Here is a 576,716-nt window from a genome sequence, read left to right on the forward strand (position 1 = left end):
TTTTTTCCTTATATGGGTTTATTTGTTTATTTATCATTTATTTTTGTCATTCTCTTTTTTAAAAATTATGTATCCAAGACACAGAAAGGCTAAATAGCTTGCCTTCCCAAGATCACATAGTATTCAAACACATGATACTCTGACCCCATAGGGCATGATCTTTCAGCCACATGACCTCTCTTAGAAAGCCACATAGAACGTAAAAGAGACCCTTACTATCACCAAGTCCCTTACATGTGAGCCAATTCCTAGGACACCAGAAAGATTCAGTTGGAGTTTCCTGGACATTCCTCGATATTTCAGTTCTCATAATGAGTGGATTTCTCTCTCTCAGGCTTTCCTGTCTTTAGGTTCCTCCCTAGTGTCCTGACAGGAGTACATTATACTCAGGAGTGCCCAGCAAATTGCTAAAGCAGACTTGAGTCAATCATTTGTTCTTGAAGGTACGCTATTCACAACTTAATTTCTCTAACATGGGTTATAAATGAAAGAACTAAGCATAATGCTTAGTACCTAGGCCACAGCTTTATCTAGGGTCAAAGTTATAACTGTCTACCATCTTGGTCTAAGCAAAGATGTTCCCTTTAGTTCCAAACAGAGAACCCAGATTAAATTATCTCTCCTGTAAGGGTTCTTGATCCAAATACCCAGATAAGAGTCCCCTAGAAGCAAACACAAATGTTCCCTGCCCTTTCAGGCTCCCCAGAGGCAACAGGAAGGAGCACATAGGACCCTAGCTCAGCTGCTGATGGACAAAGACTCTTCTTTGGCCCAGAGAGGAGATGGTCACTGTCCCTGAGAAGTGTTGTTCTCTTCTCGAAGAGGTGACAATAGTGGCAATTCTACCATCATGTTCCCACAAGTGTAAGCACAATGGCATGAGACACGGGGAATATCCTGATATCTCAGGTGGCTCCAAAGAAAGACAGCGGGGCTAGTAGTTGCTTTCTCAATGGACGCCTACAGGAAGTATCATCCATTCCAATTCACATCACTGAAAAAAAACCAACCACACTCTTACATTTCAAACCCAGAACTTTCACTTAAAACAAAACTGCTGAAATATGACAAGTGTTGCATGAATCTAATTTTAATTTAAGACCTAAATTTTAAATAGTTTTGGAAATACTCCAGTGAACAGTGGTGAGAGTTTTGTCACCCAGTGACATTTGCTAGGAGGTCAAACTTCCCCAGAAAGGATTGGGACCAGGGACTCTTGCTAATATGTCATCAACAACACTGACTATTCCTCAGTCAGTCAGTTATTTTCCTCCTCTTTCAAATGGTTTCTTTTTTTTTTCCTTCCATTCAGTGGCATTCTTTGCTGTGGTTTCCAAGGGAAAGGAACCTGCCCCAGCAAGCCCTCTGCAGGCTTCACTTGGCATGGACAGGCCATGCAGTGTTTACTGCAACTTTAAGAAATTGTTTAATAGGAAAGGAATCTTCCTAAAAGCATTTTCTGATCATCGTTAAAGAATTCAATCCCCTCTTTTAGCTTAGAGAGAAATAAAGTCCTGATTACTAGAGCAAAGTACCTTGAGAATTTCACATTTATTCCCCCAATGACATAATCCTCATGCCAATGAATTGACCACGTGACGTGGACCATGCTCCTGTAATGCCACGTGTTAATGTCAGGGAGTAAAATCACAATCTGATTTGATTTTTTTTTTCAAGGAGGGGAGAACCCAAAACAACAGAATGCAGCCACATAATCATCAGACACAAAATAAGCTGTTTATCCGATTTCACATGCACTCACAATTGCATCTCACTTTTGAAATAAATATAATTACTTTCTAAAGTGATTCACTTTTTTCTGATTATTAAAGTCTCTGTGCCTATTGTGGAGAATACAGGAAATAAGAAAATAACAATCACTCATAAGTCTTTGATCCGTAAATAAGCCCTGTTAATATTTAATATATTGCATTTTGAGCTTCTTAATACATACATAATTTTACAACTCACTGTCATAGTGTAGGTACAATTTGTTGTACTGTTTTTTCCCACCTGGCTTTATTTGCCTGCCATTTTAACTATCATTAAAATATTTTAAAAATCTGGAAAGATATATGCTAAGGTATAAGTGGTAACTTCTGGGTAGTGGGAATGTTGTTATTTTCTTACTTTCTGGTTTTTAAATTATCTATGTTTTCTAGTTCTCCCCAGTGCACATTAAAAAAAACCAAAACATTTATTATTTTAAAAAGATTTTTTTAATTAAAAAGATTATTTTCCACAGCTGCATACTATTTCATTTTATGGATACAATCTGGTTTACTAAATCTTTACCAAAATGGTAGACATCTGTCCTTTCCAAGGTCTTGCAATGTGTTCACAGTCATGTTTTTGTGAAATATGCAACAGTTAAGTAACCACAGCCATTTGAGATCACTGCAACTGATGTTGAGTTGCACTGGGAGGGAGTTGAGTTGAGGATGAATACTTCTTGTGACTCACAATCTCTTCTTGTATCTGCAACCATTAGATCTTATTGTATCTGAAAGCATCCATATAGAAGATTTCAGGAATGTTCCTAATATCAGCAACTCAATAAGATTTACAGAAATTCAGAGAAGACATGGGTTTTGTTATACAAAAATAACATCACAAGTAGATAGAAAAACCAAAACACATGGACAAATTTCAACAAAACTAGATAATCAAGTTCCCTCCTGAGGCCATCAAACACAAGAAACTAGGGACAATCACCATGGCCAAACCCTGCATTGATTTCTATATCTCTTTGGAGTGAGAAGAGAAAAATCAAGGGAAATTGGAGAAAACCAGAAAAGAGTTGGCTCAGGAAAAAAATCATAATGAAAGAAACTCTGAGAAATGAAGGCTAAACTACAAGGAACATAAGAGCAAAAAAATACAACAGTTCATGCCTCAAGAGAAATAGGAGGAAATTTTTTTCAACCTCAGAACATTGTGTTAGCTATTCATCACTGTGACAAAATACCTTAGATAATCAACTTTAAACAAAAAAAGTTTATTGTGGCTCAAAATTTCATAAGTTTCATCAGTCCATGGTCATTTGACCCTTTTGGGCATGTGGAGAGGCAGCACATCATGGTGGAGAGTGCATGGTAGAACAAACCTGTTCACCTTAAGGTGGCCAGGAAGCAAGGAGAGACAGAAGATGGAAGGGTCATCAGTGTTCCCATCAGGAGCATGCCTCCAATGACCTAACTTCTCTCTGACTAGACCCCTAAAGGTACTACCACCTCCCAATAACACTAAGAGCGAGACCAATTGTCTAAAGGGCATTTGTGAGAACACTTTCTAAACCACAGCAGACAAAAAGGATTTTTTTTAAGCAAACAAAAGATTTAGCAGATGAATAATAAGAATACTTGAAGAAAGAAAACTGAAGAAACAAAATTGCCGAAAACCTCTCTGAAATATAGAAAGAAAAGATTTGAAACTACATATTGACAGAGCACAGTGTGTATCTAAGATTATCAACCCAGAATGACCAGTACTAAGATATATCCTAATAAAACTACCAAACTTTAAATCAAATAAATAATTCCTTTGGTCATCTTGGGAGAAAAGAATGTGAAAAGACACAAAATTAAAGGAACAAAAAAGTCTGATTAACACTAGTGTTAATTAACAAGGAAATTAAGTCATAATTTAAGTTGCAAGGAAAGAAAATGTGGATCAAAGACTTTTTCCCCCTATGGTACTGGGAATGGAACCTAGACCCTCACACACAGTAGGAAATGCTGAGTTACACTCACAACATGAGCCAAAGATTTCATATCCAGCAAAATAGCTTTTAAGTTAAAAAAAGAAAGGGACTGGGGTTGTGTAGCTCAGTGTTAGAGCACTTGCCTAGCATGTGTGAGGTTCTGGATTCAATTCTCAGCACCACATATTAATAAATAAAAAAATAAAGGTTTATGGACAACTAAAAAAAAATAATTTAAAAAAGAAAAGGTCCCAGACAAACTGCTATTAGTCTGCAAAATTTTGAGTATATTTTTCCATCTCTGCTAAAGAACCTGTCACAGAACAGCTGACCCATCAGGGCATGTGATTCTGGGGCAAAACATATGGCATCTTTCCTGAGATGTTCCTTGACATCAGGAAATGTCAGAGGGATGCAGTCTGGGGCTCATCCTATGAAATGTAGGGCCTAAGCTTTGTAACTGATTAGGTGGGACTGTGAAGCTCTGCTCTGAGACCAGAAGTCCACAGCACATAAAGGGCACATAGGACATAGGCTGCCAAACCATAGTAAAAATCACAGTGACAACACTGTATGCATGCCTGGAATTTTTGTGCACTGCCTCTCAAAAGTGTTATAAAGTAGTCTTGAATCTCCAGTTTACAAAGAAACTAAGGTTCCAACAAGTCTCTTTGAGCAGCTTGCTATCTAGCTTTATATATAGACAGCATCAAATCCAACATGGAGTGCAGCTGCACTAGCCTGGCTACTGGGATGCGATACACCTCCATTGCCCCTCACCCAGCCTCACCTGCCTCTCCACTGTACCAGGTGGGGCTGCTGTGGGACCAAATGGCTCAATCTCTGTATGAGAGGACAACTGCTACAATAACCATTAACCCCTTACATATAACTGATTTGTCACACTATAACTAATATCATATTGTTTTGGTCCACCCCTAAGAGGACAGCATTCCAATGCCCCCAAAGAGCCTGATTCTCTGCCCAAGGGTTTTCTAGTGCCCTGGGGGCATTCTCAACTTGGCCTAGGAAGACAGGAAGCTCCAGGGGCTCCTCACCAATGAAGGAAGGAAGCCCATGAAGAAGAAACCAGCTTCCCTGGCACCATTGGGACAGATCCTGAATTGCACTTCATGTGGCCTCAGAGTGCCCTTTGAATTATCTTTCCTCTTCACCCAGTCCCTCCCTTGTATGCCCTGGGCCATTTGGGAGGACAACACAAAGGCAGAGACAACCCCTGAGGAATTCAGTCTATAGCACCTAGTATGTGCTTTCCCAGACTAGCCTCGATGAGCACCACAGGGTGCATCTATGCAGGATGTATGAGTGGGCCTAGGCATCAGCCATGAGAAGGGGTGGAGGAGGCCACAAAGGAGTCTTTACACCCAACCCAAACTGGTGGGGAGCCTCCAGCCAGCAGAGTCTGACATCTGCTCAAGGAGATGAGCCAAGAGGGGATTGCCTGAGGAGGTGATGAGCCAAGCTGAACAGGTGCCAGGAGGAAAGAGCCACATCACACACTGGAGCAGACCTGTGGGCACTAAAATTCCCTTTCCACATAGGCACAAGCTTTAGAATAGTGATCTGTAAACACTGCTGAAATTGCAGTACCCTACTGCCGTCTGTATTCACAGGCGCTCCCTCCAACCGGAAGTGCATCGACCGTGTATGTACACAGGAATTCAATGACATTCATTTTGGTTTGATATTGAACATTTCACAACACCAAGAGAACTACAGCCATCCTTGGATGTCAAGTACCAGAATGACAAAACCATCACTATGTCTGCACAGTCACAGACACAAAACCACCAGTCTACCAGCTGTTCCCAGACAGCTTCAGAACTTTAAAAAATAAAAGTGATGTTATTTAGATCTTAAATGTCCCTGAAAAGGTCATATGTTGAGGACTTGGTCCCCATTAATAGTGCTGGGTAGCTTGGTATAGGAGTAGGGTCATTGAAGGGCTTTTTCTCACTTCCCAGCCACCACAAGGTAAGCAGCTTGGCTCCAGCACACACTCCCTGCCATAATGTTCTGCCTCTCCACAGACCCAAACAGCAAGGGGGCCAAGCAACTGTGGACTGAAACCTCTGAAACTGAGCCAAAATGAATCTGATCTTTTTAAGTTGATTATCCCTGATATTTTGTCACAGGGATGGAAAGCTGACTAATACTGTTATGGTCTGAATGTTCCTAAAAAGCTCATGTGTTTGGTAATGCAGGAATATTTGGAGGTAAATGATTGGATCATGAGAACTCAGACCTGATCAGTGGATTAATCCATTTGACGGATTAATAATTTGAATGGATTTACTGAGGTGGTGAAAACTACAGGCAGGTGGGCCACATCACATACTGGAACAGATCTGTGGGGCTCTTCTCTGCCCAGGGTCCGATCAACCCCATGTGAGTGCAGGCAGAAAGGCCAAAGGGTTAACATCTCAATCAACTATCATTAGTGACCAGGCACAGTGGTACACAGCTATAATCCCAGTGGCTTGGGAGGCTGAGGCAGGAGGATGGCAAGTTCAAAGCCAGCCTCAAGCAACTTAATGAGGCCCTAAGCAATTCAGTGAGACCCTGTCTCTAAATAAAATACAAAAAGGGGTTGGGCATGTTGCTCAGTGGTTAAATACCCTGGGTTCAATCCCTGATACCAAAAAAAAAAAAAGCAAAATATTGTTAGTAGGTAAAAACATCACCTTCCCTACCAGCAAGTTGAAATGATGCTGAGGCAGTCTGCCTACACTCCTGGAGGTCCCCAGCAGCCTTGAGACCCCACTGCCCACATGGTAACCTGGCCATAAACACACCATCTCAGCACTTTCTCCTCCCTGTCTCACTTCCCCTGCCTCTGCCGGTGCTTCCTGGGGTTATTTTTCAAAACCACCACAATTGTCCCTCTATATACACAAGAGGTTCGTTATAGAAACACCTGTGGATATCAAAACCCACAGACACTCAAGTCCCTTATATAACGTGGCATAATATTTGTGTATCATGTATAATGTATAAATATGTCCCATATATTTCAAGTCATCTTTGGATTACTTATAGTACCCAATACATGTAAATTCTATGTTTGCTTTCCATTACTGTAATAAATGCCGGAGATATGTCAACCTATATAGAGATAAGGTTTGTTTGGGCTCACAGTTTTGGAGATTGCAGTCCATGATCAGTCGGTTGGTCCTGCTGTGGCGAGACAGCACTTCTTATGGAAGCACATGGCAAAGCAAAACTATTCCCCTAATGGCTAGGAAGCAAACAAGAGCAAGAAACTGGAATCCTACCATCCCCTTTAAGGGATGGTAGGCCCTACTTCCTAAAAGTCCACCCACTTCTGATAGTGCCAATCTACTGTAGGGCCATGATCAGTGGACAGGGAGCTTAAGTATCATGTCCGGATTTGCCCTCACCTTTATCTAAGGGTGATAATATTTCTGGAACATCCTAGATAGCTGGCTCTGAGTTCCAGGGCAGGGTGTCCCTTCCTTACACACCACCTTGAGCACATCCCATTGGCTCTTCGCATCAGCCTAGCAGTTCCATCTACCCTGATAGAGCTGCCTTAGAACCTACCGTTAGGCCTCTCTTGCCACCTCTGCCTGTTGTCTTAACCTTGATCCTTATCGGTTCTTCCTAGCACTCTCCTATTCCATTTCACTAGTTTTGACAAGATACATCCAAGGCCAAATTTCACAGTGAAAGCCTCCTCCATCACCTGTTTGGCTCTCAAAATGATTCCAGGATATCTCATTCCCAACCATGCTCTGCTGGCTTTCTGAAGGACTCTTCCCAGCTCCCACTGGCTACTGGTTCATGGCACTCTGCTCATCAGACACCCAGGTGTGCCATTCCCATACCAGGTGCAGTAAATGTTGGTATACTAAAGCAAAGTCTGAAGTCAACAGCAACTCTGCCTAGCCCTCCCACAGTGTGGGTGCTGTCTCGCTATCTGCCAGAGGCCTGAGAGGAATGATTGGGACGTTAAGGATCAGAGGAGTGAAAAGCCAAAGCCTACAGAGAAAGAAAAAAAAAGGTAGCAGCTGAGGTTAGTTGTAAATGGGAGAGGAGGAGAGTATGCAGCATAAGTTTGGGGACAGGCTGAAAAACCAGCCTCTACCTCAGAGCAAAGCCTGTCCAAGGAAGGGACATCACTTTTGTCCTTGAAAAGACCCACAGAGCACTCCTAGGCACATTCCCACCCTGCTAAATTATTTATCTACAAATGAGATCTGCTGCGCCAGGTGTCCCTGACTCAGTCAGGCTAGGTGGAGATCCATAGCAACCCCCTAGCAGCCACCAATCAGCATGAGACAGGGAAATACCTGGGATGCCAGATGACCCTCCCAGTAGTTTATGGTGTTGGGAAACCACGTAGTTCAGCATGAACACCCCTCTAGGCTTAAACCAATCAGTTCAAATAAATCCCCCTCTTGTAGTAACCAATCACCCCTACCCAACTGGTTCCCGCCAGTGAATGTGCTAATCATTTTTTAGAGTTGTTATTTGATTTTCCTGCGGTGTGTGATGATTTGCTAAGAGATGCTATGATGTATGTGGGGGTCCCTGCCTTCTCCAAAGAATGTATAAAACTGCTGCAAACCCTGGGCTCGGGACCTCTTAGCGTCACCAGTTGCTGTGTGCGCACGGAGGACCGAGCTAGCTCGCAATAAACACCTCTTTGCTGCTTACATCGATCTTGGTCTCTGGTGGTCTTTTGGGGGTCCTGAATTCGAGCATAACAAGGCCACCCTGGACTTGAATCCCTCTATCCATGGGCTGGTTACTTAACCCTAAACTCAATTATCTCATCTCAAAAATATGAATGATATTATTACTGGCAGTTGTGAGAAGGATATAATGAGATGGAGCTAGGCAGACCGGACAAGGCCAGGCTATGATAAGTTTTCAGTAGTAGATGCTATTGTCATGGTCATCATTAGTAACCACTTTTCAAATCTCTGAAACCTCTTAGACCTCTTAGATGCAACACCAGCTGTTCTTGATGGCCACTTGAGAAAGGAGAAGCAGATTTTTTAATAAAAATGATTCAAAGAATTTTCTCCTAGCAACAGTTGTTAAATGCAGGAGGCCTTGGAATTTCTTTAAAAGAAAATTCCACACATCTTCAAGCTTGGGCAGTTCCTGAGAAAAGCCCTATATCATTCCTCAAGTTCCCCCCCTCCAATATTTTGATTTTATGGTTCCTCAAATCTCCCTAATTAAATTGTCTGGTTTAGTCCCTGCTCCCTCCCTCAGCTCCTGTCTTCCCCAGTATTGCATCCATTCTCTGCATGTGTCCCATGAAAGGGGCAACTTACAAATGGCCAGTCTGCAGATTCACTACCCCTCAACAATATGCTGCACAGACAGACAGCCCCACCCCATAGCCACCCCCCTTTGTGTGAAGGCCAACTGGTAATGGGCAGTTGCAATGTCTTCTATGCAGACAAAAGACCTGTTCAAGTGTGTTACTATTTGGAGGCAGCAGCCACTCCCTCCACGGGTGGTTAAAGCCTTTGCTCCCTAGAGCCAGATGCTAAGTCCTAGCAGAAGAATAGAGCAGGCATGTGGGCTTAACAAAGGTCGCCCCGCCCCAGGGCCCTGCACCAGCCTACAGCCTGCAGAGCATCTTCAGCATATGGGTCCCCAGGGGCTTCCCCTCAGTTAACAATCATGACTTTCTTCTTCAGGAGACAACAATATTGGGAGAACTTAAATGGGCCGTGTGACTAAATTAAACTCCCAAGGCAGCCAGAACCAAGATGCTAATTGGCTTGGCTCATGGTTCTTTCCCTCCAAGAGACAGATTGGCTCATTTTTCAAGCAACAAATTATTAATTTGAAACCATGAATAGAAAGAGATGGGAAGGACCTGTCACCTCCTGCTTAGTAAATGTTAAAGATTTGTTATTTGCAGGCACAGTAAAGACATGAATGGCCTTTGAGTGGGCAAAAAGGCCAGTGAGGGTCCCCATGTGTACAGACAGGGCTATGTTATTGCTTTTCCTCTGCAAAATGCGGTGGGGAGCCCATTTATAATGACTGTCACCATCAGAGTTTATGGGAGGACAAGTGTCATGTTATTTCGGGATTCAACAAATTCAGATGTTATGCTCGAATTCTGGGACCCCCAAAAGACCACCAGAGACCAAGATCGATGTAAGCAGCAAAGAGGTGTTTATTGCGAGCTAGCTCGGTCCTCCGTGCGCACACAGCAACTGGTGATGCTAAGAGGTCCCGAGCCCAGGGTTTGCAGCAGTTTTATACATTCTTTGGAGAAGGCAGGGACCCCCACATACATCATAGCATCTCTTAGCAAATCATCACACACCGCAGGAAAATCAAATAACAACTCTAAATTTAACATGATTAGCACATTCACTGGCGGGAACCAGTTGGGTAGGGGTGATTGGTTACTACAAAAGGGGGATTCATTTGAACTGATTGGTTTAAGCCAAGAGGGGTGTTCATGCTGAACTACATGGTTTCCCAACACGTCATCAACCACCATAAACTACTGGGAGGGTCATCTGGCATCCCAGGTATTTCCCTGTCTCATGCTGATTGGTGGCTACTAGGGGGTTGCTATGGATCCCCACCTAGCCTGACTGAGTCAGGGACACCTAGCACAGCATATCTCTCCTGTTATTTGTAGGGTGGGAATGTGCTAAACCACTTAGCAGGGTGGGAATGTGCCTAGGAGTGCTCTGTGGGTCTTTCCAAGGACAAAGGTGATGTCCCTTCCTTGGACAGGCTTTGCTCTGAGGTAGAGGCTGGTTTTTCACAGACTTTGGAGAGTTTGTATAAAAATCTCAGTTTGTACAAAATATAGTGTAACTCTGAGTTACACTGTCAGAATTTAAAAAATTAAAAAGTATTCCATACAATGTTAAATTTTTGTCCTACAAGTGGACCACCACACATTTGACACTATAATATTTTCAATAAACAGTCACCTTGTAGATGGCACAACTTCATTGCACTGTTTTGGCATATAAGAGGCAATTGTTAAAAACAAACTAAACTAAACTGTAATTTTTTGGTAACCTATTTTTCCCCAAAATTTTAACATTTAAGTCTTCAAATATATAGAAAAGTTGATTTACAGGGAATTCCCATGGAGCTACTGAAGCCAGATTTAAAACTAGGTAGTCAGTGTAGTTAGGTCTAATATCGAGTGAAATCTAAAATGGAGGCCATGTTGAGAATGAATTTCCGGAAAAGTTGAGCAACTCTTGGAATATTAATGAAGCCCAGGAAACAGCCCCCAACAGATTTGAGGACAGCCCATCCCAAAGAAATGTTAATGAACAGCAAACTTGACTAGGAAGTGCCCAGATTACTTCTTTGGCCCACCTGTGTCCCAACCCTTCCCACCTACATTCCATCACCAAAAACTATAAAAAGGGGAACACATTCGCCCTTCAACAGATTCCACCTCTTGGGTCCCCTTCTTCCTCAGGGAGAAGTCTTTTCTGCTGTCCTTTAATAAACTTCTAATTTTCCACTCTGAACTTGCCTCGTCATGCTTCTCTGGTGTTATTCTTCAACATTGGGGAAGCAAGGACTCGTCACCGGTCAACAGCAGTAACACTACCATGCACACTCTATAATTAAAATTTTGTGACACTTACCTTATCACAAGTCTATGCTGCTGCCCACCTATCAATTTATTGTGGTTTTGTTTTGTTTTGTTCTTACAGTACTGGGGATTCAACCCAGGACCTTGCACATTCTGGGCAAGTACTCTACTACTGAGCTACATCTGCAACCCTTGTGTTTGTGTGTGTGTGTGTGTGTGTATTTTTATTTGACGCATTTCAAACTAACTTGCCAATGTCATATTCTTAATCCCTAAACACTTCATCATGCACATCATTAGCCAAATGTGTTTATGGGGACTTGGGAGTAAAACACAGACACACACACACACGTCCATAAACACACATACAGGCATGCTTCACTCCCAAGCATACCCTTCTATGAGTGTGTGCACCTGTCAAGATATGTAATGCCTTATCACGTCAGGGAGCTCTTGGGACCCATCCCAATCAATTCCATCCCATCTTAACCCCTCTAGCCCCACAGACAACACTATTCCTTTTTTCACCATAATCATAGCCTATTTTGCTATAAGTATCTTAATATACCTGAAACCTCAAAAAAAAAAAAAAAAAAAGATCCAGGTCTCTGTCAACTTCTGTGAGATCCAGAGAAACACCTTAACATTCCTACTTTTTAAAAGTCACTGTTGCTAGGCACGGTGGCACATGCCTATAATCCCAGTGGCTCAGGAGGCTGAGACAGGAGGATTCAAAGCCAGACTCAGCAAAAGTGAAGCACTAAGCAACTCAGTGAGACCCTGTCTCTAAATAGACTACAAAATAGGGCTGGGGGTGTAGTTCAGTGGTCAAGTGCTCCTGAGTTCAATCCCTGGTACCCCCCCAAAAAAAGTTACTGTTATGGTTTCTATATTAGGTGTCCCACAAAAGCTCATATGTGAGACAATGCAAGAAAGTTTAGAGGTGGGTGGGGTTGTAGCTTAGTGGAAAAGCGCTTGCCTAGCATGTGTAAGGCACTGGGTTTGATTCTCAGCACCACTTATAAATAAATACAATAAATGTCCATCAGCAACTAAAAAATGTTTAAAAAAATAAAATAAAATTTTAAAAAAGCAAGGGTTACAAGAATCTTAACCTAATCAGTGCATTAATCCCCCAATAGGGATTAACTGGGTGGTAACTGAAGGCAAGATGTGGCTGGAGGAGGTGGGTCACTGGGGGCATGCCTTTGGGGTATATAATATATATTTTGTCCTTGTTGAGCAGAGCCCTCCCCCCTCCTTCCTGGTGCAATGCCCTAAGTTGCTTTCCTCTGCCACACTCTTCTGCCAAGATGTTCTGCCACATCTCGGGCACAGAAAAACAGAGTTGGCTGTCTGTGGACTGAGACCTGTGCAATTGTGAGCCCCTAAATAAACTTTTCCTCCTTCAAAATTGTTTTTGTCAAGTCTTTTAGTCACAACAGTGAAAATTTTTGACTAAGACGATCACCAAACCATCAAGATATGTAATGCCTTACCACGTCAGGGAGAACTCTAAGAAATAAATTGTGGTTCTTTATAAATTATCTCATCTCAGTATTTTATTATAGCAGCACAGACTAAGACACACATGTAAGTGAGATAATACAGTACTTGACTTTTTCTATCAGGTCTACTTAATATAATGCTATCCAGTATGTTTTTGCAAATGATAAGATGTCCTTCTTTGAAACCAAATAGTATTCCTCTTGTATATAGATACCACAATTTCCTTATCCATTCATCTGTTAATGCACCCTTAGACTGTTTCCATATATTGAGTTTTGTGATTAAAGTTGCAATGATCATGGAAATGCAAATACCTCTTCAAGGTCCTTCTTTAGCTAGGCCCACACACCTGTAATCATAGCAGCTCAGGAGGCTGAGTCAGTAAGAACACAAGTTCAAAGCCAGCCTCTGCAATTTAGTAAGGCCCTAAGCAATTTAGGGAGACCCTGTTTCAAAATTTTAAAAATTTAAAAATGAGTTGGGAATGTGGCTCTGTGGTTAAGCACCACTGAGTTCAATCCCTCACAAAGCAAAAAAAAAAAAAATCTTTCTTTTAATTCCTTTGAATATTTAACCAGGAGTGGGATTATTGGATCACACAGTAGTTCTATTTTTAATTTCTTGAAGCTTTGCACTACTTTCCATAAAAGCTGTACCAATATACATTCCCAGTGTACATGGGTTTCCTTTCTACACATCCAGTGCTTGTTCTCTTTCTCTCTCTTGTTTAAAAGTAGCAATCTCAACAAATGTGAGATAACCTCTTATTGTGGTTTTGACATGCATTGACATGTTTGGCACCTTTCTGTATATATGTTGGCCAGTCATGTGTTTTTTGAAGAAATGTCTATAAGTTCTTTTGCTCGCTCTCTCTCTCTCTCTCTCTCTCTCTCTCTCTCTATATATATATATATATATATATATATATATACATTCCAATTTGGCAATGACATTAATTCATTCAGTTCTCATGGCCTAATCACTTATAATTAGGCCCCACCTAAATATATATATATATATATATATATATATATATATATATTTAGTTAGTTAGTTATATATAAATTATATATCAGTTGAAGATGGACACAATACCTTTATTATTTATTTTTATGTGGTGCTTAGGATTGAACCCAGGGCCTCACACCTGCGAGGCAAGCACTCACTGAGCTACAGCCCCAGCCCCTTCTGCTCTTTTTTTAAAGATTTTTTTGCTTGCTTTTGGTTTTGCTATTCAGTTGAATGAGTTCTTTGTAAATTTGGGGTTTCTGTTTGTTTGTTTGTCTGTTTGTCTGTTTTGGTACTGGAGATTGAACCCAGAGGCAGGCACTTCACCACAGAGCTACATCCTCCCGGCCCCTCCCCCTGCCTTTTTTTTTTAATTTGGAGACAGGATCACCCTAATTGCTTAGGGCTTCAGTTGCTGAAGGTGGCTTTGAATTTGCAATTCTCCTGCCTCAGCCTCCCAAATCACTGGGATTACAGGTGTGGGACACAGGGCCCAGTTCTTTGTATACTTTGAACATTAACCCTTGCTATGGTGTGCATATGTCCCATAAAAGAGGTATGTTGGAAATTTCATCCCCAGGACAGCAGAGTTGGGAGGTGGGTCCTAATTATAAGTGATAAGGCCATGAGAACTGAATGAATTAATGTCATTGCCAAATTTGGAATGTGTGTGCACCTGTCAAGATGTATAATGCCCCACCACCTCAGGGAGCTCTTGGAACCTATCCCAATCAATTCCATCCCATCTTCAACTCCTCTAGCTCATTATCACTGGAATGTGTGGTGCACCACCCATGAAGCTACTTGAGTGGGCTTTCACTCGGTACTGAGCCTGGGGTACTTAGGTCTCCCCTTGGGAAAGATCCTGACATTCCTGTGTGTAGACTGTCCAAGGTGTGAGATCTCTGCCCTTGCTCTACCAATGTGTGACAGCTCTTGTAGCTCCAGAATTGGGCATAACCCATTGGGTTTGGACAGTCCACCTCCTCCTTTATTTGGGGAAGAACATTCTGTAGAAATCCTTTGAAGTTCCCTTGAATAAATAAATCAAATGTAGGCTCCCCATCTCTGTCTCTTTCCAGTGTGGAAGCTTGGCAGCTAAGGTTGTAGAGCTGTCCTGCACCTCGCTTTTCAAAATTTCTTCCGTATCATGTGGTTTCTTCGCAGCTTCTTTATCTTAGATGTGTTTCGCAGTCAGGTCACTCCATGCAGAGGAAGTCAGACTCAACCTCCCACGCTGGACTTGGGCAGGAGGAGTGGATTTCCTATAAAAGGATGAATTTGGCCCCCTTTTCCCTCTCCCTCACTCTCACCCTCTGTTGACCATTTTAATATCTTCCTTTGAGCAATGTCCATTTAGGCAATTTTAAAGTCAGTTTGGATTTTTTGCTGTTAAGTTGTTTGATTTCCTTGTGTATAATAAATATTAATTCAGAATAAGAATTGTAAGATATATTGCTTCTTGGCCTTTTGGCTAAGATCAAGTGTAGTATCTGTAATATCTGATATGTCCTCTATCGAAGGACAATATAGTAAATGGATTTTTGAAGCAGTGAAATGAAATAGGAACTGATTTAAGGATGCTGATCCATAATATGCTGCATGTGGGGGGAGGATTAAATGAACTCTAGATAGGGCAAAGGGGAAAAAGGGAGAGAGGCGAAGGGAGGGAGAATAAGGGTCGGAAAGACGGTGGAATGCAATGGTCATCATTACCCTAAGTACATGTATGAAGACACAAAGGATGTGACTCTACTTTGTGTACAACCAGAGATATGAAAAATTGTGCTCTATATGTGTAATATGAATTGTAATGCATTCTGTTGTCATATATAACAAATTTTTAAAAATTCCATCACTATGTACAATCATAACTCACCAATTAGATATGGAAAAATTTTTTTAAAAGAATTGTAAGATGTATAGTTTGTGAATACGTTTTCCTATTCTGTATGTTGTTTCTTCACTCTCATGAATGTTTCCTTGGCTGTGTAGAAGATCTTTAGTTTGATATAATCCCATTTGTTTATTTTTATTCTGTTTTCTGTGCTTTTGGGGTCTTATTTTTTAAAAAATTCTCATCCATTCAAGTGTTCTGAAGTGTTTTCCCTATGTTTTCTCCTAGTAGTTTCAGTTCTTACATTTAAGTCCGTAATTCATTTTGAGTTTATTTTTTTATATGATGAAAGATAGTCTTGTTCTAGTTTTTCTGGGTCTAGTGTTGTTCTTTTGCATGTGGATATCCAATTTTCCCAACATAATTTATTTGAAGAGAGTCCTTTTCCTCATGCACGTTGTTAACACCTGTATCAAACATCAGTTGGCTGTACGTGTGTGGGTTTACTTCTACACTTTATTGTGTTACATTTATATGTGTCTGTTTTTATGCCAATATTATGCTTGATCACTACTAGAGCTTTGTAGTATATTTTGAAGTCAGGTAGTGTAATGCCCATGCTACCTGCTTCTCTCTTTTTTTTTTTTTTTTGATTGGTCCATATGGATTCTTTAATTTTTTTTTCTGCCTGCTTCTTTTTGGCTGTTTGGTGTGGGGTTTTGTTTTATTTTGTTTTGTGTGGTTCCACACAAATTTTAGGATTGTTTATCTAATTCTATGAGGAATGTCATTTTTCCTTTGAGTCTTAGACACATTTTTCAGAGAACATATTTATATTTGAAATAAATCCAACATGTGAGCTTTCCACTGTTTTTCCCTGTGAATGAGTCATACTTTCCTGTTTCTTTGCATGTCTCATAATATTTTCTTCCATATTGGACATTTGAGGCAATAGCAACTCTGGACACATTACTCACTCACCCCTGCCTCAGGACTTGTTGTTACTTGTATATTTGTTTAGGGACTTGGCTAGACCACTTCATGGGCTTCTGTCACAAGGGGGCAAAATTGTGATGTATGCAGTCAAGGGGAGAAATAAAGAATGTCCACACACTTCTGCCCCTTTCAATGCTTTATTCACCCAAATTACTCAATACAGTTTCACTGTATAGGTTGTTAATCAAGAAAATGACAATTCTTAATGCTAGGTACTGTAGTGGACATAATCAATTCACAGCAAACAATTCTAGATTTATTCTAAGCACTGCAAACACACTTAATCATGACAGGCTAATAACAGACATTCCCTCTGCAGGCTAAGTTCAAAAGTCTTAAGCATTAGGCTTTTAAGTCCAGCAGATGCACACTCACTCAGACCGTGGTGACCAGGTCCAGAACCAAGGCAGGCTTTTCCCGGCACCGAATGGATGACTGGTTGAGAAGAGGATGGTAGGGAGAAGTTGCGGCTCTTATCAAGGTCCAGATGAGGTGGTAGAGTTTGAGAGCGGTGAGGATCATGCAGAGGATCAGGAAGTGATGGGACAAGTGATGGGATATCAGGTTTTCATTAGATTCTCCAGCTCAAGTGCATCCTTGTTTTGGCTGGCTGAATCCCTGTTCATTTGCTCTAATATTTATACTAAATTTGGGGGCTTTTGACCCCCTTTCAATCCTTATCAGCTACCACCAGATTTCTCAGTGACATCATTTACCCTGGAGTCAGAAACTTCTGGTCTGGAGGTCTCCACCCTGATCTTCTTGCTTTCCCTCTTATCTGGCAAGGACAGCCTGCCAGGGGCTTCACTCTATTTATCAGGGTGAGGGGAAGTAACATGTATGAGGCCATACTGGAGGGCTCTGTGGGTGTGCCTGGTGAGACTGCAGGTTTCAAACTGAAGTTTTTAAAATGGAGTTGCTTAGGCTCAGACCTGAAGCTATCCTCACAGCTTTCTATGCCACTTCTCCTTCTGTGGACTTCCTATGCCACTTCTCAGAAGTGGGCAGTGTTTAGCACTGGCACACTTATCCCAACTCTTTCTCTATCCAGAAGTGACAGTGGTCTTAGCTAGGCTATCTCTGACTACTTCTTTTCCTAATCCTCCTGTTCCATGTTCATAGCTCATCTATCTCTATTGGTATCATACCCAGATTAAACCTGCACTGATTGCTAGCTGAGGGTTCTACTGCTTTTTGAAAACACTGGGCATATGATGTCCCATGTTCTGATCCAATTAAATTTAGGGCCCCCTAAGGGACTGGCCTTTGAGATCAGCCTTTGAGACTTGTTCTACCATGATAGAACTCTCCTTACCTGCATCTTTCCCACATTTTGTTAAAAGTGTATGACCTATCATTTCTTTTTTATTTATTTTTTAAAAAATAAATGATAGCAGAATACATTACAAATCATATTACACATATGGAGCACAATTTTTCATACCTTTGGTTGTACATAAAGTATGTTCACACCAATTCATTTCTTCATACATGTACTTTGGATAATAATGTCCATCACATTCTACCATGATTGATAACATCCTTCCCCCTCCCTTTCCCTCCCACCCCTCTGCCCTATCTAGAGTTCCTCTATTCCTCCCATGCACACACTCCCTACTCCACTATGAGTCAGTCACCTTATATCAGAAAAAAACATTCAGCATTTGTTTTTTTGAAATTGGCTAACTTCACTTAGCATTATCTTCTCCAACTCCATCCATTTACCCGTAAATACCATGATTTTATTCTCTTTTATTGCTGAGTAATATTCCATTGTGTGTGTGTGTGTGTGTGTGTGTGTGTGTGTGTATATATATATATATATATATATATATATATATATATATATATGCCATTTTTTTTACCCATTCATCTACTGAAGGGCATCTAGGTTGGTGCTCCTATAAACATTGATGTGGATGTGTCCCTGTAATATGCTGTTTTTAACTCCTTTGAGTATAGACCAAGGAGAAGGATAGCTGGGTCAGATGGTGGTTCCATTCCCAGTTTTCCAAGGAATCTCCATACTGCTTTCCATACTGGCTGCACCAATTTGCAGTCCCACCAGCAATGTATGAGTGCACCTTTTCCCCCATATCTTCACCAAAACTTATTGTTGTTTGTCTTCATAATAGTTGCCATCCTGACAGGAGTGAGATGAAATCTTGGAGTAGTTTTGATTTGCATTTATCTAATTGCTAATGATGATGAACATTTTTTTCATATATTTGTTGATTGATTGTATATCCTCTTCTGAGAAGTGTCTGTTCAGGTCCTTGGCCCATTTGTTGATTGGGTTATTTGTTTTTTTGTTTGTTTGTTTGTTTTTTGGTGTTTAGCTTTCTGAATTCTTTATATACCCTAGAGATTAGTGCTCTATCTGATGTGTGAGGGGTAAAAATTTGCTCCCAAGATGTAGGCTCTCTATTCACCTCACTGATTGTTTCTTTTGCTAAGAAGAAACTTTTTAGTTTGAATCCATCCCATTTATTGTTTCTTGATTTTAATTCTTGTGCTATAGGAGTCTTATTAAAGAAGTTGGGGCCTAATCCCACATGCTAAAGATTAGGGCCTACTTTTTCTTCTATTAGACCCAGAATCTCTGGTTTAATTCCTAGGTCCTTGATCCACTTTGAGTTGAGTTTTGTGCATGGTGAGAGATAGGGGTTTAATTTCATTTTGTTGCATATGGATTTCCAGTTTTCCCAGCACCAATTGTTGAAGAGGCTATCTTTTCTCCAATGTATGTTTTTGGCACCTTCATCTAATATAAGATAATTGTAGTTTTGTAAGTTAGTCTCTATGTCCTCTATTCTGTACCATTGGTCTACCAGTCTGTTTGGTGCCAATAACATGCTGTTTTTCTTACTATTGCTCTGTAGTATAGTTTAAGATGATCTACCATTTCCTTCTATTAGCTGGTGACCATCAGGTTCAAACTCCTCCATGCTGTTTAACATAAAGTTGATCCTGTTTGGAAGAGCTACTGAAACCTTTATTCTTATGGCCTGCCTCCCGCCCCCCCACAGAACCTCAGCACCACTGCTGTGGTTCTAGGGGCAGCCATAGTGACCCCCTTCTCTCTTTGCTGCAAGGAACTGGCAGGATGTTGCCTCATCCAATGTGGAACTTCCATCCTATGAATGAGCTAGGGTGAGGTCAATTGGCGCCCAGGATTCTTGGACAGCCACACATAGAGTATAGCTTCTGCCTTATGAGTAGGTGTTCATAGGAGAAAGAAGAGCCCAGACCCTTTGTCCATACTTTATGAATAGAGTTCCTGCAACATGGAGTTGGAGAAAATGGGAGATGTCAGCAGTCTTCCCCTCCTGGGAGCTGAGTGGTGAGAAAGTCCATCTTCTTGACCATATTTACTCAGATTCAAGCTTCAGGAGGGAAGAGAACACAGATATGTTCAGTGCCATAGGATCCTACTGTTCTTATTAATATTTATTAAAATTTCTTGAATGAATGTTTCATTGGCTGTATACCCTGAAGAGAATTTCCAAATACTTTAAATGGCTCTATTAAAAAACATATACATAAAAACATAATAATTGCATGTAATAATGGTGTACCATATAATGTTTTGGTATAAGTATACATTATATAATTTGTAATAAGGTTACATAACTATCTCCTCAATCATATATCATGGTGAAACAATTTTTTCCATTTATGGTTGTTTTGCTTGGGAGAGGGTCTGGAGAGCCTTCACACCACCCTACAGCTGGAGATGGTTTGTCACAAAGGACTGTTGTTCTAATAGCTAACTAGTACACATAAGCCTCCTAAAATAACATCTAACATTTATTGCTTATTCTGTGCTACCTATAGGGTTAGATTTTGTTTTTGTTTTTGTTTTTTTATTTTTTTAGTTGTTGATATACCTTTATTTTATTTATTTATATGTGGTGCTGAGAATAGAACCCAGTACCTCACACATGGTAGCAAGTGCTCTACAACCCCAATCCTGGATATTTTTTTAATGCCATTTTTACACACTGATAAAGGTTAAACTTGAAGAAATTGACCTCCATATCACCATCACAGAGCTGGTAAAGTACAGCAATTTGATGGGAACCCCAAGCCCATTTGAATACACATCATCCTAAGAGGGCCACATTGTTCACATAATAAGTGAATATTTTGATATTCATTTTACTCCACGAGAGCCAGCTCTATAATTCACATGTACAGCAGTCCAGATATACAGGTGAATTAACATTGACCAATGACTGACAAAAGCTGGTGTATAACTACCCCAGCTCCCTCCTGCCTTAGGCTCTGCTTCTGGGGGAACCCAAAATAAGGCAGTAAAAATCTGAAGTACTGCTGTGAAACAGAGAAAACTTGACTGAGTAGACAGTTGGAGCTATGCCAGGCCAGGGGAAAAGTATGCCGTCAAAGGTATGCCTTGTCAGAAGCACTCTGTGAAGCCTGCAGAGTGGGGTGAGAGCAGATGACTAAGAGACTCAAGGGTTGGCAAGGGCTAGGGAAGCACAGGGGTCAAAAGAATCAGAGGGAAGAAGAAAGAAATCAGGATCAAGTCTGCTATGACCTACCACAGGGCCTGGGACCTGCCTCTGGTCCAAGAAAGCTTGAACCCAACTAATGGGACTTATTTGACTAACAATGGGACTTATTTGTGAAATAATCGATAACTTTTATTAACATAGCACATTAAATCACAGATAAAGACTCTTAACTCATAACCTAGTTACAGCAAATTCTGAAGCATGCTCCTACAGTGCAGGCAATGGACATATAGCTAGGAAGTTCAAATTTGATCTTTCAACAGTTACAAGGAACTTTCACTCAGAAAGGGGTCTCAGAGCAGAGGTAACCTTAAACTAACCAGGTCCTAGCATCCCAGAGTGTTACGCCCCTCCCCTGACTCAGGCAATGGCAAGGCCCTACTGAGGTGGATGGCGCAAGGCGTCCATCCTCTGGAGGAGCACAGTATGTTTCTGGGAATGGGCTGGTTTGTTTTTGTATTCCTTTAATAAGTATAGTTGCAACTTCTCATATGACCATTAAGTATGAAGGAAAAAACATGACTTTCCCAATTAACGCAACTACTTCTAAGAATAAATCTGTTTGCTCTAAATGCAATGATTCATCTGTAGAATGTAAATTGTTAATGTTTAATAAAAAAAAAAACCCTGTAGGAAAAACAGTCAAGGAAGTTTTTGAGAAATTAAATTAAAATCTAGAGAAGAAGAATTAATGTTAAGAAGACAGGTTAGTGCTTAGTACTGGGCAACTTGTTCTTGTTCCTGTGCACAATGGTTTGTGCTCTTACTCTTGTTTGATTAAAATTAGTAGCCTTGGGCTGGGGATGTGGCTCAAGCAGTAGCGCGCTCGCCTGGCATGTGTGCGGCCCAGGTTCGATCCTCAGCACTACATACCAACAAAGATGTTGTGTCCACCGAGAACTAAAAAAAAATATATTAAAAAAAATTCTCTCTCTCGCTCTCTCTCTCTCAAAAAATATTTTAAAAAAAAGAAAGTAAAATGCTTGCTTATGCATAAGCCAAGATACATTCTTCTTATCTAATTGTAGCTACGTAATATTTTGTTTCTTTGAATAATGATTCCTGTTTTGAACCACAAAATACTGTGAGCCTGCCAAAATGAAAAGTATATATGATGAACTTCACAAGTAAAGATTGGGATTCAGCACCTTCACTTTTGTGTCTCTGTTGTTTCTTCACCCTCCTCACCATCCATTCTCTCCTGAGACCCCCTGCCGGAGCTGGACTCCTCCAACACCAGAGAGAGAAGGCCAGATCAGCACCAGCCATGGCTTAAACCAATTCTCCACAAAAAGTACCCTTGGAGTAATGTCAGATGCCAGGGCATACAATGCCCCAGGCCAGACAAACTGATAGAGGGACTATGGGCTTGGCCCATTACCTTCTCTATTCTGCCAAACAGATATTACTCAACCTCTAAGGCTTCTCCATCAAGTCTTCCAGCCCGACAATCTCTCTCCTCTGTGTAGTGTAGAGTGCATTCCTGGAGCCAGACCAGCTGAGTCAGAATCCTGGCCTACGAGTATGACTTTGGGCAAGTTGTTTATGTCTTGTGCCTCAGTTTCCTCATCTGTAAAATGAAGATAATAATAATTGTCTCTGGAATTATTTAAAGAGTGCATTTATCAAGGTGAAGAAATATGGCAGATATCATCTCAACCAAGCAATCAAAGTTAACATCATCAAAATGAAATAAACCCCAACAGCACAATACTCCTGATATGATGTTAAGAATATAACATTTCTTCAGGGCTGGGGATGTGGCTCAAGCTTGCCTGGCATGCACGGGGCACTGGGTTCGATCCTCAGCACCACATAAAAATAAAATAAAATAAAGATGTTGTGCCCCCCGAAAAATAAAAAACTGTTAAAAAAAAAAGAATAGAACATTTCTTCAATGGCATTACTACCAAAAGCATATAATCTGAACTTAATTTTAAAGAAACATCAGACTAACCCAAAATGAGAGATGTTCCAGTACATTGCTATAACAGCACCTCAGCTTGGGTGATTTTTTAAAGTGAAGAGATTAATTTTGGCTCATAGTCCTGCAAGTCCAAGGCACTGGCATCTGCTTGGCCTTGATGAGGGCCTCATGCCATTTTCAACTCAGGACAGAAAGCAGAAGGGCTAGCAGCTTGTGCAGAAGAGATCACATGGTGAGAGAGGAAGCAAAAGAAAGCCAAGGTAGCTAAACTCATTTATGTAACAACCCACTCTCACAGTAATGAATCCAGTCCCACAAGAACAGGAACTCATTCCCCTAAGCAAGACATTTATCTCTCTTAACGACCAAATCACTTCCTAAAGGGTCCACCACCTCTCAATACTGTTACACTGGGGACCAAATTTCAACATGAGTTTTGACAGGGACAAATCACATCCAAACTACAGCATGAAAAATTCTACAAAGTAACTGGTTCTTACTCTTCAAAAATGGCAGGGTCATGAAATATAAAAAGATTGAGAACTGTTCTAGATTTTTTTTTCTTTTTACACAGACAGCTAAATGCAATATGTGGTTTAGGGTTGTCTCTTGGACCAGAAAGGAAAAAGAGTATAAAGGAAAGAATTTTCCATTATGTTTTGTTTCATTGTTTTTCTCCAAAAGACACTATTGGCACAGTTGGTAAAACATGAGCAATGTGGATTTGATAGTGTTTTCTGTATCAGTGTTAACATTCTGATCTTGATAAGTGTACTGTGGGTGTGCCGGATAGTATCTTAGGTGGAGCCTTGGTAAGTACACTAACTATAGGTATTAAACTCCTAAGCAATAAGAGTCTGCCCTATGCAGTCTTTTATTATATGTACTTTTTGTTGCTTAATTCTTTGGCAGACAATGCTTGATCCTTCAGGACATTCTGTATTTGTAACACTCATAAGCCTTAATACATTGATACACAAATTAGTTTTTGAACAGATATTGAAGTAGATCTGAAATTGCCAGTTATTGTGTCATATCAAAAAATGCAAAGAGATATGAGACCCAGGTCCAAGTCATTCTGGAATGTTCCATTCAGGTGGGAAAGGCTGAAAGATCCTTTACAGGTGAGATCAAGAAAAGGTGCTTTGTACTGACTGGTAAGATGGAAACATCAATAGGAATTCAAAGGAGAGAAAGGAATGTATACAGAAAAAATTAAAAAATGACAATAAAAAGTAGAACAAAAAGACCCTGTTTAAAATAAATTTTTGTGAGTTTTATGTGGGATGAATGTGGGTTTGCCACATTCATCCCACATAAAATTCAGGGTGACAAATCAAGAAGTAGAATATGCTTAAGGATAGTCACTATATTATCTCTGGTAACAGCAAAAGATTGAAATTAAATGGCTTTTATATCCATACAACAGAATACCATGCATCCATTAAAAAAGAACTGATCTCTCTGTAGTCACAACTATAGGTCACAATTGTGCCTACTTGGTAGGGGATGTTTTCAAGAGGGACAAATGGGGCCAATAGGAGCTGCATACACGCTGTGTTGTAAAGAGTTGGTATTGACAGATGTGAGATGTATGTAAAAAATTATTGAGTCGGGCTGGGGTTGTGGCTCAGCAGTAGAGCACTTGCCTAGCATGTGTGAGACCTGGGTTCGATCCTCATCACCACAAAAGAATAAATAAATAAAATAAAGGTATTAAAAAAATCTTAAGTCTCTTAAGATTTGAGTACTTAATACTTGTTCACTTTACATAAGTAAAGTCTGGTTGAATTTTAAAAGAACTGTTAAAACTTAATGTATGTATTGATAAGGAATTACCTCCAGAGTATATTGTTAAAATGAAAAAATGCATATAGAACAATATCTGTGGAATGCAATACTTAGGATGCTCAATAAAGTAAACAGATATATGCCAGTCCTTGCCTGTGTCTGAAACCTCATTAGAAGACAATAGGAGAAATGGATAAGGTGGGCTGGGGATATAGCTAGTTGGTAGAGTACTTGCCTCACATGTACAAGGCCATGGGTTCAATCCTCAGCACCAAAAAAAAAGGATAAGGTACTCCCTCTCCACAGGAGGCAAGAACTGAGTGACTGGGATACTAGGGCTGGGAACACACATAGACTAGGGGGAAATATAAACATGAAGAGAAAGTAAGAGTTGTTGGTTTTTTTTTTTTTTTTTTCCTGCAGATTGAATCCAGGGGTGATCTACCACTGAGTTACATCCCCAGTCCTTCTTATTTTTCATTTTGAGATGAGATCTTTCTAAGTTGCTGAGGCTGCCCTTGAACATGCAATCCTCCTGCCTCAGAATCCTTAGTTGCTGTAATTATAGGTGTGCACCATCAGGCCCACCTCCATTGGTACTTTAATACCACAGGCTACTTTTGTAGTTTGTGTTTAAATCAAGAAATGAGGCCTGTGTAAATGCAGGATCTAAGCATAACCAAGGCGTCTGGGTGGGGGAACTGATTTACAGTTGTGTTTTTCTCCATAAACTAACACATCTGGATCCCATGTCAAACTCCGTAAGTCAATTTTATGATAGATTTAAAACTCAGCCAGTTATCCATTAATTGATTAAAACTAGTACATCCAGACTGGGGATATAGCTCAGTTGGTAGAGTGCAGAGAAAAATCATGAGTATCAGTTCTGATGGCCCTTTCTTCCTTCTTATGGTAGTATACTTCCCCCTAGTGTCTAGATAACAAATGACACCAAAGACATTCTCAAGTACATTCAGAAATAAGGAAATAAATATGATTGAAGAGAAGCCTTTTCTTTTTCTTACCCAGTCTGGTGTGGAACTCCTGGGCTCAAGTGGCCCTCTTGCCTCAGCCTCCCAAGTGCTGGGACTGCCGACAAGCACCACCATGCTTGGCACAAAAAGCTCACTTTTTTTTTTTTTTTAAGAGAGAGAGAGAGAGAATTTTAATATTCATTTGTATGTGGTGCTGAGGATCGAACCCGGGCCGCACGCATGCCAGGGGAGCGGGCTACCGCTTGAGCCACATCCCCAGCCCTAGAAGCCATTTTACTGTGATTGAAAAATGTATTAGAAGTCAATTTTAGGGGGCTGGGGTTGTGGCTCAGCAGTAGAGCACTTGCCTAGCATGTGTGAGGCACTGGGTTTGATCCTCAGCACCACATAAAAACAAATAAATAAAAAAACATAGAGGTATGTCCATCTATAACTAAAAAAAAGAAAGAAAGAAAGGAAGGAAGGAAGGAAGGAAGGAAGGAAGGAAAGAAAGAAATCTTAGCCAGGTGTGGTGGTACACACCTGTAATTCCAGAGATTCGAGAGGCTGAGGCAGGAGGATCAAAAGTTCAAAGCTAGCCTCAGCAACTCAGTGAGGCCCTAAGCAACTTAGTGAGACCCTGTCTCAAATTTAAAATAATAATAGGTCTGGTGGTGTGGTTCAGTGGTTAAGCACCTCGATAACAAAAAAAGAAAGAACCATCTGTACACATGCAAATATGCTTGTATATGTCTCAAATACCTCTAAAGAATATAAATAAACTGTTAACAGTATTTGTCTCCAGAAAGGAGAACTGAGTGACTGGGAGAACTATCATGGTATATTATTGTGTATCATATCAAACTCGAGCCACGTAATATATTGCTATTTGGAAAAATAATTAAACTTTAAAAAGAAAAAATCTGACTATTAAATTCTACAAGTTGATTGACAAAGGGGTCTTTCACTCATTGATTCATGTATTTAACAAATATTTATTGGAATGCTTTCTATGTGCTGGGTACTGTCTGGAAAAGTAAAGGTGAAGAAAACTGACACATTTCTGCCCTCTTGGGGTTTACTATGCTTAGAGTGTGTCCTTGGATACTACATGTTGAAGGAAGCAGAGCCCATGATCACCACATAGGGCAGAGGCCCTGGGGCCCTGGGTCAGTGTGGTGGGGAACAATCTTTTCCTATTTGCTTCAGACCTATGTTGAGGTGTTTTTGTTTTAGCATTTTAGATTTTTCTTAATTTATGATACTTGACAAGTGTGATAAAACAAACATTTCACTTACCCAAAAGCTGAAGCTCATAAGTTCTTCCCAAGTATCATGGAAAACTTAAATAGCCACAAACATGGCTACAAAACTGTCTCAACAAGGGTATCATAGAAATTATATTGCCTGTCTATAATGCAACCAAGAAGAAATTCATCAATGAAAAAGTTAATTTCAAAATTAATCCCCAAAATGTAACACATTTGTAAATAACATGCATGAGAAAAACAGTATAATAATGGAATTTAGAAAATCCTTCCAACTGACCATACAAAAATACATTATTAGCAAAATTTGTGGGACAGAGTAAGCCTTAAATTCATTTATTAGAAAAATAGGCTGAAAATTAAGGAAATGTTTAGTTTAAATTAGAAAAACAAAAATACGCAAAGAAAGTACAAAGAAATAAATAGTAAAAATGAAAGAAATTTTAAAATATAAAAGAAAGATATGGAGAAGTTCAACAAAGCTAAAGTTTGGTTGTTGATAAGGTGAAAAGCAATAATATTTACAAATTTATGGAAGTGTTAAAAAATTTTTTAAAAGAGAGCACACAAGTAAATAATATGATGAATGAAATAGAGGCCAGAACTACAAATGCTAAGATACGAATAATGTTATGTTAATAGAGTTAAAAACTTAGGTAAAATGGGAAAATTCCTAGAAAGACAGCAAAATTGCCTGAAATAGAAAACTTGAATAATCAGAAACAGAATCAACAGTTTAAAATGTCTCACATAGAAAACATATATTCATTCCATAAATATTCAAGAAATAAAAGAGCCAAACCTTACACATTTAGAAACCTTAAAACCAGAAAATATCCAACTCATTTTTGTAAGGTTAATAAAATCTTGATAGAATATCCAAACAAGAGTAAGAAAGAAAATTAGAAGTCAATTTCTCATGAATACAGAAGCAAAGAGGCCAAACACAGTGCTAGCAAGTCAAATCCAGCAATGCATTTAAAAAAAAAATGCTTTGTTAAGGAAGTCAGATCCTAGGCCGATGTGGTGAAGATTTGGGCCTATTTTTTCTATTTGGTGCAGGGTCTCTGTTCTAGTGCCTAAGTCTTTGAACCACTTTGAGTTGATTTTTGTGCAGGGTGAGAGATAGAGGTTTAATTTCATTTGCTACATATGGATTTACAGTTTTGCCAGCACCATTTGTTGAATAGGCTTACTTTTCTCCAGTGAATGTTTTTGGCACCCTTGTCTAGTATGAGATAACCATATTTATGTGGGTTTGTCTCTGTGTCCTCTATTCTGTACCATTGGCCTACAAGTCTATTTTGGTGCCAATAACATGCTGTTTTTGTTACTGTAGCTCTATAGTATAGTTTAAGGTCTAGTATTGTGATGCCTCCTGCTTCACTTTTCTTGCTAAGGATTGCTTTAGCTATTCCAGGTCTCTTATTTTTCCAAATAAATTTCATGATTGCTTTTTCTATTTTTATGAAGAATGTCATTGGTATTTTAATAGGAATTGCATTAAACCTGTATCGAATCTATAAATGGGATGGATTCAAATTAAAAAGCTTCTTCTCAGCAAAGGAAACAATAATATGAGGAAAGAACCTACAGATTTGGATAATATCTTTACCACATGCACTGCCAATAAAGCATTAATCTCTAGGATATATAAAGAACTCAAAAACCTCAACACCAAGAAAACAAATAACCCAATCAATAAATGGGCTAAGGAACTGAACAGAAGCTTCACAGAAGAAGAAATACACTTGATCAACAAATATATGAAAAGGTGTTCAACGTCTCTAGCAATTAGAGCAATGCAAATCAAAACTACTCTAAGATTTCATCTCACCCCTGTCAGAATGGCAATCATCAAGAATACAGGCAACAATAAATGTTGGTGAAAAGGTACACTCATAAATTGTTGGTGGGACTGCAAATTAGTGCAACCACTATGAAAAGCAGTATGGAGATTCCTCAGAAAACTTGGAATAGAACCACCATTTGACCAAGCTATCCCACTCCTTGGTTTATACCCAAAGGACTTAAAAATCAGCATATTATAGTGACTCAGCTACATCAATGTTTATAGCAGCTCAATTTACAATAGCTAAACTATGGAACCAACCTAGGTGTCCCTCAATAGATAATGGATAAAGAAATTGTCATATATATATATATATATATATATATATATATATATATATATATATTTTTTCAATGGAATATTATTCAGCTTTAAAGAAGAGTGAAATTATGGTATTTGCCAGAAAATGGTTGGAGTTGGAGAACATCATGCTAAGCAAAATAAGCCAATCCTGCAAAACCAAAGGCCAAATGTTTTCTCTAATATGTAGATGCTAATTCACAATAAGATGGGGGGCACTAGGTAAAAATAGTGTTACCTTAGGTTAGATAGAGGAAAGTGATAGGAGGGAAGGGGAGGGAATGTGGGGAAAGAAAAGATAGTAGAATAAAACAGACATTATTACTGTATGTATATATGTGCCTACATGACCAATATGATTCTGCAACTTGTACACTCAGAAAAATAAAATTATATCCCATCTATGTATGATATATCAAAGTGCATAAATACATTCTACTGTCATGTATAACTAAAACAAACTTAAATTTTTTTTAAAAAATGCCTTGTATTAGGAATGCAGGAATGATTCAGCATTAGAATTTAATTTGCTCATATGAAAATTGGTAGATTTTCTTTGTTTTTCTCAAAAGACCAAACTCAGAACAAGTGCTGAAATTTATGAGAGGACAGTTGTGACTCAATAAAGAGAGAACTTGAAAAAAGATCAGTCTAAAAATAGAATACCTGGAAAGGAATTGATATTCTTATACCATGAATGCTTCCTGTTCAAACACTGAAATTTGACCCATGAGAATGCTATAAAAATGTTCTTGCATCAAATGTAAAATAGATTTTACCTGGAAGTTGATTTGCCCACTCAGTCATCATTCACTTGAAATTCAAGAAATGAAAACTGCTGTATTTACATCTCTCAACTCAATTGGTTTCAAAGGATATGTGAAACCCACTGCAGATTGGTGGCCTCTAGTGATGTTTGAAAAAGACTCTTTCCTCTTTGGTCCTGATTTCATCTGTGGTGAGAAGTCCTGCTTTCTTATGGTTCCTTCCTTCAATAGAAGAGATTGCTGAGACTCCCAATATAGGAGGTGGGAGCATCCTTCTCACTGAAACCCAGTTGATCACCCTAACCAACTGACACCGGGAAGGAGCTGGTGTAGTATTAAACTATCTCCTGGCCCTACAGCTAAGAACACAGTTCTTCCCTAGGGGCACTGCCAAAGACTCTTAAGAACAGCAGAGAGAGTGTTGCTCACCAGGTGTGTGGCCTTGGAAACCTCTGGGCCCCAATGTCATAATTATAACCAATTGACTGGCCCTCCAAGATCTACCTTGCAGTTCTCAGCTCTCACTATTCCTCATACTCTGCCTAAGACACTTCTCTGTGCCGTGTCTTCAGAATATATGTTCTCTCTTGACTCATGTATCTCTGCAGCCTGGGATTCCTCTCACTGCTCTTATTTTGACTTCCTGTTTCACTTGAAGCCACCATGTTTGCCATATCTCAAATCTTCCTTCCCTGGATTCCTCATATAATGCTTATATAAAGAGAGAATATGTGTATCACTGATGCAAGTAAATATTTTTTCTTTGATTTGAAAAAAAAAGAATTTAATTTGCTAAACCAGGTTTAATGACACATACCAGTAATGCCAGCTACTAGGGAGGCTAAGGCAGGAGCATCACAAGATCGAGGACAGCTTGGGCAAATCAGCAAGACCATCTCTCAAAATAAAAATAAAATTTAGGACTGGGAATGTAGCTCAGTATTTGAGTACCCCTGGGTTCAATCCTCAGTACATCATCATCATTATCATCAGAATAATAATAATATAATTCTACCACATTAACAAATTAATGGAAAAGTCTTGATTATCTCAACAGAGTAAATGCACAAAATAAAATTCAATATTCATTAATGATTTTTAAAGTCTTTAATTTTAAGCAAAGTTTTTATCTGATAAAGGGTAAAATCATACTTAATGATAAAATGCTAAAAGAGGGTAAAATCATACTTAATGATAAAATGCTAAAGGCCTATAGATAGGAGGAAAGTAAATCAATAGGACAATTCATATACATTAGTCTCTCCCTACTCAGATATTTAATGAATCACCTAGAACATTACTCATCTGTGATATACCTTCATTACCCTCTTGACCACAGATTGTTACTATAATGCAAGGTGATCCTGGTCAAATGATCCATCAGGAAGCCAAAAGAGACTACACAATGGCCAATGTGTCAGGTATGAATAATAAATACAAAGTTCCCGTGGGCAAAAGTGAGGTTTCACTCCCATTCTTTCATGTATGAACCAGATGTTGGAAAAATGAAAAACTATTCATGAGCAGAGAAGATCTGACTTTTCTGGGAGTTCAAAAGAACGCATTTGGCTAGAAAGGCAGTAATTTGTGCTTGTGGATTTCAGGGAATCAGAGAAAGAAATCAGAAAGGCAACTAAGATATTTTATCTGGTATTAGCAAAATGACCTATGAGCAATGGGTGTCTTGAGTCAAATTCCTCTCCAAACAAATTCTGAGAAAGGATGTAGATGCAATCAGTTTATTTGGGAGGTAACCCCAGGAAACACCAGTAGAGGAATAGAGAAGCAAGAAAGGAAAAGGAAGAAGTTCAATGTGGGCTACCAACTTGGCAACTGAAGCTCCATTCTACTATAGACATTCCAGAGAATTGCCCTGCTTGAGGACAGTCTGCCATACCACTCTCCTGCCATGATGTTCAGCCTTGCCTTAAGCCCGAGGAATGCAGCCAGTCAGTCTTTTGTATTAAGACCTCTGAAACCATGAGCTTTCAAATAAACTTTTCCTCCCCTCTACAATTGTTGTGGTTGGGTCGTTTTAGTCGCAACAGCAAGAAAGCTGATTAAAACACCATGTCAGCAAAATTGACAAAATCTAGAAGCTCTAAGAGTGAAATACAGTGAAAATGGAAGAAGTGATAAAAAAAAATATTATGAATGAGGCATACAGTAAAGGGGCAATCATAGTTTTATGAACAAGGATTTGAAAATGCTAGAAAAAGTATTAATTAAAATCATGAAATATTGTCTTGCACTCATTGGATTGGCAATGACACAAAGGCTTATAAGAATTCCATTGGTGAAGACGTGAGGAAACGCACCCTTTTTTATGAGTTCTTTTTAGTTATACATGACAGTATAATCCATTTTGATATAATTATACATGTATGGAATATATCTAATTCTAATTAGGACCCCATCTTGTGGCTGTACATATGGTGGGATTCATTATGGTGTACTCATATATGTACATAGAAAAATTATTTCAGATTCATTCCAACTGTCTTTCCTTTTCCTATCCTACCCTCACTTCCCTTCATTCCCCTTTGACTAATTTACTAAATTTCTATTCTTTCCCTCCCACTATGTGGATCAGCTTCTACCTCTCAGCAAAAACATTCAACCTTTGGCTTTTGGGAACTGGCTTATTTCACTTAGTATGATAGTCTCCAGTTTCATCCATTTACCAGCAGAAGTCATGAAGTAATTTTATGGCTGAGTAATATTCCATCATGTATATTTTCTTTATTGTACATTTTCTTTATCCATATGTATATTTTCTTTATTGATCTGCTGAAGGGCACCTCGCTTGGTTCCATAGCTTAGCTATTGTGAGTTGAGCTGCTATATACATTGATGAAGCTGCATCATTTAGTATGCTGATTTTAACACCGTTGGATATGTACCAAGGGAAATAACCCAAATAGAGGTTCCATTCTTAGTTTTTTGAGGAATCACCATATTGCTTTCCAGAGCAATTGCACTAATTTGCAGTTCCCACCAGCAATGTATGAGTTTACCTTTTCCCCACATCCTCTCCAACATCTATTATTGCCTGTATTCTTGATTGTTGCTATTTTGGCTGGAGTAAGATGAAATCTCAGTGTAGTTTTAATTTGCAGGGAAATTAACTCTTACACATTATTTGTAGGGGTGTAAATTAGTACAATTAACTGAAAGGGCAATTTAACCATACGTATCCAGTATTTATTTTAAAAAAGCACAACCTTTACCATAGTCAATTCATTTCTAAGAATTTTTCCCAAAGATATGTCCACAAGTGTGCTAAAAAAAAAAAAAAAATAGCCCTTGGCATCTTGTAGCATTGTTTATAATAGCAAACAACTGGGGAAAAAAACATTTAAGATACATCAGTAAGGATGGACCTTACTAACAGCTCTAGTAAGCTCAGTGGTCTGATCTGGGAAAAAGAGGGCAGGGTCCAATGAGGTGCTCATGGGTGGCCTTTAGCAGTGGTTGAACAGAACTACTACATGACTTGGCTGCCAGTACTGGTTTATGCTTGTTGCCCCTGCATCCCATACAGTTAGCACTCACTCCCTCTCAAAAGTGTCCTGTCTTGACTGTAAACTTGCGACCACTCCATATTGCAAAAATCGGTACTCCTTGGCTCTCCCAGGGCCCCCTGACAAGGAGAGGTCTTTTAGGGCTGGGCCTAGCACACCCACACCTCACTGGCCAGGCTCAGTCATGCGGGCAGCCCAACCGCAAAAGAATCTGGGAAAGAGTCCCTAGCTTAGTAGAAAGAGAAAGTGACCGAATTGGGGTACATCCCACCACAGGGCATGGCCCCTAAGTAAACTAAGGACCAGCATTCCTGGACCAACTGGAGTCTGGCAACCTTGGTGGCTTCTAGAAATATATCAGAAAGCCAGGCGTGGTGGCACACACCTGTAATCCCAACGCTCCAGAGGCTGAGGCAGAAAGATTGTAAATTCAAAGTCAGCCTCAGCAACTTAGCGAGGTCCCAAGCAACCCCGGGAGATCCTGCCTGTAAATAAAATATTTTTAAATGGTCTAGGGATATGGCTCAGTGGTTAAGTGACTCTGGATTCCATCTCTGGTACCAAAAACAAAATCAAAACAAAACGAAAGAAAGAAAAGAAAAACATCAGAAAATGGGAGACGATCACACTGCCTACTCAGTTGTGGATGCATTTTCTAGCATGTATTCCCTTTAAAAAGCAAATTTAAAGGTGGAGGGATTCAGGAGACATTCCACAAGCTGGTCAAGGTAATGAGGCTGCAGTTAACTACTCCACCAACAGGAAGAGGCAGGGAAAATTAAGTCTGGGAGCCGAAGTATCTCAATGGCTTCAGGAGCAGCACCAAGCCAATGCGGATGCGGACAGCAAAGGGAACGCATACCTTGACAGAACCTCGGCATCTCGGCAAAGAACGTAAGCCATGACGCCCCGCCCCACGCCACACCGCGCCTGCGCCTGCTCAGCTGCACCGCGACGCCCCGCCCAGCCGGTGACGTAGCGTGCACGTGGGCGGGGCCCAGGCTTGCAAGATCCAAAGGGTCGCACTCCGAGGTTAGAGGCCGGGGTGACGCTGGCTGGGGCCAGAGAGCTAGGAAGCACCCCGCGGACTGCCTGGGAAGGGCACCAGCCTCCGTGGTTGGAGTAGAGGGTGCCGTGCAGGGTAAGCTGCGGGCTTCGGGGGCTGCAGGTGGGCCTTCCCAAAGCGGTGGCACCTTGGAGGCGGGGGCCAGAGTGGAGGAGGGTCCTGGTTTCCCAGGGCACACGCACTTGGCAAACTCTTGGTTCAGAGCGACAGCGCCTGGAGGGCTGCCTGAGGGTCACTCGCAGCCCAGGCTCCTCTCTCTCTCCCTTTCTGTCCCGGTTCTATTTGTCCTCTCTGGACGTCTGGACTCCGCTGACCCGTGGGCCTTGTTCAGTGTTGTGGACAACAGGGTAGGTAATATAGCAGGGGTCTCTATCCCCAAGAGGCTATACATTCCTGCCTCATTCATTCATTTAGCCAGCAGTTAGTGACCCGCCACCAAGCTCAGCGCCAGGGATAGGACAAACAGGCCCTTCTCCTTCTGGATCTCATAGTCCATTTGGGACTATGAGATTCTGTCGTTTCATCAGTACTGAAGATAGGAGGACAATTAACTTTGATGGAATGGTGACCAGGAAGAGCTGGTAGGTGGTCAGGGTGGTTCAGGGTGATTCTGCCTGAGTTGACCTGTGGCCATGGGTGTTTCAGGTTGAGAGAGGGAATGATCCTGGGTTGGACAGAGCTGTATACCAGGATAGACTTATTCAGTGGAAGCATGAAACAGCCAGGAGAGAGTGAAAAGGGAAGGACAGATGAGAGGGAACAGAAAAAAGAGGGTGCTGATGGAAGCCATTGAATGGTTTTAAGAGATGGGAGAAAGCCTACATTGATGGGAAGGTCTTGGTAGGCACAACCCCTCACCCTGAATGTGCCTCCAAAGCAGTCAGTCACAGGGAAGTTCTTGGGCAGTTTTAGGAATCTTTACAGGTGCCTGTATTCTGAGATTATGTATACTGAGGCACACATCCTACAATCACACAGGATACAGAGGAAATCCCAAACCCTAGCCACCAGTGAGGGAATCTCAAACCTCTGGGAAGGAGTCTCCCTGGGGAGAAGTGGATGGTGAATTTTGATTACAAAGGAAAAAGGCTTTCCCTCAGACCAGTGTGCAGAGCCATGGGGGGGAAAGAAAGTGTTTTTCTGGAAGAGGTTTCCCTGTTGATGTTGCCATTGTATTAAAAATGTAACTATTCATGTGCTGGAGTAGAGTAGTAGAGTGCTTGCCGAGCATGTGCAAAGGACCTGGGTTCAATCCCCAGCACTGAAAGAAAAAAAAAATGGCAGTCACTTGCAAAATCTGACAAGCATAATGCAGCAAATCCAAAAACAGTTTTTTATTCCTCTAGTTCTACCCTGGAAAGCATCAATTGGCTAATATGGTGTGTGTGTATTTCTCCTTTCTAGAGCCTAATATTCAGAACCTGAGGCGGGCAGCTATTTGTGTAAGGAAGTCTGGAAGTACCTCCTCTCCCACTGTGTCCTGTGAAAAGGAAATAGCAGGTGATGTTGACAGAACTTATTCATGTATGGCTTGTTGCTAAGAAAAGATTTTTTATGACTACCAGGAGAATGAGTGCTTTGCTAGTGTGCTTTATTATGTCTCATTTTTAGCCTGTGCTTCAATCATTTTCAATTTTACCCTTTTCCAATACTTTAACAAAAACCTGACAAAAACTGGCCAACAGATTAGGCAACCCCCAATCCAATTATATGGAGCATGCATTTCCAGCTGACAACCTGCTATCCCCAGCTAGTCAGGTCAAGGTAGACTTCTGTCTGTAACACTTGTTATGGTTTAAATATGCGGTATCCCCCAAAAGCTCCTTGTTAATGCAGGAATGTTCAGAGATGATTGGATTGTGAGAGCTATAATTTAATCAGTCCATCCTTGTGTTAATAGGTGATAACTGTTGGCCTGTGGGGTATGGCTGGAGGAGGTGGGTCGCTGGGGGTATGCCCTAGATGGACTTATCTTCCCTGCAGCTTCTCCTTCTTCTTATGGACCCCTGAACACAGGAGATAGCAAATAAGGGATTTTTTTAAATGGGTAGATAATAGCCACCTTTGCCTCAAATTTGGTAGACCACCTATTAATCTGATAGTGTAGAACGTGGTTCTTAGACTGACTCAGGGCATGATAAAAACTTACTTCTATAGAGGCTGAGATAAAATGCTTTCATAGTTACAAGGTGTTAGTATTACTTTTGTATCCTCACTATTCATCTCTGGCAATTACTGACTGCTTCAGAACTTTGTCTGTAAATATTAAGTCAATATTTAATGGTTACATAGAAACCTGAAACTGGGTTACAATAATCTAACAAAGGCCTATGAGAGAAGCAGTAGTAGGGTAAGAGCTGGCTGCCTCAGCATGGGCATTCCCTATACCACATCTCTCTGACAATATCAGCTAACATCCCCTAATGCAGGTAATTCCCCAACCTACCATAGGGTCAGTCCCTTTTCTGACTGATGTCCTATCATGTCTAACTTGGTATGTAGGAAACCTGGCCACTACCTCCTCCTGCCACATGGACCCTCCCCAAAGATCTGTTCCTATCTGTGACCACACTCAGGTGCTAGGGCACTGTTAAAGCCTACATCTTTCTCTTACTGCCTCTTCTGTCTCTAAGCCATCACTCAAGCCTCCTTCAGCAGCAGTTGGCTGAGCAGCCACTGAACCCTAAGGAGAGAACTCAAGTGGCTAGCGCTGAGAGCAGCAGTAAATGTTGCAAGGGTGTGGAAAAAGAACCAAAGGAACAGGATGCTAATAAAATAAAATAAAATAAATAATAAAAAAGAAGAACATTTAAATTAGGATGAATCTCAGTAAGGCATGGCCTGTCGCCTTTGTTGAAAGTGGGAGGTAACTAAAACTGTAAAATGATGAATTTGATGGGCTGAGTTGTAGCTCAGTGGTAGAGCACTTACCTACACACATGAGGCACGGGGTTTGATCCTTAGCACCACCTAAAAAACTAAACAAATAAAATAAAGGTATTGTGTCCATCTACAGCTAATTTTTTTAATTTTTTAAAAAAATGATGAATTTGATGCAGTGCGGCAGTAGGCAGACCCCATCCTCTGCAGTCCCCCACCACCACTGCCTTTCCTCCTCCAACCTCAGATCTCATGTATGTTACCAGCCTGGGTTAAGCCATTGGAGGATTTTTTTTTTAATTGTAATAAAATTTACCATCTTAGCCATTTTTAAGTGTGGCTTGAAGTATATACACATTGTTGTGTAAACATCACCACATCTTTAAAACTTCTTCATCTGACCCAATGTATATGGTTGTACAAACAACCTTGCATCCTTGGGATGAACCCTACTTGATCGTGGTGCACTATCTTTTTAGTATGTTTTTGTATTTGATTTTCCAGAATTTTATAGAGAATTTTTGCATCCATATTCATTAGAGATATTGATCTGGAGTTTTCTTGCTTTGATGTATCTTTGCCTGGTTTTGGAATCAGGGTGACATTGGCCTTATAGAATGAGTTTGGAAGTGCTCCCTCTTTTTCTATTTCCTGAAATAAATTGAAAAGTATTGGTATTAGTTCTTCTTTAAAGGTCTTGTAGAACTCGGCTGTGTATCCATCTGTTCCTGGGCTTTTCTTGGTTGGTAAGCTTCTGATGGCATCTTCTATTTCATCACTTGAAACTGATCTGTTTAAGTTTTGTTTCATCCTGATTTAATTTGAGTAAATCAGATGACTCTAGAAATTTGTCAATGACTTTGATATTTTCTATTTTATTGGAGTATAAGTTTTCAAAATTATTTCTAATTATCTTCTGTATTTCTATAGTGTCTGTGGTGATATTTCATTTTTCATTACGTATGTTAGTAATATGAGTTTTTTCTCTGCTTAATTAGCATGGCTAAGGGTTTGTCAGTTTTATTTATTTTTTCAAAGAACCAACTTTTTGTTTTGTCAATTTTTTCAATTGTTTCTTTTGTTTCAGTTTCATTGATTTCAGCTCTGATTTTAATTATTTCCTATCTTATACTGCTTTTGGTATTGATTTGTTCTTCTTTTTCTAGGATTGTGAGATGTAATGTTAAGTCATTTATTTGTTGACTTTGTCTTCTTTTAAAGAATGAACTCCATGCAATGAACTTTCCTCTTAGTACTGCCTTCATAGTGTCCCAGAGATTTCAATACATTGTATCTGTGTTCTCATTCACCTCTCAGAATTTTTTAATCTCCTCCTTGATGTATTTTGCAACCCATTGTTCATTCAGTAGCATGTTACTTAGTCTCCAGGTGTTGGAGTGGCTTTTAGTTTTTATTTTATCATTGATTTCTAATTTCATTCTATTATGACCTGAAAGAATGCAGGATAGTATCTCTACTTTTTTATATTTGCTAAGAGTTGCTTTGTGGGGCTGAGGTTGTAGCTCAGTGGTAGAACTCTTGCCTCCCATGATGAGGCACTGGGTTCGATCCTCAGCACCACATAAAAATAAATAAATAAAACAAAGGTATTGGGTCAAACTAAATTAAATATATATATATATATATATATATATATATATATATATGTATATGAATGCAAAGAGTTGCTTTGTGGCATAATATATGGTCTGTCTTAGAGAAGGATCTATGCTGAGAAGAAAGTATACTCATTCATTGAATGATGAAATAGTCTATATATGTCAGTTAAGTCTAAGTTATTGATGTATTATTAAGTTCTATAGTTCCTTTGTTTAGCTTTTGTTTGGACAATCTATCTGGTGGTGAAAGAGTTGTGTTAAAGTCACCCAGAATTATAGTATTGTGGTCAGTTTGACTCTTGAACTTGAGAAGAGTTTGATGAACGTAGATGCTCCATTGTTTGGGGCATATACATTTATTATTGTTATGTCTTGTTAATGTATTCTTCTTTATCCCTTTTGATTAACTTTGACTTGAAGTCTACTTTATTTGATACAAAAATGGAAACCCCTGCTTGCTTCCACAATCCATGTGAGTGGTATGGTTTTTCCCAACCTTTCACCTTCAGTCTGTGGAGGTCTTTTCCTATGAAATGAATCTCTTGGAGGCAGCATATTGTTGGGTCTTTTTTTAAAAAATCCAATCTGCAAGGCTATGTTTTTTGATTGGTGAGTTTAGGTCATTAACATTTAGGGTTATTATTGAGACATGATTTGTATTCCCAGCCATTTTTGTTTATGTTTGGTGTTTAACTTGACTTGGTTTCTCCTTTGATTAGTTTTTCCTTTAGTGTATTACCTCCCTTTGCTGATTTTCATTATTGTTTTTCAATTCCTCTTCATGAAATATTTTGCCGAGGATGTTGTGTAGTGCAGGCTTTCAAGTTATGAATTCTTTTAACTTTTGTTTATCATGGAAGGTTTTTATTTCATCATCAAATCTAAAGCTTAGTTTTGCTGGATATAAGATTCTTGGTTAGCATCCATTTCTTTCAGAGCTTGATATATGTTGTTCCAGGATCTTCTAGCTTTCAGGGTCTGGGTTGAAAAATCTGCGCATATTCTAATTGGTTTTCCCCTATATGTAATCTGAATCCTTTCTCTCGTGGCTTTTAATATTCTCTCCTTATTCTGTATGTTAGGCATTTTCATTATAATGTGCCTTGGTGTGGATCTGTTGTAATTTTTTCATCTGACATCCTGTAAGCCTCTTGAATTTGTTTTTCCAATTCATTCTTCATGTTTGGAAAATGTTCTGATATTATTTCATTGAATAGATTGCTTATTCCTTTGGTTTAGAACTCTATGCCTTCCTCTATCCCATTAACTTAAATTTGGTCTTTTTATGCTGTCCCATATTTCTTGAATGTTCTGCTCATGCTTTCCTTACCATTTTCACTGTGTGGTCAATATTTTTTTAAAGATTATATATTTTGTCTTCATTGTCTGACTTCCTGTCTTCCAAGTGATCCTGTGGTGATGCTTTCAATTGAACTTTTAATTTGGCTTATTGTTTCTTTCATTTCAAGGATTTCTGTTTTGTTTTTTTTTTTTTTTATGAACCTCTATCTCCCTACTAAACTAATCTTTTGCTTCCTGTATTTGTTTATGTAGCTCTTTGTCCAAATGATCTTTTGCTGCCTGTATTTACTCTCTTATATTATCTTTTAATTCACAGAACATTTTAACTATGTACATCCTGAACTCCTTCTCTGTCATATCTTCTGCTGTGCTGGCCGTGGATTCTAATAATGTGGTACCTTGATCTGTTTGGGGCACTTTCTTCCCTTGTCTTTTCATATTGCTTGTGTGTCTTCTAGCACTGTGGATCCGAGGCATTACTGTTTTTACCCTATAGACTTATAGTGTCCCTGTAGGGTTCCAATACCTCTCCTTTGAGGAGAAGGACAATATTAACAGATCCCAGTATAAAGAATATACACCCTAAAAACAAATATTTGCTATTAAGACTTTTACAGTTTGGTCACAATGTACAGAAATGGTGAATTCAATTATTATCTATAATATACTCAGTAGGTTTATAAAAGGGTTTACAGTTTCTGATGGTGGACAAAGAACTGGGGGTGAGGAGTAGGATGATATGCTGAGGAGGAGGAAGGTGAGGATATAGAGTTATTATATCTTAGGAAATGTGAAAGCGAAATCTAAAGAGGAAGATTAGTAGCAGGAGAAGAGAGAGGAAGTAATTTTGGGTAGACAAGTAAATGGGAAGACAGTAGAGTACATAAAACAAACACACACACAAAATAAGAAAAATTTAAAAAAGGTTAAAATAGTAGAAATTGGTGGGGGAAAACAAGCAAACAAAATAGAATATACAACACAATGGTAATATACTATTCAGACATCCCAGTCCTCAAAATCCTAACACATGCAAAATACTTGGTTTCACACAGGTTGGGTATTTAACATGTGAGGGTAGGAGAATAGAGAGGGAGAAGGAAAACAAAATCTTGAAGGAAGAAACAGGGATTGTTTCGGATGGAGATCAATATCTTTCCTGCTTCCATTCTCATCCAATAGGTGGGGTCATCTGTTGTTAGTTGGTGTCTCTGCCCTCAGGATGGTGAAGGTAACCAGAGTGTCACTGTGCCAGGCTAGCAGCTGCTGAAGAGAGGGGAGAGTTAGAAACTGAGTAGCTGGCCAGCCAGAGTTCCAAAGTAGGAGTTGCCCCCATCGAAAATTGTGATGAATGTGACCCAACATGGAGGCACCGGCTTTCAATGGTGGGGTGTTGGGTCAGGTGGATGGAGCCAGGCGATGGTATTGGACTTTGATTTCAGAGATGATCTCTGTGGCTTGCAGTGTGTGGCTGCTGGCTGACTTCAGAGCCTGTGTGGAGTTCTCGGGTGCAGGCAGGCTACTGTGCTTAGGGGACTATCTCCACTGCTGGGGAAGTCCCAAGATGGCAGCGGCTGGGGGAGCCCCACAATGTTAGATGGGGGGTCCACACAGGAGTGGCAGCTGGAGTTCCTGCATGTGGGAAGCTGCCAGGTGTCCTGTGTGGGCATGGCATCCACGATTTCTGCTCATGTGGATGGCCAAATGTTTTGCACTGGTGATAATGCTATTGGTCCTGCTCCAGTACCTGGTAGTCCTGCATGGGTGAGTAGTTGGGAGACCTACTCTGACGCTGAAGCCTGGAGCCCTGGATGCACAGTGACCGTGATTCCTATGCAGGAGCAGGAATATCACTTGCAGAAAAGCAGTATTCTCACTACTTGAGTCCCAGGTCATGGAACAACACAGAATGCTGCCTGCCTCTGGCCAGCCTTATTGGATCCCACCTGTTGTTGTTGTTTTTTTTTTTTTTTTTTTCTAATAGATCTGGTTAGGACTTTCAAGACTATGTTCAATAGAAGTGGTAGAAGCAGGTATCCTTTCTTATTCCTGTTCTTACCATAAATGTCAAGTCTTTCACCATTGATCCTGTTGTGATTTTCTCATATATGACATTTATTATGCTGAGATAGTTTACTTCTAATATTTTGATTGTTTTTATTCTGAAAATGTGTTAGATTTTATTATGTGCTTTTTCTACATCAACAGAGACAATCTGTTGGTTTTTTCCTTCGTAGTGATTTTTTTTCCTCTTCCTTGTGTTAATGAAGCATGTATTACATTGATTGGTTTTCATATGTTACTTTCTAAGAATAAATCCCATTTGGTCATGGTGCATAAATCTTTTACTATGTTGTTGAGTAAAGTTTTCTAGCGTTTGTTAAGGATTTTTTCATCAATATACATAAGAGATATTGGTCTGTACCTGTAGTGTCTTTATCTGGCTTAAATATCAGTATAATACTGGCCTGATGGAACAAGTAAAGAGGTATTTTTTGGAGAAGAATTTATGTTAATTCTTTTTTAAATATTTAGTACATTCAGCAGTGAAGCTATCTAGTCCAATACTTTTCATTGTTGGGAGATTTTTGATTCAATGTCCTTACTGCTTCTAGGTCTGTTGAGATACTCTATGTCTTCATAATTCATCTTGGTGGGTTGTATGTTCCTAGGAATTTGTCCATTTCATCTAGATATCCAATTTGAGGACATATCATTGTTCATAATAATCTCTTATAATCATTTTTATTCTGTAAAATTAATAGTAATGTCCTCTTTTATTTCTGATTTTAGTCAGGTCTTCTGTCTGTGTTCCCTAGTCAATCTAGCTGGTAGGTTTGGGGAAGGAGGCTTGCTTCTCAGCACCTGCCTGGAGAGCCTTTCTGTAACCCAGAAGGGTGATTTGTCCTGCCTCCTGCCCCATTTTAGGCCTCTTCCCTCAGCCAGGGGCATAGAAGCAGTACTTGTCAGCCCTGAGCTCTAGGGTCCTGAGGGCATCTGGGTGTGACCACAAGTTGAAACCCTGGAAGGAGGGACCATGGAAGGCCTGCTACATGCTCTCTCCTTAAGAACCTTTTCATTCCATTTCTTCCCCACCTAGCAGCCTCAGGGTTGGCATGCAGCTCACATAGGACTGGCGCCTCTATAGTGTCTCCCTCCCCAGGCAATGTGGCCACACAGTCCTCACTGTTCCTAGTTCCCAGGGGATGTTTCCTTCTCTTGCCCCTCTGCAAATTCTGCATTCAGTAGCCTGTCCTGAGCACATTGAATCCCCAACGTCAAGATGCAGCTTTCCTGTGAGCAGCCAAACCTTACAGATGAGGAGACCAGCCCCTCTGGAGAGAACAGTTTGACGGTCACATGCTACTGCAGTTTAAGCCCAGACCAGGTCCTGCTCCAGCTCTCATTTCGCTACCCTCTGTTCCCCTAGTAGTGCCACTGCACTCCCCACAACAGACAAGAAAGTACAGGACTGACAGAGTGATGGATGTTCCCCAAGGACAGGGGAAGCCCTGAGAATCAGTTCCCTCACTTCTTATCCATGGAAGACTCGGGTTTCCACATACTGCCTTGCACCAGGAGCTGATAATAAAACATGAGCAAATGCTTTCATTTGGGGGTGTATTGAACCAAATATACAGTGACAAATTAATTTATTTTGCTCTCTGGGTAGAATTTTCATAGGCTTTGAAAGCATGCAAACATTACTTCCTCCTTGGCAGGAATGTACTATGCGAATGAAAGGAGGCCTCTGTTGTGAAACTTCCAGAAAAAATGAGTCACATTTTTCCCACTTGTTTTAGACTCTCTAGTTGCCTGAGGGACAGTTTTTTAAACCTTTGGAAGAGTAAATTGCTTTAGTGGAAGTATAAGTAATGATTCAAAGAATGAATGAGATACTCATTTCTCTTACTTGAATGACCTAGGGACATTGCTTACACATAGCTTTTTATTTTAAGTAGCAATATATCCCAGACACTTAGGCCACAGCTATGATCTGTGCCCACTTCAGCACCTACAAAGCATATAGCCGTGGACAGGTTACCCAGTGTTTATAGCCCTCAGTCCTGGACCACACCTTCCAGAACCATTTCAAGGATCAAATGAAGCTTCTGACTCCAGAGAGTAAATGCAGGCCAGTTTCTGGTTGTACATTTTGTCTCTGGACTGCGGGACTTCTGACACACATTGAAACCTTTAAATCTGACATAGTTTTTCTGCCTCTCCTCTTTTCCTACCAGCAGTTGCAAGCACAGTCCTTGGCAGACTAAGAAATGAGAAAAATACCAAATCATGGGACCCTGCGGATGACGAAGGTGGCATACCCCCTGGGACTGTGCTTGGGCCTATTCATCTACGTCGTCTACATCAAGTGGCACCGGGCCTCTGCCACCCAGGCCTTTTTCACTATCGCTGGGGCAGCCTCAGGGGCCCGGTGGGGACAGCAGGCCCGCAGCTCACTAGGATCAGCTATACGTGGTCATGAGGTCTTCTATGGGATCATGTTTGATGCCGGAAGCACTGGCACCCGCGTGCATGTCTTCCAATTTGCTCAGCCTCCTGGAGGTATCCCGGCCTGACTGTGAGCCTCTTTGTGCCCAGATGTGGGGTCTACCTTCTCCCCTATCATGGCAGGGCTCTTGGAATCTTCTCAACTAGAAGACAGTATAGGCTGGAGCCCTGCCTTGAACTCACCTGATAGCTTATCAAAATATAGATACTGAAAATGTAGCTCAGAGTAGATTACTTGCCTAGCATGTATGAGGTCCTGAGTCTGATCCTAGCAGCACTCACAAATAATGCAGTTATTAAGAGATGTTGACTCAGGATGTGGCATCTAAATTCCCCAGGATTCCCAAGTTATTGTAATAGTATCAAGTAATGATCACTGCTGTAGAACAGTTGAGACCCTAGATGGCATTTAATGGCCTGTCCCCTCCCATACAGACTGTTTGGGTGGCTATGACCATGACCTGGGCCAGAGGTCATATCACAAGAGTTCAAAGCAGGAAGTAACTCTATATTCAGGTTTATAAAAACCGGGAATACAGGCAAGTTAGATAAATAGCAAAAACCGGGAACCCAGGCTGCCAGAAGCTGCCACAGTACGCCCAGACAGCCAGGTGATGACAGATGGTATGGCCCTCAGCAGTGAGAAGGAACCTGGAATCTGAGCCCCTACCAGCTTTGCCTCCTAGGGTAGGGTTGGGGCTCTGTCTAGAGGGCAGGTGGTTTCTGTAGGGGGACCCTGGTTGCTGCCCAGTTCTTCACTGTTTATCTCCCATGCCTGTTACCCTAAGGTTTGCCCTCCTTGGTGCATTTCTGACCTAGAGTTAGTGAGCATGTCAAGCCTTTTGCCAGACAGGTGCCAGGTCACACATATGAGTGTCCCTCCTCTAGTCCACAAAAAAAGTGACTCTTCTGAGTAGATACTATTCTGGCATTTAACTGCTCTCTGTTGATACCAATAACCTCTCTCTCAAACTATTGTGGAATAGTTTATCTAATTTCATTATTATTTATTTTTATGTTTGGGCTAAAACTTTGCTTTTTTAAAAAAAATAAATAAATTACCTTTATTGAAGATAGTTTACATACAAAAATTCATATGTATTTAAAGTGTTAGTTTTAGTATGGTTAATTCTTGCTGATTCGACAGGGTAAATGATATTGCTTTATTTTGTCATTTATTCCTATAAATAAATATTTAGATACCATTCCTCCCTCCAGAAGTGATTTTGAAGCTAATTTAAAGGCTGGAGTGAGGCTCAGTAATAGAACATTTGACTAGCATGTGTGAGGCCTTGGGTTGAGGCCACAGGATGCATCTGAACACTTTCCTTCGAGTTCAGCCTCCTAATAAGGTAAAATACTCAATTTCTTTAACAGACTCCTAAATCTTTAGGACTGTGATACGTCCATTCCAGCATCAAGGAAGGGATTTTCATATTTATAGGTTGAAATCATTTGTTCGGTTGAATAAGCAAGAATAAACTGTTAAAATTCAACACTTTAAATAGATGTAGTGTTCTGTGAGTGTTTGTATACAATAAATATTGTTGGGTTTATTTGTTTTGGTTTTTTACAGTACTGGGGATCAAACCCAGGGCCTCATGCATGCAAGCAATAGTCCTCTGAGCTACATCCTCACCTCCCAAAGTTGAACAAAGTTCTGACCCAAATATTAGGTAGCATATTCATGTTCTTCTGAACTTAAGAGGCAAAATTTAGACAAAAAAAGGATAGGGTCTCTACTACTCTGGCATTGGTCTATGTGGTCAGACCAAAAGTTCAGCTAGTGACAGATATATATATATATATATATATATATATATATATATATATATATATATATTCATATGTCTGTGCTTGTACTCATTGTTGTGCCTTTTTAAAAACACTTTCCCCTTAGAAACCCCCACCTTGACCCATGAAACCTTCAAAGCACTGAAGCCCGGTCTTTCCGCTTATGCTGACGACGTTGAAAAGGTAATAATCCTCTTTTGTCTATTTGTTCATCAAGTGTCTTCTAATAGTTAAAGCCAACTCCTGGGCTGGGGATGTGGCTCAATCGGTAGCGCGCTTGCCTGGCATGAGTGCGGCCCGGGTTCGATTCTCAGCACCACATACAAAGATGTTGTGTTCACGGAAAACTAAAAAAAATAAATAAATATTTTTTAAAAAATTCAAAAAAATATATTTAAAAAAAGCCAACTCCTTTCCTTTGGATTAGGTAGACTATCTTCTTAGAGAAAGGCATCTTTGCTGGTGCTGGCAGGGGCTTTGGTGCCTTTGAGAATGGTCAGGTGGAGATAAGTGTGCAGTCTCTTATTTTTTCACACTGTCTTGTGAGTTTTACACATTTTTTTTCTTTTAATTTCTTTTAGTCAGTGTTTCCTACCTTCCATCAAAAAAACTACAACAAAAAAAATTAAAAATATATTACAAAGTATATATGTATTACAGGAACTGGGGGTATAGTTCAATGGTAGAGAATTTTGCCTAACATGAACAAGGCCCTATGTTCAATCCCCAGTGCCATACACACATACACAAAAAAGTCTGTTATGCAAAATCCAAAAACAAAGTAAATGTAAAAGAATAAATAAACAAAAGAAGTTTCATTAAACTGCTACATAATGATTTCTGTAAGTTTGTAGTGTTTATAATTCTAAAGCTCTTAACACAACTGCACTATTATAGGATGTCTGGTTTAAGGCACTTGCAAAACAGGGTGCTTGTAGAATTGTGGTTTCAGGTGTGTGTGTGTGTGTGTGTGTGTGTGCGTGCATGCATGCAAATGTGTGCATGTGTCTGTTTCTGGAAATGGAACCTGAGGCCTTGCACGTGCTAAATAAGTGACATGAGCTACGTGTCAACCTGGTTCCACCATTTTCCAAATCCTGTACTTGGATACAGATGTGTCATGTTGTCAGACATCATAACACAAGCCTTGCTTTCTTGTAGCTTGATTTAAAAACAAGTAGAAATTTGTATTTGAGAATAGAAATGAGGTTAAAACCTGATTAAATTATATATCTTAGAATAAACTCATAGGATTTTAAAATTTTTAACCTTCTGCGTAGGTAACACACATTCAATGAGACAAATTTCTAAGCTTGCTAGGGTATCAGCAAGTATCCCTCCATGCTGCCCCCAGAATCACACCCCTGCTGTCTCATGTAGCCTTAAAGAGCTGGTTTACATATACATGTGTTATTTTCTTTGTTTTTATTTTACATACACAATAGAGTAGTAAAGTCTGTCACCTGATATGTATTTCATAATCCCCACGTGAATTCTTAGATTGGAACTTCTGGGTAAAAGTGAGTTTCCCTCTTGGACAGACATTGTCAGTTGCTCTCTGTGGCAGTGTACCGTACCTTTGACATGCTCAGCTACACTTTGTCAAATTGCTCCCTACTCCACACCTCTTCTGACATAGGACCTCATGCAACCTTTGGGTCTTTTACACCTTTGTGTGACATAGTTCCTCAGAGTAGTTATTCATGGTACTTAGTTCTACAGTTTTGAAAATTAGAAAAAAATGTTTATATATTTTAAAAAGTGGGGAGATAGCACTGTATGTTGGGTATGACCGCCCCTGATTTGCTTTTACAATGTCCACAGAGTGCTCAGGGAATTCAGGAACTGCTGGATGTTGCTAAACAAGAGATTCCATTCGACTTCTGGAAGGTCACCCCTCTGGTCCTCAAGGCCACAGCTGGTTTGCGTCTGTTACCAGGAGAAAAGGCCCATAAGTTATTGCAAAAGGTGAGCTGAGCCATTTCCCTCTCTAGGGGGTGGCTAATGATAGCTAAAAACACTCTCCCTGTAGCCAGTGTTGAGCAGAAAGAATACATGGAAGTGTCCTGAGGGAACCTTCAGTGTTCACAGCCTCACCTTTAGGTGTCTTTTGAATGATATTTAAGGATATGTATGTTTTCTAGAGTGGATCTGTGTCTTGTAACAAGAAAAACAGCTTTATTTTAAAAGTACACTGCTTTTGAAGTCCATCCCCTACCCAGAGATTTGCTGTCAGTCAGAGGGCTATGGGAACTAAACTCTTTGACATCTCAGCCCAAACTTACTGTGCTCATTTTCTCTAGGGACAGAGTCGTGCTCTAGGTCTGATGCTGTGATATGACTGCTCAAGAGGCCCTTAGCCTCCTCTCCAGTCCCAGCACTCCTCAGGGCTCCCATGTCCCTAACTGCCTGGCACTCTGCTCTGGGCCTGGGAATGACTCTTCCTGTTGGCTGTATCAGGAAATGCTTTAGGCAAAATAATCCCCCTCAATCTCTACACTGTTCCTACACTATTTACCTGAGAGGTGATGACACAGTGTACATCAATCAGGGTTACACACAACGTGGAACTGTGGGACATCAGTGAGGTTGGGGTGTGCAGATGCATGTAAGTTTCTGTATACTAAGACATGCTAGAAAAGAGAGAAGGAAATACACCAAAATGCTCATGGCCTCTGCCTCCCTTCTGCTGGGCTGGCTCCCCGGGGCAGTGCCCACTAGACTATATAAGTGGTCCCCAGGTTTGAGCTCTGCCTTGTAGGGCTTCACACCCTTCATCTCACATCCCAAAGCTGGGCAGCATTTTGGGGCCCTGCAGTCGCACTGTACAACAGCTCACACCCACCCACCCCATCCATTCCCCCAGAGCTCTTCCAGTCCAAAGCGTCCTAAGACAAGGTCACAAGGGCAGCATATGCCTTAGCTAGCCTGGGAAGGAGATTAAGTGAAGAAACCCCTCACAGAGGATAGAATAAGCTTAAAGAGAAATGGAAGCTTTGCTGCTCTTCAGACCCCTCCATGTTTTGATTACTGCCTGCTGACTACATGCCACACCTGGAAACCACTGAATACATTCTAAATGATGAAGTAATGTCTCTCTTTACATTTAGGTGAAAGAGGTGTTTAAGGCATCACCTTTCCTGGTAGGGGATGACTGTGTTTCCATCATGAACGGAACGGACGAAGGTAAAGTATCCAAAAGTACCTCCAGACAGTAATGCTGTCACAACAAGAGGGCTCTATACTGCTACGGGGAATTCCACACATGGAAGCTGTCTCCTTGGTCAGATACAGAAATGAAAAATAATTGAGGTTAGGGTCCCACTCAAAATTTAAATATGCCAGGTGGTCTTTGGGGGTCCAGTGTGACAGATTCTCATCTTGACCAACTTCAGATTTAGCACAGATAAAGTTTCTGAAAACATCTTGTCTTCAGTGTTAAGGATGTTTGGAGAGAACCCAATTGCTTCCATGTTTAGAATATTGTGGTTACATTGCTAATTCTAAGACAGACATTTGAGGATCCTCACTGGCCCTGATTTTAATATGACCTTAAAAGTAAGTTTGTAGGGTTGCAGAAGTAGCGAGGGGTAGAACACTTGCCTAGCATGCATGAGGCTTTGAGTTCAATCCCTAGTACCACATAACACACACAAAAAGTGAGTTTATATGGGAGTGGAGGGGACATTGGGTTCTTTTTCAAGTGAGTTTATATGGGAGTAGAGGGGACATTCTTTTTCTGCCTCTTCCAAAAGAAGAAGCTGGTGATAAAGAATGGGAAGGAGGCATGGCTTTTGGTAAAGTGTTCTGGGTTTCAGTGTGGCATCTTCTAGAATAGCCTGCCAGAAGCTGCTGGATCTACTTATGAATGAATACCTCTCTGTGGATGGTCTGAAGACTGGGAGCATTCAGGCAGTGGGCAGTTGGTGCTCCTGCAATCTGGGTGTTATGTTAACAGCGTCTCAAGCAATTACAGTGCTGCTTCTGCCACTCTTTTGTAGGCGTATCAGCATGGATCACTGTCAACTTCCTAACAGGTGTGTGTTTACTTCAAAGGGAAAGGCTAACAGTTCACGTCATACGTAAAGGAGGGCTGATGGCCTTTCTGAAGAGCAGGGATCTTGTTTTATAACCCCTTGGATTTCACAGCATTGCTGGTCCTGAAGTAGGCTGTTGGGGTTTGCGGGGAGTGTGGGGGGGGGGTGCCTGGCCCTATGGACAGCTGTGCACTCACAGGGGTGCATGCTGGAAGAGCACCTCTCCTGAACTATTTCTCCCACCCACTGTTCCTGCCTATCTCCCGTCAAACCTCTACCAGGGGCCCTGTTCTCTCATTTCTGAGAGAAGTAGTGAGTAAAAACAGCCAAGTTTCTTAATAGTCAATGTGATGCAAATGCTAATCACCTTATAACAAAACATCTATTCTTGGGAACAGAGAGAAAGAAGTCATTTTACATAGATTACAAGTACAAGTCCCTGCAGTGGAATTGTGGAAAAGCCAGTGTGTCTGATACAGATATGAGAAAGAAAGAAGTTTCCTGGCAGGATTTGCTCCTTTTGGGGGTGTGGGGAGAAGATGCTAGAGGATAGATGAGGAATGTCCACCTCACGGGCTTTTGGGGAACAGAAATGAAGATGGGACCAATGGGTAAGGGAGAGGATTGGAATCCTTCCAGGGCCTGTGTCCCAGGTTCCAGCATTTCCCTGGGAGGTAAGGCAGCGGCCTGCGACCTGGTGAATGCAGCCAGTATACAGTCTCTCCAGACAGGCAGTGTCAGCCTGTCAAAGCCAAAGCTGGGGTTGGGCAAGGTGGTCCACCCCTATAATCCCAGCAACTTGGAAGGCGGAGGCAGGAGGATTTCAAGTTCAAAGTCAGCCTCATCAACTTAGTGAGGCCCTATGAAACTTAACAAGACACTGTCTCAAAATAGAAAGTAAAGGGGGCTGGGATGTGACCCCTAGGTTTAATCCCTGGTACCAAAAAAAATTAAAAATGCCAAAGCTGGTAGAGCCATTGATGTTGTCCTTTAAACATACAGTACTCCTTTCAATGGAGATTTTTAATTAGTTGCAGTTATTTTTCTGTCTTGTTTTCCTTTCTGCTAAAGGTCCAGCTATTAATCACTTTGATCTGTCTACTGTCATCATCTACTTACTAACATGACAGTGCTGTGTCTTCACCCGCTGTGCTGTAGGCAGTTTGAAAACCCCAGGAAGGAGCAGTGTGGGCATGCTGGATTTGGGCGGAGGATCCACTCAGATCACCTTCCTTCCACGGGTCGAGGTAACCAGCCCTGCCTGCCTCAGTGCCTTAGGGGAGGCAGGTCAGGGGCTGCCCAGGGAAGGCCCATTGGCTGGTAGAAGTCACTCCACACCTCCAAACCCTGGGCCAGCTCCCACACAGATAACACTTTTTATTTGAATCTTAACTCAGCTGAAAAACAAAACCAAAATAGAAATTCCATCTTCAGTGGGGTGATAAATTAGATCATAATCAGAAACCTTTGGGTCAGAAAAAATGAAACCAGTGGCTCCCATCCCTTGCAGGGTCCCAGAAAAGGAGCAAGAGCAGACAGCATATATTCTGACTCACAGGAGGGGAGAGAGCTCTACCCTTGTCAAGACAAATGTTCTTAAGGAGATAAAAATGCTTCCAGTTAATATTATCTGCTATTTAAAATAGCTCCCTCCTAACCATGCCTGTTTACAGCAACTCAGGAGGCTGAGGCAGGAGGATAGCAAGTTTGAGGTCAGCCTCAGCTTTTCATGAATTCCTGTCTCAAAATACAAAGGCCAAAGGTCTTCTATTTCTCAATTGTTTTAATTTAAATTGGTGCTTTATAGATATACATATAAGTGGAATTCATTGTAGTGTATTCATATGTGTACATAGCTTAATTCAGTCAATTTCATTCTGCAGTTCCTCCCTTTACACCGTCTTTCTCCCTCCTTACCTCTATCTCCCCTCTTAACTCCACTGATCTCCCCTCTGTTTTCATGGCAATCCTCCCAATTTTCCCCCTTATTTTGCTCTAGCTTCCACATGTGAGAGAAAACATTCAACCCTTGACTTTGTGTGTCTAGTTTATTTTACTTAGCATGATGTTCTCTAGCTTCAATGATCATGTCAAAATGAACCCCACAATTATGTATATCTATAATACACTAAAAAAAATTTTTTAAAGGGCTGGGGATGTAGCTCAATAGTAAAGTTACCTGGGTTCAATCCCTGTACTGCAAAAAAAAAAAAAACTCCCACCGATTTTTCTATTATTTTAGTTTCCAGTGGAACAGAGTAATGAAGTTTACTGATATCCTGATTCTTTTGGTTGGGCCATGTTTTTCAGAATGGGTAAAACACTACTTAAAAGGAAGAAACATTCTGGTTGCTTTATTTTTTGTTACTTGCTCCTTACTCTTTCACAGCGCAGGACTTAATGAAAATTTCATTTAACTGACTCCATCTGAATGTCCCTGTTCATCCAAATGAATTGAAGGAATGGGGACGGTGTTTTGGAAAGACAAGGGAAATATAGTCACCATTATGTTCCTCCCCAGGGCACTCTTCAGGCCTCTCCACCTGGCCATCTGACAGCACTGCAGATGTTTAACAGGACCTATAAGCTCTACTCCTACAGGTAAGTTTACTGGAGTTGGGGGAGGCTGATGGGACAGGCGGGCAGCTCTACTGGCATTGCACGTCCCCTGGTTGCCTCCAACTCCTGCCTCATGGAGTAGCTAGATACCAGCAGATATGCCAAATCCTAGAATCCCTCGTGCTGTATTCATCTGAATCCTCCTCATCCTGCCTGCTCTGCCCTACCCAGTTTCATCATTTTTAAATTTATTTGTAGTAAAATCACATTCTTCTATCAGGCTTATTCTGTCCTGCTTTGAAGAAGGCTTGCAAAAGACTGAGGCGAGTCCATGGACTGTGCAGGAATTTCCTAAGCCACCTATTTGCAATGTGGCATATTCATAGATTCTTGTGCTTTGTGAAAACTAGAGTGGAGTCTGTCTCATTCACTGCATTGTCCACATTGTAATAGGCCCTCGTTTGTTGAATTAATTAGCTGAATCATGCCCTAAACTCAGTAAGAGACTTCTAAAAGAAGCAGGAAAGCCCACTAAATGCTTTGTCACTGCACAAGGTCCCACCTTTCCCACTCATGTTGGGCCCCGACAGATGGATGTGTTTCTGGCCAGCCTTACCCAGGGCACTATTTCCACAGCTACCTGGGACTGGGATTGATGTCAGCACGACTGGCGATCTTAGGCGGTGTGGAGGGAAAACCTGGTAAGTGGAACATGTTGCTCAAGTCTCCTTCACTGCATGCTGGCCACCAGCCACCCAGCAAAGGTCTGGGGCTGTTGTAGGCCTAGGAAAGACAGGCCTCATATCTCGTCAGTGATGTCCTGACGGGGATGGAGGAGGACATGATTTACTGCACATTCTGTTGCTTTGTTCTTTGTTTTGTTTTTATCGTACTAGGGATCAACCCAAGGCACTGCACATGCTACACAAGCACCCTACCACTAAGCTACCTCCTAGCACCATTGTATTTTTATGAGGCACTAGTGAAATCATTTCTGAAACACAAATTCTAGGAACCCAAATAACTATACAGTCCTCACCTACATTTAGAGTCAACTTGTGTGTTACTAAGCTATCACTGTGACAAAATGCTTGAGATAAACAACTTATAAGGAGGAAGGATTTACTTTGGCTCATGGTTTCAGACATTTATGGAGAGTTAGCCCTGTTGCCTTTGGACCTGTGGTGAGGCAACAGTCAGGGTGGGAGTGCATGGCAGAGGTTACCTCATGGCAGCTGGCAGGCATAAAGAGAGATAGGAGGGGGTGGGGGCCTTTCAAGGGCTGTCTCCCAGTGACCTAACTTTATTCAAGTAGCCCCACCTCCTAAAGCTTCCACCACTTCTGAATAGTACCACATGCTGGGGAGCAAACTTTTAGCACTTGAGCCTTTGGAGGACACTTATCCAAACCATAGGAACTTGTTTTTAGGGATTTGAAGAGATGACCTGGTTTTTCAGACAGTTCAGGACAGACTATGAGAAGGGGATGCTGAAGCGGTTTCCATCAGGGGATGCTTTTCTCAGTCACAGCGATTCCCACTTGCAAGAACATCCCTCCCTCATCTCTGCTTTATGAAAGATCATTAAAAAAAAAAAAAAAAAAAACCTTGACTTCCAGGTGCGGTGGCACACACCTGTAATCCCAGCAACTCAAGAGGCTGAGACAGGAGGATCGCAAGTTCAAAGCCAGCCTCAGCAATGGGGAGGCGCTAAGCAACTCAGTGAGACCCTGTCTCTAAATAAAATACAAAATAGAGCTGGAGGATGTGGCTCAGGTACCAAAAAAAGAAGCAGCAGCTTGGCCCTTTCCTACAGTCATGTCTAAGAAGAAACCTGAGTCTTGCCAGGTCATTAGATGGAGCATCTCATTCCAGGTCTTCACTGCTCCTTCCAGTGGGCCTCAAGTCCATGCACAAATGCTCTTAGAATAATCTAGTTTTGGCTACCCTGAGGCTAGTATCAGCCTGGTTTTCCAGACAGCACTGACAGTGACCAGATGTGTATGGGTATGTGAGGCACTCTATCCAGAGTACAGAGTATGTTCCCCAGCCATGGGGCCACACTCTGCCCTCACCTGTCCAACACTTCTGCCACTTCTTCAAGGGCCTGGTGGTTCTGCCAGGGTAGGAATGTTCAACTAGAATTATCATTTTTCTATGTAACCCTATTCCAGGTTCACTCTTTCAAATCTTGGTATGTATTCTCAATAGTATCCCCCTTGTTGTAAACCAAAAATATGTCCATGTCTCAGAAACACTTGCACCCCTCACTTCAGGGCCGGAAACACCTGCTTTTTAGCTGACAAGGAGAATGCAGGCACTATTTGCCCCTTTGTGGTTAGCTATGGAGTATGGCCCAACTTCCATTCTCTTCCCACTCATCACAGCATTGGGAAGGTTTCACCATCTTTATTGCATAACAGATCACCCCAGACAGTGGTAAACAACAAACGGTGGGGCCGAGGATGCAGCTCTGGGATGGAGTGCTTGCCTAGCATGCCTAAAGCACTGGGTTTGATCTCATGTGCCTCAAGAAAGAAAAACAGCAAATAGTAGTTGTTTTATTGTTGTGTCTCATGATTCCACAGGGCTCAGTCAGGTGATGGCTTCACTAGAGTCCCAGAGTCTTGTGTGGCTGCAGTAGGGGAAGCTCAGGCTGGCATTCTGTGCCATGGCACTACTCTGTGTGGCTTTGCCCCCAGAAGGATAGACAAGGCTGCTTATGTGGCACCTCCAAAGAAGGAGGACCACCCTAAATTCACATACCATTACTTCCTACCCAGACCAGAATCCAGGAAGGGGACAAGACCCTCTCAGTGGAGAGCACCCTGCTGTCTGTGAGGGATGGCAGTGAGAGGGTAGTCTTGGACACCAGATACCAGCTTCTTTTGCTAGTTGTAGGCCCTGGATTTGTTCTACAGAGTAACCACCAATTAATTTATGGCATGGTGGCTTCAAGGTGGCTTCAGTTCCTGGTCTTGCCACCAACTTGCCAGTTACAACCTCATCATCTCTAAAATTGGGTAATGATGGCTCCCCTCCCAATAGGGTTGTATGACTGCTGACTGAACTGTACTTGGCCCAGTACCTAGAACCCTGAAGTCCCCAAGGAATGGCAAATAGTCATGTTTCCAGGGCAAATGAAGTTTGCTGCATCTTCTGTGATGGAGGAGGGTTTTCCTCTCCAGCTGACTTGGAATGTCCCCAGGAATCAGGTTTCCTCTAGCAGAAGGAAGCACTTCAGTACCTTGAATACCAGGCAACATCATTTTCTGGTTTGTTTGGATTGTTTTGTTTTGTTTTGTTTTGGGTACCAGGGATTGAACTTAGGAGTACTGCACCACTGAGCCACATCCCCAGCCCTATTTTGTATATTCTTTAGAAACAGGGTCTCACTGAGTTGCTTAGGGCCTCTTCATTGCTGAGGCTGGCTTTGAACTCATGATCCTCCTGTCTCAGCTTCGAGCTGCTGGGGATTATAGGCCTACACCACCATGCCCAGCTGCTTTCCCTGTCCTGTAAGGCCCTGGTCTGGTGGCACTATGCTTTTTTTCTTTCCTTTTTTTTTTTTCTTTCATTTTTATCTCTTTATTTCAGTTAAGGATGGAAAGGACTTGGTCAGCCCCTGTCTATCTCCAAGTTTCAAAGGAGAGTGGGAACATGCTGAAATAACATACAGGATTTCAGGACAGAAGGCAGGTATGGTATGTTGGTCATTTGTCAGTGGCTTATGAGGTCCACTTGGCAGCCTGCCCATCCCCTGTACCTTTTCCAAATACCTCTCAGAAGGAGACTGGCACAGACAAGCCCAAACTGGCCCTGGAAACACAGGCAGCTCTGGGAACCCTCACCAGGGCTCCAGAGGCCTTTGTCAGAGCTTGGGAACTGCTGCCTTGCCTCTCCTCTGTAGGGCCTGTGCACAAGGCTTCCTTGTCTGTCTCCAGTGCTTCTTTCCAAAGGGCCCAATTTCCTGTCAGGCCTCCAATGAGGAAGGACCTCAGGTTCCAAGACAAACGGCTTTATTGGGCTGCTGGCCCAGAAGTCCTGTGTTGGGCCAGTTTTGTACACAGAGAAATGGAGGCTTCTCTGGCAAAGGCTACTTCCCACTGCCTGCTCTGGATATGGAGATCCTGCTGTCCTGTGAGTAAGCCTCACAAGACTTGCCCTCTCAGCTTAATGATCTGTACTGCTGTATACCCTTGGAGTCTGTGAAAATATTAAACTGTTGTTCCAAGGCTGAACATATGGCATAAGCAAGGTCCATCTTTGGTGACCACACAGGTTTACTGACTCATTGGTCCACTGTGCATGTTCTGAGGATCAGGTCTCCCTGTAGGCACCCAGCATACAGCAGGACAGTGCAGCTGATGTCCCCTGAGGAGGAATCTGACAGTAAAACATGAAAAATCTCTTTGACGAAAAATAAAACAAGGAAATGGGGGTGCCAAGAGGTACATTGCAATGTTAACCAGGACAGACAAGGAAGGCCTGTGGGGTGATTTGAGCCAAAACATGAAGAAATGGGAATGAGATGCCCAGATCTAAAGCAGGGATTCTCCAGGCCAGGGGAAAGCAAGAGCAAAAGCCCTGAGATAAAATATTTTTTTTTAGTGAACAAGGAGGCAGTAGTATGACTATTCTGAGGAAAGACATTGGGAGGAAATGAGATCTGAAGGTCAAGAGCATGGCTCTGTGGCCTGTTGAGAACAATAGAAAAGAAAGGGAGACTGGTTTAAGGCAGATCAAAGTATGGGATATTGATGTGCCTAATGAGATGTCCAAGGCTGTCAGTATGACCTCCAGAGTCTGTTAATCTCTAGGGCCCCGTGTTGCCGTTCTTCTCCAGCCAGCTATGTGAACTTGACAAGTGGCCCACAGGGGCTCAGTGTCCCCCACCCTGTGATATAGAAAGGAAGCACTTCTGAGGCAGCTGCTGACATGTAGTTCAGTGCTGGCTGGCAGACAGTGAGTACAGAGTGACTGATACCCGCTGGCTGGTGAGGACAGCTACACAGGGCCCTTTACCTGGGGCCAGAGTTAGGGTACCCAGGCCACCTGCCTCAGAGCTGGGCTCCATTCTCTCCGGCCTCTCTGTACGTGGGGGCTTCCTTGCCTGCTGATCTGAACCAGCATGGTTGCTATTGCCATGTGCAGTAAGCAGCCCCTGACTCGGGATCAGCGGGGGCTTCTGGTACCACATGAAATCACTAAGAAAGGCCCCTAAAAGCCACATATGGCCTGAGTGCCCAGGGCTCTTCAACTGCTGGGTGTATGCTTTTCCTTTCCCTGCAGGGAGCCTCTATGAGCTGTGTGCCAGCCGAGTGTCAGAAGTACTTCGAAATAAAGTACACAGAACAGAAGAGGTGAAGCACGTGGACTTTTATGCTTTTTCCTACTATTATGACCTTGCAGCCAGTGTCGGTCTCATAGGTAAGGATAGGGGCTGGCTGGGCATCGTGGATTTCCTGGGCAGAGGGCCTGTGACAGGTGAATAATTGTATTGCCATGTTGGAAGTAGACTTAGGAGGGCAGAATTGTGAGGAGACATCTTGTCATCAGGATAGGAAATACTGAGCTCTGTTTTTATAGATAAATTAGTTCCTTAAGCTAGTTAGTTCATGCATAGACAGTTACATACTGTTGATTTAGATTCCTGCTGGAGGGCAGGTCTTGCCCTGAGCTGACTCACATTGTTTAACTGCCTCAGACTCTTGGTATCTTGCCTGGGCCCTGTGGCTCTCTCCCCACCACTGGAGGGATCAGCCTCATGATGTGGGTCTCCCTCTAGCTTGTCCTTCCTAATCCAGGGAACAAGGTCAGTGCAGAGCCAGGTGTTGGAGTTTGCTGGGGCTATCATTGGCCAGATTATGTAAACACTTGTGCGAAAGTTGTAAAGTCACTTTAGTGGTTGGAGACCAAAATTTTCTTAATGAAATAAACTGATAATATCAGCATGCATTGCCTGAGGTAAGAATAAGAACCCCAATTAATACTTTAAATAAAAAACTTCCCAGAAGAAACTAATGATGTCACTATTCCATTCCCTGGGACCTGGGGCTTCCCACAGCATCTATAATGGCTCTGCTGCCCCAAGACAGGACTGAGTGTGGAAAGTGCCAGCCAGGGTGAGTGGTCAAGGTGGCATGCAACCTCTTCCCAAGACTGATTGGCCTGCCAGGCCTGAGGAGCTAGAGTGGCACACTGTTCTGATTGCACCAGAGTTATGGACATTGTAAGCCAGAACCCACCCACCCGAGCTTGGTCTAGCAGCCCACTGGGGGTCCCACACCCTAGCCACAGGCTGTCCTTACCAGAAGGTACGCATCTTCCCTGGGGTGACCTTAGGAGGTATGGAGCTATTCAGTAACACAAATCCACCTGCCTGTTGTGGTCATGCTTGGCTCTGAAAGAGCAGTATGAGTTATATTTGGAATTCAGACTACCTTTTGCTGGGCACAGTGGTGCACAACTGTAATTCCAGCAACTCAGGTGGCTGAGACAGGAGGGTCACAAGTTCAAAGCCAACCTCGTTAGCACCTTAGCAAGGACCTAAGCAGCTTAGTAACACACTGTCTCAAAATAAAAAAATAAAAAGGGCTGAGGATGTAGTTTATTGTAAAGTATCATTCTAGTTGAATAAAAACAAAACAAAACACCTCAGACGACCCTTAATAGTGACATCTTAACAGTGATATTTACTGACTTAGAGAATACCCAGAGTCAGGGGCCACTCCCTCCATTACTTTTTTTTTTTATAGAACTCTTTTTTTAACCCACAGTTGGAAAATTGATATTAGAATACTGTTGCTGAATGAGTGCCATGGCTTCAAGCAGCATTTCCACCCCTATACTTTTACTTTTCCTAACCTACAAGTTTGTGCAGTCCATACAGTCCAGAGATCCTGATGAGGTTCCTTTGGGGGGAACATTGCAGGGTTTGGGGGGTGATGATCCTTGAAAGCTCCTCTATCTGTTTGATCCTGTGGGGAACAACTGTCCCAATTTGGTCTAGCTGTACCACCTTAGAGGCCACAAACTGGCTGGGGTGTAACTCTGGTGGAGCATTTGTGTAAAATATGCAAGGCCCTGAATTTCATCCCCAGCACTGCAGAAAAGAGAAATCATGACCCATGAGTGTAGATGGCTACATAGAACCAGGGGAGGCTAGTGTCTGCATCTCTGCACCTTGGAATTCCTGGGATGGGGTCCCTGGGCACCAGCCTCAAGCCTCAGCAGGATCATGAGCTTCTATGGTACTCCTGGAGACTGGGTGCCTATCTCATCCTACAGATGCGGAGAAGGGAGGCAGCCTTGTGGTCGGGGACTTTGAGATAGCAGCCAAGTATGGTGAGTGTCACGGTGCTTGCTGGGGTAAGAGAGGCTGAGGGGGTGGATGGACAGAAACTGAGGAAGTGGGGGACAGACACCCCACAGTGTTTATGTGGCCCCAGAATTCCTTGATTCTGGGTTGTACCAACCAAGTGAGTATTCAGAGGTATGCAAGTGCAGAGTTCAGAGTGCACTGAAAGAGCAGTATGGACCTATATTCCACATCTGCCTTTTTAATAGTGACCATGGTCAGAGGCCTATGTCCTGTCCTGGCTGCAAAAGGGCCACAGTCCACTGCCTCATCATCGGACTATAAGGAACAGATTCCCTCATTTCATTTTTTCTGACACCTTTTCATTGCTACCCGGGTGACCACAAGAGTGATTTCCCCTTAGATGTCCCAGCGAGTTCATGATTATCACATGACCCTGAAAAAGTCAGGTTTCCTGAACAGTCTGGGTTGTGGAGGTGAAGGATTGCACTCTTGTGTTCCCTTTCCCCTCTACCTGTTACCTCGTCTAAGGCCCACTCACCCCAACAGCCAGGGAATGTGTGTGAAGTGTTGGTGTTGGTATTCTGCTCTTTTGGTTGCTGCTCCCAATTTGCAGGTCAAGAGTTAACATTTTAAGCAGGGCATGGTGGCATATATCTGTAATCCCAGCAGCTCAGGAGGCTGAGGCAGGAGGATTGCAAGTTCAAAGCCAGCCTCAGCCACTTAGTGAGGCCCTAAGCAATTCAGTGAAACCCTGTCTCTAAATAAAACACAAAATAGGCCTAGGGATGTAGCTCAGTGGTTAAGTGTTCCTGAGTTCAATCCCTAGTGCCCCCCCCCAAAGAAGTTACATTTTAGTATTTTTCCATAAAAAGTTCTACCTTCTTCCCACCACTCAATGGCTTTTTTTAAGCTTTCATGTCACTTTTGGGTTTTGCCCCTCTTCCTCAGAACAAGAGTGGATTATTTTAAGCTAGTTATTCTGTCATTTTCATCCCCTGGAAAGCACAAGTTTTATGCAGGTGGATACCTGGGAGTGATGTCCAGGGTCACAGGTGCAAAGATATAGCCTGGAAATTGGTGACTTTCCACTGTGACCCCAAGACAAGTTGTGCAGATCTCTGTTGGTCCTAGAATGCAGGCTGGGGTAGGCTAGGACTGGCCACATGGCCATCCTTTGAGTTGCTCTGGTCATGGTCACCTTTCCATGCCAAGCTGCAGCCTTAACTCTGGGTACCCAGAGTGGGTGGAGTTGGGGTCCACACAGCACACTGTCCCCCAAGGAGGGGACTGTCTGAACCTAACTGGGAATTGGCCATCTCCTCTCAGTGTGTCGGACTCTGGAGACTCAGCCACACAGCAGCCCCTTCGTGTGCATGGATCTCACCTACATTACCTTGCTGCTCCAGGAGTTTGGCTTTCCCAGGAATAAAGTGCTGAAGGTAGGGACTCACCTCTTGGGCACCTCTGTCCCAATTATGTTGTGAGGTACTGGGAACTGCTGATCCCATTATTGAAATCTTGTCCCCCACCCAATCCTTGGCATGCAAGGAACAGCCCAGACTTCCAGCTACTGACTGGGCTGCCTTAGTCTACAGATCTGCTCAGCCTTTCCCATATGAAGGTATATGATCTCTGCCTCTCCCTTTGTCTTTTCAAGCTGACTCGGAAAATCGACAATGTGGAGACCAGCTGGGCTCTGGGGGCCATTTTTCACTACATTGACTCCCTGAACAGAGAGAAGAGTCCAGCCTTGTAGTAGCAGAACCCCAATCTCCACTCCAACCAGTATTCCTGGCTCCCATCTCCATGGACCCCTCCATCCTGGACATGATTTTATCCTTGAGGAGCCACCATACTGACTGAGACCCCTCCTCCTGCAGCCCTCAGAGCTACCTACCTGTGCATCAGCCTCTGCTGTGCTGTGGGTGACCTGAGAGTGGGAACCTGACCTAGAACAGAGCCTTGCCAATGCTTCCTTCCTGCCTGGGATCCAGGTGGGCTGTGAGCCAGACAGAGCTAAGGGCCATACTGAGATTGAGGCACACAAGACCCTGTGTCCTCCTCTCCATCTCTGTGGCTGTGGCTGCTGTTGTCTCCGTCCCTGTGACCTGAATCTTGCTCTGGCTCTCAGCCTCTGTTGTTTCCTCCCCAGGGACAGGCCTCCACCTGTACCGGAGAGTTTGGAGAGGTTACACAAGCTGTCCTGGCTACTCTGGGGGAGCCAAGAAAGAACCAGTGTGACCTCCAGGAGAGCAGGTCTCTTGTGTGTTGTTTCTCTCTTCCTTGGGGGTGAGCATATGATATCACCCAGTGGTCTGCTCCCTCAGATCTCAGATGATGTAAGGGTAACTGATGGGGGATGCTATGGGTAAGAAGAGGGGTGGGAGATCCCATGTGCCCAGGTCTGCTGAGCAAGTCTGCCACAGGCATAGCAGAGCTGAGTGTGAACTGCTATAAGAACATTCGTGGCCATGCTGCTGGAGCCCTCTTTGTCATGTGAGTGCTGAGTGCTTGTGTACAAACTATGTCTGAGCCGCTTTTTTTGAACACCAGCTCCGTGTTCCAGTGAATGTATTGCTGCTATGAGCCATTTGCAGACAAACAGGGAAGGGTAAGAAGACACAGTTCCAGAACCATCCTCTTGCAGCCCTTGTGCTGTCTTGGACTACAATCCATCTTCTGTGGTGAACCTGCCCTCCTCAATGGGCCTGGGTCATAGCTGACACTTGAGCATCGTTTGTGTCCCAGTGCCTGTGTCCACCAGGGTTTCTTCTATGAATGTGCAGTACATGGAATAAACTCAATCTGTGTTCCGCTCCAAATAAAAGGTTTACAAGGTTTTCTCCTGTGATTTCTGTTCGTTCACCCAGCAGCTGAGATTTCTGTTAACTAAAGTTAAAAAACCTGCCAAAGTGGAGTGACATAGGTAGTGTCTGTTACTCTCCACAACAGCAGATGGCCACCTGGAGACTGGGCTGATTCAGGTCTATCCACAGGGCTCTGTCCTTCCCAGCAGTTTTTTGAGAGCAAAGCTCCTCCTCCCACTTCTGGGGACAGTGACCCACAGCATGACCAGGTGTATTAGTCATGGTTCTTTAGAGGAACAGAATCAACAGGAAGTATAATTATAAAAAGGGACTTATCAGGTTGGCTTATACAGCCAGAAGATGGATAGTCAATAATGGCCGTCTGCAAGCCGGAGAGCTGAAAGAAACAGTAGCTGCACAGTCCAAGAGGCTAAAGCCCCAGAACGAGAAGGATCAATGGTGCTACCCTAGTCCAAGACCCAAAGGTTCTGGTCAAATTCCCAAGGGAATCACTGGCAGAGTCAGCTTTGAAAGAGTGAAGAAGCAAGAGTCAGATAATTTCAGATGATCATAGCAGCAATCAAGAACCCGTTCTAGAAGAAATTGAGCTTGCATCTGCTGCTGCTTGCTTGTTCTTCCAACTTTTTAAAAAATATTTTTTAAATTGCCAATGGAACTTTACTTTTATTTATTTATATGTGGTACTAGAATCGAACCCAGTGCCTCACACATGCTAGGCAAGTGCTCTACCACTGAGCCACAACCCCAGCCCCTTGTTCTTCCAACATTTATTCTACCCAAGCCATCATCCAGTGCTGTCCACGCTTAGGGAGGGCCTCCACTTCAGTTGGCTATCCCATATGCCAATCATTCCTTGACACACACAGAAGCCTCTTAATCATCATTAACTCTTAATCCAATCAAGTTGACAATTCAAATTAACCATTACACCAGAGAAAGTTCTGGAAACTTCAGTTCATCTGGCAAGTACTAGGACCCCATGTCACTCTGTGCTTAGCAAAGATCTGACTTGAGTCTGGTACAATCCCAAAGAAGTTGCATGCCAGGGAGAGAACTGCAGCCCACCCCACATCCGGAGTGCTCACAGCTCCCCAATCTGCCTTTGAGGGAATGACAGGTCTGACTCATTAGACCCCCCCCCACACACACACACAGGGCTGCAGATGCTGAACAAGCCATTTGGCAGAGCCCTGTGCAGAAAAGGAAAGGGCTCTGTAGACCACAAGGGAAATTTCACTCCTCAGCTCCCAGAGCCGGAACTTCAGTGGGCCAGAGCAGGAGAGGGAGCCAGTGAAAAACTTATCCAATGTTTGAACAGCCCTTCACTTGCAGGACACTTGGAAAAGGGTGGGAGCGAGCTCACCCAACAGAGTGTGATATGTGGGACTCCAACTCCAGAGGCAGAAGGGAGACCCTAGGACATGAACAAAACCAGAGCCAGCTGTCCTCTACCCCTAGGACTCTCCAAAATTATTCCTTAGGGAAGAGGTCTGGCCAATCGGTGATACAGGCCAGAAAAGAAAGTAAGAAAGATGCTCCCCCACACCGGGGCCAGCTCCAGTAAGCTTTCACTGAGGAGGGCATGAAAAAACCTGTCCTCTGCACAGCCCCCGCTTTGGCAGGGTTTCCACCAGTGCCTTTTCCTTCCATAATATCTAATGGTCTGAATATTTAAAGAACTCTGGAGGCAAAGCATCAAAGATGCATGAAGGTAAAGCAAAAATTGATTTGGTCCATTTAAAGAGGGTTAGTGACCTCACTCCTGAAAAAGGGTAAACAACTGGAAGTTTCCCAGAAGAGTAACAAATAAGTCATGGAATATTTTTGGGCTCAGCAAAATATGCAAGTCATTTCATCGAGTGTCTTTTGTGATAATAAAGGAGGCTCTTGATTTCTAAAAATAGTAATGTATGTGTCATGACACAAAACAACCAGGGATACAGTAAAAGTTGTGCCCTCCCAGAATACATGTGCACTGTATCTTAGGTCTGCCTGGTGCATCCCACACACCTGCTGCCTACATGCCCTTTTCTGCTCTGTTCCCACTTGAAATGGCAGCTCAGGCACATATGTCACATACTAAGTTGCCTTAGTCTTACAGTGGTTGGTGGCATTCCTGTGTATAAATAATAGGACCTCACAGCATCAAATTGTTTCTAGTCCCATGTCCATACACATGAGCCATTCTGACATTGCCAGATCCAAGGTCATGAGTATTTTCATTAGACATCAACATCCCATCCCATCTGCAAGAATTGGTGCTGGCTTCTGGGCACCCTCATGACAAAATGGTGACTGGTAGTTTTAATATGCATTGATCTAATTATTTATTTATTTATTTATTTATTTATTTAGCAATAGTGGAGATTGAAACCAGGAGTACTTTATCACTGACCTATATCTCCAGTCCTTTTTAGTTTTTGAGACAGGATCTCACTAAGTTGCAGAAGCTGACCTTCAACTTGCAAATCCTCCTGTCTCAGACACTGAGATAGTAGGCATGCAACACCACACCCAGACTAATTCAACTTGTTTGTCTAAGAGCCAGTTGATTCTCTTTTTTGAAGCATCTGTTTGTGTTCCTTCTCCATTTTTCTAAGATTGTGGCCATTTTCTTATTGACTTTAGATCTATATATATTTAAAGGAAATTAGCCCATTGAGATAGAATGCGGATGAATATGCATGAATATGTTTTTTTTTCTACTTCATTACTTTGTGGTATTTTTTCAGTGTGTAATATTACTATTTTTATTGAAGTTGATTTTATTCAAATTTTATTATAAATCAATTACAAATTTATTTAGTGATTTACTGGGTTTCTGTCATAAGTAGAAAAGCTTCCTTGCTAGTATAGTTTTAAAAGTTAACCAGAGCACATGCCTGTAATCACAACAACTCAGGAGACTGAGGCAGGAGAATTACAAGTTCAAGGTCAGCCTCAATAACTTATCAAGACTCTAAGCAACTTAGTAAGACCCTGTCTCAAAATTTTTAAAAGCGGGCACGGGCAGGGGGGTGGGGGGTGCGGCCTGGGAATGTGGCTGAATGGTAGTGTGCTCCTAGGTTCAATCCCCAGTACAAAATAACAACAAAAATTTGACCAGGGCCTGGGATATGGCTCTGGGTTAGAGCACTTGCCTCAGGATTCCACCCTCCGAATACCACAAAAGAAAAAAAAGTTAATCAAGTGGACTTACTATGGTTTTAGTTTTCACAATGCTTTAAGTGCTCTAAGCACTTGCTTAGAGCATACTCCAAGGTGCAATCATTTTTTTGGATGAATTTAATTTTCAGAACCATTTCAGAGTCATTGGAAGGCAAAGGTGATGTTTAAACTGGGCTAATACCATTTTGGGGTCAAATCTGGGCTGACTTTAATGAAGCAATCCAAAAAAGGAACTTTCAGAGGCATTCACAATTATAGCAGTGTCAGTCGTAGACTGAGGTTGGAACTTTGAGGATGAGCAGTTTCTGGCAGAGCTGTATTTATGAAACTTGTTTGGAGACCACAAGTCTGAGGAATATTTGAAGCAACTGGATCCACTTTGAAAACCAGGGGCATGTTGCTGTAACAATACCTGAGATTATCTGGATCAAGTTTCTGTAACTTTGCAAGTCCAAGAGTCTGGCACTGGTATCTGGTGAGGGTCTTTATGTCACATCATCTCATGGTAGAAAGAAGAAGGACAAGAAAATGTTATGAGAGGGCAAGAGGAGGCCAAATACTTTTAAAACAACTGCCTCAGGATAACTCACCCACTCCCATGATAATGACATTAATCCATTCATGAGGGGATCTAATCACCTCTTTTTTTTTTTTAATATTTATTTTTTAGTTATCGGCGGACACAACATCTTTGTTTGTATGTGGTGGTGAGGATCGAACCCGGGCCGCACACATGCCAGGCAAGCGTGCTACCGCTTGAGCCACATCCCCAGCCCTCTAATCACCTCTTATTAGGCCCCACCCCCCAAAGCTGTTGCATTGTGAATTAAGCTTCCAGTCCATGAACTTTGAGGTACACATTCAGACTACGGCAACAGGCAAACATACTTGCACATACCTTTTGGTTTAAGTTGAAATTACAGTGGCTTGTATTTATTACGTTTACTTGTATGCCAGGCATGCCTCTTATTTTAGTCAGTTTTTCATCTCTGTGACCAAATATCTAACAAGAACAACTTAAAGAAGGGAAAGTTTATTTTGGCTCATGGTTCAGAGCTTTTAGTCTGTGGTTAGTTAACTGAGTCCATTCTCTGGGCCCAAGGTGAGGCTGCACATTATGGCCAAAGGGTGTGGCAAAGGGAAGCTGCTCAGGACATAGCAGCCAGGAGGCAAAGAGACACAGGAGAAGGGGCCACAAAGAAGATGAACCCATCCAGAGCATGACCCCAATGACCTACCTCCTCCAGCCATACTCTACCTGCCCACAGTCACCATTCATCCCACTCTACCACTGAGCCACAACCCCAGCCCCCTTGAATTAAGTTCCACCCTCATGATCCAATTATTTCACCTCTGAGCTTTCCTGAACATTCCTGCTTTAACATAGGAGCTTTGGGGGGACACCTTATATCTCAGTCATGATAGCTCTGACTGTATTTTGTGTGGTCAATGATTTAGGCACCTCCATCAGACACAAATCAGATGCTGTTCATCCCTATCCTGCAGCCAAGAAGGTAGGCCTGAAGGAACTCAAGAGACTCCAGAGCTAGCAAGTGAGATGAGGGTCTGAAAGATTTCTAACCACAACCTAACATGCTGCCTCACCACCTAGGGGTGGAAGTGCCTCCAGAGGAATTTTCCTAATCATTTCAGGCCCTGTGCTCTCTTCTCATTATTCTGTGGAGAGCTTCTCAGGAGCTCTCCACAGAATAATCAATCATCACGATGATAATGTTTAAAAAAAAAATACTTAAACAGACAAGAGAAATAATAATCACCTCCAGGTCTAACTGCCTCTTTGTCATCTTGACAGCCTCTGATTCTTTTCCTGTGTTATTGATTGAGTGGATAAAGGTTTCCATTTAAGAGCTTAAGAACAGCTTTGTAAATCTTAGTGTCAGCTGCATGATTTACATAGTTGAGAAGCAGACATCTCCCTATAAGGACACTTGTCTCAGGAATCCTCTTTAAAGGTTAGAAGAGTGCCCAGCTGTTCTCAGGAAGCCTTTTCAAAGGTCAGAATAGTGCCCGGCTGTTTTCTTTTCTTTCCTGGTGCTGGTGATTGAACCCATCACTCTATCCCTGAGCTACATCCCCAGCCCTTTTTATTTTTTATTTTTGTTGTTGTTTTGAGACAGGGTTTCACCACGTTGTACAGGATGGCCTGGAACTTACTAACCTCCTGGCTCAGCCTCCGGAGTACCTGGGATTTACTGATGTGTGCCACGCCACCTGGCAGTGACTCTTTCACAGATACAAGCATGCATGTGTGTGTGTGGTGTGTGTGTGTGCGTGCATGCCAGTGCTAGGGATTGAATCCAGAGTTTTTTTGTTTGTTTAAATATTTATTCTTAAGTTTTAGGTGAACACAATATCTTTATTTTACATTTATGCAGTTCTGAGGATCGAACCCAGTGCCTCTTGCTTGTTCGGCGAGCACTCTACCACTAAGCCACCCCAGCCCCCCTGAATCCAGAGTTTTGATGCAGGCTATGCAAACACTACCAATGAGTTATTCTCCAGGCCTCCTCTTGCACTTTAGAAGGTTGTCTTCTGTTTTCTTCATGGGTACACCTAGCCAGAGCTCCACCCAAACTAAACAGCCAAGATTAAATTGTTAGGTAAAGTAAATAAGTTTTCAAAAAGAAATTTTCTCTTACTTCCTTCTTGGACAGATCTCCATGCTTGACTCAAAGCCTCAGCAGGCATTCCTCTGTCCAAAATGGATCTCAGAAGGAACTGGTGTTTCTTTTGAGGGGCCTCTAGTGGCCAAGGCAGCCTATTTAATAGACTTTTTTTTTTTTTTTGAGTGCCAGGAATTGAACTCAGGGCACTCAACCACTGAGCCACATCCCCAGCCCTATTTTGTATTTTATTTAGAGACAGGGTCTCACTGAGTTGCTTAGCACCTCACTTTTTGTAGAGTTGGGCTTTGAACCCGCAATCCTCCTGTCTTGGCCTCCCAAGCTGCTGGAATTATAGGCGTGCACCACTGCACCCATCTTGATAGACATTTGATGCCACTTCTGGACCTTCCTGACCAAATGAATATTTTTAAGAAATTTTTTGAGATATCATTTTCATCTAATAAAATACACATATCTTAGATGTTTAAATTATATTGGTAAATACATGCTCCTGTGTAATTTGTACCCCTATCAACATATCAACATTTCTAAACCCCAGAAAATTCCCAGAGAATCCCCTCACCCATGGGCCCGGGTCACCACTGTCTGATTTTCATTATGAAACTTTAATTAGTTAATTATTGATGCTGAGGAATGAACCCAGGACCTTGCACCTGCTGAGCTCATGTCCTACCACTGAATTACACACCGGCCCTTTATGTCACGTTTCTGTTGACAGTTCTGGAACATAATCTAAATGAAAACAGCATGTACTCTTTATTTCTGGCTTTCAGCTCAACTCAAAATTTGTAAGATTCAACTAGGCTGATACATGCAGTTTTTTTGTTTGTTTGATATTTAGTACTGGGGATTGAACCCAGGGGTGCTTAACCACTGAGCTACATTCCCAGCCCTTTTTATTTTGAGATATGATCTTGCTAAGTTACTGAGGCTGGCCTGGAATTTGTGATCCTTTTGCCTCAGCCTTCTGAGTCACTGGGATTATAAGTGTGCCCCACGACACCCAACTGATGAATGTAGTTCTTTCTTTTTATTGTTGAATACTAATTCATAGTTTCAATTTACTACACTTTGTTTCTTCATTGTCCTGTTGATAGTCACCTGGGGCTCTGTCCAGTTTGGGGCTTTAATGAATAAGGATTTGGGGATCATTCTTGTACAAGTTTTTCTGTGGACATGTTTTTATTACTTTTAGATAAGAATACCTAAAAAGTGAAATCATATGGTAGTGTATGTTTAACTTCAGAGGAACCCTCCAAACCAGATGGTGCATTACTTGTAATCACAAGTACTCAGGAGGCAGAGACAAGAGGATTACTGGAGCCCAGAAATTCAAGGTCAGCCTGGAAAACATAACTGAGACCCTGTCTCAAAAAATAAAAAAGAATCTGCCAAGCCCTTTTCCAAGATGGCTGTGACACTTTTACACTCCCATTAGCAGTATGTGGGGATTGTTTGTTCCACATCCTCACCAGCACAGGGTACTGCCGGTCATTTTAATGCTAACTATTCCACAGGGTGAATACTAGTATCCCATTGAGGTTAATGAAATGTGTGCTAGGGTGCACTAGTGAATTTTCAAAGAAGCTGCAAGAAACCTCCTGCACCAGTCATTCACATTTCCCTCCCTCAGTGCCACCTCTGCCTGGCATGTTGCATCAAGATCCATTGGGACCGGGGCTGGGGATGTGGCTCAAGCGGTAGCGCGCTCGCCTGGCATGCGTGCGGCCCGGGTTCGATCCTCAGCACCACGTACAAACAAAGATCCATTGGGACCAACTTTATTCAGAATTCATTTGTGACCTGGAAGTGCAAGACAAGCGCTGGCAACTCCAGCTCTTTCCTGAACAGCCCACACTCTATGGACCTGCAAACTCTTTCTGTGACAGGCAGAGTGCAGACCTCAGACTTTGCAAGCCACATGATCTTGGTCCCAACAGCTCACCTCTGCTACGGGTGTATAAAAGAGCCTTGGACAAAATGAGCAAGTGTAGCTGTGTCCCAAACCTTATTTACAAACACTTTAATTCAAATGTTAATGTCATGAATTATTCTGACATTCTGAATTATTTTGAGTTTTTCCAATCATTTAAAAATGTGAAAAACAAAGCTAGGCAGGCTGGCAGGAGGGACTTCAGAGAGGACCCCACCTAGCCTCAATGGGTGGGTCTGTAGCCTCCTAAAGCTCCAGGAAGGAGGTTGCCTGAGGATGAGGTGGAATAGATATGTTGCTTATCAAGGGGTTTAAAGACACTGAAAGGGGCAGAGGAGAGTGAGATTTAGTCTGGGAAGGTCTGTAAATGCCAGATTTTCACTCTGCACAGCCCCTCCCCACCCACAGACAACTCCTAAGCTCCATGATTATGGGACTTCTTATTTGTCCTCATTTCCAGCCCTCACTGACCTCTATTGCTGACTCTTCCCTGTCCTGCCTGGTCCTGTGGAGTCATCAGAACACCCATCAGCTTTGGTTCACCTTCACCTTGGCCACTTCCCCAACTTGTGCCAGTCCCACACCCAGCCCAAGGACCTGGGGTGGGGGCCTGACAGGAGTGGCCTCTTGATGGGAGGTAGTGGCTTGCAGAAAGAGTACTGCCTCAGAGCTCTTCGCTCAGGAAGTGTGGAATCTGCAGCCAGAGCAGGTTAGCTCTGAGGGGACAACTGGAGGCAGGGTAGCCAGTGAGAAATCTTGCAGGAACAACGGCTGAGGGTAGGAGGAACATACCAAATGTGGAACATCATTAATTGGAGGCCCTAGGCTTCCTCTTGGGAGGACTGGCAGCTGGTACAGGTTCTTTGGTAGTTTGCGGGGAGGTGAGCCCATGGGGCTGGATGTGGCTGACACCTGATTTGGGAGCAAATAGGAAACTTACTAGTTTCCTAAGAAAAGACCTGGAGCTCTTCTGGGTGTGGGGGGAGCTTGAGAGGACAATAGGATAAGGTGTGGAAGAAGACAGGGGGAGTGAGGCCTGCACCACATGCTTCCACCAGGGAGGTGACCATCAAGTGTACAGGGCATAACCTTTCACACTTGTTCCCATTTGATTGCCATAAAGAGCTTTTCTAACAAATAAAAAAAAAAGAGCTTTTTTCCAGGCCCTATGTGGTCTTGGAGCCCCCCAGTTGCACCCACCCTGAGGTTCAACCACTGTACTGACCTCTAAGAGCCTAGATATTTGCTTGGAATTTTATGCTTCAGAATCACACAGGAAGTACTCTTTCACACTGAGTCTGTCACCCAGAATTATTCATTGGTTCTTGGAGGTAGTTGTTGCTCTAGACAACTCCTCTCCCCTGGTCCTCTGCCTGGGCATGGAACTGGGGCAGAGAGACTTGGGAAAGTAGCCAGGGTGAAGATGGACACTGGACCAAAGCTGATGGGTATTCTGGTGTGTCAGACTCCACAGGACCAAGTAGGTCATGGAAAAGTCAGCAACAAAGTTCAGTTAGAGCAAGAAATGAGAAGTCCCTAATCAAGGAACTTGGGAGCTGCCTGTGGGCAGGGAAGGGCTGTTCAGAATAGATCATTCTCATGGCTCTATGAATACGCCACAATATATGCCACCCTTCAGTGGTGATGGACATTTGCATAATTTCTACTTTAGGGCAGTTCTGAATGGACCTGTCATGAGCATTTTTGTACATGCCTTTGTGTAGACCTAAGTATTCATTTCTGTCACAGGGAGCTATTTGTTTAGATGTAATGAATATTGCCTGTTTCTCAAGTGCTTATACCAACATATAAGGAGTTTTGTTGATGTAAAGACTAAAAAGGTTGAGATGCACAGTTAGTGGATCAGAATTGAAGACAGGAATGCCCCCAATGAACCTCAAGGGTTCACAGATATCCCAGAATTTCCAACTGACATCTGTACTGAATTCTGCAGCATTTGCTGTAGGATTTCGATATGATACATCATGATGGCAATAACAAGAAAATGTCAACTTTGTAAGTCTGGATAACAGAAGAGGGAGGTGCTCTTTAAAAATTTTTTTTCAATGCTGAGGATGGAATCCAGCCTCATGAATGCTAGAAGAATACTCTACCACTAAGCTGTACCCACAGCCCATTCATCTACCATGAACTATTGTAGATACAGACTGAGTAAGGACACCAAGGATAGAGGCATGAGAGCTGTTCAAGACTAAGACTAGGCAGGTGGTGCTGAAGCTAGAATCAGACAGGCAGTCAGTATAGATAGGTAAATCGAGTCAGGTCAGGTCAAGGAGGCCAATTTTGAGTGAGTCTGGGAAATTGGAGACTGTACCCTGAGGGATTGAAATGTTAATTCCTTCAGAACCTTTTCCCTACACTTATCAAGAACCTCCCCCTGCTCCAACCTGTTGCCAAGGTAACCTGTCCCAGGAATTGCCCCTCCCTACAGGGAGTTATAAAGTTGTTAATTAATATGTCCTTGGCAGCACCATCCTGCCCTTCCCCCTTCAGCCCCCCTGTTTCCCACCTTTTGGCCATCCCACCAAGCAGTCCTGGGTCTAGTCCTGGGCCTAGTCACATATGCAGGAGGGAGAAAGGGGAAGAAGGCAGGAGAACAAAGGAAGCCTAGGACATATAAAAATGGCAGAACACTTCACTTCTTGGGATACCAGGATACCAGCTGTGGACCCCCTCCCTCTCCCTCCCTGGAGAAGTCTATGTTACCCCTTTTTAAATAAACCCTGCTTCATATGCTTGCCTCAGTGTGCTTCTCTAATGTTCAAACTTCAGCATGCGGGCTGGGGATATAGCTCAGTTGGTAGAGTGCTTGCCTTGCATGCACAAGGCCCTGGGTTCAATCCGTAGCACCACACACACACACACATACACACACACACACACCAAAAAAAAAAAAAGAAAGAAAAGAAAAAACTTCAACATGTGAAGAAGTAGAACTTGTAACCAGTGGTATCAGTGCTATGGTTTGAATGTTCATCTTCTCCAAAACTCATGTTGAAACTTAATTGCTAAAATAATGGTATTGGGTGGTAGAATCTTCAAGAAGTGTTTAGGCCATGAAGGCTCCACCATTGTGTATAGGTTTAATGCCTTAATAAAATGGTTTTCCTGAATGGGCTTTTTCCAGTTGGTTCTTCTACCCTCTTCCATGTGAGGAAGCCTGTAAAGCGCCATTTTGAAAGAAAAGAATGGTCCCATCAGACATAGCCCTGGACCTTAGAATTTCCAGCTTCAAAAACTGTGAGCCAATAAATTTTTCTTTTAAATTAGTTTTCCTCAAGTATTCTGTTATATCAGTGTCAGGTGGATGAAGGTGACTTAGGAACAAAGAACCAAGTAGCCCAAATGTGTGCACAAAAGAAACACCAATCAGGCATCTACGGAACCGCCTGTCCATCAGCGGGGTCTCCTGGCCAATCCTGGATCTTAGCCAGCTACCTCCAACCAACCTCAGTAGACTCTAAAACCCCTTTTCCTGTCCCAAGCCCTCCCTTCCTGCCCAAGCGCAATAAAAATTCCAGTCCTATGGAGTTTTGTGTGCTTCTTCTCAAACCCTCTTCTTACTCTCCCTGTCTGAGAGTTCCATCCGGGAGTGAAATCTCAATAAAGCCTCCTTCAGTGGCCTTTTAAATCTTCCTCCTTTTGGTCACCGCTGCCTGACATTACAATTAGCACAACTGACAGAAGCAAGACCAAGCTGAATGGGTAGTAAGGACAACCCAGAGGAGGATGTAGAGGAGGCAGAGGTTTCTATTGATGTTGCATGAGGGTCATATATAGTTCCTAGATGATAGTGATTCAGGCTTTAAGAGTGTTGAATGTCAAGGAGCCCTGAGCGATAGCAGAAGGCTGCCAGCATGAATGTGTTCCCACATTGGGGAATACCAGGAAGTCTAGCTGAGCTCCAGGGCATCCTCTGAGAAACTGATGTAACTCCATTTTTGAGAAACCAGCTTCTACTTCAAGGCCTGTCCAGAGGGAGGAGGCCTGACCCTTGTCCTTGGAAAAACCCACAGAAGGCTCCTAGGCACATACTCACCCTGCTGAGTTGTTTAACAGGAGGGATCTGCAGCACCAGGTGTCCTTGACTCAGTTATGCTAGATGAAGACCCCTAGCAACCCCCTAGCAACCACCAATCAACATGAGACAGGGAAAATATCTGAAATGCCAAGTGGACCCTCCCAGTAGTTTTGGTGATTGATAACATGATTAGGCCACCCTGCAGTTTAGCATATAAGCTCTTGCAACCCCTCACGGCCTAAACCAATCAGTTCAAATGTATCCACCACTTGAACTAACCAATCACCCTTACCCAACTTGTTCCCACCAGTGAATGTGCTGCTAATCAATATTAAGAGTTGTTGTTTGATTTTCCTGCGGTATGAAATGATTTATTGTGTGATGTTGTGACGTATAGAGTATCCCAAAAAAACCTATAAATCCTTGCTGAACTAAGGGTCAGGACTCACTCCTCCAGACCACTGCCTCAGAAATAGTTGTGAGTCCAGGCTCGAGCTTGCAATAAAGACTCTTGTGTGATTGCATCGGATTCAGCTCCTAGAGGTCTACTGGGGTCCCACGAATCTGGCATTACACCTCCAGGGGCAGAAAGTCCCTGTCCTACTTAGGCAGAATTTTAGTTAGCAAGAGAGTTGTTGGTAGGAGTAAGCAAGGTGGAACCCCAATATCAGGACCTCTAGGCAAGAACCAGGTGACCACAATTTGGGGAAAAGGAGAAGGAAGGGATGCTGAGCCAAAATCAGGCCCAGCATGGGGGAAAGGGAAGATGGTGTCAGGAGGATGCTTTTGTGACCACGTACTCAAGATGCCTCAGTTTTGCACGTTGACAAACCCAACTTTATTTCTCCCCCAAAGGATGATCAAACGAGAGAACTTAAGTTCTGTAGCAAGTCTCAGGAGATACCAGTTTGTAAACACAAGACAAATATTCTTTTTATTTGTGGTGTGGCATACCCAATCTCCACAGAGGCATTGGTTGTTCCTAACAACCCCATGGATCGATTCACCCAGAGTCAACAGCAGTGTGGAAGACTTTTTGGAAACTCTGAGTCAGGAAGGAGTGTTGGATATATTGAAGAGACTTTCCATCCAGCCAGCGAGGAACAGCCTCTTACTCCCTGCTCAGGACTGTGCTTCAGGGAATGTGAAGAATTAGTCATTTTCCAAAACCCTTTTCCCAGGCTCTTCCTATTGCTAAAAAAACTTCTATCCAGCTATTGTGCCTTAGGGTTTTGCTCTTGAATGTGTAGGCCTAGGGCCCAGGGCCTGGTGGAAATGTAGAATCACCCCACTTTAGTGATACCAAATTGGAACTTTCTTTCAGAGGAGACCCCCCAGGTGGTTCTTGGCACCTTACAAGTTTAAGAATTGCCATTTGAGGCACTTTGTGGGACAGAATGGAGCTAGGTCTCCTGGAATCTTGTCCATTCCTCAAGAAGACTTGAGGAGTGTAGGTTTTTACCCTGGTGTTCTTATGGGGTTTTTATACAGCAAGCTTCCTAAAAGCCCTCTTGGAAATTTTCCCATCTCCTTCTAGTCTCTCTTTTCCCCAGTCCCCATCTGACTTTGTGTTTCCTGTGGAAGTAAACCTGGAGTTGGTGTAGGAGAGCAAGTGTCTGACACAAGATGACTATCACTGCTCACTTGATGGAAGCAGTGGCCTGGTGTCCCCTATTCCCTCTCCCTCTGCTGTGTTCAGTCTGGGCTCAGCCAAAGAGAGGTCCAGGGCCTCACTTGCTACTGTTTCTCCTTGGGGTAACATCTGGGAAGCAGCAGACTCAGGCAGGATGAATGTGTTTCCTTGCTTCCTTGGGAGGAGCCATGTGAGCATACTCACCACTCACACTCAGTGCAGTCAGTTCCTGGAGACAGTGTCTTCCAAGGGGACTTCCACAGGAGCATGGACACCCATTTTACCTTAATTCAAGCCATGTGGAGAGAGGGAGAGAGTCTCAGTGTGTACTTAAAATGTATCCTCTGGACAGATAATTTAACAGCCAGGTCTATCAGAGGACTAGAGACTTCCCCTCAATGCAGTCGCAGCAGGTTCAACACTGAAAGCCCTGATTGTCTAGATGACAATTTCATCCAAGCCCCATCTCACAAGAGCCAGAGTGGTGATGTGCAGAGGCACAATTTAGAAACTGATGTGACTCCATTTTTGAAAAACCAGCTTCTACCTCAGAGCAAAGCCTGTCCAAGGGGTGGGGGGGAGTGACCCTTGTCCTTGGAAAACCCACAGAGCTTTCCTAGGCAGGTAGCCACCCTGCTGAGTTTTTGTCTGTGAATAACGGGAGAGACCTGCAGCACCAGGTGTCCCTGACTCAGTTATGCTAGTTCCTGAAAAGATCAAAGAATGTTTGGGGCCTAATGCCTGACCATGAAGACCTATAGCAACCCCCTAGCAACCACCAATTGGCGTGAGACAAGGAAGATACCTGGAATGCCAAGTGACCCCCCACCAATAGTTTCGTAATTGATAACATGTTAAGAAACCATGCAGTTTAGCACGTACACCCCTCGTGGGTTAACCAATCAGTTCAAATGTATCCACCTCTTGAACTCACCCATCACCCTTACCCTACTTGTTCCCACCAGTGAATGTGCTAATCAATGTTAAGAATTGTTGTTTGATTTTCCCGAGGTATGAAATGATTTGTTGGGTGATGTTGTGACACATACAGTATCCCTCCAAAACCTCTAAAATCTCACTGAACAAAGGACTGGGACTCACTCCTCAGGACCGCTGCATGGGAAATGGTTGTGAGTCCAAGCTCAAGCTTGCAATAAAGACTCTTGTGTGATTGCATCGGATTCGGCTCCTGGAGGTCTATTGGGGTCCCATGAATCTGGTATAACACAATCATTTCAGAACTAGTGATCCTTAGGTCCATGTTACAAGTTTGGCCTTGAAGCCCAGCTGAACCTGAGAGGGTGTCCCACTCTTAACACCAAAAGCCCTAGTGTGAGAACTGTGAAAGTCCATAGAACATTTTTTTCTAAGTTGCTGAGACTGGCTTTCAACTCTAAATCTTCTCCAATTAGTTTTGATTACTGGCATGCACCACCATGCCTGCTTGGCTTTTCCATCATACATTTAATAACATTCCTACTAGAACTACTCTCACCCTTGGTTAGAAAAGCTTGTGGGTTGGGGAGGAGGGCAGAGATTCTCAAATTAGCACAGTAAAAAGAATCCCTTGGAGGTGCCCCTTAGGAGCTGCAATTTGGATTTAAGAGTTTGGGGAGGGCTGGGGATATAGCTCAGTTGGTAGTGTGCTTTCCTTGCATGCACAAGGCCTTGGGTTCAATTCCCAGCACCACAAAAATAAATAAATAAATAACCCCCAAAACTTTTGGGGAAAATAATTGTAACAAGCCTTATGATGGTGTGTGTGTGTGTGTGTGTGTGTGTGTTGCTAGGGACTGAACCCAGAGCCTGCCTTAGGCCAGATAGGTGCTCTATCACTAGACTACACTCCTAGCTCTTTTAAAATTTTATTTTGAGAATGGGGCTCATTAAATTGCCCAGGCTGTCATCAACCAGTAATCCCAAATAGTTGGGATTATAAGTGTGTGCACCACCACATCCAGCAGTCCCATGGGGAGTTCTTATCAGTTATTTGGAAAACTTGCTTACATAGTACCTGCTCTTTTGTATGCTGGGTCCTGGAAGGCTTACTACATTGCTATCCTATATTATATTACAATACTTAAATGACATTCTTTTTTCGTGGTGCACTGAGGTACACAGTTTAGGTTTATCCTGTGTTGGTGATGCTAGTTTGGATCACTTCATAAGGCTGGAGCCTGGCATATCTTTCCATTATTGTAAAGCACCTTTTCCTTTTATAGATAATAGTAATAGCGCCAGTTACCAGTGATGAGTCCTGCGTCCCCACATGTTGAAGTTTGAACATTAGAGAAGCATGCTGAGGCAAGCATATAAAGCAGGGTTTATTTAAAAGGGATAACATAGACTTCTCCCTCAAGGGAGAAGGGGGCCATAGCTGGTACCCTGGTATCCCAAAAGTGAGGTGTTCTGCCCTTTTTATATGTCCTAGGCTTCCTTCATTCTCCTGCCTTTTCCCCCCTTATCTTTCTCCTTTGTGCATATGTGAGTAAGCCCAGGACTAGGCCCAGGACTGTTTGGTGAGATGGCCAAAAGGTGGGAAACAGGTGGGCTGAAGGGGGAAAGGCAGGATAGAATATCCAAGGACACATTAACAACCTTATAGCTTTAGGGAGGGGTAATTCCTGGGACAGGTTACCTTGGCAACAGGTTGGAGCTGGAGGAGGGTTCTTGATAAGTGTAGGGGAAGGGTTCTAAAGAAATTAACATTTCAATCCCTCAGGGTACAGTTTCCAACTTCCCAGACTCACTCAAAATTGGCCTCCTTGACCTGACCTGACTCGATTTACCTATCTATACTGACTGCCTGTCTGATTCTGGATTCAGTAGGGTGTTCATTCAGGCAGTATACTAGATGGATATTCTACTACAGCCTTTGCTCAAAACTGCTAGCATCTACTTTGGCATTTATTTGGTGCTATAGAAAGGAGCTTCTTTCCTTCTTTCTCACTCCCATTTATCACTCTGGTCCCTCGAATTATTGTTTAACACAAATGTATTAAAATACATTAATGTCATTGTTTACGGACCCTAGTGGAGGAAGGGACCCAACTCTACCATGTCATTCCAGCTGGTGGTCTTTATTCTACCAAGCTTTATAATTACCAACTTCTCAGCTGGCTTGGTGGCACACACCTGTAATCCCAGTGGCTCAGGAGACTGAGACAGAAGGATCATGAGTTCAAAGCCAGCCTCAGCAATGGTGAGGCACTAAGCAACTCAGTGAGACCCTGTCTCTAAACAAAATATACAAAATATGACTGGGGATGTTGCTTAGTGGTTGAGTGGCCCTGAGTTCAATCCCCAGTAACTTCCCTCCCCCCAAAAATAATTACCAACCTCTCAAAAGATGATGCATTTGTTATTTTATTCCCATTTCCTGAAAGGCCTGGTCTGTGTTCATTTGCAAACACTTAATTGACTGGCACAGAGCAGCCAGCAATGTTGCCAGGATCCCAGAATCTTAGCCCTCTGCACCTGCCTTCTCACCTAGGACTGGTGATATCCCCAAGCCATTCATTCAACCTTTTTTTTTTTAAATATATTTTTAGCTGTTAATAGACATTTATTTTATTCATTTATTTTTAATGTGGTGCTGAGGATTGAACCCAGTGCCCCATACATGCTAGGCAAATGCTCCACCACTGAGCCCCAGCCCCAGCACCATCAACCTTTTATTTTGAAGACTGAATCCAGGGACACTTTACCACTGAGCTACATCCCCACCCCCTTTTTTTAAAAAAAAAAAATTTAGCTGCAGTTGGACACAATATCTTTATTTTATTTGTTTATTTTTATGTGGTGCTGAGGATGGAACCCAGGGTCTCATGCGTGCTGGGTGAGCACTCTACTGCTGAGCTACACCCCAACCCCAGCCCCACCCCTTTTTATGTTTTATTTTGACACAGGTTCTCACTAATATGCCGAGGCTGGCCTTAAACCTATGGTCCTACTGCCTCAGCCTCCAAGTCACTGGGATTATAGGCCTGCACCATCTCCTCCAGCTAGCCAGGATGTTTTTGAACCCCTGTAATGTAGGAGGAGGAGTAAAGGAGTTTGTGATGTTCTCTCCAGATGGAAACTTAACTTCAGAGGAGAGTCTCCCACAAACCCAACATATCCCTTTGTTATTTATTTTGTTGTTCTGGGGATGGAACCCTGGGCTTCCTGCATGCTAGGCAAGTGCTCTACCCACAGTTTGGCCTGTCATCCCCTCCCCCCCTTTTTTTAAGTAATTGACTTTTTAAAAAAAATATATTTATATTTATTTATTTATTTTAGGTGTAGATGGACACAACACAATGTCTTTATTTTTATGTGGTGCTGAGGATCGAACCCGGGTCCTGCCCATGCTAGGCAGGCACTCTACCGCTGAGCCACAATCCCAGCCCGACTTTTTTTTATACCTTTATTTTGTTTATTTATTTTTATGTAGTGCTGCGGATTGAACCCAAGGCCTCGAATGTGCTAGGTGAGCACTCTACCACTGAGCCACAACCCTAGCCCACATCATCCCTTTTTAATGAATGAATTTTTTAAAAAATAGGTCTTCCAGAAGAGCATGGAGGTAATACCTGTAATCCCAGTAAATTAGGGGAGAGAAAAGGGTGAGGCAGAAGGGTCACAAATTCAAGCCCAATCTGGGCAACATAGCTCACCTGCCTCAAAATAAAAAATAAAAAGAGCTGGGAATATAGCTCATGGATAAAACACCCCTGAGTTCTATCCCTGGTACTGCAACAACAACAACAAAAACAACAAAAATAAACAAAAGTCAAATGATCTTCCAAAAGGAGAAGAGATTATAAAGAGCCACTTTGTGATAGGGGACTCAAGTTGCCTCATGATCTTCTCTTAATTCCAAGATGAACAGGTACGCTGGCCTGGCCACAGCTCTGAGTCCAGGCTATCAAGAGAGTAGAGTATGTACTACTGGGTGGCACAAGATTCTGCCCCAGGAAAGAAGAGTTTAGGCCATGATTCTGGAGAGGTTCCAGAAAACTTGGAGTCAAATTGATAGGAACATGGGTTTTACTCAAAGCTTTTTGCTTGGAGGTGCAATTCTACTTTCCAGCTTTATATAAAATGAAAGCAGAGCCTGGTTTCTTTCCATCTGGTGTGTTCTGAAGTTCTATAATATTGTTAAAATGGAAGATGAGAGCCAGATTCCTCACCACATTTCTGCTCTCCATCTCTGATCTGAATCTGCCTGTAGGTTTTATCGGGGAGGCACAATCTTTTCCTTTTTCCATGTTGGTTTTCTAGGTAGACGTTCTGTGAATTAGATAAGCCAAAGTCAGATCCCCAAGACAAAAACAAATTTATTAGCATATGAATTGTACTTAAATGAGAGAGTACCCAGAGATTGTTGCCAAAAGCTTGGTTCTTGTCCCCAATGCCAATCCAATAAGGAGGACATGGTTTGGAGAAAAGGTAAACAAGGTTTATTGCTTTGCTAGCAAAGGAGAAAAACAGGGGATTCCTGTTCCAAAGGCTGTGATTCTCCCATCAGCAGGAACAGGGAGCTTTTATTAAAGAGGTGACCCAAAGGAACATCATCAGGAACAGGGGGTTTTTAAAGAGGTGATTCAGAGAAAATGAGATTAGGGGAAATACCAGGAAAAGTTACCAGGGAAAAGAAGATCAGAGAAGATCAGGGAAAATAGTAGGGGAAAAAAATCAGGGAGGAGAACAGGGAAAAGAAGGTTGGGAAAAAGAAAAGAAAAAAAAATGTAAGTTTCAAAGCCACGAGGGATATAGTCAAAGCATCATGTGAACCCCTGTTTTATTAATTTGGGAGATAGTCATTTCTGAGATCTTCTGGTACCATCCCCAAAGTCTGGGATTTCTTCCTTCCTATGGTGGGTATATACTTAGGGACAGATAACTCTGCCTAGGATGGGAAAGAAAGGTAATCCTCTTTCCCATAGAGATTAGGGAGGAAAAGGGAGAGAGGAAAAGAAAGAAACATGTGCATTTTAAAAATAAATTGCGGGCTGTGGTTGTGGCTCAGTGGTAGAGCACCTGCATCCCACATGTGAGGCAAGGGGTTCGATCCTCCACACTACATAAAAATAAATAAATAAAGGTATTGTGTCCATTTACAATTAAAAAATAAATAAAAATAAGTTGCTGTGGCGAGCAGCAAGAGTAGATTATGTAGATTACTCCTGTAACCTACCACCAGGAGTAGATTACAGGCATGCACTACCATGACCGGCCGGCCAGAAAATATCTTTGTAGTTTTTTTTTTTTTTTTTTTTTCTGTCTTTGAAGCTTCTCTGGCAATCTATTCTCCAGAGTGGTACAGTGGTCATGAGGCACAATCATTTTTATGACCTCTCCTGAGATGCCATGTTCCCTTTCAGAGAGATTATGTCAGCTCCCCAACTTCCACCCTTGTCTGGACCCCTGACAGTTCTCACATCAGTGACTAAAATTTGGTCTGTTGGCTTCAGAATCCCTAGGATATAGTGCATGAGTGAATTCAGAATAGGTACCGAAGACTTGTCCCTGGAGAAGACTTGAAGCTGGCAGTGGACTCAGGTAAGGTAATTTTGGAAGCATTACACCAAAAAATAAATAAATAAATAAATAAAAATAAATAAAATGTACCTGGGTAACAGTTGTTCACTTTATGCTTTAAATTAGACCTTGCTGCTCCTGCCACTGTAACTTATTCTTAAAATGGACATGTTTCATTCTTTTCCTCTCCCTAATAACAGGGAAATAGGATTACCTTTCTTCCCCATTCTAGGCAGAGTTATCTGTCCTTGAGCACACACCCAAGACAGGAAAAAAGTAACTCAGACTTTGGGAATGGCACCAGAATATCTCAGAAATGACTATCTCCCAAATTAATAAGCAAATTACAACTCTGGACAGAACATGTGGAATGTAGCCTTTGAATTGCCTCTCTAAAAGCCCCCTGTTCCCCTTGATAGGGAGAATCACAGCTTCTGGGACAGGGGTCCCTCGTGTTTCTTCTTTGTTAGCAAAGCAATAAAACTTTATTTCTCAAAAATGTGCCCTTGTTATTGGATTAACATCCGGGACAAGGACCAAGCTTTCAGTAACACCTGGACTTTCTTCTTTTTCACTGCTAGGATAGAACCTTGGATTGCCCACATTCTAGGCACATACTCCACCACTGATCCACATCCCCAGCCCTGCACCTGAATTTTTGTGACATCTCTTGTGGGCTATCTTTACCTTGGTGAAATTCAGGAAGCTTTACAATCTCTTCAGCCTCAGACCACCAGGAGTAAACTTTGTAACCCATTGCAGTGAGGGAGAACATCCCAAGAATAAAAGAAAAGGCAGAGGGGTTGTGGCTCAATGGTAGAGTGCTTGCCTAGCATGCATGAGGCACTGGATTCGATACTCAGCACCACATAAATGTAAAATAAAGATACTGTGTCTACCTAAAACTAAAAAACAAATATTAAAAAAAAAAAGACAGAGATCTAATGAGTTTTGGGAAGGGTGGAGTTCAGGTTTACACGAGATGAGCTATTTGTAAAGGGCCAGCAGGTCTGGTCTGCAAAGTGGACCCAGCTCTGATTCCTTGGAGACCACAGCAGTTGCCAGAAGCTGAAGCTTTATCCCAGGTTGAAATGGAAGAGACAGGCAGGGACGGAGCCCCTCTGTCCAGATGAAACAGAGAGCTAAATTTCTTCAAGCTGAGAATAGAAACTATTCCTTCTGCATGAGCATAGCCAGTTTAGCCAGCTAAAACTGACATGTTCTCTGGCAGTTAAATATACATGTGTATAACACTGACTTTTGTTTCTGTAAATTGTAACTGCTTCTGTGGAACTATCTTCTGTGGGATCTGTGGAGAAGCAATCTGGCTGCTTCTCTCCAGTTTGATCAAATTGCATAAAATTAATTTTTCCTTCTTCCATTGTTTGCCTATTTCTTATGTGAGTGGGTGAGCGAATTTTGCCAGGCAGGTTCCCTTGGTTTGGCTGCCTGTAATAATAGGGGGTGTTTCCTTTTTCCTGTTACAACGTCAGAGGGCAAAGTGCTGGTCTGTGGTTTGGGGAGCAGGTCTTCTCAGTGTGGATCCTGAGGTTGTGATGACACATGATGGTATCCCCAGTGTGCACTTAAGGGAAATAATGTCTCTCTTTCACTTGCAACTGGTTCTGTTTTTGTCAGCCAGGTCTGAATTGGCGGGAAGATTTACATTCTCAGTGTAGATTAATCTTCCTTCCTTCCTTTTTTCCTCCCTCTCCCCCTCCCTGTATGGCTATTGGGGATTGAACCCAAGGGTACTTTACCACTTATCTACACCCTAGTCCTTTTTATTTTTTATTTTTGAGACAGGCTCTGGCTAAATTGATCAGACTGGCCTGGAACTTGATATCCTCCTGCCCCAGCCTCCCAAGTAGTTGGGGATACAGGCGTGTGTGGCTTGTAAACCGATTTTTACTTTCTTAGATGGTATTTTTAGAGCCAATCCCTCTCCAACTCAAGAGATGGGGCCAACCAGGCTTTGAGAGCTGTCAAGCTAACACTGTTTCCCTTAACATTTGCCAGGCCTCAGCCACAACCCAGCACCCAGGTCACTCCCAGAGGAGGACAGCTGGTGACCTTGTGTAGAAATGGAGTTTCTGGGCCCCAGAAACTCCAATATGTCTGGGCACAGCAGGACCCCTCTCCTGGATTGATGAGCTAGCAGCAGTTCTTCAGCTCCCTCTAGTCGCCTCTCACTTTTGATCCATCGAGGCAAATCTCAGCTCTTGGGAGGTAGGTCGCCTCAGCTTCCAATACACCAGCTTTCTCATTTAGGAAACAGGATACCTTTTGCCCTTCTGAGTTAAAACCCCTCCTGGAGGCCCTTCTGAGTTAAAACCCCTCCGGGCCCTGCGAGGTCTCTTCCCGCAGCGCGGCCCCGCCCCCTAGGGCCCGCCCCTCCCCGTGTCCCGCCCCCGGCCAGGCTGGGCCTCTCTCGGCGGCGCGGTCCCGCCCCCACGCGGCGCGCAGGCGCGGCCCCTGTTAGCCAGCCAACGCCGCAGTCCTGGGCGCCAGAGCCGCTGCAGCATCTTTGGTGTCAGCTTCTCCTCTCTGGTCTTCTCTTCCACCTCCTCTTCGGCCGGCGCGATGGCGAAGCCACTGACCGACAGCGAGAGGCGGAAGCAGATCAGTGTGCGCGGCCTGGCGGGGTTGGGCGACGTGGCGGAGGTGCGGAAGAGCTTCAACCGGCATCTGCACTTCACTCTGGTCAAGGACCGCAACGTGGCCACGCCTCGCGACTACTTCTTCGCGCTAGCCCACACCGTGCGCGACCACCTGGTCGGCCGCTGGATCCGTACCCAGCAGCACTATTACGAGCGTGACCCCAAGGTGAGGCGGCTCGCCCTCTCGGCTCCGAGGCCGAGACCTCCTGCCCCGGTCGCGTAGGTGGGGCGGGGTCGCGACTGCCTGGCTGTGCTCCCTGCCGCGCTGCTGGCTCCCCCTCACCCCAAAGGGCATCCCGTTGCTGGCATCCTTCTCTGAAGACGCGTGTAGGCGTCGATATCGATATTGGTCTAGGGAGGGCGACCACTTCCCGGTTAACCCCAGCTCCGGTGCACCCATCTCCCGCAGCCCTTCGCTGATCCGCGCCCTCGCCTCCCACGGTGGATGGCTTTGGGCGGGGGTCAGCCTCCGGTGAACCGTTCCCCGCTCTCTGCACAGCTTGGGCTGAGCAGATTCCGGCTGTCGCCTGGAATCCTTGGACGTCGGGACACTGGAGGCCTGGGGCTTGTTAGCATTGGGCGGAGATCGTGAGACCTTTCCGCTAGGAGCCGGCGCCTTGCAGGGTTCCGATGTTCCCTGCAGAACCTGTGGCCGAGATCATGGTGGAATTTTCCGCCTGGGTTTTTAGCCGGGCTCTTCTTGAGTGATGGCTGCAGGGTCTGTGCTTTCTTTCTGGCCTCCTCCCCCACTCTCCACTCTTTTTGTTTTTCTGCAGCAATGAGTGGGAGAAAAGGGTACAGGAACCAGGCCTGGTAGTTTTATGGATTGGAAGGGGGTGAGGTCAGTAATCAGCAGGGAATTGTGGGGCTTTTCTTGGCAAGGGTGATTAGGAGAAAATCATTTTGTTTCCTGATTAAAGCAGGACTGGTCCCAAGCTCAGAGATGGATTCCTGGGAGAAGGCTCCGTCTTTGAAGTTCCCACAAAAAAATTGAAAAATTTTGCTTGGCGGGGGTGGGGGTGCTGGGGTTGTGGCTCAGTGGTAGAGCGCTCGCCTAGCACTTGTGAGGCCCTGGTTCAGTCCTCAGCACCCCATAAAAAATAAAATAAAGGTGTTGTACCCAGCTACAACTAAAAAATAATTTTTTAAAAATTTTTTTCTTGGATTCACATAGATTGTTTTAGTAATTGTTACTTTTTATATTTTGCAAAAATTAACTTGCAATTAGAAAAATACAAAATCGTTAAAGAAAGTTATTGATAGCCCTAATTCTTAACCATGTTAAATGTAGTTTTATGCTCTTCCAGATTTTGTCCTATCCCTAAGTATACATACACATTATTTTTAAAAGCACAATTTTGTGGCTTTTCTGTTTCATTCATAAACAATTGTAACTTTTTCATCGGAAACAGTTTTCCAAGTCAGTAAATGCTTACTTCCTGGTTTTCAGTGTCATGGGTGCATCATAATCTTGGACAGCCGTCCTCTGTTGCCAGTTTTTTTTTTTTTTTTTTTTTTTGTTGTTGTTTGTTTTTACCATGAAGAGTTTTGTCTTTCCTATACTAAGGTAGGGTGAAAATTGTTGAAAAAAAGACACTAGCAGGCTTGAGGCAAATTTGCAAAGATTTGATTTGCAGTAGACACCTGGAAACTGGACAGGTGCTTTGTTGATGGTATTGTAGGATATATTTGTAGGACATTAAGATATATTTAATAATTGTTAACAGTGAGATTGATTGGTTTTCAAAATTGATTTCTCTTATAAAATACAGATGGTAAAAAAGACAGATATGTTAGAAATCCATTTGAGCCTCTTCAGTATTTAGTGTGCAAGACAGCTTAGAAAGAAGTGGCACCAAATGACTAAAACAGGTTATTACAACAAGGGCTTGGGATGACTGCCAGGAAAGCTGGCCAAGAGGCAGTGGCTCCCCCAGAATTCTCTGCCAGTGGGAGAGCTGTGGTATGCAACATTTTTATTGTCCAAGCAGTGGATGACAAAGGTACAGTTTTGCTTGCACATTCAAGGGCATGTCCCAGGAACTGGATGACACCTTAGAGTTCCTGCTAGAGTTTTTGCATATAATTGTATCCTAGAGAGGCCAGTCAGTGATGGTCCCAGGGATTAAGGAAATGACCTTCATGAGTAAAATTAGTTTCTCCAACAACATATTGCCTGCTCCTTGGTGAGAGGTCTGTGGCTGTAGGTGGAAACCTTTTTTCTTTAAAGAAACCACACAGCCCGTAAACAGAAGTCTTTGCCTGTTCTGGATAGAAAGTCCATTTAAAAGTGGAAAGTTGAAGTTTAAGTGCTTCTCTGGCTAATTCATGATGAAAATAAGCTCATCATCTTTTTTCTCAGCCGGTAATGCCAGAAACAATAATCTGCCAGAGCCTTCGAGAGGAAATGGGCTTCCAATAAAAAAAACCTTAGAGCTATAACCCAAGCCCTAGAAATTGCCTCAGGGACTGGTACCAGCACATCCTAGACTGTGATATGACATTATGTTTAATAAAATATAATGCTTATATTTATTATTTTTGTCTTTGAAAATATGTTAAGTCCTTATGATTACTGGAGAAAAAAATTAGGAAACACAGATGAGCCAGTAGGAAAAAAATAATATTAATACCTAGTAGTAACATTGTAAGTGTTAAATATTTTGTATTCTCTATATTTTTTTTCTTTACTTATTTTTATTACATACAATAGTGTAGTATTGAATCTATTGTTTTGTGACTTTAGTGCTTCATTTTAAGTAATAGAAACTTGGAGTGCCCAGGGTGCTTAGTTATCATATCTGATAGGGAACAGCCATGAGCGATGGGAACATGAAGGTAAGGGGATAAATTCTATAACTATACCTACTATGCTGTCCTCCTCATGATTTATTTATTTTAAAGAATTTAAACTTTATTTTTCTTTCTTTTTTCCTTCCTTCCTTTCTGGGATTGAACCCGGGGCCTTGTGCATGCAAGGCAAGCACTTTACCAGCTGAGCTATATCCCCAGCCCAGGTAAATTATTTTAAAAAACAATTTACCTGCCTGGATTCAGTCAATAGGATATGCTACATGCCTCAGTAAACAACCTATTATTTACAGGAGAAGTGCTGGCCCAAAAGCTGATAAGAATGCAAGTTACCCTAAAGCAGGGGTGGCTTTTGTGATTTTTTTTTTAAACATATATTTTTAGTTGTAGATGGATATAATACCTTTATTTTGTTAATTTAGTTTTAAGTGGTGCTGGTGAGCAGTGCTTCACATTTGCAAGGTAAGTGGTCTACCCCTTAACTACAACCCCAGCTCTTTTTGTGATCTTTAGACTGACCAGATTACAGAACTGAGGAGAGAGAAAACAATTAGAAGCACCCCCTACCCAACCATAAAAAAGTTCCAATTAGAACTGCTCAGTGGGCCAAAGTGATCCGGAGTTGCCTTGGATATTTAGCATGTCATTATAATAGGAGATCATGCACAATGGAGACTTGGAAGTTTAACATAAACCTGTTGTGAGTCACAAGTCAAGAGGTGGACATGAGGTGGACTCTCGGGAAGATTCCCTGGAACCCCCTATTGGGTTCCAGGGAATCAAGAGAGCAGGAGGGGCATGCTGTCCCTCTCTTGTTTGAGAGTGTCTCCTTTTCCCCTTTTCCCCTCTCTCCTAATAAGCTTGCTACCTAAGTTGCAAGGTGTTTCTGAAATCTTTCCAGCATGATTGCAAGAATCCATGAGAGAGGACGTTCCTTGTCTGTCCCGTTCCCAGCGATTTAAACACTCAAGGGTTACTTTAGGGGAACTGGGCTGCGTGAAATAACTACACAAGAGACAGAAATACCTTTTTATTTGGGGGTGCTGTGACAGCTCCTCTGACCTTAAGGATCCACAGAAAGAGAGAGAGAGAGAGAGAGAGAGAGAGAGAGAGAGAGAGAGAGAGAGAGAGAGCTGACCCCTTTTATTGAGGAGAAGCCATTCAAATGAGGCAAGGGGTCAGGTTTCAGGGGGCTGAGTCTAGCTTCATGATATCTGCTGTCAGCAGGATGACTGACTTCTAGGTAGGCCACACCCAAGGGCACAGTAAGAGAAGGGGACATACAAAGGGCGTTTCCATGGAACATTCTATCCCAAACAGGGCAAGGGGAAATATCACAAAGGAACAGGTGAGAGTAGCTGGACCCATGGGGATGTAGGAAGGCACACCCATGCACGAAGACCATTTGCATTTTCTCAACCCTAAAAATTGGGGCTACTGTCTGTTTTACATAGGCAACCAGATCACAGGGTGACCGACAATGCCACACCAATCAGAAGGGGAGACAAACGCTGGTCATGTACTATGTCAGCCTCCCCACACCTGTCACTTTGGCTCCATGAATGGCCTCATTCTGCAACATAGTCATTTCATGGATTCTCTAAAATTGGCAAGGTCAAGAGTGAAGTCTGGACTCAAACTATAGTGCCTGGGACTCCACTCAACCCAGGGACTGGAAGAGTTGGGTGGTAAGGGAGGGTTGCACATGAATCTGTACTACTTATACAAAAAATTTTCCTTTTGTGGTGTTGAAGATTGAACTTAGGTCCTTGTATGTGTTAGGTAAACACCCAAGCACCAAGTTATACCCCAAGGCCCCAAACTCATTTCAGTCCTGGCTTTACCACTCAGTCTGTCACTGTGGGTATGGCCTCAGTTTTTTCTTCTTTAAATGAAGGGAGAATCTATTTCTGAGATTTCTTGCCATTCCAACATGTTAAAATTTGTTTTTTATAAGGTGTTTCGGGCTGGGGATGTGGCTCAAGTGGTAGGTAGCATGCTCGCCTAGCATGCGTGAGGCACTGGGTTCGATTCTCAGCACCACATAAAAATAAAATAAAGATATTGTGTCCACCTAAAAACAAAACAAAAACTAAAAAAAAAGTTTCAATTTTATTTAGATATTCTGTCTCCATGAAGAATTTGAGTATGTTTAAGCAAGGTGTCATGCAAAAAGTTCCAACTAATAAAAGGCTTCAGATAGAATGTTGGGGTGGGACAGTAGGGGATGGAGAATGGGCTAAATTCAGGTGCAAGGTTAGGACCCAAAATACAGATCCTAAGTTCTGGTCCCCAAAGAATGAAAGATCATTCCTAGTTTTGGGAGTCACAGATCTTTGTTGTCCAATCTGTGTGTGCTTTCCATGGGTTTACATAAAGCTGACCACATCAGTGTCAGGTTACTATGGCTTTTTTCTGTAAGCTTATGACCTGACTGCAATTAAGGAAAAGCAGTTCTATATGGGGCCCAAACTTTTGTCTTTTAAATATTTATTTTTTTTTTAAATTTTTAGTTATAGATGGGCACAATACTTTTATTAATTTTTATGTAGTGCTGAAGATCAAATCGGTGCTTCATACATGCTAGGCAAATGCTCTACCAACTGAACTACAACTCTGGCTCAAATATACATATATATATGTATATGTATATATACACACACACACATAATTTTTTTTTTTTTTGGTGCTGGGGATTATATCAGTGCGAAGCAAGCACTCTACTAACTGAGCTGTATCCCCAGTGCCTGCCCAAATATTCCTAATAAAAGAATCACAATGAATACAATTACTCTTTATGGTCTGGCTGTAACCAGATGCTTTAAAGGAGGATAATTCTGGGCAGTGTTTTGCAGCCTTGCCTGCTCTGATCCCCATTTCTGGGATTTTGTTTTAGCTAGCCAGTAGTGAGAACAGCTGCTGGAGTCTTTCTGACACTCCCAGTCATTCTGCTGTATTTCCACTTGGGTGTGTGTAGTTGACCTTGTATTCCATGGGCAGGCTTCCCGGGCAGCAGATAACTTAATTATTTTCTCTGGCCTGAAGCTGATGGTGGGCAGCTGTTCTGTGTTGCTGTTCACCCTGATAGCTGGCCAAGTGGAAGGGAGGGTTTGGCCATCATTTGTCTACCAATGTGTGTGTACCACAAATTTCTTAGAAGACAGTCTGTCCTCTGCTGTTACAAGCTATAATGGCTAGTTTTATGTGTCACCTTGGCTGGGACACAGTGCCCAAATATGAACATAATTACAAATATTTCTGTGAAGGGGGTTTTTGGATGACATTAACACTTTATATCAATGGACTTTTTTATTTAAAAAAGATTTTAACTTAATACATTAAAGTTGTACATATTTTTGGGAAACCATGTGATATTTCAGTTCATGTCTATATTGTGTGATGTTATATGATCGGGGTCAGCATATCTTGCCAAACTTCATTTCGTTGTAGTGAAAACATTCAAAATCTAGTTTTTTGGAAATATTCAGCGTATTGTCATTAGTTCCCTACTGTGCAATACAACACTAGAACTTAACTTTCCTAGCCATCTGAAACATACCGGGGTGGGGGTTTGGGGCTGGGGTTGTGGCTCAGTGGTAGAGTGCTTGCCTAGCAGGCCCTGGGTTCAATCCTCAGCACCACATAAAAATAAATAAGTAAAATAAAGGTATTATGTCCAACTACAACTAAAAAGTAATTTTTTAAAAAATACTACCTATTGACCGACCTTTCCCCATTTCTTCCTCCCTAGAATCTAATATTCTGTTTGCAACTTCTATGAGAAGTTTAGATTCCATATATGAGTGAGATTGTGTGGTGTTTGTCTCTTTGTGCCTGGCTTATTTCATTCAACAGAAGGTCCTTCAGTTCTGTTCAGATTGTTGGAGATAACAGGATTTTATTCTCTCTCTCTCTCTCTCTGTGTGTGTGTGTGTGTGTGTGTGTTTTCAGTACTGGAGATTGGGCCCAGGGCCTGCACACTAGGCAAATGTTCTACCACTGAGCTACATCTCTTACCCCACATTATCCCTTTTATGGCTGAATAATGTTCCATTGTGTATATACATCACATTTTCTCTATCTTGGCTACTGTGAATAGTACTTCAGTAAACATGGGAGGCAGATGTCTCTTTGAAATACTCTGTAAATCAGTGGGTTTTTTTTTTTTTTTTGGGAGGGGCAGGTAACTGGAGATTGAACTCAAGGGCACTCCACCACTGAGCTTATGTTTAAGTAACTCTTATTTTACCAAATAATGGCTTCAAAGCACAAGAACAGTGATCTTGGGGATTTGGATATGTGAAACAGAAGAAGTAAAGTTCTTCTCTTAAGTGAAAATTGTTGGTTTAGGAAAGAAAACATTATATGCTAAGGTTGCTAAAATCTACAGGACCATAAGATATCTTTGAGAGAGGACACTTTCACATAGCTTTCATTAAAATATATTTATTATTAAATAACAATATTATTTTTCTTTTGTTGATGTTCATCTCTTAGTATGCTTCATTTATAAATTAAATTTTATTATAGATTATACATTTATGAAAAAACATAGTAAATGTAGTTTTATATCCTTTATCTGAATGGCTTGGGACCAGAAGGGTTGCAGATTTCAGAATTTTTCAGATTTTGGAATATTTGTATAATTTGCCATTTGAGCATCTCTTATCCAAAAATTATCAGATGAGGGATGCTCAGCCTGTGAAATATTTGGTACTGTCCATAGTTTCAGGTTTCCACTGGAGTGTTTGAATGTATACCCCTCAGAAAAGTGGGGATACTGTACATAGGAAAAAGGAAATTATTGTGTATGAACCCTTAATTCAGTAGTTTCTCAGGCAGTTGAGTTCTAGCTGAGCCCAGTATGTTTTCACATTTGTTATAAATACCCACAGTCTTCTTTGTGGGTGGGAAGGTAGACTGCTATGGAAACCCCATAAAATAATAAGTTGGTTCAAGTGTAGTGTAAATAAAGTCCAAGGTGATGAAAAGTCAGCAAGAAGCAATGGACTATGAGTCATGGGAATGGGAGTTTTACCCACAGTAACTGTGAGGACTTGTTAATTACATTGCAATGTTTTTGTGATTTTAGGGATGCTGGAATTTGGATAGTAATTTAGAAGCCATATGTTCAAATGATTAAAAAAGTAAAAACAGGTTATCAACTGGGTGCAATAGCACATAATTCCAGCTATTTGGAAGGCTGAGGCAGAAGGATCAAAAGTTGGAGGCCAGGGCTGGGTTTGTAGCTCAGTAGTTGGGTACTTGCCTTGCATGTGGAAGGCACCACATAAAAATAAAATAAAGGTATTATGTCCATCTACAACTAAAAAAAAAAACCTATATATAAAAAGTTGGAGGCCAGCTTGGGCAATATAGTGAGACCCTGTCTCAAAAAAATTAAAAGGGCTGGGAATGTAGTTTAGTGATAGAGTACCACTGGGATCGATTCCCATGATACAAAAACAAAAGACCAAAAGGCCAAAAACAAAACAAAAAAAGGCCATCAAAGACTGAACTCTGTTTTTTTAAGCATGGAACCACATACCCAGTTCTTTTATTTATGTTTTTATTTCTTTTTTTTTTTTTTTTTTTTAGAGAGAGGAGAGGGGGAGAGAGAGAGAGAGGGAATTTATTTATTTATTTTTAGTTTTTCGGCGGACACAACATCTTTGTTTGTATGTGGTGCTGAGGATCGAACCCGGGCCGCACGCATGCCAGACGAGCGCGCTACCGCTTGAGCCACATCCCGAGCCCCTATGTTTTTATTTCAAAACAGGTCCTCACCAAGTTGCTGAGGTTGACTTTGAACTTGTGGTCCTCTTGCCTCAGCCTTCTGAACTTTTGGGAAGTGCCACTGTGCCCAGCTTGATGTTTTATTCACTTGCACACTCCCAGTCCAGTCCTTTTTTTTAAAAAAAAAAAAAAAAAAAAACAACTTTTTTTTTTAGCTCAAGTCACCCCCCTACACACACACACACACACACACACACGTGCTGGCCTCAAACTCATAGGCCACCATGCTGGCTCACTTTCTTTTTTCAGGAATACAAATTATGCCAAAGTTAGGTGTCTTTTGTCTTCCATGTTGATTGTCTTTTCTCTACCTTTTCCTTCAATTTTTCAGCCATGTTTTGTTTTGGCTTTGCCCTCATTCCGTGGTATCTTCCTTTAGTGGTGTTTTTTCTCCCTTTTTTTGTTTTGTTTTGTTTTGACTTTACCTTGTGATGCTTTGATGTATGAATACATGGTATCTGTCTCCTTCAACATTTATCAAGTCTTTATGACAAAATCATTCAAAATCCTTTCTAACTTTTTGCAATGTACATTCTGCTCCCTATCTTTTGGTTTTCAGTGGTTTTATTGACATATTTCTTTTATTTACATATTTCCTGTGACTGGTACATGATAGAGTGCATAGGTGTAGGGACAAACAAAAGGCTTCCCTTTGCCCTCTGAAGATTCACAGGGGTGAACTGACAATAGACAGATTATATGGGAGAATAAACAAATATATTAATGTGCTCAGGGGAAAAATTAGACGTATGCAAAGTGTATTTTTACAAAGTGTAGATTTTCCTTTCAGAGGAAAGGGCAGAAAATTGAAACTTAAATACCCTTTCATAGGGCATAGGGCGAAAAGTGGGGATATAGGCAATTTTTAGAGGAATAACAACTGATTTTTAAGGGGATTCAAAGGATAGCCCAGTTTTAAGGGGAATTCATTGGAGAACATACAGAAGCCTTGGATATAGCTGGTTTGGCTTGCAGAACAGACAGTGGTTTGTAAATGATGACCTTTGGAATCTGAAGTGACCAAGACAGAGGACATTGGTATGTGAAAAAAGTCTGTCCAGGTATATTGACAGACTGCAGTCCCCTGAGACTGTTTAGTGTTTTCTGGTTAACAAAATTTCAGAGGATGAAGATTGAAGATGACTCTATTTCTCCTTTGGAAGATCTGATCACATAATGCTGCTCCTTGGACTGGGATAGAGAGAAACAAGGGGAGGTGATGGGGACCTTGATTCTGAGATGGATTCTGAGGCTTCTCAGCATGTCCATAGAGTGTGTGTATGTGAAATATATATATGGGTTTGAACTCAGGAGCCCTTTACCAATGAGCTAAATCCCCAGTCCTTTGTATTAGACAGGGTCTTACTAAGTTGCTAAGGCTGTCCTTGAACTTGCAACCCTCCTGCCTCAGCCTACCAAGTTACTGAGACTATAGGTGGGTACCACTGTGCCTACATGGGATATCATTTTCTGAGCCCCAACATATGAGGTTTTGGAACCCTATTTGGGGTCCAGTAGCACTACATATGATAGTAGTCCTGGTTAAAGCACCTCATTTTTTTTTTTTTTTTTTTTTTTTTTTAGTAGAAATTGAACTCAAGGGTGTTCAACCACAGAAACACATTGCCAGCACTTTTAATTTGAGACAGGGTCTCACTAAGTTGCTTACAGCCTTACTAAGTTGCCAAGGCTCACTTTGAACCTCCCTGTGGTCCTCCTGTGCTGGGATTAAAGTTGTGAACCGCCAGGCCTGGCCTAAATCACCTCATTTAACGCAAGCTAGCATTTATGAGCCCCTAAACCAGCCACTAGGCAGCAGGCAGAAACCAGACTTCTGGGTTGTGGTATGACTTAGTTATAGAGCACTTGCCTAGCATGTGCAAGGCCCACAAGTTCCATACCCAGCAAAATTGACTTCTGCCTTATGGAAATGGATGCGTTCATTCAGACACCTAGCATCTATTGATTGTGCTGATGTTTATCAAGAACTGTATGTGTGTTTCAAAACCTGTGCTCAGGAATTCTCTCTTTTTTGGTGGGGGTGGGGGTGGGGTATTGTGGATTGAACTCAGGGCTATTGAACCACTGAGCCACATCCCCAGCTCTGTTTTTGTATTTTATTTAGAGACAGGGTTTCACTGAGTTGCTTAGGGCCTCACCATTGCTGAGGCTGGTTTGAACTCAGGACCCTCCTCCTTTGCCTCCCAAACTGGGATTACAGGTGTGTGCCACTGTGCTGGCTAGTAATTCTCTTTTGTTTATTGTTGATTTACATTTTGGATATGGGGGTCTTACTATGTCACCCAGATAGGCCTCAAACTCCTGGGCTCAAGTACCCCTCTTGCCTCAGCCTCCCGAGTAACTAGAACTACAGGTGCCAGCCACCATGTCCAGCTACATTTAATACTTGAAAATATTTTCCCTACTTTGTAGAGTTGTTTTATCCTATGTTAGAAAAGTGAAGACATAATTTTGCCCATGGGCACACAGCTGGTGAGAGGCCAACCTCTTCTCAGCCTGGATCTGCCCAGTTTTGGGGAGCCTTGTTCTCAAGTATAAGGCTTAACCCACACATCAGGAAAAGTCAGTTTATTTTCACTGGAAACTCAAGAGTGCAGGGAAAATATTCCTGTGCTCTGAGTGAGCTGTCCTTATATGTGTGGTGTCAGCATGGAATTAATGTAAGTGAAAGAACCAAGTGGATGCTTCATGAGCCTTTTCATAGCCTTTTCATAGCCCTTAACCTGCCTGTGTGTGGGGATGGAATGGTAAATCTAAGATTCTTTCCTTTGCTTCCTCAGCGCATTTATTATCTATCCCTGGAATTCTACATGGGCCGTACATTGCAGAACACGATGGTGAACCTGGGCCTTCAGAATGCGTGTGATGAAGCTATTTATCAGGTATGGGGCCCTTGTGTCTGGGCTTCTGGTTGGCCTCTATGGCCCTTGAAGTCCCAGAGGTGAGCACAGATATTATGATTGGCCACAATCTGGGAATGGGCAAATGTGTTCTACCCTACTGGAGGGATATGGGTTGGATATGGGTTCTCAAGAGGAGAAGGGGATGATAATACATGGAGTGCAAGGACTGGGTTGAATTGTGCAGTACTTCTCACTCTCATTCCAGGGGCATGTTTAGAACATGGGAAAAGTGATTGGTATTGCCCATTTCTTCTTGCTTTATTAACTTGGTAACCCAGATCTGATCCTCCACATATACCCCAAAGATAACCTCCTAGTTAAAAAGTTGGTCTTCTTGATGGAAGAAAGCCTGGAGTGGCTCACATTATTGAAATAGGGGGGAAAAAATAGGTGACAAAATATACTTACATAAGCTCTAAAATAAATTGAAAGTAATGTTTTAGAGTCATAACAAAAATAATGATAATTATAATAAAAACTACTTTCTACTTTAAAAAATTTTTAATCAGAATAAAAACTGTTTTTCCTTAATGGCACCTCATTAACATTGAGTCCCTCTGGGCTTAACCCTTTCACAGGTCATTTGTCGTCTTAGAGCAGAGCTATGATAGGTTTCAGCTCTGTCTTCCTAGTCTGTCTCCTTTTCCTGCCATCTCCTGGTACACAGGTCTCCAGTGGAGAAGTTCTAGGGTGTGACCCCATAGCTTCCTTTCCCTTGGCATGTATATGGGAAGGTTTTCAGTGAGGGGTCCTCCCTACCAGCCCCCTGCTCCTGCTTTTGCTCTTGTTGGGTTTGAGTGGAAGGAACTTGTGGAGCTTGTTTGGGGATATAAGTCCAACAAGGTTATAAGGTGATACCCTGCTGGGAACCCCTTCTTAGTGCCTGAGGTTATATAATATAGTGCTTAGTTGAGTTGACACATGGAGCAAAAATTTTATTTTCTGCCTGTAATCCCAGAGGCTTGGGAGGCTGAGTCAGGAGGATCATGAGTTTAAAGCCAGCCTCAGCAAAAGTGAGGCGCTAAGCAACTCAGTGAGACCCTGTCTTTAAATAAAATACAAAAAATCAGGCTGGGAATGTGGCTCAGTAGTTGTGTGCCCCTGAGTTCAATAACTGATACAAAAAAAAAAAAAAAAATTCCAGACTGGATATAGCCCAGTTGGTAGATTGTAGAGGGCTTGCCTTGAGTGCGCAAGGCCATGGGTTCAATCTCTAGCACCATGAAAAAAAAGAAAATTATTTCCAGGTCTCCAGTGGAGAAGTTCTAGGGTGTGACCCCACAGATTCCTTTCCCTTGGCATGTGTATGGGAAGGTTTTCAGGATAGAAGTTACCCTGGCAGATGACCTGACATTTAAGTTTACCGAATAGTCACTTTAGAATGTGTCTGTAAGGAGCATAGAACATAGTATCTTAGTCATACCTTCTGTGGATTTTACAGTTGTATGAAGTGTTTTAGTTTTTGAAACTTTTAAAAATACTTTTTAGATAAAGATTTTAGAAACTATGGCATAAATATGCAATAATCTTCTGTTGGAAAGGTTTTTGTGGTGACTAGACCTTCATGGCTCCCAGTCCACATTTGCTGAGTGCTTCAAGTTTTAATATGGGTGCCAGATGCTTTGAGTGGGAGGAAACAATGACACAGGGCTTTAACAGGCCTCTTCCCCAAGGGCCTCCCTATTTAGAGTGAAGTATTAGAAAAAAATGAACCAATGCATCATACAGGGCTGGAGAGTTTAGGGAGCAATTTACTCTCAAAACTAGTACTTCAAAAGAAGCAGCTCTCTCTTGATTAAGTTTATTAAAATTGTTTTAACTATAGGAAATTGTAAATATATATAAAAATTGAGTAACTGTTACAGTAAACTTTTCCACATACCTATTACATGGCTTCACCAGTCATCAGCTCCAGCTTATGGCCAGTCATGCTTTACTTATATCCTTGTACTCCCAGATAATTTAAACCAACATCAAAAAGCATCATATTTTAATAGGTATCTCTAAAAGATAGGGACTCTTAAAAACAGTTGTACCATTGTGATCCCTAAAATATTAATAATAATAATAACCCTTTAATATCATCAGTTTTTCAGGCAGTACATAAATTTCTTATAATAATTTAGATGCATTTGGCTTATATCTCTAAAACTTCTCAAAATTTATATGCATTTCCTTTTTTTTATTTTCTAAATTTTTTGCCTATTTATTTACAGATAAATCTGTAAGAACTAGGTTTATCTTACAGTTTCTACACTCTGCATTTGACTGATTGTTTCCTTATCTTGTGTGTGTGCTTTGTCCAAAGATGTCTGCTCTCACTGTTTCCTAACATTGTACTGGAAATTCTAGTGAGGGTATTTTTATAAGAAAATGAAACAAAGCATCCATCTTAAAAAGAAAGAAGCAGAAAATGAAACAAAGCATCCGTCTTAAAAAGAAAGAAGCAAAACCTCTGTTTGCAGATGACATGAAGTAGAAAATCCTAAGGAATCCATTAAACAAGCATTAGAATTAGTGAGTGAGATTAGCATAGTTGCAGGATATAGTATTTGTCTATAAAAATCAACAGTATTTTTATGCAGCAGCAATGAATAATGCAAAATGACACAATTCCAATTTAGCGTCAAAAAGAATAAAATACTTAGGTGTAAATTTAGCAAAAGCAAAAACAAAACATAACACCTGTATTCTGAGAACAAATAGAGTTAAAAGAAATTAAGGATGACTTAATGGGAAGACATCTCATGTTAACAGCTTGGAAGAATTAATATTGTCAAGATGGCAATACTCCCCAAATTCAGCACTATCTCTATTCCAACTCCAGTTGACTTCTGTGACTGAGAAGCTGATCCTAAAATCTAGATGGAATTGAAAGGGACCAGGAATAGTCAACACAATGTTGAAAAAGAAAAACAATTTTTTTTTCAACAATAATGTTGAAAAACAACAACTCACACTTCCCAATAAAGCAAAGGTCATTGAGATTGTATGGTATGGCAATCAGGTTAGACATACAGACCAACAGAATTGGTTGGAGAGTATAGAAATAAACCCCCACATTATGTTAAACTTTTTTTTCCCATTAAAAAAAAATTTGTGGTAAAATGAATATAACCTTAAATTCACCTTCTGAGCCATTTTTAAATGTGCAGTTGAGTGGCATTAAGCATATTCACATTGTTATACAACTATGACCAGGACCCATCTCCAGAACCTTTTCTTTTTCCTAAATTGAAACTCTGTTCCTATTAAAGAACTTTCTATTCCCATCTCCCTAGATCCTGGAAACTACCATTCTGCTTTCTGTTTCTGTGAATTTGACCTTTTGTGACTGGCTTATTCATTTAGCAAAATGTCCTGAAGGAACCAGGTGTGGTGGCACACAGCTCGAGGCAGGAGGATCCCAAGTTCAAAGCCAGCCTTAGCAACTCAGTGAGAACCTGTCTCTAAATAAAATACAAAATGGAGCTGGAGATGTGGCTCAGTGGTTGAGTGCCCCTGAGTTGAATCCCAATACTTAAAAACAAAAAATGTCCTGAAGGCTCATCCATGGAACCTTGATAATGTTATGCTAAATTGAAAGAAACCAGCCACAAAATGCCACATATTGGATGTTTGCTTTTAAATGTCCCCAGTAGGTAATTTCACAGAGACAGAAAGTAGATAAGCAAAGTTTCTTTGAATTCTTCTGCCTCAGCCTCTCAAATAGCTGGGATTGTGGACATGCTCCACTGTGCCCAGTTTGTTATTTTTTAATGAATTTGTGTATGTGTGTGTGTGTATGTATGTGTATATATAACATATATATACACACATGCTGTATATGTATATATACATATTCATATGTAACACTTTAACATTTTTCTTCATTTTAATTTTTAATTTGATAAATAATAAATAATTAATTTGATAGATATAATTCATATAAGCAAAAAACTTTTTGGATTCCCCCTAAGTCCAAAAAATTTCAAAATTATTGATCCAGATAATATTAATAATTTGTGAATTTTATACATAATAAAGCCACATTAATAGAATATTTATCATATATCATAATGCCATAATTGAGAGGCTTGAAATCTACATTTTGGAGTTTTTTTTTCAGTACTAAGGATTGAACCCTGTGATGCTATACTATTGAGTTACACATTGCCAGCCCTTTAAAAAAAAATTTTTTTTTTTTGTTGTAGATGGACACAATATCTTTATTTATTTATTTATTTTTTAATGTGGTGCTGAGGATTGAATCCCGTGCCTCATGCTTAGGAGGCAAGCACTGAACCATTGAGCTACAACCCCAGCCCCAGCCCTTTTTTTAATTTTTAATTTTGAGACAGACTTTATGTTGTGGAGGCTTGAACTCTACCTCTGAACCTATATCAATAGTTCTTTTGTTTTTTATTTTGAGATAGGGTCTCACTGTATTGCTGAGGCTGGTCTTGAATTTGCATCTTCCTTCCTTAGCCTCTGAAGTCACTGGGATTATTATAGGCGTGTGCCACAATGCCTGGTTTCTAGAATGGTTTTAAGACACTTTAAGTAGTTGGGACCCTGCTGTTTTTTCTCTGATTTTTAACATGCCATATCTTTTTCACTAGATTGTTTGAATATGAGGAAAGTACTTTTAGGTTTTGGCTTTAAGAAAAACAACATATAAATATTTGATCATGTTTGAAATTAGGGAATTGTTAAAATTGGTTTCAAGCCATATTCAGTGCCATGTGCCTATAATCCCAGTTATTTAAGAGGCTGAGGCAGGATTGCTTGAGTCTAGAGGTCAGCCTGGGTAACATGGCAAAATCCTGTCTCAAAACAAAACAACAGCAACAAAAATCCTGCCCACAGGGGCTCAGGTTGTAGCTCAGTGGCTGAGCACTCGCCTCACATGCGTGAGGCACTGGGTTCGATCCTCAGCACCACATACAAAAATAAATAAATAAAACAAAGATATTGTGTCCATCTACAACTAAAAAATAAAAATAAAAATAAAAAATAAAAATGAAAATTCTGCCCACAAATCATTCATTTCATATTTAGGCAGCATATAATCTGTTCACCATAAATAGGTTAACAATCTGGCAATAAATCTTTTGCTATTAAACCATGTCTAATTTTAACTTTTGTTAGCAGTTTTTGAAATACCTGAAGACTTTTCATTTCTCTGCATTGATTTAAAATTTAATTTTAATTTGTGATTTTTAAGTCTGAAAGAATGGGATAAACAGAGGATTTGAATATTTTTCAATCTTTGTTTGAGAGATAATATTAAATAGTATTAAAATGTTACCCCTGTTTTCATTTGCAGTTGGGGTTGGACTTGGAAGAACTAGAGGAAATAGAAGAGGATGCAGGCCTTGGGAACGGGGGCCTGGGGCGGCTGGCAGGTAACTGCTCTGTTTAGGAACAGGACTAGGGACAGTTGGAGGGCAACCTGTACTTGTTCCTAGTCCATTGGCCAAGATCAGAGTAGACCAGGTCAGATGTTCTCTTGACACTGATTTGTCAGGATATATCAGCCTCCCTCAGAGTGGATGGGTGATCTATTTTTCAGATTAAAATCTTTATCTTGGGCTGGGGATGTGGCTCAAGCGGTAGCGCGCCCATCTGGCGTGGCCCGGGTTCGATCCTCAGCACCACATACAAACAAAGATGTTGTGTCTGCTGAAAACTAAGAAATAAAATATTAAAAAAAACAAAAAAACAAAACAAAACAAAATTAAATAAAATCTTTATCTCTCAGTAAAAAAAAAAAAAGGAAAAAGTATATTTTCTGTCCCGCAGAGACACTTCACAATTATGAAGACTAAAGTAGCTAGCACTGGGTAAGCTGGTTCCCAGTACCAAAAGTACTTGGGAGCAGGACAGAGGGATGGAAATGTGGTATGCATGTCACTCCTCTTACACTGAGCAGCTGTAGCTTTAATACACAAAACAGATGGCCCTGACATCATAGAGATATGCCTTTGTGGCATATTGCTCCCTCTGGCTACTGTATTTGAGAATATATACAGTGTTGTTCTTTTCTGTTTTAATTCTTTTTGCTAGCCTTTCTGGACAGAGGGAGCTAGGTAAAGAACATGGAAGTAGGAATAGTGGTTTTTGTGGTAGTGTATGGATGGGAGTTGGAGGGTGGCCTGGCCTTGAGCCACTTCAGTCCCGCCTTGGGAACTTTTCATTTTGTAAACTAAGTGTGCACACTAAAATGTATCTGTGTGGGTGTGTTTGCATTTTAAATGTTAACTTAAATTTTTCAAAAATTCTAAATTAAACATGTTTTTCTCAAAAAAAAAAAAAATAGATGGATCTATATAAAGAAAAAATTTGCCTTCCTGTCCCCAACCTACATATGTGCCTTCTATACTCCTCTCAAATGCAGTGAGCTCAGGCCAAGCACATCTTGCTGTTGCTGACTTCACTCCCAGGAGACCATCCCCAGGCCAGGAGAGCAAGCCTCTTGGCACCCTGAATGTGAGGGTGTGTGCCTGGGCTTTTTCTGCCAGGGAGCTGAGCTGTAGGGTTTCAACCATTTAATTCCCATTAACCCCCGTGACATTTGATTGGTCATTGCTAGATTCCTACTTTTTCCTTCTTCAGATACTTTTCCTTGCCTCTTGCCCCTGTGTATTCTGGACCTGGGATGCCTCTACCTCTGGCCTGGTGTGAACAACCTGTTATCTGTACACGTCCTTCCCAGCAGGGCAGACTCAGGCAGTACCAAACTCCTTGTGGCTTGATCTGGTTTATTTCTGTCCTGTAAGAATGAGTCCCAGCACAAGAGTCCAGCTCATAGGTTTGTGGATATTATAGATCTGCCTCCCTAGCAGAGCATCTGACACTCTGACGTGTTTGATAAATTGGGCATTTATTTTGTTCGCCAGTGTTCTATGTGGGGGACCTCCCTCTCTCTGTGCCTTCCTTCCTTTTATTGCAGTGCTGGGAATTGAACCCAGGGCTATTGTGTGCACATGTGAGGTGAGTGCTGCTTTACCAATGAGCACACCCCCAGCCTTCTTAGTCCAGAAGTTTACTAGGCCTGCCTCCTGAATCTTTATTCAAACCATTGTTTTTGTTATGTTTATCTTTCAAGAAGTTTTGATTGGAACAAGAGCTCAGTTTGGTGACATGGCTGCTTCTTAGAAGGCAGCATCCCCCAGAAGGGTGCTCTGATGGCATGTTGGAGCTTGGATATTGAAGTGTTGTGGGCCATGAAATGTACATCACTGGACCCATTTCTGTGTTTACTTCACCAGCATGTAGGGAGAAGTTTGTGATTGTCCCTGCTATCAAAACTACATGGATTTAAAGTAGAATGTGCAGAAAGGTGGGGAGGCCTCATGAATAAGTGAAGATGTCTGAGAGAGAGAGTTGGTAGCAAGGGGACTTTGTGTTTAGAGAAGTATCAGGCTTCACCATGATCTCTGTGGGATTCTTTACTTTTCCCCCGCTCCCTTCTCCTACACCCACACATTGGTATTTCCTTGGTATGGCCCCAGGTTCCATGGAGGAGGGGAATTCTAGTATACCTGAATTTCATGAAACCTGAGCTGGCTTGATCACCCCCCACTCCTTATCTGACTATGGGCTAGCCACATCCTACTGGGCTTTGGTGCACAGCAGCTTCCATTTTGCAGATTGTCTGATCTGTAATTGGATTTTTCAGCCTGTTTCCTTGATTCAATGGCTACTCTGGGCCTGGCAGCATACGGCTATGGAATCCGCTATGAATTTGGGATTTTTAACCAGAAGATTGTCAATGGCTGGCAGGTAGGTGACATTGGTCTTTTCACTGGTTTCCAATTCTTGTTCATATGTGGAAGTAAGCGGGTACATTTTCAGTGTAAATTTTTTTTGGTCTTCGCTCCCTGGAGAGACTTCAGGTCAGGCCTCTGCAAAGTGCAGTGGGAAGATAGCCAGCTGCATAGTGTCATATGTTCTCTGGTACCTGGTGGCCCTGGCCAGGTTGGCCCCTTTGTGAGCCCTTGCAAATGGCTCCTATGTGGTGAAAGGGAAGTTATGTGGGGCAGGACACAGAATCCCACCTGGAACTTACAAGGAGATGCCAGACAGGGCCACCTGCAACTGGGGGTTAGGATGTCATAGGCTGCATGCTGTTTTCCCCAGCGCTGCCCAAACATGGGGCAGAAGGTAGTACTCTCAGAATTCATCCTGATAGGCATTCTCATGTGATTAGTGGAGATGTGTACTAATGTCTGTAACTTACCTTGGAGCACATCCAAAAATGTATGAATTAATGGATGAAGTTGCAATAAATCAGTTATAGCAGAATATTGAAAATTACAATGCTTAGATGGTAGGTGTGTAGGTATTCACCATTAAATCTTTTAACAGTTTGAGGGGCTAGAGGTATGGCTTAGTGGTAGAGTGTTTGCAAAGCCCTGGTGTCAATCCCTAGCACCAAAATGAAATTTTTTTTTAGTTACTTAATACTTCAGAATTCATTCACCTGGCCGGGCACAGTGGTGCATGCCTCTAATCCCAGAAACTTGGGAGGCCTAGGCAGGAGGATTGCAAGTTTGAGGCCAGCCTCATCAACTTGGTGAGGGCCTAAGCAACTTAGCTAGACCCCGTCTCAAAAAGGGTTGGAGATGTATGTAGCTCAGTGGTAAAGTGTCCCAGTACCAAAAAAAAAAAAAAAAAAAAAAAAAATTCACTGGTGTGCCAGATTAATTTATCCCATGACTTATAAGCAGAATACATTTCATAGAGTGGTAGGAAAAGCAACTCCTACCAAATTGAAGGGCCAAGTAGTGGGGCTACTTTTAATCTTATTGATGGGAATTTTCTTGCATAGTTGTACTGATCATGGTGCCATTGGGCGCAGTTTTTGGAAGATAAGCTGCTTTGAGGAAGGCCTAGTATAGAAGTGGATCTCAGGCCTTTCCACTACAAGCCTTTCAGGGTGACAGCTCAGCCCTTGGTACCTGTGGATTTGTGATATAATATACTTTCCTTTTTCATGGTTTAATTTTTAAAGCAGTAAATTTTGGGTGATTTCTTTTCTTCTTGTTTTTTTATAATAACAGCTTTTTGAGATATAAAATAGATTGTGTGTGAGTGTGTGTTACTGGGGATTGATTCCAGGACCTCATACATGCTAGACAAGTGCTATACCACTGAGCTACATTCCCATGTTTTTATTTTATTTTGAGGCAGGGTTTCACTTTGTTGCCCAGACTGGCCCTTTTGCCTCAGCCTACCTAGTAGTTGGCATTACAGCTGTGCCACCATGTCTTAGATACCGTAATGTGTGTTTGGGTTTTTTTGGGTTTTTTTTGGTGGTACTGGAGTTTTAACCCAGGGGGCTGTACCACGAGCTACATTCCCAGCCTATTTTATTTTTTATTTTAAGACAGGGTTTTGCTAAGTTGCAGAGGTTGGCCTTGAACTTGTGATCTTTGTGCTTCAGTCTCTCGAGCATCTGGGATTACAGGGATGAACCACTGCACCTGGCCATATGGTAGTTTTTAGTATATTCAGAGTTGGGTAACCAGCACCACTGTTCATCTCCAGAACATTTTCATCACCCCAAAATGAGATCCTGCACTTATTTATAGTCACACCCAGTACCTGACAACTACTAATCTACTTTCTGTCTTGATGGATTGCCTGTTCTGGACATTCTCTGTAAGTGGAGCCATACAATATGTGGTCTTTTGTGACTGATTTCTTCCATTTCTGTCATTATTTTCAAGGTTTGACCATATTGTAACGTGTCGATACTTCATTCAGGTTCTTAATGTCTTTTTTATCTGGATTTTTTTTTTTTCAGATTTTATATGAGTTTGTTACTTTAAGCAATGCAACATGTTTATTTTTAAGTGTGTGGGCTTGATAGGAATTAGATAATCTTTATTTATAAATTGGCCATGGTTGTGTTTCAGCGTTGGGTACTGTGAGATCTCAGCAATATAGTGTGCCCAGGCTGAGCACAGGGCTGCCTAGCAGTGGCCGGCTTGCCCACCTTTGAGAATGCCCCTCTCCATTGCTCCTCTAGGTTGAAGAGGCCGATGACTGGCTGCGCTACGGCAACCCCTGGGAGAAAGCCCGACCTGAGTATATGCTTCCAGTGCACTTCTATGGGAGAGTGGAGCACACCCCCGAGGGTGTGAAGTGGCTAGACACACAGGTATCAGGACCCAAAGCTCCCAAGGGAATGAGCTGCTGCTTAATGAAGGTGGCAACCCCACAGTTTGTTGTCGTTACCCTGATTTCATTTTAGGAGTGGAGGCTTGTGCTGGACTTATGGTAAAAGTTTGGGGAGGTTTTAGTTTCCTCATCTTTTTACACTTTGACAGAAACTTTCTGTAGGGTGGAAAATGCTGCATGCAGCAAAGAGAGCCACTCTTGTAGCTTAGCAAGAATGTGTTGGGGCTGAGGCCACCAGCCAGAGTGTTCTTTCCTCTCTGCCAGACAGCACTTCACTAACTCCTGTTGCTTAATGGCAATTAGAAACTTATCCTGATGGGGATTAGGGCATTGACCCCCTGGGCTGATGCGGATAGGTCCCTATCCACATTTTTGTGGAGCACTGGCTATCTGCCCCACCTGCTGGTACCACGTGTGGTCACAGTTCTCAGTGGTTTTGAAGCCATCATCTCTCTCTGTGTGTGGGAGATGTCCTTCCAGGAAAAGGGGAGGCCAAAGAAGGCGGGGCGGGGGGTCTCTTGCTGACTCAGCCCTGAGCATGTCTTCCGTGTGGTCAGGTGGTGCTCGCCATGCCCTACGACACCCCGGTGCCCGGCTACAAGAACAACACTGTCAACACCATGAGGCTCTGGTCTGCCAAGGCGCCCAATGACTTCAAGCTGCAAGATTGTATGTCCTGGCCAGTAGCCACCCTGATCTCTTGTCTCTATTTTGATGGATTGTCCCAAATGCTCATGCCTTTACCACTGCCATCCCTCTCTGCTGTGGAAGCTGCACAGCCCCTTCGGTCTCTGAAACATAACTGAGTGCACCTGAACCCCTTGCAGCTTCCTTGTGAGAATAGTGAAGGGTGGATTTCATACCAGGACCTAGTCAGCTGGGGTCATGGTCTTTCAGACTACATGTCCTTAGGAAAAGAGACATGTGCAGTGTTGATGTGCAGTGGGTATGGGGTGCTATGGGAGGAGGCTTTTCATTCTTTGGGGCAGGGGTGAGCATCTCTGGGGGCTTCCTGCTAAGGTCACACTTCCTCAACCTTCTCCAGTAAGCAGCTGAGCAACTACAGTGCTCGCACTTGACAAAACCCTGCCCTGCAGGGGACTGAGAGAGGCACACACTGATGGAGCTCTGTCTTTTTTTTAGTCAATGTGGGGGACTATGTGGAGGCTGTTTTGGACAGGAACTTGGCTGAGAACATCTCCAGGGTCCTGTATCCTAATGACAATGTGAGTATCCTAATGACTAATGTGTGTGACCTCTGTTGGATAGACTTCTTAAATGCAGATAAATGAGCTGAAGGCTGGACCCTCCAGCATATCCTGTTGCTAAACTTAGATAAGCTTGTGAGGTGAGGCTGTGTATGTGGCCATCAGTGTCCCACCTATCTCTGGTACGTGCCCAGATGAGTCATCTGAGGAAAGGGTGGGGTCAGGTGTCCTCTGTACAGTCCAATAAGTCCAGACAAGACCACTGCATTGTTCCTTTACCCTGATTCACTTAAAAGAAGCCTTCCAGAGGCTTTTCAACTCTCTCTTATCTATACTCCTATGAAACACACTTAATGAGGTCTGGGTGGACTCCTTGCGATACAGACACCAGGCCAGCTGGTGTCTACTCTTCTAGTGTGTGACGTAGCTCCCCAAGGGTTAGATGGTCCATATTTCCCCTGGGGACAGCAGCACCTATTTTGCAGAGGTACCTGACACTTGATAGGGTCTTAGCACATGCCCTTCATGTGTTAGATGGTGGTCACAACCAGATTCTTTGCTGCCACCTGAATGTAGCATAATGGCTTATTGTTGTCAATGTTGTCAGGCAAGAGTCCTTGAGGGGATGTAGCTCTGTGGTAGAACATGCGCTTAGCATATACAAGACCCAAGGTTGATTCCTCAGCATCAAAACAGTCAATGAAATTTACCTATCTTGGGGCTGGGGATGTGGCTCAAGTGGTAGCGTGCTGGCCTGGCATGCGTGAGGCACTGGGTTCAATCCTCAGCACCACATAAAAATAAATAAAGATATTATGTCCACCTAAAACAAAAAAAGAAATATTAAAAAAAAAAAGAAATTTGCCTATCTTAGTTGGTCATACATTTTCTTTCTTTTTTTCTTTTTCAGTACTAGGGGCTGAACTTAGGGCCACCCTCCCACTGAGCTACATCTCTAACCCTTTTGTTTTTTATTTTGAGACAGGGCCTTGCCAAGTTGTCAAGGCAGGCCTTAAACTTGCAATCCTCTTGCCTCAGCCTCCTGAGTTACTGGGATTATAGGCCTCTGCCCCTGTGCCTGGCTGGTCTTGCCTTTTTTTAAATGAATGTTTTATTTTATTAAAGCAATCTGTGTGCACAGTAGCAAAGGCATTGGTACAGAAAAGGCTTGTAATCCTGTTCAACCCGCCGACTTGGCCCCCATGAGACTTTAAGGACTTCTGAAATGTCAAGTGCAGAGTGTTTCTTAATGCATATATGTTGGAACTGTGGTTTCTGAAAGCTCTGGCATTCCTCACAAATTGGCCCTTTTGCTATTGATGGAATGGACATTTTGTGTCCTGGTATGTGTTGCATAGTTGTGTGACCCTATGCTGACTGCCCTTCAAGCCCTCCCTGTTTGAAGGTGAACATGTTGGCCTGGGTGTCAGGCAGGTAGGCTATTTGAGACATTTGCCTATGCCCTTGAGCTGGACCTTGTGGCCTGGGTTTCTGTGGGGATAAGTGTTGCCCCAGGATTTGGGGGCAAGTGGGATATGCAGGACACCTCCCAGCCTGGCACCCTCTAGCCTGTCCTGATCCCACTGGCTGTGGTTGGCCTCATGATGGTGAGTGGCAGATGCACAGCAGCCCTGTGTTGTTAGTTCTTTGAGGGGAAGGAGCTCCGCCTGAAGCAGGAGTACTTTGTGGTGGCTGCCACCCTGCAGGACATCATTCGCCGCTTTAAGTCATCCAAGTTTGGCTGCCGGGATCCAGTGAGAACCTCTTTTGAGACCTTCCCAGACAAGGTTTGTGATCTATGGGATGAGAGCTTAATGCCAGGACAGGAGGTTCTCAGGCTCTTGAAGTTTCTTCCTCTTGTCCTTGGAGGGGGCTGGAGCAGATTGGTAGTGTTAGGGTCTCATCATCCTCGATCAGGGCTGCACTGGGCATTGTTAGGAGTTGAAGAGGGAAGGACACCAAAAGGCTCCTATGGCAGGCCAAGGGCAGCTGTTTTAAACAGCAGTGTCATAGCCTAGTGAAGAGAAATTCCTTGTGGGAGGCAGGCCACAGGCCCTGCAGCTCCTTCCACACCTGCCCCAGTGTACAGCTGCCTGCAGGGCACTGCTGGCCTCAGAGCTTCAATGTCCCCTGGCTTTTTCTGAGGCCTCTTTGGGTTCAAACTCTAGGGGTGGGTTGCTGGGCGGGCACCTTCACTCCCTGGGCTGTACTTAACTGACCAGTGTAGGCACACTTACGTTACAAGGCACCCTAATGACACTCCTCATGGGAACTGCAGGTGGCCATCCAGCTGAATGACACCCACCCGGCCCTCTCCATTCCTGAACTCATGCGGATCCTGGTGGACGTGGAAAAGGTGGACTGGGACAAAGTGAGTGTCTCATGAGAAGAAGGGAAGATGGTGTCCTCCCCAGACCAGGGCTTGGGGTGATAGCAACCTGTAAAAACCGAATGTGGGATGACAGTGTCCTCCCCAGACCAGAACAGGAGTGAGTGTCCTCTGTAGAGCTCTAGACTGTGCCATCTATGGCATTAAACGGCTGAGCTAGTCCTGGGAAGTGGGGGCTCTCTTCTCAGCCTCAGGGGACTTTGGGACATCACCTGTGAGAACACCAGGGTTGTGGGAAAGGGTCTGGTTCCAGGATATGGATATTTTTTGGGGACGGGGACAGAACAAATGAGGACAGGATTCTAACACTTTTTAGGGCTTCTTATAGGAGTTTTCTCATCTTGAAGTTTGGCGAAAAAAAAAAAAAAACCAACCTAGAAGTTTTAAGTTTTCGTATTTATAGATTTATTCTCATGGCTCATTTTACTTTGATCATAGATTCTTTGGTGTAGCAGGATTTTCTTAATTGAGCTTTAACTAAATCAACATAGATGAAATCCTAAGGTAATTTCTTTTTTAAACTCTGTTTCTGGTCTTGGAGTATGTGAGGCTGCAGCCTCGTCAAAGGTCCCCTTCATTCCTGGCCAGTAGCAGGCAGAGCCACATGATAACCATTGTCCCACACTGTGGGTGTCAGATCAGTTTAGAGGAAATAAATGAAAAACTGTTTATCAGTCTGTTAGTTTGCCAATAAAAAAGGAAAATTAATAGTGAATTCCCCAGGAGCAGGGTCAGTGTTATTCATTTACAGGGGTGTCTGCACATGTTAGGCTGTAAAGCTTCAACAAAGTGAGGAGCCTGGGCTGAACTGCAGACTTGGAGAAGCTCCAGACCAGCCCTGTAAAGCAGACTATCACCTTGCCCACGAATCTGCTTCTAAATAAGATAAACACACCATTCTCAAATGGTCTAGGCCTGGGAAATCACCAAGAGGACCTGTGCCTACACCAACCACACTGTGCTGCCTGAGGCCTTGGAGCGCTGGCCTGTCTCCATGTTTGAGAAGCTGCTGCCGAGGCACCTAGATATCATTTATGCCATCAATCAACGGCACCTGGATGTGAGTATCAGTCCTTGCTGGGGCAGGACATGGGGTGGATTGCAGGGTGTGGGGGGCTTCACCTGGGCCAATGGGCCCATCTGGCTTAGAAGAGGTACTACACTCCTTGGGGACTGGAGACTGTCCCCTGGCAAAGCTGTTGGCTGACTCCACATAAATGACTCCTGCTGTGTATGTGGGAGTCACAGATTGGGGTCTTTTATTTTTATTTTTTGGCGCTAAGGATTTAACCCAAGGTTATTTTACCACTGAGCTAAACCCTAACCCTTTTTATTTTTATTTTGAGACAAGGTCTCACTAAGTTGTATAGGACCTCCCTAAGTTGCCGAGACTGACTATGAATTTGCCGCCTCAGCATCCCAAGTTGCTGGGATAAAAGGCCACCATACCCAGCATAGATCTGGATCTTTTTTTTTTTTTTAAATCTCCACTCCTAAGCAAGCTCTGTTCTCTTCCTGGATGTCCAGTGGCCATCCTGGCAGCCTTGGGGTGATTCAGAGCAGAGCACAGCCTGTCCTGCCCATGTGACCTGCAGAGAGCAGCTGTCCAGCTAATGATAATATAGATGAATGCTGCCTAGGTTAATAGGGTTAGTGTCTCAGCCTCCTTTTGATAAATTGAATGGCATTTCACCTGCTGGTGTCCTGTCCTCCTCAGACAGCATATCTCTGTGATCTCAGGCTGGGCCTTTCCTGCATGATTGTCTTCCTAGAGTTAGGGCCCTTGTGAGGTGCATCTGAGGCATGTTCTGGGGTGCCTTTAGGGTCTAGGTCTGGGCACAGCAGCCCCTGGATTTTTTAGAGGTGGTAGAAATTCTCACAGGCATGGTGGGCTGTTGCCTGGTCATTGGGGAGTTACTGGGTCACAGTGGGCTCTCTGTTTTTGGCCTTAGCATGTGGCTGCCCTGTTTCCTGGGGATGTGGACCGCCTGAGGAGGATGTCTGTGATCGAAGAAGGGGACTGCAAGCGAATTAACATGGCCCACCTGTGTGTGATTGGATCCCACGCTGTGAATGGTGTAGCGAGGATTCACTCAGAGATTGTGAAGCAGTCTGTGTGAGTAAACTCCCTCCCCAACCAAGGATGGTTCCTTTCCAGAACCCAGATCCTCCCTTAGAACTGGCTGCCATATATACCACAACCAAGTTGCATCACATATCCCATGCTATTGACTTGTGGGAATGACAGGGTCACTGAGAATCACCACCGCACCTCTCATCAGCAGGTTTGCGCTTGATTTGATGGGTAATGTCTGAAATGTGGCTTTTTATGGCACCATAAAAAGTCCCTCCTCCTATGCTTCCAGTCTTGGGCATTTCAGCTGGAGACTCAGAGCTTCTGGTCTTTCTGCTGTTGGCTGAGTGCCACTGATGCCCCCCCAGGGGCCAGATGTGCAGGTGGAAGTCAGGGGCCTAATAGGATCTAGGAATTCCTTTCTTCCATTCTGTCATGAGATGCTTGTTGAGTATCTACTGTGAGGGCTGGGTTGGTCATCCGCGGGTGGAAGGAGCCCTCAACCATGTCAGTCCAGGTGAAGGACCTTCTGTGTTTTGTCTGGCCCAGGGGCTTTTGCATATTAATCACCATGGCAAATTCTTTTTTGTTTTGTTTTTTGTTTTTCATACAGAGAATTGAACCTAGGGGTGCTTTGCCACCAAGCTATATTCCCAACCCTTTTTATTTCTAGATTTTTTTTTTTCCAGTACTGAGGATCAAACCCAGAATCTTGTGCCTGCTAGGCAAGTGCTCTACTATTGAGCCACATTCCCAGCCCTTTTTATTTAATTTTTTAAAATTTGAAATAGTGTCTTACTAAGTCGTTCACACTGGCCTCAAACTTGTGATCCTCCTGCTTCAGGCTTTTGAATTGTTGCGATTACAGATGTGTGTCTCTGTACCTGGCCCATAGCAAACTTCAGAGTTAGATATGTCTCTCAACTTACAAATGGGGAAATAGCCCAATTTCTGAAAGATAAAGTCTATTCAGTATCCACTGCTATGACCTAGACCCTGCTTCCCCATAGACCTCTCTGGAAAATGGCCAAGTTTTTTTTTTTTTTTTTGAGAAAAAGGAAAAAAGAAGATTTATTGCTTTGCTAGCAAAGAAGAAACACAGGGAACTGCTGTCCTAAAGGCTGTAATTCTGAAAATGGCCAAGTTCTAGTATGTGGGAGGCTGTAGCTAGCACTAGACCTCACAGCTACATATGGCAGATATACATTCCCTTCATGCTAGTCCCAAAATGCACAGGGATGCTAGTTGCTGTGTACATTTCAGGAAATAGTCAAATTGAGTTTCAGGATCTCCCCAAAGGGTTCTTACGTTCTTTTGCTCACCTAGTTCAAAACACAGCATTTTTGACAATTACTTATTTTCTATTTGCAGCTTTAAGGATTTTTATGAGCTGGAACCAGAGAAATTCCAGAATAAGACAAATGGCATTACACCCCGACGGTGGCTGTTGCTGTGCAACCCGGGTCTGGCAGACATCATTGTGGAGGTGAGCACCCAGTGTTGCCTTATCCTGTGGGGACACCAGGTCTGAGATCATGAAGAAGCCATGAGTTAGAAGCTGCAGTTGACACTGGGCAGGGTCATCAGGCGTGTTTGCTGAACCAGTGGGAATTTGTGTCCTTACATATTGAACAGCAGTGGCCCCTGGACATGAGCTGGCGAGTCCTGTGAACACAGGTGCACTGGTCCAGCTCTAGCCCTATGTGTGAGGTTGGAAGCCTATCTGGGAAGGCTGAGGAAAAGGAAAGGCCTCTTGATGAAGAGGGAGCTGACTGTGGTGGGCAAGGTTTTAAGCCAGAGACATGGCAGGTTATTTACTTATTCACGTGCTCTTAGATACCAGGCCCTGTGCCGTCTGTGCCCTTGCCTCCCTTGAAGAGCAGAGTATCCTAAGGCTGCCTTGGGGACACTGCATGCCGGGAGTGTTAGAGTCAAGAGGGACTTCCCTGAGATGTTGAGAGCTGGAAACAGTGCTGGCAAGACCAGAACAGAAGGCAGATCTGGTCTAGTATTAGGTCCCCTCAAGGGTCTGGAAGGCCAGTATGGCTTCCATACAGGATGAGGCTGGGAAGAGTGAGGAGAGGCTGGATAGATGGCTGGGCCAGCAATGGAAGGCGCGTACGTAAGAGGGTCCTCAATGAGATTGGTTTTGAAGTGACTGCCTGTCATAGTGAGAAAGAGGGAGACGGCACCCACTTTGTTCATGGTGATGGAGGAATGGGAGGAGGACCTAGTCTCACTAGCCCCAGATATCAGGCTGTAATAGGTTGTCCCAAGTATTGGGGACTGAAGGAAGTTCATGAGATTATTATGGATGACTGAGTTGATAGGACTTGGACATCCTGGTGGAGCCATTGAGGGGTGAGCTCAGGTCTGATTTAGGAGGCCAGGGCCCTGGTGGCCATGTGGACATAGGGTACAAGTTGCCCTGAGAAGGGGATGTTGTGAGGGTCCAGAGGGGCAGGAAAAACCAGGGAAAGCAGGCATGGGGTAATAGGCAGAGGGCAAGCTCATAGAGACTAAGGCTGCAGTGAACAGAAGCCATATGTCCATATGTTTTTCCAGAGAATTGGGGAAGGCTTTCTGACTGACTTGAGCCAACTGAAGAAGCTGCTGCCATTGGTCAGTGATGAGGTGTTCATCAGGGATGTGGCCAAGGTCAAGCAGGTAGGTTCATGTGGCCCTGCAGCCTACCTTCCTGAGGCGCAGCATGTTGAGTTTGTGTGGACCCATCCAGCACTTTGGAAAGGCACCCAACGGTCTGGGTCACACTCAGCCTTCCAGATGAGGGCTTGTTTAACCTCAGGTAATGCAATGGGTGGGAGTGTGCAGACCCCCATGACATCTCTGACTTCACCTTGCTCTGCCATTATAGTAGCAGGTATGTACAGAGACCTTGGAAGCTGATTGCAGTGTAATTCCATTTCTGAGCAGTGGTTGGAGCTTCCCAATCTTGGCAGGAGCTAAGAGTGTTCTCACAGCATGGTGCAGGGTCGGAATCATGGGTCTACATGTTTGTCCTGCTCATGACATTGTTTTATAAGCCCCAAACAATTCTCCACTTCCTATGAAACTTCATAGGAAGTTTCTCACTTCCTATGCCTTATCCCTTCATTTTCTTCCCCTGACTACAGATCACATTCTGAGTGTCCCTTACTCTGTTTTCTCTTTATGCTCAGCTCTAGGCTGCTGTTCAGTTTGGTTTTCATGTATTTCTTCCCCGCTTTATCCTGTATACCCATTTTCAGTGTCACCGTTGTTCACCTTTCTCCAGTGTCATCAGTACCTCCAGGTCTGGTCTCTGGACCTATCATCCCCTCTCTGACAATTTCTCTTTTTTTCAGTTGTAGTTGGACACAATACCTTTATTTATCTGTATGTGGTGCTGAGGATTGAGCCCACGGCCTCGCACGTGTTAGGCTAGCGCTCTACTGCTGAGCCACAACCCCAGCTCCTCTCTGACAATTTCTAACCTGTCCAAGACGTTCTCTGGGATTGGGTAGAAAGCTGGAATGTATGGGACCTTGGGAGCTCACAGGGCAGTTCCTGTGAACTGTCCACCCATCCTTCACTTTCCTTCTTTCCAGGAAAACAAACTGAAGTTCTCTGCCCTCCTAGAGAAGGAATACAAGGTTAAGATCAACCCGTCTTCCATGTTTGACGTGCATGTGAAGAGGATCCATGAGTACAAACGGCAGCTGCTTAACTGCCTGCACATCATCACACTGTACAACCGTGAGTGTGGGTCCCTGGGTGCCTCCTGGCTTCCCTTGTGTGGTTCTAGGTGGCATCCCTCCCTCAAGACCAAGGCTGGCTCAAGACTTGTCTTGCCTGCCAGCTTATCTTTGGACCCCTGGCCTTTCTCACACAGAATGTATGTGTGTGAGTGATGTGACACATTTATTTTGAGCAATGGCTGTATGCTTTACTGTGTGCTCAGTGCCAGAGTCTTAGGTAAATAAATGGGTAAGCATTTAAAGGCTCTGTGGGTTTTGAGACCTTGGTGGAGGCAAGGAATAGTCTGCACCAAGGCAAGGTTTGGGGTTCAGATTAGCTTTTAAGATATTATTTCTGTAAGATCTTGTTTGGAAATACTGTGCTCATCAGAGACATTTAATGTCTACTTATAAAAAAGAGTAATATAGGTTCATTTTATATATATACATAATACATATATGTGTGTGTGTGTATACACACACACACACACATGCACATATGCACATACCTTATATTGCTTTTGGATATTTTTTTATCTGCTTGCTTATTTATTTATTTACTTATGTTTTGTGGTATGGGGTTTGAACCCAGGGATGCTCTACTACCAAGCTATATCCCCATCCCTTTTTATTTCTTATTTTGAGTCTTGCTAAGTTGCTGAGGCAGGTCTTAAACTTACAATCCTCCTGCCTCAGGCTCCCAAGTTGCTGGGATTGTGTGTGTACCACTGTGCCCAGAATAACATGTTTTAAAAGTGTGTACTCCTCACATACAAGGGTCACTTACAGTGACCAGAGGCAAACAAGATCCTGGGTTGGGCTTTTCTGGAAGTGTAGGTGCAGCTTTTCTTCTGAGCCCTTAGGAAGAACATCTTTCCTTGGTATGCTACACGGTTAGTTGTCAGTGTTCTTGATGGCTCTCCTCACCAACTGGGAATGAAGTGCAGACATAGGGGTGGCCTTGTCCCCCTGTAAGTGGCAGGTTCCTAAGCAGGCAGGTGGTGGGGGGCCATGACCATTTGCCACTGCTACCTACCTGTGCCTCTTAGGCTAAAGTGGACATCTAGCCAAACCTGCCTGTCCAGCCTCTAGAGAGGTCTCTGAGGTTGCTAGGTCACTGTGGCTTGCTGGGAAGGGACTTTCTGGTTTAAAGTTGCCTCACTTGAATCTCATCTATTTGTTCTGCAGGAATAAAGAAAGACCCAGCCAAGTCCTTTGTGCCCAGGACTGTGATGATTGGGGGCAAGGTGATATGACTTTCTCTTCACTCCTTTTTTGATATTTTGGCCCAGGATGCACACACTCCCCCCTCTGGTTGATGGCAGCTTGCCTACTCCAAAGCCAGGTGCCTGCATTGCACACAGAGTGCCAGTGGGTTCCCAGTCCTGCAAGGGTGCTTATGAGAGCAAGGGGCCCATTTAGACTCAGTTGAATAAGAGGGAATTAGATGGGAACCTGACTGTTCAGATCCTTAGCCCCAAGGACCAATCTCAGTGGACCCCATCAGAAGGTGTGGTACCCTTTCTCTGTGTTCCCATAGGATCTCATGGCTACTTGTGGCCAAGGGAATATAAGGTAAGTGTAACTGCTACTTCTGTCACATGTAAGGCCATTCTGAGCTCAGCATGTGTTCATTTAATTCTCTTTACTATAACACATGCTTGAGTACTAGACACAGTGTCACCACAGCATCATACTTGGCCAGTATCCTGGTCTTCATCAGAAGATGTGGGCTGCGAGGTGCAGCTTCTTTGGGAGGTACTGCCCTGGGTCAGCCTTCCATGGTGCATCTGCAGGTTGCACTCTTGCTGACAGTATGGCTAGGGTGTGTGATGCCCATGCAGGTACCTGTCCTTGTTCTGCAAGCCTTTCCTTTAACTTCAGCATCTGCAGAGGTAACTGAAGGGGAGAGGGTACCTGCTCAGGCTCAGCAGTCGGTAACCTCACCTTGTTTGGTCTTTACCCTATCACCTGGTACTTTTGAATCAAATTATTTGGATATCATGTTGTTTTGTTATTATTTTAGTTTGTAAGGTCCATAATGACATGGACTTTAAAAAAAATTTTATCCTCTTGCCTCTGCCTCTTGAGTTGCTGGTAGTACATGTGCTACTCCCCTGGCTGAAGTTGTTATTATTAATAATATTATTACTTTTTGGTGGTCCTGGGGATCAAATCCAGGGCCTTGCTTGTACATGTTAGGCAAGGACTCTTCCATTGAGCCATACCCCAGCCTCAAAAATATTTTAACTGTTTGAATTAGACCCCAAGGGGGTCTAGTGTCCTCACATTGATTGATAAGTCTTTTAATTTTCCTTAATCAGTAGGCTTTCCTTCTATGTCTCCCGCCCCCTAAGATGTTTGTTATAGAAATTGGTTGTCTGTCATCCTAGGCTGGCTTTTTCTGAATGTATTCCCCTGTTTTGTTCCAGTATATTCTTTAATTTTCTCTCTTTTCTTTAAATTGATAGTTCTAGAAGTCTTTGTTTTTTTTATCTTGTAATTTCTGAAACACTGGGCTCAGATAGACTTGAGGCTGAAAGATTTCACAAGTGAAATCTGAGGACTCATGAGAAGTACTGGATAGAAGCTGAAACCTCTGCAGAGTCAGCCCTTTCCCTTTCCTTGACCCCAGTTGGGGTTATGCTTTAGGGTGTGACCTCTGTGTATCCACTGGCCAATCCAACACTGGCTTCTGAGGATCAGTGTTCACCCTCTTATAGACCCATATGCCCAGTAGTGTTGCCAGATGCTCCAAGGACCCTTCTTGGACCCAGAGCAAAGCTTAACCCTCCTTAACTTTCTCCCCAAACCCTTTTCCAGGCAGCTCCCGGGTACCACATGGCCAAGATGATCATCAAGTTGGTCACATCCATCGGTGATGTCATCAATCATGATCCAGTTGTGGGTGACAGGCTCAAAGTGATCTTCTTGGAGAATTACCGTGTTTCCTTAGCTGAGAAAGGTAACCCTGGATGCCTGAACTGGATGGAGACTTGTTCCTATCTGGGGCTGTTGGGGGACAGTGCTGGCCAGGGCCATTCCCAACGTCAGGCAGCCTCACTCTGTTCTGGAGACTCAGGTCCCACCTAGCCTGGGGAGGGCTGCAGACTAGCAGTGAAAGACTTCAGAGAAGGCCCTCTTATGTCATGAAGCATCTGAAGCATGCCTGAGAAGGCACCTTTGTATATCTTAGGTGGAATTACTCAGGCTCAGAGGAGGTCCAGAGAGCAAAGCTTTGAACATCCTTGCTCTCTGAACCTTATTGTCCTGTGTGGTCTCATTGTTCCCTACTTTCCTCTCTCCTGCCTCTCAGCCAGGCTTGCTGCTTCTATGCCATCCTGTTGGCAGCACACATATCTGGCCAGTGGCTTCTCTCTGCTCTCTTCCCCTCCCCTCCCTTCCCCTGTCTTGTTCACCACCACCTGCTTGGTTTCCAAGTGCACTGCTAATTTCTCATGTACCAGCACCTGCCTCTCATGTCCTGTCTGGGGGTAGCTTGGAACCTGACATTTAGTTTGGGTCTGCTCTATCTTGGCTGGTTCTGGGGAGAACCACCAGGATGTCAGCATGTCCATTTTGAGCTGGATGCCCCTTTCTTGGCAAGAAAGTGATTTGCATAACCAGAAAGAAGGTGGGGAATCTGAGCCTTGAATTCCCACACTCCCTTCCTGCCACTAAGGTTGTGGCAATAAAGACTGCAGGCTGATCTGCTCTACTTTTTTAAAACGTGAGCTCAGGCTGGTCCACCAGAGCTTGTCCGATGTCTGGCTGCTGCCTGGAATTGCTCCTACCTCATTTGGGTGTCACTTGGTGCTTGAGTGTCTTCCAGTCTTATTCAAGAGACTGGAAACTTTGGTGATGTTGGTTAGTCCTTCTTGGAACTTCTTTAAAAAAAGAAAAGTTGTGTGTGTGTGTGTGTGTGTGTGTGTAAGTAAGTTGTAGATGGACACAGTACTCTTATTTATTTTTATGTGGTGCCGAGGATTGAACCCGGTACCTCCATGTGCTAGGCAAGTGCTCTACCACTGAGCTCCAACGTCCTGGGACTTCTAACTAAAATGTCTTGCTGTCCTTCTTGCTCTCTGGAAGCCCCTCTTCACCTTTATTTTGAGACCAATTGACTACTGCTTATTTTTAGAACTGGCCATGGGGGCACCAGTCTGGGGCCTCAGTGCTGGGGTCTGGATTTCTCACGCTTTTTCCTGGTTCCTTGGATGTGCCACAGCAACACCTAGCTATTACAAGCTGTGCTGCTGTGCCACAGTGCTGGGGGCTGGGGATGCCTTTTCCTTTTTATCCTGACACCTTGGCTTGGCCTTCATCTCTTTAGAGCTCCTGCTGCCCTGCTACTCTATCCCCTTTCTTCCGTTCCTGAGGAGGGGCTGGGCTCTGGTGCTGGCTGAGTTGAATTGCTGCCTGCTGGGCTGAGGAAGCACTGGCAGCTGTGGCACCAACACTGAGATCAAGGTGTCCAGCCAGGGTATGTTCCTTGGCAGTGACCTGTGCTGTTTCTAGCCTGCCACATTATGAGCACAGGAAGCCTGAGTTTGGGAGAAACCATGAAACTGCAGCATCTGGCTGGGTGTTTGTGCCTACTCTGTGCATACTCAGTAATTCCCATGCACATGAACTTTAAGAATTGCTTTCAGCCTTTCCAGTCCTCTGGTTCTACAGGAGTCCAGGTTCCTCCTGAAATGATCCAGAGAGCCTTATGGGATGATTAAGATGTCAGTGTCATGGGAATGAAGGAAACATATTATCAGCAATTCAAGACTGGGCACCCACTTCACTTGTATTTACCTGGTCCCTGGAAAGTTCCCGAACAAGAATCCTATGCTACTTGTGGGACTTTTCAGGGGTTTTCATCTTGGGCCTCTGCCTTAGGCTCCTCCAGTCAAGAAGGGGAGCCCTGTGGAGGCCAGTGGCCACTTTGGTACTAGGTGGTTGATGGCTGCCTGGTCTCTGGGTCCCCCTGGTCCTAGAGTGACTGGGGCTGGTTGGTCCTGTGGCGAGCCCAGCAGCCTCAGGATGGAAGTTTCCTATCCTGGGATCTCCTGCTGATGGGGTTGGGAGGAGGGAGTGTGGTGTGAGAAATGAAACGAAAGGGCCTGGGGCTGACCTGCCTCCTGTTCCTTGCAGTGATTCCAGCTGCTGACCTGTCACAGCAGATCTCCACCGCGGGCACTGAGGCCTCAGGCACCGGCAACATGAAGTTCATGCTGAATGGGGCACTCACCATCGGCACCATGGATGGTGCCAATGTGGAAATGGCTGAGGAGGCTGGGATTGAGAACCTCTTCATCTTTGGCCTTCGGGTGGAGGATGTCGAGGCTCTGGACCAGAAAGGGTGCAAGTCCCTGCATGTGGAAGCTTTGGGGGAGGGAGGACATGGAAGGCAACTGGGTCTAGGGGTTAAGGCTGGGCAGGGGTTTGTTACCCCATGGCTGTGGGAAAACTGGAATCACCAGTCTCTTCATAAGCCCAAAGCATCTGGGTCCTAGCTAGGCCATCTCTGTGCTTGTCTCCATGGCAGAGTCTACGGAGTCCAGATCAAGGGCTCCTCTTCCAGCAAAGGTTTTTATAAGTCACTGTTAGGGCAGGGTCTCTTAGAGCGGCGCTCTTAGCCAGGATGCAAGTAGGACAGTGCCCAAAGACGTGGAAGCAAGGGGTAGGGTGGGCACCTCCATTGCTGAGAGCATTAGCCAATTGAGAGCACCTACCATTGAGGTTCCTGGTCTAATTTGTAAATTATCTTTTTATTTTGAAATAGTTTTGGGTTTTCAGAAAACTTGTAAACACAGTAGAGAGAGCTCCTGTCTACGTCACTCCTGGTTTCTCCTGTTGTTACATCTTACAAATCATGTGGTGCATTGTCAAAATTAATTAACCTATAGTGGCACATTGTAAATTCTTAGTTCATGCCACATTGTGATTCTGCCAGCTTTTTCATGAATGCCCTTTTCTGCCCAATGTGATTGGTCAGTTCTCCTCTAGTCTGTGACAAATTCTCAGTTTTCCTTTGTTTTTCATGATCTTGACATTCATGAGGACTAATTTAAAAGAAAAATTATTGTTTTCTAGTTGCCTTTTGTAGCTCTTGGGGAATCAGTGAAGCCTTTGACAGCGGTCAGATGAAACCCAAATGTCACCTTAAAACTCAGAACAGTGTCCTTGTCATCCAGAGAGCTCACATGCCCACATGGAGTTTTCACCTGTCCCTCCCTTAGGTCTTCTGCACTGTCCTGCATCCTGGGACCTGCATGTTTTCATGTCCCCTTTGCCTCCCCACCCCTTCCCCCAAATCACCTCCCAGCCCCGAGATGGGCAGGGCTGCTTCTGTCTCATCTTGTCTGGTTTTATTTCCTCATCCTGGGGGCCAGCCAAAGGTGATCTAACAGGGCAGCCAGTTTTTAAAAGCTCTGCCCAAGATTTCAGTGAGGCAAGTTTGTGAGCAACCTGGTGTGCTCTAGTAGAAATGATGTGAGCTGTGCATATAATTGTACATCTCCTGGGAGCTGTATTTCTTTGAATAATAGAGGGAGCAGATGGAATTGACTTTAGCCTTATAGGACATCCCTACTTGAACTAAATGCCTGGTAGCCGCAAGTGGTTAGTTGTTGATGCCCCGGACTTCCAGGGCCAACCTGGGACAGGAACTATACCAGGCACAACATGTCTCCACCACTTGTCCCCTAGAGGTTCCCATTTGGGGGACACTAGGCATTGATGTCCTCTTCTCCCTGCAGGTACAATGCCAGAGAGTACTATGAGCGCCTGCCGGAACTGAAGCAGGCCATGGACCAGATCAGCAGTGGCTTCTTTTCTCCTAAGGACCCACACTGCTTCAAAGATATGGTCAACATGCTAATGTACCATGACAGGTGGGACACACCCCTCTTGTCTGTTTTGGCTTCCCTAGTCAGCTGTCCATCAGTTCCCACTTTTGGGACAGTTGGAACCTCCTGGAGAATAGGGAAGTTCACATTTGTGACATGATACTCTCTCCCCCTCATCCCACAAGACCTTATGGCCAGCTGGGAGAATCACAGCTAAAAGTAAGGGTTGGAGGTTGTGGGAGCCTATGTCAATGCCTTGGGGGACCCCAGCAGTAGGAGACAGGCCAACAGCAAGAGCAAGAGGCTGGAGGAGGTGTCCCTGGGCTGACACTGTCCCTGGGCATTACATACAGTTGTGTTCTCAGGAGGCCAGTAGAGGGCAGTCGGGGAGCATAGGCAGGATGTCCCTGACCCAGCAGGGAGGTGATTGAGAGGGTGGTGGAACTGTGGCTCTCAGGACACACCATAGTTAAAATAGAACTTGCTTGTGACATCATAAAATTATAATGTGGCTGGCATTTTATCAAAGTGCAATTAACACATGGCTGTAAAAGATGTACAATCATATAACAGGTTAACTGATTGACACTATTTCTGTCTTATGGCAGTTTTTTGCTAGTGAAAGTTGAATCTGATGAATCCCTGGAATAAACCTCTCTTCTACTTTCACAAGTCTTTTACTTAGTTTTGGTTTTGCTCTTTGAGGACTGTGTTATCCACCAGCTTCAGGCAGACTAGATCATGAGCTGTTCACGTGTGGGTTGAAGCTAGACCCTGCTGAGATGTGAGGAAGGAAGGAGGGTCTTTTTTTTTTTTTTTTTTTGAGACAAAGTCTTGCTGAGTTGGCTGAGGCTGACCTCAAACTTGGTATTGTCCTGTCTCAGCCTCCTGAGTCACTGGTTTTACAGACATGTGTCACTGTACTAAGCAGGAAGGAATTTTAAAATTTGTGAATTGTGAATTTTATGAACTATGCTTTTATTCTCAACAGTGAACAAAAGTGCATATCTATATTCATATTTGCATTTTTGTCTAGAACACCAGGGACCACAAATAACCCTTTCCTCTGTCACCAATTCTCAGACTTGGAATAGATAGCTAAATGGCAGTGTTACTCATCAGGTGTGTCTTGGCCCTGGCAGTGAAATAGGCTGCTGCTTTGGGTCTGCACAGGATAATATGGGTGTGTGCAGCTCTAGTAGCCCTGTATGTGCTGGTAGTGCTGTAAACACCAGTTTCCTTAAAGGAATATTGGGTTGAAATAAGATTTTTTATCAAATAGCATCTCCTGGACATAAATGTTGCTCACAGGGAAGCCCTGTAGTCAGATGGATCTGGCACAGCCTAGCCCCACAAGTGGGGTGGCTTTTTCATTCCAGCCCCTAACAGAGCTGTAGGATGAGGGCTGGGCCAGGCAGGTGATTTCTGATCTCTGGCTGAGGGATTGTTCCCTAGGACCACATGGCAGGCTGCTCTGGGCAGGGCTTCTCACCCACTGCCATTTACCAGCCTGGCTCAGTGTCCTGCCCTAATTTCAGGTTCAAAGTGTTTGCAGACTATGAAGCCTACATGCAGTGCCAGGCCCAGGTGGACCAGTTGTACCGGGTAAGATTTGTGGGCTCCAGGGCCAGCTAAGTGGTCTGTTATAGACTTGCTGAGTCAGATTTTTCATTTCCCAAACTGTGGAAGCAGGTTTTTGGCCAAAGCTGGAGGGGATTGGGGCTGTGATTTGTCTCTCATGTGCTCTGTCAGTCTCTAGGGCAACCCTGTCACTTCCTCTCTTGGGGAATCAGCTTTCATAGCTGAGAGTAGGAACATGGGACTTGGAAACTGAGTTCCCTAGTGGGGCTCTTGGAGGAACCCTTTTCCCTCAATTTGGAATGGCTTGGAAGAGTCTGGCCTTTCTGCAGAGACCCCTACTGGTGCTGGGTATAATTTGGGGGCAGCTGTAAGGCTAAGATGGAAGATAGGAGATGGGTGAGGCCCAGGGCAGAAGACTGCTTGACCATCTCCCATGGACATTGGATCCACCTGTAGCAAGTGCTTACCCCTGCTGGTGTTTCTGTGCTATATATGTGTGTGACAGGGGATACCCTTTCTTAGCTTCTTGCCCCTTACATGTAGTCATTCGGTAGGATTTCCCCTATTCTCTGAGCACATGAGTATAATATCTTCTTCCCAGGCTCATCTAGAAACAGACCCGACATTCCAGAAGCTCAGGCTCTCTTGGGAGCTCTTGGCCCCAGCAAAGGTGCCAAAGATTAATCAGTCTTTCCCTCCCCCACAGAACCCCAAGGAGTGGACCAAGAAGGTCATCAGGAACATTGCCTGCTCTGGCAAGTTCTCCAGTGACCGGACTATTACTGAATACGCACGGGACATCTGGGGAGTGGAACCCTCCGACCTGCAGATCCCACCTCCCAATATCCCCAAGGACTAGGTTCCCTGTGAGCAGGACCAGCGGGCTTTTGTTTGGTTGATTTTGCACATCATGCCAGTTTTCAAGCACTTTGCCAGCAGCTAGTGGTTCCTGCTTTTCTCAGTGCTGGTTCTGGGAGGGGCTGTGGGGTCGAGAGGGTGGTTTTGAAGACGGGGGCAAGGAAGGAAGGTGCTAGGAGTGGGGGACATCTTCCTGCTTTCCTATAGAGGAAAGAATTCTCAGCACAGATGGGCAAAGCTGACTCCCATAGCTTCAGCCAACCATCCCCACAGAGGGTAGGTAGGAGATGGAGCCATCTCATGGGCTCCCTGAAAATTTGCACACATATTTAGTTTTGATCCTCTGGATTCTGGGGCTTGGGCAGGTGTCTGTGGTGAAGCTTGGGGAAATGTATTTCCATAGAACCTGGGCCACTAGCTGCCAGGCAGAGCTAAGCCCAGTGTGGTCTCCTTGGCCAACTGTTTTCCATCCCTGTTGGGGAGTCAAATCCTTCAGGCATCATCCTCATGGCTGCCTGTCTTCTGATCCCTGTCCATGGCTCTTCACCTGGTATATGGGCCCTACCTTTTGCAGTCATCTTGGGAGCCATGTGGGTGCCTTAGACTCAGGACAACTGGGAAGGAACATTGGGGAAGGACTTGTTTTGGTGTCTCAGAGGCATTGGTTAAGACAGGCTGGCTGAAGCAGGGTTAGCTTGGTTTTGCTTTTTCAAAAGAAAAATTACACAAGGAAATGAAACTAACCTCTTGTTTTAGCAACTAAAAATTGCACTCGGTCAATTTTGGGTCTGTAGGAGGCCATGCTAGGGCTGTTTTTGCCTGGCTGGAGGTAATAATCAGCCACTGTGCCCAGCAAGATTAGCTGCCTATCCTGTACTGGGGCCTGAGGCAGGGCTGCTGACTCTGCTGTGGATCTTTGCCCTCCTGACACCTCCCATCCATGTCCTGGGGTGCATTTTTCTGTTGTATATACAAAGACTATTCTTCCCCTTCCACCAGTGCAGCATCCTCGTCTGCAAAAAGGAGCAGTGGACCCAGAGGACCTGTTTCCATTGTACTCATACAGTAGGCCTGGGAGGGAATTGAGGGTGAGCCCTCTCAGCCAAACCCCTCCTCAGGCTGAGGCTATGGGGCAGAACCTAGCACTAGTCTAGTGCTGCCCATCACCAGTCAGTTGGTGGTTGGAGAAGTCAGATGGAAACACCCTTCCAAAGGCTTCCATACTTTGCATGCTGGACCTGAGGTGCCAGGAAAGGCTTTTCCCTCACCCCAGCTTTGCTGGGGAGGATTTGCTCACAGTGCACAGTTCCACCAGAACCACTGGGGTCTTTTTTTGGGTGATGGCAAACTCTGGGGCTATGGTCATCTGCTGTGAGGCCACATTCCCTGAAGCTGGCTGTGGGTGGCCACAACCCTACCACTTGCTGTTACTGCTTGGTATGAAAAACTGATTAAACCTTTTTGCCCATGGATAGTGGATGTTGTGTCTGTTTCACTCACTGCACACAACAATGTGAGGGTTCTATAGGAGGTGGGAGGGTGCAGGCCTGAGGCCAGGGTGATGACCTTGGCAGATGGGCTTCATTTCTTTGTAACCTGTGCCAGGGCTGAATTATGGCTCCATGTTCTGGTTTCAAAGACAAAGAGTTCTCATCCCCATCGTGTGGGACTTACCTGTTCTTTAAAAAGTCATCAAATCCAGCCATATGGAAACACTTTACTGGCAATAGAATGAAAGTATTTGCATTATTAGTGTGAAATGTATTGGTCCCTCTCTGCACTTACTGCCTCTGCCACCAGTTCCTGGGCCTGGAAACCAAATCATCTCCTGAATTGTATCTATAGCTGCAGAAAAAAATCAGGTACTGTGTGCAGTGGCACCTCCTGAATTCCAAGCAATTCAGGAGGCTCAAGCAGGAGCATTGCTAGACCAGCTTCAACAACTTAGTGAGACCCTATTTCAAAAATTTAAAAAGAGCTATCAGGTGTAAAGCACCCATGTTCAATACCCGATATTAAAAAAAAAAAAAAAAAAAAGAAAGGAAAAAACTATTGCAGGTTGATACAATGCCATGGACTTCCTTGTCTTGGCATCTGGCAAGTTCTCACAGTCTCACTTCTATCCCATGCTGTGGTCAGAGTACCAAAATGAGTCTACTACAATTCCCAGGTTTGGGAGGCTGTCCTGAGATTCCTGGGACACAAGTGCAGCTGCACAGTGCTTTACCCCCAACATGTCACATCTCTTAGCTTCCTTTTTTTTTCAAAGAAAGACTGGTCCTGATTGATCTTACATTAAATGGTCTGAAACCCACAATGTAAGCTCTGTTGCTGTTTGTGGAAATTTTCATTTAACTGATAGATAATAGCAAAGCAGCTGGCAGCTCAGGGCTCCCTTACATTGCTTCTTTAGTTTGCCTGTTACACACTTGTAAAAAAACCCGTTTGTATTTTAAATGTTTTTTCTACATCTTGTCTCATTTCCCCACCAATGAGTCTGAAGTAACTTGCAGAGACAGAAAAAAAGACTGGCCCAGGTAGAGGCACAGCAGTCACCTCTGCTGAGGTGTCAGGAACTTCAGTGTGAAGCAGAGTCCATGGCCTGGATTTGCACTTCAGACTACCATTGCCTTATACAAGGGCTGCCTTGGTCTTGTGTGCACAGCTGTATTACAGTGCCTTGAAGACCTCTGGCATACACCAGTTATGCAAAAAGGCTGTGAAAGGCAGGGCAAGTATCCCAGCTCTGAGGGCTGTGACTTGTAGTGGCAGTGCACTCAGATCCTGCTTTTGGCTGAGCTGTCCACAGGTGGCAGAAGACTGACCCTGGTTACATGCCAAGAGTCTTGTCAGGAAGAAGATACTTAAATGTTTTCACAAACTGACCTCATTCCAACCTTGGAATGGGAAAGGTATTTGTTTTCTACTTCTAGAATCACTGTAGGTCTAAGGTACCTCAGAATGGAGAGGATATATACTGTGCTGGGCTTAGCCCCCCTCCCCCACCAGTCCATAGGTGCTAATACTGGGCATACCGACAGCTGGAAAGTTCTATAGCCTGAGGACCTAGAGGAGGAAGGCTAGGCATCAGCAGAGGCTGAGTCCCCAGGAGACCTGCACTGTCCCATCTGTTAGATGCAGAAGGCAGGAAGACAAAACCAACAGGAGAGCCCCTTGGGCTCCAACACCTAATCTTACTTAAGCAATCCCCCTGCTGCCCCTTCTCAGAGGTTCCTTAGCCTGCCATGTGACTGGCAGATGTCTAGTGACCCTATTCCACCTTGCTGGGAGTCTGCACATGTGGGTGATATTATGGGTTCCAGTAGCTGCAGGAAGGGCTGGTTTGACCATAAGCCAAACAACATATCCATTAGTTCAAGAGACACTGGGAAGTGAGATGATGTTCAGTGCATGTGCTTTGCAGTGGAGGTCCTTTTGGGGACCTCAGGCTGTGTGTATGCTGGCTTGACACTGCAACAGGGACAGCATTGCCTGGCTAGGCTTCCATTTTAGGAAAAAGCTACCACGTTGGTAAAGGCTTTGCCCACTAAAGGAAACCCTGGTGTCTGGAAAGAGAGAACCTCCCTCATCCCATCCAAAAGCAGGGATCCAGAGCTGGGGCTGTGGGAGAACCTGGGAGGCAGGGAGGCACTGCTGATCCTTTTTGCTGTGCAGAATGAAGAACAAACAGACCACCACCACAATTTTATTCTTAAATAAATGCTCAGTCTACGGCCAGGTTAGGAGGACAGGTGGGTGGAATGAGAGAAGTGCAGATCCCGGGCACCCTTGCTGTGGGTGAGCGGACACCCAGGGGAGGCAGAGTTGGCCCAGAAAGGCAAGCAGTATGCACAGGGCCAGAGGAGATAATCCAACTGCTGGAGTCCATTCTGCCTGTGTCTGGAAGGGCAGAAATAAGCCATGTCTCCACACTCTTGGCAGGTGGTGTCAGAAAGCTCAGAGTGGTCCCGAGCCCCTGAGCCCCCTGCCCAGGCTCTCCATGCCCGGCTCAGAAAGTAGGGGATCAACCAAGTGGGGCCAAGTGCGCTGCTGCTGTAAGTGTTCCCAGCAAGAGCTCAGATAGAGTGGCAGGAGAGGGAGAGTGGTCCCATGCCTGCCACCAACACCGTCCACACAGATACATGTTCGGTCACCGGCAGGACCTCTTTGCCTTCCTGGCTGCATCTGAATCCTCTCTCCAGGTATGCACCAGGCTCTTGAGCACCGCAGGTGTGGCACTCCCCGGGTTCCAGGGGCCGGGGCTGCAGACCAGAGGAAAAGGGGAGGAGGGCAGGTCTTCATGCTCCCTTCCCAGGCCAGGTTCAGTGCTGGCGCTCAGCTTCTGACTTCCCTAGGAATTCCCTAGATCAAAAGAGGACAAACAGCCAAATTACTGAGCTCAGACCAAAGATTCCATCCCAGTGATCCTCAAGTAGCTGAGGAAGCAGAGGGCACACAGAGGAAGGGGCAAAGAATCTAAGGAGCACCGTGCTCCTGAATAGAAAAATACTGAGGTAAGCGGAGCACAAATGGCATCGTACTGTGTCAAATCCAGGCCAAGGCTTCCATTCCTTATTCTAAAATTTAGCTCTATACGCAGTCTAAATTCTCTGTAATATATTCCTGTTATGGTTTGGAGATGAGGTGTCCCCCAAACACTCCTGTGTTAATGAAGGAATGTTCAGAGGTGAAATGATTAGATAATGAGAACTGTCACCTAATCCATCCTAGTTTGAATGGACTAACTGGGTGGTAACTGTAGGCAGGTGGGCATAGCTGGAGGAAGTAGGTCACTGGGAGCATGGTTCATTTGTTATCTCTCTCTCTTCCCCACCTTCCCTACCACCATGAGCTAAGCTGTTTTCTTCCACCTCAATGTTCTCATAAAAGGTCCAGAGCAATGGAGTCTATGGGACTGTGGACTGAGACCACTAAAACTATGAGCCCCAAAGAAACTTTACCTCCTCTAAGTTGTTCTTGGTCACAGCAATGAAAAGCTGGCTAACGTAATTCCTTTTAAAATGGAAAAAAATTACAACCCTGAAGCAAATCTATACTTTCTTAGGTCTCATATCCCAGTGGCAAAGGATGATAATCCTCTAAAGAAATGCAACTTTGCCTCGGGAACTCTCAAAGGCAGCTAGAGAGGAGCTGAAGTTGGAAGTAGAATTACACATGAGTTATACCTCCCTAGAGTTGATTCAGGCAAGCAATTTTAGTCACTGCGGGAAGAAACTAGCACTGTGACCTACTTCTCAAAGCCTACTGGCACAAAACAGCAAAAATTACCCTATTATTAACAACGACAGCAGACTCTATGCAGCCCAATGATCCACTTAAGCACTACACATCCTCTGCCTGTCTCGTGCACAGAGAAATTTAGCATCTTGCTTGAAGTCACATGGCTGGTGTTGGGGCCTATTCTTTTTTTTTTAGTACTGGGGATTGAACCTAGGGGTACTTTATTACTGATCTACATCCCCAGACGTTTTTAAAATTTATTTTGAAGCAGGTTCTTGCTAAGTAGCTTAGGGCCTAAGAGGCTGAGGCTGGCCTTGAATCTGTGATCCTCCTGCCTCAGCCTCCCGAGTTGCTGGGATTATAGGCATGTATCATCATGCCCAGCAGCCTGTGTCCTTTGATAGGAAGGTGAGGCTGGGCAGCAATCTACACAGAAGCATAAGTGAAGGGATAGTTTGGTCCATTCCAAACTCTGCCCTTTGTCACCACTGCCAAGGCCTCACTCTCATATTTGGGCTCTGTTCTCTGAGGTACAGTCCCTGTTCTATCAAAGATTCTGGCCACTTTGAGGCATCCAGGAACATAGCGTCTCCTTGAACAGTAGCTGGGGTCAGGCTTTTGAAGAGCTTGAGGCAGTGGCAGATATGTATTTGAGTGTTCCTATATATGGGTGGGCAATTGTGAGCTGGGAACAGACTTGTGTGCTGCCCTGTGTATGTTCTCACGGTCCTGTATGACCTTTACAATGGGAAGATCACCCATTCCTCTGAGCATGGGTGCAGTCCAAGATGGAGAGAAGATAAACTTTCCAACCCTTCTGTGATGTTAATAGAAGGCTCTTGAGTTATTCTGGCTCTGGGCCCCATTGAGCCCCTCAAACAACTTCAGTGGTTGCCACAGGCTGCATGCCCAAGGCATGAGCCACTACTCTCCAGATGAGGTCCCTAGGTGAGAAGAGAAGGTCTTACCTCAGTATCCGTGGAAGCTCGGGGCTCTTATAGATGTATTTGTGCCTGTAGCCAAGGTCTGAATGAAAGGGAATAAACTGAACTTTGAAGTCTCGGAAGCTTCGAGATGGTGCAGCAATGTTATAGAGCTGGAGAGAGGGAGAGATGGTTCAGAGCCCAGAGATGGCACCTGGCATGGAGGCCCAGGACCTGAGGGAGACCTGCCTGCAGCCTCTCCTCCAAAAAAGACCAGTCTGGCTGCTTCCTCCAAAGAACATCCCAAGCTCTCATGTACACTTTTGCCGCTGCTGCTGGTCACAGCCATGGGTTGGGGCAGTGGACTTAGGGAACAGGGCTTGAGCTGAGAGGAGCCAGACCTTAGGCTTTGCTCCTCATCTTCAGCAAGCCTACTGTTCAAGACCTTTTCTCTGTTCTTGCTTCCCAGACTGCCCTCAGCTGGTCCTCAAGGGAGCAGCTAGCCGGACAATGGCAGGGATGATGCAATGGTAGCGGGTGAGGAGAACCCTGGGATGGAGAGTGTGTTTCTCAGGCTTAGCTGTGTGTTCCTGGGTCAAGGCCAATCGACAATCTGGCTCATAATCTGTCCCCTCTCAGCTCCCTCCCTCCTTTCCTGTAGATGGCTGGGGGTGCATGGGTCTGAGTGTACACTTCTGGGCAGCTTTGTGTCCTCCTGCATGGCTTCATTATCTGTGTACTTTATGGAGCTCATATGTGGGTAGAGGCTTTTCCAGGCAAAAAATGTTCTGAGCATGGGCTGAATCTGCCAGTGAAGCCCAGCACTCATCCCTCCAGATTCCCCTTTCCCCTTCCCATTGCTGTGCCTATGCAGTACTGTCTAGCCCACTCCTTCCCACAAGTCTAATCCTGCTTCCTGGCAGCAAAGTCAGCAAAAACCAATGCTGAGGCAACACATATAACACAGAATTCTTCTCATATCAGTCTCATCCCAAAGGCAAGAAAACAGACTAGAAGTTTCTGTATTAGTTCTACCAGCTAGGACCTCTGCTTTGAGGTTGGGGATCCTCATTATTCAGGGTCTTTCCCCGTCAGCTCATAACTGAGGAGTCCTCCTGACCAAGTCCCAAGTTGGCCTTGGCTCTTGAACATGGATAGCTCTCCACTTGAGAAGGATCCCAGTGTGGGGACTCAGAAGTTATTCATTTATTTTTCATAGTTCCTCATGTGGGAAGCATCAGTAGTCTGGCCCCAACCCATACTCTGCTACCAGACCTCTCATGCCCTTCTGAAAAGACATGGAGGGGATGCAGCAAGGACAAAGTGGTCTCTGAGGCTAACATGGCCTGAGCCCACTTCTTCCCTGTCTGCCCATGTCCAGTCCCACATGCTGGGGCACAAGCCCAGGACACCCACCTTTCTGCCAAGCTGGAAGGGCACGACGGGGTCATCTTCAGCATGCAGGATAAGCAGGGGACAGGAGATGTGCTTCACACTGTGGAGGGAGAGAAAGAGGACCAGTTATAGACCGGGGAGAGGGTGGCGTTGCCTGGACCCTCCACCAAGGCAGGGATCTGGGTTTAGGTTTTACTGTGGTTCTTAACAGGTATGTCTTTACTAGAAAATGAAAAGATAATTTATTAGTTTTTTTTTAAAATCAATATCTATTCCAGTTAGGGGATAAGTATCAATTAAATTTAGAGATCAATTCATTCCCCAAATTTTGCCCCTGAGTATTTTCTAAAAATTGAAAATGTTTATTTTGCCAGTTTGCATGTTCTTTAAAAGTTACAAAAAATACTTATGAACTGAATAATTTATGTGGGCCAAGAAGTTACTGCAAATGAGTGTTACTATGAATACATGTTGGTAGAAAAAGTCAATATCTTTTATCTTTGGTGTAAATGACATTTAAGGTCACTCCAGCTCTAAATGTTTATAAATTAAAATTTCAGAAGGTTCAATAGAGCCAGATTCCTTTAACAAACCATGTAACAAAAGGACAAACTCCCAGGATTGGACAGGGTCTGAACTCTCCTGTCAGTCCAACACTGAGGTGGCTGCTGACTACAGTCTCCATCTTTTTTTGTGTGTGTATGAGGTACTGGGGATTGAACACAAGACTTCTCTATCACTAAGTCAAACCCCCAAGCCCTTTTTGACAGGGTTTTGCTGAATTGCCTCGGCTAAACTTGAACTTGTTATTCTCTTGCCTCAGGTCCCGAGTAACTGAACTTACAGGCATGTGCCACGGTGCCTGGCTTGAGTCCCCAATAGGAACGTGTCCTCCACAAGGGCAATGCTGGTGCTGTCCTGGAACCTGCAGCAGCACCCAGACTGGGGAGAGACTGTCATCCACAGACATGCAGCCTCTTGCATAATCTATATCCTGTCAGGGGCACACCACATATTTCTGTTTCATGGTAGAGTGTTTCGAGTGTGTGAGTCCCTTCAACCTGAGGTTCCTAGAGAAAGCAGGAAGTACTTGGTATGGACCCTACTCAGAAAGCTTGACTGCACATGAGGTTGGGCCCCTGACTTCCAGTGATATGGGCTGGAGTCCCATGGGTCATGGTACCACAGAATCCACATGCTACACCACTGGGCTCAGTGTGAGGGTAAGGGCCAAAAGTAGCTTGCTGAGGCATAGTACTCACTTTTATATTTTAAGAAGGAATCCAGTTTATTCAGGTATATATTTTTTAAGTTCTAAAACAATACTTACAAACAAGCAGGATATTTTGCCTGTAATATTTGCTAAAATTTTATTTTGTTCTGAGACTCAAAATATATACTTGAGGGCTGGGGTTGTTGCTCAACGGTAGAATGCTTGCCTAGCACATTCGAGGCCCTGGGTTCGATCCTCAGAACCACATAAAAATAAACAAAACTATTGTGTCCAACTCAAAAATAAATTTTTTAAAAAGAATATATACTTGAAGAGAAAAAATGCTGTAATTTTACATATTCTGTTTCCAAATGTAGATTGTTGAATATTAACTGTATATTTAGATAAGGTTAAGATTTATTCTTTTCTCTTTTTTTAAGAAATTAAAATCCATGAAATAGAAAATTCTCAAAGACAATGTCAATAGAATCTGAAAGTGGTTTAATGAAACGCCTCAACAAGAATATTCAATTTTTGTTTTAAAGAAAGAGCCCTCAACTAGAAATACTTAATTGTGTTTTACTAATAGAAATATTTTTAATAGTTGGTCTTTAATCTCAGCTACCCAAGAGGCTTAGGCAGTAGGATTGCAAGTTTGAGACCAGCCTGAGCAATTTAGTGAGACCCCATCTCAAAATTTAAAAAACGCTGGGGATATAACTCAGTGGCAGAACATTTGCCTAGCATGCACAAGGCTCTGGGTTCATCTCCCCTCTCTCGCCCCCATACCATAAACACAAAAGAAATATTTTTAATAATAAACTTTATAATATCTTTTTATTATCAAACACATATCAAATTGCTGAGGCAGTCACTTAAATATATGCTATTTTAATTTTGCTTTAATTTTATAGTCTTTTTAAATTCCTATTTCTTTTTCTTGCAGTCTTTCCCTTTTTTAAATTTTTTTTTTAATATTTATTTTTTTTAGTTTTAGGTGGACACAATATCTTTATTTTTATTTTTACGTGGCGCTGAGAATCGAACCCAGTGCCTCACGCATGCTAGGCGAGCACGCTACTACTTGAGCCACATCCCCAGCCCAGGCTTTCCCTTTTTAAAGATCAGTTTTGTTAGAACAACACTAAATATCCTGAATTCCACTTTAGTTGGGTAATGTGACAAATGAGGCTTATGTAGCGGGTTCCTGGTGTTTTCCTAAATTAGTCAGTCAACCACAATACTTACTTTTCATCGTTTGCAAATTTAATTCCACTGCTTGTAATGGGATCCAGGAAGAACCAGTCAAACCCAGGAAAGTATCGATATATCTGAAGACAAGATGGAAACCATTTTCATAAGAACTTATTAAGATATTTATATGGAAGGCAAAGGTCAAGCATTCAGTTTTTAAGTTCAGGAATTTAAAATATAATACCCTTAAATACCTATCTCTGTAGCAGAGGGGACAACTCCTACCCCCTGCTTTGTGATTAGGGGCAGAAAACTAACCCACCAGGCCCATAAACAGGCTATAGCAGGAGCTGCCTGCAAATGGGGCTCCTGCACCTCAGAGCTGTCACCAAAATCCAGTTCAGAAGCCAGACTTCCCATAGACATGAGGGCTGCCACCTCCAAGAAAATGAAGGTCTGTGGCTGCTTTCCTCATGCAATTTCAGAGAAAATGCAACATCAGAAATTAAGACAAAATAAAAGGCTTCTGCAGCTGCTTGAGATCAAGGTGGTCCAAAACACAAGGGCTCAGAATGCACAGTAGGAAGGAGAGAATAAAGGATCAGAATTTATAAGAAGGGTCCAAGGCTTCAGTCACAGATAGTGAGAGACACAAGGGCTAATTCACCCTGGAATCTCCAGTGAAAGTTACATGGGTTTCACACAAAGACATTATGGGGAGGCCAGACTCCCCAATCCACCCAGCCTGGCTCCCAAGCAGAGAGTAGTGGATACCCACCAGCTCCATCCCTGGGGAGGCAGCCAGGACATCTGCCTCAGCCTGGGTTGAGCCCCACAGGCTTGCTTAATAGCAACATGGAGGACAGTGACAACACGTGGGCAACAGTACTACGCAAGTAATGAGACCACATGGGAAGGCCTCCTGGCGGCCAGCTGCCCTTCAACAATCCAACTCTGAGTCTTCCATCCTACTTGGCTGCAAAGTAATGAATTTTCTGGGAAGCTCTGCAGGTAGACCAGTGCCTAGAACTAGGATTCATTTTTTAATGAAATCTGTATTCATGAGAATATTTAAATTATATTTTTATAATTATTATTCTTATTTGTAATTATCCACTTAGCTACTTTTATGTTATAGTAATTATCTTAATAATGAAAAAAAATTAGTTTTTAATACAATCTGCACTTGCCACTGAAAATGGATGGCTCTTTGCTTCTTCTCGGATATTAGTGAATGGAGATTCCAATATAAGGGCATCTGGAGGTGTCTCTAGATAAACAAAATCACAAACAAAGGTCTGAGTGGCCCAGGTGAAGGCTCCATGTGAGAGTTCCCCTGATGGGACAGTGAGTCTAAGGGACATCTCTTCCATATGGGAATCCACCTCTGTCAGTCAGGTGTGGGGGGTACCCACGAGGGGGCCCCAGGTGGCTTCCAAGAATCCTATGGGAGGGCAGGCTTGGGTCAACCCAGAATCTCCACCCTTGATGCCCAGCTAGTGCCATCACTGTGCTGCTTGCTGGCCAGCCCTGGCTTGACAAGAACTTGCAGTAGGTGCTGGAATGCTAACTGTTAGGATGAGGGGCCCAGCTCAGGGCAGCAGAGGTCTGTACCTCGCTCACAGAGGCGCCGCACCAGATTTGTCGCCACCCTAGAAAGAAAGAAAAATACAGTTCAGTTGAATTATGACCAAAATTGTTTTGATGACATTGTCCTGATCCTGGAAAACATTCAGAGAAGCTCTGGGACCTGAGAAACTAATGATGGAGTTTCAAGGCAGAGTAGGGGTAATAAAATGCCTCCAAGGAGGAGGGCACAGGCCACCTGCTGGCCCCTCTGACAAGGTGCCTTTGACTTCCACCCTGTCAGTGGGGAGGAGATTGGGGTCTGCATGCACCCTTCCTGGAGATGGCAGCATTAATCACCAACAAGGACCAGGGGCCTATCACCATCCCAGGATCACACAGGGCAGGTCCACGTAGACAGTCACAGGAATAGTTGGTGTCCCTGCATTAGGGCCTCCCATGAGGCACACTAATCATTTTCCAAAAGGAATAGGGGCTCTGCACTAGATATTTCCAACCTACAGGATGTAGTCCAAGTGAGGAGCAAGAGCTGAGAAAAGGCCAAGTCACTGTCTCTGAAGGAAAAGGTGGAAGGAAGAGGGGCAGCTACAGAAGGCTCCTTTCAGAAATATCCTAGACCTTGCATCAGCAGAAGCAATTCAGGATGTACACAAATGGACTTAGGATGCTTCCTGTCTTGGCAGATTTAGGATGCAGACCACACATTGCTCCTCCCCTATACTTTTTGGTGTCTAAATGGCAAAGCTGCTTAATAACATTTCTAGTTTGCACACTTGGACTTGATGGCCTGCCCATGCTCTTCAAAGTCATACCTGACACAAAGCCCCAGTGCCCCCACAGCAGAAGCATTGTTCCATTTGCACTGGGTGAGGGCCCTCTGCAGAGATATTTGTCTCTGTTACAACTACCCCTGTTTGTCCTGAGGTACTTCCTGGGATACAGAGTTATAGCAGTTCAGTCCCTTTGAGGTACTTTGTGGTGCTTTACCCTCCACTACAGGTACCAGGAATCAGGATTGTTGAGACTGATGGTGTCTCAGGGTCAGAGGCATCCCCAAGGACAGGGGCTCTTTTCAGATCCCAGGCTGGAGTGTCACCTGGAAGTCCACTAAAGTTCACTCCTGCTGGAAGCTCTTACCCAGTGCCCAGGGAATGGCCCCAAATATACACAGGGTTGTCACCACTCCTTGCTTTGATCCAGTCAAAAACGTGGAGTGCATCATATGTCATGCCCCGCTCCGATGGTGTTCCTACTGAGTCACCCCAACCTGCAAGAGAGGAATAGCAGGTAGGAAAAGGAAGTCAAAGGCAGATCATGAAACTAGGAGAGCGACAGTAGAGAAGCTGTCTGGTGAATGCCTTTGGTCCCACCCACATTGCTGGCAGACTGGGTGTTAGGGGAGGGAGAGGCCCTCACTTACCCTCCAGCACTGGTGAGGGAAGATGGGAGGGCCTGGCAGTGATCTTTCCTGTCCCCTGATGACTGGACAAACCAGAGGTTCCCAGTCACTCTAAGTAGGTGGGCTGCATACTTGGTGACTAACAGAACAGAGTCAACAAAATACATCCCAGAACCTCAGACACATACCCTGACAGGGCTGCCTACAAGTATGGGCATCTCTGAGGCCAGGCCAGAGGCTCTCCTCCTTCCTTTCCTTGATGGGAGACTAACCTTCCAACACTTAAGCCCTGTGGTGGGGCTGGTTCAAGAAGGAATGCTGACAGACCCAGCCAGGAAGAGCCTATCCTGCCCAAGGTCTGAAGAAAAGCAGGGCTGGAATAGGAAGGAGGATTTCCAGGCTCAAGGCAACTCTGATCCTCCCCAACTGCTCCTCCTCCCATCTCCTGCAAAGGTTAAGTGCAATTGTCTTTCTAGCAGTTCAGCAGTGAGTCCTCATTAAATGAAATGAAAGCACTACCAGGTTCAGAAGAGCTGGTCCTGCTGCATAAGCAAACCCCAGTTAATGCAAAAGGACAGAAGGAAAAGGCTCCCTGACCTCAGAGGAGGGAGGGGTAAGGAAGGACAGGGTAAGGCTGAAGACTCAAGACACCCTGTGGGTGACAGGGACATAGGAATATGGAAGTAGAAGGAGAGATAGAGGAGTGACAGAAATATGGAGGTGGTCCATCAGAGACAGGAATAGAGACAGAGAAAAAAAGTCAAAGGTGGAACTAGGGGGTCACTCATACTACTCAGAAATGCAGAGATGCAGTAAGAACTGAAAAGAGAAGGTGTTGTGGGGTGCTTTTCATGACAGCCATACAGGGTGGTGAACAAAGAGGAAGTGGCCCCTTATTATTATCCTAAGATGTCCAGCATGTAACAGGAAGAGGAAAGGATGATAGAGTGAACTACTTTCCAAGCTCTTCCAAATATGGAAGAGTATTCTTTTAAATTGGTTGTTTACTGTTGATACAAAGCACTTCTACTGCTTGTTAAGGTAGAATATTTGTAGCGTACATCAAACTGTGGATTCTTGATTTGTCTACTAGCAAAACCTGATTCATTCAAAACAGAAAGAAGTGCTGAGGGTACAGAAGAATTGGTTTTCTTTCTTAATGATTTTATTTCCTATTTCTATTACTTCACAAGGCTGGCTCTGCTGCTGAGCATAAAATTTGCCTAATTTCCAGCTTGGGGAGAGTTTGAATCCAGTTAAGAAAAAGAAAAAAAAAAGGCAATATTTTTTTCATTTAAATGTTGCTGGGACACATGTTGGGGTTTCCAGGTGCCAGCACCTATCTTACCAGGTGTTCTCAGGTGTCTGTCAGGGGCTTTGCCAGAAAAGTCATTTCTCTGGACCCACATCAGAAAAGACCCAAAGCCTTCACCACCCTTGACATGGTTGCAACTGTCACAGGTCATAGACCAACAAAAGCAAGCTGCCAGACCTATAGGCTCTTAGAGCAAGCATGTCCATTAGATATGATTAGGAGAAGTGGGAATGTGCACAGATGCACTCTCAAATCTCACCTCTGTAGTCAAAGGTGACCACATGGTAACCGAGGGAACTCAGCACCTGAAATGTGAAAAATACACATCTTTGGCAACAAATCCAAGCATCTCTGATTGAGGACAACTTGTCTCTTCTAAGCCCATCCAGAGTTCTGTCTTTGTGCCTTGTACACAGTGGAGTCTTCATAACATGCAGACTGACTCCTGCTTGGATCTGCTAGTGCAGGATGTGCTGACTTCCTTTGCCTAAGGAACATGGAAAGGGCACGTCTTCTGCTGCTTAGATGGCTGAAGCACCCAGTACAGCACTCTGTTCATGCTGCAGGATAGCTCAGTGTCAGCCTCCTTGTGGGCAGACAGCTCTCAGGTGCTGCCAAAGAGCTTTAACAACCCAGCACAACAGCAGACACACAGAATTGAAATCCACAGCATGGAGACCCCATCTGAGGACACTTACTGCAACCCAGCATCACTCAAGATTCTGTGGTTTTGTTGAATTTTTTCTCATGACTACTTATTTAAAAATCCCTATAGACCAGCTGACTTTTTCTGTTGTGATTATAGGCATGGGCCGCTGTGCCTGACTGGGGAGCATTTTTAAATTATTGAATTATTTTAATTATTGTTAGGTACTTTTATTTTTAATAGGAAATGCATACCTACAGCTCCACATTCAAAAGACACAAAAGGAAACAGAGCAAGCCCACACTTGCTCCTACCCCTGCCATCTAGCCCCTCCCTAGCTTTCTAGCATCCACAGACTGTAGTATCCAGAGCTATGCCTCCAGGCATCATTCTGTGCCCTGGTTGGGGTGTGAACAGAGCAATGTGGAGGCTGTTATGCCACTACCATAACCCACAGCTACTTGCCACTTCCCTGTATTTGGGAAGATCTGGTGCCATTCTCCCAGGCAGCCTGGTGCTTCCTGCCCATTCCCAGCCCCCTGCAGAGCCAGCATCCAGAGCACAACACAGCATGCCTCCTGCACCTGGTCAGGGAGAGTTACTTCCATGATAGAAACCTCAAGTGCACCGGTAATTTCTCTGGCACTTGCCTTTCCTGACTTGGTCCACACCTCTGCGGATGTTCTTTTCTGCCCTGTTAGCAGATGAAAACACTCCCCTGAGAGAAGGCAAGGGATGGTCAATCCAGGGCACTCAAAAAATAAATAAGTAAACATTAAAAACCCCAAACAAGCCAGGCATGGTGGTTCACACCTGTAATTCCAGAGACTTGGGAAAAGGCTGAAGCAGGAAGATTGAAAATTCAAGGCTAGCCTCAGCAACTTAGTGAGACCTTACCTCAAAATAAAAAATAAAAGAACTGGGGATGCAGTTCAGTAGTAGAGAGTCCCTGGGTTCGATCCCTAGTACCAATAAAACAAAAAAATTAAATACCTTTCATACACTTTGCCAATAGTTAGGAGATGATTCACAAAGTGCATGGATTCTGATTTTAGAGGCCAGTTAGGGGCAGCATAATGGGAAAAACCCTGGTAAAATCAGCCAGGCACTGCCATACAGCACATCTACCGTTACAAGTTATTAATTCAAGTGATTCCCTCTGTTTCTGCCTCCTGGAATAAAACAGTACTGCTGGTTCTGGCCAGCGAGCTGTGGAAACTTACCTTATAGAGCTCCACCCGGTGGTCGCCTCCTCTGAAAGGAACAGGAAGTGGGTGTTAGTGCCCCACCTCAGAGAATGATGTCCAAGTCAATCCTGGAGGGTCTGGGATCCCAAACCCATTCCAAGGAGGGACCTATACTGGACAGATGGTCTCTTTCTTGGTTCTTTTAATCCTTCTCAGGTTTCCTAAGTGGCCTCAATCTTGCCTCTGGCAGTACTGACTTTTAAAAATTTTTTTGGTACTGGGGATTGAACTCAGAGGTGGTTAACCACTGAGCAATATCCTCAGCCCTTTTTATTTTTTATGCTGAGACAATGTCTTGCTAATTTGCTTTGGGCCTCATTAAGTTGCTGAAGCTGGCTTGGAACTTGTGATTCTCCCACTTACCGAGCTACTGTGATTACAGGCATGGGTCACTGTGCCTGGCCGAGGAGCATTTTTAAATTATTTAATTATTTTACTTATTGTTAGGTACTTTTATTTTTAATAGGAAATGCATACCTACAGCTCCACATTCAAAAGACACAAAAGGAAACAGAGCAAGCCCACACTTGCTCCAACCCCTGCCATCTAGCCCCTCCCTAGCTTTCTAGCATCCAAGGACTGTAGCATCCAGAGCTGTGCCCCCAACGAAACCTGGATGGGTACCTTTTTATCCTACTCCACATTTCCTTAGGACTCAGCAGATAGTCAGTGCTCTGCTTAGCAGAGGCTCCCTGTCCTCATCTCTTGGCTCCCCCTACCTTGTGCTAACAGCTTTACTGCTGTGGCCAGCCTGTATTGATGTCTCTTCACCCATGTTTGCCCCACCTGTAGACACAGAGGCATGTATCACTGTGACCTGGCAGTATTTCATCAGGAGAACCTTGCCTCTCACCATAGTATGTGGGGATGGCAGGCTTCCAGCCCCTCTCCAGCAGACCTCAGCTTTTGAAGCATCTCTCATTTCTAAGGCTCAGTGCACTAAATGTTTCACATATTTGTACTTCTCTGTATAATGACCATTTATCCCTCATTCCATTTTCTGTCCAGTTGTTCAGCTATTGCAGTGGATAGACCCCATAACAGGGATCAACAAGCATCAATGAGTCCATTTCTAGGATATGGCTGTGGTGGTGGCACAGTAATGTTGCAGTGAAACAATGATGAAATGGAGGAAAGCCAATATACAGCAGAAGCAAAAATAAAAAGGAATGGTTCCAAAATCAGGAATAAATACTATAAAATATTTTTAGTTAAATTTGGAAGAGTTCATGGTAGCTGTTTTCTCAATTCCTTCTATAAAGTTAAGAGGAAAAAGGGCTGCTAGGTGTGGTGGTGCATGCCTGGAATTCCAGCTACTTAGGAGGTTGATGCCATACGTTCAAGGCTAATTTCAGTAATATAGCAACATCATGTCTCAAAATAAAAAAAATAAAAGGGGCTGGGAATGTAGCTCAGTGGCAGAGGGCTTCCTAGCAGGCATGAGTCCCCCAGTACTGCATAAATAAACAAACAAACGAATGAATGAATGAATGAATGAATGAAAGAAATAGGGGCTGAGAGAATCTGGAAGTGATCTGGATCTGTGATCCTGCAAACTAATGGATCCCAAAACCCTCTAGGAGGTCTTCCCTGGGGGAATCTAGTTAAAGAAGGGGCTCTGAGGACAGGGGTGCAGACAGAACCAGGCAGAATACAGGTGGACCTGTAACACAGGTGTTCTTTGGAGGGTGACAAATTGAAAGTCACATTTCCTCTCAAACCTGAAGTTACAGACAGGCTTTGTCTGTTTTTTTTTTTTTTTTCCAAACCATGTGATTGGAACTGCAGAACTGTGCCTTATTCACTGCCGACTATAGTTTTCTTATTTATAGAAAGATGCTACAAGAGCTGTTTGTAGCCACTTGCTCTTTGGAAAGCAGAAGAGAAACCCTCTGTAGCTTGTCCCACACAAATAAGAGAACAAAATGCACTGGGCACACGTGACTCAGTAGCCAAGCACTCTGTTCTTGGCACAGAGACCATCCTGTGGGCTGTGCTTTTGGGCTTTCTGTAATACCCTCTGCACAGCTTTGCAGTACTGACATCCAGGCCTGCTTTCTCTCTAGAAAGGGCCCTTTATTGTTCTCTCTGATACTTTTGCCTATAAAATATCCTCCCCCTCAACCACCCCAACCCCAGCCCTGTGGGGGCACCCTGCCTCCCTGCTAGCTCCTTCTGGCTGTCAGAGGTGACCTAAGGAAGCAGCAGAAACAGTGACTTTAGGGTTCTCAAACAATACTTCACACAGAAAATGCATCTCCCTTCCTCCCCCATTGTGGGCACTTCACAGAGGCTCTTCTGAACAACATCATGTGGTGTGGAAGGGGCATCAGCTGTCTTTGGGTGGGGAAAGCAACTCCAGTTCAAAGGATGAGCTGTTAAACTCACTCATGAGAAGCATCTATGATAAAACCATATGGCCTTGTATTTCATCAAGTCTGTTAGGACATGCTGGCATTGCTGGTGTCAGAGCTGCCTCCAGAGAGCTGATCCCATGATGGGTAGCCCAAGAGGACTGGCATACCCACGTACATCAGCTGGGGTCTTTGCTGGCTGCCCTCTGCCTTCAGCCTTCTCTCCTGCCCCTGTCTGTACCCTGAAGCTATCTCACAGGTAGTACAGACCTGCCTGCCAATCTCAGATGGGGACAATAAACAGAGAAAAACAGTGGTAAGTGGACAGGAGACATTTCCCCCAAGATGCAATGTAGCCACTGTCAAGTGTCATCAGGACCCTTCCTCTGAGTGACTATCACATCCTCCTTCCTTCTGAGAAATTCTTTTCCCTAAATCACACAGGGACAGGATTTTGTCCTTTAATATTATAGCAGGAAATAGGAAACATCCCCCTCTGGGTGGCCTCCTCCTCCATCTCAACCCAGGGATGGGCTTCAGATAAGTTGACTGGGCACAGCTTCCCACAGTTGCTCAACACTGTGGTCTCCAAGGAAGCAGAGCCAGGTATGCTTTGCAAACCAGACCTGCTAGTCCTTTGCACATAGTTCTGCCAGAGCCTTTTGGAGAAGTTCTGCCTCATGTAAACTTCACTTAAACTCCAGCCTTCCCCCACCCCTAAGAACTCTGCCTTTTTCTTCATTCTTGGGACATTCTCACTCATTGCAATGTAAACTAAATCTGTAGGACTCTAGTTTTGCTCCTAGTGGCCTGGGGGCAGTACATTCTTACTCCAGAAAGGAAATGTGCTCTGCAGGGAGGATGCACTGTCTGTGTGGTTTCCTTTACCTCACCTGGTCCCTGCATTCCCATGCAGGTACAAAATGATGGGATGGTTGGAAGCCAAGGCATCCTCATACCACATCTGGTCCTTTCCTTGGGCATTCTTCCACCAGACGGCAGGGATGGTATGCCTAGAGACAGAAGCAGAGGGAGTGGCATGGATAGATACCTCTTCTGAACACAATAGTTAACTATAGGCAGGGTTACAGAGGTAGCTCCAGTCTCAGAAAGCAGAAAGTAGCTCATTACCTACATAAGGATGGAGTAGGGCAGCAGCATTTCCCATCAGTGGAATAAATAACTAGGATCTGCAAGCTGGAAGGCTTATGCTAACAGCTGCAGAAGACGTGTTTCCTGATTGGCCATGGGCCTCAAAAGCTTGTACTGGTAACAATTAACAAGGTAGGGGAGCCATTTCTGTAGGCAAGAGCTTGCCTGAATTCTGGAGCAGAGCTGGGACAACATGGGATGTAGAGACATGTTCACAATCAACTGGGCTCATTCCATGATCTCAATCAACTGAGATCATTAGTTTGTTTAGCAAATTCCTCTTTCAGAGAGATACTTTTTTTTTTTTTTTTTTGTACTGGGGGGTTGAACCCAGGGGCACTTTATCACTGAGCTAAATCCACAATCCTTCCCAAACTTTGGGCTCCTGATAGAGTTCTAGGAAGCTTCTAGGCAGCAGAAAAGGTCCTATTTCTGGGCCTCTCCTTCAACTTGTTGACATGGGCATTCTAAGCTGATGGCCAAGAATGGCTGTCAGGTGGCACTTGAGCCTTTCTTTCAGGATGCTGACTGATGAGATGATGGTGAGGGCAGTTGTCAATGGAGTCTGTTATATCCTGAGGCTCTGGTGTCATCATGAAAGCACAGGGCATGAATGGGGCAGAGACTGGCACCCAGAAATACACCGTATGACTGTTGCTACTTTGAGACTTGATATTAAAATTTTGGGGGGTAACTGATAATTTATGTAGGTGTTGTTGGTGTTTTAAACTTAAATACCACCACCATAAACACCTCTCCTGCAATATGACAGATCCATGTTCATCAGTGGAGTCCAAACCATTCCCATAAAATAGCTCTGAGTAAAATAGTTCAAGCTTCTGACATAAGAAAGTGAGGAGTCCCACAGGAACACGTGTCACTGACTGACAGATTAAATCAAATCAGAAACTGACAAAAGACTCTAATCCCACAACGAACTTCTAAGAACAAAAATCTCTCTTTTTCTTTAAAGTTCTTTACTAAGGACCATTATTAGAAGTGTCCCCTCGTGTACACTGGGAATCTATCTACTCAAGGCATTTCATTTACAAACTTCTCACATACACAGCAGTTTTCTGAGACAGTGGAAAGAGACTCTATGGCTACTGAAAACTAAACCCGGCTAGATAAAGAGGCAGTGATTCACAGCTGCTTCTGAGGGGGAAAAAAATGCCACAGTGAGACTGGTCAGCTTTGATTCAGTAACATGTGCTTATCTATCTATCTATCTATCTATAAAATAAACAAACAAACCAAAAAACTAACCAACGAACAAAAAACCAAAGCATTAAAGTGTATTCCAAGGAGACAAAGAGAAGTCACAGGGCATAAGTCCAGTTTAAATTTGTGGCAAATAAAGAAAATACTTAGAAGACAGCAAACACTACCATTGCCACTGCTGAGAAGTGCTACAGGTGGAAATGAATCAAATTGTTTTCAGTAGCTAGATGTAATTACTTCTCTGAAAAGGTACATTCAAACCTGTGCTTGCAATTATGTGCTTACATTCTCTTTATTTCTAGCTTATTTTTTGTTTACCTTGGAAATAAAGCTTTTTAAAAATAATCTAGTTTAAAAAGCCTTTGCTGTTTTTAAAACCTCAGGACAGAGTTTGATGCCACTTCATACTGCACCATCAGGATCAAATTTAGCTGGAATAGGAAAGGGTGAAGGTAAAAGTGAGCAAGCAACACTTTGGAGACTAATGTCAAGGACACTAGCAGAGCTAAGCAGCTCTCTCCTAGCCTCTTGGAGAGGCCCCCAAAGTTGGTGCCTCAGCCCTGCAGCTGCATTGCAGTCACTCACCAGACTCCAATAGTCACATCTTCTTCTGGCTGGAGGTAGTAATTGCATGTGTGATTCAAACCTTGATCCTGCGGTTTTTTCAAGTCAATGAAATAGGGAACCCTCACTGTGGGGGGACAAGGAGATAAAAATCACAGTTAGTGGGGGAGGAAGGACATGTACACACATGCACAAACACGTGCACACTCACACATAACCCACTCACAAGTGCATACATGCATGTACATGCACACCCACAAAAGCACACCTACTCATAAAATGCATGTCTGCACACATACGCCTGTGTCAACAAATACAACGCTTACAGCAGAGCTGAAGCTCTCAAAAAGTAAAAGTACTATTTCTTCAGGATCCCTACCATATGGGACCCCCTAGGCCCAGGCAGGGATGGGTCTGAGGGTTCTGGAGCACTAAGAGCTTCCTAGATACTGCAGTAAGGATGGGATCTGAGCAGATCCTGGAAACAGAGAGGTTGTTCAAGGTGTGAGGAGATGCAAGAGAATGAAGAAAATGTCCTCAACAGGCCTGAGGAGGCTGCATAAGAGCTCAGCTAAGCTATGCTTGGAGGTGTGGGCTGGCGTAGGTGGAAGGCTGATGGGAAAGGGGTGATGTATGAGATGTTCTGGGGCTGGATCCACAGGACCCAAGGATCCAATGAATGCAGGAGGTAAAAAGTTTCTAATACTGTCACTTAATGCAGGAAGAACAGCAAAAAAATGAGGTGTGGGGGCAGTGAAATAAATGAGTTCATGGAACCCTGTCCAGAGTAAGTAAAGTTGGGAATGCAATGAGGTAACAGGAGTCCTATAGTGAAGAGGTCACCTGACAGTAGAATGAGGACTGAATAAACTGTTGCCCCAAACTGGAAAATCATGGGGCCTTTAGATTGAGGATTATCCAGAACACAAAGGCAGATGAGAGGAGCAGGAAAGGAGCCATTGCACAAGGTACTATGCAACCCCACCCTGTTACTGCAGACACAATCAGAGTCAACATAAACAACCCATTTGTGTGTGGCTCAGGAAAATACAAAAAGATATATGCCGGGTGTGTGTCGGGGGGGATGCTTAATTTTTCCCTTATATGCCATGGTACTTTTATTACTTGTGGCAAACACAACCTTTGGAAGATAAATTTAATTGAAAATGAAAAACTCAAATAAAAACCCCACAAACCCTGAGAAGCAATTTATTCACTTAAAACAGCAGGCACAGCGACAAAGACTGATGTGTGGCATAACCTCGTCTTTAGGAGGAAGCCCTAGCTGCTGACTGCTTTCTTTGGTGAAGAGAGGGTTTCACTACTAACCTCATACATCATGTGGCACTGTGCATGTCTAGTTCTCACTTCCTCAAATGCCAAGACTTGAGGAACATTTGCTGAATAAATGAACCATCTGACTCACGAGGACATGGGAACATACATGCTCCTTTCCCAGAAACTCCCGAGTGTCTACCCCATACCATGCCAGGAGACAAATCTTCCACTGGACTGTTGTTTCTTCCACCAACTTCTTAATCCATCTCTTCAATAAGAAGCAGACTAAATTTTAAAAGCTTTCCTGAAGTGTCCTTGTTACAGGCTATCATGTCCCTCCAAAAGATATTTTAAAGTCCCACTGCCTTGTACCTAAGAATTTGACCTTACTCAGAAACAGGATCTTTATTGAGGTAATTAGGCTTAAATGAGGTCATTAGGTGTATGAGAAGATGGGGCAGAGACTGGACCAATGCATCTACAAGCCAAGGGATGTCAAGGGGTTCTGGCCATCACCAGATGATAGAAGAGGCAGCAACAACTCTACCCCAGAGTTCCAGATGAAGTGCAAGCCTGGCTGACATTTTACTGTCAGACTTCTGTCCTCCAGAATTGTGAGGGAGTAAATTTCTGTTTTAAGTTTCCCAGTCTGTGTATTTATTAGGGCACCCCAAGAAATGGACACAACCACAATAAAGGAGCTCAGATTTTATCCTGGCAGGAGGACCCAGTGAAGGCCTAGAAAGTGATTCCACTTCATGGCCCACTCCAATGTCTCTACTTTGTTGCTCTATTGCACGCTTTTGGAACCTGAAAGCTAAGGTTTGATGTGCAAGGTCACCATCTAACAACTGTGAGGTAAGATGACGCCCTTAATAAAACTAAGTATTCCAACCTGGTGCCCACTGTCAATCCCTACACCCAGACTCATTTAAGTAGGCCTGCCTCTGAAGCTGGAACTGACCTTCCCCACCCCCCAACTAAATGGAGGGTGGTGTCAATTAAGGGCTGATGCACTAGGCCTCTGCTAGCTTGGCTTCAGATCTTGCTCAGTTCTTGTCCAAAGAAGGAGGCCAGTACTAAAACACTGCCCTGGTATTCTAAGAGGATTCCCTGGCCACTGCCAAATGTTCTGAGGATTAGCGCTAATCCAGAAAGTTTCCAAGCCCAAGAAATTCAGGAACCAAGAGGCCCTATTTTATTCTAGATAGCCTCATTCTAGGAAGCTGGTCTCCAAATTTCCTTTTATTTAGATTTAGAGGAGGCACAATGAATGCTCTGCAGTTCAGTGGACACCACCCATTTTACTTAGCAGTCCTCTAATGTGAGGACTCTCTGACATGAGGCCTGGTCAGTTCCAGGATCAAACAGCTCCAGAGACTGGTGGCTGTAAAAATCACTTAGCCAGTGCTGGACTAAATAAGCAGAAATGTCACCAAGCAAGGGAAGGACAGGGTGTGTGTGAGGTGGAGCTGGCCTGAACAGTGCTGAGAGATATGCGTGGGCTAGAAGTGCCTCAGTCCTGCTGGCTCATACCAGGTGAACATAGGATCCTCTAACCTCCCAGATGATCACATCTCCCTTGGCAATCAGCTATTTGAGGCCCTAGTGACTAAATGCTGACTGGAGCCCAACCTCCTGCTTAATACAGACTGGAGCAGGGACAGATTGTATGGCCTATGGGCAGCACCACATGAGTGGGCCCCTGGGCAAGGGTACTCCTCTGTATGAATGTTTCTTATAGGCTCACCTCAAACAGGGCTGAGTGCACAGCCCAGGAAATCCACATGTAGGTCCCTGACACCCAGATAAGCAGGACTCACCTGTGGCTGCTGGGCCAGAGTCCTTAGGCTTCTTCCCCAGTTTTTCATTATCTACCTTTTGGCTATGCTGTTGCTATCAGCAACCACAGACATCAACATGCATGATTTAGAAAAGATCTTGCATATACAGGCACTTAGTAGAGTAAGTGAATAAACATGTGAAAGGAATAGAAAGCAACCTACTCTGTAATACTTTTTGTGTGTCTATGTGGTATTGGAAATTGAACCCAGTCCTTTCTGCATGTTACCTATGCAAGTCCTACAACTACATCCTCAGCCCTTTTTAATTTTATTTTGAGACATAGTCTCATGTGGTTGCTCAGGCTGGCCTTGCACTTGGGATCCTTCTCCTGCCTCACCCTCCCAAGTATTGGGGGTTATATGGGTGCACCATATTGCCCAACTTGTCATATTTTTTTGTAGTGAATCTGGAAAATATATTGGGTAAAAGGTGACACTGGTAACACCACTGAGTTGTGACAGGCATTTGTGATGGCCTGAGGGTCTTTAGTACGGGGCTTCATGTCATTTTGATCACTGTGAGTAACAGAGCAGACTTGGTACCAGGTGTGGTATCAACAAAGGAAAAGACTGAGCAGGTTATCGGAGTTTTATCAAATTCTAATTACTTGATGTGGGATACAGGGGCTTCCCCAGGAAGCAAACGGATAAAAAAAGACAACTATAGGGAGTTAACATGGACTGCTTTGCAAAGAAGAAAAGAAAGCTGGGGATAGGAATCTAACTTAGTTCCAAGAAAGGCCCAAGGCAATGTGCGCAGACTAGAGTTATTTTCCTGGCTTCTGAACTAACAGTCTGTTTTTACTTCTCATTCGGATATGCCATCCTGATCCCTGATTGGAGGGCAGAATGACAGCCAGGAACATATTCCAGATTCCCAAACCACAGATGACAGGTTTCACTTGGACATATTTTGGATGGAATCAGACTTGGAGTCCCAAGTATTGAAAAGCAGATAGATAGACAGACAGACAGACACACACACACACACACACACACACGAGAGAAACAAGATACTACAGTGTTAGCAAAGAGTTTCTCGGAGAGACTTTTATTGTTATTTAAGCTATTCAGAGTTTTTGACCAACTTATTTGTTTGTTTGTTTTAGAAGGATGATATATTTTACTGTTGCATGTTTGTAATCCCAGTTATTCAGGAGGTTGAGGCAGGAGGATCCCAAGTTCAAGTCCAAGGCTAGCCTGGACAACTTATTGAAACCTTGTCTCAAAATAGAATTTTAAAAGGGGTTGAGATGTAGCTCAGTGGTAGAACGCTTGCTTAGCAAGGGCGAGGGCCTGAGTTCAGTCCCTAGTACAGTAAAAACAAAAACAAAACACAAAACCACAAAAGACATTCTTTTTGCTGATGAAAATGTATTTAGAGTAGACTAATGCATTAAATCTCAGATACTGGCTTGGGTTGTGGCTCAGTGGTAGAGCGCTTGCCTAGCATGTGCGAGGCCCTGGGTTCGCCCCTCAGCACCACATAAAAATAAACAAGTAAAATAAAGGTATTGTGTCCAACTACATTTGAAAAATAAATATTAAAAAAAAAATCTCAGATGCTATGCTTCTAAAGTTTATTTATCCGATTCGTAAGTTTGGTTTCAGATTTGCTATGAACTTAAGACCATATTAACCATGTTCTGGGGCACAAAAGATTGTTATAGCTCCTTCAATGTCAAAATGGCCAGCCACCAGGTCATGATACCAATCTGGGGGAGATAAGAAGAGAGGTACCTCCTCCCTCCACACAGGCCTTCTCCTGGCTTAAGGCAAAATTTCAGGTCACCACCAGGGGGCGCCCAAACTACCATCTCCTCTACCTCTAAAGCAGGGAAGATGGGCAAGGACATTTAAACCTTGACACAGTAAGAACAGAAAAACTGACAAGCCAGGAGCCTCAAGCAGCTGTGCAGAGAATGTCCCTTTCTCCCAGCAAACAAAAGGCTATTCTTGATGAGGACCTCAAGGGCTGTCATGACCCATTCCAGCTGCCTGGGGAGGGTGGCAGGGCCTGGAGACCAGGGTTCCTCAGTTCTGAATGAGGGGACATCTGATGTGTTGTATAGAGACAGGCAGGTGCCCAGGTGGGTGAAGATGCAGGAAATGTCCAATTGCTGCTTCTAGTGCCAGATTTTTGAGTAACTTTTCAAAAGAGGCCCCAAACCAGTATTTATCTATTTGACAACTAAAAATCTCCCTTAAAAACAAAACACTGCCATAGGGCTGGGGGTGTAGGTCAGTGGCAGAGCACTTGCCTAGCAATGCACGAGGGCCTGGATTTGTTCCGTAGCAGAGCAAAAAATAATGAGATAAAAAGCAAACCAAAAAACCAAGAAAACCTTCCATAAGCTTCCTACTTCCATGTAACAGACATGTAAAGGAAAGTGTTAAGGACTGATATTTCCCTGGGGGCTTGTGATAGCCCCAATGCACATGCACAGCCCTCCCCTCTGTGCCAAAGAGGCTAATTCTACCCAGAGTTCTACTCTGGTGGAACAATCTGCCATCTTCTTAGGAAAGCAGCCCGGCAAAATTTGTGGACTATACCTAAAGTAACCCAATAAATAACCTAAAGAAAATTCAATTCATATCTTTGCTGAGGCCCCACAGTATGCCAGGCCCCAGGGGATAACATGCCTCACACATCCCTGTTGTCCCCAGGGGCCTGAGGCAAGAAAGGGCCAGCAAAGTTAAAATGACCATGCAGGATCCATTCAAGTTTGTCACTAGCAAATTTGCAGCCCTGTGCTTTTGTGTTTAAATGGAACCCCCAATTCTCTTCTTTTTATATTTAAGGGGCATTAATGTCAGAAAAATAAAGCTTTCTTGATTTTAGTATATCGTAGTTTCTTTTTAAGTTGTGCTTCTCACAGTGGTAAAACCTCTAGTAAGCATAAATTTCTAGAAGTTTGGCTAATTTTTCCATTAGAAAAATCAAATGTCACCAGGTATGGTGGTGTATTCCTGTAGTCCCAGCGACTCAGGAGGCCGAGACAGGAGGACTGTGAGTTCAAAGCCAGCCTCAGCAACTTAGCGAGACCCTAAGCAACTTAGTGAGGCCTTGTCTCAAAAAAAAAAAAAACTGGGATGTGGCTTTGTGGTTAAGAACACTGGGTTCAATCCCTGGTACCAAAAAGAAAAAAGAAAAACCAAATGTGTCTCTTAGTAGAAAGTATTTTACAGTTATTATAACATACCAAAATAAAAACCTTGATTTGGATTTACAAAGCATTAAATGTTGGCCTCACTGTTCTGTTCCTCTGTAGGAACAGAACAGTTTTGGGGGTTGGGAGCAGAAATTCCATGTTAGTCAGTCGTCTCCAAGTTTCTGTGATTTAAGTCTGTTATAGATTGACAGCCCAAATGTGCTGCACCACTAAAGAGGTGCCTGCCACCTTCCATCAATCCCTGGCTTTGCATCTCCTAAGCCACACATCTATCCACATCAACCAGCACCTCACAGCTCCTCCCATCTACCCTCTCCCTGCAATTCCCTCTAATCCTGACAGAGTCTCCTGCTGCTTCTACAGCATGAAGTCCAGCTTCCTGAGAATCAAGCTTCTATCCACACAAGGGCCAAAGTCACTCTTTTCAAACCAACCCTGCAAAAGAGCAGGCAAGCAGCCTGTGTAGAGCCCTCCTCATCCAATTCCAATGATGTCCACGTTCATTTTCAAGGACTTATTTCATGTAGTAAATGGGTTGAGTGTGAAATGATTCTCCCAAAGGGACTGTTCCCACATCTGGTTACCTTCTGCCTTTTGTCTCATAGGCTTGATACTTTCACACCATTTCTTCCAACTTCCCCCAAAACAACTTTGAAACACCGGGTCCAAGCTAACAAAGAGCCTATACCACTTATAAGGCCAGCATGAAATTCCACAAAAATCAAACCATGTCAGTTTTTTTTTTTTTTTTTGCTACTAGGGATGGAACCCAGGGCTTTATATAAACTAGGCAAGCACACTCTACCACTGAGCTACATCCCCAGCCTGTGTGTCAAGGTGTTGTTCAGGAGGAAAAAATAGACATTTTTTAAAAGAAAAAAAGAAAAGGCCTAATTAATATTATTACTATTTTTTTAAAGTTGCTAAATTTTTCATTGGTCTTTTTTTTCCAAGGACAGTTAACTTCCTATACTGTACAAGTGACAAATCATCTCCAACATGGCAGCTTCAGATGACTTTTTATATCGTCAACATTTTATTCACCACAGCTCAAGACAGGTTCCCAACACCCAACACAGTACAGTCATTGTGGGACACAATGCAGCACTGAAGGGCAAGCCATCATTACAAAATCATTACAACTGGGAAAGGCCATAGGGAATTTCCTGAGCAATGGAAATGTGTTATTTCTTAAACTGGGTGGTGGCTCTAACTATCTACCTAACTATGCACTGTACCTTTAAGATTTATAAATTTTACTAGGTACAACTTCAATCTCAACTAAAATAAAAAAAAAAAAAACACTAAAATCAGACATCACTATGGAAATAAATTCTAGAATTTATTAAAAATTTGACATACACCACTTACCAAAATTCAAGAATATCAATTTGGCCTGTATCCCAGGACATAGTTTGACCAGAAATGGAATGGCAATGTACAACCCCAAAACACAGAGAAGTATCTTCCTCAGTCGGAACCATAGGCCCTTTCGTCTGCAAAAGAGAAGTAATTAAAAGATTAAAAATCAGTAGGTCCAATTTTGTCACTGTTTATTAATAGCACTGGTAAAGTCATTAAATGAGGAGGATCACACACATCTTTTCCTCAGAATATTGCCAGTAATAATAGTAGCCTCCCATCTGCTTTTGTCAAAATAATTACTTCAGAGAGTCTTTTGAGTTTAGAATTATATTGAGTAGGAGGAGAGTTTTTGTCTTTATTTTTCCTGAAAGCCAAAGAAACAATCCTATTGATTTCTTATGATTGCTCTTGGGTAAGAATTCAGCAGACAGCCAGGAGCATAGAACACACCTGTAATCCCAGTGACTCAGGAGACTGAGGCAGGAGGATCACAAATTTGAGGCTAGCCTCAGCAATTTAATGAGATCCTGTCTCAAAATGAAAAATGGCTAGAAACGTAGGTCAGTGGTAAAATGCCCCTGGGTTTAATTCCCAGTACCAATAATAATAACAGTAGTATTAGTAACAATAATAATAATAACCATCATCATCATCATCATCATCATCATCATCCGGCACACAGCAGACTTAGAAAGCACCCCACCTGACATCATAGCCCAGTTGCCACTTCATCTCAGCAAACAGTAGCCTTCTCTGGGCCTTGCAGTCACCCTTCTGTGAACCAACTGCCCTTGTTAGTTACTCATTTGCTATTTGTAGGAAGCATGTACAATCAGGATATCAGAAGAACCTGTCCAACCAGGTCCAAGGAGATGATAGAGGGCTGAGAACAAGACTGTGACTGTCAAGCCCTGTCCTGGCATTTATGCCTACCCCTGGGCCCCATCCCTTCTCTAGGCCCTTCACACTCAGTAACCCCAGGGTTTTAAGATCCCCTTCTTATCCCTCCCCAGCATCAGAATCTCTCCTTTCTCTTCCTGAGGCCTTATCAAAAATGTCTCTAATCCAAAGATTCTTACACTGCTTGGTCTCAGCACCTCTCTACAGAAATGTCTGTTTATATAGCTTCTATGAATTATTATCCATCATATGAAAAGTTAAAATTAAGGTATTTTGTCTAGGGCTGGGCGTGCAGCTCAGTGGCAGACCACTTGCCTAGCATGCACGAGGCCCTGGGTTCCATCTTTAACACTGCAAAAAAAAAAAAAGTGTATCAATTTATCTATTAATAATAAACAGTTGGGCTGGGGATGTGACTCAAGTGGTAGCGTGCTCACCTAGCATGTGTGAGGCACTGGGTTAGATTCTTGGCACCACATGAAAACAAACAAAAAAAAAAACAAAAAAAAAAAATGAAGATATTGTGTCCACCTAAAAAAATATTTTAAAAATTTAAAAATAATAAACAGCCCATTACATGTTAATGATTAATATTTGTCATGAAAAATAGTTCTATTTTATTTTTAACACAAATAGTTTTAGTGAGAAGAGTGGCATTCACATTTTTATAAATTTCCTTAAGTCAGGCAGCTCAACAGAAGGTAGATGGATCCTATCTGCTTCTGCCTTCAATTTGTTGTAGTATCACATGATGCACAGTGTTTGAAAAACTCCTCTTATACTTGGATGAGTGGAAAGGGTAAATTACATCTCAATATTATGAAAATCACTGAACTTACAGAGGATCTTGGGGCCCACCCCCAAGTATGCAGAACAGACTTTGAGAATTGCTGCTTTCACCACACTAAACATTATTGGAATTGGTTTCTTATTTCTGGACTGATTAAAAAAATTAAGGTGGTTTTTAAAAATGGTTGACATATGCAACAACAGAGATGAACCTCAAAAGCAATATGCCAAGGTATACAACACATTCACAAAAAATTATGGACTCTATGATTTCATTTTTCTGAAATTCTAGAAAAGGCAAAACTACAGGGACAGAAAATATAAGAATGATGATTGCCAGGAGCTGGGATAGAGAAGGAAATCAAACGCAAGGCACATGAGGGAATCTGAAGTTATGGGAGTATTCTTTATCTTGATTGTGGCTATGACTACATGATTGTACACAGTTGTTAAGACTCATTAAATTGGGCTGGGATTGTGGCTCAGCGGTAGTACGCTCACCTAGCACTTGCGAGGAGCTGGGTTCGATCCTCAGCACCACATAAAAATAAACAAATAAAATAAAGGTTAAAAAAAAAAGGAGAGAAAGCATTATCTACCACACAAAAGACAGTTTAAAAAAAAAAGACTCATTAAAGTAAGGTGAATTGGTCAATTTTACTATAAATAAATAAATAATACCTAAATAAAACAAATGCAAACAATAAGTTAACAAGGCTTATACAAATACCTCAATAAAACTGATGACAAGTATTCATATCTGGTAATGCTATTAAGTTACTCTTACCCTAGGATCATTCGGCAGTCACTACTGAACATCTGGCATCTTGTAGGCATTAGACAATCAGGCAGCAAAGATCAGTATCCACACAGGCACTGTGCTCACAGCCCAGTAAGGCAGACTCAAGGCTGTGGCAGGCTTTGGGAGAGATACCTGGTGCCTCGAGACACCCCACAGTGTGATCTGACTAAGTCTGGGCAATCCAAAAGAAGCCACTGGGCTGACACACTAAGAAATATAGGAATTAATTAGATGTGGGAGAACAGTTTAAAATGGCATTTTAAATTCTATTCATAATCTACCCTTGCAGTGAGGAAAGGTATACAATATTGTGTTTGAAAGTGCCAGATCTTAAGTTTGGATTAACATCCAACCAGCCAACTGTCTAGTCATACAATTGTGGGCAGGTTCCTTAACTTGGTTGAGCCTTGCTTTTCCTCAAAGCACAGTGGGGATGCTAATGGTGTCTCAACTGGTATCTTAGCTAAGTTGTAGAAAGCTTGCCAAGCATGCAAGAGGCCCTGAGTTTGGTTTGATTTCCCAGCACTGGAGGGCAGAGGCGGGCAGGAAAGAGAATGAATAAATATGGAGGAAGGGGGAAAAAATAATGGCATCTCCTTTGCGGGGCTCCTAAAAGGCTTATACACAATAATGCATATGAAGCATGTGTATGAATCCTGGCACAAAATCAGCAACACACCTCAACTATTATAACCCTCTGTGCACAAATGCTCTGCAAGGGGGAATATAAATCTAATGTAAGTGGTCAAAAGAGGCTGGGGATTCAGGACTTGATTCCAAAAGAAATGGAGAGTTCATAAAAATAAAAAAAGAAAAAGAAAAGAAAAGAAATAGCTTGTAATCAAATGTGTTACCACCAAAGGCTCAACTTGTGCTTGAGTCCTCTGTTCTGGCCACCTGTGATCACTCCTGTGTCCTCCCACAATTTGCTCACTTATTCTTTGCTCTACTGTAATGTGTTCTGTTATTTTGAGATCTTATGCCTTGAGAGAAGGAAAAGCAAATACCCATACAAAGTCGTATTTCAAAATGTTCATGGAAGTTGAATTCACAATATCCCCAAACTGAAACCACCCCAACATCCAACAATGAATGAACAAACCAAAGGTTAAGTACATAGAATGGAATACCAAGAAAATGGAGAAAATTATTGCTACATGTAACCATGTAGATATTCTCAAAATAATTAAGCTTAATGAAAGACACCAAGTGAAAGATGTCTAGGACACTGGCAGTTTTTCCCTCCCGAGACATTTATTTTACCTAAAAAGTATCTCTATTCATTTGCAAAATTAATAGTTTCTTTCTTGAGCTGAATATTTCAGGGTGATGATTCCTCCATAGATGGAAATGAGCAGCATCTGTCTTCTTTTTTCCATACTGGGGATTGAACCCAGGAGCATTTTACCACTGAGTTATAGCTCCAGCTCTTCTTATTTTCATAAAAATTTGAGACAGGGTCTTACTAACTTGCTTTGGCTGGCCTTGACTTGAGATCTTTCTGCTTCAGTCTTCTGAGTTGCTGAGATTATAGGACTGCACCTCCACAGAAGATGACCTGGCAGTTATCTTTTCTAATTTTTTAAAATTATTTTTTTTTCTGTGGTACTGGAGATAGAACTCAGGGCTTCATGCATGTTAGGCAAGCATTCTATCATTGAGCTATATCCCTAGCCCTATCTTCTTCTTTTTTTTCCTTTTAAAATTTGTTTTACTTAGTTATACATGATAGCCCTATCTTCTTTATATTCTGAAATAATCTATAAAGGCAGGAATCATCTGTTCCCTAAAAAGTTAAAAAGAACTGACCAAGAAGAAAATTTTTTTAAAAAGATACAAGTTTTTTTTTTTTTTTTGGGTGTGTGTGGGGAATATCACTTTCTCCAATTTTTAAAAAGTTAATGCTACCTATTTATTGTGTCATTTTTGTGACTATTTGTGAGAAAACTTTCTTTATCACTGGTACTACTGCTTTTCTTGTAGTCCTTCTTCACTGGAAGCAGCTGCTGTTCTTGATTACTGGTAGGAATGAACACTGCCCACGTGGCTGAGGGAACACACTGCCAACTTTGCCTACGTGGGACCTGGTTTGATCAAAGAGATTCAAGGTCCTTCAGACTTCACATATCCAAGTGCAGGGTCAAAATTTTGGCCACAGCCTGTTCAGATGTTTTTCTTTTAAGATTACTTGTCTGATAAAGACCATGAACAAATAACTATCACTGGTATAGGGGGCAACACACAGCAACCCTTATTTGAACTGCTTGGTATGTGTGCAAAACAGAGGTTGAGGGAGATGCACTCTGCAGCCGAAAGGAATGGAGCAGGTGAAGAAGGGGCCTGGCAAGGTCAAGTTTCTGAGAAGGAAGTTGGCAGTCAGTAGAGGAGGTGGGGAGGATTTGGGCCAACATTAAGCAGTTCCTGCAGGTGACAAGATAATGAGCCATTTCTGAACCAGACCATAAGCCAGCCACTCTTCTGGGTCCTACATCCTTCAGGCCTTTTGCCTCTCTGGGATCCAACAACTCAAATACTGATACCTCACACCATGTGTGTGTGAGTGTGTCCTTCTCTGGAAGGCAGTGTTATTCTCACACCAATGACATAGATGTCTACAGATGTGGCAGAACCCACAGGGAACTCCGGGAAAAGGAAAGAGATTTATAAACATTTTATGAGGTTTTGCTATAAGGTATATGATGTCAACCCACTATCTTTCAAGTAGGGGCTGGACTACAAATCAATTTAAGGTGTTTCTTAGAATAAAGAGAATGTAAAATTAGGTCAGATACCTTAGTCTTTCCAAAGAGATCAAAAAACAGAGTAAGTTGAGGGAGAGGGATTTGGCTCAGTTGTTAACTATCCCTGAGTTCAATCCCTAGTACCAAATAAAAAACGAAACAAAAAACAAACAACAACAACTAACCCCTCAAAGCCAGAGTAAGTTCAGATCAGTTTAATTTGATTCAGTCATGCAGAGATTCAGAATGTTTCTCAGAGCATATCTGATTTCTGATCTGGCATATAAGGGAGCACAGATGTTATCACTCCATTTTAAAAGTAGAAAGCTGAACAAACTAAAAAAATCAACAATTCTTCTCAGATTTACCAAAGGAATGAGGTCAACACAGTCAAGGGGTTGGAATGGAGTGGGGAGCTTTTGTTAGTTTTCCCTCCAGGTCCTCCACCAGGTCAAAGTAGAAATCTCAAAAGAAACTTTAAAATATTTTTAATTAAATGGAAATGAAAAAACAACTTATTGAAATTTGTGGGATACAGTGAAAGCACTATTTACAAGGAAACTTATAACACTGAAAGCAATATTATAAGAGAATGGAGATCTAAAACCAAACCTGTAAGCTTTGAGCTTAGAAAACTAGACAAATTAAATACAACATAACCAGAAGAAGAGAACTAATAAAAATTAAGAGAAAAATAAGAAAAATCAAAAAGAGAAATTCAACAGAGAGTAGGAAAATATCAATGAAACTAAAAGCTGTTTCTCTGAAAAAGAAAAAGAAATCAATACAATTGATAAGCCCCTACACATACCAATTAAGAAAAAATGGGAGAACACAGATTACTAATATCAGAAATGAAGAGGAGACATCACTACAGATTCTATGGACATTAAAAGATTAAGAAATACTACAAACAACTCTGTCTACAAATGTGATAATACAGAAGAAATGGACCAATTCCTTGAAAGACACAACTTCTCAAAATACAAGCAGCAAACTATTTGAACAGGTTTATTCCTACTAAACAAACTGAGTCAATAATTAATGACCTTCCAAAACAGATAGTACTGGGTTCATTGTGAGTTCTACCAAATGTCTTAAGGAAGAGATCCCATTCTCTATAATCTCTTCCAGAAGATAGAAAAAAAGAGAACATTTCCATACTCATCAAATGAGAACAGCATTACCCTAATACCTAAATCAGACACAAAGACATTACAAGAAAACTACAGACCAATATCTCACATGAAGTTAGAGGTGAAAATCCTCTTTAAACTATAGTTAAGCATATTATATTAATGTAATCCTTCCCTTCAGCAGGCTAAAAAAGAAAAATCACATGGTCATAAAATATATGCATAAAAATCCATTTGACAAAATCCAATACCCACTTATGATAAAACCCTCAGTGCACCAGAACAGAGGACAACTACTGTGTGATTCCAACTATATGACATTCTGGAAAAAGCTAAATTATGGAGATAGTAAAAAGATGAGTGGTTGACAAAGGTTGGGGTATAGAAGGACTCTACAGGCAGAGCACAGAAGAATTTTAGGGCAGTAAAACTATTCTGTATACTACCACTATGGTTCAGGATGTTGATAATGGCCTCTGTACTTTTCATTCAATTATGCTGTAAACCTAAAATTGTTGAGAAAATAAAGTTTGATCAGTGCTTTGTCAGAAATAAATCTCTATAGCAAGTCTGAAAATCATTCACTTATTTATTTTTATTTATTTGTTTTTAAGATGGGAGTTTCACTGATCTGGAAATCCTAGGCTCAAGTGATCCTTCTGCCTCAGCCTCCTGAGTAAATGGGACTGCAGGCACAAGCCACCATGTCCATCTGATTGATGTGTGTGTGTGTGTGTGTGTGTGTGTGTGTCTGTTGCTGGGAATTAAACCCAAGGCCTTGAATATGCTAGTCACATATCCAGCTCCAATTGACAATATATACTTGTATATTAGAAAGATAGAAAAGATGATTATACAAAATTAGGGATCAGAAAGATCAGATAACCACAGTAAAGAAGATTTGAAAACAAAAAGGTACTGTGTTCTTTGCTAAGCTAATAAAATTTTGACTATACAAAAATAAAAACATTTTTATTAAAAACATAAATGGTGACATTCACTCAAACTGTGAGGAAAAAACAAACTAATAAAACCTAGCCTTAAAAAAGGTATTAGGAAATGCTTTCAAGAATTACATCCCTGTAGGCCACTAAACACCAACAAACTAAAAGGCATTTTACTCTGACTTTTAAGAAACAGATAATTATCATATTATACGATCTATGATAAAACAAGGAGCATAAGGTGAGACACCATTCAAAACCAAAGCTGGCTTTAGCATAATGGGAAAGAGAATGAAAAATTTCACGTATGAACAGAGAATTCATGAACACAAAATTCTTGCAGCTTAAAAGCAAACCAGGTCAGGTAAGGTGGTGCATGCCTGTAATCCCAGCAGCTTGGGAGGCTAAAGCAGGAGGATTCCAAGTTCACAGTTAATCTCAACAATTTAGCAAGGCCCTCAGCAACTTGGTGAGACTCTGTCTCAAAGCAAGCCAGGTAGAACTGTAAAATAATGCAGCTGCTATGAAAACCAGTTTGGCCATTCCTCAAAAAGTTTAACTTAGAATTACCATATGACCTAGTAATTCTATTTCGAGATATATCTCACACCAAAGAACTTAAACAGATATATGTTGACCAATGTTCATAGCAACATTATTTACAATAACTACAAAGTAAAAGCAAACTAAGTACCCGCCAATAGATGATCAGATCAGTTACATGTGTTATATACATAAAATAAATTATTCAGCCATGAAATGGAATGAAATTCTGATACATGTTTGTAACATGGAAGAACTTAAAAAAAACATTATGCTAAGTGAAATGAGCCAGATACAAAAATATAAATATTGTATGATTCCACTTATATGAGGTGCATAGAATAAGCAAACTCATAGAGACAAAAGTTTTTACTAGAGACTATGAGGAGGGAAGACAGGGGGTTATTGTTTTGAGGTTGTAGAGCTCCTATTTGGGATGATGAGAAAATTCTGGAAATGGATGGTAATGACTTTTGCACAACAATGAAAATGTATTTAAGACCAGTCCTTCATGTTTGGATTGTGTATATTAATATTATTAAGATTGGAAATATTAAATAAGTACTATTGATTTATATATATATAATTTTTTTTTTTTTTTTTACCTTCAGGGATTGAACTCAGGGGCACTTGACCACTGAGCCATATCCCCAGCACTATTTTGTAGTTTATTTAGAGACAGGGTCTCACTGAGTTGCTTAAAGTTGCTGAGGCTGGTTTTGAACTGGAAATTCTCCTGTCTCAGCCTCCCAAGCCTCTGGGATTACAGGTGTGAGTGTGCTTAGCTTGATTCTTATATATTGCTCATATCCTGCAACCTTACTGGCCTTGTAAAGTTTTTTACTAGATTCCTTAGGATTTTCTACACATAAGCTATGTCATATGCAAATAGAACTAGTTTTACTTCTTACTTTCCTACTTACATAACTTATTTTTTGCCTAATTGCCCTAGCAGAACCTTCAGTACAATGTTGACTAGGAGTGAACATAGTAGACATCCTTGCCTTTCAGTCTCTTACTATTTAAGTATGTGGGGTTTTTTGGATGCTTTCTATTAGGCTAAGATGGTTCCCTTCTATTTATAATTTGTTGATTTTTTTATCATGAAAAAGTGTTACATTATGTCAAATGCCTTTTCTGTATCTATTGAGATGATCATGTAATTCTTGTCCTTTATTCTACTGATATGTACATTTCTTTTTTTCCTTTTTTTAAAAATTTATTTATTTATTTTTGAGAGAGAGACAGAGAATTTTTATTTATTTATTTAGTTAGTTAGTTAGTTTTCAGCAGACACAACATCTTTGTTTGTATGTGGTGCTGAGGATCGAACCCGGGCCGCACGCATACCAGGCGAGCACGCATACCAGGCGAGCGCGCTACCGCTTGAGCCACATCCCCAGCCCTGATATGCACATTTCATTAATTGATTTTTTTGTAAGTTCAACTAACCTTGTACTTTTAGAATAAAGCTCACGTATTATGACGTATAATACTATAAACATCTTATATATATACACATATACATATATATGTGTGTATTTATATATATATATATATACATATAGAGAGAGAATGTATATATAAAAAATCTATATTTGGATTGCTAGTATTTTGTTGATGATTTTTTACTGATATTCATAAAATTTTCTGTGAGATCTCTGTCTGGGTTTGGGGTCAGGATAATACTGACTATACAATAAATTGAATTCTAGACAGGGCAGCGGGGTTGGGAGGGAAAGAGAGCGGGCAGGGGATTAGCAAGGATGGTGGAATGTGATAGACATAATTATCCAAAGTACACGTATGAAGACACGAATTGGTATCAACATACTTTATATATGAGCAGAGGAATGAAAAATTGTGCTGTATATGTGTAATAAGAATTGTAAAGCATTCTGCTGTCATTTATTTTTTTAAATAAAAAAGATAAACTTTATATTCAGATCCAATCAACTGCAGATTGAAAACATTAAAAAGAAAATTGTGTCTGTAAATGAAAATGTAGACTTTTTTTCTTGTCATTATTTTCTAGACTATACAGTAGTATAACAACTATTTTCATAGCATTTACACTGGAGTAAATATTATAAGTAATCTAAAGATGATTTAGTCTGTAATCCCAGCTACTTAAGAGGCTCAGGCTAGAAGACTGAGGTGAGACCCTGACTCAAAATAAAAGGACTGGATAGGTAGCTAAGTGGTAAAGTGCCTTTGGGTTCAATCCCTAGTACCTCAAAAAAAAAAAGTATACAAGTTTTATGCAAATACTAATTTTATATAAGGGACTTGAGCATCCACATATTTGGGTATCCACATGAGGTATGGTGGGGTGTAAAACCAATACCCCAAAGACACTGAAGGACAACTCTGTGTTGAAAGTCACTTGAGCTGACAATCACTTAGCTGTGTGTTAAAATTCTCTGAGAAGTTTATGAAATTCTAATGCTTGATCTCTGTCCCAGAGATTCTAGTTTCATTGGCTTTGAGTGTGATCTGATTATGACTATCATTTTAAAAAACAACTCACAGGGTATGGCCACATAGCTCAATGGTAGAGCATTTGTCTAGCATGCATGAGGCTATGGGTTCAATATCCAGTAGCATGTGTGTACACAGACACACAGTGTTAAAACAACAAAGCCCACAGTATCTAACACATTGCCAGACTCACATTCACAGCTATATTCATTTATTACATCAATCAACAACTAAATGAAGGGACCATTAATTAAGAGTCTCTGTGTCTTTGGATCAGGACATTTTCTCGAAAAGCGCATTTATTAATTGTACATATCTACAAAAAGGATTTCTTGCTGGGCACAGTAGCACAAGCCTTAATCCATACAACTTGGGGCTTTGAGGAAGAAAGATCACAAGTTCAAGGTCAGCCTGGGCATTTAGGGAGTTTTTTTGTTTTGTTTCAAAACAAAATAAAAAGGGCTGGCGGATTTCTCAAAACTAAAATTAATTTTGAAAATTTAAAATTAATTTCAAAACTGGTGATTTAGGCTGGGAATGGTAGGGCAAGCCTGCAATCCCAGTGGCTCAGGAGGCTAAGGCAGGAGGATCCCAAGTTCCAGAGCCACTCTCAGCAACTTAGTGAGGCCCTAAGCAACTTAGCAAGAACCAGTCTTAAAATAAAAAATAAAAAGGGCTAGTGATGTGGCTTATTGGTTAAACATCCTGGGGTTCAATCCCTAGTTTAAAAAAAAAAAGGAAGAAAACCCAAACTAGTGACTTATAATTAGCTGCTCTACCACCCTAGTTTTTTTTTGATATCTAGTTATAAAGGAACAAATATAAAGAATTTATAGATGAAAATGAGCTAGCTTGATGGGCTGGGGATGTGGCTCAAGTGGCAGCGCACTCTGGCATGCGTGGGGCCCGGGTTCGATCCTCAGCACCACATACAAATAAAGATGTTGTGTCTGCTGAAAACTAAAAAATAAATATTAAAGATTCTCATTCTCTCTCTCTCTTTAAAAAAAAAAAAGAAAAGAAAATGAGCTACCTTGAAATCTGACTCTATCATTAAGCAATACTGATAGGATATTTGTATTTTGGTTTTTTTCATTGTTCTTGGTTCATAACTCCAGTAGTCCTTGTTATTTCTTAAATACCTAGAACAATGTGTTTATCTTGTTAAAGTATTTGGCACTTGTTTTTGCTTCCGGAAGTGCTTTGGCAGAGCTTCAGAGCAATGAGGTGAAAGATTGTCTTCTGTTACAGTGTTGGGATGCTTTATGCCTCAGCAAGCAAAATTTCTCTCAGAACTTCTGCCCTTCTTTCAACTGCCCCTCTTTTCTCCCAAGGCAGACCATTGAAACTAGAATTTCTTTTCCTCAAGGCAGTCACAGAAACTATAATGTTCCCCACCTTTCATAAGACCCCCATTTCAGAGGGGTCCTGCTGCATGGCAAGGCCAAGAAAAATCTGAATAGATAGGCCTTGTGGGGATTCCTCACTCAGGTCTATTAGCACTAGACCACCTCCTTTTGGCTCAATCACATTTCTACATGACTATTTGTGCTTCAATCATGCTTACATGATGAAATCTTCATAAAACTCAAAAGGACATGGTTCAGAGATTTGTAGGAAGGTGAACAAGAGCTCATTCATGTGCTAGAAGGGTGGCACAACCCAACTCCATGGAGACACAAGGTCCTATACTCAGGACCTATCCAGATCTCTTCATCTGGCTGTTTGTGTCTTTTAAATATCCTTTGTAATATATTGGTAAATGTAAGTAAGTGGTTTCCTGAATTTTGTGAACTCCTATAGTAAATTAATGAAGCCTAAAAAAAAGGATCATGGTGATAGGGAACAGACAGATGTGAGTAATAGGAATGTGAGGCTGGGGAAATGGTTCTATAGACTGGGCACACTGTGCTCACTCCTACATAATTTCACTTTTGAGAAGCAATTTACCTGCAACCCTGCCTGGCTTACGTCCACAGGATATATTATATTCCTCAGCAAACTACCTGTTATCTGTAAAAGAAATGTAGGCCCTAAAATGCCGATAAGAAGAATACAAGTTACCCTGAAATAGGGGCTTCTATGACCCTTATACAGACTAGATCCAGAAACTCAGGGTAATAAGGCTGATTCCCCCTAACCATAAAATCTGTATGAAGGGGTTTCAACTAAAACTGGTTGGCATAGGTCAAAGTGACCTAGAGTCATAGCAATGGAGAGTTGAAAGTTTTCTATCATCCTGCTGTCAGTCAAATGTCAAAGAGGTGGACCTGTGCAGACTCTGGAAATTTCCCTGGATCCCCAATAAAACCAGAGAGCAGGAGATGCATGCTATCCCTCTGCTCTCGGAGGACCCACTCTCTTCCTTCAGTGTTACTGTTGTCGTCATCTTCTCCTCCTCTTCCTTTTTTTTTGGGGGGGGGGGGTACTGGGGATTGAACCAGGGGCATTTAACATTTTTATATTTTATTTAGAGACAGGGTCTCACTGAGTTGCTTAGGGCCCGCTAAATTGCTGAGGCTGGCCTTAAACTTGTGATCCTCCTGCCTCAGCCTTCCAAGCTACTGGTGTGCACCACCGTGCCAATCCCCTTTCTTTTAATAAACTCATGCCTGGCACACTGAGCAATATGTGTGAAATCTTTAGAATTAGGTTTAAAGGCGGGAGCCTTTGTACTGTACGCCTCAGTTTCCCAGGAGGCCCTAGCCCTGTAACAATGGGAATCTAATTTGTAGCCAGTTGGTCAGCAGTTCCAAAAGCCTAGACTTGTGATTGTGTCTGAAAGTAGGGGCCATTTTGTGTTACTGAGCCCTGCCTGAACCTGTGGACCTGATATACTCTGATGTAGTGTCAGAAATGAAATAAACTACAGGATGCCCAGCTGGTGTCCACTTCAGAACTGATAGCTTGCTTGTGGGTAGGAAGTCACCCTCATTTCAGAATCACAAAAGTTATCTGTATTGTGAGCACAGAACAGGAGAAACTAAGTTTGTTTTGTTTAATATTGTCAAAGATACAAAAACAATAACCAAAATAATTAAGGAATATAACACATTTTTATAATTTTAACTAAATTCTAGAGCCAAAGGTTAGCCTTGTTTTTTCCCGTGGTAGACTGATACCATGTTTAATGAACTTTTAAAGTTAACTCCTTAAGTATGAACAAGTTATGAAGATGACTGTAAAGATCAAGAGAGACTGGGTGTGGTGGCACATGCCTGTAATTCCAGTAACCCAGGAAGCTGAGGCAGGAGGATCACAAGTCCGAGGCTAGTTTCAGCAACTTAAGCTTTAAGCAAATTAGTGAAATCCTATCTCAAAATACAAAAAGGGCTGGGGATGTGACTCAGTGATAAGTGCCCCAGGTTTCAATTCCCTAGTATTAAAACAAACAAACAAAAATTCAAGGGAGAAATTTAAAGAATAAGTCTACAGACAGAATATGGAATATTATTCTCTACTTGTTCCAAAAGATAATCCTCTCAAAATGTGCTTAAGACTATGGTGACTCCTCCATTCCCCACCCAGAGGGCAAAATTAAAGGCTCCTGAGGGGGAAATACAGCTGGATCAAAGCCCATCTGTTTCATATTCATATAGGCTGGGCCACTGCTGGGTCCTCTTTAGAGCAGGACAGGGAATGTTAGTTTCTATCCCTGGAAAATTAGCTGAGAATACTGTGATCCTGCCAAGGTTGAGAAATAAGCAAATGCTTCAGGTGTAGAGAAATCAGATTTGGCCTGGAGAACTGGGCCAGTGGCTGGTTTAAGCTGTCAAGACTTTGTATTTGGACTAGGCTACAGGAAAAATAATGATACAATGCCCCCCAAAAGGCCCTTGCTCTCAAGTAAACCCTGGCACAGCCTCTGCTATACTAGCTGCTTTCCTGTGGAATTCACTGGTGCTATTGTTTGCACACCCTTCTGCATACTCATGACCTGCAGGCTGGATGACACTTAAAGCACCCTTCAAGAAAAGCAAAAGGGACATTTTTCATTTCCTGTTTTTCCCTGTCAAAACAAAACTCTCAAGGGCTGGGATGTAGCTCAGTGATAAAGCACTTGCCTAGTTAAGCAGAAGGCTCTGGGTTCTATCCCTATCACGGGGGTTGGGGGTTGGGAGGATTGTTCAGTGGTTCACTTAATGTTTTGAATATAGACCTTTGCTGTTCTAAAATGTACATAATTTTTCCTTCCCCCCTAACTTCCTTCCCCTATCCTTTTTCTTCCTGATTTTCTTCTCAGTTATCTTCCCTTCCCTGATCTCTCCTTCCTTATGTCTGGAAACAGGATTCCTTTGGATCATGTCTTTAAAAACTATCTGCTCCCCATCACAGATTCTGGAATTGGAGTCTCCAGTGTTTCTCCTTTGCTAGCAGAACAATTTAACAATGGTTCACTTTATGCTTTGCATAAAGCCCTTGCTTCTCTAAAACCAGCAAGTGTTTTTTTTTGTTGTTGTTGTTTGTTTGTTTTTTAACTTCTTGATCATCTCCTCCAGGATCTTCTACTTCTTAATTTTGGGAAACAGAGAACACATGGAATGTAGCCTTTGAATCACCTTTAAAAGCTCCCTATTTCCCTGATGGGCAGAATCATATCATTTGAGACAGCAGTCCCATGTGTTTGTCTTCTGCTAGCAAAGCAATAAAACTTCTTTTTCCTTTTATTCAAAACTGTGTCCTCATTATTGGACTGGTATTAAGGACAAGGACCAAGATTTTGGTATCAGCAATAAAACTTTTTTTCCTTTTTCTCAAAACCTCATCTTTGTTATTGGATTGGCAAAAGTAAGGGGGAAAAAAGCACATGGCTGAGATCATGCTTAAGGAAAAAATGCTATGTCTTCAACTCAGGTCAAGAAAGCTTCCAGTTGAATGGATTTGCTGTTTCTTCCTTTTTATTTTTACTATTTCCTGCTGCAGAATAAAATATTTCCTTTGAACACATTTTAAGGGCACATAATTTTTTTAAAAATAGTTCGTTGCATGCCACAGAAACTGAACATATTTTAAGGGCACTCATTTTTGAAAAAGTAGTTTGTTGCATGCCACTGATAGAAACTGTCATTTATATTCAGGAGGCTGGCTTCTCCTTCTCCACTTTGAGCTATGAAATTGGGCAATGATATGAAGCAGCAATGGGCACACACGGACTTTTCCTGAGAAAACAAGCCAGTCAAATAACCACAGGAGCCCACAAACTCTTTGCACTGAAAAAACCTTAAGTGAATGGGCTTGTTTCCAGAGAGGCAATTCCTGTGCTTGGAGCTGAAAAAAAATGTATGGCTTAAGGAGTGCTATGTGAAGCCCTCTGGTCAAACATCATCCGTGAAACTGAGGGGAAAAAGTCACCCCCAGGGTCTACATCTATGATCAGGCTTCCAACGTAACTCTTCTTGATCTTAGCTCTGGTACCTGAGAACAGGGGTTTCACTTCAGATTACGACTCCACCTCCACCTAAGCTACCATTATCACTCTGTGCTTGCAAAGATTCTCTATCAACTCAGCCAGATGAGAGGTCACTTTCTGTTCTGCTTCTGGAAGGCAACAGGCAACCTTCCCAGTGCCACTTTTATATTCCTGTTATTAGGTAGCTAGTCAGTTGTGAATGGGTGAGCAGGGAAAAGGACATGAAAGATGTATGGAAACTATAAAGAGACTTATCTGACAGGCAAGCACCTGGAAGAAGAGACCTGGGATGTTAAAACCTCCTCCAGCCATAATTACAATCCCTTAAAAAAAAAGTGTGGCGATAGCTTTTCTTTTTAATCCATTCATTCACTGAAGGACATCTAGGTTGGCTCTACAGTTTAGCTATTGTGAATTGTGCTGCTATAAACATTGATGTGGCTGTGTCCCTGTAGTATGCTGTTTTTAGGTCCTTTGGGTATAGTCTGAGAAGAGGAATAGCTGGGTCAGATGGTGGTTCCATTCCCAGCTTTCCAAGGAATCTCCATACTGCTTTCCAAATTGGCTAAACCAATTTGCAGTCCCACCAGCAATGTATGAGTGTACCTTTTTCTCCACATCCTCACCAGCACTGGTTATTGTTTGACTTCATAATGGCTGCCATTCTTACTGGAGTGAGAGGGTATCTTAGAGTAGTTTTGATTTGCATTTCTCTGATTGCTAGAAATGATGAGCATTTTTTTGTATATTTGTTGATTGATTGTATATCCTCTTCTGAGAATTTATACACAATGGAATATTACTCAGCACTAAAAAAGAATAAGATCTGGCATTTGCAGGGAAATGGATGGCATTAGAGAAGATTATGCTAAGTGAAATTAGCCAATCCCCAAAAAACAAATACCATATGTTTTCTCTGATATAAGGGGGATGACTTAATGTGGAGTAGGGAGGGAGAGCATGGGAGGAAGATTACCTCTAGACAGGGAATAGGGGTGGGAGGGAAAGGGAGAGAGAAGGGGAAAAGCAAGGATGGTGGTAGGAGACAGTCATCATTATACAAAATACATGTATGAAGATGTGAATTTGGTATCAACATATCTTATATAGAGAGATATGATAAATTGTGGTATAAAGGTGTATTAAGAATTGTAATGCAAAAAAAAGAGCTCATGTATAATGGCATAATTTGGCGTGAACATACATTATATACAAAGTTACGAAAAACTGTGTTGTGAATGGATAATTATGAATGCAATGCATTCCACTATTGTCATGTATGTAAGAAATAAATAAAAAAATAAAAAATAAAGAAAAGCTATTGTTTCAAGATCCTGTTACACTCTACGAAGTAGCCTGGACCCTCTCTGATCACCAAACTATCACAACCCCCATGACCCTGGCAACCAAAACATCAAGACTCTCACAAAGAAGACTTGCTGAGGGCTAGTCAAAGGGTCATGTATAACTAATTAGAACAAATTTTTTTAAAAAATATTTTTTTTTAGTTGTCAATGGATGTTTATTTTATTTATTGATATGTGGTGCTGAGAATCGAACCCAGTGCCTCATACACGCTAGGCAAGCACTCTGCCACTGAGCCACAACCCCAGCCCAAATTTAAAATTAAAAATTAAAAACTTATAAATTAAAACATTTTTTAAATTTAAAAAAATTTTTTAAAAAGCTGATCAAGGGGGTAGGAAATCAAGGCAAAAACAGAGGAACTCAATATCCTTAAAAACTCCTACTCTATAAGCACTACACCATACTTTCTTGGAGGTGGTCCAAGCAGCTTCTATGCTATCAGTCAAAAGTCAAGAGGTGGACTGGAGAGGGATGCTCTAGAAACTTCCCTAGGATCCCCAATAAAACCGGAGGGCAGGAAGGTCACATCATCCTTCTCCTCTCTAAGAAGATCCATTCTCCCTTGAGAGTGTCACTTTTCTCCTTTTCCTAACCCTTCTACTAAACTCATGACTGCAACTCTGAGGAACATGCCTGAAATGTTTCTGGTGTGTTGTGGCCCGTTGTGGCTGCCTCAGCTCGGCAGCATGGTTTGTGCCCCGAAACACCATCCTCATTTTTCAGGGGTGCATGATCTCAGCTGGTACACTCTCCCTCCCCTGCCTGCCTGCTGTGCTCACCTCCCCAGCATTGGGCCCAGAACCCTGCCTGGCCAATCTGTGGCCCAGTCTCTCCATGAGCATCCTTCAGATGAGCCACAGAGGAAAAACACATGCCCTTCACAGTCACCACAGAAGGGCACAGAAACAGGCCTGTGGGGACCTGGCTAACAGCAGCAGAGTAGGAAGTACGGCAGGGACCGCTTGTCTTCTGATGGCAACTTTGATAGTGATTTGTCTCTCTTCTACTGAATAAATATTGAAACTCAGATGCTAAGGCATAGGTGGAAGGAGCCCCACCCCCAAGAGAGGGTCTCCTGAGTCTCCACTTGGGATGGCAATGGAATCTGCCCTAAGGGACTTTTCTATATTTTTAAAGAAATTTTAAATTAAAGAAATTTAGCAGAAACCAGCAGCAGAGGCTAGGGAGAGGGAGATACACCCTGGCTTTGTTTAACCTCATTGCATAGGCCTCTTTCTTGACTAAAGCATCAAGTTAAGCTCTATTATTTTTTTCTCTGATATATCTCACTTGCTCTTTACCACATTTGTGTTTTAAAGCAGTGGCCTCCAGTAATGTGGTGAAGGGAGGCTAATTGGAAAGACAAATGGCAAGATGGCAACCTCTCCTGCAGAGACCTCTCTTTCCTAGGTCTGAGGACATTTGTACCAGTCTAGCCCCAGAGAAATTCTGCTGCAGCATGCATTCTGCCTGAGGTCCTCCAGGGCATTTCCTGAGACAAGTGGAAGAGGGCACAGTTCTGAGCAAACTCAAACCTGTATTTGTGAATAGCCGAGAACCAGCAGGAAGGTCTTGAAAACTGTGAGCCCAAGGCCAGAACTGCTCTGATTTTCTCTGGACTCCTTTAAGGTCAGGGGTTGCCAAGCAACTTGCTTTGGCTGGGGAAACATGAGCAGAAGAGCCTGTGTCCTAGAGATGGAGGAAGTGTGTGTGGGAGCCAGATCTGTTGGCCTGGACCCTGACTGACCAAAACAAGCAGAGCTAATGCACACAGTGGAAATGAGAGACACACACTTCAGTGGGTTGGATTCTTTGGAAGAACCGGATCTCTCAGACCAATACTCACCTCCTTATCTGCCATCTCCTTGGGTCTCCATTTAGAATCTCATGGGCAACTCAAAATTTACATGTTGAAAAATAAATTCTTGATCTTCTCCCATTTTCCCTCCCCAAAGTGCCACATGCCCACAAGCACGGTGGCAGGCTCCTGGGTATGTTGCTGACATTCTTCTTTCTTCCTCCCTCCCCTTAACAATCTGTACCAAGTCTCTGAAACCTGATTCAAACTCATATGCCTCTAGTCACCTTCTTGTCCAGACAAGCCTAGTTGTCCTAATTTTTTTTTGTGTGTGTGCGGTGCTGGGGATTGAACCACACACACTTCCTCCATCTCTCAGACAAACACTCTTCTGCTCATGTTTCCCTAGCCAAAGCAAATTGCTTGGACACCCCTGACCTTAGAGAGGGATATGGAGCCCTACCACGAGCCCACACAGTGAGGGAGATGTAGAAGGGCTTAGGCAGCCAGTACAAGATGGTGAATGAGGAAGTTGGGGAGAGGGCCAGAACAAGGGAGCAAAGAGACGGTGTTCTGATGAGGTCAACTTCCTGCTTGACAAAAATGGGGGCCCAATCAGACAATAGAAAAACAAAAACAGACATGTGGACAGAGGGGGCACCAATCAATAACTGTGAGGAGTGTGTGGACAGGGGAGGAGAAAAGGAAAGGAGGAAATTCCAGGGATAATAAGAAGAATAGGCCAAAACTCCCAAACAAACTTCCAGTTTTGGGGCCCCTTCTCTTTGGAGAATTCTATCTCTGTCTCTTTTGCAATAAACCTACTCTTGCTTGCAGTCTTTGTGTCCTGTTCTTCAATTCTTTGCTGAATGGAGACAATGAACCTAGCACTCCAAGATGGTAATAAGAGAACCAGAGCCACTCTGGCTACTGACTCACTGACTATAAACATGATCTGTATGTTTATATTGGTTAACTTCTAAATACAAATATAATTAGAAAGCTCAATATTTCCTTCCCAAACACTCCACTTCATAGAACAATGCCCTTGCTTCCTGAAAAGACCTCCTAAATGGAACTCTCAACCTTATACCTGCCTTCCACCACCAACATTCTTTACCATTCTGCCAGGGACCTTGTTAATGTGTGAATTTGATCATGCCAGTGCCCCCTTAACCATGGCAAAACATGGACTCAAGGCCCTCTGTGACCCATGCTGCTGCTCACTCCTCTGCATTCACTCACTGGGCCTGTGCCTACTGCTGCTTTCAGTTTCTTGCACAGGCCAAGTGTCCCCATGTGGAACACCAAGTGTGCTCCCTAACCCTGTCCTTCCTCCAGGTCTTGTCCCATTTTGCTGCAAGATCTGTTGGTCCTCTGATCTCTTTTAATCTTATTCCTTTTCCTTTCATGGTCTCCAAAAATACTCACCTATATAACCATTTATAAAGTATCTTCTACACAAGCATGTCAAATTGTTGATTTGCATGCTCAAGAAATACTGGTGGGATGAAATTAATAAACTAACAAAGGTGAATTGCTGCAATTCTATTATGAACTCCCTCACTAGATGGGAAAAGGAACTTGATAGGATAAGAAGTCAAACTTCTGGCCAGGCTCAAAGGCGTGCACCTGAAATCCCAGCAGCTTGGGAGGCAGAAGCAAGAGGATCCTGAGTTCAAAGCAAGGCTCAGCAACTTAGCCAGCTCTAAACAACTCAGTGAGACCCTGTCTCTAAATAAAACACAAAAAGGGACGCTGTGGATGTGGCTCAGCACTCAGTGGTTGAGTGCCCTGAGTTCAATCCCCAGAGAAGTCAAACTTTTTAAATACAACTTCGACTGGCAAAATATTTTCAAGGAATAGTAAGAATTTATAAAATTTTCCAAGATTCAAGTGAATAGCATGCAATGAATGCATAAAATGAAAACATCATATAAAATTTAATTTTCACCCATCATAAATTTAAATTTATATATTTGTTTGTTGTAGTACTGGGATTGAACCCAGGGGTGCTCAACCACTAAGCTATATCCTTAGTCCTCAATTTTTTATTTTAGGACAGTTTCTTACTATATTTGCTGCGGGTGTCCTGGAACTTGTGATCCTCCTGCCTCAGTCTCCAAGTTGCTGGGATTCCAGGCAAGTGCCATAATGGTTGCCTTCATCCACCAACTGACAGACATTCATGATAATAATCTCTAATGAAGGCAGGGGCTTGAGCAGCAGGCACTGAAATATTCTTGTTAGGAGGGTAAAACCTCATAAACCTGTTAGCAGCCATCTTGACAACAGGATGACTTTTAAATATTCATATTCTCTGACCCACTAAATGTCAAATTACTTTAAATAAATGGACACTTAGAAAAAAAGAAATAGATTAAATATTAGAAAATTGCTATTTATAGCAAAAAGCACTCAGAACAAACAGTTCATCAGTAGGATGTTGATTAAATAAATGATGAGTCCATTTAGCATTGTACAGAGTTCTTGACTGGCAAAATCAGTAATTATTTTTCTAACATTCCCCTGATGTCATAATATGCCATAGGCAGGAATTTCTTCCAATTACTGCCACACAACTGTTGATCTACACTTGCAGGCAACAGTGAGTTTGTGAAGGCCTTCCAAAGTTACTGTTTCCTTTCCAATCTGAATTTTAAACCACTTCCTTTGTGCATTTCTGGCACCAGGACCTGAACCTCCTTCTTAGTATGTGCCACAACACATGAGGATCAGGAAGAGGCCATACAGGAACAAACTCCATACACTGAAGGCGTGGTTCCTTGTCCATGTCATACCCCCTCCTCCCGCTTCAATGAATACCTTTCAGAGTCAGGCAGCACATGCCAACCCAGTGCTGAGGAAGGGTCATAAAACAGGGAAGACATGTGCTATATGACAATTAAATCCAATGCCATCTCTATGTGAACAGCTGAACAAAAATCCAGAATACAGTGATAAGTTACGGTTTATGTAGAAATGCAGTGTACCAATGTATGCACAGATTAAACTGTGAAAAGTTACAACTAAAATGTTAACAACTATTATCTGGTGATGGTAAAATTGTATCTGTATTCTCTACTTTGTGCCTTTCTGTATTGTCTGAAAGTTTATTTTTTACAACAAACGTGAGTTGCTTTCATAATCAGGAAAAAAAAAACCCTGAATTTTAGAATATTGATTTCCATATGCTATTGTTAAAAAGTAAATTAATTTTACACAAGAAATTTTTACTGCAAAAATATATTCTTGATGTATTGCTAAGTAAAAAATAGTACAAGATGGTACACTCAAAAGGATATTTTTCACAAACAAAACTAGACTGAATGGACTATTGGGAGGTGGTAGAAACTGTAGGAAGAGGGGTCAAGTTGGAAGAAGTAGGTCACTCGGGTGTGCCCTAGAAAAGTATATATTATCTCTGGCAGATCCTCTCTCCCCCCTTCCTGGCTGCATGAGGTGACAGCTTCCTCTGCTACATGTTCTTGCCACCCTTCCCTCCTGTACCTCAAAGGCCTTGTAACCAAGTATACATCCAAGCCCTAGGACTCTATCTTCCCAATCTCTGGGTCAAGGCCACACTGAGATTACACTGAAACAATTCTCGAAATTATTGTCTATTGTTACTTAAATAACATAAAAATTCACAACAGGTGGTATTCTGTGAATTTATCTTAAGATGACAAAGTTCTATTTTGTGACACTTTCTGTTACCAAAACATGAACTGATTTAAGAGATATGTGGAAATGCAATTTTTTCCACTACACTACTGGCAAATAAGAATATTGATAATACTGAGACAAGAATTTGGGGATACAGAAAAAGATAGATATACTGAATCTCAAAAGATAAGCACCCCTGAACAGCTGGAATGCAGGGAAGGTCCATGAACCTTAGAATTACAAAACAACTTTTGAGCAACCCAGCCCATATCCTTTGTCCTTATCTTTACAGCAAAAACCCCAACACAGTAGAAGTCAATACACAAGCCCAGGGAAAACTAGCATGAAATTATGTATAGACTTCCTGACTCCACCTCTAGTCCACTCCCTAGTTACTGCCCCTCCATAAATATTAATAGCCCAAACCAAGGGGTTGCTGTCTCTCCTTCTGGAGTTGGCCCACTTTCTCCCTTGAACATGTATTCCTTATTTTACACCAAAAGCTTCTCACTCTCAAGATGGACCTCATTCTCCCTTGAACGTATAACTGCTTTTCTAAGTAAATTTGACTGTGTTTCTAACTGGCATATGCTGAAATTCTTTTCTGTCAAATATGCCAAGGACCTCACATGTCCTGGGTCAAGGTCCCCCTCTCTGGGAACTCCTCCAGTGATCATACCAAAATGGTAAGTCTAGGTAAACACGATGGCTATGGGGAACAGCTCTTAGTTCTGGAAATTCCACTCTGAAGAATTGATCGTATGAACATACTCACTCCAGTGTGCCAGGGAGCCTCTGTGCCAACATAGTTTCTGTGACACAGATTATGAGAGGAAAATGGAACATATTTGGAATATTAAACAGGACAGTTTTTCTTAGTATTGACTTCCCTCAATAACATCAATGTAGAAAATTTGGAAATTGCAAAAAGGCATGAAATAGGCATGCCTCCATAAACATGATCCTAAACAATACCAGTATAGTAGTGGTAGTAGGCCCTTTAAAGCTCAATTCTGTATCTACTATATTTTGTGAATTTTAAGTTCTGTGGTAGAGATGGCTAGTAGATCACTCAGAATTGGAATTCTTCCCTGCTAATGCATAGCTGGTGACAGGAACAGGCTGGCCAGCTGAGGACATATCACAGTCCACCTGGGGAGCACAGAGGGCCCTGTGGGTGGTTCTACCAATTTGACATACAGTATTTAAAGCAGCTGGTTGTTGGTATTGGTTTGGTACAGCAGCTAGTGTTATCCCAAATGGAAATTGTTCTCCACATGCTCCATTTTTGTTTTTAACTTTCTGATAATTTTTAATGAGGTAATATATTTGTATAGGCCAACTTGTCTACCTGCTTCCTATCTCCTTCATGTTCACAGCTAACAATTTTTATTAACTACTGCTTTATTCTTTCAGATTTTCCTTATACAAAATGTTCTCATTCCTCTCTTTTTAAATACAAAACATACTACACATTGTAAAGTGTTTTATGCTTTATTTTTCATTCTACAACATGTATATCCAGGCAATTTTTCATATCAATTCATGGCTTTCTTGTACCCCACCTCCCAGTGTCTCACTGAAATGGGATAACATAAATTAGTCAATCATTCTCCCACTGCTGAGCAATCATGTTGTTTCCAACAATCCATGCCACTGTGGCTTATTTTGCACATATACAATTTCATTCATGCAGGTATAGGTAGGATAATCCTAGAATGGAAACTCTTAGATCAAAGTGTAAGTCCTCTTATAATTGTTCAGGAATTACTTTCCCAAATCCTTGCTTTTCTCAAAACCACACTGGGAAAGTGGTTGTCAAAGATGAAATTTTGGCTGGGTGCAGTGGTACATGCCTGTAATCCCAGTGACTGGGAGGCTGAGGCAGGAAGATTGCAAGTTTGAGGATAGTCTCTGCAACTTTGTAATTTGGCAAGATCCTATCTCAAAATAAAAAATAAATGAAAAAAAAGGGCTGAGGATGTAGCTCAATGGTAGAATGTTGCAGTTCAATTCCCAGCACGTGCGCGCGCGCACACACACACACAAAGAGAGAGAGAGAGAGAGAGAGAGAAAATTTTGCCAATCTGATAAATGAGCAATGGCATCTTTGTGTACTTTCAATTAAACTGTCTCTAATAAAGAGTAGGACTGGGGCACAGCTTAGTGGTAGAGCATTTGCCTAGCATGTGCAAGGCTCTGAGCTTCACCTGCAGCACTGGGGGTTTAAAAAAAAAGGAATAAAGTGTAGTTGAGCATTCCTTCACATATTAAAGTCTCATGATATTTCTTTTTTCTATAAATTATCCATGGCCTTTGCACATTTTCCATTTTGACCCTTTCTTTTTAATTCCTAGAAACTCTTTTTAGAGTAGTTAAGTCCCCCCTACCTGAGTCACAAATATTTATTTATTTTGATGGTACTAGGAACCAAACCCAGTGCATTGTACATGGTAAGTAAGGCAAGTGCTCTACCAGTGAGGTACAACCAAGGCAGCACTTTTTATTTTGAGTCAGGATTCTGCTAAATTGCCCAAGCTGGGCTTGAATTTCAGATCCTCCTGCCTCAGTCCTCTGAGTAGGTGGGCACTATCATGCCCAGAGCAAATTTTTTTTTTTTTTTGTCATATGTATGCTATACAGATGTTTTTCATGAAACAATTTTTTTTCAGAAACAAATTTTTCAAACTTTTATGGAATTTGAAGTTTTAATTGTAGTTCAAAAGGCCTCCTTCATTTCATGACTATAAAGAATTCCATTTGCATTTTCTTTTTCATTGTTTCTTTTCTTTCTCTTATACTGGAAGATTAAACCTAGGAGCGCTCTACAACTGAGCTATACCCAAATAATTTTTATTTTGAGACAGGATCTCAATATATTGTTGAGACTGGCCTTGAATTTATAATACTTCTTTCTTAGCCACCTGAGTCACAGGGATTACAGGTGTGCGTCACCATACCTGGCCATATTTTCTTCTTGTACATCTTGGTTTTACTTTTACATTCAACTCTGATCCATTTTCACCTTAATCCTGGTATAGAGCACAAGGTACAGTTCCAGATTTATTTTATACTAAATAGGTAGCCAGCTGTCCCAAAACTTTTATTAAAAATCAAAATCAGGGGCTGGAGGGCTGTAGCTCAGTGGCAAAGTAATTGCCTACCTTGTGTGAGGGCCTGAGATCGATCCTCAGTACGGTGTGTGTGGAGGGAGAAATCAAAATAATTTTAATCCTATTCATTTATTATCCTACCTTTATCCCATACTGAATTCCCAAATGTGCTTGGGTCTTTTTCTGTAATCTGTTCTGACTCACTGCCCTGTTATTCAAAGTTACTGTCAAATCATCTAACTGAGCACTGCACATGGACCAGATTCCACACACCAACTTTCTTTCATCAGAGGGCTCTTAACACTCTTGGAGCTGCCTTTTCATTTGAACTTCAAATCAGCTTGTGTAGAACCCATGAGAAACACATAGACTTTGTTTAAAATCTTATTTTGAGGAATAATCTAGAGATTAGGCAGTCTGTTTATTTTTTGCAGTACAGGTTATTGAACCCTGTGGAGCTTTACCACTGAAAGCTACACCACCAGCCCTTTCTTTTCTTTTCCTTTTTTAGATAGTGGGGATTGAATCCAGGGGTACTCTACCAATGAGCTACAATCTCCAATTCTATTTATGTTTGAGACAGGGCCTTGTTAAATTGCTGAGGCTGGCCTGGAATTTGTGATTCTCCTGCCTTACCCTCTTAAATTGCTGGTATTACAGGTTTGCTCCACCAGGCCAGCAAGGTTAGGCAATCTGATGCTGAGCTTTCCTATTCAAGAACATGGTATGTCCTTACATTTCAAATCTGTTTTCATGTTCTTTAGAAATGTTTTAAAGATCTTTCTTTTTTGACTTTGCATATTTCTCTAGGCATCATTTTAGGCATTTTTTGGATTGATTTTTTTAAATCTTCTCTTCCAATATATTTTATAACCAAGCATTGTATGTATACAATAAGCTACAAATTCTAGCATATTAATTTTAGATCTCCTTAATAAGGGATAATGCATCCACACATTGAAATGTCATGCAGCACAACTGTTAAATGCAATGAAAGCTTGTCTGTGTAGTCAATGGCAGGGGGTAGAAAGAGAAGGGAAAGTGGGAGGTGAATTTACCACATAGCTTTCAATATATATGCATATATTTTTAGTTATACATGGGCACAATAGCTTTACTTTATTTATTTTTATGTAGTGCTGAGGATCAAATCCAGTGCCTTACGAGGCAAGCGCTCTGCCACTGAGTCACAACCCCAGCCCCTCAGTACTTTTTTAAAATATATATTTTTAGTTGTTGATGGACACAATACCTTTATTTATTTTTTATGTGGTGCTGAAGATCGAGCCCAGTGCCTCACACGTGGTAGGCAAGTGCTCCACCACTGAGCCACAACCCCAGCCCATCAGTATTTTTAAAAATCTCACACATTTTTTTTCTTTTGGTGCTGGGGATTGAACTCAGGGCTTCACACATGTCAAGTACTCTATCACTGCACTACACTCCCAGCTCTGTCATGTTTTTTTTTTTTTCCTTCAATATTTTTCATTATGGTAAAAATTTTTTAAAATCTTTTTTTAAACTTTTGTTTATTTATTTTTTATATGGTGCTGAGGATAGAATCCAGAGCCTCACACATGCAAGGCAAGTGCCCTTCCACTGAACTACAACCCCAGACCTCATTATGGTAAATTTACCATTGTAACTATTTTAAGGGTATGGTTCAGTGTTATTAGATACACTCATATCTTGTATAACTATCACCACCAGCCATCTCCACAACTCTTCATCTTGTAAAACAGAAACTCAAGTCCATTAAACAACTTCCATTTCCCTTTCCTTGAGCGCCTAGAAACTACCACTCTACTTCCAGTCTCTATGATTTTGACAACTCTAGTACCCTGGAATCATATAGTATTTTTTTAATATTTATTTTTAGTTTTGGGTGGACACAATATCTTTATTTTATATTTATGTGGTGCTCATGCATGCTAGGTGAGCACTCTACCACTGAGCCACAACCCCAGCCCTCATATAGTATTTTTTTGTGTGTGTGTGTGTGTGTGTGTGTGACTTTTATTGCTTATAATTTTCTCGAGCTTCATATGTTGTAATGTGTCAGAATTTCCCTCCTTTTAAGGCTAATACCACATTTTGCTTATCCTTTCAGCCTTAACTGGGATGGCTGCCACGGTTTGGCTATTGTAAATATGCTGCTAAAAACACGGCTATACAAATGTCTTCTGGGGACCTTGCTTTCACTTTTTTTGGGTGTATACTCTGAAGTGGAAGGGTGGTGGTTAATTTGCATAAAGTAAACAGAAGCAAAGGAGCTAATGAGAAAATATGTCAAAAGAAAAGGAATAATGGGACTAACTCTTGACAGGGTCCACTGATGTTGATGTGAAGCTAGGAATTGTGGCTACAGGTGTCTCCATTTGTCTGGGAAGGAAGATTTCTATAGTAGCAAAGGTGCACCAATGTAACTTTGGACCAGCTATTGACCCCAGTGCCCACATTAACATGAGATTGACATGTAAATGAAGCCCCTAAATAGTATGGCCACCATGTCAGATCAACTAAGGTAAAAAACACCACCGGATATTAAGGAAGAGTTGAATACCTGATTAGTTAAGAGTACAAAAGGTGGTCCCCAGTTCTCCTGGTAAATCAAACAGTAATAAATTTGGAGACAGTGTTGTCTCCTTTATCGTTCTCTGCTTGGAGATGGCCTACTCTCTCACTTGAGAGTGCTCTCTGCTTGAGCCTCACTTGGCTTTTACTTTACTTTCACTTATAATAAAGTTCTCTTGCATGAGTTTTTGTATCTTGACTTTAAATTTTCTTTTGTTGGAACACAAGAACCAAGATTTGGAGTTTTAGCTCCTAGCTAAAACTTGTGACAATTCTATGTTCAGTTTTCTGAGGGACCATCATAATGTTTTCCATTTTTACATGTCATTTGCAGACAGTATACAAGGATTCCAATTTCTCTTGATTTCATCAACACTTGTTATTTTCTTCTGTTTTTATTTTATTTTTACTCAGTAAATAAAAATAAATTCTTTAGTTATCAATGGACCTTTATTTAATTTATTTATATGCGGTACTGAGAATTGAACTCAGTGCCTCACACATCCCAGGCAAATACTCTACCACTGGTATTTGGTAGGGCTACAACCCAGCCCTGTTTTTATTTACTTTTTTATTAACCATCCTAATGAATGTGAAATGGTATCTCATGGTAGCTCTTATTTGCATTTTCTAACGACTAGTGAGTCTGAGCATTTATTCATGTGCTTATTGTCCATTTATAGATCTTCTTTGGAGAAATATTAACGTTCTTTACTATTTTAAAATTGAGTTGTTTTTTTTTCCTGTTGCTGTTAAGTTTTAGGAGTTTTCTATCTGCTTAGGATATTAACCCCTCATTATTCAGGATACTATAACTTTTTATTAGATTTATAATTTTTTTCCCCTTCCTGTGGGTTGCAGTTTCACTGTTGATAATACATTTTTGTGAATCTTTTTAATTTAAATATTTTAATTTTTTTGTGAACCTGAACCCAGTTCAAGATTTTTCTTTGTTGAGTTTTTTTTTTTTTTTTTTTTTTGGTGGTACTGGGTATTGAACTCAAGGGCACTCTACCCCCAGCCCTTTCAATTTTTGATTTTGAGACAGAGTCTTAGTTGCTCAGGGTCTTGCTAAATTGCTGAGGCTAGCCATGAACTTGTAATTCTCCTTCCTCAGACTTCCAAATCACTGGGATTACAGTTGTGCACTACCACACTGGGTTTACTTATTCTTAAATACGAAAAGATAACAGAAGGAAGGCTCTCATAATCTAGATAAAGACTAAAACAAACAAGCCAAAAATAGAAAACAAAGTGGAAACAGAAAAAGCAAGGAGTTTCTGGGATTATAGGTGTCCCCCACCACACCTGTCAAGAGATGTTTGATTATCTATTCAATCTCCTTAATAGTTATAGGTCTATTCATATTTCCTATTTCTCTTGATTTTCTCTTGGTAGGTTCTGTGTTTCTGGGAATTTATCTGTTTCATCAAGAAGGTTATCCAATTTGTTGGCTTACAATTATTTCTGGTACTCTCTCAGAACCCTTTTTACTTCTGTAGAATTGGTAATATCCCTGATTTCATTTCTAATTTTTAGTCTTCTCTTTTCCTAGTCCACCTAAAGATTTATCCACTTTGTTGACAATTTAAAGAACCAACTTTTAGTTTTGACTTTTCTCCACTGTTTTTCTACTTTAATTTATCTCTGCTCTAGTTTATATCATTTCTTTCCTTCTGCTAGTTTTGAGGTAGTTTGTTCTTTTTCTAGTTCCTTAAAGTTATGCTTTAGATCTTAAATGTTCTCGGAACATCTACGTGCTAAAGGAGGTTACCGGCAGGTGGTGGAACATTTAGGAGATGGGGCCTAGTAAAAAGTAGATGGGGTGTGTCCTTGAATAGTGGATGTCCTTCCTCTGTTTTTTTTTTCACTTCCTAGCCCCTTGGAGGGGAACAGGTTTTTCTCCACCAGGTGCTTCTACCGTGTGCTTCCTTGCCCAAAGTGACAGGGTCAAGAGACCAAGGGCTAAAAGCTATAAAACCAGGAGCCAAAATAAGCCATTTCCTTTATTAAGTTGATTTTTGCAAATACTTTTTTCCCCACAGCAATGTTTTATACACTTAAGTTATAAAACTAGGTTGTTGACTTGAGATTTTTATTGTTTTTGAATGTGTTCATGGCTATAAATTTCCCCTTAGCATTTTTTATTGTATCCCACAAGTTTTGGTATGTTGTTTGTTTTTTTAAATTCGTCTCTATTTTCTTTCCTTGTGATTCTTGTTTCATTCATTGGTTGTTTCGGAGTGTATTCAACAATTTAATGAGTTTTTCAGGTCAACTTGTTGATTTCTAACTTCATCCCATTGTAGTTAAATAAAGAGTGCACACAAAGTATCTGATTTTATTGAGAATTAATTTGTAGCTTAACATATGATCTATCCTGTAAAATGTTCCATGTGTACTTGAGAATGTGTTTGCTATTGTTGGGTATTCTGTATATCTGCAGACCTTTTTGGTTTATTGTGTTAACCCTTATATTTTGGCTCATGATTTCAGAGTTTTCTTAACTTATCTTCCTGTCCTTAAGAGGAGAGTACTAAAGTCTCTACTACTGTAAAACTATACTTCCCCCCTCAGTTCTGATAGTTTTTGTTTTATATATTTTGATAATCTGTCATTAGGTTCAAAAATGTAACTGCTATGTCTTCTAGCTGTATGGGTCCTTTTATTAACATATAATATTCTTATTTGACTCTTGGTAAGCTTTTAATTTAAAGTTTATTTTGCTTATATTATTATATCTCTGTTCGCTTTTTCTATTTGCATGAAACATCTTTCCCCATCTGTTCACTTTCAAACTGTGTCTGGATATACACTGAGCCTCCTGTAGACAGCATGTAGTTGGATCATGTATATTTTATTCATCTTGTCAATTTCTTATCTTTTGATTAAGTTTAATCCATTTACATTTAAAGTAATTACTAACAAGGAGAGAATTACTTCTATCATTTTGTCATTTGCTTTTTTATGTGCCTTGAAGCTTTTTCTTGAAAACTTGTCATTTGAATCTATTAATGTGGTACTCTGGAATTCACATCTACTCTTTCCCCAAAGTTTGCTGGTATGTTGGGTTTTTTGGTTGTTGTTTTTTGTTGTTATTTACTGTTTTTGTTTATTGTGGTGGTCTGTTCCTGTGCCAAGGATCCACCTGATGTATAAAACTTAAAAGTTTTTGAGTCTTTTCTTCTTCTTCTTCTTCTTTTTTTCTCCCTGTAGTGGGGATTGGAATGCATAGCACATGCTGGGCAAGCCCTTCTACACTAAGCCACACCCTAGACACTTCTGAAGTCTTTTCTGAACCTGAGACCTTCCCCAGACAAACACATTTTCTAAAATTTCCTCACTTACACAGTTTCTTTCAAATATTCCAGTCTTTAATTTCTGGTCTCCAAAAGGAGAAAGGAAAATGATAAAGTCAGAAATTAAAGAATGAGACATTTAAAAGTGCTGTTTAGCTGTTTAACTCCCCTAAAGTCATTCACCTGGGAGTAAATGAGTAGGGGCTTTGACAATGACTACATGCCTCATTGTCTGCATTTCTGAGATCAGAAGCAGTAATCAGAGCACAGGGTGCTTTTGGATAACCCTTTCCTTAGTAAACTGTGTCATAGGTTGTTCCAGGAATGTGTTACACAGTTTCCTCCAGAGCCTTGGAGATAGGGATAAGAAGCTGTTACTGGACAAGAGTTCAATTGTAAGCCTTCAACAAACTCCCGAGTTCCAATATAGTTACAGCATACACATTTTGTTTATGTGATTATTCTCTAGGTGGGAAGAGATTCCCGCTGTACCATCCTCCGAGAATCTGCTCCCAAATGTCTTTCGTACAAATAAAAAGATTCCAAAAACTGGGGATTATATTAGAACGAATAGACTACAGTAACAAGCAGGCATCAAATCTAAATGGCATAAAGAATAATCATTTATTTCTTGCTCATGTTATGTGTCTAGCACAGATTAGTGGGAGTTCCTACTAATGAGTTACTCAGGAAAAAGACTTGCAGAAGCTGTGTTACTTTGTGATGTTGCCATCTCCAAAACAAGGCTTTAGCGTTTGCTGTAGCAGGGGCAGAGGGCATGGAGAATCACACAAGTCACATGTCATTTCTCTTCAGATTTCAAGGCAATGTCTTGCTAAGTTGCTGAGGCTAGCCTGAAACTTGTGATCCTCCTGTCTCAGCCTCCCAAGATGCTGGGATTACAGGTGTGCACCACTGCCTGTAAACTTGCTCTTTAAAAGAGCTCTAAACTGGACGAGGTGGTACACACCTGTAATCCTAGCCACTTGGTGGGTTGAAGCAGGAGGATAGAAAGCTCATGGCCAGGGGCCAGCCTAGGGCAACTTGGTAAGACAAGATCCTGTTTCCTGTCTCAAATTTTTTTTGGTACTGGGGATTGAACCCAGCAGCACTTAACCACCGAGCCATATTTCCAGCCCTTTTTATTTTATTGTAAATATTTTTAGTTGTAGAAGGACACAGTACCTTTTTATCAATTCTACAGAAGTAAAAAGGGTTCTGAGAGAGTACCAGAAACAATTGTAAACCAACAAACTGGATAACCTTCTTGATGAAACAGACAAATTCCCAGAAACACAGAACCTACCAAGAGAAAATCAAGAGAAATAGGAAATATGAATAGACCTATAACTATTAAGGAGATTGAATAGATAATCAAACATCTCTTGACAGGTGTGGTGGGGGACACCTATAATCCCAGAAACTCCCAATGCCTCACAAGTACTAGGCAAGTGCTCTACCACTGTGGTACAACCCTAGCACCCTTTTTATTTTTTATCTTGAAACAAGGTCTCACTAAGCTGTTGAGGCTGGCTCTGAACTTGCAATCCTCCCGCCTCAGCCTCCTGAGTTGCAGAGATTATAGGTATGTACCACTGTACCCAGCAGGTCCTGGATTTTAGATAATATAAGAGCTGCCATCCCTTATCTACCATTTACTTTCTCCTAGACCTTGCTTAGAAGAGGAATACTTTTTTTTTTCTTTCCTCTTACTCTTCTTTGTTTGTGGGGTAGCAAATAGTAAGCAGTATCATTCTACCCAATATATAAAATTGACCCTACTTGGAAACACAGGAAATGGCAACACATGTTGCTATGGTTTGAATTATGTCTCCTCTAACATTCTGGTGTCAGCAGTTTGATAGTACTAAGAGATGGGGTCTTTAAGAGGGAGTGAGGCCCTAAGGAATTAAAGCCCTATAAAAGAGACTTGTTTCAGCATTCAACTAGTTTGCCCTTTTACCTTTTTGCCACGTAACAACTTAGCACTTCCACCCACTCCAACCCCCAGCCCCAGCCAGGACACCATATCAAGGTTCAATCTTGGAAGCAGACAGCAGCTGGATCTTGGAATTTTCAGCCTCCATAATCATAAGAAATTCATTTCTATTCTATATAAATTACCCAGTCTCAGGCATTTTGTTATAATAGCACAAAACAGACTACGACATCTGCCAAAAGTACTAAATAATTTGTGGAAGTTTCTCTGACTTCAAATAACTGCAGAAGTTAATTGATAAACATAAGTTAACTATTTTTTTTGTGTGTGTGTGTGAGCATTATCTCTATTTTTTTTTTTTTTTTTGGTATCAGGGGTTGAACCAGGGGTGCTTAACCATTGAGCCACATTCCAGCCCTTTTTATCTTTTATTTTGAGACAGTGTCTCATTGAGTTGCTTAGGGCCTCACTAAGTTGCTGAAGCTGGCTTTGAATTCATGATCCTCCTGCCTCAACCTCCCCAGCTGTTGGGATTACAGATATGTATCACCTTGTCCACCTGTGAGTATTATATCTGAAACTATTTTCCATTAGTCACATTAGAATCCAGCCACGGGGTGTGCTGGTGTGTGCCTGCAGTCTCGGTTACTAAGGAAGCTGAGAGGGGAGGACTGTTTGAGTCCAGGAGTTGAAGGAAGAGAGGGGAAAGGAAAGCAGGAGAAGAGGAAAAAGGAAGAAGAATCCAGCAAGAGCTTATGAAAGAATTGCCTGTTATTCAGAGAGAAGGCAGGAATAATATGCAAAATCACAAGAGACTATGTTTCACTTTTCTGAAAGGATAAAAGTACACGTTCAAAAGGTAGGAAGGAATATGCTGAAGAAAACCAACATACCGTTTTTCTATTTTATCAGCTATATAAATATAGATGATAATTTTTATTTTCCTTATCCCTAATAGAAACGACTTATATGGATTCAGCAGCACATGCATCACACTGTAATCACAGAGACTCAGGAGGCAGAGGCAAGGGGACTGCAAGTTTGAGGCCAGCCTAGCGAGACCCTGCCTCAAAATAAAAAGGGTTGGGGATAGAGTCTAGTGATAAAGTAAGTGCTTCTGAGTTCCCCAGTCCTGCAAAAAGGAAAGAAAGAAATGTGTAAACAAAATGTAGTATATCCTTACAATGAAATATCATCGAGCTTTAAATCAGAAGGAAATTCTGGCACCTGCTATAACACAGATGAACTTTGGAAAGGTTAGTGAAAAGACAAATACCGTGTGACTCGTATATGGTGCCTAGAAAAGGAAAAATCACAGAAACAAAAGTATGAAGTGTTTATCAAGGGCTGAGAGAAGGAAGGATTGGGGAGTCTTATGTTTAATGGGTATAAAGTTTGGGATGATGAAAAAGTTTTAGAGATAAATGGTAGTGATGGGTGCATAATTCATGAATGAACTAATGCCACTGAATTGTGTACTTAAAAACGGGCAAGATGAGCCACACAGTAGTGCATGCCTGTATTCCAGTGACTGGGGAGACTGTGACAGGAGGATCACTAGTTCAAGGTTAGCCTCAGCAACTTAGTGAAGTCCTAAGCAACATATTGAGACTGCCTCAAAATAAATAATTTTTAAAAAAGGCTGTGGATATAGCTCAGTGGTAAAGTGCTCCTGCGTTCAGTCCAAAAAACAAGCAAAAAAGTTAAGATGGTAAATTTTGTTATGTATATTTAACTATAATAAAACAATTTTATGAAAAACTGTCCTGAGAAACAATTATAGTTCCTTTTCCATTCATTTCCCTTCAGCTTGCTCAAGAAACATTGCCTAACAAAAAGAATTAGGAATCACTTTATTAAATAGAATAAGGAAGGAGAGATTCTTCAGTGCTACTTTTGTAGCCAAAAACAAACAAAACAAACAAAAAAACCGAAAACATGTGACAGAGTTCTGAAACCTGTGGTAAAAAAATACAACCTCGGGGCTGGGGATGTGGCTCAAGCGGTAGCTGGTAGCGCGCTCACCTGGCATGTGCGCAGTGCTGGGTTAGATCCTCAGCACCACATACAAATAAAGATGTTGTGTCTGCCGAAAACTAAAAATATTAAAAAAAAAAAAAAATACAGCCTCAGTTCAGTGGTGTACGCCTGCAATTCCAGCAACGCAGGAAGCTGAGGCCAGAGAATTACAAGTTCAAATCCAGCTCAGCAGTTTAGCAAGGCCCTAAGGAACTTAGGGAGATCCTGTCTCAAAATAAAAAATAAAAAGGGCTGGGGATGTGGCTCAGTGGTAAAATGCCTCTGGCTTCAATCCCCAGTACAAAATAAAATAAAAAAGCAAAAATACAAGGACTTGGTAAAATTAGCAATATGTAACTTAATATCTCAAAAAACAGTACAAAAACTGGGCAAAAAATTAACATGTAAAATAGGTATTTTCTTTTGAATTAGCAAAAACATAGATGAAAATGCCCCCCCCCCCTTTAAACAGGGGGCTGGGGGGGCATTTTCCCCAAAATTCCCATGTAAAAGTGCCATAATATATATTTGACTTTAAAAAATAGATTTATTGATACATAATTGACACATACTGCATAAAGTATATAATTTGATACAATTTTAGCATATGTAAATACTTGTGAAACCATCAGCACAATCAAGATTATCATCCCAAGAGTTTCCTCTTGTGCACCCATCATTTTCATTTATCTCTTAAGACTTTTTTATCATCCCAAACTCTATACCCATTAAACATTGACTTCCCAATTCTTCCCTTCCTTAGGTGGTACGAGTGGAACCCAGGACCTTGTGCATGCTAGGCAAGTGCTCTACCACTGAGCTATACTTGTAGCCCTCCTCCAGCCCCTTTTAATACTTCCCTCCTAACCCCTCCATTCCCAAGTTTCTTTGGATCTATTTTCTGTCACTATATATTAATTTGATTTGGCTAGTTTTATATACATGGGATATATCTGGCTGTTCGTACACAGCATAATTATTTGAGATTCATTTTCTCATTCATTGATGCCTGTAACTAATAGTTTATTTAATATTTTATTTTTTAGAGAAGTTTTAGATCCTCAGCAAAACTGAAGAAACACACAAAGCACTACATTTGCTACAACTAATGAAACTACACTGATGAATCATCACCCAGAGTTCATGGTTTACATTAGAACCCCTACTTGCAGTTGTAAATTCTGTGGATTTTCACAAATGTATGATACACATCTACCATTACAGTATAATTCAGAGTAGTTTTGCTGTCCTAAAAATCCTCTGTGCTCTGAGTTAATTTGTTTTTATTGCTGAGTAATATTTCACTGTGTGGATACATCACATTTTGTTTTTATATTTGCCTACTGATGTTCATTTGGGTAGTTTCCAGGTTTGGTCTATGACAGTTTAAAGGTGCTATTAACATTCTCTATTGTTTTGTTTTCTATTTCCTTGATTTCTTTGTTAGACACTTACTTTGGGGTTAAATTTGTTTTTTCTATTTCTGTAATGTAAAGGATGAAATCATCAACTGAAGCAGTTTCTATCTTTCTACTACAGGCATTTAGGGCTACAAATTCCTCAAGGATGCTTTAGGAACGTCTTCATTTTCATTCACTAAACTACTTTTTAATTTCCAGTTTGATTTCTTCTTTGATTCATGGTTTATTCAGAAGTATGTCATTCAGTTCCCAAATGTTTTTCAGATATCTTTCCATTATTAATTTCTTTCTTTTTTTTTTTTTTGTTACCAGGGATTGAACCTAGGGGAGATTAACGACTGAACTACATCCTGTCCTTTTTGTTAAAATTTTGAGACAAGTTCTCACTAAGTTGCTTAGGGCCTCACAAAGTTCCTGGAGAAAACAAACAGCAAGATAATAGATAATAGAGGCTGGCTTTGAACTTGTGATACTCCTGCCTCAGACTCCTGAGCCAGTGGGAGCACACCACTGTGTCTAGCTCCTTTATTGATTTCAAATGTAATTCCTTATAGTCAGAAAACATACTCTGTATGAACTAAATTCATTTAAAGTTATTGAGACCTATTTAATAGCCCAGATTGTGGTCTACTGGGTACATGTTCCGTATGCACTTGAATAAAACATGTTATCTGCTGTTGTTGGGCACACTGTCAATTAGGTTGGCTTGCTTGATAGTGATATTCAAGTCTACTACATGCTAGTTTTCCACCTACTTTTATCAGTTATTGAGAGAGAGAGGTGCTGAAATCTCTGATGACAATTGTAAAGGTGTCTTTCTTCTTTGCATTTCTATTAACTTTGCTTTATGTACTTGAAGCTCCTTAAAAGAATGTGTCAAAATTATTGTCTTCTGCTTTAACAGATTCTTTTGAAAACACATGTTTAATAAACATCATATAGTTGGTGCTTGCTTTTTTATCTAAATGATAATCTTTTAACTGGGTAGTTAGGCCATTTACATTTAACGTTTTTCTCTTTGTTTTACAGTGGTGGGGAATATGGTTAGGTTTGAATCTATCATCTTGCTGTTTGTTTTCTATTTTTTTCATCTGTTTTTTGTTCCTCTTTTCCTGTGGATAGTAATTTTTTCCCCATATTTTTATTAGTGCATTATGATTATAATGGTGAGATTTGTTGTCACATATTTATATATAACAATATAATTTTGCTGTTATCATTCCCGAGTATTTTTCCTTTCCCTCCTCCTGGTCCCTTTCCTCTATTTTACTAATCTCCTTTCAATTTTCATGAGATTCCCCACCACCACCACCACTACTACCATTGCCTTTTTCATCTCTCTAGCTTCCACACATGACAGAAAACATACTACCCTTGATTTTCTGAATGTGCTTATTTCACTTTACATAATATTCTTGTTCCATCCATTTCCCAAATGACATAATTTAATTCCTATTTATGGTTGAATAAAACTCCTTTGTTTTTTGTGTGCATATATATAATATATATATATATATATATATATATGTCCAGTATACATACATATATATATATTATATATATATATGCACACACGACATATGTATAAAGAAAATGTGGTGTATATATATATACATATGTACATACATGTATATGTGTATGTATAAAGAAAATATGGTATATACACATGTGTGTATAAATATGGTGTGTACATATATGGTGTATAAATATATGATACCATATAAAATATGGTGTGTGTGTATATATATGTTTTTTTCTTTACCCATTCATCCACTGATAAACACCTAGGCTAGTTCCATAGTGATACAGTTTAGATATGTGGTGTCCCGCAAAAGTTCACGTGTAAGACAATGCAATAACATTCAGAGGCAAAATGGTTAGATTATGAGAGCTTTAACCTAATCAGTGGATTGACTCAATGATACGGATTAACTAGGTGGTAATTAGAGGAAGCAGGGTGTGGCTTTAGGAGGTGGGTCACTGGGGTCATGCTTTAAGGTTTATATTTTTTCTGTGGTGAGCAGAGCTTGCTCTCTGCTTCCTGGTGGCCATGTTCTGAGCTGTTTACCTCCAACATGATGTTCTGCCTCACCTTGGGCCCAAAGTTATGGAGTTGACCATCTATGGACTGAAACTCCTGAGACTGTGAGACGCAAATAAACTTCCACTACTCTATACTCTTCTTCTCAGGTTTTTGTTCACAACAATGAAAAAGTTAACAAAAGTTTGGCTATTGTGAATTGGGCTGCTATAAACATGGGTATGCCAACTTTAATTCTTTAGGATAAATACTGAGGAGTAGTATGGAGGGCTTTTGAGGAACCTCCAAATTGATTCCCATAATGGTTGTAACTAATTAACAATCCCATCAATGGTGTAAAAGTGTTACTTTTTCTGATATCCTCTCCAGCATTTTTTATTGTTTGTATTCTTAATGGCTGCCATCCTATAGATAATCAAACATTTTTTATGACTCCATTTTATTTCCTTTGTTGGGTTGTTAGAACACTATTTTTAGTTGTCATAAGGTTTACAGTATTCATCTTCATTACATTCTACATCTTAGTGAAATTTTTAACATTTCATGTATGAGAACATTTTAAGAATGTGATTCCATTTCTTCTTTCCCAGTCTATGCATTTATTGTCATGAATTTCACTTTTATATTCATTATAAACCCTACAACACATTGTTATTGATTCCTTATCATTTAATAAAACTTTTCTCATGCAATTATTTCTAAAAATGTTCTTCATTCATTTGTGAAGATTCAGTTGTTCTATCTGGTATAATTTTCCTTCTGTATGAAGGTCATCCTTTGTTTCTTCTTTTTTTGGGAGAGGGGCACTGGGAATTTACCCCAGAGGTCTTTTACACTGAGCTACATCCCCCGCCCTTTTTATTTTAAGACAGGCCTCCCCCAAGTTTCTGAATTTGCAAACCTTGAATTTGCAATCCTCCTTCTTCAGCCTCTGGAGTAGCTAGGATTATAGGCCAGTACAACCATATCCAGCATCCTTTGCATTTCATATAGTGTTGGTCTGTTGGCGATGAATTCTTTCAGCTTCTGTATGTCTCAAAACTTCATGACTCTGCTTTCATTTTTGAAAAGTATTTTCCTCCTGATAGAGAATTCTAGGTGAATTTTGTTTTTCTTTAAACACTATAAAGATGCCTCGCCACTGTCTTCTCAGTTGGATTTTATTTTTCCTTAAAAAAAAAAATCTGCTATATATATCTTTGTTCTTATTTATTTATTTATTTTAATTTTTATTGTTGGTTGTTCAAAACATTACATAGCTCTTGATATATCATATATCACACTTTGATTCAAGTGGGTTATGAACTCCCATTTTTACCCCGTATACAGATTGCAGAATCACATCAGTTACACGTCCATTGATTTACATATTGCCATACTACTGTCTGTTGTATTCTGCTGCCTTTCCTATCCTCTACTATCCCCTCCCCTCCCCTCCCCTCCCCTCCCCTCTTCTCTCTCTACCCCCTCTACTGTCATTCATTTCTCCCCCTTGTATTTTTTTTCCCTTTCCCCTCACTTCCTCTTGTATGTAATTTTGTATAACCCTGAGGGTCTCCTTCCATTTCCATGCAATTTCCCTTCTCTCTCCCTTTCCCTCCCACCTCTCATCCCTGTTTAATGTTAATCTTCTTCTCATGCTCTTCGTCCCTACTCTGTTCTTAGTCACTCTCCTTATATCAAAGAAGACATTTGGCATTTGTTTTTTAGGGATTGGCTAGCTTCACTTAGCATAATCTGCTCTAATGCCATCCATTTCCCTGCAAATTCTATGATTTTGTCATTTTTTAATGCAGAGTAATACTCCATTGTGTATAAATGCCACATTTTTTTTTATTCGTTCGTCTATTGAAGGGCATCTAGGTTGGTTCCACAGTCTTGCTATTGTGAACTGTGCTGCTATGAACACTGATGTAGCAGTGTCCCTATAGCATGCTCTTTTTAGGTCTTTAGGGAATAGACCAAGAAGGGGAATAGCTGGGTCAAATGGTGGTTCCATTCCCAGTTTTCCAAGAAATCTCCATACTGCTTTCCAAATTGGCTGCACCAATTTGCAGTCCCACCAGCAATGTACAAGTGTACCCTTTTCCCCACATCCTCGCCAGCACTTGTTGTTGTTTGACTTCATAATGGCTGCCAATCTTACTGGAGTGAGATGGTATCTTAGGGTGGTTTTGATTTGCATTTCTCTGACTGCTAGAGATGGTGAGCATTTTTTCATGTACTTGTTGATTGATTGTATGTCCTCCTCTGAGAAGTGTCTGTTCAGGTCCTTGGCCCATTTGTTGATTGGGTTATTTGTTTTCTTATTGTTTAATTTTTTGAGTTCATTGTATACTCTGGATATTAGGGCTCTATCTGAAGTGTGAGGAGTAAAGATTTGTTCCCAGGATGTAGGCTCCCTATTTACCTCTCTTATTGTTTCTTTTGCTGAGAAAAAACTTTTTAGTTTGAGTAAGTCCCATTTGTTGATTCTAGTTATTAATTCTTGTGCTATGGGTGTCCTATTGAGGAATTTGGAGCCCGACCCCACAGTATGTAGATCGTAGCCAACTTTTTCTTCTATCAGACGCCGTGTCTCTGATTTGATGTCAAGCTCCTTGATCCATTTTGAGTTAACTTTTGTGCATGGTGAGAGAAAGGGATTCAGTTTCATTTTGTTGCATATGGATTTCCAGTTTTCCCAGCACCATTTGTTGAAGATGCTATCCTTCCTTCATTGCATGCTTTTAGCCCCTTTATCAAATATAAGATAGTTGTAGTTTTGTGGATTGGTTTCTGTGTCCTCTATTCTGTACCATTGGTCCACCCACCTGTTTTGGTAACAGTACCATGCTGTTTTTGTTATTATTGCTCTGTAGTATAGTTTGAAGTCTGGTATCGCTATACCGCCTGATTCACACTTCCTGCTTAGCATTGTTTTTGCTATTCTGGGTCTTTTATTTTTCCATATGAATTTCATGATTGCTTTCTCTATTTCTACAAGAAATGCCGTTGGGATTTTGATTGGCATTGCATTAAACCTATAGAGAACTTTTGGTAATATCGCCATTTTGATGATGTTAGTTCTGCCTATCCATGAACAGGGTATATTTTTCCATCTTCTAAGATCTTCTTCTATTTCTCTCTTTAGGGTTCTGTAGTTTTCATTGTATAAGTCTTTCACCTCTTTTGTTAGGTTGATTCCCAAGTATTTTATTTTTTTTGAGGATATTGTGAATGGAGTGGTTGTCCTCATTTCCATTTCAGAGGATTTGTCGCTGATATACAGGAATGCCTTTGATTTATGCATGTTGATTTTATATCCTGCCACTTTGCTGAATTCATTTATTAGCTCTAATAGTTTCTTTGTGGACCCTTTTGGGTCTGCTAGGTATAGAATCATGTCATCTGCAAATAGTGATAATTTAAGTTCTTCTTTTCCTATTTTGATGCCTTTAATTTCTTTCGTCTGTCTAATTGCTCTGGCCAGCGTTTCGAGAACTATGTTGAACAGAAGTGGTGAGAGAGGGCATCCCTGTCTTGTTCCAAATTTTAGAGGGAATGCATTCAATTTTTCTCCATTCAGAATGATGCTAGCCTGAGGCTTAGCATAGATTGCTTTTACAATATTGAGGTATGTTCCTGTTATCCCTAGTTTTTCTAGAGTTTTGAACATAAAGGGATGCTGTACTTTGTCGAATGCTTTTTCCGCATCTATCGAGATGATCATATGGTTCTTATTTTTAAGTCTACTGATGTGGTGAATAACATTTATTGATTTCCGTATATTGAACCAGCCTTGCATCCCAGGGATGAATCCTACTTGATCATGGTGCACAATTTTTTTGATATGTTTTTGTATCCGATTCGCCAGAATTTTATTGAGGATTTTTGCATCTAGGTTCATTAGAGATATTGGTCTGTAGTTTTCTTTCTTTGAAGTGTCTTTGTCTGGTTTAGGAATCAGGGTGATGTTGGCCTCGTAGAATGAATTTGGAAGTTCTCCCTCTTTTTCTATTTCCTGAAGTAGCTTGAAAAGTATTGGTATTAGTTTCTCCTTAAAAGTTTTGTAAAACTCTGCTGTATACCCATCCGGTCCTGGGCTTTTCTTAGTTGGTAGTCTTTTGATGGTTTCTTCTATTTCCTCAATTGATATTGGTCTGTTTAGGTTGTCTATATCCTCCTGACTCAATCTGGGCAGATCATATGACTTAAGAAATTTATCGATGCCTTCACTATCTTCTAATTTATTGGAGTATAAGGATTCAAAATAATTTCTAATTATCTTCTGTATTTCTGAAGTGTCTGTTGTGATATTGCCTTTTTCATCCCATATGCTAGTAATTTGAGTTCTCTCTCTTCTTCTCTTCGTTAGCATGGCTAAGGGTCTGTCGATTTTATTTATTTTTTCAAAGAACCAACTTTTAGTTTTGTCAATTTTTTCAGTTGTTTCTTTTGTTTCGATTTCATTAATTTCAGCTCTGATTTTAATTATTTCTTGCCTTCTACTTCTTTTGCTGTTGTTTTGCTCTTCTTTTTCTAGGATTTTGAGATGAAGTATGAGATCATTTATTTGTTGGTTTTTTCTTTTTTTAAGGAATGAACTCCAAGCAATGAATTTTCCTCTTAGAACTGCTTTCAATGTGTCCCATAGATTCCGATATGTTGTGTCAGTGTTTTCATTAATCTCTACGAATTTTTTAATTTCCTCCTTGATGTCTTCTATAACCCATTGATCATTCAGTAACCTATTGTTCATTCTCCAAGTGATGCATGACTTTTCCTTCCTTCTTTTATCGTTGATTTTCAGTTTCATTCCATTATGATAAGATGCATGGTATTATCTCTACTCCTTTATATTGTCTAAGAGTTGCCCTGTGACATAATATATGATCTATTTTTGAGAAGAATCCATGTGCTGCTGAGAAAAAAGTTTAACTGCTTGATGTTGGGTGGTATATTCTATATATGTCAATTAAGTCTAGGTTATTAATAGTGTTATTGAGTTCTATAGTTTCCTTAATCAACTTTTGTTTGGAAGATCTGTCCAGCGGTGAGAGAGGTGTGTTGAAGTCTCCCATGATTATTGTATGGTGGTCTATTAGACTCTTGAACTTGAGAAGAGTTTGTTTGATGAACATAGCTGCACCACTGTTTGGGGCATATATACTTATGATTGTTATGTCTTGTTGGTGTATGGTTCCCTTAAGCAGTATGTAGTGTCCCTCTTTATCCCTTTTGATTAACTTGGGCTTGAAATCTATTTTATTTGATATGAGTATGGACACTCCTGCTTGTTTCCGAAGTCCATATGAGTGATATGATTTTTCCCACCCTTTCACCTTCAGCCTATGTATGTCTTTTCCTATCAGATGCGTCTCCTGTAGGCAGCATATTGTTGGGTCTTGTTTTGTGATCCATTCTACTAGCCTGTGTCTCTTAATTGGTGAGTTTAAGCCATTAACATTTAGGGTTATTATTGAGATATGGGTTGTTCTTCCAGCCATATTTGTTTATTTCTGTTACTAAACATGGTTTGTTTTCCTCTTTGATTATTTTCCCCCCTTTACTGTACTACCTCCCACTGTTGGTTTTCATTGTTATTTTCCATTTCCTCTTCCTGTAATGCTTTGCCGAGGATGTTTTGAAGGGATGGTTTTCTAGCTGCAAATTCTTTTAACTTTTGTTTATCGTGGAAGGTTTTAATTTCATCTTCCATCCTGAAGCTTAATTTCGCTGGATACACAATTCTTGGTTGGAACCCATTTTCTTTCAGTATTTGAAATATGTTATTCCAGGATTTTCTAGCTTTCAGAGTCTGTGTTGAAAGATCAGCTGTTATCCTGATTGGTTTACTCCTAAATGTAATCTGCTTCCTTTCTCTTGTAGCTTTAAAATTCTCTCCTTATTCTGTATGTTGGGCATCTTCATTATAATGTGTCTAGGTGTGGATCTCTTATGATTTTGCACATTCGGCGTCCTGTAGGCTTCTAGGATTTGGGATTCTATCTCATTCTTCAAGTCTGGGAAGTTTTCTCATATTATTTCATTGAATAGATTGCTCATTCCTTTGGTTTGGACCTCTATACCTTCCTGTATCCCAATGACTCTTAAGTTTGGTCTCTTTATGTTATCCCATATTTCTTGGATGTTCTGCTCATGGTTTCTTAACAGTCTTGCCGAGCTGTCTATGTTCTTTTCAAGTTGAAATACTTTGTCTTCATTGTCTGATGTTCTATCTTCTAAGTGTTCTACTCTGCTGGTAGTATTCTCAATTGAGTTTTTAAGTTGGTTTATTGCTTTCTGCATTTCTAGGATTTCTGTTTGTTTGTTTTTTATAACCTCTATCTCCCTGTATAGTTGATCTTTTGCTTCTTGGATTTGTTTATGTAATTCACTGTCGAAGTGATCTTTCATTGTCTGATTTTGCTGTCTAATGTCTTCCTTGAGACTCCAAATCATCTGAAGCATGTATATCCTGAATTCTTTATCTGACATTCCATCTGCTGCAGCTATTACCTCTTCTAAAGTTGAGTTGACCTGCATTGCTTGTGGTCCTTTCTTTCCTTGTCTTTTCATACTGCTCGCGTTTCTTTCTGCTTGGTGAAACTGTTGTGTTATTGAAATTTTCCCCCTATATATTTATATTGCTCTTGTATAGTTGCAAAGTCTCCCTTGCAGGGGCGGGCGGCGGCTGTGCTCCTCTTCCAATTGGGATGATCTGTCTACCACGCTGACGGGCCGCTGGGCCTGTTCTGCCGGTCGGTCGCAGGTCTGCCTACCTTGCAGGCGCGGGCGGTGGCTCTGCTCTGCCCTTACTCCAATTGGGGTGACGTGTCTACCACGGCGGCGGGTCGCTGGGCCTGTTCCGGGCGCGGGAGGTGGCTCTGCTCTGCCCCTACTCCAATTGGGGTGACGTGTCTACCATGCCGGCAGGCCGCTGGGCCTGATCCGCCGGTCAGTCGCAGGTCTGCCTACCTTGCAGACGTGTGCGGTGGCTCTGCTCTGCCCCTCCTCCAATTGGTGTGACGTGTCTACCACGCCCGCGGACTTTTGGGCCTGTTCTGCCGGTCGGTCGCAGGTCTGCCTACCTTGCGGGCGTGGATGGCGGCTCTGCTCTGCCCCTACTCCAATTGGGGTGACGTGACTACCACGCCGGTGGGTCACTGGGCCTGTTCCGGGCGTGGGCGGCGGCTCTGCTCTGCCCCTCTGGCTTGATGACAAAGTGAGAGAGACTCAGGTGTTTGTGACTCACTTTCTTTACCAGGAGACCAACTGTTTCTGTCGCCGCTGGTATCCATGAAGTTATCTCCTCCGCCGCTTTCTGATGACATCAGATCTCTGCCATGTTGGTATCCCATGCGAATGGCAGCATTTTGTTCCCTTTGCCAGGTGACCAAAGCCTGTTCTTATTTATGTATGTGTCTTTTTCCCCATCCAGATGCTTTTAATATTTTTTCCTCTATCACTGATTTTGAGCAATTTGATCACGGCATGTCTTTGTGAATAGCTGTCTTCACATTTCTTGGGAAGGAGATTCATTTAGTTTCTCAGTAGGGGGTATAGTTTTCAGCAAGATAGGAAAGTTTCTGGCCATAAGTTCTTCAAATATTTTTACTCTCCTTCCCCTTCTCTGGGGACTCAAACTACCCATATAATAGGCTGCTAAAACTTGTTCCACAGTTTAATGTCATTAAAATGGTGAGGAAAAAGTGTTTTGCTTTATCATTTTATTTCATTACATTCTCTCAGAAGTAACAAAAGATTAAAGCCAAGACTCATTCCCTAAGACTAATAGTTGAATTAAATTTGTCTTAATTTTCAGTTATAAATCTTAACAATCATATCCTAACACAGTCAGTCCTAGGAGCATTTTTACTCTTTGGAATTGAAAACATTAAGGCTTAATAAAGCATACAAAAGCAATCCATAAATGTCTCTTTGTTCCCAAAGAAGGCAAAAACCCATGAGGATTTTGTTGGCAGAGCTGATCAGCTGGTGCCTTACCTTAAGAAGGCCTTATTCTGCTAGCAGAAAGCATTTTCCCATTGCAGCAGAGCTTGTTTTCAAGGGCTTTTCATATGACTACACTTCTTATCTTGCTTTATTTTTCTTTATAGCAGTGGACCACCATGTTGAAATTTTAGTGTATATTTATGTGCATAATAATATAAGCATTGCGGGCTGGGGTTGTGGCTCAGCAGTAGAGTGCTTGCCTAACACGTGTAAAGCCCTGGGTTTGATCCTCAACACTACATAAAAATAAATAAATAAATAGAATAAAGGTATTGTGGGGGAAAAAAAAAGAAAGAATGTAAGCTCTGCAGATACTGAGACTATCCTATTTTGTGTGACATTTTATCCACACCCTCTAACCTTCAAAGAGGCTAAATGAAAGAAAAGAACATATTTGTTAAATAAATGACAGAACATGCAAGCAATACTCTCAAAATATGCCACACTGTTAATAGCAATTATCAAGGTGGAGTTTCAGTTCCTCCATCATCTTCCTCTGTCTCAAGTTTTTATAAAGATTTTTTTCTTACTTAGAAATCATATGAAAAGTAAACTGAAAGGAACACAATGAAAGAGAAGTAGCTCCTCAGAGGACACCTTTCACCATGGTGATGGCCGTCTCCTGGGTGTCCTCACACTTGGAGATCCCTTCCTATGTTTTGTACAACCTCCTTGAGTTTTCTCTTGAGGCCCTCGGCCTATATTAACAGGCTCCCAGTTGGCCTGCACTGGTGTAACAGTCTCCTTCTAGAGGAACCCTAAGCCAAATACCAAACATCCTGGAATGTAATCTTTTTTTTTTCCTTCCTGTAGGTTCTGACATGACATGCCCTATTAAAGTGTCCTATGCCCTCAAACTGTGGGAATTTCTTTTTTTCTATTTCTAGACAGCTTGGTTAGCCAGTAATGTCACTTTGCATTACATTCTGTCAATAAAATAAAAGGCTAAATGATGGGATAAATTAGCACATAAAAATGTCAGAGTAATTGCAGCAACTCAGGAGGCTGTGGCAGGAGGATCACAAGTTCTAGGCCAGCCTCAGCAACTTAGTGAGACCCTATCTCTCAAAAAACAAAAAACCATATATATATGTATATAGTTCAGTGATAGAGCACCCCTCCTGGGTCTAATCCACAGTGAGAGAGAGAGAGAGAGAGAGAGAGAGAGAGAGAAAACACGCATACACAAAAAAACAAAGGGGCGGGGAGGAGACTGACCATCTCCAGGTATCCTTGTATACTCTCTGCTAAAGGCACAATCAAGACATTTAGGTGGCCAGGCGTGGTGACACATGCCTATAATCCTAGTGGCTTGGGGGCCGAGGCAAGAGAATTTCAAGTTCAAAGTCAGCCTCAGCAAATTAGTGAGGCCCTAAGCAACTTAGTGAGACTTGTCTCTAAATTAAAAAAAAAAAATTAAAAAGGAATGGGGAGGTGACTCAGTGGTTAAACATCCCTGGGTTCAATCTCTAGTACCAAAACAAATAACAAACACAAAAACCATTTGGGTAGCCAGGAGTCATGGCATATACCTGCAATTCCAGTGGCTCAGGAGGTTGAGGTAGGAAGATTGCAAATTTGAGTCCAACCTCAGCAACTTAACAAGACCCTGTCTCAAAATAAAATGTTTAATAATAAGCTAGAAATGTGGCTCAGTGGTTAAGTGCCATGTTCAATCCTGGTACCAAAAAAAAAAAAAAAATTAGAATGCAAGAGCTGATGGTTGCCACCCATAAAGACTGATTAAGACAACCAACTTCCTAAGGAAGGGGACTATCTTCCTGCATCTTTATATTCCAGTGCCTGACACAGCATCTGCCAAAGTCTAGTAGTAAATAACATAATCCATGGGTACCTGACACTGATATAGTCACTTTCAGGCAGGACCAAGAATGGTATAATAACCAAGGATTAATAGATAAGGGCATATCTGTTGTACACATGATTAGGAGAAGAAAACTGAAAAAAAATCAAAGCTTTATCTCTTCTAGAGACCTGAGCTACTGTAAAAAACAAAAACAAAAACAAAAACAAAACAAAAAAACTGACTTCAACTCTCGTTTCTTACTTGCCCATAATAACAGTTCAGTCAGTATATCCAAATCTTGCATGAAGAATCTGGTAGTCAGATAAGAAGTGAAGACAATTTGAACTTTTTGTTGTAGTTTTTTACTGTAAAGCTTAGGGATACTTCTTTCAAGCTTCCAGAATAAACCCTAAATTCCAATACTCATTAAGTTGTTTCTATTCCTTCACTTCCTGTTTTTCTTTTTTAAAATATTTCTTAGTTGTTCATGGATCTTTATTTGTATCTATTTTTTTATCTGTTTACATGCGGTGCTGAGAATTGAACCCAATGCCTCACATGTCTCAGGCAAGCGCTTTACCACTGAACTACAACCCCAGCCCTCTGCATTCATCTTGACAAACACTGTGGGAGAGGGGTAATTATCAAGGGAGTAGCTAGTGAGCTCCCAGTGAGCTACTAGCCAGACATGGTGGCGCACATCTGTAATCCCAGCAGCACCAGGAGGCTGAGGTAGGAAGACTGCAAGTTCAAAGCCAGCCTTAGTAACTTAGTGAGACACTAAGCAACTTAGCAAGACCCTTTCTCAAAATAAAACGTAAAAAGGGCTGGGGATGTAGGTCAGTGGTTAAGCACCTCTGGGTTCAGTCCCTGCTACCAAAGAAGAAAAAAAAAAAGCGAGTTCCCTCTGGCACATGTACTCTTGCTCCAGCCCTATGTCCTGTGCTCTCACCATGTGATAACTATGACTTCCACTATATTATAATGCAACATGAAAGCCCTCATCAAAGGCAGCCCCTTGATCTTGGACTTTCCACCCTCCAAAACAAGGAGCCAAATATTCTATTGTTTATAATTTAGCTAGTCAGTGGTACAGCAGTGAAAACAGACTAATAGAGGAAATTGGTATTGAGAAGTGGGCTGTTGCTTACAAATACCTGAAAATGTGGAAGCAGTTTTGGAACTGGGTAATGGGTAGAAATTGCAAGACTGGTGGAGCAAGCTAGAAAAAGCCCGCACTGCCATAAATGGAACATTAAGAGTGATTCTGATGAAGGCTCAGAAGAAAGCTGTAAGCAAAATCAGGAATTTGCAGAGATTTTACTTAAGTGCTTGTGATCAGAATGTTGGTAGAAATACGAAAAGTAAAGGGCACTCTGTTGAAATCTCAGACAGAAACAGGATATTGGAAACTAGAGTAAAGACCACTCTTGTTATAAAGTGGCAAAAAGACCTTATGTCTGTACCCTAGAACTTTATGAAAGAGCCTCTGGGGGTATGACTTCCTCTACCTAGATTTCTTTTCTTTTTTCCTCTCTCTTTCTCTCTCTCTCTTTTTTTTTTCTACCTAGATTTCAAAGGATGCTGCAGACAGCCTGGGTGCCCAGGCAGAGCCTTGTCATGGGGGCAAAGCTACCACAGAGTCCCTACTAGGGTAATGCCTGATGAAGGCTGCAGGCAGAGGTAGGGCCACCCCCAAGATCCCAGAACTATAGAGCTATCAGTGTGCCAGCATGAGACTCTAATTCCTGAGAGTTGCTGAGACCAAAAAAGTTGTAGGGGCAGGGCTGTCTGAGGCTTTGAAGGCCTGATCCCCACACCACTGTGCCCAGGATGCAAGATACTAAGTCAAAAATCATTCTCTAGCTTTAGGACTTAATCCAGCCAGGTACAGTGGCACACATTTGTAATCCCAAAAGCCCAAGAGTCTGAGGGAGGAGGATCATAAATTGGAGGCCAGCCTGGTCAATTTAGTGAGACCCTGTTTCAAAATAAAACATAAAAAGGGTTGGGGATGTAGCCTAGTGGTAGAGTACCCCTGGGTTCAATACCTAGTCTGGGAAGAGGGAGTGGACACTTAATGCTGTTTTCCTGTTGAGCTTTGGACTGCCTTACTCATTTCTTTTTGGTGCTCTCTCCCTTTTGGAATGAGAATATCTATCCTGTGCCCCACCACTGCATTTCAGAAGTACATTCCTTATTTTGATTTCACAGGTACATAGCTAGAGGAAATTTGCCTCAGGATGAATTGTGTTTCAGTGTCATCCATAATGATTCCAATGAGACTCTGAACTTTGGACTGTGTAGTTAATGTTGTATTGAGTTAAGACTTTTGGGACTACTGGAATAAAATGCTATTGTTTAAATGTCCCCTCCAAAATTCATACTGAGAAAAAAAATTTTTTAAGAAGACAAGTCTCATTATGTTGCCCAGGCTGGCCCCAAACTCCTGGACACAAGTGATCCTACTGCCTCAGCCTCCTGAACCGGTAGAACTTGAGGTATGATACAACACCTGGCTCGTGGAAATTTAAGCCACTGGGATGGTATTGGGAGGTGAGATGACTAAGAGGTATTAAGGTCATGAATCTCCACCCTCCTGAATATGCATTAATGATGCTACAATTGGGAGTGATTTACATATTATGGGAGTGACTTTGTTATACAAGCAAACTCTCTCCTTTGGTTGTTCTCTTGCTCCTTCTCACCCTTTTCTTAAGTGTTCCTTTGCTATGTGATGCCTTCCTCCATGTTATGATTCAGTATGAAGGTCTTCATCAGATGTAGTGCCTCGATCTTGGATTTCCCGGCCTCTCAGAACCATGAGCCATATAAATTTTGATTATTTTTAATTTACCCAGTCTGTGGTATTCTGTTATAGCATCAGCCAATGTACAAAGATAGTTCCCTTCTCAGTACATGGCAACTCTATTTTTCTCATTGTTCAGAAAAAAATCCTGTGAATATGACTCTTGTCTCTTTCACACTCATCCATTTAATCCATTAGCAAATCCTATTGGCATCTCCTTTAAAACATTCAGAATTCCACATTTCTTCTTACCCTTATGGCTAATAATCTGGCCCAAGCCCTCACAGTATCTTACCTGGATGACAAGAGCCCCAGCTGGTCTTCCACATCCCTGCCCCCAGTCTGTTCTTATTACAGACTCAGAGTGACATGATAATACATACAACCTATCATGTTATTCTTCTGCTCTAAAGCAGTCAGGGGCTTCCATTCAAATGTCCCCTTGTTAGGAAGGCCTCTTTCTCACCCAAACCATACACCCCACCATGGTGCCCAGTCTAAAGATGTTCCTCTACTGGCTCTATTTTTCTCCTTCATGCCTAGAGCACCTGATGTGTCATCTCTCTCTTCATTTGTCACCTGTCTCCCTTACTGGAATGTAAAGTCCATGAGAACATGGACTGGGGTCACTACTATGGCCTCAGCAGTCACAGGTATTCAAACTATGTTAAATGAGTGACTGAAAAAAGTGCTAGATGATCAAAGACTACAGTTAAAAATGCTCCAGTGTTAATAGTTATGATGATGGATCATGATGAATCGTATATGCATGACTATGAGAAGCCAGACTAATAACCTGGGGAATAAAAAGGAAGCAGTAAATTCTTCCTGATATGTGCTAATGACTTTATCACTTCCCTCAGCATGTAATGTCAGTAGTAATAATGGGATAGAAGATGCTACTGACTGAGGGCTCGCTGCTGGTGGAAACTTTCCACACACCTAGACCTCACCACAATCCTGCATCAAAGACATTCTTTTCCCCACATCACAGATGAAGAGACAAATCAGAAAGTTAAGCAAATGACAGACTCTGAAAACACTCCCTCAAGACCCAGTTTGCCATGCAAGCTTCCTCTTAAACATGGAATCATACTACAATGGGAACCAAACCCAAATGAGAGATCCTTCTAAGAATGGGACATTTTATTTTAGTCCAGGCTTTCTAGCTATCATTCCTTTCTGTGTTGGTCGGCTCTTCTAAACTACACTCCAGACACTGGCCCTCAGTTTAGGAGAAGGCAAATGACTCATTCCCTCTCCATACTGAAAAAGCCCACTGGCAAAGCACAAACTCACTGAAACTTAATTTCTGTGGTACCACCTCTGGGTGAAAAGCATTGACTTAATCTGTTTTCTTTCATGGTTGGATTTCAATAAACATTCTTTCTGAAGACTTCATTTTGAGAGGAAAAGTGTTCTATTGTAAGGAAGAGCAAAAATGTGGGATGGGGTCCCATCTTTATCAGCCTACACCTGACAAAGTGATCATCTTCCATGCCTCTTTTCAGTCTGCCCAAAGGTATCTCCCATAATATGCCTGTCTGCAAAAGTTACCACAAAAGGGAGACACTCCCTTGGAAAGGGAGGATGTGTGTTGGCTGAAAGCAACTTTGAACCAAGCACAGATATAGGACGCAAAGCCCTAATAAAACCAGAACCCAGTTCTAAGGTTCCAGGCCTCTGTCTGGACTGTGGCTGTGAAAAGGTATATCAAGTTGGAAAGTGGCAGACCCACCTGTTAAAGTCTTGTTAGAGTCTTATCCTAGACTGTATTCTAGGTAGAGAAGAAAGAAAAAGAGGGATAAAGCAGACTTTAGCTATAACAGCTTGGTGAACACTTGCTCTCATCTCCTCACTCTGTGAAGCAAGGGTGAAGAGACACCACATAGGAATGCTTGGAGGGTGAGCTGACTATCACACCTCAGGAAAAGGAGATAGGCATTAATCTCAGCCACCTGCCTTTCAGCATTATGGTGAAGCATTAGCAGCTTCAGATGAAATCCCTTCTTTGGGTCAAGGAAGAACTAAGGTGATGACTGTTCTTTGGTATTACACAGGAGGGTGCTCTAGCATCTCCCATGCAATTCATTGATCTCCATCTATCTGGCCGATCTGGCCTGCCCTACAGTTTGAAAGAGGAAGGGTGAAGACCAGCTGATTGAGATACACAGATCTTGTGTGTCTTATGATTTTAGTTCAGGGTCCAAATGGGACAACTTGTACCTTAAATGCACCTTCCCAAGAATTCCAGAGCTACAAAAATGAGAAGAAAATGAGAAGCCCATAAAGTTCTTCTTTGCCCAGCACCTTCTCACAGACAATTTGCAAAGTAAAACTAGTATCTAGAGCTAGGAGTATACAGGTATGTGGTTATTATGCTTTGGATCTTAAATGTCCCCCCAAAGCCATGTTTTGAAGGCTTAGCCCTCAGGTAAGAGCATTATTGAGAGGTAATGAAACTTTTTTGGTAGTGGTGGGGAGGTACCAGGGACTGAAACCACATTTGTTTTAACATTGATTATATCACCAGCCCTTTTTATTTTGAGACAGGGTCTTGCTATAGTTGATCAGGCTGGCTTCAAACTTGTGATCCTCCTACCTCAGCATCCCAAATAACTGGGAAATAGGCTTGTACCACTGCATGTGGCTAGGTGGTAGAAACTTTAAGAGGTGGGACCTAGTGAAAGGAAGTTAGGTGAGGGAGGGGTATGGGGTAGTTGGTAGGGGAGAAGAGGGTTCCCTTGAAGGGGATATTGGGACCTTGGACCCTTACCTTCTACTGCTTTGTCTCTTAGCCACCAAGAGGTAAACAGATCTCCTCTGCCATGTGCTCCTATCATAGGACCAAAGTGATGGAGTCAAGTGACCTTGGACTAAATCCTCTGAAACAATGAGCCAAAATAAATCTTTCCTCTTTTTTAAAATTGATTTTTCTCAGGTACTTCATCACAGCAAATCTGACATAATGCAGTAATAAAGCACGGGCTTAAGACAAGGTCCTGGGCTTAATTCTAAATCCAAACCAAATAAAATAAAACAATTTAAAAAACCCTAATATCTAGTTCATCTTCTCAAGGGATACAGAGTTGATGTATGACTTCGATATATATTTACTTTTAAAAATTACCTTTTAAGCCAGGTGCAGTGGTGCTGTTCCAGCAACTCATAAGGCTGAGGCAAGAGGATCACAAGTTCGAGGCCAGCCTCAGCAACTTAGAAAAGCCCTGAGCAACTTAGTGAAACCCTGTCTTTAAAAAAAAAAAAAAAAAATGGTTGGGATGTAGCTCAGAGGTAAATCACCTCTGGGGTAAATTACCCTTCAGCTCAGAAATTTTAAAAAACAAAACAAAACCAAAAACTTTGGCTTCCAAAGTCGTTCTAATTTGAATTAACTAAAAATGTTAAAATTATGGTGACCAACACACACAAACACAATTAAAACAAAACTCTACAAAACCAAAAAAACATCTACTCTTTTCCGGAAAGACTAGAAGACCTGGCTGCCTAGGGACACATTCCAGGTAGTATCAGGACCAGGTGTGGAGGCTGCTGCCCCCTGCAGATGGAACATGTTCTGTACTTCTGGGCAGCCCTCAGCATTACCTGGCCCTCCCAGAAATAATAAAGGAGATAGATATATTATACACACACACACACACACACACACATATACACATATATATGTATATATACACATACACAGTCACACACATACACATATATTTCAAACTCTAGTGTTTATGTGTTAGATATATCATTAGTCAGCCTAATCAAGAAAAAAATAAGGGCAAGAAAGCCTAAGTACATAAATGGGACCAAAACCAGGGAAATAAGTCCCAGATAAAGAGGAAAAAAGCTGGGGCTGCAGCTGTAACTCAGTGGTAAAGTGCTTGCCTTGCATATGTGAGGCACTGGGTTCAATCCTCAGTACCACATAAAAATAAATAAAGATACTGTGTGTTCATCTACAACTAAATAAGTATTTTTAAAAAAAAAAAAAAAAGAAAAAAAGCTGATTAAAAGCTGATTAAGTTCATGATTTTCTTTATTTTTTTTCTTTGGTACCAGGAACTAAACTCAGGGTGCTTTACCAGTAAGCCACATCTCTAGCCCTTTTTTTTTTTTTTGAGACAGGGTCTCACTAAGCTGCTCAGAGCCTTGCTAAGTTACTGAGGCTAGCTTTGAACTTGCGATTCTCCTGCCTCAGCCTCCTGAGCCCCTGGGATTAGAGGCGTGCATCACCACACCTGGTAAGTCGATGATTTTCTATGAATACACAAACCACCAAAACTAAACCCAGAAAGAGATAACAAATCTGAACAGACCAATGGTCTCAAAGAAACTGTATAGTTATAAAAGTGCTATATTCTAAAAAAGCACCAGGTTTAGGTAGTTTTATAGGGGAATTTATCAAATTTAAAAAAACAAACAGATAATTTCAAAAGAATTTTAAACTGACTAAAGCAGAGAAAGTACAGCCTCCATACACACACACACACACACACACACACACACGACAGAAACCAGGGGCACTCTACTACTGAGCTACTACATCTCCAACCATTTTAATTTTTTATTTTGAGACAAGGTCTTGCTAACCTTCCAGTTCAAGACAGGGCCTTAAACTTGCAATCCTTCTGCCTCAGTCTTCTAGTGGCTGTTTTTTTTTTTTTTTAAGGGATGCAGTCTTATTATATTGCTCAGACTGGGATCCCTCCTGGGATTAAATGATCCTCCTGCCCAGTCTTCTGAGTGGCTAGGACTACAGGTGCATGCCATAAACCCAGCCAAAGAACATTTTTAATATTAAAAGATATAGAAAACACATTGATAAAGATAACACTAAAAAAGAAAATTATAGAGGGTTGGAGATGTAGCTCAGTGGTAGAGCACTCACATGGCATATGGGAGGCCCTGAGTTGGATCCCTAGTATTGCAAAAGAAAAAAGAAAATTATGCACTACTTTCACAAATAATGATGTAACATTTCTAAATAAAATGTTAATAAATGGACTCTGGCTACACAATAAGGGTTCATCCCAGGAATGCAATAATAATTCAATAACATAAAATCTATTGTTACAATAACATATTAACAAGTAAAGGGAAAAATTACTATGATCATAACACAGATGTTAAAATTTTAAAAATTCAACCACTATTAATGATTTTAAAATGTTATTAGCAACATACTTTTTAGTAAAAATCAGCACACTTAATGACAAAACTAAAAGCAATCTCATTAAAGATGAGAAATTAGGGCTGGGGAAGGTGGCTCATTCTTGTATTTGCCTAGCATGTTTGAAGCTCTATGTTCAGTCCCCAGCACATGGGGTGCGGGGGAAGAGTAGGTTGGATATAGTGGTGCATGCCTGGAATCCCAGCAACTCAGGAGGCTGAGGCAGGAGGATCACGAAGCTCCAGGCCAGCCTTAGCAACTTAGCAACACCCTCTCCCAAAGTAAAATAAACTAGGACTGGGGATATAGATCAGTAGTAAACCGCCATACTAACTCCCACCCCCAGTCCCCAAAAGGTGAGGAACTAGTTAAAAGTACCCAGTATCGTCTCCATTATTTAACTTTGTTCTGGAAATACACTGCAATCAGAAAAGAGAAACAAGTGGCATAAATATTGGAAAACAAGGGACAAAATTATTTGTAGCTGAGGTGATAGTACTCCTGGAAAATCCAACAAGAGTAAAAACTATTAGAAACAATAAAATTAAGTTGCTAGTTATAAAATTAATAAATAGAACAACTAAGAATATGCAATACAATAAAGGATCCTATTTTCAGTAACAACAAAAAAGATGAACTAGGATAAAGAATGTATAGAATTTTCAAGTAAAGATATTTCTCTTTTTTTTATATCGGTGATTGAACTCAGGGGCACTTTTACCACTGAGCTACAATTCTTTTATTATTTTTTATTTGGAGATAGGATCTTACTAAGTTGCCTAAACTGGCTTGGAAATTTCGATCCTCCTGCCTCAACCGCCAGAGTTGCTAGGATTATACGCTTGTGCCCCCATACCCAGCTCAGACAGACATTTCTGAGACAATTTGGGAAGTGGTTTGTGGTCCGGATATTTGATAATATTGATATCGGATAAAAATTTAGTTTAATGGATAGGATAATAGCATTGGGGTTATATATATTTCAAAAAGTCCTTATTTGTTAAGTATTTTACAAAGAAAATAATTTGTTTCAAAATATTACAGTCCCCCAACCTACAAGAAAATAGAAAGGAGGGATAAATGATTCAAGTTTGGCTAAACATTGAAAACTGTTCAAACCATTGGATCACTATATTGTCTACTTTCATATATTTGAAAATCTTGTAGCGATCTTGAATCTAGACACAGTACTGTGTTCCTGTAATCCCGGCAGCTCTGGAGGCTCAGGTAGGAGGATTGGTAGGTAGTAGCCTCATCAACTTAGTGAGGCCTTAAGCAACTTACAAAGACCCTGTCTCCAAAAAAGAAAAAAAAAGGGGGGGGGGGGCTGGGGATGTGGCTTAATGGTTAATCAGCTCTAGGCTCAATCACCAGTATCAAAAATAAAATGTTCATAATAAAGAATTAAAAGAAATGTGCAGGAGGACCATAAAAGACAACTAATTGCAAAGGCATATAACAGGCTTACATACACATAAAATGCCACCTAGAAGTACTAGAAATTAACACCAAAATCAGATATAATTTTCTTCTATCAGACAAAGGTCAAAATATGGCATAATACACGGTATAGGAGGCGGAGGCAACTTACATTGACGGTCAGAGTACAGATTAATACAACTTCTGTGGAGGGTTAACCTAGCTTTACCTTTTGAAGTTATAAACACACACCCCTGGCCTAGAAATTCCACTTCTTGGAATTTATTCCCCAGATATTCATTCATTCAACAAGTATTTTCTGCCATCTACTATGTGCCAGGCACTAGAGATACACAAGTGAAGAAAACAACCTGCTCTCTTGTGTTCCATTCTTGTGGGATGGGAGGCACAGGTAAAGCAAGTCAACAAGTATGCATGCAATTATAATGCCATGTAAGTGATAAGGTAAATAGGGATGGGCTAGTCTGGGAAGGTCTCTCTGGGCGGGAGTCAAGCACCAGAATGTCTAGGACAGGCAACAGGAAAAAAAGCCAAGGGGTAACACAAATTCGACCTTTCTTCTGTGTTGTGCATTTTATTTCCCTAACAGCCTTTTGATTATCTAAAGGATATGGACACTATTGAATGTTTCTCTTTGTCCCCTGATACAAAACTGAAAATTAATCAGATTCTTTTAGTATAGTACATCTCACAAGGAAGGTGTCGGGGCAGCATTGTTTCCCAACATTATTGTGCATAACAATTCGATCTTTTACAAGCAAAGACTTTCCAACTTACTTAAGTTTTGTGCTGTCTACTTAATAAAATGTATTAAAGTAAAAACTCTTGATAACAGTTAAACCTTTCCAAAAAGAACAGATTAGTTTCACAAAAAATACTCACACGTGAAACCAAACCTATCAGTCCCTGCCCTTCTGGCAGGACTGAGAATCATTGACTTACGGGCCTCTAGTTTAATTTCATGTTCTTTCTAAGTACTAAAGTTGAAGTTCTCATTTTCTTTAGGGGCTATTTGAATAAATATTTTATGCTTCAGGTTCAATTAAAGGCATTCCAACTGCTTCCAAAAGAAACACCTGAGAACATCACATACCAACTTCAATCAAACATCATCATGAAATACCAACGCTTCAAAATTGCCATGAATTATATGTTCCACAAACAGTCAAATCATTAAGAAAAGAGCAAAGAGGGAAAGAAATATGTCCCTGTGAAATAAGCTCCCATCTCAATTCCGAAATCAGCTTTATATAACCGCATTCTTCTTCGCAAAGGGAGAAAACACATGCACACACCTCAAATGACTTCGGGACTCTACAATAATTCTCAGTGGGACCAACTCCTTTATACAGATTTCAAAGGTAAGCAGCCACCAGCACAACGAACGATCGGTTTTCCTCCAACAACTGAGAATGTGGTGTATCCTTCCTTTCCCTTGAACCCCACAGGCCATTTAACCTTTCCCCAAAGGCTCAGCAGTTCTGAGCAGCAAATGCCACTTCCAATAACAGTTACCCGAGAAGTACTGAAGTGAGAGACCAGAGTACCACCAGGGTTGCACACAGGCGCCGGCTACTGCGCTCGGTTTGGGGGGTCAATGCAAACCAAGTATGAGGGGACCCCGGAGCTCTGAGGGTCTGACGCCAGCCTCTCCACGTCCCACCGCCTACGTGCCGCGCGTCCGGGGGCCTCCCCACCTCTTACGCTACTCTCGTGCTAGGTCACGACTTCCGTGCCGCTCCAAACCCGTAGCCTAGGGGTCCGCAGTGGCTCTCCTGGAAAAGTGTAGGGGTGCAAAGATGCGTTCGAAGTGCTGGGTGGGTAAGTGGGAGGCGCGGAGCGCCAGAGAGGATACTTGAGTTGAAGGGACGTAAGGTGCTCCCGAGGGAAGGTGCCTGGGGAAAGGATGGGGGTTGGGAGCTCCTTGCAGGCCAAGTAAGGGGAAGAGGTCTGAAGAAGGGTCAAAGAGGACACCGGGAGAATGGGGGGTGAGGTGGGAAATCCTTATGCAGGCAGCTAATGTGAGGGGGGCGGCGATTCGGGGAGACCTGTGGGCCGCACCTGCACGGCAGGTGAGGGGAACCCTCCCCACTACCAGTGCATCGCCTCACCTGCCCAGCGTCCGCTTCATGCCCGAGTCGGCTGCACAACGGGGCTCCGGCCCCTTGCCGGCCAGGCGCAGGTTCTGCTTCAGGCGGCAGTCGGCGTCCAGCGCCGCGGTGGCCGAGCCGGAGGAGGATGAACCCGAGGCGGCGCAGCGCTCATGCTCCAAGGTGACGGGCTCGGTCCGTTTCCTCATCCCTTGGCCGACAAGGCCGGCCGCCCACGGCGCCCGCTGGCCTCGCCCGCCCGCCTGCGCCGCCCTCGCCGCAGCCGCCGCAGCTCACAGCCTTCACCGCCGGGAGCCCGCCCGCTGCCCCTCACATCTCAGCCCCAGGCCGCAGCGCCAGCTGAGGACCAGCGCTGGGGGCCGGTCGGCCTCACAGGCCAATCAGCGCCAGAATCCTGCTCGCTCTGCTCCCCCCCCCCCCCCGCCCTGTCAACTCCACCCGGGTCCCTCGGGGAGCGCGCCCAGCATCCCCAGCGCCGACCCGCAGCCATCTTGGAGTAGGGCGGTAGAAGCTGCCTCCTCGCGTCATTGTCAGGGCAGCGCAAGGTTGTTAGGTTTTGCAGCGCAGAGGACTGGGTCCGGCATGGGGCTAGGGGACTACCTTCTGGGCATTCTTGTAACCCGCAGACAATCCAGTGGTGCCTCAGTTCAGTGGTCCGAACGGCGAAAACACTGGGAGGACGCCGGCCAGAAAGTGGCCACCCTGCGAGCCTGAGCTGCTGCCCAAAGTTGTCTCCCTCCCGTTCCAACCCAGGGCCTCTGGCTCCTAACCCTGGATTACTGCTCATTTAGGTTTATATGAACAAAAAGGTAACATCACAATTCCGTTTTAATGATTAGTTGCTATTTTTCCAGAAGGACTCTTTTTTTGACGGGGGGGGGGGATGCTGGGGATGAACCAAGGCACATTACCACTAAACCACATCCCCAGCCAGTTTTATTTATTTATTTATTAGTTATTTTATATTTATGTGGTGCTGAGGATCGAACCCAGTGCCTGACGCATGCTAGGTAAGCGCTGTATCTCTGACCCACAACCCCAGCCCCTCCAGCCCGTTTTATTTTCATTATTTATTTTGATTCATGGTCTCTGTCAATTAGTTAGGGCCTAAGCTAAATTGCTGAGTCTGGCCTCAAACCTGTGATCCTCTCTCCTCAGCCTTCCTAGTCACTGGGATTACAGGCACCGTGCAGGACTTTGGCTTTTAAAAGATGCCTTCAGGGAGTTAATTTTTCATTTGAAAAAGTGTGTGTGTGTGTGTGTGTGTGTGTGTATATATATATATATATATATATATATATATATATATATATATAACCTTGGGATCCAATATATGAAACAGTGAACTGCTTAAACAGTTTACTCTTTAGTGATTTTGTTATTTTGGTACTAGGGATTGAACCTTGGGTGCTTAACCACTGAACCACATCCCAGCCCTTTTTATTTTTTTATTTTGAGACAGGGTCTTGCTCAGTGGCTAAGGCTGGCTTTGAACCCTAGATCCTCCTGTTTCAGCCTCATGAGCCACTGGGATTACAGTCATCGCCACCATGCCTGGCAACAGTTTACTCTTTGAAAACAGATTTTGGATTTTTAAAAGCATTTACCCCTTTGAGGAAATCCATTTCAAAGATGACTTTGCACTTGTGAAACCCAATTAAGTATTAATTCAACCCATTCTAAATAGAGCAAAGGAAATAAAGGGCAGTTTAGCTCACAGATTTAGTTTTACAGCTTTGACTTTCTATAGTTTCTTTAGAAGCTGAGGCAGGAGGATCACAAATTCTAGACCAGTCTTAGCAATTTAATGAGACTTTGTTTCAAAAAAGGCTGGGCATGTTGTTCAGTGGAAAAGCATCCCCTGGGTATAATTGCCAATTTAAAACACTGTGGAATTTAAAAGGTGAATTCTTTGAAGTGAAATAACAGTACTGGGGATTTGGGGATTCAGAAGTTAAAGTGTAGAAAAATTATTTTATCTGTCACAAAATCCCCCCACCCCTTTTTTTTGGGTACCAGGGATTGAACCCAGAGGTGCTTAACCAGTGAGCCACATCTATAGCCCTTTTTTATATTTTATTTAGAGACAGGGTCTCACTGAGTTGTTTAGGATCTCACTATGTTGAACTCATAATCCTCTTGCCTCAGTCTTCCGCTGGGATTGCAGGTGTGTGCCCACCTTGCCTTGGCACAAAATCCTTTTTAATAAGGGGATGGGGGGGCAAGAAAGACAGGGAGAGCTGGAGAGAAGAAAAAAGAAATATAAGTTGGTATTAAATCTTTCTCACTGGCCCTGGGTTTCCCCATATAGTTATCTCCTGGTTTTGAGACATTAAATATGGCCCCCTCCTTTCCTTGAATCCAGGCTTCTTTATCCAGAGATCTATTCATCTCTGATATCTGACAGGCACCCAGACTACTGTGTTCAAAACAACTCCCAGCTCTTCTTCCACTCTAACTTCATAAGCTTCCCCTCCTGGGAAATGGCAACTCTGTTTTTGTGCTGCCTTGGGCTAAAACTCTGGGGTCACCTTTGATTTCTTTCTTCTGGCATCAAACTTTGTCAGCCAGCTCCCCTTTCAGAATCTACTCAGGTTCCAACACTTCTCATCACCTCTACCATCTCCACCCTGGGCTAAGACATCATGTGTCACTTGGATTATTTTAATAGCAGGGGTGGTCTCCCTCCTGCCTCTACCTTTGCTTCATTTCTGTCTACTGAACTCAGCTGCCACATAGGATTTTTATTTTTCCTATGCCGCATGTAATTCTGTCACTCATTTGTTAAAATCACCTTGATGGTTCCCCAACTCATTCAAAATAAAACTGAAAGCTTATGAAAGGACATACAGGGTCCTTCCTCAATCACTGCCTTCCTCCTGGTCCTTACATGCCACAGTCACCCTTGCTCAGAACCTTTGCACTTTAATACCTGCTACCTGCAATTCCCTGTCGTCCAGTTGCCCACACCTACAGGGCGTGCTCCCTCCCCCTTCACATCTGTGTATTCACTGAACACTTTTAACTTAAAACCCTCAGACTCACCTTCACTGTGTTCACCTTTCTTGACTTATTTATTTATTTATTATGAGGATTGAACCCAGTGCCTCGCATGTGCTAGGCAAGCGCTCTACCTCTGAGCCACAATCCCAGGCCCTCTTGACTTATTCTTGTTAGTGCTGGTCACCAATATATTTGTCAATGTGTCTGTATCTCTTTTTTTTCCCCACACTGCAATGTAAAATCTGAGAAAAGACCTATTTACTGCTGTATTTTCAATGCCCAGACCAATGTCTGGCTCATAGTAGGCACTTTGTAAATATTTCCTGAGGGAGAGACTGTATTCTCACAACTCCTCAGCAATGCCACTAGGGTCCCCATTTTACAAGTAAGGAAGTGAGTCTCAAGTTCATTAAGGGACTCTGCCTTCTGCCTGAAATTGAAAAGATATATGGCTGAGGATTATGGATGCTTGTCTTTGGGTCAAAATCCCACAGCATGGTCCATGATAGAAGTATGTACTTGGTTTAAAAAAGTTATCCTTTAGTGTTTAGAAGAAATGGAAGGATAAGGTCCAGAAACTGTTTTTTTTTTTTTTTTTTTTTTTTAATGGGCCATTTCCCTTTATCAGATAATGTGTACTTTATCTACTTTGCAAAAGAGCAACATTATTTCTAGGGTTAGCCACAATGAATCCAATACTGCTTTTTAGAAATTAATATTGCTTAGGGGCTAAAGGCCCTTGCCTAGCATAGCATGGTCCTGGGTTCCATCCCCAGCATCAAAAGAAAAAAAGACTTGTTTTTTTGTTTTTGTTTTCAAATTAGCCAAATACGCCAGGCATGATGATGCATGCTTATAATCCCAGCAACTCAGGAGGCTAAAGCAGGATAACAAGTTCCAGGCTAGCCTCAGCATCTTAAAGAGACTGTCTCAAAATAAAATAATCCCAATGCTATGTATAATTATAGTACTCTAATAAAAAATATCCCAGATAACCACAATAAAATTAATATTCCTCATAAGAAATAAAAGGGTTGGGATTATAGCTTAGTGGTAGACAGCCTCTGGGTTCAATCCCCAATACCACAAAAAACAAACAACAAAACCCCCCACAAACACACAAAACAAACAAACAAAAAAAGGATGGTACTGAGCCAAAAGTGGAAAGCTTAGCTACAAGGTCTAATTGAGTTTATGAGCTCTTTTGTGATCTTGGGGAAGTTATCTAACTTCTGTTTCTTTATCAGTTCAGAGTCTTAACCACCTTTAGCGAACGTTATGAAAATTAAGTATAATAGGGCTGGGGCCATAACTCAGTGGCTAAGAGCTTGCCTAGCAGGAGTCAGGCACTGGGTTCCATCCTCAGCCCCACAAAATAAAGGCATAATGTCCATAGACAACTACCAAAATTTTTTAAAAAAATAAATATGTATCACAGTCCTTACCACACAGGAGGCACCCAACCCAGGAGGGTTATCAAACGAAAAATCCTGCTGCAAAAGGAAAACGAAAACACCAGCGAGTGTCTCCCCCGCCCCCATTTTTCTAGCTACTTATGCCAAGGCTTGGGAATATTAAGTATCTTGTTCAGGTGATAGCAAGTTGAGGCGATAGCAACAGCCGTCTGGAACAACGCCAGGCTGCTTGTTCTTTGTACTGAGAGCTGGGCATCACTAAAGAAAAAACCAACCCCCTTATTCTGCCCTTTCTGTAACACAGTCTCGCAGAGTCGTCTTTGTCCCTCTTTGGCTGCCGTAGGGCAGAAGATTCGGCAACGCGTTCCTATTGGCTAGGCTTGTTTGGCGCCAAAGCGCGTCGCAGAGGAGGAGGCAAAGAGCTGAAGCTGTGGTGTGCAGAACAGAAGGTACGCGGAAGCCGAGAGCCCTGCGACTGTTTGGATTGAAAGCCTGAGGGACCCGAGAGAGTCCGTCATGTTCTGCGAAAAAGCTGTGGAGCTGGTTCGTGAGCTGCACCGCGCGCCAGAAGGGCAGCTACCCGCTTTCAATGTGAGGACGGCGGTCTAGACCTGAAAGGGGCGGGGCCTGGACGGCTTCCTGGCAGTTCTTCCCTGCATCTCACCTGGAGGATTTACTTTCCCACGTGGTTAGCAACCAAGTCGTGATAAATTTTTGGAACGCGGCACAGCAAAGTATAAGAGGGAACACAAAGTATTCATGCTTTTATTTCCCAGCTGCTTAGTGCATTTCCTCACTTGAGTATAATTGAGTACTTTTCATTGTCTAGTTTTGCCGCAGTTTCTTTATTTAACCAAATATTTGCTTTCTGCCTGATAGTGAGCTAGCATTTGCTGTCCACTCCGGCAGCGAAATGTAACTAAAAGCCTGGCCTGCAGGGCTTGGCGTGTAGCTCGTAGAGTGTTTGCCTAGAATCCCCCGCACCAGGGCAGAGGGCAGGACAGCTTCCGGAAAGAGCCTGAGATTCTGGTTGTGGGGCAGTTATTCAAGCTTTCTTGTTATCAGTTTTCTCTGCAAAAATGGGAATGATGATGATAGTAACTAGCTCGTTGTGCAATGAGGGTGTCTGAACAATGCCTGACATACGGTAAAGCAGAGTCAGTGGTTGCTGTTAATTTTATTTCTACTAAGATTATTATTACTATTATTAATGTGATTATTCTTATTTTTCTGTAACTTCTCCCTAAGGCAGGGTGCCAAGCCGTTGACCTACATCATCACGTCCAAATAATAAACCCTTTAGGTTTCAACAATCTCCCCCCCTCCCCCCCATTTTTCTAGCTACATATGCCAAGGCTTGGGAAGATTAAGTATCTTGTTCAGGTGATAGCAGGTAAGAACTAAAGTAAGGTTTCCAGTCATGGCACTTTGGCTCCAGAGCTTGCACTCTAAATGCTGTGCTTGACCTCCTCCCCTATCCTAGGGCAGCCATAGTGTGGATGCCAGGACACATTCTTCTGGGGGAGGAGCGTAGAGGTAATGATATGCAGCGTGATAAGTGGTGCCAATGAATTATAGGAATTATAGATAAGGAACATGAAGGAGAATCACAAAGTAAACTGGTGGGGATGGGACTAGAAAAGGGTATTTAAAAATTTTTATTTTTATTTTTTGTAGTTGTAGATGGACAAAATGCCTTTATTTATTCTTATGTGGTGCTAAGGATGGAACCCAGTGCCTCACACATGCTAGGCAAGCTCTCTGCCACTGAGTTATAGCCCCAGCCCACAAAAGGGTACCTTTGAGCCACATCATCTTTAAGGATGAGGTTACATTCAGAAGGGATTGAGGCATTCTAGCTGAAGGATATGGTAATACAAAGACACATGGTTACATTGCAAAGGTGACTGAAAGGGCATGTAAAGGTGGATTTGCAGTCTAGAATAGTTAAGTATTCATTCATAATGTGTGTTTTGAAAGCTGGTAGAGGATTTTAGGCAGGTGAATAATTTTTGCATTTTGAGTGTAATTATGGCAGCAGTATGGGGGGATGGATTGAAGAGAAGACCAAATGGGGGCAGAAAGATTGTTTGTGTGATTACAGTAGGTCAGGTGACAGTTGTGTGTACTTGAAATTGTCAAGTCAGTGGCACTAAAATCAGTATCTGAGACAAACAGGATCTGTACTATTAAAATGGGTAGAAATGGGGGTAGATAATGAATGGGCCAGGATCTTGGAAAGATTCTCAGGTAATAGGAAACCATAAGTTAAAAATGAACTCCTTTTGGGAAAAGGTAATGAATTTTGTTTTGAACAATAAAGAGCACCTAGTCTGGGACTGGGCCCTTGGCCCTAGGTTCAATCCCCAGACAAAAAAAAAGTCCTAGTCTTTACACTTACACCATTTTACAAAGGAGGAAACTGAACCAAGGGAAATTATGGATCAGAGTTAAGGGACTGGTCTCAATTTAGAGCATATTGGAGGCAGAGCCTCAACTTGAACTCAGGCTTTTTAGATTGTAATCTCTTTTTCAACTTATACCTCATGCAGGGCTCAGAGGCGCTTGCCTCGGCTTGGCAGGCTGAGACAGGAGGATGGAGACTTCAAAGCCAGCCTCAGCAAAAATGAGGCGCTAAGCCTTACCATGTCTGTCTTTTTACTCAATGAGACTCTGTCTCTAAAAAAAAAAGTAAGGTTACCTCATTTAAAAAGTGAGAAGACAATAGTGCAAAACTGAGCAGAGATGCTGGAATGTGTGTAGGCTCTAAAATTTGGCTCCATACTGGATCATAGAACTAGTTATTGTGGAGGTTATTTTACATATGAGGAAATGGGGCCCAAAGAGGCGGAGAAGTGTCCAAACAGGTGCTGGTGGGCTGGCCTTAGAACCTGGCTCTTCATACACTTCTTAGTCTTAATTCTTTTTGGGGGGAGGGGGGATACCGGGGATTGAACTCAGGGTTACTCAACCACTGAGCCACATCCCTAGCCCTATTCTGTATTTTATTTAGAGACAGAGTCTCACCAAGTAATTTAGCACCTCACTGTTGCTGAGGCTGGCTTTGAACTCACGATCCTCCTCCCTCAGCCTCCTGAGCTGCTTAGATTACAGGTGTGTGCCACTATGATTGGTTAATCTTAACTCTTTTTACTCAATTTTTTGGGCGGAGGGGGTACGGGGATTGATCCCAGGTGTGCTTTATCACAGAGCTATGTCCCCAGTCCTTTTTATTTTTGATTTTGAGACAGGTGTCCCTAAATTGCTCAGGCTGGCCTCAAAATTTTGATCTTTCTGCCTTATCCTCCCAAGTCACTGGGATTATAGGTATGCACCACCATGCCTGGCTTTTTATTCAAATTTTAAGATTAAAGTGTTGGTTTAGGGGGCCAGAGTCTTAGAAGCTGTAATGTGAAGACAGTGACCATCACTATCTTTAAGGTCTTAATTTGTGAGAGTATCTTTTGTTATCTTTTGCTCATTAGTGCCTTCCACTGACTAAAACACCTGCTAGGCAGGTGACTCTGCTGCCTGGAAGACTGAGTCTGTAGAGACTGGCCTCAGACACAGCTGAATGGGAGAAGACAATACTTGATCTGAGATGCAGCAGTCTTTCAAGAATCATGTGGTGGTATATGCCTATAATCCCAGCTCTACTCAGAGGGCGAGGCAGGAGGATTACAAGTTCAGAACCAACCTCTGCAATATAGGGAGACCCTGTCTCAATTTAAAAAAAAAAAAAAAATCATCTCTTCATTCCTCCCATCCCAGGTAGATGACAGCCAGGGGTTTAGAGCAGAGGCTTTGCCTTGTTTAGTCTAGAATCACTTGTGGTTGGGTGCTGTAATTCAGCAAACTAAAAAATGATTACTACCTTTCTGTATGCAGAACTGAATTTTTTTCCCCCTAAAAAGTATGTTTTCAGTCTATAATCCCAGTGACCTGTGAGGCTGAGGCAGGGTGATCACAAGTTCCAGGCCAGCCTAGTCAACTGAGTGAGACCTTATCTCAAAAAAATTTTTAAAAGGCTGGTAATATAATTCAGTGGTAGAGTACCCCCATCCCCAGCCAAAAAAAAAATGTTTTTAAGAATATTATCTTGGGGTCAGGCATGATGGCACTCATCTGTAATCCCAGCAATTTGGGAGGCTGAGGCAGGAGGAGGCCAGCACCTGCAATTTAGCAAGATCCTGTCTCAAAATAAAAAAGGGCTGGGAATGTGGCTCGGTGGTTAAGTGCTTCTGGGTTCAATCCTGAGTACCCTAAATGAAAGACTATTATCTTGAGCTGTTGGAAGCTTATAGTCTGAGATGGGCACAGAATAGATGTAATTTCCTCTATAGATAAAACTCAAAGTCTGAAAACTTGCGTATATTTCAAAGAATTATTTCATATTTGGCTTTTGTATACCTACAGATATATAGTTGTACAATGTTTTAAAATAACATTTGTTTATAAAAATATTGAGTTTTTATAAATCAGACCTTCCCATAATTTTTAAAAATTAGATGCTAAAAGAGAAAGTAAAAGTCATGCTTACATTTTGTGTGTGTGTGTGTGGTACTGAGAATTGAACCCAGGGCTTTGTGCATGTGAGGCAAGTACCCTACCAACTAAGCTATATCCCCAGCTTAAATTTTTATCAGGAATTATATCTTGAGTAGGTTAAGTAGTTGTGCATTGGTATATCAAAAGTTTTATTTTCAGTGCTGGAGATCAAACCCAGGGCCTTGTGCATACTAGGCAAGTGCTTTATTATTTCATCTTCTACCAAAAATATTTATGCTAATACATATATTTTGGTCCTAAGAATAGATTGGAAAACAAATGGGAATCTTTTCTTTGGATTGTTCACAGAGTTACTGTGTAACATTCATGAAATTTAATATTTTATTTAATAGAAAGTTTTAAAAAAATTGCTCCAGGGTGGGTAGTAGGAAAACTCCTTTGGCCTTCTTATTCTTGTAGTACAAACTTAAAGTATTTTTTTGGGGTGGGGTAATTAACCCTTTAAAGACCATTTTCAGTAAATAATAATTTACTTGCTTTGGTTATGCATGCCTTATTGCTTCTGTAGGAAGCAATTATTATTATTATTCTGTAGGAAGCAATTATTATTATTATTATTATTATTATTATTATTATTTGTTTCTTAAAATATGGGATTTTTTGTATACTCTTTTGATTCCAAGGTGCCTAAATGTACAGATTTCTTATGTAAGAAGAATTCGAACCATCACTGCACAAATACATAGTTTGGCATTAATTTTTTTTGTTTTTTGGTTTCAGCACTAATTTATTTGTTTTAGGAATCCAAATAAGAATTTAGCTGTCATGTCTCATTAATCTCTTTCTATTATTATTTTTTTGCATTCATTTTTATTGAGGGTTTTTGTTTGTTTGTTTGCTACTAAGTTTTTATTTTGAGACAGGGTTTCTACTAAGTTGCTTAGGGCCTCACTAAGTTGCTGAGGCTGGTTAGAACTTGCAGTCCTCCTGCCTTAGCCTCCCAAGCTGCTGGGATTATAGGTGTGTGCCACTACACCTGCCTGAGATATAATTTATATATAACAAAATATACATTTTAATAGACTTTACAAATTTTGACAAATGTATACTTTATAACCAGTATCCTGATCACGATTTTGTAAAGCCCACCACTGTTCTCTTTTGTAGCCAACCTCCCTGCTACAGCCTTTGGCAACCACAAATTTGCTTTCTCTCACTACAGGTTATATTTCTCCTTTTCTGCATATTGTTGGATTCCACATCCAGGAACTGGCAAACTTTTTCTGTAAAGGGCTACATGGTATTACATAGTATACACTATTTTGTGCCTGGCCTTTTTTAGCTTAGTGTAATATATTTGAGATTATACTTATTTTGTATGGTTTCAGTAATTCATTCCTTTTAATTGAGCCTTTACATTTTTTTCACTGTGTAAGATGTACACATATAAAGTCATTTTCTTTTGGGTACCAAGATTGAACTCGGGCACTCCACTGAGCCACATCCCTAGCCCTATTTTGTATTTTATTTAGAGACAAGGTCTCACTGAGTTGCTTAGCAAAACTTGCTGAATTGCTGAGGCTGCCTTTGAACTTGAGATCCTCCTGCCTCCACCTCCCAAGCCACTGGGAGTACAGGCTTGTGCTACCGCGCCCAGCTATATAAAGCCATTTTAACTGTGAACTTTAATGGCATTAATTATATTCACATTGTCATCAATCATTACCACTATTCCCGAAACCTTTTTATCACCTCAAACAGAGCCTCTTTCACCATTAAGCAATAATTGTACCTGTTTCCCTTTTTTTGCAGCTTCTGGTAACCTTTAAACTATTTTGGGTCTATATGAATTTGTCTTTGCTAAATATTTCGGATAAGTGGAGCCATAACAATACTTTTTATTTTGTGTCTGGTGTCTTTCATTTAGCATAAAGTTTTCAGGATTCATCCATGTTGTAGCATCTATCAGTACTTCATGTCTTCCTAGGGTTGAATTATATTCCATTGAAGGTTTATACTACATTTGGTTTATTCATCTATCAGTTGATGGACATTTTGAGTTGTTTCTTCTTTTGGACTATTATGAATAATGCTGCTAAGAACATTTCTGTACAGATTTTTGTGGGAACATGTTTGCAGTTTGCTTGGATATGTACTTAGGAGTGGAATTGCTGGATCATATAATAATTCTTTTTAACTTTTGATGAGCCAATGGATTGTTTTTTTCATGGGGATATCCAGTTAACATTATTTGCTAACACCACGGCCATCCTATTGTTTTTTTTGTAAGGTTTGTAAATCAAAGATCAATATAGTACAAACAATATTGTCACAGATTTGGTAGAGAAATAAGTGACTTTGTATCAATATTTTGATATGTTTTAGGAGGATGGAATCAGACAAGTTCTGGAGGAAATGAAAGCTTTATATGAACAAAACCAGTCTGATGTGTAAGTTTTGATATTTTAAAACAATTTAAGAAGTTGAAGTCATATAATCTTACATTATTTTTTTTGGTGTTTGTATTTGTTTTTTGTTTGTTTGTTTGTTTGTTTTCCTTTTTGGTACTCGGGATTGAACCATGGAGCACTTAACCACTAAGCTACATGCACAGCCCCCCCTTTTTTTTATTTTGAGATTTTGAGACAGGGCCTCACTAAGTTGCTAAGGATGGCCTCAAACTTGGAATCCTCATGAGTCACTGGGTTACCAGTGTGTGCCATCATGCCTGGCTTATGTCAGTTTTGGGATGTGGATTTTTTTTTTTTTCCCCCAATTCTCTGTGAGCCTGATCATACCCTAACTGTACAAGTTAACACAGAGCCAGGACATAGATGGATTTGTGTTGATCATTGCTTGGTAAGTGGTAGATGTTTAAAAATTATTGTGGTTTGACTAATATATATTGAGTTAAAAGGAATTAAGGCAGACTTAAAAAGATGAGACACAAGCAAATAAAAACCATAACAAAGTGAAATATATAGTTTCCACCTTTTCATTAATAGATGCCTTAATTTGTCTAAGGAATAATTTGTAAAAATGGCACTAATAGCAAGTGATTTCTGATAGCTTGAGTGGACTTCACTGAGAACTGATGTAACAGAGGTCTACAGCTTAGTAGGTCAAGAGAAGCCTCTAGTTTCATAGAATATTTAGATCTGAACATGCTAATTGGAACAAAGAGGAATCTGGGCTATGTGACAAACTTCACAGGTTCCAGTGACATAAAGTGCTGGATCAAAATTGAGGTGGCCAAGATCTAAATCTAGAGATACATCTATCTCTGTGACATGAGATTTCCTCTTTGGCCTTGTAGAGTGTAGCCTAGGTAGAATGGCTTAGGTAGAATGTTTTTATGAGTTAGTTTGATATCGAAATCAGTGGCATGCTGATAAGATTTGTGGGGCACACAAATGATAGAAGCATTTTCCCATTTCTGTGTATTAGGATAAATAACAGAAAAATCTTTATAGATGGAATGAGGAACTGAACCTCAGCAGAGTTGCAGCAAATGACATTCATTGATTCATTCAACAAATATGCACTGAAAAAGGATATGCCAACAAATGGCCCTAGTATTTTCCTCGTAATTGACATAGCCCAGATTCCTGTTCTTGTGACTCTTAGTCTAGTGCAGAGATAAATATTAAATACAGACATACCAAATTGGGAGACATGCTGTGAAAGAAAGCAACAGAGGGCTGGGAGACACTTAAAGAAGATACAACTTAGGTTGAGGAATCAGGGCCATTCTAAGGAAGAGACATTTCAGCTGAGGCCTAAAGGAGAAGTGGTTTTATTGAGGCACTGATTGCTTAGTAAGGAACAGAGGGTGACACCAAATGCAATTTTTAAGTGTGGATGGGTGGTGACTCATTTGTGTCTTAAGAAACTATCCTGGCTGTCCTGCGCACAGCTCCTGGGGAAGCTAAGAGAAGAGGGAGACACATTGGTTATCTAGGTGACTGGAGAGGTGACCTGGAGTTAGTAAAAGTGAACAGAAAAATAAAGATATTTTGGAGTTGGTCTAGCAGTCCTTGGTCCAATAAGGAAATAGTTTTCCTTGTTCCCTGTATTTGGACAATTTGTGGGGTGGGAAGTGTAGCTCAGTGGAAGAGTGCTTGCTTAGCATGCACAAAGCCTTGAGTTTGATCCCCAGCACCACAAAATAACCCAGAACAAACAAACAAATAAAAAAACCCCAAGCATTTAAGTTAGTAGTTGTTGGCTTTGAAATTTTTACTAATATGGTAACATACCCATATATACATTTTGTTCTTTTAATGTTCTTATCAGAAATGAAGCAAAGTTGGGTGGACGAGGTGATTTGATACCAACTATTAAATTTCGACACTGTTCTCTGTTAAGAAATCGACGCTGCACTGTTGCCTACTTGTAAGTTTCTCACTGTTTGCTTGGGATGGAAGGAACCCAGAGGGTTTTCTGTGTGGTTTGGTTTTCCAGATAACCTTTCCAAATGGGTAGCAGGGAATCTTAGATTTGTCTCTCTTTTTTAAAAACATTTTTTACAGTACTGTGGCTGAACCCAGGGATGCTGTACTACAGAGCTGCACCCCCAGGCCTTTAAATTTTTTATTTTGAAACAGGATCTTGGTAAGTTGCTGAGGCTGGCCTCCAATTTGGTATCCTCCTGTCTTAGCCTCCTGAGTTGCTAAGCTTGTAGATGTGTACCACTGTGCCTGGCTATCTCTTGTCTCTTTATAAATATTCTAAATCTTCTCTTTTTCTATTTTTAAAAATTTGTTATGAAAAATTGCAATATTCATTAAAGGAAGAAGATTAATAAACCCTCAGAGTCATCATATCCCCTTAGGTCAATTTATTTTATTTTTTATTTTTTTGGCAATACTGGGGATGGGACTTATCCTCACACATGCTAGGAAAGCACTCTATAACTGAGCTACATCCCCAGTACCTTTATGTCTTTTTAATATTTTGCCATAGTACTTCATCATATACATTTTTAGAATATTATGCACTGTACCACTGACTATTTTAGTATCTTTAATGTTTTTCTTATTTCTCTAAAAAATAAGAATTGGCTGGGCATGGTGGCGCTACATTTAATCCCAATGGCTCGGGAAGCTGAGGCAGGAGGATCACAAGTTCCAAGCCAGCCTCAGCAAATTAGCTAGGCCCTAAACAACTTAGTGAGACTCCATCTCAAAAAATTTTTTAAAAAAGGGGGCGGCCTGGGGGCATAGCTCAGTGGTTAAACACCTTGAGTTGAATCTTTGGTACCAAAATATAAAAAAAGTAAAAGTAAAAAATAAGGATCATTTGGACCTTTATAACCACTGTATGGTGTCACAACTGGAGGAGTGAACAATGTCTTCATGGCATCTGTTCAGTCCATCTGCATGTTTGTTCCATTGTTTCAAAGATACCTTCTTATAATTGGCTTGTTTACATCAAGAAACAAGTATGTTTTATTTAGGCTGTTGTGAATCCTGAGTCTGTCCTCATCAGAACAACTTCTAATTTCCCCCTTTAATTCTTATACTGTCTAATTCCTTCTATACGTTGTAGGTATGACCGATTGCTTCGGATTAGAGCTCTCAGGTGGGAATATGGCAGTGTTTTGCCAAGTGCTTTACGATTTCACATGTCTGCTGAAGAAGTAAGTTTGCATTGTTCAAATTTTATGAAAATGCAGAGTTTGTGGTATTGTTCTGTAATAGTGTTGTTTCTCCTTTTGTTTTTAGTGTCTGTTCTTAGGCAAGTTTTGACGTTATTTTGTGTATACTGTGATGGAAAAATATGTGGTAGGGAATAATTCTAAATGCTATCTGGAAAACTCTGTTATTACTCAGCAAAATAGAATTCCATTATGTGATTTATAAGTGATCAATTAATGGGGTTTAAAAACTGGTGTTATTAGTTGGTGTTTTCCATAAAATATATGCATGTTTATGTATATATATGTACATAGGCAAGTGCATACACACAGTTTCTTTCTTTCTTTGTTACTGAGAATTGAAACCAGGAGTGATTTACAACTGAGCTACATTTCCAGTCCTTTTTATTTTTTATTTTGAGACAGGGTCCTACTAAGTTGCTTAGGGCCTTGCTAAATTGCAGAGGCCGACCTTTAACTTGCTATCCTCTTGCTTCAGCCTCCTGTGTCTCTGGGATTACAGGAGTGTGTCACTGTACCCAACCACACATACACACTTTCTAAACAATATTACAAATTCATATTATAAATGAAATTCTTAATTTATCCAGTCACTTAGGGACAGAGCTAGCTCAGTATTTAAGGCCACAGGATTGGAGTCAGGCAGACTTGGATTCAAATCCAGTTAGTGGTTCTCCACTAACTGTCCAATCTTTGGCAAGCAACTTGACCTCTCTCTATGCCTAGATTCTCTTATTTACAAAATGAAGTTCATAGTATCTACTTGTTACAAGGTTGCAATGACTTCTGACACTAAATACCTGGAGTTAGACTAGATTTCACAGAATCTTCCACAACACTGCTCTCACTTCAGATACCAGACACAAATCCTAAGGTGCCACAGTCACATGTTCTGAGGTATCACTATCTCCTAAGGTTCAACAGTTCTCCAGAGTGACTCATAGAACTTAGGAAAGCACTATGCTTGAAACTTAAATGTCCTAGAGAAAAAAGAACACAAAATCAGAGTCAGCCAAAAAAAGAGGCTCACAGGGTGAGGGTTAAGAGGGTCCTAGACTTGAACCTTCTGGCATCTTTTCCCTGTCAGAAATTAACACCCTTCTAATACATTTAGGTATAATAGTAGTACTCATGGGATATTCTCTACCATGGCAGCTCATATAAGCATTGGTATCCCGAGTGCTAGGGTTTCATTCCAGAAAATGATTGGCTGAATCACTGGTACTAAGATTGAGCTCAGTCTAAATCCCTCCTACCTTCCCCAGAGGTCAAACTGATATCAAGAGGCCAAAAGCCCATATCTAATAACATGGTTATCTTTCTGGATTAGCTAGCCCCCTCTCTGAGTCATCTTGTTAGTACAAATTATCCAGGGTTCCTCCATGAGTCACCTCATTAGTACATATTATCAGAAATTAGTATGAATGACAAGAAACTTCTATTATTTGAAAAATTCTATGGATTTAGAAGTTACCTCCCAAGTATGCAAACAAAAGCCAGCCAATTTCTTCATCTTAAAAAAAATTCTGTCTGGTCGCAGTGGCATGTATCTGTAATCAGAAATTTGGGAGGCTGAAATGGGAAGATCATAAAGTGGAGGCCAGCCTCAGCAAATTAGTGTGGCCCTCAGCAACTTAGTGAGACCCTGTCTCAAAATAAAAAGGAGTGAAGATGTGACTCAGTGATAAAGTACCCCTGGATTAAATACCCAGTACCAAAAACTATTTAATTTTTTGTAGTACTGGGGATTGAACCCAGGACCTTGTAAATGCTAGGCAAGGGTTTTACCACCAAGCTGGAAATTTTATTTTGAGATGGTCCTCTTTAAGTTGCCTGGGATGACCTCAGATTTGGAGTTCTTCTCCTTCAGCCTCATGAATAACAGAACTTAAAGGCATGAACCACTGCACTTGGCCCAATTTCTTCATTGTACAGTGCATATATGGTTAAGACATAAAAATATTCTCATCTGATTTCAAAATAGTAAAGTCTTTTATGCTTTTGTAGCTTTTTATCTTCTAACCTTGTTTTTAACTATAAAATCTATAGGTCTGTATAGGTCACTAACATGAAAGGTAATGAAAATAGGTTATTTTTTTATATTAATATTTTTCCATAAACAAGTATTTTGTGACAATGTCAGTATGTTCTTTTATGGAAGGAATATATATATTCTGTATTGCTCTTTCATCCGGGAGTGAAGTTAAATCAACTTTGTATTATTTTTTTCTCACTTTTTGTTTCTCTTTGGAGCCCCTTATATTTTGCTGTCCTCAGTAGAGACACTGCAGGAAAAAACAAGTTGGAAAGATCCATGTTTGACTTGTTTGGAATCATCTCAAAGTTTTTCATCATACTTACCAAAATAAAACATTATTTAAAATTTTTGGTTATTATAAAATATAATGTTAGGTTTTACCACATGCATCCTCTTAACCCTTCTGAATCTTTTTAATCCATTTCATTATTTGTATTATGAAATTTATATGTAACACACATACATACACATATACATACAAAGAGATGTACAAAAGAAGATAAAGAGCTTCATGATGTGTCACCAAGAAATACCCATGAATCCATCACCCTATTCAAGAAAGACATCACCTTAGAAGCTCTGCATCCCTTCTCCCCATGTCACCACTGACATTTGTGCAGACTAATCACTTCCTTGCTTTAAAAAATATTATTTTACCACCTAAGCATGCATCCCTAAACACTGTAACTTAGTGTTGTTTATTTTTGAACTTTTTCTATTCATACAGCATTTTGACTTTTTTCACTGCCATATACTATTCTATTCTGAGTAGGGGCTGCAATTTATTGTTGATACTGTTTCTAGCTTTTCACAGTAATGAATAATGCTATTATGAACATTCTTGTAATATGGCAATAAGTATGCATTTCTGCTGAATACCTGGGAATGGAATTTCCATGTGCGAATATATGTCCTAGTTTATACCTGTTACCGTGTTATCATTACTTATATTACCTCTTCATTTTCAGAAGTGTCTTGGATTCTTTGTATATTAAATTATATGCACAATATACATTATGTGGTCACTCAAGTCCAAGGTGTTTTAATCTCAGTAGGCATTTTTGACTGAATAATCATTGGGGGTTGTCCTTTGTATTGGCGGGTGTTTAGTGGCAACATTGGGTATTGTTCTCTAGGTGCCAGCAGTGCTCTCCTCTCCCAAGTTGTAACAATCAAAAATATCACCAGACATTGCCTAATGCCCACTTGGCGTGAGAGACCTCTTGGTTTAGCCTGTAGGACATATTTATTTATTTATTATTTTTGTGCTAGGGATTTTGCCCAAAGGTGTCTTATCCCCAGGCTCTTTTAGTTTTGTTTTGTTTTATGGTGTTTTTTTTTTTTTTTTTTGGTACTGGGGATATTGAGATCACCCAGTACCATTTATGAAAAAGATCCTCCTGGAAAAAAAGAAAAAGAAAAGCAAGTATATGGGGCTGAGGATATAGCTCAGTTGGTAGAGTGCTTACCTCGCATGCACAAGGCCCAGGGTTCAATCCCCAGCACCACCAAAACAAAAAATAAAAATAAAAAGATCCTCCTGGATCCACCTACTCTGTGCATGGTGCCACCTCTGACATAAATTGTATATTTCTATATCTGTGGATTTTGGATGGGAGTTCTTTCTTCTCTCCTAGCACCAATTCCACTGTTATAATTACTTTAACATTATCATAATGTCTGAACAAGCATTCCCATCTTGTTCTTTTTCAGGTATTTCAACTATTGACCATTTGCATTCCTGTGTAATTTTAGATTCAATCTGTCATTTTTGAGGGGATGGGGGGTTCCAGGGATTGAACTCAGGCACTCAACCACTGAACCACATTCCCAGTCCTGCTTTATATTTTATTTAGAGACAGGGTCCAACATTGCTTACACTCTGCTTTTGCTGAGGCTGGCTTTGAACTCACAATCCTCCTGCCTCAGCCTCCTGAGCCGCTAGATTACAAGCATGCTCTACTGCACCTGCCTTCAAATTTTTTGAGTGAGACTGAGTTGAACATATAGATCATTTGACATAATTACAATATTGAATTGTTTGATCTGTTAATGTGGTATACATTCCATATATTTAGATCTTCTTTCATTTCAATGGTTTTTGGATAACAGATTTTTTTAAAAAATTTCTTACATACATGACAATAGTTGAATGCATTGCATTCATAATTATCCATTCCCAGAACGACTTTTCTTAACTCTGTATATAAAGTATGTTCACGCCAAATTATGCCATTATACAAGAACTCTTTTTTTTTTTTTGCAATACAATTCTTAATACACCTTTAACAGATTTTTTAAAAATTAAATAATAGATTACTAAGATCCATTTCTTTTTCTTTTTCTTTTTTTCTTGTGGTGCTGGGGATTGAACCCAGGGCCTTTGAACATGCAAGGAAAGTACTCTACCAACTGAGCTATATCCCTAGCCCTATGATACCTTTCTTATACCACAATGTTATCATTTTAAAGTATAAAATTCATTCGTTTTCAGTACACTTACAGAATTGTATATCCATTACTATCATTCTTTTCCAGAATATTTTCCTCACCCCCAAAAGAAACCATGTATTCTTCATCAGTTACTCCATAATTTCTCCATTTCAGTACTTAGAAATCACCAATCTACTTTTGTCTCTTTGCCTACTGTGGGTTTTTCATGAGTAGAATCATGGCAATATATTGCCTTCTACCTCTTACACTTAGTTTAAATTTTCAAGGTTCATCTGTGTGGTAAAAAACGTTTCAGAACTTTATTTCTGTTTATGACTGAATACTGTTTTATTGTGTGGATATATATATCCATTCATCGATTGATGCATACTTGGGTTGTTTTCTCAAAAGTATTTTTTAATTTTTAGAAATAGCATCAATGCTATTTTATAATTGTGTTTGTAATTCTGAAATGTTGTTTTTATGATGTTTCCAATCATAAATATAGGTTTATGATTAATATGTTATAAACTTTTGAAAGCAGAGATTTTTGTCATTTTGTTGAATGTTCCCTCCTAAGTATCCACAACAGTGCCAGGTTCATAGAACGCAATCAATAATTGCAGTGTAAAATGAATGAATGGCCATAATAGTGATCTACATTGGGATGTATATGCTGTTTCTGAAAGGCTGAGTGTATAATTTGTGCAAGTTTTCTTATAACTTTATTAAATGACTGTATTTATATTTGCAGATAGAGTGGTTTAATCAGTATAAAAAGTCCCTTGCTACCTATATGAGGTCACTGGGAGGAGATGAAGGTTTGGACATCACACAGGATATGAAACCTCCAAAAAGTTTATATATTGAAGTATGTATATATATATATATATATATATTTTTTTTTTTTTTTCTTCTTGGTACCAGGCATTGAACCCAAGGGTGCGTAATGACTGAGCACATCACCAGCCCTTTTTAATATTTTTATTTAGAGACAGGGTCTCACTAAGTTGCTTAGGACCTTGTTAATTTCCTCAGACTGGCTTTGAACTCATGATCCTCCTGCTTTAGCCCCTGAGCCACTGGGATTAGAGGCATGTGGCGTTGCACCTAGTATGTACATTTTTTAATGTATAGGTTGTGCTTATTTTTGTCTAAGGTGAGGGAGAGGGATATGAATGAATACATGTTAGCTGCTACTTAAAAATAAAGGAAGCATAAGCCCAAATCAATAAAGTTGGGTGACCAATATGGGGATGGTAGCAATAAAACAGCTAAAATTCTGTGACCATACTTTGTTTTATAGTTTTATCTCTAGAACCATATGAATGTTTTACTTATTATGAAAACAAAATTTAATCAAAATGGAAACCCAGTCCCTATTCCACCTCCTCCACCCCTACCTGTGGAGATGCCAGGGATCAGAGGAATCCCTAAATTTTGAAAACAGTGAAACAAATGAACCTATCTTTCATGTTGATAAATTAGACAAGTAGGAATTATTTCTGTTTGGTTTTTAAACTTTTCCCCCTATTTTATTGCACTAAAATATACAAAACATAAATTTCATCATCTTAACCATCTTCTTTTTTGGTATCAGGGGTTGTACCCACTGAATCACATCCCTAGCCCTTTTTATTTTTTAGTTTGGAATAGGCTCTCAAAAATTGCTTAGGGCCTCCCTAAATTGCTGAGGCTGGCTTTGAACTTGTGATCCTTCTGCCTCAGCCTCCCAAGTTGCTGGGATTACAGGCATGTACCATCATGCCCGGCTTACCTATCCTTTAAGTATATAGTTCAGAAAGTATTAAATGCTTTCATAATATTGTGCAACCCTCACACCATCCATGTCCAGATTTCTTTTTGCCTCATAATACTGGAACTAAACCCACTAAACAGTAATACCCCAAATCTCCTCTCTTCCTAGCCCTTGCAAACCACCGTCTACTTTGTCTTTTTTTTTTTTAATATATTTATTTTTTTAGTTTTTTTTTTTTTTTTTAGGTGGACACAATATCTTTATTTTTATGTGGTGTTGAGGATCGAACCCAGTGCCTCACGCATGCTAGGTGAGCACTCTACCACTGAGCCACAACCCCAGCTCCTACTTTGTCTTTATGATTTTAACTATTAAGTTTCTTATAGAAGTGGAATCATAAAGTAATTGTCTTTTTGTGACAGGCTTATTATGTAGCATAATGTTTTCAAGATTCATCCATTTTGTAGCATGTGTCAGAATTTCTTTCCTTTTTTAGGTCTTACTTAAAGTAATATTCCATTTTATGGGTAAACCATATTCCTTATCCATTTATCCATTGATGGATACTGTAATTCCAGGGAGATTGGGGAGGAGGTTTGTAAGTTTGAGGCCAGCCTGGGCCAGTGAAACCCTGTTTAAAAATAAGGGTTGGAGATGTATCTCAGTGCACTCTTAGTAGTGGCAATTCCCTGGCTTTCATCTTCAGTAAACATACACACACACACACATACAATTTGAGACCCTGCTTTCATTTCTTTTTGGTGTATACCCCAAATAGAATTGCTGTGTCACATGGTGTTTAAACTTTGAGGAACTGACGTACTGTTTTACAAGTGCTATACCATTTTACATTCTCCTAATAATGCATGTAAGGTTTCAGTTTCTCGTCATCCTCACCAAAATTTATATCATATTTTTCCCTTTTTAAAAAATTATGGCCATCCATAATTTTTTGTCAGAAATGTTATCTCATTTTAGGTTTGAGATGAATTTCTTTAATAATTAGTGATGTTGAGCATCTTTTCACGTTTCTTGGCTATTTATATGTCTGGAAAAATATCTTTTCAGGTTTCTTTGCCCATTTTGAATTGGGTTTACATTTTTGTTGAGTTTTAGGTTCTCTATAGTCTGGATAGTAATCCTTTTTCACATATATGATTTGCAAATATTTTCTCTTATTCTGTGGATTACCTTTTTAAGTTATTAGTACTTTCTTCACATGCACAAAAGATTGGAGCTTCATGCCATCCAGTTTGTCTGTGGTTGTTGTTGCTGCTTGTTCTTTTGGTGCTATATCCAAGAAATCGTTGCCAAATCCAAAGTTGTACAGCTTCTGCCCTAAGTTTTCTAAGAGTTGTGCTTTAGGTCAGTTTTTGTATATGGTGTAATGTAATACTCCAACATTTCTTCTTTTGTACGTCTTTCTTGAAAAGATTTTTCTTTCTGCATTGAATGGTCTCGGTACCCTTTTCATAAGACCATTCAAGAGTTTATTTTGGGGACTGGAGTTGTGGCTCAGCCTAGCACATGTAAGGTACTAGGTTTTATCCTCAGCCCCACATAAAAAAATAAAATAAAGATATTATGTCCACATACAACTAAAAAGTATATATTAAAAAAAGAGTTTATTTTGTATTCTGTTCCATTGCTATGTGTGTGTTTTTATGCCAGAACTATGACTATTTTAATTATTGAAGCCTTGTAGTAGGTTTTGAAATCAGGAAATGAGTCCCTAAAATTTGTTATTTTTCAAGATTGCTTTGGCTGTTTGAGGTCTCTAGAGATTTTATGGATTGATTTTTATTTGTCCAAAATATATCTTTGAAATTTTTATAAAAGTTATATTGAGATTTTAATAGGGGTTGTATTGACTCTGTAGATTGGTTTGAGTACTGTTTACCTCTTAATATTGTATCTTCTAATTCATGAACATGGGTGGTATATTCACTTACTATTATCTTCTTTAAATTCTTTCAGCAGTGATTAATAGTTTTCATTGACAAGCCTTTCATTTCCCTGGCTAAGTTAATTCCTAAGTATTGTATTCTTTTTCATGTTATATAAATGGGATTATTTTTGTAATTTCCTTTTTCATATTTTCATTGTTGGTGTATAGAAATGGAACTGAGGTTTGTGTGTTGTCTGTGTATCCTGATACTTTGCTAAATTCATTCACTAGTTACAGCTTTTTTGTGTGTGTTGAAGTGATCTTTAAGGTTTTCTACATGTACAGTCATATCAGTCATATCAGCTATGGACAGAAATAATTAATTCTTTCTGTTGGTGTTTGTTTTTTGAGACAGGATCTTGCCAAATTGCTGAGGCTGATCTGGAATTTGTGGTCCTTCTGCCTTAGCAGCTGGGATTACAGAAGAACACTACCATGCTGAACTTCTTTCTAATTTAGATGCTTTTATTTTTTTCTTGCCCAATTACTCATTTATACCTTCCAATTACATATTAAACAGAAGTGACAAAAGTGAGCATTCTTACACTGTTTCTGAACTTGGCAGAAAAGATTTCAGTCCTTCACAATTGATATGTTTGCTGTGGATTTTGTTTTTCCTTTGCATTACTGGGGATCAGATCCAGGGGTGCTGTGCCACTGATTTATACCCCAGCCCTTATTTATTTATTTATATCTTTATTTATTTTTGTGTGATGCTGAGGATCAAACCCAGGGCCTCGAACATGCTAAGGCAAGTGCTCTTAAAATTAATTAACTGATTTACTGATTTTGTGGTGCTGGGAATTGATCCCAGGGCCTCATGAATTCTAGGCAAGCATTCTACTATTGAGCCACATCCCTAACCCGTTTTTAAAAATTTTATTTTGAGATAGGGCACAAGGTCCTGAGGCTGGCCTCAAATTGGCAATCCTCCTACCTCAGCCCCAGAGTTGCTGTGATCACAGGTGTGTACTATTGCACCTGGCTACTGCAGTGGATTTTTTTGTGTATGGCTTTTATTATGTTGACATAGTTTCCTTCTGTTCCTAGTTTGTTAAGTGTTTTTGTCGCGAAAAGGTGTTGAATTTTGCCAAGTGCTTTTTCTCGTACATATGGAAGTGATTATGTAGTCCTGTTGGAGAATGAAGGATCAAAGTCATTTTGAAAGGTCATAAATTAGTAGTACAGACTATCTCAGGGAAGCACCAGAGTTTATGAGGGAAACTTGTTATATAATTCCAGTTAACAAAAGCAGTAGGAATAAAAGATAGACCTAATGCCATTTTATAACCCTAATGCTAGAAGAAAATAGTTACTTAATCTTTATGTGAATAGTTGGACTTTTATGATGGATAGTTATAGATAACACTTAGACCCACTGATCATTTTTAAAATCCAGAAAGGACCACTTATAAGAGGAAGTACAGGAAATGCCAAAATACAAAACCTTGTCTGAAAAAAAACCTCTAGACCTGTCTTCCAGTTTATAGGAAATTCAGGAAGAGGATCATGGTAAATGACCCACCAAAATCCACAACAAAATCTTGATTGTTGCAAGATGTACCAAACTACCCACTCAGTTTCTTCAACAGATAAATTGCCAGGAGGAAGAAAAAAAAAGTTAATAAAAGAGGGAGGGAAACCTATACATTAAGACCAAAACAACAACAACAACAACAACAACAACAAAAAAAAACATGTATTTTGTAACTCTAAGTGAATTCTGATTTCAATCTAGAAACTTAAGAAAAAATCATGAGACAATTGGGGACATTTGGATATTTAATGACTATTTCAAGATATTAAAAAAGTGTTGAGATAGTAATGTGATTATCTTTTTAAAAAGAATTTTATTTTCTAGTAATAGATATGAAAATAATTCAAAAGTGAAGGAGGGAAACCTGTTTGGCCACATGTTAATAATTGTTTAAGCTAGTTGAAGTGAATATGGAGTATCATTAGTCTTTTTTACTTTTGAATGTGTTCAGGGTTTTCCATAAGTGACAAAAGTGAGCATTTTCACACTGTTTCTGAACTTGGCAGAAAAGATTTCAGTCCTTCACAATTGATATGTTGGCTGTGGATTTTTTTTGTCCAGTCTAGGGCTGGAGATGTAGTACAGTGGTAGAGCTTATGCTTAACACACATAAGGCCCTCGACTCAATCCCCAGCAATCTTCTCTCCATCCAGAGAGGCAAATAAATAAATTTCTGCTTAAAGAAATAAATAGGAGGTGGTGGAGATTTTTTAGAATAGTATTTCAAGGTTAAAATACTTTGGTAAGATTCTGGAGTAATCATAGGACATGGTGAAATTATCTGGAAAAGTATGAGACACTTAAGTTGGCTTTACTGGAAGGAAACAGCATTTTTTCTTTTCTTTCTTGTTTGTTTTTTGGTACTGGAAATTGATTGAACCCAGGGGTACTTTACCACTGAGCTAAGTGCTCAGCCCTTTTTTTAAATTTTGAAACAGCGTCTCAGTAAGTTGCTTAAAGCTTTGCTAAGTTGTTGAGCTGGCTTCAAACTTGGGATCCGCTTCAGCCTCCTGAGTCACTGGGATTATAGGTGTGTGCTACTGTGCCCAGCAGTAGCAGTGTTTTGAAGCCAGTCCTAGTACTTAAGAATGAATACTAGTCTGGGTTCTTAGAGAGGAGGAAAACTGTCCTGCTTATTTTCAGTGTCTCTTTACAGTTTTAAAGGTGATTGATTATCAAAAGTCTACCTCATTTTTCCAAACAACAACTTTTCCCAATTCTGGTCATGTGAGGCTGCATCTGTTCCTTCATGGTGTACACTAAGAATTTCTAGGGAAGTCTGATGACCAAAGGAGATTGGAATAATCTGTTCTAAAAGTAGACATTTGGCAAACTCTGTCCTATTCTCAGGTATTGATAAAAATTTTATGGGTGTGTGGGCCAAGGACTTTAACAGAAAATTCTCAGAAGAGGATATACAATCAATCAACAAATACATGAAAAAATGCTCACCATCTCTAGCAATCAGAGAAATGCAAATTAAAACTACTCTAAGATACCATCTCACTCCAATAAGAATGGCAGCCATTATGAAGTCAAACAACAAGTGCTGGCGAGGATGCGGGGAAAAATGTACACTCTTACATTGCTAGTGGGACTGCAAATTGGTGCAGCCAATTTGGAAAGCAGTATGGAGATTCCTTGGAAAGCTGGGAATGGAACTACCATTTGATCCAGCTATTCCCCTTCTCGGACTATACTCAAAAGACCTAAAAAGAGCATACTACAGGGACACAGCCACATAAATATTTATAGCAGCACAATTCACAATAGCTAGAATGTGGAACCAACCTAGATGCCCTTCAATAGATGAATGGATTAAAAAATGTGGCATTTATACACAATGGAATATTACTCAGCACTAAAAAGTAAGATCATGGCATTTGCAGGCAAATGGATGGCATTAGAGCAGATTATGCTAAGTGAAGTTAGCCAATCCCTAAAAAACAAATGCCGAATGTTTTCTCTGATATAAGGGGGGTGACTCAAAATGGGATAGGGAGGAAGAGCATGAGAAGAAGACTACCACTAAATTGGGAAGAGAGGTGGGAGGGAAAAAAGAGGGAGAAGGGGAGTTGCACGGAAGATGGAAGGAGAACCTCATTGTTATACAGAATACATATATGATGTGATGAGAAAAAAAAAAGTGTGTCACATTAAATTGGATAGAGAGAAAGGATGGGAGAGGAGGGGAGGAGTAGGGAGGATAGGAAGGGCAGCAGAATAGAATAGACAATATGATTGATGTATGTATATTCCATGTATGTATTATATGTCAAAATACATTCTGCTGTCGTGTATGACTAAAAGTAAAAATAAATCGTATGGAAAAAAATTTTATGGGTGAGATCTATAAGAATCATTCTGGAGGAGATCTAAACTTTTTGTAGGTAGACATTTCAAAAGCTTACTTTTTCAGGATTTTCAGAGGGGAAAGGATCCAATGATATCTTCTTTATTCAGCTCCCTGGATGTTCTTGCTTTCAACATTAATACACATACACATACAGACATTTTGCCATTTTTCTTTTTCCCTATCAAAGCAGGACAATTAGAACCATGAGAATATCACAGTAGTAGCACTAGACCTAAGTATACAGAAAGGAAACAGATGGAAAGCCTAATATTTTACTCTGTAGGTATTCAGGTGTTACCTGATTTCTTCTTGTTTACTACCTATTAAAAATATTTTAAGTTGGGTACAGTGGCATGAATCTGTAGTGTCAGCCATTTGGGAGGCTGAGGCAGGAGGATCGCTTGAGTCCAGGAGTTCAGAATCATCCTGAACATCTTAAAGAAAGAATGAAAAAACCAAAAAATTTAGATAAAGTATTAGTTTTTTTTTTTTTTTTCCTTTTAGGTGCGGTGTCTAAAAGACTATGGGGAATTTGAAGTTGATGATGATGGCACTTCAGTCCTACTTAAAAAAAACAGCCAGGTATTTCTTGTCATTAGATATTTTACCTTGAATCTTGTTAAGAGTAATGAGTGTGGAAATGTAGAGTCAGCAGCAAAATAAATATCATCTTGTGATCACCTATACTTTAGGCATTATGTTTATTTTTTCTAAACATATTTAATATTAAGCATTTTCCAGGGAAATTATTTTTATGGGCCTTATGCTAGGTATACAGTAGATCATGATCTGGGGCTATTAAAATGTTGGATTTAGTTTCTGTCTTCAAATTATAAGTAGTAAAAAAAAGTTCCCATGCAATCATTTTCCTAATTATTTGGCAAAGAATTTCTTAGTAATTTATATATAACTTTCTGTTTGAGCCTGGGAGTATTTTATCATTCAGCTATATCCCAGCCCCTTTTATTTTTATTTTGAGACATGGTCTTGCTAAGTTTCTAAGGCTGGCTTCAAACTTGTGATCCTCCTGCCTCAGTGTCCTGAGTCATTGGGATTATAGGTGTGGGCTGTACCTGGCTAATATAACAATTTAATAGGGAAAGATGGAAGTTGTAAAATTATAACTGCAGCTAAATTTTTCTTCATAAAGCATGTTTCCTTAACAGTCTTCATATTTGATGGGTTCACATTAGCTAAATTTATTTTTATACTATTCCTATTTTGTGAAATCACAGTATATGAGTGATTTTTGTGGCTTTTATAAGAGCCGCTTTTTCTTTGTTTGCCTGTCATCTTGGTACTGACCAGTTGAAAGTCTAAGGATACCAAAAGTCACTGGTGCTGACTAAGCCCAGGAGCAAAAAAATGCTTCAGGTCACATAGTACTTAGGCTTATTTCCCTAACAAGGTGAGTTGGTCTACTTTACTGTTACTTTATAGCAATTGCCTCCTAAAACAAAGATTGAATATTTTAAAAATAGATTTTAAGGGTACCATAAAATCTTTGGTTGTTAAAGCAATTTCATTCTCATAACTCTTAGAGGTATGTACCAGTGAATCAAAAGCAAGTGATAAATTCATGCTGTCATAATAAAGACTGTATTTCTAGAGGATTCAGCAGGAAGTTGTAGTAAGAGCAAAGGTGTCCTCAGAAAGCAAGATATGTAAATGTAAAGATACCACTTCATTCCCAAACTGTCCTGTGGTTGAATCTGTTTCTTAGGCTTTATTTCTGATTGTCTGCTGTGTGCTCAGGCAATGATTCCTTGGAACACTCATCTGCTCCTTGTGGACATATAAACAAAGCTTTCCTCTTTTGATACTTTTAATGTTTTGTCTACCAGCTATCATCTTTCCCTCAATTGTAGAAATAGAGACATTAACATAAAACATAACTGTATTTGAAACTTATTATCAATTATTTGATGCAAGGGGTTTCTAAAATGTCATACCAGGATAAGGATGTGGCTCAGTGATAGAGGTCTTGCCTACCATGTCTCTGGTTCAGTCCTCATCACTGAACAAGAAATTATAGTAAAATATATAAAACATAACATTTATCATCTTGACTGTTTTGGTGGGCATGATAGCACATGCCTGTATTCCTGGTGACTTGGGAGACTGACGCAAGATTATTGCAAGTTCCAAACAATCAATAATTCAGACCATATCTAAAATTGATTGTCTATAGAATCTGTGGTGTACGTCATCTATATAATGTAAACATTAATAGGAAAACATTTTCTTACCATAAGTTCTTTAATACTTGACAATGTGGAAGGCATTGTTTAGATAATAGTTGTTGGTCTTTGTGTCCCCATGACTGGTTTGGAAGAATTTGGTTCAGAGGTCTTTCATAGGGCCTTTGGGTTTGTGAGATAGGATATCCAGTGCAGTGTCACTGAAATTACATTTTGCTTCTTGAGTAGTTTTGATTCACTATAGCTACAAATGGCATCAATTTTAGTTGATTATAACAACAAATAAAGTTTAGCTTTTCATTACTTAGCTTTCAAAACATAGTCAACTGCTGTATTTTAATAATGCAAAATGTAATTGGAAAAGCATTTATGACAATAAATATAAAGAGTACTGCTTAAAAAATGTAATTTAAAATTTTTTCTCAAGTCACTTTTCTTACTCTTCTTCCTTTTATTCCTTTTCCTCTGTAGCACTTTTTGCCTCGATGGAAGTGTGAGCAGTTGATCAGACAAGGAGTTCTGGAGCATGTCTTGTCGTAATTGTATCTTGTCATGACTGCGTTTCATGGTGACCACATGGGGAGGCTTTGCCAAGGATGAGGCTGAACACATTCCACAAAAATGTCTATACTTTAACTCTCCTCCCCGCACCTCCCTCTTGGATTTAAAATTTACAGATGACTGTAAGATAACCAAAAAGAACTGGGGTTTGTTTAATGGTAGAGTGCTTGTCCCATACATGGGAGGTCCTGGGTTCCATTCCCAATACCTAAAATGTATTTTAAAAAAAAGAAAGAAAAAAAAGAAATAGTTGGCCAAGGTGTATTAAGGACCTTTGTTTCTGTGTATATACCATTCCTTCTGCTCCTTTCTGGAAAAAAGCTGTATCTGGCCACATGTGGTGGCACACGCCTGTAATCCCAGCTACTCAGGAGGCTGAGGCAGGAGGATTACAAGCTCAAGGCTAGCCTCAGCAAGCCCTAAGCAATTTAGTGAGACTGTGGATATAGTTTGGTTCAGTGATAAAGTGCCTATGGGTTGAATCCCTGGTAAACCCCCCCCCCCCAAAAAAAAAAAAATTTTAAGTTCTATCTATAATCAAAACATTCTCATTGTTGTTACAGTATGTTTTTATAAATGAAAATAAATATTCATAAGTTTGAATCTCTTTGAAATAAAGGGAGTTTCATGGCTGTACAGAAAGAAGGCAGATCCTTATGAATCTTGAGTGTTTTCTGGTAATGTGAATTTTGTATGCCAGGGTCCCAAATTTCTGGAATACATGTTTGTAAGACTTGATGCTCACTTACCATCTCAAAATAGGGGGTTAGTCACCCAGCCTGAGTCCTTATGCGAAATTAATGAATATCAGTTGAAAATTCAAAATTGTGGTATTTGTGTCAATTTATATTGACAGACTCTCTGTAATTGTGACTGGAATTTTAAACATAAATCATTTTTTTCTTCTAAAGGTAATATGTATACAGGTTAAAAAAAGTAAAAACAGTACAATGTAGAAAATAGAAGGGCTGAGGATATAGCTCAGTGGTTCAAATCTCAGCACCACAAAAAACAAGAAAGAAAAAAAAATAGTAGGTTAAGTTCCCTTTCTTTACTAAATATTACCATCTTGTGTGGCCATTATTAGCTGTACCGTAGGTGGAGTACAATCCTATTTGTCTTGTCATTTGTTTTCAAGTAAAGTGAATGGAACTATATTCGTGGGTGTGTGTGTCTATGCCTTGTGTTTTTTTTTTTTGTTTTTTCTTTTTTTTTTTAGGTACTGAGGATTGAACCCAGAGGTACTGAGCCTCATCCCCAGCCTTTTTAAAATATTTTATGTAGAGATAGTGTCTCACTGAGTTACTTAGGGCCTTGCTAAGTTGCTGAGGCTGGCTTTGAAATCGTGATCCTCCTGCTTTAGCCTCCCAAGCAATTGGATTACCAGTGTGTACCACTGCGCCTGGCCCTTGTCAGTGTTTTGAGTTATCTCTTCCTTTGAAACAAACTACCTGAAATGTGGTGGCTTTAAACCACATTATTTTATTTTCTCACATTTCTGTGACTTGAGTGGGCTCAGCTTGGCAGTTCTGCAGATCTTGCTTGCAAGATTGCCTTCTGATGGTGGCCTGGCTGGGATGGCTCACTTTATCTGTGTGGTCTCATATTGTTCTCAAAAGTGGCAAGTTTCACCTGGCAGCTCAAGGTCCTCACAATATAGACAGTGGAAGTGGGAGCTGTTTTATGGAAGGCTGGGTGTGGTGCTACATTCCATTAGCACAGTCATAGACTACTCAGGTTCAATTAAAGGACCATGCAAACCACATGAAGCTGGAACACAGTGGTCACCAGACCCAGGTTTGGTGACAGTATTCTTATCATGTGAAATGAGTGGGTGCACATTCTGTTCTCCCGGACCCCCAGGTGCTGAGGATTGAATCTAAGGTCTTGTGTATTCTACTCGGGCACCTAAACCACTGAACCACATCCTCATTATCTTTTTGAGACAGAGTCTCACTGAGTTGATAAGGCTGGCCTGGAATTTGTGATCCTCTTGCCTCAGCTTCCTGAGTGATTGGGATTACAGATGTGTACCACTGTACCTGGCAAGAGTAGACTTTTTAAAATTTTGGTTAAATCCCATCTGTTTATTATTTAGTGTTGCATCTGTTGAACTCTTCCCACTAAGGTCACAATTTATTTCCTTTTTTCATCTATATAAGAATGCCCAGGAGTTATAGTTTTTTAAGTTTTACACTTAGGTCTATGATCCATTTTGAGTTACTTTTTGTTTATGCTACAAGGTATGCTTCCAAGTTCACTTTTGTTTTCCTTTCCAGGTCCTATGGATCCAACTTTAACAGTGCCATTTGTTGAAAAGGCTATTCTTTCTCTGCTCTATTACCTTTGCATCTTTTTAAAAAATTGTGTATGTACAGGTTTATTTCTGGACCCTCAGATCTGTTCTGATATGTGAGCTGATATCTTAACTCTTTTGATCCAGAAATAAAGATTTCTTTCCAATCATTTCTGTCTTCCATTTCTCTCAATAATTTGTAGTTTTCAGTTTACAGGTTTAGTATTACTTAGTTTTGGAATAGTATTTTAAATTTCAGATTCTAATTGTTAGTAAACAGAAAGAAAATTGATTGTTGGGTTTGTATCCTGCTGTCTTGCTAAATTTATTTACTTTCATAGCTTTTTTGTAGATCATTTTCAACATCCATAGTCATGTTTTCTTATGAAAGTTTTTACTCCTTCCTTTGTAATCAAAATACATTTATTTCTTCTTCTTGCCTGATTGTACTAATTTGAGCCACCAGTAGAGTGTTGGATAAAAGTAGAGAACACACATCTTAATCCTGATCACCAAGTGGAAGGCATTCAGTCTTTTATCATTAAGTATAATGTAAGCTTTTAAAGTTTTTGTAGATGCCTTTCATCAGTATGGAAGAAGTTCCACTCTAACTACCAGGTGTGGTGGCACACATCTGGAATCCTAACGACTCAGGAGGCTAAGGCAGGAGAACTACAAGTTTGAGGCCAGCCTAAATACCCATTATTAAAACAAAACAAAACGAGAAGTTGCGTTCTATCACCAGTTTACAGTTTTAAAACAATTCTCAAAATCTTTTGAGTCCTTCCATAATGCTATCAAATTTTTATCCTGTAACATTTATAGTAAGTGCCAAAAGAAGAGGTGGCATGCCAGCATCAGGATGGTGGCTGCCCCGAGGGAAGAAGATCAAGAATGAAAGACCTAGCTTTCGGGGCTGGGGATGTGGCTCAAGCGTAGCGCGCTCGCCTGGCATGCGTGCAGCCCGGGCTCAATTCTCAGCACCACATACAAACAAAGATGTTGTGTCCACCGAGAACTAGAAAATAAATATTAAAAAGTTCTCTCTCTCAAAAAAAAAGAAAGACCTAGCTTTCCACCTCTATTCTAAAAGGTTGTAGCAGAAAGTTACCTCAAACACATCTAGTTGATGTGCACATGGGTGCTTCTTATGAAATGATTTTCTATGTTTGAAAATTTAAAAAAAAAATTTTAATAGAAAAGAATTTATTGTAAATACAGTGACTTCATATTACAGTAGTACATTCTGATAAACCAAATGGCCATAATTTATGTATATTTCAGATAGAAAACTATACTTTTTTTACATAGGTACAATTTCCAGTGTGATGACATTTCAAGGAAGAAAAGATTGCATTTGCAATAAACATGATCATCCCTGAGTCCACAGAACTTAGGCTCTTCCCAGACTTACCCTCAAAGGGAGCAGTACCTGCAGGGTTTCTGTCCCCTCCTGTATTGCTGGTTGACTGTTCTCAGCAACCGAAGCCTTTCTGGAATGTGTGTACAGGCCAACCATCAAGCGCTTTCATGATCTAAGCCCCCAGAAATAACCTTTGCAGCCAAAGATACAACACTGAAGATTTAACAACTCTCTTAGCTGTTCTTTGCTGAGAACCCCCAAAATCTGTTTCATTAGTATGTAACAAGACTGGAAATTATCCCTGATAGCTAATACAAAACATTCTCTATTGCACCAGCATATTTTTCCAGCATCTGGCACATAGTGGACATTTGTTAATTTGGGGGTGAAGAATTACAATCCTTAGTTTCTGAGGGTGCACAGATGATGAACCATAGCAAATTATGGAATCAGAGTGGCTTAATTTTAAAAGATGTTCTTCAAGCTGGGTATAATGGCCCAGGCCTATAATCCCTGTTATCGTACTTGGGTGGTGAGATAGGAGATCCCAAGTTCCAGGCCAGCCTAGGCAATTTAAACCCTATATCAAAAAAAAATTTTAAAAATTCTTTAAAAGGGCTGGAGATGTATTTCAGTGATAGCGCACCCCTTGGTTCAATCCCCAGTACTGCAAAAACAGAAAACATTCCTTAGAATGAATTCTAGGAAACCATCAGTATTTACACAGAGAGGGATGCTAGGGTAATCTTATTGATAAGTTTGTTGAGAGCATGGACTTTTTCTTCCAAAATCCGGTTTTTGCTCTCAGCACCTCGTTGCTTCTCTTCTGTGACCTGAAGAGCCTTCATGAGGTGAGCATTTTCCACATAGAGTTCCTTGAGCAGCAGATCAGATTTAGTGTTCTTTTTGAACTAGAGAGAAGAAAAAGCCATGCTTTACTGTGAATCCAGGGCAGAAAAGTTACATAAACAAGCCTGCTCCCTCTTATCCTTTCATCTCTGTTCCAAGCATAATTTTGGGTTCTTACAGATGTGATGCAAATATTAGATATGGTATATTTGTTCCCTGGCCTGAGGGAGGAAATTGAGAATATGCTGAATCATGTGGTGGATAATTGAAGGCAACTTCGTGAGAATCTTTTTTTTTTTTTTTTAAACCATGAAATAAAGACTTAAAAAGACCAAAATCGGGACTCAAAATAAAAAGCCCTCTTATTTTAATGCAGTGTGAAACAAAATCTTCAAGATTGCCAAAAATGTTTGATTTGTCTCGGGTGCTGTGCTGCCTGTGATGTCACACAGGACACATGGAGGTACTGCATTCTCCCTTGTAGCTGTGTGTGTGAGCCAGTCATCACACAAACCACAACAGGACAGGCTTCAGAGGTGGACCCAGTCTATTCAAGTCAGCAGCCCTTCCATGATCTTTCCTGAGACATGAAGGCTCAGGGCTGAGTATTGGGCTTTGTGATCCCCACATGGAATCTGTTCACTTAACAAGTAGTTACTACACACCCCCATGTGTGCACACTATTCTAGTAACATCCCTGTTCTCATGGAGCACGTATTCTAACAGGAGAAGGCAGAGGGCAGAAGCATGCATATGCTAAGGAACCCAGCAGTGGACAGATAGCTGGGGGTGGGCTGTGCATGTTTCATTTTGGGTGGGGTAAACCACATTTCTGAGGATATCTGAATAAGAGATATGAAAAAAAACAGGGAGCAAATCATTAGGTGTGGACACCGCAGGCAGAGGGAAGAACAAGCCCCGTGGCTGGCATGTAGTTGGGGTGAACTGTGGCTAGAGGGACATGTGTAGCTGGAGGCAGACAAAGGGAGGAGAGAGGGAAAAGGGAGGGAACTCTGGGACTTCAGATGCTATTGTAAAAACTGTATTTTTTACTTGGGAGACATGGGAAGGCTGGTTCTGAGGACTGGATGAAATTCATGTTTTAAAAGATGTGCTGAGAGTTGACTGGTGGAAGACACAGGAAACCAGTCAGAATGCCAGAGATGAAGTGAGTTGTGGTTAGACTCAGTGTCTACTTTGAGGGTGGCTCTAAGGATTAGGTGTGAACTCAGGGAGGGAGTGACAGGTTCACAAACTCAAGAGGAGAGGAGAACTGGTAGGGCTGGGGAAGATAGGGAGCTATAAGATTTGTTTCCTAGTGGCAGTGAGGGTACCAGGAAAGAGCGGCTGTGGAGGTAGTGGCCAGAGAAGAGGTGGAGGATGCAGGACATGGGTGACAAGATGTCAGAATGCTAGCAGGTTCTCCCTGGGGAGTCTGGTCTCATGTGAAATAAGCAGCAAAACCACAGGTGATAGAAGAGGTTACAGGAGCCAGGGGTCAGAGAGGAGGGGTTTCTCAGGAAGGAGGGGTGCAAGCCATGGAGGGAGCTAGCATAGGGCCTATGGGACAGGGGTAGGTGGGCAGGAGTCACAGGATTTAACAAGAATTAAGGTTTTCCAGGAGCAAGGACAAACTGAGGTAGTAACTGGAAGAGTGTGTCACCAGAGTAGGTGAGTGAGATAACAGTGGGAGGGACAGTGGACTGCACTGGCAGGGAAGGGTAGGTATTAAGGAAGAGGATCTCAATCAGGGTGACTACAATGGGAAACTTCCACATAATCAAGACTCAGAAGAAAAAGGTCCAAATGTCTCACCCAATTTGGATCAGCTCAGGATCACTCTGGTAAATCAAACTATACTCAATTGCTAGCGAAAAAATATTTTTCCAGATTTTCACATCTCCTTTAATTTCTTGAAGCAGTGAATGGAGATAGTGGCATATACCCAGCTGGTGTCTAACCTCATTGTCCCACTTCATTCGGCTCCTGCAGTGCTGGGGCCTTGCCTCCACCAACGTGACACACCATGCTGTTGCACTGTTGCCACCCTGGGCATGTTGCCAACCACCATCACATTATAAACTTTTATAGATCAGGGGAGCTATGGCTGCCCCCCCTTTTAATATTTTTGCTCCTGAGAACAGCCCATATTACTTTTCCCTGTTGTTATTTGGCTGAAAACCTTAAAACCTTTTGTACTTAAAATCTTCCTTACTTAAAAAACAAACAAACAAACAAACAAACAAAACCTTTCTGGGCTGGGGATATGGTTCAGTTTGGTAGAGTGCTTGCCTTGTGTGCACAAGGCCCTGGGTTCGATCCCACAAACAAACAAAAAATTTCCTTTATTTAAAACCTTCCAGTGGCTTCTAACAATTAAAATAAAACCCAAACTTCTGACTATGGCCTATAGAACATGACAGGCTCTGTCTCCCTGTAAGGCCACCCCAGTGAATTCACACCATCCCCAGTGATTACCTCCTGGGCTTTCAAAGATATCATGCTTGGTCCCAGTCTAAAGACGTTTGCCTGGGTTCTCCTGCCTCAAAGCACCTCCTCAAAGTCCTAGCACATGGAGATGTGTGTGTCTTTTCACACTCCCATGTAACTTGGAGGACAACTCCCAATGCACAGGCTGCACCTAGTAGGCAAGGGAGACTTCCAAAGTCCACCTGTCTTCTGCCTGGGACGCATCTAGACCTACCCATGCTGGGTCACTGGGTGTCTGGCCCAATGCCACTACTCAGAGTGGTCCTGCCTACCACACCCACATCTCTCCATCTCCTCATCCTCTTTCTCAAAATGTGACCATGGCTCAGGTCACTTGTACTATCTGGAGGCTTCTGTCACCTCCAGATCAAAGGTCCCTGAGGTACCCCAGGGTCTGCCTAGAGTGATACCTTAGCCAACAGTAAGTGCCAGAGGGCATCTTCTGAAAGAATGAATCAACAAGCCAGGTGCAATTGTGCATGCCTATAATCCCAGTGGCTTGTGAGGCTGAGGCAGGAGGATTTCGAATTCAAAGCCAATTGAGGCACTGAGCAACTTGGCAAAACCCCATCTCTAGATAAAATATAAAAAATGGGGGCTGGGGATGTGGCTCAAGCGGTAGCGCACTCGCCTGGCATGCGTGCGGCCCGGGTTTGATCCTCAGCACCACATACAAACAAAGATGTTGTGTCCGCCGAAAACTAAAAAATAAATATTAAAAATTCTCTCTCTCTCTCTCTCTCTCTCTCTCTCTCTGACACCTCTCTCTTTAAAAAAAAATGGGCTGGGGATGTTGCTCACTAGTTGAGCACCCCTGGGTTCAATCCTTGGTACCAAAAGAAAAATAAAAAAGAAGAATGAACCAATAAATGAACAAATGATGTCCTTTTTTTGGTGTGAACATCTCAAAAAGAGATCTTGAAACAATTCCCAAAAGAAAACACATATGATGTAAAAATATAGCATGGGTATGTATTTAGCAAAATTAATCTACAGATTACTTTTACTTTTTTATCTACTGAAAATGATTTGTACATCCTCCAATTGAAGTTTAGATGAGCCAAAGAAACAAAATGGGAATGGGGTTCTTTGGATTCTGTGAAGACAGGCTTTTTCTGGGTTAGATGCTGAACATAAAAGGGAAAATTGTGCTGAAACAGACATGTAGACCAGTAGTACAGAATAGAAGACACAGAGACAAACCCACATATATACAGTTATCTATTACTAGACAAATGCGCCAAAAACATTGATTGGAGAAAAGATAGCCTATTCAACAAATGGTGCTGGGGAAACTGGAAATCCACATGTAACAAAATGAAATTAAACCCTTATCTATCAGCCTGCATGAAACTCAACTCAAAGAGAATCATAGGCACTAGAACAGAGACCCTGCACCTAATAGGAAAAAAAGTAGGTCCCGATCCTCACCATGTCAGCCTAGGATCTGACTTCCTTAATAAGACTCCTAAAGAAGTAAAATCAAGAATCAATACAAGGGATGGATTCCAACTAAAAAGCTGCTTCTCAGCAAAGGAAACAATAATGTGAAGAGAGAGCCTACAGAATGGGAGAAAATCTTTACCACATGCACCTCAGATACAGCTTTAATCTCTAGGATATGAGCATTAATCTCCAGGATATATAAAGAACTCAAAAAACTTAACACCAAAAATAAATAAATAAATAACCCAATCAATAAATGGGCAAAGGAACTGAACAGACACTTCACAGATGATGATACACAATCAATCAACAAATATATGAAAAATGTTCAACACCTCTAGCAATTAGAGAAGTGCAAATCAAAACTGAGACTTCAGGCTGGGGATGTGGCTCAAGCGGTAGCGCGCTCGCCTGGCATGCATGTGGCCCAGGTTCGATCCTCAGCACCACATACAAACAAAGACGTTGTGTCCGCCGAAAACTAAAAAATAAATATTAAAATTTAAAAAAAAAAACTGAGACTTCATCTCAGTCTGGTCAGAACGGCAGTTATCAAGAATACAAGTAAAAATAAATGTTGGCGAGGATGTGGGGGAAAAGGTACACTCATACATTGCTGCTGGGACTGCAAATTGACACTACCACTATGGAAAGTGGTATGGTCAAAACTCAGGTCAAAAACTGAGGCTCAGAGGTGAAGTAACTTATTCCATGACTTAATAAAAACAAATAGCAGAGCCAGTGTTTGCTCTTAAAAGTATAGTGAACTTTATTCAGTCTGAAAGTTTGAGTATGTATGATTTAATTTTTTAAAAATATAAGAAATATAGCTTGTTAGAGTATTAAAATCGAGAGGACAGAAACTTTTTCTCTCCAGTCTCCTCTCTTCTTTTAGGCACAAAGTAATGTTCATGTTGTTTTTTTCCTGTGCTGGGGATTGAACCAAGAGCCTCCAGCATGTGAGGCAAGCACTCTGCCATCAAGTTATATCACGGTCCAACCCCCCCCACTCCCCGCTTTTTTTTTTTTTAGGAAGGGCTTCACTAAGTTGCCCAGACTGGCCTTGAATTTACAATTTTCCTGCCTTGGCCTCCTGAGTTGCTGGAATTCTAGGCCTGTGCCAACACACTCAGCATGTTAACGTTTTGTTTTCAATGAATTAAATCTATGCTCTTCTGTTATCCTCTCCTCAATAACTGTAGCTGAACCATTTACCTTTTCCATTGGAGCCTACATTCTGGTGAATGCAGGTAATAAGTAAGCTAATCAATTATATGATTTCAGACACTGAATAAATGCTATGAAGGAAATGAAAAAAAAAAAAAAGAAAAAAAGAGAAAGTGGTATGGAGATTCCTCAGAAACCTTGGGATGGAACCACCACTTGACCCAGCTTTCCCACTCCTTGGTTTATACCCAAAGGACATAAAATCAGCATACTGTAGTGATGCAGCCACATCAATGTTCATAGAAGCTCAGTTCACAATAGCTAAACTATGGAACCAACCTAGATGTCCAGTAGATTAACAGATAAAGAAAATGTGGTGTATATACACAATGGATAATTACTCAGCTTAAAGAAGAATGAAATGATAGCATTTGCTGTTAAATGGAATGGAGCTGGAGAATATCATGCTAAGCGAAATAAGCCAGTTCCCAAAAAACAAAGGCTGAATGTTTTCTCTGCTATGTGGATGCTAATTTACAATAAGAGGGGCAGGCTAGGGAAGAATAGAATTACTACGAATTAGGTAGAGGGGATTGAAGGGAGGGGAGGGGGTATGGGAGTATAAAGGATAGTAGAATGTATCTGACATTATTACCCTGTGTACATATATGACTACATGACCAGTGTGATTCTATATCATGTACATCCAGAAGAATGTGAAATTATATACCATTTATGTATGATGTGTCAGAGTGCATTCTACTGTCATATATAACTAATTAGAACAAATTTAAAAAGTAAAAATTTAAAAAAAGATATTGTCCAAATTATATTTTTATGTTGCCTGCATCATTATATGTTTGTATAGCAATGAATCCCAATATTTTGTATAATTTATAATGTACCAATAAAAAATGTGTGAGGGGGGAAGGACTGAAGGAAATGATAAGAAGCATTGCAACTCACTTGTTCTCTCAGCTCATCCACCTTCTCTTGTAGGAGCCATTCTACATTCTGCAAGTACATCTCTGCCTCTTTGGCCTGCCCTTCCTTGGTTTTCATCTGCCTTTCATGTTCTTCCTGCCACAGAAGGTTACACACCAGTATTTACATTTAAAACAGAATCATCACAGGACTTATTTAAATTGGCTAAAATGTACAAATCTAAGCGTGACTGTAGATGACCTTCCTACTAGTCTGTAGAGTAGTAGTTTATTATGCACAGATGATCCCTGACTTAGATGGGTTGAAGTAGCCTTTAGGGTCAGCTAACTCCTTTCTGTATACTTCTGAGAGGATCCCCTCCTCTCCCTGAGCTATCTTCAACACAGGCTTAGAGAGTCTCTTTGTTATGGTAAGGAATGGAAGCTCACAGCTTCTCTACAACTAGCCTTCAAGTTGCTGGAAGTGGCCATAGAGCCACCCACTCCTGGGCCTTGGGCTTTACAGTTGGGCAGTTTCTGGTTAACTAAGGACCAGCAATCCAAGCATACTCTGCCATTCCATCAGCTGGCCTTCAGAACCTTCTCCCAAATAGCTAGCTCAGAGTGTGGTGCCCCCACTCACTCTCTGTGCATCCAGTCGCCTCCCAGCCTCCTTTTCTTGGATGCTGAGTAGGTGCTGCAGCTCAGTCACACGGGCCCTAGGCACTAGCTGGCTCTTCTGCTCCTGCAGGTGCTGAACCTCCTGTGCATGCTGGGATTGGGCTGCCTTCAGCCTCAGATGGGCGCTGTGTAACTACATGGAGAGAAGTAACAATGGTTGTAGTATGACTAAGGGTTCAGAGTCATTAGCAGACACAGAAGCAAAGGCATTGGTGAGTTAGTCTCTGCATTTAAGGATACTCCACAACTGAAAGGGCAGGAGGGCCTACTCCCCGTTCTTTGTGGTCCCTGAGTATGCTGCAACACCTAGGAATTCAGAGAGCCCCTTTATTTGGAATTACGACAGCCAAGCTCCCATTAGTCAGAGCTTCGCCACGTGTCATGAAAACTTATGCCTGTCATCCTCAGCAAGATGGTACTAGGATTTCATGATGGATCTATGGAAGGATCAGGTTATGTCCCATCCAGCATCTTTGCAGCCTGCTACACAGGAGCAGTATAACCCATGCAAGCCATGCATGCTAATCCTTCTTTAAGTGAGGAGTTCACACTTCTGAGGCACAGCTCTAGCTGGAGGTCACAGCCCATCAGGGATCATATGTGAGGCATGGTGAAAAGAAAGGAACCAGCTCCAGTCCTAGACATGTTAAATCCCTTACTAGCTGTATGACCTCAGGCTGCCTAATAACTTCTCTGGGCTCAACTAGGCTTGGCGATGCTGTCCATCAGCATTTTGTTGATGTTCCTTTCAGGCTGGGACTGTATCAGGTACTTCTGACTGCCGCACACACCTGTTCTTGACTTTCTTCAAGGCTCACTGTCAGCTCTGACTGTGACAGCCTCAGATTCTGACATTCCTGATTCACATGTTGAAGTTCAACTTCAAGTTTTTTGATTTGGTTATCCTGATTAAAAAAGAAATTACAAGTATAAGAAATATCTTAGCAATCTAATACATGTTGAATGTAGAAACTTCAGAAAATTACAGAAAAGAAAATGTTACAAATTTAACCCCCCCCCACGATCCCTTGAGCCTGAGGCCTACACCTGACATGCTGTCATGACTCCTTCATCCCTCTTCTACACATATACTATCAATAAGATATTTCAGTAAGAAATATCTTCAGTCCTCCTTGGTGTAATTGGACTGTTTTCCCAAGACATCAAGTGTTGTTTAAGAATCTGTTTTTTGGGGCTGGGGTAGTGGCTCAGTGGTAGAGCACTTGCCTAGCATGTGGGAGGCACTGGGTTCAATTCTCAGCACCAAATAAATAAATAAATAAATAAATGTATTGTGTCCGTCCACAACTAAAAATATTTTTAAAAAATCTGGTGTGATGATTCAAACCGACTCCAGTCTGTTTTGCTATAATAAATACCACAGCAATAAAAATTCTTCCAGTTAAATTTCCCATAATGTTCTTAGCTATAATTCCTATAAGCATGATTATGAACTCAAATCAGAGACATTCCCGAGGCTCTCGATACATAATTTGCCAAACTACCCTCTACTTTTTCTGGATCCTGATGATGTGCCAAAGCTGCTCATGTCTACCCACTTCTCTAGGGCTTAGGAAGCTCCTCATCTCACTGCTAGGGCACCCACCTCCAGGACATCAGGGTTTATCTGACCTGTTTGTGGCTGAGTCTTCATTGCCTGGCTTCCCACTGCCTGGTTGCAGGGCAGGACCCTGATGGTACTGCCTTAGTCCACTCACCTGCTGCTCCTCCCGGCGCCTTGCCTCCTCCAGCCTCTGCCTTAACAGCTGAATGGCAATGTGATTCTTCTCCTTTTGGGCCTGATGTGTAGAAGCATCTCCTTCCAGCTGAAGGACTCTGCAGTTGAGCTGTGACAATTCATCCTTGTATTTCTGAATCTACAGGGAAAAAAAGGTTAAAATAGATTAAAACAAATGCTTTTAAACCAGTAGCTCAATTCAGATCATTCTAGTGGTCCCAATTAGAGGAAGGGGAAGCCAGTGGCATCTGGCACTGTATGTCCCACAGAGCCGAAGATGGTCCGGCCTCAGTATTGGGGGTGCTTAGGACCAGAAGCCCTGCTCTGTCACCTAGAAGTGAGACACACCTATGCCACCAGAGGTGGTTATGTGCCATGACCACTGAAACTACCATTCTGAAGAACTTCCACGTCTTCTTCATTTTGTCCATGGCTACTTCTAACATATTTAAAGCAATTTAAAGTTTTTAAAAAACTAATTAATCTTGAAGTGTAAAAATCTCTTCATAATCTTCCTTTGGTCTCTATCACTGGAGACATAAGCACAGCTTCTAGCAGGAGCACAGCCACCACACAGTACATTTTGCTTTCTCTCAGTGGCCACTGCCCAGTGGGTAGTGGGTGTACAGCAAACACATGGAGTAAATGAGTGAAGACATCAGGCACCAAAACATACCTAAAAGTTGGTCTTACAGTCTTTTACCAAGGTAATTTCAGCTATTCTTGTTTTTTGGGGTTTTTTTTTGGGGGAGGGGGTCATAACTATCTTCTTACAGTCCAGTTTTTCTTATTTGATTTTTCGACAGTAGTCAGTTTTGAAGACACAGAGTGTTGGCAGCTCTGTAAGCAGCATCCTCTGAAGCACTACTATCAGCACACACATAATCTGCCCAGATCTAGGCTGACACCATTTTGTTTTTGTGGGTTTAATTAGCATACAGTGGAACCTCGAAGTTGCTTCAGTATGGATTCATGCAAGGTTAGTGAGTCTCTATGCTGTTCTCAAGCTCTTCTCTGAATTAATCTCACCTCATCCCTTCTCTAGAACCTTAGGACTGAGGGTAAAGATGTTGCTACCATGTCTTAAGTTCTGGGTAGTTCTGTCTGGATTTTTGATATTTTTGGTAAAAATTGACATTGATTTTCAATACTGATGTACATTCATCTTGTCCTCTAAGGATAGCCTTGATTTCATCAATAGAAATGGAATCTTTCTTCAACTCCTAATATAAATAAACTTGAAAAAAGTTTCAGTTAGAAACCTAGTTCAGAAACTGAGCTAATTTATAAGTGACCTCTGTAATAAATGGTACTGATGACCAGAGAATGTACTTCAAAATATCACAGTATAGTAAGAAGCATGACCACTTTATTTTCAAACCTAGCTATTGCATTGGAGGGGTTTATTGCATCTGTAGCATGTCACTGATTATTCTAGTTAGTCTTATAATGATTTTTTTAAAAACATATCTCTTTGGAATAAATAAAAATTGGTGACAGTAATTGCTACTGATTTGTTCAACCCCTTAACTGCACTGTATGGTCAACATGTCACCATGATATAGTGGAATTCCCCATGTAGTATATTACTGTTATGCGATGATTTGGCTTTTGAAGCAATTTGATAATGAAGTGCTTTGATATTCTAATTGACATGGAACAAGTTTTTTCCTGCTTTCCAAATAGAATTTTGTAACCAACTTTGCTATTTTTTTTGTGTCATTTCTTGGGGAAATGCCATCCATCAACAACTATCGTAACTGCTACTTTGTTATATATAAAATTCTTATATTGAACCTGGTGGTCTAATGAGTCTTTAGGAAGAAGATTGTTTTTCAGTATTATTTTTATCATGGAAATCTCAGAATCAGCTTAAGCTATAGATTTCATGAGAAAAGACTAGAGCTCTTGGTCAGAATGATATTTGGTGATGGAAACTTGTTCATAATTTATTGCTACTGTGGAAATATTTGCATTTTCTTATTTAATCTTTTACAGTTAAATATTTTGATTTGTTCTATGCCTTCAGTTTAAATTATTTCAGGACTTTTTTGGGCATTTTTTTTTTAATTTTTTTAATACTTATTTTTCAGTTTTCGGCGGACACAACATCTTTGTTGGTATGTGGTGCTGAGGATCGAACCTGGGCCGCACGCATGCCAGGCGAGCGCGCTACCGCTTGAGCCACATCCCCAGCCCATTGGGCATGTTTAAATAATGGTATAATAATTATTCAGGATGGAAATAAAAGTCATCCTTTCCAAAAATAAATAAATAAACAAACAAACAAATTAATTAATTAAATAAACTAACTAGTCAATCATTTCCTACTCAACTTTAGTATTTAAAGTCTTTGGAAAGAATTTAAAATGTACACACCAATTTCAAGAGGAGAACATTACGAGGAAAATTCACACACCCTTCAGTCAGACTCCCCAATGACAGCATCCTCCCCAACTGATCTGCCATTTGCACTATCAAATGTGTATACAAGTGTACGTGCGAATGCACACACATATACAGGATGTTTTCTTCCCCCACCCCAGCCCTGCAGCATGTTTCCTGTTAATAGAAGTGCTCTCTCACGTGGTAACCTGGATGTCCCACACACATTCCAGTTTCATCAACTGGCCCAGTGATGTCCTTTATAGCACCCCTTCCCCAGCACAGGGTCAGATGGTGTCTCATCTATGATGTCTTGGCCTTCTTGAATGTGGGATGTTTCCATAGTCTTTTAAAGGTCTTTTTATTATTGACATTTTTGTCAAATATGATTCCTCCTCCATTTTAACAGTTTTTTATTTAGTGTTTGTCTGATGCTTCCTGTTGTCTCATGTGCTGTGTTCTTGGCCAGGTGCTACATAGGTGATGCTGTAACTTCTCTGGGCTTTGTGTCAGGAGGTGTAGATGTCATCTGCCTCTGGTGACAGATGTTTATGATGATCATTTTCTTTAACCTTTAACTTGCCTCCAGTTAGCTTTTACTGCAGAAGCTGATATATCAGCAGCTACCTCCAAAAAATTCTCTCTCTCTTTAAAAAAATAATAAAGGTATTGTGATGATAAGTGAAGTTATCCAATCCCAAAAAACCAAATGAGAAATGTTTTCTCTGATATAAGGATGTTGATTCATGATGGGGTTGTGGGGTAGAGCATTGGATGATTAGAGGAACACTATATAGGGCAAAGGGGTGGGAGGGGAAGGGAGAAGAGATGGGGGTAGGAAAGACGGTGGAATGAGATGGACATCATTACCCTAAGTACATGTATGAAGACACTAATGGTGTAACTCTACTGTGTGTGCAACCAGAGATATGAAAAATTGTACTCTGTATGTGTACTATGAGTTGTAATGCATTCTGCTGTCACGTATAACAAATCAGTATAAATAAAAAATTACTGATTACAATTACAAAAAAAAAAGAAACAAAGGGATATCTGTGTCAAAGATCACTGCTCTCAATCTGATCAAGATTTTAGGTCTAATTTCCAGTTTAAAAAATAAACATGTGACATAGGAGCAGATTAAACTACCTCTTAGGAAGCACCCTGGTAATCCAGAATGTAGATTAACATATTATGATGGTGCCAGAGACAACCAGCTGGTCTCTTCAAAAAGCATGAGAAAAAATTGGTGATATGGGTCAAAAAAATTAATGAGATGCTTGGGTGGACTATATTTGCACAGATGTCCCCTGGTAGCACCTGCCACCCATATCCTCTTCTGCAGTAATGACCTACTTAAACATGGGCCCATGTGGCTCTGGGAGACTCAGTGAGAAAGATGGGGAATGACCTTTACCTATCAGAACACTTCCTCCAGGATCCCAGTCTCACAGAGAGGACCTGTGTCAACAAACACATTCAGAAGGAGTCCCCAGATGATCAGCCTGTATGTCCAGTCTTCCCAGTCACAGCCCCAACACCAAATAGCAGGGACGAACCATCAGAGATGTCTGTGTCTGAATCCCTGATCTACAGGTTCCATGAGTACAATTGTGTGGTTAGTTTATGCCAACAAGTTCATTTGATAGCTAAATAAAATGTGTCAGCCACAACTGCATTCTAGGGTCAAAGATTTTATTATGTAAGCCATTTTTTAATAAGTGTAAAAATGTGAATGTGGTCTGAATTCTGGATGGTGTTAGATAGTTACTGTTAAGTTTCTTAAGTGTGAGAACAATAGTGTGGTTAGATAGAAGATATTTTTAGAAAAGGCCTGATGAAATATTTAGGAAATAGAAGTATCATAGTATCTGTAATCTACCTTCAAATAGTTCAAAGAATAGACACAAGAAACATGGAGACGTAAACAGAGAACTAAAAGCATGTATACCAATAACAATTATCAAATTAAGGTTGTGGTAGGTAGGTGATCAGTATATGCTACTTCCACTTATATATTTTTAAAGGTTTTCATAATAAAATTTTTTGGGAAAGAGTTCAAATGGTTATTTATAAACCCATTTATAAATATTTTACAGAGGGAACAAGAGAAGGGAAAGGGCAGAGTGGCTACTCTGAAACCAGGAAGGACTTACATGGACCATTTCCACAAGAAGCTGCCCACCCTCAGCAAATGCAGAGCCATAAGTGTTCTTAAGTGAACCCATCATTATCCTCCATGAGGCTTATGTAAGTCACCTTTTAAAAATGTAACCAATACCTCAAATAATCAATTTACAAAAAGAAAAGGCTTATTTTGGCTCACAGTTTTGGAGATTTCAGTCCATGACCAATTGACCCTATGGCTTTGGGTCATGTGGTACAGCAATATATATCATGGTGGTTTGCACATGGTAGAACAAAGATGCTTACCTCAGGAAACAAAGACAGAGAAAAAGGAAGGGGTGGCATCCCACAGTCCCTTTGTGAAGCATACCCTCAATGACCAGGCCCCACTTCTTAAAGATTCTACCACCTCCAAATAGTGCCGCTCTGTGGAATAAGTCTTTAATTCATGGGCCTTGGGCGGGGGGCGGGGGACACTCCAGATCAAACTACAGCAAGGCCCAAGCAAAGCTACCACTGGCACACCATGGAAATGAACACTGGGAGCTGGGAGCCAAGACAAGCTGCTGTTCTACTAGTGGATTGAGGCAGAAGCTGTTTTCATTGGCCACGTGAGAAGAGCAGGCACCATGAGAGAGGAGTTGTAGGGACTTTTCTTTGGCAAAAGCAAGGGTTTGAGATGAAGAAGGTGACAAAGAAACTCCTAGAATAAGCAAGTTCAGCAAGGCCACAGGATGCAAAATTAGCACAAAAAACGTCAACTGTATTTCTATACATGTGCACAGCATGTACAGAAGCTCAAATCAAAAACATACTACTTCTGGTTTCAGGTCTCACATGTAAAGAGCTTAGAAATTATCACTCCCATCCTGCCAACAAGAAAAAGCTGAAAAATGAGGCTGGAGTTGTAGCTCAGTTGTGGAGCACTTGCCTTGCAAGTGTGAGGCACTTGGTTCAATCCTCAGCACCACATAAAAATAAATAAATAAAGGTATTAAAAAAAAAAAAGGAAAAGCTGAACAAACGGAAAAGCAGCAAATCTTAGATCCATCAGAGAACTGAAGTCACAGGACAAACCAAACATTCTGAAAACTGGAGAGACCGGTGTTGGGAGAGATAGAATCAGTTTATCAGGAGCAGAAGGCTTCAGCAGGAAACTGATAGGAAAGCTTTATCTGTAAAGACAAATATTGGAGACTCTAGGCCTGGGCTAACCTGAGAGCTAGAGTGCCAGGGGTGGGGGCACTGTCACGGAGCCTCCAATGTCTCTAAGCCTTATCAGGTTCTCACAGTTAAAATTAGAGAAAAATCCCTTCAGGCTTCCTCAGGGGAAAGTGATTGCTTCACATTGTGTTTCTCTGAAATCCACACATTGAAGCCAGTGTTTAGGGCTAGGGATGGGGCTTTCAGGAAATAATTTAGGTTAAATGAGGTCACAAAAGTGGGCTTCTAGAAAAAAGTAGGCCCAAATCTCCATCATGTCGAATTAGGCCCCAGCTTCCTTAATAAGACTCCTATGGCACAAGAATAAAAATGGGATGGATTCAAATTAAAAGTTCTTCTCAGCAAAAGAATCAATCAGTGAGGTAAACAGAGAACTTACAGAATGGGAGCAAATTTTTACCACACACACATCAGATAGAGCACTAATCTTCAGGATATATAAAGAACTCAAAAATCTTAACACCAAAAAAACAAATAACCCAGTCAATAAATGGGCCAAGAACTGAACAGATCCTTCTCAGAAGATGATATACAATCAATCAACAAATATATGAAAAAATATTCAACATCTCTAGCAATTAGAGAAGTGCAAATCAAAACTACTCTAAGATTTCATCTCACTCCAGTCAGAATGGCAGCTATTAAGAATACAAACAACAATAATTGTTGGCGAGGATGTGGGGGAAAAGGCACACTCATACATTGTTGGTGGGACTGTAAATTGGTGCAGCCAATTTGGAAAGCAGTATGGAGATTCCTTGGAAAACTTGGAATGGAAACACAATTTGACTCAGCTATCCCACTCCTCAGTTTATACCCAAAGGACTTAAAAACAGCATACTACAGGGACACAGCCACATCAATGTTTACAGCAGCACAATTCACAATAGCTAAGTTGTAGAACCAACCTAGAGCCCTTCAGTAGATGAATGGATAAAGAAAATGTGGTGCGCGCCTCCAAGGTAGGCAGACCTGCAACAGACCGGCGGATCAGGCCCGGTGGCCTGCCTGCGTGGTACACTCGTCACCCCAATTGGAGTAGGGGCAGAACAGAGCCGCTGCCAGCACCCAGAACAGGCCCAGTGACCTGCCGGCGTGGTAGCCACGACACCCCAATTGGAATAAGGAGAGAGTAGAGCCGCCGCCCGCGCCTGCAGGAAACATACGCAAGCAGTATGAAAAGACAAGGAAAGAAAGGACCACAAGCAATGCAGGTCAACGCAACTTTAGAAGAGATAACAGCTGCAGCAGATGGAATGTCAGATAAAGAATTCAGGATATACATGCTTCAGATGATCTGGAGTATCAAGGAAGACATTAGACAGCAAAATCAGACAATGAAAGATCACTTCGACAATGAATTACGCAAACAAATCCAGGAAGCAAAGGATCAACTATACAGGGAGATAGAGGTTATAAAAAACAAACAAACAGAAATCCTAGAAATGCAGGAAGCAATAAACCAACTTAAAAACTCAATGGAGAATACTACCAGCAGAGTAGAACACTTAGAAGATAGAACATCAGACAATGAAGACAAAGTATTTCAACTTGAAAAGAACATAGACAGCTCAGCAAGACTGTTAAGAAACCATGAGCAGAACATCCAAGAAATATGGGATAACATTAAGAGACCAAACTTAAGAGTCATTGGGATACAGGAAGGTACAGAGCTCCAAACCAAAGGAATGAGCAGTCTATTCAATGAAATAATACGAGAAAACTTCCCAGACTTGAAGAATGAGACAGAATCCCAAATTCTAGAAGCCTACAGGACGCCGAATGTGCAAAATCATAAGAGATCCACACCTAGACACATTATAATGAAGATGCCCAACATACAGAATAAGGAGAGAATTTTAAAAGCTACAAGAGAAAGGAACCAGATTACATTTAGGGGTAAGCCAATCAGGATAACAGCTGATCTTTCAACACAGACTCTGAAAGCTAGAAGATCCTGGAATAACATATTTCAAACACTGAAAGAAAATGGGTTCCAACCAAGAATTGTGTATCCAGCGAAATTAAGCTTCAGGATGGAAGATGAAATTAAAACCTTCCACAATAAACAAAAGTTTAAAGAATTCGCAGCTAGAAAACCATCTCTTCAAAACATCCTCGCCAAAGCATTACAGGAAGAGGAAATGGAAAATAACAATGAAAACCAACAGTGGGAGGTAGGACAGTAAAGGGGGGGAAAATAATCAAAGAGGAAAACACACCATGTTTAGTAACAGAAATAAACAAATATGGCTGGAAGAACAACCCATATCTCAATAATAACCCTAAATGTTAATGGCTTAAACTCACCAATTAAGAGACACAGGCTAGTAGAATGGATCACAAAACAAGACCCAACAATATGCTGCCTACAGGAGACGCATTTGATAGGAAAAGACATACATAGGCTGAAGGTGAAAGGTTGGGAAAAATCATATCACTCATATGGACTTCGGAAACAAGCAGGAGTGTCCATACTCATATCAAATAAAATAGATTTCAAGCCAAAGTTAATCAAAAGGGATAAAGAGGGACACTACATACTGCTTAAGGGAACCATACACCAACAAGACATAACAATCATAAATATTTATGCCCCAAACAATGGTGCAGCTATGTTCGTCAAACAAACTCTTCTCAAGTTCAAGAGTCTAATAGACCACCATACAATAATCATGGGAGACTTCAACACACCTCTCTCGCCACTGGACAGATCTTCCAAACAAAAGTTGAATAAGGAAACTATAGAACTCAATAACACTATTAATAACCTAGACCTAATTGACATATATAGAGTATACCACCCAACATCAAGCAGTTACACTTTTTTCTCAGCAGCACATGGATCCTTCTCAAAAATAGATCATATATTATGTCACAGGGCAACTCTTAGACAATATAAAGGAGTAGAGATAATACCATGCATCTTATCTGATCATAATGGAATGAAACTGAAAATCAATGATAAAAGAAGGAAGGAAAAAGCATACATCACTTGGAGAATGAACAATAGGTTACTGAATGATCAATGGGTTATAGAAGACATCAAGGAGGAAATTAAAAAATTCTTAGAGATTAATGAAAACACAGACACAACATATTGGAATCTATGGGACACATTGAAAGCAGATCTAAGAGGAAAATTCATTGCTTGGAGTTCATTCCTTAAAAAAAGAAAAAAACAACAAATAAATGATCTCATACTTCATCTCAAAATCCTTGAAAAAGAAGAGCAAAACAACAGCAAAAGAAGTAGAAGGCAAGAAATAATTAAAATCAGAGCTGAAATTAATGAAATCGAAACAAAAGAAACAATTGAAAAAATTGACAAAACTAAAAGTTGGTTCTTTGAAAAAATAAACAAAATCGACAGACCCTTAGCGATGCTAGCGAAGAGAAGAAGAGAGAGAACTCAAATTACTAGCATACGGGATGAAAAAGGCAATATCACAACAGACACTTCAGAAATACAGAAGATAATCAAAAACTATTTTGAATCCTTATACTCCAATAAATTAGAAGATAGTGAAGGCATAGATAAATTTCTTAAGTCATATGATCTGCCCAGATTGAGTCAGGAGGATATAGAAAACCTAAACAGACCAATATCAATTGAGGAAATAGAAGAAACCATAAAAAGACTACCAACTAAGAAAAGCCCAGGACCGGATGGGTATACAGCAGAATTTTACAAAACCTTTAAAGAAGAACTAATACCAATATTTTTCAAGCTACTTCAGGAAATAGAAAAGGAGGGAGAACTTCCAAATTCATTCTATGAGGCCAACATCACCCTGATACCTAAACCAGACAAAGACACTTCAAAGAAAGAAAACTACAGACCAATATCTCTAATGAACCTAGATGCAAAAATCCTCAATAAAATTCTGGCGAATCGGATACAAAAACATATCAAAAAAATTGTACACCATGATCAAGTAGGATTCATCCCTGGGATGCAAGGCTGGTTCAATATACGGAAATCAATAAATGTTATTCACCACATCAATAGACTTAAAAATAAGAACCATATGATCATCTCGATAGATGCGGAAAAAGCATTCGACAAAGTACAGCATCCCTTTATGTTCAAAACTCTAGAAAAACTAGGGATAACAGGAACATACCTCAATATTGTAAAAGCAATCTATGCTAAGCCTCAGGCTAGCATCATTCTGAATGGAGAAAAACTGAAAGCATTCCCTCTAAAATCTGGAACAAGACAGGGATGCCCTCTCTCTCCACTTCTGTTCAACATAGTTCTTGAAACACTGGCCAGAGCAATTAGATGAAAGAAATTAAAGGCATCAAAATAGGAAAAGAAGAACTTAAATTATCACTATTTGCAGATGATATGATTCTATACCTAGCAGACCCAAAAGGCTCTACAAAGAAACTATTAGAGCTAATAAATGAATTCAGCAAAGTGGCAGGATATAAAATCAACACGCATAAATCAAAGGCATTCCTGTATATCAGCGACAAATCCTCTGAAATGGAAATGAGGACAACCACTCCATTCACAATATCTTCAAAAAAAAATAAAATACTTGGGAATCAACCTAACAAAAGAGGTGAAAGACTTATACAATGAAAACTACAGAACCCTAAAGAGAGAAATAGAAGAAGATCTTAGAAGATGGAAAAATATACCCTGTTCATGGATAGGCAGAACTAACATCATCAAAATGGCAATATTACCAAAAGTTCTCTATAGGTTTAATGCAATGCCAATCAAAATCCCAACGGCATTTCTTGTAGAAATAGAGAAAGCAATCATGAAATTCATATGGAAAAATAAAAGACCCAGAATAGCAAAAACAATGCTAAGCAGGAAGTGTGAATCAGGCGGTATAGCGATACCAGACTTCAAACTATACTACAGAGCAATAGTAACAAAAACAGCATGGTACTGGTACCAAAACAGGCGGGTAGACCAATGGTACAGAATAGAGGACACAGAAACCAATCCACAAAACTACAAATATCTTAAATTTGATAAAGGGGCTAAAAGCATGCAATGGAGGAAGGATAGCATCTTCAACAAATGGTGCTGGGAAAACTGGAAATCCATATGCAACAAAATGAAACTGAATCCCTTTCTCTCGCCATGCACAAAAGTGAATTCAAAATGGATCAAGGAGCTTGATATCAAATCAGAGACGTGCCGTCTGATAGAAGAAAAAGTTGGCTACGATCTACATTCGGTGGGGTCGGGCTCCAAATTCCTCAATAGGAAACCCATAGCACAAAAGTTAATAACTAGAATCAACAAATGGGACTTACTCAAACTAAAAAGGTTTTTCTCAGCAAAAGAAACAATAAGAGAGGTAAATAGGGAGCCTACACCCTGGGAACAAATCTTTACTCCTCACACTTCAGATAGAGCCCTAATATCCAGAGTATACAAAGAACTCAAAAAATTAGACAATAAGAGAACAAACAACCCAATCAACAAATGGGCCAAGGACCTGAACAGACACTTCTCAGAGGAGGACATACAGTCAATCAACAAGTACATGAAAAAATGCTCACCATCTCTAGCTGTCAGAGAAATGCAAATCAAAACCACCCTAAGATACCATCTCACTCCAGTAAGATTGGCAGCCATTAGGAAGTCAAACAACAACAAGTGCTGGCGAGGATGTGGGGAAAAGGGTACACTTGTACATTGCTGGTGGGACTGCAGATTGGTGCAGCCAATTTGGAAAGCAGTATGGAGATTTCTTGGAAAGCTGGGAATGGAGCCACCATTTGACCCAGCTATTCCCCTTCTTGGTCTATTCCCTAAAGACCTAAAAAGAGCATGCTACAGGGACACTGCTACATCGATGTTCATAGCAGCACAGTTCACAATAGCAAGACTGTGGAACCAACCTAGATGCCCTTCAATAGACGAATGGATAAAAAAAATGTGGCATTTATACACAATGGAGTATTACTCTGCATTAAAACATGACAAAATCATAGAATTTGCAGGGAAATGGATGGCATTAGAGCAGATTATGCTAAGTGAAGCTAGCCAATCCCTAAAAAACAAATGCCAAATGTCTTTTTTGATATAAGGAGAGTAACTAAGATCAGAGTAGGGACGAAGAGCAGGAGAAGAAGATTAACATTTAACAGGGATGAGAGGTGGGAGGGAAAGGGAGAGAGAAGGGAAATTGCATGGTAATGGAAGGAGACCCTCAGGGTTATACAGTGGAGCGGGTAGAGAGAGAGGAGGGGAGGGGAGAGGTGGGGAGGGGGAGGGTGGAGGATGGGAAAGGCAGCAGAGCACAACAGACACTAGTATGGCAATATGTAAATCAATGGTTGTGTAACTGATGTGATTCTGCAATCTGTGTATGGGGTGAAGGTGGGAGTTCATAACCCACTTGAATCAAAGTGTGGAATATGATATGTCAAGAAATTTGTAATGTTTTGAACAACCCACAATAAAAAATTAAAAAAGAAAATGTGGTGTGTGTGTGTGTATGTGTGTGTGTATATATATATATATATATATATATATATATATATATATGTATATATATATATATATAATGAAATATTACTCATCATTAAAACAGAATAAAATCATGGCATTTGCAGGTAAATGGATGGAGGTGGAGAATATTAAGCTAAGTGAAATAAGCCAATCCCAAAAAACCAAATGCCGAATGTTTTCTCTGATATGAGGGTGCTAATCCATATGGATATTGGCGGGATGGTAGGGGGGAACATGGGAGGTATGGATGAACTTTAGATAGAGCAAAAAGGAGGGAGGGAAAAGGAAGGGGCATAGGGGTAGGAAAGACAGTGGAATGAGATGGACATCATTACCCTAAGTACATGTATGAAGACTCAAATGGTGTGACTCTACTTTGTGAACAACCAGAGACACGAAAAATTGTGCTTTGTGTAATATAAATTGAAATGCATTCTGCTGTCATATATTACAAATTAGAATAAAATTTTAAAAAGTGGGCTTCTTATATAATATGATTGGTGCAATTATAGGCAGCAAGAGAGAAATTTCTCTCTTTAAGCCTTGTGAGGACATGGTGAGAAGCCAGGACCAATGTCCCTTGATCTCAGACTTCCAGCCTCTAGAACAGTAAGAAATAAGTATCTGTTGCTCAAGTCACTCAGTGTATTTTGTGAAGCAGCCCATGCTAACTAAAATTTTGACTAGATAGAAGGACACCCAGAGGATATTGTTTTCAGGCCCTAAGGAAAATAACTCCCTAGAACTTAATTGACCTATGGAAAGGAAAATACTGAACTGTACCCTCTTCAGCCTGCCCATCTCAGTACATAGCCAACAGAATGTCAATAATACAAAATACTCAAAACACGAAATGTTGGCAAGGATGTAGAGAAACCAGATCATATATACATGCTGGTAAGAGTATAAAACGTTACAGGCATGCTAGGAAACAGTTTTGGAGTTTCTTATAAAAATAAACGTGTTGGGCACAGTGGCACATGCCTGTTACCCCCAGAGACATGGGAGGTTGAGGTAGGAGGATGGCAAGTTTGAGACTGACCTGGGCAACTAAGCAAGACCCTGTCTCAAAAAAAAAGTGTTAGAGATATACCTCTATGAAACAAACAAAAAAACTAAACATGTGACTACCACACAACTCAGTTATTATTGTCTTAGGGGTTTATCCTGGTACAACAAAAACTTATGTTCACACAAAAACCAGAGTAATAATATTTGTAGCAGCTTTATTTGTAATAGCCCAAACTTGGAATCAGTCATATATCCTTCAAAAGTTTGAGGCCGGATAGCCTTCAAAGTTTGAGGCCGACCTGGGCTAAGCCAGACCCTGTCTCAAAATAAAAAATAAAAAGGGTTAGAGATATACTTCAATGAAGCAAACAAACAAACAAATAAAAACAACCAAACATGTGACTACCACACAACTCAGTCATTATTGTAATGTAAAAACAAACTGTTGTATGTACGTTCCACAGGAACTACTCAGCAATAAAAACAAACTACTGATACACACAACACTTGGATGACTCTTCAAGGAATTATGATAGGTAAAAAAGACAATCCTAAAAGTCACATTCTATATAATTCTACTTGTATAATATTTTGAAATAAAAGTTTAGAAACAGGACATTTTAGTAGTTGTCAGGATTAGGTGGGCAGGGAGAAAGTTGGCATGGTCATAAAAGGGCAACACTAGGAATGACCATGATGTTAGAAATATTCAATATCTTGACTGTGGTGGTGGATACAGAAACCTACACAGATGATGAACTCAACATACACACATACATAAGAGTACACAAGTAAAACTGGATAAATCTAAATATGATCCATGGATTTAATTGATGTCAATATCTTGGCTGTGATATTTATTATAGGCTGAATTGTGTCCTCTACCCAGAGTCATATGTCTTAACCCCTGACACTTCAGAATATGAATGTATTTGGAGACGGGTCTTGAAAGAGGTTATTAAGGTAATGAGATCATATAGATAGGCCTTAATCCAATATGACTGGCAACCTTATATGAAGAGGAGATTAGGACACATACACGTACAGAGGGACAACTATGTAAACAAAGAAGGAGAAGGTACCATCTTCAAGCCAAGGAAAGAGACCTCAGAAGAAACCAACCCTGTAGGTACCTTGATCTCAAACTTTTAGACATCAAAATTGTGATGAAATGAATTTTTGTTATTTAAACCCTCACAGTCTGTAATATGGAGTTTTGACAGCCCTAAAATACTAACACAGATATTGCACTATTGTTTTGAAAAATGTTACCACTGGGGAAAACTAAAGTGTATAAGGGATTGCTCTGTATTTCTTATAAATATGTATGAATCTATAATTATTAATAACAATTTTTTAAAAAGCCAAGGATAACACATTCTAGGTTGATTGCTTATTCCTTAATTAGTGTTAATTAAAAGACAGGAAGAAGAACAAAGTACAAAATGCATTTTTGTATTGGGGGCAGGAGGAGGATCAGCATAGGAGGTGAAAAGAACATTTATATACAGAGTAAGAGATAATGATCAGATAATAAGTAACCATACTGAGGGTGATGGAAATCAGATATCTCATTGGAGAAATGGGTTACAAATACAAAAAAGGAGAAAACTAGCATTATCCCTAAGATGTTGGGTGCAAATTGCAGATATGGGTTTGAATTCATAGTTTTCAATATAGAGGTAAATAAATAAACATACTTGAAACTATATGCATATGTATAAACACATACATGTCCTAGCTGTATCCACTAACATCTCCTGGAAGCAGCATACCCCAGGAACAATGAGCACATCCAGTGCCATCCAATGGTCTAAAGACCATTCTAAAGACTATCCTTGGCTATGAATTACAAAGGGAAAAGTAACTGTGGAGAGGCTCAGTCAACACTACCTTACCCAAGCAATCAAAGTGTTCAACAAAGGGACAAAACATTGTGTCTCTGAGAGGATGAAATGGGGATATAGCATCACTTCTGAGTTGTTCCTACCCCAAACAGAGAATCTGACTTATCACAAGGAGCTATTAGACAACTCAGATGGAGGGACATCCTCATAGTGGCCACCTGCAATCTTGAAAATGTCAAGGTCTTAACAATCAAAGACAGGCTAATGGAAGGAGACTAATGCCACACATAACTGCCAACATTCCAGGCACCTGCTAAACCAAAATGGGGTGAATGGGTTCCTATGCATGCCAGTACCTGATTTTGAGGGGGAAGTAGGGACTGGCAACTCTCTCTCTCACATCTTTTAGAAAAAAGCTCTCTACTTCCTTTTTGTAAGTGTGAGACTATTTCAGGATAATAACAAAAAAAAAAAGGCTTCATGCCAGTCATCAATACTTGACCTGTATGTTGAGTTCTTCCATTTCAAGGCAGGTCTTTTCTTTGCCTCTCTTTAAATCTTCAATTTCCTTTCTGTTGAAAAAGCAAAATAAACAACATCATTTCTAACTAACCAGTGTCTTTTCCTTGGCCATCACCCACTGTGACATTACAGTTTGAATTTGTAGTCACAGAACAGACTCTGTCTGCCCTGGGTCTTCCATAGCCCCACTGTCACGGTCTCTATGACAATACTGCTGAGGCTGCTGGTGATGATGAGGAGGGAGGAGCCAGTCCAATCCCAAATCAGGGAAAATTTAGAAATGTGAAATTGCTCAGATATGTAGGCAGTTGCCACTATTGTATGAATAAACAGCACCTGTAAAATTCCTTAGTCACACATACTGATATTTCTTTTTTTGCAAAACATGTAACTTATTCACACCCAGCAGCATGAAGACCCAAGCAGTCTTACTACTACTGAGGTTTGTTGCTAAAGGGTCCTGGCAAAACACCGAGAGAAAAAGAGAATTTTGTTTATTTAAATTTTTATTTGTTATTTTTAGTTATATGTAACAGTAGAATCCATTTTTGATATAATTATATAAGTATGGAATATATATTATTCTAATTAAGATCCCAGTCATGTGAATGTACACAATATTGAGATTCACTGTGGTGTATTCTTATATGCACACAGGAAACTTATATTAGAATCATTCCACTGTCTTTCCTAATCCTGTCCCCACTCCCTTCCCTTCACTTCCTTTTGTCTAATCCACTGAATTTCTATTCCCCACCCCACTAAAAAAAGAATTTTAGACTGTGGAATTGCTATAACATAATAGTAACTACTCTAGCAACATCACAGTAATTTATCAAACCAGAACCACATTCTCAGCATTTTAGAGCTGAGCTCATCTTGAAATTCATAGTTGGGAAAAAAATAAAAAAGGATAAACAAATTGTCCTTGGATGCAGTTACAGTAGTGACAGCAGAAAGCCACCCTCACCCCGCAGACTCTCCCCTTCTCTGGTGCATACGTCCCTGCCCTGCCTATCCCATCTCCAGCCTTGACTCACTGACATTGATATACCAGCAATGAACCTTGAGGAAATGCATAGCTGAAACCATTTATCAGAACATAACCAGATAGACCCTCCTTACCCAGGAAGGCCCTAGTAGCACTCCAACCCCTCCAAAAACACTCACTGTCCCCCACGCCTAATTGTGACATAGAGCATTTCTGTATAGGTGAGAAGTATCTGTATGTCAATTGTGAGGGCTGTGTTCTGGAGCTGTGGATGTGGAGCCAACCATGCAGCAGCATGCATATGCTCTGTCCCCACTTCTGAGACAAAGAAGCATATACAGTGGCTGCCAACCTGTGGTGGGAAGTCAGAATTCCCTATGCCTATCAGATCTGTTCAGAAGTCCACAAGTTCATCCACGTAGGTCTTTCTGGAATGAGGGTTTATCTGCCAGCATCTCCCACTTTCTATATCAATCCCTCCTAAGCTCGTTCTAGAGACAGATACAGAGGCCTCTGTCTTGTTGGTGTGGGCGAACTACTGAGACACGCCTTACCTCTGTGCATCATTTGTGCTCTCTGCAGCTTCAAGTTCCTGCTGAATCCTTCCCAGATCATTTTTCAACAATATGTTTTCTTCAGAAAGCCTCTGAAACTCAATTCTGCATGAAAAATTGAAAAAAGCCTGGTGAGAAGGAGCTGGCAGCAACATGCAGTCATAAGAGCTGAAAATTGCAGTCTTTATTCCCTCCCTGGAGGTGGTGTAGGATATTTTGCCTTTTCTCCTCTCCAGTGGTAACATGCTCTGACATGCATCTCCTGTGAGCATCTCACAGGAGCACCACTGTCTTAGCTTCTAAACTGCACTTTATCAACAGCCCATGAATGCAATCAGCACCATTATTTTGTTTTACCTTTCGGGGCAGCTGACATTTCACCACTTCCATCTGAATATGGATATGGGTACTGGCTTCTATTGCCAAGTGCTAGGGGTAAGTCCTCAGGGATGGCAAAGGATATTCATCCCTGGCCAGTGAACTGCAGCCAGAGCTAAGAAGCACAAGGAATCAGACCAAACTACAAAGGCATACTTTCTCTCTTGTGAGAGTTCACCCATCCCACACCCTCACAGCAGCTCTGGAAGGAAATACTTAGGAAAATTCCATGTCAATATACAGAGAGATACTTGACAGAAGGTTGCCCCTCTAGTGGGAACCATCTTGGGACATCAACCAACACCACTGATTTAAGAAAGATGACAATTTACTGATTCAGATCACTAAAGAGGCATCTTAAAATTCATACTTGATGCCTGGAGGATTTATTAATATACGGGAGTCTAGCTGACATTTACTTCTCCTGGTAGGTCTCTATCTGGATTTAGCCTCCCATTTTTTTTCAATCTAAGAACACATCTCTGAGTTCATTTTATCTATGTTGCTTATAGCATTAAGCCTATGTATCCCCTTAACATAACTTCCTATATGTCATGATAGACTAAGAGAAGAATAAAGAAATATAAGTCTCTGGAATTTAAAAAGTAACAGGAAGGGGAACTGAACGGATCAAATTATATTGTTATATTATGTGCCTCTACAAATATGCAACAATGAATCCCACTATTATGTATAATTATAATGCACCAATAATTTTTTTAAAGCAGCAAAGGATTTCATGCAAGACAGTAAAACAAATTATATCTGTTTTGAAGCTACCACTCTGTCTCCAGAATGGAAAACAAAGTGACTGAATGCAAGTGGAGTGTGTGTGGGTCTACTTCCAGGAGCCCAGGAAAACTGAAGGCAGCCTCTCCACATCCTCACACTCCTCAGAAACAATGAAACCTGTGCAGGCCTGAGTGTGCAGTATGTGACTGTCCTCACAGAAAGCAATGGAAACTCCCAGGAATCCCCCAAACAAAACAAAAACCCGGAAGCTGAAATGAAAGCTGAGTGGGAAGCCACAAAGGTGGGTGACCCTGCAATCAGGAACTATACCAGCACCACTATCAGCAGGGACACCTGTTTTTTTTTTTTTTTTTTTTTTTTTTTTTTTTTTACCTGGTCTGGATTTTATACATCTAGAGTGGTCACAGAGGAAAGGCATAACACTATGTTCACTATGACCCTCCTTGGACATGGTGCCACATGTGCTTCATCAATGGGGCTATCCAGAAATCAGGGCAGTGAGAACAAGGCTACATCCCTAAGAGGCAAAGGTGTGAGACAAAACAAAACAAAACACCTGAATGGTGAGGAACAGCCCTTTGGGCCAGCAAGGGGCAGGGTAGCCCTTGGGGATGCTGGGCTTCCAGCTGATGATCAAGTTTTCTTTCTTAAATTGGCTGATATGCTGACATTTATTTCTTCTGGTTTATCATAAATGCTAATTTTTTTCTTGGCACTGGGGATGGAACCCAGAGCTTCACACATGCTAAGCCAATATTCTATCACTGAACTACACCCCTAGTCCCACATCTTTTTTCTCCTAAAGGAAGTAACCTTTCCATCGTCCTCCCAATGTACACATCGCCTAGAATACAGATATCATCACTCCTATGTGACTATGCCCACTACTGGGACACACCATGTCTGCTTTGTCAGTGTTACTGACATGGACAAGAGCCATGGACAATGACCTCCTGAAGCCTGTTTCCACAGGACTGGACATCTTGTAGGTGTGCGTATGGAGACTAATGGAACTAAATGACAGCAAGCATGGAGCATGTCATGGAACAGCATCATGTGCTTGCACAGGGATGTGCAAGTATCCATAAACATCTTCCAGGCAGGAACCAGGTGAGGGGCCCTCAAAGCCATGCTCTGCAGCTCTGAAAAAGCCAGCAGTCACTGCAGTGTGCAGGCCAAGGACAGTACCTAGTACACACGGGAGGGGCTGTAGTCCCCCACCCCCTGCCTCTCAAACTCAGCAGGCAGAGGCCTCACAGATGATCCAGGACCAACCACAGACCTTGTACTGTTAGGCAGAGAGAAATACCAGAGCCTGCTGAGCTGCTCAGGAAAGCACTGCCCTGCCTCTCCTCTGCACACCTGCTGAGCACCCAGTGACCAGAAATGCCTAGGGACAGGGCTCATATGGCCATACAGGTGCAAGGTTACAGAGTTAGCCTATCTGTGAGCTTGCCAGTGGGGAAGGACTATGTCACAGTCACTAGTGAGAGGCTATTGGGTTTAGTTCTGCATTTTAAGAATAGGAAAAACTAAACCTGTCATTCTCTCTTGAGTCTGCTTCTTTCTCGAGAGCCCGGACAACATCTTCCAGCTGGAGAAGTTTGTTTCTCATATCACTCTTCTCTTTCTCCAATGCCATTTCGGCCTCTGTCTCCTCCAGGGCAGTAAGACACTCCAGCCCAGGCTGCTGTGGGTCTGGGAGCTTGGAGTGTAACAGGGAGGACCCCCAACAGGCAGCCTCCTGGCTGTGCTCAAGCCATGTCTCTAGGGCATTGTCACCACCTCTGGACATCCCCTCAAAGACCTGGCCATGACCACTCTCAGGGGCTGGGTCCTTGTTCAGGCTGCTGGCTTGCTCCTCCAAAGTGGCTGGGCTGTGCCATGGCTCCAATGTCTGGGGCTGAGCCAACCAGGTAATCCCCTCTGTTGTCAATACGGGCAGCTCCTGGGCATCAGCCTGGCCCAGACTCATTGGGGCCCTGGCAGAAGGCACTGGCTCCTCTGCAATGGCTCCCTTGTTCCCTTCGCATGGCTGCATGTATGACCTCTTCTCCAAGGGAACAGAAGCTACCTCCTCAGCACTGAGCGGACCCTGACAGTTCTCTCCTAGGCTGAAGCTTTTCAAGGACTCTCTGGATACCAGAACAGGGGTTGGGCTCTGTGTGGTGTCCACACAGCAAGGCTGGCTGGGTAAATCCCTGCATTCAGTTCGCCTCTGGCCAGGCGTGTCTCCTGCCAGTTCCCTCATCTCTTCATCAGTATTCAGGTCCAACTGAGCCAGTGGTTGCTCCCCACCTAGGCACAGGGATGTGAGGCCATGTATACCCCCTTGCTCACTGCCCGTCACAGTGGTTCCATCGTTCAAGAGGGCCCTCAGTGCCTCTGCCTCCTGGGCAAGGCCTTCCACTTGTTTCCTGTAGGTGTGCTCCAATTTCTCCTTCTCCAGAGCAATCGATCTACAAATCTGTGCCTGTTCCTCACTCATCACTGCCTGCAGTTTCATCTGCTGCTTCTGACAGCGTGTGAGGATCTCCTCTCTCTCTTCCTGCTGCTCTTTCTCCAGGTCCAGCTGTGCCACCAGCTCCCTCAGTCGCCACAGGTGCGTTTGCAGCAGCTGGTCCTTCTCGCTCTGATGCTGCAGGGACAGCCTTTCACAGCAGGCAACATGTTGGGCTTCCAGCCATGACAGTTTCTGGGTCAGCACATCTTCTGCCTCTTTCCTACAGAAATATAATGAGTCACAAAAACATGGGCTCTGCCACAGTGAACCCCAGACCCTTATTCTCAGGGAAGAAAAGACCACTAGGACTCCTGTTCTAACTGCCTAGCTCTTCTCTCCTGACTGATTTTCTGTATCCTTCTTTATGTCCCTGTGCCCAGGGCTTCCACACCTGGGGGTTAGGTCTACACACAGAAGCCAGAAATGGAAGTCACTCACCACATGTGATGGTTTAAATGAAAGGGAATTACAATTATGTAGAAGTAAAATTCCATCCTGTAGTCACACTGGCCACATTGCCAAGTGCTCAAAGGTCAAGTGTGGCCAGTAGTTACTAAACTGGTCAGAGGATGTGTGCATCATCGCAGTGAGTGCTCTCAGACAGTGCTAGTCTTGAGTGTTAGTAAAATGGCTGAAACTCGTCTGTATTTAAAACTTCCCTTGAAAATCCCTTAAGTGGCTGGACTGGGGCCTGTGGCATCTGAGACTATGGTGTGGAATGAGGGCTGGACAGGAACACCAAGCCTGTCAAGGCACACTGTACACTTTGGCCAAGACAGGGTGGTAGAAAATGACATGGGGCTGCCTATGGCTCTATCTCTATAGAGAGGTGTGATGAGGAGCCCAGTTGAGTAGCAGGATAAGCTCCCCAGGAGTGAGGAGCCAGAGAACTCTAAGGCCCAAGATGGCTTGAGCAGGTGGGCAGGGGCATCCTGGATGCTGAGGAGGAGGGTGGCTTCCTTATACCTGTCCCTCAGCCACCTCGTGGGGGTCCAAAGGTGGGTCTAAAAGGGTTGAGTCCCTTATCTCACATTCTTGGGTTTAAGATAGTTTTTTGTGTACTTATTTTACTTAGGCTGAGGCTTTATAAATTAAGGGATATTTGTGTGAATAAAGTTATCTGATGAGGTCAAAGAAAAAAAAAGATAGTTTAGAGCTCTGGGAAAGCACATGACTCAAAAATTATTTCTTGCCAGGCATGGTGGCGCACACCTGTAATCCCAGTGGCTTGGAGGTTGAGGCAGGAGGATCTCGAGTTCAAAGCCAGCCTCAGCAATTGCAAGGCGCTAAGCAACTCAGTGAGACCCTGTCTCTAAATAAAATACAAAAAAGAGCTGGGGATGTGGTTCGGTGATTAAGTGCCCCTGAGTTCAATCCAGTACCCACTCCCACAAAAAAAATTACTTCTTTATCCTCCAGGATAATAGCAGTCAGTTTTTTGTGAGTCCCCAGTGGCCTAGGTGGGTACACTGGCATCATCTTGGAGGGGAGGAAAGAGGGAATGCTGATTCTTCTTTATCACATCTCACATACTGAGGTAACCCTAACTTCTTTCTAACCGAGATCAGTGCCTGCCTCGTGTATGTCAGGAATCATTTCCCTGCAAAGGTCACTTGACTTCCTGCTGTCAGTGTGGTGATAGGGCCATGTTTCTTAAGTATCAACAGGTGAACATAACTAGCCTCAGCACAACCCTCACCTGAGTCATTTTGTTCAGTCTTGGCCAATGGGGGAGGTCCTGGTCCTGCTGGGTGACATAAAATAGCCAGGTGGTAGGAGGGGTCATCTTCTTCTGGGAGATAATGCTCTCCATGGGTCTGTATCCCAGTAACCAGCACCATCTCTCCAATAAACAAGTACTAACTCTACTAAGACAGCCTCATGTGACAGGGAGGGCACGTGGCATTTTTCGGGTAACTCCCACCATTAACCCCCAAAATACCACATCAGATTTTCCAAATAGCCCTTTTCCCTTGATGGTACAAATATTTCAGCCTTTTTGAAGATTCTGACCCGTCCAAATTAACTATCTTTTCCATTTTGGGGAGGCTTTTGGACTTTTTTTTCCCCTTATTACACCATGTCCTGGAAAACCAGAATGCTATACTAAATGATAGAGAAAATTCTACCTTTGCCCACTAGGCAAGTCTGAGGCAGAAGAGAAAGAACAGAGTTAAAATTCTACACAAAAAACTACTCCATTTCCCAAATTCTGTTTAAAGGGTATTTTTGCCTTAAAGTAAAAATCTTTAATACAACAATCAATTTTTTCAGTCCTCATTCATTTACCCAGAGAAAACTCATCCTGCTAGAAGACACTGCAATCCTAAAGAGCTTACCTAAATCTAATTTCAAACTTTGATTGTTAGCAAGAAACCCTAGTCATGAGTTCCAAACCCAAACAGACCTTATCTGCTGTAGTTGGTTCTGGTGCCTCAGCTGCAGCTCCTCTTTCAGTTGCTGGGCCAGGCCACACAGCACCTGTGCACAGCACTGTTCCAGCCCAGTCTGCCCAGGCTTAGGGCCATGAGTTGCATCCTGCAGCTGCTCCCGAAGGCCCAGGATGACCTCCTGAGACTTGATATACAATGCTTCCAGGTCTGCTTTCTGGCTTTCCAATGTGCAAACCTCAAGCTGGTGAGCCTGCTCCATCTCCTTTCTCTCCTTCTGAAAGTTTCTCTTCATGACCTCAATTTCCGTCTCATAGTAATTTACCTAAAGAGGGAACCATGAGCAACACAAGTCAGAAAGTCCTAAATATGACCTAACTGGTAAGAACAGAAATATGAAGCTACCAGGCACAATGGCCTAGACCTAACTAGGCCCCAGGGTCTGTGGAAGGAGGCAACAATGTAAATGATGGCAACACTCTCTGAGGACCCAGGCTGGCCATATGCAATATGTCATCCGCCATGACTTCACAGTGACCCCCCCAAAGCAGGTCCAGTAGGTGGGGTCTGAAGGCTCAGGGCCAACCTGGGCACGTGGCCAGGTGACATGAAGAGGGCAGAGGGCATGATAGCTACTGAGAGATCTAAGGAGCCTTCACAAGACCAGCAGGGTGGCTCTTAACACCTTGGAATACCTGACAGAAGGAATACTATCCAGATATAGGTGGGCAAAGCCATGCTAGAAGCTTCCAATTAATTCATTCGGGGAGATCAAGGACACAACTGCTAATCAGACAGATGAATTGGATTCATGACAGCAAGTCCTGGAAACTGTCCTTAAAATCCACTACTACCTAATAACAGAGCAGGGGACAAGTTCATCCAAGAGGACACACTCAGCATGAGAGATCCTGCCCATGGAGTCCCCATGGAGGGCAAATTCCAGGTCATTTAGGCTTAGAACAAAGCTTGTCCCTGTAATTCCCAATAGCAGACAAGTAGGAAAAGCTGTCCATCACACAGCTATCTTTAACACATCCTCTTGTGTTAAACATGAGGCAAAACAAACCCCTTCCTTCCCTGTCATTTATCATTATTATTACATCCTACTTCCCCCCACAGAGGGCCTGGGGGGTAATATCAGTTTTATTTACTCTTCCCTACAATCTTTCCTCTCTGAGCTGGCCCATTACAAGGCAGATGCAGATGCCAGGGCAGCCGTGTGTGGTAACATTGGTTCAGTGAAGCAATTGCTGCCAGTGTGTAGCCCATGGTGCCCTTGTCCCCGACCTTGGTCTCCAGCTGGATCTTGAGATCTTGGTAACGTTCCTTCACCTGCTCCATCATTATCTCCGTTTCTATACTCATTGGAGTGGAATCACCCACAGACAAAATGCCTGTGAATGAGAGGACATTCTGTTATGTTATGCACCTCAGGGTCCCTTCTAAACCTTCCAATCTGACATGTGGATAACATCAGTCATCCTGTCTTCATCTCATCACCCTGAAGACAGCACCCCTTCCTTGTGCCCCATCTGTGAGGAATGAGGTGCTAGCAAAAAGGGTTACACCATATTATAAAAGCTAGTGCTCCATAGAAATCAGCAGCCGGTCTTAACCTGAACACAGATTATTCAAGAGAACTGGGAGGCTCCTTACAAGTTCCATCAAGGCCCCAATTCCCTCACCTGAGAGTGTGGGCGCCTGAAGGTAGACTCTGCATACAGGCAGGACTTCCCCTCAGTGGGGACTGTCCCATGCCCACCCCACAGCTACCCTAAGTTGCCTTCCATATTTCAGGCTCTGCTACAAGGTTGCCTATGATGCTTCACTAGGCAGATGTATTTCCCTTGAGTTCACAACATCATCATAACCTTCGCCATTTATAACAAATGGCAAAACTCTCCACACTCCTTCACCACCTCTGGTCTCAAGGGTCATGTAAACATCCAGCCTCGAGCTGCTTCCATGGAGCCCCACCAGCCAGGGCCAGGCTCGTACCTGCTGGGCCACGTCCAGAGACCCTCTGTCCATGGGTGCCCAGGTCCTCTGAGGGGCTCTGCCAACTCTCAGGCAGTTGTGCCCGCAGGCCTTCCAGCTCAGCTTGTAGCTCATCATTGCAATCTTGCAGATCCTGTGGGGTAGAGCCAGATACCATCTCCAGCTGCTGCAGCCACTGAGCCCAGTAAGGATGAGCCCAGGACCAGCCCCATTTTTAGGGAGTATCCAATATGGGCTAAGCACACAGTGAGGCCAGCAGGAAATGATTCTGGACTCCTAACATGTTAGTTAGGCTAAGCAAAAACCAGTCAATCTCACACCCAAATGAGTTTTGATCATCAGAAGTACAGGAAAGGCTCAAAGAAAAAAAATGAGTGGATAATAAGGCAACTGTGGAAAATACAGAGAATTTCTAACATCTGAAACTACAGGTGCTTTGTTTAAAAATCACACATGAGAAACTATAATGTCCTGGACTATGTGTTGGGATTCTTTCCTCAGCTGCTGAGCAATACGCAAAGGGTTCTGAAGATGCAGTTATTAAATAGCAAAGAGGATGCCACTTGCCTTAGATCAAATGTCACAAAGCAGAAAGGATGATTAGCAAGCAGACAACGAGTAGGTGGAGGCCACATGGGCACAGGAAGTGAAATAAGGGAGAGACACACCCTTCAGATGGAGGAGGAAGCTTCAAAGGAAGGGTCTGCATTGGGGCTGGCACGTTTGGGGTCTGCACTTTAATGAAGCATGTCTGGATAAACGGGTCGAGGCACTTGCTTGTTACAAGGGATAGGAGAAAGAGTTTCCAGCTCATTTTCCTAGATGGTTCCAAATCCTGTAGACTCTCCAGAAACACAGCAACAGTCATTCCTGATTGTGGGTCTCTCTCCCCTATCCTGGGTCCCAGGCAGAGCTGACCTTCTCACGGCAGAAGTGAGGTCATATGCCTTTTAAGGACAAGTTGCCACACAGTCTCTTGGGACACTCCCTCAGAGGGAAGCTGGCTACCATGCTGTGAGGAAGCTCGAATTTGAACACTGTGGAGAGGAATGGAGGCCCACATGGCACACCCACAAGATAGTGGCTGCCTGAGTTTTGAATTTCTAATTCTTTACAACCTCTTCAGATAGCTCTCATTAAATAACCTAATCTTCCTGAAACCATTGCCGGAGACCAGTGGAGGCCAGTGCCTTGGCCTGCCAACTGTATCATCAAGTCTCCCCTTAGAGCAAGTGCCTTTCTGTGGTAGCTGCAGGCCACCACAGAAGAGGGCCAGGCACTGGGCATCTTAAAGAAGAATTCATGGAGGGTCATTTGCACCTCACTCCAAATCCCCTGTGCAAAAATGCACTTTTCTCCTGAGAAGAGAGCAGCTCTGTCCTGGGGAAAGAATAGGCTAGGATAGAACAGGCACTCATTGGTTGCTAACTGGCCCTGTCCTTCAACACAGCACCTTCATTATTCATCTGGTCCTGAGCTGTCCAAAACAGAGTTGCTTGCCATATAGGCTAATGAGCTCCTGAAATATAAATATGACTTCAAAGACTTAAAAAAAAAGTTGGGGGTGTTGTACAATATCTCAACAATTGTTTATGTATTAAAATAACATTTTTGATATATTGGATTAAACAAAATATATTATTAAAATTAACAGCACCTATCTCTATATTTTTTAAGGTACCTACTTGAAAACTTAAAACTACATGTGTGACTGGTATTGTATTTTTATTAGCCAGTGATGATCTAGAAGGCAGCATCTACAGAATCATTTCCACCCAAAGTCAGGCCCTGCTGACTTTGTGGTTCTTTCTGCCACCCAAAATGGGTATTTTGAGAGCATAGAAATATTCCATAAATTCAGTAGTGCCAGAAAACAGAGGTTCTCTCAGATGATGGGGGGCACAGGCCAGGCCAGGAGTGGTTTGTCATGACTGTTGAAGGTGGTATGTGTTCTGGGCACCAGGGGTCTCCACAGGGGAAGGGAGCTGGGCATGAGTAGGAAGCCAGTACTCTGTTGTCACAGACACTACATGTTTATTTGGGGTGGTTTAAGGACACTAAAGGCAACTTTGGGGCACTACTGCACCAGCCAGGGAGACAGACTTTAATGACAAGCCTAGCAATCATTTCCTGTAGCCCTGGTAATCTGCAGACTCTGGAACTTTGGAACTTTCCTTCTGGTTAGTGGGGAGAAGGCAAGCTCCTAAATGAAATCAGAAATGAGATGGGGTTCAACATCAATACCAAGAAGCAACTTTCAGAAGTGTGGAGAGGAAAGCAGTGCTGGCAGGCTGCCTGTGGGGAACCAGTCAAGCTGATTAAGCATGTAGGGGTCTAAAGCCCTGTGTATGTCCAGAAGATGGGAAAAACTGGGTATCTGTTAGGGACTGATGTAGAAAAGTTCAAAAAGAAAATCGAATTTAGGGTTTCTGATCAAAGATATGCTACTCTGAGTAGCAGTAAAGACATGAAACCACAGAGAATCTCTAAGGAGAATCTAATTAACATTTCAGACTCCCCTTTAGCAAGGGCAGCCTAACCATGAAAACTGAGACCGACAGTCAAAAGACAAAGGGAAAGTTAAAATGACAGACAGTGAAATAAAAAGGGAATTCTGCATCAAGAGAAAGCATTGTGTCCTTTCTGGCAAATATCCTCATTATAAGCACAAGAAACCCCAGAGAAGTGATATTGGGAAGAAGGAGAGATGCACAGTAAGGAAGGTACATCTTCTGGAACCTGGGGATTGACCATAAAAGATGCCCTCAGTCAGCTAGAGGACACTCTTACTGCTCAAAGGTTGCACAATTTGAACACCAGAATTACTAGCACATGAACGAATTAAAAGCTACTGGGGGAAAAGGGGAATTAATGTCTATACCAAGGACAGAGGGACAAATGGGAGTTCTCTAGCTTGAAGTAGAACAACAGTGACAGATGTGGAATGGGTGCTGGAGTTGGAAAAAATCATTTTGCAATTATCATGGTAAGGACTGAATTGGGCAAGAATCACTCACTAATGGATGCTAAATTCAAGGACAATTTGGATGCATGCCTGGCCTTAAAGTGTTTCCCTGCTGCTTAGTTATAAGGGAGAAAAAAACAATCATATGTCAGGGAAATCAGGCAACACCTCAACCAGGTGATCATTACCATCACCAATGAGGGCCAGATAAACACAATGTCTCCTACCTAAGTGTTCTAGCCAAGAAAGCACTGCCTCCATTGAATCAAAAGGAAACACCAGGGATTATAGTTCATAAGAACTTATTACATATCTCAACTTAAATGTAAGAGGCGTTTGAAGGTTCCAAATAAAAATAAATGATAAGTGTCTGAGGAGGTGAAAATGCTCATTACTCTGATTTGATCATTATACATTGTATTCACATATTGACTTTCTCACACTGTGCCCTGTAAATATGTTCAATTATATATCAATTAAAATTTTAAAGAAGGGTATTCCCTTCTTTTTACACAGGTGTTCATTGCACTATTTTTATATTTTTATGCTTGCAACTTTGTATACATTTTAAAAATGCTCTAAATGTTAGTTGGAAATAGCCAAAAATATCCCAAAAATATGGAAAGGGAAAATTTTTAAATAAACAGCACTAAAATGTAAAATATCTTTAGCAATGTGTCAAAAAGTAGATTTTCAAGAATCAGAGGTGAAATAAGTAGCAGAGTTACATTCAAGAAAAAGGATTTATGTATGTTTGAAAAATCCAGTGCACTAAAGGCACATATTAATTGATGGTTACTTCTAAGTTCCTAGTCTACTCAACAAGTTCAAAAGAAAGACCCATGTGACTATGATCCTGGCAGACAGCTAGCCAGCACATTCCACTGTATGACTGCCCCCAATATACCCCAAATAAGTCCAGAGGAAGGGTGACAACGGCTCACCACACACAGGATTTTTAAAAAGGAAGAATCAGTGCAGAGAAAAACCAACAGGGCACCTGGGATTGGGGTCTGGAGTCAGAGGCAAACCACAGCAGCAGATGCAGAGCCCACTCAGAACCATAGGTCAGGCTCACCTTTATCCTCTGGTGTTGGCAAAGCAATGTGCGGCAGAAACAACGTAATTAATGTACTTAAATTGGAGGAAAATCAATGAGAAATAAATTGATAATAGCCCCTTAAAACCAAACAATGTTTTATCTATTTTTCTGGAGACAGGGCATCCCATATTAATTATCAACTTTAAGAATACAGATTTTTCTCCCCACACTATCTGCTCCACTTTCAAATCACAAAAAATTACTTTGGTGCCCTTAACAATGACTATTACCAGTATCCCCAGAAATAATCACATTTTTAGTGTGAGGTGACTTGGAATGAATACTTATAGGTGACTTATATATGGAAAGAATTAGAGAAAACTAAAACCAGTTGTGTCTAATCCATTAGCACACAAGGTAACTATACCTGGACCTGATAGAACTGTCAACTTCACACATAATCACATCTTCATATAGTTACAAATTATAGTGTTGAACTTGGAACAGTTAACTCATCTGTCTTAGATGTTTCTTTTTTTTTTGTCAGTGGAGTTTATATATGGAGGATTATTTTGGTGGGTGCAGTGGGGCTTGAATCCAGGGCCTCATATATGCTAAGCACATGCTCTACCACTAAGTTACATCCCAGACCCACCATATAGTTTTAAATGACTAACAATTGGAAGATGTGTCTTACTTATTTTTACTCAATCGGTAATGCTGCCTATGTAGGTGTTCATGTCTACAATCATCTACTTTCATGTTCTTTTCTGTCTTTCTTTATTTTTATTTTTTATACTGGGGATTGAACTCAGGGGTGCTTAACCATTGAGCCACATCCCCAGCCCCTTTTATATTTAATTTTTTTAAATTTTTTATTGTTGGTTGTTCAAAACATTACATAGTTCTTGACATATCATATTTCACATTTTGATTCAAGTGGGTTTATATTTAATTTTACTTAGAAACAGAGTCTTGCTATATTGCTAAGTTGCTGAGTCTGGCTTTGAACTTGTGATTCTTCTGCCTTGGCCTCCCAAGTCATGGGGATTATAGGTGGGTGCTGCCACACCTGGTGTCCTATAATGAAATTTCTTCAAGAGGATTGATCCTGAAAATAGACCCTTCTATCTCAGAATCTTGGCTGGTCCCTGGGCACACTTGGCATGACTCAACAATGCCTGTGTAGGGCTGAGCAACCTCCATTAGACACTCTGCCTAGAGAAGATACTCCTGCCATCCCTTGCTGGACCACTCTACACCTGAAGACCAAGTGTGCTGTTCACCCAGGAAGGGAAAGGTATAAGGGCTGCACATTGCCAGAGGTCTGAGCCAGGCAGACCTCGACAGCCTCCAGGGCAAGCCCATTTCACAGGCACCCCTTCCTGCTGCTGCTGCAGGGTGGACTAGGGGTAGGGTAGGGGTACAGGAAGGTTCTGTGTATCAATGACAAAAGTGAGGGCTTCAGTCCCAGGTACAGCAGGACACAGGGCTGTTTCAGGTGGCTAGGCAGGTTGGGTGGGGCATGTACCCGGCACTTGAGCTCATATTCCTTCAGGAGTACTGCAAACTGCTCCTCCTGGGATGGCAGCTCCATGTTCTGTGGCTCCAGCTGAAAGTGAGAAGGACAAGTAATCAGGGGAAGGCCCTCAGGCCAGTGGAGCTGCTTCTCCAGTCCTGACTCTGAGAACCTTTCTCCCTGGTGGGCTGTGCACCTCCAGGTACAACCACTCTGACTTTCCTTCCTGCCAACCTGAGTAGTCCCTCTTCTCCTCAGAGGATGGGGAGAGCCCCATGGGAGCCTTGAGGTGGCACAGAGCTCTAACCTTCCTCTTTACCCCCAACTCTGGGAATGGGTATCTGAGGCCCATGCAAATGGTGCTGTCCCTGGTCACAGATGACACCCAATACTGTCACAAAGAGGTATAAAAACGAGGTAAGGTAGCCATGCTAACTTTCTTTCGGTTCTAGAATTTCAGTAGAAAAACATTAAATTCAGTCACCTATATATTCTTTTTCAAGATACAGACAGCTTTTACCCACTACCACAGGCTTCCCTCTGAAGACTCAAAATCAGCAGAAGGACTTGCCTTGTCTTTCAGCACAAACTCCAGGTCGTTCTGTAGTTTCAGGACTAGTTTCTCTGAATCTGAAAGCTTTTCCACCACTTCCACAATCTCCTTCTGTAATCGACTGTTTTCCTATGAGACACAGGCCAGTGTTGACCAGGCTTAGGAACTGAAGGAGGATGTCAGCAAGTCTCAGTGTCACCTCTCTTAAAGTAGAAGGCTTGTACCAAGCAGCATTTGTAATCAGGGAACAACCCTTAAGGCAGGGCATCTAAGTACCCACGGCCTCTGCACTGAACAGGTGGGGCTGTACAAAGATGGCTTCCTGATTGTCTCTACTTTTCTTCTCCCATTCTGCATGCTTAGAAAAGTTAAGGGTGATAAAAAAAAAAGGCTGAATGCATCATTCCTCCGCCCCCAGAATTGGGGATTGAGCCCAGGGGTGCTCTATCACTAAGCAATAATGCCCAATCCATTTTATTTTTTGGTACAAGGTCAGGCTGGCCTCAAGCTTGAGATTCTCCTGCTTCAACCTCCTAAGTTGCTGGGATTATAGGTGTATGCCTCTGTGCCTGGCCTGAGCTGTTTTCTAAATGAGGGATCTGAAACTGCCCTATTGATATAAGGCTCAGAGGTCCACCAGGGAAGGAGGGTAGGATCTGCAGACACTGGGGACTGTAGTGAGAAGGGTCAAGGGACATAATTCCACCAACAACAAGGCTGGCAAGTGATTTATGCTGTGTCCAGCTTTTCCTCCTAGAGGAGAGAGACTGCTAAGAAGCAGGGCAGATGTGGGAGGAAGCCACTGGGCTCTAAGTTAGGAAGGAAGGAGCAACAGGAGAGCAGGAACCAGGCACACAGATGAGTGCCTCTAAGTCTCAGCTGCCTGTCCTGCAGCCTGGAACTTCACTGGAGACAAGCACAGGAGGAGTGCAGAGCATGGGACATTCACCAAAGCCATGTCTCTTCCAGGCCACAAATCTGGTCTTTGACAGGCTATTCTATATGTGCTCCTAGACTCTGAGGGTACCACCAGACTGGCTGTGGTGGCTGGCTCTCCTTGATTTCAGGTTTATCTGACCTTGAGCAAAGAATGGGAGCTAGAGGGAGCCACAATATGGCTCCTCACAAAGTTGAAATGTTCTCCTCTGGCTGAGAAAGTAACATCACCCTACTCTGTCAACCATTTGTATCTTCACAGTGGTGCCACAGGGGTGCACCCCACTTACCTTTAGGGCCAGGGTGAGCTTCTCATGGAGGCTGGCCTCCTCAGCCCTCAAGCGGCTCACATCTTGCTCCAGTGCAGCCTTCTGCCTGCAGGCCTGCTCCCACATCAGCTCCTGCTCCATCTCCACCTCTGAGCGCAGGAGACTCAGCCTTCCCCTGTACCCCTCCTCCAGGTTCCTGTAACACAGCATGCACTCTATGTTGGGGCTCTTTTGGTGTGCCACCTGCCTCCTCAGGATGCATTTCTTCTCAGAAGCCCACCACCTTTAGCACTTGGCCAGCCATCTGGGACCCTGTCATTCTGCTCAGCAGATGGGGTTGGCTTCTAGCAGATGAACTTCTCATGCAGGCCTGATGCTTATCAGAAAAGGGGTGCTGCTGGGTTACATGAATACCAGCACCTTGCCCTTGGAGTCCTGGGGTGAGTGAGTGGTCAGAGCTCTCTGGGGTGTATCACTGATGCACAGCTTTTCTACTTCCAAACCTACACTGCACAGCATCGCACCACACTACCCTGCAGCAGCCCTTTGATAAGGCCTTTGACACCAGATTCGTGTAAAAGTCAGCCCCCTCTGCAAGAAACAGGCAGCATGAAACCTATGGACAGTGAATTCTCAAGAGAGAATTCCCAAGAGGAAGATATATGTAGCATTTTTTTTCCTCAAAATTTCCATTCATCTTTTGCAACAACCATTTCCATCAAATCTTAGTCTTATTACTGAAATAGTCTCTTGACACATTTCTCAAACCAAGTCTGTGTAGACTTGCAGATGAAAGAGACTCTGACTTCAGAAGGGTTGACAGTGTCCAGGACTGAGTATAAGAGAAGTATGAGACATCCTCCAGCTGTCAAAACCCAGGCTTTTAATCTTGGCTCAGAACTTTGAAGAAATACCCAAAGGGCAAGAAGATGGAGGAAGGACATCTCTTTTTTAGGAAAAAAACACACTATGACAAATAGGACTAACACTTCACAATATTTTAACTAAGTTTAAAACTACTATTTTTACAGCATACAATATTTGATCCTGTCACCCCATTCTTTAGAAACCTTTAAAATACACAATGAAAAGAAAATGGTTAAATAAAAAAAGGAGGCAGACTCACATAATGGGACACTCTGCAGCCATCAAAAAAGTATATATAATATGATATCATCTTATATATTGTTATATGGATAGAAGGACATTGGATAGAAGGACATTGTTATATGGAAGGATACTGAAAATAGTAATCCTTTTTGGGAAATAGAATTTTTGGTGTTATTTTTCTTTTTATTTGTATTTTCTGAGTTTTCTATAATGAATATGTCACTTATTACATACATAGTAAAACAACTTAACCATAAAAATTACCCATAGGAACCTACTGATAATTTCCCCACTGCTCACAGAATGAGATCCAGAAGCCCACTAGGCTCCCTGGGCTTTGGCTCAGAATCTCTTCATGTGTCCCTCAACCAGATGCATAGACAGAGATACTACTGTAGAGTTTATGATCCTAATTCCTAGGAAAGACATCACCAAGTTCTTTCCAGGTGGCTGGAAGATAATCAAGCCCCACACATTCCAACTAGAATAAATTAACTCTTGGTTACTCAAGGGGATTATCCAAAATCAACTTACTTTTAGATTTTAGGTGTATTTGTTTCAAAAGGAATCTTAGTAACCTGAAAGTCTGAGGCAGGAGGATCACAAGTTTGAGGCCAGCCTCAGCAAATTAGCAAGGCACTAAGTAACTTAGTGAGAACCTGTCTCAAAATAAAAAATAAAAAGGGCTGTGGATGTGGCTCAGTGGTTAAGTGTCCCTGGATTCAATCCCTAGTACCAAAAAGTCATGAAGCTGATATTAACCATTGTTAAAAGAGCTGTTAGGAGAATGTGGGTGGGTGGGTGGGTTATCAAGAGAAAGGAAATGACATTCTAGTAACTTACCTACTAGCCTCTCTCAGTAGACTTTCAATCCTTTTTTTTTTTTCTTTATGGTGCTGGAAATATAAACCAGGGCCTTGTGCATACTAGGCAAGTACTCTATACCTGAGTTATCCCCCCAACCCCTTTTCATTCTATTTTTTAACCACAAATTTCACTCTGCCAGTGAAACCCAGACCAACTTCACGAGCAGTTCTGGGAAGGCAGAGAACTAAGGAGAACAGCTTAGGGGAGCAAAGGTAAGCACCTTGTCAAGACAAGAGTAGCCTTCACCATGAGGATTCTCCAACTTGGCTTTCGGGAACTCATGTAGCAGGAGTGTACACAGAAAAGCTGGGCTGGACTTTTCAGATGCACCAGCTGAATGGAGACTGTCAACTGCTGACAGGAGCAGAAACATCACTAACTCAATTCTTAACCACCCCTCTGAGATAAACCTCCATGTGCAGGGGGCTCAGGACAGTGACCCTGGCCCACCTCAACCACAGGAAGGTCAAGCGCCATGACTATATCACTTGGTAGGCCTCCCACATCTACGCTTTTCAGTTTACCCAGACCCCGCTTTATGGTAAGGTATGTGTATTCAGTATCTCAGGTCTAATCGGAAACACTTTCAAAGTTTGGCAAAAGGACACTTAATTTTTAGCTTTCCTGAAAACTCCCACAATCCTGCAAGAGCCTTTGATTCAGCAGCTGGTAGAAGCAAGTGTGTAGCTATGCTGGCTCACACACTTACTCTTTCTCTCTCTCTCTCTCTCTCTCTCTCTCTCTCTCTCTCACACACACACACACACACACACACACACACCCATGTACTCACATACTTGCTCTTTCACAAACACATCTACACAGTTACTACACACACAGCCCCATCCCCATAGTGCCATCACTAGGCAAGTGCTCTACACTTGAGTTATACCCTCAACCCTTTTTCACTTCTTTAACACATTCCTCCCCACACCATGCAGAAGCATGTGTCAGCCTCAGCCTGCTGTGTTGGCCTTCCCCAGCCACTATGGAGGGGAAGTGGACATAGTAGGCACAGGTGGACACAGTAGGGAGTCCTGACTTGCCCAGAGTCTGCCCATGTGAACTGTCATAGGAGGGAACGTGGCTGCTACAGGAGGCGAAGTGGAGACTTGCTTCCACCCAGGGCATATCTGCAGAGACCTGAGTGCACAGATTGTGAAGAAGAATTGACTGAGGACGATGGCTGACCCAGGGCGACGTGAACAAACTCTTGACCCCTTAGTGTTCTTTTCACTTAAGGTTCCATTTTCTTATACTCTCAAACTAAATAAGTTGTCTTAGAAATAGTACAAGCCTGGCACAGTGGAACACACTTGTAATCCCAGCAGCTTGGGAGGCTGAGGCAAGAGGATTATAGGTTCAAAGCCAGCCTCAGTAACTTAGCAAGGACCTAAGCAACCTAATGAGTTTCTGTCTAAAAATAAAAAATAAAAAGAGCTGGGGAGGTGGCTCAATGATTAAGTGCCCCTGGGTTCAATCCCTAATACCCAAAATAAAACAAAAACCAGTGTAAGAATAGGAGAAGACCTACATTTCAGTTTCACGTATCCACACAAAATTGTGGGCAAGTTACTGAACTGCTTCAACTCTCAGTTTCTTTGGCTGAAAATGGAATTAAAATGGTCTATTTTGGGTGGCAGAGGCTCTTATGTGAGGCACCATCTGCACAGACAGAACACTCATACCACAGCAGCCTCATAGGCCAGAAAAGTCTTCGTGGGAGCCTGAGACCACGTTGTCTCCTCAACCTCTGGGCCTCAGACTACACAGCCAAGGTGCTATGGTCTTTGGCAAAGGAAGAATGGGCTTTTGGTATAAACTCAAGGTTTAGCCTAATACAAAGTGCCATGAGGTAGGTATTGACTGCTGAGCTCCCCATTCACTGGGACCAGTCTGCATCCTCTATGGCAGCTGGGGCTGGCTGACCAAGCCAAAAAAGGTGCTATCCACAGCTTTTCTGGCTCCTCACAACCAACTTCCTGCTCATCTCTCTTCCCTACCAGCCACAATAATGCTAAAAGTCTCCTTGCTGGCTAGGTGAATGCTCCAAGGTGCACGGGAGGCAAATGCGGGAGGGTAAAAATTCCTATAAATCCCTTTAACTGTCCATCAGGTCTGTGTCAGAGGCTTTCTGTGTATCTTGAATGACACACATAGTATGGGGACTGCTGTGAAAAAGTGTCATTTTCCAATGCCACAACACACATGACAGGGGAGGCAAAGGTGAGAGGTTTTTCAGGGTAATCAAGATACCCATGCCATCTCTCTCTCCCTCCTCCTTTATCTTCTTGTGTGGGGGAGGTGCACAGGTGAACCCTTCGAGGGACCACAGGCCAGCAAGCACTGTGTTGACTCCACCCACCACCCACTAAGACTCCCACAGTAAGTACAGGGAAGTTACTTCCCTGACAAAGTCTGGGAAATCCTCACAGGCAATATTTCCTCAAATGTTCTGGCTTATAAACCAGAGAGGTGACTTTGTGTCCTTTTCTCTGGTCTATCTATCTGCCAACACCGCACATTGAAACTATACCAGGGCTTGGCTCAGCACACTAGAGCTGTGACATGTGAGTCAGGCCTTGGTCCCTGGTCTCCCTCTACCAGCTGAACCAATGAGAGACCATTTGCCAGCCCCTCTCAAAGCTTCCACCACCTCACAGTCAAATAGGAACATATCCAGATTATGAGCCTCCTTGGCTTTTATAAGGCAGACCCTGAAGTATGTGAGGGCAGAGCCAGGGGTTTTCCCTGTAGTCCACGGGCATGCACAGCTGACACCAGGCACTTTGCACCCACACCTTAAAGACTGGGACTGCATTTTAGATGTACCTTCTCCTCTTAGAAAGGATATCCTCAAAGCTGTCTTCTGGCTCAGGTGAAACTCAGGTCCTCAGCTCTGCAGCACACACAACTGTGGCCTCAGCAGCCCCATGCCAACCCCTGCTCTCAGCAACGCATCAGGAGAGGCCCCAGGTGAAGAGTTGCTACCATGTCTGCCCAGAAGCCACTGCTCTGGGCCCAGAACCTACTTGATTTTCTTCTCTGTCAGCTGCTCCAGGGCAGAATGGCAGTCATCCATCTCTTTCACAAACTCCAGATTCCTCTTCTCGGCTCTCTCTAGGTCCTGTCTTGCCTTGTCTCTCTCCTGCACCAACTGTTCCACTTGTGTTCTGCCACAGAAAGGAGACAGGTCAGATGGGGTCCCCACCATAGACCTGACATACTCCACCTGTGCCTACTCTGAACCCCATGAGTCCCATGTCTGTGTATATGATAAAAACAGATAGTTACAGAAACCATGTATGGGCCAGCACATGTTGACCTCATTGCCCCCACAACCACCTCCTAGTGTGTTTTCTATAGCTGCTGTACCCATTTTATAAATGGTGTTGGGGAAGTGCCCCAAATGTTTGGCAAGTAAAATTTCTAGAAGGTTTTTGACCCAGGGAGTTTGTGCCTAGAGCTCCTACAGTGTGCTACATATCTAGATGAGCTCAGGATGCGAGAGGATTTATCTGTAGGCACTTTGTCTCCAGCTAGGCCAAGAGTCCTTGGATCTCAGGCCCCTAATCTACATTGGATGCATAAAGGGAAGGAAGATGTCGGCCACCGTTATTCCTGCTGGCCGCAGTTTTGCACTGCTGCCTGACATCTGAGCAAGTACAGGTGGGTCTCTCAAAGAAAAAGGTGACTTGTGTGTGTGATCTTGGCTCTGTCACTTCAATTTCACCCCAATCCCTGGTCCCTGGTGGGCTCTTACAGGTGGTAGCTCAGCTCCTGACGGTAGCAGGCCAGGGCTGCCTGCTGGACAACACCATCAACTGTCAGGAGCTCATTGTCGAGGGCCCAGGTCAACTCCAAAAGATTCACCTTCTCATCCATGCTGAAGTCCAGGCTCTGGAAGTAGCAAGCCCCATTGGGCACAAGAAGATAAGGGACTTCTCCAAACATACTTCCTAATTCTCCTAAGGACAGTCCAGGGACTGTCCCATAATGGCTATTGTAGCCAGTACCTATCTCTTTTCTGACTGCGAAAGTCTCCTGGTGGGGGGCACCGCATTCAGTCCCAAGTAACTCTACAGGCTACCCCCCATCCTTGTCATGAGGTGCCCCCCCCACCACATTCCTCTAGTCATGAGGCCACCTGTCCCTTTCAGCAGTGTTCTCAGTCATCCCTGTCATACCCTGTCTCTGCCTCAGGGGTGGATGCTACCCAGGCTGGACAGAGCCCCACTGTATGGAGAAAGCTTGAGGTGTAGGAAGGACATAAGCCAAAAAGCACCTCATGGGGACTTAAGTGGAGACCAGGGGGCAGGGTCCTTTATCCCTCTGAAACCAACTGTTGTAAGTCCTGGATAAGCCTTAGGGAGCCCACATGAGGAGGCCTGCCCAGCAGCCAACAAAGCAAGACAGGGGAGACCCAATACCACCACTTGACTCAGATTCTGTCATACCTGCAAGTCCACCTCCCTGGTGCCCACTCAGGCCCCTAAGGTTCTCCTTCTGACTAAGCCATTTGTGTTGAGGTTTTGCCATTTCAAACTAAGAGAATCCTGATTCATCTATGTCTATGAAACACATATACGGATGGATGATTCTGTAAGTAAACGATCTATCAAAAGGAGGAGCCACGGCTGTGTGTATCCCAGAGAGATTCTGTTTCCCATCAGAATTTGGAAAAATACAGTTAAAAGAATATAACAATTTACGTCATGTGTGTTTTACAATAATACAAAAAGAACAGAAGAGTGAATACCCACACACTCTCAGTTCATTTGGCCAGTAACTAATGTTTTACCACACTTGTTTTGTCAGCATCAAGTACTCCTGACTCCTACTTTCTGCTGACTTCTAAAAAATTATGAAGTTACACATGAGTCCAGAGGCAGGCACCACATCAGTCAATGGGAGAAGGTGCCGTGACATGCCTAGTTCCCCTGGGGATTGGGATTGCTCCTGAGAAATGAAGACTTGAATTTCACAGCCACCCACTTTCTAGCATCTCCTAATAAGAAAGGCGGACCGTATAAAGCAGCAGGACACTAAGGTTGCTATGACACAGCACACTCTTTTCTGCAACAGTATCACCAGATAGTGTGTGGGGAAGTGACAGAAACCTGCTATAGACACAGCTGCCAGGAGTAGAAGTCATCAGAAATCATAGTGGCATGCGTGGGAGCCAGCCTTCCTGAGAGCCCATGGCTCCTGGCCTTCTGAGTGCTCCCCTCCCATTCTAAACAGAATTGACCAGTGTAACCAACAGAATACTAAGCAACAGCATGTATTATGAAGGCCTAAGTCACCAGACATGTGGCTGCTTCCTTGCTCTGACCACTCACTCTGGAGCAGCCAGCTGCCATGTTAGAGGGATACTCAAGCAGCCCTAGGGACAGGTCTACATGGCAAGGGACAAAGGCCTCCTGCCTATGGTGTGAGCATCACCCTGTCATTTTTGTGAATGTGCCATCCTAGAAGTGATCTCCAGTCCCAGGTGGGCCTGTGGAGGACTGTGGCACTAGCTGACATCTGCCTACAATCTCACAAGGCAATATGAACTGGGACCATCCTGCTCAGCTGACCCCAAATTTTTCATCCACAGAGACTGTTTGAGGTAAGAAATGGTGCATATGTTGTAGGGGGTATGATTTAGTGATAATCTGCTAAGGGGTCTTCTCTCAGAGCAGCATCAAGAGGAACACCGTCATAACAGGCCCTACTGCAGGCTCAGGTAAGAAGTGCAATGGCATTGGTTGGAGACCTAGAGAAACCAGGTGTGCAATGCCTGGACATGTGTAAGTCAAGGGCTCTCCCTGCCAGTACTTCCCTCCCAGAGGAAAGTTCTCTCAGGCGCTCACTGCTCTTTATACGGTTAGAGACCTGTGCTGCTGCTGGCAGCTCCACCAATAAGCAGTTACTAGCAACCTCATATAGTACAAAGGGCCCAGATGTGGAGTGACCGATGTCTGAATGACATTCCACCCATCCTGAGACCCAGGCAAGCTACTGACTCTGTCACCCCACTGTCAAGTACACATAGAAGCATCTTCAGGACTGATGTGAGGATTCAATAAGGTCACACACTTGACAGATACTTGCTTGGTATCTAGGTGCTGAGAGATAGTAGATCAAGATTGTTGCTATCTCAATAAAATAAAACCAAAACCTGAGGGCAACTGGTAAATTACAAAAGAAATGAGAACAACATCTGATTAAAAAAAAAAGCAATAGCCAAGCGCAGTGATGCACACCTATAATCCCACTGGCTTGGGAGGCTGAGGCAGAAGGATTGCAGGTTCAAAGCCAGCCTCAGCAATTTACCGGGGCCCTAGCCACTTAGTGAGAAATTTGTCTCAAAATGAAAAAATTTTAACATTAACAAAAAGTGGGAGGAATGCTGGTAAAGTTGCCTAATGGTTAAGCACCCCTGGATTCAATCCCTGGTACCAAAACAAACAAGCAAACAAAAGACAATAAAAGGAGTAAGTTCTGAAATAAGCCTCATCATTGACCAGACCAGGATGGCAGCCAAGATGCTTCCCCCTGCACCAGGGAAATGTCAGCAGAGCACCTCTGCTCTTTGTCCTCCCTGAATAAAATTTATTTTTAAGTTGTAGATGGACACAATATCTTTGTTTCGTTTATTTATTTTTATGTGGTGCTAAGGATTGAACCCAGGGCCTCACGCATGTGAGGCAAGCGGTCTACCACTGAGCCACAACCCCAGTCCCTGAATAAAATTTTTGGTGATCCCAACAGCCTCTGATTTTCAGAACAATCATGAGGGCAGCTGTCCAGGTAGGACTTGCCATTTTGGCAGGGATGATAAAGGGATCGCCAAGGCTAAGTTGAGCCTCCAGAGGGTCTCCGCCCACAGACGCAGGCAGACTGAAAGGCTGTTTTTGGACTCCTTCATGCTCTGTTGGTTTATGCTAACAGGGATGTTTTTGGAAGCAACAAGACAGAGCCTAGGAAGAGTTAAAATGTGTAATTTTAACACACACAAAAAATTTCCAGCACAGAAGCATGAGAATATTTTTATAAATGCTGATATTTCTAATAAGGAAAACTTTGGAAACAACTTACACTGCCTGAGAGTGGGGAAAGGTCACATAAATTAGCAAGATACATGGTATGATATCAATTTTGAAAAAAGTTTTAAATAGAATGTATTAATACATTTATTTTTTGTGTTCCAGGAAAAAAAAAAAACTACAGAATACCCACCAAACTGTCAGTTGTTGCACCTGCCTTGGACCTCCAGGAATGGAAACAAAACAAGGACAGACTTACTTTCTTATTTTATAGGTTTCTGTACTAACAATTTTTTTAAAATAGTATTGAAGATTAAGCTCAGGGTCCCTCTGCCACTGAGCTGTATCCCCAGTTCTTTTTTTTAAAGTTTTATTTTGATATAGGGTCTTTGCTAATTTGCTGAGCTTGGCCTCAAAACTGCAATCTGCTTACTTCAGCCTCCTGAGTAGCTGGGATTACAGTTATGCTCACAGAGCCCCAGCTAGTAGACAATTTTTTTTTTTAATAATGGAAAGTGAAATTTGGAAATGAAAATAATAAATCTAGGGCTGGCGCTGTAGCTCAGTGGTAGAGCACTTGCCCGGCATGTGGGAGGCACTGGGTTCTATCCTTAGCACCACATAAAAATAAATAAATAAAATAAAGGTATTTTTAAAAAGAAAATAATAAATCTAACTCATGGCATGTCCCCAAGGCAATCTTCCCCTCAGCCATCTGTTCCCTGTGAGCCTCTGACTCTGCCACTCCAGGGCAGAGCTCTCTCCAAATCCTGAGGGCTGGCCCTGTGGCCCCGGAAGGAAGCTTCCTGGGTGGCCCAAAAAACAGGAGGAGGGTGGTAAAGTACAAGAAGCCTCTGACTTTCGACCCCTGGCAGGGAAGGGTCTGTGGGAAGAGGAAACTGTGGCAGGGGGCTTTGTGAGCAATTACGGCTCACCATGGACTCTTTAGGAACACTGGTGACGGTGACACACATTAGACCTCTTCACAAATTTGTGGCACTTTCCTCCTTTGTGTAGCAATGGGGTAAAGTATGTAGACAATGGAACTTACCTTCAAATGCACTTTTTGAGACTCTTATTTTCTTTGTATTTTATATATTATCTTTTAAGATTTAAATTTCCTATATAATAATAGCAGAAATTGAAGGAAAAGATGTTTCCTCCAAGACTTGCCTATAAGGGATTTTCTGCACAGAGAACATGTCCTGCCCTGTCCCTGCATGAGGTGCTTTTTCTATCTTTCTCTGTGGAAACATGACCCCCACCCAGCCCAACTGTCCCTGGATGCCACCCACCAGGGCAGCTGTGAATGGCCAGTTTCAAACCTGCAAGATTTCCCTGCCATTCTGAATCCCTTCCTGTGCCCAGGTGGTGATGATCTGCTCAGGAAAGGCAAAGCCACTACCATCATCAACATTGGAGAAGAAGCGCAGGCCTGAGCACACAGACACAAGGGACGAAGTGGTAGGGGTAGTGTGGCAGCCATTCTCTGTTGGGACCTGCACAATGGAAAAAGAAGATACCCTGAGCACATGGGTGACTGGAAGCCAGAGCGTCTACATGTTTTAATGGCTTTCCACCCTCACCAGCCTGTGCTCAGCACATTACCTTCTCATTGAGGTATAAAACAAGAACAACTCAGGTTATCATTAGCTCCTTTTCCTAGACAAAAGAGGCAGGGTACCATCATAGGATATGTCTAAAATCACATGGATCTGCAGGGAAAAGACCAGGGATCTGCACCCAGGGACCCTGACCGGGGGCTCTCTCAATGACCCTCAGGCATCTGCTCTAGTACTGTCCGTTTGAGGCCTTATATCTGGGTGGCCTACCATCAGTCCTGGCCAGCACATCACTTAACAGAGAGACCATAAAGGGGTTTTGACACTTCTCCTCTCAGGTGGTGACAGTGTGCACCTGGCCTTACAAAGGAAGAGCCTGGGAAGGTACATGCCATGCCAGGTAAATTAACTTCGAGAAAAGAAATGAGAGGCCCAAAAAGAAGAAAAGAAATGGCCCATGAAGAATAATATTTCCTTACAACTCAGAGACCCACAGCTCATGGTTGAGGAGTGTTAGTGAGTTTTATAAAGAAGGCATAATCTCTCAGCCAGAAAGCTGCCTCTAAGACTTCAGTAGTATAAGAATTTAAAGGGCAAGAATGATTTCCATGCTGTTTTCTGCCCCAGGTAGGGTCCTTCCCAATAAGCCTCTGTTGTCTGGGACTAAAGGACTAGGGATGGCAGCACTTCCTGAATATCAGAGACCTCTGCTCACCACCCCTAGCCTCCCTCCACACACAGGAATATCTTCTCCCTGCCCTGCATGGTATCTGTGACAGCCTTGATGGATGTCTGTATACAGTGGATGTGTGTGAATGCAGTATGTATACACGGGGTACACAAATACAATGGATGTGGATGTATAAACAGTGAGTGCACATGAACAGTGAACAATGTGGGTTTGCAGTATGTGTGTGTGTGTGTGTGTGTGTGTGTGAGCGTGTGTAGTGTGCATGTACACTGCAGAGTGTGGGATGATGAGGGAAGATGACTCAGTGTCTGCAATGCCCAGGAGAACAGGAGCAGCTTACCAAGAACAGAAGTGAGAGGGCCGTGCTGCACTGGGAGGGGCTGCAGCCTCTAGCACATCTGTAACTGCAGGACCTCAGCAGGTTAGGCTGCTGGGTAAGGAGTCCACTGATGGGAAATGTGGGACCCTCAGTCCTCTTCAGTTGTCAGCCTGGGGCCTAGGGGTGAATGATGACCCCTTTGGAAAGAGCCACAGCTACTCTAAGACCCTGCGCCAGAGGCCAACAGTGGCAAACAGGGACAGCTTTATTCAGAGGCGGTGACTAACTTGACCAGCATGGAACATGACTCACTGGTTCTCCAGTCTTTCTCACCTGTAGGGCTAACACCTCTCTGCAACACTGGCTGCTGAGTTTCTTCTTCACCTGTTCTCATTAACTCTAGTCAGATGTACCCACCCCTGGTAAAAGACAGCACTACTGGTTCTACATGATGCCACCAGCAAAGAAGCATCCACACTACATCTTCAGAGCAACCGTGCCATCCTGTCCCAGTGCTGAGAGAAACAGTGCTAGGCTAGTGTTCACTGAAAAAAATCCTAATTTAAATAGCTGCCTGAAATTCACTCTCCCCAGCCCCTGGAGACAGGATCTGTGAAAAAGATAAAATGCAGGACTACAAAATGGGGAGAACTCAGCTAAGGAACACTGAGGACCAATTCTAGATAAGATACAGCAGAAGCCTTCAGGAGCCAACTCTCAATACCCAATGGGGAAGGGAAGGGAAAGGAGGGAGTTCTCTTTCGGAACATATTACCACACCTACAACTGAGAAGACTCACTGAGGAAATGCTGTGTACCGTGCATTGTTCATTATCCTCCAGAACCCCTAAAATAGTTGACTTGACTGTCTCCATCTTACAGATGGGACTAAAGCTCAGAGAAAATGAGTAACTCATCCTGTGATGCCCAGCTGGAAAAAGCAACACTGATTCACCCCCAGGTCTGTGTGGTTCCAAAATCTAAGCCACATAGCTTCACGTGTGCACACACTGAGCCAGCTCCTGAGCAGCTCAAGTGGTGACAGCAGCAGAGAGGCCAGCATCCTCAGTCATCAGGGAATGACAACAGTTACTGCTGGATTTTGAGATTTAATTGCTACATTTTACCTGACAATGAGACCAGGGCTTGTTTGATTTGAGCAGGGTAGAAGATTCCAGAAGTGAAGCAGGCTCATGACTGAACAGGCCAACTTGGAATTCCGCAAGACTCACTCTGCCATCTCCATCCTGATCCAGTTTGTTAAACAGGTCTTCAAGTTCCTAGACAAAGACCACCACCTTCAGGTTACCTCCCTCCCTCCTTCTGGCTCCAAGCACCCAGCAAAGGCAGTCTGCTTGTCCTTTTCCAAACTCAAAGGTGTCCAGGCCACTTTCCTAAGGCCTCCTGACTCTGTCTTGTGAAACTTACATAGCCTCACTGGGTTCAGGCCCACTTTGAGACAGCAGCATCTAAACTTTCTAATTCCTCAAATACTCAGTGTCTACTGGGGACAGAAACTTGCTGGACCCTGAGGAGATGTACACAGGAAGCATGGCCTGGTCCCATGGTTCACAGACCTACAAGGGCACAAGGCTACAAACAACCCTTAACAAGGTAGGACCTGCCCAGCGCCATGACTGCCCTCCATCCAGCACCTACTCAGGATGGGAGCCACCAGCTGCTGTGAATACAGGCAGGCTCAGAGATACTGTACCGGGTTGAGAAGTAGAAGGGGGTCATGCTGAGAAGGGAAAGGGTGTTCATTCCAGACAAAGGAGGATTTTGAGTGAAGGCATTAGAAGTCCCCAGCATGTTTGACAGCATAATAAATTTGCGAGGTATCTGGGGGTTTAGCTTTGGGCAGAAGCATTGGGAGCCACTAAATGACTTTAGATCAGAAATTGTTAGAACTGTTCCAGTGTCTGAAGGGTGAAGGGATTTTCCAGACCCAACACTAAACTATGACCACAACAAAGTTGCTAGGGTCTCACCTCTTTCTCAAGTCCATGGAGTCCGATGCTCTGGCAGACCACAGCCAATTCCTGCTCATTCAGGTGGCCACTGCTGCCAACCCCCAACTCTTCCCAGATGCCCCGTACCTGCCTCTCAGGTGAGTCCAAGGAGGGACTGCAGGGCTTTTGGGAGCTCCCAAAGACCTCAGAACTCCAGGTTTGCAGCTGGCCTGAAGCAAAGGAGATTCACAGTTAAACCCTGATAAATACACAATAAAATATTCAGCCTTAAAAAGAAGGTGGGAGCTGGGTGCAGTGGCGCACACCTGTAATCCCAGCAGATCGGGAGACTGAGACAGGAGGATCACAAGTTCAAAGTCAGCCTCAGCAACAGTGAGGTGCTAAACAACTCAGTAAGACCCTGTCTCTCAATAAAATACTGGGGATGTGGCTCTGTGGTTAAGTGCCCCTGAGTTCAATCCTCGGTACCAAAAAGAGATGGGTGGGGAGGGGGAAGGTAGGGACAGGAAGGAAGAGGACAAGGAAATCTTACCATTTGTGACATCACGGATAGATCTGGAGGACATTATGCTAAGTGAAATAAGCCAGGCACAGAAGGACAAAAACTGCATGGTTCCACATATAAGTGGAATACATGGAACTCTTGGTAATAGAGAGTATAATGGAGGTTACCAGGGGCTGGGCTGGGCTGTCTGGGGGAAAAAAAGATGTTGGCTAAAGAATACAAAGCTTCAGTTATAAGATGATTAAGTACTGGAAACCTAATGTACAATATAGTAACCACAGTTAATAATCACGTATTGACCACCAAAATATGTGAAAAGAGATCTGAAGTGCTCTCAGGAAATACATATAAAAGTAACTATGTGAGGCAAGGGTTTGCTACATAATCATTTCATAGTATATTACATATGTCAAATCATCATGTTGTATAGTTTAAATATATGCAGTTTAAATATATTTGTATCTGTCAATCAAGTAAAGCTGGAGGAAAAATGCCAACAATAATTAAAGCCTGTGTTCCAAGTTGAAGCATCTAGGGGAAGCACATCAATGCTGGCAATTTATTCAGAAATCAGATGGACCAGTGGAAGGACAGGTGCACACACGGGAGTTGAAAAACAGATGTTTCCAGGTAGAGCCTAGGTGGTAGGTACATCATGGGTTCATAGTACCCGTTCTTTCCATTATGTGTTTAAGAATTTTCCTGGGGCTGGGGTTGTGGCTCAGCGGTAGAGTGCTCGCCTAGCATGCATGAGGCACTGGGTTCGATCCTCAGCACCACATAAATGTAAAATAAAGATATTGTGTCCACCTAAAACTTAAAAATAAATAAATATTTAAAAAAAAAAAAAAAAAAGAATTTTCCTAACAGAATGTTGAGGGAAAAATCTGCTCTACCTGAGGAAGGCTTTGTGGAAGGTAACTTACTAAAGTCTGACCACTTCAAGTACTTAAAAGACGGCTCTATTTATAACAAAAGGCCAGCTTTTCTAAGTCTTTTTCTTTTTTATTTTTACTTCCATAAATCAATATTTCTTTCTCTTTTTGAAGTGCTGGGGATTGAACCCAAGGATTCACACATGCTAGGCAAGTACTATACCACTGAGCTATACCCTCAGCCCAAGACCAGCTTTTTAACAATTTAATTTTGAAACTCCTCAAACCCACCCAAAAAGAAGAATACAGTGAAGCCCAACATACTTGCTCCTCAGGCTCAGCAATGAGAAGACTCTACCATGTGTAACCTTTCCTCTTCAGCTGATTGGCTTCCTGATGTGTTTAAAACTTGTGGAGGAGGACAGACATTGGGGCATCCTTGAGGATGTATCTATGGTGAGCTATCCTGAGACAGATATGCCCCTTTACAAGCCATTCACATTGCCCAGCCCATTGCAGGAGGAAGGGTCACTTCCACTGAAAGCAGACTTGAAGCAATGCAAGTTCTGTTTCAGTGGTCTGGATCTGTCAGGTAGATGAGCCATGTTGACATTAATTACTTTCCTAATGCAACTAGTAGTATGAAAGCCATTGTCCCCCCAAGAAATGGTAGGCCTATATGCTTATGAATGATGTGGGGAAATGATGCTGTTGAGGAAAACACGGGAAATGACCTGCAGCCCAGTGTGACGGAAATCACAGGGTACCCTGCCCAAGGGTGAGGGTTTTGGGGAGCAGGACACTGACAGCCATAGATTCTGCCCAGAACCCACAGATGGGATAAAGCACAGCCAGTGGCCAATAGCTTCCTGGGGTAGCTTCTCACCTCTACCAGCCCTATCCACTTGCCCAACAGGCACCTCTCAGTTCCTTAATCAACTCGGGGAGCAAGAGACCTCCCATAGTCTGAAGACAGCTCCATTATGGTCAGCCAGCTCCAGACTCTTCCTCCCTATCATTGTGGCCCTGTACCCCAAAGCATTAGTTCCTCCCACCACTGTCCTCTTCAAAGACATCGAGAGTTTCCTGCTTTCCCTCATGCTGCACAGGTGTCTGACTTTAAGGACCTCAGTTTGTTCCCTACATGTTTCTCGAAACGTCCAGTTTTCCTGTTTATTGATGCACATAACATCCTCCCATTCTAACTCCTTCCCTCTTCTGAAATACCCGTCTTCTTCCTTTCAAATTTCCCCAATAGCAGTTTAAAAGCATGGCTTCCGAATTCTTTGACACTCCTGCCATTAGAACATGGAATATGTGGCCCCTCTCCTCCAATCTAGGGAGTCTTGTGACAGTTCCAACCAAGATGGCAGAAGGGATGCTTACATGACTTTTGGCCAATGTGCTAGGAGGCAACCCCAGCCTTCCTTGTGGGATCATGTGCACTGGAGGCCCTGAGACATATGCTATGATGAAACCCAGCCACTCTGAGGCAATTTTCACCCAAGGCCCCAAACCCAGACCTGTGAGTGATCCTTCACACAATTTCAGATTCAGCTTTTGCATGTCTCAGGAGAGGCCCTGGACATATTATGGAGCCCCTTCTACCTTTTCACCTTCTCCAAACTTTTCCTGGGTACTCTAGTCAGTTCATTTCTCAGAAAATCTCTACAACAGTGTCACAAGAAGTTTGATCTCTACAACCTGAAGGCCTGGCATAAAGCTTGCTTTTGTTCTCAAGCTCACTCAGTCCCTCACCTTTGGGCCTTGCTTGGGCTGTGCTAGAGAAGAGGTGCCTGGAGATTTGCCCTCCTGGGGCAGTTCCTCAGGTTTGACATGGGTGCATGATGTAGGTGGGAGGCCACACCTACATCATCATTTTTTCACTTCTGCAGCATCACATACTCTACTGTTATCTATGTTTTACAATGTTTGCCATGGTCATTGGTCTTGACTCCCCAGTTAACACTCTAGAATTCTTATATCATTAGAATGATATTCTTATGGGCTGAGGATGTCGCTCAAGCAGTAACGTGCTCGCCTGGCATGCACAGGGCGCTGGGTTCAATTTTCAGCACCACATAAAAATAAAGATGTGTCCACCGAAAACTAAAAAATAAATTTAAAAAAATTCTCTCTCTCTCTTAAAAAAAAAGAATGATATTCTTATATCATTACAAGATAAAGTAAAAAAGAAGTCCCTGTCCGAAGAGCTTCCATTTCTCTCCTCAAAGACAACTATGAAGAGTTTTTTGCATGAACTTCCAAAATGCTTCTGTATCCACAGGAGCATGTTTCACATGTGACACTCTAGAAAGGTGAGGCTAGATTTCAGGTCCCACTCACTCCTGTGCACCCAGCTTCCTTTCCCAGCTCTGGGTCTCAAGACAGTGCCACAGCAACACAAACAGCAGAGCCTTCCATTTTCCAGCTCTGCAGTGTTGTGCTAATAGACTATGATTTGCTCTTGTACTCCAACTATTGGCCTCTGTTGCTATATAAAGCTCTTAAGGAACAGGACCATGTCTTACACTGTATCTAGGGAAAGGATAGTAACTTGGTGGGTGCTAAGACAGCTCCTTCACATCAAAGAGCAGCTTTGTCCAGGCTTAGCATGCTAGGAAGAATGAGCAGGGCCAGTCCTGGGCATGACCCAAACCTGCCAGTTGAGATCATACCAGTACTCACAAACCATGAAGCATGGTAGAATCACATTGCTCCCTTGTTCAGTGGCTTCTGCATCAAGATCTGACATCAGGGAAAGCTGACCACCTCATGGCTTTGATACCAACATTCTGAAAGCTCTTAGAGAAGGGGTCTACCAGGAACACCACCCAGAGCATGCATTTCCCAAGAAGTTCTTCTTGTGGCTGTGCCTTGTCCATGGATCCAGCTCTTTGAGTTTTCAAAGCCCTGGTCAAAGGCAGAGAACACCAAATAGGATGCTATGACATTACCTTGTGCTTCAAATAATTCATTTTGAGTCTCTTTAGCACTCTCGGCTTCTTCATCTGACTTGAGACTCTGGAAAAATGTAAGGAAAAAGATGTGAGTCCTCCAGTGGATAACACAGTGGGTGGAGCATCAGAACAAAGAGAACAGGATGCTTTGGGTGGGAGAAGGACAATGGAGGCTGCATGTCAAGCAAGCACCCCTAGGCTGAGGACTTGCAGGGTGTGGTCCCCACAGAACAGTATGCAGCATGCCTCTGGATCAATGCCCTCTCAGATGTGAAGGGCTTGGACATGAAGATGGTCGCATTCCTCATTCTGCACACTGAGGGCTCCTCAACACAACCAATCACCAGCAGGTTACACTGAAAACACAGTGAAGCCCTCACACTGTAACAGAAGAGAAATATTCTCCCTAAAACAGTACAACGTGATGCTGTTGACTTCAGACACCAGCACTCAACAGGAACTAGTCAATGTTTCAGTTATGAGACATAATCTCCAAAAGAGCTTGTGACATCATCACCTTCTGCACTGTCCTTTTTCATCCACATCCGTTCATCAAATAGACCTTGCATCCCTCCAAGGTCTCTGGGGACAGCACAATGCATAGCAAGCACTTGACACTTCAGTGGCCTTCACAAGCTTGGGCCTAAGACAGCAGAGCAGGCAGGGCCATTGAAAAGTGCATGATATAAGTAAAAACCTCATGTTTCAGTGACCAAGTCAGCAGATCACAGAGTTTGCTTCAAACAAGTACTGCGCAGCCCCCTAACAGATTCCAAATGAACACCTGGAATGACCTTCAAAGCTGTCATTAACTCTCAAGGGTCAGAATCCAATTGGTGATAAACAGTTAACCTCATTTTTCTAATAAGTTCAATTCAACAAACAAGTCAGGTTTCCCTGCATTCACATTTTGGGGGTCAAAGATAACTTAAGAAGCAGAACAGCACAAACAAAGATGACACACTTTAAGCCCAGGAGTAGATTAACTCAACCCTCTGTGCCTGAGACACAAATTTTTCAAAATAAATACAAAAGGAATGTCCTGGATCTGTTAGTGTTATAGTGTTACACAGATATAGCAGGCCCCTGAGAGAAGAGTTGTAATGTTTAAGTATGTTTTTTTTTTTTTTCTTTGCGTCAACAAATGTTCACAATATAAACTAATCAGTCTGGGCCCCAGAACTCTTATTAAAGATAAGTTCCCAAATCTGGCCCCATCTGTCAGAAGTTGGTTCACAGAGAACAAGAGCTAGGACTTTCTGGAATCCTTAAAATGTGGGTCTAATGAATCAATGATTAACTGAAAAACTGTGGACCTGCCTCCAAGGAGAGCTGGTTTCCTTGACCAATTCCAGACACTTGGGGCAAAAGGCTCAGGGCAGGTAGAAGAATCAACTCCTAAGACCCCAAGAGGGATCTTGTTATATTCTAAGTGTTTGAGACTGGTAAGACCATTGTTTTGGTGCATCCATATTCCAAATTTTGAGGCTGCGTCAAAGGCATTTTCCCATTTCTATCCCTCTGCACATTTTCATAAAAATCACCTTCTTGCAGTGATAGGGAAGGTGGTGATGGAAGGAGGGGAGGGAACAAAGTATCAACTGAAAAAGAGTGCTCTGTGGCCAAGATTACCCCAAAGATAATCAGACCCAAGACAATTAGAAGGAAATGTTACTCTCAACGTGAACCTTAGCTTCAGGCAACTTAAGATGCCCAGGAACGTGGCTGCCCTCCACATATCCTCTGGTTATCATATGGGACTGATGAAGTGAAACACTGGTTTCCCAACACTGGGCAACCTGAGGCGGGAAGGGAGGACTGACCCACCTCCACACTTTCCAGAGATGCAGAACGTCGGAGCTGGCTCTTCAGGCTGGCCTTGGCTTGCTGCTCTGGTACGTATTTGGCTTCAGCGGCAGAGTCCCATCGCTCAGGCCGGCTCCGACGGCCATACCACTTAGAGCCACTCACATATTTTGGTGGGACAGCACAAGAGGCAGCTGAAAAGAAAATGGGAGATATGAGGGATGAGCCTATGAAGTGGGTTTTGGGCCCACTCATGTGATAGGACACCCTCCAAAAAATTTATAGATTTGACACAAGAATATGCATCAAGATGAGCCATTATACACAGGAAAACATCTGGAAAAATGCATGAATGGTTAACAGTGGCTCTCCTAAAACCAGAGGGTGGGAGACTTAGAAAGCCAGAACAGGGAGAGGGAACTTTCCACTAAACTCCATGTACTATTTACATTTTTTTCAAGCATATTTTGCTTTTGTTTATAGAATAAAAAAGAAGTACAAAATCTATTTTTTTATGCAAAGGGGGAAAAAAAGAAAAAACCTCCCAGTCATTCAAGAACACACTGCTCTGGAGATCTCATGACTACTTCTCTTAGCTATTCACCCAATGGGGCTGGAAAGGCATGGGTTGGTGTGGGCCAGACACAGCCAAGAGATTCTCTGCAACCCTGCAGCAGGTCTGAATGTCTGGAGCAGACGCAGCATGAATTTGGTTCCAGGATTTGCGAGAATCCCCTAAACCTTACACGTCCTTCTTCCTACCTCTGTTCTATACATCTGTACAATCCTAAAAAAAGTGTACGTGGGTGGGGCAGGAAAGAGAGTTGGGAGGATAGCAGGTAAAGGCTGGGTACAGAGAGGGAAGAAACAACCAGAATGGGGATATCTGGAGATAAAGTGATGGGTCCAATGAGGCAAGGTCTGTCCAGAAAACTGAGGAACACTTCATGGCAGACCTGTCTTGGGCCAACCAGAGGAACAGGGACAGAGACAGAAAATGAAAACCACAGACAAGGTTTAGTGAGGAAGATGCAGAGATCTACTTAGGACATGCTGAAGTGACAGCAGCTGGAACCACATGCGTGACTAGTGGGATACTTCAAAAATCATCATAGGCATGAGTAATGACAATTTGAAGCAACAGTCAGCAACAAGCCTGGCCTGGCAAACTCCCCAGAGGGAACACAGCTCATGGGACATGCTGAAGATCAGAAAAAGCTTCCAAGTCAGTAGAGAGAAAATGAGAATGTGTGAGAAAATTCACCAAAGTTCACAGGTTGAATACAACTGTGGAGAAGGGCTCTTGATAAAGAGCTGCCCAAAGGGTGAATGAGCAACCAATAAAGGCTCTTGCTTTTGATTCTGGCCTCTGCTGCACACAAGCTGCAGCTGGTGATGAGAGGCAGGGATCCTCTTCTTCCCTATCTGCTTAGGAGGCACCCTGAGGTGGTATTGAAAGTGGAAATCCCTGGCACATCCAAGGTGAGGAAACTCAGGAGTGCTCACAACCCTCCTGGAATACCACTCCTGCCACAGAGAAGACCCTGGCTACCACAGCCAGTAGCCACATCCTGGGCCTCAACTACACACCTGCACACCTGGGGATGGTGCGATCCACCCTCATCTGTTCCTGCTCCTCTGTCTACGCTCAGGCCCACCCTCCCTTCATGCTACTTAGAGCAATAAGCTGCCCAGCACAACACATGCTCTTTCATAATCCTCCTCAACGTTCTCATCAGAGAAGCCCATGGAGAAACCACCCTCCATCAGGTTCTCCATTACAGACGACAGTCCACGAGGCTTGTCAGCACAGAAACAAAATGGCAGAGGAGTGGGCAATGGCAACAATGCCAGGAACAGCTCTCCAGTCCCCACAGAATCACAGGGTCTCTCCCTCTGGGGTGAGGAGCACCATAAGTCACCTGGGACTGGCATCTTTCCGGTGTACTTTGGGCCTGTCTCCTGTTGTACCACCCTCAGGGCACCTGAGGCACATGACCCAACACACCCTGCAGCAGCCCAGAGTAGAGAGCACACACTCCACCAAAATCCTGCACACTATGTGCAGGAAATACACACAGAGCAGAAGAAAGTGTAACAAAGTCCAAAAAAGCAAAATGCATGTATTTGTACGTTCAATATTGGCTTTTCTTTAATAAAAGGAGAAAGATGACCAGGAAGCAGGGGTGATCTTCAAAATGCAAGATATATACTCACCTCGTGAAACTCTAGATGCCACTAAAGTATCCAAAGCACATTTTTCTGATCACAGTGAGGGTGACAAGAAGGAGCAGCTAAGAGACTGAAAATCAGGAAAAGGATGACATCTTGACTAGAGCAGAGGAGGCAAGCAGGGCCTGAGACCAGAGCCCTGCAGCAGCAGGAAACAGAGGGGGCAAGAAGGGGATTGAAGGCACCGGGGACATGGGATGCACATGGGGGATGGGCAGGCCAGTGAGCACAATGAGAAGGGTTGGGTGGGGGAATACTGAACCAAGCTCAACCCTGGAGAGCATAGGCAGGACTGACCTTGACTCTCCATACCACAAGTGCACAGCACCAGTTCAGCCTTTTTTTTTTTTTAACCAGAGATACAGATATTTATTGAGATGGTTTTATGTAGATTTTTTTTTGTTCAAAAAGTGAAAGATCAAATAATGTAGGTAATTTAAACATAAGCTATTAATATTTTTCTGCCTTTAGTGCCCTTTTAGAAGATATATAAATTGTGATTAATCCCAAAAAGTAAAATGAAGAAATGGTGTAAAGATTATTCACTATAAGTAAAAGTACATAAAAATAGTACCAAAACTTTGATTCCTGTCCAAATGTTTATTCCTGACAAAAAAAATTACTTCTTTGGAACCATTGCTATATATATGATTTTTTTGTAATAAACATTTTTTTTTGATTTTTTGGATATCACCTGATATATTTGAGTCAAATATATGATATGTCAAGATCATTGTACTGTCATGTGTAACTAATAAAAAAAAAATTCTGTAAATGAGTCAGAAACATAATAATGGTCATTCTTTATTGAAAGCACTGTATTCATTATAAAAATGATATAAGCTTAAAAATTAAAAGATAGCTCAAATATCAAGGGAGTTTAGGAGTTAGAAATTTTTCTTTCAGAATACAGGTGGTAAAATAAGTAGATGGAACATGTGCTGGGAGGAAGACAAGAGTCTTTGCAGAGGAGTCAGCAGAGATTCGAGTCTTTCTCAGGGCTATCTTTTGCACAAAAAGAAAATGTGCAGCCTAAATATACCAATTCAGCCTTTTAGCTAGCAGAGAAGGGTGTATGGAGGAGGACAAGGAGATGAAGTCTACCCACTGGCAGGAGGAACAGTATCTCAGGTGGGCATAGGACCATTCTGTTAAAGAAAGCTTTGAAATTCTAATCCAAAAGAAAACTGGACTTGATGAGAAAAAGCACAGATCCTCAATGAGTTTGTTTCTTTGTAAGAAGTAAGAACATGTGGCACAGAAGGAGAGTTTTAAGCTTAAGAGCACCACATGGCAGAGAGGTCTTCCTGTGTTGTTTGGTATAGACAAGGGAGTAGACAGCAGTAGGGCTGGGTCTCTCTTTTCTTTTCTTAAATATTTTTTAGTTGTCAATGGATCTTTATTTTACTTATTTATATGCAGTGCTGAGAATCAAACCCAGTGCCTCACACATGCTGGGCAAGCGCTCTACCACTGAGCCACAACCCCAGCCCTGGGCCTCACTTTTCTGAAGGCACTTTGATATTTCTGATTGTGTTATAAACTCCGGTGAGTCAGGAAAGGCAAGTGGCCCTTTTCTCATCTTAGAGAGAAAGGTGTGAGACAAGGCATTGACAGGATCATGCAAATGGTTTGAGTGGGGCTGATTTGACTGAAGGTCTCCCTGTAACCTGCACTGTGCCCAAGGTCTCTACATCCAGCAAGGAGTAAGAAGGGAGCCTGACCAAACAGCATCTAATGGAATAATCAGGGTTCCATGTACAAGGGTTTAAAGCTGGAAAATTGGGGCTCCTCAGCAACTACTAACTGTGAGATCATGGACAAATCCCTTTCCACCTAGGGTCTCAGTTTTGTCACCTGCATAGTGGGTATAACACCACCACAGGATTTCTATGAGGGTGAAACAGAATCGAAATAATATACATAAAGCTCGGAATACACATGGCACAAGCTCTTTGTCCCCTGCCAGTTTCTTTTCTGCCCAATACTGTAATTCCATAGCCATGCACCTGTCTGACCAGTATGCCGTGGGGCACAGAGGAACTGCCGGTCACCATTTCATACTCTCTAAACTGGTCCCACAGCACATCCAGTAGGGCAGTGGTAACAAATGAGTACTGTGCATCACCTTTCACCTTGCAGATCACATGTCTCTGGGCATTTGATGGATTTATGATCTCAATGGACTCCTGGAAAGGAGGTGAAAACTACAGGCAGGTGGTGACCTTTGGTGACTGCTGACCCTTGCTCTCTCTCTTTCTCTCTGCTTCTTGGTTTCCATGAGCTGAGCAGTTCTCCTCTGCCACAAACCCCCGGGATCTTATATTTTGCCTCATCTAAGGCCCAAAACAATGGAGCCAGCTGACCATGGAATGAAACCAATGAGTCAAAATAAGTCTTTCATTTTCTAAGTTGTTTTTGTCAGGTATTTTGATCACCGTGATGGAAAGCTAAGAATCTGTGACAAAGTAGATGCCATGGTGTCCTGTGCAGGTCGACAGCCTGACTGTTTGCAACCCTGAGAGCCCTGGAAAGCCACACTTCCATCAGCACTGCACTGCTCCCTCCTCCACACCCATCTCACACTCCATCTGGTGAAGCCATCCGCTGCAGGCACAGCATATGTCATTAAATGCCACTACTTTACAGATGAGGAAATGAAAGGAGAAAAGGTCCAAATGTTTTGCCCAAGTCTACATAGTTTGGTAGTGACAGAAAGTGGGGTTAGAATTTAGTTTACAGAACTGCTTGGTTATACTCAGGCCATGAGTAATGAAAAGAAACTAAAGCTGACAGGAGGAAACCCTCTTACCTGATTCCAAAGAACTACTCTCTTCATCTAAGGGGCCGACACCAACAGTGGATGACAGCACAGCCACAAAACCTTCCTTAAATTCCTCAAAGTTAACCTGTATGAGTTTAAGAGAGGACCATGTTACTTTAGACAGACCCACTTGATAACCTTTGCATTTTTTTCTCAGAAACAACTGATTATTTGCCTTATAGTTTGAGAACATTCGTTTTACTTTTTCCTATATGTACTTATCATATATGTCCTTAAGATTATTTACAATAGAAGAATATAATAAGAAGGCAACAATGAACCATAATCTCACCACCAAATAAACACAGTTTTATAAAAGCAGATCAACATAACTAGTAAACAGTAGCCAGATGCAGTGGTGTGTACTACAGTCCCAGCTACTTAGGAGGCTGAGGGAGGAGGATCACTGGAGCCCAGGAGTTCAAGCCCAGCTTGAGCAACACAGAGAGACCCATCTCTAAAAATGAGAAAGATGCTAAAAATTAGGAAGAAAACACTGTATAAAAAAGAAATCCGATGACCATAAAATATTAATACATATAAAACAAATATTAATTATATCACTTTCCATCAAGAAACAGACCATCCATGTTTTAAAAAACATGTTTTGGTTTGGGCTCTTTTTTGAATTTGATTTAAATGGAATTGTAAAATTCTTGTTTTTATCTTGCTTTTATGGTTCAACATTACTTCTACAATATTCATTTAAGTTGCTGTGCATAGGTATACTTCATTCATTTTCTCTGCTGCATAGTATTCTCCTATATAACCATGCCACCATCAATCCATTGTTCTACTGACATACCTTTCCACTGTTCCCAGTGTTTAATTATTAAAAACAAACCTAATTTAAACAATGCTTCACATGACCTTTGTGATTTCTCCACGGCACATACCTAAGAACAGGAATCCTGGGTCACAGAATGTATATTACATCCCTTTAGTGAACTGAACCTTTGCTAATTTTCTTTACTTCAGTAACACTTTTTACCTAAAAATCCATTTTCTTTTATATCAAAAAATTACCCCAACTTTCTTTTTGTCAGTGTTTATATGACACATCTTTTCATCAAACTTTTAACTCCAATTATTTATGTTATTGTTTCAGATTATCTCTTGTGAGCAGTATTATAGCTCTTTTTTTTCTAGACTATCTTTTAACTGAAATATTTAGTCTATGTATACTTAATGTAATTACTGATATATTTGGATTTTAATCACTATTTTGTACCTTCAAATTGACCTACTTGCTTGTACTTTTCATTCTGTTGTTTGGATCATTGATTATATTTTTATATTTATATTTAAATAGTTATATTTTAGGACTCCATTTTCTCTTTATTAATGTAGAAGTTATATAGTCTTTTCCGTTCTTTTACTAATTATCTTGAAACTTGCAAAATGTATTCTTTGTTTCACAAAATTGACTATTAATCAATAATCTTGCCATGTTCTATGATAATGCAAAGCAGGTATAATGCTTAAAAAGTCCACTTACTACACTCCTGACTTTGATACCTTTGCTACCATGAATTATAGTTTTTTATATTTTCAACCCTCAAAAATGTTAATTTTAATTTTACCTAGTGGATGTTCATTTAGAATTACACTGTTTTTCATTTCTTCTTGCATTTCTGACCTTGCATCTGGGATGATTTTCCATCTATTTAAAATATGACATTTATAATTTCATTTTTCTTATATATACTGATGCCAAACTTTTAGTTTGTCTGAGATGTTTTAATTTCACATGCTATCTTTTTTCTTAGCAGAATAACAATTTATAACATATAATGATAATTTATTCTTCTAGAATAGTGGAAATTATTCTGATCCCATTTAAACAGAAAGGACCAATAAACCATAATAGTATCATACAACAAAATATATGACCTTGGGGGGGGGAACCAAACCACTGATAGATATTACATTGTGAAATTATCTCAGCAACATAATATTGAATAAAAGGAGACAAAGAGTTATGTATTGAGTATGTAGAGTATATTTTCATTTATGTAAAGTTCAGAAATAAGCAAAACAAACCTATGATATTAGTGCCAGGATGGTGGTTAACCTCTCGTGACAGAGGGACCAAAAGGCACATGAGCAGGCATTCAGGGGCTTTTATATCTTTTTGATATAAAAGAAAATGGATTTTTAGGTAAAAAGTGTTACTGAAGTAAAGAAGATTAGCAAAGGGTCAGGTCACACAGGTGTGCTTAGTTTGGAATATTCCTTGTGCTGAACATTTTGCTATGTGCTCTTTTCTCTATGCTTCAATGAAACCCAGGCAGAAATAAATCAACAGAAGAGCTATTAGGTCAAAATAGCTCTGAAGCTAGAGTTAGGCAGACAGGCAAGGGTCAGATCCAGAGACTGGAGGGATTGAAATGTTAGTTCCTTCAGAGCCCTTCCTCCACCCTTATCAAGAACCTGACCCTGCTCCAACCTGTTGTCCCAGGGATTCTCATCCCCTACAGCTCACCTGTTTCCCACCTTTTGGCCATCCCACAGAGTATTTCCTGGACCTAGTCACATTTGCAGGAAGGAGAAAGAGAAGGGGAAGAACAAAGGAAGCTCAGGTCATATTAAAAAGGGCAAAACCAGGGCTGTGGCTATGGCTCAGTGGCAAAGTGCTTGCCTTGCATGCATGAGGAACTGGGTTTGATCCTCAGCACCAACATAAAAATAAACAAATAAAATAAAGGCATTCTGTCCAACTGCAACTACTAAATTAATTAATCAATTATTTAATAAAAAAAAAGGCAAAACCTCTCACTTCTTGGGATACCAGGAAACCCTTTTAAAATAAACCCTGCTTTATATGCTTACCTCAGCGTACTTCTCTAGTGTTATACTTCAACATGTGAGGAAGCAGAACTCATCAGTTACTCATCAGTAACTGGCAGTATCAGCACCACAGATGTTAGAGCTGCAGGTTATTCTGATTTCCAAATCTTGCAAACAACTTGAATGAGCATATCTCTGTTGCTCCCACTGAAGCCAGATTTAAAGATAGTGAAAAACCAGCCTCTACCTCAGAGCAAAGCCTGTCCAAGGAAGGGACATCACCTTTGTCCTTGGAAAGACCCACAGAGCACTCCTAGGCACATTCCCACCCTGCTAAGTTGTTTATCTACAAATACCAGGAGAGATCTGCTGGCCAGGTGTCCCGACTCAGTCAGGCTAGGTGAGGACTCATAGCAACCCCCTAGCAGCCACCAATCAGCATGAGACAGGGAAATACCTGGGATGCCAGATGACCCTCCCAGTAGTTTATCGTGTTGGGAAACCATGTAGTTCAGCACGAACACCCCTCTTGGCTTAAACCAATCAGTTCAAATGAATCCCCCTCTTGTAGTAACCAATCACCCCTACCCAACTTGTTCCCGCCAGTGAATGTGCTAATCATGTTTTAGAGTTGTTATTTGATTTTCCCGAGGTGTGTGATGATTTGCTAAGAGATGCTATGATGTATGTGGGGGTCCCTGCCTTCCAAAGAATGTATAAAACTGCTGCAAACCCTGGGCTCGGGGCCTCTCAGTATCACCAGTTGCTGTGTGTGCGCGCAGAGGACCGAGCTAGCTCGCAATAAACACCTCTTTGCTGCTTACATTGATCTTGATCTCTGGTGGTCTTTTGGGGGTCCCGAATTCGAGCATAACAATAGGTAGTTAGTGTAATTAGGTAAATCGGGTCTAATATTGAGTAAGATAAAGAAAATGGAGACCATTATCGAATGGAGTCCAGGAAACCAGAACAGCAGTTAGGGAAATTAAAATGTTAATGTCCCCAAGGCCTGGAATCCATCCAAGGAACTGTTAAAGAAGTAGCTCCCAGCAAACAGGGAGGTGCTAATCAAGCCACCCCAGGCCCTTCCTGCCCAGATTACTCCTCCAGTCCACCTATCTCCCACCTTTGGGCCGTCCCACCTGCATTCTATCACTGCAGGATAGAGGGAAATAAAGGACAGGAATGTGGGAGGACTAAAAGAAGACCTTAGATATAAAAAAGGAAAGACCTCCTCCTTCCAAGGATTCCGCCTTTCAGGTCCCCTTCTTCCTCGGGGGAGAAGTCTTGTCTGCTGTCCTTTAATAAAACCTTCCACTTTCCACTCTACACTTGCCTCGGTGTTATACTTCAGCGGTAACACCATGATGGCAAGCTGCTACTTTCCCTGTGTATACAATTATTTTTCTGTCAGCCCAGCTGGATTATGAGCTGACTGCTGTAGGTGCTCAACAAATCCTATGTGTTTGACTCTATGTTCTTTCACTGCTAAGCAGAATTCTGTTTCTCACATCTAGAGGGATTTTTTTTTTTTCACCTTTATTCTCAGAAGACACTTTTGCCAGGAATGGACCTTAGGTCAGCAGTTATTTTCTTTCAGCACATTGGAGGTACTGACCATTGTATTCTTCCCTCTATTGCAGTGGAGAAGGCAGCTATCAATCTAATTATGGTTCATTTTTAGGATATGTCTTTTCTCTGGCTGCTTTAAAAAATTGTTAAACTTTTCATTTTGAGATAACTATAGATTCAGATGCAGTTATAAGAAAAATAAAGAGATCCTATGTACCCACCTGTGACCACTTTTAACATGTCTGTCTTTGTTTTCCTTCAGTATCACAACAATATAGTCAGGTGAGGATTTCTTTTTATATATACTCTTTGGAATACCATGGGCTTTTGGAATCCCAAGCAGTATGCTTCATCTGTTCTGAACATTATCTCCTAGTATCTCCTCATATAATGCTTCTCTCCTTTCCTCCTGGGTCTCCAATTCAAAGAATCCTGAACCTTATCACTCTACCCCTTTACCATCTTTTTGTTTTTATCTATCTTCATGCTACATTCTGGATGATTAGACTTTTCAGTCTAATTTGTTTTCATGTTTAGATTTGTTATATCACTTCTTAGCCATCCCTCTAAGAAGTCCTATGGATCTTTTCAAATTTATTTTTTAAAAGTCTCCTAATATGGTAACAATAATTGTTTTAGATTTTGTGGGTCTGCTTCCATTATTTCTTGTTTTTGTTGGTTCTTACTCAACCTGATTTGTTTGTTGTGTGCCTGCTAACCCAATTATATGCTGGTCATTGTATTTAGCTATTACTTAGGGCTAATTTCAGAGCTTAAGAGTGAGCATTTGTTTGCCTTTGCCAAATGTCACAGCAATACTAAGGCTTTAAGTGAAAAGCTTGAGGATATGTAGACTCCTGAGGGGGACACAAGACCAAACCACAAAGAAGCACAAAAGCTGACTGACATGCAAGTCATCTTTGTCCAACAGGTGTTACCCATTAGGATTCTCCCTTAAATTTGGGGCTGGTTTCCCATATTCTAACATTGGGCAAACCTGGTTTTGACATATTTCCCTTTTGAGTCCTCTGAGATCAATTTTACAGTTGCTTACTTATGATCAGAAAATACTCTGAGGGCAAATGGGGTTTTGTGTGTTGAGGTCACCTCTCTAGGTACTTGGTTTAGCACGGATTTTTGGACTAGTAATTTCTTGCTAAGTCTGTTTTGCTCTTTACTGTCTTTGAGATTTTTGGTTTTCTTGCCCTATGAGGAAGGTTGGCCAGAGTTTGCTAACTTGCCACCACTGAAATGGCTGAAGTCTCATTTCTTTTTAGGGCTGCATAAAATTTCATCATATGGACCTACCAGAATTTATTTAATCAATCCCAAAATGAAAAGACAAGTTCTAATCTTGAATAACCTTGCCTATATACATTTCCCATTAAGATAGAAATTGTATTTCTCTCAGCTCTGCATTCCTAACAGCTGGTATTGATTAACACATTATGAGGTGCTTCAAAAATGTTTGATGTGTATATTCATGTATAATAAAATGGCAAGTTTTGCTTAATCTAATCAGGTTTCCTTTGCATCTTTGATAAAATTATCAGCTGACTATCTTCCATCAGGCAGTAGAAGGATATGATGGACCAGTTTGGTGCCATTTTAGACTGGTACCATTTGGACTTGTATATTTCCTCATGCCCTTCACTTTCACAGCTCTCAAAACAGAAAGAACCCCATTGGCATTCAGGTGTTTTCCCTAACAAGACAACCCACTCATCTCCATATGATCTCTGACTCATTCATTGAAATGAAAGGGCTACATCTGTGCTCTAGAGTCTGGTTTGACTTTAAAATTACTCCCAGTGACACTATGTTAAGAATCATTTGTTTAAAAAGAAGAATTCTCTCTGCCCAAATTTAAAATATTCAAGGTTAAGATCCTCCCCACTGGTCATTTAAAAAAATATTTATTATAATTATTATTATTATTTTAGTTGTAGTTGCACACAATACCTTTATTTATATGTAGTGCTGAGGATAAACCCTAGGGCCTTGCACGTGCTAGGCAAGCGCTCTACAACTGAGCCCCAGCCCCCCTCTTTTTTTAATATATATATTTTTAGTTGTAGTCGGACATAATACCTTTATTTATTTATTTTTATGTGGTGCTGAGGATCGAACCCAGCGCTTTGCGCATGCTAGGCGAGTGCTCCACTGCTGAGCCACAATCCCAGCACCCCCACTGGTATTTTTTTTTTAAAACACGCCAAGATGATATAATATAAAACAGGCATGGAAATTCCTCATGGTACTCACAAGAAATTTAGGCAAATTTCCTTTCTGGCTTAATAATGTTTCTTTAGCAAGATCTAGGATTTTAAAATAAACATTAGCAAGGTTCAAAAACAACCTTGCTAATTCAAATATTATAATATTTATTTTTAAAATTAGAATTATGTATTAATGACTAAATTTACAGACTCGAGTTTTTTCCATTTAAAATTAAAATAGTTTTATTGAATCCTGTGGGGAAAATGTTCTTTCATCAAAAATGACCAGTATGATAATTGGTACTGGGTTTTTGGTTTTTTTAAATCATTAATACTCCTAAGAAGTAGAAAGGGAGGTAGGTCCAGGGTGCCTTTTAGTGTTTCTGATACTGAGAGCAGGTTGTGATCTAGAATGTAGGTCACCATTCTAGGTGACCTTGAATTTCCTAGTGTTTCCATTTTCTGTCTGGCCTAGATGAAATTACAGGCACCTTGAAGATGGGTATCATTTAAGTTTAATAAATTTCAAGTTGGTTAATTTTCTAAGACAAACTACCCAGTTTGAAATTATATCTGAATGATTTACCAGCTGAGTTGCTACAAGATCCAAGTTTGGTAACCCCTTACCCAAACTTTGCTCCATTCTATTCCCAAGAAAAACCTCTGAAAGTTACTCTCGTAGTTAAAAAAAAAAAAAGTAATCCTAAAGAATTTCCTAAATTGTAGGATTGGCAAAGAAGGAAAACATCATTCTATTTGCTAATAACTTTCCTTTGACAAGTATCTTTCCTCAACTGATATTTACCTAATACCTATAATAGCCAACTACACAACTCTGTGCTCTTCTTCATGAAAATGGAATCTAATACCCACCCTGGCAAAGTGGTTGCTTCCAAGAAGAGTCTGCAGGAGTATAGGCAGCTGCTTTTCCAGGTGAAGCTTACAGCACAGTTGGGTCAACTCGTCTCGGTCCAGAAATCCTGTCCCAGTAGTGTCACAACTGTTGTAGACTTCCCTGAGCTGTGAGACATAGTGGTTCTCTTCTTCATCCATCCCATAGCAGGCTAGCCATGCCAGTGGAAAATAAAAACGTTAGGACAAATTTCTTGCCACCCCACATCCTTTCTACATGGCTGGACAAACACAGGTCACAGAGCTGGTATGCGGGAACAGGCATCAGGAGTTGTATTAGAGTCAAGTGCAGCTGGGAGGAATTAATTTCACCTTTACACAAAAGGCCTGAAGCAGTTAACAAGGACTCAGCATAGAAAGACCAGTGCTTTGATCATAAATCACAAGAAAATGACTGGCATACGCCTGTAATCCCAGAAGCTCTGAAGGCAGAGACAAGAGGATAGCGAGTTCAAAGCCAGCCTCAGCAATGGTGAGGCACTAAGCAACTCAGTGAGACCCTGTCTCTAAATAAAATACAATAAGGCTGGGGATGTGGCTCCGTGGTCAACTGCCTCTGAGTTCAATCCCCAGTACCAAAAATAAAATAAAATAAAAAATTAAAAATTTATTATAGAATAAACAGAAAACAGGAGACATGGAACTCTGTGACATGCACCTTCAGTCTCAAGCTCCCTGCAAGGCTGAGGCAAGAAGATCACTTTAAGTCCAAGAGTTTGAGACCCACCTGGGCAACACAGTAAGACTGTCTTGAAGAGAAAAGAGAGGAGAAGAGGGGAGGGGGAGGAAGAGGAGAAAAGAGAAGAGAAAGAAAGGGAAAAGAAAAAGAAAAAAGAGCTAAATACAAAGGTAAAGCATCCAAAATTCTACCACCTACAAATTTATTAGTATTTTGGTTAACACACATTCCGATTTTTCTGTGTACATAAACTAATGTGTTTTTTCCTTACAAATACAGGGTCTTTCCCTTACAAATACAAGTATTTACTTACAAATACTAAAATTAGTAGTAAAAACTTAACCCAAATTTCACAAAGTGCTTGTAAGAACTCCAATAAAGATAAGAACTCCAATAAAGATACACATATGATATGAATATGTCTCCCAAGAAATCATATGATTAACAAACCATCTAAAAGCATTCAAACTAAAACAACAAGACTATTTATGACTGTCAAATTATCCAGACTAAAAACCTTCCTTGCTCACTCAAACTGAAGACTAATAAGAAAGATCTTACACATCACCAGAGAAAGGACCAACCAATAAGTATTTCTGCAGGATATTGTGTCTATATATAAAAACATATTTAAATATTCTTATCATCTGATCTAATTATTTCACTTACATAAAATTCCTTTGTATTTATGAAACAGATACAAAGATATGAGTTCATCGGAGTATTATTTATGAAAGAACAGGAAAGAAAACAACCTAAATTATAAAACAAAGGAAAAATGTTTGTTAAATTACAAGTGTGGTTATATGACATAATATTAAATTATCTCAAAACTCATATTTCTATAAAAATATTTACTAGTATGGGAAGTACAGTTAGTAAATATTGAGACAGAATACAAGAGTTATTAAATGAGATGGCATCAAAATTAAAAAGCCTCTACACAGCAAAAGAAACAATTAGATATGTAAAGAGAGAACCCATAGAATGGGAGAATATCTTTGCCAGCTACTCTTTCGACAGAAAATTAATATCCAGAATATATAAAGAATTCAACAAACTTAATACCTAAAAATCAAATAACCCAATTAATAAAGGGGCAAAGGAACTAAACTGACATTTCTCAAAAGAAACACAAATGGACAACCAATATACAAAAAAAATGTTCAATATCATTAGCATTTAGGGAAATGCAAATCAAAACTACATTGAGATTTCATCTCACTTCAGTCAGAATGGCAGTCATCAAGAATACAAACAATAATCAATGCTGGAAACCACATATGACCTGGTATTTATCCTAAAGAATTAAAGCCATCATGCTATCGTGATACATGCATACCCATGCATGTTCACAATTCATAATAGTCAAATTATGGAACCAGCATAGGATGCACCAATGGATGAATGGATTAAAACATGTGGTATATATACACAATGTAGGTTTATTTAGTCAGAAAGGAGAATGAAATCATGTCATCTGCAAGACACTGCATAGAATTTGTGAATATCACATTAAATGAAATAAGCCAAAGTCGGAAGCTCAAGGGTCATATGTTTTCTTTCATATGTAGAAATTAGACAGGAAAAAGTAAAAGGTATGGCAGGAGAGAATCTCATGAAAACCAAAGGGATATCAGTAGACTAGAGGAAAGAGACCAGGAAGAGGAAGGAGGGGAGGAAAAGTAGAAATACTGAGGAATGATATGGGCCAAATTATGTTGTTATATTGTGGGCATGTACAAATATACAAATTATGTACAACTATAATCACCAATAAAAATATGGAAAAATAGTGAGGAAGAATAAAGCTGTTTTGATTATATAGCTAATATAGTTATTGGTCATTTTATATATAATAATTCATTTATGCCTTGTAACAATTGTGTCACGAAGTGTCTACAATTTCTAGGGGAAACATTTTAAGAAAGGAAAAGAAAAATTCAATTATACTAAAATGGTAAGATTCTTTCGTGGTATTATATGCTTATATTTCTTATTTTGTACTTTTTATATTTCTCAAAAATTTTATATCAAGTAGAATACTTTTAAAAACCTGGAAAAAAATGTTGAGAAAACATGAAAAGTACTAAAGTCCTAAAGACATTAGGATGAACCAACCAAACCAACCAAAGTTTAACCATTTTGACCCACAAATATGGCAATTTCATATGGTTCAGACTATTATATAGGCACAAAAACTAAGGAAAAAATCTAAGAGGAAACGTGATAAGGAAACAAAGTCAATCAAACTCATTAATAATCAGATCATTCACAAACATGAAATAATGAAGCAACACATCTTACTAGTAGGCCACATCACAATAAATGCCAACTTAATGATGCACATGGTGTTTACTTGCCAACACCTACAAAAGTCAGAGAGATCTGAGTCAGAACTGTATCAAGGACTGAAATATGTTCAGACTAAGCCTTCAATGGGAATTCTGCATGCTTAACATCTTAGTTGAAAAAGCAATAAAACTAATGACAAAAAAAAAATCAACATTAAAGCTGGGCATGATGGAGTATACCTGTAATCCCAGCACTTGGGAAGTTAAGGCAGAAGGATGCCTTGAGCCCAGGAATTTAGGATCAGCCGGGGCAACAGAATGAGACCTTGTTTAAACAGCAAACAAAAAAGTAGAATCTTCATCCTGATATTTCACTGTGACTGTAGTAGGCAGAATGCCTCCTCTGATCTCTTAAACACCTGTTTGTAAAATGTATACAATTAGCCAGTGTCCACACTAAGGATACATAAACCAGTTCATGATCTCAGCTCTCATGAAGTATAAAATGGTAATGAACCTGTTCAACAATCTCTGTGGGTGCGCCGAGCTTGCTAACCAAATTATTTATTACTTTGTGATAATACAGGATTACGCAGATGTTAGGAAAGGTCAAAGAAGGGTGAACACCTGTAACTCTTTCAACCCACTGCAAGAAGCATCCAGAATAAAAATGGACAGAAAAACATCCACAATCAGTAAGAAAGTAAACTGAACTTTCTTAAGTCAACATCTTTCAAACTATTTTCTTTGGTAGACAAAAACCTTTCATCCTGATCTTCATAATATTGATATTTGAGCCAGGCACAGTGGTGCACACCTGTAATCCCAGTGGCTCAGGAGGGTGAGACAGGAGAATTGCAAGTTCAAAGCCAGCCTCAGCAACAGCAAGGCGCTTAGCAGCTTAGTGAGACCCTGTCTCTAAATAAAAAGTACAAAATAGGGCTGGGGATGTGGCTCAGTGACCTAGTGCCCCTGAGTTTAATCCCCAGTACCAAAAAACAAAACAAAACAAAAGCAAACAAACAAAAAAACTGTTGATATTTGCAAATGCTAATTTTTGATAAGCCAGAAGTAAATTCACAGGAGAACACACAGTAAGAAAGACAAGTGGGGGTGCTGGGGTTATGGCTCAGTGGTAGAGTGCTTGCCTAGCATGTGTGAGGCACTGGGTTCGAGTCTCAGCATCACATATAAATAAAATAAAAGTCCACTGACAATTAAAAAAATATTAAAATTAAAAAAAAGACAAGTGGTACAATTCAGAATCTGAAAGGCAAGGAATGAGAACACTGTGGTGCAGGGTGACTGGGAGGGGCTGACCCCAGGCAGAGCTAAACATAGTAATACTTCCTTCAGTGCTCCCCACTCCCGCGTCTTCATGAATGGTGGACAAATTCTGTTTTGAAATCTCCTCCATTTCCCCCTATATTTAGTTGTAATCAATTTAAACAATTAGAAGTATGTAAATTAACAAACAAAACAACAACAACAAAACTCCATCCCTCCACCCAACCTGATTCCTAATGACAACCACTACTCAGAGTGTAGGCTTTGAGACTATTTCCAAGTCTCTATAATATATTAAGTCAGGCATGTATGTGTGCATACATAACACACATAGATATACATTATTTTCACATGACAAAGGACGTATTATTTTGCAACTTGTTCTTTTAACTGATGTTCTCAGAGATCTTTCCATGTCTTCCTCATTTAAAAACAACACCATACAAGGATCTGGGGTTGTGGCTCAGCGGGAGAGCACTTGCCTAGAATGTGTGAGGCACTGGGTTCAACCCTCAGCGACACATATAAATAAATTTTTTAAAAAATAAAAGGTCCATCAACAACTACAAAAAAAGTTTCAAAAATGCCATACATGATCTTGTATGCAGGAATGCCACAGAATATATCTAAATATTCTCTTAGTAGGAAACATCAGACAAATTCAGGTTTTGTTTTTAAAAAATGGGCAATAAACATCCCTATTCATCCCTCCCTATTTCTCCTGTGAGTCCTGAAAGGGGTGAACCAACTGCTATTCCAACTAACCCACCCCAGCAGGCTGCTTCTCTGGGATGGTTTGGGAGTACTCCAGGGGACAGGTGGGTTTGAAGAAGCATTAGATGGCTGGACTGTTTTACCAAGATTGACAGGTAAAGAGAAAAGTCTCCCAGCTGTGGGCAAGTCCTGTGTCAGAACCAAGTAGGGGTGGCCTTGGCTCTCAGTTGTCCCTGTGTCACAGCTTTTTATGTACATGGAGAACAAACAGCACAATATGGTGATTCAAAGTTCTTGCTGAGGTGCATCTTTCTTTTTCTAAACTGAGAAGGAAGAGAGTATCCAACCGGAGCCTAAGGGGCTCCAGCTGCCCACAAACAAACTCTGTTTGTGGCAAGGCCCACCCCGCAGCACCACACACCCTTCATGAGTCAAGGAGAGACAGAAAGAAATAAATAACTTGAAAGACTGGAACTGCAGGCCATAAGACCTGACAAGAAGAACAGCTTTTTCCTCATCACCCACAGTGGCTGAGGTACCCCCTTCCTCACTTCCTCTCAGGACCACAGGGTTTTTTGTTTTTTGGTGTTTTTTTTTTGGTACCGGGGATTGAACCCATGGGTACTTTACCACTGAGCTACATCCCCAGTCCTTGGAATTTATTATTCTGAGACAGGGTCTTCCTAAGTTGTTAGGGCCTCGTTGAGTTTCTGAGGCTAGCCTCAAACTTGCAGTCCTCTTGCCCCAGCCTTCGAAGTCACCGAGTGCCCAGCCAAATTCACATTTTGAAGGCTAGACTTGGATTTATCCAGGAGATAGAAGTTTTAGTTGCTGAATGACCAGAGAAATACATGCCCCCTGGAAGGCCAGGCAGCAGGGCTGGTGCTTGGAAAGAACCTGTGCCTCAGACTATAACAGCATGGGCAGCACAGTGCTGAGCAGGCCCAAAGGGGGCCCATGGGGCACTGCAGACACAGACCTTGCTAAAAATAAACATGATCAGTTCTGAAAACAGATTAGTACCTAGGAAAAGTGATGGAGGAAACCAGCTCAGGCCCTTTTGCTCTCAGGCCTTCTTCCATGTAGGAAGCAGAGAACAGCCCTCACCAGACACCAAACCTGTCAGCGTTGTGACCCTGGGACTTCACAGTCTCCAGAACTGTGAGAAATGAGTTTCTGTTATTTATAAATTTCCCTGTCTTTGGATACTGTGTTATAGTAGCACAAGCAGACTAAGATACCATCTAAGGAACACAGCCCTGGGAGGAAGAGCTCCTGAACCTGGCAGGTATGACCGCCATGGACCTCACCTTCCTCACACCTGCCCTGGCCCTCTTGCCCACAAGGCAGATGAGTACCTGCGAAAAGCCCTAGCCAGCACTCCCATTCTCAGAGCCTACCATGGTGCAGAAAATTTAACGTACAATCTCCAGACTTCCCAAATGCCAGAAATGTTTAGATTTATATTTTTATGCCTGATAGTTTGGATTTATGTTTTTATGAACCTGCTTAAGTAACCACAATATATGATGCTGTAATAGCAAAATAAAGACAAGGTCACTGGCACAATGGAGTCCTTGAAACTCCAGGCTGTTCTTCCCAGAACAACAAGAAAAGATCTAGGCTGGAGCAGAGGATAAGCCATGGGGGTAGGGAGACACAGAAGCTTGAGAACCTTCCCAGAGGAAAGATCTCACAAACTGAGACCCAGCAAATTCTCAGAAGCACAGGGCAAGTTAGGCATGGAGCACACCTGCCTGAATTCCTGACCTTATATTGCAGGATGAAGAAGGATGCAGGAATGGGGGCTGGAGGTGAAAGGGCACTGGACAGTCTGTGCATCAGCAATGAAGCCCTAGTCATCTGTGTGAACCCATCCACCTACTCATCTGAGTAGGGAAACTTCCGATCTGCCCTGTGAACAGCTGATGTGGAATGGAGGGTGAGGTTATACCCTGCCTTCCTCAACTTCACAAGGCTGACTGATAGGCCATTCCTCCTTTCCCATCCTTTCCCTTGTCCCTATGAGTCTGAGACTATGCCCTTGCCAGATATAGGGAAGCAGGAGAGCCAGGTACAACAGGTCTACAGACAAGGTGAAAAGACCTTTTGATCACAATTTGCTAGGACATTTCCTAACCCACATCCTAGACAATGTCCAGCCGTGTTTTCAAAATGATGGAACGGAGGAGGTACTTACTGTCTCTATTCATGCACACACCACAGAATCTGTCCTCTCTTCATCCTAGGATTGAGTTTGGGGGTATCTTTCTCTAGTGTCTCAAATACCCATGACTTAACCTTAGTGGTTGAGGCAGTTGGAAACATGGGCCAGGAAAGCATGGGAAAACCCCAAGGCAGACTTCTTTCACTTGGAAACATGGCCAAGGAGCCTTGCCACTACAAGGGGCTGCTCCCTTCAGGGGTCCCCGATATGGCTCAGGTGACAGGTTTTGTCTAGTGCCAAACTCTGAACACCATGGAATTGTAGATCTCAGAAGTGGTGGAAAAGCTCCAAATGGAAACCTCAGAAGTCCAATGCTCACATACACGCCATCTGCCAATAATGCCAGTTGAAGAGAACCCACAGGAGAGCAGAGGGAAGTAAATATGAGGTTTAACATATGCCCTACAGGTGTACACACAGAGGAAAACTGTAATATTCACAGAGAGATAAAATAAAATCATTATAGTCATGAAACAAAATAAACAGCTGGACAAAAAGAATGATTAGAGACCAAAGGAAGCTTCTTATGTGTTAACATATTATTGTTGCCATAAAAAATCAAATGGCAGAATTAGAAGGTAAGTACAAGAAAACCTTCCATTAAATGGAAACAATGAGCAGATAAAGAATTAGAAAAAGTAAGGACATAAGAAATTACCTCCTGCTTGCACAAGCCTGTAATCCCAGCAGCTCGGGAGGCTAAGGCAGGAGAATGGCAAGTTCAAAGTTAGTTTCAGCAACAGCGAGGTGCTAAGCAACTCTGTGAGACTCTGTTTCTTTTATTTTAAATATTTGTTTTTTAGTTGTAGTTGGACACAATACTTTTATTTCACTTATTTATTTTTATGTGGTGCTGAGGATCAAACCCAGAGTCTCCCACGTGCAAGTCGAGTGCTCTAAGGCTGAGCCACAACCCCAGCCCGAGACTCCGTTTCTTTAAAGTACAAAATAGGGCTGGGGATGTGGCACAGTGGTTGACTGCCCCTGAGATCAATCCCCAGTAACCAAAAAGAAAAAAAAAAAGAAGTCCTTATAGTAATAGTTATTAAAATAATGTGGTACTTCCATAAAGACAGGCACACAGACCACTGGAGCCCAGAAAAAATCCTCACATATATGGTCAAAATATCTTCAACAAGGGTGTGAAAAACCACACAGCAGGGAAAGAACTGTCTCCTCTTCAACAAATATTGTAGAGAAAACTGGATACTCACAAACAGAAGAATCAGATTTAACTCCTATCTTATATCATATTAAAAATTAATTCAAAATAGATCCAAGACTTCAAGTAAGAACTAAAACTACAAAATCCTTAGAAGAGAATAAGAGAAAAGGCTTTGGGAATGATTTCCTATGTATAGCACTGAAAGCATGGGCAACAAGAGCAAAAATGGACAAAAGAGATAACATCATAGGGCTGGGGTTGTGGTTCAGCGGTAGAACACTCGCCTAGCATGTGTGAGGCCCTGGGTTCGATCCTCAGCACCACATAAAAATAAATAAATAAAATAAAGGTATTGTGTCCAACTACAATTGAAAAATAAATATTTTTTAAAAAAGAGAGAGAGAGAACATCAAACTAAAGAATTATATAGTGAGTCCTGTATGGAACTGGAGAAAATATTTGCACATTGCATATCTGATAAGGAGTTAACAACCAAATACATAAAGAACTCCTACAACTGAAGGACAAAACAAGTATTCCAGTTTTTAAAAATGGGAAAAGGATTTAAATAGACTTTTCTCCAAAGAAGATATACAAATGATGTAGGAACATATGAAAAAAAAAAAGGCACAGAACCTCTCTATTAGAGAAATATATGTTAAAAACACAAGAAGGAGGATCACAAGTTCTTGACCAGTCTCAGCAACTTAGCGAGATCCACTTTCAAAATAAAAATTAAAAAGAGCTGAGGATACAGCTAGGTGGTAGAGTGCCCCTGGGTTCATCTCACTACCATAAAACAAAAATCTCAGAAAGTAGCAAATCTAGAGGAAGATGTGAAGAAATTAGAATCCTTGAGCATTGATAGTAAGAATGAGGTTGCTCAAAAAAAAAAAAAAAAAAAAAAGTAGAATTACCATATAACCCAGCAATGCTGCTTCTGTGTATAAGAAAGAAGGTGGCTTCTGGTATCCAAAAGAACTGAATAAGGGTTGTAAAGAGATTTACATTTGCATGTTCACTGCAGCATCAGTCACAATGACCAAGAGGTGGAAGCAACTTTTCTTATACAGAAGACAGATAATATGGCATTTCTGTGCAATGGAATATTAATTAACCTCAAAAAGGAAGAAAATTCTGATGCCATGTGGGTGAAACTGGAAAACATCATTCTAAGAGAAATAAACCATCACCAAAGGACAAATACGTATGAAATATCTAGAGTAGTAAAAATCACACACACACACACACACACACACACACACAGTAGTAGGGTGATGGCTGGGAACTGGGGGAGAGAAAATGGGGAGGAGTTGCTGGATGTGTATAGAGTTTCAGTTTTGCAAGATGAAAAAGTTTTATATGAAATCAGTCTAAGTGACCACCAACAGATGACTGAATAAAGAAAATGGTACATAAGCACACACATGTGCACATGAATGCCATTCAGCCTGGAAAAAAAAAAAACCTATCATTTGTAATAACATGGATAAAACTAGAAGACACTAGGCTAAATGAAATAATCCAGGCACAGAAAGACAAATCATGTATGATCTCACCTATATGTGGACTCTAAAAAAGTTGGTCTCACAAAAGCAAAAAGAGTTACCAGGGTTGGGGTGGGGATGTGTAAGGAGATGTTGGTCAAAGAGAACAAACTTTTGTGAAGACACAGTGAGTAAGTTCTGGGGATCTACTATACAACATGGTGACTACAGTTAGTAAAAATGCATTGAATACCTGAACACTGCTAAAAAAAAAAAAAAAAAAGTAGTTTTTAAATGCTCCTGCCACACACACACACACACACACACACACACACACAAAATAAAAAAGAAAAGAAAAGAAAAGAAAAAACCGTTAAGGGTATAAGGTAACGGCTATGTGAATAATTTGTAATGTCACAACATATACATTTATCAAAATATTACTTCTTGTATACTGTAACCATACACAATTTTTTATTTCTCAGCTTTAACATAATAAAGCTGGAAGAATGAAAAAGTTTTAGAGATCTGTTATACAATCATGTGTATATAGTTAACACTATTTATCAGTATACTTAAAAAATGGTTAAGAGAACCAGTCTAGGTGTCCATCAATGGATGAATGAATAAAGAAAATGTGGTGTGTGTATGTATGTGTGTATGTGTATATATATATATATATATATATATATATATACATATATATATATATATACATACATATACATACACACATACACACATACACAGTGGAGTTCCATTCAGCCATAAAGAGAAATGAAATTATGTCATTTACAGGAAAATGAATTTGAGTGAAACATGCCAAACTCAGAAGGTCAAAGGTCATTTTTTTTTCATATGTGAAAGCTACAGAGGAAAAAGGAAAAGAAAGGCATATGTCAGTCAGTTCCGGCAGAGAGCGTGGTGAGAAACGGGAGTGCGGCCTGCTCCCCCGGGCCCTCTGGGACCCCCGGCCCCAGGCCGGCGGGTGCGCTGGGGGGCCCGAGGACAGGACGCGGCCTCTCCTGCAGATCCCCGGAGCTCCTGCTGCGAGTGCCCACTGGCTGGCCCTGGCTGTGAAGGACCGGTGAACCTGCCACCCAGATGGATGACCTGATGGCGGCGGCGACCTGTCGGGCCCCGGACCCCGAGGGCTGCCGGGTCTTCTGGCTCAATCGTGCCCGTCCCAGCTGAAGCCGCCACCTGGGACGTGGCGCCTTTGGGTGGCGGCGGGCGTGGCATGGCGAGAAGAATGGCGGCCGCCCAAACGCCGCGGAGGCCGGCAGGGGCTTCAAGGTCCCAAGAAGGAGGATGGACGCCTGAAAGCTCGACCACCCATTGGACAGCGGAGCCGCACAGACCAGGGCTCTCCGTGAGCGCTCAGTGCCGGCTCCTCGAGACCGCACCTTGTCTCGGCCAACAAAGACCGGAACCGTCCTGGAAGGTGAGCGAAGCCCCGGAAGACAACGACGGGTGGAACGGTTAGCGGCCTCGGGCGGTTGGTGTTCGTTCTACCAAAGAGAGAAACGGTAGTCACAAGCCGCATCTACCCAGTTGGAAACGCCCGCCACCCTTTGGGGAGATTTCCTGGCCCTTTGTAAAAGGCCTGTGTATATAATATGAAAAAGCTGCTCTGAACTTGCCCCCCAACCTTTTAAAACTTGTGCTGCATCTGGACATTCTAAATGTAAAGAGGATGCCTGACGCATGATAGAGTTAGAAAATAACGTCTTGTAAATGTCCGTTTGTTTGAAAAAATCAGAAATGTTTTCTGGAAGTGACTTTGAAATGAATTTGTTAGACCACCTCTAGGAGCGACACTTGTCCACGTTTGTTCAGTGGGTTGTTGGACATGGAGAAGACTGACCGTGAGAAGGAGGTCCTGTGCCAGACTGGTTTTACGTAAAAAACATTTTTCATATAATAACCATTGTTTTGCGTGTGCATTTTATTACTCATTAGTGTATATATAGTTGAAAATGCTAAATATTTTTTTTTTAAATATCTGGGTTTTCTAGATGTTCTAAAGTGCCTGATATATGTTAAAAGTAGAAGTGGTAAAATATATGACACATTTTGTAAATTTATTTTGTTAAAATTCTTATGAAATGGTTTCTTTTGGGGGGGGGGTGCAATAGCCAAACCCCTGTTGAATAGTACAGTTGTGTGCTGGTCCTGGGGAGCACCGTGCCAGTGTGCTTACCGAGAGCCAAGAGTTGTCTGGGTTTTGTTTTACTTTGCTGTGTACATAGTGTATATAAAGGACAAATGAGTCCTCCTAATCTACATCTAGCCTTTCTAGATGTTAAAGAGGTTGCCAGTGTATGACAAAAGTAGAATTAGTAAACCAGTTTTGAATATTTTGTGTTAAAATTCCTAGGAAAGATTGTCTTCTGAAAATTTTGAGCATTATAGCCCACTGGGTCGGTGAAGGGCCAGAATGCTCATATTTTGAAGACATTTTCAAATTAGAACTATTGTTACATGTGTGCAGTGTATTCAAGACTGTCATGTACATAGTGGACAAATTGAGTCCTTACTTGAAACATCTAGTCTTGTCTAGATGTTTAGAAGTGCCCGATGTATGTTAAACGTAGAGGTAGTAAAATATCACTTTGTAAATATCTTTTTGCTAAAATTCATATGAAATAGTCTTTTGGGAATGGAACTATTAAACCACCTCTGTGAGCGGTATACTACTGTCTGTATTTGCTCAGTGATGTGGAGGAGGTGGGAGGGAAGCAATTGCAAAAGGTTAGTGTGTTCATATTTGGACATTTTCAGACATCAGTTTTCTGTGTTTTGTGCATTTTGTTTTTGCTGTGTATATAGTGTATATAATGGACAAATAAGTCCCAATTTTGTAACATCTAGTCTCTAGATGTTAAAGAGGTTGCCAGTGTATGACCAAGTAGTTAGTAAAATTAGAACATTTTGTACATTTTTTTGTTGAAATTCATAGGAAAGCTTGTCCTCTGTAAAAAGACTTTTGGATATGGATTTGTTCGACCATCTCTAAGTGTTATATATGCCTGTACTTGTCCACTGGACTGAAAATAGAAGGAAATGAGGAGGGAGAGGTTCAAGGACAAAATGGTCATATTAGAAGATACCTCATATTTAACCATTGCTACGCGTGCAATTTTATTTACCAGTGCTGTGTGAATAGTGGACAGGGTCTTATGTGGAATATCTAGTCCTTCTATATATTTAGAAGTGCTTGATATATTTAAAAGTAAAAGTAGTAGAATTGAAACTTTTTGTAAATAGCTTTTAAAAACTGATGAGAAATTTTGTGTTTGGAATTGTTAAGAGTGTGCTAGAAAACTTCAGCTTACCCATTGCCTTGTACCGTGCATTTCATTTAACTTTGCTGTACTGTATATATTGTATATATATTGGACAAAGGAGTCCTAATTTTATAATATCTAGTCTCTAGATATTAAAGAGGTTGCCAATGTATGACAAAAGTAGAGTTAGTAAACTCACACACTTTGTGTTAAAATTCATAGAAAGGCAGTCTTCTGAAAAGGACTTTTGGAAATGAAATTGTAACATCATATCATGTGACACTCAGATGTGACATATATGACAAAAGGAGAAAGAAGTAGAAGAAATGAAGGATTCTAGGCCAGAATGATCCTACTTAGAAGACACTTTCGGATATAACCATTGTTACATGTGTGTAGTTTATTTAACACTACTATGTACATAGTGGACAAACTTAAGTCCTTATTTGAAACATCTAGTCTTTCTAGATGTTTAGAAGTGCACAAAGTATGTTAAAAGTAGAGGTAGTAAATAAAACATTTTGTTATATAAAAAAAAAAAAAAAAGAAAGGCATATGTGTGGAGATCTCATGAAAATCAAAAGTAGATCAGTAGAGAGGAGGAAAGGGACCAGAGGGAAGGAAAAGGGAAATACTGGGGATTGATATTGGCCAAATGATATTGTTATATCATGTGCATATATGAATATGTAACAAATCCTACATTCTGTATAATTATAACGCACCAATGAAAAAGAAAAAATGGTTAAGAGTAAATTATATGCTATACATTTTTTTACCAAAATTAAAAAGTTAAAATCTTTAAAAAAAAAAAAAAAACAAAAGAAAAGACAAATAACATAAATGTAGTCATCTGGTCCTTGACAAAGGTGCCAAAAGCTTAAGTTGAAGAAAAGATAGTGTTTACAAAAACTGGATAGCAATATGTAGAAGAATGAAAGTACCTTTCATCTTGCACAAAAATCAACTCAAAGGGAATCAAAGACTGAGGAATTAGACCAGAAACATTAAGACTGCTAAAACAAAACAGAGGGGGCAGCATTCCAACATGTTGGCTTGAGCACCAACATCCTTAATAAAATTCTTAAAGCTCAAGAAATAAAACCAAGAATCAAAGTGAAATAGCATTAAATTAAAAAGCTTCTGAATAGCAAAGGAAACAAGAGCATGAAGAGAAAGCCTACAGAATGGGAGAGAATCTGTGCCAGCTACTCTTCCAACAGCATATTAATAACCAGAATATATAAAGAACTCAAAAAGCTCAACACACACAAAAATAATAATCCACTCAGTAAATGGGCAAAATATCTAAAAAGACATCTCTCAAAAGAAGAAATTCAAATGGCCAACAAATATATGAAAAATGTTAAAACATCCTTGGCAATGAGGGAGATGCAAATGAAAACTATACTGAGATTCATCTCACTCCAGTCAGAATAATGACAATTGTTAAGAATACAAGTAACAAGGGCTGGGGTTGTGGCTCAGTGGTAGAGCACTCGCCTACACACATGAGGCACTGGGTTCGATCCTCAGCACCACATAAAAATTAAATAAAGATAAAAAAATAAATATTAAAAAAAGAATATAAGTAACAATAATTGCTGGTGAGGATGTGGGGAAAAGGAACACTTATACATTGTTGGTGGGACTGCAAATTAGTACAACCAGTTTGGAAAGCATTACAGAGATTCCTCAAAAGATTAGAAATGAAACCATCATATGATCCAGCTATCCCATTCATTTGTATTTATCCCAAAGATCTAAAATCAGCATACTATAGTGATATCATACTAACATTATAGCAGCACAACCCACAATAACCAATTTATAGAACCAGACTAGGCACTCGTTAATAGACAAACAGATAAAGAAAATGTGGTATACCAAAAACAGCATACTACAGTGACACAGACACATCACTCTTTATAGCAGCACAATTCACAATAGCTAAATTGTGGAACCAACCTAGATGCCCTTCAATACATGAATGTATAAAGAAACTGTGGTATATATATACACAATGGAATATTACTCACCATTAAAAGAGAATAAAATCATGGCATTTGCAGGTAAATGGATGGAGTTGGAGAATATCATGCTAAGTGAAGTAAGCCAATCCCAAAAAGCCAAAGGCCGAATGTTTTCTCTGATATGTGGATGCTGATCCATAATGGGAGTGGGTAGGGGGAGCATGGGAGGAATGGAGGAACTTTAAGTAGGGCAAAGGGGAGGGAGGGGAAGGGAGAGGGAATGGGGGATAGTAATGATAATGGAATGAATGTGATGGTCATTACCCTAAGTACATGTATGAAGACACGAATGGTGTGACTCTAGTTTGTGTACAACCAGAGACTTGAAAAATTGCGCTTTATATGTGAAATATGAATTGTAATGCATTCTGCTGTCATGTATAACAAATCAGAATCAATAAATAAAATAAAATAAAGAAAATGTGATATATACACACAGTAGAGTTCTATTTAGCCATAAACAAGACTGAAATTATGACACTTGTGTGTAAATGGAGGAAACTAGAGAATATCAAGCTGAGCAAAATAAACCAGTCAAATGTTTTCTCTTATATATGGAGGCTAGAGATTAAAAAAAAAAGAATAACAAAAGTGGGACCTTGTGAAAATAGAAGGGAGAATAGTAGAGTAGAAGCAGGGGACCAAGGGTGAGCAAGGAGGAGAGGCAAAGGGGAATAAAATTGACTACAGTATGCCATGAGCATGTATAAATATACCATAATGTATCTGACTTTACATATAACTAAAATGCACCAATTAAAAATAAATAAATAGAAGGAAGACCAACAGAGCAGAGGAAGGAGATTGGGGAGAGGGAGAAGAGAAAGGAAGGGGACAGAAACAGAGATTGAAATTGAGAAAACTATGTTATACGCATCCATGAATGTATCAAAATGAACCCCACTATTACATATAGCTACAACGTGCTAAATATTAAAATTAAAAAACAAAACAAAAATAAAGAAAACTGTTCAAAATATGGTGGCCTGCTTTCTGAAACTGCCCGGCTCTGTTCTCTAAATCTTTTATCTAGATTTTCTCTCCCCAGTCCACCCCCACTCCAAAACAAAACAAAACAAAAACCCCACATATCCCTTTTTAAGGTCAAGAAAAGAAAATCCAAGAGAAGGGAAGGGGATATTACTGGAATAACACAAGATTTCTTCAAGCAGACATGTGGCAAAGTCCTGCTGGGTGGAACAACAAATAAAAAATACTCACACCAAGCTCATCCTCATAAATCTCAGAGCAGCAGAATAAACAAGCCCTAAAGACGTCCAGAGAGAAAGAGCAGGCCCATACCCACAGCACCAAGCATCACGACCTGTACCCAAGGGAGGCTGACCACATTGAGGGAAGATGATGTTCCAATCAACCAAGAAACTATCAGAACATGGATTTCAGCAAAATGAGGGATTAACCTTCAACAGAGGAAGACACAGATTCTGGGATCTGGGCCCCAGCTGAGCCATGAAAACTGCGTTGGAGGAGGGCAGCCCTGAACACATGCAGAACAGGCAGCTGGGAATCATGGATATGTCACATTTGGAAAGTAACAGGGATACAGGATGGATTAGTGACAAAGTTGATGGAGCACTTGAAAAAAAAATAAGGATAAGCACATTAAAAAGTAAATAAGTAAAAACCTAGAAAACTTTATGCTTTATAAAACTAAACCTGGCAAAAGAATGGAAACATAATCATCACCAACTTCTTGGTTCTACAGAATAATATCATACAATCCTAAGAGTAAATATGCACACTGACTATTGAACCCAAGCCTTGATATCATGAGAACAAAAGAAAGGCTGTTAAGAAGGCTGAACTTCTGCCTGGTAACAAAAAGCCTAGAGATTACCAAAAAATAATGGCATCAGCAATTCTACTTAGGAATATTTAAGAATGTGGGCATAAATACCAAGATAAACATCTAGAGTTAAATGTGGCTGCCTCAACAGAATACAACAGACACTAGTATCGCAGTATGTAAAAACGTGGATGTGTAACTGATGTGATTCTGCAATCTGTATACGGGGTAAAAATGGGAGTTCATAACCCACTTGAATCAAATGTATGAAATATGATATGTCAAGAACTATGTAATGTTTTGAACAACTAATAATAAAAATTTAAAAAAAAAAGAAAAGAAAAGCACACTGGAGCAGCATAGTGACAAGAGAGTCCAACTTCTTAGAGGAAGAAGGAAACTTAGAGGTCATTCCAACTCACCGTTGCACAGAATCACCCAGCCTGTTAGTGACAGAGCTGACCCTCATCTCTGTCATGGTTCCCTATATTGTGTGAAAATGTTTTGTTGTTCAACTCCATGAACTGTCCTTGTAATTTAAAAAAAAAAAAAAAAAAAGTGGCTGCTTCTAGGGAAAGGTATGGGTGGCAGTGTAGGGAAAGGAGGCTGCTGTTGTCAACATACTTTTAAAACTTTTTTATTTTTAGCTGGGCATGGTGGTGCACACCTGTAATCCCAGTGGCTTGGGAGCCTGAGGCAGGAGGACTGTGAGTTCAAAACCAGCCTCAGCAACTTAGCAAGTCCCTAAGAAACTTAGCAAGACCCTGTCTCAAAATAAAAACATATAAAAAGGGATGGGGATGTAGCTCAGTTGTTAAGTGCCCCTGGGTTTAATCCCCGGTACCCACTCCCCCCAAAAAAAAAAAACTTTAAAAAATTTTAACCCTCATGAGTGTGTTACTTGGACAAAGTAAAACTGATTTCAACCCAATGATCAATGAATTATCAGGGTTAGTTCCACATACAACATAGCAAGTGCCCTTGGAAGATGTGGAAGTTGACATGGAGCCAAGTCTCCCCACTGCTTTACCCCACATATTATAAAACAGTACAGGATAGGGACTGGGCTGGGGCTCAGCGGTGGCTCAGTTGCCTGGCATGTGTGAGGCGCTGAGTTCGATTCTCAGCACCATGTATAAATAAACAAAGGTCTATCAACAACTAAAAAAAAATTAAAAAAAAACAGTACAGGACAATATGAAGTAAATGCTAAATTTCATGGGATCAAGTGCCCACACTTGGTGTGGCCATTGGGCATGGCAATATTCTGTGCAGTGACAGGGACACTTTGCAGCAGGGGAGCTACCTGAGGGGATGGTCCTGAACTGCTCAAGCAAAGGATGGCTGTGGCATGTAAACACAGAAACAGTGATGGGCTGTCAGTGATTTGTAGTTCAGGAGAGATGGAGGCATCTTAGTAAAATCAGTCCCTTTATGGCCACAGTGACATTTCCACAGGCTTCCACAGGGCCCTGATAGGAGTACAGACACATATTAAAGCTTGCATTTTTGTTTCTCTCTCACACATTCTCCCAGGGTCTCAGCCTCCACCCACAGGTGGTGATTTCCATGGAGCCAGCAGCTGCCTCTGTTGGGAGGCTCTTCCTGGGGTCCTGTGCTCAGGTTATACTAAGTGAGACATTCTCTGACTTGAGGTGCTGGTGACCAGCTTGTACTCAGGCAAGCTCTGATCTGTCTAAACCCTGTAATATCAACTGAGAGATAAACAAGCATCACTGTCCAGGTTGGGAGTAAAGCATGGGGCTGGGGGCAGGGCAGGGGGGTGTAGTTTTTGCATCTGGTTTGGTCATAGTCTCCTAACTGTGATGGAGCCTGTGATCACTAAGGTAGCTTTTGTTTTTGTTCAGCTTTCTTCCTCCCAGAGAAGCTAAATGTTGGGGTCCTCTCCCCCTCCACAGAAACATAGCCATACATTTTTGCTCTTGCTTATGACATCGTGAAAAAGTAGCATCCTAGCAAAGCTGGGTGATCCCCAAAAGGTAGATAGGTCGGTTTTGTCCCTTGTGAAATTACTACACAGTGTATTTTAATTTTTCCTACAAAATAAATTAAACTGAAATATACTTTCCAGAATTCTTTCAGTTCCCAGCTTCTTCTAGGTGAGGAATCCTTGGACAACCCTGAACCTGGTATAGATGATGAGTAACCAGCCCCTGGGCATCTCTGGCAGAACAGTCACGGTCCCAGGCTGTCCACCTGTGGCTGGCTGTGGGGTGTACCTGCCAGTGTAGTGCCCACTCCCAATACAGAGGGTCAGGTGCTGGGGATGAAAGGCAGGGATGTGGAGCACCACAGTGGGCTTCAAGGCCTAACCAAAGGATGGTAACAGTAGATGCTTTCAGGACAATGGTTCTCAGAGCTCAAAGCTGCTGCTGAACAATCCCTTTTCACAGTTTGATCAAATGATTTGAATGCTGCTCTTTAGTGTCTAGTAGGTACTAAATAAATGTTGCCAAAATGCATATGGAAAATGGATTGGCCATAGGCCAATTCCCTTAAGCCCCAGAACATGAACATCTAATTTCCCTGGAAATACAGCCATGTGTATGTTAATGGTATCAACTAGAACAGTGTGTAGTAAGGAGTTAAGGGAATGACCACATTCTTGCCACCAAGGTCATTGGAGAGAGACCACAGATCAGATGCCAAGGTTTCATAGCACAGGAATCTCCCCAACCTGTAAAGGACAGCTCTACATAAACACGGAAGTTGGCAATGTTGCCTCTACAATTAAGAAACCAGTGTCCTTTTTCTAGGTCTCATTATAAGGCCTCAGGACCTCTAAGACCAGTCACCAAAAGCCCAAGCTCCAGGGCAGTCACAGCTTCTGCAATCTGGCTGCCAAAGTGGTTAAATAAAACGCCTTGCTGAGCAGAGGAGGTAGTTACAGAGAAAGCCAGGCCCCCACAGGTGAAAACTACTGCTTACTCTTTTTCCTTATTGTAACATCACCACCAATATTATCAACACCAAAATAACTGTTCCCACACATGGGTACCTAGACTGGGCTGTCAAGCCACTTAAATCCTATTTCTAAAAGTTCCTCACTGCCTATCTCCCTCCCACCCTCCTTCAAAAAATAATCAGCTGAACAGCACATGAACCCCAGGAATCTGTTTCGGCTTGGTAAGGCCTCTCTCTGCCTGAGGGCAGAGGTGAGAAAACTCTTCCCTTATAATATTTCTGCAGACCTACAGGAAAGATAAAATAAGGGAAAGACTTCTCAGAAGTCCCACGTGGGGTCTGGGGCGGCCCTGCCAGGAACATTTTAAGTGCAGTTCTAAGTCACCAGCAACCCTGCTGGTTCCCAGGGTGGCTTCTAGGCCTACTGATGTACTGAAGTGTATACCTTACAACAAAGTGGTTCATTATAAATAATAAACACTATTTACCTGGGTAGTCTAACGTCCTCTTCAGTTTCTTCTTCATCCAAATTGAATTATTTAATACTCCTCAGGATTCCACATATGTGTAAGGTGTTTGCACATCAAACCACGTGAAAACTTGACCAGACTTGACCAGCATTCAGCAGCTAACTCAAAATTAGCTAAAGAGGAATACTTGCTAAAATTAGATAAAGAGGAATACTTGGTTTCTTTTTTTTTTAATTGAAATGAGTAAAATCTTAATAGTTCTAATGCTATAAAACTTAATTTAAAATCCAAACATAAACACTTCTACCAAGTGAAGCAAAATCCTGTTTTCATCGAGGGGAGAAAAACCTGTTTTTAAACAAACTGTATACTGTCCCAGAGACAAATGTCCTTGGTCATCAGTCTGCAAAAGAATGCAGCCCTCTGGAGGCCAAATGAGCAAGGTGTTGATTTGCACTTAATTTATGCACAGTGCTACTGGAAGCCATTGGGCACTGAGGACAGGAAAAGCAGCCTACATATGCAGATCTTCTGGGGACTCAAATGACCTCTGCAACAGGAAACAATTCCAAACAAGGCCTTCCATAAAACCTGCTCACCTACAATGAGTAAGACTGACAGTAGCCGTTCTGTATTGTTCATCCTTTATCTGAAAAGATGTTATGATCCTGATAAAATATTGAAGCCAGTCTTTAGGTTTCAGCTGAGCAGACCCTGGCACCACTCTCAATGGCCTTACACTTAATGATCAATTTTCACACTTCAGAAGTTCTAAACTATTAGAATTAAACTTTGCATTAACTATCTTATGGCTTTTTCTTATTTTTCGAAGAGTAGCCATCTATTTATTTTGTATAAACAGTCCTTACATATTTCAGCAATAAAGTTTAAAAGCTGTCTTGTTTCTTTTCTTTTTTTTTTTTTTCTTCCCCTGCTGGAGATTTAACCCAAGGCCTTGCACATGCTAGGAAAGTGCTCTACCCATGATCTACATCCCTTGTCCCTGCCCTCCACCTTTTTTGAGAGAGGGTCTAAGTTGCCCAGGCAGATCTCAAAAGGATTATAAGTGTGCAACACTCACTATACCCAGCTTGAAATCTATCTTTTCTGTCAAAGTTTAAGAAGCTGTATTTTTTATTGTTTACCAACAATATAAAGATAAGCAAATACCTCATTTAATTATTACTTATAATGTTCTATTTCCCTATAAAGTAGATTTTTAGAACAAAAACTGTGAAGATATCAAGTTTTAAGTCAGGCATGGTTGTAGTGCACACCTATAATTCCAGGAACTCAGGAGGCTGAGGTAGGAGGATCACAAATTTAAGCCCAACCTCAGAAATTTAGCAAGGTAATAAGCAAGACCCTATCTCAAAATAAAAAATCAAAAGGAACAGGGATGTGGCTCAGTGGTAAAAGTACCGCTTTTTTTTTTCACTACCAAAAAAAAAAGAAAGAAAGAAAGAAAAGAAAAGAAAACAGAAAATCCGAGAAGGCCTACAACTAATGGAGAATTTATCAGTTAAAACAGAGCCAGGTTCCTTCCCATAAAAAAGTACAGGTACAACTGCTACATTAATGAAATCTACCAAGCATTTAAAAAAGAATTAACATCAAACTTTCTCAAACTTTTCCAAATACTAAGCAATGAAGAAATACTTCCTAACTCATTCTATCAGGCCTGATACCAAATCCAAAGAGATGCCAAGGGATGGGATAAAGGAGGAGCATACATCAATATCCCTTATTACTACCCATGCAAAAATCCTCAACCAAAGACTAGCAAATTAATTCAGTAGCACATTAAAAGGATTATATGACATAAAGAGGGGGCTCTATTCCCAGAATGCAAAGACAGTTCAGCATATGAAAATCAATCAAGGTAACATAATATACTACATGAATAGAATAAAGTGGGGGAACTGGTCAGCACAATTAATGCAGAAAGCATTTGTCAAAATCCAATAACTTGGGCTGGGGATGTGGCTCAAGCGGTAGCATGCTCGCCTGGCATGCGTGCGGCCCGGGTTCGATTCTCAGCACCACATACAAACAAAGATGTTGTGTCCGCTGAAAACTAAAAAAAGTAAATATTAAAAAATAATAATAATAATTAAAAAAAAAATCCAATAACTTCCATAGTGACAGCACTCAATAAACTAGGAATAGGAAGGAACTTTCTCAACATAATATGGAAAGAAAAAACATTGAAAATCACACTCAATGGTAAAAAAGTGAAGCTTTCCCCTTAAGATCAGGATTAAGACGAAAAAGTGACTGCTTTTACTGCTTCTATTGAACACAGTACCAGAAGTTTTAGGCAAAAAAAAAAAAAAAGTTTCCTAATGGGAAAGAAAAATGTTAAATGATCTGTTTATATATGGCATGATCTTATACAATAGAAAATCCTGAAGCTTACACACATAAATCACCCCCTGCAAATTGTTAGATCTCCTAAATCAATTCAGAAAAGCTGCAGAATACAAAATCAACATTAAAAAATCTGCCATGGGGCTAGGGTTGTGGCTCAGTCGTAGAGTGCTCACCTAGCATGCATGAGGCACTGGGTTCAATCCTCAGCACCACATAAATGTAAAATAAAGATGTTGTGTCTACCTAAAACTAAAAAATAAATATATATATTTAAAAATCTTCCATAATTCTAACACACTAGCAATGAGCAATCCAAAAGAAAATAGTTCTGTTTACACATCAAAAGGAATAAAATAATTAGAAATAAGTTCAACCAGGAATGCAAAAGACATGCATACTGAAAAATATAAAGCATTGCTAATATAAATAAGAGATATTAAATGAAAAGACATTACATATTTAAGGACTAAAGGTCTCAATATTGTTAAAATGACAATATAATCTATAGATTCAACCAAATCCTTATCAAAATCCTAAAGTCATATTTTGGAGAATAAAAAAGCCCCATCCTAGAATTCAAATGAAATTTGGAATGACCCCAAATAGCCAAAACAATCTTGAAAAAGAGTGAGAAGCAAATTTCTAACTTCCAGTCCCAGGACAGGACATCCACTGCATGGAGAACAACAAAGATCATCATTATGCCAATTGCCAGAAGCAAGAGTCCATACACTTATGCCCACTACACCCAAGGCTATTGCTATGTCCACCTCAAACTGGTTACTTATTTGCCTGAGTTGGGTGAGACAGGACATACATACAAGTTAAGAGAATTTATTACTTAAAGACAAGCAGAAGAAATCTCAGATCCATTGTGAGCCAGTCCCCCAAGGCTCAAGAAAGCTCAAGTGCCTCATTTTGAACCACAAGGTGATTCCAAAGGGCAGCTTCAAGGATCATGTGATACACTGGGCAAAGCTCTGAAGGACATCCTGCTTTCAGAGGAGGGAGGAACAAAGTCCAGGCTGTCCTGGGCAATTCCTCCCAAACTCAAGATGTTACTTCCCTAAGAGAGGAACAAAGCCCAGACTGTTTCAGTCAGCCCTTTTCTAATCTCAGGACCTTGGATTCTCAGAACATTCTAAAATTATTCTTAAGAACTTAAAGCAAGAAAGGCAAGAGAAGAGGGTTGGTCCACAGCCACTCAGAGAACTGTTCTGCAGAAGAACAAAGCTAGAGGGCTCAAACTTCCTGATTTTAAAACTTACTACGAAGTTAAAATAATCAAAATAATATAGTACTGGAAAGAATGGCCTTCGTCATGAATCACATTCAAAAATTAGTTCAAAATTGATTAAAGGGTTAGAGATGGAGCTCAGTGGTGCAGCACTTGCCTAGCATGCATGAAGCACCACTGGGTTTGATATCCAGCACTGCAAATAAATAAATAAATAAATAAATAAACAAACAAACAAATAAATAAAATTTAAATGAATATTTTAAAATAAATTTTTAAAATTTAAATAAATTTTTAAAATGTAAAAATGGATTAAAGACATTAAGGGATAAAACTGTAAAATTATTAAAAGAAAACAGGAGAAAATTTCCAAGATGTTGAATTAGCAATGGTTTCCTGGATATGACACACGGAGCATGAGTGTGATGGGTGTCGATGCATCCCCCAAAGCTCATGCGCTGGAAGCCCAACCCTAATTAACATGTGCAGAGCCCTCATGAATGGATTAGTTGAGTGTAGATTTGTTAGAAAAGAGAGTTTGGCCCTCTCTTTATATATATATTTTAGTTATACATGGACATAATGTCTTTATTTTGTCTATTTATTTTTATGTGGTGCTGAGGATCGAACCTAGTGCCTCACATGTGAGAGGCAAGTTCTCTAGCACTGAGCCAGCTCCCTCTTGATCTTTCTGGCCCTCTCTCTATGGCCTTCTCTCTATCTGCCATGGGATTAGGCAGTAAGAAGACCCTTGTTTGGTTCTGTGCTTTGATATTATACTTCCTAGCCAGCAGAACCGTGAGAAACAAATTTGGTTTCTTTTAAATTACCTTTTTACTGGCATTCTGATAAAGTAGCATAAGACAGACTAGGACAACAACAAAATAGAATAAATTGGACTCCATAAAAATTTAAAACTTTACTGTAACAAAAAAATACTATCCACAGAGAGAAAGATAATCTATACAGTAAGTGAAAGTATTTGCAAATCATATACTGATAAGGGATTAGTATACAGAATATATACAGAATACCTATAATTCACAACATAAAAATTAAAAAATGGATAAAGGATTTAAATACACATTTCTCAAAAAATATACACAAATAGCCAATAAGAACAAGAAAATATGCTCAATAGCTTTAGTCACTGCAGAAATGTAATGATGGGCTAGGGTTGTGACTCAGTGGTAGAGTGTTCGCCTAGCACACATGAGACCCTGGGTTCAATCCTCAGCACCACATAAAAATAAAAATAAAATAAAGATATTTTATCCACTTAAAACTAAAAAATAAATATTAAAAAACAAACAAACAAACACAACCACAATGAGCTAGGCATGGCGGTGCATGCCTGTAATTCCAGCAGCTCAGGAGGCTGAGGTATGAAGACTGCAAATTTGAGGCCAGTCTTAGCAATTTAACAAGACCCTAAGCAATTTAGTGGGACTGTATCAAAAAAAAAAAAAAAAAAAGCTGGGATATGGCTCAGTGGTTAAGTGCCCTTCAGTTTAATCCCTGGTACCAAAAACAAAACAAAACAAAACAAAAATAACCCTACAATGAGATACCACCTCAAAACTCATTAGGATTGCTACTATCAATAAAGCAAAATAGCAGTGTTGGTGAGACTATGGAGCAACAGTAATTTTCACTATTGGTGAGATTATAAAATGAGACAGCTCTTTGGAAAACTTACGGTTCCTCAAAAAGTTAAATACAGATCCATGTACTTAAATACAACTCATGAAGCACAAAGAGAAAATATACACTCACAATTAAAAGAACTAGGGCTCTTACCATGCCCAAATGACCACACTCAATGGCCAATATTTCGTTCTTCCTGATATAATGTCACAAGAAGTACAAAGATTATCTATGTAGTGGCTTTGCCAAAACTGTTTGACTAGACTCTGACTATGAAAAAACACCATCAGGTCTGAAACAGGAATTCTACAATACACTATTGAAAAAGGTCAATATTATTAATCTTTAGTAGGTAACGAAAGTTCTACATTCAAAGAATTTTTAAAAAGATAACCATATTCAACATATGCAGTATTTAGAATCTGAACTGAAAGGCTAAAATAGCCATGAAGGACATTTTGCAACAACTGTAGACACTTAATATGGACTTTACATTGATGCTGCTGCTGAATCATTGTTGGTTCCTTCAGAGGAGATGACACCATTGCAGTTATATGAGATAATGTCCTTATTAGGTGAAAATATTACTAAGTATTTTTAAAAGATTAATATGGCGTTTCCTTCGCTGGTTATACTAACCAATACTCTTTTTGTTCTCTATCTTCATAGGACATACGTGTTTTCTAAGAACTTAACTATTTTACAGTTATCTCCACTTTGACCCATATAATGGTTCTTATTTTTATTTTTATTTTTTATTTTTATTTTACTTGTTTATATGGTGCTGAGGATCAAACCCAGTGCCTCACACATGCTAGGCAAGTGCTCTGCCACTGAGCTACAGCCCCAGTTCAGACCCATATAATGTTTTTAAAGAGGTCATATACATAAAATTTTACTTAAAAATTTAAGAAAGGAATTTGTACTTTTCCTTTCACATGATCTAACAAACTATTATCAATCCTTTCAAAGACAACTGTGGTGTGTGTGTGTGTGTGTGCGCGCGCAAGCACGCGCACGTATCTTTCACTTTGTGAGGGACTTCCTATATCAACACACAGTTTAAGAGTTATAGGGGGCTGGGGTTGTAGCTCAGTGATAGAGTGCTTGCCTAGCATGTGTGAGGCACTGTGTTCAATTATCAGCACTGCACATAAGTAAATAAAAATAAAGATCCATCAACAATTAACAAAATACGTTTTAAAAATAAGAATTATATGAAGACAGATGGCTTTACTGGTCAATTCTACCAATGATTTTAAGAAGAATGTAAACAAATTCTTCATAAACTCTTCCCCCAAAACAAAAACAACAACAACAGAAAAATAGGGGAACACTTCTCAAGTAATTTTGACAAAAGTATCACAAGAAAACCATATATCAGCCCTGGGTTCAATCCTCAGCACCACATAAAAATAAGTAAATAAATGTATAAAAAATACAATAACATTTAAAAAAAGAAAAGAAAAGAAAGAAAAACCATACATCAATATCTTTTATGATTATTAAGGCAAAAATCCTCAATAAGATACTAGCAAACCATATCTACCAATATATAAATAAAGAATTATACATTTAAGTCCAGTAGAATTTAAATCAGAAATGCAAAGATTGGTTTGACATCTGAAATTAATCAGTAAAATACAACTAATCAAAAATATAAAGGACAAAATAGGCACAGAAAAAGCATTTGGCAAAATCCAATGCCCCTTATAATTTAAAAAAAAAAGAGCAAACTAGAAATAGAAGGGAACTTCTGAAAACTACAATTAATGTCATCTTAATTGATAAATGATGGAATGTCTGATCTTTCCCTAAGATATAAAAGAAGATAAGAATGCCCATTCTAAGCTCCTTTAATCAGAATTATACTGGAGTTCTAGGTATAATAAGTAGGCAAGAAAAACAGAAATGACATCCAAATTTAAAAAGAAGTAGTAAAACTATCTCCTTGCAGATGACATGATCTTCCACATTAAAAATCCGAAGTATGAGATACCCATTGGAGCTCAGGTTCCAGCACAGCACCACAACTTCTGATTAGCAGACCACGGCAGGAGCTCATGCCCAGCCTAGATCTGTCCACACCGACATGAGCAGACCCAGGCCCAGGGTAGGTCCGAGTCTGCCCCCATCCCAACACACACACCTGGAAGCAAAAGCGGAACCCACTTCCATCTTGGGGCACTGCAGACATCACCATAGCCTTCTCCATGCAGTAGCCCCTACCTTTTAACAAGAGACAGGGACTAGAAGCATATACATCTCAGAGTGAGCATCCCAAAGACATAAGGCTCACCCTTTCAGTCCCATTTCTGTAAGACATTGCATTCATCTTGGGGCACTTCCACTACTAACTCGAGTTACCTCAGCTATTGCTGCCACCACCTTTAGTAGCAGTAGCATACATTGAAGGACACCAGCAAGGTCTGGAAGCCCAACATCAAGGTGAGGTACAGACAATTTGCACAGACACTATAAGAATATAGGGTAGAAACTGTAATGTCTCAGATCCACACTGCAAGAAAGGAAGACACATAGACAACTTGAAAAAACAAGGGAGGAAAGTGCCCCAAACAAACCAGGATACTACAATAACAGAACCCATGGACAGAGAAGTTGATGAAATGTCAGAGAAGGACTTCAGAAGGTTCATAATTAAAATGATCTGTAAATTAAAGAATGGCCTAAATGAGCAAATACAGCCAGAAATTGATCACTCCAACAAAGAGATAAGAGAGAAAAAATACAGGTAGCAGAAGATTACATCAAGAAAGAGATAGAGACTCTGGAATTACAAAAAAAGTCAGAAATCCTTAAAATAAAGAAAACAATAAACCAAATAAAAAACTCAATAGAAAGTATAACCAACAAACTAGATCACTTGGAAGACAGAATGTCAGATAATGAAGACAAAGTATACAATCTGGAAAATAAAGTTGACCACACAGTGAAGACAGTAAGAAACTATGAATAAAACACCCAAGAATAATGGGAGAGCATCAAAAGCCCAAATCTAAGAGTTACTGGTATAGAGGAAGGCACAAGTTTCAAACCAAAGAAATGCATAATCTCTTCAATGAATGAGATAATATCAGAAAATTTCCCAAGCATGAAGAATAATTGGAAAACCAAATACAGGACACCAAATGTACAAAATTACAACATATCTACACTGAGGCACATTATAATGAAAATGCCTAGCATACAGAATAAAGATAGAATCTTAAAAGCCACAAGAGAGAGGAATTAGATCACATATAGATGGAGACTAATTCGTATCTCAGCAGATTTTTCAACCCAGACCCTCAAAGCCAGGAGATCATGGAACAACATAGACCAAGCTCTGAAAGAAAATGGATGCCAACTAAGAATCTTATATCCATCAAAACTAAGCTTTATATTTATGATGAAATAAAAACCTTCCATGCAAAACAAAGGTTAAAAGAATTTACAACTAGAAAGCCTGCACTACAGAACATCCTTGGCAAATATTCCAAAAAGAGAAAATAACAAACATTGATGAAAATCGGCAGAGGGAGGTATTACACTAAAGAACACACTAATGAGAGGAGAAACCAAGTCAGGTATACTACCCAAAGTCAAATTAAATAACAGAAATGGCTGGGAATACAAATCATGTCTCCATAATAATCCTAAACGTTAATGGCCTAAACTTACCAATCAATAGACATAGATTAGCAGATTGGATTAAAAAAAAAAAAAGTCCCAACAACATGCTGCCTCCAAAAGACTCATCTCATAGGAAAGAACATCCACAGACTAAAGGGGAAAGGTTGGAAAAAAATCATACCACTCACTTGGACTGAAGAAGGAAGCAGAAGTTTTCATCCTCATATCAAATAAAGTAGACTTCAAACTAAAGTTAATCAAAAGGGATAAAGAAAGACACTATATACTACTCAAGGGAACCATACACTAACAAGACTTAACAATTATAAATATATATGCCCCAAACAATGTAGCACCTACATTCATCAAATAAACTCTTCTGAAGTTCAAGAATCAGGTAGACCACAACACAATAATTTTGGGTAACGTTAACACACCTCTTTTACCACTGGAAAGATCTTCCAAACAAAAGTTGAACAAAGAAACTACAGAACTCAATAATACAACCAATAATTTAGATTTAAATGACATTTATAGAATATTTCATCCTTCAATGAGCGAATACACTTTCTTCTCAGCAGCACATGGATCCTTCTATAAAATAGACCATATATTATGCCACTAAGCAACTCTTAGCAAATATTTAAAAAAGGAGGTATACTACCTTGAATTCTATCAGATCATAATGGAATAAAATTAGAAATCAATGATAAAATAAGAAATAAAAGCTACTCCAACCTGTAGTCTAAATAATATGCTACTGAATGAACAATGGGCTGCAAAAGACATCAAGGAGATTAAAAATTTTTTAGAGGTGAATGAGAACACAGATACAACATACTAAAGTCTCTGGGACACTATGAAGGCAGTTCTAAGAGGAAAGTCCATTGCATGGAGTTCATTCCTTAAAAGAGGATAAAGTCAATAAATAAATGACTTAACATTACATCTCAAAGCCATAGCAAAAGAAGAACAAATCAATACCAAAAGCAGTAAAGACAGGAAATAATTAAAATTAGAGCTGGAATCAATAAAATTGAAACAAATGAAACAATTGAAAAAATTGACAAAACAAAAAGTTGGTTCTTTGAAAAAACAAATAGAACTGACAAACCCTTAGCCATGCTCATAAAAAGAAGGAGAGAGAAAACTCAAGTTACTAGCATACATGATGAAAAAGGAAATCTCACAACGAACACTACAGAAATACAGAAGATAATTAGAAATTATTTTGAAAACTTGTACTCCAATAAAATAGAAAATGTCTTAGGCATTGACAAATTTCTAGAGTCATATGATTTGCCCAAATTGAATCAGGATGATATATTCAATTTAAACAGATCAATTTTAAGCAATGAAACAGAAGACACCATCAGAAGCCTACCAACTAAGAAAAGCTCAGGGCTCGATGTATATACAGCTGAGTTCCACAACACCGTTAAAGAAGAACTAATACCAATACTCTTCAATTTATTTAAGGAAATAGAAAAAGAGGAAGCACTTCCAAATTCATTCTATGAGGCCAATATCACCCTGATTCCAAAACCAGGCAAAGACACATAAAAAAAAAAGAAGAAAAAAAAAAGAAAAGAAAACTTCAGACCAATATCTTTAAAGAATATAGATGAAAAAATTCTCAATAAAATTCTGGCAAATTGGGACTGGGGTTGTGGCTCAGTGGTAGAGCGCTTGCATAGCACATGTGAGGCCCTGAGTTTGATCCTCAGAACCACATAAAAATGAATTAAAATATATATATATATATATATATATATATATATATATATAATTCTGGAAAATCAAATACAAAAACATATCAAAGATAGTGCACCATGACCAAGTGGGATTAATCCCAGGGAATGCAAGATTGGTTCAACATATGGAAATCAATAAATATAATTCACCACATCAATAGACTGAAAGATAAGAACCATTTGATCATCTCAATCTATGCAGAAAAAGCATTCAACAAAATACAGCACCCCTTCATATTCAAAACACTAGAAAAACTAGGGATAACAGGAACATATCTCAAAATTTTAAAAGCTATCTATGCTAAGCCCCAGGCCAACATCATTCTAAATAGAGAAAAATTAAAAGCATTCCCTCTAAAAACTGGAACAAGACAGGGATGCTCTCTTTCACCACTTCTATTTAATATAGTTCTTGAAACACTGGCCAGAGCAATTAGACAAAAGAAATTAAAGGGATATGGATAGGTGAAGAAGAACTCAAATTAGCACTATTTGCCAATGATGTGATTCTATACCTAGAAGACCCAAAAAATTCCACCAGAAAACTTATAGAACTAGTGAATAAATTCACAAAGCAGCAGGACACAAAATCAACACCCATAAATCAAAGGCACTTCTGTATATCAGTGACAAATCTTCCGAAAGAGAAATGAGGAAAACTACCCCATATACAATAGCCTCAAGAAAACAAAAACAAAAACAACAACAAAAAAACTTGGGAATGAACTTAACAAAAGAGGTGAAAGACCTCTAAAACAAAAACTACAGAACACTAAGGAAAGAAATTAGAGAAGACCTTAGAAGATGGAAAGATCTATCTTGTTCTTGGATAGGCATAATTAATATTGTCAAAATGACCATACTACCAAAATCATTATACAAATTTAATGCAATTCCAATTAAAATCCCAATGACAGTCCTCACAGAAATAGAAAAAGCAGTCATAAAATTCATCTGGAAAAATAGAGACCCAGAATAACTAAAACAATCTTTAGCAAGAAGAGTGAAGCAGGTAGCATCACTATACCAGACCTTAAACTATACTACAGAGCAATACTAACAAAAATAGCATGGTGTTGGCACCAAAATAGACTTGTAGACCAATGGTACAGAACAGAGGACACAGAAACTAACCCACATAATTATAGTTATTTTATATTTGACAAAGGTGCCAAAAACATATATTGGAGAAAAGAGCCTCTTTAACAAATGGTGCTGGGAAAACTGAAAAATCCATATGCAACAAAATGAAATCAAACCCCTTTCTCTTACCATGCACAAAACTCAACTCAAAGTGGATCAAAGACCTAGGAATTAAATCAGAGACAATGTGTCTATTAGAAGAAAAAGTAGGCCCTAATCTCGGTCATGTGGGATTAGGTCCCAACTTCCTTAATAAGACTCCTATAGCACAAAAATTAATATCAAGAATAAATAAATGGGATGAATTCAAATTGAAAAGCTTCTTCTCAGCAAAAGAAACAATCAATGAGGTGAATAGAGAGCCTAGTAATTGGGAACAAATTTTTACCACTTGCATGTCAGAGCACTAATATCTAGAATATATAAAGAACTCAAAAACCTTAACACCAATAAAACAGATAACCCAATTAATAAACGGGCTAAGGAACTGAACAGACACTTTTCAGAAGAAAATATACAATCAATCAAGAAATACATGAAAAAATGTTCAACATCTCTAGAAATTAGAGAAACGCAAATCAAAACTACTCTAAGATTTCATCTCACTCCAGTCAGAATGGCAGCTAAAAAATGACAAAATCATAGAATTTGCAGGGAAATGGATGGCATTAGAGCAGATTATGCTAAGTGAAGCTAGCCAATCCCTAAAAAACAAATGCCAAATGTCTTCTTTGATATAAGGAGAGTAACTAAGAACAGAGTAGGGATGAAGAGCATGAGAAGAAGATTAACATTAAACAGGGATGAGAGGTGGGAGGGAAAGGGAGAGTGAAGGGAAATTGCATGGAAATGGAAGGAGACCCTCAGGGTTATACAAAATTACATACAAGAGGAAGCGAGGGGAAAGGAAAAATAATACAAGGGGGAGAAATGAATGACAGTAGAGTGGGTAGAGAGAGAAGAGGGGAGGGGAGGGGAGGGGAGGGGGGATAGCAGAGGATAGGAAAGGCAGCAGAATACAACAGACACTCGTATGGCAATATGTAAATCAATGGATGTGTAACTGATGTGATTCTGCAATCTGTATACGGGGTAAAAATGGGAGTTCATAACCCACTTGAATCAAAGTGTGAAATATGATATATCAAGAACTATGTAATGTTTTGAACAACCAACAATAAAAATTAAAAAAAAAAAAGAATACAAACAGGGCTGGTATTGTGGTTCAGAGGAAGAGCGCTCGCCTCGCATTCGTGAGGCACTGGGTTCGATCCTCACCACCACATAAAGATATTGTATCCACCTATAACTAATAATAATAATAATAATAAATATTTTTTTAAAAGAATACAAACAATAATAAGTGTTGGCGGGGATGTGGGGAAAAAGGGACACTTATATACTGTTGATGGGACTGCATATTGGTGCAGCCAATATGGAAAGCAATATGGAGAATCCTTGGAAAACTGGGAATGGAACCATCTTCTGACACAGCTATCCCACTCCTTGGTCTATACCTAAAGGACATAAAAACAGTATACTACAGGGATGCAGCCACATTAACATTTATAGCGGCACAATTCACAATAGCTAAACTGTGGAACCAACCTAAATGTCCTTCAGTACATGAATGAATAAAGAAAATGTGGTATATATACCCAATGGAATATTATTCAGCATTAAAAGAGAATAAAATCATGGCATTTGCAGGTAAATGAATGGAATAGGAGAATCTACTGCTAAATGAAGCAAGCCAATCCCAAAAAAACAAATGCTGAATGATTTCTCTGGTTTAAGAATGCTAATTCATAATATGCTGTGTGGGGGGGGGGGCGGGGATGGGAGGATTAAAGGAACTCTGGATAGGGGAAAGGGGAGTGAAAGAAAGGGAGAGAGGATAGGGGTAGGAAAGACGGTGGAATATGATGGTCATCATTACTCTAAATACATGTATGAAGACACAAAGGATATGACTCTACTTTGTGTACAACCAGAGATATGAAAAATTGTGCTCTCTATGTATAATACGAATTGTAATGCATTCTGTTGTCATGCATAACAAATTAAAATTTTAAAAAATCCCAAGTACTTCACTAAAAACTATTAGAACTAATAAATGAGATCAGCAAGTTTCCCATATATGATACAAAAATCCGTTGTACATGTGCAAAGAACAATCTAAAACACAAGAAAACAATTGTGAGGGTTGGGTACATGGCTCAGTAGTACAGCACTTGCCTACTATAAATGAAAACAGAGGATTTGATTCTGGGCACTACAAAAATAAATAAACTAAATAATAAAATTTTTAAAAAGAAAGGAAAGGAAAATTTTTTTAAAAAAAAGAACAATTTGATAGCATCACAAATACAATACTTGTTAAATTTAAGCAAAAATACAAAACCTATACTCTCGGGGGGGGGGAGTTGAAAGAAATTCTAAAATAACTGAAAAATAACTGAATAAAAGATATATTCATTTTCCAATCCCTAGAACCTGAGAATATTACCTTACACAGCAAAAGATGTAAACAGATCAAGGATATCGAGAAAAGGAGTTTATTCAAGGTTATTCAGAGAGAACCTAAAGTAATCAAATACAGACTTATAAAAGAGGAACAGAAAGAACTTTGAGAGAATAGAAGGCAATGTTCAGAAAGCTTCTGAATCTTCTATTTGTTAGCATGACTCTGTATCTACTATTTCTCAACGTGTAATAAAAATAATAAATTAACTTTCAAGAAAACAGTAAGATGCAGAGAGATTAAAAAAGAAGCTTGGCATTTATCCAAAAGAACTAAAAATAAGTACTATAGTGATACCACACCAATGTTTAGCACAATCCACAACAGCTAAGTTATGGAACCAGACTAGGCACCTAACAATAAAGAAAATATGATACATACACACAATGGAGTTCTACTTAGCCATAAACAATAATGAAATAATGGCATTTGCTGGCAAACAGAGGGAAATGGTGAACATCAAATTGAGCAAAATAAACCAGACCCAGAAAGTCAGAGGTCAAATGTTTTCTCTCACGTGGAAGCTAGAGAGAAAAAAGGAATAATGAAAGGAGGATCTTGTGAAAATAGAAGGAACAGTAGAATAGAAGCAGAGAACCAGGGGTGAGGGAATAAGTGAGGCAAAGGGGAAACTGGGGAATAAAGTTGACTGAAGTATTCCATGTGCATGTATGAATCTATTATAATGCATTCTGGTTTTATATATAATTATAATGCACAAAACAAATAAACAAATAAATAGAAGCAAGGCTGATAGAGGAGAGGAAGGGGATCGGGTGAGGAAGGAAGGGAGAGTAAAAGGGAAAGAAGTGGGTAGCCTCAGGGATTGAAATGGAGAAAACTGTTATATGCATTTATGAATATGTCAAAATTAACCCCATTACAATGCACTAAAATTAAAAAAATTGAAAAACAAATAAAACCAGAAAAATGTTCAAAATATAGTGGTCTGCTTTCTGAAACTTCCTGGCTCCGTTCTCCTAAGGCACTTTTATCTAGGTTTTCTCTCCCCAGTTCCCCCTCCCAAACAACAACAACAACAACAAAAACCCGAGCAGCCCAAAGCTCTACACACCCTTTTAAGGTCCAAAAAAGGAAACCAAGAAAAGGGAAGGGCAAATTACTGGAATAATACAAGATTTTTTTTCAAGCAGACATGTTGCAAACTCTACTGTGTGAACAACAAGTGAAAAACACCCACACCAAGAACATCCTCATGAAATTTCAGAGCACCAGAACAAAGAAGTCCTACAGACATCCAGAGGGAAACAGCAGGCCCATTTCCATAGCCCCAGGCATCATAATGACCCATACCATCTACAGTAAATTATGCTATGTGCATGTATGAATATATCACAATTCATTCCAATTCTATATATAACCATATGTACTAATTTAAAAATAAATAGAAGGAAACCAATAGAGTAGAAGGAGTTTAGGGAGAGGAGAGGGAAAGGGGAAATACTTGTGATTAAAATGGAGCAAACAATATTATATATGTTATACTTGTTAACAGCAGATGCAGATGGATACTTCACTGAGCAGAAGAGTAACTGCTTATTTTCTTAGTAAGTATAAACTTGAATTTTTAACATTGAGCAGGTTTGGCAAGTATTCCTCACATGGATTCTTACTCAACGTTTCGTTAGTGATTTCTCTAACCTTATCAATATCAATACAAATTTATCAATACAAATTTCCCCTTACTTCCCCATGCCTCTCATTCTGAATAAAGTGTTACAAAATATCAGAGAAGGCATTCAGAAAATACTCCAGAGCAACTAGTTCAATCAGACCATTTAACAGACAAGGAATGGAAACCCTATTCATGAACATATAAATGGAGAGATTTTCTCAGCAAACTGAAAGACCAGATGAAATGGACAAAGGCCCAGCAAGGGGGCAAAAGTGATGTTTCTAATTGCATCATCTTCCCTGCCACTCAAAGCATGTGTGGTAGCTTTCCTGATATTCTCCAACTGAGACCCTCTATCTACTCTAAACAGCTGCTGATGTTCAAAACTGTCAATAGCTCAATAGCCAAGGAACAGCCTTCCCACTGTCCTTTCCTCCTATCTTACGACTTTAATGGCTATCTTATCAAAAGGCACCAGATGGCTAAAAAAGGGGTAGCTGGAACTATATACTGACTCGTGAAAGCTGACTGCACATCTCTACCCAATTTTTTTCAATAACCTTATGTTATAAACTTGAAATCTGTGATACTGAAAGTGTATACTTTTAACTGGACTATCCCATTCTTAAGCTGGCTGGCCACTGTAGTCCTCTGCGTGTTTATAGTCATCTTGTACTTCTCTTCACTAAGATACATTGTCCTTGTCTGGGGCATCAATAAATTCAAAAAACACTTTGGAGTCTGTATGCAGTTGATAACAATGAACCATGTGACTTCATTTCTAGAGTACCTTCTGATGTACAAGTGGTACAATGCCAAGAACTGAAACCAGATCCTTCTCATAGCCCATATAAAAGGAAGAAGAACCATCTTGGCTAGCCAGTTCCCAGCACCGGGAAGATAAAAGAAAAAAGCCCTCAGCATTGGCAGTATTTCCTTTCCTTCTACTTTTTTTTTTTTTTTTGCCTTTTTATAAAAAAATCATGATTGAGAGAATTCATAAATAGTGTACAAAGGCACATGTCTTAGAAAATTTACTTGCATGTACAGACTTGATAAAAATTACTGCTGTGTAAACCTTGTTAGCTACAACTAATAACACATTTAAAGAACAAACTTAAGGGTGATAACACTGGATGATCTCTAATTACACGTGGAAAAACCAGAATATTATATGTCAATTGTGCTCTGATTAAATCCACATAAAATGAAAAGGATGATCTGATTTTAAAGTCTTATTTATTTATTTAGGTACTGGGAATTGAACCCAGAGGGGCTTTACCACTGAGCCACATCCCCAGTTCGTTTTGCTTTTTGAGACAGAGTCTTGCTAAGTTTCTTAGGGTCTCACTAAACTGCTGAGGCTGACCTCAAACTTGTAATCCTCCTGTCTCAGTTTCCCAAGTCACTGGGATTACAGGTATGTGCCACCAGGCTTGGCTAAAGTCTTTAATAATGTAACTATTTTGGTACCAGAAATTGAACCCAAGGGTGCTTAACCACTGAGCCTAATCCCCCAGCCCTCCTTTTTTTATATATAATTTAGTTTGAGACAGGGTCTTGCCATGTTGCTTAAGGCCTCCACTAAGTTACTAAGGTTGGCTTTGAACTCACGATCCTTCTGCCTCAGTCTCCCCAGCCACTAGATTAGAGGTGTGGGCCACTGAACCCAGCTGTTTTCTAAGTTTCATACATTTCAAAAAGGGGGAAATCCCAAAGATTGGAAAGGATGCATTTCAATTTAACATAGATCTCGACTTTAAATCATGACATTCACTCCTGTGCAAATTACTTAGGTAAGACTACATTGATTTTAAGCTAATGAATGCAGGTATATTCTACACCCCCTCAAGAGGATCTGAGATTCTATAAAGAAAACTTACAAACCTAACATTCCATCTGAAACCTTAAAATCTCTCCCAGACTACATAATGTAAATACTACTAGGTTTATAAATGAACACCTGTCTGAATTTTTATATCTATCACTACTGTTTTATATCTATCACTACAGAGTTATTAGCAATCCAATTTAATTGTCAAAATACAAGCAAAATAAATCCATACTGCTTTTGCTATCAAGTTATACCTTTGTGTGTCTAAAAATAATTTAATATCAAGAGTCCTCACAGAAAAAAACATACTTGCTGTCTCATTAATGGTTACTGAAATGCTTCAATGCACACTATTTTTGGTATCAGTGTGGATTCCAATGTAAAGGAGAATGCATTATGTTTAATATGCCAGTGTCTTATTATATTCATTTTTTAAAAAGTAATTTTTGATAATACAAATGCAAGAAAACCTGTTTTGTAAAATATACTGCTTGGGAGGAAAGTTATCTTTAAAGGCATTTCACTATTTACCATAGGATCTATACTTAAAAATTGCATTCCCAAGCTTTTGTACCTAACTCCCTACATATTGAGGGAACATATTTTTGGAGAAAGCAATAATTTGGAGAGAATGACTTAGTAACCAAGGATTAAACTCAGTTGAAATTGGAAAAAAAGGGAGGGTGTGTGTAGCAAATACCTAAGGGGTAAGGAAATGAATCTGTATTTAATATATACAGATATTTTTCTTGTTATTCCTTAAACAATACAGTATAACAACTATTTATATAACATTTACATTGTATTAAGTATTACAAATAATCTAGATAAGATTTAAAACACAAGGAAGGGAGCTGGGCAAGGTGGCACATACCTGTAGTCCCAGTGATTTGGGAGGCTGTGGCTGGAGGATCACAAATTTAAGGACAGCTTCAGCAAGTTAGAGAGACCCTATGAAATTAGCATGACCCTGTCTCAAAATAAATTTAAAAAGGACCGGGGATGTTACTCAGTAGTTAAACACCCCTAGGTTCAATCCCTTGTACCAAAATAAAATAAAATAAAATGCCAGGCACAGTGGCGCATGCCTTTAATCCCAGCGTCTCATCTGAGCAAGGCCCTAAAGCAACTGTGCAAGACCCTGTTTCAAAATAAAATATAAAAAGGGCTGTGGCTAAAAATGCTTTTGATAAAATACAGTACCCCTTCATGTTAAAAAACACTTGAAAAACTAGGGATAGCAAGAACATACCTCAACATTGTAGGAGCTATATATGCTAAACCCAAAGCCAACATTATTCTAAATGGAGAAAATTTTACAGTATTCCCTCTAAAAATTGGAACAAGACAGAGATGCCCTCTTTTACCACTCCTATTCAACATCGTCCTTGAAACTTTATCCAGAGAAATTAGTCAGAAGAAAGAAATTAAAGGGCTATGAATAGGAAAAGAACTCAAACTATGACTATTTGCCAATGACATGATTCTATATTTAGAAGAGCCAAAAAATTCCACCTGAAAACTTCTAAAACTCATAAATGAATTCAGCAAACTAGCAGGTTATAAAATAAATACCCATAAGTCAAATGTGTTCCTATAAATCAGTGAGGAGTCTACTGAAAGAGAAATTAGGAAAACTACCTCTTTCACATTAGCTAAAAAACAAACAAACAAACAAACAAAAAAACTTGGGAATCAATCTAACAAAAGAGGTAAAAGACTTCTTCAATGAAAATTACAGAGCACTAAATACAGAAATTGAAGACGACCTTAAAAGATGGAAAAACTTCCCATACTCCTGGATAGGCAGAATTAATATTGTCAAAATGGCCAAACTACCAAAAATGTTATATAGATTTAATGCACTTCCAATTAAAATTCCAATGACATTCTTCATTGAACTAGAAAAAGCAATCATGAAATTCATTTGGAAAAATTAAAAACCCAGAATAGCCAAAACAATCTTTAGCAAGAAGAGTGAAACAGGAGGTATCACAATACCAGACCTTAAACTGAACTACAGAGCCACGGTAATAACAACAGCATGGTACTGGCACCAAAATGGACAAGTAGACAAATGGTACAAAATAGAAGACACAAAGACAAACTCACATAAATACAGTTATCTCATTCTAGACAAAGGTGCCAAAAACATTCACTGGAGATAGCCTATTCAATAAATGGTGATGGGAAAATTGGAAATCCACATGTAACAAAATGAAAATTAACCCCTATCTCTCACCCTGCACACAATTCAACTCAAAGTCCATCAAAGACTTAGGCACTAAACCAGAGACTCTGCACCTAATAGAAGCAAAAGTAGGTCCAAATCTTTATAATGTCAGCTTAAGATCTGATTTCCTTAAAAAGACTCCTAAAGTGCAAGAAGTAAAATCAAGAATCAATAAATGGGATGGATTCAAACTAAAAAGCTTCTTCTCATTAAAGGAAACTATCAATAACGTGAAGGGAGAGCCTACAGAATGAGAGAAAATATTTATCACATTCACCTCAGAGCATTAATCTCCAAGATATATAAAGAACTCAAAAAACTTAACAGAAAAAAAACCAAATAGCCCAATCAATAAATGGGCTAATAAACTGAACAGACACTTCACAGAAGAAATATAATCAATCAACAAATATATGAAAAATGTTCAACATCTTTAGCAATTATAGAAATGCAAATCAAAATTACTCTAAGATTTTATCTCACTCCAGTCAGAATGGCAGTTATTAAGAATACAAGCAACAATACGTGTTGGTGAGGATGTGGGGGAAAACACACATTCATACATTACAGGAGGGACTGCAAATTGGTACAACCACTTTGGAAAGCAGTATGGAGATTCCTCAGAAAACCTGGAATGGAACGAACCACCATTTGACCCAGCTATCCCATTTCTCAGTTTATACCCAAGGACTTAAAATCAGCATTCTTCAGTGATGTAGCCACATCAATATTTATAGCAGCTCAATTAACAATAGCTAAACTATGTAACCAATCTAGGTGCCCTTCAACAGATGAATGGATAAAATAAATGTGAGATATATATATATACACACACACACATACATATATATGAATGATGGAATATTACTCAGCCTTAAAGAAGAATGAAATTATGGCATTTGCCAGTAAATGGATGGAGCTGGAGAACATCATGCTAAGGGAAATAAGCCAATCCCCCCAAATTAAAAGCCAAATGTTTTCTCTGATATGCAGATGCTAATTCACAATGCGGGGGGGGGGGGGGGGGGGGCTGAGAAGAATAGAGTTACTTTAGATTAGGTAGTAGGGAGTGAAGGGAGGGGGTATGAGGGTAGGAAGGATAGTAGAACTAATCAGACATTATTACCGTATATACATATATAACTATATGACCTGTGTGATTCTACATCATGTACAACCAGAAGATTTGAGAAATTGTACTCCATTATATATGATGTGTTAAAGTGCATTCTACTGTCACGTATAACTAATTAAAATACATTTTTTTAAAAAATTAAAAAGCGCTATGGCTGTGGCTCCATGGTTAAGCACCCCTGGGCTCAATCCTCTACCCCAAAATTAAATAAACAAACAAACAAATAAATAAAGGGAGGATAAATATAGGTTGATTATATGCAAACAAAAGGAATTTGCGCATCTGTGGGTTTTGGTATCCACAGTGGTCTTGAAATCAATCCTCTTCTGATAAGAGGATTGTGTGTCTAAAAATATTTAATACTCAAGTGTCCTCAGAGAAAAAAACATACTTGCTGTGATGAGAAGCAGGGGTAGGGGGGTGGGGGTGGGGCAGGGACGAGAAAACATCTTTTGGTATTTATAAGCACCTTAGGACTACACCAGGGTTTATGCTGGAGGGGACTCTAGGAGGGAAAGGGTGATCAGAGGAACCAATCAGGTGATTAGAGGGCAGGACTTTCTACCCCACCCCCATTCTCCAGGGAGGGGCTGGAAATTGAGCCCAGTAGCTCTCTGCATCTGGCTGTTCATCTATATCCTTTATAAAATCCTTTTATAATAAATCAATAAATGTAAGTAGAGGTGTCCCTGAATTCTGTGAGTTGTCTAAGCAAATTATCAATCCCTAGGATGAGGTTCTAGAAGCTCCAATTTATAGCCAGTCAGTCAGAAGCACAGGACAACACCCTGGCATCAGAAGTGGGAGAAGCTGGTGGGCCAGAACCTTTAGCCTGTGGGGTCTATGCTAACATCAGGTAGAAGGAGATTTGCAATAAATTGTAGAACATCCAGTAGGTGTGTGCAGAGACTGGAGAATTACTTGGTGTAGACAATCACACATTTAGTGTCAGAAGTGTTCTGTGAGCACTTATTTTAACTACCTCTTAAAAAAGCTATCTCCCAATTCACAATAGCTAAACAGTGGAATTCATCTAGATGCCCTTCATAGATGAATGGATAAAGAAAAGTGGTATATATACACAATAGAATATTATTCAATATTAAAAAAAAATTAAATCATGGCATTTGCAGGTAAATGGATAGAGCTGGAGAAAACAATGCTAAATGAAGTTAGCCAATCCCAAAAAACCAAATGCTGAATGTTTTCTGTGATATAAGGAGGTTGATTCATAATGGGGTTGTGGGGGAGCATGAGAAGATTAGATGAACTCTAGATAGGGAAAGGGGTGGGATTAGAAGGGAGGGAGGAATGGGGGTAGAAAAGATGGTAGAATGAGATGTACATCATTACCCTAAGTACATGTATAAAGACAGGAATGATGTGAAAATACTTTGTATACAAACAGAGATAAGAAAAATTGTGCTGTATATGTGTAATATGAATTGTGATGCATTCTGCTGTCATATATTAGAATAAAAAAATACTATCTCCACATTTTGAAATACTTGGGGTTAGAGCTTCAACTTGTGAATTTGGGGAGATACAACTCAGCCTGTAACAGACTGTCACACTGTTGGTAAAAGACTTGGGAAAAACAGGCCTTATACAGTGCTGTTCAGAATATAAATCTGGGCAACCTCTATGAATAGTAATTTATCAGATCAATTTAATGAAGCTGGGCATGGTAATGGTCCCAGTTACTCAAGGGGTTGAGACAGAAGAATCACTTAAGCCTACAAGTTCAGGGCCAGCCTGGACAACACAAGACCCCATCTCTTAAGATGTTTTATTTTTTTAATTAGCATATGCTTCACAAGGAAGGCACATTAATTGACAATAAGCACATTAATATGCTTAACATAAGATACTCAATACCACACAAGAAGAGTAAAAAGTAAGGTCAATTTCAGAACTTATAAGGTAATAATATTAAGGTAATATTTAGTAGGCTAGGTTTACTATACATGTCCATCTGCAAACATGTACTAAAAAAAGGATAGTCCCCTTTATATAAAATATATGTAAATATATGTAAACATATTTTATACAAAAAATATATATACTACTGGGGCTGTAGCTCAGTGGTAAAGTGCTTGCCTAGAATGGGTTTAAACCCCCACCACCACAAAAATAAGCAAACTAACTAAAAACAATAAAAGGAGATAACTTTTAAAGCCAAAGGAATAAAATAAAGTAGATTAAATATAAATTCAATTTTGACAAGACAATGAAAAGAACATTCATTATCAGTAGAACAGAAGCAATCAATCTATTTTGCGAATACTCGCTCGTATCATTTTTACTTAAAAAAAAGAATCAGCCCCCTAACAGATGTAAGAAATAGAAAGGTAAGGCTGGGGTTATGGCTCAGGGGTAGAGCGCTCGCCTCGCACATGCAAGATCCTGGGTTCGATCCTCAGCACCACATAAAAATAAATAAATAAAAGTTATTGTGTACAACTACAAAAAAAAAATAGAAAGGTATTTTCCTTAGATCTTTCCTTAGATCTTTCCTCTTTTTTTCTCTTTTCTTTCCACTTAAGTTAAAAATTTACTTTAAAAAAATGTAATACCCAATCCTCTGCATTTGTAATATCAGCTGTATCCTTATCCTATTGATCAAACACTGAGACTGATTCCAGAGCTTTTGTTCCCAGCCTCACTGGCAATATGTGGAAGGACACATATACCCCAGACTCTTCTGTCAGAATCACAGAGGGGCCACAAGGATGAATTGCTTGGCGAGCACCTTCAGATACAAAGTAAATTTGGCCAGGTCTAGAGTTGCCCTGTCTTGAGGCTTGAAAGGTTCCTAGAAGGATCTACGATCCAAAGTATGTCCAAGAGAGAAAAACAGAGGGAATGAGCAGGAAAGAAAGGAAACAAACAAACAAAAATTATTCACACTGGCTCTGATTGGTTCTTACAGTTTCAATGACAAGTTTGAGTAGGGATCAACATACCTATTGAAGGTCCATAATCCATGCTATCTGGGGTAACTGGATGATGGGGTCTAGCTACAGTCCATGGGCGACATTCAAGAAAGCCAACCCTGCATCACCACTCTCCTTGGGGTGTCTCAGACAAACTCATACCAGCTCAGCCTCTCACTTCTGCAAAGGAGGCAATGGCTGCAGGGGACCTTGCTCACCACAGCTTTCCCACTATGCCTGACAGTTATTTTCCCCTTGTGGGAACCAATCAGGGCTAGTGTGAATTTCCTTTGTGTCTTCTTTCTTTCCTTATCCTAGAGTCTTACCTGGCCTCAGAAACACTTCTGGAAAAGAAGTGTGTGATCTAAGGCAAAGGTTGGGGAAATGGCATTTTAAATTGTGCCACACACTGATCTTTGTTAGGACTGAGGACACACACAAGGAACAGCCATTGGTGTCCCCATTTCTCTGTGCATCTGCCATCTGTAATGACATGTGGGTAACATCTGGAAAGATATTTTCTGACTCTCTTTTATGTTAAAGATATTTTTAAAAAATAATCATCCTATGGCAAAAAAAAATATTTTTTCCTTCCATGCTTTAGTGGAGATGTAAAATAAATGCAGCTCTTAGGTCAGCATTAACACATTTTCAAAGTAAAGCCCAGATAAAACCTTATTCCTTTAAGACAACCACTTAGTAATGCACCTGGTCAAGTGAGCCTGGGTGAAGAAAAAGGTCCATCACTTACAGGGAAGATAATGAGGAAACAGACTGCATCTCAGGCACATGTGGGATGGGATGAAGCTCTAAAATAGTAGCCTTGTGGTGTTGACACAGTTTGCTGCCCCTGGGTCACTGGCCCACTTGAGCAACAGGAGGATCTTCTGTATATGCTGCCTCAAAAAAAAAGGAAAGATGGAGCAGAATGACACAAACAGGGAGACACTTGTTGGTGTTGGAGATTCAAAGGGCTAGTCCCTGGAGAGCTGCCAAAAGTTGCAAATAATTTACAAGTAAGACTCCCCCTGAGCAATGTAGCACAGACCCTCTTCAGATAGTTTTGGGGAAAACAAGCAGGAATTCACTCTTCTAGGCAGAGGTCAGGAGCGGGATAGGAGCCTTAACATGAGTCTAGCAGCTGGCAGGAGGAACAATCAAGGAACCACGGAGAAAGACAAATGGACTCAGGAGAGCACCAGAGTAGGAAGGAGGGCTATTAGGGACCCATAAGAACTCAAGTCCCAAAAACAACTTGAAGAACTAGTTGTCAGAGTGGAGAGAACGCAACTTGTGCCTCAATAACACATAAGGACCATCAGTTGAGAAACAACTCTAGGAGAACTTCTGAATACATCAAGATGAAATTTCTACCACCTTAACAGAATGTAGGCTCATGAAAGAGACCAAAGTACATCCCCACAATAGAATAACAGTACTTGCATACAGAAGCTTCATGTGGCAATTTATACACAGTACCAAAATCTGGTTCACATCTAGACACACAAAACATCAGCAGAGCAAGAGGAGGACAAATGATGTTCAACAAAGTAGGAAGCCAGGAGAGGGCCTCCCTTCTTTGTAGAATGTGTACTTGACGACATGCAGTATTAACATTTCAGGTCACAACAGCACTAAACTGTTAAAAACTCTTTAAAGAACCCTAATCCACTTTGAAGGTAAGAAATCATAGGTTTCACCATGACATTTGAAGGTACATATTTATCTTTTCTGAGACTCCACAGGACCAGTCATCAAATCTTCAAATATGGGTTTTGCCCTATTCTCCCTGCCTCCTTCCAGGACTCCAATTATAGACATGTCAGACCTCACAGGGCATCTCCTGTGTCTATTTCCCATCATTTTATCACCCCAGGCTTCAATCTGAATATTTCCTGGATAGTCTGAAGCTGCGCCTTTTCCACTGTTAAATATATCCACTAAGTTAATGTTAGTTATTGCATTTTTTAATCCCTAGAATTGATATTTTACAAGATAGTTTGCCCATCTTAATAGTTTAGTTTTCTGCAGGAATTCTCAATCCTGTCTGTTATCTCCAGCAACACAGTCTGTTTCATACTTAAAAATCTGTGTCTGATAACTCCAACATCAGGAATCCTGGGCGGCTTGCTTACACTGCGTGTTTTTCTTTCATATCATCATAGCTCCTCCTGGGCCTGAGTACTTTGATTGTGTGCCAATACATCTAAAACTGGAAAAAATATGAGGCCTGGATGATTTCTTCTCCTCTAGAGAGAAAAGAGCATTAGCACTCCAATGACATCCTAAGTCATGACCACAGTTGAAAAAAATAAAAACTGAATACAGACCTGACAGGTTCAATCTGAAGATTCCAGTTGACTCCTATTCCTCAAGGTCCTAACCTGAAATGCAGGCAGTTCATCAGGCATCTATAATGGTAAAGCCTGGACACCAAGCTCTGACTGCCTTAGCAGAAGGAGGCAATCAAACTGCTACCCAGCTTCCCAGCCAACTGCTTCAAAATGTACAGCTAATCCCCGCAATGACACAGCCCCAAACGTTTCCCAGACTCACTTTCTGATGTTGTTATGTCGTCCAGGATTTGGTGTGCTAAGTTTTTATCACCTTGTTAATTCATCAGTGTCTAGAGGATGACATTTAAAATTTCCTAACTTCTGGGTCTGCAGATGTCAAACATGGTTTTTACCTCTTTGAAATTTATTTCATCTTCATTCTTGTTTTCAGTGGGTAGAGATTTCTTGTGGCATGTACCAAAGATCATACTGTCTTCTGGTTTCTGTCATTATTGTTGAAAAGTCTATGAGTTTATCTAAAGTCTCTTGTCATTTTTGTCTGGCTGATTTCAAAAAGCTCTATTTTAATTTGTCTTCTATCACTTCACTATGATACAATTTTTTATTTACCCCACCAGAGTGTCATTAAGTTTCTTGTCTCTATGGGCTGATGTACCACAGGTTCTGAAAAATTCTCAGTCATTACTTCTTAAATTACTGCCTCTGCTTTATTGTCTTTTTTCTTCTGAGATTTGAATTAGACCTTCTTAGCTAGCCATGCTCTCTCTCAACCTCTCTTCCACCTTTTTGCTTCTATAAGCTGGATTCTATATAATTTTTATCTACCTGCCTAACTAGTTAACTAACTTATCTTTAGCTCTTATCTGCTGTTAAGCATGTCCATTGTACTTCTTAATTTTACTCACCATCTCTCAGTTCTAAGATTTCAATTGTGTTCTTTTTATAATTTGCTGTTACTTTAAATAATTTTTCACTGAATAATCCATATTAAAATTTTCATGCTTGGCTTTATTTCTTTCATCATAATCATGAAGGGAGGCCCTCTCCTGGCTGCCTGCTGTATATATCATTTGTCCCCCTCTTTCTCAGCTGATGTTTTGTGTATCTGGATGTGAACCAGATGTTTTGTATTGTATATGAATTACCACATGAAGCTTCTGTATACAAGTACTGTTATTCTATTGTGGGGATGCACTTTGGTCTACATTCTGTTTAGGTGGTAGAAATTTCATCTTGATGTATTCAGAAGTTATCCTGGAGTTGTTTCTTGTACCTAGGTCACCGTGCACATGTAACAGCATATCTGAAGGATGGACTACTAGAAATTATAAAAATACTGAAACAAAAGATCTACACATTTACATCTGATAATTATAATATCTTGTGTTTTTGTGATTCTGTTTCCATTATCTTTTGTTCCTGCTGGTTCTGGCTCATGATGTCTTGTTTCTTTGTGTGCTTTGTTATATTTGACCATCTTTGGACAATGTACTTGGGATATTACTTTAATGCATAGGATAATCAAATCTTCTTTTAGAAACACATTGTCAATTGGCTTCCACTAGTAACTGTCTGGAAGAAATACCAATATAAAACTATCTTAATTCATATTCAGACTTCACATTCTCATGAACCAGAGGAAGCTGTACTATAAACCACTGAAGGGAAATGGAATACTTCCACTCCATTACCCAGTTCAAAATGGGGGAAGATTTGGTTCAAATGACCTAGAAATAGAAATCTTGTCTAAATTTCTTTTCACTGAATAACACATCTTGGGTATTACTATGAATGTGTACTTAGAAATATAAAAAATGAAAAAGTAAATATAGAAATTTCTAGTATAGAAAGAGCTTCCTCCATTCTTTTTCCTTTGGAGGGAGTGGGGGTTGGGGAACAAGGTCTTAATATATTATTGTTCAGGCTGGCCTTAAACTCCCAGGATCAAGTGATCCTTCTGCCTTAACCTCCTAAGTACTGGGAACAATAGGCACATGCCACCATGCCTGATCTCATTCTTTTCCACATATGCATGTACCACTTTTTGCTTAACTAATTTCCTTTTTTGAAGTGTATTTAGATCATCCTTAATTATTTGCTAGTACAAACAATACTACAATGAATACTCTTGTACCTAGGTCACTGTGCACATGTACCAGCATATCTGAAAGATGGACTACTAGAAATTATGATACTGAAACAAAAGATCTATATATTTATAATATTGATAGATATGGCCAAACTTCCTTCCATAGAGGCTGTATTTATTTGCACAATAAATCATGGGTAATTTTCTACGTAGGTAAATAGCATTTGAACACATTTTGTTTTCTAAATTTTTAACTGAAGAATCAGTATAAATGGTATGGCTCAAGGAATGTTTACAAAGCAAACACACTCATAACTATCATCCATAACAAGAAAGACACATTGGCAGCACCCCCAGGAAATCCCCTCAATAAAACCAACTATTATCATGTTACTACACCAAGTGTTTTAACAGCTTTATCTAGGTATAACTTATGGACCACACAAATTCTTTCAGTTGTCTTAAAAAAAAATTTATCCCACCGAATTCCCCAGGAATGTCACTGTTCCCATGAAAACCACAAAGTACACTGTCATGAAGTGAATCATATTTTACACAAATTTTAATCTGTAATTGGTGCGAAAGCTTAACCAAAGATACTTCAGTTTCATATAAATCATAAGTATGGCTTAAAATGTCATAAAATTTTTAAAAAACATAAATGTCTAGATTTATACGTAAATTTTATCACAAATAATTATACAATATAGTCAGTGCCTGACCTAACAAGATTTCAATATACTATAAAATTTCATATAACAAAAAATTTCTGAATCTATTTAAAATCAACAGGGCTAATAATCCTACCAAACTGACTCTTTCCAGAAAACAACTGTAAACTCTGGTTAACACAAAGAGCAACTACCTAAGGATGATACGAAGGTCAACCAAAGCAGGGGGTTCTAGAAGGGAGAAAGGGCAGGAGGGGGAAGTTCCACCTTTACAGCTTCTAGCCCTGGCCCACACCATGTGGAACAGCTAAAACATCTATAGAAAGCCACTCTTGATAGCTGGAAAAGCAAATTACAGAGATTGAGGTTGCTATGGTTTGGATATGGCTTTAGTGTGTCCCTCAAAAAGTTTATGTACTGGAAGTTTGGTCCTTGGGATGGTGGTGCTAGAAGGTGATGGAACCATTAAGAGGTAGGACCTAGTACAAGGTGATCAGATAGATCACTGTAGGAGCTGCCCTCAAAAGGAATTAATGTATTTGTCTTTGTGAGACGCCAATTAATTCCCACAAGAGTGAATTGTTATAAAAAGAGTAAGCCTTACTTGTTTAATCTCTCTGGTTTCCTTTATCACCATTGATCTCTCTTGTACCTTTTCCCACCACTGTGATGCTTATTCACCCTGAGTCCTTTACCAGAGATAGGACCAATGGGGCCAACTAATTTTGGACTTTCAGCCTCCAAACTATGAACTAAATAAACCTCTTATCTTTATAAAGTATCCAGCCTCTGGTATTTTGTTAAAGCAATTGAGAATAGGCTAATACAAAAGCAAACAGAGCAACTAAAAAATGAGGGAAGAATCCTAGAAAGGGGAGACCCAGAGAGAGAAAGCCCCAAATCCTGTGAATAAATTTTCCTCAAATGACTACTGAACTATCCGTGGGTGGAACAGCCTCCAAGTAGCTCGACTAAGAATAAAAGTAGTGAAATGAGATGTGAGCTACTACCCAATAGGCAGTTTTCAGTTTGAGTCCAATCCAGCTAACTGCATCAACTAAAACACAAAAATCTGTTCTATTCAGTGGAATACAGTAGAACCCATATTTGCTGTAACATTAACAATATCTGGCATATAATTCAAAATTATTCTCAGAAATGAAATATTGGAAAAACTAGTACATTCTCAAGAGAAATACAATCAGAGTCCAATCCCAAGATCACCCAGATATTGCAGTCAGTTGCCTTAAAAATTCCATGCCATAATAACTATACCCAAGGATGCAAAGGAAATGATCTCTAAATTAATATGCATATAGAAATCTCAGCCAAATGAGAATTATAGAACTGAAAATATATATCTTAAATTGAAAATTCACATGAAAGCTTAATAGCATACTAGAGATGGCAGAGGAAAGAGGCAGTGAATGGCAGAGGAAAGAGGCAGTGAACCTAGAGAATAGAAATCATCGAGTCTTTGGCTGGGAATGTGCTTCAGTGATAGAGCACTTGCCTACCATGCACCAAGCTCTGTGTTCGACCCTCAGCACAGCAAAAACAAAAAGAAAACAAGACACATCTCAGAGACTGATGAGACAATTTGCAAAAGCCCAGCATACATCCCAGGAGAGAGAGAAAAAAATATGCACAAAAAACAGACTGAAGAACAAATAGCAAAAAGTTCTCCAAATATGATGAAAATCAAAAATGTATAGAATAAAGAAAATCAGTATACCCAACTTAGGATGAATTCATATAAATCACACTAAAGCGCATCATAGTCAAACTAATGAAAAACTAAAAATAAAAAGAAAATCTTGAAAGCAGCCAGAGAAAGACAGTATATTATATACATAGAAATGACAATGCAAATGATGCTGACCTCTCATCAGAAACAATGGACCCCCAAAAGACACTGTAACCACCACTAAAATGTTGGTGTCGAACTACAGTTCTATATGACAAAAAATAAATATACTTTCAAATTTAAATAAGAAAATTAAAAGAAATACCAGGATGCCTATTCTTAAAAATAAATAAACAAATAGAACCAGATGCAAACTTAGATTTTTCAGGAAGAAATAAACAGTATCTAAACAGACAAATAGCTGAGTAAAATAAGAGGAAAACATTTTAGTTTTGGAAAAATAACAAACTGTTTAAAGTATAACATTATCTTCAGGGTTATAACATATATAAATATAATACATATTTGAACTATACCATAAAGGATGGGTGGAACACTTGTGGAATATGTTGCTAGAGTTTGGGTAATGAATGTCTCTCAAATGTCAATGTGTTAAAGACTTGGTCCCCAAGGTGTATTGAGAGATGGTGGAATCTGGGAAAGGTAAGGCCTTACAGAAGGTCTTTAGGACATAGGAAGCATGTCCTTCAAGATCTCTTCCTCTTCTTTCTCTACTTTTTGGCTCATGATGTGAGCATTACTCCACCACACACTTTTGCCTGGCCAGAGACCCAAAGCTGTGGGGCCACTTGATGTTGGACTGCAGCCACCAGAACTGTGAGCCAAAGTAAATCTTTTGCCTTTATAAGTTAATTGCCTCAGGTATTCTGTTTGTTATGATTTGAATGTGAGGTGTCCCCCAAGAGTTCATGTGTGAGACAATGAAAGAAGATTATGAGCATCTTAACTCAATCAGTGACTCAATCTCCTGATGGCATTAACTGAGTGGTAACTCAATGCAGGTAGGGTGTAGCTGGAAGAGGTGGGTCCCTGGGGATGGGCCTTTGGGGTATATAATTTGTATCTGGAGAGTGGAGTTTCTCTCTGCTTCTCCATCATGATGTGAGCCACTTCCCTCTGCCACACTCATCTGCCATGATGTTCTTCTGCCTCACCTCAAGCCCTGAGGAAATGGAACTGGCCTTCTATGGTCTGAGACTTCTGAAACCATGGGCCCCCAAATAAACTTTTCCTCCCCTAAAGTTGTTCTTGTCAGGTCTTTTAGTCACAGCAGTAAAAAGTGGACTAGAACAGTTAAGGTGATGGAAAGATGACTAATACATATGTAAAGTGGTAGAACATGAACTCTACATAGGATGTGAAAAATTAAGTATATTGTCACCCTCAAAATAAAGTCTTAAAAATAGCATGAAGTATAATTTTTTAAAAAAGTATATTAAAGATATTCCTGGTGGGCATGGTGGCTCATGCCTGCAATACCAGTGGCTTGGGAGGCTGAAGCAGGAGGATCGAAAGTTCAAAGCCAGGCTCAGCAACTTGGTGAGACCTTGCCTCAAAATAATAAATACACTTTTATATTTTAAAGGGGCTGAGGATGTGGCTCAGTGGTTAAGTGCCCCTGGGTTCAATCCCCCATACCAAAAAATAAAAAATAAAAATAAAAAATAATGATATTCTAATTATCCAAAAAAGATGGATAGAAGAACAGATAACAAAATCAGAAGCAAAAGGATGACATATCCAGAGTAGTGAAAGAATCAGAATGCCAACCAAGAATTCTATATCCAGTAAAGCTATCTTTTAAGAATGATAGTGTGATACAACACCAAAGACATGATTCACGCAAGAAATAATTGATAAGGTAGACTTCATTAAAATTAAAAACAACTCTATCAAGCTGTTAAGGAGGGAAACTCTTGTCCAGAGCAGGATATTTAGTCAGCATTTCATTGCTGTGATGAAAAGATCTGACAAGAACAATGCACAGAAAGAAAAGTTTACTTTGAGTCACAGTTTCAGAGGTTCAGTCCATGTTTGGTGAACTCTACAGTTCTGGGTCCAAGGTGAGGCGAAGAATACCATGGTGGAGGAAAGCAGTTTAGTACATGGTAATAAAAAGCAGAGAGAATGCTCTGCTCACCAGGAACTAAATAAAAATCCTAAAGGCATTCCCCCAGTGACCTACCTCCTCCAGCCAAACCCTACCTGCCTACAGTTACCATCCAGGTAATCCATATCAGTGGATTAATCCACTGATTAGGCTATACCTATCTTAACCCAATGATTTCACCTCTGAAAATTCTTACATTGTCTAACACATGAGCTTTTGGGGGATACCTCATTTCTAAACTATAACAGATATTTAAATAGGAAGTCTCTGAGGTAGAGAAGTATCACTTTATGATAAAATCCAGACTGTAGACCAAGATGAGCAGGGAAAAGAAGAACGTTAGATATAAGGTCATAGAAGAGGAGAGGCCAAATCTTTGAATAAGGTGAAATCTACAGAATCTCTCCAGGATGATGGCAGGAGTTGAGACGAAGAGGGCTATTAGTCAGGTGCCAAGGTTTTAAGTATATGAACAGTATGACTAATAGGCTTGCAAGTAATGAAGAGTAGTACAGCCAAATGGCAGAAGCCTCAAAGAAACATGACCCTTTTCATGATAGAGAAGGAGTACTGGTTGGCTGTACACTATGGAGTATAACCATGTATTTTGTTTTATTTTGGGTACTGGGGATTAAACCTAGGGATGTGTCCATGCTAAGCACATGCTCCACCACTAATCTATGAGGGGAGTATGAAAATGAGCAGCCTCTCTGTAAAAGTACAATGACTGGGGATGGCCAAAGTTGAGTTGAGGCAGGAAGAGAAAAAAAATACTCAGAAAGGTTGTTGTTTTTTATGGAGTAGGAGTTCCAGGGAATATGTTGTAAGAATCTAAGAAAGCAAGGATAAGGGGTGGAGTGCAATACAGGAAGGGAGAAGGTAAAAGGATAAAATGCATTGATCTGGGCAGTGATCAAGAAAGAGACTGGAGAGATCATCAGGTTGTCAACACAGTGAGTCCTCATCACAGAATTCTGTTGCAGACTAGAAAACAGACTTTTAAGCAGCATAATAGACCAAGCAGACCATAAAAGAATTTTCAGCCTTAGCAACACTAAGGACCTTCATGCTGTAAGGGTAGTGCAGTGGTGTTACCTAATGCTCAGAATCACTGATTCATGCTAGTGGAAAGGACGCTGTGCAGTGAGCCAAGTGTATATAGTGGTAGAGGATCACAACTGGCAAGTGCAGTCTTGGGAGCTGCATGGGGAGTAAGCCATAGGAATGTTTCAAGGAAAACCTTTGGGTTCAGAGAGTTTACATGACTTGCCAAGGATCCAGCTGGCAATGGCAGAGATGACACTCAAAATCCAATCTGTGCCTGTGAATCCATAATTATTTCAAAATAGTAAGTTTTTAAAAAAGTTTTATTAAAAATAGAAAAAGAGTCCCCAAACTGTTAAGAGAATGAAAAGACATGGCCCAGAATAGGGAAAAAAATATTTGAAAACATATTTGAAAAAGGACTGGTATCCAATATAGATAAAGACTTTTTAAAATTCAGCAATTAAAAAATCCAACTAAAAGATGACGAAAACCAGACACTCCCCTGAAGACAATATATTGATGGCAGATAAGCAAATGAAAAGATGCTCAACACTAGAGAACTGCAAATAAAATAACAATGAGATTCCATTACACACTTAACGGCACAAATCCAAAAAAACTAACAATACCCAAATGCTGGGGAGGACTAGGAGCAAAAGGAACTCTCATTCATTCCAGTAGGAAAGCAGAGTTCCTCTCTGTAAGACAGTTGGCAGTTTCTTACAAAACTAAACACACTTTTACTTTCTTATCCAACAATCACATACCTGGGTACTTATCCAAATGAGTCAAAAATTAAATTCAAACAAACAAAAATGTCCACATATTTTTTTAGCACCTTTATTCATAGTTACCAAAACTTGGATGCAACCAAGTAGCTGAATGGAAAAGTAAACTGATGCATCCACACAATGGAATACTCTCCAGTGCTAAAAAGAAATAAGTTATTGAGCCATAAAAAGACATGGAGGGCTCAGCATGGTGGTGCACATCTGCAATCCCAGTGACTCAGGAGGCTGAAATAGGATTCAAGGTTCAAAGCCAGCCTCAGCAATGGCAAGGTGCCAAGCAACTCAGTGAGACCCTATCTCTAAATAAAATACAATCAGGGCTGGAGATGTGGCTCAGTGGTTGACTGCCCCTGAGTTCAATCCCTGTTAACCCTCCACCCCACCCCCAAAACGATACACAGGAACCTAAGATGCTAAGTGAAAGAAGATAATCTTGGAAGTTTATATACTGCATAATTCCAACTATATGACATGGTGGAAAAGGTAAAACTGTGAAGACAGTAAAAAGATTAATGGTTAGGGAGAACCAAAAGATAAACAAGTAGAGCACTAAAGTACTTAGGGTGTTGAAATTATTCTATATGACACCATAATGATGGATACATGCAATTCATATTTATCAAAACCCAATGAACATATAGCACCAAGGGTAAACCCTAATGTTAACTACATACTTTGGTTAATAATGTGTATGGGGGAGTTTACTGACTAAAACAAGCATACCACACTGGTGAGGAATGCTGATGATGGAAGAAGCTTTGAGGTCAAGTTAGTATGTGGCTACTCTCTTGTACTTTCTATTCGATTTTGCTGTGAACCTGAAACTATTCTGAAAAATAAATCTCCTAAACATTAAAAAGAAGGTTAGATAAAATACTGCTTCATTAATGAACCTTGAAATCATTATGCTAAGGGAAAGAAGCCTGTCATAAAAGAACACTAAAATTTGATTCAATATTTATGAAATGTCCAGAATAAGCAAATCTATAGGCATAAAAAGAAGGTTTTTGGTTCATGTGTTAAGAAAGCTTGGTCCTCAGTGTGGTGATGTTAAGATGATGGGACTTTCAGAGGTGGGTCCTGGTGAGAAGTAATGAAGGTCACAGAAGGTGCCACTCTCAGAAGGGAATGCTAGTCTTATGGACAGAACTCCCAAAAGTATGAATCGTTTTAAGAGAACTAGCCTGGCTGCTTGCTCCTTCTTCATAAACTCTTCTGGGCATGGAGATTCATTCAACACCACTCCATTATTCTCAGAGAGCAGTCACCTTATTCTTTCCTCTTCGATTTTTAAATTCTCTACTCCCCAGAACCATAGGAATCATTGAAGAGAAGCTCAAATTCCCTTCAGAAATGTGTTCAGGGGAAGCCACAAGGAGGCAGGTAGAGGTAATGAGTATCCAAGCATAGGTGTCGTTTGAAGAGCTGCAAACAGAAAGCAGTAAATATTTTATACTCACATTTTATACTCATTTTAATACTCACAACAACAGATATATGGAAAGACAATTATTCACTTTCCAGCATCAAGCAGCAGAGGCAAGACACAAACTTGATCTTCTGCTTCTCCCAGCCTGTGTGTTTTGCTTCCAAGGCCTTGTAATATAGTCTCCAGGGTTTTACAGGCTTGTTAACATTTTTACTTTTCAGCAATTACCTGTAAGCTTATGTCTCAAGCGGATTGTAACCTTGCTCAACATAAGCAATTATCATGTGATGCCTTAGGGATCTGCATACCCAGTCTTGTTTTCATGTGAATAAAGCCTAGTCAGAAACTCTGTTCTCCTCCATCCCAATAAGCCAGGATCACAGAGCATGTTAGCATCTGTCAAGTCACCCTCAAGTAATCTGGTTACATGAAATGCTCTGCTCAGCTGGGGAACAGTGCATAGACTGACATTATGGTACAACTTCAAGGGTACATTAAAAGGGAGGCGGTGCATGGTACATGCATATTTGTCATGGACATCTTTTAAAAGGAAAATAAAAAGAGGACAGATGTGATAGTAGGCACCTGGAGCCCTGGCTACTTGGGAAGCCGAGGCAGGAGGAATGCTTGAGCCCAGGAGTTGAAGGTGAGCCTGAGCAATAAAGTTAAATGTTAGAGTCTGTAAACAAGTCAAAAATAACACCTGGCATTAAACACCATCTTTTCCAAAAAAAGTGCTGGGGGATGGGGAACAGAGTTGCAAAATAGTATTCATTCATTATTTACTGAGCACCCTTGGTATACACACCAAAACAATGGACAAATATTTTTCATCTGATGAAGCATACCTTATAGTAAGGGAAAAGAAAATAATAAATATAACAAATATACAAATTATACTTTACCTTGTTTTTGTTTTTGTTTTTTGTTTTAATTGGCAGTGCTAGGGCTTTGTACATGCCAGGCAAGTGCTCTACCCCTGGGCTATAGCCCCCAGCCCCACACAAATTGTATTTTAGATGATAAGTAGTAATGAAGAGAAACAAAGCAGGAAGGGGTAGGGAAATGGTTTGCAACTTCAAATAGAGCACACAGGGAAGGCCTCACTGAGAAGGTAACCTTCACTGGTGTCTGCATACACATGCCTATGGACACAGAAAAGTTCTGGAAGGATGTGTCTCTCTTGGCCCAAAAGAGCTAAACAAAGCACTTTTGCAGCCAAGTGGCCTCAAATGATTTCAAGAGGTCCCTGAACCCAAGCATTTTCCACCCTGCTCTCTCTAAAGTCTAAAATTCCCTTCATGAGGAAAAAATAAATAAATTCCTTACTATCCAAGATAAATGCCTTATGGTTTCAAAAGAGCTGGTGCAAAATGCTACAGGGTCACTAGGAAGTCATAAATCAAATGGCTGGTGACAGGGTTTTACTCATGCTCAGAACAGGGCATAAATTCCAGGAAGATATGGGGACTCTAAATCAGGAGAAGTACCTCTGAGGAGCAAAGACAGAAATGAGAGGCACACTTTTCAGACTGCCCTCTGATCAGGGTGTGAAAGAATTGTTTAATATATGGTGTTTCTATCTTATGGTCAAAACTTGGGTAACTCTGGCACATTAACTTCTTGAAGTTATACACTATAATTTCATGATGAACTGAACACCCTGGAGATTCACTAATTGCAAAAGCACGGAATCCTTGCTGTCTCCACATAAATCACAGGAAGGTGGGAGGTTGTGCTATGAAATAGGATTTCTCAAACCTGGGTCTCCCACATTGTCAGGGGGCAGAATGTTCTGAATGAAGACAATTTCTATATCTGTAATCAGCTTTCAACTGAGTTCTGCCTCAAAAATTCAGTGCAAAATCTTGGCATTTCAAGTTGTTTTAGTCAGCTTTTTGCTGTGACCAAAGACTTAACAAGAACAAAGCAGAGGAGGAAAAGTTTATTTTGGTTCATGGTTTGAGGTCTCAGTGCACACACAGCTGACTGCATAGCTCTAGGCCCAAGGTGAGGCGGAATACCATGGCTGAAGGGCATGGGGGAAGAAAGGGGCTCAGGATATAACAGCAGGAAGCAGACAGCAGGAGCTCCACTCCCCAGGGACAAATATAACCCCCAAAGGCATATGCCCAATAACTTACCTCCTCCAGTCCACACGCAACCTGCCTACAGTTACCACTCAGTTGATCCATCAGTGGATTCATCCACTGATTAGGTCATACCTCTCATAATCTAATCATTTCACCTCTAAAAATTTTTGCATTGTCTCACACATGAGCTTTTAGGGGAACACCTCCTATCTAAACTACAGCAAAGTTAATTGCTGAAAAGACCAGAGGCAAAATTAACTCATAAATTATATACCTGGAACACCAAGTGATACCATAACCCATCATGTAGAGCTTTTGCCAAAGTCCAGAGAAAATAGAGATGGAAAATAAAACAAAACAAGCAACCAGTATGGTTGGAAGTAGAGGCACACGGTGGTAGATAGGCCAAACCTGGAGCACCAGTACCACTGTAGACAGGATATATTCTCCCAGAGTGGCAGTTCTGTCTGGCAAAAACACTATTACATTTAATCTGATAATTTGAATTGTAGTGGTTTTGTAGTTTTTTGGTAAATTGTAAATATATACATTATATGTATATATATATTATACATACATGTGTATATATATGTGCACGCGCACGCACACACACACACACACACACACACACACACACATATATATATGATTTTTTGTATGTGTATGCACTACTAGGCATTAAGCATGCTAGGCAAGCACTCTACCACCCAGCTACACCTCCAGCCCTGTGTAACTATATTTTGACTGCATATTTGTGTATTATGTATAAAAGTCTATCCTACAAGCTAAAGCATGTGAAAAAATGTGTTGTTATTATTAATTAAAATCTAATCAATTTAATTTACTGGCATCCATCCCTGGGAAACAGCCAATCTGTGAAAAAGCCAATCTCTGTTATTAGAATTCTGAGACCACACTCCAGGTTGTACAAAGGATAGAACATTTGGCAAGGCCTTTGTCACCTTCAGTCTACTTGGCTGAGTCCCCTCAGCAATTCCTGGTCAATCTCCTTCTTGGTTTCAACCATGCCTAACCGCTTGCTCAACAGGAACCAAAGTAGAAGACCCTGAATGTATGAGTTGCCATTAGATCAACTTTCAAAAAAAGGTTAAAAAAAATCTTCAGAACAACAACAACAAAAAATAATACATAGGTCAAAGTAAATCAATATACAAGGAGAGCATTAGAGAAAGGATAAGTGAAGGTAAAATAAAATCTTTTTTTTTTCTTATTCGAATTACAGCAGTATTATAAAGAATGGGAGGGAGGAGCCAGGAATATTCTGCCATGAGATATTTGCATGATTTTAAATAGGCTGTACAGGTTTATTGCAAGCTCTAGGACAATCATTAAAAATTTTTCAAAAGAACTGAAAGTCAGGTATGGTGGCATATACCTGTTATACTAGCTACTCTGAAGACTGAGGCAGAAGGATTCCAAGTTTGAGCCCAGCTGGGAAACCTAGTGAGATCCTCTCACAAAACAAAAAGGCTGTGATGTAGCTCAGTAGTAGATTGCTTGCCTAGCATGTGGGGAGCCCTTAGTTCAATTCCTAATATTGAGGAGAGGAAGAGATGGGGGAAGAGGAAGAGATAGAGGAGGAGGAGGAGGAGGAGAACAAGAAGAGAAAGAGATATGCCAAGAGAGGAAAGAAAATGTAATCATATTTTATGCTCAATTAAAACCGGGGGGCAGGGCGCTGGGGTTGTGGCTCAGTGGTAGAGAGCTTGCCTGGCATGTACAAGGCACTGGGTTTGATTCTCAGTACCACATATAAATAAATAAATAGATAGATAGATAGATAGATAGATAGATAGTCCATTGACAACTAAATATATATGTGTATAATATACATACATATGTTTAGTTGTCACGTGTGTATGTGTGTATATATACATGTATGTGTGTGTGTGTGTGTGTGTGTGTATATATATATACACACACACACACACACACACACACATACACCTAAGCAGAGGCATTTTTCAGCCAAGGCAGGAACACCTTTATTTGGTATCATTTGAGCAGCTTGAAGGAAAGTCTTGAGTTTTCTGATATACATCTGAGTTTTTGTGATATATATATATCACACAGAGACATCAGTCTAGAGGTATAGCTCAGTGGTAGAGCATTTACTTAGCATATGCAAGGCTCTGGGCTCAGTCTCAACCTGAAAAAGAAAAATAGAGAGACAGAGCCAAAAATAAATAAATAAAAATTTTAAAATCATAAAGTTCAATGAATATAAAAGTTATAAATATACTAGAAATTAATACAACTAAATCAATAATGTTTTTCAATATGAATGATCTATATATATACAAATCAAAAGACACAGACTAGGCTGTGAGTGTAGATCCGGAGGTCTCTTCTCTGGGCACAGCCTTGGTTACCTCAGACTTGAATTCCAAAGATACCTCGTGGTCCCTGCTGCTGAACCAGAAACCTCCTGTCAATCACCCGTGGCCTACATCATACTGCCATTGGGGCTGCCTCTTATTCCACTGCTGCCAGCCTAAGATCGTCTGGAGGTCTTCTTTCTGGGTGCTGCTACTACAGAAGAGACCATTTCCCTGGATGTAACTGAAGCACTGCTGCTGACCCCAGAGATGGCCTGGTGATGCTGACCTCACAGCTGCAATTGCAGCTGCCACTGCAGCAGCCACTAATGCTGACCTCTACCTGCTGCTAACAATCACTGCCACTACGACTGCTACCACAGCCTGCTACCACAGGACTGCTTCGGGAGAGCTTCTAGGTTTGGTTGCATGTGGCTGCACCCATTTTGGGACACCAGCTGGGGCCTGGGTGCCAGCAGGTATACCACCATAAGAGCCTCTTTCTGGGGACTCCAGCTAAGACCTGCAGGTACAGTGGGGGAAGGGGTGTCTGCAGATTTGGAGGAGCCTAAGGTCTTCCTGCTGAGAGTGCTAGTGGCCCTTGTCTTGTTGGGGCATCTCAGAGTTGCTCCTTGGCATGAGTGTATCCCTGATGGTTTCTCTGCAAGTAGGAGCAGCATTGAGATCATGGGACTGCAGTGTGGCAGAGCCCTGAGGTATCTGAAGCCCAGACTGGTGGGACAGAGACTAGGTTTGCGAGGGATAATCTGGGTTTGGTGATCCCAAGGAATGTAGAGACAGGGCTGAGAAACTGTTGAACACTGACAGAGACAGTTTGATTTTCCAGCAAGATATATTTTATTTTTTGTTTCACTAATCTCTCTACCATATTTGGAACAGGATGTTTTTTACGCATCAGTGTGTGGAAGACAATGATATATGAATGGTGTTTTGCATTTCTGTTGTATTCTTATGTCTTTAATTTTTTTCTCTTTGTATTCTTCCTCTCTCTTGTCTATTTTCTTTCCAACTTTTCTCCAACCAACAGCCAATCTGTTGGCTCCTCTTCCACTCTTTCTGTGAATTTTTACTTCTAGCTTCTCTCTTCCTCCCTTGAAAATATTGCACGCTACACTACCTCTGTTCTCTCATCTACCATTTGAAATTGTAAATTGTTGTAACAAATATTCTGTTTGAACTATAGATAGTAATTGAACTCATCATTTTAGTTTAATGCGATAAAACAGTAGACACCTTAGTGGGAGAACTATTGTGTTTAAGGCTATATATTGTGTACAATGGGTGCTTGTTGATATTGGTCTCACCGGTAAAGGTGAAGCGCTGGAAAACTTCAGGGACACTATAGGTGTACAGGGTAGAATTTATCTTGCCTTAGGTCCATACTTTTATAAGGGAAAACACACTAACAACATGAAAAAAAAACAAGGGAATAAAGACCCCCAAACAAACCCAGATGTTTCAACAACATAAGCCACTGATAACACAGTAGAAGAAATGTCCAAAAAGGAGTTCAGTTTGTATATAGTTAAATTGATATGTGAAGTATATAGTATAAGCAATGAAATCAAAGAAAAAATACAGGAAGTGAAAGACCACTTCAATAAAGAGTCAGAGATTGTGGGGGAAAAAAACAAGCAGAAATCCTTGAAATGAAGGAATCAGTAAACCAAATTATAAATTCAATAGAAAGCATCATCAACAGATTAGAGTACATGGAAGACAGAACCTCAGAAAATGAAGACAAAATATATAATCTTGAAAGTAGAGTTGAACATGTAGAGAAAATGGTAAGAAACCATAAACATAACACCCAAGAATTATGGGATAACATGAAAAGACCAAATTTAAGAGTGATCGGAATAGATGAAGGAGCAGAGATACAAACCAAAGGAATGCACAATCTTTTGTGCAAAAAAAAAAAAAAAAAAGAGGGCTTTTTTTTTTTTTTTTTGCTTTTTTTCTGTGGTTCTGGGGATTGAACACAGGGCCTTAATGCATGCCAGACAAGCACTCTACCAACTGAGCTATACTCCCAGCCCTGCACAATCTTTTCAATGATATAATAGTAGAAAATTTCCGAAACCTAAAGAATGTAATGGAAAATCAAATACAAGAGGCTTACAGGACCCCAAATGTACAAAATTATAGCAGACCCACACCAAGACACATTATAATGAGAATGACTAGCACACAGAATAAAGATAAAATATTAAAGGCTGTGAGAGAAAAAAATCAAATTATGTATAGGGGGACACCAATTTGGATCTCAACTGATTTTTTTCAACCCAGAGTCTCAAAGCTAGGAGGTCCTGGAATAATATATTTCATTCCCTGAAAGAAAACGGATGCCAACCAAGAATTTTATATCCAGCAAAATTAAGTTTCAGATTTGAAGATGAAATTAAAACATTCCATGATAAACAAAAATTAAAAGAATTCACAACCAGAAAGCCTATACTACAGAGCATTCTCAACAACATATTTCATGAGGATGAGGTGAAAAAAAAAGTGAAAACCAGCAAAGGGAGGATCTACACTAAAGGGACATTCAACCAAAGGAGAAACTAAGACAAATCAAAAACCAGAAATAAATCAAAATGACCGGGAATTCAAATCATATCTCAATAATAACCTAAACTCATCAATCAAAAGAGACTGTCAGATTGCATTAAAAAGCAAGACCCAACAATATGCTGTCTTCAAGAGACTCACCTCATGGGCAAAGACCTCCATAGGTTGAAGGTGAAAAGACAGAAAAAACTTATCACTCTCATGGATTTCGTAAACAAGCAGGAGTTTCCATTCTCATTTCAGATAAAGTAGACTTCAAATTAGAATTAATCGGAAGACACAAAGAAGGACATTTCATACTTCTTAAGGGAAGTATACATAAGCAGGACATAACAATTACAAATATTTATGCACCAAACAATGGAATATCTATGTACATCAAACAAACCCTTTTCAATGTCAAGATTCAAACAGACCACAATACAATAATACTAGGTGACTTTAATATACCTCTTGTACTACTGGACAGATCTTCCAAACAAAAACTAAATAAGGAAACTATAGAACTAAATAATACAATCAATAATTTAGACTTAACAGACACATATAGAATATTTCATCCATCGATGAGCAAATATACTTCTTCACAGCAGAACATGACTCCTTCTCTAAAATAGACCATATCTTATGCCACAAAGCAACTCTTAGTAAATAAAAAAAAAAGAGATAATACCCTACATTCTATCAGACCACAATGGAATTGTGAAATAAACGATAAAATAAAAAAATAGAAGCTACTGTAACAAATAGAAACTAAGTAATACACAATTGAATGATAAATGGATAGTAGAAGAAATCAAGGATGAAATAAAAAAATTCTTAGAGGAAAATTAAAACACTGATACAACATATCAAAATCTCTGGGACAATCTGAAGGCAACACTAAGAGAAAAGTTTATTGCATTGAGTGCATTCATTAAAAGAATAAAAAGTCAACAAATAAATGACTTAACACTACATCTCAAAGCCCTAGAAAAAGAAAAACAAATCAACACCAAAAGCAGTAGAAGAAGGAAATAATTAAAATCAAAGCTGAAATTAATGAATTCAAACAAAAGAAACAATTGAAAAAATTGACAAAACAAAAAGTTGGTTCCTTGAAAAAACAAATAAAATAGATAAAACCCTGACCATGCTAATAAGGACAAAAAGACAGAAAGCTCAAATTATTAAAATACAAGATGAAGAAGGAAATATCACAACAACGAACACATCTGAAATACAGAAGATAATTAGAAACTATTCTGAAAATGCATACTCTAATAAAATAGAAAATATTGAAGACATCAACAAATTATTCTAGAGACATATGACCTATCCAAACTGAATGAGGTCATACATGATTTAAATAGATCAATTTCAAGTAATGAAATAGAAAATGCCATCAAAAGCCTACCAATCAAGAAAAGCCCAGGATCAGATGGATTCTCAGCCGAGTTCTACAAGACTTTCAAAGAAGAATTAACACAAATACTCCTCAAAGTATTCCATGAAATAGAAAAGGAGGGAACCCTTCCAAACTCATTCTATGAGGCTAATATCACCCTGATATCAAAACCAGACAAAGGAAAGAAAACTTCAGACCAATATCCCTGATGAACATAGATGCAAAAATTCTCAATAAAATTCTGGCAAATCACATACAAAAACATATTAAAAAGACAGTGCACCACAATCAAGTGGGATTCATCCCAGGAATGCAGGGTTGGTTCAACATACACAAATCAATAAATGTAATTCAATGCAAATGTAATTTAATGCAAGTCAAACCACTCTAAGATTTCATCTCACTCCTGTCAGAATGGCAAACTGGTGCAACCACTATGGAAAGCAGTATGGAGATTCCTCAGAAAACTTAAAATGGAACCACCATTTGACCCAGCTATCCCACTCCTTGGTTTATACTCAAAGGTCCTTAAAATCAGCATAGTATAGCCACATCAATGTTTATAGCAGCTCAATTCACAATAGCTAGACTATGGAACCAAACAAGGTGTCCCTCAATAGATGAATGGATAAAGAAAACGTAGTATATATATTCAATGGAATATATTCAGATTTAAAGAAGAGTGAAATTATGGCATTCACCAGTTAATGGTTGGTGTTGGAAAATATCATGCTAAGTGAAATAAGCCAATTCCACAAAACTAAAGGCCAAATGTATTCTCTAATATGCGGATGCTAGCATTACCTTAGATTAGGTAGAGGGAAGTGATGGGGGGAAGGGAGGAGATGTGGGGATAGGAAAGATAATAGAATGAAACAGACATGATTACAGTATGTATATATGTAACTATATGACAAATATGATTCTGCAACATATACACTCAGAAAAATGAAATTATATCCCATCTATGTATATCAAAGTGCATAAATGCATTCTACTGTCATGTATAACTAATTAAAACAAATAAATTTTTTTTAAAAAAATAAAGGGATGAAGAAAGATATGCCATGCTAACACTAATCAAAAGAAAACTGGAGGGCTGGAAATATAGCACAGTGGTAGAGTGCTTGCCTAGTATATGTGAGGCCCTGGGTTCAATTCCCAGCACCAATGGAAAAAAAAAGAAAGAAAACAGCTATAGTGATTATAGACAAAGCTGACTTCAAAACAAGAAAAATTAAGGACAAAGAGGAACATTTACATAATGATAAAGGGACCATTCCTCCAAGGACATATAACCATCCTTCACATTTATGTGCCTGATAACAGGGCATCAAACTACAAGAGGCAAAAATCTAATCTGGAACTGCAAGGAGAAACAGACACCTACATTATGCTAGCTGGAGACTTCATCACTCTTCTTTCAGTAAATGATACATTCAGTATGCAGAAAATCATCATGGATAACAGATGAATTGAATAGCATCATTTTAATGGACATTTACAGACTACTTCATTAGAACTCATCAATATTCATAGAACACAACAGTAGAATACACATTCTTCTTAACCTCATGTGGAATATCCAACAAGATATTCCATACTCTAGCTAGTAGTAGCAGCACATGACTGTAATACTAGCAGCTTGGGAGGCTGAGGCAGGAGAACTGTGAGTTCAATGTCAGTCTTGGCAATTTAGTGACACCTTAAGCAACTTAGTGAGATACTGGGACCCTGACTCAAAATAAAAAATAAAAAGTGCTGGGGATATTATTCTGGACCATAAAACATACATCAATAAAATTAAAAGATCATAAATCATACAAAATATGCTATCAGACCACAACAGGATTAAATTAAAAACCAATAACAAAAAAAAAGATACAAGAAACATATATACCCAGAAATTAATGCACTCCTCAATAATACTTTGGTCAAGGAGGGCATCTCAAGGAAAACATTTTAATATACTAAATTGAATGAAAATGAAAATGCAGCATATAGAAATCTGTGAGATGCAGCTAAAGCAGTTCTCAGATTGAAATTTCTACCCACTGAATGCTTATATTAGAAAAGAAAAAAAGGTCCCAAACCAGTAACATCAACTTCTGCATCAAGAAACTATAAAGAAAGAGTAAAATAAATTTAAGAATGAAAATAATAAAGATAAATCAACAAAATTGAAAACTAGAAAATAGAAAAGAAATAAAACCCAAAGCTGATATTTTGAGATAAATAAAGTTGATAAACCAAGAGACAGAGAGAGGAGAAGGGAGAGTATGCCAGATAAGATATGAAAGATATGAACTGCCATCATTAGACAAAAAGAATCTTTTCACAGATTCTGTAGATGTTAAAAAGATAATAAAGGAATACTATGAACAACTCTGCACACATTAATTCAACAACTTTGATTAAGTAGAGCAGTTCTTTGAAAACCACAAATTATTATAATTTCTCCAAGATGAAGAAGACAATCTGAATAGTAGTCCTATAACTACTAAAGAAACTGAATTTGTAGTTTAAAAGCTTCTAAAAAAAAAAAAAAAAACAAAAACAAAATTTCCCATCCCAGATAACTTTACTAGAAAATTTTACCAAACATTTAAATAAAAAATGTTATGGGCTGACCACTCAGAAAACACTCTCAGTCTGAATTTTGTCCATATTAGAGAGTCTTTATTTAGCCAGCTGGCGACTGCTCCCTGCAGGACCCAAATTGTTTCTTCCAAGAATAGCCCTGGGTCCGAGTTCTATGGGGTTTATAAGGGGAAAAACCACATCCTCGAAAAATGTAAGTGCAGGCAAGCAAGCAGGATACAAGGACTGAAAAAGTAGTTAGCAAAGCAAAAACAGACAACCACATCCTGGGTTCAAGCACATTTGTGAGCATATGAAATACAGATTTTTAACATCTTATAAACAGCTTATATAACAGTTTCACATGGGAATCATATAAATGGAGTCACTATGGCTATAATTACTTATACTTGCCTATAGCTATACCTTGTACCTAACTATTGTTCCATTAACCTACACTTATCTGCAACTATATTAACCTATGGGCTTATACTTATCACCTTAGACTGTCCTTTATCTTATTTCTAACAACTTAAATTTTATGTCTTACAGTTCCATGATTACTTCTTTTAACTTATAACTAGCGCAGCTTAACATTATTTATTTTATAACACTTATCACAAAATCCTATTATTCTACTTATTAATATTTTATAACCTATAATCTATAATTTATAATCTATAATGATTAGGCTCAGACCATAACAGAAATAACACCAATTCTACATAATATCTTCCAGAAAATAAAAGAGAGGACAGTAAACCTTTTATAATTTATTTTAAAATGAAACTGTCATATGTAAGAATAGGATTAGGAATGAAAAATGGTACAGCCAGTCTGGAAAGAAAGCAGTTTATTATTAAAAAACAAACACAGACATCCCATGCCATTTATCACCTAAGTTTTTGCCCTAAAGAAATAAAAACAGATTCACAGAAAACCTGCATATAAATGTTTACAGTAGTTGTATTCTCAATCACTCAAAACTGGAAACAATCCTAATGTCCTCCAACAGATAAACATCCTTACCTAGAATACTATTTATATATATTATATATATATATATATAGTTGCAACAATATAGTAAGTACTCAGTAAAAGAAGCCAGTTTGGAAAAGTTAAATGCTGGAAGATTCCATTTATATGACGTTCTGAAATGGAAAAACTGTAGGGACAGAGCATAGATTAGTGGCTGGCAGCAGTTATAACCACAAAAGGGCAGTAAAAGTGTTTTTTGGATGATGGAAACATTTTGTATTCTCATTGTGGTGACAGTTACACAAATCTATATGTGTGTTCCAACTCTTCAAATTGTATACACACATTTCATGTAAGTCAATTAAAAAAAAAAAAGTGAAGAAGGAGCTCCGCTAGACACTTCTGTCTTCAGCCCAGTAACATTAACGCCCTGGAATCAAGGGAACACAAAATCCTGGCTACTATCTTGGAATAGGTAAAAAATTGAATAAAACATACTTGATTTCAACGAATTATCCTGTTGTTGTACTAAGTAGTTTATTCTAGTTTTATTAGAGAAAATAATTTATATTTATGTTTATGTTTACCTCAGAGGGTCTGTGATCTGTTCTCCAAAGAGTCTCAGCCCTACTCATGTTGGAGCAGCCCTGGTGTGGAATGCTGGTTCATGAAGCTACAAGCCACACTACAGTCTTGGAAGCTGGAAGACAGGACTGCCCTGTTAAATGGAGGTGTGTGGGTCACTAGTTCCTAGAAGGCCATTGTACAGGAGACAGGAGAGACGTGGGTGCAGACACATTCTGAGAGAGATGCCAGAGAAATCCAGGACTATTAACCTAGATTTCTCTTTGAAGGAGAGGTGAGGGCTGTGCTGAAGCAAGAAGGATAACTGCACCTCCACTACCCTTATCCTCATGGAAATGTAATTATAGGTCTCAGAACCACTCAGAGCTTTAGCAGTCAGCTAGCTAGAGCATTTGGTTCTCTAAAAGACAGAGATTCCAGAGGGATCTTAGACACTAACTTTTTCCTTTCTTTCCCAAAATGTCTGAGATCCTGGACAAGTGGGTGTTATTCCTCTGAAAAAGTAATAAGTGTTCTTTATTCATTCATTCATTCATTTATTATTTGTAGAACTGGGGATTGAACCCAGGGGTTCATGCATGCTAGGCAAGCACTCTAGTACCTAAATAGATGACCAGCCCTTTTTAATATTTTTGTTTGCTTTTAATTTTGAGACCTGGTCTTATTGAGTTACCCACTGTGGCCACAAACTTGTGACCCTCCTGCCTCAGCCTCCCAAGTTATTTTGGGATTATAGGCATGGGTGGCACCATGCCCAGCAGTAATGAGTGCTCTTTAAAAGGTGTATGTATTTACTATTTTGCCTCCTTGTTCACGCTTTTTTTGGAGACAGGATTTTGCTGTTTCCCAGGCAGGCCTCAAACTCGTGTGATCCTCCTACCTTGGCCTCCCAAGGAACTGGGACTACAATGTTCACATTCTCAACAAGCAGATCAGTCAGTCAGATAATGAGGATGAAGTTGCTGCTTGCTTTCTCTTCTCCACTCCTGGAAGAACCATGTCCTTGAGACATGCAGAAGAGGCTGATTACCTCAGGACATCATTTTTTTTTTGCACGGAAAAAAAAATAAGCAAATGTTTAATAGGCACAAACACAAAGTAAAACAACTTAAGGAAGGGTTTCCCCTATTTTTCCACTGCAGGGCAAGGTAAGAGGCACACAGAGGTTTGGTGGGGCCTGGAGAGCAGGGCCAGCCCCAACCCTCCAGCATGCCTCCAACAAACAAATTGACAGGAGCCAGCAGGGAGGATCAGATCAGAACCACCCCATTGCTATTCAGCTCACCATAACCTGAGTACACAGTGGCAAGACATAGGAAGGAAGATGTAAATGTTTCATATCTAAAGATACAAAAAAGAAGATGACCTGGAAACTTTACAGAATGCTCCTTTAAAAATCCCTAATTGAGCCTAATGTGATAGCACACAGCTGTAATTCCAGTGACAGGAGGCTATCAAGTTTGAGGCCAGCCTGGGCAACTTAGTGAGACTCTATCTCAAAATAAAAGACAAAAATGGTTAGGGTGATAGAGCCCAGTGATAGAGTGCCCCTGGGCTCAATCCCTCGTACCACCACCAAAAAAAAAAAAGTGTAACAACTTAGAAAAAAAAATCAAAAGACTAACACAAAGGGGGGACAGCACATCATGGTATGAACTTCAACAGCAACAAAAACTAAAGGAGCTAGGGATGTGGCTCAATGACAGGGCACGTAATTAGCAAGGCCCTAGGTTTGAATCTCAGCATCCATATATTAAAACTAAAAATTTAAAAATGAAAACACCAAAATTAGTAAAACAAAGCAGAAACGTGGTACTCACAGGCTTCAACTCCACAAAATACACATGTATACACCAAACATGAGGAGAGACCTGAAGGAGGTCACGACAGGATCTTAGTTAACAGTCTTTTCAATTAAGGGATCTAAGTTTCTAATTGTTTGAAGAGTCCGCACATTTAGTTGTTTTGAGTAATTTTTCTTTGTAGGCAAGTGGTAGAGCACTTGCCTGGGTTATGGTTTATTTCTGTTTCAGTCAAGTGATCTTAAAGATTGAGAGAGAAATATACAAAGGGCCCTGGGAGATTTTCTGAACACTCACCTCCCTGCTGGACAGATCCTGGTGTGAACTGTCTATGGCCGGTCAGAACCACTGGAGACATGCATCTACCTTGGACCTCTCAGTAGGATCCTGATTTTGCCAATTAATCTTTTGATAATACAAAACGAGCATTTCTTGAGCACTCATTAGGTTCCACATACACTTCTAGGCACTTGGGAATTTAGCTTTCTAAGGGAGGCACTATCATTATCTTCAATTTACAGATGACGAAATAGAGGCAAAGAGAGGATAAAGCAATATACCCAAGGTTGCAGAGCTGGTAAATAAAAGAACTCATTCATTTAGAACACCAACCTTTATATACTGCCTCATGCCTACTAATAGCATATAAACCTATAGTTTTTAATACTTCATTTAAATTTTTTTCTATAAAATTAAGAATATACTGGGAAATTATCTCTTTGGCTTTCAACCAAACTGAAAAGTCTTAATGTCATACAAGAATCTGTATTGGTACACTAGTTATAAGGAAAGAGCATTAACTTGAATAATCTCCAATCCTGTTAGCTTGGGAGGGCTGAGGCAGGAAGATTGTGAGTTCAAAGTCAGCCTCAGCAACTTAGGCCCTAAGCAACTCAGCATGACCCTCTCTCTAAATAAAATACCACAAAAAGGGCTGGGGATATGGCTCAGTGGTTAATCAGCCCTGGGTTCAATCCCTGGTATGGTACCAGAAAAAAAAAAAAGCAATGTTATGACCAAACATTCCCTCTTCTGCCCTGCTCCTCCTCCCGGCCCCCATCCTGCATCCATTCTATTCATATGTCATAAAACAGACATATTTTTTAAAAACCAAAACCAGGCAATAACCTTTCTTATTGGCTATTGTCTTAAACTAAAATAACAGCCTATAAAATAACAGCTTATAAAATCTACTAGAAAAACCTAAAAACGATTTGATTTACCCCCGTTCTCATGACTAATCCAACGTTCCTATCTGAAATTCCAGCCATTCAATTAGGAGCCTAAGGCACACACATGGTTGCTTTTCTTTGCTCTTTATACATATTTAACAATCCACAGAATCCAAAGAGGATTGAATATTTGGGGTTTCTACTTCTAAAGAATGAGCCTGCTGTGAAGGTCAGTGTCAACACCAACAACTCAAAGTCTCTGAAAGAGATTCAGAGTTGCTGAAAACTGACCCATCATAAATGTAGATAAACACAGCAGTCCAGAAACCAGGCAAGGGGGAAACCACTGTGGTTTGCTATTGCAACTACTTAAATCCACACCAAACAAAATAAACTAAAACAAAATGTTACAATCCTGTGCTCATACAAAGCTTCCCCAAACAGGATTCTGTAACACTAGGGAAAAAAAAAAATTAAAAAACTTTGAAGGCTGGGGTTGTGACTCAGTGGTAGAGCACTTGCCTAGCATGCATGAAGCACTGGGTTTGATCCTTAACACTATGTTTTAAAAAAAATTAAAAAAAAAAAAAACTTTGGATGGAACCTTTTCTAAGTTTGATACACATGGGGCTCAAGGACTAACGAGACTACAAAAATGTTTAACACTGCAGTGACTAGGGACTCAAGAGGGGACAGGAGCCTGGGATCACCAGGACACTGTAAATTCTATACAAAATGTCTGTCCCTGGCAGGAATAAATTCCCTGCAAGCATCCAGGAACTGATAACATGAAGAAATTCCTGGGAGGGAGTACAGGGAATCAGGAAATAGAGAAGACCAACCATAAATAAGTCCTTCACCAACACCAAACTCTGAGAGCTGTTTGTCTAACATACATCTATTTTTTAATTATTTAATGATTCTACTCTAAAAGAGCTTTTTAAAATTAATTTGAATTTTTTTTTATAAGGTCTCCTTATACTGCCCAGGCTGGCCTTGAACTCTTTCATCCTGCTTCCCCCTCCAGAGTAGCTGGAATTATAGGCCTCCACCACTGCATCAGGTTTATAAAACATGTCTTAAAAAGTCCTCCTACTTTTTAACTCACAGAATTTTGGGGCTTTGTGGTACCTTAAGACCTTATCTGTTATCTTAAATGACCTGGAAAAACTATTCTCAGGAAAACAAGGCACAAATATCTGAGTCCCAAAGTCATTTCAAGAAATGAGCAGAACTAAAAGTAGTACAGACATCACTGCATAAGGACCTTCCAGTCAACAACAACCCACATATACAACTATGATCCCATCAGATGATGTCACTGTGACATCCTAGCTCTTAGTTTGTGTTTAAGTACTCTTTGTACCACTATGAAATTGCTTAGTAATGCATTTCTCAGAATGTATCCCCTGCAAATATCTGAACTGAGGCATGGCTGGTCCAGGGCTTCACACCCACCCTATCTACCCCATCAAATCCCACTTCAAGGTGTCTCATGGTCTCCCTCTTCTTGGATGTTCTGGGACCATCACTGCCAAAAATCAGAGCTGAGTTCCCTAATGCTGAAAACATAGAGGGATAGGAAAGGCAGCAGAATACAACAGACACTAGTATGGCAGTACGTAAAAAAGTGGATGTGTAAACGATGTCATTCTGCAGTCTGTATAGGGGGTAAAAATGGGAGTTCATAATCCGCTTGAATCAAATGTATGAAATATGATATGTCAAGAGCTTTGTAATGTTTTGAACAACTAATAATAAAAAAATAAAGACAAAAAAAAGAATGTGGGCTGAGGATAGAAATTCAGTCTGGAATGTTTGCAATATCTATGAGAGGGTAGAAATGATCAAAGGCAGTTTACTAGTCTGATGCATAAATGTAGGTGTGAGAGACTGAGAAATCTTTACATATGAAGCGTTTTTTTCCTCTTCTTTAGACAATGGAGCCAGAGAAAAATATCATGTTTCATCAAATACAAGATGCCACTGATTCTAAGAAATGATAAAGAAAATCAGATATCAAAATCTGAACCAATGCTAAGACAGCATAAATTTAATATGTGCCCCCAAATGTTAGAAATGTTATACTAGGAAAAATGTCTATCTTAGAGTAAGACAAAATAAATTATGATTTTTTGGTAGAAGGTACTTAGCTCACAGTGAAAACAGACAGACATTTCTTTTTGTAAGTTTTTTTTTTTTTTTGACAATGTTGAGAATCAACCCAAGGGCCTCAAGCACTCTACCACTGAGCTACATCCACCGCCCCACTTTTTGTAACTTTTTATTCTGCTATAATCTCACATTTATATAAATGTTTCAATAACAGTACAAATAATTCTCAAGTATTCCCTTACTCAGCTAGCTTCTCATTTTGCCTCATTTACCATATCCACTTTATCATTCTCACTCCCTCCATATCTTTCCCATGTCTCTCCCACCCTCCTCCCTTTTCACTTGAAATAAAGTTTCAGACTTTGTATGCCATATTCCTAAATACCTAAGTAAAAATTTAGTAAACTTAAAGAGAAAGTCACAGTATATTGATCAAACTCAGGAAATCTGACATGGACATAATACTATTGTTTAATTCCCCATTCACATACAAATTTTGTCCACTGTCCAACAACATCCTTTACTATACTCTTTTTTGTTCCAGGTCCAAGATACATTTCAGGGTCATGTACTATATACAATCCATTGAGATCCCTTTAAAATAGAATGGTTCTTCAGTCTTTGTGTTTCTCAACTTTGAAATTTTTTTCTTAAACTTTTTTCAGAGGCTGGGGTTGTGGCTCAGTGGTAGAGTGCTTGGAGGCACTGGGTTCAATCCTTGGCATCACATTAAATAAATAAATAAATAAACAAACAAACAAAATAAAGGTATTGTGTCCATCTAAACTAAAAAAAAAAATTTTAAGTTTAAATATTTTTAACTTTAAAAAATGAGGCTTGTTGTTGTTTAAACTTGATTGAAAAATCTGAAGTGTATATAGGCCAGTATTTTGTAGAATGTCCCACAACAAATGGAGTTTTCTGGAATCTTTGCAAAATTGGATTTAGCTTATGGATTGGGGGTATAATTCAGCAGTAGAAGATATGCCTAGCATGCATGAGGCCCTGGGTGATATCCCCAGCAAAGGAAGGAAGAAAGGGAGGGAGGGAAGGAGTGAGGAAGGAAGGGAATAATTCAGGTTATTATGGTAGGTATAATGGGAATCCTCCCAGGATGGGGTTGTGCTGTCCTAGTACATCTCATCAGGAGGCACATAATGTCTCACTGCTGGTAATGCTAACTTTGATCACTTGGTTAAGACGTTGTCCACAGCAGGATATCACCTTTTATGCAAAATCTGAATTATGAGAATCTTAGGTAGTAAAATGTACAAATACCATTTATGCAACTTGAAATAATGAAAATTTAGTAGAAATTTAAAATATTGGGCTGGGGATACAGCTCAGTGGTAGAGCATGTGCTTAACATGAAGAAGAGCTCAGATTCAGTCCCCAGCACCAATAAAATAAAATGTAACAAAAACTGCTTAATTTCAAAGTCTCATGGTATTGTGCACTATCAACCATTTCTTAGATTTAGTATGTTGGCAGTTGACTGTAGCCACTTCAGTCAGGATGCTGCAAACATCCTGGTGAGGCAATTTTCTGAGGAGCATGAACAAAAAATTAGAAGAGGCCACTGGTATGGGCTGTGGGGTTTGGAAATGGAGCATCCACCTTATGGTCCCTGTCTGGAGTTAGGGGAACAAACTTGCCGTGTCCCGTGTCCCTTCTCTTCATTTACATCCTTGGAGAGCAGTGAAAAAGGTCACCTGAACAGGGGGATAAGTGGCGGAGCTGCAGCCTGTCCTTGGGAATCCCTAGGGTAGAAGGCACTGCCCTCTTAATTTTCCCCAGACAATGAGTCTTATTTTCCTCTCCTGTCCACGTAGGTCACACATTTCCCAGTCTGTTCAAGGTTCTGTCATCTCTCCCACAGTGGGGAAGTGTGATTTGGCCCATGTTTCCCTGCTTGGTTTTGTTCACTTCCATAAACATGGTTAGAAGCCTGGAGACCACATGGACAGCAATTCAGCACTTTCTACTTCAGGCCAGGTGGAAACTTCCAGATAGCAGAGCTCCTAGGAGTTGTGACAGCCTGTATGCCAAAGTCTATACTGAGCACTTTACCTTTTACGTTCATTTTTTAATTTATAGCTATTCCTAAATCTCTGTGTCCTTGGAACTAAAACTCCAAATCAGTGACTGTTTCCTGACATTATTTGATGTTGTTGGTTCTTGTGTTATGGTTGAATGCCATCTGTGACCCTAAGGAGATCCCAAGACCTCCACTGTGAATGAGCCCTGGGGAAGTGGACCTGGCAGGGCAAGCCCAACACCCTCTTTTTGTGTAGTGGCTGCTGGAGGCTTAAGTTTGTTACAGATCTAATGCCAACATCAGACTGAGTTTTTTAAAATGTTATTTCTGTGGGCATGCATGTGCATAGCAAGCCCACAAGAATTCCCATCTGTACCCTTACCTACAGGATCATATTAATTATGGTTTTTATGTGAAAACACATAACTTTCTTTTTAAAGTAAAGAAATTATCTAGTTACTCTGAGGCAGTGAGAAATGTGTAAATCCCATGTGTCTGGAGACAACACAGCACAGTAGGGGATGTGGAATCTACAAAGGGCTTGTCCAGATCTGGGCAATCTGACCTTCATGTGACCTTAAGTATGCTATTAACCTCACTAACTGCTGAGCTCTCTGTCTGCAAAATGGGAACAATAGCACACCTTGGCTCAGTGAACCGCTCTGAGTGCTACATGAAAGAATTTACAAAAAACACTGAGAACAGGGCCTGGCACATAGTGAACACTCATTCAAAATTTAAACACAAAACACCCAGAGACCTGGACTCCATTTCTGATAGCACCCTGCTCAGTGCAGGGGCCCTAGTAGAGTAGAGATACTACCTGTGTGGTAAGACTCACACAAGCTTGCCACTAACCAAGGACCCAAGCCTGTCCTCCCCCAGTCCCTAGGCCTCCCAGCCTTCAAGTGTGGGGGCCTAATGTACATCAAGGGGTTCAAATGGTCTGTGACTGCTATCAGCCTGGCTGAAGGACCAGGTATGTTATTGCTTACTCTTAATGACAGTCACAGAAGACAAACTCCCTCTCCCTGCAGATGTGAGGCAGTTTTACCATCAAACAGACACTATGCAAAAAGAACTACCTGGATCTCTAATGTCTGGCTCAGCCATGGAGCAGCCAATACTGAAGCCCTGGATTTTTCTTCTGTAGCCTCCCTGTTTAAGACAGACTGAGATGGGTTTCCCAACAACTGGCAGTTAAACCACCCTAACTAGTGTATAAAATCTTTACTGGAGCCTTAAAAACCTAGAGTTTTTTGTTTGTTTGTTTGCTTGCTTTTGGTACCAGGGATTGAACTCACGGGCACTTGACCACTGAGCCACATCCCCAGCCCTATTTTGTATTTTATTTAGAGACAGGGTTTCACTGAGTTTCTTAGAACCTCGCTTTTGCTGAGGCTGGTTTTGAACTTGTGATCCTCCTGCCTCAGCCTCCCCAGCTGCTCGGATTACAGGTGTGTGCCAATGTGTCCGGCTAGAACTACTTTTTGTGTGTGTGTGTGGTGCTGAGAATTAGAATCCAGGGCCTTGTGCATGCAAGGCAAGCACTCTACCAACTGAGCTATATCCCCAGCCCTCCTTAGAGCTTTTACAGAATGACATTCCCTAATAAATGATGACCACTTGGAGAAAGTCTAACACACCAAAATCATTACTTATCTGCTATCCAAATTATGGATCTACAAAGTAAATCTTAAAATAAGGTAGCTGAGTTAGAAGAGGATGTATCACTTCACATACATATACACACAAATATACAAAACTTGCCAGTTTTCTCTATTTCCTCTAACAAGATACAAAATAACATTCAATGGACAAAAATCAGTATATATCAGTTCTCATCTCAAACTTGAGTGTATCAGAATTATCTATAGGACTCTGATATACTTCAGAAACTAACAAATGATTTTAATTCAAAGGAGACTATATCCAACCTTTGGGACCTAAGATGCCACATGTGTTAGTATTATTTTTTGAAGTCTGAAGAAGGACAATCCAGAGAAGAGAAAAAAATGGCAATACCAGGTGAAAGCTCCAATCAGGTCAAAAGAGGATAACAATAGAGAGAGCTTCAGAACGCTTTATAGTTCCATAAAAGAACCCTGTTCAATCACAAACTGTGCCAGTCATAATCCAGGAGGCCCAAGGTTACTGAGAGGATGCATAAAGGAAAAGCAAGCTTTCCACTACAGCTTCCTCACCCCAAGAGTCTGACTCAAAGTTCTGGCCTCCTGCTGTGATTAACCAAACCCCTGGCCTTGAGCCTGAATTCCTAATTTGTATTTAAAGCCAAGGACTAAACTGGATCCAAACCTAGAGCCACTGTCATTCAACTACTTATGGAATAACTATAGAATTAGACAGCAAAGTAGCCACAAGCTCTGGAAATAACTTTCTAGGCTGGGAAGCCTTGTCAGGTACCTGAAGCTACTCCCCAAATTTCCCAATTTAGGTGTGAAGTAAGGACACTGCTCTGACTTTTGCCTTCCACTTCCATATCTTTTTTGAGCCAGGACAAAAAGACAGGTATCTAGAAGCCACCTATTCATAACAAGATTCACAGGTCAGGTGCCCAAGGTACAAAGGATGTGTTCAGAGGGACTCCTCATACACTACCTACCAAAAAGCATCTAAAGCTACTCACCATAAAAGGGGGGGCTCTTGAATACTTATAGTTCATACTTTGATACTTATGGTTTGTCATAAAGATTTGGAACAAAGAACATGCTAATTTTAAAGGATTTACAACATGCCATTAGCAAATGACCATATCAGCTCACCCACTTCCAAACAGCCCTGCAAACTGCAAATATGTATGTAGCAAATATGAGTTAGAGAAAATCAGTGTTCCTAATGGTGTATTAAGAATTGTAATGCAAAAATAAATATTAAAACAAGAAAATCAGTGTTCCATTCAAAGTTTATATAAATTCAATTTAAAAAATTTTAAATCCTAACTTTTTCTCTAGAAAGTGTTCTCTTTTCTAATTTGTTGGTGTTATTATTTGAAGCTCAAATTCTTTAGAGAAGACTTGCTATTTTCTCGTTCTGGGAAAAAAAAAGCTACTATCCTCCAATTTTATTGAATCTGAACTTTATACAAACACACAAATACCACTTTGATTTGTCCAAATACAGTTAAGTATTAAAAACACAGTATTTTACAAGAATGATTCCCCTAATAAATGATGACCACTTGGAGAAACTCTAACACATCAAAATCATTACTTATTTTCTTCCTAAATTATTCATCTACAACGTAGTCCCAAAATAAGGTAACTGAGTCATATCACACACAAACACACACATATAAAACTAGTCAGTTTCCAGTAACAAGATACAAAATAACAGTCAATACATGACAGTCACATACTTAATAGAGACACAATCTGATAAATGCATCACTGAAGTGATTTCGCCATTGTGCAAACCTGAGAGTGTACTTACACAAACCTAAATAATGTAGGTCAATAATTTGATGGGCCTCTTGTTGAAATCAAGAGATTTGATAAATAAAAGTGTTTGAGCTGCTGTTCAGGAGTGTGACATACTGTTTTATGGTAAACTTTTTTTTCCCCATAAGTTAGAAGGAGCACATTCTAACCACAGAAAGCATAGTTATAGTAACTACGTAAACCAGTAACTTTGTTTATTCTCATTATCAAGTATTTACAGGGCTAGTGTTGTTATCTTAGTGTTACAGCACATATTCTGCACGGATGAGACCCATTATACTTTTAATGCCTACAAGTAGCAGCAAAGTAGGTTTGTTTACATCAGCATCATCACAAACACATGCTTGATGCATGGAGCTAGGATATTACAATCACTATGAGGTTACAATGGCAGTAGGCAATAGGGATATTTAAGTTCCATTATAATCTTATGGTACCACCATCATATTTGTAGCCTGTCAAATATGTTGCCCATGACTGTGAACCAGTTTGATCTGTTAGTTTAAGCCACTACTAGATAACATATAGGTCAAACGGAGCAGGGATAGTACATGATAGTAGACTGCTGCCCTAACCATCTAAGTATTTTCCTTTTAATATACACACACTCTTGCACACAGAACTGTTGATCCAAATATTCTGTTAAACAAACACCTTTCACTATCTTTCCCCACTACCCCTCCACCTCGCTTTAAAAGTAACATAAATCCATTATGAAAAGCCAGAAATCACAGCAAAGACTTCTGAGAAGAAACACCATCACTCATAGTTCCTCCCAACTACTGACCTTGAGCATCACAATCTCCTGGAGGCACCTCTCTGGACCTTCTCTGTGGTCCCAAAGTTTGGCCTGTCTGGTAGAGCGGAAAGAAACCGTACACCGTAACACCCTCTTCACTTCCATCCTGTGTAAACACACAATCCCATACAGGGCTCCCAACAATGTGGCATTAATACATGGGCAAATGTGTGAGTGTGAAACATGGGATTTGTGACTGGACACACTGATGGGAGGAAAGGGGTGATTTTGCAACACTAGTACAACAGAACTCCCAACAAACAGTCTTCTCCAACCCCAAGAATGGTGTCCAGATTTCCAAAAATCTTCCCAAGCACAAACTGGTTAATACTACCAAAGGAAGCAGGTAAGAACTTTGTGGTGGGAGAGGCCACAGGAGAGAATGCTGCGCAATGACTGGGCGCCTCAGAAGCACAGGATCCTTACACCCTCCAAAAGAGGGGCAGAGTAGGGGTCCCCAGCACTGACACCCCAAGACGCAGCAACACGAGGTATGAGAAGGAGGAAGGTCCAGCCTCAGGTACTTAAGACCACCACAGCTCCATCCATCAGTTTGACCCCTTCTTTGCAAAGGTAACTGTGTTACCGACCCTATCCAGGACCGCCCGCCAGTGGCTGAATGGTCACTTCACAAGGGGCCAGAACACAAAGTACTCCAAGGTGCACAGGCACTTCGGAAAGGCGATCGACGGAAGACCTGGTTTTTAACAAGTTTAGTCAAGCACCCGGACTCCCTCTTGTAAGTTAAAGTGGTGACCACTCCCTCCCCAGCCCAGAAGGTGGCAGAAAAAACAGGACACTACGTCAGACTTACCGTGTCTGCCCTGGTGCCCCCAACAAGTCCCAGCGGCCGCGCACCTGGGGGCGGTGTGAGGACTCGGACCCCGCGCGGCGCCAGGAGGTACTGGAGAAGCGGACGCGCGAATGCCCGCAGACGCCCGGGCTCCGACTCACCCGGGGAGTGAGTGGGAGTCTCGGCTCTCCGCCAGCGCGCGGGGCCAGGGACGCGGGCCGGCGCGCGCGCCCACTCCGCCTCCAGCCGGCAGTTCTTTGTGTCCCCGGCTGCGGCGCCGCTCTGGTCCCGCCTCCAGGCTTCTCCCCCGTCCCCTGCCCCCACCCCGGTTCTCGCAGATCCTTCCCGGGCAGGGCGGGGCCTGGCGGGAGAGAAGGGGAGGAGGAAGGGTGAAGAGGAGGAGGAGTAGGAGGAGGAGGAGGAGGAGGAGCGCGGACGGGGCGGGGACGGGGCGGGGTACGCGGAGGCCTGAAGAGAGGGCTGAGGGTAGTGAAGCAGCCTCTACAGTGCTGGCAACATTCCCTCAAAGTTTAAAGCCTCTAGAAGTGGGACCCCATCTGGTCTCGCAGATGTGTTCTGTGGGGTTGGGCTACTCACAAGTCTTGGAAATAGGGCAGGAGGCAGACCAGCCAGGGATGAAACCCAGACCCACAATTGAGAAAAACGGATAGACAAAACTTAGCTACTAGCTTTCCCATCATATATTCAATCAATATATATTTAATCATTGTCCTAAGGTCTGAGAACACAGCAATAACAATGGGTGGGGGGTGGTGGTGAAAAAAAAAAAACAAGAAAAATGTCTGTCTCTAAATAAAAAGTAGAAAAAAATATCAGATAGTTATAAATATTACCGAGAAGCAAAGCAGGAGCAAGGGTTAAGGAGTGCAGAAGGTGGGCCAGTATAGGTCAGAGAGAAATAGGTGACCTGGGAAACTGGGGCAGGCCTGAGGGTGGAAGTTGCTTGTGAATCCCAACAGTGGTAGGCATGGGGAGGATCACTAGAGGAGTGCCCTTTGTGAGCTCTCAGAGAGGTTGACAGGGCCTTCTGCCCTAATGAGGACTTGGCTTCTTCTCTAAGATGTTTAAACATGTACATACAGCCTGAACTGATTAAATCAGGGTAATTACTGTTTCCATCCCCTTATCATCTATTTATTTGAACCTTTGAGTTCCTCTCTCCTAGTTCTTCATAGAATATATAATAGGTTGCTGTGTACTTAAGTTTTATCAAAATCACTTTGGCCAGTGCATAAGGGTAGGTGGAGGGGGGGAAGTGCCCATGTCAAAGTAAGGAAACCACTAGGAAGCCACAGGTATCACCAGGCTGGGAAGCAAGGTGTCTTGGACCAGAGTGGAGGTAGGGATAAGTGGTCAGATTTTGGATGGGTGGCATTTGAGTGGACTAGCCAACAGAATGTCCCTCCAAATTGGAGGTGGATTGTAAGGGGCAGGGGTGAGATAAAGAAAGAGAAAGGAAGAAGTCAAAGGTGACTCTTAAGAGTTTGGCCTGCATTACCACAATTACTAATTTATGTTTGGTTCTTTCTCTAACCTCATTTTAATCCTCATGATAATTCCAGGTCATAATTGGTACCAGTGTCATTTTGCAAAGGAGGAAAATGAGGCATCAAAGGTTAAATAACTTGCTGGCTCTGTACAGCCACCAAGTAACAAGGTCTGGCCCCAAAACCTGTACTTGTGCTGGTTGGCACCAGTTCCATCAAGATCTGGAATATCATCTGCTCCCCACTTTCACACTCAGTGCCACCAAGGCTTTCAGAGTCATCATCTTCTCTCTGAGAACACTGCCAGCCCATCACCATGATGCCACATTCCTATATTGCTGGCCACTCCAGTTCTCACAGACTGCTCCTTACTGTCTAAGCTGCCATGTCCACAATCTTTACCTGAGCAGGCTTCTTTCTTCACCTCTCCATGCTATAACCAAATACTCTTTACAATGAGCCACTGATATGATTGGCCACCCAGTGACCAAATTAAGTGGTTATATCTTCATTCCTCACCTTCTTCACTCCTTATCTTCTTGGCTTGCAGGCATGATCCCGCCGTACCCTGTCTCTCCTGCCTCAGTGTTCCTAATGTCCTCTTCATTCTCTCTTTCTTCCCAATGATCCCTTGAGGGATTCTTTTTCCCTTCCTTAAATATTTTTGTTCACAGAGTTCTTGGCTTGACTCTCCACTCTCTTTGGTGTTTTGGTCTTCCTGTCCCCCTTTCTCAACCCCCTAATGCCCCAAATATCCCATTACCCACTGGACAGTCCACAACTGTTTTCCAAACACATCTGGTCAACAGGTCTCAAACTGAAGCAACTGCCTTTCCTATAAAATATGGTGCTTCTCCATGTGGATTCACCATCTTGGTAATGGTCACCCCCAACCCTCTCCTCATAACCAGTCTGTTGCCAAGTTGTACTGATTCTATGCATGTGCCCTCTCTCAAATTCTAGCCACACTACTCACTCTTTGTGTCAGGCACTCCAGATCCTTCATGAGACCACAGTAGGAAAAATCATAATGGTAAGCCTTGCAGTTACAAAATGCATTTTCCTTAATTTGCTAGATCCAGCTGCTCAGGGGTCCTCTCTCCCTCTCCTGCTGCTACTATCCTGAGCTAACTGCACATTTCTAACTGCCTAAAGAGTTGAACCTCCTGCCTGAAAATGAAAATGGTCACTGCTCACTCTCTAGACATGAGAATTGTTCTGAAAATTTCTGATGGTCTTAGAAGCCAGGGAGATGGGGGAAGGCCTGACTCTGGGTGACTAGGGTCACATGAGCCAAACCATGAAGACAGAATGGAAGGGTAGATTCATGATGCCAGTTGAAAACCCAGCTAGAAAAAGGGTCAGGAAGTTTCCAGATCTGATATTTTAATTGGGAAACTAGCCAAAGAGACAGAGCTGATATATAAAGGGAAATAGTAGGATTTAGTTATAAACCAACTGTCAGATTGAGAGGCAAAGAGAAATGAAAATCAGAATTACCTTTCAGGTAGTTGCTTAGGTAGAAGGTGAAGTTGCAGGGTTGCCCAGTGTCTCAGAGAAAAGTTAAACATTCTGTTCTCATCACAAATTATTAATGGCACTTCAACATATAACTGTCTTAGAAACTGAGTATTGTACCCAATTAACCAGGGATGAGGCTCAACAGGTAGACTTCATTGCCCTCATTTAGAAGCGTATCATCTTGCCCACCTGGAGCTAGGGGGAAACCTGACAGCAGTAGGTCATTAACCGAAGCTGGGAAAATCCTATGAGTAGATTGTAAGTCTTATCTTCTGGGAAATACTCGTTAGTCTCTGGTTCCCACCTGATCACTGTGTCTCTAGAGCACATTGGATGTCAGGGAGAGACTACAGATATATGATAAAGGAGAAAGAAATATTATGTACTCAGGACACTGGGAGTTGGTGGATCCTTGAGGAGTGTGTGCATGTGTTTGTGTGTGTGTGTGTGTGTGTGTGTGAGAGAGAGAGAGAGAGAGAGAGAGAGAGAGAGAGAGAGAGAGAGAGAGAGAGAGAGATGGGGGGAGGGAGAGAAAGAGATGAGGAGGGAAGGGGAGGAAAGAAGAGGAGAAATCCGGGGTCCAGAGTGCTAAAGACCACTCTCAATGAAGACAGGCCTGACCAGGTGAAACCACAGTCCCTTCCTCCTAAATGTTTCTCGTCTCATATCTCAGTCTGCTTGTGACAAAATGAGCTTAATTTTTCTAGAAACTGGCAATACTTCTTTCCCCAAGACCTTTGATGTGTCCATGTTTCCTGGACATTGGAAGCCAGATTCACTAACCCTTACCAGCATCTTTCATGCACATCTCAGTCCACCTGTGTAAATTTTTGTATCATTTGCCCCATGGATCCCCTGCTCTAGCAAAACTATATGCCTGTTGATTCTTGAGATTCTTGAGAGTGCCTTTACCATTCCTGCCTTCATGTTTTTAACACACTGTCCTACTTTCCTGTCAACATGAGTCTGTCTATCCATCAAGGTTGTGTTCAAATCTGTACCCTTCTGAGAAGACACCCATTGCACCCTCATTATCCTAACCATTGAGCAAGCGATCCTAATATGCTTTTGATATGGTTTAAAGGGAAGGATTCCCCCAAAGCTCCTGTGTTAATATAGGAATATTCAGAGCTGAAATGATTGAATTACGAGATGTAGCCTAATCAGACCATCCTGATCTGAATGGATAAAGTGGGTGGTAATTGTAGGCAGGTGGGGTGTGGCTGGAGGAGGTTGGTAACAGGGCAAGAAACCTGGGAAGGCTCATCTTTTCCATTCCCTTCTCTCTCTCTCTCTCTCTCTCTCTCTCTCTCTCTCTCTCTCTCTCTCTCTCTCTCTCCTTCCTGGCCAGAAAAGAACAGAGCGTTGGTATTTTACCATGCCCTTCTGCCATATGTTCTGTCTTATCTTGAGCCCAGAGCAAAGGACTTGGCCCACCATGGACTAAATCTATGAAACCATAAGCCAGAATACACTTTCCCCCCTCTAAGTTGTTCTTGTCGGGTATTTTGGTTAGTGACACAAACCTAATTAACACAGCTTTGTACCATTCATTCTGATATCTGAGCTCTTGAGTCCTGAGTCACTATCTAAATTTCCACTGGTAAGTCCTACTTGTTTGTTTCCCAACTAAATTGAAAACTCTGCAAATTAGGGGTGATAATTTTTGTGCTTTTACATCTCCCACAACACCTAGGAGAAAAACTAGTAAACAGTAAGTTTTATTATTTTATTGAATTCTGTTGCTGATTTTGTTTCTAGAAATGGTTTCAATTAATATGGGAAGCATAATTTATAAAACAGGTATCCTAATGTTTCTTGAGCAATCCATCATGAAATTGCCATCCGTAAATTCCAATGTGATGTAGGGACATTAAGACATTCTAGCAACCCTCAAATGGTCATACTTTGATGAATGGCCATAGGATACTGCATTTACTTTACAGCATCCATTAGTCCACACTCATCTTCCATAGTTCAATTAAAATAAATCAAATGAGTTAGCATATGGTTTTATTATTTAAAGGAAAGATTTGCCATGTTCAGGTTCTTAGAACATTCCTTAGGAGTCATTGCTAAGTATGTACCTCAGAACATTTTGAAAATATACTCATTTGTGGACATTTTGCTTCACTGCCCTTTGAAAACCTTAATAACTCATTTTTTAAAAAAAAAGAAGTTTGGGGCTGGAGTTGTGGCTCAGTAGTAGAGCACTTGCCTCGCACAATGTGAGGTACTGGGTTCAATCCTCAGCACCAAATAAAAATTAATAAATAAAATAAAGATGTTCTGTCAATCTACAACTAAAAAAATTTTTTTAAAAAAGAAATTTGTATTTATTTTCTTAAAATCTTGTCTCTCTTGGCTATTTGAAAATTATATTTGGCATAATTATTTTGACATAAATATATTTAAAATCTATAGAGGAAGATTCCATTTCTATTTTTGCATTCCAGTCTACTCTAAGAAGTCCATTATTTGAATATCTTGACCTACTAAGTTTCAGTCTTTCTTAGTTTAAATACTTTTCACATTCTATTTCTATGAAGCTTTCCATGTTTCATCGTGATGATAAAAATAAAATCTATCGTATTTATATTTTGAATTCTGTAGCTCCTCCAAAATTTTTTATCATATCTATAAATTAAATTTATTGACTACTGAGCCTAACTATATATGACCCCATTAGTAAGTTCCATTTTATTTTCCTTTTAATAAGCTTTATTTTATAATAATTTTAGATTTACAAGATAGTTGTAAATAGAGTGCAAAGAATTCCCATATACTCTTTTTCCCACTTTCCTTTTTTTAAAAAATTTGTTATTTATTTTATTTGATTTTTTTCAGGCTTTGAATATGCTAGGCAAGCACTCTACTACTGAGCCACATCCCTGGCCTTTAAATTTTTTCTTTTTTAATTTGACAGTTTTGCTAATTTGTCCAGGCTGGCCTCAAACTTGTGAACCTCTTCCATTAGCCTCCTGAATGGCTGGGACTATAGGCTTGCACCCAGTACCTGGCTAATGTTAAGATTTTATGTAACCATAGTACAATGATTAGAACCAGGAAATGGTTGGCATTTATTAGCTAAACTCCAGTTGAATTTCCCCAGTGTTACAGGATTCCTCAGGGCATTTAGTCAACATTCCTTCATATCTGGTCTATGACAGTTTCTCCGACTTTTCTTGTTTTCCATGGCCTTGACAGTTGAGAGAAGCACAAGCCAGGCATTTCATAGGATGCCCCTCAATTTGGTTTTGTTTGACATTTTGGGGGGGATTAGACTGTTGTTTTGGGTTCTGGAGAAATGCCTTGTAATCATATCATATTAGGGAGTAACCTGTGATACACTTGATTTTTCTTCTAAGATGGGGTCCTGCTATGTTGCCCAGGCTGACTGAAATTTATTTGCTCAAATTTTTGTTTCAGCCTTATCCAGGAGTGAGGAGGAGTGAGGAGGGGGGAGGAGGGGAGAGGAGGGGGGAGGAGGGGGGAGGAGTGGGGAGGAGTAAGGAGGGGTGAGGAGGGATGAGGAGGAGTGAGGAGGAGTGAGGAGGGGGGAGGAGTGAGGAGTGAGGAGGAGTGAGGAGGGGGGAGGAGTGAGGAGTGGGGAGGAGTGAGGAGGGGGGAGGAGTGAGGAGGGGGGAGGAGTGAGGAGGAGTGGGCTCAAGCAATCCTCCTGTCTCAGCCTTCCAAGTAGCTGGTACTACAGGTGTGTGCACTACACCCAACTACATGACATTATTGGTGGTGTTAATCTTGATCACTTGATTCAGGTGTTGACTGCCAGGGTTCTCCACTGCAAAGTCTCAATTTTCTCTTTCTATATTCTTCATTGAAAGCAACTTACTAAGTCCAGCCCACACTCAAGAAGGGAAGGATTAAATCCCACCTCCTACAGGGGAGAATACACACACACACACACACACACACACACACACTTTAGAATCCTTTATAAGGAAGACTTGTATTTTAGCCCTCATTCATTTATTTTTTTCAATCATTTATTTATATCAGCAAGGACTTCTTCATATTTGTTTTATACTCTCAGTTATAACCTAAGGCTATGTTATTTATTTATTTGCTCAAATTATTTCAGCCTTAGCCATCAGGGACTCATTCAGATTGGTCCCCTGGGGATACTCTCATCTTTTTCCTATTTGGTTTTAGGTAACGTATAATGTTCCAGGATCCTCTTATATTTTTCTTGTGGTATCAAGCTATATCTCTTAGGAGCCCTGATTAATTTTATTGGAGAATCAAATTTAGAAACAAAGATCTGAATAAGAGTATGCTCACTGCTGCTTCTAGGCCCTCTCAGTGGACAGGCACAGGAAATATGTATATTATATACTGACTTAAGTGTATGCATATCTATCTATCTATCATCTACCTACCAATCTACTTATAATCCATGTTAAACTTAACATGAGTTCATACTTAAGTCTCCAACTTAAGTTCAACACCATAGACTTCACTCTAGCCTTCCCCTCTTAATTCTTTGCAACATTTTCCTTTGATGGTGAGAAGCCTGGCTCCCGTTTCTACTATTTATTTATTCAACCTTAGTATAGATGTAAAGTGCTTTCAGAATTATTAACCCATACCTCTGTGAGAAACAAACTTACAAACTATAATGCTTATGTATATTCCTTTAGCTTTAATTTTCAGTTACAATGCAAGCTTTCAAAGTGATTTTCGTCAACTCCTTTACCCTCCACCACCGTCATGAGGTTTTGTCTTATGTTTATAATGCATTTATAAATTTATCATTTGTCACAGTCTGTTGTTAGTATTAAGGTCTTAGTATCCTTCTTGATTTTTTTCCTTGTTGATTTTTAAAGATTTGATTGTAGTAAGTAAAGTTCATCCTGTGGACTTTGGGGTTTGGCATTTTTTTTGCTTAGCAAAATGAATTTGATATTCATCCATGTTGTTCTGTGAGTCAGAAGCTTGTTACTTTTGGCAGTTGTGAATGGAGCTACTATAAACATTTACACACATTTTTTTGTTTGTTTGAACATAAGTTTTCTATTCTCTCTGATAATACCTACCAGTGTGTTCACTAAGTTGTGGGGTAAGTCTGTTTAACTGTAGATGACAATGCAAAACCATTTCCTAAAGGGCTGTACCATTTTGCATTCCCCACCAGCAACCAATAAATTTCTGTCCTCTGCATACTTGTCAGCATTTGGTGGTATCAGTTTATTTATTTTATAATTAGATATATTTTCTTTCAGTTTTGTTTTGGTGAAAATATTAGTTATCATTAATATTTAGCTAACTAACAGAAGTCAGATGAGGGCTTTTACAGTAAGTCAAAGTATAAAATCTCTCTTCATCTTTAATAAAAAAATTATGACACAAGAAAGTTCATTTTAGAAATTACACCAACCTCAAAGTCTTTAATTTCTAGAGCAAAGGGCAGAAGAGACATATTAAGCAATTTCCTGTAACTGTAACAAAATGCCTGAGGTAAGCTAACTTTATAAAGAAAGAAGGTTTATTTAGCTATAGTATTAGAGACTGAAAGTCCAAATAGCACTGCACACCTCTGGTGAGGGTGCTGCAGAGGACAATGGGAATGCATACAACAAAGCCAGAAGAGAAGCCCAAGAGTTATTCAGGGGTCAGGTTGTTCTGTGACAATTTGCTCTCAAGAGAGCTCAGAGATTCCATAAAAGCTACTTTAATCCCTTCCAAGGAAAGCTCCCCCAGTGACCTAACTACCTCCTAGTGCAGTGGGCCCCATTTCTTAAGGGTCCATCACCTCCCACTTAAGCACACAATGGGGATCAAACTTTCAGCATGTGAACCTTTGGGAGACACACTCAAACCACTGCAGAATTTAATTGAGAAATTAAAAATTGATATTCTTGCTATGGGATTTATTTTTTATCCTGACATTCTCTCATTTAGAATAAAATTCCCTTCAAAAGTAGGTATGAAGATTCCAGAACCCTGGTTTAGTTCTGGCTCCAAAAGAGGATTTATATCATACCATAGTGAGGTAAAGGACCCAGATGCAAGGGTCCACTGGACAGAACACACAGAGGTAGTTCAGGACCATTGGGATATTGTCTTAGCTAGGAATGCCTGGGAGCCTGAATTGCATGCATACATGCAAGCTTTGAAATGCAAAGTTTACGTATACCCACTAAGAACACATGTAAAACCTTCCACATTTCATTTTTTTTTAAGCATGAGGTACCATGAGGTATCCTATATTCTTTGAACCTATGAGCTGCGTAAGAGCAGGGCTTGGCCTCTTTGTTTTCTGCTAGCGACTTGATGCTTAAGAACACCTTACTACACACACACACACCCCAACATATATGTATATGTGTACTGCTCAAATATTTGTTGACTGAATGGTAAAATAGAGCCAGGCCCTAGGAAGGCATTCCAGCTGTTATCTCTTGTATTAGTCAGCTCACGCTGCCATTAGCATACACAGACAGGGAGGCCACAAGTCCAAGATCAAGGTGTGGCAGGGCTGGTTTCTCTGAAGCCTCTCTCCTGGGCCTACAGACAGTTACCTCCCCGCTCTTTCTGCACATAGTAGTGGTTACCAAATAATAATGACATGATTCCCTAGTCAGCATCTTAAGGGAGATTGCCAGCCTGTCTAGCTATTTCTCTCTCTCACAAGGCTGATTTTTTTTTCTTCTTCTCAGTAGTGGGGATTATATCCAGGGGTGCTTTACCATTGAGCTACATCTCCAGTCCTTTTTATTTTATTTTTTTTTTTTGAGACAGGGTCTCACTAAGTTACAGAGGCTGGCCTCAAACTCACGATCCTCTTGCTTCAGCCCTCCTGGCCTGGGATTACAAACATGTGCTACTGTGTCCTGCTCTTAGTCAGCCATATTTTAACCCAATAAAAGAACCATCTGTCCTTCATGTTGTTCTTATTTAGCTACTATCTCACACACACACCTTGTTAATACAATATCACTGTACACCATCCATCCACACACATATACATTCTGTGCACACATACAACCCCCACATTACTGCTTACATACACCCACTAAGAACACATGTACAAACCTTCCATATTTCATACACACCTACTACATGTAATCCTGTTATACAAACAGCCTTCTCAGCACACATATACCTACTACTTACACATTCTATATTTATTATAAATAAAAACATATCTTGCCAAAAATCATACGACTACAAATCCCTACACATAACATTTTCACTATACACACACTCTACCATCACATAGTTCCACTGTTTCCCAGTACATACATACCTCATTATTCATAAAACGTATTCATCACACATGCACATTCCCCACAAAGACCTCCTTCTATATACACAAATCCCCCATTGATTCATTTGTACTACACACAGCTGCACTATATATACATAGCATGATACTCATATACACTGAAAGCCACTAAACAATTGTCAGTACATATACACATGCTCACCACTATATATACCCCACCACTCACACATGCAAGTGCACAACAGCCTACTACACCCACATTCCCCAAACACATTCTCTTGAACTTAGCCACACAACTATATTCTTGCTCCTTGCCACTCATTCACACATACACCTCATCATTCAAAACACAAGCATGCATCTTACTACTCACAGACCTCTCTATGTGTCTGTGTGTATATATCACTACAACATATATGCACACAGATACTATGCAATTCACAACTTGTTTCCTATAGGCACACCTCTACACACACATGCTTTCACTTCACTCCACTATTCATACACATCCATACCCACACTTGCTCACACATGTGATTGTGCACATAAAACCACAAACACATGCACAAAAAGGTTTGCTGCTCCTTTTCTAAAACGTTGATAGTGGTTTTCTCCACTCCTAAGCCTCCTCTTCACAGTCTTTTTTTTTTTTTTTTTTTTTTTTAAGATTCTGGGGCTTGAACCCAGAGGTGCTCTACCACTGAAGTATATCACCAATGCTTTTCATTTTATTTTGAGACAAGGTCTTTCTAAGTTGTCCAGATTGGCCTTGAACTTGTAATCCCTCTGCCTCAGCTTTCTGAGTAGCTAGAATTACAGGCATCTGCCTCTGTCCTGGTCTCACAGACTGCTTTATTTATTTATTGTTTTACATTACTTTAATTTAAAAGTTTAGTAATTATAACTTTCGTTTTAGTTATGCATGCCAGTAATATTTTGACATATCTGTACAAACATGCAGTATATCTTTTTATTTTTTAATTATTATTATTATTATTATTTTAAATTTTTTATTGTTGGTTGTTCAAAACATTACAAATTTCTTGACATATCATATTCCACACTTTGATTCAAGTGGGTTATGAACTCCCACCTTCACCCCATACACAGATTGCAGAATCACATCAGTTACACATCCATTGATTTACATATTGCCATACTAGTGTCTGTTGTGCTCCGCTGCCTTTCCCATCCTCCACCATCCCCCCTCCCCACCTCTCCCCTCCCCTCCCCTCCTCTCTCTCTACCCCCTCCACTGTATAACCCTGAGGGTCTCCTTCCATTTCCATGCAATTTCCCTTCTCTCTCCCTTTCCCTCCCACCTCTCATCCCTGTTAAATGTTAATCTTCTTCTCCTGCTCTTCGTCCCTACTCTGATCTTAGTTACTCTCCTTATATCAAAGAAGACATTTGGCATTTGTTTTTTAGGGATTGGCTAGCTTCACTTAGCATAATCTGCTCTAATGCCATCCATTTCCCTGCAAATTCTATGATTTTGTCATTTTTTAATGCAGAGTAATACTCCATTGTGTATAAATGCCACATTTTTTTTTATCCATTCGTCTATTGAAGGGCATCTAGGTTGGTTCCACAGCCTTGCTATTGTGAATTGTGCTGCTATGAACATCGATGTAGCAGTGTCCCTGTAGCATGCTCTTTTTAGGTCTTTAGGGAATAGACCAAGAAGGGGAATAGCTGGGTAAAATGGTGGCTCCATTCCCAGCTTTCCAAGAAATCTCCATACTGCTTTCCAAATTGGCTGTACCAATCTGCAGTCCCACCAGCAATGTACAAGTGTACCCTTTTCCCCACATCCTCGCCAGCACTTGTTGTTGTTTGACTTCATAATGGCTGCCAATCTTACTGGAGTGAGATGGTATCTTAGGGTGGTTTTGATTTGCATTTCTCTGACTGCTAGAGATGGTGAGCATTTTTTCATGTACTTGTTGATTGACTGTATGTCCTCCTCTGAGAAGTGTCTGTTCAGGTCCTTGGCCCATTTATTGATTGGGTTGTTTGATCTCTTATTGTCTAATTTTTTGAGTTCTTTGTATACTCTGGATATTAGGGCTCTATCTGAAGTGTGAGGAGTAAAGATTTGTTCCCAGGGTGTAGGCTCCCTATTTACCTCTCTTATTGTTTCTTTTGCTGAGAAAAAACTTTTTAGTTTGAGTAAGTCCCATTTGTTGATTCTAGTTATTAACTTTTGTGCTATGGGTTTCCTATTGAGGAATTTGGAGCCCGACCCCACCGAATGTAGATCGTAGCCAACTTTTTCTTCTATTGACGGCGTGTCTCTGATTTGATATCAAGCTCCTTGATCCATTTTGAATTCACTTTTGTGCATGGCGAGAGAAAGGGATTCAGTTTCATTTTGTTGCATATGGATTTCCAGTTTTCCCAGCACCATTTGTTGAAGATGCTATCCTTCCTCCATTGCATGTTTTTAGCCCCTTTATCAAATATAAGATAGTTGTAGTTTTGTGGATTGGTTTCTGTGTCCTCTATTCTGTACCATTGGTCCACCTGCCTGTTTTGGTACCAGTACCATGCTGTTTTTGTTACTATTGCTCTGTAGTATAGTTTGAAGTCTGGTATCGCTATACCGCCTGATTCACACTTCCTGCTTAGCATTGTTTTTGCTATTCTGGGTCTTTTATTTTTCCATATGAATTTCATGATTGCTTTCTCTATTTCTACAAGAAATGCCGTTGGGATTTTGATTGGCATTGCATTAAACCTATAGAGAACTTTTGGTAATATTGCCATTTTGATGATGTTAGTTCTGCCTATCCATGAACAGGGTATATTTTTCCATCTTCTAAGATCTTCTTCTATTTCTCTCTTTAGGGTTCTGTAGTTTTCATTGTATAAGTCTTTCACCTCTTTTGTTAGGTTGATTCCCAAGTATTTTATTTTTTTTTGAAGATATTGTGAATGGAGTGGTTGTCCTCATTTCCATTTCAGAGGATTTGTCGCTGATATACAGGAATGCCTTTGATTTATGCGTGTTGATTTTATATCCTGCCACTTTGCTGAATTCATTTATTAGCTCTAATAGTTTCTTTGTAGAGTATTTTGGGTCTGCTAGGTATAGAATCATATCATCTGCAAATAGTGATAATTTAAGTTCTTATTTTCCTATTTTGATGCCTTTAATTTCTTTTGTCTGTCTAATTGCTCTGGCCAGTGTTTTGAGAACTATGTTGAAGAGAAGTGGAGAGAGAGGGCATCCCTGTCTTGTTCCAGATTTTAGAGGGAATGCCTTCAGTTTTTCTCCATTCAGAATGATGCTAGCCTGAGACTTAGCATAGATTGCTTTTACAATATTGAGGTATGTTCCTGTTATCCCTAGTTTTTCTAGAGTTTTGAACATAAAGGGATGCTGTACTTTGTCGAATGCTTTTTCCCCATCTATCGAGATGATCATATGGTTCTTATTTTTAAGTATATTGATGTGGTGAATAACATTTATTGATTTCCGTATATTGAACCAGCCTTGCATCCCAGGGATGAATCCTACTTGATCATGGTGCACAATTTTTTTGATATGTTTTTGTATCTGATTCGCCAGAATTTTATTGAGGATTTTTGCATCTAGGTTCATTAGAGATATTGGTCTGAAGTTTTCTTTCTTTGAAGTGTCTTTGTCTGGTTTAGGTATCAGGGTGATGTTGGCCTCGTAGAATGAATTTGGAAGTTCTCCCTCTTTTTCTATTTCTTGAAGTAGCTTGCAAAGTATTGGTATTAGTTCTTCTTTAAAGGTTTTGTAAAATTCTGCTGTATACCCATCCGGTCCTGGGCTTTTCTTAGTTGGTAGTCTTTTTATGGTTTCTTCTGTTTCCTCAATTGATATTGGTCTGTTTAGGTTGTCTATATCCTCCTGACTCAATCTGGGCAGATCATATGACTTAAGAAATTTATCTATGCCTTCACTATCTTCTAATTTATTGGAGTATAAGGATTCAAAATAGTTTTTGATTATCTTCTGTATTTCTGAAGTGTCTGTTGTGATATTGCCTTTTTCATCCCGTATGCTAGTAATTTGAGTTCTCTCTCTTCTTCTTTTCGCTAGCATGGCTAAGGGTCTGTCGATTTTGTTTATTTTTTCAAAGAACCAACTTTTAGTTTTGTCAATTTTTTCAATTGTTTCTTTTGTTTCGATTTCATTAATTTCAGCTCTGATTTTAATTATTTCTTGCCTTCTACTTCTTTTGCTGTTGTTTTGCTCTTCTTTTTCAAGGATTTTGAGATGAAGTATGAGATCATTTATTTGTTGGTTTTTTCTTTTTTTAAGGAATGAACTCCAAGCAATGAATTTTCCTCTTAGAACTGCTTTCAATGTGTCCCATAGATTCCGATATGTTGTGTCTGTGTTTTCATTTATCTCTAAGAATTTTTTAATTTTCTCCTTGATGTCTTCTATAACCCATTGATCATTCAGTAACCTATTGTTCATTCTCCAAGTGATGTATGCTTTTTCCTTCCTTCTTTTATCGTTGATTTTCAGTTTCATTCCATTATGATCAGATAAGATGCACGGTATTATCTCTACTCCTTTATATTGTCTAAGAGTTGCCCTGTGACATAATATATGATCTATTTTTGAGAAGGATCCATGTGCTGCTGAGAAAAAAGTATAACTGCTTGATGTTGGGTGGTATACTCTATATATGTCAATTAAGTCTAGGTTATTAATTGTGTTATTGAGTTCTATAGTTTTCTTATTCAACTTTTGTTTGGAAGATCTGTCCAGTGGCAAGAGAGGTGTGTTGAAGTCTCCCATGATTATTGTATGGTGGTCTATTAGACTCTTGAACTTGAGAAGAGTTTGTTTGACGAACATAGCTGCACCATTGTTTGGGGCATAAATATTGATGATTGTTATGTCTTGTTGGTGTATGGTTCCCTTAAGCAGTATGTAGTGTCCCTCTTTATCCCTTTTGATTAACTTTGGCTTGAAATCTATTTTATTTGATATGAGTATGGACACTCCTGCTTGTTTCCGAAGTCCATATGAGTGATATGATTTTTCCCAACCTTTCACCTTCAGCCTATGTATGTCTTTTCCTATCAAATGCGTCTCCTGTAGGCAGCATATTGTTGGGTCTTGTTTTGTGATCCATTCTACTAGCCTGTGTCTCTTAATTGGTGAGTTTAAGCCATTAACATTTAGGGTTATTATTGAGATATGGATTGTTCTTCCAGCCATATTTGTTTATTTATGTTACTAAACATGGTTTGTTTTCCTCTTTGATTATTTTCCCCCCCTTTACTGTCCTACCTCCCACTGTTGGTTTTCATTGTTATTTTCCATTTCCTCTTCCTGTAATGTTTTGGTGAGGATGTTTTGAAGAGATGGTTTTCTAGCTGCAAATTCTTTAAACTTTTGTTTATCGTGGAAGGTTTTAATTTCATCTTCCATCCTGAAGCTTAATTTCGCTGGATACACAATTCTTGGTTGGAACCCATTTTCTTTCAGTGTTTGAAATATGTTATTCCAGGATCTTCTAGCTTTCAGAGTCTGTGTTGAAAGGTCAGCTGTTATCCTGATTGGCTTACCCCTAAATGTAATCTGCTTCCTTTCTCTTGTAGCTTTTAAAATTCTCTCCTTATTCTGTATGTTGGGCATCTTCATTATAATGTGTCTAGGTGTGGATCTCTTATGATTTTGCACATTCGGCGTCCTGTAGGCTTCTAGGATTTGGGATTCTGTCTCATTCTTCAAGTCTGGGAAGTTTTCTCGTATTATTTCATTGAATAGACTGCTCATTCCTTTGGTTTGGAGCTCTGTACCTTCCTGTATCCCAATGACTCTTAAGTTTGGTCTCTTAATGTTATCCCATATTTCTTGGATGTTCTGCTCATGGTTTCTTAACAGTCTTGCTGAGCTGTCTATGTTCTTTTCAAGTTGAAATACTTTGTCTTTATTGTCTGATGTTCTATCTTCTAAGTGTTCTACTCTGCTGGTAGTATTCTCCATTGAGTTTTTAAGTTGGTTTATTGCTTCCTGCATTTCTAGGATTTCTGTTTGTTTGCTTTTTATAACCTCTATCTCCCTGTATAGTTGATCCTTTGCTTCCTGGATTTGTTTGCGTAATTCATTGTCGAAGTGATCTTTCATTGTCTGATTTTGCTGTCTAATGTCTTCCTTGATACTCCAGATCATCTGAAGCATGTATATCCTGAATTCTTTATCTGACATTCCATCTGCTGCAGCTGTTACCTCTTCTAAAGTTGCATTGACCTGCATTGCTTGTGGTCCTTTCTTTCCTTGTCTTTTCATACTGCTTGCGTATGTTTCCTGCAGGCGCGGGCGGCGGCTCTGCTCTCTCCTTATTCCAATTGGGGTGTCGTGACTACCACGCCGGCAGGTCACTGGGCCTGTTCTGGGCGCTGGCGGCGGCTCTGTTCTGCCCCTACTCCAATTGGGGTGACAAGTGTACCACGCCGGCAGGCCACCGGGCCTGATCCGCCGGTCGGTTGCAGGTTTGCCTACCCTGCAGGCGCGGGCGGCGGCTCTACTCTACCCCTACTCCAAATGGGGTGACGTGTCTGTCGTACCGGCAGGCCACTGGGCCTGTCCCGCTGGTCGGTCGCAGATCTGCCCACCTTTCGGGCACGGGTGGTGGCTCTGCTCTGCCCCTACTCCAATTGGGGTGTCGTGGCTACCCCGCCTGCAGGTCGCTGGGCCTGTTCCTGGCACGGGCGGCGACTCTGCTCTGCCCCTACTCCAATTAGGGTGGTGTGTGTACCACGCCGGCAGGCTCCTGGGCCTGATCCGCCGGTCTGTTGCAGGTCTGCCTACCTTGCAGGCGCGGGCGGCGGATCTGCCCTGCCCCTCCTACCACGCCTGCGGACCCCTGGGCCTAATCTGCAGGTTGGTCACAGGTCTTCTCACCCTGCAGGCACGGGTGGTGGTTCTGCTCCGCCCCCACTCCAAATGGGTTCACCTGACCACCACACCGGCAGGGCCTGATCCGGGCGTGGGCGAAGGATCTGCTCTGCCCCTACTCCAGTTGGGGTGACGTGTGTACCACGCTGGCAGGCCACTGGGCCTGACCCGCCAGTCTGTCACAGGTCTGTTTACCTTGCAAGCACGGGCGGCAGCTCTGCCCTGCCCCTCCTACCACGCCCGTGTACCACTGGGTCGCAGGTCTGCCCACCTTGCGGGCGCGGGTGGCGGCTCTGCTCCGCCCCCTCTCCAATTGGGGTCATGCGGTCACCACGCTGGCGAGCCGCTGGGCCTGCTCCGGGCGCTGGCGGCGGCCTGGCTCCTCCCCTCTGGCTCGACGACAAATCGAGGAGACTCGGGTGTCTGTGCTTCACCCCCCCTACCAGGAGACCAACTCTATTTTTTAATTATTTTTTGTTTTATGATACTGGGGATTGAACCCAAGGGCACTTAATCACTGAGCCACATTCCCAGCCCTTCATATTTTATTTATGGTGGCTCAGCGGTAGAGTGCTTACTTAGCACGTGTGAGGCTCTGGGTTTGATCCTCAGTACTAGATATAAAATAATTAAAATAAAGTTATTGTGTCCAACTATAAGTAAAAAAATAATAAATATATTTTTAAAATATTTTATTTAGAGACGGAGCACTTACTGAGTTGTTTAGGGCCTTGCTAAGTTGCTGAGGCTGGCTTTGAACTTGCTATTCACCTGCCTCAGTCTCCTGAGCTGCTGGGATTACAGGTGTGTGCTACCACACCTAGAAAAGAGTACATCTTATTCTACACATCCCAGTACATCCCAGTTTTGTGGTTGTATGTAATGTGGAGATTCACTGTGGTATATTTATATATGTACACAGGAAAGTTATGTCAGATTCATTGTACTCACATTCTGCTTTTGACAGTCCATCCTACCTGTCCAAATTTTATTTCTTATCATCTCCTACTTAGATCCTTTTATTCAACCAGGCTGGTGACTTTCCTTCTTTGGAGACTGTAAATTTCTGATTGCTTAGGACTCACTGCCTGACACTCAATGAATTTGTGTTGAACTGAACTAATTCTCTGGAAATATGCTGTCCCTTTTTTGCCCACATAAAATGTTTCACTCCTTTCAAGCCCCTGCACCGTAGCTCCCTTATTTGGCATTCTTTTAAGAAGAGTTTATCTGTGTTGTACCATATTTCTTCTTGCTGTGTACCAGGATGTCAGAATTGACACTTTGACCTAAGTCAATAGTTATCATATACTGAAGTGTGAGTTTCATTGGAGTTTTCAAAGTAGCTAATAAGAGCCTGTTTCCTGACACTTGAACTCCCCCACCCAAGTGAAGAATATGAATTGAGAAAGTGGAGATGGAAATGGAAGGGGGTTTATGGGATTTGGGTTTTGCCGAAGTCTGGCTGGGCACAAAATCACGAGCCACCACACAGCTTGTAGATTCAAACAGCAGCTCTTTATTCCCGAACTCACACCAGCCATGTACAATCACGTTCTGGGGAAATCCACGTTCTCTGCCCAAATCCACCCCCACTGGGCTTCTGTCTCCCAAAAAATACTGTCTGAATCCCGTGAGAACTCAAGGGGAACTCAGGCAGCAGGATACGCCCTATTCCCAGCAGGAATAACCTTAAACCTGGATTGTCCTAAACCGGGAACGCCCTAAACCCGGATTATCCTAAACCGGGAACACCCTAAACCCGGATCCGCCCTGGTCCTTGAGCAAGGTCACCTACATGCAATGTCACTGCAAAATGTCCTATTTCCACGAGTCCTTCCACTAAGCAACATGGGGTACGCTGGCAAGGAAATTGTCATACCTACTTGGCTAATGGCTCCCAGCAGGTTTTTTTGTTTGTTTTGGTGCTGGGGATGGAACCCAGGGATTTGTGCATGCTAGGCAAGCCTTCTATCATTGAGTTATGCCTCAGCCCTGTGGGATTTCTTTGGAGAGAGCTACTAAAACCTGAGTTCTATTCCCTCTGGGTGTGAACTGTCTTCTCCACAAAACTAGAGAGTAGGATCCAGTGATAAAACTGAAAAGGAGGTTGACATGCTGTTGTAGAGCATGAGCATTCAAGGGGGCTATGGCAGGGGTGTAAAGGACAGTAGAGCATGTGGGATATATCTTTATTTTTATTAATAATGGGGCAAGCACTTGGGATAGAGGCTGACCTGGAGCCATTTAGAACCCTTCCTAGGAGGACTGCCTGGGAGACAGGGAATCCACTGGTAAGGGCCAGTGGTAGAAGACCTTCCCAAGAGCCAGGACTGGAAGAAAACTCCCTGGAGAAGAGGAACAAAACTAGTTTATCAGGAGGGGTCCAGAAAGGGGTACTAAAGAGCCCCCCAAATGCCTACAAGGTGTGCAGGTCAGGCCTGGAGGCAATGCAGCCAACCATGACAAGTGCAGGTTCTAACCAACTCAGAACTTTCTCCCCACTTCCACCACATGCAAGGAGATTACCATGGGAGAAAAACTCACAAGGAGATCCCAATAGCACAGGCCTTGTGATGAGCCAGGCAGGATGCTGGGCTGGTCTATTCTCGGACAAAGATTAGAATGTGGGTAGATTCACTGGGCTGGCCTCTTTTGCTTCCGAATTAAGACTGTGATTTAGTGATCACAAGTCTATAGTTCTAGGAATGAGCAGAAAAGCCTGGAGTTTGGAAGAAATCTTCCCCCACTACGTAGATGTTAAAGGAACAATAGTTCATTTTAGTTAAATTCCAGTACCATCCTTGTTTAGCACCCTGGTTGAACTTGTAATTCCTGTGAAGTTGTTCTCTAGTTCTTACCTATGTCCCAAATGTGATCCTCAGATTTAAAAAAAAAAAATCTACCACATGTGCTAGGTTGAGCACATAATTTGATAGACCTGGGCAGAGTAGGATGGGGCCTGGTTCAGACTTTACCACTGTGGACCTAATGTGAGCCATTTCATCAAGCAGGGTTTTCATTTTCTCATTTGCACAATGAAGCTGTTAGAAATTTTCTAAAAACCCCTTGAGCTAATATTTTTAGTCAATACAAAGCCTGTAGATGGGTGCCAAGCCTAAATATGCATCGGGTATTATCTACTCTTTCCAACTCTGGCTTCATGGTGTTTGTTAATCATTGAAGGAGTGAAGCCACTGACCTTCCACAAAATTTGGTCATTCCCAGGAGTTAAATATAACAATAACTTTGCTTTTGTTAATATATTTTCATGGTGCTGGGGATTGAATCCAGGATCTTGTGCAAGCTAAGCAAATACTCTACCAGAGCTACAACCCCAGGCTTAGAGCTATTTTTAGAGAAGTAGAGTCAATATTTCTATGACATCTCCTGGATACTGAGTGAAGTTCTGTGAATTTTTAGAGTATTTTATTAACTTATTATACTTTGTTACATTTTTGAGCAGACTTCAAGGTTGGTAGCTTTATCCTCACAAGGAGGTCCCAATAACACAGGACTTGTGGATGACATTCTTAATTATTAGGAGCTCAGCAAGTATAATAATGGTGCTAGCAACCAAGAAATTAACAAGGCCTTTTTTTTTTTTTTTTTTGAGAGTTCTATAGATAGGCATGTATATTATGTGTTGGGTGGGGAGTGGACTTGTGAAATATGCAAAAATTTTTGAGTGATGAATACATTTGGAGGAATGAAGATGAGTGGTTTTTCTGACTTCTCAGTGATTAAAAAAATCACTGATATTAAAAAGCAATGGAACTGTAGTACAATTCTATTGGACAAAAAATGAGTTTAGTTGCTCATTTATCATAAATATTGATGACAATCTCAAAATATGTCAGAATGCAGCATGCTTCACTTGGTGAAAACATTTCCCTTCTTATCTTTCCTCATCTCTTTTGGGACTTTTCCTGTCTAAGAGGCCAAAGCAGGACCTGCCCTGTTTACAGGTGTAATTATTTTTCTTTGACTAGTTTTTGCATAATGCAAACCAAAGATTAATAAGTATCTACATATTGTGTTTTGCTCCCTTGGGATGATCCTTACTGGAATCCAGCTGCCATGTTGAGAGGGTCCAGGTCCACTTCGAGAGTCAGGTTAATTCCAGCCACCCTGTCCAGCAGCCTCAGCTGAGCTCCTTCCTAGGTGAACTGCCAGCCTGAGTGCAGCCATTTGGATTTTTTTTTCCAAGTTCGAAAGTGATAAAGCTAACTGCTCCCCTACAACCAGATCTAGTTGCTGTGCACTAGTGGATGTGCATGTGAACTCAGAACACTTCCACCTGTTGATAGCCCAAGTTAGTGCCTACCCTAGGCCTCTGTACTTATAGTATTTGGAAAGCTCTGGACAACTGAGAATTTCTGGCTTTGTATGAGTGTGCCACTATAGGGAAACTATGAAAAAAAAGGTAACAAAAAGCCACTGTTATATCATTGTTTAATTTTGAGGAATATTATCCTAAATCAAAACACTACTAATAAAATCATGGTTCCATTCCAATATTTTAAAATACTTTCTGTAACATTCCACCCAGAAAATAGAAAACTACAAAGTTCTTCCCAGAGGAAGGGTGCAAATGGAATGTAAAATTGCACTGCTGTACTGCATAGCTTAATCCTCAATTTTCCCCCTAGATTCTTTTCTTTTTTTGTGATACTAGGTATTGAGCAGGGAACTCTACTATTGAGCTGTATGCCCAATCCTTTTTGAGACAGTTCTAACTAGAATTGCCCAACATGACCTCAAAACTTGTGATCCTCCTGTCTCAGCCTTCCCAGTAGCTGGGATTTTAAGTATGAATCATTGTGCCCAGTCCCCACTGGGTAATTTTTCAATAATTGCTCACATAATGTTCTATGAGCTATCTTGTTGAGACTGGCTAGCATAATGTATGAGTGATGAATCAGTAATGGATGTGACACTGTCCACATCCACCCTGTGGGCTAGTATGAGCCTTAGTACTACACATCAATCAATATATTAGAGAAATCATGCACATAATTGTTTTTTTCAAAAGCCTCCAAACTTACCAACTTCTAATAGCTAAAATTTAATCAAGGTCAGATGGTGGCATATTGGAAATACAAACATACCCTGTTTAGATGTTTAGCTTCATAGCAACAGCACCCTGGGACAATCAAGAGTCTTAAGTAAACACAAAAGGACATTTGTACAAGGCAGAAAATTTGGTTCTTAGTAGCAGACAAAAAATAATTGCCTTTTAGGTTCTCAGGTATAACCAAAAACTCAATTATCCATCTTTGAGTTACAGTTTTGCAAATCCCAATATACCACCTAGTATTTTACATTAGTACTTTTAGTTTTTTTTTTTTCGTATTACCAAAAACGATCCTAATATTTCCTTTATTAACCACTCTTTTCTTTACCACTTCAGTACAAGTTTAGTTAGTGGAATTATGAGACTGTCTAGTCTCATGGCTTAGGAAAATTTTCTAGTTTCCAGCTGATATATTGCCATGGAACTATGAATTAATAGGATCCAAGTGAACCCTGAATTAGATACAAAAATTTGCAAAACAGTGATTATTTCTGAAAATGTGAATAACAGACTTAAGGCAGATGGTAACTTTAAGAGTCACTCAAGTATTAAAATGGCACCCTGGAAGTAGTTTAGAGCAAAACCTTATTTTCTACTAGTTTCAGCATATGTGTGAAATCAGTAAATAGAGAACAGATGGGGGCAGGGAAACTACCTGGTTAGGCCACATGAAGGTAATTTTCCCCTTACAGATCCACAGGAGGAAAAATGACTTTTGGTGCCATGTGACTTGCACCTATCCCCAGCAAGTTGAGTCTCCTTAATTCCACTGTGTGCCTGGAACAATAGTAAAAATAGCTCTATAAGCAGTAAAGACTACAAGGAAGTTACAAGCTTGCTTTAAACTGGCATGTGAAATTGGCATGGAAAAAGAGCACCACATGTTGATTTTAGCAGTTTTTTTTTTTAAACTGGAGCTATCATGTACACATCACAGAAAAACAAGCCCCAAAAATTTCATGCAGAAAAATTAGATTCATAATAGAAAATACACACCCAGAAGAAGCAAAAATATGACTTATTTAAAAAATAGCAGAATAATTTCACTGTGAAATGCCTTGATCTGCATGACTTAACACTTCATATGAATCAGATTCAATCACTCTAATAAATCTCTATTATACATGTTTTGGAATATCTATTTTTTAAAAAATATCTATTTTTAGGTCACATAAGCTGCATTTGTGTATCCATGCATAAGCTATCATGGAACCAAGATACTAAAACATTAATAATTTTTTAAAAATCTCAAGTTACGTACTAACAAATAATGTATTTCCTCAAGTTTTCTGGACTACATATTCCTGAAAATAACCTGTATTAATGCAACCTGCATTTTCGGATATAAATACAAGTCAATGGTTGGTTGTCAAAAGCAATAAATTTGGGAGGACCTTCACAAAATGGTCATTAAATCTTAAGTCAAGTTATTCTTAGAACTGAACGTAATATGTGCTTTAAGCTGACATATTGACTTTGTCATCTATATTTTGTAAGAGAGCAGGTAATTCTAGTACAGAAGAAACTATATAGTGTGGAATGGGGGATGATGTCAGTGGTGCTATTCCATTTTTGTTTATCCAGATTGTTGCTTTCAGTCCTGCATTGAGGCCTCCTTGTATATCAGTTTCTAATGTGTCACCAACCATCACACAGTCCCCAGGCTGTACTCCAAGGAGATCACAGCAATGATAAAATATGGAAGGTGCAGGTTTCTCCTCTTTCTGTTCTCCACCTACAACAATAGCATCAAAGTAGGACTGACAGGCACAGGCATCGATCTTCTCTCTCTGTGTTTGTCTGTCACCATTTGTTAACAAGAGAAGGCGGACCTCCTTGCGAAGTTCAGTGAGCATGGCTTTGATGTCTTCTGCTAGGGTCATATGCTGTAAACGGGTAGATTTCCACAGGAAATAACATTCTTCAGCCAATTTCCTATTGTTTGCGCCACCTTTTGTTTCCTGGATTGCTTCTTCCCAGTGTGAAGTCCTCAGATCTGTAATGCATGTACTATAAGGATGAAAACATTCCTTGCTGAGTTTAACTTGAACTTTGTCACAGATGATTTCAGCCTCTTCTTTATAATGGTATTTTGACTTTAAGAGCTTTATTACCTAAACAAAGGAAAATAACTCCATTAATACACTTTGTAACAGTAATGTCCTTAGAAGTTGCGGTCCTATAGTGGCTGAGTCTCTGAAGCAGCTCCATTACCGCACCATTTCTGGTGGAGTTGACCTTAGTTTTTTAAAGACATCAAATAGTGAGGACCTCTTATCTCTCCAGACAACTAATTCTCTGTCTTTATGTGTGTGGCATACATAGCAGAAAGATAAGCATGTGGCTTTGGAAATAGGCAAATATGGGTCTGAATCCCAGTTTGGGCAAAATTTTTTCTTTTGGTACCAGGGATTGAACCCAGGGGTGCTTAACCACTGAGCAACATCCCCAGTCTTTTAAAAAAATTTTTATTTTGAGATAGGATCTTGCAAATAGGCTTTGGGCCTTGCTAAGTTGCAATGGCTGGAACCTGAATTTGTGATCCCCTTGAATTAGTCTCCTCAAGCTGCTGGAATTACAGGTGTGTGCCACCACGCCCAACTTAGGTGAGTTTTTAACAGTTCTAAACTTCCACTGCTTCATCTTGAAAAGATATAACCTTAAAAAAATTTCCAATCTAAGATTTTTTCACACACAGCCTTCATTTATTTTGCAATTTTAAGTCCATCACCTTTCATTTTGGTCAAAACAACGGGAAAATAAAACTTGTGCTTATTTTCTGACAAGCATTGTTTAGATTCTTCCCAGAAAAACTAATGCTAGTTTGTCTAACTTTTTCTTATCTACAGCCATTTCATTTTATTTTTTCTTTTTTTGCAGTGTTGGGCATTGAATCCAATGCCTTGGTTATGACAAGCAAGTGCTCTACTACTAAGCTACAACCGCAAGCTTATTGCTCTATATTATTATCCACTTGGACTATCTTTTAACATTTACTAGGAACCCTAACATGGCAAACATTATTACTAAAGATACACATAACATTACTTCTATCCCTTTCTACAACTCTACAAGGGAATTCTCTTTTTAACATGAGGCAATGGAAGTGTAGAACTGTTAAAAAGTTGCCCAAGCTATATTAATCCACATTTACCTACTTCCAAAGCCCAAACACTGGCCTTGACATTATGTCTTAGACCCTGGAGACCAGCTCTCTTGTTCTGATATGGAAAAGCAGGCACACAATCACTGTAAATGCTGGGTTAAGTGCTGTGACAGTTGAGTGGACCAGCATGATGGGGGAAAAAATTGAACTAATTGTTAAGGGTAGTTGGATAAGTCTTGGCAGAGGAAGTCACATTTAAATGAAGGTGTTACCATGCAGATAAGGTAGTTATGGGAGAAGGATTCAAATCATTCTAGACAGAAGGAATGAGGCCAAGAGCTTGGATTTTTTTTTTGTTTTGTTTTGTTTTTTGGTACCAGGAATTGAACCCAGAGGCGCTTAACCCCTGAGCCATATCCTCAGTCCTTTTTAATATTTTATTTAGAGACAGGATCTTGCTGAATTGCTTAGTGCCTTGCTCAGTTGTTGAGGCTCACTTTGAACTCACCATCCTCCTGCCTCAGTCTCCAGAGCTGCTGAGATTAGAGGCATGTGCCACTGTGTCTGGCTCAAACATTTTTTATCTAGAAAAGGCAAGCTGAGTTGAGCCAAAATGGGAGGTGTCTGAGGAAGGATGCTAAGAGACGAGGCTGTAGAGGCCATCTGAAACCATTTCATAAAAGGCCTAGAAACCCATGCTGTAGTGGATGCTGCCTAAAACTCCTTGGCACCTGCTGTTCTCATATATGCCAATGCCTTCATACTGCAAGTCTTCATGCTTCTTTGCTTACAGACTTTATTTGGCCTCAGACACATACATGCCTAGTCTGCAGCTGAAGAGTTGCCATGGAGCAACCCTCCACCAAGGAGGGACTAAAATTGTTGGATAAATATCACTGCTTTTTTTTTTCTTTCTTTTCTTTTTTTTTTTTAAAGGGGGGGGGAGAATTTTTTAATATTTATTTTTTAGTTTTCAGTGGACACAACATCTTTGTTTGTATGTGGTGCTGAGGATCGAACCTGGGCCGCACGCATGCCAGGCGAACATGCTACTGCTTGAGCCACATTCCCCAGCCCCGTGCTTTTTTTTTTCCTTGGGAAGGACAACTGTATTCTGTATACTGCCTCCCAGACATCCCCCACTACTCACACAAATAGAAACCTGCTCATTAATCACCTGCATTAGATTCCTTTTCCTACCTGTCTTATATTTCCACAGCCTTAGAGTGCTTCCTGGGATCAACTCCCAAATGAATACCTGCACCTGAAGTTCCTGTCTCAGGGTATGCCTCTGACAAAAGTTGACCATGCAGGGCAACTGGGGTGGGTGGTATCTTTGGAAATAAATGCAATGTACCTGGCTGGGATTAAAAAGTGTCTGCTGTGATGGGGTAGGTGTGTAGCACAGTGGTAGAACATGTACCTAGAACGCATGAAGCCCTGGGTTTGATTCCCAACACTGCAAAAAATAAAAAAACCAAACCAACCAAACAAAATCCAAGCAAAGCAGTCTAAAAAGTAAAAAATGTATTATTCTAAACTACACAAGGAACAAGTGGCATGCTATTCACACCAGAAACCTGCTTCACCTATTGAAAAGGAAAAAAAGATAAAACATACATTGTTTTTCCCTCAAGCATATGAGAGTCCCTTATGACAAAGAAAAAAATTCAGACTATTTGGCTTATCAGAAAATGTTGCAGGTACGGTGGCACATGCCTGTAATCCCAGTAACTCAAGAGGCTGGGACAGGAGAATCAAGGCCAGCCTTAGCAACTTAGCAAGGCCCTAAGTAACTTAGTGAGACTCTGTCTCAAATTAAAAAGTAAACAGAGCTCAGTGGTAAAGTGCCCTTGGGTTCATCCCTAATACCAAAACAAACAAACAAACAACCAGCCATAAGAGTTTTAGGTGAAGGCAAAATACTTAAAAACTTTTGCTCTGTCAAGTTAAAATTTCAATCAAGCCTTTTCAACCTCTGTGATTATGTTACTATCTTTTCTAGAAAACATAACTTAATTACTCTTAAGCTATGATCAAAGGGCATTTTCTAGTTTTGGTACCCTTGCTTCACAGTGAAAGGACATAGGCTTCTAGGACTGCACAGTGTTAGAGAGCAAATGGCTGGTTCACAGCTAGATAACAGAGAGTTCTCAATAATAATCCAATTACCTGTCACTACAATTGGCAATGTGTAATCCACACTCTTTGGGGCTCTGAAAAAACAGAATTGGCTCACTTTAAAGGGAAGATATTTGTGAAGACATGGCATATTGCTCCCTGAGTTTCAAAATTTCTCCTATTACATCCTTTGCATTAAGTTTCTCATTAGTCACACACCATTGCTGTCACACAGCAACCACAGATTTGTTGGGGACAAGAGGAAGCATTTTAATAATGTTAATATCATTAGGGAACAGTTTATCATTTACATATTAGTTCAAATAGAACTAACACTTAAGTTTAATCAGTATACATTACAAACTCTCCTAGCACCTGTGTTGAGACTATGAATTTTGATTAAATTGGAGGTGGAGGAAAAGATTTTTAACTTGAAGGGATGAGGACATTTTATACATGGGGAAAGCAGATTTATAAAGGATTCAAATACAATGAGCCCATCAGGTACCTATTATGATAGTTGGGGGTTATTAGTTTATAGATTAAAATAAACTCATCCACTTCAAATCTCTAAGGCTGTCTTTCAGAATATGTATAAAAAGGAAATCTATTCTACTTCCTGCTCTCTGGATCTAGCACTAATATTATTATCACGAAAACTAGAGTTTAGCTAACTGTTATTTTATGTGAGGGGCTGGTTTGGGAACCACGTAACACTTGATATCATATGATTGGGCAAAAGTATTTTCTTAATACCAATTATTTGGATGCAAAGGGGCTGAATTTAAAAATAAACCAGGAGTGGTGGCACATGCCTGTAATCCCAGTGGCTGGGGAGACTGAGCAGGAGGACTGCTTGTTCAAAGCCAGCCTCATCAATTTAGCAAGGTGCTAAGCATTGAAGTGAGACCATGTCTGTAAGTAACATACAAAAAAGGGCTGGGGAGATGGCTCAGTGATCTAGTGCCCGCTGAATTCAATCCCTAGTATGTTCTCCCTTCCCCCACAAAATACACACCAACAAAGTATGACTATCTGCACACAGTCTTGCATTTCAAATAGACCTTCTGTTATTTCTAGTTTATAAGTCTTTGCTCACACAATATCTATCCAATGAGGCCAAATCTGACCGAACTATTTGAAATTGCAATTCATTTCCTCCTCCACTTTTTCTAATGCTTCTATAAATATATTTATTATATCTTCTGTCATATCACTTAAAAGTAAATTCACAAATACAAAAATTTTTCTGCTTTGTTTAAGTGAGAAACTACATTTCTGTATAAGCCTTCTTCTTGGGTATTGACACTGAAAAACAGGTCTGAAGATGTTAAAAAAATATACCTTTCTCAGATGATTAAAATATTTAAACTGACATATATAGTCAGTATATTACTTCTTCTCCCTAAGCCCAAGATAAAGACCAGACATTTCCCTGTTTTTTGATTCATAAATCATTTGTGATGATTTATGAAATCTGACATGGGTTACTTAAGAATAGATCAACACTTATGAGTAGTGATGTATCCTTGCATGATAAAGTTTTCACACCATTCAACTCTGCTTAGTTAATAAGTTATTTATAAAGGGAGTGGTAACAGAACTAAGACTAGATCAAAATTTTTGTCCATCAATCCAATATTCATTCAACATTTACCATGAATCAAACAAAGTTCACTATTTAGCTGTAGGCAACCTAAGCTGCAAAAATTAACATCTATTAATAGCTGCAGTAAGAGATATCTGAAAAACAAAATATGGTACTGATATACAAGTGAAAGTGACAGAGTAGGAAGAAATATAGTCTAATTTTTTTGTGTGTGTATGTGACAGAGTCTTACTATGTTGCCCAGGCTGGTCTCAAACTCCTGGACTAAGTGATCCTCCTGCCTCAGTCACCTGAGTAGCTAGGACCACATGCATGTTCCACTGCATCTGGTTCTACTTCTAATTTTTGCTTTAGAAATCTCTGTGACAGGAACACGGAGGATCAACTAGATGTGGCCAGCCTGGATACAAGATCACATCAACAGTCTAGATGAGAGATGAGTCTAGCTGTAACTAAAATAATGGCAAGGGGGATATGCATTGGGGTAGAAGTTAGGGTACATGGTGGTACAATTCACTGAGTAAAACACTGGATGCTCTGTACTTCCCATGCATTGTATTAAACTTACCTGACAGTTATTAACTCAAATATTTGATTTCAAAGCTTGAACTCTTGTCCTATTAGCAAAAACTGGCCTAAAACAAGAATTTAATTGCAACATACTGGTCTTAGCTTGTTAAGAACACATAGAAAAATATGTACTGTTGGGCTGGGGATGTGGCTCAAGCGGTAATGTGCTCGCCTGGCATGCGCGGGGCGCTGGGTTCCATCCTCAGCACCACATAAAATAAAATAAAGATGTTGTGTTCACTGAAAACTGAAAAATAAATATTAAAAAATTCTCTTCTCTCTCTCTCTCTTTAAAAAAAATATGTACTGTTGGCACTTAGGATTACTGGAGGAAATATAGCACAGAGATGTGTCCTTGAGGTCAAGGTCAAAGGCATGAAGATGAAAGGAACAATAAACAGTATGGAAGGCCTCAATAAAGGCATTAAGATAGATTCAAAGGGCTAGGGATGTAGTATAGTGGTAGAACATTTGTGTAGCATGTGCCAAGGCCATGGAGTAGATCCCTAGCACCATTCAACAAACAAACAAATAAAAAATACATTCAAAATATCCAGGCACTGTGGGGATAGGCCCAATTACCTGGCACATCTATTTCATTCTAGAGCTAGAGACAGAAGCTACCTTGCAATGGATTTTTGGAATACATAGGAGATAGAGACAAGGAAATCAGGGGCATAGATTTCTCTAAAACCATGGCTGAGAGAGATAGGCAATATATACTATAGAAAGAGTCCAAGGGAGGTGTTCTTTTTCATTTTTTAAAAAAACACACAAAAAAAGACTACGAACATGCAGCACGAGTGGAATGAACAAGGGGGTAAAAAAAGGATGAAGAAGCTGAAGATCCAGGGAGATGGAATCTACCTGATGAAGTATGAAGGACGGGACATTCAGAGTTGAAAGGACTGGCTTTTGAAAGTGGGTTTTTTCACATCTGATAATCCTTCGATTTCTCCTTGAAGCTGAAGGTAGAGGAAGGAAAGCAAGGGTGGATTAGGGGCTGGAAAACGCCGGGAAGGTCTGCAACAGCATTTGTAGGTACACGGAGAGGATGCTGCTGAGCAATACCTCACCGGGGCAGCACGGATTTTTGCAGTGTCTCCTTGGAAATCTGAGCAGATCAGGAAAGCCAGAAGCGAGTTCTGCAGAAAAAATTCTCAGATGCAGCTTCAAATCGGGGTTCACCTCTGATACTTACGTAACTTCTTGGGTCAAAAATTGGGGCTGCCTTCAATGATTCTCTTCTAAGTCCACTGAAGACGAAGTTGGGGGAAATGTCCCTCCCACAAGACCCGCCACTAAGCTCAGATGCATGCGCGCATAGTCTGAACTGTCCAAACTCTACCTGGCTCAGCACGGATGTACAATGGCACGGTGACCATCTACCTGCGTTTGTGGGCGGTTCCACTATCGTGGCAGTTTTAAGGACATGCTTCCGGGTCCCCTGAGCAGGAACCGTCTGCAAGAAGCCAGTTCCCTGAGCCTATGGACTGGGGTCGGGGAAGGCAGTCCCCTCCCAGCCGAGACCCCCAGCCCGCTCGCCCTTTCCCAGGTCTTTCCAGCCCCCAGAGAGCTACTGAAGTCTCCAAGGACGAGTGCGGCCAGTGCTTCCTGGGTCTGGGAAGTGGGCACTGGGGGACCCGCGCAGTACGGGGTTGGGGCGTGCTGAGTCTGGAGAAGAGCCAAGGGAGCCGGGACGTTACCTCCAACATGCCTCTCTTGCTCGCCCCGGCCGTGTCGATGAGTGTGTTGTCCAGGTCAAAGAAAATAGCCCGCACGCGGGTCAGCCCCATAGCGCCGGCAGCCCAAGCTACGCGCCAAGTCTCCTTTGCCCGCGCAGGCGTGAGACTGACCGGTGAGGAAAGACATGGGCGGAGCCTTTAGGTCACCTGACCCTCCCGCGCTGCGCTGAGCCACAGCAATCCCCTGTAGTAGCCTCTGAAACTTCTGTGAGATGTCGCAATTTCTGAGCGTCAGAGAATGGCAAGATCCCGCGAGATTTCGAATTTAGGGTTTATAGCTTGGGCCTTAAGACTTCCACGTCACTGTGACGAGAAGCGCGGTTTTCGTCATTTTGGTTTATTTTCGCTTGTCTGTTTTCTCGCTTTTGTGCCCCCTGCGCCAGGAGGACGTCTTAACTGCCACGGAAAGGTTTTCTGCGCTGTCCAGCCCCCGGGAGGGAGACTGAGAAGCTGGCTTCTCTGTTGGGCGGCATGCTTCTGTGCTGGGAGCCTCAGGCAGCTCCAAAATATTGGCGGTCCTTGATGACCCTAAGTCTGGGTGTAAGGGTCAGTCTTAGTGTCCTCGCTTCGTGGTTACAGAACGGGTAATTGTCAGCAGCAGGAGCTCAAGAGGAGTGCAAAGCTGTGACGGCCCTTGTTTTCAAATCTCACCGAACAGCTGGTTGTAGGCGCTGCTTTCTACTAGATCGGATCCCGGCCACATTGCACCTTGATGTCTAACCTCACTCAGAATGGTAGCCTCATTGTAGCTGAAGCCCGCACCAGCATATTTTTGAGCCTTTGGTTGACAACTGTGCCTGAAGATCTAGGGGGCACTGTAGTGTCTGCCTGAAGTTTTGCCCATCTTGATTGCTTTTCCTGAGATCTTGCATCTTAGGTTTCTCCATACCTTTCAATTGGATGGTTTTCTGGTATAACAAGAGGTTAAGGGACCCAGACAGTCTGTTAAAATCCCAGAAAGGCGAAATCAAGATTTGTCTTCTGGAAGTAGAACAAGATCTTGAAACCAGTTTCTAACATTTTGTCTTTCTTGGGTAACTTTTCTGAAGTTTGGATAATGCTGTTATCATCAGTGACTAGAAGTTATCAGGTAGATCAGGGCAACTAGGTAAATGAGGCCTGACCCACTGATTTTGTGAGCTAGGAGTGTTTTTACACTGTCAAATGATTGGGAAAAGAAATCAAAAAATGAGTATTTCCTGATAGGTGAAAATTACATGGTATTTAAGTTTTATTGTTCATAATTTGTGTGTGTTCAATTGAGTTTGGCCCAAATCAGTCTCCATGCTGGAATGATAAAGTTCTCCCCAGAGTGGCTTCTATATATATAGTGAACAGTATCTTGATATATAAACAAATTTTGTTATTAGGCAGTTGAGTCTCAGTTGATTAGCAGTGGGACCTCTGGCCAATCAAGTTTTTTTTTTTCCTCTGTCATTTTCTTTTCACTTTAAACTATAAATATAGCTTATACATGTGCAGTGGGGTATTCTATTTGGAACCAGCTTTCATCTGGAATGTTGCTTGGTCCTAGAACTTTTTTCATGCTGAAATAAGTTTAACTCATCTCAGATTTTTAATAATTGGAATGCAACACATTTATTTTTATATTGTCTTTTACTGATTTTACTGTACAACAGTAGAGTTGAGTAGTCATAAGTATCATCATATGGTTGCAAGGCCTAAAATATTTATTGTTTAGTCTTTTGCAGAAAAATGTTGCCATTGAGATGGAGAAGAAATGTCTCTGAAGAAGGATCTGAGGAGTTCCCAGAGAGAAGGAGGAAATTGACTCTGGACCACTGGGGTTCTTGGTACATATAATAGAAAATAATTTAAACGTGTGTATGAGGGGGCAAAATTGCGACGCATGTAGTCGAGGGGAGATATAAAGAATGTCCATGTGCTTCTGCCCCTTTCAATGCTTTATTCCCTCAAATCACTCAATACAATTTCACTATAGATTCTTAATCAAGAAAACAACAATCCTTAATGCTAGGCACTGCAATAGACATAATCAATTTACAGCAAACAATTCTAGATTAATTCTAAGCATTGCAAAACACAGTTAATCATGACAGGCTAGTGACAGACATTTCCTCTGCATGCTAAGTTCAAATGTCAGATCAAAAGTCTTAAGGCTTTAAGTCCAGCAGATGCACACTCACTCAGACCATGGTGATCAGGTCTGGAACAAAGGCAGGCTTTTCCTGGCATGGAGTGGACAACCGGTTGAGGAGAGGGTCGTAGGGAGAAGTTGTAGCTCTCATCAAGGTCCAGACAGACGGTAGAGTTTGAGAGCAGTGAGAATCATGCAAAGAATTAGGAAACGTTGACAAGTGATGGGATATCAGTCCAGGTCCTCATCAGGCTCTCCAGCTCGAGTGCATCCTTATTTTGGCTGGCTGATCCCTGTTCATTAGCTCTATTATTTATATTAAATTTTGAGGCTTTCAACCCCCATTTCAATCCTTAACTACCACCGGATTTCTCCATGACATCATTTACCCTGGGATCAGAAACATCTGATCTCGTGGTCTCCACCCTGATCTTCTCGCTTTTCCCTTTTATTTGGTGAGGACAGCCTGCCAGAGGCTTCACTCTATTTATCTAGGTGAGGGGAAATAACTTGTTTGAGGCCATACTGGAGGGATCTGTTGGATGTACCTGGTGAGACTGCAGGTTTCAAACTGGAGTTTTTAAAATGGAGTTGCTTAGGCTCAGGCCTAAGGCCATTCTCACAGTGTGCCAGTTAAAAACAAAAAGAGGTATATTGAAAGCAAAAGCACATTCAAAGAAGAATGTGAGCTGTCTCAAGGGTGAGAAACTTTGGGAGTAAGGCAAGTGTAGATATTCTGACTGTGGAAATAGAGAAGTGTTCCCCCTGTGAGCAAACTCCCGGGGGGGGGGGGTAACTGGCACCCCTGATTCCCACCATTGGAATGCCTAGCAGTTTCCCCCTGAGGCTCTTAAGATAACTACGTAGGGTGTACTACCTGGTTTCCATAGTAACATCCTTGGGTGTAAGAGGGTCTGTGTTTGTATTAACCTGGACCTTATCTCAGTTAGCTAGCACGCAGGGTTAAAGGAACTGATTAGAGTGTAGTCAGGTGTGATGGGTAATATGTAACTTTTTTTGAGTTAATAAACTTGGCAGGAGGGAGGGGCAGACACTTCACTTCTATCCTTCTTCATGACTTCACTCCACCTCTGTCTGCCCACTTATCCTGTGTATCTGTGTCGTTCTTTTGTGCACCTCTTCAAAGGTAGTCTTCCATAGGTAGTTCCTTTACAGGCAAGGAAAACAGAAACAGGAACCCCTGGTGTGAGAATTAATGTTTATAAAGGGTCAGAATATATTAATTGGGTTATCTCCATGTTAATAGATATTCTTTCTGCAGCAGCAGACTGTAATCAGTTTCTGTATTTGTGAAAACCACAATTGAGATTTTATTGTTGCTGAGGAGAACTTCTGTTCTTCCAAAGCACAACTCCTCTATTAGGTTACCTTGTTGATGTGCAGAGATAGCCTACCAATTGTGTTCATTTAGATTAGCAGTTAGCACAATTATGAATGCATTATTTGGAGTTACTTTTGGTAGTTGCCTCAAATGTTAGAAAATTTAGGAAAAAATTGCTATGGACACATGAAACTTATAGGATTGGGACTGTTTTATTTTCTTATGTATATATAGAATTTATTGATTTATTTACAACTCTAAGCTTAGGCAAGTTTTAACAGTCTGTATAATCAATCCTCTTCACAGGTGCTTATTTGACAGGTTTATTTTTTTGACAAGTCAGCTAATAGTATTGCATGACGAGTCCAATTTTCTGCTTGAAGGGAGATAATGGCCAGAATTCTTTCTAAATACACACATCTGGGGGCTGGGGCTGTAGATCAGTGGTAAAGTGCCTGCCTCACACATGTGAGGCACTGAATTCAATCCTCAGCACCACATAAAAATAAATAAAGATATTGTGCCCATCTACAACTAAAAAGAATTTTTTTTTTTAAATATACACATCTGGGCTGGGGCTGGGGCTCAGCTCACTTGTCTGGCATGTGTGAGGCACTGGGTTCTATTCTCAGCACCACGTAAAAACAAATAAAGGTCTATCAACAATGAAAAAAATATATACATCTGGAGGCTTTGGGATATTGTAGTTAATATTTGTGGAATAATGAGATTTCCTGTAGTATTTTAAGGTAGTGAAATGGACAGACTTCTCATTTTGAATGGACCTCATGTTACTAAGTTCATTACTTAAACATCATTTTGTCAGATTAACAACAGTAATTAGAGGAGGTCTGTATAGGAAGCAAGTCTAACTAAAAGATTTGTAATTATGACACTAGACCTGGAAACAAAATTAAAATAGAAACTGTAATGCTATCTTGTACCACACTTTGTACTCTGCAGAATGGTACCATTGTTGTGCTAATGCTGATGGTCAGTGTTGAGCCTGTCCTTTCCTACCTTAGAGAAAGTCTCTTCTAACCCTTCCCATCCACCTTCAGTACGGTTCCATGACCCCAAGAGAGGTTTGTCTCTGGCTTAAAGTCCTCTCAGAGTGAGGCATTTGCAGTTTGATAAGAATGAAATAGAAGCAACAAGAAGAGAATCTTGGGCTCCCATATCTACTCAGCTACTGACAGCCATGTCCAGCCACACTGCTGTTAACTTTAAATTAACTATCTCTACTTCCCTCTGTGGCCAACTCTCCATGTTCACTAGATCTCTACATTCCCTTAGGGACATCTTTTCAGCAATTCTCTCCTTCTCTGCTTTGCATCTTCACCATTTTTCCATCTACTAAATCCAGCTAGCTTTTCACTCACACTGCTCCTCTAAAATAAAATAACTTTTGTCAAGCCACCAGTGATGTTCATTGTGCAGTGTGATAGCCAGTTTCTTCCCTGCTCACTGATTACTCTTAGTAATCTTTGGTAGTTCCTCCCCATCTCCCTGACTTCCCAATATTGGAGCATCCCAGGACTGCCTAACTACATTCATTCCCTTTGTTAGGTGGCTACTCAGCCATGAATGGGTGAGCAGGGTAAACAAACAAACAAACAAACAAAAAACCATTAAAAGGTAACTGAAAACCACAGGAGCCTTATCTGACAGACAAAATATTATCTGAACTATTAGAAGATGGGAGTTTGGTATGTTAAAACCTTCCCCAGCCTTTTAAACTACCAGTTTGTGGATCATGTTGTCATTATCACTTGTCTGGGACCTACCCTCATCACTGAAATTATGGCACAACTCCCATCACCCTGATAGTCAAAACATCAAGACCCTCATAAAGAAAGCTTGATGGTGGCTATTCAGAGAGTAATAAATTGATGAAGGGGGACAGGAAATTGAGGTAAAAGCAGGGAAACTTGATAATAAACCCTTTAAGGGGATGGGAATTGAGACAAAAAAACAGGTGCACTCAATTTTCTCATAAACAACTCTGAGAACTATACCATTCTCTTTTTGAGGCATTCCATGCAGTTCTTCTGCTGTCGGAAGGTGGACTTAGGTGGGACTCTGGAAAGTTCCATTGAACTTCCAATAAAACTGAAGGGCATGAGGGGCAGTATGTTCTTCCTCTCATCTCTGAGTGCCCACTCTCTTCCTTGAGAGTATTCCCCTTTTCTCTTTCCCATCTTTTCTAATAAATAACTGTTACTTTGAGCAAAATGTCTGAAATCTTTCTGACCTGCTCACAAGAATTGTGGTGAAGGTTGGGCCTTTGTGTTGCCTCAGTTTCACTGAAGGCCCCAGCCCTGTAACACCTTTGAGTTTATTATTCACTTTTGAGACTTTACATACAGTGATATAGATTATATATTCACTAAATTCTTGAGAGTCAGCTTGGTGAGAGTATAGAAAAATAAATTCAGCCAACTAATATTTTAAAGTTGGTAAGTCTCATATTTTAAGAAATGCAAATATAAACTGTAATAAGGTATCATTTATTTGTATTAGGATTCTCTACAGGAACAAAACCAACAAATATATATATATATATATATATATATATATATATATATTATATATATATATATATATATATTATACATACATATGTATATATACATATATATGTGACATAAAGAGGATTTATTAGATTGGCATACATTATCAGAAGCTGAATAGTCCCACAGTGGCCATCTGCAGGCTGGAGAGCTGGAGGAACCGGTAGCTGCTCAGTCCAAGAGGGATAAATGATGCAACCCCACTCTTTTTTTTTTTTTTTTTTTTAAGAGGAGAGGGAGAGAGAAAGAGAGAGAGAGAGAATTTTTTTTTAAATTTTTTATTGTTGGCTGTTCAAAACATTACATAGTTCTTGATATATCATATTTCACAATTTGATTCAAGTGGGTTATGAGCTCCCATTTTTACCCCATATACAGATTGCAGAATCACATCAGTTACACATCCATTGATTTACATATTGCCATACTAGTGTCTGTTGTATTCTGCTGCCTTTCCTATCCTCTACTATCCCCCCTCCCCTCCCCTCCCCTCTTCTCTCTCTGCCCCCTCTACTGACATTCGTTTGTCCCCCTTATATTATTTTTCCCCTTCCCCTCACTTCCTCTTGTATGTACTTTTGTATAACTCTGAGGGTCTCCTTCCATTTCCATGCATTTTCCCTTCTCTCTCCCTTTCCCTCCCACCTCTCATCCCTGTTTAATGTTAATCTTTTTCTCATGCTCTTCGACCCTACTCTGTTCTTAGTTACTCTCCTTATATCAAAGAAGACATTTGGCATTTGTTTTTTAGGGATTGGCTAGCTTCACTTAGCATAATCTGCTCTAATGCCATCCATTTCCCTGCAAATTCTATGATTTTGTCATTTTTTAATGCAGAGTAATACTCCATTGTGTATAAATGCCACATTTTTTTTATCCATTCATCCATTGAAGGGCATCTAGGTTGGTTCCACAGTCTAGCTATTGTGAATTGTGCTGCTATGAACATCGATGTAGCAGTGTCCCTGTAGCATGCTCTTTTTAGGTCTTTAGGGAATAGACCGAGAAGGGGAATAGCTGGGTCAAATGGTGGCTCCATTCCCAGCTTTCCAAGAAATCTCCGTACTGCTTTCCAAATTGGCTGCACCAATTTGCAGTCCCACCAGCAATGTACAAGCGTACCCTTTTCCCCACATCCTCGCCAGCACTTGTTGTTGTTTGACTTCATAATGGCTGCCAATCTAGCTGGAGTGAGATGGTATCTTAGGGTGGTTTTGATTTGCATTTGAGAGAGAGAATTTTTAAAATATTTATTTATTTTTTTTTAGTTTTTCGGCGGACACAGCATCTTTGTTTGTACGTGGTGCTGAGGATCGAACCCAGGCCGCACGCATGCCAGGCGAGCGCGCTACCGCTTGAGCCACATCCCCAGCCCGCAACCCCACTCTTGATACCACTTTCTGTTTTAGTCATCTTTGCTGCCATGAACAAAAGACCTGACAAGAACTATTAGAAGAGAAAAAGTTTATTTGAGGGCTCACTGTTTCAGAGGTCTCAGTCCACAGATGGCTGCCTTCAATCTTTGAAACCTGAATTGAGGCAGACCATTATGGCAGAATAGTATGATTTGAGAGAAGCAGCTGGGGATATGACACCAGGAAGCAGAGAGAGGGAACTTTGTTCACAAGGACAAAATATTATACCCTAAAGGCATGACCCCAGGTTCCCACCTCCAGCCACACCCTGCTTGCCTAGAGTTGCCATTCATTTAATCCCTATCAATGGATTAAAACATTTGATAACCCAATAATTTTACCTATAAACTTTCTGCATTGTTTTACACATGAGCCTTTGGGGGACACCTCATATACAAACCATAACACATTTTTTTCATAGATGGTATAAACAACAATATGTTTGACAACCAGATCTGGTAACCATGTAAGAAAATAGGCACTTTTATATACTGATTGTGTTACTAAAAGCTCAGTTCTTATCTCCAATGCCAATCTGATAATTAGGACATGATTCTGAGAAAAAGGAAAAAGAACTTTTATTACTTTGTTAGTAAAGGAGAAATAGAAGTTGTGATTCTAACTATCGGGGGAACAGGGGACTTTTAAAGAGGTGATTCAAAGGCTATGTTCCTGCAGTGCCCTGTTGGGTCATAATGCACTCGTAGCCTTGAGAGAGAGTTGTTTCTTAAGTCTTCTGGCATAAGTCCTGAAGTCTGAATTACTTCATTCCCATGGCTGTGTGCTCAAGGAAAGGTAGCTGGCTTAGGATGGGAAGAAGTTAATCTTGCTTGCCTCATGATTAGGGAGAGGGAGAAGAGAAAGGAAAAAATGTCCATTTTAAAATAAGCTGCAGGGGCAGAGCAGTCAGGATTATGTTCAAAGCATGAAGTGGACCCCTGTTACAGTTGAGTGAGTGTAAATCAGTGTACACTTCTTTGAGAATAATTTGGTAATCTTTATCATTTGGATAAACATTTCCACTGCTAGGAATTTACCCTTGGAAACACTTCCAAAATTCTAATCTCATAACAGATACTAGAATGTTTTCATTTACAATGCAAAGAGAAAAGATAGAACCTTGGGAACTATCTTGGGAACCCCCAAGGGCTGTCATGGGAGAAGACATGTCTCAGGAGAAGGGTCCTAGGAGTTCCCAGAGGAGAGGGGCAACTCAACTCAGAATCACTGGGTTTTTTGGCATACCTAATGGAAAATAATTTCAGCACAAGCCAGGAAAATGTGGCAACATATTTATTTGGGAAGCTAGACACACATGCAATGGAGAATGAGTGCTATCTTGAGAGTGAGAAGCCATGCCTTGGGCTGGGGATTCAATATTTATAGAAGGGCTATAACAGGGAACAGACTGAAGGTGGAGCCAGTTTTCCCTATGCTTGTGTATTTCTCTAATTTTACAGGGCATGTTGCTCAAGACTTACAACTGTGCTTTCTGTATCTCTAGTGGGCATTTCCTTTAAGATTCAGTATTTCTCTGAGTCCTACATCCCTATCTCAGGATCGATATGGTTTGCATATGCTTTGTACCCCAAAGATTCATGTGATAGAAGTTTAGTCCCTAGTGTATTAGTGTTGAAGTGGTGAAACATTTAGAGGTGGGGCTTACTGGAAGCTAATCACATTATAGGGGTTCCACCTTCATGAATGGATTAATGCTCTCTTGAAGGCCAGGGCCAGGTCTCATGAAAGTGGATCAGTTCCCTCGTGGTATGAGTCTTGTAATTCCCCTGCATCCTTCTTACAGGACAGCTTGCTTCTTTTGCATGTACTCCTCTGTTTCCATACATGATGAGACCCTCACCAGAGCCAAGCAGGGTGAGATCCTCACCAGGTGCCATAATCTTAAAATCCAGAATGGTGAATAACATAAACCCCTTAAGAAAATAAAGTATTCCTGGGCATGGTAGCACATGCCTATGATCCCAGCTGCTCAGGAATCTGAGGCAGGAGGATTGCAAGCTTAAAGCCAGCTTCAGCAACTTAGTGAGGCCCTAAGCAACTTAGACTCTGTCTTAAAAAATAAAGTCTTGGGATGTGACTCAGTAGTCAAGCACCCCTGGGTTCAATTCCTGATACTGTAATAAATAAGTAAATAAAAAATATCCATCGTTAGGCATTTTATTAGAGCAACAAAAAAATGGACTAAGACAGAAACTATATATAGAAAATTGATAGATCCATGGGATGGAATAGTATGTAGACTTAAAAATGTAAATAATAATTTTTTTTCTGCTCATTGAGGATCATGAGATTCACATTGATTTATCAAAACTGCCTACCAGTTTTGGGTGTGACTCAGTGGTATGGTGCTTTTCTCACATGTACCCCAGGTTCAGTACCCAACATTGATAAACAAAACACAAACCTGCAAATCAAAGATTTCCTGGGGCAGTTTCCTCAGAAATAGAATGAAAAAGGCATCCTCTTTTTCCCTGCCTTTACATTATTTTCATTCAAGAGTAGGTCCAGGGGAATAAATTATGGGGGCTGTGTTTCCTTAATTACTCATCTAACCATAGCTACATTTGAGGTTCTCCAGGACTAAATTGTCTTTTCCAAGAGATATGATTTATTCATTCCATAATCCCAAGTACTTTGCTTGTCAAATATACCCCTCTGCCCAAATTAACATTCTGCTTATATTCTGTAATTTTGATTGCAAGTTTTGGAGAGCAGAAATCTATTCATTTTTTTCTCCTAAAAAAACAGGTTTTTTACAAATGTAAAATGAGTTCCCAAATATCTGTGGGATGTGAAAATAAGACAGTAACTGGAGCCTAAGGATGTAGCTCAAATGAAGAGAACTTTTCTTAGTTGCAGTTAGTTGTACTAACTAATACATAGGCCAGAACACACTGAATTTCCTGAGATTTCTCAACAGCGTTACCAAAAAATAATAATAATAATAACAAGAATATCCCTAACCATGAGCAAGGCTTTACATATATACATGCCCGGGTTTTTGGTTATATTCAGAACTCTAAAAACCCTGTTCCCTATACTCCAAATATCTTACTAAATCATTCAGGGGATAATGATAACAATATAAGAAAATATCTGTCCTTCTTAAAAGAGCATTGTTATCTTTCTTTTTCTGTAATGGGTTTTAATCCAGGGGTGCTCCACCATTTTGCTACATTCCCAGCCATTTTTATTTTAGTTTTGAGACAGGGTCTTGCTAAATTGCTGAGTCTGGCCTCAAATTTGCAATCCTCCTCTCTCAGCCTCCTGCGTTACTGGGATTAACAGTCTTGTGCCACTATCCCAGGTTAGGATTTTTATATTAAAAGTGCTGAAGTTACACTACAGAAACTGCTATTCATTTAATTTTATTTTTTAGATTGATTCTTTAGGTTGATTTAATTTTTAAAATGTATATCTGAGGACTTTGTTCTCAACCATGCACAGCTGTCCTTCTAAAAATTCTCATGAGGTAAATATGTTTAACCTGATTTAAATATTACACAATGTATACAGATACCAAATATTTTCATTTCCATTAATATTTATGTACTACAGGGCTGGGGTTATGGCTGAGTGTTAGAGTACCTGCCTGGCATGTGTGAGGCCCTAGGTTCGATTCTCAACACTACAATAAATAAATAAATGAATAAAGCTATTGTATCCATCTACAACTACAAAAAAAAATTAAAAAAAATATGTACTCCATTAATAATTATGTTTTTTGTATCATTTAACAAAAATAAAATAGATGTGTTGTAGAAAGCAATAAGAAAGCATAAATAAAAACAAATTTATAATATTTGTGTTTGAAAAACCTAATAGTCTCTTTTTCCTTTAGTTTTCAACCATCTTTTAAAAATTATTTTTATTTTTAAATTTAAATTTATTTTAAAAATGTTTATGTATATGTATATTGGTGCATTGTAATTATACATAATAGTGGTATTTGTTGTTACATTCTTGTACATGCACAGAATTAAACAAACCATGATGTCACAATATAAAATCTATTGACAACAGAATAGAGATGTCAAAGAAGGATTTCAGAATATACATAGTTAAACTGATCTGTAAAGAAAAATATGGCTTAAGAGAACAAATACAGGTAGCAAAAGATCATTTTAATAAAGAGATAGAGATTCTGAAACAAACAAACAACAAAGAGAAGTCCTTGAAATTAAGGAAACAAAAAACGAAATTAAAAAATTCAATAGAGGCAGACGGGCGGAGGAAGATCTGGCAGCGCCCAGACGCAGGGTTATAGATACTTTCAGGCTGGGGCGCGCCAGACTCTGACCTGGGTCCCTGCAGGGCACCAGACCAAGGACCGAATTCTGGACATAGTGTAGTAACAGCCTAGCTCCCTCCACCTGATCGGACACCCCATTGAGGAAATGGCGGTCGCCATCTTGGAAAATCTACTCATCAACTTTTGGCGGGTGTAGCTGACAGTGCGATGAGTATCTGAACAGGTGTGTGATTCCCAGCACCCCCTCTACCCAGCTGTGATAACTCAAAACCGTTCTCGCCAGCTCTCGGTGGACGTGAATATCAGAGCTGAGTGCACTTTATGAGGCTAGTATCAACCTGACACCAAAACCAAAGACATATCAAGGAAAGAAAACTTCAGACCGATATCCCTGATGAACATAGATGCAAAATTTCTCAATAAAATTCTGGAAAATCACATACAAAAACACATTAGAAACATAGTGCACCATGATCAAGTAGGGTTCATCCCAGAGATGCAAAGTTGGCTCATGTGGGCTCACTCAGTCCAGCTGAAACCCACCAAACAGCTGAGGAGGGTGTTGGCAACAGTCAAAAAGAGACCTTCAGAGACCAGTTTTAGAGAACTTGATCCACTTTATTATTGCATAGGCAAGTCTTTTATGCATAGCCTATTACTGGGCAAATTAGCTGAGGGTTATCATAATCCAATGAGCTAGAAACACATTTATAAGCAGCAACCAATGGGCTAACAGGTCAGTGGCAGAAAAGCAGAAGGGAAGGAACATGCTGTGCACCTGAGGGAAGCCAGGTTACCACGGTGATAGGGCTGAGCATGGTTAGTATGCTAACCACAACATCTGGATTCAGTGTGGTGAACCCTGAGAGCCCCTCACATAGGCAATGTAGGCTGCTTTCCAACTCGTGGCCCCAACAGGTTCAAATATGAAAATCAGTAAACAAACATCACATCAATAGACTTAAAAATAAGAATTATATGATCATCTCAATAAATGTAGAAAAAGCATTTAATATATTACAGCACACCTTAATATTCAAAACACTAGAAAAAGTAGGGATAGCAGGAACATAGCTCAACATTGTAAAAGCTATCTATGCTAAGCCCAAGGCTAACATCATTAGAAATGGGGATGTGGCTCAAGCGGTAGGGCGCTGGCCTGGCATGCGTGCAGCCCGGGTTCAATCCTCAGCACCACATACAAACAAAGATGTTGTGTCCGCCGAGAACTAAAAAAAAATATTAAAAAATTCTCTCTCTCTCTCTCTCTTAAAAAAAAAAAACTTTCAGCCTCCTTATAAATAAATAAATTAAAAAAAAAGAAATGGAGAATTGAAAGCATTCCCTCTAAACATTGGAACAAGACAGGATGCCCTCTTTTACCATTTCTATTTAACATAGTCCTTGAAACTCTAGCTAGAGCAATTAGAGAAAGAAATTAGAGGAATTTGAATAGGAAAATAAGAACTTAAACTTTCATTATTTGCTGATAAGATTTTTCTATATTTAGGAGATCCAGAAAATTCCACCAGAAAACTTCTAGACTAATAAGTGAATTCAGAAAAGTAGCAGGATATGAAATCAATACCCAAAAATCAAATTCATTTCTGCACATTAATGATGAATCCTCTGAAGGAGAAATTAGGAAAAATACTCCATTTGCAATAGCCTCAAAATTTTGGGAATCAATCTAATGAAAGAATCGAAAGAATAAACTACAGAACACTAAAGAAAGAAATTGAAGAAGACCTTGGAAGATAGAAAGATCGCCTATTTAGATAGGCAGAATTAATATTGTTAAAGTGGCTATACTACCAAAAGCACTATACAGATTTAGTGCAGTTTCAATCAAAATCCCAATGTCATTCTTCATAGAAATAAAAAAGCAATCATGAAATTCATTTGGAAAAATAAGAGACCTAGAATAGTCAAAGAAATCCTTAGCAACAAAAGTGAAGCAGGAGAGATCACAATACCGTACCTTAAACTATACTACAGAACTATAGTAAAAAAAAAAAAAAAGCATGGCATTGGCACCAAATTAGACTTGTAGACCAATAAAAGACACAGAGACAAACCTACACAAATATTTATCTCATATAGAAAAAGGCACCAAAAATATACATTAGAGTAAATATAGCCTCTTCAACAAATGGTTCTGGGAAAACTTAAAATTTATATGTAGCAAAATTAAATTAAACTCCTGAGTGTTATCCTGCACAAAACTCAACTCAAAGTGAATAAAGGACCTAGAAATTAGACAAGAAATCCTGTGCTTAATAGAAGCAAAAGTATGCCCAAATCATCATATTGGCTTAGGACCTGACTCCCTTAACAAGACTCCTAAAGTACAAGAAATAAAATAAAAAATCAATGAATGGATAGATTCAAACTAAAAAGCTTCTCAGTAAAGGAATGAATAACATGAAGAGAGAGCTTACAGAATGGGAAAAAATCTTTACCACATGCACATCAGATACAGCATTAATCTCCAGGACATATAAAGAACTAAAACATCTTAACACCAAAACAAACAATCAAACAAACAAAAATCAAATAATAAATGGGACATGGAACTGAATACATACTTCACAGAAGAAGAAATGCAATCAATCAACAAATATATGGAAAAGTTCATTATCTCTAGCAATTAGAGAAATGAAAATCAAAACTAAGATTTCATCTCACTCCAGTCAGAATGGCAATTATCAAGCAATAGTAAGCGTTGGTGAGGATGTAGGGAAAAGGGTACACTCATACATTGCTGGTGGGATTAGATAATAAATGGTGCACTCACTTCGAAAAGCAGTATGGAAATTTCTCAGAAAACTTAGAATGGAACCACCATTTGACCCATCTGTCCCACTCCTCAATTTATACCCTAAGGACTTAAAATCAGCATACTATAGTGACACAGCTACATCAATATTCATAGCAGCTCAATTCACAGCAGCTAAACTACGGAACCAACATAGAATCCCTTCAACCGATGAATGGATAAAGAAAATATGGTATATATATACACAATGGTCCATTACTCAACCTTAAAGAAGAATAAAATTGTGACATTTGAGGTCATGGATGGAGTTGGAGAATATGATAAGTAATAAGCCAATCCCCCCAAATTGAAGGTCAAATGTTTTCTCTTATATGCAGATGCTGATCCATAATGGGGGGGTTGTAGCTATAGAAGGAAGAATGGAGGAACTTTGGATTGGGCAGAGCAGAATGAGGAGAGTGGAGGGTGTGTGGGTGAGAGGGATGGTAAAATGAGGTCGACATTATTACCCTATGTACATATATGATTGCATGAACAGTGTGACTCTGCAGTGTGTACAGCTAGAGAAATGAAAAGTTTTCTTCCATTTGTGTACAATGAATTGAAATGCATTCTGCTGTCATGTATAACTAATTAGAAAAAATAAAGAATAAAAAGAAATCAATTACCTTAGGATACATAGAACCCACTCCTACATGTCTAAATATCTCACAGGTCAAGGAAGAAAACCACAAGAAAAGTAAATAAAAAGTGTTTGAACTGAGCGATAATAAAAGATTAAAATGTCAGAATCTCTGGGATGAAACAGTACTCATGTCAGGGACTAGAAGGAAATTCTCCTTCAAAGAATAGCCTGACACTTACAAGAAACAGCCCCCTGGGAGACATCCTGCCTGGGAGACACCCTGCAGCCATCTATCTCCCTGAGACATCCTGCGGCCACCTATCTTCCTGAAACCTATCTTCCTGAAACATCCTGCGGTTATCTCACCTTGTGCAGACATCCAGCAACTGCCGATAAGAGAGCTTCCCCATCCCCAGCATATAAATACCCCTGTGTGAACAATAAAAGTTTGCAGCTTGATCAGAACTTTTGTCTTGCTGTCATCCTTCTGTGTCTCTTGTCCCTTCATTCCTCCCCATCTAGGTTCACTGCCCACGTTGATGTGTCCTGCCGGATGGGACATACTCAGATGAACATTTATGCTTAAAATACTTGTTTCAGAAGAAACTAGATTAACAATCAAATTATTTTCAAATTAGGAAGTAGAAAAGAAAAAATAAGAGTGGAAGCGGAAATATATAAAATAGAAAAGAATAATGTGACTAAAAGTTGATAAAAATTAAGTCTACTGAGAGAAAAAGCAAGAACAAAAAAAAACTAATATCAATAGAAAAGGAGCTATCAAAATAACCCTACAGATGCTAAACATATATTAAGGTAATATTACCATACATGTCAACATGTGATAGCTTCTCTATATTAGAGAAGGATCTGTGTGCTGCTGAGAAGAAAGTGTATTTACTCATTGATGGATGAAACATTCTATAAATGTTCATAAAGTCTAAATTATCAATTGCATTTTTTAGTTCTATAGCTTTTTATTTAGTTTTTGTCTGGAGCATCTATTCAGGGGTGACAGAGACATGTTAAAATTGTCCATTATTATTGTGTTGTGGTCTATTGGATTCTTCAAACTAAGAAGCATTTGTTCAATGTACATGGATCCTTCATTGTTTGAGGCATAAATATTTACAATTGTTATGCCTTGTTGATATATAGTTCCCTTAAGCAGTATGAAATGTTTTCCTGTCCCTTCTAATTAAATTTGCCTTGAAGTACACTGTATCTGATGTGAGGATAGAAACCTCTGTTTGCTAAATGTAAGTTTTGGTGGGGGGAAAAACCATATTCAAACCATAGCAGATATACCCAGCAATGAAATTGCTAGATGATATGGTTGTTCAATTTTTAACTTTTTGAGGAATCTAATGCTATTTTCCACAATGATAGTACTTATTTACATCCCCACCAAAATTTGCAAGGGTTCCCTTTTTTTAAAAAAAAATATCCTTGCTAATACCACTTATTATCTTGGATCTTTTGATATAGCCATCCTGACAGATGAGGTGGTCTCTTTGACAACACGGTTGTGCCAGGGTAGTCAGGTAGGTTGCAGTAGATCCAAGAGAGTGCCTGAAGACAGTTTTGGAGACCTATGATTTATTGGGGGAAATTTATGAAATTTCAGTGACTGCTCTAAAGAGAGTTCACTGGCAACAAGCTGAAAGTATCTCTGTCCCACATGATGCTTTGCCAAGTATTGCCTCCTCCTCTCCCTCACGGTGTTTTGAAGAGTGATGACTTCCTGGACAAGTGACACATGTGCTTTTTTTCCACAGTGTTCTCAGTTTCATGCCTGTCACCCTTCAGAGAGGGGTTTTATATGTTAGATTGCAGAAGCAGTGACATCATCAATATTTGCTTGCTTGGTTTGCTTGTTGGACCAGGAGACTAAGGAGCAATGTCCTGGCATACATGCAAAAAGTAGCTTTCTTCAGATAACACCAAGTTGCTGTACTTTCCAGTGTGCATAAGACAAAGCCAGTATTCTTTAAGATAATATGTATCTGCACTTTCTGTTCCATGCTTTTTCTTGTTATTTCCTTAATGTGGCTAGGTTTTTGGAAACAGAAAGTAGGCATTCTGGAACATGAAAATTTATTGCCTTCATTTGCTTTAGGGATGATACAATTAAAATATCATTATGGTTTTAATTTGCGTTTTCATGAGGATTAATGATGTTGAACTTTTTTTTCCATATAAATGTTGATCATTTGTATGTCTTTTCCCCCAAGAATCTGAGAAATGTCTATGCATGTCTTCGCCCATTTCATTGGGTTATTTGTTTTCTTTGGAGATTTTTTTTTTGGGGGGTACTGGAGATTGAACTCAGTGGCACTCAACCACTACACCACATCCCCAGCCCTATTATGTATTGTTTTTAGAGACAAGGTCTCACTGAGTTTCTTATTACCTCACCATCACTAAGGGTAGCTTTGACTCGCAATCCTCCTGCCTTAGCCTTCTGATCTGCTGGGATTACAGATGCGTGCCACCACACCTGGCTGGAGATTCTTGATTTGCTTATATATTTTGGATATTAACTTCTTACCAGATATATAGGTTTGCAAGTAATGTCTCCCATTCCAATGAGTATTCTCTCATTTGATGGTTTTCTTAGCTATGTGGAAACTTTTTAGATTGACATTCTCATTTGTCTATTTTTGCTTTTGTTATATATTTTTTCACGTCATATTGAAAAATCACTTCCCAGATCGATGTTGTGCAGGTTTTCCCCTATTTTTTTTCCTAATAGTTTTGAAATTTCAGATTTTACATTTAAGTTTTAAAGCAGTTTGAGTTGAATAGAAGAGGCAAGAGCAGGCATCCTTTCTTGTTTTGTTATGGTTTGGATGTGAGGTGTCCCCCAAAATACTCACATGTGAGACAACACAAGAAGGTTTGGAGGTAAAATGATTGTATCATAGCCTTGACATAATCAGTGAATTAACTCTGGATGGTTTTACTGAGTGGTAATTGGAAGCAGGTGGAGTATGGCTGGGAGGGAGTTGTTCATTAGGAGCATGGCTATGGATTATATATTTTGTATCTGGAGAGTGGAGCCTCTCTCTCTCTCTCTCTCTCTCCTATCTGATTATAATATGAGCTGCTTCTCTCTACCATGATGTTCAGCCTCACCTCAAGTCCTGAGAAATGAAGCTGACCTTCTATGGACTAATACCTCTAAAACCATGAGCCCTCAAATAAACTTTTACTCCTTTGTATTTGTGCTTGTCATATCTTTTTAGTCATAGCAGCAAAAAATCTGATTGTAAAGTAAAATCTTTCAATCTTTTGTTATGTAAAATGTTAGCTCTGGGTTTGTCATCATACATGGCCTTTAATGTGTTGAGATATTTTCTGTCTATACTTAACTTATGCAAGTTTTTAATCCTAAAATTGTACATATGTACAATTCTTGCTACTCTGGAATAAATTCCATTTGATCATTGGTAAGAATTCATTTAATGTGCTCTTAAAGCTTGCTGATTTGTTTTTCTTGAGGATTTTTGCAACTATGTTAATCAGGGATATTGGCCTCTAATCTTCTTTTTTTTCCATGTATCTATATTTTTCTTTTTATTAATTTTCAAAAAAATTTTAATTTTTGCCTTTTTCTCCATATTTTTTATTAGTGCATTATAGTTGTAAATAATAGTGGGATTTATTGTTACGTATTGTACATACACACAAAATAATAGTATAATGTAGCTAAAATCATTCTTCAGTATTTCCCCTTTCCATTACTTCCTGCTTCCCCCAATCTTTTTTCTGTACTGATCTCTCTTTGATTTTCATGAGCTCACCCAATCTATCTTTTCCTTTTTTCTCTGTAGTTTCTACAGAGGAGTCAAAACATGTGACCTGAGTAATCTGCTGAGTTTGACTTATTTTGCTTAACATAATGTTCCAAAGTTCCATCTTTTCCTGGTGATGATATAATTTTATCTTTCTTCCTGACTGAATAAAACTCCATTGTGTGTACTATACATTTATCCATTGATGGACATCCAGACTGGTTTCTTAGTTTGATTATTGTGCATTGTGTTAGTATAAACATGGATATGCATGTATTGTGATAGTACACTGACTATAATTCTTTAGGATAAAAACTAAGGAGTGGTATATCTGCATCATACAGTTGTTCCATGCCTAGTCTTTTAAGGATTTCCATAGTGTTGTACTAATTTACAATCCCACTAACAATGTAAAAGTGTTTTCTTTTCCTCCACATCTTCTAAAGCATTTAAGTTATTTGTATTCTTGATGATGGTCATTATGACTGGTATGAGATGAAATCTTAGTGTAGTTTTGGTTTGCATTTCCTTAATTGCTAATGATGTTGAACATTGATTTAAACATTTAATGGCCATTTGTATTTCTTCTTTTCAGAAGTGTCTGCTAAGTTCATTTGCTAATTTATTAATTGAATTACTTGGGGGTTTTTTTGTGTGTGAAGTTTGGTGTATAGTTTTTTATATATCCTGGATATTAATCATTTGTCAGAAGAGTAGCTAGCAAAGATTTTCTCCCATTCTGTAGGTTCTATATGCATATTTTTATTATTCTCTTTGCTGTTCAAAGCTTTTAAATTTGATGCCATCCTTTTATTAACTCTTGGCATTATCCTGAGCTTTAAAGGGCCTATTGAAGAAGTCATTACCTGTACCTATATATTGGTGTGTTGATCCTACATTTTCTTCTAGGATTTGCATGGCTTCTGGACTAATTCCTAATTAACTGATTTATTTTTAATTAATTTTTATGTAGGGTGAGAGATAAGGGTCTTATCTCATTCTTCACATGCAGATAACAAGCTTTACCAGCACCATTTGTTAAAAAGGCTATTTTTTTCTCCAATGTATGTTTGGGGCACCTTTGTGAAGGATTAGATTATCTGTATATGAGCATATCTGTGCATTTGTCTCTGTGTCTTCTATTTTGAACCCTTGGTCTATGTGTCTGTTTTTATGCTAGTACCATAAAGTTTTTGTTATTGCAGCTTTGTAATATAATTTAAAGTCAGGTATTATTATACTGCCAGCATTCAAAAAAATTTTTGGCTTAGAATCTCTTTGGCTATTCTGGGTCTTCTAAGTAAAGTTTTAGATGGACTCTTTTTTTTCTAGTTCTGTGAAGAATGTTATTGATATTTCAAAGGGGATTTCATTGAATCTGTATATTGGCAGTATAGCCATTTTAACAATATTAATTTGGCCTATCCATGAACATGGGAGGACTTTCTAACTTCCAAGGTCTTCAATTTCTTTCTTCAATACTCTATAGCATTTGTTTATTTATTGGTTCTTTTTAGTTATACATGACATTAAAGTCCATTTTGATAAAATTATACATGTATTGAGTATATCTTATTCTAATTTGGATCCCAATCTCATAAATGTACATGAGGTGGGATTCACAGTGGTGTATTCATATGTGTACATAGGAAAGTTATGTCAGATTCTTTCAACTATCTTTCCTATTCTTATCCCTCCTCCCTTCCTTCATTCCCCTTTGTCTAATCCATTGAACTTCTTTCTCCCAATTGCCTTTTTGTGGGTTAGCCTTCACATATCAGAGAGAATGTTCAACCTTTGGTTTTTTGGATTGGATTACTTAATTTAGCATGATAGTTTTCAGATTGATCCATTTACTGGTAAATGTCATAAAGACATTATTCTTTATGGCTGAGTAATAGTCCATTGTGTATATATAAATACCCCATTATTTATCCATTTTTCTATTGAAGGACATCTAGTTTGGTTCCATAGCTTAGCTATTGTGAATTGTGCTTCTATAAACACTGATGTGGCTGTGTCACTATAGTATGATGATTTTAAACTCCTTTGAATATATAAAGAAGAGTGGACTAACTGGGTCAAATGGTGGTTCCAGTCAGTTTTTTTAAGGCATCTCCATACTGCTTTCCAGAGTAGTTGCATTAATTTGAAGTCCTACCAGCAATTTACAAGAATACACTTCCCCCCACATCCTCACCAATATTTATTGTTAATTGCATTCTTGATAATTGCCATTCTGACTAGGGTGAGACAAAAGTTTTAGTTTTAATTTGCATTTCTGTAATTGATACAGATGTTGGACCTTTTTCATATATATATATATATATATATATATATATATATATTGACTGTTCATTTATTTATTATTATTTTTTTTAAAAATTTAGTTGTTGATGGACCTTATTTTATTTACTTATGTGTGGTGCTGAGAGTCGAACCCAGTGCCTCACACATGTGAGGCAAGTGCTCTACCACTGAGCCATGACTGCAGCCCATAATATTATTATTTTTTATTTGTTCTTTTTATCCTAGCCACTAGACCACCAGGGAGCCGTTTATTTGTTCTTTTTAGACACACATAAAAGTAAAGTGTATGCTGACATTCTTGGAGTATAACTTCTGATTCTTTTGGTTGTACATTATGTGGAGTTATACTGGTTGTGTATTCATATATGAACACAAGAAAGTTATATTTGATTTATTTTACTATATTTTTTATTCCCACCTCATTCCCTTCCCTTTATTTACCTTTGCCTAATTTGGTGAACTTTTATTCTTTACTCCATCCACCATATTTTTTGTTAGCATTCACATATCAGAGTGAATATTTAGTCTTTGTCCCCCCTCCCGTTTTTTATTTATTTAATTTTTTATTTGTTGTTTGTAGATATTCATGAAAGTACAGTGTATTGTGGCATATTACATATACATGAAGTACAACCCATTCCAATTAGGATCCCATTTTTGTGTTTGTATATAATGTGGAGTTATTCTACTATGGCAATGCCCTGCATGAAGAGGCTCTGTGCTAGAGTCTTATTAGCCTCAACTTTGATCTCAGGCACTCAGCTTTTCTAGGAATAAAGGAACTCTCTTGTTAGACAACCACAATGTTTCACCAAGCTCTGCTGAGCCTGAACCTGTCCACATAACAGTAACTTTAAACAATCAATGTTCTTGAGAGCTACACAAAACTAACCTTGCACATTGCAATAATAGTATGTAACTGAGAAATAAGCTGTATAATGTTGCTAACTTTATAATCTGATTAATGACACAATAAACAATAATGTACTACTTTTTGCCAGTGACCTAATGTAACCTATTGATATAAATGAAACTGGCAGTTTGGACAAGGGGCTTTTCTGCCTTTCTGCCATTCTGCTATCCTGCCAATGTGCATCGACACCTTGCTTCTGTCTCCTTTTGATTTTCTTGCAGTTAGCAAGTGCATAGAAAGACCCATATGAGTGTGTCTTTCCCCCCACATCCTTGCCAACTCTTATTGTTGTTTGTATTCTTAATAGCTGCCATTCTGACTGGAGTGAGATTATATCTTAGAGTAGTTTTGATTTTCATTTCTCTAATTGCTAGATATGATGAGCATTTTTCATATATTTGTTGATTGATTGTATATTGTCTTCTGAGAAGTTTCCATTCAGTTCCTTGGCCCATTTATAGATTGGGTTATTTGTTTCTTTGGTATTTAGATTTTTGAGTTCTTTATATACCCTAGAGATTAGTGCTCTATCTGATGTGTGAGGGGTAAAAATTTGCTCCCAAGATGTAGGCTCTCTATTCACCTCACAGATTGTTTCTTTTGCTGATAAGAAACTTTTTAGTTTGATTCCATCCCATTATTTGATTCTTGATTTTAATTCTTATACTGTAGGAGTTTTATTAAGGAAGTAGGGGCTTAATCTGATATGATGAAGATTTGGGCCTACTTTTTCTTCTATTAGATGCAGGGTCTCTGGTTTAATTCTTAGGTCCTTGATCCATTTTGAGTTGAGATTTGTGTATGGTGAGAGATAGGGGTTTAATTTCATTTTGTTGCATATGGATTTCCAGTTTTACCAGATCCATTTGTTGAAGAGGCCATTTTTTCTCCAATGTATGTTTTTGGCACTTTTGCCTAATATAACTGTAATTATGTGGGTTAGTCTCTGTGTCCTCCATTCTGTACCATTGGCCTACCAGTCTATTTTGGTTGCTGGTGTGACTGCAAAATGGTGCAGCCAATAGGAAAAGCAGTATGGAGATTCCTTGGAAAACTGGGAGTGGGACTGAAAGAATGATCAAGGCTTGCCTTCGGAGAAAATGCCCATTTATTGAGGCAGCTCTGCATATTTATAGAGCCAGGTATGATCTGACGGTTTAAACAGTTTAACAGTTTAACGGTTTTGACAGCTGGCATGGGGTGCTTTCTGATTGGTGGGTAAGGATCATGTGAGTTAGGAGGGCTCACCATTTGACGGCTCTTCTCGGGGGATGGGGAGGTTAGTCTTTGGAGCTGGGGCAACTCCCAACATTCCCCCCTCTTTGTTATTAAATGAGACTCATTCTGGCTGCTTCCTGCTGAGGTGGGGCAGTGTGGGAGAAAGAGAGGAGGGAAGTAAGGAGCCCCCACAGGAGGGCAGAGAAGACAGGTATCAAGGAAGGTTCCTTGCCACCACAGATCCATGATGGTGTCAGTCCATTCAGCATAGGTCTCCACTAGAGGTATCATCAGTAGCCAGGAGTTGGTAATTCCTGAGGAGAAGCTGGTTAAAAGCTTGATTAGAAATTTTACCCACCTGAGTCTGAATGAACTTTATGATAGGGGGAAGGAACCGGCACAGGGAGTTTTTATAGCCCAAATCTAATGGGGTCTCTGGGTCTGCAAGCTGCCTTGTTGGCACAAAGGGGGGTTAAGTGTTCAACCTTGAGTGGGGGGGTTGAGTGTTCAGCCTTGAGCAGGGCTTGGGCATTTGGGCTTGAAGCAAACAGGTGATAAAGAACCAGACAGAGGGTTTGAGAAGCCAGGTCATTCTGCAGCTAACTTTGTTTGGCATGCCCTGCAGAACAGCCTGTCCTGCACCTAACACCCTCAATTTCACTCTTCATTCCTAGTTCAATCTAGCTCCTTCCCCTCTCTATTAAGGCTGCTTTTCAAATTTTCTCCTACCTGGGTGTACCAGCTTGCTTCTCTCTTTGCCTTTCTCGAAGGCAGCCAAGGGAGGATGGTGGCCCTTTGTTACCATATTTCCCTTTGAGAGCAGTCAGATCTCTCCAGGTTTTATGTGAAACACCTCAACTTTAAATAATGATACTTGAAATTCTTATGAAACTGGGAGGGTAAACAAAACACACATGTTCCTCCTTAGGACCAGAAGGCAACTGGTAAAGTGCTCTCTTTTGATCACACTTATTCAGGGGTCACCATGCTCTGGACACCTAAGTGGTTTGTCAGAAGGACAACACACAACGGTCCCACTACCAGCCAGATTCAAGCAAGTAGGGGGGGTCTGGCTGGAGGGGGCCCTTAGGGTCACTTGCCTTGAATCTTCAGACATAGGGTGAAGAGAGGACCCAAGAGGGGCCAGAAATGAGGGGTAGCATTGACAAGAGTACTTAATGATGGGTAATGATTGTTCACTCTTCTGATGAAGGTGTAGGAGTGCCGGGCTTAAGCCTGGAAATATGAATCCATGGGGTAAGTTAGTTATTAAGTAGCTTGAGTTTGGCTGCCAAGGGAGTGCACATAATCACCTGAGCAGGACCCTCCCATTTTTGTTTTAGAGGGAGCTTTTCCCCTGGTGGGCAATAGTAAACAAGTTGACCAGGTGTTAAAGAGGTAGGGTTTTGAGAGAGACTGGGGTCAGGAAGGAGCCAGTCTTGATAGCACCAGAGTTCAGAGTATAGTTGGAAGAGGAGGGGCAGGGCATAGGTTTCAGAGATGGGTAGGGGTTCTGTAGTCAGTCCGGGAGGAACGACTTCAAAAGGTGAGAGATTAGGCAAGGCCCTAATGCACAATAAAGCTAAGGGGAGTACATTTACCCAATCCAGGCTTAATTCCATGGTAAGCTTGGTGAGCATCACTTTAAGGGACCAATTGGTCCTTTCAACCTTTCCAGAAGCCTGGGGGAGGTAAGGGCAATGGAAATGCCAAGGGAGTGATAGCATGTGAGCCAATCCCTGAGTAATCTGTGATGTGAATTCTGGGCCATCGTCTGATTGGATAGAAGTGGGCATCCCGAAATGGGGGATTATGTGAGTCAACTACCATAGAGGCCTGCTTGTTAGAAGTGGGAAAGGCTTGTTTTTTACTTGGGGCATGTTGGTGAAATGAATCTGCCAGTCTGCAGCCGGGGTATGACCCTGGGCCTGATGAGAAGGGAAAGGTTTAAGTTTTAATGGAGTATTGGTATTGGTTCTCTGGCAGATCTGACAAGTGGAAGTGATCTGTTGTAGGAGGGTCTTATCATGTGGGGAAAGGGTGAAAAAAGGAGTGAAGGAAAGTAGCGAGACTCTGTGGACTAGAATGGAATAGAGAGTGAAGAAACTGGAAGAGTTGTTGAAGATCTTTGGGCCGATCCCCGGTGGTAATGAACAGTAACGTTGAGGAGGTAAAGCTCTGTAGGGTGGCTGATTGAGCAGCTTGATTGGCCTTGGAATTCCCCATAGTAGTAAGGGAGGAGTCAGTTTGGTGGGCCTTGCAATGGATTATTCCCAGTTGGTAAGGCAGTCTGGAGGCTCATAGTAGGCCAGAAATAAGTGTGGAATTAATGACTGCCATCCCTCTGGTGGTCAATAGCCCCCTTTCTTCCAAATGGCTGCATGGGAGATCTGTATATAGGGAGAGGGTTTTTCAGTCTGCTAGCTCGCATGCCCTTGTGGCAGCTATGAGTTCAGCTTGTTGGTTGGTGGTATTGGGTGGGAGAGGTTTTGCCTCTATGATGGATGAGAGGGAAATGACAGTATACCCTGCTACTTTAACCCCTTCATGTATAAAGGAGCTACCATCTGAGAACCAGACGAGGTCCAAAGAGGGCAGGGGTCCCTCAGAAATGGTGGTAGGGCAGGGTAAAATCGTCTCTAATACCTCCAGGCATTTGTGGATGGGATCTTGTGTGGGAGAAGATGGGAGGAGGGAGGCAGGGTTTAATGGAAAGCAGGGCTGAAAAGAGACGGAGGGATTTTCAAGGAGAGACAAGGAGGGATAGAACCCTGGAAGGAGGAAGTGACTGTAGCCCCTTGTAAGTGAGAAAATCCTTTAGATGGTGAGGAGATGAGATGGTTAGCAGGGAGCCAAAGGTAAGCTTGTGTGCTTCTTTCTGGAGGTCATGGGCTGCTGCTAGGGCTCTGATGCATGGGGGCCAGCCCCTGATGGTGGGGTCGAACTGTTTGGATAGGTAGGTCATTAATGCAAATGTGGGGCCATATTCCTGACCCAGAATGCCCAGACTTTGTCCCTGTTTTTCATGTACATAGAGGGTGAAAGGTCAGGAGAGGTTGGGGAGATGCAGGGTGGATGCCCAGAGGAGGGCTTTTTTTTGTAAAGGGCTTCCCTACTGCTGAGGGTAGGGGTTCATCTTGGGGGCCCTTGGCTAGATTATATAGCGGCCTGGCAAGGAGGGAGAAATTCAACAGTAATCCAGGCCCTGAAGTACCCAGCCAAACCCAAGAAGGAGAGTCATCTTTGGTCTTTGGTGTAGGTATAGACACAATAAGCTGTTTTCTGTCTCCTGTAATGGCCTTTTTCCCTTGAGAGATAGAGAACCCTAGATACATGCTATTTGGGCCTTTTGTGGAGAGGCCCAATATCCCTTTAAGGCCAAGAAATTAAGTAGGAGAACTGTGTCATCTATTGAGCACCCTTTGGATGGGCTAGAAGAATTTGTAGAGGTTTGCAAGAGGTGCAGAGAACAGGATTGGATTGGAGCAAGAAAAAAGCTTGGAAGAGATCCCTTAGAATGGAGGGATCCAGGGACCCAAAAAAAGGGGCCATTTGCTTTGGTTGTCTAAAAGATAAGTGGGCCAGGCCTGGGTGCTATATTTGATCCAAGAGGCATTGTAGGGGAGAATCGACCAGCAGAGAGGAGACATTACCCATATAAGGAGGAGGGAAAAGGACTCAGAGAAGGAGGAAACTGATTTATTGGCAAAAGGGGTATCCCCACTAGAGCCAAAAAATCAGGAGTGCCTAAGTGGCAGGTTCGAGCTGCAGAGATTGGTCGTCACCAGATCCTGACAGTCGAAGCTCTCATCCAGGATGGAGCCGGAGCCTTGGGAAATCTTGGCAAAGGCTTTTTGGGACCCCTCCTGGAGAAGCCAGATACTCCCAGGGCCAGAAAGAGGGGAGAGGAAGGGGAAGGTAAGCGTCTCTCTAGTGGCCGAGTCTTAAAGATGAGAGGACTAGGACTTTCGAACTTCCCAAGGAAGGAGTCCCTGAGGGCTACCGTAGCCTTAAAGGCTGTGGTGGGGTGCTTTCCTCCCCACAGGTGGGCAAAGAGATTTGCCAGACGATAATCAACATATTGCAAGGGGGTGGATTCAGGGCACTGGGGGTGAAAAGATTGGAGGTCGGAGGCCAAGGTTTGTCCAAAGAGGTGTGGACTATCTCGAAATCCCTGAGGAAGGACAGTCCAGGTTAAAGGCAAAAAGATATTCTTTAAATATATGACCAACAAGTGGGTGGCAGTGTGGGGGATCTGAGACAGCAGGGTGTATGGGTTGGGAACCAAAGGATGTATGTGCCTAATGGAGGTGTTGATGAGTCATAGGTAGGACCCGTTGGGCTTTTTTACAGCTAGTATGGGAGTAAGGGGAATGAGCAGAATGAAGGTACCCCTTGCTAAGAAGGTCCTGAATAATAGTTTGTAGGCCCAGAAGAGCTTTTGTGGACAGGGGGTATTGAGCCTGATTGGGGAAGGTGTTAGGATCTTTGAGATGAATATTAACTGGTAGGCAGGAAATGGTGGAGGGGGTGTGGGTATCCCATACAATTGGGTCAACCAGGTTGGTATGGTATTTCATGTCAGCCTCACAAGTGGAACAGAATGGCCAGTCTTCTGCCAAAAGGGCCAGAAAAGATGAACAGGCCAATTCTGGGGCCTGACTAATGCCAGGAGCCCAGATGTTGACTGTTGTTTTGAATTTAGAGAGAATATCTTGGCCAAGCAAAGGAACTGGACATTGGGGCATAACTAGGAACATCTGAGAGAATGGGAAGTTGTCTTTGGAACATAGTAATAGGGGAGTCTTTCTTGGATAGATGGTCTCTCCTCCTACCCCAACAATAGGAGAGGTGGACGGCACTGTTTGCCCCCAGAATTCTGTCAGGACTGAGAAGGTAGCCCTGGTGTCAAGGAGAAAGTCAACCTTTCTCCCATCCACCTGAATCCACACCCTGGGTTCCTGTCTCATTATGGCCAGGGACAAGGACCCAAGGCTCCGTCAACTGATTGCCATGCCCAGAGGGTCGGAGGGTTCCCTGGCCATAGGCCTCCTACGGGATCTAGGACAGTCAGAGCCCCAATGACCTTGTTGTTGACATTTAGGGCATGGGGTACATGGAGTGTGTGGTGCGGAGCATGCCCTGGCCCAATGTCCCTCCTTGCCATACTTGAAGCAGGTGTGGGGGGGGAGGTTTCGGTGATGGGTGGCGACCTGAGGAAGCACCCTGTAGGGCCTGGGTGAGCATCTGAAATTTCTCAGTCTGGGGGGTGGCAGGGCCTTGTTTGAGCTTTTTTAGTTTGGCCCAGATGTCGGGGTAGCTCTGCGAGAGGAAATATGTCATAAGGACATGATGGCCATCTGGGGTTTTGGGATCTAGGTTACTATTGAAGGGCTTTCGTAAGCTGATCCAGAAATTCTGATGGGGTCTCTTGTAATTTTTGGAAATTGACGGCCTTACGTGCCACTTTTTGAGCCCAGCAATAATACATGTGGAGAATTGGTCCCTTCTCTGTATGCCAGCTTGTGTATTATAATCCCTGTCAGGAGTTTGATCTGGGGCAGCAAGTGGCCCCGGAGGGTGATTGGGATTAACTCGGTGAGTTTCATCTGCATGGGCTCTGGCAAGTTCCCAGACTCTAGTACGTTCCTCAAGAAGGAGAGTATTAGCCAATAACATATAAGTGAGGCTATAAGCCTGGAGGACCATTGAAACTCTCTTCTGTGGTGAATGAACCCAACCTTCACTCGAGTAGCATGAGGTCATTCATAGAGAACGGGACATGTACCCGGATAATGCCCTCAGGTCCAGCAACTTCTCTTAAGGGGGCCATGGTTTGTGGGACTGGGGAGCGGAACCTAGTTTGGGGGGAACTAAAGGTGTTGGCAGAGTCAAGGGGAACACCTGAGGGGCTGGACAGAGCTGACGGGGGAGGTCGGTAGGGAGGGGGTTCATTTGCCGAATAGGTCAGGGTAAGAACGAAGAAGAGAAAAAGCCTCAACATAGGGGATCTCCTTCCACTTTTTTGAGCACTCGCAGAAGTTAAACAGATCTCTGAGAATTGCGGGATCTAGGGATCCTCCTGGGGACCATTGACTTTGATTGTCTAATTGATAATAAGGCCAATCTTGTGTGCAGAATTTAATAAGGGGGAGTCTGCAGGGAAGGAAGAAGAGGCCCCCATAGGTCAGGAGAGGGACAAGGGTGGTTGAGAGAGAGAGACAGAGGAGTGCCTATTCTTCCACCCCTCAGTACCTCCTGCTCAGGAACTGGGTTCCAGAGAGTCCACCGTGACCGTGAAGGTCATGCTGGGGTGTGTTTTCTCCTCCAGATTGGGCGTCAGAGGTTTGCAGGAGGATCACGGTCAAAGCCCCTGCATAGCCTGTCTGAAGTTGGATACCCAATAGGGGAACCCACCTACTGAAGAGCTGGTGTTGTGCGAGTAGCAGCGCTTGAAAGAGTGGAGGAGGATGGCAAGCCTTGAGAGAGGGGGCCCTCGAGCAGCGAGGAATTCCCCTTCCCGGGTTTCAGCACCAATGAAAGAACGATCAAGGTTTGCCGTTGGAGAAAATGCCCATTTATTGAGGCAGCTCTGCATATTTATAGAGCTGGGGATGGTCTGATGGTTGAAACAGTTTAACAGTTTTGGCAGCTGGCATGGGGTGCTTTCTGATTGGTGGATAAGGATCATGTGAGTCATCAGGACTCACCATTGGATGGCTCTTCTCGGGGGATGGGGAGGTTAGTCTTTGGAGCTGGGGCGACTCCCAACAGAGACCACATTTTGACCCAGCTATCCCACTCCTTTTTGTATATCCAAAGGACTTAAAAACAGCATATTAAAGGAACACAGCCACATCAATGTTTATAGCAGCACAATTCACAATAGCTAAACTGTGGAACCAAACTAGATGCCCTTCAATAGATAAATGGATAAAGAAAATGTGGTATATATACATAATAGAATATTACTCAGCAATAAAAGAGAATAAAATCATGGCATTTGCAGGTAAATGGATGGAGTTGGAGAACATAATACTAAGTGAATTTAGCCAATCCCAAAAGACAAAGCTGAATGTTTTCTCTGATATAAGGAGGCTGATTCATAGTGAGGTTGGGATGGGAAGCATGGGAGGATTAGATAAACTCCACATAAGGCAAAGGGGTGGTAGGGGAAGGGAGGGGACATGGGGGTAGGAAAGATGGTACAGTGAGATGGACATCATTACCCTAAGTACATGTATGAAAACACAAATTGTGTGAATATACTTTGTATACAATCAGAGATATGGAAAATTGTGCTGTATATGTGTAATATGAATTGTAATGCATTCTTCTGTCATATATAACAAATTAGAAAAAAACCCAAAACTAAAAAAAAATCCTCCCTGATCAGATTTAGGAGATTTATTGGTCATCTCTGAAGGGCTAGAGGCTGAAAATAATAAAGCCTCACTTATCCAGGTACAGATGAATATGCCTCTAATCTCAACAGTTTGGGAGGTATAGGAAGGAGAATCATGAGTTTAAAGCCAGCCTCAGCAACTTAGTGGGGCACTAAGAAATTTAGCAAGACCCTATCTAAACAAAATACAAAAAGGGCTTGGAAATGTGGTTCAGTGGTTAAGTGCCCCTGGGTTCAATTCCCAGTACCTGCACCCCTCCTTCCCTGAAAAAAAAATCAGTTGCACTTGTTGAACCTCTGGAGAAGCAGGACAGAGAGAGTTCAAGATTTTTTCACAGAATAGTAGACACCCATGATGTCAGGGATCCAGTTTCAGGCAGTCTGAAGCCATTCCTTTAGAACAAGGGGAAAGAAATACATACTGTGAGAATTATTCCTTCTTGAGAGGTTGTCTTATCTCAACTCCAGGCTCTGGGTAGCTCATGAAGTACACATTCATAGAAAACTATACCCACTCTGGTGTCAGAGAAAACCTCATTTCTTTTTTTAGAGGTGGTCTTGGGGATTGAACTCAGGGGCACTCAACCATTGAGCCATATCCCCAGCCCTTTTTTGTATTTTCTTTAGAGAGAGGGTCTCACTGAGTTGCTTAGTGCCTAACTGTTGCTGAAGATGATGTTGAACTCACAATCCTCCTGCCTCAGCCTCTGGAGCTACTGGGATTACAGGTATGCAACACTGTGCCTGGCAGAAAACCTCATTTATCAGGGTAGTTCTGGCCTAACCTTGGGGAGTAAGAATTACACTCCCCTGGACAGGCTAAGGAGGAGTTTGATTATTCACAGCTGGGGAGCTAAGAGCTGAATGAAGAGACTTGCCCTACCCAAATTGTTAGAAGAATCTTGGGACACCAAGGATTAAGGGTTCCAGCAGAAGGTGACCTGAGGCCTCTTGTGGTAGGAATAGGAAATCTTGGAAAAAGCTGAAATATTTTCCCAAGCATGGAGGCATGGCTAGGGCCAAGGTGGGAGGTGGTATTCATGCCTAAAGCCCTGTTCCCAGACTGGAATCCCAGTCATATTTCTGAGGATTCCTTTGGCCCAAATATGAACATTGGAATAACAATTTCCTGGCCAGACTTAGGAGGAGAGGGTTTGGTCACAAGGGGGAGCCAGCAACACATGAGGAGCCTTACCTGTGATAATCTTGGGAAAAATGAGATATAGGATTCAGTAAAGAAGTAGGGGAAACCCCAAATAAAAACTTTTAGGCAACCTGAGGTAATTCTGGATAGAATCAGGATAAAGAAATTCCTAGAGTGAGGAGAGCAGTTTGTGGGCACTTGGTGTGAGTTGGGGGGTTGGATGTAAATTGGGTATGAGACAATCCATGCACCCAGGAGGGGGCTCACTAGCTCACTTTCCTTCAGGTGTTTAGGCCCAATATTTTTTCTTGAAATTTTTATTCTTTTTAGTTATTTGTGACAGTAGAATATATTTTGACATATCATATGTACATGGAGTATAACTTCCCATTCTTGTAGTTATAAATGATGTGAACTTTCACTGGTTGTGTATACATATATGAACATAAGAAAGTGATACCTGATTTATTCCACTGTCTTTCCTATTTCCATCTCTCCTCATTTTCCTTCATTCCCCTTTTTATAATCTAATGAACTTTTATTCTTCCTTCCTCCCCTTATTGTGAGTCAGCATTCACATATCAGAGAGAAAATTTAGCCTTTGATTTTTTTTTTTGGTTTGGCTTATTTCACTGAGCATAAGAGTCTCCAGTTCCATCCATTTACTGGAAAATACCATAATTTTATTTTTCTTGAAGGCTGAGTAATAGTCCATTGTGTATATGTACCACATTTCCTTTATTAATTTATCTGTTGAAGGGCACTATTATGGTTTAGATGTGAGGTGTCCCCCAAAAGCTCATGTGTGAAACAATGTAAGAAGGTTCAGAGGAGAAATAATTGGGTTGTGAGAGTCTTGATGCAATCAATGAATTAATTCTCTGATAGGGATTAACTGGTAACTGAAGTGGTAAGGTCTGGCTAGAGGAATTGGGAATAGGGTGTGGCTTTGTGATATATTTTTGTATATGTCAATTGGAGACCTCTTTTCTTTCTGATAGTGATATGAGCTACTGTCAACTGTCACACTTTACACCATGATGTTCTGCCTCACCTCAAGCCCTGAAGAATGGACCTGGCCTAGATAGACTAAGACCTCTGAAACCAAACCTTGAAACCTCAAATAAACTCTTCCTCTCATAAAATTGTTCTGGTCAGATCTTTTAGTCAAATCAGCAAAAAGAAAAAAAAAAGAAAAAGAAACAAAGGTGACTAAAACAGGCAACTAAGTTAGTTCTATAGTTAGCTATTGTGAATTGAGCTGCTATTAACATTGATGTGGCCACATCACTATAGTATGCTGATTTGAAATCCTTTGGATATATATTGAGGAGTGGGCTAACTAGGTCAAATGGTGGTTCCATTCCACACTAAAGTGGTTGCACCAATTTGCAGTCCTACCAGCAAAGTATGAGTGTACCTTTATCCCCACATCCTAACATTTATTGTTAATTATGTTCTTGAAATTGCCATTCTGATTAGAGTAAGATATATCAGTGTAGTTTTAATGTGCATTTCTCTAATTATTAGAGATGTTGAACATTTTTTTCATATATTTGTTGACCATTCATATTTCTTATTCTGTGAAGTTTAGTTCTTTTGTTCATTTATTGATTGGGTCATTTTGTTGTTGTTGTTGTTGACTTCTTTATATATCCTGCAGATTAACACTCTTTCTGAGGTATAGATGGAATATTTTTTCTCCCATTCTTATAGGTTATGTCTTCACCTTCTCAATTGTGGGGGGCCAATCTTAGTGGAATGGAACAATAATCCTCTAGCAAAATGTCAGAGGGGATGGATTGGCCAGGGCTAGGAAATAAAGGACAGGTAGCATATAGTCATTTCTGGTGGGAGGAGTTATGATAAAATTTGGAGTATAAAAATATCTTTCTCCAAATATGAGGGAAGAGTTTGGGATCCCAGCCAGGAGCAGGGCTTCATCCAAGCAAACTTGGATGAAGTTCTGTCCCATACTTGAGCATTGGAATTATCTTTCATTGGCCAGACTTAGCAGGAGAGATTGGTTCTTCCAACAGGAAGAGCTTTGCCTCATGGCAACCCTAGAAATAGTTCACTAAAGCTGAGATAAAAGTTTCACCAAAGAAGTAGGACAATGGAGAAAGCAAACTTGCAACCTGAGGACATTGCTACAGGAATAAAGAGGAAAATTTTCCAATGATGAGATAAGGTGAGTGCAGTGGTCCATGCCTATAATCCCAGTGACTCAGGAGATCGAGGCAAAAAGGATAACAAGGTGGAGGTCAGTCTCAGCAACTTAGTGAGGCCCTGAGCAACTCAGTGAGACCTTGTCTATAAATAAAATATAAAAAATGGCTGGGGATATAATTCAGTGATAAAGCATCCAAGGGTTAATTCACTGGTCCTCCACCCCCCTCCCCCCCCCCAAAAAAAAAGAATGGAAAGCTGAGGAAAAGGGTTTACTACAGAAACACAGAGTAACCAGGACTTAATGGTGCTCATTGCAGGCATTCTGAGACCATTCCTGGCTGAAAAGGGAGGCAAAATTCCCAGGAGAAGAGAACAGTTTCTCTGAGGCAGTGTCCTTGACAGGCAGGTGGTTGGCAGGCTGGTAAAAGAGCATGAGTGGAAACTGGCATCCATTCTGAGATACCAAATTTCTGAGGGTTTTCCTGGCCCAATATTGTCACAGTGGACTAATAATAATTTTATCTTCTGGATAAAATGAAGAGGAGTTTGATTGGTAACAGCCAGGAAATCAGATGTTGAATGAAGAGCCTTGTCCTGAGCAAAGTCCTAGGAGAAACAGGGTGAACTAAAGTATATTTTGTCCCCAGGAATTGGTCACAATCAGGATGTAATCATGCCTATGTTGGAAAATCAGACTATCACTGGCAGAACAAGGAGGAAGAAATTCCTGGGAGGAACAGAACAGTTTCTATGCAGTGCTGGCTTGGCTTGGCTGTGAGTTGTTGGCTGACTGTAATGTGTCCTTGTATGGAAATCTGCACCCAGTCTGCTGTCCCAGAAGCCACATTCATTAGGGTCCTTCTGGCCCTGACTTGGGACATTAAATTAATATTCCAAAGCCATTATGGGGGAGATCAGTAATTGCCAGCTGTTAACCCAGGGGTGGAAATGAAGAGCCCAGTGCCACTTAAACTTCTAGTTCCAAGTCACATCACAACAAAAGGGATAAAGCCTAGACTGTACCCTAAGCCCTGGAGGCACAATCTCCAAGGTAACAGTGAGTCAGCCTTGGCCTAATCCTCTGCAGAGCTGTGTTAAGGTACTTGCTGAAATGTGGCATTGACCTTCACCCTTAGTAGCTCTGCCGGTCTCTGCCTTAGCCAAGTCCACCAGAAAGCACAGAAAGCGTTTAAAGATGCATTTGGATGCTAGGTAGTTGCCATAAACTTTAGCAGCTCTCTTGCACATTCTCAGCTATGGGGGCTCTGCTTCCCATGTAAGGTCATGTGATTTCACAAGAACCACACGCAGCTGGGACAAGGGGGTCTGAAAATTCCCACTGCTCTGCCTTTCTGTCCCCTCACCTATACTTGAGAAGAGGGTTCAGATCCTGGATTTCTGACAAGCTTCTGGTTCCTGCCCTGTGACTGGACTTGACTCCTCAGCTCCCCCATAAAAATTTCTCCAAGCAGTGTGGCAGTCTGCATGCACACAATACCCCATGGCCTGAATATACCATGAGTGCTTAGAACTTTCTAACTGTCCCTAGGCTGTGCCTTGCTGGCAACACACTTTTACCTGTCAGTAGGTAGACCTACATCTCAGGCCAGGAGAAGGATTATTTCCCTATTTGCCTCTTGCATTCCAACCTCTTGGAACTCTAGCTGGTTGTATTGTGCATATACCAAAGCACAGCTAACACAAATAAACTAAAGTGCTTCTATCCACCAATAAAAAATTGCCTGGCATAGTTGCACACACCTGTAATCCCAGTGGCTCAGGTTACTGAGGCAGGAGGATTGCAAGTTAAAAGCCAGCCGTAGCAACTTAGTGAGGTTCTAAGCAACTCAGCAAGACCCTATCTCTGTCTCTAAATAAAAATTAAAAAAGGCTGGGAATGTGGCTTTTAGTGGGTAAGTGCTCCTGGGGTTCAATCTCCAGTACTAAAAAGAGAGAGAGAGAGAGAGAGAGAGAGAGAGAGAGAGAGAGAGAGAGAGAGAGAGAGAGAGAGAGAGAGAAAGAAGAAGAAGAAAAGAAGAAGAAGAAGAAGAAGAAGAAGAAGAAGAAGAAGAAGAAGAAGAAGAAGAAGAAGAAAAGGAAGGAAGGAAGGAAGGAAGGAAGGAAGGAAGGAAGGAAGGAAGGAAGAGAAATTGATTGCATTTTAATTCTCAGGGCTCATTCTTTGTAATACCAATAGTTTCCTCAATGTGTTTCCATGGAAAATTTTGTTTCTGTTAAAGTTTGAAACTTTCCTAGATTCAGCAGCACATATATTTAATTCTGGTGAGACAGGAGACTAAGGCAGGAGGGTCCCAAATTTGAGGCAAGTCTCAGCAACTTAGTGATACTATTTAAAAACTAAAAATAAGAACTGGGGTTATACCTTAGTAGTACACTTGGCTAGCATGTGTAGGCACTGGGTTTGATTCTCAGTACCACATAGAAATAAATAAAAATAATAAATAATAAATAAAAATAAATAAATTGACAACTAATATATATAAATTAACATAAATAAATAAATAAATAAATAAAATAAAGGTATCATGTCAATCACAACTAAAAATAAACATAAATACATAAAAATAAATAAAATAAATGTATTCTGCCCATCTATAACTAAAAATATTTTTAAAAACACTAAAAATAAACAAGCCTGGGGATATAACTGCAAAATAAATAAATAAGATAAATAATTAAAGTTTTAAGCAGTATAAATGTTTGGAAACATAGGCAAGGATACATGCTCCATTGAGTGAGGTAACAAAACCCTGAAGCACCTACTACTACTGACTTTCTTTCTATTCCTTCCCGCAGAATGCTCAGTGGAGGCTATGGGGCAAGTACAAGTCCTACAAGCAATTTTTTTTGCACTGGGATTGAACCCAGGGGCACTTAACCACTGAGCCACATTTTTATTTTATTTAGAAATAGGGTGTTGCTGAGTTCCTTAGGACCTTGCTGAGTTGGTGAGGCTACCCTCAAAGTTGTGATCTTCCTGCATCAACCTCCCAAGCCACTGGGATTACAGGCATGCAAAATGTTTGGCCTTAGAAGCCATTTTTGAACTATGCATACTTGGCCTTGAACCCTGGCCCTGGTGCCTTGAAATGAATAATGTAAACCTCATGCTGCTATCCTCTGTCAATTTAGTAAGAACCTGGCTTAGGATCATCTCTGCCTTGGATTCACTGCTTCTCCTACAAGCTGTTTTAAAACTGCACATAGTTAGTCAAAATATGTGGTAAACATACTAAGCCAACATGAAGAATGAAACCTGTTGCTATTACAGAGAAATATCCCACTGTGTGAATGAAGATGGTACCTGCCTTTGGGATCTCCCAAGAAAGGACCCTTTGAATTCTTTCATTTTTTTCCACTTTTATAAATTTATTCAACTATAAATGCATTATTACAAAACACCATTTAAAACAAAAAGCTTGACTAACAGAGTTTAATCTTAAAAAATACAACTGTACATCTAAGAACATAGGTAGATTGAATGAAAAAGATATGAGTGTTTTACATACAAAAGTCACTAAAGAAAACTGGGGGTGGGCAAAATTATGATATGCAAAGCATTTAAAAAATATTTTAGTTATACATGGACCTCCATTTTATTTATTTATTTAAATTTATTTTTAGTTATTCATGGGCACAATATCTTTTTTGTTTATTTATTTTTATATGGTGCTGAGGATCAAACCCAGTGCCTCATACAGGCTAAGTAAGTTCTGTACAACTTAGTCACAACCCAAACCCTATTTATTTATGTTTATGTGGTGCTGAGGTTTGAACCCAATATCTCACATGTGCTGGGCAAGTACTCTATCACTGACCCACAAAGCAGCTATGCAAAACTTTTTAAAACAAAAACTTATATAAGATAAAATATATTTTAAATTAAAAAAACTTTGAAAAGAGGGAAAGTAGATAATTTCATGAAGATTAAATGAACCTTTCCCTGGGATACAACAATAAGAGTAGATGTATTTGTAATTCCCATCATACTTCCAAAATATACAAAAGTAAGATGAAGATAATTGAATAAATAGAGACTAACACTTTAAAACTAAGAGACACTAATCCCCACTTACTATAAAGAAAAGTAAAGTCATGCAAAATGGTTATCTCAAAATAGAAGACTTGAAAAATATTTTAAACCAATTAGACCTACATGATCAATGATATAAATAACAAAGGAAATATACTGGTAGACCAACTTGTAGATATTGAGACAGAGGTTAATGGATATGAAAAATATTAAAATCATTTTATAAACACCTTTGGATCCTTTCACTCATGCTCTTCTAAGCTGTTTTGAACTGCACATATTTCACCATAAGTGTCAGTCAACCTTGGAAGTGGGCATGAAGAATGTGAACATCGTGCTACAGGGGAAAAAAAAATCCCATTAAATATGGTGTAATCTCATTGAAAACCTGTTTTGGGGACACCCCAGCAATCTTTCACTGCTGCTTGTGCAAGCAGGTTTCAAAGTGCACATGTATGGCCCTAAATAGCCTGGTCTTCATGAACCCAACTCATGAAAGTGAAAAAATTATTGCATTGGGGGTTAATTCCCAATTCTCTTTCCATGAAATGGAACATACCTTTGGAAATTTACTGCAACTTGTCTTTGACTAATGATTCTACAAGCCATTTTTAAACTGTAAAACTTGGCCATTAGGAGAACAGATTCTAAAAGGAAGTAAAAGAAAACTTGAAGCTTGTGGGGCAACAGGTACAATTCAGAAAGCCCTGTCTGTGCATTAAGTAAAAACCTGACTCTGAAGCTCCCAGCCACTTGCATTTGACAATAGCTCCAGTGAGTGTTTTTGTTTGTTTGTTTAATATTTATTTATTTATTTATTTTAGTTTTAGATGGATACAATACTTTTATTTTATTTATTTATTCATTTTTTTGTGGTGCTGAGGATCAAACCCAGGACCTTGCATGTGCTGAGCGAGCACTTCACCGCTGAACCACAACCCCAGCCCCAAGTGTTGGTTTATCTTGTTTTGTTTCTTAGATGGACATAATAGCTTTGTTTTATTTATTTGTTTTATGTGGTTTTGAGGCTTGAACCAGTGCCTCACATATGACAGGCAAGTGCTCTATCACTGAGCTATAATCCCAGCTTCTTCTACTCTCTTTTTAAATGGTTGTATTGCATATGTTTAAAAGCGAATCTAATGTAAATAAATTATGGCACATCTCTTTACCAATCAGATTTTGCATTCTTTTTAAATTTATTTTTATTGATTTAGTTATATATGACAGTAGAATCCACTATGATATAATTGTACAAGCATGGAATATATTTTATTCTGTAATCAGAATAAGACCTCATTTTCTTTGGGGTATACATAATGGTGGAATTCACTTAGGTATCTTCATATAAGTACATAGAAAACTAATGTTAGATTTATTTTTCTGTCTTTGCTATTCCAATACCACTTCCCTTTGCTTTATTCCCCTTTTTCTAATCTACTGAACTTCTTTTCTCTCACTCCCCGCTTCTGCTTTATTATGCTCTAGTTTCCACATATCAAAAGAAACATTTAACCCTTGTGTTTTTTAGGATTGTCTTATTTCACTGAGCATGATATTCTCCAGTTCCATCCATTTACCTGAAAATGCATACAAGTTCATTCTCCTTTATGGCTGTGAAATATTCCATCATGTACATATACCACATTTTCTTTATCCATTTATCTGTTGAAGTATACCTAGGTTGGTTCCATAGCTTAGCTATCATGGATTCAACTATTATAAACATTGATGTGGCTTTGTCACTGCAGTATGCTGGTTTTAAATGCTCTGGATATTTGCCCAGGAGAGGGATAACTGGGTTCCATTCCTAGTTCTTTCAGGAATCTCCACATTACTTTCTTTAGTGTTTGTACCAATTTGCAGTTCCACCAGCAATGTAGGAGTGTAGCTTTTTTCCCACATTCACTCCAACATTTATTGTTACTTGTATTCTTCTTTTAAGAGAGAGAGAGAGAGAGAGAGAGAGAGAATTTTAATATTTATTTTTTAATTTTCGGCAGATACAACATCTTTGTTTGTATGTGGTGCTGAGGATCCAACCCAGGCTGCATGCATGCCAGGCGAGCACGCTACCGCTTGAGCCACATCCCCAGCCCCATTACTTGTATTCTTAATAATTGCCATTCTGACTGGAGTGAGATGAAATCTCAGTGTAAGTTTAAATTTGAATGCCAGGAACAGAGAGATTTCAGATGAAGTTTCAAACTAAATTCACAAAGAAGGCTCATAGAATTCTTTTCCTTTGCAGAATGAGGTTCACATTCTTCATATCAGATGATTAGGGCTAGTGCTCAATGTGGAGAACTGTGTTCAATTTGAAATTGGCTCCTAGAAACAACAGTAAAATGGAAGTGATAGGAAAATTTCCAGAGGCAGTTTAAAATTTAATTAAAAGAGGGGTCTTAGAGAATCAGTCCCTATTGCAACACCAGGTCACATCCTTCTTATTGGTCAATTAGGGCTTGTTTTATATTAAAACATTTTTTCATTGCTGTGACAAAAAGTCCAACAAGAAAAATTTTAGAGGAGAAAAGGTTTATTTGGTGCTCATGATTTCAGAGGTCTCAGAGCACAGAGGGCTGAGTCCATTGCTCTGGGCCCTAGTTGAGGCAGAACATCATGATGGAAGGGTGTGGAGGAAGAAAGCAGCTCAGGACATGGCCATCAGGAAGGGGATGGGGAGAGAGAGAGAGAGAGAGAGAGAGAGAGAGAGAGAGAGAGAGAGAGAAGAGGCAAGGAGAGGAGAGGGAACTCCACTCACCAAGGACAAAATAGAAACCCCAGATTTATGCCCCCAGTGATCTACTTTCTTCTGCCACACTGTACCTTCTTACAGACACTATCTAGTTAAACCATTTGGGTGGATTGATGAACTGATTACGTAAAGGCTCTTATAGTCCAATAATTTAACCTCTTAATTTTCTTGCATTGTCTCACACATGAGCCACTATTGGACACTTTATAGCTAAATTATAACAGGTCCAATGTTCATTATGGACTAATTGGTGCAAATTCAAAATAGCTTTTTTTTTTTTGTATTCAGATAAAACCAGTAGTGTGTTCCCACTGAACCACATCCCCAGCTTATTTTTATATTTTATCTATAGACACAAGGTATTATTAAGTTGCTGAAGCTAGGTTTGAAGTAGAAATCTTCCTGCCTCAGCCACCAGAGCCACTGGGATTACAGGAATGTGCCACCATGCTTGCCTGAAAATAGCTTATAATAACAGAGAAGGTAATTGACTGATCTGGAGAAAGTAAAACTGGTACTATATGAGGAACAATTCCCAATGTCCTGTCTTACTCCAATTATTTTCTATTTTCAAAATACACATATGAAGAGAAAAGTCAATACTTAATATATAGATTAGAAAAGTATTACATAACAATGTTATTGTCAAAATGCAATACTTGAACATGACTGTTGCCCATCATAGTTGTGGAGAATAAATATAAAATGTATTCACTGAGTGTTTACCAGGTACATGCAGAATACTGACACCATTAATGTTCTTTACTCACTTGATTCATAATACATTCATATGTCCTACATAATACTATTATTATTATTCTCACTTAACAGATGAGTATATGTGGGCACATGTGTGGCCATAATGGACACTGGCCCTAATGGGCTGGATAAATTTGAACTTGGTGTGGTTCTGGGGAAATATTCCCAGTTATATTTTTGTGAATTAAGTGAGAATCTGCCATTGGGCTGCCTCTACCTATAGATATACTTTAAATGGCTATGTTCAGAAACCAAGGATCACGTAAATATTTTGCTAAAATCAGAAAAATGTTCAAATTAATGAATAAATCAATAAACATAAAGAATGAAAATGCTGCTCTTTCTGTTGTCTGTAGTCTGAGAATCTGTAGTGGGCTCATAATAGGACTAGGTTACTTAGAAAGCTATTAAATCATGAACAAATGTAGCATTGCTGATTATTTTATATATGTGTTATGTACATTTGTCCCTCAGTATATGTGTGGGGTTGGGTCCAGGAATCCCTGAAACAGAAAAATCCAGGAGACTCAAGTCTCCTATGTAAAATGACATAGTGTTTGCTTATAACATATGGACATCCTCCGGCATACTTTAACTTGTTTCTAAATTACTCATAATAATTATTTCAGTATACAGTATTGAAATACGGTAGTTGCTATACTGCATTATGTAGGGAATAACAACAAGAAAAAGGTTTGTATATGTTCTGTACAGATGTGATTTTTAAAATACTTTAGGTCTGCGCTTGATTGAATACATGAATGAAGAATCTACACATAAAGAGGGCCAAGTGTATATTGAAGTTCCTTCCAACTTTATTAGAGATGTGTCAATATAGTTTCAAATAGAATCAGGAAGAACGAATTCTGTACAGTTAGAAAGTAATCATGGATTCCTTTTATAAAAGAAATCTCCCTCTCTAAGGAGAGGTCTAACAGGAAAGTAGACCAACCTCTCTTAACACTCATCAACTGAACTAAACATGTGCTGTAACAAATGCCTCGGTCCCCTGTATGCACATTGAAATCTGAGAAGTTCAACACGGGAGCAGAATGAAAAACTTTATCATTAAATGTGAGTCAAGGGAAAATGGACTTTTGAAATGAAATAATCTTTAATTTTTGCAAAGACTATGGTCAATCACTCACAGAAAAATTCTGGACAATGGCCAGGAAGAAATTTCTCCTGGATGGATTTCCAAGTTTCTGTGACTAAGCTGACATTTTAGGGTGGATGGAAGAATGGATTTCATCTGGGGAGAGCCACATATTGCTTATATATTACTTATAACCTATGCACATTGGCAAGAGAGAGGTACAGAGCTATGAAGCAGGTATCCTCAGTGTGTGGCCCCTAGAGCAGCATCAGCATAATTGTAAAGTGCAGAAAATGCAGATTCTGGGGTTCACTCCAGACCTACTAAGCTGTAAACTCTGGGAGTAGAAACTATATATCTGTGTTGTAGCAAGGCATCTAGGTGATTCTGATACATGCTCAAGTTCACATATGATCCATGAGCCAGTGGCATCAGCATCACCTGAAATTTTGTTAAAAATGCACAATTTTGTGACTTATGCCAAAACTGTTGAATCTGTACATGTACTGTAAAAAGTTGCCTAGGAGATCTGTATGCACAATAAATATTGAGAAGCTCTACTTAGTAGCAGAGTTAAAAGCTTTATTATTTATTGAGAGTCATGTTTTTAATAATCCCTATATTCTTGGGTAAGGCGTGGATTACAACTTTCAAGTTTCTGAAATCCTTTCCATTTTACGCAGATAAACTGAAAACCTCTCATAATCTTGAATTAATTTTTTTTTTTGTGTGTGGGAGACTTGTAAAAGCAGTTGCATTGGCCAGGTGCAGGGATGTGCTCCTGTAATCCCAATGACTTGGGAGACTGAAAATGATCCTAAATTCAAGATTGGCCCCAGCAAAAATAAAAAGGGCTGTGGATGTGGCTCAGTGGTAAAACTCCACTGGATTCAGGCCTCATCATTAAAGAAAAAAAGTGGCTGCATTGAACCAATCATTGAGTCCTTTCAATTTAAGGTAATACATAGTCTTCTACTGATATCTTTTGTAAAATTACACCAGCTCTTTCATCTATCACCACTGATATTAGGCAAGTCCCTCTACCATTATGAGAAATCATTTCCTCTAATAAAAACAAATGGGAATTACTACATTTGTTCCAGATAGAGCCCAGTTTTATCCAGGGTTTTATCCAATAAAAGTGCCTGTAAATGCCACAGCTGTATAGTATAGAAATGAAAGATGTGATGCAATTTAAAGGCAAACTAGCTTTACTTACTTTATTGTTTGACTAAAAATTCAATAATTTTTATCCACCATTGTTTCTGTAAGTTGATATTTTGCTAATTTATTATGAGAGGAGGAAGTTTGGAAAAAAGAAAAATTTATTTTGAAGAGAATCTCTAATGACAAGTGTTCTTGCAAGGAAAGCAAAAGGAGACAGAAACAAGGTACAGAGGCAAAGCAACAACTCCTGGCCGAGCTGCTAGCTTTATTTATATCAGTAGGTTACATTAGGTCATTGGCATCATTAGTATTTATTGTTCAGTGTATCATTAGGCAGGTTACAGAGTTAGCAACATTGTGCAGCTTAATCTTTCCTTACACACTAAGTCACAATGTGCAATGTTAGGAGCTTTGTGTACCTCTCAAGAAAGTCCATTGTACAATGTTACTTTTATATGGACAGGTTCAGGCTTACTAGAGCTTAGTGAAACATTGTGATTGTTTAACAATAGAATTCCTTTATTCCCAAGAACCGAGTGCCTGAGGTCAAGGTCAAGGCTGATAAGACTTTTTCACAGAGCCTCCTCATAAGGGCATTACCATAGCAGCTAGGCATTGCACATGTATTAGTTATCTTACAAGTCCCTGGGAGAAACTACAGAATATTCCAATTGGGGAAAACAAAATGCTTGTTATTCCTTGGGAGCTTGCCCACCAGAGGAAATTTACTGTTTTGTATATTTCCACAGCCAGAATCCTTACATGATCTTTTAAAATTCATTGACAAATTCTTTTTTTAAAAATTTGTTTTACTTAGTTACACATGACAGTACAATGTCCTTGACATATCATACATTTGAATCAGATGGGATATAATTTCTCATTTTTCTGAGTATACAGTTTGCAGAATCACATTGGTCATGCAGTCACATATATACATACAGTAATAATAATATCTGTTTCATTCTACTATTCTTCTTATCTCCCCAACCTCTCCCCTTCCCTCCCATCACTTCTCTCAACCTAGTCTAGGGTAACGCTATTCTTTTTTTCCCCCACATCTTCATACATGTATTTTGTATAACAGTGAGGGTCTCCTTCCACCATCCATGCAATTCCCTTTCTCTCTCCCTTTCCCTCCCACCTCTCTTCCCAATATAGAGGTAATCTTCTTCCCATGCTGTTCCTCTCTTCCCCATTTTGAGTCACCCCCCTTATATCAGAGAAGACATTTGGCATTTTTTTTTGGATTTGCTAAATTCACTTACCATAATCTGCTCTAATGCCATCCATTTCCCTGCAAATGCCATGATCTTATTATTTTTTTAGTGCTGAGTAATATTCTACTGTGTGTATATGCCACATTTTTTTTTATCCATTCATCCATTGAAGGGCATCTAGGTTGGCTCCGCAGTCTAGCTTTTGTGAATTGTGCTGCTATAAACATTGATGTGGCTGTGTCTCTGTAGTATGCTGTTTTTAGGTCCTTTGGGTATAGTCAGAGAAGAGGAATAGCTGGGTCAAATGGTGGTTCCATTCCCAGCTTTCCAAGGAATCTCCATATTGTTTTCCAAATTGGCTGCACCAATTTGCAGTCCCACCAGCAGTGTATGAGTGTACCTTTCCCCCCACATCCTTGCCAGCACTTGTTGTTGTTTGACTTCATCATGGCTGCCATTCTGACTGGAGTGAGATGATATGTTAGAGTAGTTTTAATTTGCATTTCTCTGATTGCTAGAGATGATGAGCATTTTTTCATATATTTTTTGATTGATTGTATATCCTCTTCTGAGAAGTGTCTGTTCAGGTCCTTGGCCTATTTGTTGATTAGGTTATTTGTTTTTTTGGTGTATGGCTTTTTGAGTTCTTTGTATACCCTAGAAATTAGAGCTCTATCTGATGTGTGAGAGGTAAAAATTTGTTCCCAGGATGTAGGCTCCCTATTCACCTCACATATTATTTCTCTTCTGAGAAAAAAACTTTTTAGTTTGAATTCATCCCATTTGTTGATTCTTGGTTTTAATTCTTGTGTTATAGGTGTCTTATTAAGGGAATTGGGGCCTAGCCCCACGTGATGGAGATTAGGGCCTACTTTTTCTTCTATTAGATGCAGAGTCTCTGGTTTAATTCCTAGCTCCTTGATCCATTTTGAGTTAACTTTTGTGCATGGTGAGAGAAAGGGATTCAATTTCATTTTGTTGCATATGGATTTCCAGTTTTCCCAGCATCATTTGTTGAAGATGCTATCCTTTCTCCAGTGCATGCTTTTAGCACCGTTGTCTAATATAAGGTATTTGTAGTTTTGTGGGTTAGTCTCTGTGTCCACTGTCCTGTACCATTGGTCAACCAGCCTGTTTTAGTGCCAGTACCATGCTGTTTTTGTTACTATTTCTCTGTAGTATAGTTTAAGATCTGGTATAGCGATACCACCTGTTTCACTCTTCCTGCTTAGAATTTCTTTAGCTATTCTGGGTCTCCTATTTTTCCAGATGAATTTCATAATTGCTTTTTCTATTTCTGTGAGGAATGCCATTGGGATTTTGATCAGAATTGCATTAAATCTGTATAGTGCTCTTGGTAATATGGTCGTTTTAATAATATTAATTCTGCCTATCCATGAGCAAGGTATATCTTTCCATCTTCTAAGATCTTCTTCTATTTCTCTCTTTAGGGTTCTATAGTTTTCATTGTATAGATCTTTTACCTCTTTTGTTAAGTTGATTCCCAAGTATTTCATTTTATTTTTTTTTGAGGATATTGTGAATGGGGTAGTTTTCCTCATTTCCTTTTCAGAGGATTTGTCACTGATATACAGGAATGCCTTTGATTTATGGGTGTTGATTTTATATCCTGCCACTTTGCAGGATATAAAATTCATTTACTAGTTCTAGAAGTTTCTTGGTAGAGGTTTTTGGGTCTTCTAGGTATAGAATCATATCATCAGTAAATAGTGATAGTTTAAGTTCTTCTTTTTCTATAGTTATTCCTTTAATTTCTTTCATCTGTCTAATTGCTCTGGCCATTGTTTCAAGAACTATGTTGAATAGAAGTGGTGAGAGAGGGCATCCCTGTCTTGTTCCAGATTTTAAAAGGAATGCCTTCAGTTGTGGTGAGCCGCTTCTGCCGTTTCTGCAGATTATGGTCGCCATTACAAGATGACGCTGGCTCCGCTGTGGTCTGTGACAAACAACTCCTTATCTGGGAGAGTTGGCACATGATTTTTCACCACCCTGTACACCACCCTGTGAGAAAGCTCCACGCGGCAGCTTTGCATTGGGGCTTGGGATGCTTTATTAAGGCTGGGAGGGGCATCCGAGAGAGAGAGAAGAAGAAATATCAAGGGCCTGAATAAACTGCTGAAAGAAGATTCCTGAGTTGCGTCTTCCTTGCGGGCAAGGGGTCGCGACAAGTGGTGCCGAGACCCGGGAACCAGAACTTTCAGCAGTCAGGGGTGGTGCACCGGTTAGTCCCAGGTAAGTGGGATCCGCGACTAAAGCGGGGTTAGTCCCAGGTAAGTGGGATCCGCGATCAAAGCGGGGTTAGTCCCTAGTAAGTGGGATCCGCGACCAAAGCGGGACAGCTCCTCTGTAATGAAAGAGAGAGCCTTACATTTTATTGCAGCTGCACTGTGTACTTTCGCTCCTACTTTCGCTTTCTTTTTTTTGTGCTTTCTTTGTTGTTGTGTCATGGGTGCCGCATCTTCAAGTCCGCTTCTCCTGGCCCTAGATGGCCTGTTACGTTCCAAGGGACTGGAAGTGAAACATAGTACTTTACAGAGATTTTTACAGAAGATAGATATCGCTGCACCGTGGTTTGCATTTTCGGGCAGCCTTACTGTGCCTAGTTGGGATAAATTAGGCAAAGATCTTGACTTTGCTTCTGAGCAGGGCATATTAGAGGGTGGGGTGATACCCCTTTGGAAAATGGTCCGTGGTTGCCTTACAGATGGTAAATGCCAGGAAGCTGTGAGTGAGGGTCAAGCTATTCTTGAGCAACTGCATGAGGAAAAATCTGAAGGATCATGTAGTGAAGTGGCAGAGAGTATTAAAAGTAACAGTAGTGAGAAGGCAAAAGAGCCTGAAGATAAAAATAGGAGAAGGCTCTACCCAGACTTGACCGAATTAAAAACGCCTGAGAACACAAGCGACTCAGAGAGTTCTGAGGACCTTGATATATTGTTACAACAACTACATAAGATAAAAATGAAAAAGAAGAAAAAGGAGACACAGGGCACGCAGGCCTACTGTAAGAAGGGGAAGGGAGTTAACATTGGTCAACAAAACTCTGAGGAGGAGGAGGTAGAATATCTAGAAGAAGATATGGTGCCGATTGCCCCACCTCCGTATGTGGGGGGAGCCAAGGTTCCGGGAGATCTTTTCATGCACAAGTTTGGAGGACAGTTAATACAGATATGGGACTTGCATACCCTGTATTTCAGGACAATAACAGGGGAAGATATCATGAGCCTTTAGACTTTAAGATAATTAAAACCTTGGCAGAATCTGTCCGCACTTATGGCATAGATGCCGCTTTCACTCTCACTCAGGTGGAGGGACTTACTAGATTTTGCATGACTCCCTCAGATTGGGCTAGTCTAGTCCACGCTTGTGTTTCCCCAGGGAAATATTAGGAGTCCAAAGTTGGCTGTTTAATGTTTCTGGCAGTACCCAAGACTCGGAGCGAGGTAGGAGACTTAAAATTACTTCACACAATTCACAATTGTTTAATGCTACATTACCCTCCGCAGCAGTCTGTCTCCAATCTCCGTTCCTGTTTCTTTTGGCTAATGATACATCACAGGGGATGCTTAATTGCTCTAATATTACCTGTTATTTGTCTGAGTGTTGGAATGGATCCTGGCCTATGGCAGTGGTTATGAAAATTCCAACCTTTGTCCCGATCCCGGTTACTGCAGATCCAGAGTCATTTCCTATTGTTGAACTGATTGGAGCCTGTAGAGATTTTGGAATTACGGCAGCTATGGTGACAGCTGTGGCGATATCTGCTGCTGCAGCAGTTATAGCTGGAGTAGCCATGGCCAGCCAAGTACAAACTGCTGCCACTATTAATCAGGTTATTCAACAAACATCCACCATACTTGAGTCCCAAAATTCAATTAATCAACATATTTTGTCAGGGATTTTAGCTGCCAACCAAAGAATAGATTTACTCCAAGCTCAGGTAGAAGAATTGGCCGACTTGGTGCTTTTGGGTTGTGTTGACCAACGTGCACATTTATGTATAACCTCTGTCAGATTTTATGATTCCAGAAATGCCTCCCACATCATCGGGGAGTATCCATCCGGAACCTGGTCCATGGAAGCAGAAAACTTGATCCAGTCTCAACTAACTCAGATTGCTGTTTTGAATAGTACCCGTGTTGAACCAGTGACTTTGGGTCAATTCACCGATTGGATATCTTCTGCTTTTTCCTTCTTCAAAGAGTGGGTGGGAGTAGGCATTTTTGGTGCAATGTGTTGCTTCAGTGTTGTGCTCTGTTTGTGGCTTCTCTGTCGCCTTAAAACTCGCCATGCACAAGAAAAGGCTATGATCATACAAGCTCTTGCAGCTTTAGAAAATGGCAACTCACCTCAAGTCTGGCTTGCGCATCTTAAGCAGTAAACCTTTGTCATGGTCGTTACACCCCAAGTTATTATAACATTGCACTGGGATCGACATGACTTTCCTTGTTATTCTCTTAGTGTTGGAAAGCCCTTGCACTCTGCTGGTCTTACTGCCATTGCACGCAGATGGGTTTCCACACTAGTGCTTTTCTATCGCCTTAAAGTCCGTGCCTTTCTTTCAGGGTGCTGTCAACTTGTTTGTCGTTATAAACAGCCACAGTTCAGCCTCAGCTATCCCCCTTCGTCCACCATCGTCACGATACAGGATGCGAGGCAAGGCACTGCACTTGAGTGATCCTTGACGTGGACCTCAAGGAGAGCATGTCCTATTGCATGCGGGTTAGACGCGTCCACGCCCCGCCCCACGAAAAAAGGCGTCGGCTGATATGGCCTCAGGTCTGGGGAAGGTGCCTCCTTAGGACTGAGTCATACTATGCAGCCACTTCTGCTCAGTGGGATAGGACCTCTACTCTCGCCTGTATTGTTTTAATAAAACAGAAAAGGGGGAACTGTGGTGAGCCGCTTCTGCCGTTTCTGCAGATTATGGTCGCCATTACAAGATGACGCTGGCTCCGCTGTGGTCTGTGACAAACAACTCCTTATCTGGGAGAGTTGGCACATGATTTTTCACCACCCTGTACACCACCCTGTGAGAAAGCTCCACGCGGCAGCTTTGCATTGGGGCTTGGGATGCTTTATTAAGGCTGGGAGGGGCATCCGAGAGAGAGAGAAGAAGAAATATCAAGGGCCTGAATAAACTGCTGAAAGAAGATTCCTGAGTTGCGTCTTCCTTGCGGGCAAGGGGTCGCGACATTCAGTTTTTCTTCTTTTAGGATGATGCTGGCCTGAGGCTTAGCATAGATAGCTTTTACAATGTTGAGGTAAGTTCCTGTTATCCCTAGTTTTTCTAGTGTTTTGAACATAAAGTGGTGCTGTATTTTGTCAAATGCTTTTTCTGCATCTATCTAGATGATCATATGATTTTTATCTTTAAGTCTATTGATGTGATGAATTACACTTATTGATTTCCATATGTTGAACCAACCTTACATCCCGGGGAAGAATCCCACTTGATCATGGTGCATGATCTTTTTGATATGTTTTTGTATCTGATTTGCCAGAATTTTATTGAGGATTTTTGCATCTATATTCATTAGAGATATTGGTCTAAAGTTTTCTTTCCTTGAGGTATCTTTGTCTGGTTTTGGAATCAGGGTGATATTGGCCTCATAAAATGAATTTGGAAGTACTCCCTCTTTTTCTATTTCCTGAAATACTTTGGAGAATATTGGTATTAGTTCTTCTTTAAAGGTCTTATAAAACTCAGTTGTATATCCATCTGGTCCTGGGCTTTTCTTGGTTGGTAATTTTTTGATGGCTTCTTCTATTTCCTCGATTGATATTGGTCTGTTTAGGTTGTGTATATCCTCCTGACTCAATCTGGGCAGATCATATGACTTAAGGAATTTATCAATGCCTTCACTATCTTCTATTTTATTGGAGTATAAGGTTTCAAAATAATTTCTAATTATCTTCTGTATTTCTGTAGTGTCTGTTGTGATATTGCCTTTTTCATACCTTATGCTAGAAATTTGGGTTCTCTCTTCTTCTCTTCATTAGCATGGTTAAGGTTCTGTTGATCTTATTTATTTTTTCAAAGAACCAACTTTTAGTTTTGTCAATTTTTTCAATTGTTTCTTTTGTTTCAATTTCATTGATTTCAGCTCTGATTTTAATTTTTTCTTGCCTTCTACTGCATTTTCTGTTGATTTGTTCTTCCTTTTCTAGGGCTTTGAGATGAAGTGTGAGGTCATTTATTTGTTGCTTTTTCTTCTTTTAAGGAATAAACTCCATGCAATGAATTTTCCTCTTAATACTGCTTTCATAGTGTCCCAGAGGTTTTGAAATGTTGTGTTTGAGTTTTCATTTACCTCTAAGAATTTTTTGATTTCCTCCTTGATGTCTTCTGTAACCCATTGTTCATTCAGTAGCATATTGTTTATTCTCCATGTGATGTAGGAATTTTTCTTTCTTATTTTATCGTTGATTTCCAATTTCATTCCATTATGATTGGATAAAATGCCTGGTAGTATCTGTACTCCTTTATATTTGCTAAGAGTTGCTCTATGGCATAATATATGGTCTATTTTTGAGAAGGATCCATGTGCTGCTGAGAAAAAAGTATATCCACTTGATGTTGGTTGATATATTCTATATATGTCAATTAAGCCTAAGTTATTAATTGTGTTATTGAGTTCTATAGTTTCTTTATTCAACTTTTGTTTGGAAGATCTGTCAAGTGGTGAGAGAGGTGTGTTAAAATCACCCATGGTCATTGTGTTGTGGTCTATTTGTGTCTTGAACTTGAGAAGAATTTGTTTGATGAACATAGCTGCACGATTGTTTGGGGATATATATATATATATATATATATATATATATATATATATATATATATATATTAATGATTGTTTTGTCTTGTTGCTGAATGGTTCCCTTTAGCAGTATGTAGTGTTCTTCTTTATACCTTTTGATTAACTTTGGCTTTAAGTCTATTTTATTTGATATGAGTATGGACACCCCTGCTTGCTTCCGAGGTTCATGTGAGTGGTATGATTTTTCTCAACCTTTCACCTTCAGTCTATGTATGTCTTTTCTTATCAGATATGTCTCCTGTAGGCAGATTATTGTTGGATCTTTTTTTAAAATCCAGTCTGCTGGCCTATGTCTTTTGATTGGTGAGTTTAAGTTTTTAACATTTAGGGTTACTATTGAGATGTGGTTTGTACTTCCAGCCATGTTTGTTTATTTTTGTTATTTAACTCGATTTGTTTTTCCTCTTTGATTAGTTTTTCCTTTACTGTACTACCTCCCACTGTTGATTTTCATTGTTATTTTTTAATTTCCTCTTCATGTAATGTTTTGCCAGTGATGCTTTGAAGCACCAGTTTTCCAGCTGCAAATTCTTTAATTTTTGTTTATCGTGGAAGGTTTTTATTTCATCTTCAAACCTGAAGCTTAATTTTTCTGGATACAAGATTTTTGGTTGGAACCCATTATCTTTCAGTGTTTGAAGTACAGTGTTCCAGGATCTTCCAGCTTTCAGAGTCTGTGTTGAAAAATCCACAATTAACCTAATTGGTTTACCCCTAAATGTAATCTGCTTCCTTTCTTGTGGCTTTAAAAATTCTCTCCTTGTTCTGTATGTTGGGCATTTTCATTATAATGTGTCTTGGTGTGGGACTCTTGTGATTTTATACATTTGGTGTCCTGTTGGTTTCTAGGATTTGGATTTCTGTTTCATTCTTCATGTCTGGAAAATTTTTCTAAAATTATTTCATTGAAGAGGTTGCTCATTACTTTGGTTTGGACCTCTATACCTTCCTCTATCCCAATAACTCTTAAATTTGGTCTCTTTATGTCATCCCATATTTCCTGGATTTTCTGCCCGTTGTTTCTTATAAGCCTTTCTGAGCTTTCTACAATGTTTTTGAGATGATATACTTTGTCTTTGTTGTCTGATGCTCTGACTTCTAAGTGTTCCACTCTGCTGGTGATATTCTCATTTGAGTTTTTAATTTGGTTTATTATTTTGTTAATTTCCAGAATTTCTGGTGTTTTTTTTTTTTTTTTATAACCTGTATCTCCCTGTAGAGTTGATCTTTTGCTTCGTGGATTTGTTTATGTAATTTATTGTCAAAGTGATCTTTCACTGTCTGCATTTGCTGTCTAAAGTCCTCCTTAAGACTCTAGATCATCTGAACCATGTATATCTTGAAATCTTTATCTGACGTTTTTTCTGCTGTAGCTATTATCTCCTCTATTTTTGAGTTGTCCTGCATTGTTTATGGCCCTTTCTTTCCTTTTTTTTTTCATGTTGCTTACGTTTCTTTCCAGCTCTGTGTGACTGTTGCATTATTATTTTTCTCCTATAAATTTGTATTGCTCTTGAATAATTTTGAGATCTCTTCTTTTTGATGGGAGACAATGTCTAGAGATTTTGGATTCAATTATAGTTTACAATATATTCATTAGCTTCATCAATGGCATACAGATTCTGGTGGCGTATAGAGAACTGAGGGTTGGTTGTAGGACTTTACCTTTAGGGGGAAAGGTGTGAAGGTATGGGGGTTAATATATCTTAGCTATTTTGGAGGAGAACTCTAATGAAGGGGCTTATTAATAGGAGAATAGACAGGAGGTATTTTAGAGTAGCTAAGTACATGGGAGGACAATAAGAAGCATAAAAATAATCACCTATTTGCATTTAGTAATTTACACGTAGTAGAAATAGTAACACTTGGGAGATTGGGAGAGGAAGAGAAGGAGTAAGAAAAGTAAAAAGAAAGGAAGAAGAAAAAAGAAGGGAGAAGAGACAGAGAAAAAAGAAAGAATAAAGAAAGGAAAAGAGAGTAGAGAAAGATAAAAATAAAAAATAAAAATGCACTCTTAGAATTCTATTTTCTTCTCTTTCATTAGGTGGTGTTGTGCATTCCAGGTTGAGTCACTGCCCTCTGGGTGGGGGAAGCAATCCATGTGAGGCAGCTTTCCCTCCTCTGCCATGTGCCTCTTCAATCCCGGACTCTTTGGGTTGCTCTTGGTCTCTATCTCCCTCACTTCTCCTGCCCACCAGGCCCCAAATACTGGGACTCTTCTCCATAGCCCTGGGTTCACTCTGGGCTTGTGGCGCCCTGGCCACCCCGCACTCCTGATCAACTGAGTGCTACCTCTGTGTTGGGAAGTCACCAGTTCTTCACAGCTGAGGAGAGGGGGGGTTGGAAACCGGCAACCTATTCTGTCTTATTCCCTCTGATAGCCACACCCACAGACAGCCAGCAAGAAAGATTTCGGGTTATCTTAAAGGATTTGTGAGCCTGAGTCTCTATGCTGCCAGAACTCCGCAGAGCTCACCTCCACCCGTCTGTGGCCAGTTCCCGGGCTGCTCTGCTGCTGGCCGGCTTCTCCACACGGAGCGACTTTGGTTTTCTCATGTTTTGGGCTTCCCTTGTAACAAACCACTGTTTAAAATACTGTCACCAACTCCATGAAGCTTAAATTCATGAATGGGGGCTCCTATGCTGAAATGCGTCTGACCACTCACACAAAGTCAGGCCAGTAACAAGTTCTCCTCTACTCTGCCATCTTCAGATTCTTAAATTGTGTGTGAAATGGCAAACTTCTGTCTTAGCTAAATTAAATGGTACCCATGTCCTTATTGAGTCAAGCACTATAACCTTCTGATAGTACCATCTTGGAAATATGTTACTGTTGGGTTATTTTATTGTGAGATTCTCATCATTATTCAAATAACCAATCCCATGGAAGATGTCTGTGGCACCACACTGACTTATGAAATGCTTTTAAAGTGTTTTAGGTACATATAAATACATTTCAGGTCACACATGAGAGAAAAGGAATCTGACAATGTAAAAAGTAGGTCTCTGGGAATAAATAAAAAAGAAATTATTTTTGGTACCAGGTATTGAACCTGGGGGTGCTTAACTATTGAGTCATATCCCCAGCTCAAATTTAAATACTTTATTTAGACACGAGGTCTCACAAAGTTTTTGAGGCTGGCTTTGAAATCACAATCCTCCTGCCACAGTCTCCAGAGCCACTTGGATTACAGGTATGTACCACCAAATCCAGTTTGGTGGTGAAGATTTTTGTTACTTCAGGTGTGCTGCCTGAATTGTCAGTATACTGTAACCTGGGGGCTCATCAAAGATGCTGTCTCAGGTCCAATCCTCAGGCCTACTGAATCAAGATCAGCTTTTTTTCTTGATACCCTGATGTGCACATTAAACTCCAAAGAATGCTGGTGTAGAAAGTGAGTTCTAGAAATAGACTAGTTCAATTTCAAACTCAATTATTTTCTTTACTAACTATGTGGCACTGGGCAGGAAATTAAACCTCTCAGTGCTTGTTTTAACATCTGTTAAATGATAATAATAATAGTTATAGGACATATGGAGGTTTTGTGAATCAAGTAAGTAAATGCCCTAAGGGGGTCAGTATGTTGCCACCTGGTAAGCATTCAGTGAATGCTGCTTTTGTTTTTATGCAGAGGAGTTTAACCACTGAGCCATATCCCCAGCTTTTTTTATATACTATATTTAGATACAAGGTCTCACCAAGTTGCTGAGGTTGTCTTTGAATTAATGATCCTCCTGCCTCAGCCTCCCAAGCTTCTCTAATACTCTGACAAGTTACGAGTCATGTTCAAGCACTGCATTTTTACATTAACATTAATATGTTATACTTTCTAATCTGTATATTAAATATTTATTTAATTTTTCTTCATATATGTCTTTTTAAAAAAAAATTAAACTAGCTGAGGACCATGGTATGTGTCTGTAATCCCAGCTACTGAAGAGACTGAGGTGGGAGAGTCACAAGTTTGAGGTTAGCCTGGACAACAGAGTGAGAACTTATATCAGAACAAAATATAAAATAAAAATTAAAAAATGTCACTAATATTTCATTAGGCTTCTCCAAAACTGCATTAATTTATATGGGCTATGAAGCACTTTTTTAAAAACTTGTAAAAAATATATATATACATAGAGGCCAGGCATAGTGGCATATGCCTGTAATCCCAGCAGCTTGCAAGGCTGAGGCATGAGGATTGTGAATTCAAAGCCAACCTCAGAAAGTTAGTGAGATCCTAAGAAACTTAGTGGGACTCTATCTCAAAGTAAAATATAAAAAATAAGGGAGCTGGGAGCTGGGTGCAGTGGCACAAGTCTATAATTCCAGTGGCTGAGAGGCTGTGACAGGAGGATCTAAAGTTCAGAGCCAGCCTCAAAAATGCAGTGAGGTGCTAAGCAACTCACTGAGACCCTGTCTTTAAATAAAATACAGTAAAATACAGCCTTAAATAAGGCTGGGGACATGGCTGAGTATTTGAGTGCCCTTGAGTTCAATCCCTGGTAACTAATTAACTAACTAAAATAAGGGCTGGTGATGTTGCTCAGTGGTTAAGTACCCCTGGGTTCATTCTGGCACACACACACAAAAAAACCCAACAACAACAAAACCATGCAAACACACTCACACACACACACACACACACACACGACATACTAGAAGGACATACACAAAAATAATAGTGTTTGCAGGTAAATGAGAGACTTCTGTCTTGCTTAGAATGTTTAAAATTTTTCTATATGACTTTTAATTTTAAATGAATAAATATAAATTATGTAAAAACTTTGTTAGGATTTATATTTATTATTATATCATTTATGTTTCTTTATTAATATTTATATTAGAATTTTTATTTATTTACATTTATATTAGAATTTATATTTATATTAAGTACTCAATGTACAACTTTACTCTCTACATGAATTATGACTTTAAAAATCATTATAAGACCAAATAAATCCTGAAAGATAAATTTTTATTATTCCTTTGACTTCCAACCATTATTCAGATTATATATGTTATGTAATATATAATGTATATAATTTATATGCACATAAATTATATAATTTGAAGTAAAATTTTGATAATATATTTTCACATAATCTCAAGTAAATGGCTATTGTTCAAAAACTGGGGTAAATATTAAAATTTCCTACATTTTGTTTAAAAATTACCATATGAATATGACTTATTAGATTATTGAAAATCTGCTGGGTAAAGTGGCACACACCTGCAATACCATCACTCAGGAGACTGAGGCAAAAGATCACAAGTTCAAAGCCAGCTTCAGCAACTAAGCCAGACTTTAAGTAAATTATCAAGAGAAAAAAAAATGTCTGGTAATATTTTGTAGTTCACTGACATCTGTTCACATAGAACTGACCTTTTGAAGTCTCATGTTAAAAGAATCATACTGTGAAAGCCTTGTTGCTAAAGTAGTGTCTAAAATGTCTGCCATGGCCTATGCAGAATTTTCTTTTGAGAAAACCACAGCTACTTGTTTTCACTGGCCTCATTCAAATAAATGTATTATTGCACAACAATATAAATGCCACACTGAGGTTAAAATGTGTGAAATGACTTCTTCTTGTATTTCATGGTGAGGGCAAAAAATATTTTTTTTCAGGAATTTAAAAACCTGAGACCAGTGGGGTTTAGACATTTCCAGGAAAAAAAATCATATCTTTTCTATGTGACCAATATGGAGTCTATACAACTGAATGCCTCTCATATTATTTCTACAACTGAAAATTTCCAAATATTCTTTAAGTTTAACCAACATTACACTTTTCTGAAAATTCTTTTAGATGAATTTATATAAGGGAGAAACCAAAATAAGATTGACCTAAATTCTAGTTCTGTATTTAAAAAAAAATCAGGGTGGTGGTGGTGTTTACTGGGGATTGAACCAAGGGGCACTTAACCATTTAGCCTCATCTCCAGGCCTTTTTATTTTTTATTTTATGGTGGTGTTGCTAAGTTTCCTAGGGCCTGGCTAAGTTGCTGAGGCTGTCCTTGAACTTGTGATCCTCCTACTCCACCTCCCAAATTGATGGATTACAGGCATGTGACAACACATCCAGCATTACTTTTTAGAAAATAAATACATCGATTGATTAAGAGATTCCTGTTCTAATTAGCAAAGAATATTAAGAATGATTTATTTATGTCTATGCAAACAATATTTACCTTAAATTATATCTCATTAAATAATCTGTCTCTTCTCATGCTCTTCTTCCCTACTCTGTTTTGAGTCACCCCCCTTATATCAAAAAAGACATTCAGCATTTGTTTTTTAGGGATTGGCTAGTTTCACTTAGCATAATCTGCTGTAATGCCATCCATTTCCCTGCAAATTCCATGATTTTGTCATTTTTTAGTGCTGAGTAATATTCCATTGTGTATAAATGCCACATTTTTAAAAAATCCATTTATCTATTGAAGGGCATCTGGGTTGGTTCCACAGTCTAGGTATTGTGAATTGTGCTGCTATGAATATTGATGTAGCTGTGTCCCTGTAATATGCTCTTTTTAGGTCTTTTGGGTATATTCCAAGAAGGGGAATAGCTGGGTCAAATGGTGGTTCCATTCCCAGCTTTCCAAGGAATCTCCATACTGCTTGCCAAATTGGCTGCACCAATTTGCAGTCCCACCAGCAATGTACAGCATGAGAAGAAGAATACCACTAAACAGGGATGAGAGGTGGGAGGGACTGGGAGGGAAAAGGGGAACTGCATGGAAGATGGAAGGAGACCCTCATTGTTATACAAAGTTACATATAATATGGTGTGAGGGGGAAGGAAAAAAAAGAGAGAGAAATGTGTCACAGTAGATTGAGCAGAGAGAGAGGTGATGGGAGGGGAGGGGAGGGGAGGGAGGGAAGGCAGCAGAATACAACAGAAACTAGTATGGCTGTATGTATAAACATGGCTGTATAACCAATGTTTTCCTGCAATCTGTACATGTGGAAAAATAAGAATTCATACCCCATTTGAATCAAATATATGATATATGTCAAGACCATTGTATTTCCTTGAGCAACTAATAAAAAAAAGAAAAAAAAAAGAATCTGTTTTTTATTCTATTGAATAAGGGAGGAAAAAGAGAAAAGAATTTCAATGCTTCTTGGGATTTTCAGGGAGTGGACCTAATCTCATATTTATGTCCACAGGATGAAAGCAAGAAATTTATAAATTTGTCTCACAAATCTCTTTAAAGGCTCTGGGAAATGGAGTTGAGGGGGTATGCAGGAAGGGGGATATGGTTATCACAGAAGAAAAACCAGAATCAAAGATATAACAGATAATATATTTTTTAATTTTTTAGTTAAATATCACAATAGAATGTACTTTGCCCTATTGTAGGTACATGAGTGTAACTTCCCATTCTTGTGGTTGTACATGATGTGGAGTTATGCTGGTCCTGTATTCATATATGAACATAGGAAATTTATGTCCCATTCATTCCATGATCTTTCCCATTCCAATATCCCCTTTGGTTCCTCCACTGTGCCCTATCCAATCCCTTGGACCTCCAACCCCTTCCCCCTCCCCTGAATTTTAAATTCTAGTTCTTAAGCAGAAGAATTCAGAAAAGCAAATTCTTGTATTTAACTATACAACAGAATGCTATTTAGCACATTTGGATTCCTTAGATGCAGACCTGTCTATGGGGATTCCTGAACACAAGATTTATTGAGAGAATCCTCTCATAAGAGAAACAGAAAAGTGAGGGAGGAGGGGAAGACTGTTGGGAAAAGTATAAACAGCAGCCATACCCCAGAGAAAAAAAAACCCCAACACGGCGCCTAAGCACCTCTTCTTCCTACCTTCTTCTTTTCTGCAGTGGCAGGAAAAGTTCCAGCCCGTGTGAACTCTCCCGCCGGCGCCAATTTCAAATCTCGCTGGCGGGGAACCTTAGCCCCAATGAGAACTAATTCCTGGGCTCCAGAGCTGATATCTGAAAGAACTTGCCAATAAACGGGTTGCCTGCCATTTATCTAAGCCCTACCATCTCCCCCTTAGTTCTATATAAGCACACAGCTTTTTGCAATAAAATTGGAATTCTCCCGGCGAAGTGTCTTTGCGTGGGGAATTCTTTCAAAGACAAGATAAAAGATCAGCTGAAATGTGGCCTCCAAGTCATATCTTTAATTGATCTCACTGGGGACAGAGGATCACAGAGTGCAGCACAGCAAGTTTTCTACCTGGAAGCAAGGTGGCTGAGCTAGTACTCATCTAGGTGTGCAAGTACTAGGGCCTCAATCCCTCATTAGAGGGATAACCTATTACATGTGTCAGGTAAGGTGGTACATGTTAGCCCAGGCCATCCCTCAGAGGAGTCTGCAGCTGGGATCAGTTTGTAATCAAGTCCTCCAGAATCCCCAAAGCAACAGATGCAGTGATTTAGAGATGGGGTATGTGTAGGTCTCTAAACAGCACCCCTTCAAGCATGTAAAATACCTCCTCCTATGATTGCCGTATAGGCAGTGATTGCTGGGACTAATCTCACATTAAATCCAAGCAGGGGGACTAAGTGTTTTTTATTGTCCCATTTTTTTCTTTGCAGAAACTCATCATAGACATAAAAAGCAAATTATTATTATCATTCTTATTTTGGGGGTACCAGGGATTGAACCAAGGGGTGCAACTGAGCAACATTCCCAGCCCTTTTTATGTTTTGAGACAGGTTCTCACTATATTGCTCAGGGCCTTGGCAAGTTGCTGAAGCTGGCTTTGAACTCCTGATCCTCCTGCCTCAGCCTCAAAAGTCCCTGGGATTACAGGCATGTTCCACCACACCCAGCAAAAACACACTAATTTTTAAGTGTGCATATTTATGTCTAATACTAGGCATAATTTTCTGACAGCACAAAATGTCTATTTTCTGCATACCACAAAAATTCTTTATAAAAATTTTCTGTATAATTTTAAAGCTCTAAAAATCTGAATGAGCTGGGTACGGTGGCTCATGCCTGTAATCCAGAGCTCAGGGGCTGAGACAGGAGGATTGTGAATTTAAAGGCAGACTGAGTCACTTTGTCAAGTCTCTAAGCAACTCAGTGAAATCCTGTCTCCAATTAAAATATAAAATGGGCTGGGGGTGTGGTTCAGGGGTTAGCACCCCTGGTTTTAATTCCTGGTAACAACAACAAAAACTATATGAGCCACTTGCCAGTTTTATAAATAATTTTCTTAAAGGCTTGGGAGCTAGCTCTGCAGCACAACCACTGGGGAGGATGGTGTCCTAACTGATCAATCCCATGGGGAGTGGGCTCCTGCCTCCAAGCTCTGCCTCCTTACTCATGACAAATAGAACAATTTTATTTTTCCTTTGGATAAATGAGATACTGCTGGTTATCAATGATGGGTTCTGCTTTCTCAAATGAAGTTTAAATGTTAGAGAAGCAGCCAACACAAGCATAGAAATCAAGTTTTATTTAAAAAATAGTAACACAGACTTCTCCCTGGAGAGAGAAAAGGCTATAGCTGGTGTTCTAGTATCCCCAGAAGTGGAAGTGTTCTGCCACTTTTATACATTTTAGGTTTTCTTGCCCTCTTCCCTCCTTAACTTTATCCTTCCTTTCCCCATCCTGTATATGTAATTAGGTCAAGGAGATTCTGGTGGGATGGCCAAAAGATGAGAAGCAGATGGGTAGGAAAGAAGAAGCAGCCCAGGAGACATTAATTAACAACTTTTACAACTCCCCATGGGAAGGAACAATTCATGGGACAGGTTAGCTTGGCAACATGTTGGAGAGGAGCAAGTTATCTTGAAAAGGGTGGAGAAAGGGCTCTGGAGGCACTAACATTTCTATCTCCCAGTGGTAGTCTCCAACTTTCCAGACAAACCAACCTCAATTTTTGCAATCTGAGAATGGAACCCAGTGCTTCACATGTGCTGGGCATGCTCTCTACTACTGAGCCACAACCCCAGCCCCAAAGATATTTTGGATTCAAGAAAACTAAAGAATGTGCAACTCATTGTGCCTTATTCCTTTGTCTCTCAGCAACTGACATCTCTCACTTTCAGTGAAGGGTATTGAGGAGTTTCTCTCACATAAATATAATGTTATCCTCAGAATTGACATGTTTAGACTTGATTGGGGTCTCCTATTTGGGAATTGTCAGGGACTAGAAGGAAATTCTCCTTCAAAGATTAGCCTGACAGCCCCCTGGGAGACATCCTGCCTGGGAGGCATCCTGCAGCTACCTATCTCCCTGAGACATCCTGCGGTTATTTCACCTTGTGCAGACATCCAGCAACTGCCGATAAGAGAGCTTCCCCATCCCCAGCATATAAATACCCGTGTGTGAACAACAAAAGTTTGCAGCTTGATCAGAACTCTTGTCTTGCTGTCATCCTTCTGTGTCTCTTGTCCCTTCATTCCTCCCCATCTAGGTTCGCTGCCCACGTTGATGTGTCCTGCCGGATGGGACATTTGGCGCCCAGTGTGGGGCTCGAGCCTTTGACTGAGAAGGAACGCCGTCCTCCGGGAAGACTTGGCCAAGCGGGAGCGCGAGATCGCCTCGGCAGACACGACCGAGAGACAGATCCAGGAGGAGAGTGAGGACGACGCAAGGTGAGTGACCCACCATGGGACAAGCAGTTTCGTCACATGAGTTGTTTTTGTCAGGCCTCAAGGAGGCCCTCAAGATACAGGGGGCGCGTGTTAAGAAAAAGGACTTAGATTATTCTTTTCATACATAGGAGAATTGTGTCCGTGGTTTCCCCTTGAAGGGACCATTGATGGTAAAAGATGGCTTAGAGTAGGAGACTGATTAATATGAAGATTATTATTATTATTATTATTAAGATTATTATGAATGTTTTGGCCCAGAAAAGGTGCCTGTTCCCACCTTTTCTTACTGGAACCTAATTAATTCAGAAAAAAAAAAGAAAAAAAAATATATATATATATAAAAAGAGAGATTTTTTTGGCCTTTATGTTCTAGAAGTTTGTGCTAGGAGAGTGAGAAAAAGATAGAGAAAATGTGATGTTTACCTGGAGAGAAATAAGTTTCAATTTTCTACTGTTTTTGTCAATACTCAGAAAGTATGTACGGACCTTTTTACTACATGATTGTCCTATGAATCAGAATGGCTGTAACTCAGCCGCTGGGGACAAGAGACTTTAGCCGCTGCTGCTCGCTATGGGGTCCTAGCCCCTGCGGCCAGCAATGCTTTTAATCCTTGAATTACTTGACCTAAATGCCAAACACAGACTAACTTAAGATCTGATGGTAATGCTAGCATTTGCTGCTAAAAAACCTTTGGAGCACCCACGTGCCACAGAAAAAAATGCAGGATGTACACGAGCTGCAACCACAGGTCGCAGAGACAGAACAAGCTGCTACTGCAGTAAGATCTTGGCCAGGCGGGAGAAAATGCAGACAAAATCAATCAAAATGCAATTGGCTAGGAAAACTTTTGCCCCGAAAATGGGCAGCGGACTCCATGTTGTTTGCATCACCATGGTAACCATGGGGTGCCTGGCCAGAAGAGCGGGCTTCCTGGTCCCACCTCCCACACTTTCGCGGGCTTCCGATTGGTTCTTCCACAGTCACTCAGACGGGACTTCTAGTCCCGCCTTCCAGCCACTAACCTGTACTACTGTGTTTCAGATTTCTACCTGAGCTGTTCAGAGCCTGTATTTTTAAGAATGCCTACCTGTAAATGCTAACGAAAGATATCTTTTTCAGACAAAATTTAATTCCACAGCTTTCTATGTTGCAGCCCTAAATTTAAGTTAGTTCTGAGTTAAATAACCTGACTTTTCTCTATAGTTGTGTTACTAAATAATGTTCTATTGAAGAGAGATATCAAACATGCTTCTTTATATTTTACTTTTAATTTTGGAGGTTATGAGGATGCATTTGCTCTCCACAGGAACAAAGCCGGCAATGTTCCTGTGATGACCAAAAAATCCTTATTCTCATTCCTAACTATAAAAAATAAATATGTATACTCAACAAGGATTTTATTTCAGTTACATCAAGTGACGTCACATAGAAGAGTGCACTCCTAGTTAAAAATAAATTAAAATGGATCCAAATATTTTAAGACCACGTGGTTACATAAAATTAATACAATTATAAGTTATGTTCTTATTCTTAATATATATATTTTTAAGATATTTAGATAACCTATATTTGTTAATCTATAAAATAATTAGCACATGCCTAATTGATTAGTTAATATATATTTGCCTAATTGTTTTTCTTCAACAGAAAACCCATTATTTATGTTTTGTATTTACATTTATCAGATACTCTGCCTTTTCAGTTACAGATATTTGAGATAAATGTGTTTACTATAAATTTGCTTTTAAGTGAAAATACAATCTTCAAGTTACTGTTCAAACTCATAAGATGATAATTATAATTATGTCTACAAAATATCTAAGGATTTTAACTATATTTTCATTGATATTTGTTATCAAAGTACAATAATTTGTTTATAGATTCTAAGGTTTTCAGAAATTGTTCCAAGTATAACAAAAAAAAAAATTTCTAAAAGAAAAGGATGCTTCAACAAAGAAAAAGCACACCTGGATCCTAAAAAGAAAGAAATCATCTTTGGGTAAAACAAGGTCTTTATATTCATATTTCAATGATAAAATTATTTTCCTAAGTAAAAAAGATTTTTATATTGCTATCTAAACAGATGATGTAAAAAGTTAGAAAGATTAAAAAAGAGATTTATATATACTAAACTGACTATAATTAATTTAAGGGTATTTCAGGCTATTTTTCCTAGTTTAACTATACTAATGTGAGCTAAGATTTTGTCCATATTTTGACATGATAAGCACCTATTAAAATGTAAGTTTATTTCTTTAAAGAAAGATCCTTATTGCCTAATAATTCTTACTGTTTAAGACAAAGATTAGTTTTGGTAAATAAATTCACATTGTTGATTAAACATTTAAGTATATTGAACTACTAACTTAAATCCGATTTTAACAATTGTCCTTAGAGACTACAATCAATTGATTCTAAGACACTGAGATACTAATTTTTACATATTTTGTTTGTTAGATAATCATAAAATTAAAAAAAAAAACAACATTTTATTAAGACTAAGGTTCTCCAAATTAAAGTTATATTAATTTTAAACAATAAAGGTTACAAACTTAAAAAAATTCATTGATATTATATAAGTTCTCTGACTAGATCTATTGTCCATAAAAAATACAGTAAGATTTATATACTGCTCCCTACACAGGAAATAACCTTAATCATATTTTTTAAAGGCAACCTATTTAAAGGATAATATTCTAAAATATAGATTTTGGGATCGCCTTAACCATGCATTATTTGCCCTTAATTTTCTTACCCTAGACAGTGAAGGCCATTCAGCCGCAGACAGACACTGGCATCCCTCGTCCAATTCTGTTCGCCCACCTGTAATGTGGCGCGATCCCCTTACAAATAAATGGAAAGGCCCAGATCCTGTCCTCATCTGGGGACGAGGCTCAGCTTGTGTTTTGGACCAAGAGCAAGCAGCCCCAAGATGGTTACCAGAATGCCTGGTTAAACAGGTTAATGACTTACCTCAACCCAGGGATGGAGGCCCTCCCCCTGAGGACAAATTTTCCTCTTTTGCAGATGCAGCCAACAATCTGTGTGAGGATCCTGCTTAAGGCACTTCTGCTGAACATGTTTGTATACGGAGGCTTTGACCCTCCACCTTCCAACACCAGGGAGTACCTTTTTGCCCCCCCCCTGCGAATGCAGGGGAGGATCTTGGACTCAGGCTCCCACTAGTTGGACCCAGATTGCTGACTGCGTGACTAAGGTGGCTTACCTCCATGCCGAGGTTGAGTTCATCAGCCTAAATGGGTATGTGTTAACAAGCCAAAGATTATTCCCCCCAGTACAAGTAAAGCTCTCCAAAATTGTTCTGCAACTTGTACGCATACCCAGGCTATGCATGTCTCTTGTTATGCGTCAGCCTCAATTTGTGTTAACAAGCAGGGAGAACAATTTTTTGAAGCCACCCTAACTAAAACTCATGCAGCAGAGGGGACCACTATTCACTATACTCCCGTTCTCTTTGACCGGGGAGGAGAAGGCATATACACCAAGTTACAGTCAGCTGGATGCCAAGGCACTGTTGGTAAACCCTCCTGCTGGCCCATTAAGGCCCCTACAGGGGTCTCTGATGGTGGAGGACCCACTGATGCTGTCAAGCATCTTCAGATAATCAAACTTTTGAAACCCCAAATCCCTGAGCTCACGTATCATCCCTTAATGCTGCCTAAATCCCAGCTCCCAGATTTAGATACCAATACATTAGATATTTTGGAAACTACCTTCTCTTTGCTTAATAATTCCAACCCCACCCTTGCTGGTGATTGCTGGCTCTGCATGACAACAGGGGCAATCATGCCTATGGCAGTTCCTATTAATTCTATCATAGACAGTGATAATACATGCCAACCTGGATTTCCTTTTAAAGTACAGCCTATAGGCACTTTTACATCATGTCTTTTAGGCACGATGCAGAATAATACCTATGATATTGATGTTGGAGTTACTTCCTTTGGAAATTGCTCAACAGTAAAAAATTATCCCTCACCCACCGCATCTCTTTGTCCCCCCAATGGCACAGTTTTTATGTGTGGAGGAAACTCAGCCTTCCCCAGGCTTCCAGCGAATTGGACCGGTGGCTGTGTTCTTGCCTTATTACTCCCTGATATAACTATTGTCCCAGGAGATGAACCTCTACGCATTCCTAGCCTAGACACCTTAGTCAAAAGACACAGGCGGGCAATACAGGCCTTACCACTCCTTGCCAGCCTTGGAATAACAGCTGCTGTGGGCACAGGTACAGCTGGCTTAGGCACAGCTATACACTCTTACCGTTGCCTATCTCAACAACTTATAGATGATGTACAAACTCTATCAGGAACTATTAAAGATTTACAGGACCAAATAGACTCCCTGGCAGAAGTGGTCCTTCAAAACAGACGAGGCTTAGATTTGCTGACAGCTAACCAGGGAGGTATTTGCTTGGCCTTAGGGGAAAGATGCTGCTTTTATGCCAATAAATCAGGCATAGTATGCACTAAAATTAAGCAGCTTCAAGAAGATCTAGAAAAGAGAAGAAGGAAACTATTTGAAAATCCCCTCTGGACTGGGCTTAATGGATTTTTACCTTACCTTCTTCCCTTATTAGGCCCTTTGTTGGGTTTACTTTTAATGGTGTCCATAGGACCCTGCATTATAAACAGGCTGGTACAATTTATTAAAGAACAGACTAATATTTTGGCCTCTAAGCCCATACAGGTCCACTATCATCTTCTGGAGATGGAAGACCGCGCTGCCAACATTTAAAAGGATGTTCTACCCTTCTCACAGGCTTATTTCTTAAGTTTACATCCCCACAGATCTCTCTTTCTTATATAAAAGTATAAGTAACAGCTCTGACCAACCATCTTCTGCCCTTGCCATAAGGGTTCGCTCCTCCATGGGCCCCTCTGCTTGGGGGAGGACGCACCCATGGAGTGAGGACGTTAGGCCATAATAACGGAGGGTGCAGGAAGGACTGCAGGAGGATGGATCCATGGATCCCAAAACCCAAGACCTCTGAGTGACACGCTCTGGTGCATGGCGGTTGGCATGCTCCCCCCTCAAAGCCGTCTCCTCCAAAAACATGCCAAGGCCACCACAAAATCTCCTAGTGAAGACGCTCGCTCAGATCAGGAGATATTCTAAGGCCTCCTAGAGGAACAGAGCCTCTATCACCCCCTAAAAACATGGCCAATAAGGTATGGTCAAATATTTTATATAAGAAAGGGGGAAGATGTCAGGGACTAGAAGGAAATTCTCCTTCAAAGATTAGCCTGACAGCCCCCTGGGAGACATCCTGCCTGGGAGGCATCCTGCAGCTACCTATCTCCCTGAGACATCCTGCGGCCACCTATCTTCCTGAAACCTATCTTCCTGAGACATCCTGCGGTTATCTCACCTTGTGCAGACATCCAGCAACTGCCGATAAGAGAGCTTCCCCATCCCCAGCATATATATACCCCTGTGTGAACAACAAAAGTTTGCAGCTTGATCAGAACTCTTGTCTTGCTGTCATCCTTCTGTGTCTCTTGTCCCTTCATTCCTCCCCATCTAGGTTCGCTGCCCACGTTGATGTGTCCTGCCGGACGGGACAGGGAATGAACACACAGTGGCCATTATCATAGTGAAAGGGGAGCAGCAGATGTGAGCATGCATGTCAGGTGGCACAGTAACAGCAGAGGAGTGTATTTGAAGAAGTTGAGTGAGTTTTGAGGGGAGGAAACTTTAGAGAGTAACACCTGAATCCAGGTAAAAACACCAAAGACTCAGGAGAGCACAAATGATCTGTAGCTGAGGACAAGCTGAGCTTCAGCTGTAAATGGGATGAGTCTTCATAGAGGGAAATACTTTTAAAAAAACTATAAAAGAGTTTTTCAAGACATTTGCCAATTTCACTGGCCCTTGAGTGAGAAGGACACTTTAGGTTTCTTTAACCACATCAGAAAAACAATGAAATACATAAATCTGCCACCACATTCTGGGACTTGTGTGCAGAATCTCCAAGCTTCTGTTTTTCCAAACATGGACAAGAACACCTCAGGTGGCCAGAGAGTGCTAGAAGAACTGAGGGATTTGATCTGAATCACCTCAGAATATCAAGATGCAGGCTGGAAGTGTTCCCATCCTTGACTCTGGGAAGATAATACCAACTACTCTTCCACCAGCCTATGACTGGGCATTTATTTCTGCAGAGGGTCCCCAGGTTTTATTACTGAAATCTTGGTTCTAATCCACGATGTCAACTTAATGATGAGAACACAGGTTTTGAGAATAAGGGAAAAAAATGTTTATTGCTTTGCTAGCAAAAGAAAAATGCAGGGGACTGTTGTCTAAAAACTGTGATTCTGCCCCTCAAGGAGAACAGGTTTTTTTGAAGAAGTGATCCATTTCAGGTATTCCCCATGGGGGATTGTGGTTTACTTTGGGAATTCAAAAAATTTGTGATTCAATTTTGGAGATAACTGTTCTTTTGGAGCCAGCCCTGTAGGCTGAACTACTTGGTTCCTGTGATGGGTGTGTGCTCAAACATAGATAACTGGGCCTAAAATGGGTAAAACAATGTAATCCTGTTCCCTGCCCCCAGGTTAGGGGGAGGAGGAGGAGGAGAAGGAGGAGGAGGAGAATGAGGAAGAGGAGGAGGAGGAGGAGGGGGAGAAAAACATGTTCACTTTAAAATAATCAATAGTGCAGCAAGGGCTCTATTTAAAAGGTAAAGTGGAAAATTGTTACAATATATTATACCCCTCTCTATCAGGTTACCTTGAGGCTAGACACCTCACAAAAGCACAGGCCTCTGAGTTTCTGCCTTAATGACTCCATAATATTCAATGTCCAATGCTGGAGAATTATAGTATGCAGTATAAGATTCATAGTATAGGCAAATAGAATGTTTCCTTTCTTTCTTTTTTTTGAAATCATCCAGAATCTGATTAACCTTAGCATAAAAAAGATATTCAAAATTATTTTCTTATTTGTATCATCCTATAGATGATATAAAATTATATATATTCATAATTCCTTCATTTTAGATGTGAAAATTGAGTTTGAGAAACCCACACAATTCTTGAGTGCTACAGCCATTACACAGGTGACTGTCAAATGAAGAAAACATCACAGAAATCTCAGGCCTTGTCTTCAATGCCAATTCAATAGGGAGAACAGGGTTTTGAGAAAAAGGAAAAATAACTTATTGCTTTGCTAGCAAAAGGAAACACAGGTGATTCTTATCCCAGAGGCTGTGATTCTACCCATCAGGGAAAACAGAGGGCTTTTAAAGAGACTATTCAAAGTCTCCCTTCCATGTGTGTCCTGAGAGAGTGTCCTCAGTATGCCCTCAATGTGTGTTAAAATTCACTTGAATTTGAAAACTCCTTTTTATGGAGGGCAGATAACTCAAAGTAATCCTGTTCTCTGCCGCAGGTTGTGGAGGGGGAGAAGGGAAAGAGGAAAAGAATAAAAAAGGACCCTTTTAAAATTTGCAGCAGAGGCTATATTCAAAAGGTGAAGTGGAATAGAATGTATAAAATGCAGGCCCATGAGTCCCTTAGCAGATAGTGGACCAGTGAACCCTATAAACACAAGGAGCCAAAGAGTGGTTTAAGCAGAAGAGTAATATGATCAGATTTGTGCTTTTAAAACATTACTCTGGTGATGATAGGAGCCAACTCAATCTTATTTAGGAAGTGAGGCTAGCTTCAAAACTGCTCACGGGAGAGAGCTGAGGCAGTGTTCTACAAACAGAAAGTAACAGATTCCAAAATACAAGCATTTACAAAATAAGAAGAGAAAAATATTTTTTTTTAATTTGTAGTAAAAATAATAGTTTGATTTGGAGTTGGGAGCATTTATTCCACAAAAATACTTTATGATATATGGTACTCTGAGATATACAATTCCATCCTGGCCCTTAGGGATCTTTCTCAGATTCTTTGTGTGTTCTATTAATTCATTGCAACAACAAATATTTATAATTCCAGGTATTTTTGTAGGTGCTTTGTATCAGGTTGGTGGCAGTGACTTAGAACAAAGCAGCCCAGGCAGGAAAGAAACATCAATCAGGCACCCACAGAAATGCCTATCAATCAGTGGGATCTCCTGACTATTGCCTGTCAATCAGCAAGACCCCCCTGGCCAATCCTGGAGTTCAGCAAACTGGGACAAGGGACTCTAAAACACCTTTTCCTGTCCCAACCCTTCCCTTCCTGCCGTGAGCCCCATAAAAATCCATTTTGGTCAAACTTCCATGTGGTTTCTCCTCAGACCCTTCTCCTGTCCACTCTGTCGGTCTGATCGAGTTCCATCCAGGAGTGATGTCTCAAATAAAGCCTCGTTCAGTGGCCTTGTTAAATCTGTCTCCTTTGGTTGCTGCCCATCTTGACTGATCTTACACTTTGGATTCAACAGAGAACAAAAATTGACAACAAGTTTCTGCCCTCTGGAAGCTTACATTTGTCTGAGATACAGAAAATAAACAACAATGTAATAAATTACGTGAAATATTTGAAGATACATGTTATTAAAATAAAAGAAGTAAGAGAAATCTGGATGTCCCATCATGCTAGGAATTCAATGAAGCTCATAAGTCACAAAGGATGATTTCAGTAACAATGAAAGCAACTGCAAGGTGCTCTGCAGTACAAAATTCATGATAAGATATGTGGTGAGTACAAAGTGCTGTTGCCTCACAGTGGTATCAGCTGCCAAAAGAGTCACCCTGAAAAACTGTGTTTAAAGTTGGGCATGATGGAACACACCTGTAATCCCAGCAGCTCCAGAGGCTGCAACCTGATGGTCATGTGTTCAAGGCCAGCATCAGCAACTCAGTGAGGCCCTTGAAGCAACTCATCAAGATTCTTCCTGTAAACAAAATATTAAAAAGGCTGAAAATGTGGCTTAGTGGTAAAGTGTCCCTGGGTTCAATCCCTGCTACAAAAAATTAAAAACAATAAATAAGAAAAAACTGTTACAGTTATATATGCTTTATAACTTATCATGTGGGAGGGTGTGTTTATATGTGGGGGGATAAAGGCTAGTTTTAGAAATGTAAGCCTATTTTTAGAAATGTGATGTTAAGGGGCTGAGGTTATGGCTCAGCGGTAGAGTGCTTGCCTCGTAAGGATGAGGCAATGGGTTTGACACTCAGCACCACATAAATATAAAATAAAAATATTGTGTCCACCTAAAACTAAAAAATAAATATTTAAAAAATGTTATGTTAAAAAATAAATCTTGGGTCTGCCTGCCACCTGGAAAGTGAAGCAGCAGACAACAGTGACCTACCATGCAGTAGGAGCAGAACAATCCTCAAATCCATACTGCTAGAGAGAAAGATGTACGGAAAATATAAAAAACAGGGAAGAAAATGCCTGAAACAAACCAAGTTAATACAATAATAGATTTCACTGACAGCATAGTAGATAAAATTTCAGAGAAGGAGTTCAGAATGTACATAATTAAAATGATCTATGAAGCAAAGAATAAATTAAAAGAGCAAATACAGGCAACAATTGAGCACTCCAACAAAGAGATGAGAGGAAATACAGGTACCAAAAGATTACTTCAAGAAACAGATAAAGACTCTGAAAAAATAAAACCAAAGAGAAATCCTTGAAATGAAGGAAAACAGTAAACAACAACAACAAAAATCAATAGAAAGCATCAACAACAGACTAGATCACTTGGAAGACAGAAGTCAGATAATAAAGACAAAGTACATATTTTTTTTTTGGTGTTGGGGCTGGGAACTAAAACCATGGCCTTGTGCATATGAGGCAAGCACTCTACCAACTGACATATATCCCCAGCCCCCAAAATATATAATCTTGGAAAGAAAGTTGACCACACAGTTAAGATTGTGAGAAACCATGAACAAAACCTCCAAAAATTATGGGACAACATGAAAAGACCAAATATAAGAATTATCAGGACAGAGGAAGGCACAGAGATACAAACCAAAGGAATACACAATCTCTTTATTAAAATAATATCTGAAAATTTCTCAAACATGAAGAATGAATTGGAAAATCAAATACAAGAGTCTTACAGGACACCAAATGTACAAAATTATAACAGATCCACACCAAGTCATATTATAATGAAAATGCCTAGCATACAGAATAAGGATAGAATTTTAAAAGCTTCCAGAGAAAAGTTTCAGATTACATATAGGGGGAAACCTATTCAAATCTCAGCAGACTTCTCAACCTAGATAGAGCTAGGAGATCCAGGAACACAGTATACCAAGCTCAGAAAGAAAATGGATGCCAACCAATAATATTATACCCAGCAAAATTAAGCTTCAGATTTGATGATGAACAAAAATTAAAAGAATTTACAATGAGAAAGCCTGCACTACAGAATATTCTTGGCAATGACTGGGAATAAAAACCACATTTCAACAATAACCCTGAATGTTAATGGCCTAAACTCATCAATTAAAAGACATAGACGGGCAGACTGGATTAAAAAAAAGTAAGATTCAACAATATGCTGCCTTCAACAAACTCATCTCATAGGAAATGATATCCAAAGACTGAAGGTAAAAGGATGGGAAAAAACATATCACCCATGAGGGCCTCAAAAACAAGTAGGGTTTCCATCCTAATATCAGATAAAGTGAACTTCAAACCAAACATAGTCATAAGAGGTAAAGAAGGACATTTCATACTGCTTAAGGGAACCATACATCAACAAGACATAACAATCATAAATATCTATGCTCCCCAAAATGGAGCATCTATGTATATCAAAGAAACCCTTCTCAATTTTAAGAAGCAAATAGATCACAACACAATAATACTGGATGACTTTAACATGGCTCTATCACTTCTGGATAGATCTCCCAAACAAAAACTAAACAAAGAAACTATAGAATTCAACAATACAATCAATGATTTAGACTTAACAGACATATGTAGAATATTTCATCCATCATTAAGTGAATTAACTTTTCCTCAGCAGCACATGGATCCTTCTCTAAAATAGACAATATGTTATGCTACAAAGCAACTCTTAGTAAATACAAAAAAGTAGAGATACTACCCTGTATTCTTTCAAATCATAATGAAATGAAATTAGAAATCAATGATAAAATAAAAAATGGAAGTTATTCCAACATCAGAAGACTAAATAATATGACACTGAATGAGCAATGGATATCAGAAGACATTAGGAGGAGATAAAAAATTCTTAGAGGTAAATGAGAACACTGATACAACATATCAAAATCTCTGGGGCACTATGAAGGCAGTGCTAAGAGGAAATTTTATTGCATGGAGTCCATTCCTTAAAATGATAAAAAGTCAACAAATAAATGACCTAACATTACACCTCAAAGCCCTAGAAAAAGAAGAACAAATAAACACCAAAATTAGTAGAAGACAGAAAATAATTAAAATCAGAGCTAAAATCAATGAAATTGAAACAAAAGAAACAATTTAAAAAGTTGACAATATAAAAAGTTGGTTCTTTGAAAAAATAAATAAAATTGATAAACATTTAGCTGCATTAATGAAGAGAAGAAGACAGAAAATTCAAATTACTAAAATTTATGATGAAAAAGGAAATATCACAATGGACACTATTGAAATACAGAAGATAATTAGAAATTATTTTGAAAATTTATACTCCAACAAAAAAGAAAACCTCAATGACACCAACAAATTTCTAGAAACATATGATCTACCCAAACTGAATCAGGAGGACATACATACAATTTAAACAGATCAATTTCAAGTAAGAAAATAGAAGACACCATCAAAAGCCTACCAACCAAGAAAAGCCCAGGACCAGAGTCTCAGCTGACTTCTACAAGACCTTTGAATAAGAACTAATACCAATAGTCCTCAAATTACTCCATGAAATAGAAAAGGAGGGAACCCTTCCAAACTCATTCTATGAGGCTAACATCACCCTGATACCAAACCAGAAAAACACATATCAAGGAAAGGAAACTTCAGACCAATATCCCTGATGAACATGGACACAAAATTCTCAATTAAATTCTGGCCAATCACATACAAAAACATATTAAAAAATAGTGCCCCACAATAAAGTGGGGCTCATCCCAGGGATGCAAGGTTATTTTAACATATGGAAATTAATAAATGTAATACATCACACCAATAGACTAGACACATCAAAAGACTAGAGTAATATGATTATTTCAATAGATGCTAAAAAGGCATTTGATAGAATACAGCACCTTTTCCTGTTTAAAACACTAGAAAAATTAGGAATAGTAGAATTATACCTCAACATTGTAAAAGTCATTTATGCTAAGCCCAAGGCCAATGTTATTATAAACAGAGAAAAATTGAAAGCATTCCCTCTGAAAACTGGAACACGACAGAGATGCCCTCTTTCACCACCTCTATTTAACATAGTCCTTCAAATTTCAGCCAGAACAATCAGACAGACAAAATAAATTAAAAGAAATATAGAAAAAGAAGAACTCAAACTGTCACTATTTGCTAACAACATGATTCTATATTTAGAAGATCCAAAAGTTCCACCAGAAAACTTATAGAACTAATAAATTAATTCAGCAAAGTAGCAGGATATAAAATCAATATATAAATCAATTGCATTTCTATACATAAGTAATGAATCCACTAATAGAGAAATTTAAAAAAAAAACTACCCCATTCAAAATAGCCTAAAAAATATAAAATACTTGGGAATCAATCTAACAAAAGAGGTAAAAGACTTCTACAATCAAAACTACAGAACACTAAAATAAATAAATAAATAAATAAATAAATAAAGAAGACCTTAGAAAATGGAAAGATTCTGGATAGGCAGGATTATTAATGTCAAATGTCAAAAAATTTGGACATACTACAAAAAGCACTATACAAATTTAATGTAATTCCTATTAAAATCCCAAATGGCATTCTTCATAGAACTAGAAAAAGCAATCATGAAATTCATTTGGAAAAACAAGAGACCTAGAATAGCCAAAGCAATCCTTAGAAAGAAAAGTAAAGCAGGAGACATCACAATACCAGACCTTAAACTGTACTACAGAGCAAAAGTAACAAAACAGCATGATATTGGCACCAAAATAGACATGTAGACCTATGGTACAGAATAGAGGACACAGAGACCAACCCACATGAATACAGTTATCTCATATGAGACAAAGGCACCAAAAACACATATTGGAGAAAGGATGGCCTCCTTGGTGCTGGGAAAACTGGAAATCCATATGTAGCAAAATGAAGTTAAACCTCTATCTCTCACCATGCACAAAACTCAATGCAAAGTAGATCAAGGACCTAACAATTAGATCAGAGACCCTGAAACTAATAGAAGAAAAAGTAGGCCCAAATCTTCATCGTGTTGGATTAGGCTTCCTTAAAAAGAGTCCTAAAGTGCAAGAAATAAAATCATGAATTAATAAATGGGATGGATTCAAACTAAATGCTTCTTCTCAGCCAAAGAGACAATCATTGAGGTGAAGAGAGAGCTTACAGTATGGGAGCAAATTTTTACCATACATACATCAGATAGAGTACTAATCTCCAGGATATACAAAGAACTCAAAAAATGTAATACCAAAAAACCAAACAACCCAATCAATAAATGGGATAAAAAACTGAACAGACAATTATCAGAAGAAGATGTACAAGTGATCAACAAATATATAAAAAAGTATTCAACATCTTTAGTAATTAGAGAAATGCAAATCAAAACTACTCTAAGATTTCATCTCACCCCAGTCAGAATGGCAGTTTTCAAGAATACAAACAATAATAAGTGTTGAAGAGGATGTGGGGAAAAAGGTATACTCATACATTTCTGGGGAGACTGCAAATTGGTACTACCACTTTGGAAAGTAGTATAGAGATTCCTCAGAAAACTTGGAATGGAACCACCATTTGACCCAGCTATCCCACTCCTTGGTTTATACCCAAAGGACCTAAAATCAGCATAGTATAGTGACACAGCCACACCAATGTTTAAGCAGCTGAATTCACAATAGCTAAACTGTGGAACCAATGTAGATGCCCCTCAGTAGATGAATGGATAAAGAAACAGTGGTATGTATACACAATGGAATATTACTTAGAGTTAAAAGAGAATAAAATTATGGCATTTGCAGGTAAATTAATGGAGCGGAGACTATCATGCTAAGGGAAGTAAGCCAATACCAAAAAACTAAAGGCCAAATATTTTCTCTGATAAGTGGATGCTGATCTATGATGGGTGCGAGGAGCATGGGAAGAATGGAGGAACTTTGGATTGGGCAAAGGGGAGGGGTTATGAGGATAGAAAACATGGTGGAATGAGATTGACATCATTACCCTAGGTACATGTACAATTGCACAAATGGTGCATCTCTACACTATGTACAACCAGAAAATTGAAATGTTGCAGTCCACTTATGTACAAGGAATTAAAATGCATTCTGCTGTCATGTACAACTAAGTAGAAAAATAAAAATTAAAAATAATAAAAAATAAATAAAAAATAAAAATGTGATGGTGACAGGTTTATAATGAAGTTGAACACAATTTTTCCATTATTTTTACAATAAACAATTCTAGGACTTTGTGGTGGTGGTTGTGGTGGTGATACATGTGATTTCAACATCATCCCCTATTTGTGAAAGATCTGGCCAGAGTCCAATTCTTTCAAACCTGTTCTCACAATAGTCCAACCTTCTAAATGTTGGAATCTGCTGGAGAAGTGGTTCTCAAATTGTGGTCTCTGGTGCAGCAGCAAGAGCATCATATGATGGCTGTGTATACACATCCATGGGACCCAGATTTCTGTATGATTCTGAAGATAGAGTGGGACTGCCCTAAGGTGATGCAAACCATCTTACAGCACTGGTCCCAGGAGAAAGTAGAAATGCTTTGGGCAATCTCAACAGTGTTCCCCCTGTGGGGAAGAGATGGTTTGCTCATATTGGTGATCATTCCCAAAGATCCTGAGGCTGAGCACATGAAAGAGTAGGTGTTAGGAGTATAGAATGGTGTCAGGAATCATGGTTGAAATTTAAGCCTGATTTTAATCATTGCTCTTTCCCTTGTTTATTTTATAGTGTGGCATTGAGTTTTTTTTATCTCATAACATTGAAGAATAAAATTCATGGACATAAGGTTAAAAGCAAAGTAACATGATTTAAAAGGGTAATAGAAAAAAAAAACAGAGGTCCCAAGGAAGAAGGGGTCCAAAGAAAGTAATACCAAAGAGTGGCTATTGTCTAGAAGTTTATATAAATCTCTGGGTTTAAGGAAGTCAGCTTCCTGTGCAATGATGGGAAGCATTCAGTGTTCATGAGTTATTCATGCAGCCTTTAGTCCAGTCAAAATATGAATCAGGCATTTTTTTCTTCTTTGGAGAGGAATTCTGCCCAGTCACATCAGTCCCCATTTTAAAATAGCCTTATGTATTTTTTCAGCAAATATCTGCACCTGTGGTTTGTTCTCTACTGTCCATGAAGTTACCTATTGGCTCTTTTTCCTATCCTACCAGCCTTATATCTTCATTCTGAATTCATGCTGACTTGGGAGATGCCAGGACAGGGATGTGACAGTACCCAGGATACTTCAATGATGAAGTGGTCATAAAGAACTCTGGAAAACTGAGGGGTTTTTGTGTACAGTATTTCCTGACTGTTAGTCTAGGGCATAAGCAGCCCTGGAGGCAATGAAATCCTGCTCTTCTTTGCCACAGCTATGCTGCTGAAGTCACTATGGGTCATTTGTGGCAGTGTAGAGGGTAATTAACCCATGTATGAATTCAAAAATAAACTAAAAAAATTCTCTGTGAAAATTAATGTTTGGGAAAGGGGAGTGCCCCCCCAACCCACCCCAGCATGTTTTCAAGGAATCTAATTAGCACCATTCATTCTTACATTTTGTATTGTAAAAAACTTTTATAGGATCTAACAACTAATATTTCTGGTGTATTTGCCAGGATGAGATGATGGTGCTGGTCTTGAGACACCTGTGTCGTGGATGGTCCACGCTGAAGTCCATTGTGCCCCTCAGACCAAATGGGATGGCTCCACCAGAGAATTCTGAGATCTCCATTATCTAGGGAGCCTGCACTGGATAGAGCAGCTTTCAGTGCCCAGACTCTCTGGGGAGTGGTACAAAATTCCTGAGCATTCTTCTGGAGAAGGTAAGGTCCTGGGACCCAAGACTGAAGACAAGCCTGTCCCTAAGGACTGAATAGAAGATTATTTACCTCCCAGGACCTCTTGTGAGGGAGCCAACAGTGCAGAGAACTCCAAAGGAAGAAGGGTGGGGGAGAAAATGCTTCAAACAGTTAAGTGTCTGTGTTGGTGTGAGTGGATGTGAGACTGTTTATGGCTGTACAGCTTTGAGCTATGGAATCCATGTGAGTCCTCAACCTGAAGTTCTGTGGTGACTTCATAAGGCAAAATGGCAATTTATGTCCTGTAAGGGGACCTTTGACGGAGCCCAAGGTTTATGTAGGTATTCCTTTAGCCAAGAAACATTCCTTTCCTTTGGGAACACAGCCAGGCAGGACCCTTGTCTGACCCAAATTATTGTTTGTGTTGTGATAAGGATACAGGGAAGGACATGGGAGGATCAGTCTAAACCTATAGTCCTGGATTGTATGATTAAGAATTTTAAGAAGGGCTATTCTGAGCATTCCAGTATTAAGCTGACAAAGGACCAACTCTGCACTCTCTGTAAAATTAAATGACATGCTTTTGGTGTCAATTGGCCTCCAGAAGGCACTTTCCATGTCCCAACTGTCAAGGCAGTGTGCTGTGTTTTCACTGGGACTCCAGGTCACCCAGATCAGTTTCCTTACATAGACTCCTGGCTCCAGATTACCAAGACTTTGCCTCTATGGGTGCAGTTCAGCTTAACTCCAAGGGTCAGAGTGGGGATGATACCCCAAAACCCAGTAACTCCAAAGCCTGCCAAGAAGATTGCAAAGAAGAGTCACTGCCCTCATCACCCACTTGCCCATTGCTCCTTAATAAGTTTCTAAACAATTGGCCTCACTGTCTGATACCCCTCCAACATCTATCTCACCAGCTGATAGTAGCCCCCCTCTGCCAGAAGACCAGAGACCAGAACTTTTAGAGAAACAAATCAGATCAGCTCAACAGCCACAAGCCTTGCAGCTGCCCCTGTATGACACTTGTGGGTCCCCACAGGTCATTACAGAGAGCACTGTTCAAGAAGGGTGCTCCATTTTTTATATCAGCCTTCCAGTATAGCTGACCTCCTGAATTGGAAGAACCATATCCCTTCATACTCAGCAAAACCACAAGCACTTATAGAGCTCCTAGAGTCAATCTTCCAAACCAATCAACCAACCTGAGGAGACTGCCAGCTCCTTCTCACCCTCTTTAACACTGAGGAGAGAAGATGCATTTTGAGGGAGACCTGAAAATGGCTCCAAGAACAGGACCCTAACAAAGAGGTGGATGCTAAATTCTGGGCATGGAGGAGAGCCCTATATGAGAAACCAGTATGGAATCACAACACTGAAGAGGGATGCAACCAGCCAGAGTAGTACCAAAATGTCCTCTTCTGAGATGTCTGGTCAGGTGCAAGGAAGTCCACTAACATGTCTAAAATAGCTACAGTACTCCAAAAGCCCAAAGAGTTTTATGAGAGGCTTTGTGAATCCTTTAGAATTTTCACAACATTTGATCCAGAAGTCTCTGAGAATCAGTGCATGGTCAATGCAGTTTTGTAGCCCAGTCCAGTTCAGATATCAGAAAGAAACTCGAGAAACCAGAGTGGTTGGCAAGTATGAATTCCTCCCAGCTTCTTGAAAGTCTTTGTTAACTGAGATGAGACTACACAGAGAGAGGTGGACAAAGGCATGAAATAGAAGGTGTTCCTCTTGGTGGTAGCATTTGGACATATAGACCAGTTAGATGGCCTGGGCCACCTTGCAAGAGCCAAACAACTGGAAGCCACCCTATACTGCAGAAGGATCAATATGCCTTCTGCAGGAAACTAGGTCATTGGAAATATAACTGCCCAAATTGTAAACAGGCCAAACCCATTTGAAAGAACCTACCACCTAATCAGGTGGGCTGATACCAAGAGGAGCCAGCACCAGTGGCCTTATTGGCCTGCACAGGTTGGACTCAGAATAGGAGAGACTGGGATCTTTGATACTTGGTGCAATGGAGCCCTTGGTCAAGATGACAGTAGCAGATGTTCTTGGTAGACCTAGGCATGGGGCACATCAGAGTCATGCAACCCATCACCACATCACTGGAAAATGAGTTACTATAATAGGACCAACTGTCTAACAGGCAACCAGGCCTTTCTGTGAATCCTGCACCTGTAAGCTGGGGGGACATTTGGTGTCACATGAGTTCCTGTACATGCCAGACTGACCAGTTATTCCTCTTAGAAAAGATCTCTTAAAATTTAGAGCACAAATCACCTTCTCCCCTGATGGTCCTGCCTGCTGCACCCCTTCCCTGACTCAGGCAAAGGCAAGGCCATACTGAGGTGGATGGCACAAGGCATCCATCCTCTGGAGGAGTGCAGTATGTTTCTGGGAATGAGCTGGTTTGTTTTTGTATTCCTGTTAATAAGTATAGTTGTGACTTCTCATATGACCATTAAGTATGAAGTAAAAAACATGACTTTCCCAATTAATACAATTACTTCTAAAGACTTAATCTGTTTGCTCTAAATGCAATGATTCAGCTGTGGGACATAAATTGTTAATGTTCAATGAGAAAACCCCTGTAGGAAAAACAGTCAAGGAAGTTTTTGAGAAATTAAATTAAAATCTAGAGAAGAAACATTAATATTAAGAAGACAGATTAGTGCTTAGTACTGGGCAACTTGTTCTTGTTCCTGTGCACAATGGTATGGTGCTCTTATTCTTGTTTGATTAAAATTAGTAGCCTCTCTTTTCAAGTTAACCACTTGCCATATCTGTGGTGCCGGTTCTAGTCAGTAAGTCAAGAAAGAATAATCAAGGTATAGGCCAATAGTCTGGGCCATGTCTAACTATTATTAAAAGCTAACTAAGCAGAAACAGCTCAAAGCAAAATGTGAACTGAAAGTAAAAATGCTTGCTTATGCATAAGCCAAGATACATTCTTTTTATCTAATTGTAGATACATAATGTTTTGTTTCTTTGAATAATTATTCCTGTTTTGTAACCACAAAATACTGTGAGCCTGCCAAAATAAAAAGTATATATGATTAACTTCACACGTAACAATTGGGATTCAACACCTTCACTCTGTGTCTGTGTTTTTTCTCCGCCACCCTTCGCCAACTCCTCACCATCCGTTTGTCTCCTGAAACCCCTGCTGGAGCTGGACTCTGACACTTGCCCGTATGATCTTAGGGAAGGGACCCATCATGGTTATGGCAGTTATATTACCATGGGAAGATGAATGCTCTAAATCTGACTGCCACTGAAAATTCTTCCTCCTTGCTTCAAGAGTTCCCCTCAGGGGAGGAGGAAGCATCCCGGCACCAGCCAAGCCAGACCGGAGGAGGAAACAGCCCAGCGCCAGTTAAGCCAGACGGGAGGAGGAAGCCTGGCGCCAAGCCAGACTGGAGAAGGAAGCCCAACCCCGCCCCGTGTGCTAGTCCGGAGGAAGCCCATCAACCCTTAAAACCCATCAAAGGGGGTGTGGCTACCAGCATGGTTCTGCGGCTGATCCAGGTACCTGGTTTCCAACTCCCCCACCCTTAGCTGTGATAACTCAAAATATTTCCCACAAGCCTTTGGGGGTTGTAGCTATCAACACAAAACAACAACTGTACAGGCACCTGGTTTCTACCTCAGAGACTAGAGTAGGGAAGATACAGGTGGAAGCTCATTTCCTTTCACACTGGCTATACCCCCACCCTGAATACAGAGGCTCAAGCTAGGAATAGACAATGCCACCTACTGGAAGCAAGGAAAACAGTGTTCTGAGAGACTTTTTTTTCTCTTTCTTTCTCTCTTTTCTTCTCTCTCTTCCACAACTTCAACATATGTGAAACCAAGAAGTGTGCATGAACAACCGAATTACCAAAGTAATATAATATAGAGGAATTGCATATACCCCACCTTCCCCCCATTTTTTTCTTTATTTCTATCTTACTTTCCTTTTCCTTCTCTCTTATTTCTCTTTTCTTCCTTGTTATTTTTTTTTCTTTTTTTTCATTCGTATTCTCTCTATCCCACTTTCAATCTCCTAACTTTTGCTATCTATATATAGGGTAACTATCTAAATACAGATAGGAGGTTGAGTCTATACATTCTTCCATAAATTACCAGTCTATTGGTTAGAGTTCTCCAAAGGTGCTAAGTTAGTTTAACCTCATACCCTCACTCCTTTCCCTCTAAGTATAACTTCCTTTGTCTGAAATTAAGTTTTCTATATGCCACCAGATATGGTATGCCTTTTATAAAACTAATGAATATATTCTTAAGAATAATTAAAACCAATATCTATAGACTTAGAATCTAACTATAAATGTATTAATAATGAAAACTTGTGCTTAGATGATGTACTGTTGATATTGGGAACTGTTAACATTGTCTTTCTCCGCAAAAGAGGGATTTTGGAGCTATACAAGAACAATACAAATATATAAGGGGAAAAACATTACCACAACAGTTTCACAAAGCTAGAAAGAATCATGAGCAGTATGAAAAGACAAGGAAAGAAAGGACCACAAACAATACAGGTCAATTCAACATTAGATGAGGTAATATCTGCAGCTGATGGAATGTCAGACAAAGAGTTCAGGATAAACATGCTTCAGATGATCTGGAGTCTCAAGGAAGACATTATACAGCAAAATTCAGACAATGAAAGATCACTTTGACAATGAATTACATAAACAAATCCAAGAAGCAAAAGATCAACTCTATGAGGAGATAGAGGATATAAAAAACAAACAGAAATCCTGGAAATGCAGGAAACAATAAACCAAATTAAAACTCAAATGAGAGTATTACCAGCAGAGTAGAACACTTAGAAGATAGAACTTCAGACAACGAAGACAAAGTTTTTCAACTTGAAATGAACATAGACAGCTCAGCGAGAATGTTAAGAAATCATGAGCAGAACATCCAAGAATTATGGGATAACATAAAGAAACCAAACCTAAGAGTTATTGGGATACAAGAGGGTATAGAGGTCCAAACCAAGGGAATGAGCAATCTATTCAATGAAATAATACTAGAAAACTTCCCAGACTTAAAGAATGAAAAAGAAATCCAAATACTAGAAGCCTACAGGACACCAAATGTACAAAATCATAAGAGATCCAAACCAAGACACATAATAATGAAGATGCCCAACATACAGAATAAGGAGAGAATCTTAAAAGCCACAAGAGAGAGGAAGCAGATTACATTTAGGGGTAAACCAATCAGGATAACTGCTGATCTTTCAACACAGACTCTGAAAGCTAGAAGATCCTGGAACAACATATTTCAAATGCTGAAAGAAAAAGGGTTCCAACCAAGAATCATGTATCCAGCGAAATTAAGCTTCAGGATTGAAGATGAAATAAAAAACTTCCATGATAAACAAAAGTTAAAAGAATTTGCAGCTAGAAAACCAGCTCTTCAAAACATCCTTAGCAAAACATTAAAGGAAGAGGAAATGAAAAATAACAATGAAAACCAACAGTGGGAGGTAGTACAGTAAAGGAAAAACTAATCATAGAGGAAAAACAAATCATGTTAAGTAACATACATAATCAAATATGGCTGGAAATACAAACCATATCTCAATAGTAATCCTAAATGTTAATGGCTTAAATGCACCAATCAAAAGAAATAGGCTAGTAGAATGGATTAAAAAAAAGATCCAACAATATGCTGCCTACAGGAGACTCATCTGATAGGAAAAGACATACACAGACTGAAGGTGAAAGGTTGGGAAAAATCATATCACTCATACGGACCCCGGAAGCAAGCAGGGGTGTCCATACTTGTATCAAATAAAATAGACTTCAAGCCAAAGTTAATCAAAAGGGATAAACAAGGACACTACATACTGCTCAAGGGAACCATACGCCAACAAGACTTGATGATCATTAATATATATGCCCCAAACAATGGTGCAGCTACGTTCATCAAACAAACTCTTCTCAAGTTCAAGAGTCAAATAGACCACAACGCAATAATCATGGGAGATTTTAACACACCTCTCTCACTACTGGACAGATCTTCCAAACAAAAGTTGAATAAAGAAACCATAGAGCTCAATAATACAATTAATAATTTAGACTTAATTGATATATACAGAATATACCACCCAACATCAAGCGGATACACTTTCTTCTCAGCAGCACATGGATCCTTCTCAAAAATAGACCATATATTATGTCACAGGGCAAATCTTAACAATTACAAAGGAGTAGAGATACTACCATGCATTTTATCTGATCATAATGGAATGAAATTGGAAATCAATAATAAAATGAGAAAGGAAAAATCCTATATCACATGGAGATTAAACAATATGCTACTGAATGAACAAAGGGTTACAGAAGACATCAAAGAGGAAATTAAAAAATTCTTAGAGGTAAATGAAAACTCAGACACAACATATCGAAATCTCTGGGACACTATGATAGCAGTACTAAGAGGAAAATTCATTTCATGGAGTTCATTCCTTAAAAGAAGGAAAAGCCAACAAATAAATAACCTCACACTACACCTCAAAGCCTTAGAAAAAGAAGAACAAATCAGCAGCAAATACAGTAGAAGGCAAGAAATAATTAAAATTAGAGATGAAATCGAAACAAAAGAAACAATCGAAAAAATTGACAAAACTAAAAGTTGGTTCTTTGAAAAAATAAATAAGATTGATAGACCACTAGCCACGCTAACAAAGAGAAGAAGAGAGAGAACCCAAATTACTAGCTTAAGGGATGAAAAAAGCAACATCACAACAGACAATTCAGAAATACAGAAGATAATTAGAAATTATTTTGAAACCCTAAACTCTAATAAAATAGAAGATAGTGAAGGCATTGATAAATTCCTTAAGACATATGAACTACCCAGATTGAGTCAGGATGATATAAATAACATAAACAGACCAATATCAAGTGAGGAAATAGAAGAAGCCATCAAAAGACTACCAACTAAGAAAAGCCCAGGACCGGATGGATATACAGCAGAGTTTTACAAGAACTTTAAAGAAGAACTAATACCAATACTCTACAATCTATTTCAGGAGATAGAAAAAGAGGGAGAACTTCCAAATTCATTTTATGAGGCCAATATCACCCTGATTTCCAAACCAGATAAAGACACCTCAAAGAAAGAAAACTACAGACCAATATCCCTAATGAATTTAGGTGCAAAAATCCTCAACAAAATTCTGGCAAATCAGATACAAAAACATATCAAAAAGATGGTGCACCATGATCAAGTAGGATTCATCCCTGGGATGCAAGGCTGGTTCAATATACGGAAATCAATAAATGTTATTCACCACATCAATAGACTTAAAGATAAGAACCATATGATCATCTCGATAGACGCAGAAAAACATTTGACAAAGTACAGCATCCCTTTATGTTCAAAACACTAGAAAAACTAGGGATAACAGGAATTTACCTCAACATTGTAAAAGCTATATATGCTAAGCCTCAGGCTAGCATCATTCTAAATGGAGAAAAACTGAAGGCATTCCCTCTAAAATCTGGAACAAGACAGGGATGCCCTCTCTCACCATTTCTATTCAATATAGTTCTCGAAATACTGGCCAGAGCAATTAGACAGACAAAAAAAATTAAAGGCATTAAGATAGGAAAAGAAGAACTTAAATTATCACTATTTGCGGATGATATGATCCTATACCTAGAAGACACAAAAGGGTCTACAAAGAAACTACTAGAGCTAATAAATGAATTCAGCAAAGTGGCAGGATATAAAATCAACACGCATAAATCAAAGGCATTCCTGTATATCAGTGACAAATCTTCTGAACTGGAAATGAGGAAAACCACCCCATTCACAATATCCTCAAAAAAAATAAAATAAAATACTTGGGAATCAACCTAACAAAAGAGGTGAAAGATTTATACAATGAAAACTACAGAACCCTAAAGAGAGAAATAGAAGAAGATCTTAGAAGATGGAAAAATATACCCTGTTCATGGATAGGCAGAACTAACATCATCAAAATGGCGATATTACCAAAAGTTCTCTATAGGTTCAATGCAATGCCAATCAAAATCCCAATGGCATGTCTTGTAGAAATATATAAAGCAATCATGAAATTCATATGGAAAAATAAAAGACCCAGAATAGCAAAAGCAATTCTAAACAGGAAGTGTGAATCAGGAGGTATAGCGATTCCAGATTTCAAACTGTACTACAGAGCAATAGTAACAAAAACAGCATGGTACTGGTACCAAAACAGGCGGGTGGACCAATGGTACAGAATAGAAGACACAGAGACCAATCCACAAAATTACAACTATCTTATATTCGATAAAGGGGCTAAAAGCATGCAATGGAGGAAGGATAGCATCTTCAACAAATGGTGCTGGGAAAACTGGAAATCCATATGCAACAAAATGAAACTGAATCCCTTTCTCTCACCATGCACAAAAGTTAACTCAAAATGAATCAAGGAGCTTGATATCAAAGCAGAGACTCTGTGTCTGATAGAAGAAAAAGTTGGCTCCGCTCTACATATTGTGGGTTCGGGCTCCAAATTCCTTAATAGGACACCCATAGCACAAGAATTAAAAACAAGAATCAACAAATGGGACTCACTCAAACTAAAAAGTTTTTTCTCAGCAAGAGAAACAATAAGAGAGGCAAATAGGGAGCCTACATCCTGGGAACAAATCTTTACTCCTCACACTTCAGATAGAGCCCTAATATCCAGAGTATACAAAGAACTCAAAAAATTAAACAATAAGATAACAAATAACCCAATCAACAAATGGGCCAAGGACCTGAACAGACACTTCACAGAGGAGGACATACAATCAATCAACAAATACATGAAAAAATGCTCACCATCTCTAGCAGTCAGAGAAATGCAAATCAAAACCACCCCAAGATACCATCTCACACCAGTAAGATTGGCAGCCATTATGAAGTCAAACAACAACAAGTGCTGGCGAGGATGTGGGGAAAAGGGTACACTTGTACATTGCTGGTGGGACTGCAAATTGGTGCAGCCAATTTGGAAAGCAGTATGGAGATTTCTTGGAAAGCTGGGAATGGAACCACCATTTGACCAAGCTATTGCCCTTCTAGGTCTATTCCCTAAAGAACTAAAAAGAGCATGCTACAGGGACACTGCTACATTGATGTTCATAGCAGCACAATTCACAATAGCAAGACTGTGGAACCAACCTAGATGCCCTTCAATAGATGAATGGATTTAAAAAATGTGGCATTTATACACAATGGAGTATTACTCAGCACTAAAAAATGACAAAATCATAGAATTTGCAGGGAAATGGATGGCATTAGAGCAGATTATGCTAAGTGAAGCTAGCCAATCCCTAAAAAACAAATGCCAAATGTCTTCTTTGATATAAGGAGAGCAACTAAAAACAGAGCAGGGAGGAAGAGCATGAGAAAAAGATTAACATTAAACAGGGACGAGAGGTGGGAGAGAAAGGGAGAGAGAAGGAAAATTGCATGGAAATGGAAGGAGACCCTCATTGTTATACAAAATTACATATAAGAGGATGTGAGGGGAAAGGGAAAAATAATACAAGGGGGAGAAATGAATTACAGTAGATGGGGTAGAGAGAGAAGATGGGAGGGGAGGGGAGGGGAGGGGGTATAGTAGAGGATAGGAAAGGCAACAGTATACAACAGACACTAGTATGGCAGTATGTAAAAATGTGGATGTGAAACCGATGTGATTCTGCAAACTGTATATGGGGTAAAAATGGGAGTTCATAGCCCACTTGAATCAAATGTATGAAATATGATATGTCAAGAGCTTTGTAATGTTTTGAACAACCAATAAAAAAAAGAGTTCCCCTCAGTCTGGGCAGAAAACAATTCTCCTGGATTGGCCAAAAAATCATCCCCATTAATTGTTGAATTGAAACTGGTAGCAGAGCCCATCAGACTGAGACAGTATCCCCTATAAAGTGGCACACATTTTTTTTTTTAATTTTTTTATTGTTGGTTGTCCAAAACATTACATAGTTCTTGATATATCATATTTCACACTTTGATTCAAGTGGGTTATGAACTCCCATTTTTACCCCGTATACAGATTGCAGAATCATATCAGTTACACATCCATTGATTTACATATTGCCATACTAGTGTCTGTTGTATTCTGCTGCCTTTCCTATCCTCTACTATCCCCGCTCCCCTCCCCTCCCCTCCCCTCTTCTCTCTCTACCCCCTCTACTGTCATTCATTTCTCCCCCTTGTATTATTTTTCCCTTTCCCCTCACTTCCTCTTGTATGTAATTTTGTATAACCATGAGGGTCTCCTTCCATTTCCATGCATTTTCCCTTCTCTCTCCCTTTCCCTCCCACCTCTCATCCAAGTTTAATGTTAATCTTCTTCTCATGCTCTTCATCCCTACTCTGTTCTTAGTTACTCTCCTTATATCAAAGAAGACATTTGGCATTTGTTTTTTAGGGATTGGCTAGCTTCACTTAGCATAATCTGCTCTAATGCCATCCATTTCCCTGCAAATTCTATGATTTTGTCATTTTTTAATGCAGAGTAATACTCCATTGTGTATAAATGCCACATTTTTTTATCCATTCATCTATTGAAGGGCATCTAGGTTGGTTCCACAGTCTTGCTATTGTGAATTGTGCTGCTATGAACATCAATGTAGCAGTGTCCCTGTAGCATGCTCTTTTTAGTTCTTTAGGGAATAGACCTAGAAGGGCAATAGCTTGGTCAAATGGTGGTTCCATTCCCAGCTTTCCAAGAAATCTCCATACTGCTTTCCAAATTGGCTGCACCAATTTGCAGTCCCACCAGCAATGTACAAGTGTACCCTTTTCCCCACATCCTCGCCAGCACTTGTTGTTGTTTGACTTCATAATGGCTGCCAATCTTACTGGTGTGAGATGGTATCTTAGGGTGGTTTTGATTTGCATTTCTCTGACTGCTAGAGATGGTGAGCATTTTTTCATGTATTTGTTGATTGATTGTATGTCCTCCTCTGAGAAGTGTCTGTTCAGGTCCTTGGCCCATTTGTTGGTTGGGTTATTTGTTATCTTATTGTTTAATTTTTTGAGTTCTTTGTATACTCTGGATATTAGGGCTCTATCTGAAGTGTGAGGAGTAAAGATTTGTTCCCAGGATGTAGGCTCCCTATTTGCCTCTCTTATTGTTTCTCTTGCTGAGAAAAAACTTTTTAGTTTGAGTAAGTCCCATTTGTTGATTCTAGTTATTAACTTTTGTGCTATGGGTGTCCTATTGAGGAATTTGGAGCCCGACCCCACAGTATGTAGATCGTAGCCAACTTTTTCTTCTATCAGATGGCATGTCTCTGATTTGATATCAAGCTACTTGATCCATTTTGAATTAACTTTTGTGCATGGTGAGAGAAAGGGATTCAGTTTCATTTTGTTGCATATGGATTTCCAGTTTTCTAAAGGGGCACACATTTTGAAATAAGGAAGCTCCTCCAGAGACTGAGAGACTCTGGGATCCTGCTCATGTACCAGTCCTCCTGAAATACTCTCTTCTGCTGGTGTGAAAGCCTCAGAGTGAAGATTATTAATGTACAAGACCTCCATGCAGTTAACAAGGCAGTAGTAACACATCTCTCAGTTTTCCCTAATACTCACACACTCCTCACCCTAATTCTTTTTTTCCAATTTATTTATTTTTACTTGTTTTAATTAGTAACACATGACAGTACAATGATCTTGACATATCATACATTTGAATCAGATGGGGTAAAATTTCTCATTTTTTTGAGTATACAGATTGCAGAATCACATTGGTCATGCAGTCAAGTATATACATACAGCAATAATAAAGTCTATTTTGACCTGCTGTCCTTCCTTTCCCTCCTCCCCTCCCCTTCCCTCCCATCACTTCTCTCTACCCAATCTAATGTGATACACTTCTTTTTTTTTCTTTTTCCTCACTTCATCATACATGTATTCTGTATAACAATGAGGGTCTCCTTCCATCTTCCGTGCACCTCCCTTTCCCTCCCACCTCTCCTCCCTATCTAGTGGTAATCTTCTTTTCATGCTTTCCCTCCCTACCCCATCTTGAGTCACTCCCCTTATATCAGAGAAGACACTCAGCATTTGTTTTTTGGGGATTGGCTAACTTCACTTAGCATAATCTGCTCTAAGCCATCCATTTTCCTGCAAATGCCATGATCTTGTTATTTTTTAGTGCTGAGTAATATTCCACTGTGTACAAATGTCCCATTTTTTAATCCATTCATCCATTGAAGGGCATCTAGGTTGGTTCCACAGCCTAGCTATTGTGAATTGTGCTGCTATAAACATTGATGTGGTTTGTCCCTGTAGTATGCCCTTTTTAGGTCTTTGGGATATAGTCCGAGAAGAGGAATAGCTGGGTCAAATGGTGGTTCCATTCCCAGGTTTCCTAGGAATCTCCACACTGCTTTCCAAATTGGCTGCACCAATTTGCAGCCCCACCAGCAATATATGAGTATACCATTTTTCCCCACATCCTCGCCAGCACTTGTTGTTGTTTGACTTCATAATGGCTCCCATTCTTACTGGAGTGAGATAGTATCTTAGAGTAGTTTTAATTTGCATTTCTCTGATTGCTAGAGATAATGAGCATTTTTTCATGTATTTGTTGATTGATTGTATATCCTCTTCTGAGAAGGGTCTGTTCAGGTCCTTGGCCCATTTGTTGATTGGGTTATTTGTTTTTTTGTTATTCAACTTTTTGAATTCTTTGTATACCCTAGAGATCAGAGCTCTATCTGATGTGTGAGGGGTAAAAAGTTGTTCCCAGGATGTAGGCTCCCTATTCACCTCATATATTATTTCTCTTGCTGAGAAAAACTTTTTAGTTTGAATGTATCCCATTTGTTGATTCTTGGTTTTAACTCTTATGCTATAGGTGTCTTATTTTGGAAATTGGGGCCTGACCCCACATGATGGAGATTAGGGTCAACTTTTTCTTCTATTAGATGCAGAGTCTCTGGTTTTATTCCTAGATCCTTGATCCATTTTGAGTTAACTTTTGTGCATGGTGAGAGATAGGGATTCAATTTTATTTTGTTGCATATGGATTTCCAGTTCTCCCAGCACCATTTGTTGAAGATGCTGTCCTTTCTCCATTGCATACATTTAGCATTTTTGTCTAATATAAGGTAGTTGTAATTTTGTGGGTTAGTCTCTGTGTCCTCTATTCTGTACCATTGGTCTACCCGCCTGTTTTGGTGCCAGTACCATGCTGTTTTTGTTACTATTTCTCTGTATTATAGTTTAAGGTCTGGTATAGCGATACCAACTGTTTCACCTTTCCTTCTTATAATTGCTTTAGCTATTCTGGGTCTCTTATTTTTCCAGATAAATTTCATAATTGCTTTTTATATTTCTGTGAGGAATGCCATTGGGATTTTGATTGGAATCACATTGAATCTGTAAAGTGCTTTTGGTAATATGGCTATTTTAATAATATTAATTCTGCCTATCCATGAGCAAGGTAGATCTTTCCATCTTCTAAGGTCTTCTTCTATTTCTCTCTTTAGGGTTCTGTAGTTATCATTGTATAGATCTTTTGCCTCTTTTGTTAAGTTGATTCCCAAGTATTTTATTTTTATTTCTTTTGAGGATATTGTGATTGGGGTAGTTTTCCTCATTTCCTTTTCAGAAGATTTGTCACTGATATACAGGAATACCTTCGATTTATTGGTGTTGATTTTATATCCTGCCAATTTGCTGAATTCATTTACTAGTTCTAGAAGTTTTTTGGTAGAACCTTTTAGGTCTGCTAGGTATAGGATTATATCATCAGCAAAAAGTACTAGTTTAAGTTCTTCTTTTCCTATAGTTACACCTTTAATTTCTTTTGTCTGTCTAATTGCTCTGGCTAGTGCTTCCAGAACTATGTTGAATAGAAGTATCCTCACCCTAATTCTGCCCCAGGGTAAGTGGTTTACTCTGCCTGGGTCTTAAGGATGCTTTCTTTTGTCTTTGACTAGTCCTAGTCAACCAATCCCTCTTTGCATTTGAATGGGACAACTCAGAGACCAGGGACTTAAGAACTCTCCTACCTTATTTGAGGTGGAACTAGGAAGGGATCTTGTTGCTTTCCCTGGGGACCGCTTGAATTGTATTCTTACAATACCTTGATGACATTCTCTTGGCCAGTGTGAATTAAGAGGCCTGATGGTTTGGCAATGGAGCTCTGATGACCCTCCTTTCAGAATCCAGTTATAAAGTTTCCTGGAAAAAGGCCCAAATCTGCCAGCAACAAGTGAAATATTTTGGGTTTTACATTACACCTGGCTGATGGTCTTTAGGACTTGAATAAAAACAGGCCATCTGCTCCATCCCCAGAACCAACACCAGGAAGTAAAGACATGAGTTCTTGGGAGCAGTGGGTTTTTGTCTAATCTGGATCCTTGGGTATTCAGTGCTGGCTAAACTACTGTACAAGGCCACCAAGGGATCATAAAAAGATTCTGTTGGGTAACTAAATAGGAACATGCTTTCCAGGAGATTAAAATGCAGTTAATCTTGGCATCTGCTGTCGGGCTACCCAATATAAAAGGGCTTTCAACCTTTTTGTCATAGAAAACAGTGGAACTGAACTTGGGGTCCTTAATCAAGAGTTTGACCCCTGGCAGTGGCTAATGCCTTATTTATTGAAAAAACTGGACCCAGTAGTGTCTGGATGGCCTCCATGCCTAAGAGCTCTGGCAGCCACTGTGATCTTAATCTGAGAAGCTGAAAACCTGACCCTCAGACAGAATATCAATGTAAAAGTCCCATGTACCTTCACTACCCTTAAGGATGGCAAGGGGTACCAGTGGCTGACCAGCTGCTGGATGACCCACTATCAAGGAGTGTTATGTGAAAACCCCATTTAAAACTAGAGACTGTGCATCCTTCCTGCCACCTGATTGGAAGTCCCTCCACCATCACAACTGTGAGTACCTGATAGATGAACTCTACTCCAATCAATCTGATCTGAGTGATTGACCACTGCAAAACCCAGATCTCACTGTGTTCATGGGTGGTAGCAGCTTCATACAGAATGGATAAAGGAGGGCCAGATTTGCAGTACTTCAGAGAAAGTACTGCATGTGGTGGAAGTAGGACTGCTGCCTCAAGGGTAGTCATCTCAAAAGACTTAGGTAGGGGCACTGCTCATGGTCTTAGAGTGTGCTGTTCACCAGTGAGTCAACATTTATACCAATTCAAAATATACTTTTGCCACTCTACATGCACATGGAGCCAAGTACAAGGAAAGAGAACTTCTATCAGCAGGAGATAAAGAAATTAAAAAAAAGAAGAAGAAATACTGAGACTTCAGGAAGTAGTTTGAAAACTGGCCCAAGTGGCAGTGATAACTGTTATGGACATTAGAAAGGAATGGACCCAGTAAGCTGAGGAAATAGAATGACTGATCAGGTGGCAAAAAAAGTGGCTCTGCATCAGGATATCATTCCTAGTGCAACCCAGGCAGCTCAAATACTACTGCCCCTGAGGCTCCTAAACTGTCCTAAGTATACCAGAGAAGAATATTAATGGGCTACCACAGAGGGAGGACAGAAATGACAGAAGGATGGTGATACTTTCATATTACCAGATTTTTCATCCCACAAATTTTGGGGTATCAGGTGGTGCTTCAACACCATGAAATGAATCACTTCGGAAAAACTAAATTGATTCTTTGCTTAGCAGGTACTATTACATAGCCAAATTCCCTATACTGTGTAACCAACTCAGCCAGAGGTGTGTAACTTGTACCAAAAATAATACTAACCAGCAGCCAGCCCAGCGCCTAGGGTTCTGGGCTTTTGCAATTTTGAAGATATAGAAATGGATTATACAGAAGTTAAACCAAGCAAGAGATATTTATACCTGCTGGTAATGGTGTGTATTTACTCAGGGTTGGTGGAAGTCATACCTACCTAGACAGAGAAGGCCTTAGGAGTGACTAAAGTCCTGATAAGAGAAATTATTCCATGATATGGTCTGCCTTTATCCATCAGGTCAGACAATGGGCTGCCTTCATCATGGAAATTATCCAGGGCATCACCCAAATATTGGGAATCAAATGGAAACTACATGCTGCATACTGACCATAGAGTTCAGGGAAAGTTGAACATATGATCCACACCATAAAAACCAACCTAGCTAAACTCTGTCAGGAGCTGGGAGTTTCCCAGGCAGAGCTCTTCCCTATAGCTCTTCTCCAGGTTAATCTATTCCTGGAAACACAGGGTAAACTCTGTTTGAGATTCTGTTTGGATGACCCCCACCTGTAATAAAGAAACTGAAGGGGGATATGCATCAGTTTGGTGAGCTTAGACTGTTCCAACAGTTTGAGGCCCTAGGGAAGACTCTCCACCAGATACCTAAGCATGTCCAGGAGAGGGCCCCTCTTTCACTTAGAAATCAGGTATACCCACAGCAGCCTGGAGTCTCTGTGTGGATTAAAAACTGGAAGAAGGGGTCACTTCAACCCACCTGGTGGGTGGGGGGCTATAGTATTAACCTCTCCCTCTGCCATTGAAGTTGCAGGGATAGGCCCATGGATTTACCATTCTTGAGTTAAAAGGGCAGCTTTCACTGAGAAATCTACCACCTCGACATCTGAAGCCAACCCTTGTCACCCACTAAGACTGACACTCCAGAAGGCACTTTGTGACAGCTCTGCACAACCATCCCAGATGTAACCTTCCTGCTAATGATTCCTGAGGAGACTACAGCCCTGCTCCAGTTGGGACCCTGGAAGCCAACTGGTCAACACACAATGGAAGCTTAAGGAATTCAATGGGGGATGAAGGAGGGCAATGGTCACAATGTCACTCTGCTATATTAGAACTAATGACATTAATTGCCTTGCTGTTATCTGTAGGTCTGACTGCAACAGCCCCAAACAACTGGAATCACTTGCAAATAGTTGCTGTATCCATATGTTACTTAAATGTAGTAAGTATGTTGGGGGAATTTGATTTTTTATAATGATTTGTGTCTTACTAAGTCCTAGGGTAATGGGTCACAGTCCTTTTTCACTATGTTCCTGTCAAAAATACATTTTTCTCTCCTAGAACAATAGGCTTGATGTATGTATTAAAGCAGGCCTCCATGGTTTCTGCCTCCAAGAGGGACAAACCTATGCAACAGGTCTGACCTGTCCTATCTGTTATGCTGCACTTCCCCCTGAAGAATATGTTCCCCCACCTGTCCCTATTCCCCCAGGTTCTTCTGCCCCAGACATAACAGGGATGAGAGAATCACCAATGCTCTAATGTACCTGTATTTACCCTAAAATGCCAAGCAAATATTACCTGTCAGAAGAGGTTTTTCTTTGTCACAAGGGTGGGAGGATATACTTGACAGGAAACATAAGTGCTCAAGAATATTGTGGATTCCCAGATGAAGATTACCCCAAGGTTTCAGGCCCTGCCTGTTGGGAAACTGAGCCATGCTATCAGTGCTTGCCTAGACACAAATCAAATAAGACATATGAATTAGATCCTCAGTTATATCAGATCCTGACCATGCCTCATTTCCTCAGTGATTTTAACCCCAAATTAGCAAGAGACTGCTGGCTCTGCTTACCCTTGGGAGCTCCCCAGTACCTGATCACTCCAGCACCCCTAACAAATTTGACTAGTAAAGGCTTGTTTCTCTCTTTAGTAAAACCGATTCTGCAGGAGGTGATATTACCTTAAAAAGCTCCCATGTGCATTGCAGGTAAAAAAAAAAAAGAAGAGATTCACTTGAAATAATCTCAGTAGGAAGTCTGACTAATACCAGTGCTTTTCAAACGATTAAAGACAAATGGGCCAATAAACTTAAATGATCCAACACAATGTGTTGTTGTCCTCACTCGGGTCTTATCTTTGTACATGGAATAGATGACTATTTATGTTTATCAGCTAGGTGGAAATGGAACTGCACCCTGGCTTTCTTCACCCCACAAATAGACAGTCCCTAACAACCAGAACCTCACTGTACCTCTAGCAGCACATACTTAAAGAAAGAGAGCAATGCAGTTCATTTCACTGCTGGTTAGTCTAAGAACACAACTGGGAAAGGAACTGAATTGGCAGGGATTGGGTAATCAGTAATTTTTTATAATCAAGTATCTAGGGACATGGCAGATGATATAGAGTGAATAGCCAAATTAATAGCAGCCATGCAAGACCAATTAGACTCTTTAGCATCAGTAGTTTTACAAAAGCAAAGAGAACTGGTTTTAATAATAGCTGAAAAGGGAGAACTACATGTCTTCTTTTTGTTTTGGTACCAGGGATTGAACTCAGGGGCACTCAACCACTGAGCCATGTCCCCAGCCCTATTTTGTATTTTGTTTTAGAGACAGGATTTCACTGAGTTGCTTAGTACCTTGCTTTTGCCAAGGCTGGCTTTGAACTCAAGATCAAGGCTGCCTCAGCCTCCCAAGTTGCTGGGATTACAGGCATGTGCCACCACACCTGGGGAACCATTCTCATCTTAAATGAAGAGTGCTGTTTCTATGTAAATGAATCAGAAATAGAGACATACCTCTGACTATTAAAAGAGCAGAATACAAAAAAGGAAAGAAGAATTAGCTATCTCCTAGAGCATTTGGAGCAATATTTGGAACTGGACTTCCTGGCTTCTGCCCCTGACTTGACTCCTTCTGCTGATCTTCCTGGCACTGCTGTTTAGTACCTGCATTCTTAATATGCTGACCCAATTTGTTTTCTCCTGCTTAGCACATATAAAATCCCAAATGAGTCTCTTTAAGTGGTTTGGTTTGGAGGACATGGACAGAGGTGATGCCCCTTAAAAGGATTTACTGGGCATCATAAGGGGGTGATTTAACGAACCCAGGCCTCAATATAAAAATAAAATAAGGACATTCTCTGTGAAAATTAATGCTCAGGAGAGGGAGAGTGATGCCATTCCCCTCTCAAGGAGCCTAATTAGAACCATTCACTCTTTTTTTTAAAAATGCTTTTTAAAACATTATTTTATTTATTTATTTACTTTTTTTTATGTGGGGCTGAGGTTTGAACCCAGTGCCTCATATGTGTGAGGCAAGTGCTTTACCACTGAGCCACAACCCCAGCCCACCATTTACTCTTTCTTACCTTTTGGATTGTGAAGAACTTCCCCAGGGATATATCTACTTTCCTTGGAAGTGTAAAAGACCCTGTGAAGGCTCCTGGTCCAAGGCTAGATGCTTTGTAAGAGGAGCTGGTTTCCCTTATAACTCTCTACTTTTGTAAACACACTTCCCACTTGAAAACTCTTATACATAGTCATATATTATTTTGTGAAACCTTGTGCACAACCATGTATCATCTTAGACTAGAAAATTTATGACAATAGATAGCCTATAAATGTTGTGAAAAACTAGTAAAAGGGCTCAGAATCTGAAGTGCTGATCTCCTCTGGGCTCACTGACATAAAATAAACTTTGGTTTCTCCTACTCATTGAGTGCCATTTCTTGCTTGATTCCTACAGGAGCAGGAGTACCTGTTTATAGAGTCCATCCAGGTCAGGACTCAAGAGTTAGAATGCATGGAATCATCCATAATGAAGCCAGTGACCCTAGCTCTCCTCCACCTTGTCCTGCTTTTACCCCCAACATAGCCTTCACTGGTATTCAAGGAGCATGTGCTATGTTGCAGGTGCAATGCACTAGATTGACTACTGCCAACCTCACTCAGTATGTGCCTAAGGACCATGTGACTGGTACATATTTTCTCTTGCTTCTCAGACAAGGAAATCAGCAAAAGCTGTGCTACATGTCTAGTTACACAGTAAGACAGTGTATTCCTCCCTATTACTACTAGTAAGGCATCTTCCTCTTTGGCCTTGGTTTCCCTCTAAATATGGGGCTAATGCTACATGCCCTTCCTAGCTAAGGGCTTTGAATTTTTTGCTGGGAATGATGAGGAAGGAGTTACTATTTTTTTTTGTGGTGGGTCTGTATCTAGGCTGACCTTCCAGGGCAATATCTGGGATATGTATCAACCCAAACTGTCAGCAGAATTGGCTGTTTCTCCCTCTGAAAGTGGAGACTCCTCTCCAGAGCTTGAGACAACTTATCTCCCCTGGTCCTGAAGATCGTAGACTTTGTGCAGATTGGTAGGACTATCAGCATCATCCACATTGTTTGAAGGCATCTAGTGCTTTTCACCAGGTGGGGCATGGATTACAGTGTCCTCTCTAAATATAACCCACAGTCTGTCTTGCAGGTTATCTTCCCAGAGTTATCTGAGTGGTGGTGTTGATGGAAGTGATTGTCCTCTGTCTGGCTATTGTTCTCATTAGCTTAGAATGTAAGAAGATATTTTAACCAAGTAAAACCTTAGAAACTGCTAGCATCTACTAGAACAGGAGAGGATATCCCTAGGAGGTGCTTGGAATGCATCATTCAAAGTGTTCAGGTACAATATGGTGGATGCTCTGGAATAGGGTTCAAAAAAGTGGTACCTGAGAGCTGTATCCAGCATACACCCATTCCCTTATTAGGCAAGTAGAATTATATCAGAACTCAGTTACCACCATTTATTTGTGGCCAGACTGAGTGGTAGATTTGAAGTCCAAATTGGTCACATGGCCCACACTATTGACAACTGTTGATTTATAGGAAATGTTTGCTAACCACTGCTCTAGAACAGCACCATTCAATATTTGTTGACTTCATGGAAATGTCCTGTGTCAATTGAGTTTAATCCAGTAGCTTCTAAACAATGAAAGTTTGGCATGTAGCTCCTACATGAACTGAGTTTGTGCTCTTGATAGATTGTGTGGCCAATGGCCTCCATATTGGATAGCATCAGTCTAGGACACAAAAGGAGAAAATGAATGTTGGGGCACTTAAATGGTGTCCAAATTTCAGCCATCCTCAGTATATTACTCATACACAAAGATTTGTTTAATCTTTTCATTGTTTTTTTCTTATTAAAAAAACATCAAAGAGGTTGCACCAATTTGCAGTCCCACCAGAAATGTATGAGTATACCTTTTCCCCCACATCCTCTTCAACACTTATTATTGTTTGTATTCTTGAAAACTGCCATTCCGACTGGGGTGAAATGAAATCTTAGAGTAGTTTTGATTTGCATTTCTCTAATTACTAAAGATGTAGAACACTTTTTTATATATATTTGTTGAGCACTTGTACATCTTCTTCTGATAAGTGTTTGTTCAATTTCTTATCCCATTTATTGATTGGGTTGTTTGGTTTTTTGGTATTACATTTTTTGAGTTCTTTGTATATCCTGGAGATTAGTACTCTATCTGATGTATGTATGGTAAAAATTTGCTTCCATACAGTAAGCTCTCTCTTTACCTCAATGATTGTCTCTTTGGCTGAGAAGAAGCATTTAGTTTGAATGCATCCCATTTATTGATTCTTGATTTTATTTCTTGCACTTTAGGACTCTTTTTAAGTAAGCCAGGGCCTAATCCAACACGATGAAGATTTGGGCCTACTTTTTCTTCTATTAGGTGCAGGGTCTCTGATCTAATTGTTAGGTCCTTGATTCACTTTGCATTGAATTTTGTGCATGGAGAGAGATAGAGGTTTAATTTCATTTAGCTACATATGGATTTCCAGTTTTCCCAGCACCATTTGTTGAGGAGGCCATCCACCCTTTCTCCAATATGTGTTTTTGGTGCCTTTGTCTCATATGAGATAACTATATTCATGTGGGTTGGTCTCTGTGTCCTCTTTTCTGTACCATAGGCCTACATGTCTATTTTGGTGCCAATACCATGCTGTTTTTGTTACTGTTGCTCTGTAGTATAGTTTAAGGTCTGGTATTGTGATGTCTCCTGCTTTACTTTTCTTTCTAAGGATTGCCTTGGCTATTCTGGGTCTCTTATTTTTTTTCAAAAGTATCTTTATTAATTTTATATTTTAACCAATATTTTTATCTTTACATATACACATATACTCTGGAGTCCCTACTATTTTTTAGATATTTGTTTGGTTTGGTGTGGTTTGGTGCTAGAAATTAAACTCTGGAGGTGCTAACCACTGAGTTATTCCAAATGAATTTCATGATTGCTTTTTCTAGTTTTATGAATAATGTCTTTGGGATTTTTAATAGGAATTGCATTAAACTTATATAACAGTTTCAGTAATGTGGAGATACTTCAGAAAAATTGGAATGGAACCACCATTTGACCCAGCTATCCAACTCTTCTGTCTATATCCAAAGGACTTAAAATCAGCATACTATAGTGACGTAGGCACACCAATGTTTATAGCAGCTTGATTCACAATAGCTAAACTGTGGAACCAACCTAGATGCCCCTCAGTAGATGAATGGATAAAGAAACAGTGGTATGTATACACAATGGAGTATTACTTAGCATTAAAAGAGAATAAAATTATGACATTTGCAGGTAAATGAATGGAGTTGGAGACTATAATGTTAAGGGAAGTAAGCCAACCCCCAAAACTAAAGGCCAAATGTTTTCTCTGATAAGTGGATGCTGATCTATGATAGGGGGCATGGGAAGAATGGAGGAACTTTGGATTGGGCAAAGGAGAGGGTGGGGAGGGGTTATGAGGATAGGAAACATGGTGAAATTAGATGGACCTCACTACCCTAGATACATGTATGATTGCACAAATGGTGTGTCTCTATACCATGTACAACCAGAGAATTGAAATGTTGCAGTCCATTTGTGTACAATAAATTGAAATGCATTCTGCTGTCATGTACAACTAAGCAGAACAAATAAAAAATTAAAAAACCTCCACTCCTTTTAAAGAAACTATGAACTGACACAAAGAGCATGTGGTGCTTGAATTTTTTTTTTTTTGCATTGATAAGCTGACTGCCTTTAAACACACTGGTGCTATATAGTGAAAGCACTGAGTCTTTATAGGTTCTTCCCATTTGCAAAAAAGGCCTGGATAATGAATGTGGGATGGGTATGTCATACTATGTGGTTGGGTCTGCAGTGGGCTGTATCAGAGGGAAGACTCCCATTCCATGCCAGGGAAGACTATCATTCAAGAATGATAAGAGTGTCAAAAGAAGGAGGTTTTTGGGGAGTTAGGAGTGGGCATTATTATCCATAGCCCAGTTCAGAGAAGGTGAACTATGGATTTACGAATGGCTCCAGGAGGTCATGGAAATAAGACTGAGGGAAATAAGCTAGAGTAGAGCTAAAGAGGTTAGTTGGATCTTGTGCAGAAAAGCATCTCCCCCTACACACACAGACACAGGAGCACAGGAACACCTATCCCCTCTCATTTTAAAACTAAACATCTCATGTATTTTCTATTAGTCAGGAATTGGGCATGTCTAGCTGGGTGGTTCTGACTCAAGATCTACATGAGCTTACAGTCATCTCAAGGATGGACTGGAAAATGTACTTCCAATCTCATGTGTGAGGGTGCTGGCAGCCAGCTCCTCACTGACTGCTGGGCAGACTTTAGTTTCTTTCCATATAACCCTTTGCAGAGTTATGCTTGTAACATGGTAGGACACTTTCTTCATGGGAAAAACCCTTTTTGAAGCAACATACCACCATTTTTAATGTATGCTCTTGGTCACACAAAACAGCCTTGGTACGGTGTGGCAGGGGAACATACAAGGATGAGAGTAGCAGAAAGTAGGGGTCATTTAGAGACATCCTGGAAGCTTGGAACCACACCAGCTTTTATAAGAAACTTGGATTTTATTTTGCAAGGCTTTAATTGAGGAGTGTTATAATATAATTTATATTTTTATAATACTTACTTTAATGTAAGTAAGACCTCAGGGAGGTCTCATTTAATATTGCTACCAACCCCAAAGGCAAGAGTTTTTTAAAATAGTGAACACTGAGTCTTGTTTTGTACTGGACTTGATAGATATGAGGTTTGAACAGAGACCTTAATTCCAACAGCTAAACTCCTACTTGACCACATTTTTCTCCTGGATAGTAGGTTGAAAGGTGAGCAAAAAGAAATAAGAAAGAGTAAGCACAAGGTAGTTGTAGAGGTTCTAATAAGAAAGAATAAGATATTTAGTGGGTAAATAGTTACAGACATATTTGGATACAGACATATTTGGAATACATATTAGTTGTACCTACAATGACACACTTGTTGTTCAACATTAAATGCCATTGCAGGTATCATCCAGCCTTAAAGGAATGTTTCTCTCTCTCTCTCTCTCTCTCTCTCTCTCTCTCTCTCTCTCCCCTCTCTCTCTTTATGAATCATTAAGGAAAAAGAGTATTTAAGCAAATCTATTCTGAACAATGAGATCTTTAGTCACAAGAGAATAGTAAATGTTTATTTTTATTACCCATACTCTTGCACCTAAATTATGCAATGTCATAAATAAGTCACAGGGAAGACTAAGAAATATTTTTTCCAGTTTTTCCCTTCTGGCCTCTGCATAGATCACAGGGACAAGAGCAGCAGTGATTGGGGAGTAGGGGCTAATCTACTCTGCTAGGCTTGTGCATGCAGGGGTATCTTTTCCTGTGACATGCCCACAAATTTGGGTTTTGGATGCATAAATGCACAGATTTCCCCATGGGGGCCCATGTGGAGCATGTTTATTGATGTTTTTATCAGGACCACAGATACTGCCCAACAACAGCCGAAGCACCTAATGCTGTGTATTTTCTCCTTGCCCAGGTGTTTCTTCCATGTCTGGAGCATTTCTTGATCCAGGAGAACTAATTTTATATTTGCTTACACTAAGACACTATCCTTAATTACACTGTGACCATTTAAATCAGCCTTCCAATAGCATCTTCAACAAATGGTGCTGGGAAAACTGGAAATCCATATGCAACAAAATGAAACTGAATCACTTTCTCTCACCATGCACAAAAGTTAACTCAAAATGGATCAAGGAGCTTGACATCAAATCAGAGACATGGCATCTGATACAAGAAAAAGTTGGCTATGATCTACATACTGTGGGGTCGGGCTCCAAATTCCTCAATAGGACACCCATAGCACAAGAGTTAATAACTAGAATCAACAAATGGGACTTACTCAAACTAAAAAGTTTTTTCTCAGCAAAAGAAACTATAAGAGAGGTAAATAGGGAGCCTACATCCTGGGAACAAATCTTTACTCCTCACACTTCAGATAGAGCCCTAATATCCAGAGTATACAAAGAACTCAAAAAATTAAACAATAAGAAAACAAATAACCCAATCAACAAATGGGCCGAGGACCTGAACAGACACTTCTCAGAGGAGGACATACAATCAATCAATAAGTACATGAAAAAAATGCTCACCATCTCTAGCAGTCAGAGAAATGCAAATCAAAACCACCTTAAGATACCATCTCACTCCAGTAAAATTGGCAGCCATTATGAAGTCAAACAACAAGTGCTGGCGAGGATGTGGGGAAAAGGGTACACTTGTACATTGCTGGTGGGACTGCAAATTGGTGCAGCCAATTTGGAAAGCAGTATGGAGATTTCTTGGAAAGCTGGGAATGAAACCACCATTTGACGCAGCTATTCCCCTTCTTGGTCTATTCCCTAAAGACCTAAAAAGAGCATGCTACAGGGACACTGCTACATCAATGTTCATAGCAGCATAATTCACAATAGCAAGACTGTGGAACCAACCTAGATGCCCTTCAATAGACGGATGGATAAAAAAAATGTGGCATTTATACACAATGGAGTATTACTCTGCATTAAAAAATGACAAAATCATGGAATTTGTAGGGAAATGGATGGCATTAGAACAGATTATGCTAAGTGAAGCTAGCCAATCCCTAAAAAACAAATGCCAAATGTTTTCTTTGATATAAGGAGAGTAACTAAGAACAGAGTAGGGATGAAGAGCATGAGAAGAAGATTAACATTAAACAGGGGTGAGAGGTGGGAGGGAAAAGGAAAGAGAAGGGAAATTGCATGGAAATGGAAGGAGACCCTCATGGTTATACAAAATTACATACAAGAGGAAGTGAGGGGAAAGGGGAAAAAATCAAGGGGGAGAAATGAATTACAGTAGATGGGGTAGAGAGAGAAGATGGGAGGGGAGGGGAGGGGGGATAGTAGAGGATAGGAAAGGCAGCAGAATACAACAGACACTAGTATAGCAATATGTAAAACAGTGGATGTGTAACCAATGTGATGCTGCAATCTGTATACGGGGTAAAAATGGGAGTTCATAACCCACTTGAATCAAAGTGTGAAATATGATATGTCAAGAACTATGTAATGTTTTGAACAACCAACAATAAAAATTAAAGAAAAAAAAAAAAAGAAAAGAAAGAAAGAAAAAGAACAAGGGCTATAACTATTAGAATCCAGGAAGGGGAGCTGGGAGTGGAGAAGTGAAACTGATAAGGATCCAGATTTCTACTTTATGGTTCAAATCAAGTTCTTGAAGCCATCCAGCCCTTTGAAAACCCCTGCTAATTAAAGCTGTGTCTGCTGATAATGTGCCGCAGTCTGGCTGGGCACAAATGCCGCAGTCTGGCTGGGCACACAATCACGAGCCACCACACAGCTTGTAGATTCAAACAGCAACTCTTTATTCCCGAACTCACACCAGCCGTCTACAATCACGTTCTGGGGAAATCCACGTTCTCTGCCCCAAAATCCACGTTTTCTGCCCAAATCCACCTCCACTGGGCTTCTATCTCCAAAATATACTGTCTAAATCCCGTGAGAACTCAAGGGGAACTCAGGCAGCAGGATACGCCCTATTCCCAGCAGGAATAATCTTAAACCTTAAACCTGGAACCTAAACTGGGAACGCCCTAAACACTATTATCTTAAAACCGGGAACACCCTAATCTGTCTTGGTCCTTGAGCAAGGTCACCTACATTCAATGTCACTGCAACATGTCAGCAACATGGGGTATGCTGGCAAGGAAATTGTCATACCTACTTGGCTAATGGCTCCCAGCAATAATGTAAGTCTGAGATGCAGTGTTTGAATGGATCTTTTGATGCAGCTCTGTGTGATGGTGAATAACAGAAGGGAGATGGATGTGTTGCAGGCTTTAACAGAGCTGTGCTTTCAGTGTGACAATTGTAACACACTGTACTTGTGGCGATATATTTTTTAGGTTCTCATTGTGGGGATTGCAATTACATATCTAGTTATTCGGTCCCAAGTATGGCTCCCCTAAGGGTATGATGGATAGAATGTCACATTAGTGATGGAAGTGCATTAGAGTAATTTTTGCTACATGACCTTCATAAAAATAAGGTGATTTTTGAAAAAAAAATATAGAGGATATTTTGTGGTTTTAAAAAAAAACCAGCCTTCTTTTCTAACACAGGAACACACAGGTTTCCCAAGTGAATTTTTTATTCTTTCTTTTTCTTTTTTCTTTTTGCTTTTAAGTATGGAGATTAAACCTATGGACAATTAACCACTGAGCCACATCCTCAGCCATTTTTTTTAGAGTCAGGGTCTCACTGATTTGCTTAGGGCCACACTAGGTTGTGAAAGCTGACTTTAAATTCTTTTTTTAATTAAAAAATTTAATTTGTTTTGATTAGTTATACATGATAGTAGACTGCATTTATGCACTTTGGTATATCATACATAAGTGGGATATAATTTCTCATTTTTCTGAGTGTACATGTTGCATAATCATATTGGTCATGTAGTCACATATATACATACAATAATAATATCTATTTCATTCTACTATCTTTCTTATCCATACATCCCTTCCCTGCTGTCCCATAACTTCCCTCTACCTAATTAAGGTAATGTTATTCTTCCCTAGTGCCCCTGCCTTATTGGGAATTAGCATCTGCATATTAGAGAAAAAATTTAGCCTTTGGTTTTGTGGGATTAACTTATTTCACTTAGCATGATATTCTCCAACTCCAACCATTTACTGGCAAATGCCATAATTTCACTCTTCTTTAAAGGTGAGTAATATTCCACTGAGTATATATACCACATTTTCTTTATGCATTCATCTACTGAGGGACACCTAAGTTGGTTCCGTAGTCTAGATATTATGAATTGAGCTGCTATAAAACATTGACGTTGCTGTGTCACTATAGTATGCTGATTTTAGGTCCTTTGGGTATAAACCAAGGAGTGGATAACTGGGTCAAATGGTGGTTTCATTCCCAGTTTTGTGAGAATCTCCATACTGCTTTTCATAGTGGTTGCACCAATTTGCAGTCCCACCAGCAATGAGTCTGACCTTGAATTTCTGATCCTCCTGCCTCAACTTCCTGAGACTCTGTGATTACAGGCATGTGCAACTGTCCCCACCTTGTTCTTTCTTTCCTTATCTGTCAGCAAGGTCATCTCCTTTTTCTGCACCCCATTCACTCTGCTGGTGCCCAGGCTGGGGCTTATTTATTTATATTCTTCTAAACTTATTTATTTATATTCTTTTAAAATGTTTATTTATTTTTAAGTTTTAGATAGACAGAATATCTTTATTTTACATTTATGTGGTGCTGAGGATCGAACCCAGTGCCTCGTGCATGCTAGGCAAACACTCTACCACTGAGCCACAATCCCCAGCCCCTATTTATTTATATTCTTTTTCTAGTTTTTTACTTCTTGTGTCCCTATAATTGAACACTGCAGAATTAAGTTTCACGAGTTCCCAATGTGAAAAGCTGTCTTCTCACATTGGGAGTCCCATGCTGAGGTATTGCTGTGCCCTTCTTTCCTCTGTCATCTTTCTTCCCATATTTAGTGTTGGTGGGCCTGATTCTGGAACTACATGGAGGAATGCTTATCTTGCTCATTGTGCAGCAGGGAAGTCCTAATATAGAACACTGTGTTTTGTGACAAAGTGCTTTCAGAACACTGGCAAGTGCCATTACCTTGCTACTTTGACAAGAAGTTATTGCCCTGTTGATGCAGGGTGGTGCTATGTGGCAGTTTCTGGACTCTTGGTCTTGACTCTCATAAGATAACATGTTTTGCATCACCTCTGGCCTATCATGACTGTTATATGTAAATTGGCACATACCCATTATAAAAGTTATTTTTGTTGTGCAATAAAGCAGGCACTGTTCTCTGAAACCATCTCCAAAGGGGTTTCTCCATGCCCTCAGCTCTTCACAGTCAATGCTGGAGGGGCAGCCCCCTCCCCAGCATTTGGGTGCTCAAATGTGGGGTAATCGAGTGACTATGCTTGAGGGAACCCCGTCCATAAGGAGGCTCAAAGCTCAAGACAGGTAGGTGGTTAGGGCAATCGGTATTTTACCTGGTTCACACAAATGGACTCAACTACAAATTTTACAACAGCTTTTAAAACCCCAGGGTATAAAAGAAAAACATGAGGAATTAGAGACCTTTTGGCAAGAGTTGTTAGCAGTTAACCTGCTCCATGGCTTCTATAGAGGGAATATTTGATCCCTACCTTTGGCAGCCAGACCCTGTACAATGCTTGTGGGCAGAAGGTGCAAACAGGTGAAGAAGCCTCCGCCTCCTTTTATGTTATTTTGCTAGCCATCATTGGTTCACTCCCAGGTGGGGAGGCTGTTGCACTGGTGCCCCAATGCTGTTTGGGAGAGGCAGGTTCTGATACAAAATCAGAAGGCAAATGCAGAAAACAAACAAGAACAAAAGAATATGCTGGTGCCATGGTGAACTAGAGGAGAGTAACACAGATGTAGAAGAAAAGGGGAATCCGATGGAGACATTGAGGCTGTAGCAGCAATGGGGAAAGAACAAGAATAAGAAAGTAGGAAGTCAGAGCAAGGAGTGTCCTCTTCCAGCTGTAAGCCTTTGCACCCTTCTTTGTCAAAGATGATGCAACAGTGCCATCTAGAGGAGTTAACTCCTCCCGCATATGTTGAATCCAGCTGTCCCATTGTCAGAGATGGCAATGGAAAGTTATAGCACCCCTTCATGTTCAAAACACTAGAAAAACTAGGGATAACAGGAACATATATCAACATTGTAAAGGCTATCTATGCTAAGCCACAGACCAACATTATTCTAAATGGAGAATAATTGAAGGCATCCCCTCTAAAAACTGGAACAAGATAGGGATTCCCTCTTTCACCACTTCTATTTAACATAGTTCTTGAAACATTGGCCAGAGCAATTAGACAGATGAAGGAAATTAAAGGGATACATATAGGAAAATAAGAACTCAAATTAGAACTATTTACTGACGATATGAGTCTATATCTAGAAGATCCAAAAAACTCCACCAGAAAACTTCTAGAACTAGTAAATGAATTCAGCAAAGTAGCTGGATATAAAATCAACACCCATAAGTCAAAGGCATTTCTGTATATCAGTGACAAATCCTCAGAAAGGGAAATGAGAAAAACTACCCCACTTACAATAGCCTCAAAAATACTTGGGAATTAACTTAACAAAAGAGGTGAAAGATCTATACAATAAAAACTACAGAACCCTTAATAAAGAAATCAAATAAGACCTTAGAAGATGAAAAGATCAATCTTGCTCTTGGATAGGCAGAATTAATATTATCAAAATGACCATACTATCGAAAGCACTGTAAAGATTTAATGCAATTCCAATCAAAATACCAATGACATTCTTTATAGAAATAGAAAAAGCAATCATAATATTCATCTGGCAAAATAAAAGACCCATAATAGCTAAAGCAATCCTTAGCAGCAAGAGTGAAGCAGGTGGCATCACTATACCAGACCTTAAACTCTACTCAGAGCAATAGTAACAAAAATATGGTATTGCCATCAAAAAAGACTGGTAAACCAATGGTATGGAATAGAGGACACAGAGATTAACCCACAAAATCACAATTATCTTATATTAAACAAAGGCACCAAAGACACACATTGGAGAAAAGATAGCATCTTCAACAAATAGTGCTGGGAAAACTGGGAATCCATATGCAAAAAAATGAAATTAAACTCCCATCTTTCACCATGCACTAAATTCAACTCAAAGTGGATCCAGGACCTAGAAATTAAACCAGAGACTCTGCATTTAAAAGAAGAAAAAGTTGGCCCTAATCATCATGTGGGATTAGGCTCCAACTTCCTTGATAAGACTCCTATAGTGCAAGAATTAAAACCAAGATAAATAAGTGGGATGGAATCAAACTAAAAATTTTCTTCTCAGCAAAAGAAACAATCTGGGAGAGAGGAACATGGTGCAGGTAGGAAGGTAGCACTCCCATGACCTGCGCCCCTGTGCTTGCAGTGAACGAGTTCAGAACAGCTGGTTGTTGTCTTGTCAGGAACATTCATCGAAGTTGGGCTACAGTGAAACCTAAGGGAAGAGTTTGAACATCTAAGGGGCTGCAACGTGGCTGAGATGTGAGTGAATCCGAGCCACTCTGTGCATGGAGGTACTGGCTATTTGATCAACAACCCACCACAGCTGGAGGCGATTCAGCCCTGTGGAGACCTATGAGCAGCCCAGAGAAACCAAACTTCAGATCCTGTGAGTATCTGCCAACTGCGCCTCCACAGGCCACCAGACCAAGATCTGAAGCTGGGACTTAGGAGAGAAACGGCCCAGATCCACCCTCCTCTCCAGACACCCGGCAAGGAAACCAGTGACCACCATATCAGACAAATGATATCAGTTCGGCGGATCGCATCACATCGCAGCGAATTTGGCGACAACAGGTGTGTGACCCTCAGCCCCCCCCCCCCTCCATACAGCTGGGAAAACTCAAAAAATCTCTCCCCAGCTCTCCGTGGGTGTGAATATCAGAGACAAGAGAAGCAGAAAAGGCACTTGACCTCCAACTTCCCCTCCCACCAGCAGCCAAAACCTAAACCTTTCTCTCTGGGGAGCGTGGCTATCAGAGGGAATCCAATACTATAGGCTGCCGGTTTCCACTCCCGTGCTCCACAACTGTGAGGTCTGGGTGAATAACGAAAAAAAAAAAAAGAGAGAGAGAGAGAGAGCACCCAGTCATTCAAGAGAGCAGGGCATCCAGGAAACTGCAGGCCCAGAGTGTAGCTAGAACTGTGGAGAACTGCCCCAGTAAGTAGGGCCTGGCTGGCAGGAGAATCAAGGGGGCTAGAGACCAGGAGCAACCCTAAGCAACCAGGATTAGAGAGTTCCCTGACTGGGGATAGAGAGCCACCTCACATGGATTGTTTTCTGCATCTTGAGGGCAGAGACATAGCCCGGAAAGCACAGCTCCACCTACTGGAAGAGAAGAAAATAGAACTCTAAGAGTGCATTTTTTTCTTTCTTTCTTTTTTTTTTTTTTAAATTTTTTATTGTGGGTTGTTTAAAACATTACAAATTTCTTGACATATCATATTCCACACTTTGATTCAAGTGGGTTATGAATAAGGTATATCTTTCCATCTTCTAAGATCTTCTTCTATTTCTCTCTTTAGGGTTCTGTAGTTTTCATTGTATAAGTCTTTCACCTCTTTTGTTAGGTTGATTCCCAAGTATTTTATTTTTTTTGAAGATATTGTGAATGGAGTGGTTGTCCTCATTTCCATTTCAGAGGATTTGTCGCTGATATACAGGAATGCCTTTGATTTATGCGTGTTGATTTTATATCCTGCCACTTTGCTGAATTCATTTATTAGCTCTAATAGTTTCTTTGTAGAGCCTTTTGGGTCTGCTAGGTATAGAATCATATAATCTGCAAATAGTGATAATTTAAGTTCTTCTTTTCCTATTTTTATGCCTTTAATTTCTTTCGTCTGTCTAATTGCTCTAGCCAGCGTTTCGAGAACTATGTTGAACAGAAGTGGTGAAAGAGGGCATCCCTGTCTTGTTCCAGATTTTAGAGGGAATGCATTCAATTTTTCTCCATTCAGAATGATGCTAGCCTGAGGCTTAGCATAGATTGCTTTTACAATATTGAGGTATGTTCCTGTTATCCCTAGTTTTTCTAGAGTTTTGAACATAAAGGGATGCTGTACTTTGTCGAATGCTTTTTCCGCATCTATCGAGATGATCATATGGTTCTTATTTTTAAGTCTATTGATGTGGTGAATAACATTTATTGATTTCTGTATATTGAACCAGCCTTGCATCCCAGGGATGAATCCTACTTGATCATGGTACACAATTTTTTTGATATGTTTTTGTATCCGATTCGCCAGAATTTTATTGAGGATTTTTGCATCTAGGTTCATTAGAGATATTGGTCTGAAGTTTTCTTTCTTTGAAGTGTCTTTGTCTGGTTTAGGTATCAGGGTGATGTTGGCCTCGTAGAATGAATTTGGAAGTTCTCCCTCTTTTTCTATTTCCCGAAGTAGCTTGCAAAGTATTGGTATTAGTTCCTCTTTAAAGGTTTTGTAAAACTCTGCTGTATACCCATCCGGTCCTGGCTTTTCTTAGTTGGTAGTCTTTTGATGGTTTCTTCTATTTCCTCGATTGATATTGGTCTGTTTAGGTTGTCTATATCCTCCTGACTCAATCTGGGCAGATCATATGACTTAAGAAATTTATCTATGCCTTCACTATCTTCTAATTTATTGGAGTATAAGGATTCAAAATAATTTTTGATTATCTTCTGTATTTCTGAAGTGTCTGTTGTGATATTGCCTTTTTCATCCCGTATGCTAGTAATTTGAGTTCTCTCTCTTCTTCTCTTCGCTAGCATGGCTAAGGGTCTGTCGATTTTGTTTATGTTTTCAAAGAACCAACTTTGTATTTTTGTCAATTTTTTCAATTGTTTCTTTTGTTTCGATTTCATTAATTTCAGCTCTGATTTTAATTATTTCTTGCCTTCTACTTCTTTTGCTGTTGTTTTGCTCTTCTTTTTCTAGGATTTTGAGATGAAGTATGAGATCATTTATTTGTTGGTTTTTTCTTTTTTTAAGGAATGAACTCCAAGCAATGAATTTTCCTCTTAGAACTGCTTTCAATGTGTCCCACAGATTCCGATATGTTGTGTCTGTGTTTTCATTAATCTCTAAGAATTTTTTAATTTCCTCCTTGATGTCTTCTATAACCCATTGATCATTCAGTAACCTATTGTTCATTCTCCAAGTGATGTATGCTTTTTCCTTCCTTCTTTTATCGTTGATTTTCAGTTTCATTCCATTATGATCAGATAGGATGCATGGTATTATCTCTACTCATTTATATTATCTAAGAGTTGCCCTGTGACATAATATATGATCTATTTTTGAGAAGGATCCATGTGCTGCTGAGAAAAAAGTGTAACTGCTTGATGTTGGGTGGTATATTCTATATATGTCAATTAAGTCTAGGTTATTAATTGTGTTATTGAGTTCTATAGTTTCCTTATTCAACTTTTGTTTGGAAGATCTGTCCAGTGGCGAGAGAGGTGTGTTGAAGTCTCCCATGATTATTGTATGGTGGTCTATTAGACTCTTGAACTTGTGAAGAGTTTGTTTGACGAACATAGCTGCACCATTGTTTGGGGCATATATATTTATGATTGTTATGTCTTGTTGGTGTATGGTTCCCTTAAGCAGTATGTAGTGTCCCTCTTTATCCCTTTTGATTAACTTTGGCTTGAAATCTATTTTATTTGATATGAGTATGGACACTCCTGCTTGTTTCCGAAGTCCATATGAGTGATATGATTTTTCCCAACCTTTCACCTTCAGCCTATGTATGTCTTTTCCTATCAAATGCGTCTCCTGTAGGCAGCATATTGTTGGGTCTTGTTTTGTGATCCATTCTACTAGCCTGTGTCTCTTGATTGGTGAGTTTAAGCCATTAACATTTAGGGTTATTATTGAGATATGGGTTGTTGTTCCAGCCATATTTGTTTATTTATGTTACTAAACATGGTTTGTTTTCCTCTATGATTATCCCCCCCCCCTTTACTGTCCTACCTCCCACTGTTGGTTTTCATTGTTATTTTCCATTTCCTCTTCCTGTAATGTTTTGGTGAGGATGTTTTGAAGAGATGGTTTTCTAGCTGCATATTCTTCTAACTTTTGTTTGTCATGGAAGGTTTTAATTTCATCTTCCATCCTGAAGCTTAATTTCGCTGGATACACAATTCTTGGTTGGAACACATTTTCTTTCAGTGTTTGAAATATGTTATTCCAGGATCTTCTAGCTTTCAGAGTCTGTGTTGAAAGATCAGCTGTTATCCTGATTGGCTTACCCCTAAATGTAATCTGCTTCCTTTCTCTTGTAGCTTTTAAAATTCTCTCCTTATTCTGTATGTTGGGCATCTTCATTATAATGTGTCTAGGTGTGGATCTTTTATAATTTTGCACATTCGGCGTCCTGTAGGCTTCCAGAATTTGGGATTCTGTCTCATTCTTCAAGTCTGGGAAGTTTTCTCATATTATTTCATTGAATAAATTGCTCATTCCTTTGGTATGGAGTTCTATACCTTCCTGTATCCCAATGACCCTTAAGTTTGGTCTCTTAATGTTATCCCATATTTCTTGGATGTTCTGCTCATGGTTTCTTAACAGTCTTGCTGAGCTGTCTATGTTCTTTTCAAGTTGAAATACTTTGTCTTCATTGTCTGATGTTCTATCTTCTAAGTGTTCTACTCTGCTGGTAGTATTCTCCATTGAGTTTTTAAGTTGGTTTATTGCTTCCTGCATTTCTAGGATTTCTGTTTGTTTGTTTTTTATAACCTCTATCTCCCTGTATAGTTGATCCTTTGCTTCCTGGATTTGTTTGTGTAATTCCTTGTCGAAGTGATCTTTCATTGTCTGATTTTGCTGTCTAATGTCTTCCTTGATACTCCAGATCATCTGAAGCATGTATATCCTGAATTCTTTATCTGACATTCCATCTGCTGCAGCTGTTACCTCTTCTAAAGTTGAGTTGACCTGCATTGCTTGTAGTCCTTTCTTTCCTTGTCTTTTCATACTGCTTGCGTTTCTTTCTTCTTGGTGAAACTGTTGTGTTTTTGAAATTTTTCCCCCCCTATATATTTATATTGCTCTTGTATAGTTGAAAAGTCTCCCTTGCAGGTGCGGGCAGGGGCTCTGCTCTGCCCCTCTTCCAATTGGTGTGAGGTGTCTACCACGCCCGCGGACCCCTGGGCCTGATCCGCCGTTCTGTCGCAGGTCTTCCTACCTTGCAGGTGGGGGCGAAGGCTCTGCCCTGCCCCTCCTACCATGCCTGGGGACCGCTAGGCCTGATCTGCAGGTTGGTCGCCGGTCTGCCCACCTTGCAGGCACGGGTGGCAGTTCCGCTCCACCCCCACTCCAATGGGGGTCACTTGACCACCACACAGGCGGGCCGCTGGGCCTGATCTGGGCGTGGGCGAAGGCTCTGCTCTGCCCCTACTCCAGTTGGGGTGAAGTGTGTACCACGCTGGCAGGCCGCTGGGCCTGATCCGCCGGTCTGTTGCAGGTCTGCTTACCTTGCCGGCGCGGGCGGCGGCTCTGCCCTGCCCCTCCTACCACGCCTGCAGACCGCTGGGCCTGATCTGCAGGTTGGTCGCAGGTCTGCCTACCTTGCGGGCGCGGGCGGCGGCCCCACTCCTCCCCTCTGGCTTGACGACAAAGCAAGAGAGACTCGGGAATCTGAGACTCACCCTCCCTACCAGGAGACCAACTGTTTCCGTCGCCGCTGGCACCGGTGAAGTTCTCTCCTCGGCCGCTCTCCGATGACATCAGATCTCTGCCATGCTGGCATCCCCTGTTCTATGGCTGAATCCCATTTTCTTCTCTTCCAATAGGCGGAGCTGTGCCCTCCGAGCCGAGCTTCTGCCCTCTATGTGCTTACAGAAATCCCTGTAAGGTGGCTCCTGGGAGTCTCTCAATCCTGTTAGTCCAGAGCCCTTTCACTTATCCGGCCCCTCCCCCTGTTCCTCCTCCCAGCCAGCCAGCCAGGTCCTGTTCACCGGAGGCGGTTCCCCAAGGATCTGATTACACTTGCAGCCCCACCGCGTGTCCTATATCCCGAACGATGAACACCCTCTCTGTCATTCATCTAAGCCCCTGTGCTGTGGTGGGGTGATCTGGGAACCAACAGTTTAATTTTTCCGGACCCCTTTGGTGGGCACGCCTCCAGAAATTGGCGGCTAAGATCTTGGGTGTCGCCGCTGGTGTTAAGGGGAGGTGGGGATCTGGAATCCCCTCTGCTTCCCTACAGACACGCCCCCGGAGAGATTCCCGAGGTTTCTTGGCTGCTTGTATCTGGAGGGGGTGGGAGTCACACACCTGTTAACATGGATTCCGCTGGGAAGGAATTCTGTCGGTGGAACTCTGGTGATGTCACCTCTCTGCTATGGCGGGCCCCAGGCTCCTTGCCGGAGTGTCCGAAGGGAGGGGTGGGACTGGTCTGTCTCTGGTTGGTTTCAGCTCCCGGTTCGCTATTTCATGAAGGCTTGGCGAGAGACCTCTTCCTAGAGTCCCTGCACCGCTCCTGCTGCATTGTGCCTCGGAGGCTATCCGCCCTGATGCGGGGGCCGGTGCAGGCAGCTGACGGTTGCCGAGTCGCGCGGGCAGCGGCTGGCGGGTCTGGACCTCTGCACTGCGTGGCGGAGATTCACTCATCTAGCGCAAACTGTCACCTCCAAAAATCCTACCGATTCCCGGCCGGTCTCTCTTTAGTGGAATTTTGCTAGGAGTTTCTCAGCAGGTCGAATCTAAGCGTATCCATGCGTCTCTCTGACCCCGTTGTTGAGGAGGTACTGAAAGCGCTGCCTCCCCTCTCGCCGCCATGTTGGATCTCCGATAAATTTCTTAAGTCATATGATCTGCCCAGATTGAGTCAGGAGGATATACACAACTTAAATAGACCAATATCAATTGAGGAAATAGAAGAAGCCATCAAAGACTACCAACCAAGAAAAGCCCAGGACCAGATGGGTATACAGCAGAGTTTTACAAAACCTTTAAAGAAGAACTAATACCAATACTGTTTAAGCTATTTCAGGAAATAGAAAAAGAGGGAGTACTTCTAAATTCATTCTACCAGGCCAGCATCACCCTGATTCCTAAAACAGACAAAGACACTTCAAAGAAAGAAAACTACAGACCAATATCTCTAATGAACATAGATGCAAAAAATCCTCAATAAAATTCTGGCAATCGGATACAAAAACATATCAAAAAGATGGTGCACCATGATCAAGTAGGATTCATCCCTGGGATGCAAGGCTGGTTCAATATATGGAAATCAATAAATGTAATTCACCACATCAATAGACCTAAAGATAAGAACCATATGATCATCTTAATAGATGCAGAAAAAACATTCAACAAAGTACAGCTTCTATTTATGTTCAAAACACTAAAAAATAAATATTAGAAAAACTAGGGATAACAGGAACTTCCTTCAACATTGTAAAAGGTATTTATGCTAAGCCTCAGGCTAGCATCATTCTAAACGGAGAAAAATTGAAGGCATTCCCTCTAAAATCTGTAACAAGACAGGGATACCCTTTCTCACCACTTCTATTCAAATAGTTCTCGAAACACTGGCCAGAGCAATTAGACAGATGAAAGAAATCAAAGGCATAAAGATAGGAAAAGATGAACTTAAATTGGCACTATTTGCCGTGACATGATCCTATATCTAGAAGACCCAAAAGTTTCTACCAAGAAACTTCTAGAGCTAGTAAATGAAATCCTCTGAAATGGAAATGAGGACAAACACCCCATTCACAATATCCTCAAAAAAAAAATACTTGGGAATCAACCTAACAAAAGAGGTGAAAGACTTATACAATGAGAACTACACAACCCTAAAGAGAGAAATAGAAGAAGACCTTAGAAGATGGAAAGATATACCTTGTTCATGGATAGGCAGAATTAATATCATTAAAATGGCCATATTACCAAAAGTGCTCTATAGGTTTAATGCAATGCCAATCAAAATCCCAATGGCATTCCTCGCAGAAATAGAAAAAGCAATCATGAAATTCATCTGGAAGAATAAAAGACTCAGAGTAAATGAAGCAATTCTAAGCAGGAAGAGTGAAACAGGTGGTATAGCAATACCAGATTTTAAACTATACTACAGAGCAATAGTAACAAAAACAGCATGGTACTGGTACCAAAACAGGCAGGTAGACAAATGGTACAGAATAGAGGACACAGAGACCAATCCACAAAATTACAACTACCTTATATTAGACAAAGGTGCTAAAAGCATGCAATGGAGAAAGGACAGCATCTTCAACAAATCGTGCTGGAGAACTGGAAATCCATATGCAACAAAATGAAATTGAATCCCTTTCTCTCACCATACACAAAAGTTAACTCAAAATGGATCAAGGAGCTAGGAATCAAACCAGAGACTCTGGGTCTAATAGAAGAAAAAGTTGGCCCTAATCTCCATCTCGTGGGGTTGGGCTCCAAATTCCTTAATAGGATACCTATAGCACAAGAGTTAATATCACAATCAACAAATGGGATGTATTCAAACTAAAAATTTTTTTTGTCAGCAAGAGAAATAATAAGTGAGGTAAATAGGGAGCCTACATCCTGGGAACAAATTTTTACCCCTCACACTTCAGATAGACCTCTAATCTCCAGAGTATACAAAGAACTAAAAAAATTAAACAACAAGAAAACAAATAACCCGGGGCTGGGGATGTGGCTCAAGCGGTAGCATGCTCACCTGGCATGCGTGCGGTCCAGGTTTGATCCTCAGCACCACATACAAACAAAGATGTTGTGTCTGCCAATAACTAAAAAATAAATATTAAAATTATCTGTCTCTGTCTCTTTCTTTAAAAAAAAATGAAAACAAATAACCCAATCAACAATGGGCCAAGGACCTGAACAGACACTTCTCAGAGGAGGACATACAATCAATCAACAGTTACACAAAAAAATGCTCACCATCTCTAGCAACCAGAGAAATTAAAATTAAAACCACGCTAAGATACCATCTCACTCCAGTAAGAATGGCAACCATTATGAAGTCGAACAATAAGTGCTGGTGAGGATGTGGGGAAAAAGGTACACTTATACATTGCTGGTAGAACTGCAAATTGATGCAGCCAATTTGGAAAGCAGTATGGAGATTCCTTGGAAAGCTGGGAATGGAATCACCATTTGACTCAGCTATTCCCCTTCTCGGACTATACCCAAAAGACCTAAAAGAGCATGCTACAGGGACACAGCTACATCAATGTTCATAGCAGCACAATTCACAATAGCTAGACTGTGGAACCAATGTAGATGCCCTTCAATAGATGAATGGATAAAAAATGTGGCATTTATACACAATGGAATATTTCTCAGCACTAAAAAATAACAAAATCATGGCATCTGAAGAAAAATGGATGGCATTAGAGCAGATTATGCTAAATGGAGTTAGCCAATCCCTAAAACCAAATGCTGAATGTCTTCTTTGATATAAGGGGGTGACTCAAAACAGAGTAGGGAGGAAGAGCATGAGAAGAAGATTACCACTAAACAGGGAAGAGAGGTGGAAGGGAATAGGACGGGGAAAGGGAATTGCACGGAAGATGGAAGGAGACCCTCATTGTTATATAAAATTACATATATGATGGTGTGAGGGGGAAGAATAAAAAAGAGAGAGAAATGTGTCACAGTAGATTAGGTAGAAAGAGGTGATAGGAGGGGAGGGAAGGGGAGGGGAGATAGGAAGCGCAGAAGAATACAACAGACACTAGTATTGCTGTATGTATAAACGTGGCTGTATAACCAATGTGATCCTGCAATTTGTACACGTGAAAAAATGAGAATTAATACCACATTTGAATCAAATGTATGATATTCAAGATCATTGTATTGTCTTGAGCAACTAATAAAAAAACAATCTGGGAAGTAAACAGAGAGCTTACATCCTGGGAGCAAATTTTTGCCCCTCATACATCAGATAGAGCACTAAATCTAGGGTATATAAAAAACTCAAAAAGCTAAGCACCAATAAAACCAAATAACCCAATCAATAAATGGGCCAATGACCTGAAGAGACACTTCTCAGAAGAGAATATACAATCAATCAACAAATCTATAAACAAATGTTCATCATCTCTAGCAATTAGAGAAATGCAAATCAAAACTACTCTAAAGTACCATCTCATTCCAGTCAGAATGGCAGCTATTATGAAGACAAACAAAAATAAATGTTGGCGAGGATTTGGGAAAAAGGTACACTCATACAATGCTGGTGGGACTGCAATTTGGTGCAACCATTATGGAAAGCAGTATGAAGATTACTTGGAAAACTGGGAATGGAACTCCCACTTGACCCAGCTATCCCTCTTCTCGTTCTATACCCAGAGGACTTAAAAACAGCAGGGACACAGCCACATCAATGTTTATATAAGCACAATTCACAATAGCTAAACTTTGGAGCCAACCTAGATGCCCTTCAGTAGATGAATGGATAAAAAAATGTGGCATATATTCACATGGAATTTTACTCAGCAATAAAAGAGAATAAAATCATGGCATTTGCAGATAAATAAATGGCATTGGACAAGATAATGCTAAGTGAAGTTAGCCAATTCCCAAAAAACAAATGCTGAATGTTTTCTCTGATATAAGGAGGTTGATTCATAGTGGTGTAGGGAGGAAGATCATGGGAGGAATAGAGGAACTCTAGATAGAACAGAGGAGTGGGAGGAAAAAGGAAGGGTCAGGGGATGAGCAAGGATGGTGGAATGTGATAGACATCATCATCCAAAGTACATGTATGAAGACACTTGCTGCCACTATTTGCCACCCTGACCTCCATATGATGGAAGAAAATGTTAATTACTGTGATTCAATCATCACATATATACATGTGTTGAAATATTACAATGTTATTATTCAACTATGGCAGGGAGACGAGAAAGCATAGTGCATCAGATTTTGATGCTCAGCTGCACACGGGCAATACACAGGCCTAGAAGGCTAGTGAAAGTGGCAGCAACATCAGTTACTGGGTAGTCAGTAGATCAGGATCCTGAACACATTCAAATGCGCAATTTATTTTCTAACAAGCAGGGAAGGTAAATACACCAACTTCCTGTGTAAAAACACAACAAATTAATTGGTAAAGACATTCTACAGTCTATACCTACCTTGCAGACATAACACCCACATACCAGTGCCCACTACCCCAAATCCAACAGACCCCAAACCCCTGGGATATTCTGGTAGAGTCTGGAAGAAGAACCTGAAGGAGCCCATGCTGGATGGGAGCTGAAGCAAGACTTGTACAACCCATTCAAACACCCATAGGCCTATGGCCCTCACAAATCCTGTAGAAAAAATTGGGAAAAGATATCAAGACAGTACATCAGAAGATCACACTGCAGGAGCAAACATGAAGTGGCTCATGGAGTCACCCTGAAGTTCTCAGGCCTTACAGGATGGTTCTAGCCAGCCCTCATATTCTTACCCAGATTTAGAAAAGAAATCTGGGTAGAGCCTTCAATCTAGACTTACTACATTCCATGGGTGTACTTGTATGTGTACCAAAAATAAAATAATGACTATAGAAAAATTGAAACCAGGAACTTTCCTCCAAATGGATTATGTTTAGGAGGCCATACAACTTGCCTCTAATATGTAAGTGTCACATGTTGTTCTCCTAGATTAGGGATTATAAGGTTCCTGGATGTGCTGATCTGTGTACTTAGGAAGACCCTAAAAGCCCTATGCAAATGTGGAAGGGACTAATGGCCAGGACTGTTTTGTACTGCACATTAGTGAGTTTTTTTTTCCAAGAAGCAGCTTACAGAAAAGTCTAAGTGTTTCTGCAAGTGAACACTTGAATGTAGAAGAGCCAAATTGAGGGTCAAAGTGGAAATAGTGAAAGGATCAAGTCTGCCCAGTATCATCAAAATCTGGTGCAAAAATTTGTGCAGAGATTTCAGTAAACTAAAATTTTCTGCAAGGTGCTCAAAAGTTTCCAAATGCCTCTGCTTGGGTCTACTTTAAAAGGGAACAAAACAGAGAGTGCCCAGAGTGTGCTCTAAGCAGAGGAATTACTCAGCCAAGACCAGAACACCTTCAATTCAAAGCGTTTGAGCAGCTTGCACAAAGTCCGAGTTTACTGGAAACACTGCAAACATTTTTGCACTGGATTTCATTAATACTGAACAGAACTGATCCATTCACCATCCCACTTTGCCCCCCAAATTTGGTTCTCCTATGTTCAAGCATTCACTTGTAGGAACACTCTTAATTTTCAGGTTTCACTTCGTTTTGTCCTATAGGGATGAATGTAGTTGGAACTGGAAATCAAACACAGTTTAAGACAGCTGCTTGAAACTTCACACACTCAATAAGTCCTCAGTGTGCACTGTATGTTTTATTCGCTGTTGAAGTAGCCCTAAGCAGAGGCATTTCTCAGCAAAGGCAGGAACACATTATTGGGAGCATTTGAACAGTTGCCAGAAAAGTGCGAATTTACTGGAATCTCTGCATAAATTTTTGCAATGGATTTTGTTGATACTCGACAGGACTGATATTTTCACCAGTCCCACTTTGGCACCCAAATTTGGTTCTACTAGGTTCCAGCGTTTGAATGCAGAAACACTTGTAATTTTCAATTTCAATTCCTTTTGCCTATAGGGATGAATGCAGTTGGAAATGGAAATAAAACACGGTTTGTGCTAGCTGCTTGAAACATCACCCAGTCAATTAGTTCTCAGTAGGCACTCTCTGTTTAATTCCCTGTTGAAGTATTACTAAGCAAAAGCATTTCTCAGCCAAGGCAAGAACACCTTCATTTGAAAGCATTTAAGAAGCTTGCACAAAACTCAGAGTTTACTGAAAATTCTGCAAATATTTTTCACCAGATTTTGTTAATACTGGGCAGGAATAATCCGTACACCAGTCCTACTTATCCATACAAATTTGGTTCTCCAAGGCTGAAGCATTAGCTTACAGGAACATTTTTAATTTTTAGGTTTCGCTTTGTTTTGGCCTTGGGTTGAATGCAGTAGGAACTGGGTATCAAAAACGGTTTGTGCTAGCTACTTGACACTTTACCCACTGAATTAGTTCTCAGTGGGCACTTTCTGTTTTGTTCCCTGTTGAAGTAGCCATTTTCTCAGCCAAAGCAAAACCATCATCATTTGAAAGCATGTGAGAAGCTTGCAGAAAACTTTGAGTTTACAGGAAAATCTACAAATATTTTTTCACCAGATTTTATTGATTCTTGATAGGAGTGATACTTACACCAGTCCCACTTTGCCAGCAAAATTTGGTTTTCCTCGGATGAAGCCATTGCTTGCAGGAAAACTTGAAATGTTTAGTTTCACCTTGTTTTGTCGTATAGAGATGGGTTTGTCCCAGTTGCTTGAGACTTCACCCACTGAATTAGTTCTCAGTGGGCACTGCCTGTTTTGTTCCCTGTTGAAGTAGCCCTAAGCAGAGGCAATTCTAAGCCAAGGCAGAAACACCTTCATTGGAAAGCATTTGAGAAACTTGCCCAAAACTCTGAGGTTTCTGAAAACTCTGCAAATATTTTTTTCCACAAGTTTCGTTGATACTTGGCAGGAATGATCCTTACACCTGTTACACTTTTCTCCTCAAATTTGTTTTCCTAGGTTGAAATGTTTGCAAGCAGGAACACTTTAAATTTTTAGGTATCACTTCATTTTGCCCTAAAGGGATGGGTTAGTTCTAGCTGCTTGTAACTTCACCCAGTGAATTAGTTCTCAGTGGGTACTCTCTGTTTGGTTCTCATTGTAAAATCCCTAAGAAGGGGCATTTCTCAGCCAAGGCAAAAATACCTTCATTAGAAAGCATTTGAGAAGCTTGCAGAAAACTGCAATTTTACAGAAAACTTGGCCAACATATTTTCTCTGGATGTTGTTGATAATTGGCAGGAATGATTATGACACCAGTCCCACTTAACACTACTAATTTGATTCTCCTAGGTTCAAGCGTTTGCTTGCAGGAACTTTTTTAAATTCTAGATTTCACTTTGTTTTGGCCTACTGGGATAAATGAAGTTGGAAGTAGAAATCAAACATGGTTTGTGCTAGCTGCCTGAAACTTCACCCACTGAATTAGTTCTCAGTGGGCACTCACTGTTTTATTCCCTGTTGAAGTAGCTCTAAGCAGAAGTTTTCTCAGGCTAGGCAGGAACACCTTTAGTTGAAAGCTTTTTAGAAGCTTGCACAAAAATCCGGGTTGACTGAAAACTCTGCAAATATTTTTTCAGTGGATTTTGTTGATACTTGGCAGGAATGATCAGTACATTAGTCCTACTTAGCCATAAAAATTTGGTTCTCTAAGGTTGATGCATTCACTTGCAGGAGCACTTTTAATTTTTATGTTTCAGTTTGTTTTACCCTATAGAGATGAATGCAGTTGAAACTGGAAATCACACACAGTTTGTGCTAGCTGCTTGAAACATCACCCAGTCAATTATTTCTCAGTGGGCACTCTCTGTTTTGTTCCCTGTTGAAGTAGCCCTAAGCAGGGGCATTTCCCAGACAAGGCAAAAACACTTTCATTTGAAAGCTTTTGAGAAGGTTGCAGAAAACTCCAAGTTTATAGGAAACTCTGCAAATGTTTTTAATCAGATTTTGTTGATACCTGACAGAAATGATACTTCCTGCACTCCCAATATCCCCCAAATTTGGTTCTCCTTCGTTAATGCAATCAGTTGCAGGAAAACTGTAAATTTTTAGGTTTTACATTGTTTTGTTCTATAGGGATTGATTTGTTTTAGTTGCTTGAGACTATACCCACTGAATTAGTTCTCAGTGGGCACTATCTATTTTGTTCCCTGTTGAAGTGGCCATAAGCAGAGGCCATTTTCAGCCAAGGCAGGAACACTTTCATTGAAAAGCGTTTGAGAAACTTGCCCCATACTCCAAGGTTACTGAAAACTCTGCCAATATTTTTTTCCCACAGGTTTTGTTGATACTTGGCAGGAATGGTCCTTACACCAGTCCCACTTTGCCCCCACCCCCCCTGCCAATTTGGTTTTCCTAGGTTGAATCATTCGTGTGCAGGAACACTTTAAATTTTTAGGTGTCACCTCGTATTGTCCTAAAGGGATAGGTTAGTTCTAGCAGGTTGACACTTAATCCACTGAATTAGTTCTCAGTGGGCACTCTCTATTTAGTTCACATTGTAAAATCCCTAAGAAGGGGCATTTCTCAGCCAAGGCCAAAACAGCTTCATTGGAAAGCCTTTGAGAAGCTTGCAGAAAACTCCCATTTTACAGAAAACTCAGCAAATATATTTTCTCTGGATGTTGTTGATAATTGGCAGGAATGATTATAACACCAGTTCCACTTAACACTACTAATTTAGTCCTCCTAGGTTCAAGCATTTGCTAGCAGGAACTCTTTTAATTTCTAGGTTTCATTTTCTTTTGGCCTATTGGGATCAATGCAGTTGGAAGTGGAAATCAAACATGGTTTGTGCTAGCTCCTGAAACTTTACTCACTGAATTTGTTCTCAGTGGGAACTCACTGTTTTCTTCCCTGTTGAAGTAGCCCTAAGCAGAGGCATTTCTCAGCCAAGGCAGTGACACCATTATTTAAAAGCATTTTAGAAGGTTGCACAAAAATCCAAGTGGACTGAAAACTCTGCAAATATTTTTTTCCAACATGATCAGTACATGAGTTCTCCTTAGCCCTAAAAATGTGGTTCTCCCAGGTTGATGTGCTCACTTGCAGGAACACTTTTAATTGTTAAGTTTCAGGTCATTTTACCCTATAGAGATGAATGCAGTTGGAAGTGGAAATCACACACAGTTTGCATGAGAAGCTTGAAACATCACCCACTCAATTAGTTCTCAGTGGGCACTCTCTGTTTTGATCCCTGTAGAAGTAGCCCTAAGAGCAGGGGCATATCTCACCCAAGGTGAAAACACTTTCATTTGAAAGCTTTTGAGAAGGTTGCAGAAAATTCCGTGTTTATAGGAAACTGCAAATATTTTTTTAACCAGATTTTGTTGATACCTGACAGGAATGACACCACAGCACTCCCAATCTCCCCCCACCCCCAATTTTGTTCTCCTAGGTTGATACAATCAGTTGCAGGAAAATTGAAAATTTTTATGTTTCTCACATTGTTTTCTCTATAGGGATGGGTGTGTCTTAGTTGTTAAGACTATACTCGCTGAATTAGTTCTCAGTGGGCACTGTCTGTTTTGTTCTCTGTTGAAAGCCCTAAGCAGAGGTAATTCTCAGCCAAGTCAGGAACACCTTAATTTGAAAGCTTTTGAGAAAGTTTCAGAAAACTCCAAGTATATAGAAAACTCTGCAAATATTTTTTCAACCAGTTGTTGTTGATATAGGCAGGAATAATACTTACAACACTTGCAATCTGCCTCCCAAATTTGGTTCTCCTAGGTTGAAGCGTTCACATGCAGGAACACTTTAAATTTTAGGTTTTACTTCATTTTGTCCTAAAGGGATGGGTTAGTTCTAGCTGCTTGAAACTTTACCCAGTGAATTAGTTCTCAGTGGGCACTCTCTGTTTTGTTCTCATTGTAAAATCCCTAAGAAGGGGCATTTCTCAGCCAAGGCAAAACCACCGTCATTAGAAAGCATTTGAAATGCTTGCAGAACACTGCAATTTTACAGGAAGCTCGGCCAATATATTTTCTCTGGATGTTGTTGATAATTGGCAGGAATGATTATAACACCAGTCCCACTTAACCTACTAATTTGGTTCAAGCGTTTGCTTGCAGGAACTCTTTCATATTCTAGGTTTCACTTTGTTTTGGCCTATTGGGATGAATGCAGTTGAAAGTGGAATCATACATGGTTTGTGTTAGCTGCCAGAAACTTCACTCACTGAATTAGTTCCCAGTAAGCACTCGCCATTTTGTTCCCTGTTGAAGTACCCCAAGCAGAGGAATTTCCTAGCAAAGGCAGGAACACCTTTAATTGAAAGCATTTTAGAAGCTTGCACAAAAATCCGAGTTGACAGAGAAATCTGCAAATATTTTTCCAGTGGATTTTGTTAATACTTGGCAGGAATGATCTATAGATGAGTCTACTTAACCCTAAAATTTGATTCTCCCAGGTTGATGCATGCACTTGCAGGAACAGATTTAATTTTGAGGTTTCAGTTCATTTTACCCTATAGAGATAGATGAATGCAGTTGGAACTGAAAATCACACACAGTTTGCGCTATCTGCTTGAAACATCACCCACTCAATTAGTTGTCTGTGGGCACTCTCTATTGTGTTCCCTCTTGAAGTAGCCCTAAGCAGGGGCATTTCTCACCCAAGGCAAAAACACCTTCCTTTGAAAGCCTTTGAGAAGGTTTCAGAAAACTCCAAGTTTATAGGAATCTCTGCAAATATTTTTTTAACCAGATTTTGTTGATACTGCACAGGAATGATACTTACAGAACTGCCAATCTGTCCCCCAAATTTTTAGGTTTCACATTGTTTTTTCCTATAGGGATGGTTTGTCCTAAGTGCTTGAGACTATACCCATTGAATTAGTTCTGAGTGGGCACTGTCTGTTTTGTTCCCTCTTGTAGTAGCCCTAAACATAGGCAATTCTCAGTCAAGGCAGGAACACCTTCATTAAAAAGTGTTTGAGAAGCTTGCCCAAATCTCTGAGGTTACTGAAAACTCTACCAATATTTTTTCCATGGGTTTTGTTGATAAATAGCAGGAATGATCCTTATGCCAGTCCCACTTTGCCCACCAAATTTGTTTTTTTTTTTTTTTTTTTTTAGGTTGAAGTGTTAGCATGCAGGAACACTTTAAATTCTTAGGTTTAACTTCATTTTGTACTAAAGGGATGGGTTAGTTCTAGCTGCTTAAAATTTCACCCAGTGAATTAGTTCTCAGTGGGCACTCTCTGTTTGGTTTTCATTGTAAAATCCCTAAGAAGGGGCATTTTTCAACCAAGGCCAAAACAGCTTCATTGGAAAGCCTTAGAGAAGCTTGCAAAAAACTGCAATATTAGAGAAAACTCAGCCAATATATTTTCTCTGGATGTTGAAAATTGGCAGAAATGATTACAACACCAATCCCACTTAACCCTCCTAATTATGTTCTCCTAGGTTCAAGCATTCGCTTACAGGAACTCTTTTAAATTCTAGATTTCACTTTGTTTTGGCCTTTTGGGATTAATGCAATTGGAAGTGGAAATCAAACACTTCCTGAAACTTCTCGCACTGAATTAGTTCTCAGTGGGCACTTGCTGTTTTGTTTTCTGTTGAAGTAGCCCAAGCAGAGGCATTTCCAAGCTGAGGCAGAAACACTTTTAATTGAACGCATTTTAGAAGCTTGCACATAAATCCGAGTTGACTGAAAACCCTGCAAACTATATTTTCCAGTGTATTTTGTTGATATTTGGTGGGAATGATTGATATATGAGTCCTACTTAGCTCTAAAAATTTGGTTCTACCAGGTTGTTGCGCTGGTTTGCAGGAACACTTTTAATTTTTAGGTTTCAGTTCATTTTGCCTTATAGAGATGAATGCAGTTGGAAGTGGAAATCACTAGTGGTAGCTGCTTGAAACATCATCCACTAAATTAGTTCTCAATGGGCACTCTCTGTTTTGTTCCCTCTAGAAGTAGCCCTAAGCAGGGGCATTTCTCAGCCAAGGCAAAAATGTATTCATTTGAAAGGTTTTGAGAAGGTTGCAGAAAACTCCAGTTGATAGGAAACTCTGCAAATATTTTTTTAAACCGGATTTTGATGATACTTGGCGTGAATGATACATACAGCAGTCCAAATTTCCCCCCCAAATTTGGTTCTCCTAGTTTGAAATGTTTGATTGCAGGAAAACTTAAATTTTTAGGTTTCACATTATTTTTTCCTAGAGGGATGGGTTTGTCCTATTTTCTTGAGATTGCATCCACTGAACTAGTTATCAGTGGGAACTGTCTGTTTTCTTCCCTGTTGAAGTAGCCCCAAGCAGAGGCAATTCTCAGCCAAGGCAGGAACACCCTCATTTGAAAGAGTTTAGATGCTTGTCCAAAACTCTGAGTTTACTGAATACTCTGCAAATATTTTTAATGGGTTTTGTTGATACTTGGTAGGATTGATCTTTACACCAGTCCCAATTTGCCCCTCAAATTTTGTTTTCCTTCATTGAAGCGTTTGCATGCAGCAACATGTTAAATTTTTAGGTTTCACTTCATTTTGCCCTAAAGGTATGGGTTAGTTCTAGCTTCTTGAATGTTCCCCCCTGAAAAAAGTTCTCAGTGTGCGTTCTCTGTTTGTTCTCATTGTAAAATCCCTAAGAATGGGCATTTCTCAGCCAAGGTCCAAACACCTTCATTTGAAACTGTTTGAGAAGCTTGCAAATTTACAAAAAAACTCAGCCAATATATTTTCCCTGGATTTTGTTTTAATTGGCAGGAATGATTATGACACACGTTCCACTTAACCCTACTAATTTGGTTCCCCTAGGTTGAAGCGTTAGCTTGTTGGAACTCTTTTAAATTTTAGGTTTCATTTTGTTTTGGCCTATTGGGATGAATTCAGTTGGAAGTGAAAATCAAACAAGGTTTGTGCTTATTGCCTGAAACTTCACCCACTGAATTAGATTTCAGTGGGCACTCATTGTTTTGTTCCCTGTTGAAGTGGCCTAAGCAGATGCATTTCTCAGACAAGGCAGGAACACCTTCATTTGAATGCTTTTTAGAAACTTGCAATGACATTCAACTTGTCTGAAAACCCTGAAAATATGTATTCAGTGGAATGGTTGATACTTGGAAGGAATGATCTATATATGAATCCTACTAAGTGCTAAAAAGTTGGTTCTTTCAGGTTGATAAGTTCCTTTGCAGGAACACTTTTAATTTTTAGGTTTCAGTTTGTTTTACCTATAGGGATGAATGTAGTTGGAACAGGAAATCACACATGATTTGCACTTGCTACTTGAAACATCACCCTATTAGTTCTCAGTGGGCACTCTCTGTTTTGTTCTCATTGTAAAGTCCCTAAAAAGGGGCATTTTTCAGCCCCCGCTAAAACACCTTCATCTGAAAGTGTTTGAGAAGCTTTTAGAAAACTGCAATTTTATGGAAATATCATTCAATATATTTTCTCTGGATTTTGTTGATAATTGGCAGGAATGATTATGACACCAGTCTCACTTAACCCTACTAATTTGGTTCTCTTAGGTTCAAGCATTCACTTGCAGGAACTCTTCTAAATTTTAGGTTTCACTTGTTTTAGCCTATTGGGATGAATGCAGTTGGAAGTGAAAAATAAAACATGGTTTGTGCTAGCTGCCTGAAACTTCACCCACTAATGAGTTCTCAGTGGGCACTTTCTGTTTTGTTCCCTGTTGAAGTGGCCTAAGCAGAGGCATTTCTCAGCTAAGGCAGGGACACCTTAATTTGAAAGCTTTTTAGAAACTTGCAATAAAATTTGACTTGTCAGAAAACCCTGCAAATATGTTTTTAGCTGAATGGTTGATACTTTAAAGGAATGATTGATACATGAATCCTACTAAGCCCTAAAAGTTTGTTCTTTCAGGTTGATAAGTTCCCTTGCAGGAACACTTTTAATTTTTAGGTTTCACATTGTTTTGTCCTATAGGGAATGGTTTGTTCTAGTTACTTGAGACTATACTGAATTAGTTCTCAGTGGGCACTCTCTGTTTTTTTCCCTGTTGAAGTAGACTGAAGCAGAGAATTCTCAGCCAAGGCAGAAACACCTTCATTTAAAAGCATTTGAGAATCTTGCACAATAGTCCAAGTTTACTGAAAATTCTGCAAATATTTTTTCAACGGATTTTGTTGATCCTTGGCAGGATGGATACTTACAGGACTCCCACATTACCCCCCAAGTTTGGTTTTTCTAGGTTGAAGCCTTTGCATGCAGGAACAGTTTAAATTTTTAAGTTTCACTTCATTTTGCCATTTAGGGATGGGTTAGTTCTAGCTGCTCAAAACTTTACCCACTGAATTAGTTCTCAGTGGGCACTCTCTGATTTGTTCTCATTGTAAAGTCATTCAAAAGTTCAGTAACAGGTTATAGTTAGGTTCAGGGTTTGGTTAGCATTGGAGTTATGGTTAAATTTGGTCAAATTACTTTGATACTGGGCAGGATTCATCTTTTCCCTATCCCCACTTGGCTCCTCAAGTTTGTATCTTCTAGTTCCAACGGTTCACTAAAAGGTTAGGGTTAGGTTTATGTTTAATGTATTGGTTAGGATTAAATGTGGTGGGATTATTTGGACACTGGGAAGTGTTCATTCATTACCCATCCTTAAGAGGTTCTCCAAGCTTTGGTCCTCTAGGTTCAATGGTTCACTGCCAGGAACAGTTTGAATCTTCATGTTTCAATTCATTTTTCCTTATAGGCACTAAGCTGAAGCAGGCAGAAACAATTGTATTTGGGAGCACTTTAGGAAAAAAACAGGGAAATACCCATGTACTGAAAAAGATCTAAAATTTTTTTTCTCATTTTTTAAAAATACTGAGCAATATTAATCTTTTACCTATCCCAACTCAAATTTAGTTATTCAATGTTCAAATATTTGCTAATAGGTTAGGGTTACGTTTATGTTTAGTGTTAAGTTTAGGGGTATGGTTAGCGGTAGGGTTAGGTTTAATTTGGTCAGATTACTTTGATATGGGGCAGGATTTATCTTTTACCTAACCCTACTAGACTCCCCAAGTTTGGATATTAAATGTTCAAAGGTTCACTAACAGGTTACTGTTAGGGATAGTGCTAGGGTTACTGTTAGCATTAGTGGTATGGTTAAATTTGGTCTACTATTTTGATACTGGGCAGGACTCATTTCTTACCCAGCCTTCCTAGGTTCCCCAAGTTTGGGTATTCTATGTTCAATGGTTTCCAGGCATAAACAGTTTGAATTGTCAGTTGTCATTTCATTTTGCCCTATAGGGATGTATGGAAATGGAGGTGGAAATCAAAAAGGATTTGTGCTAGCTGCTTGAAATTTCTCACTCTCAATCAGTTCTCAGTGCACACTCTCTGGTTTGTTTTTTGTTGAAGTTGAACTAAGCTGAGGAAAAAGTGACTTCTTTATCTGTGAGTGCTTTAGGAGCAAGCAGGGGAATACTCAAGTACTGAAATAGCTCCAAAATTTTTTGTTGGATTTCTTTGACATGGGAAGCATTCATCATTTCCCTAACCCCACTACGCTTCCCAAGTTTTATAGTTCTATGAACTAAACTTTACTGCCAGGTTAGGGTTAGGGTTAGGGTTATGGTTTGTGGTTAGCATTAGGGTTAGAAAATTAAATTTGTCAGATTACTTTGATACTGTTCAGGATCCATTTTTTACCTATTCTTACTAGGTTCCCCATGTTTGGGACTTCTAGGTTCAATGGTTTGCTGGCAGGTACAGTTTGAATTTTCATGTTTTACTTCATTTTTCTCTGTAGGGTTGTACTGAAATGCAGGTGGAATTCAAATAGGATTTGTGCAAGAAGTTTGAAAGTTCACATACTTAATCAGTGTTCGGTGCACACTGTCTGGATTTTTTTTTTAATGGAAGTTGCCCTAAGCTGCCATAGAAAAAACTTCTTTATCTGTGAGTGCTCTAGGAGCAACCAGAAGAATACCCATGTACTGACTCAGCCGTCAAAATTTTTGGTCAGATTTCTTTGACACTTGGCAAGATTTATCATTTACCTAACCCCGTTATGCTCCCCAAATTTGGGTTATCTAGGTTCAAAAGTTCACTAACAGGTTACAGTTAGGGATAGGGTTAGGGTTAGTGTTAGCATTAGGTTTAGAGTTAAATTTGAGGAGATTACTTTGATTCTGGGCAGGATTCATTCTTTAGCGAGCCTCACTTGGTTTGCCAAGTTTGGGTCTTCTAGGTTCAATGTTTCGCTGGCAGGAAAAGTTTGAATTTTTATGTTTAATTTTGTTTGCACAGCAGGGATGAATGGAAATAAAGGTGGAAATCAAACAGGATTTGTGATAGCTGCTTGGATCTTCACACACTCAAACAGTTCTCAGTGTGCTGTCTCTGGTACTTTCCTTGTTAAAGATACCCTAAACTGAAGTACAAAGAGACAGCTTTATCTGTGAGCATTTAAGGAACAATCAGGGGACTACACAGAACTGAAATAGCTCCAAAAATTTTTTGGTTGGATTTTGTTGTTACTGTGTAGGTTTCATCTTTTACATAGCCCCACACTCATCAAGTTTGGGTCTTCTAGGTTCAAAGGTTGGCTAAAAGTTTAGGGTTAGGTTTAGTGTTAGGGTTAGGGTTATGGTTGTCATTAGGGTTGGGATTAAATTTAGTCAGATTACTTTGATACTGGGGAGGATTAATCCTTTACCTAGCCTTACTAGGTTCCCCAAGATTGGGTCTTCTAGGTTCAATGGTTCATTGGTAGGAACAGTTTGAATTTACATTTCCCCTTCATTTTGCTCTATAGAAATGTATGAAAATAGACACAGAAATCAAACGGAATTTGTGCTAGCTGCTTATAAGTTTACACACTTCATCAGTTCCCAGTGAACACTCTCTGGTTTTTTCCTTGTTGAAGTAGCCCTAAGCTGAAGCAGGCAGCAATAACTTTATGTGGGAGCACTTTAGGAGAAAAATTGAAAATAGCCATGTACTGAAATAGCTTCAAAATTCTTTTGGTTGGATTTATTTGATACTGAGCAGGATTCATCTTTTACCTAGACTGACTGTGCTCCTCAAGTTTGGGTCTTTTTGGTTCAAAAGTTTGGTAACAGGTTGTAGTTAGGTTCAGGGTTTGGGTAGTATTGGTGTTATGGTCAAATTTGCTCAAATTACTTTGATACTGGGCAGGATTCATCTTTTTCCTAGCCCCCACTAGGCTCCCCAAGTTCATATCTTCTAGTTCCAAATGTTTGCTAAAAGGTTAGATTTAGGTTTATTTTTAATGTATTGGTTAGGGTTAAATGGGTGGGATTATTTGGACACTGGGCAGTGTTCATTCATTACCCATTCTTGAGAGGTTCCCCAAGTTTGGGTCCTCTAGGCTCAATAGTTAGCTGGCAGGAGCAGTTTGAATCTTCATGTTTCAATTCATTTTGCCCCATAGGGATGAATGGAAATGGAGGTGGAAATCAAACAGGATTTGTGCTATCTGCTTGAAACTTCAGGCACATAATCAGTTCTCAGTGCACTAATTCTGGCTTGTTCCTTGTTAAAATTGCCGTAAGCTGAAGTAGAAAGAGACAGCTTTATCTGCAAGCACTTTAGGAGCAAGCAGAGAAATAAATTGTAATGAAATATCTGCAAAAATTTGTGGTCAGATTTCTTTGATACTGGGCAGAATTCATCTTTTACCTAGTTGTACTAGGCTTCCCACGTTTGGGCATTCTAGGTTCAATGGTTTGCTTCCAGAAACAGTTTGAGTTTTCATTTTTCACTTCATTTTGCCCTCTAGGAATGAATGAAAATAGACGTGGACATAAAATAGGATTTGTGTTAGCTGCTGGAAACCTCAATCACTCAATCAGTTCTCTGTGCACTTATTCTGGTTTGTTCCTTGTTGAAATTGCCTTAAGCTGAAGTCTAAAAAGATAGCTTTGTCTCTGAGTGCTTTAGGAGAAAGCAGGGGAATAAACTGTACTGAAATAGCTGCAAAAAATTTGTGGTCAGATTTTTTTTTGACTGGGAAGATCTCATCTTTTACTTAGCACTACAAGGCTTTCCAATTTTTAGTCTTCTAGGCTCAAAAGTTTGCTAACAGGTTAGGGTTAGGTTTAGATTTAAGGTTTAGTTTATTTTCAGCATTAGGATTAGGGTTAAATTTGGTCAGATTAATTTGATACTGGGCAGGATTCAACTTTACCTAGCCTTACTAGGATCACCAAGATTGGGTCTTCTAGGTTCAATGGTTCGCTGCCAGGAACAGTTTGAGTTTTCATGTTTCACTTCATTTTTCCCTATAGAAATGAATGGAAATAGACATGGAAATAAAACAAGATTTGTGTTAGCTGCTTGAAACTTCACACACTCAATCAATTCTCACTGCACACTCTTTGGCTTGTTCCTTGTTGAAGTTTCTCTAAGCTGAAGTAGAAAGAGACAGCTTCATCTGTGAGCACTGTAGGTACACACAGGTAAAGAAAGTGTTGAGAAATAGCTGCAAATTTTTTTGTTGGATTTCTTTGACACTGGGCAGAATTCATCTTTTACCTAGCCCTACTAGGTCCAAAGTTTGGGTCTTCTAGGCTCAAAGGTGTCCTAAAAGGTTGGGGTTAGTTTTAGGATTAGGGTTAAGTTTCTGGTCAGAATTAGGATTAGGGTTAAATTTAGTGAGATTACTTTGATACTGGACAGGATTCATACTTGACCTAGCCTTAGTAGGTTTGCCAAGTTTGGATCTTTTAGGTTCAATGGTTCACTGGCAGAAACAGTTTGAGTTTTCATTTTTCACTTCATTTTGCCCTCTGGGAGTGAATGGTAATAGATGTGGAAATAAAACAGGATTTGTGCTAACTGCTGTAAACTTCACACAGTCAATCAGTTCTCAGTGCCCCCTCTATGTTTTTTTTTTTACTTGTTGAAATTGATCTAAGCTGAAGTAGAAAGAGAAAGCTTTATCTTTGAGCCCTTTAGGAGCAAGAAGAGGAATACCTATGTACTGAAATAGCTCCAAAATTTTTTGATTGGAACAGGGCAACATTCATTTTTACCTAGTCCCATTTAGCTACTCACATTTGGTTCTACTATGTTCAAAGGTTCACTAGAAGTTTAGGGTTAGGGTTAGAGTTAGGATTAAATTTAGTCAGATTACTTTGATACTCAGCAGGATTAATCCTTTACCTAGCCTTACTAGGTTCCCCAAGATTAAGTTTTCTAGGTTCAATGGTTCCATGGTAGGAACAGTTTGAATTTTCATTTTTAACTTCTTTTTGCACTATATAAATGAATGAAAATAGATGTGGAAACCTAACATTATTTGTGCTAGCTGCTTAAAAGTTCACACACTCAATTAGTTCTCAGTGTGCCCTCTCTGGTTTGTTCCTTGTTGAAATAGACCTAAGCTGAAGCAGGCAGGAAAGACTTTATGTGGAATCACTTTAGGAGAAAAGAGGGAAATAGCCATGTAGTGAAGTAATTCCAAAATTTTTTGGGTTGGATTTCTTTGATACTGAGCAGGATTCATATTTCATTTAGTCCGACTGTGCTCCTCAAGTTTGGGTCTCCTTGATTCAAAGGTTAGCTAACAGGCTAGAGTTAGGTTCAGGGGTTTGGGTTAAGTTTAGGGTTGTGGTTAGCATTATAGTGAGGGTTAAATTTGGTCACATTACATTGATATGGGGCAGGATTCATCTTTTCCATAGCCCCTCTAGGCTCCCCAAGTTTCTATCTTCTAGGTACCAAGTTCACTAACAGGTGAGGTTTGGGTGTATGGTTAAATAAGGAGGGATTATTTGGACACTCTCAGTATTCATCCATTACCCATCCTTAAGAGGTTCCCCAATTTTGGGTCCTCTAGGTTCAATAGTTAGCTGGCAGGAACACTTTGAATTTTGATATTCACTTCATTTTGCCCTATAGTGAAGAATGGAAATGGAGGTGGAAATCAAAGTGGATTTGTGCTACGTGCTTGAAACTACATGCAATCAATCAGTTCTCAGTACACTCATTCTTACTTGTTCCTTGTTGAAATTGCCTTAAGCTGAACTACAAAGAGACAGCTTTATCTGTGAGCACTTTAGGAGCAAGCAGGGGAATAAAATGTACTGAAATAGCTGCAAAAATTTTGTGGCCAGATTTCTTTGATACTGGATCAAATTCATTTTGTCCCAGTCCCATTAGGCTTCCCAAGTTTGGGTCTTCTAGGTTCAAAGGTTTTCTAACAGTTTAGGTTTAGATTTAGGATTAGAGTTAAATTTATAGTCACTTTTAGGGTTAGGGTTAAATTTGGTCAGATTAATTTGATACTGGGCAGGATTAATACTTTACCTAGCCTTACTATGTTCCTCAAGTTTGGGTCTTCTAGGTTCAATAATTCACTGCCTGGAACACTGTGAGTTTTCATTTGACTTCATTTTGCCCTGTAGTAATGTATGAAAATAGACGGGGACATAAAACAGGATTTGTGCTAACTTCTTGAAACAACACACATAGAATCAGTTCTCAATGCGCACTCTCTGGTGTTTTCCTTGTTGAAGTTGCTCTAAGCTGAAGTAGAAAGAGATAGCTTTATCTGTCAGTGCTTTTGGAGCAAGCAGGGGAAACCTTGTATACTGTAATAGCTCCAAAATTTTCAGTTGGATTTCTTTGACACTGGGCAAGATTCATATTTTACCTAGCCCCATTAGTCTCCTCACATTTGGGTCTTCTAAGTTCAAAGCTTCACTAAAAGTTTAGGGTTAGGGTTAGGATTAGGGGAATGTTTAGCATTAGAGTTAGGGTTAAATTTTGTCTTTTACCTAACCCTCTTAGGCTCCCCAATTTTGGGTCTTCTAAGAACAAATGTTCTCTATCAGGGTAGGATCAGGGTTAGGATTAGGGTTATGGTTAGTGTTAGAGTAAGAGTTAAAATTTGTCAGATTACTATGATACTTGCAGAATTCATTGTTTACATAGCCTTATTAGGATCCCTAAGTTTGGGGGTTCTAGGTTCAATGCTTCTCTGGCAGGATCAGTCTGAATATTCACGTTTCACTTCATTTTGCTTTATAGGGATGCATGAAAATGGAGGTGGAAATCAAACAGGATTTGTTCTAGCAGCTTGATAATTCACACACTCAATCAGTTCTCAGTGTGCCCTCTCTGGTTTGTTCTTTGTTGAATTAGCCCTGAACTGATGCAGGCAGAAACAACTATATTTGGAAGCACTTGAGGAGAAAAGAGCAGAATACCCATGTACTAAAATATCTCCAAAAACTTTTCATCAAATTTCTTTGACACTGGGTAAGATTCATTTTTACCTAGCCACATTAAGCTCCTCACAGTTGGACCTTCTACCTTCAGAGGTATGCTAAAAGTTTAGGGTTAGGGTTAGGGTCAGGGTCATGTTTAGCATTAGATTTAGGGTTAAATTTGGTCTCTTAGCAAGCCCTATTAGGCTCCCCAATTTGGGGTTGTGTAAGAACAAAGGTTCAATAACATGTTAGCATAGGGTTAGGGTAAGGGATATGGTTAGCATCAAAGGAAGAGTTAAAATTGGTCAGGTTACTTTGATACTTGCAGGATTAATCTTTTACATAGCCTTAGTAGGTTCCCTAAGTCTGAGGTTTCTAGATTCAATGGTTCACTGGCAGGAACATTCTGAATTTTCATGTTTCATGTCATTTTGCCTATAGGGATACATGAAAATGGAGGTGGAATTTAATCAGAATTTGTGCTAGCAGCTTGAAACTTCACATATTCAATCAGTTCTCAGAGTGCACTCTCAGATTTGTTCCTTGTTGAAGTGGCCCTAAGCTGAAGCATGCAGAAACAACTGTATTTGGGAATGCTTTAGGAAAAAATAAATCAGGGAAATACACATGTACTGAAATGGCTCCAATATTCTTGGTCAAAATTTTTTTGATACTGAGCAGTATTCATCCTTTTCCCACCCAACTATGCTCCTCAAGTTTGGATATTCAAAGTTCAAATGTGAGATAACCGGTTAGGGTTAGCTTTATGGTTATTGTTAAGTTTGTGGTTACGGTTTGCTTTCAGGTTAGGTATAAATTTGGTCAGATTACTTTGACATGTGGCAGGATTTATCATTTACCAGACCCTATTAGGCTCCCCAAATTTGGATATTCAAGGCTCAAAGGTTCACTAACAGGTTACTGTTAGGGTTAGGGTTAGGATTATGGTTAGTATTAGTGGTAAGTTTAAATTTGGTCTTAGTATTTTGATACTGGGCAGGATTCATCTTTTACCCAGTATTACTAAGTTCCCCAAGTTTGGGTATTCTATGTTCAAAGGTTTCCTGGCACGACCCGTTTGAATTGTCAGTTTTTATTTCTTTTTGTACTATAGGGATGTATGGAAATGGGGGTGGAAATCAAAAAGGATTTGTGCTAGCTGCTTGAAATTTCACACTCTTAATCAGTTCTCAGTGCACACTGCCTGGTTTGATTTTGTTGAATTTGCACTAAGCTGAAATATAAAGATACTTTTTTTTTTTTTTTTTTAAATCTGTGAGCATTTAGAAGCAAGTAGGGGAATACCCATGTACTCAAATAGCTCCAAAATTTTTTGTCAGACTTCTTTTACACTGTGCATCATTCATCATTTCCCTAGCCCCACTAAGCTCCCCAAATTTGGGGGTTCTTTAAACAAAAGTTTGCTAACAGGTTGGGGTTATGGTTAGGGTTAGGTTTAGGGTTAGGGTTATGGTTAGCATTAGAGTTAGGAAATTAATTTGGTCAGATTGTGTTGATAATGGGCAGGATTCATTTTTACCTATCTTTACAAAGTTCCCCATGTTTGAGATTTCTAGGTTCAATGGTTTTCTGGCAGGAACAGTTTCAATTTTCATGTTTCACTTCATTTTTCTCTATAAGGATGTACTGAAATGAAGGTGGAAAACACACAGAATTTGTGCAAGCAGTTTGAAAGTTCACACACTTAATCAGTGTTCAGTGCACACTGTTTGGTTTGTTTTTTATTGAAGTTGCCCTAAGCTGCCATAGAAAGAGACTTCTTTATCTGTGATTGCTTTAGGAGCAACCAGAGAAATACCCATGTACTGAAATAGTTCTAAAAATCTTTTGTTTGGATTTTTTTGACACTTGGCAAGGTTTATCATTTACCTAGCCCCCTTATGCTTCCCATATTTGGGTTATCTATCTCAAAGTTTCACTCACAGATTAGTGTTTGAGTTAGGGTTTCAGTTATGGATAGCATTCGGGTTAGACTTAAGTTTGATCAGATTACTTTGATTCTGGGTAGGATTCATTCTTTGTCAAGCCTTACTAGGTTCACCATGTTTGGATCTTCTAGGTTCAATCATTCCCTGACCAAAAAGTTTGAATTTTCACATTTCCTTTTATTTGCCCTGGAGGGGTGAATGAAAATGAAGGTGGAAATCAAACAGGATTTGTGCTAGCTGCTTGACACTTCACACACTCAATGAGATCTCATTGCACACTCTCTAGTTTTTTTCTTGTTGAAGTTGCTCTAAACTGAAGTAGAAAGAGACAGCTTTATCTGTAAATGCTTCAGGGGTAATTATGGGAATACAAGTGTACTGAAATAGCTTCTCTAAATGTTTAGGCTTAGGTTTAGGGTTAGGGTCATGTTTAGCATTAGATTTAGGGTTAAATTGAGTCTCTTACCTAGCCCTATTAGGCTCCCCAATTTTGGGTCTTGTAAGAACAAAGACTCACTAACATGTTAGCATAGTTGGATTTCTTTGACACTGGGCAAGATTCATCTTTTACCTAGCCCTATTAGTCTCCTCACATTTGGGTCTTCTAAAGACAAAGTTTCCCTAAAATTTAAGGTTAAATTTAGGATTAGGAGGAGGTTTAGCATTAGAATTAGGGTTAACTTTGATCTTTTACCTAACACGATTAGGCTTCCCAATTTTGGATCTTTTAAGAACAAATGTTCACTAACAGGGAAGGATTAGGGTTAGGGTTAGGGTTAGGCTTAGCATTAGAGTAAGGGTTGCAATTTGTCAGATTACTGTGCTACTCGCAGGATTCATCTTTTACCTAGCCTTATTAGGTACCATACATTTTGGCTTCTTAATCAGTTCTCAGTGCACACTGTCAGGTTTGATTTTTGTTGAAGTTGCACTAAACTGAAGTAGAAAGCGACTTTTTTATCTGTGAGCACTTTAGGAGCAAGCAGGGGAATACCTATGTATTGAAATAGTTCCCAAAATTATTGTCAGATTTCTTTGACACTGGGCAGCATTAATCATTTCCCTAATGCACTAGGCTCACCATGTTTAGGTGTTCTATGAACAAAAGTTCTCTACCAGGTTGGGGTTATGGTTAAGGTTAGGTTTAGGGTTAGGGTTATGATTAGTGTTAGGGTTAGGGAATTAATTTGGTCAGATTGTGTTGATAATGGGCAGGATTCATTTTTTACCTATCTTTACGTGGTTCCCCATATTTGGGACTTTTATGTTCAATGGTTTCTTGCAGGAACAGTTTGAATTTATATGTTTCACTCCATTTTTCTCTATAGGGTTTCACTGAAATGAAGTTGGAAAACAAAGGATTTGTGCAAGCAGTTTGAAAGTTCACACACTTAATCAGTGTTCAGTACACACTGTCTGGTTTATTTTTTATTGACGTTTCCCTAAGCTGCCATAGAAGAGACTTCTTTATCTATGAGGGCTTTAGAACAACCAGAGGAATACCCATGTACTGAAATAGCTCTAAAATATTTTAGTCTGTTTTATTTGACACTCAGCAAGATTTATCATTTACCTAGCCCCATTAGGCTTGCAAAATTTGGATTATATAGCTAAAAGGTTCGCTAACAGGATAATGTTTATGGTAGGGTTACGAGTAGGGCTAGCATTAGGTTTTGAGTTAAATTTGATCAGATGACTTTGATTCCAGGCAGGATTCATTTTTTTTTGTCAAGCCTTACTACGTTCTCCAAGTTTGGTATTCTCGATTCAATATTTCACCTGCCAAAAAAGTTTGAATTTTCATGTTTAATTTCATTTTCCCAGGAGACATGAATGGGAATGAAGGTGGAAATCAAACATGATTTGTGG

At 40.6% G+C, this 576,716-nt stretch overlaps 6 protein-coding genes, 2 long non-coding RNA genes and 1 pseudogene across 28 annotated transcripts; 5 read left to right on the plus strand and 4 right to left on the minus strand.

The window, feature by feature from the left end:
• The first annotated feature begins 15,268 nt into the window (after positions 1 to 15,268).
• Positions 15,269 to 15,438, plus strand: LOC124089635 (U2 spliceosomal RNA; annotated as a pseudogene).
• A 2,787-nt stretch (positions 15,439 to 18,225) lies between these two features.
• On the minus strand, positions 18,226 to 34,519 carry LOC124089069 (uncharacterized). Its single transcript, XR_006850589.2, has 3 exons — positions 34,451 to 34,519; positions 22,567 to 22,755; positions 18,226 to 20,033 (listed from the first exon to the last, which is right to left on the minus strand). It is a non-coding gene; the product is annotated as an uncharacterized LOC124089069 (long non-coding RNA).
• Positions 34,520 to 34,569: 50 nt separating this feature from the next.
• Positions 34,570 to 63,521, plus strand: Entpd6 (ectonucleoside triphosphate diphosphohydrolase 6). 8 transcript variants are annotated; one of them, XR_006849957.2, is made up of 16 exons: positions 34,570 to 34,729; positions 36,059 to 36,154; positions 44,697 to 45,021; positions 46,868 to 46,944; positions 48,586 to 48,729; positions 49,872 to 49,947; positions 50,763 to 50,798; positions 51,957 to 52,045; positions 53,320 to 53,399; positions 53,994 to 54,058; positions 56,954 to 57,055; positions 58,649 to 58,786; positions 60,647 to 60,703; positions 62,007 to 62,119; positions 62,338 to 62,936; positions 63,234 to 63,517. XR_006849957.2 is itself a non-coding variant. In XM_046435373.2 (16 exons), the coding sequence occupies exons 3-16, from the start codon at positions 44,730 to 44,732 to the stop codon at positions 63,247 to 63,249; spliced, it is 1,389 nt and encodes a 462-aa protein (XP_046291329.1). In that variant the 5' UTR covers positions 34,570 to 34,729; positions 36,059 to 36,154; positions 44,697 to 44,729; the 3' UTR covers positions 63,250 to 63,517. The 8 variants fall into 8 exon arrangements, 7 of the variants coding, with proteins under 7 accessions (XP_046291329.1, XP_046291315.1, XP_046291321.1 ...); XM_046435373.2 differs by having other exon boundaries at positions 62,833 to 62,936; XM_046435359.2 differs by having other exon boundaries at positions 62,833 to 63,521.
• Positions 63,522 to 85,926: 22,405 nt separating this feature from the next.
• Pygb (glycogen phosphorylase B) lies at positions 85,927 to 127,955 on the plus strand. The gene is made up of 20 exons (XM_046435406.2): positions 85,927 to 86,283; positions 97,526 to 97,627; positions 102,957 to 103,035; positions 105,312 to 105,415; positions 107,667 to 107,798; positions 108,376 to 108,487; positions 108,962 to 109,044; positions 110,670 to 110,813; positions 111,305 to 111,397; positions 112,329 to 112,475; positions 113,368 to 113,531; positions 114,861 to 114,975; positions 116,055 to 116,156; positions 117,077 to 117,224; positions 118,394 to 118,452; positions 120,029 to 120,170; positions 122,348 to 122,555; positions 123,955 to 124,089; positions 125,583 to 125,649; positions 126,332 to 127,955. The coding sequence occupies exons 1-20, from the start codon at positions 86,041 to 86,043 to the stop codon at positions 126,482 to 126,484; spliced, it is 2,532 nt and encodes an 843-aa protein (XP_046291362.1). The 5' UTR covers positions 85,927 to 86,040; the 3' UTR covers positions 126,485 to 127,955.
• Positions 127,956 to 130,173: 2,218 nt separating this feature from the next.
• Positions 130,174 to 216,249, minus strand: Abhd12 (abhydrolase domain containing 12, lysophospholipase). The gene is made up of 13 exons (XM_046435408.2): positions 215,926 to 216,249; positions 155,601 to 155,725; positions 147,956 to 148,061; positions 145,891 to 146,010; positions 142,620 to 142,650; positions 141,010 to 141,055; positions 139,174 to 139,303; positions 138,064 to 138,101; positions 137,640 to 137,719; positions 136,504 to 136,586; positions 134,064 to 134,142; positions 132,693 to 132,820; positions 130,174 to 130,845 (listed from the first exon to the last, which is right to left on the minus strand). The coding sequence occupies exons 1-13, from the start codon at positions 216,111 to 216,113 to the stop codon at positions 130,806 to 130,808; spliced, it is 1,194 nt and encodes a 397-aa protein (XP_046291364.1). The 5' UTR covers positions 216,114 to 216,249; the 3' UTR covers positions 130,174 to 130,805.
• Positions 216,250 to 216,453: 204 nt separating this feature from the next.
• Gins1 (GINS complex subunit 1) lies at positions 216,454 to 247,810 on the plus strand. 8 transcript variants are annotated; one of them, XM_046435418.2, is made up of 8 exons: positions 216,465 to 216,734; positions 220,648 to 220,934; positions 227,238 to 227,302; positions 229,149 to 229,247; positions 230,403 to 230,493; positions 235,737 to 235,853; positions 243,087 to 243,164; positions 245,255 to 247,810. In XM_046435418.2, exons 2-8 carry the CDS (start codon positions 220,860 to 220,862, stop codon positions 245,321 to 245,323), a joined length of 594 nt encoding a protein of 197 aa, XP_046291374.1. In that variant the 5' UTR covers positions 216,465 to 216,734; positions 220,648 to 220,859; the 3' UTR covers positions 245,324 to 247,810. The 8 variants fall into 8 exon arrangements, with proteins under 8 accessions (XP_046291419.1, XP_046291392.1, XP_046291386.1 ...); XM_046435439.2 differs by having other exon boundaries at positions 220,648 to 220,792; XM_046435428.2 differs by having other exon boundaries at positions 220,687 to 220,934.
• Positions 247,811 to 248,816: 1,006 nt separating this feature from the next.
• Ninl (ninein like) lies at positions 248,817 to 404,638 on the minus strand. Of its 6 annotated transcripts, XM_046435496.2 has the most exons (25): positions 404,366 to 404,638; positions 403,540 to 403,606; positions 322,970 to 323,160; positions 315,504 to 315,600; positions 310,481 to 310,653; positions 308,651 to 308,717; positions 304,332 to 304,522; positions 303,468 to 303,620; positions 301,094 to 301,267; positions 296,498 to 296,634; positions 295,767 to 295,907; positions 290,779 to 290,953; positions 289,571 to 289,681; positions 289,012 to 289,092; positions 283,474 to 283,606; positions 282,763 to 282,869; positions 281,490 to 281,797; positions 278,118 to 279,302; positions 275,449 to 275,553; positions 273,884 to 273,953; positions 258,278 to 258,436; positions 257,351 to 257,464; positions 256,522 to 256,692; positions 255,922 to 256,035; positions 248,817 to 249,914 (listed from the first exon to the last, which is right to left on the minus strand). In XM_046435496.2, the coding sequence occupies exons 3-25, from the start codon at positions 323,147 to 323,149 to the stop codon at positions 249,723 to 249,725; spliced, it is 4,338 nt and encodes a 1,445-aa protein (XP_046291452.1). In that variant the 5' UTR covers positions 323,150 to 323,160; positions 403,540 to 403,606; positions 404,366 to 404,638; the 3' UTR covers positions 248,817 to 249,722. The 6 variants fall into 6 exon arrangements, with proteins under 6 accessions (XP_046291452.1, XP_046291442.1, XP_046291463.1 ...); XM_046435486.2 differs by lacking the exon at positions 403,540 to 403,606; XM_046435507.2 differs by lacking the exons at positions 403,540 to 403,606; positions 404,366 to 404,638 and adding an exon at positions 343,405 to 343,746 and having other exon boundaries at positions 304,440 to 304,522.
• Positions 404,639 to 425,952: 21,314 nt separating this feature from the next.
• Positions 425,953 to 435,943, minus strand: Nanp (N-acetylneuraminic acid phosphatase). 2 transcript variants are annotated; one of them, XR_006849979.2, is made up of 3 exons: positions 435,704 to 435,943; positions 434,865 to 434,962; positions 428,569 to 428,705 (listed from the first exon to the last, which is right to left on the minus strand). XR_006849979.2 is itself a non-coding variant. In XM_046435529.2 (2 exons), the coding sequence occupies exons 1-2, from the start codon at positions 435,791 to 435,793 to the stop codon at positions 428,049 to 428,051; spliced, it is 747 nt and encodes a 248-aa protein (XP_046291485.1). In that variant the 5' UTR covers positions 435,794 to 435,931; the 3' UTR covers positions 425,953 to 428,048. The 2 variants fall into 2 exon arrangements, 1 of the variants encoding a protein (XP_046291485.1); XM_046435529.2 differs by lacking the exon at positions 434,865 to 434,962 and having other exon boundaries at positions 425,953 to 428,705; positions 435,704 to 435,931.
• Positions 435,944 to 436,026: 83 nt separating this feature from the next.
• LOC131423900 (uncharacterized) lies at positions 436,027 to 447,014 on the plus strand. Its single transcript, XR_009226040.1, has 2 exons — positions 436,027 to 437,556; positions 443,045 to 447,014. It is a non-coding gene; the product is annotated as an uncharacterized LOC131423900 (long non-coding RNA).
• Positions 447,015 to 576,716: the final 129,702 nt, after the last annotated feature.

Source organism: Marmota monax, unplaced genomic scaffold, assembly GCF_021218885.2.
Source record: "Marmota monax isolate L192 unplaced genomic scaffold, Marmota_monax_Labrador192_F-V1.1 WCK01_AAM20220418_F8-fsc00005, whole genome shotgun sequence".
NCBI classification, from domain to species: domain Eukaryota; kingdom Metazoa; phylum Chordata; class Mammalia; order Rodentia; family Sciuridae; genus Marmota; species Marmota monax.

Excerpts from the sequence above, each read along its gene's own strand:
- Entpd6 (XM_046435359.2), top strand. The coding sequence starts at position 44,730 with ATGAGAAAAATACCAAATCATGGGACCCTGCGGATGACGAAGGTGGCA. Across the intron at positions 50,799-51,956 it reads CACTGTCAACTTCCTAACAG|GCAGTTTGAAAACCCCAGGA; the intron begins GTGTGTGTTTAC and ends GCTGTGCTGTAG. Across the intron at positions 58,787-60,646 it reads AGCCAGTGTCGGTCTCATAG|ATGCGGAGAAGGGAGGCAGC; the intron begins GTAAGGATAGGG and ends CTCATCCTACAG.
- Nanp (XM_046435529.2), bottom strand. The coding sequence starts at position 435,793 with ATGGGGCTGACCCGCGTGCGGGCTATTTTCTTTGACCTGGACAACACA. Across the intron at positions 428,706-435,703 it reads GCAAGAGAGGCATGTTGGAG|GTAATAAAGCTCTTAAAGTC; the intron begins GTAACGTCCCGG and ends TCCTTTGTTTAG.
- Gins1 (XM_046435418.2), top strand. The coding sequence starts at position 220,860 with ATGTTCTGCGAAAAAGCTGTGGAGCTGGTTCGTGAGCTGCACCGCGCG. Across the intron at positions 230,494-235,736 it reads TTCACATGTCTGCTGAAGAA|ATAGAGTGGTTTAATCAGTA; the intron begins GTAAGTTTGCAT and ends TTATATTTGCAG. Across the intron at positions 235,854-243,086 it reads CAAAAAGTTTATATATTGAA|GTGCGGTGTCTAAAAGACTA; the intron begins GTATGTATATAT and ends TTTTCCTTTTAG.
- Pygb (XM_046435406.2), top strand. The coding sequence starts at position 86,041 with ATGGCGAAGCCACTGACCGACAGCGAGAGGCGGAAGCAGATCAGTGTG. Across the intron at positions 117,225-118,393 it reads CATCATCACACTGTACAACC|GAATAAAGAAAGACCCAGCC; the intron begins GTGAGTGTGGGT and ends TTTGTTCTGCAG. Across the intron at positions 122,556-123,954 it reads GAGGCTCTGGACCAGAAAGG|GTACAATGCCAGAGAGTACT; the intron begins GTGCAAGTCCCT and ends TTCTCCCTGCAG.
- Ninl (XM_046435477.2), bottom strand. The coding sequence starts at position 343,441 with ATGAAGAAGAAACTGAAGAGGACGTTAGACTACCCAG. Across the intron at positions 301,268-303,467 it reads AGCCCTGGTCTCATTGTCAG|GTCCCAACAGAGAATGGCTG; the intron begins GTAAAATGTAGC and ends TCCATTGTGCAG. Across the intron at positions 289,093-289,570 it reads AGTTTGTGCTGAAAGACAAG|CTGGAGCCACAGAACATGGA; the intron begins GCAAGTCCTTCT and ends TCTCACTTTCAG.
- Abhd12 (XM_046435408.2), bottom strand. The coding sequence starts at position 216,113 with ATGAGGAAACGGACCGAGCCCGTCACCTTGGAGCATGAGCGCTGCGCC. Across the intron at positions 134,143-136,503 it reads AAATTTGCAAACGATGAAAA|TGTGAAGCACATCTCCTGTC; the intron begins GTAAGTATTGTG and ends CTCCCTCCACAG. Across the intron at positions 132,821-134,063 it reads CCTTCCAGCTTGGCAGAAAG|CTCTATAACATTGCTGCACC; the intron begins GTGGGTGTCCTG and ends CCCTCTCTCCAG.